The 556,516-nt window shown below is 41.5% G+C and overlaps 9 protein-coding genes and 1 long non-coding RNA gene across 37 annotated transcripts; 5 read left to right on the top strand and 5 right to left on the bottom strand.

Moving 5' to 3' along the window:
• The first annotated feature begins 35,290 nt into the window (after positions 1-35,290).
• slc2a1b (solute carrier family 2 member 1b) lies at positions 35,291-56,336 on the top strand. Its single transcript, XM_054784770.1, has 10 exons — positions 35,291-35,689; positions 42,023-42,118; positions 46,038-46,198; positions 47,653-47,893; positions 47,986-48,148; positions 48,221-48,408; positions 48,497-48,601; positions 48,702-48,803; positions 48,887-49,090; positions 51,324-56,336. Exons 1-10 carry the CDS (start codon positions 35,675-35,677, stop codon positions 51,522-51,524), a joined length of 1,476 nt encoding a protein of 491 aa, XP_054640745.1. The 5' UTR covers positions 35,291-35,674; the 3' UTR covers positions 51,525-56,336.
• Positions 56,337-70,781: 14,445 nt separating this feature from the next.
• Positions 70,782-199,973, top strand: rap1gapb (RAP1 GTPase activating protein b). Of its 13 annotated transcripts, none has more exons than XM_054785339.1 (27): positions 70,782-70,860; positions 76,628-76,899; positions 121,275-121,313; positions 147,608-147,701; positions 164,580-164,615; positions 166,422-166,469; positions 169,437-169,475; positions 170,459-170,644; positions 170,799-170,902; positions 175,632-175,710; positions 175,771-175,824; positions 175,892-175,975; positions 176,043-176,143; positions 178,025-178,154; positions 182,025-182,180; positions 182,260-182,331; positions 182,445-182,531; positions 183,809-183,958; positions 185,557-185,688; positions 187,637-187,714; positions 189,691-189,800; positions 191,159-191,275; positions 191,391-191,520; positions 192,122-192,197; positions 192,750-192,853; positions 192,975-193,023; positions 194,275-194,954. In XM_054785339.1, the coding sequence occupies exons 5-26, from the start codon at positions 164,598-164,600 to the stop codon at positions 192,981-192,983; spliced, it is 2,064 nt and encodes a 687-aa protein (XP_054641314.1). In that variant the 5' UTR covers positions 70,782-70,860; positions 76,628-76,899; positions 121,275-121,313; positions 147,608-147,701; positions 164,580-164,597; the 3' UTR covers positions 192,984-193,023; positions 194,275-194,954. The 13 variants fall into 13 exon arrangements, 12 of the variants coding, with proteins under 12 accessions (XP_054641314.1, XP_054641309.1, XP_054641312.1 ...); XM_054785334.1 differs by having other exon boundaries at positions 121,275-121,360; XR_008572292.1 differs by lacking the exons at positions 70,782-70,860; positions 76,628-76,899 and adding exons at positions 116,088-116,205; positions 196,205-199,973 and having other exon boundaries at positions 194,275-194,619.
• LOC129186754 (dual specificity tyrosine-phosphorylation-regulated kinase 4-like) lies at positions 128,231-141,909 on the bottom strand. Of its 4 annotated transcripts, none has more exons than XM_054785346.1 (13): positions 141,708-141,909; positions 139,832-140,005; positions 138,846-138,909; positions 138,581-138,750; positions 138,366-138,502; positions 137,373-137,513; positions 137,160-137,298; positions 134,244-134,313; positions 133,994-134,166; positions 133,859-133,919; positions 133,677-133,779; positions 133,521-133,597; positions 128,231-131,566 (listed from the first exon to the last, which is right to left on the bottom strand). In XM_054785346.1, exons 1-13 carry the CDS (start codon positions 141,837-141,839, stop codon positions 131,484-131,486), a joined length of 1,524 nt encoding a protein of 507 aa, XP_054641321.1. In that variant the 5' UTR covers positions 141,840-141,909; the 3' UTR covers positions 128,231-131,483. The 4 variants fall into 4 exon arrangements, with proteins under 4 accessions (XP_054641321.1, XP_054641322.1, XP_054641324.1 ...); XM_054785347.1 differs by having other exon boundaries at positions 139,832-140,130; positions 141,708-141,857; XM_054785349.1 differs by lacking the exon at positions 141,708-141,909 and adding an exon at positions 140,820-140,895.
• On the bottom strand, positions 194,951-211,079 carry padi2 (peptidyl arginine deiminase, type II). 2 transcript variants are annotated; one of them, XM_054785344.1, is made up of 16 exons: positions 210,855-211,079; positions 205,438-205,609; positions 205,230-205,299; positions 205,070-205,131; positions 204,001-204,118; positions 203,591-203,740; positions 203,335-203,510; positions 202,960-203,063; positions 202,704-202,815; positions 202,343-202,450; positions 201,131-201,282; positions 200,257-200,404; positions 199,797-199,890; positions 199,640-199,719; positions 198,546-198,686; positions 194,951-197,070 (listed from the first exon to the last, which is right to left on the bottom strand). In XM_054785344.1, exons 1-16 carry the CDS (start codon positions 210,998-211,000, stop codon positions 196,837-196,839), a joined length of 2,067 nt encoding a protein of 688 aa, XP_054641319.1. In that variant the 5' UTR covers positions 211,001-211,079; the 3' UTR covers positions 194,951-196,836. The 2 variants fall into 2 exon arrangements, with proteins under 2 accessions (XP_054641319.1, XP_054641320.1); XM_054785345.1 differs by lacking the exon at positions 210,855-211,079 and adding an exon at positions 207,469-209,440 and having other exon boundaries at positions 194,953-197,070.
• Positions 211,080-213,321: 2,242 nt separating this feature from the next.
• Positions 213,322-229,222, top strand: lrig2 (leucine-rich repeats and immunoglobulin-like domains 2). Its single transcript, XM_054785316.1, has 18 exons — positions 213,322-213,940; positions 214,292-214,363; positions 214,701-214,835; positions 214,984-215,127; positions 215,732-215,875; positions 217,789-217,932; positions 218,077-218,220; positions 220,782-220,862; positions 221,050-221,121; positions 221,286-221,354; positions 221,494-221,657; positions 221,805-222,116; positions 222,233-222,514; positions 222,671-223,111; positions 223,193-223,345; positions 223,590-223,730; positions 224,798-225,067; positions 227,019-229,222. Exons 1-18 carry the CDS (start codon positions 213,750-213,752, stop codon positions 227,198-227,200), a joined length of 3,141 nt encoding a protein of 1,046 aa, XP_054641291.1. The 5' UTR covers positions 213,322-213,749; the 3' UTR covers positions 227,201-229,222.
• A 2,422-nt stretch (positions 229,223-231,644) lies between these two features.
• LOC129185822 (membrane-associated guanylate kinase, WW and PDZ domain-containing protein 3-like) lies at positions 231,645-386,059 on the top strand. 3 transcript variants are annotated; one of them, XM_054783297.1, is made up of 22 exons: positions 231,645-232,453; positions 333,362-333,478; positions 341,674-341,793; positions 350,559-350,765; positions 355,974-356,136; positions 357,144-357,223; positions 357,719-357,776; positions 361,493-361,593; positions 367,002-367,193; positions 367,937-368,584; positions 370,244-370,275; positions 371,026-371,194; positions 371,274-371,368; positions 372,281-372,488; positions 372,835-373,017; positions 373,563-373,748; positions 375,188-375,284; positions 376,675-376,777; positions 376,866-377,003; positions 379,309-379,447; positions 380,508-380,596; positions 380,700-380,846. In XM_054783297.1, the coding sequence occupies exons 1-21, from the start codon at positions 232,147-232,149 to the stop codon at positions 380,552-380,554; spliced, it is 3,390 nt and encodes a 1,129-aa protein (XP_054639272.1). In that variant the 5' UTR covers positions 231,645-232,146; the 3' UTR covers positions 380,555-380,596; positions 380,700-380,846. The 3 variants fall into 3 exon arrangements, with proteins under 3 accessions (XP_054639272.1, XP_054639270.1, XP_054639271.1); XM_054783295.1 differs by lacking the exon at positions 380,508-380,596 and having other exon boundaries at positions 380,700-386,059; XM_054783296.1 differs by lacking the exons at positions 231,645-232,453; positions 380,508-380,596 and adding an exon at positions 333,131-333,244 and having other exon boundaries at positions 380,700-386,059.
• Positions 368,134-401,468, bottom strand: LOC129185825 (uncharacterized). Its single transcript, XR_008572142.1, has 4 exons — positions 401,254-401,468; positions 401,081-401,148; positions 398,709-398,803; positions 368,134-368,574 (listed from the first exon to the last, which is right to left on the bottom strand). It is a non-coding gene; the product is annotated as an uncharacterized LOC129185825 (long non-coding RNA).
• im:7151449 (zona pellucida sperm-binding protein 3 receptor) lies at positions 391,337-402,711 on the top strand. 6 transcript variants are annotated; one of them, XM_054783304.1, is made up of 12 exons: positions 391,337-391,413; positions 394,204-394,404; positions 395,069-395,251; positions 395,331-395,430; positions 396,873-396,943; positions 397,594-397,773; positions 398,992-399,084; positions 400,120-400,170; positions 400,272-400,313; positions 400,386-400,434; positions 401,104-401,171; positions 401,262-402,706. In XM_054783304.1, exons 2-11 carry the CDS (start codon positions 394,308-394,310, stop codon positions 401,150-401,152), a joined length of 915 nt encoding a protein of 304 aa, XP_054639279.1. In that variant the 5' UTR covers positions 391,337-391,413; positions 394,204-394,307; the 3' UTR covers positions 401,153-401,171; positions 401,262-402,706. The 6 variants fall into 6 exon arrangements, 4 of the variants coding, with proteins under 4 accessions (XP_054639279.1, XP_054639280.1, XP_054639277.1 ...); XM_054783302.1 differs by lacking the exon at positions 391,337-391,413 and adding an exon at positions 392,189-392,548; XM_054783303.1 differs by lacking the exon at positions 391,337-391,413 and adding an exon at positions 392,189-392,981 and having other exon boundaries at positions 394,214-394,404.
• Positions 402,712-416,876: 14,165 nt separating this feature from the next.
• On the bottom strand, positions 416,877-432,678 carry si:ch211-286o17.1 (hematopoietic progenitor cell antigen CD34). 3 transcript variants are annotated; one of them, XM_054783300.1, is made up of 8 exons: positions 432,468-432,678; positions 421,909-422,013; positions 420,482-420,720; positions 420,326-420,406; positions 420,018-420,138; positions 419,857-419,909; positions 419,613-419,762; positions 416,877-418,533 (listed from the first exon to the last, which is right to left on the bottom strand). In XM_054783300.1, the coding sequence occupies exons 1-8, from the start codon at positions 432,550-432,552 to the stop codon at positions 418,342-418,344; spliced, it is 1,026 nt and encodes a 341-aa protein (XP_054639275.1). In that variant the 5' UTR covers positions 432,553-432,678; the 3' UTR covers positions 416,877-418,341. The 3 variants fall into 3 exon arrangements, with proteins under 3 accessions (XP_054639275.1, XP_054639273.1, XP_054639276.1); XM_054783298.1 differs by having other exon boundaries at positions 416,882-418,533; positions 420,326-420,409; positions 432,468-432,674; XM_054783301.1 differs by having other exon boundaries at positions 416,886-418,533; positions 420,326-420,409; positions 420,482-420,642; positions 432,468-432,670.
• A 19,029-nt stretch (positions 432,679-451,707) lies between these two features.
• LOC129185821 (plexin-A2-like) lies at positions 451,708-555,270 on the bottom strand. Of its 3 annotated transcripts, XM_054783293.1 has the most exons (32): positions 554,967-555,270; positions 528,216-529,549; positions 525,493-525,675; positions 506,831-506,965; positions 499,461-499,561; positions 494,024-494,147; positions 493,427-493,580; positions 491,730-491,826; positions 485,872-485,986; positions 484,670-484,870; positions 484,022-484,118; positions 483,377-483,576; positions 479,146-479,297; positions 478,237-478,354; positions 477,743-477,879; positions 477,197-477,364; positions 474,781-474,874; positions 471,798-472,037; positions 470,509-470,652; positions 469,586-469,820; positions 469,049-469,191; positions 467,021-467,289; positions 465,473-465,539; positions 464,165-464,311; positions 462,026-462,185; positions 460,615-460,718; positions 459,765-459,861; positions 459,278-459,477; positions 458,987-459,156; positions 458,407-458,619; positions 458,145-458,295; positions 451,708-454,278 (listed from the first exon to the last, which is right to left on the bottom strand). In XM_054783293.1, the coding sequence occupies exons 2-32, from the start codon at positions 529,437-529,439 to the stop codon at positions 454,183-454,185; spliced, it is 5,736 nt and encodes a 1,911-aa protein (XP_054639268.1). In that variant the 5' UTR covers positions 529,440-529,549; positions 554,967-555,270; the 3' UTR covers positions 451,708-454,182. The 3 variants fall into 3 exon arrangements, 2 of the variants coding, with proteins under 2 accessions (XP_054639268.1, XP_054639269.1); XR_008572139.1 differs by lacking the exons at positions 451,708-454,278; positions 458,145-458,295; positions 458,407-458,619; ... (13 more) ...; positions 477,197-477,364; positions 479,146-479,297 and having other exon boundaries at positions 477,745-477,879; XM_054783294.1 differs by lacking the exons at positions 451,708-454,278; positions 458,145-458,295; positions 458,407-458,619; ... (23 more) ...; positions 494,024-494,147; positions 499,461-499,561 and adding an exon at positions 502,684-502,824.
• Positions 555,271-556,516: the final 1,246 nt, after the last annotated feature.

The following is a 556,516-nucleotide window of genomic DNA, read 5'->3' as shown; positions in this document are numbered from 1 at the left end:
TATACCAGTATACTAATAATAATACAGGGTGGGCCAAAAGTAGGGTAACAGTTACTTCATTGTCAAGGTGAAACAGATGAAGTAACTGTAACAGTTACTTCATTATCTGTGACAGATAATGTTACTATATACCAAACGTATATATGTATATATACTACATTTAATTATAAGAACCTTGAAAAGTGATCATTTCCTTGCAACACGTTTTAACCCTATTGTTAAAAAAGTAGAAAAAAATATGTAAATATTTTGGGAACCATCAAGCTATTTGTTATACAGAGTGGGCCAAAAGTACTTCATTACTTTAGTTACTTCATTATCTGTTTCACCTTAGTAGTAACTGTAACCCTACTTTTGACCCATCCAGTATAACAAATAGCCCGATGGTCTAGTGGTTAGTTCCCAAAATATTTACATATTTTGTTCTTTTAATAATAGGGATACAATGTGTAGCAAGGTAAATGACACTTTTAAAAAGTCCTTATAACTGAATGTATTATTTTTACCTGTTTGCATACTGCATCTTTTTAACAATTGCACATTTCAACACTGTACATTTACCTTTACGCTCTGATTGCACAATACATATACACAAATACTGATAATACATAATATACATAGGAGGCAGTGTTTATTTTTCATTTTATTTTATTTACATTTGTCTTTTTTGTTTTATTCTTTTTTGTTGTTTTAAAGTTTTCTTGTTAAATTATATTTTTAGAATGTGCCACGGGCCAACGAAAAAACAACCATGGGCTACAAATGGCCTCCAGGCTGCACTTTGGACACTCCTGTCTTAATGGTCAAAGCTTATGGAAAAAGTCTGGTACTCAACAGTATTAGTATTAGTATTATTACATGTAGTGATTGTCTCTATCATCCAAAAAACACACAAAAAGCTGCAAATGGCTGCAAATTTTGATTGGCAGTCACTGTTACCAACATTTAGCACAAATTCATCAGTTTTCAAACTTTTTTTTCCCCCTCGCTGTTGACCGGACAGGACGCACATGCAAGAGCTCTGCTGACAAATTTGTAACTATTTTGGTGCTTTCCTGTCTACAGTTTACGAACACAAGATCGGAACAGCTTGCTGACACCCTCAACTGTCATTCTGCTAGCAAGCCAAGCTAACTGGCTAACTGCAGAAGTTCAAAGCGGTTGCCCAGCAACAATGCCAAACACAAAGCAAAATGATATTCGGCCCTGGAAATCTGGATCCAAATCAGAAACAGGGTCAGTCTGGCTGGATGAGGAAGAGGAGGACGACGCCTCAATGATGATGATAATGCGGCCTTGCGCGCTGCTTTTAAGGAGGTTCAAAACCCTATGGAAGAAAATAGCGAATTATGCAATTATATCAAGGTTCTACAGGATGCTATAAAGGCCCTATAAAGGCCCTAAGATAATTGCTGTCTTGCGCACCACTCTTGAGGAAGCGAAAGAAGCAAAGGAAAATATCACTGAGCAAATGAAAAATATAATTGATGATATGGATCAGAATGCACAAATGAATGATGACACCCAGGACAAAAAATAGGGCAGTCCACAACAGAGGAGAACCAGATGGAATGGATGTTCTTTCAACAAGACAACCAATTGCCAACTTCCTACAATCAAGGGAGATGGATGTAGATATCAACACCATCGATACTTGCATCCCACTGCATGGCAGAAACAACAGCACACCCGTCATCATCTTTAAGTTCACCAACAGGGAATTCTAAACTGCACTGCTGAAACAGGGAAAGAAGCTGAACAGACGTCTACATGAATGCGAATCTGACAAAACGCAATGTTGACATCGCCGAGAAAGCACAAGACTTGAGGAAGAAGGGAAAGATACAAAGGACTTGGAGCACCAACGGCAAAATCTACATCAAGCAAAATGGAGGACCAGTAGAAGCAAGAGTGCTTGTTGTCAAGGATATCAACCATCTGGATACATATTAAAGATCATATTGCCCTGACAACAAGGAATATTGAGGATACAACCCACAAAGACAAATCCATGCCTTTAGAAGGATTACATTCAATAACATTTGACATTTGATATCATCGTTGCAAAGGCCTGCTCAACAAGGGACTGGAATTAGGAACCCATGCATCGCATTCAATGGCATTCACAATACAACACGACAGACGGCAGGACAGGAAGACCCGGAGGTGGATCCGAACAACAACAAGGGGAAAAAGGGAAGAACTTTTTTGTTTGTTTTGTTCAAATAATAATAATTATAATGATAATAATTATAGTAACTGCTTGGGTGTATGGAAGAATAATGTGCATGGTGAATTAGTGCATGTTGAATAGAGGAAGTGAACATATGTATTAGTAATTGATGTGATAAGAAGAGGGGGTAGGGTTAAATAAGCCTCGCTTCTTCCTACTCCTTTTCGGGCATGTGGAATTGTGAATTGTAACATGACGCATTCAGTGTAACCTGCATACATGCTCGAAATTAATTAAACCATAACCAAACCACACAATGGCTCTAGCATGGAAATGAGGCAGCATGCTAATAAAAACAGACAGCAATGAATTGCTAATGTTTCCAGGGAGCCACCATTGTGTTGTAACATGAGAGGGCAAAGGCAAAGGGCGGCGCATTCATCTTCATCCAAACACTGAATAATTGATCACAATGTGACTTATTTGCATGGCGGCTGGGTTAATTTTGTGTTTGCTCATATAGCTCCCTGGGCACAGCATCAGCACTGCTTTACCCCTGTAACATGGCTGACCCCCTCAAGGCACATTTTGAGATGCCCGGGTCAGACGGCCCGTGCATATGAACACAAGATTTTAGAGCTGTATGAACAATAATAATGCTCAGAAAAACAATATGAAGCATGCAGTGCTCATTTGAAACTGGTTTACTAAGTATTGGACCTGATAACTTATTTTATGCCTTTGGTCATCTGTCACATTTTTACTTAAAATAAATGTATTACAAAATAACTAAAATACAGATACAGAAGTCCACCTAATTAAATAGTGGGCAGAATAGAAATGACCACTTAGCTGGTTTGGCCAATATAAATAGCATGAGAACGTCAGACAAGGAAGTAAATTGGAAGTAAATTGACATTTTGCCGTCTACCAAAATAAAACCAGAACTAGCGAAATATTCTTTTAAAATACAATCCTTATATTTAATAGTAATCAAAACTATTATTATTAATCATTCTGGAGGTAAATATTTTCCAACACGTGACATATTTTATTTTTTGTGCCCTTCCACAACGTCGTTAACAGGGTTCGTGTTAATGCTATTTCGTTAGAGTTCCACAGGGAGGCGGCATTGTCTTACCAGTTTGCACGTCTTGCCATTCTTGGCCACGCAATAGTGCGGCCTGCTCCGTGGTAAGTCATAGCAAACTGTGAAAACAAAAATATATGTATCCAAACAGTGACCGTTGAAGCAATGTTACTAAATGTCGTGTACTACGCTGTAAACATCGTCTCTAAACAGTAATCTAAGCTCTCTGTGTGCTGTGGTCTGCTCAAAATGTCGCCAATCTTGGTTATTCCTTCCCATGTCATCTTCCAGGGCATAGAACTGCGTTCAAAATAGTATCCAGGAACAGTGATAATTGTTTTCCCGACACAATGAAAATTCCTGCTGTCAAAGGCTTCACTTCCTCGTGAGTCAGTCCTGTTGTGTTTGCTTTTTGTTCTTGTCTACAAACAGCAGCCTCAACCACCTTGATGCCTGTATGAATTGTGTTCTCGTCTTGGGAATGATGGCATCAAAGTTTGCTTATTAGTTTAGGAAGGCCTCCCCCACACTGATTGTTGCGCAGTCGTCTCACTCTGTTTGCACAGCAACCATGACTATTGTGAGGAAGGATATTTAGTCTGATTGAGGCACTGTGGACATCCCCACCCTATGACCTCAGATAGACTTCACAACATAAAAAAAAAAAAAAATAAAAAGATTTTGAGATTGCAGACATCCTCATAGTTGACCTTTGTGGTGGAGCGTAGGAGTGTCAGAAGATCATTTTGACATAGTAAAACAGTAGGACAGCAAGATTGCGCATATATTTAGTATATTTTGCCTAATATACAAACCTACTACAATTTTTTGTGAAAAGGTAAGGATTTTCAGAAGGGGCGGCCTTCTGAAAATGCTATGTTATGTTCCTCAAACACTAGGGGTGTCCCGAGACACTCCGTTCACGAGATGAGACGATACAAGAGATTGGGTCTATAAGAACGAGTCGAGATTTTAACATTACTTTCAAGAAAAGTACAATGAAAAAAATGTACAAAATATATGACAGTATATTGCATTCTCCTAATAGAATTTCTACTACATTTCACTCTTCTGCACTCTGTGTGTATACTACCGGCCCAGCCTCCACCAACCGGGACAAAGAGACTGGATGATTGACAAAAGGCTTCACGCCGTTCATGCCGTTGTTCTATGGAAGGTGCTGAAACCAATGCACAGAGTGAATCATCTTCCTGCCTGTTTGGAGACGGGAGACGAGGAAAAACACGCATGCACATGGCATTATAATGAGGTCGCCAAAATTATCGAGTTCACTTTCATTTACTGTGTGATTAATTCATTTCTTCTTCTTTTTTTTTCTTTATTTTTACTGCTCAAAGCTTGCTCTTCTACAGCTCGGGAGACAAATTTGAGATTCTCATTTCAGCTTCATTTTAGTTTCTACTTTGTCTAAAATGTTTCTCATATGTGTCTCCTAAAATTCACTAGATGAGGCAGATCAGGGCCAATTTTTTTTCTGATCTAACGAGATCTCGTGACATCCCTGCCAAACACTGTTAGCATGCAATTAAATGACCAAAACAACAACAACATCACGATACACCAATTACATGATAACGGACATATTGGAAGAAAATCAGCAACAATAGTGACTAAAGACCTCCCATTTCAGCCAGCAATTTCTTCCAACATATCTTGTCAATGGACAATACGACAGGAAGCACACTTGCATATCTCTTGTAGAGCAGTATAAACTGACTCCCCACTTAAAATGAGTCAACACACAGCTGTACACCTTGTGAATATTTAGCGTTAGTGCTACTGTTATCTAGCACTGCCTTAATCCTCTTGGGCATGGAATTCACGAGACACCCTGCACTTGTCCACATTCCGTCTTTCTGTTTGAGGGTACCCTACAGGTGCTCAATTGGGTTCAGGTCTGGAGGAGACATACAGTACTTGCCAACTCCATCACTTTCACCTTCACCTTCCTCATTTGTTATCTCAGAGGTGTGTTCGGGCTCCTTATCATGATGGCAAACTGTCAAGCGGCATCGTTTCTTGCTTGTCAAAGTCAAGGTACAGGTTGGAATTCGTATTTTGCCTTAATGAACTGGAGCTCACCCAGTGCCGGCAACACTCATGCAGCCCAGGACCAAGACTCAGTTATGTTGCTACCGTACTCACTTGTGTTGCCAGCTATTTAGACAATAAAGGCTGTGTGTTGACTCATTTTTAGTGGATAGTAAATCTATACAGCTATACATGTTCTACACTGACTACTGTATAAAATATACCCAGTTTACTTTCCGTATGAAAGTAACAAAACTGCTAAAACACGATACTGTATTGAGAGAGCTGCCAAAATGAGACATTCCAATATGGAATCTTTCGTAGTAGTTTAAGTGAGCTACAGTATGTAAGCTTAGAGGGTCTCATCACGCCCTCATTACTTCAATTATCTCACACCCGATCAAAATAATAGGATTTTTGCCACAGAAGTTACAAGGTACTCTGGTGTGTGCAGTGATGTGTGTGTGTGTGTGTGTAGGAACAAAGCTCCAGTGTTTTGTTTTTTTGAGATGTGTTCATTTATTGCCAATAAACGGCCCACCAAAGTGTGTGTTTGTTTTGTTTATCACTGCAGCCCGTGCCTGTGTTTGGACTTTTTGGCTCATCTCTCACTCTCTCTCTCTCATCATTTCCACAGGAAAAGTTGCCATGAAACAGAGCAAATACTGAAAGTACTGTACATTGTTTTTTTTTTCCCTGTTCAACAGAACTATAGTAGTATTTCCTTCATCACAGCTAACTCTAAATACCACAACCTCATTCCAGAAAGACACGGTTGGTGAGTAATACGCAGGCACACTTGGCATTGCTTTGTTAAATGCTTTGTTAAACCTGTTCGCAAGAAGAAGGAAAGTGGCTGTGTCACGAAATGGAAATTTCCATTGCTCTAAAAATGTAAATTAGCTGTAAGACTTTCTGTGCTTGATGTCAAAGAGAGAATATTAAATGTATATACACTGTATATATATATGCATATATAAACACTTTATATAGATCAAGTCTCTCTGTACATATTTACATTTAATTGAAATGTAATAACTGAAAAGAGAAAAACTTAATTTGAGTTTACATGGGTTGCAGCCAGCCATTCTCCTCCTCTACTTCTCTAATTTACTATTCCATTCAATAACCAGTCTCTTTTCCTCTTGCCATCATGCGTGGTTGCATTTGCTCTGAGGTTACCTGAGGTGACGGGAGGCGGAGCAACTCTCCACTGTTAAGCCTCACACTGAAATGCTGTTAAATGTTTGTTTTTTTTTCAAAGAAACCTGACCGCTTGGACGTGTGGAAAAGGTCGCTCTGAAGAATGACTTAATATGTGAATTTCTATGTATCTATTGCTATATATATTTGTGTTTATAGGGACAGAAGGTCAGTGAGAGCATAATGTCCTGCTTGCACACATTTGCTCTATTTCCAGTCAGTGACAGTGTCAGAATGGAGTGTGAAGGGTTTATTGGTCTGGCATTCATCAGTGACTCTCAGAGAATGGCGAGCACATGGCACGTCCATCATGAACGGTGTCAATACGTCAGGAGTCTCCAGCGACAACGCTAGTACCACTACAGGAAGGATTTTTAATGTGAGTCATGAGCCGCTGCAGACGTCCCCTCCCAATGGTCTTTGTGCTGGACATGTAAAAATCAATCGCATGATGCAAGGACAGAATGAGTTTTTGATGAGCAGAGCATACTGTATGTTGTCACTGACGCTGGCGCGTTTTTCTACGCCCCAAAGACGAGTTTTCGGTGATCCCCACATGGGCATTTTTGTAAATATGGAAGACAACACTCTTCAATGAACCTCACATCCATGTTTTCAATGGAGAGTCTTCAATGAATCTAGCGTATGCATTTTCATAAACATCAAAAGACAATTTAGCGTCGTCAAAGCACTTCACGCACTTGTCTTCAGCTAACCCGATGTAAGTGTTTTCATAGACAAATGAGAGTCCTCAAACTAGCATACTATGTTTTGTCACTGAATGTAGCGTACGTGTTTTTGTACAAATCAAAGACAACTGAGCCTTCAGTGAACCGAATGTAAGCATTTTCGTCAAGATGGAAGACAGCCCTCTTAGCTGAACCACATGTTTTCATAAACATCAAAGCAAATCAAAGACTTCAATACACCTAGCTTAAGCGTTTTCCGAAGCATCCAAGGCAATTTAGAGTTATTTGTCAACTGGACTAAACTATTTTTGTAAACAATTAAGCACCACCAATGCACCTAACGTACATGTTTTTATACTCATCAAAGACAACTCAGTCTTCACTCAACCTAACGAACGCGCATGTTTTCATAAACATCGAAGACAATAGAGTCTTCAACAAATCTATCGGACACATTTTCCGAATTATCAAAGGCTGCGTTCACACTGCTGGATACGATAACCCAATTCAGGTTTTTTGTTAAAATCAGATCTTTTATCTTGTCGTTCACATTATCAAAACAGTGCGACTTGTAAATGTGAACGCGATGCATCGGGAAAGTGATGGCCCGCGCATAACCTGACGTCACACACGTCATGCCCCAGTTTGTGCCCTTTTTGGCGTATTCATGGCAATTTCAAAGATTTTATGCAACGGGATAACATTTTTTTAAGCAAATGATTCCGCATAGGGGCTTAAGAAGAGGGCAAGATTTTGATAGATATGGAAGTTTGCAGAGAACTTGTCTTGTCCTGAGGAGACGTGAACCACTACACACATTTGCCTTCATGTGTGAGTACCTTTATTGAAGTCTTGCACGGCAAAACACGCCTTTCGATGATGTACAGTAGGTGTTTCTGTAAATATTGAAGACAAATTCTTCAATTAACCTAGCATATGTTGTCATTCAAACTAGAATACTTGTTTTTGCAAATACCAAAGGCACTCTGCATTCATGCTAGGTTTACTGAAAACAGTTTCTTGTCCTCAATGCACCTCACGCATGTCTACATGGAGTCCTAAATATTCAAGATTCTAATTTGTCAAACAAAAAAAAATGTGGAGCCTGGTTGGAAATTTCTCTCAAACATCAGTTTTGGTTGATCATGTCTGAAGAGGAACGGATGCTTGCTAACAGAGCTCTTGCATTAAAGGTTTGGACTACTTTGGCACTTTTCTTGACCATAGATTTTGACCATAATTATAGATCTGTTTGCTCACACCATGGCGGGAATAATGTCTGGCTTGAGGACCTAGCTAGTTGAAAATCAAGTTATGATTGCCGATGAGACAAGCTAACCGTCCCTAACAGTTGAACTTCAGAGTTGGGCGACACGAGTAAGCGGCTAAACAACAAAATATATCAGTAGTATGATACATTTTTAAAAAGTTATCTGAATCTGCTAGTAATGATTGTTTATTTCAAACATGCAAAACAATTTACCCAGCAGGACATCACATTTACACTCTAAGGATGGGATTGCAGCACTTTTAATACAAAATACTGGGCTGGAAGAAAAAGTGGATGCTGTAAAGAAGCTGAATGATGAGAAGGAACATACGTTGCAATGAGTTGGAGCAAAGACCATGCATGAATGATGTGATTGTGACGAGGCTTTACATTAAACGCAGGCCTGATGCCAGGGTAGTTGATGACAGAGGAGGACAGTGGAAAATTGATGTTGCTTCAACAGAGCAACAGGTGGCTAACTTTCTGCAATCAAAGGCTGTGGCTGTCAACAACGCTGGTACGTGTGTGTCAGAAATAACACCGTGGAACACATCAAGTTCACCAACATAAATCGCAAAACCAAACACAAAAGAGCATCTGACAAAAGCGCAAGGCCAACTTTGTCTAGAAAGCGCAACACTTGAGGAAGCAGGAAATATTTCACACCAGCTGCAAAATGTACAAGTTAAATGGAGGAAGAAGCCAACGTGCAGCACGAAGGAACTGGGCAGATACTGATGATTACATCCTCTTGACTACAAGGAAAATGAAACACACAAACAATGATGCAGCCTGATGAATAAAGTCCAACAATCAACATTTGAAGAAAGCATAAAAACACATTGTCCACTCTAATGCTGATAGGCGTATTAAAAACTTTAAAATGATATTTCAAATGTACACTTATTACAGATGAAAACTTCTTACTATCGGCAATAAATTGCAATTAATTACAAGTTCACTACGGACAAAAATACCATTGAAATCGTGATTACATATTTTAATCAACGGATAGCGCTATGTTAAACACATACAGTAGTGCATAGTACACATATGTATAAAGTAAACAATAACTGCTACCCAAAAACAATATGATTCTTCTCAACAAAAGGGGAGAAGTACGGGAAAAAATTAAACTTAAAACACACATATGGGAGAACAATGCAAAAAACCTTCAGCATTTCAGTATGCGGAATCAAATTATGGAACGGATTGAGTAAGGAACTCAAACCATGCACTGAAATGAGTGACTTCAAGGAACAGTACAAGGAAGAAGAGTCCTGAACCACCGTGTACACACAATGCAATGTGTAACCACTACCACACTTATTACTAACTCTTCATTCTTTGCGAGTACATTGTCTGTACTCACTCATTATCCAACTATGTTTCTGTCAACTATCAACCCTTTCATCGGTTATTATTTTCACTATTATTTTATATGTATTTATTTATTCTGACTGTTATATAATTTGGGCCACACGGTGGCCGAGTGGTTAGGTGACCACACAGTAAGGAGATCAGGAAGGCCTGGTTTCGAATCTCCGCTTGGGCATTTCTGTGTGTAGTTTGCATGTTCTCCCCATGCCTGCGTGGGTTTTCTCCGGGTACTCCGGTTTCCTCCTACATTCCCAAAACATGCATGTTAGGATAATTGGTGACTCTAAATTGTCCATAGGTATGAATGTGAGTGTGAATGGTTGTTTGTCTATATGTGCCCTGCGATTGGCTGGCGACCAGTCCAGGGTGTACCCCGCCTCTCGCCCGAAGTCAGCTGGGATAGGCTCCAGCATACCCCTGCGACCCTAATGAGGGTAAGCGGTACAGAAAATGGACGGGTGGATGTTATATAATTTATTTACAAAGACAAGAACCTTGACTCCAATTTTACCACATTGTAGATTATCTAATCATGTTCTGGTGCATTTTAAACTAGCAGAGAGTACATTTGCAATACAGGAAGTGAACAAATGTATTGCAAATGAATGTATTGTATTACAAAGTCATGTATTGCAATTGATGTGGAACGGATGGATGGGGGAAGGGTATGATTGAATAAGCTTTGCTTCTTCCTACTACTATTTGGACATGTAGAACTGTGAACTGTACTATGTGATGTACTCCAGTGTAACTAGTATGCATGTTCAAAATAAATTAAACCATTACCATGGTGTGAATACATAATCAGTCCATATGGAGAAAAGGAAGACTTAAATAAGCTCTAATTCTTTCTGCTCCTTTTCGGACATGTTGAATGGTGTGATGTTCCTTAAAGTAAGTTTTATTCATTCATTACAGTCCTGCAGGAGGCAGTAATCCACATTTTCAAGTGTTTGACATCTTCTAACAGAAGGATCACAGTTCCACACCAAAATTCAATGTCTTATTCCTTGAACCGTGCTCAGAAAGTGTTTTTGCCTGATCATGCACACACATTTCCTTGAAATGAGGATAAATATGCCACTACTATGATGAAACTTTCAATAAAGTCCACCGTCCAACAGGTTTCACATTGCTGCCTCTGTTTCCCAATGGGAGGCTTCTCTGACCATTAGCCTCGTTATTCCCCAAAGCTGTTGGCTGAGCGGCCAGCAAGCGCAAATTAAATTCTCAATAGGGTTGGGGATTAGTTTAAAGCTGACTCATCAGTTTGAGCCACTAAACCAATCAATTTGAGCTTAAAACCGACAAAAGGCCACATTCACTTAAAGCCATTCAACTGTCTGAATATTCCATATCGAATTGATTTTATAGTTATTTATATTCCTGATCTGAACAAGATCTTTTCTTTCATAATCTGAAGTGATAATGACTGAATGACCTGACACTTTTTCCCCCACCGCCAGTACGTTAACGTGTTGTGCTTCCGGCTGTGATACAATCATCATGAGATTGGTCCTGTTTTCATGAGCCGACAGAAGTCATGCGTCACGTTGCAGTGAGAATCCTAATTGGACAACAGAAGGTTTAATGAGAGGACGGCAGGTTTGCATGTCCTCCCTCAGCTTCATTCCAACCTTACCTCACTTGGCTCGGCCCAAGCGGCCCAGCAACGCTCCAGTGAGCTTGGCCAAACAGTCCGGGAGCACCCAGCTAATGCCATGTGACAGTCTGTTTTTTTCCGAGGAAGAGCGGGACTGACATGTTTCCAAATGGACATAATGATGAGAGAAGGGAGGTGGGGTGGGATGATGTCTCTTTGTGATGGACAACGGGTGCAGGGTTTAACTCTCTCCTCACTTGTTTCAACCTGCAAAATAAGACAATAATATCACATTTCTAGCTACTTCCATAGATCGTCATACATTCCAGCGATGGCAAATTTGCTCTGCTAATGAGGAACCCGTGGTGGTTCATCAGATATATCTGCTTGGCACACCTGTAAAACGTCAACCAAATTCTGCAAAGCTTGAACACTTACTACTGTGTTTTCTGTGCTATTATTTTTCTAAAAATACACCAAAGCTTGACCCTCATATGTCAGATTGACTAGAAATTTCTCATAGAGCTCAATGCACTCGGTAAAAACACCCACTGTAACTTTAGGATGATACACCAAATCACCACCATAAATACTGACAGTTTGACTGTCAGGTGTAAACATTGTTTTGTAACTGCAGTATAAACACTCTTTTCCTTGATTTTCCACTATTTTGGTTTTTGTGCCTTTTCCACAAATTACTTTCTTCAGGTTTCTGATTGGCCAAGATATCCTTTCGATAGAGGTTATGATGAATCCTGTTGCTTTGGCATGCGCATGTGATTTAATGGGAGTAAAGTAGTTAAAAAAACACCAAAATTACTACCTTTGAAGCTGGAAATGAATTATTCTCTGCCTGGTATTTATTTCTCTTTGTGAGGTTTATATTTATTGTAATTTGTTGTAAAGTAAAAAGATATTTCGGCTATTCTTGGCATACAAAACGAGTGAATGGCTATAGAACGCTATAGAATCTTTGCTTCCAAGCTCTTGGCGCCGAACTGAAACATATGAAGCAATAACTTTGGCCAATGTACGCTGTAACAATGGCATCGGGGTCATGGGAAAGGTTAACGCCAACATTTACACTCATTTTTCAGTTCTTTCTGGCTGTTTCATGACTCAGGGACACTTTTAGTTCTGTCCTTTTCCCCAAAAGCATCTCTTGGTGTCCTAATGGGGGCAAACTTTTCAGGGGCCCCTAAGGTCCCACTGGGGGCTGAGGCGATGGTGGGCCCTGCAATGAAAAGAAGGGAGTGTGTCAGCGATTTAGCCGAGAGTTACGGCTACGTTTGGCCTCTCGCCTGCTACCCGCTCAGCTGAGCGTAGTGACCGAGGCGCTCACAATGAATTGAGACCTTGTTGGTGCGTAGGCGGCTTTGCAAATTTGGACGGGGCAAAATGGAGAGGACAAGAAGAATGGGCATTAAGCGCCCTGTCGTGTGATTCTAACTCCTTCTGAACCAGCCAGCTGGTTCTGGTTGGTTTTTGGTTTGCACTCAAAAGCCAAAAGTTGGAAGACATTCATCTCTTTTGTTTGCTGCTATGCTGGCAAACACAATAATGAGTGGCTAAGACCATCAAAATATGGACAGTGACACGTTTAAGCAACAATAACAACACTATATCATAACTGTATTTGCTCGCATTGAGCGTCTTCATTCATTGGATTAAGCCCGGTGAACACATTTAGGGCTGCAACAATTAATCGATGATCCCATTAATCAACAACTATTTTGGTATTCGATTAATAGTTTTTTTTAAATTAAAAAATATAAATAATATCTGGATTTAGCCTCTCAAATATGACTATTATGTGAGTGGGTCCCAGAATGCTGACACAGGAACAGTTCAAGCAGTTCATGCATAATTTCATTTAAAAAAAACATAGAAGAGGCTACAACAGGAACTCAGGGCGACGGTGCAAAACTAAGGAGGGCACCGTGGCCAAAAAAAAACAAGGACTTCACTCAGCAAACAAAAGGACTAATGGAGCTACAACAACAGCTGGACGGACTACTGGGCTGCAGGATGGCCAGATCGGTTGGAGTGGTGTTGCAGGCTGCAGTAGACGGAGGACAAACGTAGGTGGTAGCAATTAGTATCGCACATGGTCTGAAGGTGCAACCATGGAGGAACAATCCAGCGCTGGCTGGCTCCAGCTGAGGCAAATGAGAAGAACTCTAATTAGTAACAGCTGCAGGGGTCCAGTAGCTCTGCCCAGCTCAGGAGGTTTCGGCATCTGAAACGGCCAACAGAGGTGGAGTGAGTAACAACACTCAACGTAAATAAAGAGAAACACAAAACTCAATAAGAGACTGACCTGTGTCACCGAAGAGCGTGACAAATTGTTTTTTCATTTCCACAGTCATCCATGAAAACAGACCTTTCATCTTTGTGTTTTAGGCAAAACAAGATATTCATGTGATTACTCAATTAATCGAAACAACAAGCTTCAGATTAATCAACTAAGAACAATTTTTTAGTTAGTTGCAGCTGTACACATATTATAAACGATGATGATGACGCCACTGGGAAGGTCTGGAAGCCAGGTTTTATTCAAAGAGGAGCATTTGGTTCATTGATAGGGTTGCCAGACATTCCCTGAAAAACAGAATCGTCCCATATTTAGAAATAAAAGTACGTGTCCTGTATTGAATAACCGTGACGACGCCACTGCTTACCACATTAGTTGTCACATAAGCTACCGTAATAGTTAGCTTAGCCTCTTCTTTTTGTATTCTGGCAGTCTGGGTACCCTGTGGCTCAGTTTGGCCTCTCACAGGTTAGTCCAGATACTACATCAGGTCTGTTTGTTGATGGACAAATGGTTCAGTGTTTGGTGTGCTGTGTCGGCCTTGCTTTGTGCAAACCATAAACTACAACACAAGAACACGTATGGAGATTTTTTTAATGTGGGGTCTCTCACACCAAGAAAGAACTTTAATATTTAAAAAAAATCTTTACGTGTGAAGATTCTTCAGCTTACGTGTGACAAATGTGCGTTTTAGAACTTCTTTAAATATTTACGACAGGTTAAATGTACAGGTACAGTTGTACGTATGGGGAGCAAAGACAGTAATAATACAATGCAATTCAGCACTTTAATTTTGGAAAGCCTGAAAATGTTTGTTATTGTTAGTGTTATTGACCTGCATCTGCTCCTCTGGTTATCTGACAGAATACAGTAGATAGTGCATAGCAGGCACAAAAAGCGCAAAATAAACACCATTTTGAAGTTACATATGTATGCCCCGTTATCATCGTTGGCATAACTGAAAAAGAGATGGCTGGAGGAATTAAAGCATATTCCTTGCTTAACAATCTATCGTAATACCAACAATATTAGTGATTTTTTGTTTTTCACAAAAAGACTGTTGAAGATGGAAAAGATTTGAAGGTAAAGAATGGCAAAGGTTATCGTTTCCATCAAGGGTGACCGCAGCGAGTTCATCACATTTGTTTGGCTTTCTTTTTACAGCGGATACACTTCCTGACGCAACGCTCCTATTTATCTAGGCTTAGGGCCCGCACTGGAGCAATGGCTGCAGAATGAAACCCGCAGCGTCTGCACAAAAAGCACCAGCACTACCAGTGCAGGTGGTAAAACATTGCAATCAAGTCAGATAAAAGTATAGGTCGAAAAATATACTCAAGCAAAAGTAAAAAGAAACTGATTAGAAGAACTGATTGTTGTTTGATGAAGCAACATTAATTAAATTAAAGTTATTGGAGTTAATAACTTTAAAGTTAGAATTAAAGTGCAAAAACTTCCTACAAAATTTACCACCAGGTGGTTGTCCTGCTCATCATTTACAACTGTTTCCAGCATTTTTTGCTGTTTTTATTCAAATTTTTTTGACTGCTTAAAATGTAAAATGTATCAACGTAATGCAAGGAAATGAGTAAATGTAATTTGTTACTTTCCACCCCTGATGTTGGGCCATTTTTTATGTTTTTATGAGAAATAGCAGGGCAACACAACCCTTCTGAGTCATCAACCCACAATGCATTTCATGTTAGGACAATAGAGGATGATACGTCTTCAAAGGTCTACAGAAGACTGAAGTTTCCTTATTTCGACTCTAATAAGAATATTTCCAATGTAGAAAGAAAAAAGCTATGGTGCTGCGGTGTAAAGAACTGATATTGGGTCAAAACCCGAGTGACACGATTGAGAAATGTCAGTAGCGTAGTTCGATTGCATGCAGATCGGGACTTTTAAACACACACCATCTTTTGTTGGCCATGCCGTGCTTTATCTTGCCGTTTCACAAGCTGGGCTAGGAGTGCAAAAGAAGAAGAATGGGCTTGAGAAACCGTCGGCGCAGCAGCTTGACGTGCCAACTCTCTAAAAAAAAAGGCTGGTTGAGACACTGCGCCTCTCTGGTGGCTGTTGCCTTGGCGATAGTGAGTCAACTCCATCGCCTCGGCTGCCCTACATGTAAAAAAATCTTTAACCTGGTTCCATTTAGGACATAAAATAGCGGATTTTTAAGTTGGTTTCATAGCCAAAATATTTGGCAATAATGTTTACACTACATTTTAAAGAGAGTGTTTACACTTGCCTCCTCATTGTCCCGCAATTTGCCGTGGGAATGCACGTGATTTTATTTTTTTATGGCATGCCTGAAAAGTGTGAAGGCTAGTTTGTGTACCGTTTGCTTTCTTTTTACGCATAAATTATGCACCTGGCACTCAAATTGTGACCGAAAATGGTGCACATTGGCACGAAAGGACCACGCTCCTGCACGACTTATTTACACCTTGTTAAGTACTGTATACGTCTAGTGGACGACAATACGGGCTTTGTTCCTGCATGGGTATGCATTGTCACCAGGGATGCCCCGATCAGGGTTTTATGCTGCCGATTCTAATACCAATTAACAATTGGTGAAATCAGCCGATACCGATCGCATGGATTACTTGTAAATGTTTCTATTATTTATGATGACGTATGCCGATCACATGCTTTTCCACGGAAATCAGCCGATATTGATCGGTAGCCGATCGATCGGAGCATCCCTAATTGTCACCACCACTTCCCGCATCTGTGAAACAGTTATGGCAAATATTTTCTTCGCACACTCACACTTGCACACTTACCTCGGTTAACGTCCACCCCGGTTAGCGCGTTTTTCAGTTAACATCCAAAAACGATGCTAAAATTTTCCCTTGGTTGGCGTTCGCCCGCCTGGTTAGCGTGCAATATGGCGCACGTGACAAACTGTTGTATTTGTGCTGCTTTTATGCAGTCATCTTGGACCTAGCCCCCTAGACGAAATCTTGTAATACTTATGTAACCATATCACAAAATCGAACATCAACCAGGAGCTGTCACATGACCAGTCAGCTGACGTGAAGTCCTCTCCTGATTTGCTGTCGCCCAGGTGCAAGCAATGCTGTGGCTGGCAGCTGACGACGACTCAAGCGGCACACAAGAACCAGACTGACCACCTTTATTATTTGAATTCTGGATAGACAACTCAGTGGTAAAATGCATAAACCTTTAAGAATAGCCACCATCATATTTTAAGGCGCTAGTGTGTGTGTGTGAAAAATGACACTTGTTTGACAGTGCCGATCGCGCCCTGTACTACATTTTGAAAATGTTCTTTTTTCCCCATTTACTTGTTTGTTCATTTATTATTTCTTGACTAATAGAAAATTGTTGTCAGTGGCTTAAATTTTTGTTGTGTGACCTTGGTTTCAGCTGCATTATTTTTTTCATAATTGTCTCCCTTTTTGTACGTTTGCAATGGTTGCTACACACAATTTTAACCAGTGGTGGAACATGGACTGTACATAATGAACGGTATGAAGTCTGATCAATTGAAATGCTATTGAATCTATGAACATTAAATGTTCAGTTGTCCATTCATTTGTCATTTGTAGCTGCTCTTGCATTCTGTTCTTCATCTAAAACTAAAATTTGCCTTGGTTAGCGTCCGTTTTGTTTGGAGTCGGACCCTCTGGAAAGAATTAATGACGCTAACCAAGGCACCACTGTACTTCACTCCTGTTTACGACCAATTTACTCACTGGCACACCATTGGTATGCAAAATTACAAAACGAGGCATGTTTTTACATAACGAGGCTTTACACTTTCAAAGAACAACTTCCTGGTTCTGTAAAGACGTCTGTGTTAAGTTCCTTTGAGCGCCATCGGGCACTGTACAGAGATCATTTTGCGGAGTGAGTTATCCAAAAACTTCAACAAATAGTTTTGAGCACAAAACCGTCTTTGTGTTGGTGAAATAAGAGCTTAGCTGAAGTGGCGTAAACAAAACCTGAAACACTGCCGATGTGTTCCCACGTGAAATATGTTAGTCAGTCCATGCTGCACTTTAGCAGACATACATATTCATTTACAAGTAATAGATTTAAATATAGCCTCAGGTACAGCTAAACATATAGATTTTTAAACCTATATTATGTAAAAAATATTGAACCCTTAACCAACATAGCTTTTCACTTGCAATCATTGGTCCTGTTACCATTGCCTGATGACTGCAAACAGTTAGCCATTGAAAAATCAAAGGATGCAGGGGCCACTTTTGTAAAAAGGCTATATATATATGTACTGTACAGTCACCCCTTGCCACTTCATGGTTCAAATTTTGTGGCTTCACTCTATCACGTTTTTTCCTAAATATATAAATTCATAAATCTGTCATAAAAATGCTGTTTCGTGGTTGAACATGGTCTATTATACTGTAAGTAAAAACATGCATATTGAAGTAGATTTTTATGTATTTTTTGCCTAAATTAAGCATCCATCCATCCATCTTCTATACCGCTTATCCTCACTAGGGTCGCAGGGGTATGCTGGAACCTATCCCAGCTGACTTCAGGCAAGAGGCGGGGTACACCCTGGACTGGTAGCCAGTCAATTGCAGGGCACTAAATTCAGCATTTTCAAACACAAAAATGGCTAAATGAACTAAAATACAAATATAAAGCATTCAGAAGATGCATTCAAAGATGCTTTAAATGATATGTAGTATTCTACACTGGTCACTAGGGCTATGTTTAAACAAGGACTGCCACTTCACTTATCACTGTCGGGTCTGGAACAAACTAATGACGATAAATGAGGGATTACTTAGACACACACACACACACACATATATATATATATACATACACATATACAGTATTTTAAGACAAAGCATTGTGTTATTAGTGGTTATTAGTATCAATATTTCAGCCTTTATTTCTATAATGTGTGGCGGGCTAGTAAAAAAACAATCTGCAGGCCATTTTTACTGACGAAATAAAGTTTGATTAAGCAGACCATTGTACGTTTTGTGGGTGTTGTTTTCACTCACTGAAATAGATTTACTTTTTATGTTTTTTCTTGTTATCTTTTGTCTTCTTCTACAATGTTCTGCCCCTTATTAAACAGGTAGGTTTTTATTTAATCCATATATTGGACTTTAAAAATATTGAAATATTCAGGTTCAGCTTTGGTAGCTTTCATTTGTCTCCTTGTTGATGTAATCATTCCTCCTCCCTCCAGCTTCTTTTCTTCTCCTGTGAATTGGATGTTGTTAAGAGTGACACTATTATCCTCCACGGAGACTGGCGCATGTAGCAAGCCTGCTCCGATGATTGATCGATCAAAGTCATAACATGCAAAAGGAATCTGTTTTCCATTCACGTAGTCTGCGTGTGTTAATGCGATCGTTAAACAATCAAACACAATCTAATTGAAGGATTTCTTATGTTCTGGGTCATTTACATGCAGTGTAACAGTTTACCTGCCTTTAAAAAAGCTGTTTTAACAACAAATGAATGCCATCATAATGGTAAGAATGACCTACAGGTATGTGTACAATGAAACAGCTACTGTATATGTTCAACACTCTCAGCTGTTGTCGTGATCAAGTTCTTCTGGAATTCCAAGTCACTGACACAACACATTCACAGCTAAGCCTATAAATCAAATAACATGTGAACACAGGAAAGAATGACAGCTCTCCAACAAACCTGCCACCAGAAGCAGAATAAACTGGTTAGCGTTTTGTTGCAATTGCCACTACACCGAAGACACAACAAAACACAAACAGCTCGCTAACCTGCAGCAGCTTTAAAGTGGCTGGGAAAGGCTTCTTGGAAGAGGACCACAATATAATAAGCAGCTGAGAGGGGATTCAGATTTGGGCAGCTTTAGAAGGTCACAACAGAGGTGCAATTGTGTGGCGAATGTGAGAAGAGGGGCAGGATTCCTTCAAGGAGTTTCTTTAATTCCCAAAACAGACCTAATTCAATAACTACGCTGCAAAAAAAGGAGTTAGGACAATACATAATGCCAGATTTAGAGAACATACAACCCCTCTATTCCTAAAATGGAAAATATTAAGATTCACCAATGAAGATTATTTCCAAATAAACTTCAATCATGCACAAAGCAAACAAGAACACTTTCTGTCAACAAGAGAGGAGCAATACCACATTTACAACGTCTGTATGCCCCAACACACTTTGAGGAGTAAAATTATGGAATGAGTTGAGCAAGGAACTCCAGCAATGTACTAATGTGAGACCGTTTAAGAAACAGTACAAACAGGTTTTTGCAATGTCGTATAGAACACTCCTGATCAAAATCTTAAGACAAGTTGAAAAATTGTTAGAATTTTCATTTTGCACATTTGGATCTTAATGAGGTTTCAAGTAGAGCTACAATATGCAAGGGGGAGTGAGACAAAACGCATTTTGAAAAAGTAATTTATTGAAAACAACAATTAAACAGAAAAAGGCTGTTTATCAGCTGATCAAAAGTTTAAGACCACAGGCTACAAAAGCCAAAATTCACTCAAAATGTTCATTTTCTGTCAGGCATTCACACTGTCATGCCCTCCTGATGGCTAAAGCTAAGAAGCTTTCTCTTTTTGAACGTGGTCGGATTGTCGAGCTGAATAAGCAAGGCCTCTCGCAGCGTGCCATTGCTGCTGAGGTTGGGAGCAGTAAGACAGTCATTCAAATTTTTTGAAAGATCCTGAGCATTATGGAACAAAAAAGTCAAGTGGTAGACCCAAAAAAATCACACCTGCGCTGAGCCGGGGGATCCGATTGGCTGTCCTTCAAGACACAAGACGGTCTTCCACCCACATTAAGGCCCTTACTGGTGCTGACTGCAGCGCAATAACCATCAGACGGCATTGGCGGGAAAAGCGGCTGCTTACGTGCAGATGTTGCAGCGGGCATCCCTCATGACTGAGGGCCCTTGTCTGTGTGGTAACAGCTGGGTTTTAAACAGGACAACGCTGCAGTTCACAATGCTCGCTTGACCAAGGACTTCTTCAGGGAGAATAACATCACTCTTTTGGACCATCCTCCTGATTTAAATCCCATAAAGAACATTTGGGGATGGATGGCAAGGGAAGTTTATAAAAATGGCCATCAGTTCCAGACAGTTGATGCCCTTCATGAAGCCATCTTCACCACTTGGAGCAATGTTGGAAACACTCATCAAGCATGCCCAAAGCAATTTTTGAAGTGATTAACAAGAACGGTGGAGCTACTCATTACTGAATCCTACTGAGAACATTTTTTATTCTGGTTTGGAGAGTTTTTGTTATTTTTTGAGCGATGGTCTTTCAACTTTTGATCAGCTGATAAACAGCCTATTTCAGTTTTTTGTTTTGTTTGTTTGTTTAAATTCCATTCCATTCAAATTCCACTTTGCTCCGCTTATCCGGGTCTGGGTCGCGGGGGCAGCAGTCTCAGTAGGGAAGCCCAGACTTCCCGGTCCCTGGCCACCTCCTCCAGCTCCACTGGGAGGACACCAAGGCGTTCCCAGGCCAGCTGTACAATCTCCAAATGTTTTTTGTCTCACTCCCCTTTCTTGATTTTGCATATTGTAGCTCTACTTAAAACCTCATTAGGATCCAAATGTGAAAAATGCAAATTCTAGCAATTTTTCAACTGGTCTTAAGATTTTGATCAGGAGTGTATTGTTATTTTTTTTCTATCCCTATTAGAAAATGGTAATATGTGAACATGTTAAACACATGAAGTGAACAGACTTCACAGATCAGTGATTGCTGAGGAGAGAAACGGCAGATTAAAGAAGCTCTACTTCTTCAAACATGTTGAATTGTGTAAGTGTAATAAACATGTGATGTTCCATAAAGTAACTGGTTACTATTTTGTTTGAAGTAGGCCCTCTGTTTACTGACATGAAAAAGTGTGTCATCATTGTCAGCTGAGGGAAGATGTCTGAGGTCAGCGGGTGACAACTGGGACAAACCAGCAACATTTACAGTATTGCCTCCCTTCATTACTGTGCCTGACTGTGCTAGGCACTCCCTACAGCCCTACAGCTATGACTATTTGACCCGAGCTGACTCACCCATCTCGGGTAACTAATCAGGTTTGAATGCTTGTGTCACATTGTGGAGATGTGACAAAGAGCATGCACCAATTTGACCTTAAATCCCATATTGTGTCTGATATTTGACTTCTGGTGACCCAAAAGTCATTCAATTTGGAGTTCAAGCTCAATTTTGATTACATCTTTACATTTGCATGACATCTTCAGATGTGGGCTGCACGGTGGCCTAGTGGTTAGCATGTTGGCACACAGTCAGGAGATCGGGAAGATCTAGGTTTGAATCTCTGTTGGGAATCTCTGTGTTTGCATGCTATCCCCGTGCGTGCTGGGTTATCTCCGGGTACTGCGGTTTCCTCGCACTTTCATATTAGGTTAATTGGCGACTTTAAATTTGACCCTAAGTTTGACCCTCAGGTCATTGAGGTTCTGGGGTAACAAGCCTCTACGGTGACTTAGCTGATCCCATAGAGTTTCTATGGGATTGAGGTCAGGAGAAAGTGCATGCCACTGTCCCTTAATGATGCATCCTCGATGAGCTCGAACACTGTCCTCCATGAAGATGAAGTTAGGCCTGTGCTGTTCATGCAGAGGCGCAATAACTGAATAAAAGAGGTTATCCAGGTAATATCCAGGGCTTGTCACTGTACCATTCACCAAGGGTGGGGACTAGACACACCTGCCCACACAATAACACCACCACCACCATAGGCTCAATGGCTGATGCGTAGCTCTCTCTTTGACGTCACCAACATCTTTGGCAGCCATTATTTCTGCTCAGCGGCACTGTGGCCGACTGGTCCCTTGTGGTCAGGTACCCTTGCAGCACGCAGGACACGCTGATGTAAACCATTTTCAATAATCTGACATGACACTTTGGCGCCTCTCACTTCCTTTAATGTGCCTCGAGTTGAATGGCATTTGTCATCCGGTTGCACAGGGCACTGTTCACAATATGTATCCAATGGATGGGAGGTGAAACGTCTTCTAAGACAACCTGAACAGTTCAGTTGCGATCAATTGAATGGCCTGAGAGTACAATGGCCTGGATGAATGAGAATGTTCACAGGCATATCATTGTGGGATGTGGCCAAAGAACGTCCACTTCTATCCCTTTCTGTGACTCTTCCATTCTCTCTGTATCTTTGTTACAACCTGCTCATGATACTCTGTGATACTCTAAGATCAGTGGCCACTTCCCTTTTGAGAACACCTGGTGTCATCTTGTTCTCATTATGTCAAAATGTGAACAGCGGATGGTTTTATGATGGCAACAGATTGTCCCTGGAACATATTTCAATTTCTATGGCAAATTTTGTTAAAATGTGAACAAATCAGTCGTCAACCTCAGAAATTCCACTGTAGGTGACGTTTTTGCGGCTCAAACTGAGTGATAAAGAGACCAGACTATCCCCAGAGTAACACTCCAAACAGCAGGTAATAACCACTGTGTGAGTGGAAAACACCTGTAAAAAATTCCGTGCAGGACCATGTGTCACTCATGCAAGCTTCGTCGTTATGGTTACAGTCTTTCCGTTTCATGTTGCCCCTGCCTGTCCTTTACAATTGGCCTCCCCCACTCCCTTTCCCCCAAAAAACAATTGTTGTTGCAAGGGGCTTTAGTGGAAGGCGCAGTGCAAAGTCCTCAACTGCTATTTAAATTCAGGCTGCCTCCAGATAAAGCCCTAAAGATATTCACCACCATGTAGGCTTATCTGTTGGCCAGCAGCAGATGTTGACGCTGAAGTGAAAATGAGTGCATATATAGTCAAAGCTATCAGTGTCTCCTGATAGGAACATCAGCAATTAGACAAGCAGATGTCCCAATTTTAGACGCGTTGCAGCTCCGGTTTCAGGTGGAGGCAGACTTGAATGTTAAAAGTAGGGATGCTCCGATCAGGGCTTTATGCTGCCGATACCGATCATCCATGAGCGAGATCGGCCGATACCGATCATATAGATTTTAACATTTTTTTATGATGAATACTATTGACCCGGGCCGTTTGCTTGTTGTTTGTTTTGTGCATGATTGAAGTTTATTTGAAATTCCACGGGCCCCTGGCAAATAGGTAACTATTTAAAAAAAATCTTTTTTTGGCCTTTAGTTGTGTGAAACGACGTTTGTACTATTTGACACAAACATGAATTAAATTTGATGCATGTTAAAAGTAATACAAATACATGTGAAAATAACTGTTCAATAATTTATTTTTTAGTTCAATATAACAAAATTGACAGAATAAAATAATACAGATAAATATCTTTATTAAATAGAAATCTGTCCTGCTCAGCTTAAAACACAATAAATTCAGTGTCCAGGTTGCAGGGGTCTCCCACTTTCATCACTATGAGAGCTGCCAATTCTTTATGTTTTATTTATGACTGGCAACATTTAAATTGCACACTATGTTATTTACCGAGCACATCTCCACTCAAACAGTGTGGCCATCGTCCTTATGCTATTTTGTGCTCATTTGTCATTATATAAAGGCATAAAGTCTGAATTCAACAGTTATAATAATAAAAAAAAAAGTATGTGAGTTGAAGCAAATATTCTTTGTTAGCTACTCAAAATCAGCTGGCGAGCTAGGAGACCCCTGTGATAGCATCACCATCATAAGGCTGGACACAACAACACACAAATAGTGTTTTGAGGACAAGATATACTTAGTATGACAACAAGAGAACAAAACTCTTCAGTGACACTTGAAAAACTTTGTACCCATGAAAGTGATATCCACTTGTAGACTTCCCACGGAACAAAAACGAGTTCCGAACTAACCGCATTGTTTGTTTTGTTTTAAAAACAAAATGTCACTGTCGTAAAAAGTCACATTTTAAGTCTGTTTTCTTTTCTCTTCTTCTCTGTCCCCTCCTGCTCCGGTCCGGCCGCTCCAAATTTGCATAATAAGCATCAAAGTCAAATAAATTCTGTATAACAGGGGAAGTGTATATCACACTTTTCCCTGGCAGAGTAAATCTGAGGGCATTTAGATTTACAATTCTATCTGCCTTAAAGGCTGGACAGGACAGGGGGAAATTTTTTTTAAAAAAAAGTCGCATTTAGAGTTCCAAGACGAGAAGCTAGGCGGATAACTCTAGCTAGCGAGCTAGCTAGCTGCCGCCAGTGACAGCTAAACAAAGCGTGTAAACAAACATGCAAGAAAAGTCGAGGGAGTGATCAAACATGCTGGCATCGATTGCCGTAGCCTGTGGCAAGCTGAAGCTATGGAGGTTTTACATACTAGTTTTGATTCTTGGGGCAATACAGGACAAAGTGCGTCCCTTGTTGGCTCACAACGGGTGTTGGCAACCCTAAGTGATGATAATTTTTTTTGTGATCGGCTTTGAAAGGCATGTATCGTCATCACATGTTTTTTACGGAAATCGGCCAATGTTGATCGTTGGACGATCGATCAGAGCATCCAGAGTTAAAAGCATGAACAGCTTGATTGTGGTCTTTACTGCCATTTTGACTAATTATTAAATAAATCAAACTGCGTCTGCAATGGATGTTGAACATTTTTCATTTCATTTACAGTGGAGCCCCACATATTCGTAAGGCAAACCACAGGAGCTTAAAAACCCAAATGCCTACGCCTCACTCACGGTGGGAGCAAAAATAACAAGTAACTTATATGTGACACACAATGTAACTGTACCACAAAGACTATGTGAGCATCGAAATAGATGTTTACACACTCAAATACATGCAAAACAATACTATTTTATGTTCATGTGTAACCCGCAAGGCTTGCCGGGTAACTTCCCGTTGTGGAAGTGTGCACGTGGGCTTCCCAGCATGCCTTGCATGTGTGTACCAGTAAGTGTTTATTTCAATACCTGCAGAGTCCGTGTGTTACATTGTGTGTTCCATGTGTTTCTTGCTGTATTATTTTTGGTTGCACAGTGAGTGAGGGAGACATCTGGTTTGATAACATCCTGTTGGTTGTGTTAAGAATGTAAAAATAGACACTTTTATGAGTGTCTCAATTATGGGTTTTAAGACCGCAATTAGTAATAATAATTCCAAATTTAAGACAACAGTTACACTGGAAGAAATCTAAATGCTAATGCTACCACACAAATAGCACAACTTTGTTAGAGGCTACTATGATAATTATCACCAAACACTATACGTTCAGTCACAAGAGTCAATTTAAGTATGCTAGCCTGCTTATAAAACAAGCTAATGAACATTAGCAACAAAGCATTGGCATTTATGGAATTTGTTCTTCAACCGACAAACAGTCAAATAGCTGGTCAGGGTGATGCCAGGGTAAGTTTGTGATTCTTCTACTTGGAATTTATAGTGTCAAAAATGTTCTTCGTCCAGTTGTAGTGGAATTATTCCCTCTAGCAAAATGCATGGGAAGACTAAAAGACAGACAAAGACAGTCAAAGTGCCTCTAAGGTTAAAAAAGCAGTCTCAATGATAATGGTCCTCTTTTGGCTGGTTGACATCGTTCCTGAGCACATTTCCTTGGATCTTCCATTTCCATGGTTTTCGTGACAAATTCCTCCGGCGAGGACCCATTACCTTGTCCACTCCCATTGAAAGCGTGGACATCACTCAGTGTTTTAACAGCCTGTGCTGGGTACAACTTGGCATGAGCTCCTGCCAGTCAGTTACATTCCAAATGTTTTGGGAAGATGAATGAAAGGACAGCCTGCCGTGACCTTGTCCGACCAGACATGCTAGCCATGAGAGAAGGGAAAAGTCAGGACAAAGAGGTCAAGTCCGTAACTCTGCCGGAGACATAAGGCAAGGCCTCCAGGGTGGTGCCCGCTGTTTATTTTTTACACTTTATTATTTTCATATCAACCCCTGACTACAAAGCAAAGCTAAAACCTAGATTAGATACCATTCAACAGAATATAAAATATGTTCAATCTAGGCTGAAACAATAACGTACAGTATGACTACGTAGCTCTAGTGACACCATTGCTTTGGAATTGAAGTGCACATTCTTCAGACTTTGGTTTCAGACATTGTCCTATTTTGTCGACACTGCATAGCTAAACAACCAATGACGACATGTCTTATTTCGCCATTTTTAGTGCAGTACCGGTTAGCGTGTGTTTCGGTTAACGTCGAAAAGTTATGCCAAAATTTTGCCTTGGTTTGCTTACATTACCGGTTAGCATACAAACTGGTGCGCATCTTGTCACGTTATTGATACACTGCGTGAGTCCAACTGTGTTCTTAATGTATTTTTAGCACAAAACGCCCTGTCAGCATCTTTAGCTCAGCTTGCCTCCTAAGTCTGATTAACTTCAAAGTGAAAGTTTTACCAAGATTGGTAGAAAAACCTGGGGCCTGTTGCACAAAACTAGGATAAGAGATTAAGTCGGGATGTCTTGGATGTCTGAGCCATGATCCAGCTGCACAAAAGTGGAATAGTGGAAAGTGGGATATGTTCTGACATAAATTACCATAGAGATTTATTCTGTGGAGTTAGCCCGCTCCAGACCAGGCCAAGGTCCAGGATCTACAGTATTTAATCTCATCCCTTATCTCAATCAGCGGTTACCATAAATGACAACCAACAATTAATCCACTACCGACTACACATTGTTATCACATTCAACTACACCCACTGTCATTATTTCTACATTTGTGATCATTCATTTCAATCATTGTCGAGAAATTATTTTAGATGACGTTGCAATCATTAGATCATTTATTAGATCATTTACAGTCTCCCACATACAGTACTATATATAAAATACACATGCCATAAAAATACAAACACACATCTTCAAGATAAAAGAGTTATAAAGTCTGATGGACATACATTTACACAATGTCACTCACATCTGCAGTCACTTTCACTTACAATTTCAACGGACTACGACTACGTTTTCGGAGATGTTAATTGTGTCGGTTAATGTGGATGTGTGCTACATTACAGAGAAGGCTTAGCGCTCAAGGGGAAACAGGAAGTATACATGCTGTTGAAGGTACGAGCGAGTAATGGCAATGTGCTAATAAAGCAATAAAGACTTCGTACATATTACTGTGCACCGCTGTTCCTGATTTGTTAAACAAGCAACAAACATTACGTTCATTGACTATTTTGATTTTAATTAAGATGGTCTCAGCAAAGCATTGAGTGTGTATTAATGTACTACTTACGCACAAAGTATCTGGGATTGGTTTCACCTGACTTGGTTACTCCGTGTCTACTCAACCTGGCTTGGGCTTTGTGCAACCAATTAAGTCTAGACGGTCTTGTTTTGGGTTGGTTGAGCTCAGCTAAGTCATTTATCCTGGATGTCTGAATCCTACTTTCTCGCAATGGGCCCCTGGTTGCTATCAAGCAAAACGTCTTTGCAGGGCCACAGACAAGACTTGGCAACTGATAAATGACAAATGTCATTTACAGTCTCTTAAGATTGTTAATTAACAGTTGGTTGTGGTGGGTTTTCAAGAAATACTGATTCTAATCCACTTGTCAACAAAAATCAACAACAGCTCAGTGATGTACTGCAATGACCTCCACGATGAAAGGAGACCTTTGATGCGTTTGTGTTTTGCCAGAACGCAACCCAAGCTGTGCAGACCAGGAAACAAATCTGTTTTTCTTGGCTCAACCCAAGCCCGGAATCTTGGGAGTGTTCGTATTGCATACGCATGTTTGGTTTTACGGAAAAACTCCAGCAAAGAAGTGCCTTCAACCGGTGGATACCATAGCACGCTTCCTATTGTCGCATTTCCTCTCATACAACAACATATTTATCTTTGAGGATTAAAGTTAGTAAAACTGAATAGCGTGAGTCAAATCGGGTCAGGTTTACAACTAGAGACCTAAATAACGATATTGGGTAGCAACATAGGATGTGGCACTGGTCTACCATGTCTGTAGTTGGCTGCTTCTTACTATTTTCAAAAAAATCTTTGAGCGATTATCAATCAATGGACTGCAAAGAAACTTACAGTATTCATTTCTTTAATGGTTATGGTAACCAATAATATTCAATGTTTTATTATAGTTATATTACAACTAATATTTGTGGTAGCTGAGGTCCAAGGTAAAATAGACATGTACTTTTTTGTACTCTACCAATTGAAGCTTTAACCAATCTTCTGTGACTTCATGTGACAATATTAGCATGTGTTATTAAATTGAATCAAACTAATACAGTTTTTACTAAGTTCATGTATTGTTCATTCTTCTGTTTTACGCACTACCACTGAGGGACTGCAATGCCAAATGCCATGTTTTCCATACACTATGGGTCGAACGCAATTCATTTCCATACAGTGGTACCTCGGTTTTTGTTATCAATTTGTTCCAAAAAGTTTGCCAAAAACGAAACGTACATAAAACCATTTCTCCCATAAGAAATAATGCAAATCCCATTGATCCGTTCCAGACACTCAAAATACACAAACAAAAAATTACATTTTATGGAGCATAATTCGAATTTTACAGGGCAGAATACAATGTGAAATCATTATAAATGACAATTGTAATAGATTAAATGTAGGGATGCTCCAATTCCGATCATCCAGGACTGAAATCGGCCGATATCGATACTGATGACATGGATTAATGATACATTTTTCAATTTATTTATGGTGAATGCTATCGGCCAGGAGTGCCGTATAAAGATCCCTTGACTTTCAACTTTTATTTTTTATTTAACCAGATAAGTCCCATTGAGATCAGAATCTAATCTACAAGGGCGACCTGGACAAGAGGTCAGCGGCACACATCATAATAAATACAAAATTCAAAAAAGTTTAAAGGCAATAAATTATAAACAATACATATGGCAAAAAATGCAACAATTTTGCAATGGAAATGCAATACTTTTAAAGACAGTAACAATTAAAAACACAAGCATTGCTCATAGGCTTCTCACTGCCGAGTGTGTCAAATAAAACAAAAAGCTTTCACTGAGACCAGTTCGGGCATTTTCAGTTCAGTCTATATAGTGTTCCAAGCAGTGGCGGCATTTTTTTAACTTACTTTTTGAAGAGAACATATATCACTGATGAAACTTGCAGAGGATGAGATGTCTTCTTTAAGGAGACTTTGGATGCGAGAGAACATTCGTGTAGCCCTAGCAGGACTTCCAGTAAGTGAGAGAGCAGTCTGCGAACCCAGTGTCTTCCACCGCCGAGAAAGGCTGCTCAATTATTTTTCGGGTTATTGGCTTAGCCTTCTGACTGTCACATACGGGCGAGTGTTGGTCACATGGCTGCGTTAGCTACTGTTTGACTGGTGTTCAGCCTAAAAAATTCGCCATATTCCGTCACGTGTTTGTCCTTCAAATGTTGTATTAAAGCTTTTAAACGTGCTACCCTCGCAAGATAGCCGTAGTTAAGTTCCACACGGCAGAAATGATTGTTTTTGTTTTGAAGGAAAGTGGGAGGATGACACTGCCCAAGACATTAGTTTTTTTTTTTGTTTTTTTTTTAAGACATTAGTTAAGGCAAGACACTACACTGGACGAAAGGATTGCTGCGAGTCTGCCACAGGTGATCAGCTTTTGTGATGGGCGTTGAAAGGCATTCATCGGCATATGCAGTTTTTTCACGGAAACCGATCGATCGGAGAATCCCTAATTAAGTGAACATTTAACTTCACTTTTACTTTCACTTTACTTGAAGAGTCTTGTTGGGAAGGTGGCGAGGAGCAGAGAGAGAGGACCAACAACACACCAAAACACCTTCTCAAGATCTTCGATCGTTTGAGATCTCTGTTGTTAACACCTTTACCCATTTCTCAACATTAGCTTCCTTGATTTCTTCTTTTTCCCCCCAGGATGGAACTTACTGTTGATACGGCAGAGGGACTAGTTTGTGTAACATTCATATTTGAGTTTGCCAAATGACCGTAGTATTGTGTCAACAAAGTATTGCGAGAGTGTTGGGTGTGTGATCCAAGATGGCTGAATAAACAAGCAATGCAGGGAGTATTGTTCGTCTACATCTCTATTAATACCACAAGATTAAACATAACAAAGGCTAAAATACCCAACAGTTTGTCACACACAATATTCTACGATAACCGAGACAGCTAAATTTTGGCAAACATTTCTGTTGCAAGTCGAATCGTGAAAACTGTGACATTCGCAAACCCGAGTTTGTATTTCTTTTAGCCTTATGATTGGCTTGCGGCCATATTGTACTGAGCAGCCAGGACAGACCACTTTCATCACTACCTTACAGTGAGTGGCAAAAAGTTCATCACGTTCTCCCTCGTTACCATCCACTCTGCGTGTGGTCTGTGCATGACAAACAGAACCACACAAATAAAACCAAAGCAAAGCACACTTGTGGATTTAATCTTTGAGATGCTCACTAAGCTAAAGTCTTGCAGATTTGCATGACGGTGGTTTGAGTGAGAACCCTACTTTTTTTTTTTTTTTTACCCCCTGTGAACCCCCCCAATAAAAGGGAGGGTGAGCCCACTCTGAGCTCACAGTGCTTTGTGAAGTGGGCTCTGAGAAGAATATTACCAACACAAAGGCTGGTGATGGACACTGACTCTCTAGAATGACATAGCAGGGGAGACTACGTGCAAGGGTGCACGGATCTTCCTCTTAGCTCTTATGAGTAGGAGACTCTCTAGGCTGCCAGCTGAAAAGCGGCCCAGGTTTGAGAGACTTAACAAGTTTTAGGAGATAAACTTATCTTTCTTCTGCTGCTCAGTATTATAATGTGTGTCCATTCCCCATACTGGAAAAGAAACAGGACTCCTTTGAGGAGCATCCTGAGTGTTTTAATTGAACTCAGGTCTTTGTTCCAGAAAAATGTCTGTTATTGTTAGCATTTTAAAGCCAAACATAAACAGACCACCGTGTCCCATTGCTGCTGCTGGACAAATGCAGGTGCTCTTCCTTCTCTGTCATTATTTTTCTTTCCATTTCAAGTATTTTTGTCTTGGAAATACACCCAATACACGAAACACAACAATCAATGTTTATGCACTCTGTTTAGGGAACGTGTTGACTTATTTGAAGTGTGCACTGGGTTATAATGAGGAGTTTTGTTTTGTCCATGTGAATTTATGATGGAAACACAAATGCCATGTGGGCTACGTGTAGGATAGGAAAAAACATTGATATTCTCAGATCGGATAACCAAATGTGGATATACCCTGTTAATACGAGCCTTACATCAACCAAACACCTACAGTCATGGAAAAAATGATTTATACCACCCTTTTTTCTTCAGTTTCTTGTTCATTTTAATGCCTGATACAACTAAAGGGACATTTGCTTCGGCAAACACAACAATAACAAAAAAATATCTCATAAGAGTGAATTTTTTTGGCATACAATGCTATTGCTATACATGTAAGAACTTACCGTAAGTGATTTTGGTTATGATCAAGAAAACCATGGAAGTTACTAGATATCAGCGCTTAAATTTAACTCTTATGTGCTATGTTTGTTATCATCAAGGTGCACAGCCCATTAAATAAACAAAACAATTGGAGTAATGACAAGGTTTTATTTGAATTATTTTCACTTCCTGCAGTTGTAGCGCCCAGGTGTCCAAATACTTGTGTTTCCTCAAAGTCATTATTGTTGCAGCCTTTCAAAGGCACGAGATGACATGGGTAGGGAGCAGATTTTCACAGATTCACACCCAAAAACCCTCCCTCTGCCTCCACTGTGCAAACACGTCAATATTTCCCATTTGCTGCTCACAATTATTTTCTTAATTTTTTTTTTTACATCCACCCCAGCCAGACCCCTCCCATCCGTCTACCCTAAACAAAAGGTATTGCGCAGTTTTGGGTCGAAAAATTTGTTTTTTCAAGCTTTCAAGCTAACAAACATTCCAGATCACAGATGAGAGAATGAATGGAGGGCATCTCACTAACTTGGTGAAAGAAGAAAGTAGTACGTAGATCACACATGTGGACACCATCAATAAGCCATTGTTAGAAGACCATCACACACCGTGGGTGGAGATCCCAGGTTGTACCCTTGTTGGGAAAGTCCTTATTAAATAATTTATGTTCATTTTGCTTATAATCCATTCATCCATCAACATTTTTATATGTATGATATAAAATACATTTGTTATACATAGTATAGAATAAATAGTACTGCCCTTTTCTGTCTAAGAATGGTGTGGTCCACAGTCCTAAAAGTGTTTTTTGTTTTTTTGGAACAGTATATTGGCAAAATAATCTGCAGAACAAGTTCTATTTTATTGTTCTTGTTTCTGTTCTGTTGGTCTAACATAGAAAGTGCTTCTAACATTTCTAGAACATACAAAGTTGTGGAGGAACAAGCGTTCTGTGGGTTTTTACTTACCGGTATCTTTATTATGAAATGACAAAAATTACAGTTATCATTCAGAATTTGCAAGAAGCCATCACATTAGCACTGCATAGTCACCACGCTGTCCCTTCTGACGCCGTCATGAACCTTTCGAAGTTCTGCAGGGTTGAGTGCGTGCTGTGCAATGCTCTGCGGAAACACTCGGGGCAGTGTTCTGTGTGCAACCATGACATTGATCAACTATTTAGCTTGGTATGGTATGGTATGGTATGGTATGGTCAGACATGCGGAACAAGTTACATGAAGGAACACACATGGTTACATTTACACAATTCAACATGTTTGAAAAGGAGTAGGAAGTAGCAGAGCTTATATTTAATCCTACCCACCCCTTCCCAATGTCTATTACTGATAATTCATTCACACCATAACTTTTACTTGTTGACACTTACAATATTTCACTTTCCGACATTTGTCATGAACATACTTTTTCCACTTCTTGTAAGGATGGTGTTTAAAAAAAATCAAGACGCAAATAGGAGTTAAAATAATTACACTATAAACCTTGTTCAATATTAAGGTAATAAATTGATAAAGGAATACATTTTAATGAGTAAAACATTAAATAGAACAATAAAACATTGAGGATGTTGGCTTCAAAGCTCCATCAAGTCTTTTTAGTGTTATGTCTTTTGTCGACGTAATGTAATGTTCAACATTTGTCCAGTTCTTTGATGTCTTTAACAAAAAAGTACTTCCTCTGGTCCTCCATTTAACTTGATGTAAGATTGTTTGCAGTTGCCGCTCCAAGTGCCTTGAGTTTTCCCCCGCTTCCTTAAGTCACATGCTTTCTTAGCGATGTCAGCATTGCGTTTTGTCAGATGCTCATTGATGTGGACGTTTGTTTCTTTCAGCTTACTTCTCTGCCTCAGCAATGCTACCTTGTTTTTTTCTGTTGTTGAACTTTATGATGATGACGACAGGTGTTATGTTGTTATTCCTGCCAAACATTTGGATGCATGTATCCAGCTTGTTTGCTTCATTTGTCGCAAATGAACAATTATTGGAGCTGGGTCCAGTCAATGTGTTACAACAGTGACTTTTATTGCAAATGTTGATCCAAAATTGGAGGAGAAGGCATTTGCAATAATGGGCAGTACGCCCTCTGAAGTTGAGTTGTGTACACAGGAAATAATGTACTAAAAGCCTGTCAATCACAGCCCTTATGGTCTGTGTCGCCACGACGTGACGGTAGGTCTGGTTTGGGGGGATATGTCACTTTACGCTGGAGGGTTTGGGGGCGGAGGGATGAGATGGCATTGTCTACGCCGTGACCTGGACACAGGAGCATAAGCCAGCCTTGAGGGTACACTCACACTACGCCATTCGTACCGTGCTGGGCTTGGGCATGATTCCACCTCCCTCTCCTGGCCCCCGGTGGCCTGTGCTCACACTGAGCATTCATGCCGTGGCCCGTTTACTTGTCCCATCACTTCTATTGTACTGTGACTGCAATTTCTCTAGTGCAAGGCTGGTGCCGTCATCAATTACTTGCAAGAAGGGCGATCACATTAATTAAATGTCACATTCTATTCTGTTGTATTACTGCAGTTTCTATGGCTTTACAGAATAATTTCAGTCTCATTTGAAGTCGCTCTGAATATATATTTTGTGGAAGGTTGCCGCTGTCATTCATTTCCACCAGAGCCTCGAACACATGAATTAAATAACACGTCTTTATGAGTAGGTTCACACCAGCCAAGCGTACCGTGCTTTGAGTGTTAAGTGTGCCTAAGCACGGTACGTTTAGCGTTGTGTGAGTACAAATTGGGGAGAAAAATTCAGATTGTCTTTCAAAAGATATGTCCATTGATTGACTGGCAACCAATCCAGGGTATACCTGCCTGAGTTGGCCAAGGTATACTCACATAAGGGTGCCAATAAGTTGATTTTTGAAATGTCTCGATGGCCAGTGGGGTGGCTGGAGAGTGACGAATTGTCACCATGTAGCACCTCTTTGAAGGGAGTTTAGTCCCATTGCATGGCATGGAACGGAATCTTTTTGGAACATGGATTAATATTTGATTTGTGCACAGAGAGGCAGTCTGCTGGGTGATGTTGGAAGGGTTTCTTCCTTCTGCTTTGTGCAGTTAGAAACGCAACTGGACGCAAGGCCTTCTGCTATTGGCTGGGAGGCTATTGGACACGCCCCCCCCAAGCGTTGCGTCAGCTGCATGAAATATATGAACCTGACCGGACTTCTTCCACATAGAAGCTTTCCTTCCCACAACCACTCAGTCTTCTCCGGGACAAGGGGAACCTAACTAAATAGTCTGGATAGACTTTTTCCCCATACACACCACGAAACTGTGCCATAAAGCGACGCGGAAGAGGGAAAGATCGCAACGCTTGGCTTTTGAGGTGAACTAAGAGCAGTCTCCTCCTTTCAAAGGGAGCTGGACTTTTCTACAAGAGAAAAACGTGACCGTGAAAAGACTTTATATTTTTGTAGTCCGAAACGTGACAAGGCGCTTTGAGGCGGCTGGCTCGTGTGAGTAGGAAGTGTGTCCATCATTTTTTAAAAGAAGAGGAAGACCAGCAATAACAAAAGACTTATCGTCACCGTCATGGATTCTGGAAAGGTAACTCCGTCAAACCTGTTCTTGTGCCGGTAGTTAAATTGTCGGCTTATTGGCAGTGAAAGCGTGTTGTTTCCATACGAGGTCAGTGAGTGCACGACATTTTTATTTTCCCATAATGCAGCTCACCACTGATGCTGCTATTATTTTGATACTGCGCACCAATGGCTTCCTTTCGAAGCCGCACTTTCGAACATTTAAACTATATTTGTAATATTATTAAATATGTATCTGTTTTTCTGTCAGCAATGAAATCAGGAGTATTGCACGCCATATATAATCTATTTTTTCCTATAGTTATTACTGTATTATACACAGTGTTAGGCCTGTTCTTAATTTATCAGCATATTCAAACAAAATAAAAAAAGCAGGATAGGAGAGCTGTTGTTCTTATTTAGCCCAAATATTCATAATCATGAAATATTTGACCGGGTAAGACCATGAACAGGAAATGTTACACTGATGTAATGGCTCCACTTGACAAAATCGCAGGATTGCTATGATATCTTTTATTAACCAGCCCTCAGTTGATTTCCTTGGAATTTGCCTCAGCATTTTCTCAACCTCTCCATTCGAGCAAACCTAATTTGAATGATGAGCAAATTGTACACTGTGGATACCCACCTCTTGCACAGGAGCGAATTATGGCTTTCATACATTATCAGATTTAAAAGGGTAATCAGAAATCTTTCAAATCAGAAATATTGCACTGTGTGTTTTGCCTTTGTTGCATAATCCTACTTGACAGACACTAATAAAAACGCGCTCCAAACTCTGTACAAACAAAACAAGTTGCATGCCCCAAATGTTCATTTCATAGCTCTTTGAAATGATTCCTAATGATGACTTACTTTATCCAAATGGTCCAAAGGGAAGGTATCAGGATTTATTTAAACTCTCCAAGTTGTATTGTTGTGAAACCAAACATAACTATCTGGCGTCTGATAATGCTGTCTCTGACTTGAGTGCCGTGGCATTCTCAGACAGGAAATTCAGCAAGACATAAAAAAAAAATTTTTGGACCATGGCCAGTGAAGCAGCACTGGGGGACACTCGCTAAATGTTTCCTTAACTGTCATTGCTTTAGCCTTCCACACTTTTCCCCTGTGTGAGTTTTATACGCCCCCCCATCACATCACCACTAACTTGTAGTTACCCAATCGGCTTTGCATATTGGGTGTGGATGTGATAGGAATCTTGTCCCAGTGAGCACACACTGACATGACACATTATTAGCGAGACTGGGAGGCGAAAGGACATATCACCACAAAGCTCACAATGTCACCAAATAATTGCAATATTGTACATTAAATACAGCTAATTCATTTTAGAGCTGCAACAATGAAATCGTTGAATCGGTTATCCAACGCTTTTAGTAATCTATTGTTTTTTATAATTTAAAAATGTAAATAACCTTTGATTTCAGCCTCTTAAATGTGAATATTTTTGAAATTTCCATAGTCATCCACGAAAGGAGACCTATTAACTTTGTGTTGTAGGAAAAACAAGATATTTACACATATTAACTTTGACTTTGGAACACAGTGATCAACATTTTTCCCTCTTTTCTGAAATGTTGCAAACCAAACCACTAACTGTTTGTGTTTGGTTCATATTGATTTGGGCCGTCTATGGCATGGATACCCACACTTTTTCAGCCAGTAAGCTACTTGTAAAACAACCAAGTCCCAAAGATATACAGTACTTACTTGCTACTAGAAGCATAGAGAATATATATATATATATGTGTAGTATAGTTATAAATGTGAGTATTTATGTACATTGTACATGTATATCAGGGGTGCACACACTAAATACAAATTAGTATTTCACATTTACAGTTTCAAAGTTTACAGGTAATGAAAGTAGTTGAGAGGCCATACATCAAGAGGCCATACGTCATCCAATCAAGGCAACCAAGCACCTTTTTGGACTTGTAGTTGAACGTAAACTCCTTATCAAGGTGCAGGTGAAGTTTGTGGAAACTTGTAGTGAGTTGATGACCCTGTCACCTGCTTGTTGCATGCTGCAAAGTTATTTCTGGCCGAGTGAGTCTGTTTTTTCACCAGAATCATTACAGCCTAACATGTGTTGTTTCGCTGAGGTGTGTTCCACTTCGCCAGGGCTCATTCTATTTTACTTTACAGTGTAAAGTAATATAGTGATGTAAAGTTTACACTAATAATTCCACACCTGACATTCTAAGCACAGTGTCGCCATGTAAGCCGCACGTTGCAGCTGCCTCAGCTTAACTGTGAGTAACTTCTGTTTGTCTTTGTCTGCAAAGAATAAAACGCTAATTGGGGTCAAGCGAATTGCTGACCCGGCTTATTCTCCAGTAGAAACCGTCTCCTGACTGGCTCGGCAGCCCATGTTCTTTCCACTGTACACACATGATGGCCACGCCTCCATTCTGCCAACAGACTGGCTTTGATGTGCATGAGTGGCCGGCCGCCTTCATGCTCCCTTCTTGTGTGATTGACTCTAGACTTCTAATGAGACTGAGCTCAAAGTTTCATTGCGCGTTCCACACAGGCATGAGGTGTTCCAGTGAAACTCGAGTCTGTAAATCAGAGATCGCACATAGGACCTCCTGACTGTCACACATAAGATTTATTTTAAGATGAGCTTTGTCACCAAGGTCCTAGTGTTTGCTTTAGCGACTTGTTTAGCAAAGAGCACGGCGACATATTGACTGTCTGGTATGTCTCTGGCCCAGAGGGTGTTAGAGGGTTAGAAGACTTTTTAAACACGTGTGGACAATGTTACTTAATACTGTACAAGCTGAACATCCTTGAGAAAATTACTGGCAGGTCAAACAAGCTCATTGTTCCATACTGTTTGTATAAAGTTTAATAATAACCAGGAATACCAGGAAACACACTGATTAATCAGCCAGCCATCAGATGTGAAGTTTTCAAAAAGGCATTCTAAAAGTTATTATGCATTATAAATGGTTTTCTAAAGTTACGCCATTTAACTTGTAACACTAAGCACACCTGACCATACCCTGGAAATGTCAAGTTAGCAAGAGTTCAAAAAGAGCTATTGACCTTGGCATGCAGCAGTTAGGCTAATCAGGGGTCCTTCTTTGTGACATAATTTCCGGCCACATTGCCTTCTTATACAGATGAACAAAATGGCTCCTTGAACGCCGCCTTGACGATTAAGTTGGGGCTTGGGTGGTATAGTGGTCGTCTCCCAACCTGAAGGTTGCGGGTTCGATCCTCCGTCGTTAAAATTTTAACCTTTTTAAATGTAACTAAACCATGGAAACACAAAAATGTGTCACGTCATTGACATGTATATTTTTGTAACAAGTGTTTGGAACTATATGTAAGCCATCAAAAGCAGGTATTACATCTTTTTTTAAATTGAAAAATGTAAAAATTTAATCGGCTGATTGACAGGTAATCAGAATTCTGTATTCCCAAATATCGGAATCGGCATCAACCCCACAAATCCATATCGGTCCGGCCCCGGCATATAGTACTATGGGCCCCAATTTCCAAGAAGAAGGGATACAAAGTGATGAGCTGCAAATTGTCAAGTTTTTAAAGGGATACCCACATAAAGCATGTAGGGCAGAAAAAATGGAAATCAGGGTTAAACGTCCTCCTATAATGCAAAAGTGGCTTTTTAATGACGTTGATGAACAGTAATATTCGTCCCTTCAGCCTTTTTATGGGCACACAACATGAGAAAAATCTACCATTTCCCTCCCACGTTTGCTCCACTTTTGAGAAGATTGGTGCTCAAACAAAAAAAAAAAAGTCGTTGTCTTCAACACAAGACTGCTTTGACTTGGAAATAAAAACGGTCTTTTTAATGCACACCAAATACATATATACAAATAGTTTTAGGTTTTTCTGATATAACCCGTGCAAAAGAAGAGGACAATAAAAAAGGTACTACACTGTCTTGTTGTGCAATTCTCAAGTTAAAAAAAATATTGTGCAATTTTTCATGTTAAAAAAAAGTACTAACAGTGACAAAAGGTGACACACAAAAACAATAGCAAGAAAACAACTAAAAAAACAAAGTGGAACTGTTTTTAGTTAGTTTTAAGTTTTTGTCAAAAGAAAATTAAAAAAAAACAACTTGACTTCAAATACAACTTGTTTCAGTGTTTTTTTTTATGCTTAAACTACTGAGCGTCAGTGTAGGCCGCCTCATATCAGCTGCGAGGATCTCCTGCTCGTCTACCATTTTTTTCCACGTGTCTCTGTCCGTGTAGTGGAGGTGCATGGAGTGGGAATTTTCTGCATGAAAAGGGACGCTCGATGGGGCGTGGGTGTAAAAAATTACATCATTTGTCCGCACGGACCTCGTGGACGCGGAAAGCATAAAACAGGCTTTAGCGTTCTTCATCAGTCTTAATAACAGGGGCCTTGTTATTAGTATTACGCACGGTCTGTAGGTTTCCCACCTTTGATCTATTAACAGAAGTACACACTGGCTTCTGATCACGGGGCAGAAAATCAATCACCTCAAATTGGTTTATGGTTTGTGACCATCCTTTCCTATTTATTGGCTTTGTGAATGCAGTGTCATTGTTTAGCCCAGCATTTGTGAGGAGGGCTGTGCAGTCCCAGCCTAGTCAACACAGCTAATTGTGCTTAGCAGCAATGACTGTGCAGACAAAGTTGACTGGCCACATCAACAGTAGATCATCATTCTTAGACCTCACATTTGCATGGTAGGCTGCAGCTGACTGTGGCATTTAAATAATAATTAAAACATGGTGAGGCAAAGCAGCAAAGCTAGAATTGTTCACAACACACTTTCATCCAGAGGCTTTATTCTGGAGAAATTATTGACTTAAGTTAATCATATTTTTTTTGCACATTGCGCAACACACCTGCTATTATGTCATCAATCACGCCACGATATATACAAAGCTACACGTGGTCATTTGTTCTTGGCTCACGCACCTTCCAGAGTGAAAACTGCAGCCTCAACTACGCAAGGCACGTCTTGGCAACTAGCCAACACGAAGGCGCACTCTGCTTCCTCGAGCGGATGATAAAACGTACGCGGGGTGTGACTTCATTGTCGCTCGAATGAGTGAATACTCGCTGCCACGCTGCTGCCTGTGTGCACAAAGGTGTAGGAATCTTCCATTTGCTGTCTCGATGTGATGCGTTTAAAGGAGCAGCAGCACAAGTGTTGCTTCCTTAGGACATCTTTAAGTGGCTAAAAGCATCGCATATGTAGGTACAAAGAAAAGGTGTTGTTGATCTTCCCCGCCTCGCCCAGCCCTCACTGTCAGTCATTCCAACGCTTACTGAATAAAAACTTGTTAGCGAGTGTAGCTGCATATTTCTAGTTTACCCAGTGTGGGTCAGTGGTGCTGTCTCCCGCAGAGACAAGATTTCTTTGTTTCCAGTGGAAACTCTCAATCCTCAGCACCGGACCCTTTAAGAGACAGCCCTCCATGCTCGAAAGTGGTATTGACACAGCTTGATGACACACACAACATCCTTGTAAGCTCAGAAGTGAAGGCGGGGCCTAGAGTGGCTTTATTTCTGTGTTTTTTTTTTTTTTTTTCATAGAGCGTGCTCGGATACATGCTTCAAATGTTTGCCTTTTCCGCTGCTTCCTGTTCACGACTGTTTCTAAAAAAAAAAGTCACATTGTCGCATGGAAAAAATGCACTCTGAACGTAGCCAACAGACTTAGGAACTTTGATACAATACACTGTGCAACACTTGGCCTACAAACCAATAACATAAAATGAACTCTGCAAAACCTGTAACCAATTGTGCCTGAAGCTCTTGTATTCTGGTCTGAGACCAGGAAATGAAAGGTGACATCCTCCGCCCTGGTTTATTAAATTTGTGGCATGAGGAGAGTACACTCTAAGCTCCCCGGCTCGACTGAGCTTCATGTCGAGGTAAAGATGTGTAGGAGTCTGGAGGTTCCCCCTTGAGCTGATGGTTGTTTCCATCAGTTGTCTGGAGAACTACGCTGACCTCTCGAGGAAGCTAGCGATGGGGTCTATTAATAGTCAGAATCATCCATCCGCACATGCTTCAAGATAGAAATCTGAGTTTGTGTTAGAAGACTTTCTTTACGTGTCACACAACATGACCTCAGCATAAGAGGCTTCATTTTGCGGGTTTTAAGCAACCCGTGGAGGAGCAATTATCTCTGGTCCAGCTCGTGGAGCTCTGCTTGATCCATTTAACCTCATGATTACTACCGGTGACAAAGTTAACGATACATAGTATGTGACAAAATAACCTTTACATTTCCTTCTCATTGACACGATACTCGTTGACGCCAACCTTTCAGGCACCCACTGACATCACTTCCTGTCTTTCTTACATGCAGCAAATCACCTTCCCGTTGATGATGTGTGTGGGGGCTGCCGTGATTGGCTCCCTGCAGTTTGGATACAACACGGGCGTCATCAATGCGCCTCAAAAGGTAAGAAAACCTGCACCCCCACTGATGCCTATGCTATTATAGTTGTATTTTAAACCCCATAAGTCGGGTTGACTTGAAATTTCTCACACAGCTAACTAAATGTGCTCGACAAATCACCACGGAATTTGGTGCACACTTTTATGTCTGTAAAATTGGATTGTTTGGAAAAAGCAAAGTGTCTTTGTTGGACAAATAATTGTTGATAAGTCACTGACCATTTGTCTAATGACTAAAAAGTTAAGAGGATATCTGTTTTACATGTATGCTAGCATGTCACCCAAGGCATTTAGAGCGCAACCGACCAATGTATTTTTATTATCATGTGAAACAATGACGACCCCGATTTTTGCATGACTGTAGCTGGGTGTTTAAGAGAGAAAAGTCCTTAATATTTTGGATCTGCAATATTTGCTGATGTCCCCTGCTGAACCGGGCCCCCTGCTGACTGCTGTACTCAGGGCGAGAGAGTGGAAAAGGGGGTGGGCTTAGTCGGGGGATAATAATAGCCGCATTGAGGCTTATCGACTCCAAGGACATCTATATTAACAGGCTCCCAGTGATTTCTGTGTAAAACGGCGTGTCCATGCCCTAAAATGGACTCACTGACAGCAGGCTGGGAAACACTAGGACAAGGATTATTGCAGGAAATGAGTGGGCACCTGTTCCCACAGCGGCGCAGGTACTAAGAAAACATTCTCATGGTCCCCCTCCAGAGTCAATTTATTTTTTATTAACAGGGAGGTTAACAAAGGAGACAATTTCCTGATGGATGTATAGTACAGCAAGTTTTGTGTTTGATTGTTAGACCGCATTAGTCTGGGCGCACCCTGCGGCCACATCGCCCTCCCTCTGCACGGGTCACAGGTGTGTCGCCAGACTGGCCCAACCTCCGCTCACAATTTTGACAGATTTGTTGTTTTCCACAGCAATGATTCACTGAATGGTTTTCACATGCACTCACATACTTTGTTTATAAGCAATGCAAGCAGCACATTGTGGGACTCTTGCACAGTGAACCTATCCATTCATTCCCTATGCTTATCGTGTGCAGGGTGACGGTAAGGTAAGACTCTTCAATAAACATCTATTTTTTGTATTAAAAAAAAACAACAAAAACTCGGGTTACAAGTGCGCTGGAGCCTATTCCAGCGGCGTTTGGGCATGGGGAGAACGTGCAAACTCTGAGAAGTTCCAATGGAGATTCAAACCTGGGTCTCCTGACTGGGAAGCAGATGTGCCAACCAACCATTAGGCCACCATGCTGCCTGACTAAATCTCCTTGAAGTTGAAAACCAGTTGGATTAATTGCTATTTTCTCATGTATTATTGATATATACTGATCAGCATAATGTTTTTGTTGTTGTTAACGCACATTAATTTCTGACTGTAGAAATGATTATACCCATTCTGAAATACAAATGAAGTCTTGGGGACGCATTGATCCACATTTTTTTCACTTCCCATCTAAGCCCGATACCAATACAATTCCAACACCAGAGTTCTGTTTGCTTTAATATGCAACCGCGCCAAAAGAATATGAGCAAATGTAGCTACAAGAATATCATCGAACGTTAGCTGTCTCCACACATGTGGCGCCACACACACACAAGCCCTCACGTTCATGGCTTCACAGACAGCCGGACAACACATAATGAGTAATGTAATAATTAATTGCACCTAACTTCCGGGTCACTACTTTATCATAATGAACTTCTCTCTACAGGCAAGTAAGATAGGAGCGACCTGGCAGTTGTGTGTTGTATAGATGTCCGACTGTTTTGTGTGGCCGTGATTCCTTGTGAATGTGTCAGGCGGAGCACTTGTGTGTGTGCACATGCAGAGCGAGGGAAGAGGACGTCTGCATTCACTGATGCTCTGTTGCTGCCAACAAGAAGTTGAGAACATTCAAGGACAGACAAGGCTTATGTATTGAGACTCTCCGCAGGTGGTATCAGTTTTTCCGATACATGAATTACGCTGGTATGGGAACTCAATTCAGATACTGGATTGGATCGGCCCCATCCTATCTTCCATAAACTCAACATTCATTTTTAAAACCAATATGCACTGCTGAAAACCAAAGGGAAAACATAATTAGCACATCGCAATTCTTTCATAAGCCACATAATCAAGAGTCATACTCATCTCTCTACCAGGAATGTTTGCATATGTAGAAAAGCACTAGCTTCCTGTTCCAGCACTATTAATCTGCACAGGTTGCGGAGGTGAGTTGTTGGCTGGGCAAAACATAAAAACAGCACGTGTTGGGCTTCACTGAGCTAAAGCCTACCGAATGGTAGAGAACGGGAAAAGAAGGGGCTGTGAGGAGGGTCTCTGTTGGGGATGTGGTTGGTCAATGTGAGCTTTAAGTCGCGTCACATGAAGGCTACAGAACAATCACCCAACACATTCGTGAATAATCCCCTCGTATTAATGACCACCTAAGAGGATATTGTTTAACCACCACAATCTTTAAGCGTCAACAGCACTTTAAGGTTATTGCCGGCAATTATCCCGTCCTGTTGAGATCACATATCAGCAGAACTACTCGGCTTTGAATACCACCGTTCACCTTGACAACCTGAAAGCCGGCCAGCTTGGATGACTCCCGCTGACGACCTGGCGGCATGAGTGCAGGGCTTGTTTTCATTCTGAGGTTTTTTGCCGGGCGCTGGATCAGAGTGCACAGTCCTCCTGCAAAAGTAATGCAAGAGAGATCAGTCTGTCAGTATGCTTGGTGGAGCCACGATAGTTATACCGTGGCTGCTTTCACACCCATAGTTCGCTTTTATTGGTCTGAATTAATAAAGCAGGCCGGGTACCCTCTGTTTCTGTGTTTTTTACACACATTAAAATTGTTCCAACAAACAACTCATCTGTTATTATAATATAAACAGGAAGTAGGTTTTGCATATGGAGAAGTGAGTTAAACACAAACACAACATGGATCAAAATGTTCCTTTCGTTTGTAAATACTAATTGTATTGGTTATGTGACAGGACACTGTCAAATAGTTGTCCTCACCTAACCATTTTTCTTGCTAATGCTATGTAAACATAATTTGTGTCTCACCTGCAAAACTGAAACTGGATTGCTTGTTATATATGTAACGGATGCCAGCCTGTGAGGCTGTGCGAGTGTACGTTGGTAAAAAACCTCACTCCCTCTGCCTCAAGAGCTGCGCTGAACACACGGCCGACAGTTCGGGCTTTTAGTCGCGTGGTCAGCGCCCTCGCCTCCCATTACGAAGGTCTTGTGTTGAAGTCCCGGTGCGGGCAGTGCGAAACAGGGTGGGTTACATATATTCAGGCATCATATAATCTGACTATAAAAACATTGTGTGTCAGTATAGATGTGAGGGGCTGTGAAGGTCAGGACACTGTTTGATAACACTAATCACTAAGCACGGTCTGAAGTGTGAGGTGATAGGGACTTTGGCTTTCACAGGAAAGCACTCAAATAAGGGACAGGGCATGCTAGTTGAACAGGTTGACTCCGGCCAGACAGCGTTTGAAAACAAACACACCAGCCATGTGACATTTTGCCCTGGGTCAAGCGACATACTAGTGAAGTCACATAGTGGGTGGTGACATATTCAGAATCATGTGAGCTGTGCTGCCGTGACGTACGCGCACGTATACGCAGACAGACAGTTACTTAACTGCAGCCAGGGTGGGTGTGTTTGTCAACACAGCCGTGGTGGGGGAGGGGAGTAAACTTGACACCCGACTTGTTGAAGGTTGCTGAACTTCAGGAAATGGCAACCGTCACGCTGTGCTGCCACCAGCAGGCCACATTGCGGCAGCTCAGCTCAGCAAATAACATTAGGCTTATAAAAACGTGATGGAGAAACACTCATGCAATGTTGTTTTTCATTCCATTTGTGGTGTTATTGGCTCATGTCATCATGTGTTTTCAGATCATTGAGCAATTCATCAATGACACGTGGGTGAAGCGCTACAACGAGCCCATCTCAGACAGCTCACTCAAAGCCATCTGGTCCATCGCCGTCTCCATCTTCTCTGTGGGCGGCATCTTTGGCTCCTTCTCGGTCGGCTTCTTCGTCAACCGCTTTGGAAGGTAATAAGACTAGTAGCTAGTGGTGCATGTCACATGACCAAGATGAAGATTGACTTCTTTTGTGACTTTGTCTTGTGAGTTTACATTGAAATTGGTTGGGATTTACAACAAATGCATTTAAAAAAATATAATTGTTTTAATTTGTAATTTAAAAAAAAGGAGAAATAATGCAATCTCTGTGTGCATCATTTTTATTTTCCAAAGAAAATAAAATAAAAGATTGCACACAGTACTAGGGATGCACCAACCCATATTTTTTCACTTCTGATCCGATCCCGATACTTGAATTTAGATATCTGCTCATACCGATACTGTTGGCAATACTAAAGCTATGTTTGCTTTAATAACGCTATTGTCACATCTGATGCTATCAGAATGACGAGAAGGTCCATCAACAATTGCTTGATTGAATAAAACAGTGTACTGCCAAAAGAATATCAGCAAATACTAGAAGAATATCAGCGCACGTAGCTGTATCCACTCAGCAGCGCCGCACACACACAAACCCTCGGCTTCACAGTCAGTCGGACAACACAGAACTCTTCAGAACATTGCACATAACTTCCGGGTCAGCACATTATCATTATTGTTGATTTCATTGGAGGATGTAATAAACCCATGCGCGGATGATAAATCACAGCGGTCTTCATCCGCGCATGTAACACTGGAACACATACACAACAATGAACAAGCGACAACGCGCAGTCATATGAGCGGAGAGAAAATGAGGCAGAGCAATTGAGAGGTCTGACTTGTTTTGTGGGCAACGGTTTTGTGATGCAAATGTACTGTATTGCTCTTTTGAAGGCATATTGTTTTGAAAAGACCCCAGCAATTAGACAAGACTACTTTCCTCCACAACGAAAACCGACCAGAACTCATCTCACGGGACGAAGTGGGGCAGAAGTCACCGTTGATGCACTAGACTGCTGATGGGGATGTCATACAACTTAATGTCAAAAAATCCCAACTATCCCTTAAAGTTTGACACATTGCTGTTTTAAATGTATCGTACACCACCATAAGCTTTTATTGAATGAAAAACATCTGCAGAAAAAAAAGATTAACATGTAAGCCGTGTCTCCTAGGTGTTTATTTCCCAATGAATATACTGAATGTTAAATGACAGGTACTGTATGTGGCATGAGTCTGCATCACTGGGAGGGGTGTATTAGCTAGATGCCGTGTAACCTGCGCCTTGTACGCCTTTTGTGCGATGTTTCTCTCTCATCTTGCGCAGGGTTAAATAGAGAAAAAGAATCCAGTGGTGTTCCCAACTTTCATTCCAGTTCACCGTAGCAACAAGGACAATTGCCAGTACATTTGGTGTCAGAAGTGGGACTCAGCTGGGATAGGCTTCAGCTTCCCTGTGTTCTTAAACAGGATAATTAGTATAGAAAATATCATCTGCACTTTTTTTATTGAGTTTCCACGTGTCCATTTGATGCTCTCAGGAGAAACGCCATGCTCATGGCCAACGTCCTGGCCCTGATCTCGGCCGCTTTGATGGGCTTCTCCAAACTGGCATCCTCCTTTGAAATGCTAATCATAGGTCGCTTCGTGGTAGGCTTCTACTCAGGCCTCTCCACTGGCTTCGTGCCCATGTATGTGGGCGAGGTGTCCCCGACGTCTCTGCGAGGAGCTCTGGGAACCCTCCACCAGCTGGGCATCGTTGTGGGCATCCTCATAGCGCAGGTATTATTATTAGGTTTTTTTTTACAATATTTCCATGTTGCCACTTTGAGGTCTATCTGAGGCTGCAATCTGTCCGTTGGTGATGATTTCAGGTGTTTGGAATGGAGGCCATTATGGGCAACACAAACTTGTGGCCGCTCCTCTTGGGCTTCATCTTCATCCCCTCGGTGATGCAGTGCATTCTGCTACCTCTCTGCCCCGAGAGCCCCCGCTTCCTGCTCATCAACAAAAATGAAGAAAACAAAGCCAAGACTGGTAGGTTCTTGCACAAAAATACTTGTGATCTTTTGGTTCGGGAGGGTTTCTTTAATGCAGACCAATTCTTAGTGCTGAAGAAGCTCAGGGGGACCAATGATGTGAGCGCCGACATGCAGGAGATGAAGGAGGAGAGCCGTCAGATGATGAGGGAGAAGAAGGTGACCATCCCGGAGCTTTTCCGCTCGCCGATCTACCGCCAGCCCCTCCTGGTTGCTGTCGTGCTACAGCTCTCCCAACAGCTGTCGGGCATCAATGCCGTGAGTTTGCAGGCTCGCCTTTCACACAAAGCACACAGATGCTGAGGACTACATGAATATGAAGTTGGTGTGTCACGTCCTCTGTCAGGTCTTCTACTACTCCACTAGCATCTTTGAGAAGGCCGGAGTCGAGCAGCCAGTCTACGCCACGATCGGAGCTGGTGTTGTTAACACAGCTTTCACTGTGGTGTCAGTAAGTATGATTTTATTTGTTGTCAAATTCAAAGGAAAATGAGCGCAAGATAACAAACCATAAATGATTAAATTAAGACCTCTTCTATTTTTTTCTGCAGCTCTTTGTGGTGGAGCGCGCAGGACGCAGGTCCCTCCATCTGTTGGGACTGCTGGGAATGGCCGGTTCTGCCATCCTCATGACTATTGCATTGGCTCTGCTTGTAAGCGATCCTCAGAACAAGGCCTTTTGAGGTACAATGCAAGTTATGGATATCTGTAACACCCTCCTCCCTGTTCTTTCCAGGACCAGCTCAAATGGATGTCCTACCTGAGCATCGTGGCCATTTTTGCCTTTGTGGCCTTCTTTGAGATCGGGCCGGGTCCCATTCCCTGGTTCATTGTAGCTGAGTTGTTCTCCCAGGGACCGAGGCCTTCAGCCATCGCTGTGGCCGGTTTCTCCAACTGGACTGCCAACTTCATCGTGGGGATGGGCTTCCAGTATATAGAGGTGAGCAGGAGCCGACCATTACAGTATTACAGTTTACGGAAGATCTCAAGATAAATGCTAGTGGCCTCCAGCTAAAGTATGATTTAAATTCACTTAAGTCCTACAACTCCTGGCAAAAATTATGGAATCACCAGTCTCGGAGGATGTTCATTCAGTTGTTTAAATTTGTAGAAAAAAAGCAGATCACAGACATGACACTAAACTAAAGTCATTTCAAATGGCAACTTTCTGGCTTTAAGAAACACTAAAAGAAATCAAGAAAAAAGATGTGGTAGTCAGTAACAGTTACTTTTTTAGACCAATCAGAGGGAAAAAATTACGGAATCACTCAATTCTGAGGAAAAAATTATGGAATCACCCTGTAAATTTCCATTCCCAAAACTAACACCTGCATCAGATTAGATCTGCTCCTTAGTCTGCAGTTAAACAGGAGTGATCACACCTTGGAGAGCTGTTGCACCAAGTAGACTGGCATGAATCATGGCTCCAACACAAGAGATGTCAATTGAAACAAAGGAGAGGATTATCAAACTTCTTAAAGAAGGTAAATCATCACGCAATGTTGCAAAAGATGTTGGTTGTTCAGTCAGCTGTGTCTAAGATCTGGACCAAGTACAAACAACATGGGAAGGTTGTTAAAGGCAAGCATGCTGGTAGATCAAGGAAGACATCAAAGCGTCAAGACAGAAAACTTAAAGCAATATGTCCTGAAAACAGAAAATGCACAGCAAAACAAATGAGGAACAAATGGGAGGAAACTGGAGTCAACGTCTGTGACCGAACTGTAAGAAACCGCCTAAAGGAAATGGAATTTACATCCAGGAAAGCTAAACGAAAGCCATCATTAACACCTAAACAGAAAAAAACAAGGTTACAATGGGCTAAGAAAAAGCAATCGTGGACTGTGGATGACTGGATGAAAGTCATATTCAGTGATGAATCGCGAATCTGCATTGGGCAAGGTGATGATGCTGGAACTTTTGTTTGGTGCCGTTCCAATGAGATTTATGAAGACGACTGCCTGAAGAAAACATGCAAATTTCCACAGTCATTGATGATATGGGGCTGCATGTCAGGTAAAGGCACTGGGGAGATGGCTGTCATTACATCTTCAATAAATGCACAAGTTTACGTTGACATTTTGGACACTTTTCTTATCCCATCAATTGAAAGGGCGTTTGGGGATGATGAAATCATTTTTCAGGATGATAATGCATCTTGCCATAGAGCAAAAACTGTGAAAACATTCCTTGAAGAAAGACACATAAGGTCAATGTCATGGCCTGCAAATAGTCCGGATCTCAATCCAATTGAAAATCTGTGGTGGAAGTTGAAGAAAATGGTCCAACCTGCAAAGCTGATCTGGCAAAAGCAATCAGAGAAAGTTGGAGCCAGACTGATGAAGAGTACTGTTTGTCACTCATTAAGTCCATGCCTCTGAGACTGCGAGCTGTTATAAAAGCCAGAGGTGGTGCAACAAAGTACTAGTGGTGTGTTTGAAGTATTCTTTTGTTGTTTTTTTCATGATTCCATAATTTTTTCTTCAGAATTGAGTGATTCCATAATTTTTTCCCTCTGATTGGTCTAAAAAAAGTGACTGTTACTGACTACCACATCTTTTTTTCTTGATTTCTTTTAGTGTTTCTTAAAGCCAGAAAGTTGCCATTTGAAATGACTTTAGTTTTGTGTCATGTCTGTGATCTGCTTTTTTTCTACAAAATTAAACAACTGAATGAACATCCTCCGAGACTGGTGATTCCATAATTTTTGCCAGGGGTTGTATTATGTCATATTCTAAACTACAAAATAGCACACAAATTAAAAAAATGTGGCATTATTAGGTACACATGAACCATTTATGCAAGAGCTGTATCAAAAATCCTTCCTTTTCAAGATAAGTGTCCAGTTTCTATTATTTCAATTTAACAATAATGCTTAGTCTAATTCATTACATTGTGTACTTACTGTTAAAGACCAACACAGCAGCAACAGAACCGATGTTGTAATTGCAGTAAAGCACAAACTGCTTATGCTCAAAGACACCCTTTACAGAACAAATAGTCAAAGTGACCACTGATTTTTTTTATTAGCAAGTGTTTTAAAGAGACAAAGGTAACCAAATTCAGACAATATTATTACTCAAATGTCCAATAGTCCAATTTGTTATTAGTCCTGTAAAACCTCCGCTCATGTTGGCTATACAAGAAGTCCTCATCTCTCGTTTCTTCCACAGGCTGCGTGCGGCGCTTACGTCTTCGTCATCTTCATCGTCCTGCTGCTGTTTTTCTTCATCTTCACCTACTTTAAGGTCCCGGAGACCAAGGGCCGGACTTTTGATGAGATTGCTTCCGGCTTCCGCCAGAGCGCCGTGACAGGCGGCGAGAAGCACTCGCCCGAGGAGCTCAACAGCCTGGGGGCTGACTCTCAGCTCTGAGGAGTCCGCTGTCAAACAAACTGTTTTTGTCACAGTGAGGAGGGAACCGGGTGGAGGGGGGGAGTCTACTCACTAGAAGTAGACTGGTCCCAGAGGGGGTCTACTTTCTTGAAGTAGACCGGTCCCATAAGGAGTCTTACTTTCTAGAGTAGACTGTTCCACGACGTAGAAAAATTTTCACACTGTCACGACATTTCGGTAGCGTTTACCGTGTGTGATCCTCCCAACTTCTTCTGCTGACCCCCCACCTTTTCCCATCTCACCTCGCATGTCACATAAAAACACTTGACGGGCACCGTGTGGCCTAGGAGATGTGAAAAGACGAGTCGGAAGGTTTTTTTTTTCAAAGATATTTTTAAATATTTGTAAGAAAAAGGAGTGCCAGTACACTGATGTACCACCTTTTTTATACACCTACTTTTTCACGGAGTACAATTTTTAGAAATTGTACTGCAATGCTCTTAACACTGTAGACTCTCACACTGTAGCTGCTGCACGGCCTCTTCCCTCCGCCAGATGGCGCACTTTCCCTTGAAATACTCCAAATAAGTTACTGACAACGACTGTTCACACTTAAGTGGGCTTCTCTTAATGAGATATATTTATGTTTCTTGTTGACGTTACATGGACTATATTTTACATTTTTTATTTGACATGAAGTGTATAGTGTGACAACGTTCATACCAACGAGTATTAGGGCCACACAAAATCAAATATGTCAAGTCATAGAATTAGGAGGAAAAAAAACATCGAAATTTGACAAAAATAAAATTGTCATTTCAAGAGAATAAACTCAAAAATATTACAAGACTATAACAACTTGTAATTTAAAGATTTCTTTGAAGAAATAATTTAAATATTTTTCAAAATAAAGACATTTATTAGAATGAAATTTACAGGAATAAAGAGTCAAAAGTCGGGTGTCAAAATTTCTGTGAGAATAAGGTTGGGAAAAATAGGCAAAAAAAAAGGTTTATATACATTTAGGTATTACACGAGTATATAGAAGATAGGCATTTTAAGAATCCAAAGCGAAAATATTGAGTGTGTTTTCTGAAAAGGAGTACAAACACATTTTAAGAAAATAACGTTGAATATGCAAGAATATAATCTAAATTGTACAAGAACAAAGTAAATTTTGTGAGTTGTAAAATTGACATTAAGAAAGTGGTCATTTGTCATTTTCTAAGTACAGTTGAAATAATAGGCTGTAATCTTGCAAGACTAAAATAGTTTTAGTTACATTAGACTTTAGACATTCAGTCTTTAATATTCTTTATTCTCGATTTTTTTTCCTCATAGTAATCTGACATTGTTTTCGTACTATGGTCTGTTTTTTATTCTCGTAATTTAAAACTTTTTTCATTGTGGCTCTAATACATGTTTGTAATTCTACCCACAAATGTTACAATAATATTTTTACGTATAGTAGCGATCAGGCCGATTTGAATTGTATTTTAACATAAAAACCCCCCAACAAAACCTTGAATTGTACGTCAGCTGCATACTTTTTTGTGGGGGAAGTGTGGAAAAAGTGGACCAAAATGAAAGTCAGCCTTATTATACAGAACATCCATAGAGGACTCGTCAAACCGTCTTGCATCAGCCCCCTCAGTTTAGCGTGCGGTTGTGTTTCTCCATGACTGGAAGTATTGATGATGTGCTCGGAGGCGTGTGGTTTTGTTTATGTCTGCTGCCAGGGACACCAAAGTGGCCTCGCTGTCTTACTTCTGCTGTATCTCTTTTCGCTTTTCACCTTTTGTGGAAACCAGAAGAAAAAACACATACTTTTTAGCTGCACTTTATTAATGTTATTATTATTCACGTTTGTCTCAGACACAATTCAACTCTTGCTCTGTGTTGCAGAGCAGAGTGGCTGATGGGATACTTGATGTCTTTTGAGATGGGAGTGTGTCATTTGTGCATATCTGTGTTTTTATTCTGGTATTGTTTATGAAGCGCTCATACATGCATGAAAATTACTTGTTGGTCAGCTAATTAGGACTTTAATCCAAATGACCATTCCATAAATTAGCATATCGATTGCCATACAATCCACAAGTGGCCTTTACACATGATCACCAGCACATTTTCAGCATGATGGATGCCATCCATTCTGAATTTTAATTACATTGAACAAAAATGCTCTAATTATGGAAGTGGATGGGGTGTTATTTGGAGAGAGGTTGTTTTTTTCTGAAAAGTATATAACAACATGATGCTTTGGAGTGAGAAAGTGGATATCAAAACGTAGCTTGTCTTGGATGACACGGAGTACGTTTACATGCAGTCATATAACCCTATCATAACCGGAATATTAGCAATAACCCGGTTGCGCACGGCCATGTAAGCACCAATAACCCTTAACGCATGTAAACGGGTTATTCGGAATGTTTCAGAAACCGGAATATTGACCGTAACCTGAATATTGACTGCATGTAAACATAGTCATTGTCATTAATAGGCATATTTTACAACACGACAGCAACAGAGCCAATGTTGTAATAGTGGTAAGGAGCAAACTGCTCAGTCAGTAATATGGCTGAGAAGTGAATTGTACACAACAGTATGGCAAGTGTAACACACTAACAGCTGAGTAGCACAACCAACATTTTAAAGTGCATGCAGAGTTTGATAATGCTGCTGGATACTGATCACTTAGCAGCTACTGCCATCTTTTGGCATTAATAAAAGTACATCAAGCGGTTACTTACAGCCACAGCTGTTAAGGCAAATGTGTTTTTAGCACTGCCTCCGGAAGTTATTTACTTTGGTAAACCAAGTGCCCAGCGACTATAGGAGACTAACAGAAGAGGCATTCATTGGAGCATTTATGTTACATGAAATGATCTAAATAGCAACACTTAACATGTGAAGCCTTTTAACTGGTGTTTATTTTTTTAAACACACAACATGCTGTAATAAAACACACCACAGCCACTCCAAAGTTGCTCAAATGATTTAACTTAGTAGATAGTTCACTGCAGAAGGACTGTACTTTTTATGATGCATTTACACTTTAAAAATCAACAGATGTTGAAAGGAGCAAGTGTATGGTGTTCTCTTTTAAGGGCACAAAACATAGTAGTGTTTTAATACAGAAACAAATACAAATACAATTCAGATCTGTGTGTGTTGTTTTGGAATGTGAATGTGAAGAAATGGAAGTTGTCAAATTGGCTGAATAAATGATGCACACGGAGCACATGATGCATGTGGGTGTTTTGTTAATTATAGTGATTAACAATTGGCTAACCAGATTAAACGGCTCTATGCAAATGAGGGAGATATAACAAAGCAATTAAACTAAAAAGTCATGAATGGCACAAAAGCTTTGTTTTACAGGATATATGTTTAGCCTTATATATCTATGTTTTCGGGCTGTCAAAGTTAATGGAAATTTCCTTCAATGGCCTCGCTATTAACGTGCGCACGTCCTGTTTGAGGAAAGTCGTTTGAGGAATGGCAACAATGTGGCAGTTGATGAGGAGCCACAAACGGGAACTAATACTGAGCAGAAACGGACGAAGAAAAGGGTATTTGGAATGAATTTGGTTTATCTTCAAAGTCCTGTCATGGCTCTCTCGATATGACCAAAGTTATTTGTATCTACTGTTGCTGTGTGTTCAGTTGTCATGGAGTATGTCGCCTCTCAAATGCCAGGGAGAAGAGAGAAGTCACTGATGCACTGTAGATTTTTTTTGTCATGTATACAGTGGTACCTTGTCATACGAGTGTCCCAACTAACGAGTGTTTTTTTTTTTTTTACATGTGAGCCGTCTCTTCTTTGTTTTGAACCGCAAGCTAAATTGGTTTATGAGCTGCTAATTACCGGCAGGCATAGCCATGGACACCTATTTGGGGGCTCTCAATGTGACCATGATTTAAGTATTAGCAGCGCTAGCATTAGCAGCGTGTTAGCTCGTCACTTGGACAGATTTTCCACACATCAGCAAAACATACGTAAATTATAGCTATCTAATTTATTATGTATTGTGTAAAACTATTGACAGTAGTAACATCAAATGAAAAGCACTAAATGAATACAGAGCCACCATCCACCAGTAAGAGCATGGAGTTTGTTTTTCAGAGAGATGCACCGCACAAATATGCACATTGGCACTCAATAAGTCATCAAATCTTACCTGTACGCATTCCCACATAGTATCAGCATTTGGGACCAAATATGAGGTAAAAGAAAAAGAGGAAAAATACAGAATACTAGTCTTTTCTGTGCAGCGCGGGAGAAAGTTAGATGACATTTCACCGCACCGCACTGCCCCCTTCACAAAATTAAAATGTGACAAGATTTCTTGTTCAAAAAAAGAAAAAGTCTTGTGGGCATTATGCTTGAGACAAGAATAAATGAATCACACAATAAATGAAAATGAATTGGATAATTTTGTCTGCCTCAATATATAGCCATGTGCACGCGTGTCTGTTTTCCTCACCTTCCGCCTCCAAACAGGCAGGAAGAGACTTCGCTCTGTGCATTGGTTCCAGCACGTTCGCGCGTTTGTTTCATAGAACAACAGCATGAGCGCAGTGAGTCCTTTTGTCAGTCATCCAGTCTCTTTGTCTCGGTGGGTGGAGGCGGGGCCTGCAGCATACACACAGTGTGCAGAAGAGTGTAACACAGTAGAAATTAAATTAGTAGATTGCAATATATTGTCATATAGATTTTTCATTGTGTTTTTCTGCAAAGTAATGTTAAAATCTCATCTCAACTTGTTCTCGCAGACCCAACCTCATGTATCGTCTCGTGTATCTCGTGACACCCCTGTTGTTTGCAATAAACTGCTAATTCAACAAGTTTTTGTTTCACTCCCATTTCTTCTTTTGCATTTTGAAGCTCTACCGAGGACCTCCTTAAGATCCAACAGTGAAAATGCTTGCCATTTTTCAGTTGGTCTTAAAAATCTGATCAGGAGTGTATATTCAATTATATTTTTATACAGTATATAAAAAAAGGCCGAATAAATATCTGCAACCACAGCAGGGTAGCAGTGATGGCCAAGAGGAGCAATGCACTGTAATGATGCCCTTTGAGGTTCCTCTGTAACACAATGCCTCGGTGACGTTTTAACTTATTTACCAAACAGTATCATCTATCAGCAAACAACCTTTAAATGCTCTTGAACCAGCGGTCATGACACTGCAGGCCTCCCTTCCGAGCTAATTTTCCTCACGCCGAGGTCAGCAAAATGAGTTTGTACAGTAACGCTAACCCTGATCTGGATGCCATCATGGTTATTGTCATCATCCTGACTTCTCGCTCGTCCTCCAGATGTCCTGCAAAGGGCACCGTACACACTTAATACCCTGTGATACAGGTGACCTTTTACCTTCAAAAAGGAGAGCACTTAAAAGGAAGGGGGCAAAAATACTAACCTGAGGCTGGATTAAAAAAAAAAAAATCCCCTCTAATGAGATACAGCAGCATGTGTTTCAATGCAGTTTCCGGGATGGACCTGATCCCGCTCCCCATATACTTCTAAATCCCTGCTTCTTGATGGATGAAGAGGATTACCAGTTCAAACGATTTCCCCCCCAGGTTCAATATAATATGTAAGATGTCCTGCTATTATTTATTTTATTAAGGAATGTGGGGGAGGCGCTCAGCAGGAGAAGCCCCTTTTAAAAAGCAAATGTTTACAATTTCCTATAGCGTGACTGTGGCTTATTGTCAGTGCCCCACCCGATGTGACGCCCTAGGCGGCCCCCTCCATCAGCATTTTAAATATGCTTACCAAAAAAAATCGAATTGCATTGTTTTTGTCTTTCATTTATACCAATGGGGTGATAACATATCACCCAATTCACAGTACAGGCTTCACAAAATACAAATAAATACAAACAAATTAGAAAGACACTGTTCCCTCGCTCTATCGCGGTTACCCTTTCACGGATTCCCGGATTTTTTGTGTGCTTTTTTTTTTTTTTGTATTAGCCCTGGGTTACTCCTTATCTAACCCAAACATCGGGTCATGTATTTTGTATTTGTGTCTATGAGCGCTGTTACAGGCGAGCCTGGCCCTTTAAGAAGAATTGCATTGTGTGAAGTTGAGTGTCTCTCTTCCCTCGCTGTCTGTTTGTTTGTTTTCTGCATCCTGATTGGCTGTAGATCATTGCCAATCAATCTCCTCTCTCCTGCTGCCCTGCATGTCTCCTGTGTCGCTGTAAATTAATCTTTGGCTCCAAGGAGGACTGCAAGCAATATGTTTTAACAAGGATACAAAAATGCTACAGTACAGCGGAACGGCGCTGGGATGAAAAGGCGCGGTCACAGGAGAAAAAATACGCGTGAATCACTTCATAATTCCTTGTGTCCTACCTGTACATTGTTCATTAAAACTTAAATGAAGTGTAGGTTCTGACAATGGGTCCAAGGATTTCATCCCGATACCTAATAGCAGTCAGGGTGCCATTATCTAACCTGTAGAGGTCTGTGCGTCCTTCCAGGGATATGCCTCCCCAGACCATCACTGACCCACCACCAAACCGGTCATGCTGAATGATGTTGCAGGCAGCATAACGTTCTCCACGGCATCTCCAGACCCTTTCACGTCTGTCGCATGTGCTCAGGTTGAACTTGCTCTCATCAGGGAAGAGCACAGGGCACCAGTGGTGTAGTTGCCAATTCTGGTGGTCTATGGCAAATGCCAATGGAGCTCTACGGTGCTGGGCAGTGAGCACAGGGCCCACTACAGGACGTCAGGCCCTCAGGCCACCCTCATGGAGCCTGTTTCTGATTGTTTGGTCAGAAACATTCACACCAGTGGCCTGCTGGAGGTCATTTTGTAGGGCTCTGGCAGTGCTCATCCTGTTCCTCCTTACACAAAGGAGCCGATACCGATCCTGCTGAGGGTTGAAGGACCTTCTATGGCCCTGTCCAGCTCTCCTGGAGTAACTACCTGTCTCCTGGAATCTCCTCCATGCGTCCAGGTACCGCAGTGATGCCCTGGTCCAGATCTGGGAGGAGATCCCCCAGCACACCATCCGTAGTGTCATTAGGAGCATGCCCCGACGTTGTCAGGCATGCGTACAAGCACGTGGGGGCCACACAAACTACTGAGAATCATTTTGAGTTGCTACAATGACATTTTAGCCAAATGGACCAGTGTGCTGCATCATTTTTTCACTTTCATTTTTGTGGTGTCTTTGATTTCCCCCCTCTATAGGGTGATCATTTTCATTTCTATCAAATGATGTGGCATCATTTTGTTACTAATACATCACCCACTTATTATCAGGAAAGATATTCAAGATCATTTTTCCCCCAGTTTAGATCTGATGTGTTTTCCAAGTGTTCCTCTATTCCATCCATCCATTTTCTATGCCGCTTGTCCTCGCTAGGGTCAATCAAACAAGAAGATTTTGACTGATGTCTGATATACGATGGCTTTGGTGGTTGAGGTCAACGTTTGCGTTGGCGCATGTTCCTTGACACAACATATAATTGTTGTCCACTGACCACTCGAAGGTGATACTCTCTGCAGTTGAGTACATAGCCCTGGGCCATTATTTCAGGGACTCCATGCAGTACTTGCAAACATGAAGTAGCTTCTTCTTTTTGCCTTAAAGTGAACACTCGTGCACACTCCCTCGCTGCCTGACCAAGATCCACTACCTGTTAATTTGGCTTTCAGCAGCAAGACGCTTGACCCCAATCTGCTGCAGGGAGAAGCGAGGTGGGAGGGTTGATGCATTTTAGCTGCAGCCAGCAGCAGCGGACTGTGCTTTCACAGGAGAGTGAACATCAAGCAGGTTGACTCCGACAAGCTTTGGCGTGCCCGGAAAAGGTTCCCCGGAGAAGCCCGTGTCAGGTCGAGGGACAGTGTGAAAAATGGGAAAGGAGAATAGTGCCAAAAGCAAAGAAATGCACAGATGAGGATGTCAGCAGTGTGATGCACTTCCAGCCTCAGCTTCAATGTTCTATCCAGATGAATAGAATAACTCTTGCTTTGTTTCACACTGATAACCAGACGTGACTGCAGAATAGCGCCTGCCCCACCAGATGGCACTGTTTGTCTTTACATGTAATACAGAGCAGATATGTGGTTTGTCTTTCACCTAGCCTAGTGGGCGTAACTGACCTATGCCAATAATGTCATTGGCCTGTGGGGCAGTTATGATTGAGCCCTTTGAGCCATCTGCCTAGCAATGATCAGCTATAAAATCAAGAAAAAGAGTGAAAACAATTTCGTCGACCTACTCATTCTTAGATAATCTCTTCTTGTTTGCAGCTCGATAACTCATAATTGGACCCATCAGCATCCTTTCAGGGGGCAGAAGCGGGGCTACGGGGTCATAGATTAGAGATGGCAAAAGTGGGAACGGACTGCAAGCTTGGAAATGTAAACATTGGACGACGCTAAAAGGAGAAGCAGTTTTATCAGAAGAGGACTACATTTATCAATGACGCTCATTGAACATATTTTGTAGCTGTTTTTGTGACACATTTTTTTTTGTTTTGTTTTGACAAAAATACCCATCTTTGACGTTAGTTGGTTACTTTATTTGTTAGTATGTGCATTCGCCTGTCTATAAAGGGCACACATAATTGTGCCCCACAAACTCTTCCGGGGAACCTCATAAGGAAAACAAAGTGATTAATTTTGTTATTTATGTTTCTGCATGTGCGGGAGAGTTAAAATTGCATCTACGTTGTTAAGTTATCACTTAATAGTGCAATTTGTGACACTGGAGTTGCAAGAGAAGTTAGATTAGCATAGGGATGGTAAAACTCGTTGTAGACGAGTATCCGTTACGGATAATGCATTTTTGCCGAGTACGAGCATGAAAGGAGCACGAGTCGTCGTTATCCGTAATCAGGATGACTGAAAATCCCCATTATGTATTCACTCTTCACGCTCTGTGATTGGCCAGTCACCCTCCCTAGACATATACACAAATGAAAAGCAACATGACGTCTCAGCTATCAGCAGTACACTAAACACATTAAAATAGCATGCTAACAATATAATGAATTGGTGTCAATGCTGACAAGGCTAATTTAGCTCAGCAGTGAGTGACCAGCTCGGCGGCTGGATGCTTAAAGCATACAACACAATACAATATCACGGTGCAAACAGCGTCTAGCATTAAACGAATGAAAAATAACCAGGTTAGTCACATTCATTGACACGCGCTGTTAGTTGGACATCAAAAACAAGGTCTGTTTTACGACAACAACTCGCAAAGCTCCGCGGCTGCCCTGGTGCATTCATGTTCCCGTCATAATTGGGAGCTACGTTTAATCACATGTGCAATTTTTTTATATGTGTATTGTCATTTCCACTTTACATGTAAGTGTGATTTAAACAAGAATAGCAACCCAAAAAAATGAGATGCAGCTCACTGGTAAGCGGCACTATTTGAGATATCTTTAGAACAAGGTGGCGGGTGACTCATGCGGTCCTTAGGGGCCACCTGGTTCCCGCGGGCACCGTGTTGGTGACCCGATTTAGACCACACATACACGCTTAATAAAGACGTTCATGTGATGGTCGGGGTGCTCGTGAATGCATCTCGCGGTGACATCGAGGGAGTGTCGTTACAATGACGAATGGACTATAGAGACGTTTGTTTGTTTTGTTTAGAGTTGGAAATACATGCATGGTGTTTGAATTGCACTGCTGATGATGTGTTCAGGTCAGAAAAAAGTTAGAAAGGACCAATGGTGCCCTCCTTTTCGGCGCTCCAACTCATATCACCACACAATTCACTTGTTTGTTTTGGTTTAGCACTTTCAAAGCGAAGTAACAAACTGTAGCGTGTTGGGGAAGTGTGCGCATGGGCTTCCCAGCATGCTTGGTGTTTGTGTTGGTCACACCGTGAGTGGACTTCGAGTTCGGGTCGATGACCCTCTGTTCTTTTGTGCTGCGTAGGTGACTGTTTGCTTAGCTGCTATTAGCAAATAAAGGAGCACACAGTCGAGGTTTGCCTCTGAGCATTTCCTGTGCGACTGGTGCTCTATGTTTGAGAGTTGGTGTGGTTTTCTCCACTTCATGTGAACAGTATGGGGGGGGTGTTCAATGAGTGCTGAGCATAAATAAGCATGAATCTTGTTTTCTTGCGGTGCCCCCTAGAGAATGCCCTCCCGCACATGTGGTCCATAACCGAAACCACCACTGATAAAAATGCATAAGATTAAAGCTCCTTGTGAGGATGAACGCAATTAGTAACTCATCAAACTACAATTACAACACGAGGACGTTTTTCAGATGCTTGTTGCTATGCTGTGCAGTTTTTCACCATTAAGAACCTTCCTGCCTGCACATCTAATTGTTAGTCAAACTCTAAATTACCATGCATGGGTGCACCTGCATGTGTGCGTGGAAATGCGCCTTTGACTTTTTTTCTCCCCTTGGCTGAAGTCAGCACTTATGAGACAAGCAACAAGCCATCATGAACAAGACTGCTCCCTGGAGCCCTCAGCAACATACTGTACTGTATAACAGGATGCAATATGCATTTTTATGTTCACAAGCAGGATTTGTGTCAACATTATTGAGTTTACACAAACACACTGAAACACAGAAGAACATTTTTCATAGATTTTTGGCCTCTTTCTACCAAAATGAAGTAATTCTGCACAAGTAAAATACTGTAAATGCTCCAATCAACGTGTCTACTCAGTTAACCTTAAATTAATGCTGGCTGAGGTCGCACGGTGGTCTAGTGGTTAGCATGTTGGCCAACACAGTAACAACACAGTAACAGTCTGGAGATCGGGAAGACCTGGGTTCGATTCTCCCCTGGGCATTTCTGTGTTTGCATTTCTGTGTTTGCATTTGCATGTTCTCCCCGTGCGTGCGTGGATTTTCTCCGGGTACTCCGGTTTCCTCCCACATTCTAAAAACATGCATGTTAGGTTAATTGGTGACTCTAAATTGTCCATAGGTATGAATGTGAGTGTGAATGGTTGTTTGTCTGTATGTGCCCTGCGATTGGCTGGCGACCAGTCCAGGGTGTACCCCGCCTGTTGCCCGAAGTCAGCTGGGATAGGCTCCAGCATACCCCCGCGACCCTAAAGAGGAGAAGCGGTATAGAAAATGGATGGATGGATGCTGGCTGAACAGCTAACTATTCACCACAATTACAACATCGGTTCTGTTGCTGCTGTGTTGTGCAATCTATGCAATACAAAAAGGTAAATAAACTGTAATTAGAGCCATAACAGTAATGCCCTTAATGCAAATAAAGATGACAGTTTGGCCAATGAAACATCCCACATGAGTCGCCCAGGAGTTCAGGGGCCTGATGGAGAGCCTGGTCGACTTTCAAATCACTTCATGTGCATACCAAGACCTAGCAGAATGCAGACATTAAAGCTTCATTCTTCAGAGTCGCACCAACCAAGAGTCAGCAGCTGTCATCATCATCATCTGATCAGATTTTGTGTGCAATTAATAAAAAATGCTCATAGCACAGCGACTAATTCATGTAACAAAATGAATTGACAGCTATCTGTCACATATAAAGGTAACTGATTGTACGATATGCCATAAAATAAATACAAGCTTTCAGATAAGCCAAGAAACTGTGTATCCCTCACGATATAACTTCCCTGTGCTCCACTGACCTGCTGTACTTCCAGAGAAGGGACGTCGCTCTTCCCTTTTTCTATTTCGGAGCAATTAATCGTGACGTGATACATCAGCTGTGACAGCTTGATACGATCAGGCCCGACCCCGCAAGTGAACCTTCATCTGACAAGTCAGAGCGCATCCATCCATCCATCAACAGTGGAGACCTCCCCGGCCTGCTGAGACAGGTGTGGCTGCCTTAACCAGGCGGAGACGTCGCCGTCACCCCATCCTCAGGTTAGGCCCTTCTCTGAATGCTGATGAGGGGAGCTAATTGTAATTAGCTGGTGGCCGTGCTCGGCTTGCTGGTGGACATGTACACTTTGAACTGTGTGTGTGTGTGTGTGTGTGTGTGTGTGTGTGTGTGTGTGTGTGTGTGTGTGTGTGTGTGTGCCAGCTGCAAAGCACATGTGACATTTGGAAGGAACAAGCACAAGTGTTCCCTTAAGCGCCAGTCCATCCATTTTCTCCACACTCTGTCTGAGGTCAGACAAATTTAGAGCCTCCTTTTTCAACAAAGGGCAGCCAGGTCACTCTTTCAACACTTCCTGCCAGGAGACTTCTTCATGTCTACTCTCATTCCTTTTGTTTGTTGTCAGGATTATCCAGAGTGCATGAGCAGAGGATGGAATGAATGGATGACTTTTATTTATAGGCAAAAAGAACAGGTCTTCGTGTTGTCCCGAAAAACTAACCAAAAATATCAGATTTTTTCAACAGATTTAGCATTTTTCAAACACAAAAGCCATTTCATATTAAAAGTAGTTAAAAGTGTAGAAATATAAATGAACAATGAATGACTCAATGAAATTAACAGGCAAGTATTCAAAAATTAAAAAGATATTTCGTATTTTTGGACATGAAGTTGTGTGACGTCCCCCTCAGCAGTGTAGTGCATCTACAGTGACTTTTCGCACACTTTCTTCTGTGAGCAGAGCTCTGCTCAGTTTTTGGTGTTGAGGAAAGCAGTTCAGGCTAGTTGGTGGGAGCACAAAAGTAAAGCCTTATGCTTCTCAAAACAATATGCATTCAAAAGAGTAGGACGAAAAAGTCAGACCTCACAATGGCTCTGTGCTATTTTCGCTCCCTTCGTATCACTGCACACTGCCACCCGTCAACGGTCACGCACCTTTCTATCACCTGTTTCACAGTGTTTACTGTTGGGATAGTGAAAGGAAACACGTCTGACTACGAAACAAGTGATGGCGACATTCCTTTTAGCACAAAGCCAAAGGGATGCCTTTATGAACCGGAATAAACTGATGCCAAACTTCGTCAGATGACGTTAGAACCGGCAGAGAGAGGGAGGAGGGACAGAGGAGTGGTCCAAGCTGAAGCTGGATTCACAGGTGTAGCTGTGAGAGATAGGATGACCGATGAACTGTTCCAAGTGTAATACAGGTCGCTTCTAACCAGGCTGGTAACAGGCAGCATCGAATACGCTAGTTCTTACCCGGGGTGCTGGAACAGCAGGATGCTTCAAAACATGTTTCTTCCTCTGTCCTGGGTCCTGCGAGAACATAATCGTTCTAGCTGAAATGCGCACTACACACACAAAGCTGTTTCATCCTTGCCACTTTGGTTCCCACTTTATAGCAAATGGAAAGAAGCCAAAAATGCCAAATAGCAATCAACGTCCGTGACAGGAAAGCCGTGGAATACATACAGCGATTCATGTTGTCACAGCCTGGATAATTACAAGAGAAAACAGCGCTGAGCGGTTGCGAGATCGGAGTTTTTTGTGATGCAAATGTATTATTATTCTTTTGAAAACATATTGTTTTGAGACGCTTTACTTTTCTGACCCCGCCAATGAGCCGGAACTACTTTTCTCAACACCAAAAACTGACCGGAACATGTCACAAAATCTGAACTATCCCTTTAAAGAATGAGGAATGAAGAATGAATAAGTGAACCTAAAACTATACAAATATGAACAATACGAACAAATGAAATGAACCTTAAAACGCGGAATGAATGAATGAATGGATGAACCTAAACGCCTAAAAATACAAATGATGCCTGATTGAATTAACCTTAAAATAAGCAAATATTGAACAATCATAAATGAATTAAATTAACCTAAAAGTATAGAAATATTCAGGATTAACAAATGAATGAATGACATGGACCTAAAACTATACAAATATGAAAGAATGAACACATAAAATAAGCCTAAAAGAATAAAAAAATAGTCAATAGATGAATGTAGTATAAAAGTACGAATGGATGAATAAAGGAATGAACCTAAACATTTAAAATACAAACAAATGATGTCTGAGTGAATGAACCTGAACGTAAGCAAATATTAATATGATGAATGGCGAACAAATTAAAATAACCTCAACGTATACAACTATTCAGGAACAAATGAACAAAGTTACCCTAAAATGTTACGACTTTGAAAGAAAGAACAAATGAAATGACCCTTAAAAGGATGAATGAATGAACCAAAAAGTCATATATATTTTTTTCCCCTTGTCCTGTCCAGCCAGTGGGGCAAATAGTATTGTTGATCTAGATGCCCTTACATGCAAAACATATTTGCTCTGTCAGGGTAAAGTGCAAGATACTCTTCTCTTGTTACACAGTTTTTATTTGACTCTATTTGATATTTATTGTAATGCATATTCAGAGCAGGAGGGGATAGAGAAGAAAAGAAAAGGAGACCGAGGGGGCAGTGCGGGGAAATAGGCGGAACAAGACAGAGAGAAACAACAACAACAATAACAGAACAACAGAAACAAACAACAGGACTACTGTATATCAGCAAATGTCTATGACAGTCATAAAGTCCATAATAGAAATAACAAAATGATACCAACATCCACAGTGATAAGACTGTATTGAAACAGTTAGACTTATAAGTGGTAATAGTTAGGGATGCTTTGATGTGATTTTTTTTTTTTCAGGGAACCCAGAATTGTTGGCTGCACCTCTGCTATTGGCTATATGATATAAAAAAGGAAAAAGGAACCATAAAATCACTTTAATTTAGACAAAAACATATTTTACTCACTTTTTCAAGGGAACATATATCACTCGTGGAACTTACAGAGGGTGAGACACCGTCTTTCAGAAGACTTTGGATGTGCGAGTACATCGGTGGCGCTCTAGCAGGACTTCCAGGTAAGTGAGAGAGCAGTCAGCAAACCCGGTGTCGTCCACCGCTAAGAAAGGCTGCTCATCTCGTCTGATTAATTGAATTCTTTTTCAGGTTATTTGCTTAGCCTTCTGATTGTCACGCACATACGGGCGAGTGTCGTTAACATGGCTGCGTCAGCTGCCGTTTGACTCACCATACTCGGTCAGATTTTTGTTCTTCAGGCAAGTTCCACACGGCAGACATGATTGTTTTTGTTTTGGCACGTCTGCGCACTGTGAAGGAAGGTGGGATGAGGACGCTGCCCAAGAATGGCATGCAGTACAGTATCCATTGAGTAGAAAAATTTAATGCGGCATCCCCCAGGGTTCCCTTTTAGGTCCCATGTTTTTTTCATGAATTCCAAAACAGTTTAACATCGATTATGTACCTTCATAGATACTCATCTCGTGTATATCTTGATAATTAGCATTACTCATTGAAACCGTCAACAACAACAATTTAACAGTTAAAGGACTTCCCTTTTCAAGCTAGACTCCGCTGAGGACACTTCTCGCGTTGTCCAGTCGTGTGAAATTCCATCTTTATCAGCAGCAGTATGATATTGTCACGGTCATGGCCGCTTCATTGGTCACTGAAGACCGAGTGAGGAGAGTGCAGATCTTTGACTACATAATGATGGAGGTCTGGTCGGTGGACGCACTGCAGAGCAGCACGGAGGCGAGCAGGGTGGGAAGATGAATAATTAACACCACTCTGCCACACTGAGTCCCGGATTCCCATCCTCCATCCCGGAAGGCACCGTCCCAGAGGACTCAGAGAGCAAAGCCCGAAACATCAACCTAAATTTGAAAAAGAGCTCCTTGCCAAACCCAGCAAATGCGCTTTGGATGCTTAAGATGTCAATGTAATGCAAACTTAGAACAGCAGATTTATCCAATTATTATTAAGTTGAATACTTCATTTGAAATATGACAAAATAGTGATGATCTTTGACCTGCATTATCCACAGCCACTGCTACATGAAAGCTACTATTTAATATGTTTTCTATGTGATACAATTCAGACTGAAAACTCCTTTTTTTGAGGTGCACTTTGATATATATATATATATATTTTTACTATATTACATTTCCTGTGTTAGGTGAAGTTAGTGACTGATGTAACACATAATAACCCGGTCTGTCTCTCTTTACTTGACATTATTTACTAGCAACAAAGGAAGCTAACAAGCTAAATAGTCAACAAGTGTCATGGATTGGATTGGGAATTGCACGGCACATGCTTAACTCCAACGCACAACTTCGAAAGGATCATGATACCATTGAAAGGGACAAAAAGGCATAAACCCGGCTTAAGTGGCATTTTAACGGTCACTGAAGTGTAAAAAGAAGTTAACCAGGGAAATGCAATAGAACGGTCTACCTTATCTTTGATAATGTACTGGGACAATTGGAGGCTGACTGGTTTGAACGTGAGCCCACTTCTCTTCTATCTATCTTCTGCTCCTTTTGGCTTATGCCACTTGCTGAGTTTAGCATTTCTTTTGGCATCTAAGTGTTGCAAAAGATACATAAAAAGCCAAAGAAAAAGTCACATTTTTTAGACTGTGGTGCTTGCTGAACCGAGGATTTGCTCAAAAATGTCGTTGATGACCGTATAGTTAGAAGCATATTTTTGGGTAAATTCCATTTGCATATCCAGGAATGTTCAACTTTTGAGGATCCACTATTGGTTTTTGTAAAACGCTGAATTTTGTCTTTAAAGTAGAAGCACATTAGATTCCCATCTAATTGTGGTATGGCCTTCACTTTCCCGCATTTTATATACAGTATGCATACTTACATATGTAGGTTTTTATGGTAACTTAAATAAAAAGTGGTTTGATGATGCCATCTGCAGGGGAAAAAGAGTGCTGCAGATACCAATCCAACAGAGGGCACTGTTTCACAAGCCAATTCACTCAATATTTTCCAGCAGGAAGATGCGTTGACAAGACGTGATGTCGTGTAACTGGGCGCACGATACTGTACACTGTATGCGTGTGATTGTTTCTTCATGTGTAAAACTGAATTCAAAATGTGTTTAATAACTGTGAGAGGCATATTAAATAGGCATTTTTAGGGCTCTTTAATGGTTGCGTTTTTTTCCCCATTCGTGTGAGATCCCCACAAATGACGGCGATCTACTGTACTTTCTAATTGAAATTGTTCAATGTTTTAGTCCTTTGTATGTGACTGACCTCTGATGTTTGTTAATAAAGACACCAAAAACAATGCAAAGTGAATTGTCTCTTCGTGTGTCGCTCCTCCGAGACCGCCGTTATTCTAAGGAACAACCACTCCGCTTTTTCATTTACCGATGGAATCAAACAACATCAACATTCATTCGCTCCGGCTGATTATTATTGCTGTCACATGACGCTGGAGGCTGCGCATCTTGGATGGGAGTCCACCAACTGAGCTTTGGGCCGTGACAGGAAGTAAGAGCGCAGTCATGCAAAGAAGGAGAGACATTATGCAAATCATTCAGGCAGGGTGATCGACTGCTTGGCTTCCACTGTGAGGAAGCGACAGACAGTAACATCACTGTAGACAAAGTGTCATCTGTCGTTCTGTGATTGATTTGACTGATGCTCTTATTCATATCTACTGTATTTAACAAAAGGATCAGACACATTCCATGTCCTACATTGTTTTTCATGATATTATATATAGTTCTGTGCTGAGTCACTCTCTGGTCGACTGTGCCAGCGTCATATTTCATCATAATGACTTTGAATCTAAATGCAGAACACGACTCAGGAAGCTTTTGTGTGCTTTGGACTATACAATTAGCTCCACAAGTATTTGGACAATGGCAGTCATTTAGCCTTTATACACCACCACAATGGATTTGACAGAAAACAATCTAGATGTGATTGAAGTGTAGACTCTCAGCTTTGATTTGAGAGGTTTCACAAAAATACGGTACTAACCATTTAGGAATTGCAGCTATTTTATGTAGAGACACTCCACTGGCATTAACAGCTGCGGCTGCGGGTAACATCCTGATATAGTTTTATTTGATAAACTCCACAAGATGCCAGTTGCTCTATTTGAAGTATAATGAGTGGCATGGAATCCAGCAGCGTTATCTACCTCTCCATGCGCTTTAATTTAAAATGTTGCTTGCGGTACTCTTGCTGTTACCCTTGCCATACTGTTGTTTACAATTAACATAGCAGTGGTATTAATTCTGGCTGAGCAGTTGTCTCCTTTCCGCTATTACAACACTGGTTGTGTTACTACTGTGCGAGAGCTCGCCAAATCCAAAACAATATCACCTGCACCCAAATTTATGAGCCCAATCACACAGTCAGGTGTGAACAATCCTCTCCACTCCTGCAACAGATCAATCATGGGATATGTGTGTGTGTGTGTGTGTGTGCTGTTTTCCTCTTAATACTGCGTGTTATTACACAAGAGTCCAGATTAAACTGGGTTGTATCGATCCTGGGCTCAATGGAGCCTTCGGCACCAGGCAGCAGCCACAGATCACCCAAGCTTTGTCCAGAAGAAAAAAAAAACAAAACAGATGCTTTTGAGGGCTGCCAGTCATTTTAACAGCAGTGTGATAATGGAGATAGTGCAGTGCAATCGTCAGCCCTCAAGATGGACGCTCAGTTCACTTTTTATTGAAGCGATTAATGTTTTATCTCCTCTGATCCCCCATCTGATCCCGACAAAACGTCCTGACATTGAACACGGGAGCTAAAAATCAATTTGCACTGACATCTCCACACAGGCGGGGCACCTTGATGGACACATAGGAAAAAGAAAAAAAGCAAAAGAATTACAAGTAATACAAAGACATTAAGTTAATTAAACGTCCAAAACCACAATAATAATCATATTGTAAAATGAATGCCAGATGGAACGAATAATTACCTTTGATTTAGTGGATCAGCGGGTGTTTTACGCGCTGGCCCTACATGTGAAATTTGTCATTTCCGGCACGTCGGCTGTATAAATGTACTGACAAGCAGAATGCGGTAATTGCGTCCATATTTTCGACAAGCTGCTGTCTCCGGCAGTGAGCTGTCTTACAGGTGTCTTACAGCGGGAGTGGGAGTCTATCTATAATGGACACTCTAAGTAGGACATGGCGGGTGTCCATTTTGATGATGTCTTATTATCCTGATTAACATTTGTCTGTTCATCCGTTAGTACATACTAATGCGCCGATTAAATAACTGCCTTGCTACCTGGCTGACACGGTAATGGTAAAAGCTAGCACCAGTCGCATAATGATGCAATTTGCAATCAAAATAATTGACACTGTATCTGAACAGATACAGATACAGATACAGATACAGATACAGATACAGATACATATACAGATAGTGGTGTACTCACTTATCCCTATTAGCTTATATATGTCATGGTTTAGGTGTGCTCTGCTGCCATCTAATGTCTATTCTTTGCAGTACACCCAATCACCAGGGGAGGAGTCCAGACACACCTGACACCAATCTGCTATGGACTATATAGTGCCTGCATCTCCGCTCACTCTTCGCCAGAACGTCTTCTAACACACACCTGATTCCCACTGTGTCTTGTTACCCTGTTCCTAATTCTGGTCTCTTGGTTGTTCGTCTATCGTGAGTATCGTGTTTTTTTCCTGCTTGTGTAGCAGTGGACATTGTTTAGTCTAGCTTTCCTCTGTTATCGTGCTTAGTGTTTTCCTGTTACCTTTTGTAGCAGTGATTTTTGTTTGTACTTTTATTACCTAACCCTAACCCTTTAGTTATCTTTTCCCCGCGACTCGGTCCGCTGTTTTTGTTAGTGTTTTTCCCCTGTGGACACTCTTAGTTCTTGTTTTTGTACTTTGTTTGTTTTTCATTATTAAACTATTTTTGTTTCACGGAAGTGTCTGGTGTCCGCGCCATTTTGTGACAATATATCACCAGTTCACCCATGTAAATTGCATCTTGCTCGGAATGGGCGGGGCATAGACCGGAAGTGGCCGTGGTTTAATGGGCGGGGCTTCAAACGGTACATTAAGTCTGAAATTTACATGGGTTGATCAGAAGTTGCTATATATACTGTGTGTGTGTGTGTGTATGTATATGTGTATATATATATATATATATATATATATATATATTATACATTATACACACTGCTCAAAAAAATTAAAGGAACACTTGGAAAACACATCAGATCTAAACTGGGGGGAAAATGATCTTGAATATCTTTCCTGATAACAAGTGGGTGATAGTAACAAAATGATGCCACATCATTTGATAGAAATGAAAATGATCACCCTATAGAGGGGGGAAATCAAAGACACCCCAAAAATGAAAGTGATGCAGCACACTGGTCCATTTGGCTAAAATGTCATTGTAGCAACTCAAAATGATTCTCAGTAGTTTGTGTGGCCCCCACGTGCTTGTACGCATGCCTGACAACGTCGGGGCATGCTCCTAATGAGACTACGGATGGTGTCCTGGGGGATCTCCTCCCAGATCTGGACCAGGGCATCCATGAGCTCTTGGACGGTCTGAGGAGCAACCTGGCAACGCCAGATGGACCTAAACATAATGTCCCAGAGGTGTTCTATTGGGTTTAGGTCAGGTGAACGTGGGGGCCAGTCAGTGGTATCGGTGTTTGACTGTCCAATCACAGGCCGTGAAGAGTGAATACAGTACCCAATGAGGTTTTAAAAAAAAAAAGAACTTAAAACGAATGAAAAATTAACTACAGAACAGCAGCATACAAACCCAATGGGGATTTCCCTTACCAATAATAACTGCACTTGTTTCATCCTCGTACTTGGCAAAAATGCATTATCTGTAACGGACACGAGTATCCGGCTCATCCCTTCAAGCTAAGATAAGATAAAAAGCTGTCACTGTTTCACAGCATACAAATTCCTAGACATGCTAAGCTAACTCTAGGACCACTCCATCAGACATAATGTGTTGTGTTAATTTGGTTGTTTTGTTTTTAGTCTTGCTATTGTAAACCTAGTAGGGTGTCAACATTGCGATTTGTAAAGCAAACACTGTGGTGGCCTAGCACACACATCAATGCAATACATTGCAGCCCAAAGATAAGCCTTCCTAATGCTGAGCATGCACGCTTTCAGTCTTATGCATCATTATTGTGAGTATAAACATAACTTAATCATGCTAAACTACTGTACTTTTGTGGCTTAGCGTGCTCAGTCAGACATTGTGTGGTGTTGATTTGATTTTGTTTTGAGCCTTTGCTAAGGTAAAGTCAGTCTGGTGTCATCTATAGTGTCGAGATTGTGATTTATAGCCAAAGAGTAAGTTCTCGAGCATACTGGAGTGGTGACTCAGCTCATCCGGGAAGCACGAGAGAGCAAGGGAGACCTCACAATACTGTGTACAATGGACATTGCTCCATCCCCTACACGTTGGTCCAGACCACCATGACCCAACTATGACCAGTTCAGGATGAGAATCTCAGCGGTTGGAAGTGGAGATTATAAAAGGCTGTTCGCCCCGGCAATGGGTACCAGCGCCCAATCAGGACTTGAACAGATTACCTGACAGTCATCAGTGAGTCTGCGCCAGGATGCAGGTGGATCCTCCAAGGGCCGGAAAAACTAATTCGCTAGGCTTGTTTGGGTTACAAACCATTTACCAGTTCAGGTCACGAATGTTGAAGAAGTGCAAGGTCACAGTGATATCTACATCATTAACGATGTGTTCAGGTACATCACAAAATGTATCCAAAAACTCACTACGCTAACATGCTGTTAGCTTGTGGCCTAGCACAAACAGCACAAACGGGTTTGATCATTCTACGACAACTTACAGGCAAGTCCTCATAGCTAACAGTCCTATATGGGAATACTATTGATTGTTAAAGTGGGCAAAAATCTCAAACTACGAAGCTAGCGTCAGAAGAAGTATTCATGTCAGTTAATTCTCATTAGGAACGCATGCTAAGCTAAGCATGGTATGTACATGCTAAGCACTCTGCCATTCTGTATTGTTATCTGTGTAATTGTTATCATGATAATGCAGCGTGGCAACAATGAATATTTTTATCTCATCTAGAAAACATAATTGTGCATTTTGACATGTATTACATGTGACAGCTGATGATTCTATGAATGACAGCACAGCTTGTTAAAACCTTTTCACATTGATATTTTCCACAATGTGGAGCGTCTTATGAATAATGAATAGATTCAATTAGGCACGCTGCTTTGAACGGGACAAATGGTTAATGGCAATCATTAAAAAACAATAATTAACCATAACTATAAAATACAAGATATGGAATACTGTTATAGAGCTAAATCTATACAACTCAAGAAATGTCTTGGGGGTACAAAAAGCTGTGAAATTGTTGTGGCGCAATGTCATTCTCCTCAGTCAGCTTAACCCAAATGTCGCTTTTATAACCTGCAGGCCTGCACTCTCAATGCTGAGCTTTGATTTCTAGATTGAATTGTCGCAAGTTACAGTCATCTAAGACCTTTGTGGGTAATGACCATTGATTCACATGAGAAAGGGTGCACTTCTGCTGGCACCAAAATGGATTCGGGCTAAAGAATAAAAAAAAAAAAGTGCTCCTTTCTGTTGATGGTCTTCTAATAATCAGGGTTGCAGTAGTTTGGTACTGTGAAAATAATAGTAGACTATTCAGAAGAAGAAAGTGTAGATAGATAGATAGATAGATAGATACATCTGACCACGAGAAGTGTAGAGAGATAGATAGAAAACTTTCGTTATAAAAAATACCCAGATAACTTACAGGACAGAACAATATGAGATACAAACAGAATGTAAGCAACTCACACAAAATGTAAAAGATGCAGTCGTGTTGCAGAGTTACGATTCCGATAATCGTGATCGAGTTAACCATTGCTAACATCATAATTTCAAAAGGTACTGACTTTTGGAAGTGGTCGGAATGGGCAGAAAAAAGGCTTCTGCTGCCGCGAATGCAGCGCAAGAAGAGAGCCAGGAACCAGACACACTATGGGTGATAATGGTGATGTTGAATTACCTGGAATAGACTAATGATAATGCAACACTTTGTAAACAAATTGATGGGCTGGAAGGAAAAGTGGATGCTTTAAAGAAGCAAAATGATGAAAAGGATAACATATTGCAAATGTTGTGTAAGACTGATGATTTGGAACACAACACAGGCACGACCAATGTGATTGTGACTGGATCCGACGTTACACACAGTCTCATGCCAGGGCAACAGGTAGCCAACTTTCTGCAGTCAAAGGGGGTGGATGTGGCTGTCAACAACGTCTATACATACATTCCAATGTCTGGCAGGAATAACAATATCTGTCATCACAAAGTTCACCAACAACAAAAAAAACAAAGCGGGATTGCTGAGGCAGAGAAGCGACTTGAAAGAAATCACATCAGTGAGCATCTGACAAAACACAACATTATCATCGTAATAATAAAACTAGCTACTGTTGCGACCAAAACCCACACAAGCTGAAACTCAACTCCGAACCCCCGACCTCACTTCCTGTCCTCCACACAGAACACATTTACAGCGACACACACAAGCACAAGTTATTTTTATGTCTTATGGCTTATTTATTCTGATTGTATCTACTATATTGGATAATATGAGTGTAAAAGGTGACTATATGGGTGTCATTTTATGTCCAGAGGGCTCTGATAATTTTAAAACCCAGATTTAGAAGGTCATAAGCAGGTTTTCTATGCTCTAATTATGAAAATGGACCATTTATAAAGAAGGAATTCTACTTTGTGGAAATTCACTGCCGTTAATTGGTTCCATACACACACGATTGTGCCTGTAACCAATTAACCGCAATAAACGAGAGATTACTGTATAAACAGAAATTACTTATAAATTGTGAAACTCACTCCAACATTGGAGTGTTCCAGCATTTATACATTTCTTGGTAATGGCAATGGTTTAGTAATTTCGAGGAGTAGGAGTAGGAAGAAGCAGAGTTTATTTATTCTCCATTTTTCAAAACTGCTGATCGGTAGTTTTACTGATCGGTGTTCACCTCCTGTGTTCAACATGAAAATAGAGTAACTTGTTGAACTTTTCTGAAGCTAATAAACCATACCATGCCATACCATACATTTCGGACAGTTTGGACAAGCAACTCCAACCAAAGTAATCTCCTTTACATGCGTCATACGTAACAGCAATCGTACATTCACTTAGAATGCTGTGGGGCCCAGAACAAAACATCTGAGAACAAACATTGTGTCCTCCATTGCAGAATTTGCTATCCCCTGTAAATCAAATAAAGCCACAGCCCTTATCAAGCAGCAAAGGTGGCAGTACAGAAATGTGCTATTTTGTGGGAAGTGCACACTTCATTAAAATGCATCTAAATAATGCTGTTACACAAGAGATGTTCCACCGCTGCAGGCTGTTTAGTATGCGTTTTTAGCGGGAGGCGAATCAACAGAGGATTTCCATCTCAACTCTCTTGCTCTTTAATTTATTGAATTTTTGCTGCACCCGCCACCACTTTGCAAGTTGCGAGTAAAAGACGAAGATGACGCTGATTCATTTATCTTGCTTGAATGTTCGTTGTCTCCTTTTGGTTGCATCCTTCAGCGATGTCCATCTTACACTAGACTGAGAAGACCTTTCATCAGAAGTAGTAACACCAAATGCAACCTGCCTACGGTTCCACTCCTGTCCTGCAGGTGGCAGTAATGTGCATTGCAAAGTGGATACCAGGCTCCAATGCAAGCAGACTGTTAAGTGAACATAAAATTAAATTAAATTAAATTAAATTAAATTAAATTAAATTAAATTGCAATACACTACAATTAAATTAAATTAAATTAAATTACATTAAATTAAATTAAATTAAATTTAATTAAATTGTTAAAAAAGATTCTTCCTTGGCCCACATGCCACCATCCATTTTGCGTTATTTTGCACAATGAGCAAATGATTGATTGATTGACTGACTGACTGACCAAAAACTGATTATCAAACAAATTAATTAATTGTAACTTGTACCAAAACAGAACTGTGTATTCATGCTGGGCAGGAGTATTTAGATTCACAAATCATCATCATCTTAAAAGAGGCTAACTAAGTAGCCAACAAATGAGATCAAAGCCTATAAAGCTTTCATGATGTTTGTGTTTCGCACAAGTAAAACATACTGTATATATTTATAATTCAATTAGAAAAAAAGAGAAAATGTGACAACCATGCATGTTCTTAAATAAAAAAAAATGTATATTAGCCCTTGATCTTTGTAAGACTGCAGACTATTATAAATCCACAGCAATTATTCCCAGCGGGATTGTGCTTGTAATTAACTCAGAGTCCCAGGAGGTGTGTTCTCTTGCATGCTCAATGATCACATAGTGGTCACATGACACTTTTTTTTTTTTTTTAAAGGAATGAGGGTGGAGAGGGACTGGAGCATCACAATCGGGCTGATGCGCACAGCAGACCGCGCTGGAGCATCCGCCCTCCTCCTCCTCCTCCTCTCCGCTGCATCTCCTGCATGCAGCTCACATTGGCGCTGTTCCCGCTTTCTTCTCCACATCATTCACAGCCCTGCTTCTCCTTCCTCTTCTTCTTCTAGTAGAAATATTGTGGTGATCGTGTCATCAGTTAGGGGGGTTGGTCCAGGCGCAGGCAGAGCATCTTCTGTGTGCTCCAGCAAGGTAAGACAACTTTTTCGTCCCTTTCAGTTGAACTGAACACATTGTGCATTACGGTAATGTCTGATCTGCAATGCATGCAACCATTTTTGAATGTCATGTAGTTTCTGTACAAACAGAAGATTTTCCAGTTGTAAAAATGCTGCCCCATTTTTCACAACTGCTTTATCAGCACCAAGACAATTGTATATTTTATTCATGTACCAAATGATTATTATAACGCATGCTGGTCACACACTGCTGTGGGGTGGCATTCCACTCCTCAACCAGGAATTGTCGCAAGTCAACCAATGTGTCTGTAATGGCTCAAAACAAGAGTGAACAACAGCAGAATAAGCAGTGAAGACTTTTACATGGATGCACACTCATTGGTGTGTTGCTCATCCCTTAGTGTGTGTTCCTTACAAATGGAGACTCATTTGCCAGGTAAATCCACAGGCTACCCCAACAGTATAAAATGACTCGAATAATGAATTGAATAATTCCAATTCAGTTCAGTGTTACTTATGTATCAGTTTATCCATTTAGGAGGTAAATACTCTTTCAATGTCGTGCCACCCTAGGGGACTGAAATGTTTTCGTGTTGTCTAATTAGCTGTCATATTTGTTGGTGAAATCGCCATGGAAATCGCTAATGCTAATCACTAGTGCATATATGGGATTTCCTATGTAAATTAGCATCAAGCTAGCGCATTTGCTTAAATGCATTTTGTTGATGTTGAATGTCACAGAGAAATGATTTGTAACTTAAGTAAGGCGTAATTGACATGCTTTATTTCTGTATGTTGAGTTTTCAAGGTAAAAGCTCAATAACGGGAGTCTTTAATGAGAAGCTCTTATCTGTGAGCTGAGCTAGCAAGTAGACGGCAAATGTTAGCGGGAGCAGAAGAACGCCGATCGTGAAAGTCCACCGTGCCCCTTACACCCCACTGTTTGAGAAACACTGCTGTAAATGTTAATGCCCCCCTAGAAAATTCAAAATTCTTTATTCGTTTGATTTGATTTGGCTTCAGGGCACCTCAGCAGTGTAAAAAAAAAAGGATCTAGCTCTCATGCCATCCCATATGTATTATTTTTTTTACATTTTATTTTGAAGGCTGTTGCATAGATGGTTTCCTTTCTGACTTAAAGTTGATTAAGAGTTGATTTCAATGCGTACATAGCTCATCTTATCTTTATATGTATCCAGAAGTGCAACCCTTGACATCCTATGAGGATGTTTCTCTTGTGGACATTTCGACTGGTCCACACAAGAACAAATTATAGGAAGAGCTCCTTTCACCCTATTAGACTGTGTGTGTGTCACCCATTGGCGACCTGCAGAGACACAGGCTTCATGCTGTGTTTGTGTGTGTGTGTGTGTGTGTGTGTGTGTGTGTGTGTGTATGTCGGGCATCCTGCAGGCTGCATGCAATTAATGTGACCTTGCAGCGCACTAGGCAGTCTAGCCCATCACCTTTCTTGAATGTCAAAGCCGCTGTCCTTCTCTTGGCTTTGCTGACTTTTCACAGTGTACCATGTAAGTAAACCTCCTCTTTGATCCTTGCATATCTGATTTATTGTGGTTGTGACTTGCAGTGCTGCAAAACTGACCTTTTTGATGTTTTGATTGGCAAAACATGAGCGTTAGTATCTTTGTAAAGAGTCTCCTATAGTATAGTAAAAGCACAATTACAGTAGTATGCAAATAGAAAATACAGTGGTGTGAAAAAGTGTTTGCTGCCTTCCTGATTTCTTATTTTTTTGCATGTTTGTCACACCTAAATGTTTCAGATTTAATACATTTAAATATTAGACAATGACAACACAACTGATCACAAAAGGTAGTTTTTAAATGAAACTTTTTATTATTAAGGGAGAAAAAAATCCAAACCTACATGGCCCTGTGTGAAAGTGATTTCCCCCAAAACCTAATAACTGGTTGGGCTCTCATTAGCAGCAACAACTGCAATCAAGCGTTTGCGATAACTTGCAATGAGTCTCTTACAGCGCTGTGGAGGAATTTTGGCCCACTCATCTTTGCAGAATTGTTGTAATTCAGCCACATTGGTTTTCCAGCATGAACCACATTTTTAAGGTCATGCCACAGCATCTCAATAGGATTCCAGCCAGGACTTGACTAGGCCACTCCAAAGTTTTCATTTTGTTTTTCGTCAGCCATTCAGAGGTGAACTTGCTGGTGTGTTTTGGATCATTGTCCTGCTGCAGAACCCAAGTTGGTTTCAGCTTGAGGTCACGAACAGATTGCCGGACATTCTCCTTCAGGATTGTTTGGCAGACAGCAGAATTTGGTTCCATTTATCACATTAAAACAGCCCCAGACCATCACACTACCACCACTATATTTTACTGTTGGTATGATGTTCTTTTTCTTTATGCCAGATTTAATGGGACACACCCCTTCCCAAATGTTAAACTTTTGTCTCATCAGACCACAGAGTATTTTCCCAAAGGTTTTGGGGATCATCAAGATGTTTTCTGGCAAGTTGAGACAAGCCTTAATGTTCTTTTTGTTTGGCAGTGATCACCATTTTTGCCCATTGTCTTTCTTATGCTGGAGTCATGAACACTGGCCTTAACTGAGGCAAGTGAGGCCTGCAGTTCTTTGGATGTTGTGGGGTCTTTTGTGACATCTTGGATGAGTCGTTGCTGTGCTCTTCGGGTGATTTTGGTTGGCCGGCCACTCCTGGGAAGGTTCACCACAGTTACATGTTTTTGCCATTTGTGGATAATCACTGTGGTTCGCTGGAGTTCCAAGCTTTAGAAATGGCTTTATAACCTTTCCCAGACTGATAGATCTCAATTAATCTCAGTTAAGTTATGTTTTCACAAAGGGCCATGTACGTTTGGATTTTTTTTCCTCCCTTAAAGTGGACAGATTATGCTATTATCCTCTTTTCTGACCTATAAATGTTGTTACAATGTTGGATTCTCGTGTTAAACTATGCCAACGCGTGTTTTACAGAGTTTCTTATAACACAGAGTTTCTGTGACGTCAGCGCAACCCGGACTTCCTTATATGCTAATCACTGTAGGCCCGCCCTCTCCCCGCTCTGCTTCGCTCTGCTTTGTTCACCGTGTTTGCATGGACGGCTCCCAGGAAATGTTTGTTCAGGTGGAAGCATCAGGCAGAAGTGGCTGGAGTTGCTGATATATGTATATATAGAAAAATATGCTCATCTGTCAACGGCATTTCACACGGGTGAAACATGAACAATACAAAGCTGGACTGTCCGCCAAACTTTCGCTGAGGTCCGACGCCTTTCCAACATTACATGGTTGTGTTGAAGAGTCAGAAGAGCAACCTGTAAGTAACAATTTATCAGCGTCCTAACTGAGTTTATTTTGTGTAAGTAATCGGACAAAAGCGGTTGTCTGTGTAGCATTATAGAGTTTACATACAGCGAGCATACCAATCATAGCAGAGTGGACTTGGTTGGAGGCGTACCTGTAGGAGAGCCGGGGGTGGAGTAAATTGCACAAACTGTTTGGGCGGGAAGCAGGAAACCCAGGGAAACACTGCAGGAAAAGGTGCAGGGTCTGGAAGGTCTAGAAAGCTTTCTGCGCGGTTTATCATGTGTCGCTTCTCTCCAGGAGTCCAGAACTCAATACAAAGGCCCAAAAATTTGTATTATACGTCCCCTTTAATAATAAAAAGTTTAATTTAAAAGCTGCATTTTGTGTTCAGTTGTGTTGTCATTTCAGATCATTTGTTTGATGATCTGAAACATTAAAGTGTGACCAGCATGCAAAAAATAAGAAATCCGGAAGGAGGCCAATACTTTTTCACACCACTGTACATGCCAGGTATTTTTTGATTGTGGTAGCGTGGTTTTCTTGTGTTTGCCTATGTCATATCACCCCTTGAGACCTTCCTCTTGTATTTGTTCAACATGAATATAAGATTTAAAACTGTTCTTCACCAGGAATCCATGTGTTGACATACAAAAGCCTGTGCTGTAAGTGAATGTCAATTTATTTGTATGTGAAGATGAACGGATTGCATCGTGGGGCATATATAAGAAACAAGTCAAGGTGATTACGAACTCAGTATGCAGGATAGAATGTGCTGATCTTTTATGTGTGTACGTATGTGTGGATGTAGGGCATTAACACAATGTTTAGACATGTGCTGTCAGATACTGTGAACGTCTACGAACACAAATCTGTTTTTATGACCCAATGTTCATGAGACACTCTCCTACACACACACAAACAGACGCACGCACACACACGCATGCGTGCACACACACCCATACACTTTGTAGATTCTGTAGTGGTATTTAACATTAAGCAAACTGGTCCTTATGATGGTTCTCTTTCATAAATGATGAAAAGATAAGAGATTGTCTGACAGAGCAGATGAAGGACAAATGCTGTGAAAAATCACTTTACATTTTCCATGACTGTAACATCCCACTTATTATAGATAGGTTGTCTCCCAACCTGATGGTTGCTTGTTCGATCCTCAGTCCCAGTGTAATTGTTAAACATGCACTGCTTTTAAGGCCACTTGTAAATTGCAGGAATTTACATTTTGCACTGTTAGATCTTAAGTAGGTTCTAAGAAGAGCTTCAAAATGCAAAAGAAGAAACGCGGGTGAGGCAAAAACATTTTTGAGTCAGTAATTTATTGCAAACAACCGTGAGACCAAAATAGGATGTGCATCAGCTGATCAGAAGTTTAAGACCACAGCCTTTCAAATCTTGGCAAAAATGTGGATTCAAAGCTTTGATTGGAGTCGAATTGTTGAGCTGCATAAGCAAGGCCTCTCGCAGCGCGCCATTGCTGCTGAGGTTGGATGTTGTAAGACAGTCATTTGAAAATTCTGAAAAGGTCCTGATGGTTATAGAACAAAAAAGTGAAGTGGTAGACCCCCATAAAATGTCACTGCCCGGCTCAAATGAAGGTTGTTACTGGTGCCTGGGTGCAGTCCAATAACTATCAGGCAGCATCTGTGAGAGAAGGGTTTTAAAGGAAGACTGCACCTTTTTTGGAATTGTGCCCATCATCCACAATCCTTTTGTGAGACATGAACGCATGTCTTTTTCTTTTCCGTGCGTTCTAAAGATACAAAAACCGCTCCAAAAGAGGCAGGTAATTAATGCTTGTAATGAGACACACCTATTCCGCCTACAAAAGCTACTATTAAAACACCTCCAAAACCTCCAACAAGGTTTTATGATTTTATATACATGCTGTGGCCATGAAGTAACAGGCACATTCTTGATAATATGAAATACGTACAGTATTTTGCCATGCTTTGGTCATGTCGAGCGTTATCAGAGCTTCCTTCCTGGGCGCATTGATTTCACATAGCAACATAGAAACCAACGCTACACCTAGCGTTAACTTTTCCAAAGTCAAAAACAATTAAAGCTGCTAGCAGCGTTGAATGGGCCCTCGCACCCCCACGCAACTCGGGATGCAGGACTCGACGCCAGTATCCCTGGTTTGAAAAAAATCGGAGTGTCTCGAGCAGAATTTTAACATGCATAATATTTATCCAGCAGGGGGCGCAATCTGTGTTGATGTATACCCACAGCCACGGACTGGAGGGTGACCTAACACACCATAAAACATTTTGACTGTGGAAGGGAATTATGACAGTTATAATTTTCGGCCAGGAGGGGGTGACACTGGTGCCAAGATGGCCTTGTGGTCCTATCCGATGCCCCAACCCACCATAAAAAATTTAGTTAGTTAGAGCAGTTATACATTTACACCAGTTGGTGGCGCCATTTCAGTCAATATCAAACTGTAATGTTATCAGACTCCAGCCTGTAATCCTCATGCCAGTTTTGAAAGACATCTGATGATATCAAGTGAAGTTACATGTAATGAAACATTACGCCACAAGGAGGCACTGTTACTAATTGAGGAAGTGACATATACAGGTAAGTCTCTTCAGGGTGTCATCTACATCATACACGCTAGTTATTGTGGAAGTTTGGCCTTGTGGAGTCCAGTCATTTGAGTTTCCTGTTGCTTGGCGAGTCCAAGGCTCCGCCCACATTCTATTGCATACATTGAAATGGTTCGCAAAATGTAATCGTCCATATGTCTAGTATCAGTGATTTTCATGTGGCCTCATTTGCTGAAAGTCAATCAAATACAACCTCTGGTTTTTGCCCAAAATGGCCGCTTTAAAACAACATCCAAAACCTTTTTTGTGCGTCCTTCCATGAGTGATGTCTCCACCAAATTTCATGATGCTCTGTGAAACAGATGGTGGGGTTCCAATTTTATAGGGGGCGCTAGCCAGTCAATTTGGGGTGGTCTGATTTGAGAGCTGCACCATATTGTTCGGGCATGGATTCCTACTTCCCGTGTACGTTTTCAACCACATGTGACCAACTGCAGTGAAATTATGATACTTTGATGGTCAGTGGCGAAGGCAGACACTTCGCCGCAATGCCACACCAACCGCATGCGCTTTACATGCGTAATGGTCCATAATTCAAGATCATCAGTCTGTCATTCATACTTTTTATTGAATTAGATGTCGATCAGGAAAAGGCTAATGTACATCACAAACTTTATCCTGTCACCACTGGGTGGCGCTGAGACGAATTCTGGAAGTGACCTATGTATAGCTTCAAGGCGTTGTCTTGATCATATGTACCAAATGTGATGAAGATCTGACCATGTGGAGCCGAGTTATTAACGCTTACATTTTTGTTCAACGTTCAAAGTAACGTTAGAATGAAAACATCAAAGTTTGTTGCAATGGCCACCCACATCTTATGGACCAGCCTAAAATTCTTCACAATATAACATCGCCCATCTGTCTAGTGTCCGTTGATGGTCCATTGGGCTCATTTGGTCAAAGTCGCTAGGAGGAGTTTGTCGAAATGCAACACCTGGTTTTCGCGCCAATATCGCCACCGCAGTCCAAAATGGCTGACTTCCTGTTCGTTTGGGAATACGGGTTCTTGAGGCTTTTTTGTGCGTCCTGTTATGATTGATCTGCCCACCAAAGGTCGTGACGATTCATGAAACTGGTGGCAGAGGCTATTTTTAAAGAAATTTAAAGGGGGCGCTACTGAGTGAATATTGGGAGTTTGTGTTTGGGACCCGTGAAATATCACACTCCTGACGCGCTTGCAAATTTTGGTGAGTTTTCATGCATTTTAAGGCCCTCAAAATGTGATTAAATTGGTATAATAATAATAATAATAATCATCATCATCATCATCATAGCAGTTTCAATAGGGCATTTGGACGGCTTGGTGCTCGGGCCCTAAAAACACAGCAGCAGTGTTGGCAGCTCCAATATGTAGCATTACCTTTCGGGAGTGGCCTGAGGTGTTGTGAGTGACGCGCTGTGAGCGAGTGTGTGGTGAAGCTAGTGGCTAACCCGCTCGTAGCTACCTATGGTTGTGTGGCGAGGTGTCACTACGCCAGTAAAGTAGTTGTTTGGGGTAACAATGTTAATAACAGCAATAACAATGTCGCTGTAGCTTGGTTAATATGCAGGTCACGTTATGTAAATGGAGCATTGTTGGAGCTTTTTTTGAAAGCTTTATAAGTGGAATAATTGCATCCCATTACGTGCATTCTTAGCTGTCTCTTTTTAGCTGTTTTTATATCTTTAAAACACACTGGAAAAAGGAAAGACGTGTGTTCGTGTCTCACCTAAGGATAGTGAATAATGGGCAAAATTCCAATTCCATTTAGGCTATCTATCAGGACTTTTCTAAAAATCCCACCTTTTCCATTCCAATTCAATATTTTCTGACATTTTTCCCATTGAAAATGAATGGACAATTTCATTGTTGCCCCCTATTGGTGGGAATTAATTTTACACGTAACATTACATGGACAATTCTGCTTATTCTTTCACGGTGTCATGGCGCAGGTCCTAGAGTGGTCGCCTCCCAACCTGATGGTTGCTGCTTCAGTCCTCAGTCGGTGAATAGATTTCAATGCATTTTGTAGGATATTTCAACATTTCAATTTCAGTATTCACATGCAGTTTCTACAGAATCTAGTTTTCAAATGCAAATGTTGACATGTACTGTATGTAACATGTTGTTTTCAGGTTATTCTCCTATAGACTAAAAATACACTGGGTTTTCATGCTTGATGCTTGATGGCATGCATCTCACTTAGAGGGAGGGAGTACAGGTATATTCCCTTTCCCACCCCAGTGATCCATGAAATGACTCTAGCGATGCAACACAAAACTTATAGTGGAGGTTAACGCTGCAAAATAGTCCCTGAAGACTCTCTGCTACGTATATGTCCACGTGCATCTATATGTGAAGGAAGCGTTTTGCCCAGTGGAAGGCAATAAAAGGGGATTTACAGCACTCGCAACATGCCTGATGTGGAAGGTAACAAAAGCCAAGCACGTGCATCACTTTTATGGCAGCGGCCGCCCACTTGTTTCTGTAATTACACACACCTACACCAAATTGATGCTAATGACATATCTGGATGTGGCTGGGGTTTGTCCGCACAGCTGTGCACATCTGTGCACATCTGTGAACCCTGACCCCACCCACCCCCCCACCCCCAAAAGACGCAACAGGTTGAATGTCATCACAAATAACCCCCTTTTAAGCCTGCAATTTTTTTCACAGGCATAGCCTGAGGCTTTTTGCCACAAATGACTCTTCTCACTTTCTCAATTTTCAGTTTGTGCTTTTTTGCCATTCATCTTCTTTTTTCCCGATCATCAGCGACGTGACGTCCTAACTGTTTCGCTGTTTATCTCTGAGCATATTTGCAAAGTGAAGGATAGTTTAATGTTCTGTGATGGGATAAGAGAGCAAACAAGGGCTTATTGAAATGAATATTTCATGCTCTTTGGAGAGCTGCGGTATAGAGCAATAAGGCAGTGGAGTCCCATTTCAATCTCAATTTCATACTAGAAGTTGGGCAGCCCGTACAGTGAAATAAGTGTTGCCATAAAAAAAGTGACATAAAATAGAGATGTTATCAGTATACTGTGATAACATGACAGTATGTTATCCATGGCAGTAGTCCATCTGAAAAAGGTGCATAATGCTCGTATACTGATGTTTTCCATAACAGAAATCCACCTGTCAGAATACATGGCGCAGAAAAGCCGCACAAATGTCAAAGTGCAAGCAGGCAATACCACGTTGTCACGGACCCACTCCATCACACACGTCCAGACATGCGTACTTTTGCTCAGATTCCTTAAGACTTCTGACATATGACATGTTAGTGCTTTACAAGTCATAGTTCAACTGACGGCAACATTCAGGTATCACAGTACAAGAAAAACACATTGAATTATTTACAATACATGGGACTTAAAAGGGAACCGTGGGGGATGCCAGATTTCATCTTAAAGCTTTTTGTTGAGCATGTCTGTCTGTCTCTTAGTTTTTGAGTCCTATTTGGCCTTAGGAGGTGTACTGTACTAGTAGTAGTAGTAGTAGTAGTAGTAGTAGTAGTAGTAGTAGTAAAGGAAATGCTACACTGCCTGCAACACTGGACATTGAAGCAGTCCCAAGTTGCAACCCAGTCATGTAGGTGGCAGTAATGTGCATTAATGTCAAGAAATGAAAAATAATTAAAAAAAAAAGAAACCAACCGCAACTCCAAAGATAAAAAGATATAAATTTACATACAATAATCGGGAAGACACATAAATACCGTACTAAAAAAATTATAATAATACCATCAACATTAATAATAATAATAATGATATTTATAAAAGATTTTGACAAACAATAACAAAAATCACCTAAAAATGAATTACAATAACAACAATATTTATCATAATTATTATCAGTTATCATCATTACCATCACCATGGTTACCACTAACAATATTAATAATTATAATAACTGATCTGCATCTTTAAACAGGACTCTGACACAATTTAATGGATTTTTCATTAAACCCTGCCCCTGTTGCTCCATGGAGTTTTGTGGAAACCAGTTAAGTATTTTTTTCTTAAGACTAAAAAAAACCTATTGAAAGTATCCATACTGTTTTCTGCTCTTCTTGTTACCTTAGAAAGCCTGTTTGGTATTCCGTGGCGCTTGTGTTTCATAAAAACGTTTTCAACTGTACCTCCAGGCCGGCCTTATTATTTCTAGTTCTGTAATGAATTCTTCATCCTCTCTCAGGCTTCTTCACTACATGTCATTTGTGGTGGTTTGTTTCTTTTCCTCGTGATTTGATGCGGCTTCGGCGCTTCTCAGAGACACGGGAATCCATTATCCCTGCGTATCATCACCTTGACAGAGACGGAGAACCTTATTGAAAATTCCTCCTCTTTCATTCCATGCTGGCTTTTTGGCTGGGCCATTATGCAGAACATTATCACATGCGCTTCACACTGTGGGCTACAAAAGGACCTGTGCCCATGTGGTCGTAGATCGCAGGGAACTAAGTCAGAGGACGGAGAATATCCTATTGGAATTCTGTGTGCGAGCCAGGGTGCAGTGATTCAGTGGAGCGTTAATGAGCTGCTGCGCTACTAACATGAATTGAACATATATGCAGTCATTATTCTTATGGGGCATTATCCGTCACGTTTGCTAGATTACTAGGAATTAAGAGTGAGAATTAGCAGTGTTTGCCTGATTGCAAAGATGAATTGCAAAAATGAACCATTGACCTCAGAACCCAGAGAGCTATAAGGTGAAACCTGGCGTCCCTCAATGCTCCCTTTTAGGTCCCATGTATTGTAATTGATTCAATATGTGTTTCTATTTTACAACAATGCTGTTGTAAAAGATTGTTTAAAACGTGTCTCATAGAGCACTAAGACGTCATAATTTGACCTTTCTTACTTTCACCACCTGATGTCAGATTGTCATACTGTATAGATATACTGTATGTATCATTTTGTTTTAAACGTTAATTCATACAGACTGCCATGAACCAAGAGGTGAACATTACCATCAACACCCATGAGAGGGCAGTCTAGGCTTGTGACATCTTCATGCTGTTTCTGCCATTCAGTGATGTGGAATGAGATTGGGAGCTTGGTGAACTTGATTAACGGTTATTTGTTTGTTGGACTCGTTGACTTAGCCTATTCAGCCTCCCCGGCACGTTCTTTTTGCTATTGTTTAGCTGAATAACTGTTTATGTCTTACGTTAATGTACCGGACACCTTAGCCTGCTGCTCTGTGTGCTATTGTTTAGTTGAATAACTTGCCTTTCCACAGAGGGAAAGGCTTCTTGAGACGTCATCTATACTTCTGTGAAGAAGGTGTCGGACGTTTCGCTCCTCATCCGAAGAGCTTCATCAGCGAACTAACAAGTGCTGGTAGCCTAGGCCTTAAATACAGTAAGAGTGGGCGGAATTGGTGTGCCAACACCCTCCTCCTATTGGTTCCTTACACTAAGACTGGGAGGAGTAGTGGTCTAATCCTCTCCTTACATTAGCAGCTCCGATCAAAGGGAAGTGTAGCTCCCTGTAGTTGGGTGTGAACGACTCTGATACTGGCTCGTTAGCATCTATTGTTCTGGCTCGGCCCTGGCTTCACCTCATTTGCATGACTAAGAGCTGTGGGTTTTGGTCTCAGTAACCTGCTGAACACAGGGTCCAAATTAAACCTCAAATCACCATTCCGATTCAAAGATGGGTTCTGTTGTTTGACAAAAATAGCCTTTCCATAGTAAATGTCTGTTATTGTTGTTGAATTTTGTCAAATAAATTTCTAAATACATGCGCCTTAAAACCCAGGGCGACTTATATACTGTATTTTTTTGTACTCTTTTTTTACTCTTTGTGACACATTTTTTGACTGATGTGAAAATACGGTAAAGTTTAGTGTTGAATTGGGGTCAAAGCTATATAGCCAACAGGAAGCAATATGTGACGCTAGGAGAATATACTTGCATACAAATCCTCTATTTTTAAAATCACACTTTTCAAAATATGATGATCTAAGTTCATTTTCAAACAGCTAAAAATTAAGTATAAATCAAACAGCTACCTCCAACAGGTACTGTAGGTCATATGCTAGCGGTAGCTCATCAGCTGATGTTGAGTAGTTCACCAAAGAATATCTGCTTCACCTCTTAGTAGTTTTACAAGTGTTCTATTCAAACATGACAAATGTGACAAATTTCCCATGTGTTAGTTTTACTCCACAACAGGCATCAAATTAAAATTTAGGTTTGTGTCAAATAGTACAAAATGTTTTTGTACTAATAGTCACAAAGTACTATTGGACTAAATAGGTCAGAAAAGAGGCTCAACATTTTAAACTCTCAGTTTAAGTGCTGTCAGCAACTTTGCCATTAAATGAACAGTTTTGCAATGTTCTCGGTTCATGTTCTGCTGGTTGTTGAAAAACATTAAATAAATAAGTTAATAGATAAATTAAGTCATAGAAAAAATTGTGATACTAAAAAAAAACATGCAGATGCAGCAGCTGCACGACATAGCGGCGGCAGTCCCATGCAGCCCATCACCACAGCTTCAGAAAATCCTAAGGGAAATTCTGCAGTTTATTGCGGTTTATCGTTTCCATACCGTACCGTGATAAATGCATTTCCGTGAAGTAAGATTTTTTTCTTTATAAATGGAATATTGACATGAAATAACACCCATATAGTCAACTTTACGTCAGAGAATCAGAAGAATCAGCGAAAATAAGCCATTGAAGACTAATAATTAAGACTAAATAAAAGTTGTGCTTGTGTGTGTGTAGATGTGTGGACAAGAAATCACGTCGAGGGTTCAGAGTGGATTAGCTGGATTATAGATTCTAGTTGTTATTTTTATTATTATGTTTTATTGTGTCTGTTGTGAGATCATCTAAAACTTCAATAAAGGCTCGTTTTTGCTGACTCCTTGTGACCAATGCAGAATACTACATTCACAATTTGGAATGCATCTTATTAATTCCTTCTATTTGTATTTTACTTCATTCAGCTATTTTTTTGGTTGTAAATGCTTAATTTGGGGGAAAAATTGATCAAATTTGCTTAAATATTTATTTTTACACCGTATTCAACCACGCAACAGCATGATTTATTAATTTGTGTTTGAAAAACCGTGATAGAATGAAGCTGTGAAATTCAAACAGCGATGTGGCGAGGGATGACTATCTATTAATAGCAAGTCTTTGTGAAGACTGTGACTTGAGTGTTGGATTGATGGATAGATTACACTAATAAGCAATAAGAAACACTAATAAAGATGATATGAATGAGGTAGTTTAAATGTTGAACAATTATTTTGTAAATATTGGACCAAAACTGGAAGAAGAAATTCCAAAACTCTGGACAATGGACGAACGGAATGAAACCAAATATAGGAATCCTAATTCCATGTTTCTTACTGATGTGACTTGATGAAACTCGTTGACATTGTCAAAAATTTTAAAGCAAAAACATCAACTGACTGTAATGGAATCGAAATGGAAACAATTAAAAGGGTTATCAATGAGATTGTAGAACCAAACACATATTAGTAACTTATCATTTCAGACTGGAAAATTTCCCAACAAAAGGAAAATAGCTAAGTGGTTCCAACTTTCAAAGAGACAAACATCAATCAACCAGTTTCCCTTTTACCCCAATTTTCTAAAATTATCGAGAAGCTATTTGGAAAAATTTATTAATAAGAATGAATTACTAGCAGGTAGTCAATACGGATACAGAGCTAACATTTCAACTTCTAAGGCACTGATCAAAATCATGGAGGAAATTACTAATCCTATAGACAACAGAAAGTGTGCAGTTGCAGTATTCATGGATCTTACAAAAGCCTTCGATACAATTAATCACAATATTTTAACAACAAAATTAGAAAAGTACAGAATCAGAGGATTAGTTTTGCATTGCAAAAACTACCTAGCAAACAGGAAGCAATTGGTAAAGCACATCTGCAAGTTTAAATATCACGTGTGGAGTACCCCAGGGGTCAATATTGGGACCAAAACTGTTCAATTTGTATATCAACGACATTTGTAAAGTGACAAAGGGCTTCAAGTTGGTATTATTTGCGGATGATACCACTGCCTTTTGTTCTGGGGAAAGCACACAAGAACTAATTAAAAAGGTCAAGGATGAAATGGTCATATTAAAGACATTGTTTGATAAAAACAGATTCTCCTTGAACTTAAGTAAAACTAAAATAATGCTATTTGGAAATAGCAGAGAGGATATGTACGATCAAATACAAATACACCAAGTGGACATTGAAAGAGTGAAAGAAAATACATTTCTGGGGATCATAACAGACGAAAAAATGAGTTGGAAATCTCATATAAAAATATACCACAAAAGGTGGCAAGCAATACTTCTATTTGTTCTTGATCAAAAATCACTCCACACTCTTTACTGTTCCTTAGTATTACCATATCTAACGTATTGTGTGGAGATATGGGGTAATATATATAAAAGCAATCTTCACTCACTCAATGGACTGCAAAAAAGATTAGTGAGGATAATTCATAATGCCGCGTATAAAGAAACATACAAATCCCTTTATTTTTAAAATCACAGACATTATATTTTCCTGATTTAGTAAATTTTCAAACAGCTAAAATAATGCATAAAGTTAACAATAACTTGTTACCCATAAACATCATACAGTATTTCTCTATAAGAGAGGAGAAATATGATCTTTGGGTAAAATTAAACTTAAAACACTTATATGCGAGAACAACGCTGAAAACCCACAGCATTTCAGTGTGCGGAAATAAATTATGGAACGGATTGAGCAAGGAACTCAAACAATGCACCATGACGAGCGAATTCAAAAAACAATACAAGCAGTTGATGTTTGCTATTTTCATTATTGCACTGATTATTATATGGAATAATATGACATGTAATACAGGAAGTGAATAACATGTACTGTACAAGATGTGGAACGGATGGGGGGTAGGATTAAATAAGCTTTGCTTCTTCCTACTCCTTTTGGACATGTGCAACTTGGAAATGATTCATGAGATGTATTCCGTTGTATCCTGCATGCATGTTCAAATAAAATTAAAGAGCTCTTCAGTCTTGATCAAGTGAGCTTGTTGAGCTTCACAGGAAGCCACAGCGGAGCACTGTGTGGAGTTTTGGGGAAAAAACATTGTTGTAATGCCCCACTGACTATGCTGATGACATGATGTCATTGTGCTTCAGCTGTCATCTTCTGTTTCTTGTGAAGATTGTGAATTTCCCACCTGTGAAGCAAGGTCACATCATGGCGACCACCTTCCATTTCCACCTGCACAGACACAGAAACAACACAGCAGAGTGAGGCAATCAGCCCTTCGTTTCTGGGGCTGTAATTGTAACGGGACACTTTCATCAACAACTCAGACATTTTTCATTTTGCAGGAGGAACGAGGCTGGACTGGAATCAAACAAAATGGACACAATCCTGATTGGTTGTTTGATGAGCAATTGCATTTCAGCTTCAGATGGCTTTTCATTCATATCTGAATGAAAAATGATTTCTTTGTTGACAGACAACATTGTAGATCCTCACTGCTGTGTCTTTCATCCTGATGATGAAACAAACCGGAAACATAGAATATATTTAGACAGAATATTCAGGCCTCCTTTTTTACGTCAAACTTGTCAGCTGGGCTGCAAGGAGACGTCACAGCGGACGCCAGCGGAGTGATGCAGAGTGACGTCACAAGCGAGAGAAAGTAGAGTTTAGGACAACGTGGACCTCAGTGCATCGCTTTCAAGCCTGGAGGACACATGAGTCACACTCCTTTTTACGTCCACAGTAGGAATGTGTTCTTTAATATCTAGTTCTTATGTCGTCTTTTATTGATATACAGTTCTAGTATAAAATGTGCCATACAAATCACACAGTGCACCTTCATCTACTCATATACTGTAATGGCAATATGCCTTTATTGACTCAGCTGCAGAAAGTTGCAGTTGGCCTTAATTGGAAACTTGCAATAATTGGAGAAAGTTTAATAAACTTTAAAAATGATTCGACGTGCATGAGAAAGTGGAAAGAAAAAACACAGCTTTCTTTTTTGTTATTGCACAACACAGTGATCCCCGGTGGTGTAATGAAACAGGCTTCTGACATTAATTGCGGAGAGCATGAGTTTGATTCTCAACCAGGCTTGTGTCAAGAAGGGCATACAGTGTGAAAACGAAGCCAAATGCGACTCCCTGTGACGACACCTCCGTTGGTCGCCTAATGCGATGCTTTGCTGCCTCCATCCCTGTCTGAATTGTACACCATAAGCTCTACGCCTGTCTCATTCAGCACCCACATGTTTGCCCTTCTCGCTGTCCACGGTATCCTCACAATATGTTGGTCGCACCGCATCTGGAAAGCATCCACCCTCTTTTTGTTGCTTTTCAGCGTTGTCTATGACTCACTCCTATATGTGGCAATGGAGGAGATGACGGCGCAAAGCAGATGGACCTTGAGAGTGATACTAATCCCTCCACTTTTCTAGATGGTCAGCAATCTCTTCACTGCATCCCTTGCCATCGCTAACCTCCTAATCTCTGAGGCGCCGGTGCCCCTGCTGTTAATGCATAACCCCTAATACACAAAATCGTCAACCTCGTCGATTACTTGGCCATCTAGCTCATATGGTCTACGATTCACCCCGTTCTTATCCACCACCATCTTAATCTTATCGACGTTTAACAGGACCACGTTTGTTCCACTTCCCATTTTAACTTTCCGCGCCATGCTTTGCAGATCGTGTCCTCCGCTGCAATTGACAGTCGTATCATGGGCGTTGTTCAGCCGCTTGCCTCCAATCTGCACCCCGCTCTTAAAAACATTATCAGCAGGGCAAAATTACGCAGCCTTGCCTCAATGTTGAATTGTCTCCCACTGATGTTTTCACAGCTGACTGGAATAGAGACTACTGATCAAGATGACCAGATGCAGAAGAAACCCCATGCCCTTCATGATGCTCTACTGGTTGCTCTGGCTGACACATTCCTTAAATAATAATCTAGTAATAGATATTAATCGATTAAGCACATACACGAGATGATGCTACACTCCCTACACTTCTCTATTAACATATGTCTGTTGACCATTCTCCATGAAGCCGGCTTGTTCCTGTGCTATTTCTGCCTATTTCAGCCTGCTATTGTCGTAAGTAGGATTTTGCTTGCGTGAACAATGAGGCTTGTGGTCTGGTGGTTGGAATTTTCTTTTTTTGGCAGTGGGATGAATATCGGCCTGCACCAGCTCTCCGGCTTCTCCTTGAGCTCCCATTTGCGGACACACAACCTCCATAACAACTTGATTCGGGCTGAACCGGTAGCCTTCCACACATTACTTGGTAGCTTGTCAACTCCAGGTGCTTTCCCTCCCTTGATCTCCCTGAGAGGCCATTCGACCTCAGACTTGAGGGAGGCTGGTTCTGTTGCCACTTCTGTCCAGTGTAATGTCACCCACACCTCTTCTACTTGTATACAGACCACTGCAGTACTCCCCCCACCTTCTTTGATATCCTTTTCTTTTCGTCCTTGTCATGAATGACCCTGTTAATGACCCCTGACAGAAAGTGAAACTAAATTACGTTTGGATTTTATGGTTGTCACAGACATTTTCTGATGTAGTCTTGTTGTTTATTTCTATTGTTGTTGTTGTTGCCATTGTTGTTATTACTGTTGTTGTCTCTCACTGTATGGTCCCCCCTCCTATTGTAATGAAGTGCTTTCAAAGAATAGTCATGACCCACATCAAAAAGAGCGTCCCGGCAACTGTGGACCCTCTGCAGTTTGCATATCGCCAGAACCGGTCCACGGACGATGCAGTCAACACTGCCATCCACACAGCCCTTTCTCACCTACAGGGCCAGGACACATACGTCAGAATGCTATTTATAGACTATAGCTCTGCTTTTAATACAGTCAGCCCCCACAAACTCACAAATAAGCTCCTCACACTTGGCCTGTCTCCCTCCCTCTGTAACTGGGTGTTTAACTTTCTAACAGGCAGGCCCCAGTCAGTCAGAGTCCACAATCGCACATCCAGCTCAAGAATTGTGAGCACTGGGACCCCACAGGGGTGTGTGCTGAGTCCGCTCCTCTACATGCTCTTCACCTACAATTGTGTGGCCTCCCAGAACAACACCAGCATCATTAAATTTGCGGATGACACTACAGTCATCGGACTGATCACTGGTGGTGTTGAAACATCATACAGAAGAGAGGTGGTGGACCTCATAGCTTGGTGTCGTGATAACAATCTCCTTCTCAATACAGTTAAGACTAAAGAGATGATCATCGACCCAAGAACAAGGGAAAAGGAGCCGCATAGACCCCTGTTTATTGATGAGACTGAGGTGGAGAGGGTGAAAACCTTCAAGTTCCTTGGCACACACATCAGCGAGGACCTCACCTGGTCTCACAACACCCGACAAATTATGAAGAAGTCCCAAAGGAGACTGTACTTCCTGAGAAGACTGAGGAAATTTGGCATGGCCACCACAATCCTTAGTTGCTTCTACAGATGCACCATCGAAAGTGTCCTTACCGCCTCCATCACTGTTTGGAACGGTAACTGTACAACACGTGATAGGAAGGCACTCCAGCGGGTGATCAAGACCTCACAGAACATTGTTGGGGCAGCCCTCCCCTCACTGCAAGACATTTATAAATCTAGAGTCCTACGAAGAACACACAACCTCATCAAGGACAGCACACATCCACAACACTCATTATTCACACTCCTACCGTCAGGCAGACGCTACAGGAGTTTGAAGTCCAGGACCACAAGGCTGGCAAACAGCTTTTACCCACAGGCCATCAGGCTTCTCAATGAAGCACTCACACATGTCTCTTCTGTTGTTGTTGCTTAATTTATTGGTATTTATGTTTCTTATGTTCTTATTCTTTCTTGTGTTTTCTTTCTTTTCTTGGGAGAATGAACAGAATAAGAATTTCATTGCATAGTATAACTGCCTGTTTTACTATGCATATGACAATAAAACTCTTGAATCTTGAATCTTGTCGCCACACTCCCTCCTCTGTCTCTTTTTCGCTTTTTCTCGATCCCCTCCTGCTCTGGTCCGGCCGCAAATTTGCATCACAATAAAACATCAACTAAAGTCAAATACAAACTATGTAACAGGAGAAAAGTATCTTACACGTTTCCCTTGCAGAGCAAATCTGTTTAGCGTGTAAGGGCATCTATCCATCCATCCATCCATCCATCCATTTTCTATGCCGCTTATCCTCACTAAGGTTGTGGGGGTATGCTGGAGCCTATCCCAGCTGACTTCGGGCGACAGTCAGCGTACACCCTGGACTGGTCGCCAGCCAATCGCAGGGCACATATAGACAAACAACCATTCACACTCACATTCATACCTATGGACAATTTAGAGTCTCCAGTTAACCTAACATGCATGTTTTTGGAATGTGGGAGGAAACCGGAGTACCCAGAGAAAACCCACGCATGCACGGGGAGAACATGCAAACTCCACACAGAAATGCCAGACTTAGATTCGAACCCAGGTCTTCTGTAAGGGCATCGAGATCAACAATACTGTTTGCCTCATTGGCTGGACAGGACAAGGGGGAACAAAGTGCATACAGAGGTAGATAAAGCTGCTGGATGCTGACCACTCATGATGCTTCTGCTACTGCCATTTTGTGGTTGCCTACAGTCCACCTTTTTCACACAATCGTATTTAAAGACCTTCATATGTTTGATTGTAATAAACAATACTTAAACTTAAAAAAAAAAGCGGTATTGATTTTTTAACGACACCTGTGACAAGACGTTGGAGGTCAGATGCCAGTCCATGTCACTTGTTTTTGCATCAGTCTTGCGTGGCCTCTGGTAATATAATAGACGGTCGTGAAGTCATGTAAGAAGCGAGAAGAAGTTAGATCGATGCATCGACCCCTTGATGTTTTTTTTTGCTGATGTTGAAGATGACGTCCAGTGCTTGCAGACTGCTACACTGCTGAGGTGAGCTGCTTGTGCAAACAGGCCATGTTCCCCAGATGCACGCTGACGTGTGGGCTGAGAAGCACAACACTGTTGCTGATATTGATTGTAACACGCACACACACACGCACACACACACACACACACACACATGCTACAAGCTCACGGGATGCTCCATGTTTATCTAAATGTAGCACAGATAAAACAGCATTCCAGTCATCTGTAATATGCTTTTTAAGTGACATCTGTTCAGATTGAAACAACCCATTGTGCCCTTTGAAAGACGTATCAGAGATGATTTTCCAGTTCTTCTCATCAGCGCTTTGTAATTACACTCAGCAGCATTCACGTACACGGCTTAGTGAAGTAAGATCGCCGAAGTGGCTGAGCGACCCCGCCTCCTCCTCATGCTAATTAGGATTAAGATGCCTACCAGGTGTGCCGCTGATGCTAGAGATAGCCATGATGGCGCTGAGGGCTGCTGCAGTCTGAGCAAATTGCATCGCATGTAGCATGATGTGATAGAATATCAACGTCGTCGAGAAAAAAATATCAAGGAAGCAAAGCAAGGTCTCAGTTTGTCGCACATGTTCCAAAACCCTTGCTGATAGGAGGATATATACATCAGTGCAAACGAATGAGAGCCAATAAAAGAGCTGTATCACAGATAATAATGCTGGGGTTTATTTGCCACTGTCTGAGAGGTATAATAGAAACATGCATGTGTATGCCAGTTGCCCTTATTGTCCTTAGTTTTTATTTATATACTGTATGTTGTTTATTTTATGTATAAGTCAACACGTCTGTTGAACATCACAGATTTGTAGCAAAATGTGATGTGTGGATTATATTAGGTTTATTGTGTGGTGACGTCTGACTTTGTTGTTTGGATGGAAGAACCTCTAGCTTGTATTGACTCTTTAAGATGCTGATAAGATGTGCAATACACTTGTATTATCCAGGTTCATTTGCCTTTTCTTATCATCACATCCCTTGCAGGGAGACACAAGCTGATGTGTTGTTGTTTTTTTTCTTATGTGTATTTTTGTGCTCATGTTAAGCTGCCCAGCGGTGCTCCAGGTGACTTCCTGTGGCGTTTGCGATAGCTGCGGAGTCCTGAACTATGTGTGTGCTGTGAGATTATTGCTAAGCAGCTGCAAGAACACAACATGTTGCTGAAATAACCTTGGCGACTGTTGCTGAGCGGCTGATAAAGTTTAATTCCAGCATTTTAGGAGGATTTATTTCTATTTTGTAATGTTCAGTATAAAAACATACTCCAACCACTGACAATTCAAGCCACCTTCTAGCACCGTGTGTCACAATAAATGGCTGTAAAACTGCCCTTTCTGCAACATTTGAAATGTTCCCGCTTTCACTTTCTTTCATAACAAGACAATAAATCCAACATAGATCGTCTTGAGGCTTTCATTTGGTGTCTTCCACAGTGTCACCTTGCACGACCCCGAATACTCAGGTATCCTTCCTATTGCCCGAGTTAGATGACATCTAATCCAACTGATTAGCTGGGAGGCCGCGGGCCACCTGCTTAGGTTGGACGACATCGTTAACAGTAGCGGTTGCGTCCCGATCATTTGCCACTTGTGTCTTTATACGGTTCATTTGCTAAAATTTATCCGTCAAGGCATACAGCAGGCGATAACTGGAGAGTGGTTGTTTTTTCAAAAATATAAAAACTGAATATGTACAACAATTTCCGGTTCCATGGTTACCATCCCTATTTTCCCCTTTGCCATCACTGGCACACTTTTGTTGACGCATCACAAACCATGCCATTTTTATTTTAAATGATGTATTTTGCTGTTTGATACCCAAGTTTTGGGACACATTATTCCATAAAATTGTACCACAGTGGTGTTAGCACTGTATGTAGGACATAACTGTTAGCATATTTGCCATGATGATTTCTTCAGGAAGACATAAAGCGAAGTGCAAGCTTTTATAACTACGGCCATTTGTCTGCGTCTCACCTTTATTTCATCATCGCTGGTGATTGTATCTCGTCATCAATTGCACTGTCTCTCTCTCTCTCTCACACACACGCGCACGCTATCATACATTCTCTGGATGATAAGCTGGCGTCTCAATCGGCATGATAATTACACCGCCTCATTCAGGAAATGTCAGATGAAGATGATAGATTCAGGTGGGAGTACAAAGCACAGCGAGCCCATCTAGAAACTATTTACACCAAAAAATCATCTTCACATTAAACTGACACAACCAAAAAAGATGCTCAAAATGTTGTTTCTTTTTGCTATGCAGCAGGTGAGAGTAGGGGTGGACCGGGTCTTGGTCTTTTGGTTCAGACTGGCCCCACCCCGGCAGTTGATGTTTACAAAGTACAGTACAAGGAAGTTGGCAGCAGCAAATAGGTTCAGAACATTAAGCAACATTTAGTTCACCGCTTTAATACTCACATCTCTGTGATGAAAAGGGTCACTCTCAGCTTCATCTCCAGAACTACTGCATTCTCCGTGGTTGACACTGACAGCAGCTGCGGCTGCTGCCAAGAGCATCTGGCTCTTGCTGTCATGTCTACTTTTTTTGTGACTGTGAAAAAGGTTGACCCCTTCGGTAGTTTTGATGAAAACGTTTTTTTTTTCCTCTTGCCTTGTCCTGTTCCACCTCCGCTCCACTGGCGTAACTCTGCTTCATCTTTCTCCAACAAGTTTGTTTTGCTATCGTCTTCCTGAATCAGTCTGCACATGCAGAAACATGGAATAGTCCATTGCAGGAGAAGGGAGAGAGGAGCGGATTACACATTATGATGTTGTTTTTAGCCTGTCAATTCAGACTGAAATACTAATATGTACTTTAAATTGAAGAAAAAAATCAATAAGTAATTTTTATGAGGCCCCTGGAAAGCTCAGGGCCCTAGGCAATTGCCTGTGTTTGCCTAATGGTAAATGCATGTACCACACCAACAGAGACTGGCAGTAGAGTTTGTGAATTTTGTCATTTTATTCTCTAATTGGTGGCAGAGCTTTGGGCTGACTTGATGCTCCTTTGCTTATGGCTCCCGTGCACAAAATGCCCCCGCCCCATGGATTGCGGACCCGTACGCACAGTGCTTGTTCTGCGTGTCAGAAGGGGTGGCTCCGACTGTGACAACTCGCCCCTTCTGTTGTGTTGTCTGCAGCGGCATGGTCCCGGGCCGGCCCCTGCGATTGGTTACCTTAGTTACCAAGGCAAGGCGCAGCAATAAATAAATAAATAAACAAACAGCCGTCAATCGGCCCATTATTGAGCGACCCACCGGGAAAACTCCCGGTACTCTCGGTAGCCGGTCTGCCCATGGGTGAGAGACATGCACATCCCATTTCAGTACACGCCAATCAAAGCAGGGAGCTTGAAGTACATCCCGCCCATGTTTAGGCTGGTAAATCTGTCACAATATGGAGGTTACAGTTTAATATGATAATTTAAAGCCTACGTATTTGCACGTACCGCATCTTTTGCTTGTTTGTTTGTATGTTTTTTCTTCAGTAAAATGAACGTTTTGGTCCTGCGCGCCATTCCAGCCTTTTTTAATGCAAATTTAAATAATGGTTGTTGATGTTGTTGTTTAACGGCTTGTTGGCTTTTAGCCACAGGAAAGTATGTTTTATGCTAAAATATTTCTTTGGTGGTTTATAAAAATAAACTAGCTGTGAAGAAATTCTCCTTTTTTTTTGTGAGAGCTTTCCGAATGATCATGAATATGAAATGGCGACTAAAACGTGAGGCTCACACAGAAACACTGTATATAAGTATTAGTAGTACTCGGATGACAGTTAATAGGGAAAAAAATACAATTACGCTCACATAGTAAATTTATTAGAAAAAAAAATAATGCTGTTATGACTCTTGTCTTTATCTTAAAAAAAAAGATAAAAAGTATAGAATTTTGAGTAAAAAGCAATGAGTAAATACCAAAGCTCCCAACCAACATCAACCTAATTGTCACACCTGAGTACGGAGCAACGAGGGTGGATCCCAGTGTGCAGAGGCAAGGCCAGCTCAAAGTAAGTCAAGTCTTTAATAATATAACAAAAGCTGCGGGAACAAAAAAACCACGGTGCTCAAACATAAGTCCAGCACCGTGACAAAAAGTAAAACTAGATAAAGAAGAAAAACTAAAAACTACCTGTAAGTCAGGCAGGGAGAGGACAAGGAGAACAAAAATAGTAAATCATTAGAAGCAAATAAGCCAACTACAAGACTTGGAAATCATGGAAGCAATAACGTGGTATGTGGCATCCAGAAGTGAGGAATAATCCCACACCTTCCTGATGCAGCTGCGGTGATTCAAAGGAGGTGCTGAATCAGGGAGGACTAGTGTCTGCAAGAGACAACAAAACAAAACAAAACAAAAGAGAGGTGGGAAGCTTGAAACAATACAAAAGTAATACAAAATAAAAAACAAAAACCAACAGGTGTCCCAGCAGAACGTGAAAATAATGTTTGTAAAGTTATGCCTTTTTTTTGTCCGACTCTAATTCGTTTTATTCATTCAATTTATTTATATAGCGCCAAATCACAACAGCAGTTATCTCATGTCACGTTACACTTGAAGGCCACATTCATAAATTTAAAAACAGAGAGCCAACTAAAACCCCACATGAGGCGTTTTTAGCACTTGGTGAGGGAGGCAAGGAAAAACTCCCTCTGGGGAAGAAACCTTGAAGGGAACCCAGGCTCTGTGGGGCGGCCGTCGGTCTCAACTGGTTGGGTTAAGATATAAAAATAGAAGGCTAAATGGTAGATCAAGCCAGAAGTCTTAGGGGGTGTACGGTGAAGCTAGCTTAGTGGGTTAGTGAGCTGTGTTGAGTTCAAAGCCCGACTTGCATGTTCAGCGAAGGTAGCTCTCTTTGAAATAGTAACTTAGGCTAAACTTATAACCAGGTTATGTCCGGCCTTTCTTCCTAAAATTAGCTATGAAAACTCCACTGTTTCACTGTTTAACTAATTCGGAGATGGCGTCACCATTTATTGAGAACATGCGAGGTTTCAGAAGCGACATGGAGAAGAAAAAAAAAAGAAAAAAAAGACCATTCCCTGATGATATTATCCATCCATAAGCGAGATAGATTTCCAGACGAGGGAATACGCTAGATATGCTCACACAAGCACCAGGAATAAAATACAATATGAAATATTAATTAGGCCAACATTAGCAGACGTTAACGTCACAGCAGGCCTTGGGAGTACTCACGTCAACACTGCCATCTAGTGGTGGCAACGGGATACAACAAAAAGACATACTGCAAAAATATCAAAAAATAAGTTTTTGCTCCAATTTATTTATTTTTTAAATGGATACGTGTTAAAATGTCAATATTGTGCAATGTAGAGCATTGATAAATGAAAAGACTAGTAGGGTATAGTTAGTATAATAAATCAGTGTTAACTTGACCATTACATGCTTATTTTGTCAGTGGTCTCGTCTGTTGGCGGCAACAGTGTTGCTTTTAGCAGTCATAATCTTTTGGGAACTCCTTATAACACTCCATAATAATTACGTACTCATTTTTTGTAAAGCACACCGGCTGGGATCGCTTCACTTTTCAGCGGAAGTAGATTAACATGACCTCAAACGCCCCTTTCATGTGAAAGCACACTTAGCACAAAGCCGAAAAAGGAGTATCTCTGATACATATCAGTTTATCAGGGGTCAGTTCTAACTACTGTATATGCTTTAGCAAAGAGGTAGGTTTTGAGTTGACTTTTAAATGGAGACAGGGTGTAGGGGAGATGGTTCCACAACAGAGGAGCCTGATAACTAAATGCTCTGCCTCCTGTTCTACTTCTAAAAATTCTAGGAGTGGCAAGTAATTTAAATTCTGGGAGTGCAGTGTTTTCCTGGGTTGATAGGGTTCTAGGAGCTCTTTAAGATATACTGTGCTTTATATGCAAGAAGGAGAATTTTAAACTCAATTTTAAATTTGATAGGTAACCAGTGCAGTGAGGCTAATACAGGTGAAATATGATCTCTTCTTCTGGTTCTGATTAAGATTCGTGCGGCAGTATTCTGAAGGGCCTTTAAAGATTTCTTAGGGCAACCTATTAACAGAGTTGCAATAATCCAACCTGGAGGTCACAAAAGCATGAACAGGTTTTTCTGCATCTGCTAGTGGCAGGAATTTTCTTTATGTTTCGTAAATGGAAAAATGCTGTTTTTGACACTTTTCGTATTTGGGAACTAAAGGAAAGGTCCTGATCGAAGATGACACCAAGGTTTCTGACTGTGAGTGCAAGACCATCTAGGGCAGTAATATCATTTGCAATCTTCTCTCTGAGGTGCTGTGAACCAAGGACTATGATTCCAGTCTAATCTGAGTTTAACAGTAAAAAGTTTGAGGTCGTCCAGCTCTTTATGTCGTTAAGACGCGCCTGGAATTTGAACAGCTGATTAGTTTGGTTAGGTTTCATTGATAAGTACAGTTGTGTGTCATCTGGATAGCAGTGGAAGTTAATGGAGAGTTTTCTAATGATATTGCTTAAGGGGGACATACAAAAGCTGAACAATACAGGTCCTAGCACAGAACCCTGTGGGATGCCATGACTGACCTTTATGTGCCTGGATTCTTCATTACTAATGGATACAAGCTGCAGGCGATCTGACAAATAGGACTGAAGTCATTTTAATGCAGTTCCTTTAATGCCAAGGGCATGCTCTAATCTCCGTATTAGGATTTGGTGATCAGTTATGTTGAATGCTGCTGTCTAATAAAACTAATACTGAAACGAGGCCTTTTTCTGATACGATGAGGAGGTCGTTTGTCATTTTCACGAGTGCCGTTTCTGTCCTGTGGCGCATCGTAAATCCTGGCCAAAAGACCTCAAGTAGAAGATTGTTTTGAAGGAAATGTTATAACTGATTGGCAACTGCTTTCTCTAGGATCTCGGGGAAAAATGGAAGGTTGGGTATTTGTCTGTAGTTAGCTAAGACATGTGGATCAAGGTTCGTTTTTTTTTTAAGAAGCGGTTTGATTACAACTCTATTCTTCTATTCTAATTTTACTACTTTTATCTCATCATTTTACAACTTTTCTGTTGCAGTATTTTGACTTTATTCTTGTTATATTTGGACTTTTATCTCGTAATTTTACAACTTTTTTCTTGTAGTATTACGACTTTTCGTCTTGTAGTATTACTGAGGAAAAACCCATACATGCTAGGAACAAATTGATTGACGCAGGGCCTGGTAGCAGCCAGCAATCAGTAATAAAATATAGTGACATTACAAAAAAATCTGGGCAAGAATAGTGCACCATGGGTGAAGTAAAACAATATAAAAAAATCTTGCAATAATACGATACAATTTGATACGATCTTTTTATACTCCGATAAGAAACAACAATACGATATGATACGATTTTTTTTATCTCGAAATAATAAAAATATCTTTTTCTGGCAATATTTTCACTTTATTGTTGTTATTCTTCTTCTAGTATTAATACATTTTTTTCTTTTCAATGTGGTCCTAATGCGTACATGTATAATTGCATAAAAATACATTGCACTGTCATTAGCAGAACACTGACGGGTTTTTGTTTTAAATTATAATGGGGATGTTGTGAAAATAATACACTGTGACCACTAATTGTTCTGAAATGATGGCTAGATACTGCCTTTTTGTCGGTCTTTAGTGTTGTATATGCTCATATTGCTGGCTGAAAAGCGTACAAGAACATTTTGTATGAGCATGACAAAAAAATCTACAAATCAAACAGAATAACATAAGTCCATTAATTAATTTATTCATTCATATTGTTGTTCCAAGGTGACAGCGTGAATATTCATGACTAGATTATGATTTATTTGGGAGGTGACGTGGCAATGTGAGTCAGGACAATGCTGAATTATCCTCAGGCAAGATAATTGATCTGCTAATTAATTGCATCGCATTGGTTGTCCTTTGTGACTTTTTGGCTCAATGAGAATTGGCGACCTGTATGCCAACAAGTCAACACAAACATGAGCGTAAAGGCCGCCAAGGGCTGCTCCTGTATCACGTTACGCTCATGTTACAAAGATAGGCACCTTGTACAGCCCAGCAGGTGTTCTATTCAAGGTGTCCTCCTCAGTGGAGCCTGTAAAATCCACTGAGCTGCTATTTTAGTGCAACGTGAGTGTGCACTTTCTGGAGATTATACTGACATTCACGCTGGCGCGCATGCAGAACATCTCCAACTTGAGGAGGAAGGACCAAGCAGCAATTTTGCTCTGCATGATGGAAAAACAGTAAAATAGTCAAGTGGTGAATTTAACACTTGGGTGCAAGCAATAGAGTGTGTGACATTTTAAGAGGAAGGGTAATAACGTTTTCTAACCGAGATTTTACAATTCACACCACCCGCTGCTTTCTTTTTGGTAAATTGAAAACATTTGTGCAGACTCTAGCTTGTGTCATTTTGAAATCAAAGCCATAATATTGTCATGATACAATTTTAATTGTAAAATGATGACTTTATTCTTGTAATGGTAATTGTTTAGTTTATTTGGAACATGCATAACAAAGTTACATAGAAGTACATCGCATGTTCACACAGTTCAACATGTCTGAAAAGGAGCAGGAAGAAGCAGATCTTATTTACATCGGTCAACCAAGCCAAGTCACAGGCTGACTGACTCTGGACTCCACTTGACAATATCATCAAAGACTGGCAACTCAACTTGGACTTTGACATCAGTTACGAGGGACTTGACTCGGACTTTAGTCTGATGACTTGAAAATATTTGAGATTTTCAGTGAACGTGTTTAGTAAAATGTGTCCCCATTCAAAGTATTGAGCTAATGTGACGGTCATTATATAATTTCCAGCAAGACAACATATTTTCCCTTTGAGTCTGCCTCACTGAATGCATCTATTAACGTCCAATCGGGTTTAAGAACAAAGATACGTAACGTGTTTAAATTGGCATTTTTTGGTGGGACACACTAAGCCGCGCTTATGACTTGTAAGGACTTGAAAATTTCAAGCCTAGGACTTCAGACTTGACTCGACCTGTCTTGTCTTGACTTGAGTTGACTTGGACTTGCACGTCTTTACTTGAGACTTGACACTTGCAAAACACTGAATTGCTCCCACGTCTGCCAGGTTCAGAGGACTTGTGCCGCTCACGTTGTGCGTCATTCTCAGTGGATAGTAAATCTACTGTAGGCAGCAGTACCAGTTACTTTTTTTAGGTATATTCAATGGAGTTTTTTACCTCGACAGGTTTCAACGGTCACTTGCAGTCTTCTTGACCTGTCCTGACCTGTCCAAAAAAGCTATTTCCTCCTTAAGCGTGAATTGTATGTGTTTGGTCTTATCAATACTGTCGAGATGGTCTGTGGGTTCTTGTGTGGACCCAATTTTGGGGGGGGGGATTCGGACAAAATTATGTCAAAGTCCTCTGCTGCTGGGAGCCACTGAAAAAAACAGACACGCTACAAGAACCACCTAAGATAACACAGTAGAACCTAAAAATATTAAAAACGGCAAAACTCCCAAAAAGCAACATCACAAACGAAAGCCATCATTTCACTCAAAAAAGACAAAACCGTCACCATCATGCCAACAAGACAACAAAATGTAGAAGATAAAAAAAAAAAGACCCGCAGAAAAGAACGAAATGCTCAAGACATGGACGCAAGAGCAATATGAACTTTTAATATACACTGCATAACTTTAATATACAGCACCCCAAGAATTTATGGCACCTCTAAAATTCACAAAAAAAAAAAATCACATCTCATTAGTCACCATAACCCTGGTAGATACGCATACACGCTTCAAAGAAGACACTAAAATCAAGAACTAATCTGATGACGTGTCCACACAATGGAATCATATACAGTACAAAAAGAAAGAGGGTTTCACAGCGGGGGACCCCATTTTGCCATAATGAGCAGTATTTTTAATGGGGGACTTGGAGACCACAGCCATCAAAACAGCGCCAAAACACTGGAGACCCACTTTTTGGAAACGCTACGTACGGAATATTAGAAAAAATAAAAAATGGATCCACACTGGAACTTACTGACCACCTCAACAGTATTGATAAGGAGTATAAAATTTGCGCATGAAACAAAAAAATTGACAGGACGATAGCTTTTTCGGACATGACCGCAGCAAAACCACAGAAAACCGACACACACACACACCAATACTGACTCTGGACTTCTAAACACACTACAGTGCACACACTGTCAGAACACTCTACGGACAGGACAACATCAGATCAGAAGAAGACAGGTAAGAATCGCAAAAACACATCAAACTCACAAGCTGCCAATATCCATGCAGAGCCACCAGGACAACAACAAGGAAACAAGAATGAAGAAAATATCCAAACCAAAACTTGAAAAAGAAAGACATAATGACCTTACTATACCACAGGGGAATAAAAGAACCAATCAAACATGAAAAAAACACAAAATAAACACAGCAGTAAAACCTCACATAAAAACAAGACAGCTGCTTGTACACCCAAAGGACAAAATGGAACACGGCAAAAAACGAACCTCAAAATGAGCCATATCGGATCACTGTAAAAGAAATAACCACATCATGGAGTGCATGGGACAGCGCCAAAAGCGTTGGGACAAAAACAAATAAAAACAAAACATGGACTAAGGGGGCGATCAAAACAAGGAAGTGTGCCGAGGACGGCATCAGTCGTGATGGGAGAGCATTTATGCACCCAACTGGGCGGACGTGTCAAGTGGGGTTGGCCACGCCTATGATGTACAGCTGATAAGCGGCATGTCAGGTGATCCTTCTGAGGAAGACTGCAGATGACAGTCAAAACCCGTCAAGGTAAAAAATTCCATCTAATACAGTGGAACCTTGGTTACCGTTCCAGAAGGCCAAACTCTAACTGAAACATCATCAGTATTTCCTATAAGAAATAATGTCAAACCAATTAATCTGTTCCACAAAGCCACAAATGTTAACACCAAACACGTTTTTTTTTATAGTTTTGCAATAATAGTTTACGTGCACAAAACAATGTTTATGCATAAAAATACATAAACGATGAAGGAAAGGTATAAATCCACGTTTAAGGTTAGTTTTACCTTCATTGAGGAAGTAATTGTTGCCAAAGACAAGCTGTGGCAGCGAGAGCCCTTTCATTTGTCATTTATATGCATTTAGAATTGTTTTATGCATGTAAAACTATGATTGTAAAACTATAAAAATGTGTTTTGGGTTAACAATTTTGTGACTTGGGGCGTAACTGTGTTAGTTAGCGAAGAACTATAGAGTCAACCGCCAATAACATGACACGACATACTGTAACAGACAGGCGACGAGCCGGCTTCCGGTTCCTGTTTCCATCTATTAGCATAGGCTGCTAACAAGGCCGTTGTTGAATAAAAATACATTAAGAGCACAGAGCCATATTGTGCCGAAAATGTATACAAACAGAGGCAAAATTTTGTTGTAAATTTTTTACATTAACCAAAATACACTAATCGTATACTAATCTAGGTTCCACTGTATACCTAAAAACTAGTCTGAATATAATAAACTGAACACATATTCAATAAGAAGGCAAAATGAACCAATTGAAGCTGCTATGCAAACTGTACGCTAACTTCACGAGACACTCAGATCGACGATAAACGAGATAGGGTCTCAGAGGACGGGACGACATTGTAACATTACTTTAAAGAAAAGTACAATGAAAAAATTTAAAAAATATGTGACAATATATCGCAATCTACTAATTTAACTTCTACTACGTCACACACTTCTGCGCTCTGTGTGTACGCTACCGGCCCCTGCCTCCACCCACTGAGACAAACAGGGTTCACGCCGTTCATGCCATTGTTCTATGGAACAAATAAGCCAAGGTGCTGAAACCAATGCACAGAGTGAATCATCTTCCTGCCTGTTTGGAGGCGGGAGACGAGGAAAACAAACAGCCATGCACATGGCATTATGTTAAGGCCGGCAAAATTATCGAGTTCATTTTCATTTATTGTGTGATTAATTAATTAATTTATTATTGTATGAAGCCCAGTGCCCAGGAGGCATTTTTTTTTAATGAAAAATCTTGTCACGCTTTAATCTTGCAAGATCTTGTGATACCTCTGCTAACTACTAATTGACTACGTCTTTCAGAGCACCAGTTCCCAACCCTTGTCGATGTAAATAACCTCTTGTTTGTGAACTAAGCCAGCAGAAAAAATTGAAAAAAAAAACAGCAACCTCGATTCACATGAACATGCGATCTATTTTGTAAGTATCACTGATGTATTTATTTTTTTAACTCAATTAGCTGCATCACAAGAAACGCTCTGCCTTGGTGAGGCGTGCTGGCTATCATTCATCAGCTGGCGGGAGGAGCGATGGCATTAATGAATTAATTGATGTGTGATGTGTATTGCTTGAGCGCGGGAGGTTGTTTACGTGTGACAAGGCTTCAGGTCTGAGGCAGCTATTATGTCCATCAGACATCCTGGCATCGCCGTCTGCCACTCTTGCACAGATAAATCAAACTGGGCCTCGAACTGAGTCACTCTGAAAAGTCATTAATCCCACGATGCGTCCCCGGGGGGTCCTCTTCGTCCTCTTCTTCCTCCTCCTCAACTCAGTAGTCGTTCCATGAAATAATAAGCGCTCTCCCTCGCCTCTCCTCTGCTCTTGATGACTCTCTTTTATTTGTTCTAATGGGCTTCTGCTGCGGGTTGGCTTCCCCAGAGGACGACTTGTGTGCCCTGCTGTGTGTGTGTGTGTGTGTGTGCTTTTTTTAAGAAGGACTGTGTGTGTTTTAAATTGTAGAGCTTTATCCTCACTCTTCTTATATGCCTTCATGCTTCCACTGCTGTGTTTGCGTGAGTCAGATTTGTTGTTCTCTCTGTGAGTGGGCAATGTGAGATGGACTAATGGCACCAGTCATAGACAGTTAAAGCAGATAAAGTCTTAATGCCTTCCTCGTCAGCTCCCCTTTGCTCGCTCCTGTGAAGTCATCATTTCACGGCGGCGTCTGGTCTGTCTGGACGCCGGACGCTGTGTATGTCATAAAGCAACGTGGAAGGATCATCAGGGCTTCCTGCAAGAGGTTCCTCATGCCTCCAGGCTGCTCCATTAGACTGCTTGCTTGCTGTTGTTGCAATGAGACACTTTTATCTCCTCCATCAAAAGGTTCTATTTTCATGAGTGTGGGTTTGCCTGTTTATGTACATGGGCAGCTCGGTATTTGTCATAGTCTTGGTCAAGACTTGGTTGTTTACCTGCACCTCAAAGAGAAACAGCGCTCGTTTGAGGACAAAAATGGACACATTCTGGACAGATGGTTTGAAAGAGGATTAAGGCACGCCCTCGCTGAACAGAGGGGGAGGTCTGCGACACCACCTATCCCCCCCCACATACAGTGCTGCCTTTCATCCCTTCTTAAGAGATTCAATCATTTAGCCTCTAACAAATAACAGACATGACACAGCCACTTTCGGTTTCAGGTACGTCCTTGACCGTTGTTACAACTGATGGAATGATAACAAGGATGACTCCACCCATATGACTGTCGTTGGCTGGCAGTGGGTGTACGCTACTGTACTGTATATTGACAACTGTCGCTTTGCACCACAAAAAAGTAAAACTATTCTTGGTTGGGAGGGTTGCCTCTACCTTAGAGAATAAACACTTGGATCCTGCACCATCTTTCCAGGCTGGAGCTGTCCTATCCAGTCATTGAGCATGAACTGATGAAGCCTGCTTGGATGAGAGGTGAGACATCTTCTAAGACAACCTGAACAGTCCAGTGGCGATCGATTCAATGCCCTGAGAGTACAATGACCTGAATCAATGACAACATTCACAGACGGTATCAGAGAACCAATGTTGTAATAGCAATTTGGAATGAATGAGAAAGTGGAAAGAAAAACAGAGCTATGTTTGATCACATAGTCATTCATTAAAGTACTGTATATTGCACAACACAGCAGCAACAAAACCAATGTTGTAATAGCGGTAAGGTCGATACTTGCTACAGTCGTCTTATAGTGATTATAGAGATTTTTTACAGGTTAGTCAAGGTTAATCAGTCTTACCAAAGTATTACCCAAACCACACATTTTCAACACTATCATTACATTTGAGCAACATCGAAAAAACATTTTGCTTTAGGTTTGGTTGAGATTAGTCCCCCAGCTTTGCTGGTATCTCTACATAAAATGGAAACTTTCTGACCAACTTGTTGGAAGGCACCATTATATCTTAGAGAAGATTTGATAAACGGACCAAAATAGACAATGAGGTACTCATTAGGTAAGCATGAAGTACTCCTGTACAATTAAATTATGTCCAATACAAATAATACTCAGGTTTGCATCTCTCGTGTTGAATGTCGTCAGATTTGCGGGTGTACCTAATGTTTTGACAAGTGAAGGTGGACTTAATTTCATTGTACAATTTGTGCAGTGACAATAAAGCTCTATTCTAAGACTTGGGGTAGACTTGGCTGCTTCTCCAAGTGTGTTGTACCTCATTATGCAGCCTCATCAATAAAGCCAGCAGCCTTATTTGCATTCAACAGATGAAGTATTTGATGAAAGTCGCTACTTCATAAATTGAATTTCCCCACAGATGACGTTTGCCGAGACTTTTAAATCGGCTTGTAGAAGAGATCACATTAAAAGATCACTGCCGCTGTTTGAAGCCGGGGCAAAAAAAATTTAAATAAATCCAGCGGAAAGTTTTTGACAAAGACAGGAATGCAGACGGCACCGCCAGCGTGTTGTCCTTGCTAACTCGTCAGGGGTCTGGCTATGTGCGAGAGGCTCTTCAATATTTAACGAGTCCTGCTTCGTCGTTCCCTCTGGGGAGGAAGTGTACTGTAAGTATGCCATTGGCTCGGTAGGCCTTACAGGCACTTAGAAGCGCTACTGCTGCCGCATTTGAAGATTAACTAACTATACTCTCGCTCGAATGGCCACTCTTCAGGCATTATATGCAAATTTGTCTTTGCTCTTAATGTCTCCAATATCAGCTGCTGTGTGCTGTTTACAAAGTAGTGAAGTCTACTGTAAGTGGACCTTTTTGTGTTTACTTTTTTACTGTTTTGGCTTTTTATGTGTAAATACTATAATAAGTTCATTGTAACAGTACGGCTACGGCTAATGAGTAGCGTAGCCGACATCTTAAAGCACATTCGGAGATAGATAAAGCTGTTGGATGCTGACCCCTCATGATACTTCACATGCAGAGACTGCCATCTCGTGGAGTTAATTAAAAACTACATCAGGAGGTTGCCTACAGCCACAGCTGCTGATGCCAATGTTTTTTGGGCCTGATGCTAAATAGAGATACCAACGGACATTTGCTTTTGTAGACCATCCAGGATCTATACTGCAAAATCCATACTGCATTGAACGCATCAGTAAAAATGAGGCATGCTGACAAACAATGATGGCTTGGAGTTGCTTGTCGGCATGTGGCGTTGATAAGGGCACCAACTGTATCCAAGAGGAGACTGTTAGATATTATTATTGCACCTCTAGATTCAGTCTATTAGCTTAGTGCATTTTCAGTCTAATAGCTTCTCTTAGAAGACCTTCTTGACACACACACACACACACACACACACACACACACTCACTTAGCACAATCAGAGTTGCGCGATAGTTACATATGTCTGATGTAAAAATACTGGAAGACGCAGACACACAATTGTTCTCACTCGGACAAGCTTAACTCTCACTTCTACACAAGGTTAATTTTTCACTTTCACTAGGCGGGCCAAAGAATCAGGAAGAAAGGCTCATGAGAAGCAGTAGCTTTTACAGGCCTGACAACAACAAAGTGGAGACTGTGGAGTGTTATACTCTGACACAACATGTATATCTGACACAACGGTGATATCAGCGATTTTCAGTCAACTCAACATCTTTAAAATTACTTTAATCCCTGTTGGTTTTGAAGGATATGCAGCACAACAGGGATGCATTATATGAGACTGTCAGTCATTCTTCTTCAGATCGCCGAAAAAACCCTATTGGTTTTGAACGATTATTGCATTCTACTGCTGGTAGACGTGTTCTTCCTCAGCAGCGGTTTCACTGAGCGTCTCTCAGCGTGGATGTGACTAGTTAGTGTACAGTATAATGCGGTTATCCAGAAGCGCTTCAGGGGTTACTGAACCTCATTTCACAGTGCACACTCTCATTAGCACACCCTCCCACCTCCCTCCGCTGCCAGTAAGGTCCTCCAAGTCAAGGCTGACGAGCACTTTAACCCGCCCGTCCGTGTCCTGAATGAAGCCAACGGGCGAAGACTAATTACACCCAACCGCCCCTTTCCCTTTCACCTGCCTCACACAGATCATTACCAAATGTCTTTTTCTCATCCTCGCCAAGGACATGTTTTAAGGGTGGAGACGTGCTCTTATACTGAGTTAGTGAAATGAAGTCTGGCTTGTAATATTTTAGCCTTATTATCAGTCAGGTGCCCAGGGCATGATGAATGACGAGGGGGAGTTGATCCTTCCACCTAATACACCAGATTGACTTTGTAGATGGTAGCAGCACACATTTACAGAAACCACCAGGACAAATGCTCGCATGCTGTGGTAGGTTAAGGACTAAATCCTACAAGACACAAAAGTCTTTAACAAGAAGAGACTTGGATGAACGCGCATTTGGTATGAGGTTCTTGGTTTGTTTGTGGGAAAGCTCCTCAGTGAACAAATATCGAGGCTAATTTTCACAAGAGGGTGACTGATGATTGGAAAGTGAGAGACAAATGTCCCAGTCAAACCTAATCAATGTCCATATCAATCCATAATGGAGCAGGAGGACCTTGGAAAGGGGACGGCTGGGCCTATGCGGGACACATTCCTGTGGCCCGTCCTCTCAGCTTGTGATTTGATTTATGGCCTGTGTCTGGCCAGAGTCCAGTTGGACTTAATAGAATAACAAAAGGTTGACTGGCGAGTCACAGGGGCATCCAGCATCGGCGCTGATGCGGAGCAGGACGGCGGTGAATCGATGAACCCGAGTGGAAAATAACGGATTTAGAGTCCCATCATGGTAGAAAGAGCGCTCATAAATAACGAGAAGGCAAAACAGACAAGGAAATTACGTAAGTTTGGCAACAAGAGAGGTGAGCCTTAGATCGTCAGCATTTGATTCAAAAACAAATCCATATAAAAAGTCGAAACACAGTCATCCCTTGGCACAATGCGGTTTGAATTTCACGGCTTCACTCTGTCAAACATATATGAATTCTTAAATAGTGCTGTTTCGTGGTTGAATACGGCCTATTATTAGTCAAAACATAAGCACAATGAAGCAAATCTTTTCTGCCTAAATTAAGCATTGTCAAGCATAAAAATAACTAAATGAACTAAAATACAAAAACAAGAAATTTGGAAGCCGCATTAAAATGAATCTAGTAGTCTACATTGATCACGAGGTGTCAGTAATCATTTGGTGAGACAAGCACCAGACTTGATCACTGGAACAACAGGATTTTATTGCAGGTTTAATAGATCTCACATCAGGCACAATACTAATAATCACAGTAAAAATAATCATCATAATAACAACAACGCGGGCCACTGTTGCAATGGTAATTCAGCTAAAACTCAACTCAGAACTCTTGTTCCGGGTTAGACGTGTTATATAATTTGGCGTTAGGTAACGATACTTCTGGAAGAAGTTTAATGGCGCAGTCATAGCGGGGTCAGAGTCTTTTACTAAACACTTGGCGGAGGTCATGGTATTCTACGGGTACGCAGCACGTACCACAGGAAATAGACAATTGGCATGGCAAAAAGGGCTCCAGTTACTAACCGTCGTTTTGCCCTAATCAAAGGAAGGCTTGTGAAGCTTGAGCCAGGTGAGACCCACAACCACGGGCGCCAACAGGGACGGTACAATAAAGAAGCGAATGGTCTCATGATGGTTACCTGAAAGCCCAAGAGAAAGTAACTTGGTCTGGTGAGTAACAACCGCCAGGACGCGCCCATCTTAAGAGTGTACCTCCTTAGGAGGCTGGAGCTTAACCTTAGCTAGCTTACTGTTTTCAACAAAATTGGTGTCTAGAAAGCTGTCATCAGCCTCAGAGTCAATCAAGGCTGAAATACTGAAAAAACTACCCCGCCCAGAAATGGTCCCCATTATATAGAGTCTCTTGGAGATTTATATGTGTATATATATATATATATATATATATATAATATATATATATATATATACTTAAGTATAGTAATTTTTTAAATTACAAATTAACATTGAAAACCTACTTAGACAAAACAGATCCTTAAAATTCTAAAAACTTTCAAATTGTTGATTTGATTTGAAGATGTTTTTTGTTCGTAAAACCATTTTCGCATCTGGTCTTGACGCACAGCCAATTGGATACTGCAGCTCAGGGACGGTGACATTTTTCTTGGGTCTACCACTTGACATTTTTTTCCATCACCCTCAGGATCTTCTAAGAAGTTGACTTACTGCGTCCAACCTTAGCAGCAATGGCACACTGCGAGAGGCCTCGCTTATGCAGCTCAACAATCCGACTGCGTTCAAAGAGTGAAAGCTTTTTTGCCTTTGCCGTCAAGAGATCATGACAGTGTGAACACCTGACAGAAAATTACACTAAATCCACATTTTTGCCAAGATTTTGGCTTTTAAAGGCTGTGGTCTTAAACTCCTGATCAGCTGATGAACAGCCTGTTTCACTTTAATGCTTATTTGCAATAATTTTGAAGCTCTACTTAGAACCTCCTTAAGATCCAACTGTGCAAAATATACATTTTCCAATTTGTCAACTGGTCTTAAAATTTTGACCAGGAGTATAAATATTGTGTTTTGTTTTTTTTTTACCAAAAATCCACACATTTGCTGGGCCTCGAATGCTAAACAGTGAATATACAGTGATATAATAACTATTTGTTTGGTTATTGCCTCATAAAACGTGACCTTCAGTGGACTTGAAACTGAATAAGGCTGTGTCAGCTCACTGGGGATTGCTGTGATTCCACTGTGATTGAACACCCAGCGTTTATAGTGTAGTTCACTGCTTTCTTTAGCATTTACTTTAAACATGCTCTCTGTGTTCACTTTTGTAAGGGACTACCAGTGTTTGCCCAAAGTAATACAACTACTAAAGCTGCAATTGAACCGTTTGCTTTGTTTTGATGACACATCTCCATAAACGGATTGTCAGAGGGCGATGAAGCAAATGAATGAAGCAAAATTAGAACACGTCCCCCCTTCAATGGGCCGTGCTTCCCATTAGAAAGCTCAGAGGACTCTCGTCAAATAGAGGAAAAACACACACGCCCAATGAGGGTGACAACAAGGGAGGAGGGAAGTGCTAGAGGTGAAGAAACAGTCGTTCGTTGTGTCTTATGTTGCACGAAAAAAGCAGAAAGCGCCCCCCAAGGAGCCTCATTAGCTGCTCAGCAGGATGTTTCAGAGGAGGAGAAGTTTCACATTTGGAGCGTATGGAGGGTAAGATAGATGTATTCATGTAGACGTAGCATTAGCATCCGTGCACCTGTTGCAGTAAGAGAGAGTTAGAGTTTCTATCCTTGACTCCTTGGCACTGCGCTTTTAGCAGGTCAAAGGTTAGAGTGCTTTGCAAGGACGATTGACCTGTTGCTGCTTCCTGTTAGATAGCAATTTACTGGCTCATTGGCAGCTAAGGGTGCTCGTTAGCGCTATTAATGGCCGACCAAGCGCGCACACCAGTGTATGAGCTGACAGTTCAAGTACTACAAGAGGCTCCTGTAAATTAAATATCTCTACTGAGGGACTAATAAAGGCTTCTTGAGTCCATCACTGCTTGACTGCATATGAAGTGAGAGCAGGATGAAAGTAAAATAGGCTTCACTGTTGGGCAGGTGAAGGTTTGTCAATGGTTGTGTAGTTGTGAGAATCGTTGCTGCACCGGTGAGCAACGTCAAGAGACTTTAAGCCTGAAGGTAGCTGACAAATCCTTTCAATGTCTTGATATGCTGCGGCAACTTTACCCACTCATTCGTTTATTCATTCATTTTTCTACTGCTTATTCTGTTCTGGGTCACGTTTGTTCATCCTTACTTGATACTGTGTAGGGAGCCGGCACATTTTCAGTCCCAAACATGCTCAGATTTTTGTGTGACTATCGTGTGGCACAAATATAAAAATACATACATTTTAATTAGCATGTGATGAATCATATTTCACAGAGTCGGGGGTGCACGTCTTTGAAGCTTGATGATAATGACTGAATTGCTGTTGAGATCTATCCATCCTCTTCATGGCTGCTTATTCACTTATGAGCATCTTGAACTGATTATTCCTCACAATGGATTTCGCTGATGTCACTTGAATTCTTAGTCGTCGCAGTACAAGCTGATAAAAGACAAGAAATAGAAGCATGCACATCACTGTAGGTCTTCATGTCATTTCGCTAATGGCACACAGCTATTTATCAAAGAAATTTGTCTTACAGGTGAGATTATCTGTTGATTCGACTATAGAAGACTATAAGAGAGGTGGGCCACCCAGACCCGAGAGCCACTGGCAGTTCTAAAACAAAGAAAACCCATTAAAAACATTTAACCCTGAAATACTAACCCTTAAAAATATAGTGTATACTCTATTGACTCCTAGTATAAGACTCCTAGAACCCTTTATTCCTCTGGAAAAAGTCCCGGGTCATCTCATATTTGGGGTCTTTGACAGAGCTTTTCCTCCCGTCACACACACCAGTGACTCCATAAAAGTGCCTCACAGGTTGTTAGCAAGTTAGCAAACAACCGAGGAGGAGTTATGATGCTAATTTTAAGATAATGGTGATCAGTGAAGTAGACATGAAATAGAACTCCACCGGTTGTCAAAACAACTTTTGTTGGCTTTGATGCAATTAATCACTTATTCAATTTATCAACAACTATTTTGGTATTCCATTAATCATTTTTTAATTTTAAAATGTAAATATCCTCTGGGCCGACGGTGGCCGAGTGGTCAGCATGTTGACCACACTGTCAGGAGATCGGGAAGAATCTCTGCTTGGGCATCTCTATTTGGACTTTGCATGTTCTGTCCGTGCACGCGTGGGTTTTCTCCGGGTACTCCGGCTTCTTCCAACATTCTAAAAACATGCATGTTAGGTTAATTGGAGACTCTAAATTGTCCATAGGTATGAATGTGAGTGTGAATGGTTGTTTGTCTTTATGTGCCCTGTGATTGGCTGGCGACCAGTCCATGGTGTACCCCGCCTCTTGCCCAAAAGTCAGCTGGGATAGGCTCCGGCATACCCCCGCGACCCTAATGAGGAGAAGCGACATAGAAAATGAAAATGTTTGTGTTTGGTTCATATTGATTAGGGCCGAACCGATTACTCGATTAATCAAAACAACAAGCTTCAGTAATCAACTAAGAAAATGCAGCCCTAAAAATATTCTTACAGAATGAGATGATTAAAAAGCGTAGTAAAAATAAAATGACCTTAGATCGAGTCATAGCTTAAATACAGCCGTTGGCTCATCTCATGTTTGCGACTTGCTGCATGGCTGTAAGACCATGCGTTATGAATAAACAGCATTATAATGCTCACCGTTGAGGCATTAACTTCACAATATGTTTATTATTGTTGTTTGCATACTGGCTTATGCTGTGAGATGTCATTAAATAAGGCTACTAAAATACTACACTCCAACAATCATAAACATACTGTCACATGAAAACCTCTTAAAATTTTTTTTAATATATTATTCGATCTGAAAAGTGTCTTGCGTGTGTATAAAGCACTACTTTTACCTGTGTTTCTGTGTTCAGGGTGTGTGTCACCTGTGTCATCGCTGATAGGCAGTCTGATATTTCCACTGTAAACACCCCCACACCAGCAGCAACACACACAATATCACTGCTGGTGTAAACACAACCTTAGAGGTGTGTTCAAAGGTGAGCAGCAGCGGGGGGAAAAAAAACAAAGGAAACAATCACATTTGATTTCACACTGCGACCGTGCTTTGCTTTCACTTCAGTGTGATCTCATCTCTTGATAGCACGCATGAGAGCTGCGATGGTGTAGAATAGTGAGGTTAGGATGGTAAATATCGTGAGCCTACACAGATGGACGGATGGTGGAGTCAGGATACAAAGACGAGTAGAGACATAGAAAGATGTATAACGTTGTTTTTTTTTTTTACATGAAACAATGGGAAGGTGCAGCAACTGAATGGTTGAACCGGTGCCACATTGGCAAGAAACTGAGTGTGCACGAGTGTGCATGCATGAAGAGCTACGAACCAAAGTGACTTTTTAAAATGAGCCTTGTTATAAAATAAGATTCTTGAAGCTTAGATATGTCGTTGCAGCGTTATCTCTTTGGGGACAAGGCGGGCAGTGCACCATCAGATGCAGCCGATAGCGCTGCGGTGATTTTTTTTCTTCCATAGTGATACGTACGTCCTCAAATAGCGACTCCTGATTAAAGAAACGCCATGTCCCGGTTATTTGCCGGGTGCTTCATCCAACATCACTCGACATTTCACTGTCAGCGTTGTTCTGCTCACGCTAACGTTTGGCCTCTACTTGCTTGCTCAGCAGACACGCTCTCAATGAGGACTCCAGCTGAGTTCCATTTCAGAGCGTTTACTTTGAAAACTGAAAGTCACCAAATAAAGCATGTTAATCATAAGGTATAGATGTAAGATATAAATAATTTATCTGTGACATTCAACATAAAGACATGTGCTAGCCTGATGCTAATTGACTTTAGAAATCCCATAACGATTAGCATTAGAGATGTACATGGGGATTTCAAAGTCCTCCAAATATGACAGCTAATTAGACATTTAAATGTACATTCTCCTGTACATTTTCTACAGCTCAACATGAGACAGGACTGACACATACTGTGGTAGCTACTTCCTGACTCTGGCTATACCCTGAGGACAAACTGCAAAAACTGCAGCGGCACAGAAAATGGATGGATGGATTAAAGAAAACAAATAAAATGCTGTTTATTAAGATGTATTTCCAGAATTATTGAACACAAAAAGTCATATTTCTGTAAATACATCGAAATAAACATCGAGGGAAAGGCTTCTTGAGACGTCATCTGTACTTCTGTGAAGAAGGTGTCGGACGTTTCGCTCCTCATCCGAAGAGCTTCGTCAGCGAACTAATAAGTGCTGGTAGCCTAGGCCTTAAGTACAGTAAGAGTGGGCGGAATTGGTGTGCCAACAGCCTCCTTCTATTGGTTCCTTACACTAAGCCTGGTCTCAGTAACCTGCTGAACACAGGGTCCAAATTAAATCTCAAACCACCATTCCGATTAATGAATCGGAATGTTGGTTTGAGGTTTAATTTGAGGTTTGAGGTTTGAGGTTTAATTTGGACCCTGTGTTCAACAGGTTACTGAGACCAAAACCCACAGTTCTTAGTCTTGCAAATGAGGTGAAGCCAGGGCCGAGCCAGAACAATAGATGCTAACGAGCCAGTATCAGAGTCGTTCATACCCAACTCAGGGAGCGACACTTCCCTTTTATCGTTGGTGCTAATAGCAGGAGAGGATTATACCACTACTCCGCCCAGGCTTAGTGTAAGGAACCAATAGAAGGAGGGTGTTGGCACACCAATTCCGCCCACTCTTACTGTACTTAAGGCGTAGGCTACCAGCACTTATTAGTTCGCTGACGAAGCTCTTCGGATGAGGAGCGAAACGTCCGACACCTTCTTCACAGAAGTACAGATGACGTCTCAAGAAGCCTTTCCCTCGATGTGACAACTCCTGTACGACTGAGAGCCTACACAGACGCATCGAAATAAACAGCATTTTATTTTTCCGGAACATTTCACTAGCTGTATAATGCAAATGTTGACAAGTGTCAACTTGTCAATTGACTGTCTCTGTCCTTTCTCTTTTTGGGTTGCCAACACTACAGCGTAGCAAGCGATTCCAATTGTTTATTGGGTTTGAGCAGGAAATTCTGCTGAGCAGAGGTTGCTGTGTCTCCTCACCAGCAAATTACAGTTGTGCATTTTTATCATGAATCACCTTGACATTTTGTCTATTTGTCTATCTGAGTGGTTCAGTGCATTGCTGTTGGAAATGAAAGTAAAAAAAAACACATTAGACAGTAACCTACCTAAGTATTTTTGTCACACAAAAACACCAGTCCTGAAGGCCAAGTCCATGCCAGTTGAACTAAACGTGCACTTTTTTCACTTCACCTCCAGTCGCTTCCAGACTCCCACGCCTGCACTGGCAGCCGTCCTTTCCCATCCTTGAGTCAATCCCACTGTGGATCGTTAGTTAGAGGCCGGCAGGCATCAGTGCTGATAAGGAAAGTGGAAGAGAAAAAGAACAAGGATCAGTGGAGGAAAGTGATGCAGATCACGTTCATCTGGATCTCGGGGGGGGATGGGGGCGACTGTGTTCTACATTGTTTTTACATTTGGAAAAAGGGGTCACTAGCTGGAACTCGTTGAACTCAGTTGGGGGATGTTGAAACAGAGCTGCTTTTAATTCATGATGTGTGCAGAGCATACTGTATGATGCTAACCAAAGCCAATTGTCTTGACAGGACTGACAAGAGCATCTCCAAGACCAGAACCTCCTTCTGGTGAGTCCTCCGAAGCATCCAGACTTTATTTAGGCACCACCTTCAATGTGAGTGGAGTACTGTATAACCCGACCATGACATGTTTTTATTAGTTCTGACTTCCAGTGCATAATATTAACTATCCCAAGATGTCAGGGTTTCTTTTTCTTTCTTTTTTTTCATATTCCAAAATATGGCGGATATATAACGGTGGTGGTCACTCGGTGACCATAAAAGGCACAGTTTTATATCTGGAGCATAAGAACTTGCAATATTACAGCTACCATCTGTCGTTTTATGAAGGGATGTGTGGGTATGCATTCAGGAATACATTTAGAAATACCTCTGTGACAGTGTCAATCAAACAGAGAATTATTATATTTGAAAATGCCTGTTTTTTTCTTTAAAGCTGTTGTCCTGGACGTGGTGTCGTGTTGGTGTGCCCGGTTATTGTATAGTGTGAATGTTGCATCAAGTACTACAGTATATTTATACGACTGACATGTACTAATAGAATCCTAATAAGATCCGCAAGTTTGCATCCTACTCACTCACCTTTTTCAGCAATTTCAAATGTCTCAGAGGTCCCACAATGTGCGTCTGTACCTTTAATGCTCATGACCTGTGTTTGTCCACCTGAGTCCCAGACAGTGTGTGCTTCCTATTGTGCACTTCATCTACTTTTTACATACTCTGTAACTCTGCACTTGTCCAACATAATAGGTGCCATATATCACATACAACAGCCTAACATTAAGGAGTGGGACAGGAGGAAACAAACATTAGCATCACTAGCAAAGCTATGTGAGCTCAAGTGCTAACATTACAGTCATTATTCCATGTCTACCCACCACCCCACCCCACAAAACAATAAATAAATAAATACCACTAAAATCCTACATATATATATATATATATATATATACATATATATATATATATGTATATATATGTATATATATATATATATGTATATATATATGTATATATTTGTTACACATATTTCAACTTTCTTATTATGTCTTTGTTCTCATAATATAAATATAATAATATATTCCAAAAACATGCATGTTAGGTTAATTGGAGACTCTAAATGGTCCATAGGTATGAATGTGAGTGTGAATGGTTGTTTGTCTATATGTGCCCTGCGATTGGCTGGCGACCAGTCCAGGGTGTGTCGCCCGAAGTCCGCTGGGATAAGCTCCAGCATACCCCCGCGACCCTAATGAGGAGAAGCGGCATAGAAAATGGATGGATATTAATATAATTAATATATATAATTACAGATGCTCCGATCAGGGTTTTACGCTGCCAGTTCTAATACCAATCATCCATGAGTGAAATCGGACGATACCGATCACACGGATTAACTGTAAATTTTTCATTTTATTTATAATGAGTGCTATTGGCCAGCAGTGCTGTATAAAGAGGAAAAGTTAGGACATTTCCAAGGTGCCCTGACTGCCAGGTCCAAAAAATAGGTAATAAAAGGCGGGGGGCCCAAAATTCCTGGCTGCACGCCTGCTATTGGCTATGTGATCTGAAAAAAGGAACCATAAACTCACCTTAATTTAGACAAAAACTTATGTTACTTACTTTTTCAGGAGAACATACAGTGTATCACTCATGAAACTTCCAGAGGATGTGACAACTTCTTTAAGAAGACCTGATGTGAGAGTACATTATCTGATGGAGCTACAGCAGGACTTCCAGGTAGCACATAGGTGGGCTCCAAGTGAGAGAGCAGCTGGTGAACCCCCTGTCTTCCACCACTGAGAAAGGCAGTTATTCAGTTATTTTTCGGGTTATTTGCTTAGCTACCTGACTGTCACGCACATATGGGCGATTGTTGTCCTGCGTTTTGTCTGCGTTAGCTGCTGTTTCACACAGCAGACACGTTTGTTTTGACCTTGGCACACCTGCGCAGTGTAAAGGAAAGTGGGCGGGGGACACTTCTCCAAGACGTGAGAGCAAGACACCACACGGCACACAGGGATCACACAGGGCTGCAGGCTGCAGTGGTGCAAGCCAGAGATGACTGGCTTCTGTGATCGGTTTTGTAAGGCATTTATCGGCACATGCTGATCATGTGCTTTTCCATGGAAATCGGCCAATATTGATCGGTGGCTGATCGATCGTAGCATCGAATACAACTTTATTCGTGTAATATTATAACTTTTACCCAGCCTACTGTATATTTCTTAAAATTGCAACTTTATTCCCTCCTCCCTGAGCTACCACCTTATCGTGGTGGAGGAGTTTGCGTGTCCCGATGATCGTGTCCTGAATTTGTCGGGGGGTTTTGTGCCCCCGGTAGGGTCACCCATGACAAACAGGTCCTAGTTGAGGGACCAGACAAAGAGCGGCTCAATAGACCTCTATGATGAAAAAAAACCCCATTAGACCATGTTTTCCGTTGCTCGTATGGGGGTCACCAGGGACCCCCTCTTGAGCCAGGCCTGGAGGAGGGGCACGATGTCGAGCATCTGGTGGCCGGGCCTACGTCCAAGGGGTCTGGTCAGGCACAGCCCAAAGAGACGACATGGGTGCCCCCAAAGGGGTCGGGTGCAGAATGAGCTAGGTGGCAACCGAAGGCGGGGATTTGGGCGGTCTGATCCTCGGCTACAGAAGCTAGCTCTTGGGACATGGAATGTCACCTCTCTTGTAGGGAAAGAGCCAGAGCTGGTGCATGAGGTTGAGAAGTTCCGGCTAGATATAGTCGGACTCACCTCAACGCACAGCAAGGGCTCTGGAACCAGTCCTCTCGAGAGGGGATGGACTTCGTTCCACTCTGGTGTTGCCAGCAGTGAGAGGCGACGGGCAGGTGTGGCAATTCTTGTTACCCCCTGGCTTGTGGCCTGCATGTTGGAGTTTAACCCGGTGAACGGGAGGGTAGTTTCCCTCCGCCTTCGGTTGGTGGGACGGCAGTTTAGAATACCCACCCTTTTTGGAGTCTCTAGAGGAAGTACTGGAGAGAGCTCCCGCAGGGGATTCCCTTGTTCTGCTGGGGGACTTCTACGCTCACGTTGTCAGCGACAGTGAGACCTGGAGAGGCGTGACTGGGAGGAACCAATCTGAATCCGAGCGGTGCTTTGTTATTGGACTTCTGTGCTCGTCACAGATTGTCAATAACAAACACTATGTTCAAGCATAAGGGTGTTCATATGTGCACTTGGCACCAGGACACCCTAGGCCGCACTTCCATGATTGACTTTGTGGTCGTATCATCGGACTTGTGGCCATATGTTTTGGACACTCTGGAGAAGAGAGGGGCGGAGCTGTCAACCGATCGCCACCTGGTGGTAAATTGGCTCCGATGGTGGGGGAGGATGCCGGTCAGACCTGGCAGGCCCAAATGTATTGTGAGGGTCTGGGAGTTTTCTCCGTAGGGTAGCTAAGCTCTCCCTTAGAGATAAGGTGAGAAGCACTGTCATCCGGGAGAGACTCGGAGTAGAACCGCTACTCCACCGCATTGAGAGGAGCCAGATGAGGTGGCTTGGGCATCTGGTCAGGATGCCTCAAGGACGTCTCCCTGCGGAGGTGTTCAGGGTTGAAGGCCTCGGGGAAGACCCAGGACACGTTGGAGAGACCATGTCTCCCAACTGGCCTGGGAACGCCTCGGGATCCACCGGGAGGAGCTGGACGAAGTGGCCGGGGAGAGGAAATTCTGGGCCTCCCTTCTTAGGCTGCTGCCCCTGTGATCCGATCTCAGTATGGATGGATGGATGGCAACTTTATTCCTTGTTTTTCCGATAATATTACAACTGTTAAAAAATGACATTTTTAGTCCTTAATATTTAAACTTTATGCTACTTTTTGTTAATATTATGACTTTATTCTCCTAATATTTTGTCTTTATTCTCATAAAATTACTACTCTTTTTTTCCATTTTTGCTGTTGTTTTTCAAGTTTTCTTTTTTAATTGTATTTTTAGGATGCGCCAAGGGCAAAAAAAAAGAAAAGAATGTGCCGAAGGCCAATAAAAAACAGCCGGACACATGTTTCTGTTGTAACATTATTAAAAAGTCACTTTTGTACAACTTGTGCATCGGGGACCCTTAAAGCCTTTGAGATTTTAGGGTGTCTGTTTGTCATGTTTTTGTCCCTCAGTGGATGTTCACATATGAAGGAAGGCGAGAGAAAGGAACTTGATGTTCTGATGGGAAGAGAGTCACCCAGCATGGAGTTGCTAGTGTGTGACTAAACACAGCCACAAGAGCAGATGGAGAAGAATTAATACCAGCTGGCTGTGGAGAGTGGCCACCTTTAGACTCCCACCAAAAAAACTGCAAGGGTCTAACAGTCACTCATTAGCATTGTAGTAGTTTTGTAGTGTCTGGAAAAGATGGGACTACTTCATAACTCCCTGTGGTAATTTACCTGACACGATTTGATGCTAATCTTTCAGGGTTTCATTTGTTTGAATGATGTCTCACGCGACACGGCCGGGTAGCAGAGTTCAAAGGTCATACGCATGCTCGCTTGTTGTCGGTTTTACTCGACTCGCTGGGTTACCACGGGAGGCGAGGGGACTCTTGTTGTCGTGCAGTGTCATCAATTAAGATGCTCATTAGCCTGATTGCCATCGAGGCTGCCTGCGCTCGCTGTCTTCGTCTCCTGCGATGAGGAAGAGTATAGGTCGTGCTAAATGCCGTGACATTTCTTCCGTAATTGTCGTTCCGGCTGTGGAATGATGCGCTACAACAACTATTCCCTTTGTCATTTGAGGTGGGAATTATGAGGTTGATACAAGAGAATTAAAAGGACTGTTGTTGGATGTAAATAATAGTGATCATGTTGACTATCAGAGTGAATTATTCCTTAATTAGTTTGTCGGCACTCATTAAAATATTATTAATGTGCATTTAGGAAGGCTTTAAAACAAATAAAAGAGTCGCTGTTTTCATAAAACCGCATTTAGGGGTTTGAACATAGCAAATGAGCAGGTGGGGCTACCACTCTTACAACCTGCAAAGCCTTTTAAGCTAATCAGAAGCCGGAGCAAAGTCATTTCTAGAAGAGGCCCAACAATGTGACTTGGGGGAAAGATGGATTATGCGTGTGGATGGATCTGACTAAAGTGGGTTTACTTCTAACTATTGCCATTGAAGATAATATTTTTATATTTTATTTCATTTTATTTAAACCCATTCTTCCTGTCAGTTTTCCAAAAAAGTCAGTTTACTGTGACCCCAAAACAAAACAAATCAAATTTCTTAATTTTAAATGTATCATAAATGCATTAGAATCATATTATATATGTTATTTTTCTATAATATGAAGGGTTTGTGTGGACATGGCCAACGGGGTATAATAAAGTGCTTGTCAGTGTTCGGACGACGAGGAAAAGGTGAATCTAATCTTCTAAATCTAATCTTCGGATTGCCGTATATGTCCGCTCTCCATCTTAATATTGGAGCCATGAACTGAACTGAACACGATGCGGGGAACAAACAGGAGAAAGGATTTAGAAAAGAGTAATTTAAGGATTCTCGTAAGTGATCGTGATTGTTCTGGGGGGATGAAAATGATTTGTTGAATCTGTTGACTTTGGGGACTGACAAATGGATTATGGACACATAATAGTTAATACATATTTTACGGCGATATTTTTACGGCGATGGGTTGCGTCGAGGTGGGTACGATGGCGAGCATCTGTTGGACCGGCGTGCACCCACGGGGCCCTCGAGTCACTAGATTTGTTGCTAGTCGCTCTTTTGAAAAACACAATCGAGAGGGGTCTGTAGTTGGTAAATGTAGCAACAGAGTCGCTAAGTTGTGAACACTGATGTACTGATGTACGCTCTGCATTTGGACTATCCAAAGTCCATGAAAAATAGGTTTGGATTCATCAAAGAGTGATGCTTGGCTTGGCATTTGCATAGCTAAGTGGCATTGTTAAATGTTTTATCTGGTCTTACCTCAACCACATTGTTTGTACAGTTTATTATGAGCAGGCCTGAAATTCAGACTTGTTCTTGTTGCCCTTTTTTTGCATCTGCAGTGTTCAAAGTGATGGAAATTACATGTTGGAAATAGAATTACATTGAAAGGATATTTTGGACATTTTCAGATGTACTTGGTTCGTACAGTATACAGTTACTGTATTGTTATGGAATACTCTACATTTATCTTTTGGTACTCTTTATTTGAAATGTAATTGATAGAAATGTATGGTCTGTTATGATGCTTAATGTGTTGAATTACACTAATTACACTATCGATAATTTTAAGGCAAACAGTTTGCATGGTTTAATCTAGTGAATCAGATCGTAAATTCTAGTAAGAACAAAGAAGTCTTAAGTTACACTTAATATCTATTGAGTAAATGAAAATCAAATAAATAAGAAGGACTAAAGACTAAAGTTTATAGCACTCAAAACAATTAAGTTGTGTGAACTTTCTTCGTAGGCTGTAATTAACTTCTGAGTACTGAGTACTTACTTAAATCCTTTGTACGTACAACACAAACATCTATTGTACTTGTAGTCAACTATGGCTATAGTTTACTTTGTTTTTTCAAGGCAATCAGTTTGCATGCTTTTTTAAAGTAAGGTTAACTAATTGGATTTGACAGTGTAGACAATATAAATAGAAGTACAGTAATCCCTCGCTACTTGGCACTTAAAACTTCGTGGCTTCAATCTATCACGTTTTTTAAAAATATATATTACTAGCTCATGCTGTTTTGTGGTTGAATACAGCCTGTTATAAAGTCAAAAATATGCATATTTAAGCAAATTGTACATATTTTTTGCCTAAATAAAGTATAAAAATGGGTTAAATGAAGTAAAATACAAATATAAGGCATTCAGAAAATGCATTCAAAGACGTTGAGATTATATTAAGTATTCTACACTGGTCACCAGGTGTCATTAATGTTACTGTAATGTTCCGTGAGACACACAAGCACCAGACATGCTGAACAACAGGCTTTTATTGCAGGTTTGAATTATCTCACAACAGGCACAATAATTCCCAACACGGGGCTCCTGTTGCGGGCATAACCCACGCCAAGCTAAAACTCAACTCTTAACCCCCGACGTCACTTCCTGCTCGCCAATGAGCTCTTCCTACTCCTTTTCGGACATGCGCAAAGCATGTTCAAAATAAAACTAAACCATAATCAAATAAACAATAAACAAGTACCAATTTGCGTTGCTTTGCTGTTCAGTAGTTCTTGTCTCCATCCGCGGGATTTTGGCAGGACTTGTAATGGTGAATCATGTGTGGGTTGCAAAGTAGCATATTGAGCTCTACCGGATGAGTAAGAACATCTTGTGTTGCCTCCCAAAATATCACACAAAAATATGCATAGACACACCAGTGTGCTTGAACAAGCTATGTGCGACATTCTAAGTGAATGGGTGAGGAAATCTGCAGCCTTTGACATCTTGCTCTAACTAGTATCAGTCTAATAGCCCCATTTAGGAGGTTTGATAGTACTTTTTTCTGATAGCACTTGAGATTGACAAGCACCGTCAGTGAGCAAATAGGGATCATAACAAAGGGGGGGACGCAAGGAGCAGTGATTGTGCTCTTCCCAAAATAGTCATGCACATGGATGAAGGAGAATTGCAGAGCAGTGGGAGGCTCTGGAAGGCGGTCTGTGAGTGAGGGAGGGAAGAGAGGGGAGGGATGCTCTCCGCATCATGTGAGAGAGAGCATCTCCAACAGCAGGTGTTGGGACGATTGCGAGTCGCACACAGCGAGCGGACTGTAGATTGAAATGATGCGGCGCAGCGTGCAGGTAAGGGTGGCTTGAATTTTGCTCATAGATGCAAATGCAAATTATAAAAACTGATGGCTAAGCTACGTGTTGTGTTCATGTGCATCCCAACTTTCCATGTCTGATTCGACTCATCCTGACAGGAAGTGTCTTGAATGGCCTCTCTGGTAAATGACTCCGCTTTCACTGTGCATCAAGACACTGAGCTTGATTAGATTAGTTGCTCGCCACTAAGCAGACCTGCAAAGCTTTTTCTGGGTGACTGTGAGGCTTGAACACCGCTTTTTAAAGTCCCTTATTTTGCAAAAGTGACTTTGTAGTAACTACAGTAACAGTAATGTGTCGCTAAAGCCTGTTTAAAAGAAATCTAGCTCTATAAGCTCCCGCTTCCTTCCATAGTGGATATTACACATTAGACATAACCTCTGACCGATGAGCGTTCCCTGGATGAACCCGCTCCATTTATACACCCACCATTTCAGGGAGGACAGCTTGTAAAAATGAAAAGGCTTCACTACACATCTTAAAATGCAGCTTCAATCTCAATCGGGAGCTGTAGGCTTGATCATTTTGTCTAGTGAATAGGCTACCCTAGCATGTTGCTGTTAAAATGTGTGATGTTACCACTGTGGCTCACATAGCTATGCTAGCTACTATGCTAACTACTTTTTCTCACGTTGATATATGGCATCCACTACCTTGGACAAGTGCAGTGTTAGTGTAAAAAGTGCATAAAGTGCACAATAGCTCTTTGACGCATGCAGTCGGACACAAGCATGGATGCTCATTAGCATTAAGGCTCACACACAAGATGGTGTTTGCAGAAGGGCTTCAGCAAAGCACTTTTGCAGCAGCAACACTTACAGCAAGACCAACACACCAAGTCACTATTGTGGAACCTTGAGACAAAATGTGTGATCAAAGAGAACTGAGTGACGCTGCATAGTAATGTTCTTCAGCTCATGCAGGTGTGTTTAGACGAACAAGGCTGCTACGGTGTTGAGTATTTAGGATATTGTCATTCTGACAAAGCTTTTTTGCTCTAATGGACTTAAGTTAGTCTTCCATTAATAAACAAGCCTATAGTAGCATAGAGGACCTTGATGCGATGATGTCTGACTTCCTGTGCTGCCTGCGGCTTCCTGCTATTTGCCAAAGAACGCGCTGCATCTTTAGCGACGCTACACATGCATTAGTCATTTTTGCACTGCATGTGGCCTTGGGTCGGCGATAGTTACACAATGGTTGGGTTTCCCTGATGAAACCTGACCTTTAAGATGGAGCTCATAATACATGTCCATTTATTTTTGATACATAGCGGCACCTCAACTACACATTTGTATTTAAGACTTCCTTCTGGAGCTTCAGCCATATTGTACTAAACAGCCATGATAGACGTGTGTCCCACTTCTGTCATGTTGCATTTCCTGTTCTCAAGTTATTACTATCTTTTCCATGAATGGTGGCTTTCCAAAAAGCCAAAGGAATGTTGCATTCCCTATTCTATGGCTCACTTTTTTGCCATCAATAGCAACAGCCAAATCTGCAGCAGAACCTGATCTGGTCTGGGGAGATGTTTTTCGACTTCAGACTCATTGGGAACTTGAGGGCCCATTGGACTCTTGCATGTGCTGGTCAGACTTACGCCACACGAGGCCTGATAAGGTGCTAACGATAAATGGAACACGTAATTAACGTCATCTGATAACATTGAAACAGGTCCATTCATCAGCATCTCATTAAAGATCACAATCAATACAATTACAATGGGGTTGGGGGAGGGGGGGGGGCGGGGGGGGGGGGGAGTGAGGGCCTTTGCTGTGCTCCACAGAAGTAGCGCCGATCCACCATCCTAATTACATTTGTGTTTTAAATTCACTTGGTGGCACATTCAGCGTTTCGCAACCTCATCTGCAGCCGCAACACACACACACACTTGGCCACGATTGGTCGACATAAAAGCCAGGATTCTTATCACTGAGTTAATGACCCAACAGTCTAAGCAGGAAACACGCGGAATTAGGATTTACTTTCCAAGGCTTTGTGTTCATCTTGGCAACTTTCTGCTGACGAGAGACAAGCTTAAAACATAAGGGGCTGCTACTAAGTGAACAACTGAGGACTTGCTGTTTTTCAGTAGCCTTTCTTGCCAGTGGTTAAGGAAGAGCTACATTTTAAGAGGAAAAACAGCAATATGCTAAATGTTCTTTTGTAGTTTCTGGAAACACTGGCACCTTAACCTATACAGCAAGGGATAGCCATCTTTTACCGTGTCGTGTTGGTGATGTGTTTTGAATGTTCTACGGACCATGGACTGTATGTGTCTGAAATAAAGTTGATGATGATGATGAGTCATTGGACAAGCATGCATTTTTTTTCTGCAATTATTTTGCATCTGTCAATTTTTCCTATACATAAAAAAAGCTGGTCGTCAAGCGGGCGTCTGGTCTGACATCCTTGTGTCATTTGTAAAGTGTGGTTGGCTGCAACATCGGTGGTGGAATCTTCTCTCTCTTCAGTAAGCTGCTTATAGTCGGTTTGTTATCTGAGCGGACAAACACAAAAAAAAGACATTTTGAAGACAGGTTAAGCACTATCAGGTTCTACCTGTGGCTAGGTCATACCTGTGTAGCTTGAGCTAATATTCTTGTCAACACAATTGTTTTGTCTTCAGTTTGAAGCAATGGGAGTCCATTGGCATCAACCAGAAGTTGGCCCACCTATCCTAAACACTCATCATAGCCGGGCATTTATTACATAAACCGCCAAGAGGACCGGGCGTTCATTGAAAGATATTTTCAAAATTTGAAAACTTAACTTTAATGATTTGAAATGCATGAGAAAGTGGGAAGCAAAACGTACCTCTTTTTGACCACATTCATTTACGCATATTGCGCAACACAGCGGTGACAAAACCAATGTTGTAATAGCAATAAAGAGCAACCTGCACGCATGAGTTTCACACCAACAACTGAGTAGCGTATCCAATATTTTAAAGCGCATGTAGAGGTAGATAAAGCTGCTGGATGTTGACTTCTCATGATACTTTGAATGCAGCAACTAAAGAACTAAATCAGGAGGTTGTCCACAGCATGTTTTTTGGCCCGGGACTAATTAAGAGATACTGCTGGTTATTTGTAATTTGAGACTTGGCTTGACTTGAAGTGTTGAGTGGAGCAATCACAGTAGTTTGCGGCCTAAACGGGCATTAAAAAAAATAGTTTTAAATAAATATCAAGGTTCATTCAGAAGGCGCACGGTGGCACAGTCAATGGATCGGGAAGACCTGGGTTTGAATCTCCGTTGGGCTTCTCTGTGTGGAGTTTGCATGTTCTCCCCGTGCGTGCGTGGGTTTTCTCCGGGTACTCCGGTTTCCTTCCACATTCCAAAAACATGCATGTTAGGTTAATTGGAGACTCTAAATTGTCCATAGGTATGAATGTGAGTATGAATAGTTGTCTATATGTGCCCTGTGATTGACTGGCAACCCATCCGCCTCTCGCACTAAGTCAGCTAGGATAGGCTCCAGAATATCTGCGACCCTAATGAGGATAAGCGGCATAGATGATGGATGGATGAGTTCATTCAAAAATGGCAGACCCTTGACAAAGTACAATGGGCTGCACTCCCAAGTCTTCAGAGTTTGTACTGGCAAAGTTGAGGATTGCCTACAACTGAGGGGCTGTCCACACAAATAAGTTTTCAGGTCAAAATGGCAAAGTATTTTATTGTTTTAGTCTTTCATCCACACAGAAACGGTGCTCTGGGCGCCCTGAAATGGTATTTTTTCAAAACGGCTTCCAGTGTGGGAAAATCTGAAAATGCCGGCTTGTCGCTGAAAACGTCTCCGTCATGTTACCAGAAGTGATAAGCCGACACGCCAACATAATATCTGAATATTTCAACTGGCATGACTTACCCCAGTCAACAGTCCTGATATTTTGTTGGCTTATACTCCAAAATGACTCCAAGTAATTTCACCTCATCATCAGTCTAAACAGGCCAAAGACGCCGACAATCACGTCTTCAATCAAGGTAAAAGTGATGTTAAATGTTCATTTACTCTTTTCATTCATCATTTATATGCATTGATTTTCATTTGGATTTGTTTTAGTCGAGCCTTCTGGAACGGATTAATGGCGCTCACCGAGGTTCCACTGTACATGCTTGACAAGGTCATCAGCACTGTTTGTTGTTTACTTTGAACAAGAACTTTGAGATCGAGCCTATCAGGCCTCCTATTTTCCAACAGCCTTGAATGCAGCATTATTACTCATCTGCATACAGATGAGACCAAAGACAGATTCTCTCTTGAAAAATGTTCATATTTCATATAGAAATCCCACCCAAGATCAATCTTGGTAATTTATTAAGATAAAGTTGAGCTACTTGAGTCCACGTCCAAGTGCTGAACTCACTGACCAAGAAAAATCATTTTTTAGCAGTTATTATGAATATGATCGATATAGAAGCAGTGATGTGTGTTATAGTGGACTCACATGAATGTTTGGTTGCTTGTTTGATCCATGGGTGCCGCAAAGCCTTCTCTGGAGTTAGTCGCTTTGTTGTGTCATATCTGATCAATGATACACAATCATTTCATGGATGTTCTTCAGAATGTCCTGTGTATTTTTTCTCAAGGAGGGTCAACCTACTCGAGACAGCAGCCAATGAAATCCAGAAACTTTGGATTTTTAGACTTCAGTCTCATGGCCAGAGGGTTCTTTGGTTGGTTTTTGTCGTCTGCGTCCGAGCTCTCTGTATCACAAGTAATCAATCATGATAACATTCCTGCCCCCAAGGTGAGGAGAAATAGTTCTTTAAACCTTTTGCTCACCGATGCAGTAGTTTTTTTTACTCGCTGCAGCCTGCAAGTCAACAGGAGGAAGACCGAGCACCTAGAGTAAACAGTCACAGTCATTAACCTAGAAACAACAACAGTCCAGAGAATTAAATTAGTATTGGTTATTACCCTTGTTATGCAGTTAAAAATGTCTGCTTTGTCTTTGCCTTTAAAGAGAAATAATCCCCAGTCCAGCTCAGCCAGCGTGCAGCCAAGGCTCCACATGTCCGAGGCTGTGGTGCAACATTTGCCAACCAGACGCTCTGGAGCCATGTAGGCTAGTGTCTGATTGGTGGGCCGACCTGTGGGACAAGAGATGCATTTCATACTGCATGTCTCCATGTAAAATGTCTCCATTATAGGGGTCACCGTGTCTCACCTCTTATGAAGATGCTCCCACCAAAGTCACTCACTGCTGCATTGTTTTCTTTGTCCAATAGGATGTTTTCCTGAAAGATCCATAGAGCATTTCACCAGTGTCCTTATTCTTTGTTTTCCATATTTCAAATATATTTATTAGTTTTCTCTAAAACCTCATTTGTGAACACCTGAAATGATTTATCATGTTTTCTACAAGGTTGCCGCATGTCAAAATGGTTAATAGTCCACCGGTCCCCCAAGGTTCTATCTTTGGACCCACCATATTTGCTATTTACATGATGTTGTTTGATGTTAAAGTAGAAATGCAGCATTTGGAAATACAGTAAATACTTAAATTGCTGCTGGGGAATTTATTTATCTAAACCGCAAAGATTACAGGGCAATAATTGGAAGCAGGCGACGACTGGAGAGAGGCTGTTTTTTATGCAAAGTTCATTTTGATAACTTTAATTATTTGGAGTGCATGAGAAAGCGGAAAGGAGCACATGGTCATTGGTCAACTACAGGTGGTCCATAGCTTACGACCTTTCGTGGGTATGTACGCGCTGCCATAAATTAAAAACCTCGTTTTGGTCTGTAACCATGAGACTTGCTCATGAAGTAGCTACGGCAGAAAAATTCACAATGTGCAGCCACACTTCTCTCTGCAGTAGACTGTTGCGACCATCATTAAAGATAAAGATTTTTTTTTTTTTTTTGGTTTGGTTTAGTTTATTTGAACATGAATGTTACAATGGAATACATCTCGTGAATCATTCTTTGACAGTTCCACATGTCCAAAAGGAGTAGGAAGAAGTAAAGCTTATTTAATCCTACCCCCCATCCATTCTACATCTAATACAGTACATGTAGTTCACTTCCTGGATTCCATGTCATGTTTTCAGTGATAGTCAGAATAACACATAATAACACATCCCCCCCCCAAAAAAGAGAGAACATTCATAATAATGATAATAATGATGACAATACTAAATAAATAAATAAATAAATAAAAACAAAGCTTTTTTTTTTTTTTTTTTTAAACACAACAAAAAAAATTATAAAAAAAAAAAAAATAAATAAATAAAAATAAATAAATAAAAAAAATTTAATTAATTAAATAAAAAATAAAATAAAATAAAATAAAATAAAATAGAAAATAAAAAAATAAATAAAATAAAATAACAAACCTGACAGAACAATCAGGACTCTTCTGCCTTGTATTTAGCAAACAACAAAAGATTGTTTTATAACGTCTACCCAGACTTTGTAATTAAGATGAGGAGATGGTTGTTCTTACAAAAACAAAACACGCTACTGTCAGCAGCAGCTACGCCAAAACAACACTTCAACTTTTTTTCATTTATGTCTAGTATTTACTATTTTGTGAATGTATTGTATGTCCCTCGTGTGTTCCGTGTACAGTTTCAATGATTTAAGAGTTAATTTCGGTATAATTTAGGTATAAGATCTAGCCAGAAATGGAACTTGAACGTAACCTGAGGACCACCTGAATATTGCACAGTATAGCAGCAACAGAACCAGTGTTGTAATATTGGAAAGGAGCAAACTGCTCCATCAGCATGAATAGCACTGGTGGGTTAATTCTGTCACACAATGGGCAGCCACACTGACAGTTGAGTGGCGCAACCAACACTTTAAAGCGCATGCAGAGGTAGATTAAGCTGCTTGAAACTACATCAAATGCACCTACTGCATCTTGTGGAAATTAAATCTTACGTGTACAGTGGTGTGAAAAAGTGTTTGCCCCCTTCCTGATTTCTTCCCGCTTTTTTTTTTTTGCATGTTTGTCACACTTGATGTTTTACATCAAACAAATTTAATTATTAGTCAATGACAACACAACTGAACACAAAATTCAGTTTTTAAATGACACTTTGTATTAAGGGAGAAAAAAATGGCCCTGTGTGAAAAAGTGATTGCCCCCTAAACCTAATAACTGGTTGGACCACCCTTAGCAGCAACAACTGCAATCAAGCGTTTGCAATAACTTGCAATGACTCTCTTCCAGCGCTGTGGAGGAATTTTGGCCCACTCATCATTGCAGAATTGTTGTAATTCAGCCACATTGGAGGGTTTTCGATCATGATCCGCCTTTTTAAGGTCATGCCACAGCATTTCAATAGGATTCAGGTCAGGATTTTGACTAGGCCACTTCGTCTTCATTTTGTTTTTCTTCAGCCATTCAGAGGTGGACTTGCTGGTGTGTTTTGGATCATGAACACTGACCTTAACTGAAGCAAGTGAGACCTGCAGTTCTTTGCATGTTCTTGTGGGGTATTTTGTGACCTCTTAGATGAGTCGTCGCTGCAATTTTGTGGTAATTTTGGTTGGCCGGCCACTCCTGGGAAGGCTCAAAACTGTTCCATGTTTTTGCCATTTTTGGATAATTGTGGTTCACTGGAGCTCCAAAACTTCAGAAATTACTTTATAACCTTTTCCAGACTGATACATCTCAATTAATGTCAGTTATGTTTTAACAGGGGGGCAATCACTTCTTCACACGGGGCCGTGTAGGTTTGGAGATATTTTCTCCCTTAATAATAAAGTCATTTAAAAACTGCATTTTGTATTCAGTTGTGTTGTCATTGACTAATATTTAAATGCAATTATCTGAAACATTTAAGTGTGACAAACCTGCAAAAAATAACATATCAGGAAGGGGGTAGACGCTTTTTCACAAAACTATTATATCTCATTATTATTTAACTGCCTACGGCCACAGTTGTTTATGCTAATGTATGGTTAAACTAGCCTATACCGGCCTGCTCTATTAATATGGAGGGATCAGCATATATTCAACCATTTTACTGAAGAATGTCTTGCAGCCATGTTTTATTTTTTAGGAATGTTGAAGGCAAAAAAGGTATTTACTTTCAAACAAAAATAAGTATAATGGCCAGTATTTACTTACTGGCTTCAGGTCGCCATGGATGAGCTGCATGTCTTTGAGCACTTTCAGACACTTGAGCACATCAATGGCGTATTTCCTGATGTCGGCCTCACAGAGTCGCCGCAGTTTGCTTTCTACTAAGGCTTTATGGAGGTCCTTTCTAACAGGAGAGAAGACGCCAATGTTACTTGGACATAAAGGAAGAGTAGAGTGATCGAGTAGGCTTCAACTCACTCAAAAAGCTCAAACGTGATACACAGGTGGTTACGAAAGTAGAAGTGCTCCTTCATGTGGACCATGTTGGCTTTGTTGGTCTTGTCTAGCCGCTGCAAGGTCTTTAGATTGTCTAACTCTGTCTGTGCAAGCTTATGACCTCTGGAAATAGAAACATTCTCACTGCACTGCCAAAACAATGTACACTAGACACTAAAAGTTTACTGCTGAATGAAAAGCATGTATCCCAGAAATTTCATTTGTCCAGAAACAAAAACTAATTTTTGGAGATACAATTTGAATGGCTCCCATTTACGCGGTTGGAACTTCGCTGCTTAACTCTCAGGTAATATTCTACACGGGTCACTCGGTGTCAGTAATGTCACTGTAATGTTCGGTGAGACAATCACCAGACTTGATCGCCGGACCAACAGGCTTTTATTGTAGGTCTGATATATTGCATACAATATATTATATACAATAATAAAAGTCCCTAATAAAAACACTGGCTACTGTTGCAGCCATAACCCATAGCAAAATGAAACTCAACTCCCGATTTGACTTCCTGCCCACCTGTGACTCACTCATCAGCACCCACAAGCTCGAGTCTTATTTAGATCTCAAATGCCTCATATACTCTTATTATGTACCTATAGTAGGTAATACAAAGCGTAAAGGTGTATAGGGTTCTTTGTTTTATGTCTAGAGGGCTCTAATGTTAAAAACCGTATTTAAAAGGTTGTAAGCAGGTTTTCTGTGCTCTAACTACAAAAATATTGCTTTATAAATAAGGAATCCTACTTGGCGGAAAGTCACTGATTACTGTACATGCTGGACAGTAATGTGATGTACTTTTAAACAACCTGTGACGAAAGAAGTATTTTCACTCATAAATTTGACCTAGAATGTGTTTTTTTTTTAGCAGACAACATTACAGGAAAACAGACTGTACATCATCATAATGGTGTTTTTGTTCATGTTTGTTGTCAATGTATTGGTACAGTGATGTCTTACTCGGTCGTGTTTCGAAAGACCTTGATGGCGACAAGCGCCATGGTCTTGTGATCCTTGCATTTGAGCACCTTTCCTGCAAGTCCAGATCCCATCACCCCCATCACCTCAAAGCGGTAGGCCAGGTGGTCTCCAACCCTCTGCCAATGAAAACAATTCATTCTGTCATCAACTCAAAATACAACACAAAATGATCTGCAATTAAGTGGGCTACTCACCACTTTGTAGAACCCTTTGGAGTCATCAAATGACTCGCCGTCCTCTGACACGACCTCTTTCAAACGTCGTTGTTTCTTGGCCTTCTCTCCGACATACCACACGTGTCGGTACTCTTTGATTTCGTTCTGCTCGTATGCCGTCAGGCATCGCTTGGTGTCTCGGAGAACCGCTGAGCATCAGAGAGCACAGTATGTCGCTCATAGAAATTACTCGAGTATGCATTGACGGTATCAGGAGAAAATAACTGTTTTGTGAGGCGCTTACATTCAGGAGTCCTGCCCTGTGATTGGGAAGTGAGGATTCTGTTCTTGGAGCTGCTTTTGTTTATCTGAACAAAGAATTGACACTAAGAACTTCAGCTGTAACAGATGAAGGACAGCACTTTTTTTGACTATATATTTGTGAAGAATTGAGCTAGCATTCATGTCAACAATGTAATAGTCTCTTCATTTTGACACAATCCAGGCAAATTCACTTGTTGGCAGTAGCCGGCAGAGTGCGCAATTAGTTCAGGTCCATCTAGTTTGCTTCCTAAACAGGCTGCCAAAATGATACCGTATATGCTCCATTTAACGCCTCTATTCAGTTAACTGCTGGGTGTCCTATAGTCACCAGGTGTGTGGACTACAAAATGGAATAAGCGTCTGGGTCTTTAATTAGCACCGGGCCCAAAAAATTGCAATTAACATCTGTGGCTGTAGGCAACCACCTGATGTACTTGTCATTAACTTCACAAGATGACAGTAGCTACATCTGTAGTATCACGTGAGGTAAGCAAGCAGCTTTAACTACCTACCTACCTAAATGTTGGTTGTGCTACTCATGTGCGTTACACTTGCTGTACCAACCATGAAAGACAGCAGCTTTAATACTGGCGGAGCAATTTGCTGCTTATGTCTATTAAAACATGTTTCTTTTGCTGCTGTTTTGTGCAACTTAATAAGAGACCACGTGATCCAAGAGAGCTGCGTTTTCCGTTCCACTTTCTCATGCACGCCAAATCATTATTAGAGTATTTACAATAAATTGTCACATCAAAAGGTTTGCTCGAAGTATGCAACTACCAAACTATGCAGGTGAAGAATTGCTGGAGTGGCTAGGAAAGTTAGCGCTGGCATTGTCAACACATCCTTGTCCCCGTAAATATTTGTCAATTTTCCCTCTAGCCATGCTTCCAAGTGTCGTGTTGAAAAAAAAAAGCATATTAAGGATGGAATTAGTGCTGTGGTGGGGCTTTTTTCAGCACATACCTGTTGAGCAGGTGTGGAGACTGTCTTCTGCTGAGTCATGTGGATTTGCGGGAACCCTAGTTTGGTTGTTTTGTGTGCGGGGTTTGACGGCAGCGAGGTTTGCCAATGATGGGCTGCTTGGGTGTTTTTGGTTGTCTTCAAAGGCTCCTTGAGGATTCTTGCGGTGAGAGGGATCTGCATGTTTTCATGCGGAAATGTTCATCTCAGCACCAACAATGTCTAAATGTATTTCCTATAATACACTAGGGGTGTCACGACCACACTCGGTTCATGGGACGAGATGAGACACAAGATTGGGTCTACGAGAACGAGATGAGACGAGATTTTAACATAAGGAAAGTACAATGAAAAAAATCTTTAAAAATATACGACAAGCACGCCAACGTGCTGAAACCAGTGCAGAGTGAACCTCTTCCTGCCTGTTTGGAGGCAAGAGACGAGCACAACAGACACGTATGTACATGGCAATATATTAATCATGCCACGTCTTGTGACACATAATCTTATGACGCTCCTAATTATGACACATTCTCTGAATCTGCTGGGTAAAACTTGCATAAATATACTTAAATGTTTCATTTTGCAGTGTTCAATCGCCTCCACATCAAAAACATGTAAAAAGATAACTGTACAATAACTGTGTTGCACAGGTGTGCCTTAGGTTGGCCACGTTGCAGCATTATGCTGCTGCAACATGAGGTGATGCTTGTGGATGAATAACAACAATTGGCCTCAGGCTCTGGTCACAGTATCTCTGTGCATTCAAAATGCCATCCATACAGTAACATGCACCTGTGTTGTGGATGGAGTGGCCATGGTGGCAGCGGGGTTATGGTATGGGCAGGCATGTATGTTATGGACAACAAACATGAACGCATTTTATTGATGGCATTTTGAAGATAGCCAAGATGCTCTGGATCAACTTATACTTGAGGCAAAAGGTGGTCACACCAGATACTGACTGGTTTTCGGATGAATGTAAACTTACCCAATATGTTTACTCTGGCCGCTTTTTCTTTATATGTCCATATTCTTTTTCTAGAAATGTCAAATAGCTCGGGAAATCTAACACTGCAAGTATAGCGTACTGATTAGCATCCTGTCCGCTCATTGGTCCATCAATGAAACTGATTGGTCCTCGACTGGGCGACAGCGATGGGACCGCGTCGCAAGGCCAGCGTGTGCGCGATGACACGAACACAAACTTTCACACGAATTTCGCGTGTCTCTTGGCTCGACGGCTCGATAAATCGCCCTATCGCGCAGGTTCCACTGAAAATGAATGAAGTAGAGGCGATGTCGCCTCCCGTGTGTGGCGCCCATTAGACAGATTTATGAACAATAGTTGAGAGAGAGCTAGGGCGTTTGTGTACATAGAAAAAGTTTTAGATCTTTGAGTTCAGCTCACGAAAAATGAAAGCAAAAACTAAAGCTTTGCATTTATATTTTTGCTGAGTGTACAATTAATAGCAGACAAACTCAAAACCATATCCGTGTCAAGTGTTGGCGCGTGTCCCCTCCACCCCACCTAATATAGTTTTAAATCATCACCCACGACTAACAATTTCCTAATATACATAGAATATCCTTGTAAAGATATCTGCAGGCTTGGAGAACGTGTCATATATATTATTCCATATTGATAACCATTCCTTTATGAACAGCGTCTATCCAAATAACAGCTGTTTCCCAGGGTAGAACTCTCAATGCAAATGAACGACACAATAACAACATATTGTTAAATTAATTCATTTCTGCAACTCATGAAATGACCATTATTTTTGTATTTAAAAAAAAAGAAAAGTCAGGGTTCCATTAGTACAACTTAAGAGTATGCTGCTTATATCAGTCTACGGTATTGTTGAGGCAAACTAACCTTGTTTTGTTGCTCATTAGTTTGTCTATCACTATCAGGCCTGACTGATGGCAGCATCTTCCCCGATGCTGCTGTCTCAAATCCCAGGCGCCTCTTCTTAATGCGCGGACTTTGGTCCACAAAATTCATCATCGCTTTCTTTCTCACACGACTTGATTCGTTTATTTTAAAGTCAGGACTGACGCCGCCCTGCACTTTAATTTGTCACAAAGTCTCGCGGTGTCGTCATAATCCCATGAAAGAGTTTCCAGCATTGACCAACACGTCAGTGACATCACAAGTTTTGGTAAAACAGCACTTTTTGGTGACGCAATTTTTAGTGGAGTGGGCGGGTGGGGGCGAACTGCAGATTCTGTGCAGATTAATAGTTTCTCACGCTGTTGCCGTGGTAACTTACTGATCGGCAGATAAATTATTCATGCAAGGTCATATTGAATTTAATATCCCCATTAATATTATAATTATTGTAGTCTTTAAACAAATATCCATCCATGCATTTTCTATGCCGCTTATCCTCACTAGGGTCGCGGGTATGCTGGAGCCTATCCCAGCTGACTTCAAGCAACAGGCGGGGTACAGCCTGGACTGGTCGCCAGCCAATCGCAGGGCACATATAGACAAACAACCATTCACACTCACATTCATACCTATGGACAATTTAGAGTTGCCAATTACCCTAACATGCATGTTTTTGGAATGTGGGAAGAAGCCGGAGTACCCGGAGAAAACCCACGCACGCACGGGGAGAACATGCAAACTCCACACAGAGATTTTAAACAAATATAACATGAGTAAAATATGCATTTACCCCAGGCTACAGTGAAGGGGTTTATTTGGATGTCATAGTATGTCTTGACCACCCGAGGGCAGAGCAGGGCTAAACACGACAGTAAAACATGGAAAACATTACCAACATATGACGTCTGACGCCCCCCCCACCTGACTGCATGGCATCCAAAATCAATAGGGTTCCTGGCCGGACATGCAGTAGAATAATAAAGTTGAAGGCTTAAAGAAAATCATTTGATTTGGAGGAAAAGCACCAACCGATCAGTACCTCTGACCCCACCTTCCACTAGCATGGATTATGGCAGTTGTGGTCAGGAGAGGCAGGTGAAGCAGAGAAAAAAACAACAGAGTTATGAATATTAATATTTATCCATTGAACTGTGTTATAAAATTATTTTTTGCAGGATTTTAATTGTTTTTAACATTTTAAATAAAAATTGCTGAATTTCCCGATCAAACACAGGGTCTCATTAAAACGAGGCTGCGGCGAGTCTCCTCTCGGCTTAAGTGCGCAAACTGGGCCTATCATCTGCACTGTTTCTGTTTGTCAGCATGTCGCCAATATAATGTTTGCAGTGGCCGACCAGGCGTGACCGTCACTCTCCGGCTACCCCACTGGCCATCTAGACATTTCAGGTATCAACTTATTGCCACCCCTATGTGAGTAATGGTCTCACCTTGGCCACCCCAATGAAAAATTTATGTCTCCGCCACTGAATGTTTGCCAGGAACATTTAATGTATTATACACCATGACTTTCTACAGCCTGTGTCTTGTAAGAGTGACATCTTGTAAGTGTGACATCATTATTCTTGCCACTCGGACAATAAAATAAGAGTAATGTCATGCACTGAAGCACTTACTGTACTTCCATAGAGAGGAAAAGACTGCATATTTCTTTAACAGCAGCATTAGATACCTATTTATACCTATTTTCATACTCTGCTGAATGAACGAATGAGTTTGCCAAGATGGAGGATTATACAGTCGTTCTTTGCTACATTGCGGTTAAACATTGCTCCCTCGCTCTATTGCTTTAAAAAAAAAAATTAATAAATGGTTGCTGTTTTGTAGATGAGTATGGCCTATTATTAGTCCAAAAATATTTCAAGTCAAGTCATATGTAGTATTGTGCTCACAAGGCATCAGTACTGTGACATTGATGAGACACAGATTACATTACCTTAACATTCTGCATAGAGCCACTCCTGGCATGTCCGACATGATAGAATTGAAAAAAGTTGTCCTCCCACTCCGTGCGGAAGTGGTAGGTTTTTGGCTTCTTGCTTTGTTCTTCTTTCCCACTCTGTTTGAAACACTTTCTTTAAGTTTACAATAACTGAATTGGAGGCTAACTAGTTAGCTCGGTAACTTGCTGTATATATGAACAGTGATCCTGTACCCTGCGCATTAGTGTTGTGCAGTGTGGTTGTGAAGAGTAACAGGAGCGTAAATGTGACTATAGGGGTGTTATTTCATGTCTACATGGCTCTGATAATGGTAAAAAAAAGAAAGTCATAAACAGGTTTTCTATGCTCAATACAAAAGTACAAAAATATCCCATCCATCCATTTTCTATACCGCTTCTCCTCATTAGGGTCGCGGGGGTATGCCGGAGCCTATCCCAGCTGACTTCGGGCAACAGGCTGGGTACACCCTGGACTGGGTGCCAGCCAATCGCAGACAAAAATATCCCGTTTGTTAATATTGAATCCTACTTCATGGAAATTCACTTATCGTCATCAGGGTCTGGAGCCAATTGGCCATGATAAAGGAGGGACAACCGTATATCTAAACTCAACAGAAGGTGATCAGACTTTTACAAGAACGTATCAGAAGTTTTCCTGGAGAAGGATAGGGTGCAAGTGTTTCATACACAAATAAAAGGCAAGACCACAAATGTTTTTCAACTCTTAAAACTGGTCAAAAAGCAGCATATGCAATATGACCTCTGACCTCAGCTACTTTGAACTAGATGGCATCTAAAACCAATAGGATTCTTGCTGTAACGATCATTCACGGATGGTTTTAAAACAACCAGTTAAAAAGTTGCAAGTGGTAAAAAAAAAAAAAGAAGAAAATCCACAAAAAGACGCAATACGACTTTTAACACCAGCTTCTAGAACTGAAATGTGACCTCTAGCAAGGTGACAAGGAACATCCAATCTCCCCATCACCCCCGGTGGCTGTCCATGGCATAGTACCGTATGATGTGCAGTTTATACATACTCAGAATAATGTAGTACCTTTGGATGCTGTTTTATGTTTAGTGGAACAGTAGTTGAGTTCAACCGCACTTCCCTCCACCAATGCTAGCACTCATCTGGTTGCTAGGTAACGCACATTTACACAACTTGCAGCTGGAAGCAGCGGAGCAAGAGGTGAAAGAGAATTTACGGCCGTGAAAAATAAGCCACGCTTGGTTTGACTGGCCAACCAATGAAGATGTACGATGCAGCTTGTTGGCAGCAGCCGTGGGTTCAGAGAGGAGAAGACACGCTGCTTTAGTTTCTCTCTTCACTCTCTTGGCTGCTGTCATGTGAATTCATGAGACACAGCATGGCAACTAGTTCATCTGCACAATTCTCTGTTGATTTTATTTTTGCTTGATGTGCTTGCACTGATCACAATTCAGCAGCATCCAAAGAAGATACTTGCATTAATTTGCACACTAGAAGAGTGCCTTTCTCTTCTCTATTGGATTATTAGCTCCATTTGGACCTAATGATCACCACATCATCCATGTAATGAGATGATTCCCTTCAGGAGAGCACGCAGCATCTGTGAAGAAGAGGTGGTGTCACAATTGACCAGGGTTGGGGGTAATTAGTTGGCAATTATAGCTGTGATGTATCCATTATACACGGTACAAGCATCCATATCATAATGTTGCATTATTAGTCATCAATTAGAAGGCTAAGAGTGATGGCGGTCAAGGACACTTTGACAAAATGGTATAAGGTGGGCCTTAACCCCACCTCTCCTGCAATGTATCAGTGTATTTCTATATCATGATCGTTCAAAACCGTTTCCCCATAGGAGACAATGTAAAGCGAATTCATCTGATGCAAAGTCAAACTGTGGCCAAACCTATATTATCTGGACTGTCATACAATGTAAAAGTGTTAAAATAAGTTAAGGATGTAAACTGCAGCGTGTCTCTGATGACACATCCTCGAAAATCAAGAGGGTTCTTGGTAATAATAATAATAATTCCCAAAGATTTGAAGAGATTCCTTTGAAGGCTGACAAATGATATGACTTCTGACTCCAGCTAGCACCTCTGCCGACTTTACATCCAAAATCAAGAGAGTTCTTAACAGTTCACCAAACAATAATCCAAAATGTTCTGAGAAATTAGTTTGAAAGTGGTTGACTTCTGTCAAAAAAAAAAGCAACCCATTTGACCGCTGACCCCAGCCGCCATAAGCATATCTTTCTACATGGCTTCTAAAATCAATAGGATTCATAGACTGTTGACTTAGGTTTAAGAATTCAAACTAAACTGTTCTAAGGCGGACAAAAGAACAGCTAACAATATGACCACCAGCCACCTCAAGCACCTTTAACAGAGTACGTCCAAAATCAAGAGGGTTCTTAACCTTACATCAAACAATGATCCAAAATGTTCATTACTAGTCTGAAAGTTGAGCAATGACAAAAAAAAAGCTACCATTTTGACCTATCACCTCATCCGCTTCAAGAAAATAAACAGTCCCCAAAATCAATAGGATTCTGAAGTGATGGACGTTTGAAGGCTGGCAAAAAACACCAAACGGCAATCCAAAATGTTTAAAGAAATGTGTATGATAGTGGTGTGGAGTGCAGACAACAACAAAAAAAAACATCAGCTTGACCTCTGACAGGCACCTCATGCAGCACGTCATCCAAAATCAGTAGGATTATTGAAGTACATAGAATCGTAACTCATAGTCTTTTAAGAAAGCAAACTTAAAGATGCAAGTGTTGAAAGTCTGACAAAAGTTGATCTCAGTTGCCTAGATAGACTGCATCTAAATAGGACTCTTGAAATGACATTTAAAAAGTGTGAATGTTACGGGGTTGAGTGTAGACGGGGGAAAAAAACAGGCCTTTATGACATTTGACCCTAGCTAGTCCTAAGGAAGCTTCTTAAAATCGAAAAGGTTCTTGGTGACAGACATTCTCTATTTTATTATCATTGGTATTACACACCAGAAAAAAACAGAAAAAAATTGAAAAATAAGCAAAAAAGATTATCCTTGAGTTACTCCCAAGATATGCTGATGTCTCTTGATACTTCCACGTTGGTGTGCCATATTTTTCTGGAATTTTGCATTCATTTCCCCGAGTCGTGCAACCTTTTGGGCAATGATTACTTCTCTGTGTTCATAAGTCATCTCACGTCAGGTTATGTGTTGATATGAATGTGTTCCTTTTATCTGCCTTGTACAACCTTGCCTGCCTTGTGCGCTGACAGTAAGAACACACACACGTACTTGAGTGCTTTGACCCTGCGTGGTGGATTGGGGCTTGCTATCTGCAAGATGCAATTGCACCTTTTCATTGTGCCGTTGTTTGTATGCTTTGTGACAAACGACAATGACAGTATGACATCATCATGAACTCAATCAAGCGCTCCATTTCCGGTTGATTTCACTAACTTTCGCACTGAAAGTTGTTATTCATGGTGGCAAAACAACAGAACGTATGAAATATGCGAGCGAGGATTCCGATTTGTGGTATTGTTCTCTGTCGGTTTGGTAATTTGTCCCTCTGCTGCAGGTTTGCGAGCAGGATGCGCGCACAGATGGGCCGCCACTTCTGACTAGTGACTGATGTGTTAGACAAAGTGTGAAGTAATATTGCGCGGCCAGCCTGATAATTCCTCACGCACACACACACGCACACACACACGCAAACACAAAGGGGAGGAAGTGCTACAAGGAACAAAGAGATAAAAGTTTTTATTTTGCTTTGTGGCGCATAGACAAAACAAAACACTACCGGTAGCTTGTGTAGAGTCCTCCATTCATTTTATTTCTTTGTCATTTTTTGGAGAAAGGACATTTTTAGTTTCTTAAAAACAACCCATCATCACTCAAGTCCTAATCTCCCTCTGTGGTACTCAGGAAGCAAGATGGAAGAATCCCTTGCATCCCCGATGAAGTAAAGCGCTCACTCCGACATTCCGGTGGACTACTTCCTCTTCCCTTGATCTCACAGGTACGTTCTTCTTTCTTCAGAAAAGACAAGTTTGTGATGTTGGCCAAAGGCATTTGATCAATAACACCTGGTTCTGCAACACAAAGAGTTGATTTCGCACTTGGGACAAGTGGGGGCAGTGCCCCACCAAATCTATCTATAATTGTAATGCTTTATTTGATTCCAACCATTGCTTGTTTACAGTTTCATAAATAAACATGTCCGAAAAGGAGTTGGAAGAAGCAGACCTTATTTAATCCTACCCCTTCTCCTTGGCACAGTAATTACTAATAATTTGTTCACTTCCTGTGTTCAATACACACATTTTTGGATAAGAAAGGAAGGATAAAGATGTGTAATAGCAGAGTTGATAGATTTTTGCAGATAGCTTTTACAGTAATAGAAATAAATAAAGTAGTAAGAGTTAATAGAGACATTGTTTTGTAATAAATGAGTGCAGAATGTGTAATAATACCTTAACTAATGATAACAGAATGAAGACTAAATAGTAAGTAAATTAACACCATACATGTATCTCCAACTCACAAACACGTATCGGACAACACTGCCTTGTTGTCACTAGACGACCGCGAGATGCATTCATGGAACATCCCAACAACGTCTTTATTATGCGCGTATGTGTGGTCTAAATAAACAAATACTAAGAAAAACAGTAAGTGGATATTCGTATAACTCACTTTGTAACTCTTGATGTGGAAGTACAATTTTCTGCATTTAGGTATGCTCAGAAATCCCAGAAAATACACTCAAAACATGAATTCAACTTCAATGACGTGGTGTGTTTGAACGCATCCCCTCATTGCTCATAATAACATGGTTCTAGTGATAGGTAAATAGATTTTCAGACGTGTGCTATCTTTTAGCTTGATTTACATTTTCAGCTTGTTTGGAGCTGTTGCTGCGTACACTTATGTATAACTCTGTCCTGTCATTTATCTTTCTTTCAAAAAAATATAGTAAAAATGGGCACATTTCAGACATATTTGCAAATGGTGATTAATCATGATTCATCTGATGAAAGATTTTAATAATTTGACAGCCTTAATAATGAATCTAGCGGTCACAAATGTGTACAATATGTGTGTAATGATTATAGATCATGCCTTAATAAGTAATAAGATTTAGGCCTTTCTTTTACTGCAGCTTTGCTGACCAGTTCTAAACACATGACTCCAAATTGTGTGGTTTGTGTTTATTTCCATCAAGACAAACAACAGATACAGCTTTTCTTAGTGTTTCAGACAAATGTGTTTCTGCAAATGAAGTGTTCACAGTTGTTTGGGACTGCATGCAACTCTGTTGTGTTTGTTTTCCTTTATTTCCTGTTCTGGGCTGTGAAGTGCTTTGGGTACCTTGAGAAAGCACTATATAAATCTAATGCATTATTATAAAAGACCTTTTCACTTCGCTCCTGCCTCTGCATCCTGTGGTCCACCATGCCACATCGCGTCAACGCTTTTTTTATTGGACAGCAAAAACTGCTGTTTTATGTTTAACACAGAGAAGTAGCGGAGTATCCTGAGTGTATGTCTGTTTGACTTTGACAATGTTGCTGCCAACTCTCCCTACCCTTTTGCTGGTGTGTGGACCGGCTCCCTTAAGCTGCGCAGGAAACACTAATTGTGACTGGCATATTTGAGGGGTGCTCCAAGTATTTTGCCAAGCAACAAGTGACATGAATAATAATAGCAATTCTCTTGATCTGCAGTACGTGACTGCGTCTGCATGTTCATTTCATGATGTTTTATAAAGAATCACAATGATTCCTTGCTTGTTTGCTTTAGTGCAGGGGTGTCCAAAGTGCAGCCCGGGGGCCACAATGGCCCCATTGTAAAGACAAAATACTGAAATGTTGATAGTATAACTAATAATACAGTTATTTGTCTTAAACTATATATATATCTTTTATTAGCCTTTTTTAGAAATGTTTTCAAAATATCTAAAAATCTAAAAGTGGCCCCTTATGTGCTTTGATTTGTAGGAAAAGTTTGGACACCCCAACTTTAGTGTAGCGCCCTTGGAATTAAAACATAAGATGACAAGATAGTCATATTTATTCCTGTTGTGTGCTCGCTATTTTTTGTTGTTTGTCGTTAATAGATATAAATATAAAATATAATATAAAATAGAACAAATTGATTAGAAAAATACAGATGGATGAAGCCAGATGGTTACAATAGAGCACTTTTCACATGGTGGATGTGATGAATGACAAAAATGATGCACCTGTCGATGGCAGACACTCGTTTTTGAGAAAACAGCCCTGTGAAAAATGTTTTTTCTCTATGCACCGAAAATTGTTGACTACCAAAGGATAGATTCAACATACTCAGCCATTCATTCTCTTTTATATTAAAACATAATAAGAAAATGGATCATATTTTTCCAATATATGAGGCTGCTTGGCATGTACGCAGCATAAGATGGGGATCATTTGGTTTGCTTTACTTAGACACAATCAACAGGCGAGTCAGTGCTGCTTGTGAACTCGGAACTGTCATCCATCAGTCTGGAAATAACACTCAAATACTGCATTAATTGTACGCGTGTCAGTGCTCACAAAGAAAAATACTTGAAAAAACTCGAAAAAAAGAGACTTTTCTAGCCTCAAGTCTTAGTTTTAGCCTGAATCCAGACTTTTGGGGTGAGTCATCCCTGGTCAGCCCACTTTCATGTGTGCCTTTATCCGCCTCATCAGCTGCTATCCTGGAGCTGTTGCATCCGGGTGAAAGGTGCAGCGAATGCCCAATCCACGCCCCGCCATCACATCCTATCCCAGCCCCTGTAACTGTGCTTGGCAGGCACTTGTAGTGCCTGACGGCGTCTGTGCGCTCTGTCGCAGGCCTGTGAGACAAATATAGATGTGCAGCAGTAAGTTCCTCTCTAATTCATAGCATAGGAAGCCTATTATTTCTGTCACGCTGCAAATACAATTTGCAAGCATTTGCAAGTGGCATCCCTACATACAGTATATATAAATATACCCAGTATATGGAGCTGCCAGGACCTGATTTACATAGACATACATTATGGTTTTGAAACTCTGGTTCTCTATTTTCATATTGACGAATGCACTGACTATATAAATTATTATGTATGAGGATAAATAGCCATGTCGCTGCAGTATATGTCATGCCTTTAAAATGTATTTTGTTTTGAGGGAATGTGTGTGGAATATGTAAATATTTGTACAATAGATGGATAGACACGGGGGGTATGCTGCGAACAAACCACGGCTTTGTGCTGAAGATGCAGCTCATGAAGATGCAGCTCAACAAAACCCAAGTTCACCAAACAAAGTTAAACGGTACTGTAAAGGTGATTATCAACTTACTCTGTCAAGTCCGGTTCTCGGCTTTGTGCTCAGTGCACGTTCACATAAAAGGGGGCATTTGTCATATTATTCTACTTCTGCACAGAAACAAAGCGATCCCAGCCGCACAAGATGAGCAAGTAATTGTCATGGAGTGTTATGAGCGAAGGAGGACCACTGGCAGAATTATGCCGAGCGTGTGAAGTTAACACTGATTATTATACTAACTATACCCCACTAGTGTTTTCATTTATGAACGCTCAACATGGCGCAACTTTGACACATTAACACTTATTAATTTAAAAATAAATAAAATGGAACAATTGCCGTTTTTCATCTTTGAAATATGTCTCTATTGTTGCCATATTTTACAACTATACAATGCTGTACCTCAAGGAGACCACTAGGTGGCAGCGTTGACGTGTTTTGTGGCGACTTTTTCTTTGTGACAATCGTTTCCTTTTTGTTACAATACAGAAGCGTTTTTTGCAGTTGATTGATGCCTCAGAGTGCTTATTCCTCCAGCAAATATTGTAACGCAACAAGACTAATGGGCTGAGTACTCGCAAGGATTGCTGTGACATAATACGTCTGCTAATATTTCATTTTGCGCTTTATCCCTGATGCTCGGCTCAAAAAGCTAGCACATGTAGCGTAAATGTAGCGGCTGAAAATCGATATCTTACAGAAAATTTCAATTGAAATTTAGTACACGCCTTTAGTGGACTAGCAAGCACGTGTCTGGGGATATCTGTATTACAAGCATGCTAGCATGTCTTCCAAAACATAGGGGGGCTAAAAATGTCATTTAGAGCAGTGATGCTCAACTGGTTTGGCTGCGGGACCCCTTACTAACAAGCGGCAACCCAAATTGCGAAAGTTTTTCATTGTAAATTTATCAGATACTTTAGATTTTGTGAAAAGACGGTGCACTTTGAATTTGAGGTAGTGCAACAGTGTAACAACAATGTATAACTGTGGCAGCATAAACCGAGTTTAATGAACATTTCTGGAACAGATAGACGCTTTATTCATCTCCAAGAGAAATGTTTACCCGCAAACTCAAAATTATTTTAACAAAATTGTCTGTGAAGGACCCTGCCTGTCGCCCGAAGTCAGCTGGGATAGGCTCCAGCACGCCCCCGTGACCCTAAAGAGGAGAACCGGTATAGAAAATGGATGGATGGATGGATGGATGTCTGTGAAGGCTTTCCATTTTGCTCCCACTATCATTTGATCTCTACTTACTAGGTCAGCAGGCAGATTTCAAAGGTTTTACTTTGAAGCACTGCAGATAGAGATGCCCATATCCAGCCACAAGTGAGCCATTTAAACAAATAAACATGAACTTTACCTCAGCAAATCAGAGGTGTATGAATCATTTTGGGATTCATTATATATATTTATACGATGTTACAATATTTACAATAAAGGTAATCAGTTCTTTTGTTGTTATTCTTTCAATGTGATGTGAATGAGGATTCACGTTGGTGGTGATGATGATGTCTGTGGGGTCCAATCAGATGAGTGTCTTTTGTTGAAGTCAGTCACTCAATCCTTTCAACTGCATTTCCAGAAGTCCGGTTCAAATTGAGCCGCATAGAGGGGCTTCAGCCCCTCATGCAGGCGCACACTGGAGGTCGAACAATGTTCATTCAGCAGGTGAACATACCTCCAGCGGCTCAACCAAACCTCTGCAGTCATTGATTGATTCTCTTTGAAGTTTAGTGTACCATGAGAGGCTGAGAATAACCCTGAGAGCATCGATGTGGCGCTGAGGGGGTACGGCGCTGTGTGGGCATATTGCCTTGAATGCAAATCTTTTGTTAGTTTGCCTCAGGAAATAAAAAAAAAGAGAAGTTCTTCTCTTGTGTAAACTTAATGAAGTCGAGCGTCACCTCCTCTTTGACACTTCACATTCGAGTAGGAAGAAGGGCGGCGGTAGTTGATGGTTATTTATGCCCTCCTATTATATGCGCTTGCATGCAGGGTCTTTGACATGCACCGAGGCAAGTCTGCCGGGCAAGCGGCGGCTCCGTTAATAAGTCAGCCACTCGTGCGCCGCTATACTCTGAGATGAAGAGATCTTAGCCCTACGTGCTTTCCAACACTGCAGGGCCTTCTGATTGTCTCATTGCAGGAACACTACAGTACAGCCGCTATGAAGTTGGAGGCCCTAAAAGTTGTACAATTTGACATAGTTCAAGGAGCATTTTCTAGAAAAATATGCATCAAAAGCAGGGGTCTCAAACTCAACCTAACTGGGGGCCACTGTGGTAGGGTCTGGGTGAGTCTGGGTGAGTCTGGGCTGCATCAAGTATTCAGTCGCAATCGTGTTTCAACCATGTCAACCATGTCTCAATCCGAAAAACTCCAGAGGATCTTATGGCAACACAAAATTCCTACCTATTTCAAACCAGTAAATACCCTGAGACAAAAATTAGTGCATCCTAAAGACAAGGCTCCAAACCAGAAACAGAGCAATGTGGTCTATTCCATCCACTGTAAAGATGAGGAATGCAAAGAGCACTACATTGGGGAAACTAAGCAAATGCTCCAAAAAAGGCTTTATCAACATCGCAGGGACAATGTTAGTGGTCCTCAATCAGCAGTACATCTACACCTGAAAGCTACCAATCACTCTTTTCAGGACAGCGAGGTAAAGATTTTGGCCAAAGAAAACAGATGGTTTGAAAGAGGAGTAAAGGAAGCTATTTTTGTCAAACAACAGAACCCATCATTGAATCGGAATGGTGGTTTGAGGTTTAATTTGGACCCTGTGTTCAGCAGGTTACTGAGACCAAAACCCACAGCTCTTAGTCTTGCAAATGAGGTGAAGGCAGGGCCGAGCCAGAACAATAGATGCTAACAAGCCAGTATCAGAGTCGTTCATACCCAATTCAGGGAGCGACACTTCCCTTTTATCGTAGGTGTGAATAACAGGATAGGATTATACCACTGCTCCGCCCAGGCTTAGTGTAACGAACATATAGGAGGAGGGTGTTGGCACACCAATTCCGCCCACTCTTACTGTATTTAAGGCCTAAGCTACCAGCACTTATTAGTTTGCTGACGAAGCTCTTCGGATGAGGAGCGAAACGTCCGACACCTTCTACACAGAAGTACAGATGACGTCTCAAGAAGCCTTTTCCTCGATGGACAACTCCTGTACGACTGAGAGCCTACACAGACGCATGTCTCAATCATGTGTCGTCGGAGCAAGCTTCATTAGTTCAAGTCAAAGTAGGGACACAAACCAGTCAGACTAGATAGGACAGCTCTAGTCTTGACAGCCTGGTGCAAGATCCAATCTATTTATCCTCTAAAGGAGGAGGCAGGTCCAGACAGGAATGGTTGGCTCTTCAGTGATGTCAAAAGACCATCGTTAGGATACAATGGAGGGGGGCCTCTGCCGGCCAACAATGGTCGTTTGGGCGGTATCACCTTCGTTAGCATCCCATTCTGGTGTAATGATGGTCATGGACCCATCTGAAACCAAGGTGGCTATGCCTCGTTTATTTCTTAGAGGCGAAGGAGGGGATGAAAGGACAGCATTGTACATTAGCCTGTCGGCGGTGTGTCATGCGCCTGTTCAGTGGCTATTTGGTTTCCCCAAAGTAAAAATTGGTGCATTCCTCATTGCATTGGACAGCATACACCAGATTGTTCTTCTGGGTATGGGATGTCCTGTCTTTGGGCTGTACCAAGCTCTGTTTCAAAGTGTTAGCAGGTTTGAATTGTACTGGTATGTGTTGTTTGTTAAAAATCCTTGTTAGTTTTTCAGCGACATACGGGATGACAATGTTATAGCATCTGCTACTCTTTTCTTCCTCATCCACCTTGCTTTTGGTCTTTCTGGAACGAGATGCACTTTTCACAAACGACCAGCTGGGGTAACCACAGATTTTGAGGGCATTTCTCTTTGCTCTTTCTCTTTGGCCTGTGGGCTGGTGGGAACATTATCAGCTCTGTGTTGTAGGGTTATGATAACATCCACTTTATTTTCCAGTGGGGGGTGTCAATCAAAAAGTAGGGATCGGGTAGTGTTTTCTGTAAACACCAACGTGACAGTCCAAAAAAGCCAACCCTTTTGTCTGTGGCGTCTTCACGTGTGAACTTTATGTTTTTGCCCACTGAGTTATTGCTATTTGGTTAAAGCAGAAAGGATACTTATGCACAAATACAAATTGACGGCGTGGACATTGACAGGGTGAACGAAAAGTCAATAGATGATAATATGAGCTGGAAATCTCACATAAAAAAAATATACAACATAAAGTGGCAAGAAATACCTCAATACGGAATAAAGCAAAATGTATTCTGGACCAAAAATCACTTCATAAGCTCTGTTGTTCTGTGGCATATCTAACTTACCGTGTGGGGATGTGGGGAAATAACTATAAAAGTACACTTCACTCGCTAACCATGCTACAAAATAGGTCAGTTAGGATAATCCATAATGCCCCTTAGAAAGAACACACAAACCCTTTTTTCCTAAAATCACAATTTGTTATGAACGGCCAAGGCCGTGAGACAGGAATCCAAAATGCAGAGTCGAATAAGTGAAACAGAAAAAGTCTTTAATACAAAAAGGGATAACAAAAGGGTATCAAAAACAACACAAGAAACAAAGTACAACAAAAATACATCCGGACCTAGTCGCGGGAAATGGTAACAAAAAACACTGCTTGCAAGGTGAGCTGAGCAGGGAAAAATACAGACAAGTAACGAAAAGAGCTGCTAACAAAAAACTAGCAGAAGTACCAAAAATACAGCTACTGCTGAAGACGTCAAGCAGGCAGGTAGGTACTTACAGGTGAGCCGAGCGAGGGTCAGAAAGCCAAAACACAATGCACAAGAACAAGCTGGAAGGAGCTGAACAGGGTGTAGCAAAGGGACAATCTGGCACTGGATGTGAGTAAGCACACAGCTTAAATAGAACAACTAATCAGGCACAGGTGAAGATGATCAGCAATCAGGGTGCTCAGGAGTGTGCTGCAACAGAGAAGCAGTAGAAGGCAGTACCGCAGCACACAATCCTGACAGTATCCCCCCCTTTTATAAGACGCCCCCTGGCGGCATACCTGGTTTATTGGGGTGAGCGGAGTGGAAGTCGGAAATGAGGGAGGGATCCAGGATACGGGAGCAGGCGACCCAGGAGCGCTCTTCTGGTCCATATCCCTCCCAGTCGACCAAATACTGCACCCCCCTCCCCCTTCTTCTCGAATCTAATAGGGCTCTCACCGTGTACGCGGGCTGGCCGTCGATGATGCGGGGCAGAGGTGGAGCCTCGACCGAAGGGCACAGTGGACTGGTAGCGACAGGCTTGATGCAGGAGACGTGGAAGACTGGGTGGACTTTAAGAGCCGGTGGGAGCTCCAGCTTGACAGCTGACTTGTTGACTATAGCTTTGATCTTGTAAGGTCCCACGAACCTTGGAGCCAGCTTCCGAGAGGTCCCTGCAAGCGGGAGGTCTTTAGAGGACAGCCATACCTCCATCCCAGGCTGGTAATCAGGCGCGGGGACCCGGTGCCTGTCAGCAATCCGACGGTTGTGTTCTGCTGTTCGTGTTAATGCAGCCCGGGTCTCTCGCCAAATGCGTCGGGCGCGTCGAAGGTGTGCGTGAACTGCCGGGACGGTAATTTCTGCTTCCTGGGAGGGAAAAAGCGGGGGCTGGTAACCAAACACAGTCTTGAAGGGTGACATACCTGTCGCCGAGCAGGGTAACGAATTGTGGGCATACTCGATCCAAGGGAGGTGGGTTGACCAGGAGGAGGGGTGTCGATGACAAACGCACCTAAGTGCTGCTTCCAAGTCCTGATTGGCCCGCTCCGTCTGGCCGTTGGACTGTGGGTGGTATCCAGAAGAGAGACTAACGGTCGCCCCCAATGCCTTATTAAATGCCCGCCAAACTCTTGACGCAAATTGAGGCCCTCTGTCCGAAACAATGTCTGTAGGTATCCCGTGTAGGCGGAAAACGTGCCTCACCAACAGTTTAGCTGTTTCCAGGGCCGTGGGCAACTTGGGGAGCGACACAAAATGCGCCATCTTAGAAAACCTGTCTACGATATTGAGTATGACGGTCCGGCCATATGACGAGGGTAATCCAGTAATGAAGTCCATTGCGATGTGGGACCATGGCCGACCAGGGACAGGTAACGGCTGAAGCAAACCGGCAGGAGGGCGATGGGAAGCTTTACCTCTGGCGCAGACGGAGCAGGCGGCGACAAACTTCTTAACGTCGGCTGTCATGGTAGGCCACCAGAACCTTTGGGAGACCAGGAATAGGGTTCGTCGAATCCCCGGGTGGCAGGCAATCTTCGACGAGTGACCCCACAGCAGCACCTCGGATCTGAGTCGTTCAGGAACAAACAATTTCCCCTCGGGGCACCCCTCTGGTAGTTCCGTCTCCTCCACCGCCTCAGAGACCCTCCTCTCCACCTCCCACTGGAGAGCGCCGAGTATCCGGGCGACAGGTACGATGGTCTCCGGTGGTGAGTCCGACTCCACCGGGGAAAAGATCCTTGATAATGCATCAGGCTTAATATTCCGTGATCCAGGTCTGTAAGTGATAGAGAAATTAAACCTTGTTAAGAACAGTGACCATCTGGCTTGGCGAGAGTTGAGTCTGTGCGCTGAGCGTATATATGCCAAGTTCTTGTGGTCCGTAATAACTACCAACGGCTGGGCTGCACCCTCCAGCCAATGTCTCCACTCCCGCAGCGCAAGCACAATGGCCAGCAGTTCCCGATTACCCACATCATAATTTCTCTCTGCCGAGGTGAGGCGACGTGAGAAAAAGGCACACGGGTGCAACTTCTGGTCGACTGGTGAGCGCTGGGATAGGACCGCCCCTACTCCCGTATCCGAGGCATCAACCTCAACGATAAACTGCAAGGCAGGATCAGGGTGAGTAAGGACAGGGGCAGACGTAAACAGTGCTTTAAGCTTGGTAAACGCTTCCTCAGCTTCGGGAGACCAAACAAAGGGAACTTTTACTGATGTAAGCCTTGTCAGAGGTTCTGCCTTTATGCTGAAATTACGAATGAACTTCCGGTAGAAGTTCGCGAATCCAAGAACCTCTGCAAGTGCTTCCTTGATTTGGGAGAAGGCCAATCGACCACCGCCTGGATCTTGGCGGGATCGGCTCTTAACTTGTCCTTCTCCACTATAAACCCTAAAAAGGACACAGATGTAGTATGAAACTCGCACTTCTCCGCTTTGACAAAAAGGCGATTCTCCAACAACCGCTGAAGGATGCGGCGTACGTGCTGGACATGCTCCTGAAGGGAATTAGAAAAAATCAGGATGTCATCTAGATAAACAAAGCAGCAGTGGTTAATCATATCCCTAAGAATATCATTTATTAAACTCTGGAATACAGCGGGTGCATTGGTGAGGCCGAAGGGCATAACGAGATACTCGAAGTGACCGAGCGGTGTATTAAAGGCCGTCTTCCACTCGTCCCCCTCTCTAATACGAACCAAGTGGTAAGCATTCCTAAGGTCGAGTTTGGAAAAAATCTTGGCCGAATGAAGGGACGAAAAGGCGGAGTCCATGAGAGGAAGCGGGTAACGGTTCTTAACGGTAATGTCATTAAGGCCGCGAAAATCAATACAAGGCCGCAGCGACTTATCTTTCTTTTCGACGAAGAAAAAACCGGCCCCCAGTGGAGAGGACGAGGGGCGAATAAGTCCGGCAGCCAGAGAGGACGCAATATATTCCTTGAGAGCAAGTTGCTCAGGTCCAGAGATGCTATAAAGTCTAGCATTGGGTAACGGTGCTCCCGGGAGGAGTTCGATAGCGCAGTCATAAGGACGATGGGGGGGTAAACTCTGAGCTCTATCCTTGCTAAAAACCATGCGGAGATCATGATAGATGTCGGGAACACCGGTAACGTCAATATTCTCAGGGCTGCTAGGCTTACCAGAAACTGTGGGTACCGCGGAACGTAAGCAATTAGCAAAACAGTGGCTACCCCAATTAATTATCTGTCCCCTCGTCCAATCCACCGTCGGGTTATGAATCTGCAGCCAAGTAAGACCCAGAACTACGGGTGCGGATTGAGACGGGGCGATAAAAAAACTAATGGACTCATGGTGGTTACCGGACAATTGAAGGGATAACGGAACGGTTCTATGAGTGACTACCGCCAAGGGACGTCCATCCAGTGAGTGGACCTCCTTATGGTTCCTCAACTCAACCTCCTGAATGCCATGTTTCTTAACAAAATTAGAGTCAATGAAGCAATCATCCGCCCCAGAATCAACTAATGCAGAAACCTGAACATTGACGCCCCCCCCCGTAATGAGTCCCGTCACCTGTAGTCTCTTAAAGACTGCTGGAATTGGAGCCGACGCCGGAGGCATCTCAGCATACTCACAATGGCCCTGAGCAGTCTGACTCTCCCTTGACTTGGATACGGAGGTCGATCCTGCGCCCGTCTCCTTAATGACGTCAGGAGGGAGTCCGGAGCGGCGTGTCGGGCGCGCTGGACATCTGCTGATGGTGTGGTTGGGCTCGCCGCAGTACAGGCAAAGGCGGAGTCGTAGCCTGCGCGACCTCTCCGCAGCAGACAGGCGTCTTCCCCCGAGTTGCATCGGCTCCGCAAAATCCTCGGTGGCCGCCGTAGATGGGACTCCCTCTATTCCGCTGGTTCCAGGTGTTAGTGGTATCAGCCGAATCTCCTGACGGTGGTTCTTGGCTGATCCTGCAGGTAGTCCCTCACTCCGTTCACGATCACGTTCCCGGAGGCGATTATCCAACCGTATGGCTAGGTCGATAAGCTCGTTGAGCGTGGTAGTGAACTCCCTCACCGCCAGTTCATCCTTAATCCGCTCGTCAAGAGCCTTGCGAAAAATTCCGCGGAGCGCCTCCTCGTCATATCGGCTTTCTGCCGCCAGCACTCTAAAGTCCACAGAAAAAGCCGCTACCGAGCGTTTGCCCTGTCGTAGGTCCAACAATTGGTTACCGGCCTCCCTACTACGGATAGGGTGATCGAAGACCTGCCGTAGCTCCTCCAAAAAAAACAGGATAGGAGGTGCGCAACTCCGGCTTAGCTTTGCTCACCGCTATAGCCCACGCTGCTGCTTTATCAGTCAGTAGGCTCATTATAAACGCTATTTTGGCCTGGTCGGAATAGTAAGTGCTGGGTTGTTGGTCAAAAATCAGGGTACACTGGTGTAAAAATTGTCTGCAATCCATAGATTCCCCCGAAAAGCGTGGGGGGGGTGGGAGGCTAGGCTCGCGACTATTACTGCTGCTGGCTGCAGGTGCAATTCTAACAACCTCTGATGAGGGAGCTGCACCCTCTGACTGTCCTGGGTGAGCGCCAAGTCCCAGATGCTGCTCAATAGCGCTAATGCTAGTGGCGAGGGCGGCCAGGGACTCCATAACTCCCCGGAGGGATTGCTCATGGCTGCCGACGAGCGCACCTTGTTGGGATAGTGCGGCCCTTATATGTGCGAACTCTGCGGATTCCATGTTTGGCCAGATTGTTCTGTTATGAACGGCCAAGGCCGTGAGACAGGAATCCAAAATGCAGAGTCGAATAAGTGAAACAGAAAAAGTCTTTAATACAAAAAGGGATAACAAAAGGGTATCAAAAACAACACAAGAAACAAAGTACAACAAAAATACATCCGGACCTAGTCGCGGGAAATGGTAACAAAAAACACTGCTTGCAAGGTGAGCTGAGCAGGGAAAAATACAGACAAGTAACGAAAAGAGCTGCTAACAAAAAACTAGCAGAAGTACCAAAAATACAGCTACTGCTGAAGACGTCAAGCAGGCAGGTAGGTACTTACAGGTGAGCCGAGCGAGGGTCAGAAAGCCAAAACACAATGCACAAGAACAAGCTGGAAGGAGCTGAACAGGGTGTAGCAAAGGGACAATCTGGCACTGGATGTGAGTAAGCACACAGCTTAAATAGAACAACTAATCAGGCACAGGTGAAGATGATCAGCAATCAGGGTGCTCAGGAGTGTGCTGCAACAGAGAAGCAGTAGAAGGCAGTACCGCAGCACACAATCCTGACACAATTATTACAATTTGATGATCTGGTAAGCTTTCAAACAGCTGAAATTATGCAGAACGCTACCCAAAAACATACATCAACAGGAGGAGAAATATGATCTTAGGGGAAAATTTTACTTAAAACACCGGTATATGCAACGCTAAAAACCTTTAGTATGTGGAATCAAGTTGTGGAATGGATTGAGTACACAACTCAAACAATGCACTAAAATGAGCCATTTCAAGAAACAGAACAAGCAGTTGATGTTTACAAAGTACAAGGCGACGAGTCCTGAGCCACTCTGTACACACGATACTAACCACTCTTGCACTTACTAACTCATCCAACTATGTTTCTTCCAACTATTAACCCTTTCATCAGCTATTAGATATTTATTATTATTTATTATGACGTTTAGAATTTCTGTACAGTGATTATAAACTTTGTTATACTGCCTTATCATGTTCCCATGTATTTAAAATTGGTAGAGTACATTTGGAATAGAGGATGTGAACACTGATGTGAAACAGACAGGGGGTAGGATTAAATAAGATCAACTTTTTTGCTCCATTACTTGCACACACAGAGTGGGAAATGATACTGGCGATGGCAACCTTTCCTTTTGGTTTCCGTAGTGTGGAAATCTGAATTAGATGTGGAGTAAACTTGAACTGACATAAAAGACAGCATTAAATATGATGGACAAAATCTAACCGTGATGCTGGAAGTTTGACAGTTTAAAAGTGCTTTTAGTAGGGCCCACTGGAAACATGCTATTTTGTGTGTCTGTCGCTTTAAAGCTAATGAGATGTGTTCGTCCCAAGAAGCGCTGTTGTGTACTTTATCCACTCTTTATATATACACTGTAACTCTGCACTTATCCAACGTAATACAGCAGATGCCATATATCACATACAGCAATGTAACATTATGGAGTGGAACAAGAGGACACAAACGTCCCCACGCTAGCATAGCTATGTGAGCGACAGTCCTAACATTACACTCACATTTTAACAGCAACGTGATGCTAGGTTAGCTGATATTTGCTGATGAAAAACAAAAGGACCAAACTCCCAGCTCCCTTGCCTGTAGTTGACAAATGGATAGTTGACGGAGCACCAGGCTTTACTTTAAGTCGTGTAGCGAAGCCTGGCTTTTTACAAAGCTGTCCGCTGTGAAGAGGTGGGCTTATACACAAGGCGGCTTCATCTAGTTAGAGGCGGGTCATGTCCATGAGATCCATGAGAAAGAATCCTTCCTTCATGAAGTCATGGAAAACCGAAAGTTCAAAAACGAGCGTTTGAGCGCCTCTTCTATCAAGGAGCAAACAAGTGAGCAACATTTTTTGATGTATGGTGCTCATAAACAGGCGCTAGGGACACATACTACTGTCACTTCTACATGATAAGGGGCCTTTAAGAGCTGTCTTTGTGCACAGAGCTAAGAGGAAGATGAGTGTTCCCATGGTGTGATTCAACAAAAAAGAGAAGCATACACAATTGTGGTGTATGTGCGTGTGTGTGTGTGTGTGTGTGTGTGTGTGTGTGTGTCTGGTTGTTGGGGGGAGGGGGGCTTCTGAGACATTTTGTTCCTCCCTTCCTTGTACTTCCTGCAGAGCAAATGTGTGTGCTGGACTGTTGTACGGTGCGTAAAAAAGAGGAAGGAAGTGGAATTATATCCTCACGTTTTAACATCAGCTTTCTCCTCGCACACTAACGCACCAACTCAATTATACTCCCTCTTTTCTTTTTTCTTTTTGGCATCGAGTGGCTGCTGAGTGACGGGGTTAGCGTTTTTTTGCATTTTGCAGTGATGACAGAGAATAGGTTCTTGTCCTACAGGCGGCTCCACAGCGCCCCCTGCAAGCCTCTGTTGAAGAGGTGCTTGAGTGATGTGAGTATGTTTGCTTTGCTACAAGTGGGCGCATCATTCTGCCATGGTGAGAGAGATGTGACTGATGTACTTATCCCTCAGTGGTTCAAGCGCTTCTGCTCCAGATGAGGTCCTTTGCTTCTTGTGTGACACCCCCACTCCCATTCCCTGCAGGGACAGACCAGATACTTGCAGAGACAGACAAGATACTTGTGGTTCACTGATCATGTAGTCTGCAATGGACAGTGTTTGTTTTGGAGTCAGGAGTGTGCCAACAAACATAAAACTCAATGAAATTTGGGACACATCTGCAGCAAAGCAATGGTTGGCAGGCGTGCAGGTTGGCGCAAAATCTCATAAGAAGAACTGGAAATACATATGCAGTGGATCCGCGCTGTTTTTCACAGAAAACATCGCTCCTTCACCCAAAGTCAGTATTCATTTATAAATGTGATAATACAGTTAAAATGCACAGCACACATGTACCACTGTTGGAAAGACTACAGTTTTGGCTTGTTTATTCCTTTATGCTTCATTGATCATGTTTTGTCGGCAAGCGTCGAGATTTGGCATTTTGTTCGGTGGTCCTTGAACACACCACAGTAATGCACTGGCTACACCATGACTGCGATTCCGTCCGTTCATCGATCCCATGTGGTCATTTGATAACAAGTATATTGCACAACACGGCAACTACAGAGCCAGTGTTGTGGCAGCAGCAAAGAGCTAACTGCTCAGCCAGAATTAATTACGCTGAATTAATTAAACATCGACATCGGGAGGTTGCCTACAGCCACAGATGTTAATACCTGGCACTAGAGACCACGGTGGTTATTTTAATTTGCAGACCATAAAAGGAGACTCCGCAGTTAATTGAATAGGTGCTACAATTAGAACATTTGCGGTATTAAATACATATGTTGTAGTCAAATATAAATTGTAGTGATCATGATAATACATCCTTGTATGATTTACTATTATCTACTACTAATACTAATTGGATTTTTACAAGTGCATCCCTGAAAAAGGTCTAAAAACACAAGTGTGTGTACTTGTATCTCTGCCCTTGCTTTAGACGTGTGTGTGTGTGTGTGTGTGTGTGTGTGTGTGTGTGTGTGTGTTTGGCAAACTCAGCAATGGCCCTTAGTAAATTGAAGATGTCATGTGGAAACATCATCTTGGCATTTCAGTCCACTTGTGTTACATGGTGTACAAATAGGGTTGAATACACAACAAGCATAAGGCCAGATGTGGTCGCCGCCTCCTCCTTCGCCTCAGGTTTGGGCTGCTTTACACCACAATGTTATTTATTTAGTTCTTGTGACAAGGTTTTGGTCTCATTGTGGAAAAAAGCTTCAATGATTAGCAGTGAGGACAAATTGCTTCCATATTGTTGACTTGCGCTGCTTTGACCTCACCTGTGAGGTTAAATGGGCCGGTTTGACACATTTTGGCAAAGGTAGCAAAGTATCCTCCGGCTAATTGGGCTGCTATTGGCTGTAGCAACACAGCCTGTGGAGCATTGAGGATTCTTTTCCCAGATGAGTTACTTGTTTGCACTTCAACGATCCTCTCGGCGAGTTTGCTACAAGTGGGGTTGGCTTTTAAAGACTGAAAGGAGGGAAGTGATATTAATACAAGTCTGGATGTGTGTCAACTGTCTCCTCTCCTCCACTAGAGCTCGGACCTGCTTGCCATGATCGACAGGATGCAGGTAGTGTAAGTGGCCGTGACACTTCCTCTAGCTATATTCACAAACGCGCCTTCCTCTGAATTTCACACTTAAATTACAATTTATTTCTTCTCTGACACGGTAGCCTGCCTGTCCTGTTGGTATTCCAGGCAAACCTGCAGCTTATATGTGGCTTGATCTCGCATTTTACATTTGCACAGTCTTCCAGTTTTCTGCTGTCTTCAGCGCCTTTGCCTTTTTGCTTTTATGCCGATCACAATCACTGGTCGCGCGTGTAATCTTGAGGTACTGTGTTCCCTCGCTATTTCGAGCTTCAACTTTCACGGATTCACTGTTTTTTGCATATTTTTTTTAACAGCGTTTGAACACACATTGTGTTCCGTGTCCTATTAGAGCGATCTATCTGTGCTTAGTTGTGTGTCTGTTATTGTATTTACTGCTGCTACCAGTAGAGGGAGTTGTATAGTCATGTTGAAGACGTGCAGCTCCACCTCACCTCAGTGTGTTTACGTGCCTGTACTAGCGTATTAGGAACCCACAGTAGACAATAGCCGGCTAAATGTAGAGCCACAACAGTCCTTATTGGCTAAGAGAGAACCCGCCCATTGTGTTCTGCGTCCTGATCGGCTCTAGAGCATTGTCATCAATCTCCTTTGTGCCGTCACTAGCTTACGGTGTGAGCTGCTTGCTAACTGACAATAAACAATAGAAGAAGAAGAAGAAGCTAACCGGCTAAATAAATCTTCAGTTCAAGGAGTAGGACGTGGAGTAGGACGACAGCAGGAGGAATATGTTTTAACGAGGATACAAAAATGCTACAGCCGAACAGCGCCAGGACGAAACACGGTCACGCGTGAACCACTTAATAATTTGTGTCCAACCTAGTAGATTGATCATTAAAATTCAAACGAAATTTGAACTTTGGAGTGTTTGAAATGTGAGAAAATGTTAATGCCGCTTCGCACTCGGCTGCGAACCAATCGAGTGAGCATCAACAGAACCGATGTTGTAATAGCAGTAAGGAGCAAGTGGCTCAGCCAGCATTAACACCGCTGATGAGTTCATTGTAAACAACAGTGCAGCAAGTGGAACACGCATGAGTTCCACACCAACAGCTTTAATCTTACCCGCTTGTCTTTGTCTATTGCCAGCACTTCCTTCTCACTCCCTAATTTGTTCCAGGGGGAGCTCTCTACCATTCTTTATGTTCCGTATGGAATAATTGTTACACCTGTTACACCCCTAATCTGTCTGGTTCAGCACTTGTGAGTTGCACACAACAGCTCCATGTTTTGATGTCGAGGGAACAAATGCCGGGAAAGAACCAGAAGCAGTGGAGGTCTCTTCCCCTTTCTACTCCTCTCCCCCATTGTCCGAAAACATCAGCTTCAAAATGTGATGCGTCTCAAAGCTCGCTGTGGGGTTTTGCACACAAACATCTTAGTGATCAGCAGTACTTTTATTTCCCTTTAGTCACAAAACCACACTGAGCTTTTGGAACTGTCAGCAGAACAAGAATAGATACAAAATACAGAAATACTTTGTTGGCACCTTTCAGCCCACACACCAGGATTTCTGCTTCATGACTTGCGCTGCCTGGCATTTCCACACGTTTATCTTTTTTTGGAGCATCTTTTACCTTCCCCCCCCTCATCAGACTGACTTTACGTAATGTAATTGTGAGTCACAGATAACAAAGCATAATCCGACACCTCTGCGCTGCACTAGGAATGACTTTGACACTGCCAAAATGCTTCTCTTTAGCTTGTGTCTTTTATTTTCAGCTGTTCTCCTGGCATCCTTTCACTCCCTTCTTCCTGTGTGCAGGGCTACAGAATGGATGAGCAGAGGTGCCCCCTTCCTCCGCCCCTCAAAGTGAGTCTCAAATCCTCCCATCTCCTCCCAGAGCACAGTGCGGAAACACATCCATGATGGATGATATATGAAGCTTTTGCTTATCAGCTGTCAGACAGGCTGTTTAAGCATGCTCACTGACGGGGAACAGCGGGACCAAATCCCCCTGTTACCTACACGGGCTTATGCATTTGGGACACGCTCAGCACTGGAGTTTGGACTGGTGCTCAACAATAGATGGGAACCATTAGATGGAATATTTCAAGATGTTCAGACACATGTCACCATTAAGTCGACTTAGGAACAAGGTCAGTGAAAGTCACAATCCATAAGCTCGCTTTTATGCCTTTCTCAAGTGAGGTAAACTGAGTCCACATTTGAATCACCAAAAAGGCAGCTCTCATGTCATAAAGAGGCACTTGGACTAGTGTTTTTTTATGCAGTAAGTCCTTAAAAACAGCAGCGCTATCCTTTGATGTAGGGTACTGCTTCTCAAATGGGGAACCCAGGGTGTACTTGAAGATGTACTTGAGATTAAACAAATAAATAAAAGTCATGGTGTGTTTATTGTAGACATAATAAAAAATAGTATGTTTATTGTAGACAGAATTAACAAAAAAAACAGTATATTAAATAAATTAATTTGTATTTGCATTTATTTATTTACTTTATTATAATCCAAAAGAGGCCAATTTAAGTTAATTGATTATTTTTATGTGTACAAAGCTTTGTTCGTAATTAAGCTAATTATTTGTTTTGTTGTAATTATTTGTTTAATTTAGGGATTTTTTTAGGGATGTTCCGATCTGGATTTTATGCTGTCGATTCGGATACCGATCATCCATAAGTGAGATCGGCCGATACCGATTAACTGTAAATTTTTCAGTTCATTTATGATGATTGCTATTGGCCAGGGGGGCCATTAGACAATTCCAAGGGCCCCTGGCAAATAGATAATGTTCATTAAAACCTTGTTAAAACGCAGAAATAGTGTTTGGAGGACAAGACATAATTAGTATGATGACAGTAGACACTTGAAAAAGTTAGCACGTACCCAATGGACATAATATCCACTTCCGCGTGGGACAAAAATGAGCTCCGAACTAACCACATTGCTCGTTTGTTTTAAAAACAAAATGTCACTGTGGTTAAAAAGTCACATTTGCAGTTCGAAGACAAGAAGCAAGGCGGATAATTCTAGCTAGCTGGCTAGTTAGCCGCGGCTGTGACCAGCCAGGCAAAGCGTGTATAGAAAGATGCAAGAGAAGCCGAACACTAATAGGTTTGCCAAGGGAGTGATCAAACACACTGGCATCGATTGGCGTAGCCTGTGGCAAGCTATCAAACAGAAACCGTTGAGGTTTTACAGACTAGTGTTGATTCTCGCGGCAATATGGGACAAAGTGTGTTCCTTGTTGGCTCAATACGGGTGTTGGGAACCCTATGTGACACAACACACATGTAGATTCACATCATGTTTGTGTTGTCATGACATGAACTGTCATGTTGCCGCGTTTTTTTTTATTGGCCTTTGAAAGGCATTTATCGGCATTTGCCGATCACGTGTTTTTTTCCTGAAATCAGTCAATACTAATCGGTGGCCGATCCATCGGCCTATGTTTCAAAGAAGAACCACATGGATGCACATTCTGGACAGTAATAAATCAGATAGTGATGTTATAGTTGTGTCTTTTTTTCCACCCAAAAATGCTTTTCTCTGGTGAGGGGAGTGCTTGGCAGTACGAATGCAGTAGGTCTTCAAAAACAGCAGAGCCCTCCTGTCGCAAATGCTATGGGGGAACAAAGTACACATTTGAATTGTCACCCAAAAGTCTGCCAATATTTGCCTAAATCAAAATGTTATTGGTAAAACGTGAATAAACTACAGCACACCTTGATGTCAGAAGCGTCATGAAAAGCTGCAATGATTTGCGCCAAAGCACCGCAGCATGTCACCCAAGTGTAAAAAGAAGTTAACCACTGGACGACATACTTTACGTGTACAACTTGCCAGGTATCTTCTTCTACTTTCACTTTCCTGCGGAGGCTGCTCCCTGTTGGATCAATAAGCGTAGTGAAAAAGCCAAAGAAAAAGTAAAAGACCTTACAGTAATTCCATTGTTGACCCTTGTTGAACCGATATCGTAAGCTTCAACATTCTAAGTGGTATTTTTCCAAAAAATGAGAAGATTTTCACTCACCCGAGAGATGTCTACTGAAGTCCAATAGAAGGTTATTAGTTTTTTTTTTTCTTGATATGTTTATTTATAAAAACAGTACAAGACTGTTCCCAGTTCATTTTAAAACAAGCTGCCTGAAAACCACCAGTCCGACTGGCTTTTTAGTATATCTTGAGTGTAAGTGTGTTTATCATTTCATATGTATTTGGCTATTTTTGTCAGGATAGTCGTTCTATATGACCTAAAAAAACACTTTGTTTAGAAACGGGCTCACTGTCTCCCCAAAAATAAATAACCTAATGTACTAATTTTTACAGTTTTCTTTTACTTCCATCAAGAGGGTTGTATAAGTGGAGGGCATGGGTCAAAGTAAAATCCAATAAACAGGTAGATGTTTGGGTTATTTTGCCAGGGTATCTTTTTTTTACATTTTCTGTAATCTCCCAAATTTGAGGCAAGAGCAACAGGTGTGACTTCCACGAGAACCAGAGGGTGAAATTGGAGTTGAAACTTTTCCAATTTTGGAAAATTGAAATGTTCAGTCGTGTGTTTGAAATAAGGTAGCAAGTAACAACAATGGCTACATGTGAGAAGCTGGTGCTACACGCTATTAAAAACAAAATGCAGCACTTGTGTTCACGGCGGGCAAGGCAAAGCTTTTAGTCAGATATCTCTGTCATGTTTGCAGGCAAGATAAGTGACCCTGAAAAGCGTCTAGCTGCATGAATGTTGACTGCGTGTCAGCTCAACTTTTACTACAAGCATCTTTTTTTTTGGCTTGACTCATATTTTGTTGTCACCCCTGCAGACAGAGGAGGACTACATCCCTTATCCCAGTGTTCATGAGGTACTACTCGCATGTTTTCCTGATGTCAAAACCTTAAAAAAAACGTCCAATATGGCAGCAGATTCCTAAAAACACCTGAGCACTCATGGACTAGCACTTTTGCAGTATGTTCTTAAAAACAGCAGTGCTCTTCTGTCATATAGAGGATCTTTGAGTAACATTTTTGCAGCATGTCTTTAAAAGCAGCAGCACTCTCCTGTCATACAAGCAATTTTTGACTAGCGTAATTGCAGCACGTCCTTAAAAACAACATCAGAGCTCTCCTGTCATTTAGAATATCTTTGACTAGTGTTTTTGCAATACATCCTCAAAAACAGCAGAGCACTCTTGTCACATCAAAGATCTTTGACTAGAGTTTTTGCAGTACGTCCTCAAAAAAAGTTTTTGCAGTAGGTCCTTAAAAACAGCAGAGCACGACTGTCATGTGGATGATTTTTTTATCAGCATTTTTGCAGCACATCCTTAAAAACAGCAGAGCATTCCTGTCGTACAGAGGATCTTTGACTAGTGTTTTCACAGTATGTCCTTAAAAACAGCAAAGTACTCCTGCTATTTAGAGTATCTTTGAGTAGTGTTTATGCAGTGCATCCTCAAAAACCGTAGAGCACTCCTGTCATATCGAAGATCTTTGACTAGCGTTTTTGCAGCATGTCCTCAAAAACAGAAGAGCATTCCAGTTAAATTGAGGATATTTGACCAGCATTTTTGCAGCACATCCTTAAAAACAGCAGAGCCCTCCTGTCTAGGAGATGATCTTTGACAAGTGTGTTTGCTAGTGCGTTTGCAGTACATCATCAAAAACGGCAGATCTCTCCTCTCATATTAAGGATCTTTGACAAGAATAAACATTTTGCTTCTGTTCTGTTTTATGATGTTATTTATGACTGTTATGGCTGTGAAGCAGCTATTTTGCAGGATCTCTGCACTCGAATGCAGCACGAATGTCATCGATTTATTTTACATTACCTGTTGTCTTATCACAGGTTCTTGGTCGCCATAGTCCGTTCCCGCTCATCCTGCTGCCCCAGTTTGGAGGCTACTGGATAGAGGGAACCAATCACGAGCCTAGAGAGACACAGGAGGAGGAGCAACTTCCATGCCCCGCCTCTTACGTCAAGCTAGAGACCAACAGCACGGCCAAGATCTACAGGAAACAGTTCATGGGCAAGGTCAGCCAAGTTGATAGCAAACATTTACATTTCAGCTGAATAAAAATGACTTCATTAGAAGATGATAACATACCCGATGCATTTGTAACGACTCTTCTTTATTGTGTTATCCTTTGTCAGATCATCCATGCATTAAATCTTCTTCTTCTCCCAGGAGCACTTTAATTACTACACCATGGACGCCGCCCTCGGCCACTTGGTCTTCTCATTAAAGTATGATGTCATCGGGGATCAGGAGCATCTGCGCTTGATGCTGCGGTACATTTCCTGTATATATTTTTTATAATTACACTGCCTTTACACAGATGATGTTTGTCTCTTTAACCCAAATAATCTCGAGCAAAAGAGCTCAAAGATATTTTCCTGGTCCATTTTTATATTCCATCTCCACCGTGAGCAACTCTGAGTCAGGGGATAATACGGCGACGACGAGGAGCGGTCTGGACGTCTGTCAAGCGATTCATTTCAAAAAGCATTCCCCAGCGATAATTGCTCATAAAGGGAATTGGCTGCAGGGAGAGAACGGTCTGACCACCACAAGCTGTTAACGTCCACATTCATTTGGCCTTCAATGAGATGTGACTTCAGATTTGTGCAAACTATTCAGCCTGCTATTGTTGGAGGGGCTTCGGTTTTTTATCAACGGATACTTCCACAAGATGTCCTTTATTTCACAAAGAAGCTTCTAAGATGGCAAAAATAGTCTCAAAAGTGAAAGTTTGTGCTGACGAGCGCTTTAACAGTACGCCGTAACCATGGTTTGGTACGTACCCCGGGGGGACGGGAATAAATGTAAAACATAAAACTGCTTAGCTTTTGTGTAAACACTTTTAATTTTTTTTCAAATGAAACATAAAACACTTCCACCAGGTAATTCTCCAGTAGATAAAATTGTCAAATAAAAAATACAAATAATAAAATAAATACAGATTTAAATATACAGTTGTGCCTCGCCTCTTCACAGGGACTATTATTAGTTTGACTATTTGACTACTGACTAACATGTTTTGACAACTAATAGCATATTTAAGCTAATTGTATATATTTTCTGCCTAAATTAAGCATGCATTTGCAAGCATAAAAATGACTATCCATCCATTTTCTATACTTGGGGCGAGATGTGGGGTACACCCTGGAATGGCCCAGGCATTCACACCATTCACACTCTCATTCACACCTATGGACAATTTTAGAGTCTCCAATTAACCTAACATGCCTGTTTTCGGAATGTGGGAGGAAGCTGGAGTACCCACGCAAGCACAGGGAGAACATGCAATCTCCACATAGAGATGCCCAAATGGAGCTGCAAACCCAGATCTTGCAGATCTCCTGACTGTGTGGCCAGCACGATAACCACCAGGCCTCAGTGCGGCCATCACAATGACTAAATGAACTAAAATACAAATATAATGCATTCAGAAGACGCATTCAAAGAAGCTGGGAATGAAATGTAGTATTCTACTTTGTCATTAGTGTCACACAATCACCAGACTTGATGGCCGGAACAACAGGCTTTTATTGCAGGTTTGAAAGATCTCACAACAGGCACAATCACAATAACAATAAAAATAATAATAGTAATAGTAATAATAATAAAAATAAAAGTCCCTAAAAAAAGCCATACTCCACAGCAGGATGAAACTCAACTCTGAACCCCCAACGTCACTTCCTGTCCGCCATTCATTCTGCTCCCCTAGCGAACGCATTTATAGCAACACAAACAAGAACGAGTCTTATATACATGCTGGGTATGCTGGAGCCTATCCCAGCTCACTTTGGGTACACTAATCACAGGGCACATATAGACAAACAGCCATTCACGCTCACATTCATACCTATGGACCATTTAGAGTCTCCAATTAACCATATATGCATATTTTTGGAATGCGGGAGTACAGTGTTCCCTCGTTTATTGCGAGGGATAGGTTCCTAAAAACTGAAACACGTAAAGAAGCCAACTTCATCTTTTATTATTACAATTATTATATATGTTTTAAGGCTGTAAAACCCCACACCATACACTTTTCTCAGAGAGGCAATAACATTTTCTTACATTTCAAACCTTCGTTTGAATTTTAATGATCAACCTTCATGATCAACACAAGAAATTATTAAGTCACTCACATATATTTTCACTCCTGTGACCGTGCCTGTCCTGGCACCGTTCCGTTGTACTGTAGCGTTTATGTATCCTTATTAAAACATATTGTTGCAGACGAACCGTTGATTCATTTACAAGCTAGCAAGCAAGCTAGCAGGAAACATGGCAGGACGGCAAGGAGATTGATTGACAATGGTCTACAGCCAATCAGGACGCAGAAAACAATGGGCAGTGCAGACAGACGAGCAAACTTCACACAGAGATGCCCAAACGGAGATTCGAACCCAGATACTATATAATATAATATAATAATAATTTTTTTAAAATGACCAAAACGCAATAAAGAAAATGTCAAATGCCCATCCTGAAATTTTATTTTTTTTAGTAGCAACTATGCTAATTTCATTGGATTTAATGAATTTATGGGGCAGATTGCAACCAAAAAAAGATCTTTTGCCACTTTTGTGTCATAGTGTACGTGTTTTATATTTACGTCTGTACAAGTGTGTCACATTCAAAACAGCAATAGCAAAACACAGGCTGTTGTTTTTTGGGGGGGGGGTTCTATGTTTTTACTGCATCATTTTCATCTAAATCACTTTAAAAGGCAGCCAGAGACATGCTGGAGCTCAACAGAGATGAATTCAGTCGTCAGTGTATTGCGGACGACTAAACTAAAGCATTAGCCCAAAGCTAAATCCTCCTCTTGTGAGGATTGAAAAGGCTGACTTTTTATGGAAAGTGCCTCTGAGAGCCATTGATTTACTTAAGCGCTCTTTTCCGAGGCTGTCATTTGTGTTGTTGGTGTAGCAGGTGGTACTGGTTGGGTCCCATTGTGCGCCATAAATTACAACCTCGCTCAAGCACACACTTCACATGACTGGATGAATTGGAAAGTGCATGTAAATAAAAGAGTTCAAATATCTGTACAAGACCAAACACAAGCCTCTCCATGTGCTGACTTTAAAAACTTCTATTATGTGAGAATAATGATGGCATCCATTGGCAAGCACCCAGTGTCTCTCACTGCGCCTGTGCGCATCATTTTACTGATGAAATCTGTTTTAAAAGCCACATTCACTTTCTTTAATGGAGCTGCGTAGCGAATGATGCAAGCTAGGAGTCACCCAGTCTACGCTGCTGTTGTAGTCTCTTTTTTACACAGGGGAGAGATGAATAGTGTCTATGAATACTTACTGTATATTCTGCTTCAGCTTATGCTGACAACTTTTAATTGGCCTCTTTGATACCTGTAACTCAGTTCAAGGACAAATAAGCCAACCCTATGGCAGCAACTCTTTGCATTTATTCAGGTGTACATGGGATCATCTCGTTTCCTTATTTGCAGCTTTCTAAACCCGGTGTCCTCTTTTTACATTCACCCCAAGACACAAAAAAAAACTTATTTCATTAGGACACGAGTTAAAGATGAAACATATACAGTAAATGCTCCAGTTAACACCTTTATTGAATTCACTGAGTCTTCTACAGTCGCCAGTGGGGTCTCTAATCAGCACCGCATCAAAAAACACTGGTTTTAGCAGCTGTAGCTGTAGGCAACCTTCCGATGCATTTTTGTTTATTAACTCCACAAGATGGCAATAGTTGCATTTCAAGTATCATGAGTCAGTGTTTTCCACAGGAGAGGGTTGGGGTGGGGTGGGGAGGTGGCTTACATCATTGTGTAATTTGCATAATTGGCCGCGACGCATGTGCATGTAATATTGAGCAAGCAAAAACATGAAAGGCAAAACAATCATGCTGAGAAATACAAATGAACTTTCTTCTATCGGTTCTCGGGTTTTGTTTTCTACGTCACAAGCAAGACAGAGCTGCCTGAGAGTGCTTTTTTATGGGGGGGAGGCCCACAGCACCTCCACGTTAAGAGTCTGCAAAAGTATACAATAAGACTAGGAAAAGTTGCTAGATTTGTCCCTGGAAGGGTCTCAATACTTAAAGCTGAATACTAAATATAGCAACACAGTCGCTAAGTTGGCAGCACTAATCTCGTCCTTATTATCTGGCAGCCCATGTGCCTTTGATGCTTTATACTGTGCAGAATTGGAAAGACAAGTAGTCCCATTATAATGTGTTTATGTGAAAGGGCAAACGGGGAGCAAAACCAATTTGTGGTGGTCCAAAATGTGGCGAGCCGCCACAAATAGATGAGTTTCTGGGAAACACTGTGAGTAGTGGATCTACCTCTGCATGCGCTTCAAAATATTGGATACACTACTCAGCTTTGGGTGTAAAACTCATGCGTGTCACGCTTGCTTTACTGTTCCTTACCGCTATTACAACATTGGTTCTGTTGTTGTCGATTTGTTGTTCAATATACCTGTTAATAAATGACCACGTGGCCAAAGAGAGCTGTTTTCCTTTTCACTTTGTTGTTAAAATCATATTGTTGTAATTGTATTGTTAAAAAAGGGACTTGTTATGAATGAGTCTTCCAATTTGGGAAATAAAATCTCTTCAATTATCGCCCCGTCGTCTTTGGTGAATAGGTAAATAAGATCTGCGGCTATAAGTATAGAGCATTTACAGGATATACGTTTTTAAAACGGTCTATTTGGTCACCAAAGCAAGATTGATAGGTTGTCTGATGTGATGAGTCTTGATTTTTGCTCCAACTGTCTAATGGTGGAGTCCATAATCAACTGAGTATGAAAGCATAAATCCATCCTGCCTTTTATCTCTTTCCATATAATGCCTTGAAAAAAAGATTCACTTTCTATTGAAGACACAACCTTGAGAAGTTTTTGAAAAAGACATCCATGAGGCTTACAAAGCCCACAAGGACACTTTTGCTCCTTGAATGCAGAAGATGCCGCTGACTTCGAATATTCATTAAAGTTAGTCAAAATAAATCTCTTTGACTTTCAGCACCAAGCTAAAAACCTATCACGACGTCATCCCCATCTCCTGCCTCACAGAGTTCCCCAACGTGGTCCAGATGGCCAAGGTAAGACCAATGTCATTAAAGTGCCTTGCAGTTGCTCATCTTCATCTTTATCTTTCACAGCTTGTGTGTGAAGATGTCAACGTGGATCGCTTCTATCCAGTCCTCTACCCAAAGGTAAGCAACTTGTGTTTACTTTTGAAAAATCTCTTCATGTTCATCCTCCCTGTCCTCTGGTCCTCAGGCATCACGCCTAATTGTCACCTTTGACGAGCATGTCATCAGCAACAACTTCAAATTTGGTGTCGTTTATCAAAAGTTTGGCCAAGTGAGTACAACACAAAAATGTTTTATTTGGAGGATGTGTCACACCTCCTGACTGACCTTCCTTGCAGACCACGGAGGAGGAACTCTTTGGGAACATGGAAGAAAGTCCGGCTTTTGTGGAGTTCTTGGAGTTTCTGGGCCAGAAGATTGAGCTGCATGACTTTAAAGGGTTTGAATACTTTTTAAAATTACCACACAAAACCCAAAATGCTTTGTTAAGAAGTCAGTTTTAATTTTGCATGATATTAACATGCTGAGGGCAGCACGGTGGTCTCGTGGTTAGCACTTTGGCCACACAGTCACAGTCTGGAGATCGGGAAGACCGGGGTTCGAATCTCCCTTGGGACATTTCTGTGTGGAGTTTGCATGTTCTCCCCGTGCGTGCGTGGGTTTTCTCCAGGTACTCCGGTTTCCTCCCACCTTCCAAAAACATGCACGTTTAGTTAATTGGCGACTCTGAATTGTCCATAGGTATGAATGTGAGTGTGAATGGTTGTTTGTCTATATGTGCCCTGTGATTGGCTGGCAACCAGTCCAGGGTGTACCCCGCCTCTCGCCCGAAGTCAGCTGGGATAGGCTCCAGCATACCCCCGCGACCCTAGCGAGGAGAAGCGGTATAGAAAATGGATGGATGGATTAACATGCTGTGCAATTGACTAGAGTTATTGTATGCTTGATTTTGATATCGACGTTCATTCATTTCTACTAGTTAAGATCTTAGCACTCTAGTGGGTCATTTCCTTACGTCATAGCAAGAACCCGGTTGATTTTTAATGATGCAAAAGTGCCCCAAACAGGATTGGGTAATACTACAAATTTTGCTCTCGATTTGATGCCAAAAAAATACAGGGTCATTACTGCCAGTACTGTTTACTTGAAACTTTTCAATGTCGTTGAATGATTTTGTTATTTTATCTTTAATTTCTTGATCATGATTCTAATCAGAATAAAACACACAAATAAGATTTTAGGCAAATAAATTGCTTTTATCTTATTAGTGAACAATTTAACAATATACAATATCAACAACAAAATAAGAGTTACTCCCTTGTTCTCTTTTATTACATGCAATTGTTTGAGCAAAATAAAGTCAGTAGTGCAAAACAAACAACAAAAGCAAACACTACTATTGTCTCTCATTGAAATCCTTTGGCTTTTTGTCCCCAAGCCCTACTTTGTAAACAATGCATAAATATAATAATATCAACAGTGTAACAGTACCAAAAACACAGATATTTGTCAAAATAAACATAGAAGAGACCAAAAAATTATCGACCTCATCAAGTTACTGTCTCTGATCCTTGTCATTGACGTTAAAGGTCAAATAGGTACTAAGGGTGATTCACGATGTGAGAAGAATCCTAGAGGTTTTAAATGATACCCAAAAAAGGTAGCTGGTGTCAAATGTCAGACAGGTACACGCCTTTACCAGTTAAGGAACACCTATTTATTTTGAACAAAATACAGTAGGTCATGTCTTGAGGTTCCTCCTCCCTGCTAATTGCTGCTGCTGTGACTGCTGCTAATGTTTATTACGACATCAGCTAATGCCGTAATAAAACATTAGCAGCAGAGCAAAGCACTCAAGTCGAACGTACACAATAAACACGGCTGACGACAGCCGCTGTAAAATATTGTTGGTGTCTGATGAAGTGTGTGCGCTTCATGATGATTTACATTTTTTTTACGGGATGTGAATCTCTAGCTATAGCACCAATATAAACACAATTTATGAAGTTCTGCTTAAACATTTTAAAACAATATACATGCAGTGATGAGTGTGTAGATATACGTTTGCATTTCAGTACAAAATTTTCCAATGTAGCGCTCTTGTCCTTGCTGCTCTCAGCACGTTCGCTTCCAGTCTTTTTACTGCACTCTAGCTCACATCTGGGCCCAGTCATCACTCACGCCTCTATTGATCATGTGTCGCCTTTAAATGAATTCCTAATAAAAGGTGATTTGTCAAGCAGCTCACGCTGGGATTGAAAACTTCTTGTCTCATCCGTCTTGTGCATTTTTCTGTCCTTTCTCATATTGGGTGCTCCAGGTTCCGGGGAGGCCTCGACGTCACTCATGGGCAAACGGGGACAGAGTCAGTTTACACCCATTTCCACAGCAAGGAGATTATGTTCCATGTGTCCACCAAGCTGCCTTACACGGAGGGAGACTCCCAGCAGGTAGGACAACACTCCGGTAATTAATTACAGGCAAGCTAATTAGGGTTTGAAGGGTTAATGGCCTTGACTGATTGCTAAAGGACTGGCCTTAATGTTGTGAGTGCAGCCTTCTCTAGTAGCTCATTTAAGTACTTTTTTCATTATTATGCGTGACTGCTTTCAAACTCCTCATCCATACAACCTGTGTGGTTAGTATCGTATGGATATTGAACAATTCCGATTCAAGATAGCAATAAAAAGCTTGTTTATTCACGGAAAGAGCTGCTTAAACTCCGGACAATGAGATCAGCCAGCTTTGTCCGTTGCATCCCATCTGCAGCTGAAAAGCTGGAGTAAGGCGTAAGTGAACATACAACTCCGCAGTTCCTTTGTTGGTGGTGGGAAACATGAGCTCACTGACAAACAACATCGACAAGCTGGCAGCCCTAGTTCAAATTCTGAATACTTACAGAGAGAGCAGCCTACTGTGTTTTAACATGCCGGATGCTAATGTGGAGTTACCTGGATTCTACTTGGTGAGAGCAGGAAAGAGGCTATAAACAAAGTGGTAAGATGAAAGGAGGGGGACTCGCACTATAAGTTAACATTATACTACTGTGAAGGACACTATCTGAAGTCGGGACGTTGAGCTGAGTCTTCGACCCTATCACATGGCGAGGGAGTTCTCCCTCACCATCGCCATTGCTGTTTACATTCCACCACGAGTGCATGTGGAGACGGAGTGGGATGTCATGCACTCACTGCAAACACAGCATCCTGAAGCTTTGATCATCGGTGACTTTAACAACACTACCGTGACTAAACACTGCAGGATTGTAACCAGTTTGTAGACGGCCCCACCAGACTGAACAGGAGAATAGATCAACAGTATGGTAATGTAAAGGATGCATACATGGCCACCCCCCTTCCAACTGTCAACCGCTGGGAAAGTCTGATCACAACCTGGGCTCGGTTGTTCAAAAGTCGGTTATTTATTGGTTATGCTAACTTTTTTAACTGTTTTGATTGAATAATTGTACATAGAGCTATCTGAGGCTTAATCGGCGTCACAAGATTGTATTTTTATGAACTTGCAATTTGAGGCGATAGTTGCATTATTTTTAAAGCTTTCCAGAGGAATTGTAAGTATAGTGTGTCTGATGTTGTACATCGTCTTGCCTTTGCAATGTATTGAAAGCTGTGTTCTGTGCACTTGTGGAAACCTTTCAGGTGCAATGCTAAAAAAAAAAATACACACACCAAAAAAACACATTTGTAAATAACTCAATACAATTTTAAGTAAATGCATATCAATTTTGGAATTATGGGCCATTATTTTATTCAAAAAATAATATAGTTTGAAGTTTTTGCATGTTTATGTTGTTTGTTGCGAGAGTCCCACTTTGTTTGACAGTTCTCGAACGCAACATTGTACGTAAGCTAGCCTTCTCCCACTCTGCACAGATGGTCAACTTCACTGTATTTTTATCGTTTTTTTTCACTTCATATTTGCTCCCAAATGCTGATACTCTGTGGGAATGCATAAAGGTAAAGTATGATGACGTTATCGAGTGCTAATGTGCGAGTGCTTTGTTGTGTGCACAGCTTCAAGTTAATTCATGCTAGCACACTGACTGTTAGCACACACATCAAGCAGCGGCGCTATAATCTTCTCTCTGAAAAGCAAACTCCAAGCTTATAGTGGTGGGTGGTGAGTCCGTATTGACTTTGTGCTTTTAGTTTGATGTTGTTCCTGTCTTAGTTTGACATAATACATACTAAATGAGACGAATTACATCGCTATACGACCCCCCCGCCCCCCGGTCCGCGGAGATTTATGGGAACACGAGCCGGGCCTTGGGTCCAAAAAGGTTGTGGGCCACTGCATTCATGGACCTGCGGTGAGTCGGATATTTCAAACTCTTTTAGAAAATGCACATTTAAAAAAATCACAGAGCTCGGCGTGGAAGCCGCAACAAGGAGACTGAACAGCCGCCGCATCCAGTTGCCGACTCCTGATCTGGTGTATTTGTCACTACCGGTGTTCTTCCATGTGTGATGTTGAAGCTGCATTAGTACTCCTCTGTTCTTTCTTGAATGGTTGGAAGTTGGTTACCGTGGTAACGCTGCCATTATAGCATCGACGGACATAGTCAAAACCTCACACAGGCTGACTCCTGAGAAAAGTGAGAAAAAAAGGTGCAATTGCATTCAAGAGGAAGAAAGTAGTGCATTCATGCAATCTTGATACCTCTGCCAACAACTTTCATTAAGAGAGCTTCCATTTGCAGATCTGTCATTGCACAGCATCCATTTTCGTAAATAACGTAAATAATCCGTTCCGAGAACCTTTATGTTATAGGGTTTTTATGTTATACGAAGCGTAAAATACATGTAAATAGCCTAATACGTTCCAAGATCTTCCCAAACTCACCCCTTCAACACTTCAAAATATTCAAAGTCCACCAAATATGGTGGGTAAATATAAGAAAACGTTAGCATAAACATAATAGAATAACATTCCAATATAAAATAAGGTAATAAATAAGATTACTGTAAATGAATAAAACTGAAAAACAAAAACAATCTTACCGTTCACGACATGTCTTGATCAGGAGCGCAAGTGGAGGCAGGAAGGAGGAGGAGGACTAGCCTTAAAGAGTCTAAGAGCCAGCTGGTCTCTCTCTTTGCACTACACGATAATGCTGTGTGCAAAATTTTTATTTTTAACTTAATTGTTGAAGTTAGTTTAAGGACAACTACGAAGATGAAGGAGGTTGAAGGGAGAAGCCTGTCTCTGACACAAACATGCTGTATAAGTCAGCCAATGAGATGAGAGCGTAGGCGGTGCACTGATAATCAACCAATGAGATGAGAGCGGAGGCGGTGCCCCAAAAATGAGCCAATGAGAGCGTGAAGCATCAGAAGGCGTGTTAGTCTGAACTTGCACCGACTTGAGGCATAAATAAAGTTGATTGAAAAAAAAAATTGCACCGACTTGACGCTTTTATGTTATATGGAATTTCTTCCGTAACACGATGCAAAAACTTTACATAAATTCTTTACATTCAGTGGAATTTACGTAAAAGGAGGTTTATGTTATGCGAGGTACTAGTGTATTTCATTTTTATTTCGTCCCAGTTGATTCTATTGTGTAAGGCTGCTAAACTGCACTTCCCTGTTAATATTGCTAATCAATGTTAAGTGACAAAGACTTTACTTCTTGGTTGTGCGCAAAGAAGCCCCCATGGATTTCTGTTTGTGCAGAATGCATGAATTTTAATAACAACATTCAGGCATATGCAGGAAGTGGGCGCACAAATCCAAATTAGACTTTTTCAGCCGCGGTCAGCGCCGAGTGAACAAACATTGGCATTAGCAGCTGTGGCTGTAGGTAACCTTCGCCATTTGAATGAGTGGTCAGCATTCAGCAGTTTATCTACCTCAACATGCGCTACACTGCGCTCCTCAGCTGTTAGTGTGAAACGTGTGACACTCGCCGTACTGTTGTTTACAATGAACCGATCGGTGGTATTCATGCTGGCTGAGCAGTTTGCTCCTTGCCGCTATTACAACATCGGTTCTATTGTTGCTTTGTCGTTATTAATAAATGACCATGTGGTGAAAGAGAGCTACGATTTCCTTTGAACGTTGTAATCAACAAAATAAAAAAAAAAAAAAAAAAAATCAACTCCAAGTTACAAAATACTTTGTTGTGTATGAGTTTTTAATTTAGGAAATAACTGCTTCTAAGTAACTTCAGTCTTCATGTAATTAAATGTTTTAAATATTAATCATTTTATAATAATTAAATAGAATAATAAATAGAATATTAATAATTCAATGTAATGTAAATAGAGAATTTACGGTATATCAATGTGTGTTATCCAGCTGCAGAGAAAACGGCACATAGGCAACGACATCCTAGCCATCGTGTTCCAGGAGGAAAACACGCCGTTCGTTCCCGACATGATCCAGTCCAACTTCTTGCACGCCTACGTGGTGGTGCAGGTGGAGAACGCATGCACAGACAATGTCACTTATAAGGTTTGTCTCCAGGGAACATGAGAAAATTCCATCTTTTCATTTTTTTGCGTCGTCTTAGCTCCACCTCTTCCTCCGGCAGGTGTCTGTGACAGCCAGGGATGACGTGCCCTTCTTTGGGCCGGCCCTGCCTGACCCGGCCATCTTCAAAAAGGTCAGTGATGGCGTCACTCAAGCGAAGCAAGACTAAACAGCAGAGGTCACCAAGAATCTTCATTTCTTCTTCTCTTTTTTTTCCACCGTGGGGGTGTTCTGCATCTTCCTCAGGGCCCTGAGCTTCGCGAGTTCCTGTTCACCAAGCTCATCAATGCCGAGTACGCTTGCTACAAGGCGGAGAAGTTTGCCAAGCTGGAGGTGAAATACTACACAGTTACTTAAACATTCTCTGTAAAGATTTTATGATAACAGTTTGACCCTGGAACGGACTGTTTCCATTTAAATTGTTTCCTGCAGGAATATTGCTTTCCATTTGTTTCAATTTGTCTTGTACAGTTGAAATCAGAAGTCAATCGGCAGCCATATGCTCCAGGCCAGGGGTGCCCATTACATCGATAGCGAGCTACCGGTAGATTGGGAAGGTAGTGTGGGTCATCGCATAAATGTCAACGTAGATGTCGTAGGACATCAGTCAGCTGACATTAAGCTCCCCTCGTGATTCGCCGGTGCTCGTCTCAAGCTACACACAGCTGTGTGTAGCTGTAGGTGCAACTTTCATTACGGATAAAGTAACTCAGCGGTAAGATGCCTGCATCTATAACAAAAGTTATCCGTTCATTTAGTTATGTAGAAAAAAAGTCAAATGATGGCTTTGCTTTGTGTCCTGAGCTCCGCTTTAGAAATTCAGATTTTCTACGCCTGTTAAGCAATTATTTCAAGAATAATTGGAAAATGTGCCAATTGCAGAAACCTTTTTAATATGTTGCCTTGACTTTGGCTGCGTTGTCTTTTGCATAATCATTTTCATTTCTTGTATATCTGTAACGTTTGATAGCAAATGCTAGCATTTGCAATTAGCTAACTGGACGCAATACATACACTGTGTGTATAATGAATGCTACATAGCTATTTTAACTGACATACTACTCAGGTCACGTACACAACTATTGAGGAATTATGTGTAATTATCTTTATTGCCATATTGAATTGCATTGTTGAATGATATCAACTACTTTGATTACCTGTAAACTTTGAAACTGTGAATGTGAAATACTAGTCGTTAGTATCTAGTGTAGTAGTTTCAAAGTTTACCGGTTAGATTTTTTATATATGTTATATGTTTCATAGTAAGAGTTGATCGTGCTGACTTGTAACTTGTGCGTGCACCACTGATATACATGTACGTAACGTTCATAAATACCCATATTTGTAAATATATTACACATTTATACATTTATAAATATATTTTCTCTGTTTATAATAGGGATATCTTTGAGACTTGGTCGTTTTAAAAGTAGCCAGCAGGCTGAAAAAGTGTGAGGCCCCGTGCACTAGGCATACACTTTATGGACAAAAGTATTTATTACATCCACAGGAAGTAAAAAAAAATGCATGAAAATCATTTGTCTCAGCTATCATTATATTTTGACTTTGACTTCATGTGAACTAAATTTGTGTAAACCAACTGGTTTCAGGAGCGCACACGTTCAGCCCTGTTGGAGACCTTGTATGAGGAGCTCCACATCAACAGTCAGTCCATGATGGGTTTGGGCGGAGATGAAGACAAGCTGGAGAACGGCGGCGGCAGCGGTGGAGGAGGCGGAGGCTTCTTTGAGTCCTTTAAGGTAAGGCCTCTACTTTGTCCCATAAGGCACGGCCCCATCTGCATGAGAGAATGAGCACAGAAAGTTTGCCAATGCTTTTCCCTTGTCTCTGGGTGGCTGGAGGATTCTGGGTATTCATTCACGAGAAAGCCAGTGTAGTAAATGGGTTTCGTATCTCAAAGGACCAGACCTGTGTGGCGCTTGACTTCCTCGCTTGGCTTGTGACAGCCGCATTTATTTAAATTTTTGGATGCTGGAGTGCCACGTTGCGTACGAGAAGCACTTTGACTGGACGTGCTCCATCAATGACCATTTGGGCCCGCAGGAGCGCGTCCAAGCCACAGCGGTGGCAGGTGTGATTGTGTATGCCTGATGAACACTTTAATGGCCCCTCATCTGGGAGCTGATGATGCATGTTGCATGTTCTTCTTAATGGCAGCCAGCATTCTCTCACGTTTGTCTGCTGACATTCATTTGTGCTCCACACCTTGCACTGTAAATGTCTCTCTGGATCTTTCATTCTCTCACTGTTGCCTCTCCTATTTTCCTCAAATATGAGACTTAGCTGCACTGCAAACCCGCGTATACTATGCGTACCACCAAACATCATTATATATAATAAACCCATTTTAATCAACCTACCTACCTAGCTGCCTCCAATACAACACGTACTTGGATGCTCGTCAACCTATGGACAAATGTATTAATCAAAGTGTGGCTGCATCGTAATTCTTCTCGATATCCATCCATTTGATTTACTGTCATTAGGTGAGCTGGAGCCTATCCCAGCTGACTTTTGGTGAGAGGCGGGGTGTAATGGTCACCAGTCAATCGCAAGGCACATAAAGAAAAAAACATTCACCATGAGAGGAGAACATGAAAACTCCACACAGAGATGTTCCAATGAAGATTTAAACTAGGAATTATAGACATTTTTGGACCATTGTATGGTATGTATTATTTCATCTTTGTGGGAACATTTTGAGGAAAGCTTTTTTTTCCCTGTTCCCAGTGCACAAAACAAGGTACATAAATGGCATAAAAGGCATACACTCAACAAACCCATCCATCAATTTTCTATGCCACTTATCCTCATTAGGGTATGCTGGAGCTTATCCCAGCTGACTTCGGGCGACAGTCGGCGTACACCCTGGACTGGTTGCCAGCCAATCGCAGGGCACATATAGACAAACAACCATTCACACTCACATTCATACCTATGGACAATGTAGAGTCACCAATTAACCTAACATGCATGTTTTTGGAATGTGGGAGGAAACCGGAGTACCCGGAGAAAACCCACGCACGCACGGGAAGATCATGCTAACTCGATATCCTGACTGTGTGGCCAACATGCTAACCACTTGGCAATTCAACAAACCAATAAGTATAATAAAATGTAACATTTATTATAATAGCAAATGTGACTACCAAAAAAGTGCATACTGGGGATGTTGCCTGAGGACTTTTGGGCCGTTTGACTTTGAAAATTCCACTGTATTTGGAGATTAGCAAGTCCCACAGGAAGTTGCACAATATTGCAACCCTAATAATAATAATGTAGATTTCCGCGCCTCAGAGTCCATCCAGTGACCGTATCTCCTCATCTCTCTCTGTAGCGGGTCATCCGCAGCAGAAGCCAATCAATGGACGCCATGGGCCTCAGTAACAAGAAGTCACACACAGTCTCCACTAGTCACAGTGGCAGCTTTACCCACAATCTGGCCGAGAGCCCCAAAACACCCGGCATTGTAAGTAGCACGGTGTGTGTCAGTGGAGGATTCGCTACACTACACTTCACTCTGTATGTGTCTCATCCCACTCTCACTTCCTTTTATTTCTTTGTTTGGCACATTAACACCTGTTGGGATTGTCACCTTTTAGTATGAGACTGGAGTGTACAGGAAAAAGAAGGAGAATCAATCAACATGAGGAGGTTGTTTAGTGGTGAAGTGAGCTCCGTGTAGCATCTGTTTGACTACCCAGACTCCCTTGCTCCTTTGCTGCTGCAGTGCATGTGACCTCAGTGTTGTTGTGCATGTATGGCTGCAGAATGCAACTGTCTGTGTAATGTGCAGTATCTTGCAAAATGGAGTACAGACCTCACATTTCAGCATTTCAAGGGATAATACACTAGAACGTACACTTGGATATACTTTGGAGTAGTCAATGTACAACTTGTATAGCAATCTAGAGCTACTCTATGCTGAAAATGAGTCAGCACACTGCCATTATTGTCTAAATAGCTGGCAACACAAGTGAATGCAGTGAGAAGTGCAATGATGGAGAGACCAAGCAACCTCCTTACCCGGCACAATATAGGAGAGCAGTTTCTTCGGGCCCGGAGTCAGCAGTTTGTTTGCATCTCAAAATAAAAGGACATTCCTTTGAGGACAACACTGTCCAAATTCTTGTTTGAAACAGATGCAAAGGAAGCTATCTACAGTATGTCTAAAGGAGCTCTCTAACGTAGAGGAGGAAGTTTGCGCCATCACCTGCTGTCTTCTTATAGCAGTATCCTGGCATATTGCCACAAAGATTGTCACATTACATGGCAAAAGTGGCCACTAACAAGCTGTTTGCCACCAGATGGGCGAATGACCTGTTGTTATGCAGGGCAGTTGTTCACCAGCAATGCGAAGCAACAGCAACCCTGTTATGACACACCCACCAGAGACCTAAATAGGAAGACGCCACAAGAAGCGTTTTGCATTAAAGGTGAAGCGCCTTCAACAAGTTTGGTTGTCTCAAGTCATCCTTTGCAGAAAAGTGAATACACCTCACGTTGATCATGTCCAAATTGTGTGTGAATATTTAGTGTGAGTACTATTGTTATCTAGCACTGCCTTAATCCTCTTGGGCATGGAATTCACCAGATCTGGAGTCCTCTTCCACTCCTCCATGATGACATCACCGGTGAAGCTGCGCTCCTCCACCTTTTGGCTTGCGTTCAGGTCTGGTGGAGTCATACTCGGCCACTCTATTATCTTCACGTTCAGCTTCCTCAGCAAGGCACTTGTCATCTTGGATTTGTGTCTGGGCTCCCTTTCATGTTGGAAAACTGCCATGCATCTGAGTTTGTCAAGGGAGAGGATGATGGTCTGCTTCACAGTGTCAATGAACCGCAGCTCCCCAGCACTCGTGCAGCCCCAGAGCGTGACGCTACCACCACCATGCTCGACTGTAGGCCAATATCCTTGTGTTGTCTTGCCAACCATTTAGACCATAGTAAATGTATGCTGCTATACAAGCTGTACAAGCTGAAACGGTCTCATTGTTGTAAGACACCAGAGACTGTCAGCCCTTGGGGGAAAATTGTAGGAACTTTTAGAGCAGGGGTGTCAAACTCGTGCCATGGAGGGGCGAGACACTGCAGGTTTTCTTTCCAGCCAGTCACTAAAGCAGGTGATTTTAATGATCAACACCTTCAGTTTGAGGGAAGGAGCTCATCAATTAAATCACCTGCTGAAGAAACTGGTTGGAGAGAAAACCTGCAGCATCTCGGCCCTCCAGGGCAGTTTGACACGCGTTCACCCACAATCAGAGTGTCGTTGTATACAGTGTTGTGAACTTACTGTGTGCTGCATGAGATCTTGTGATGTGTTTCTTTTCTTTGTCAAACTGCCATCTGTTTTCTCTTTTTGCATCACCCGCGACCCACCCACCCCTGTGACCCCCGTCCCGGCTTGTGTGGCTCAGTCATTGCTTGTCCCAGGGAAAAGTCCCAGTAAATACGGACGGCGAGGCAGTGCCATAGGGATAGGAACAATAGAAGAGGTTCATGTTTCTTTCTCCCTTCTTGTTCACTCACTGTGTTTTCTGTTTGTGTGTTGCAGCTAATTTAGCGCCCGTGTACACGTGACGGGTGATCGTCAGGAGTTTTGCTTTGCATTTCCTGGCGGATCTCTTGATAAAAATGATGAAAATGTATCATTTGTCAGCATGAACATGATGGAGCTTAAATTAGAAGTGTACACCAGACATTTTGACATTTGCATAGTCTGACATCTGTAATAAGATGTCTAAAAGTGCTAGTGCGGAATATGTACTGTGGAATATACTGTATACGGTATACCTGTAGTGTTGGACTCCTGCTGGAGAGTGTGTCCAACATACTGCCCGGGGACCTTTTTGTTTTTTATTGGCCCTCAACATATTCTGAAAATTAAATTAGGTCATTTTTAATGAGATATGTTATTAGATATCATACTAATAACTATTTGCTTTGTCACCTATAACACAAATGCTAAGATGTGAAAGTTCTCTTCAAACATCTTACCATATATTGACTTACATTGGGTTGCTTTTAGCATCTTTAACTCTCATCTAAACTCCACAGCCTCATATCCGCAGTCTATGCCAGGGCAGCATGATAAGCATCGCAGCGTGATAACACAGCCACACAGACGTGCCAAAGTGCAGACTTCTCATTGCATAGGCGTTTTTGAGTGGTATCAATTGGCCAAGTAAAACTAGATTTACTTGTCTGATCAGTAATATTCCCGACGATTTTGTCATTGTGTTTATTGTTCATTTATTTGCATTTTCGGTGCAGGATGAAAGGAAAGGCACCTGCTTTGAAAGCGAAAGTAAACAGGCAATGAAACATTACACCACCAGACCTGCTAATATGCACGCATTTTTTGTACACGGCATGCAATTTGACCTTTGAATACGCTTTTACGCTCTGCTGCTCTCTGGTACGCATGTTGCCGGTTTCAGTTTCGGGTTCTGTCTCTGCGCACCTCCATAAATAAACCTCAAGCTGCGGTGGCGCTGACCGTTAAGGCTGTGATGGATCAGATTGTAGTAGATTATTTCCTGTTTGTATACAACTTGTTCAGAGGGCGGACAGAACAACTTCGTGAATGACTTCTCCGACGATTTCGGATCCACTCGATCAGTTCCAGCTGCAATAACGCTAGCCCTCTCTCTTTAATTGCCATTGTTCACTCGAGATAGGTTTCCTAAGTGCGGCCCAGGGACCAGAAACCTAATTTTTCCTTGGCCATGGCAAAAAAAAATAGAAACCTCAAAAATGGGGAAAAAATTGAACAAAATGCATCATATAATGAGAAAAAGCTGAAATGTTGATAATAAAAACTAAGAAAGCTTTCTCTGTAAATATGTTGCACATTTTTTAGCCTTTTTACAAAATAAAAACACAGTTTTAAAAGTGGTACTCTTCAAGGTTGGCAGGTCTACTATTGGGGGCAAAAGTACTGCAAAATCTTTCCCCTGGACTCCAAAGGTTAAAGTACAAAGAATGTACAGTCATGGAAAAAAATATTAGACCACCCTTGTTTCTTCAGTTTATTGATCCATTTTAATGCCTGGTACAACTAAAGGAACATGTTTGGACAAATATAATGATGATAACAAATATAGATCATAAGAGTTTAATTTAGAGCTGATATCTAGCAACTTCCATGGTTTTCTTAATAATAACCAAAATCACTTAAGTTCTTACATGAATATCTGTAGCATTGTACTGCCAAAAAAATGTACCTCTCATGAGCTATTTTTGTTGTCATTGTTATATTTGTCCAAACAAAGGTACCTTTAGTTGTATCCGGCATTAAAATGAACAAGAAACTGAACAAACGAGGGTGGTTTAATAATTTTTGCCATGACTGTATTCTGTATGTTTGGACACCCCTGATCTGTGTAGTCACCTTGCCAAGCATGTTGTGTTGGTGTGGTGTTAGCCACATTATGTGTTTCTGACTCTCCTCTCCCCCGCCGGCTGTCAGTCACTCATCATTCCTGGGAAGAGCCCCACCAGAAAGAAGAGCGGTCCCTTCAGCTCGCGCCGCAGCAGCGCTATCGGCATCGAGAACATCCAGGAAGTCCAAGAGAGGAGGTGAGGCCAAGGCCATCAAGACAATGAAATAAGGACATTACAATGAGGTGATGAAACCAGGGGCTTTCAAATGGTCTCAACCTGAGTGAGACCAACATTTCCCCACAATAAGTGGCGACCCACTAATGAAGTCAAACAAAGATTTACATGTAATTACATGTGTCAAGCGTGTTTAACAGCATGTTATTAAGGAAATGATGAGGAGTGTGCTAACTTCATGCATAAAAATAATTAGTGCAGTACAACCTCAAGTAAAGTAAATCTCAAAATTCCACTAAATAAGATCACTAAAATTAAATATTGCACTTATATCTGTGCATATTTACAATCAAGTAAGATTCCTGTCAAAATATTTTTATTCAAACATGAAAAAAGTCAAATATTTGCTGTATGTTACATATTTGAATGGAATTTTTGACTACGTAGGTTCCAGAGCGGGTCCTGACCCACCACAAACCACTTGAGAATCACTAACGTATAGCTTACCGCAAAAGGGTATTACAAGTAAAATGTATTATTATTAATTTATTATTGTTAAGTGTATGATTAGTTTTTATATTTTTATGCATTTTTATTTACAAATATTTCATCCTTTTTTAATTTTTTTTTCTTTTTAGCTTTTATTTTTGTAATTAATGTAACTTTTTCCCAACCTAATTTTCCAGAAGCTGAAACTTTTGTTTGCATTTTTTGTTTCTCATAACATTACGACTTTAAAAAAAATAACTTGCAATATTGCTCATAATATGACGACTCGTAATGTTACAACTCTTTTCTCTGTATTCTCATATAATTATTGCTCTTTCTTTAACCATTTTTGCTGTTGTTTTTTTTTTGTATTGACCAATAAAAAAAACAGCCGTGGGCAGCAAATGGCTCACGGGCCACACTTTGGACAGCCCTGGCCTACCGTATTGCCTCATAACGTGACTGCAGACTGTTTACTCAGCTACAGAGAGTAGCAGGCATATTTTAAAGGCAATGCCTTGATTTGGGGGAACAGTCCTTTGTTGTACAAATGTATTTATTATATTGTAATTTTATCACAAAATAACATTGAACACATGCTGATATCAGTCATGGTAAACTTGTAGTCAGTTTTCTGTCTATCTACTGAATTTTAGTTGTGGTGTTTAGTTGTTCTAGTAGCCACGACATCTATTAGAGTGGAGGCCTCTATTGAGGAAATTCATCATGGATCGACTCCTAGCCAGTCAATTCTTTGCATCTCATTCCGTGGAGTTTTGGAACTTTTTGGGATGTGTGCAACAAATCGATAGATGAAGCACATTTTGTGTTTTGCAGCAGCTCTCACAGCAGCACAAGTACTGACTTGACATCTCTATCTCACGCTGCAGCCACGAGGTGTCACCTTGCACCCACAGGACGTCCGACAGCGGCCTCCTCGCACAGGAAAATAAGTCTGACAACTCTTCCAGTCATAGCTCTCCAGAGTTTCCTGCTGCCAAGAACAGGTAGATAGAAACTTGAATGATAGAAACTCTCTTTTTATGATTTTACTGCGGAAGCTGAGAGAACTTGTGTGGATACTGTGTGTGTTTGAGCGGTCAAAGTGACGTAGGTGTGTAGTTTGGTCATGTGTTGCAGGGCACCATCCATCCCCGAGGCTCAGGACCTTTCCCGTTCCTCTTCAAACGCCAGCAGCTTTGCCAGTGTCGTGGAGGAGCACGAGGCCGAGGAGGAGTACGACACTGGACTGGTGGGTGCTGAAACGTTACCTTAATGGTCCAATGTTTTCTTTTTCTTTTCTTTTTTTTAAATGTGTCTGTGAGGTCCCACAATTGCGACTTGAAAGTGTGCTGGCCAAAATCTCAACTTGATGCTGCCAGTAAGGCGTACTGAGAGCAAGTTATTTTGTGTGTCTGTAGCTTTAATGCTAATGAGCTGTGTTTTTCCCATGCCTGTGTCACCAGGAAGGCCTATTGTGACAACGTAACATTAAGGAGTGGAACAGGAGGACTCAAACGTTAGCATCACTAGCACAGCTATGTGAGCTACAGTGCAAACATTACAGGCACTCACATTTAACAGCAACATCATGCTAAGATAGCCTATTCAATGGAGAGAAACAAAATGGTCAAATTGATAGCTGATAATTGACAGAGCTCCAGGCTTTATTTTAAGATGTGTAGCGAAGCCTGTGGAAGGTGTTTTTTCCTTCAGGTTGTCATGAAAAGTCGCAAGAGATGATTCCCACGTTTGCTGCTCGTAAGCAGGCCCCAGGGACAAATATTACCGTCACTTTTGCATAATCGGGGACCTAAAATGTCACCATGAAGTTTGCATGTGTCTTCCTTCAGGAAAGTGTGTCCGCCATGACGCCAAGACACTCATTGGATGACGGAGCGCTCACTACGAGTCATGGAGGCCTTCCAGGTGAGTTTAGCAGGAACATTCCCACATGTTACTGGGTCATTGGCTGCCTGAGGGTGGGGTGAGCTAGTGGGAAAGTCCATCCATCCATCTTCTATGGCGCTTGTCCTCACTAGGGTCGCGGGTGTGCTGGAGACTATCCCAGCTGACTTTGTTGGAGAGGCGGGGTACACCCTGGACTGGTCGTCAGCCAATCGCAGGGCACATATAGACAAACAACCATTCACACTCACATTCATACCTATGGACAGTTTAGAGTCACCAATTAACCTAACATGCATGTTTTTGGAATGTGGGAGGAAACCGGAGAACCCGGAGAAAACCCACGCACACATGGGGAGAACATGCAAACTCCACACAGAGATGCCCAACGGAGAATCTAACCCAGGTCTTCCAGATCTCCTGACTAGGCCACTAGGCCACCATGCGGCCCTAGTGGGAAAGTCATATTCCACACTAGATGTTCTGACAATCCGAATGATCCATCTTTATTTATATGTATAGTGTTTTATTTTAATTAAATAGCCACAGATCTTTCTTCTACCCACCTTGCAGCCACTCGCCTCCAGCATCAAACCGATGTTCTGAAGGGACCCGGGTCTAAAGCCACAGATGGCTGCCCCAAGTCAGAGCGCCCCCCTCTGGAGCACAAGTTATCAGTGAGTCAGTCGTGAATGCAGGAAATAGGTTGAACAGTAGTTCCACATTTAAACATCTTTTTTTTTAAGTTGACAGTAGCTGTTGTAATCTATGTGTTTTTGTTTGTTTTTTTTTACACAGAACTGTTAGCTACACGCAACTGACTCGCCGCATTGATGTCCATTATCAGGTGAGAGCCAATGGTGATGATTATTTGTACTATTTATAGCTGCTAATTCTAGCAAATGGGACTGAGTTGGCACTGCGCAGTGGAAAACAGATATATATTAAAGGGCTCAGGTAATACTATTTTCCACTTGTCCAATGTAATACATGCCATATGTCACATACAACAACATAGAATTTAGGGGCACCCATTTTGCTTTTCCTCTTTTCTGACCTATCAATGTTGTTGCAATGTTGTATTCCTGTGTTAAACGATGCCAGCACGTCAGATAATGAGGTTTAGGCATTTGGAAGTGGGCCCTGAAAGCAGTTTTGGACGGCTCGGCACGCTGTGTTTGTTCCATTGACGTCAGTGCAACCCGGACTTCCTTATATGGGCATGCCTATTTAAGGAGGTAGCGGAAAAGGTTACAATGAAATATAAAAAAAAAAACAGTAATAAATGTGGAAAAAAGAATAAATGTGGAAAAAAGAGCAAGGATTGAAGCTCATGCTAACAATATACTTGTTCACCTATATCAGTGATCCCCAACCCCCCAGCCACGGCCTGGTATCGGGCTGTGGGTCATTTGGTACCGGGCTGCACAGAAAGAAAAAATAATTTCCATTATGTTTTATTTTGAAAAATGGCCGGATTCTCTCTGTTACATTCGTCTCACTTGTGCGTGTGCTAACTTTCTCTCATGCCGCACAGATAGACTACTACTGTATTTTTAGCATTTTTCTTCCACCTCATATTTGGTCTCAAATGCTGATACTATGTGGGAATGCATGAAGGTAAGTTTTGATGACTTATTGAGTGCTAATGTGCACATTTGTCTCAAGTTAATTCATGCTAGCGCACCGCCTTTTACCACACACGTCAAACAGCGATGTAATAATCTCTCTGGTCGGCATTCAGATGTTGTTCATGTCTTCGTTTTAAACAATACATAATAAATAAGATAAATTAGATCTATAATGTACAAACACCGCCCCCAAACCCCACCCCCTGGTCCGCGGGAGATTTGTGGGAACACATGGTGGTACACATATGAAGCGTAGATATAGGAATACCGTACCTACTGTACACACACGCACACTACACAGTATCAAAGTGGCCCTTGCATCCTTTCATTTTCAGTATGTGGCCCTTGCTTGAAAATGTTTGGAAAGCCTCACTCTAGGGACACATAACATCATTAAAAAGTAATAGGGGACCTTTAATTATTCCACTCACCTTTGACTGCTAACTTCCTGTTTATCTCTGTCACAGCATTTCTTCGAGAGGCACCACATGTCAGAACCAAGCGACAGGTTGTGTTGCTTCCTTAACTGACAGAGGTCAACTTGGAATCCTCGAAACGTTCGGCTCAGAATCCGCCTGACTGTCCTGACAGACGCCAACAAAAGCTCCGATGACCTGCCTTGAGTCCGGCTCTCAAAGTCCTCCTTTAAAGGTCACGCAGCATCATTACTGTTTGTCATGTGGTTTGACAGATTAAGTCTGCTTGGCCTATCCTGACCAGTGAGCAACCATCTTAGTTAGATTTTTTTGGGATGGAAAGGAAGCAAGAGCAATGGAACAAAAGTCAACGGAGATCTCGTGTCTTATTGTCACGTGAGTTGGCCTACTGAGGCTTTTTGAATTCCTGATGTATTTAACGAGCATTTTTTCAGCAACCAGCAGCATTTGTCATGCTTAATTTTGGATTGAGGCTATTTGTGTGATGGTTGAATGACAGCTGAAGCATTTTTTAACCCCAGTAATTCTATAAAAAGGAAAACTATGTCCAAATATGTCTACTGTGGTGCCTCGACCAGCAACAAGCATTTGAAATCACCAAATGTCATTCAGTTATTGTTAGTGTGCGGTTGTTTGTGTGTGTGTGTGTGTGTGTGTGTGTGTGTGTGTGTGTGTGTGTGTGTGTGTGTGTGTGTGTGTGTGTGTACTGTGTCAACCTGCTTGACAAAAACTAAGCAAAACGTCCTCTGGTGCCATGTTGTACCTGTGCTTAATGTTTTATTGAAACCACATACAGTGTACGTTTGTGGCCACACTTTGTTTTTTACTTCATGTGTAAAATGTTGATATGTGTGCGACGCAACACGACGTAAGGCACGCTAAGGTTGTTTGCTATTTTTCAACGACACTGTGACTCATCTTGAAGTTGCCTTTACGATGATTGTGTCAGGTGAGAGCTCGTCTTTATCCCTGAATGTAACACATGCCACATGGATCTTCACTGTTTATTTGCAGATTGGGGATGATGCTTCAGTGAGCCCCCCTCCCCTTGTCTCGTTTTTTTTAAGGCTGCGTTCACACTTGCGGTTTGGAAAATTACAAAAAAAAGACACGTTGTGCGCACTTTGGTGCAGTTTGCTGTGCGTTCATACTAGTGTTTTTGTTATGGGACCAAAGGCTGCACACTAAAAACAGATGCACACTAAAAACAGATGCACACTAAAAACAGATGCGCAAATGAAGGCAAGTGTGGCCCCATTCGAGACCGGCAGCCGTTTATTTTTTTTTTATTGGCCCGCGGAATGTTTTACATATAAATGAAACACAGCCAACAGAAGAAAATTAGGGCCACACAAAAAACAAAAACAAAATGGCACAGATTTCTGAAAAATGACACCTGCAAACCAAAATGGCAGATGGCATAGGTTCTTTGATGATTTTCTTGCTCGCCATCATGTGTATTGGATTTCGTGTCAATCGGACAACCTAGTGGCAGGTGCAAATATTTTCTCACTTTCTGGGGGGCACTACTGAATGGGTTTTGGGCGTTCGTGCCCCAGACACCTAAATAAAATACGTACAATTTTTGATTGGGGGATTTGCCACTATTTGCCTCGTCACCTGTCTTTATTTTTAATAAACCGCTTTGTATATCTTGACCTACATTGGATTGGTTTTAGTGTGTTTCATAAATGTGAACAATATGAAAGTGGCCCAAACATCCTTCCATTTATGAAAAATTTGGACAACTCTGAAGTTCGATTTTGTGACATAAGTGATGTAAATCAAATATTCCAAACCAAAATGCTGTGTGCTGGATTGAGTCTTGTTTTTATGTGCTACATTTACCAGTTTAGATTTCATGAAAAACAACTTGCAACGCATTTTCTTTTACATATTTGTCATATCTGCATGCTTTTTGCTGTCATTTTAACACTGGTCCGTGTCTTTGTCCATGTAGCGTTCACATTTGACCTAAAGTGAACCAGACCAATCCACTTGCGAGAGGACCAAGACCCATCGTTCATGCGGCCTCGGCCCGCTTGTCTGTTGCACGGCAGGGCTCAGAGGATGGCTTTCACATTTGACCAAATGAACCGTAATAGCAGGACTAAAGCACCAGAGTATGTTTTAAGTTTTAATTGAAGCAAACATGACAAGTGTGAACGCACCCTGAGTCAGTGATGAAATGAAGCAGGCACACGTGGTTTATAGTTGGGTTGAAAAAAGGCTGTAGAGAAAGACTGATAAATGATTCAGATCGAACTCTAAAATCCTGCAATTTGACTTGAAACGAAAAGCATAGATTGCTTGCGCCCCCTAGTGGCTCATCACAATAGCACCTCCATGTGTCTGGCCCAACTGTTCAAATCCAAAGTAGACCAGTTTGGACTGAAATTTTCTCTGTGATCTGTTGTAAATGATTGTATTTCTCTTCTTGTCTGTTCAGTCTACTGAAGCCCTTGTAAAAAAAAAAAAAAAAAAAAAAGACTTGGTTGTACATATTGCTTTACATCCATATTGTAAATAAAGATGTTTAACAAAGGTGACATTTAGAAGGCTGGTGGAGGCTTTTACCTCATACACTTCAGTTCACATGTCCAGGTTCCACCACTTGAAGTCAAAGGGTTCCCTACGCACGTTGGAGCCGCAGTGGACCTCTCCCAGCAGCCGGTGGTAGGAGGCGAAGTCGTCGATGAAGGTGCAGCTGAGGTCCAGCTCCTCCATCAGGGAGCTCATCTCCGCCTCCAGGGCGCAGCGGCCGTTCACCTTCGGGCCGAACGGCTTGGGAATGCCGAGGTTTTTGCCCAGGACGATCAAGTTCACCTGGAAACGTAAGCGATTGGAAACTTTAAGCGTCTTGTGGCCGTTAAACACTGTCTTGTGCTGGCTGTGTGACATGAAATCGTTTAGTGTTGAGTCTTCACTGTCAGGGGACGTCGGAACCAAAACGGTAATGGCCGCCCATGTGCTACTGTTATTCAAGAGCGTGATTCTCCCATCCCAATAGAAAAACACTGGTATAAAAAGAAAATAACAATGAAATGTAAACATATCCCTAATTTAAATGGATGCATATTACATTGTTAGGTAATATAAAGTAGATCCATGCCAAGTTGCGGTTCATTCAAATAGTAAATAATTGTTTTTAAATTGTAACTTACAGTAAATAGAAAGTGGTTGGATGGTGCTTCTTCAATCTTCAAGGGAAAAACTATGAATCCAGCAGAGGGTGCTGTCTCACAAGTCGATCCACTCAACATTTTCCAGCAAGAGGATGCTTTGACAAGATGTTGTGTAACTGCACGCAAGTACAACACTATACTATATTCCTGTAGTTGTTTCTTAATGTGTAAAAGTGTATTTAAAAATGTGCTTAAAGGGATAGTTCGGACTTTTTGACATGAAGTTGTATGACATCTCTATCAGCAGTGTAGTCCACCAACAGCAACTCACTCCCCACTTGGTCTCCTAAGTCCAGTTCTGGTCGGATTTCGGTGATAAAGAACGTAGTTCCAGGTAGTTGCTGGAGTTTGTCTTCTCAAAACAATAGGCGTTCAAAAGAGATAATACATCTGCATCGCAAAAATGCCTACTGTATGCTGGAGACTATCACAGCTGACTGATTTCCGTGAACAAGTATGTGATCTGCATATGTTAATCAATGCCTTTCAACAGCGATTACAAAAACCGATCACCTGTGGAACATAATTTGCCCCAGTGGTGTTATGCACAGCTGTTCTCGATCTCAATTAGTGGAGTTTAAAAGCCCAGCGTCGTCGCAGCTACAGCGCTGGTTCATTGCCTTTGTGTACTTCGCCTGTGCTGTCTCCTAGACGGTTCCTTGACCTGTTGCTACTGCCTCGTCTTCCGTGTATGTTTTTCACGGAGCCCTTTTCCTCTGTCGCTTTCTGTTGTTTTTCCTGCACCTGATTTATTCAAGTATTTTTATTTTCCACCACTACCGTCTGTCTCTGCATACTGGGGGTCAAACACTCGACAGCTCCACAGTTGCTGACAATACCCTGATCAGAGCACCCCTATTAACAACAGTACGGCGAGTAAAACATGCGTGAGTTTTACACCAACAGCTGAGTAGTAGAAACCAACATTTTAAAGTGTATGCAAAGGTAGATATATCTGCTGGACCACTCATAACGCTTCAAATGCATCTCCTGCCATCTTGTGGAATTCATTAAAACAACATTAGGATTGAATGGACAGGTTAACTGGAGCATTTACGATAACATTAGTTACTATTATAAAAACAAGCCCTCCCCTCTAATAAACTACTAACATACCATGTCGGGGTAGAATGCCACAGCTCTGTATTCATTATCTTCGTCCTGCTGTAGCTTAAAGAGGATGGGCAGGTCGATGATGTCGGAGTCATCAAGGCCCAGCTCTCGTTTCAGTACGTCTCGGTTCCAGTCGATGCAGCTCTAGAAAACACGCAAATCATGTATTGGTGTACATACTAAAGAGTAGGGGTGTCACGAGACGAGACAATACGCGAGATTGGGTCTACGAGAATGAGATGAGACGAGATTTTAACATTACTTTTAAAAAAAGTACAATGAAAAAAATGTAAAAACAATATGACAATGTACTGCAATCTACTAATTTAATTTCTACTACAGTACAGGCCAAAAGTTTGGACACACCTCATTCAATGTGTTTTCTTTATTTTCATGACTATTTACATTGTAGATTCTCAGAACTATGAATGAACACATGTGGAATTATGTACTTCACAAAAAAGTGTGAAATAATCCTCTAAGTAGCCACCCTTTGCTTTTTTGATAGCGCTGCAAACCCTTGGTGTTCTTCATGAGGTTCTTGCTGAGCTTCATGAGGTAGTCACCTGAAATGGTTTTCACTTCACAGGCGTGCCTTGGCAGGCTTACTTAATGGAATTTGTTGCCTTATTATTAGGTTTGGGACTATCAGTTGTGTAGTGTGTGTCCAAACTTTTAGCCTGTACTGTACGTTACACTGTTCTGCACTCTGTGTGTATGCTTCTGGCCCTTCCGCCACCCACCGAGACAAAGAGACAGTATGACCAACAAAAGGGCTCACTCCATTCGTGCCGTTGTTCTATGATCAAACGCACCAAGGTGCTGAAACCAATGCACAGAGTGAACCATATTTCTGCCTGTTTGGCGGAGAGAGATGAGGAAAACAGACACGCATGCACATGGCAATGTATTGAGGGTGGCAATATTTTTTTCTGAAAGAGAAATCTTGTCATGTTTTAATCTCACGAGATCTTGCGACACCCCTACTAAAGAGCGAAAGGCTGTTAGCGTTTTAATTGTGTGGTTACATAGGTTGGAGCTGACCCCTTAACACACTGAGTATAGTTTGTAGTATATTTTGATTATAGTGGCCTCACCTGAACATAGTTGTTCTCAGCTTGGAAGCCTGCATCTTCAAGTATGTCGTCCACTGTGATTGGAACCTGGTCTCTGCAACCTTTGAGGAAGTATCCCTCAGATAAGTGTCCGGATGTACAGGTATATGATGACGAAATAATAAACGTAAAGACCTACCCTCAAAGAGTTTGGCCTGGCCATGACCATTGTTTTTCAAACCTCTGAAGAGCTTGTAGCCTGCATCTGGACTGGCCAGCAGCAGACGAAAGCCCTGCCAATGAGACAATGTATAATAAGATGGTCACTGGGAGTTTGCACCGTGGCATCAGTATTGTCAGAAACAGCTTCCTAAAGCATCGAAAGACTGGAAGGTATACGAAAAAATGTGTCTGAGACTGTTTTGTTTTTGCTGTATTCATTTTTACATTTAAGTGACAACTAAAAATGTTAAAAAATGAGAGAAGAATGTGCAAATGTGACCCTATTGAAGTTAAGACTGGGAGTTTCATTGTTTTTACTTCTTAATATTAGGCAAGGCAAGGCAAAGCAAGTTTATTTATAGAGCACAATTCATTCACAAAGTAATTCAAAGTGCTTTACAGAAAAGAAGGGTAAAATCACTTCATAAAATGTTTACCTTCTTATCAGGCGCAGGAACAAAAGTCATGAATTCATCCACGTGGCCGACGAGCAGCCAGTCTGAAAACAAAGCAATGGGCTGCTGAACCTTCTGTGCCCAAAGGAAGTCCTGAACCACTTTGGTCATGTTCCGTCCTTTGGTTGTCCTTAAACAAACACAAATGTTTCATTTTTCTTCTCTGATATTTAAAGGGCCCCTTTTATGCAAATGTGACATTTTAATGACATTCGGTACACAGTAATAGGTGTTTTTAGAGCTTGTTTATGAACACCAAGTGCGACAAAAGTGATCTCCCTCGCTTGTTTGTTCCACTTGTGAGGGAAGAGGCACTCAAGCGCTCACTTTTGAAGTTGTGGCTTTTCATGACGTCATGAAGGCACCCACCACTTCATGGAGAATAGCGCTAAGTTGTATAATTTGTTTTTTCTTCAGCAAAGAGGCTAACCTAGTATGATGTTGCAGTTAAATGTGAGTGTAATGTTAGCACTGCAGCTCACATGCCAGTATTGCTAATGTTGGTGTCCTCCCGTCCCACTTCTTGTTACATTGTTGTATGTGATATATGTCATCTATTACCTTAGACGGGTGCAGAGTTACAGTGTATATGTAAAATGTGGATAAAGTGGACACACTCAAAGACAGGCGTGGACAAATCACAGTTCATTACCATTAAAGCTACAGACACACATAACGGTGTGTTCCCAGTAGGGCTTGCCAAAAGCTTTTAAACTAAATTCCAGCATCAAGGCAAGGGTTTGGCCAACAGACTTCCAATACACTGTTGTGGGACCTCTCAGACAAACTTAAAATTGTTGAAAAATACAACAATATGGGACCTCTAAACAAAATAACTGCTGCTAAACCGACTCACGTAGGAAACGCCACCCCAATGATGATTCTTCCCAGCGGGTAGTGTTTTCCATTCACAGTCACAGGAGGACTGACCTCCAGGTTGCCAAATGAGTCCAGACTGCTCACATCTTTTCTAAGTGCCACTCTTGTCACATAGCCAAAATCAGGACCCTGAAGACATCAATGACACATCAGAAGATTTAATGTCAGCGTGGACACTAAGGCTGTATCCCAATTCTACGCTTTACCCCTTATCTTAGCCCTTACCCGTAGGTTCTGTGCTTTCACGAGATTCAAGTGTTATCCCAATTCTCCTTAAATCAAGGGGTATGTGCGAAGGAGTGTACAGCCCTAGATACCGAGTATGGTCGGGGACCAAGCATGAAACGCAGGGGGAGGCGGAGTTTACTCGGATACCACACTCCAAGCTGAAAGGACGGCAGAGCGGAGACCAAAAGAAGCATGTAAATATCTAATTATTGATTTTCACAGTCACGCCACTCGTGTTTTATCAGATATTCAAGCATTTTGTACGCCACGTAAATATTCACCATGTTTTGAATTGTTGGTTGTCCCTCGTTATAACACCGATATCTAACTTCACTTCATGGTGGCTATAATTCACAGCAAACAGACTTCACTACGCTGTGCTGCTATACATGAGTGATTAGATGGCTAATATAAAATGCCAATGTCACAGTACAGTTCAGTAATGAGATCCCCCTCGCTAGCGAGCGGTTTTAAAATACAACTTACAATTAACAGGTTAATGTGGTTGCTATCTAATTATTGTCGAATCATTTATGAAATGCAGCAGATCGCAGTGAAGTTCAGTGTTAGCCAGCTACTTGTAACAAGTGACAACCAACATGGCGAATATTGACGTGGATGATTGATTATCTAATAAAACATGAGTGACGTTGCTGTGAAAATCAGTAATTATGCTTAATTACTTACATTTATATGCTTCTTTCGGTCTCCCCTCGGCCATCCTTTCAGCTGGAGTGTGCTATCCTAGTAAACTCCGCCTCCCGCTACGTTTAATGCTTGGTCCCCGACCACAAGTCGTTTCTACGGCTGTACACCCCTTTGCACTCACCCCTGATTCCTTGATTTAAGGAGAATTCTCGTGAATGTACAAAATCTAGGTGTAAGTGCTAAGATGAGAGGCAAGGCGTAGAATAGGGAATCAGCCTAATACACTGTGAAAGTAATACTTAGAGGTGCTCACCAGCAGCTCTTTGTACGGAAAGTCCAAAAGTTTGCCATCTCGAGGCGAATCCAGGACAACGGGAAAGCGGTGATGTGGAGCGTCAATGTAACCAAACTCCAACTCATCCTAACGAAAAATACGTAGTTCTTACTGTGCGTTTTGGAGTGGCGAGATAGTTTCATTTCAGTTTTTCAGTTGCTGTTCTCTCTCAGCATTTTAGTCCTCTCCAATCACTGGAGTTTTTAGAGAATCTCTTTATGTTGCTGTCCCGTCAACTCTCCCTGTCCTTTCTCCGCTGTGAGGTGCGTATTACTTCTGGAAATTGGCAGGTTTCCTTTTTTAAACAAACACAAAAAGTTAGCATTAGTTGGACTCTTACTTGCATCCAGCGGTCTCCTCTGTTCATGTACTCATGACAGATGTTTAGTTTGTATCCGCTGTTGGCAACAAGACTCCTCATTCCTTTCAGGAACGAGTAGTTATCTGAGGTGCTGAAGAAGAGAGCATTAGTGAGACAATGTTTGCTGTTAGAAAATGTCTAACAGTTCAAAAGCTTTCAGGATAAAGTTTGTAAAACCATAGAGAGGCAATAAGGGTTGCTGAATGTTAAAACACGGACAGTACACTTTTTGTACCTGCAGACGAACACCTCGACAGGCCTCAGGGTGTTGGGAGTCATGATCCAAGGCGCCACTCGGAACATGACCGTGTCTGTGAAAATGGGAGTCTCGGGGAGACCCTGTTAACATATAGTAAAAAAAAAAAAAAAAAAGCCACAGCAAAATAAATAAAAATATTTAGGTGACAAAGACATGAAAACAAAAAAGTGCATGCTGACTGCTAACATACCTTGTTTGTGTTGTTACTGTGTTTATGTTGGTGATAGCTGATCATTTATGTGAGTCAAATAAGCACGCCACACAACTCAAACACTACAGTACATGAGAGGTGTCCTGGCTGGTCCACCAATAGTGAATCTGCTCAACTGCTACACACAGAGGCAGTCTTACTGTGCAGATGGGCTCCAGCAGGCTGAGGCTGATGCTGATGAGCCCGTCAAAGTCTTTGTCGGGAAACTTCAGACCCTCCACGTAAAAGTTCATCTCCGCTGCACCCCCCAGGTAAGGCACCTCCCTGGACAAGACGTTGCTGCACAGCACTTGGGCAAAGTTATTCGCCACACCAGCTAAACAAGGGAGAAGAACGTAGATGCATCTTTTCAAGTGTTCTGATGAAAAGTGGTCATATGATTCCAGGTTTACCTACATAAGGAGTTGCTCGTATAGCGAGGCTTGGGCCTGTACACCCTGACACCCTCTGCGTGGCCCTGACATATGTGCATGGTGAGCTTGTAGCCCTCTGGAAGCTTGGCAGGGCCGCGGGTCCGCAGCACCATCACAGACATGTCCCTCAGGTCTGCAGGCATGCAAAGAAAGCCACAACATCAGGTATGTGTTTGTGGAGTTCTGGATGAAGGTGCACAATGAAGAATTTGCGGCAGTGACGACAGCACCAAACGGAGCTGTGGTGCAAAAACTACAGAATGTCTGGAAGTTGACTTTACTGCCAACTACAGGACGGGAGTCCAACCACATGCATTTGAATGTCATGTTGAAGGTGGTTTCAGGTTGTTGGGCCTTGGTGGCGGTCTGCACTCTGTGCTGGTTCTTCTATACCTGACAACTTGGAGATGTAGTCCACCTCATTGTCCGGTTTTTGGAAATAGCGCCGCTCAGAGTCACAGTTTACCAATAGGATGGCTCCGTGCCCATCAGGACCCCACTCCCAGGATCCCTAAGACATTTTGAACAAAAATGGGGATGCACAAAACAATGGGTTAGGATGGGTGCTTTCTTAACTCACGTCGCTATCACGGTAGATTTTAGCATACCAACTGTTAGCATGGTAACACTTCAATATCAGCCTTTTGAAACCATCCATCTATTTTCTATGCCGCTTATCCTCCTTTTGAAACCATCACATAGTAAAATACTTATGGGTCTGCCTAAGCGTTTAGTCTACAGTTGTTGCTGCCTTACTATATGTTGACTCACGAAGAGTTAGCATCTTAGCATTTTATCCATTTGATAAAATGGACTACATGCAATGATGTCAAATCTGTATTGATCTGCCTTATCACTTTGTGTACTTCAGATTCTGTCTTGTTACGCAGTTGCATGGGTCTGCCTCAGTGTTTGTTGTACTCTTGATTCTGTCTCGCTGTATGTTCACTCACGAACTGTTAGCATCTTAGCATTTAATCCATTCTCATTTGAATTTGTATATAACTACAGGGCATGATGTAAAATCCTTGTCGGTCCGCCTTAAAGCTTTCTGTACTCAAGATGCTATCTTGCTATATGTTCACTCACCTATATGTTAGCATTTTATCCATTCTCATTTGGTCTAGGGTCTTAGGGTATGAGGTAAAATCCTCATGGGTCTGCCTATGAGCTTTCTGTACTCAATTTGCTATATATGTAATGACTGTTAGCATCGTAGCATACGTTTTTATACATAATAATAATTATTACATATATACTGTATATATGTGTGTAATTTATCAATAAATTAATTATTAAATTAATTATCTATTAAAATCCATTTTTATGTTATTTTTTTTTGTCGTAGAATATTAATTAATTAATTAATTAATTAATTAATTTTATTTATTTATTTTTTTTTTACATAACTTTGAAAGGAAAATTTCCATTAAGATTATTTACAAGTTAAGCTTGAGCTCACCTTATTGGGATTGTTTTTCTCCACAACACCATCTCGGTCCGCGTCCACGTCGAGAGAGATTTCTATGTGACAGAGCGGTTTCATGTGTTTGAGTTTGTTAACGTGTACACAAATACCCTTTTCTTAAATATGTCTTTTGCTTTCTCGTGTTTTAACATACCAAGTGCTGTCAGGTGCAGGACTGCGTTCCCCAAAACGTCTTTATCTTGGCCGTAGTACCTGACGGATAGCTTGCAAAATAATGTAACTCATGTTAATTCAAACTCTAATTAGTACCTATTAATTCAAATAATATAGGTACTTCAAGCAGATGTTTACACCCGCTTAACAAGCTGCAATGAATGAATTTGACTCGTCTCCTCTTTCACCTTGCTGTCATTTTCATGCTGGCTGGCACCGCTCATGGAGATGAGCAGCACTGACTTTTCGTTTAAGGCGATGGGGGAGAGGTGAGAGGTCTCCTTGTGAGGTGGGATGATGCCGTACTCGACACTGGGAGTGCATTTTACGGAGAAGAACTTGGAGTTGGGAGGTGCACACCTGCAGTATGAGGCCAGGTTAGACGAAAAGGTGATGTTGACATGAAACAGTACTGCGTTTGGAAAAGTTCACGTCTAGGTGAGAGGGCGACATCGAGCTTTTTATGCAAAATAGTCAGTTCAGCTTAAAGTCACTGGGCCCACAACATGGCACCAGAGTAAAATAATTGTATTAAAAAACTAAATTAAAACACTCACTACTTACTACTGACATTTTGCATGATGACGGTTTGAAAACAAGTCCAATTTTCTTTGGTTAAACTTTTGGGGTCTTCCACACTAGAACTTTGGTACAACTGCTCCATATTTTGAGCAGGCTTAACCGGTTTGAGCAGAGGGTCCAAATAGCGATGCAGTATAGCTGTGCACCATGATAATAAACATATAACAGCTTTATTTATCTAAACAGCAAAGAGGATGGGGTGTTAATTTGGCAGCAAGCAACTGGAAAGAGGTTGTTATTTCAAGAATTTTGAATATTATGCTATATAACTGCTGAATTTAAAAAAAAAAAAAACGTTTATAAAGTTTAGCGGACAAAAAAAGGTGGCTCTCTTTGACCAGATGGTCATTTATTAACGTCATTAAATATAATGCTCAACACAGCAACAACAGAACCAATGTTGTAATGGCCGTAAGCAGCTGAGCCAGCATTAATAGGACTGGTGGCTCCATTGTAAACAGCAGTATGGCAGGTGAAACACATGAGTTTCACACAAACAGCTTTCTCTACCTTCCTTTACAAGGCAGGTAGATGCTGACCACTCATTGAGACTTGCCATTACTGGAACAGTGTTTGTTCACCCGGCACTAATTAGAAACCTTGGCAGTTATGCAGTAGGTTAATTGAATAGAGGCCTGTATTTGACCTTTTACAGTCTTGTTAAATGAACACACCTGTAGCATTGTTATCTTTGTAAAGGCAGCATTTTTGGTACAGGTCTGGTATTGGTGCAGGTGTGGCTAAGGAGATGTAGCTAAGGTATGATTATATGTGCAATGTACAGCGATAATAACACAGTGAAGAATAAACAAGGATGTTTACCCAGAGTCACAGTTGCAAAACCAGACTGAACATGGTGTGGTGCCTTCAAGGCCAAACCATCCTTTACTTTACGCGACAGTTCCGAACATTCCGACGCTGTTTCTCCACTCACTTTTTTTTTCTGAAGCAGCAATTTTATGGTGGGAAGTACCCCCACCCTTTCAGCTAGACGTGCCCTGACTTGCTGGTAACATCCTTGCAATGCATGATTGAGTGTGGACACGCAGGCCTGGTGGGCAGACATGGGAACGCGATACCAGTGGGAATGCCATCGGAGTAAGTGCACATGAGTGGACCTGCATGGGTGCTTCCACTTTGTGCCCGCTCAGTAATCCAGTCTCGCTCAGATGTGCTGTGTTGGCTGACATTTGGCACAACACATGCAATTCTATGGGACAACAAAGTGTCTGGTGTTTGCACAGCAACAATAGACAGCTTGTTGACTCTCTCTCCCCTTTAGTCATAAAATAAAAAAAAAAAAACTGCCAGCAGTAGCAGCATCTGCAGTACATAATATTTACTTAGTGTAAATGTTAGGAGGAGCTAACTCAAACGCTAACATGAAGTATATAAAGTAGTAGGAACAGTTCCAGGCACAGTATGATGTAACTACCAGCACAAGAATAAACATATACGGTAGTATAGTTAAATGAATACCTCTCTGACATTGTCAATTACCTTTCATCATTTTCATTATCTTTCATTTTTATCTTTCATTGAAGACATCTGAAGTACTCAAAAAAGCGGCAGATGAGTCTAAGTGTATTTTCAAGTGTGCACAAAACAAACTACTCACTGAAGCAACATCAACCTACCTGTTCAGTGCCACATGAAGCGAGGAGCCCACCACGCATACAACACTTGCAGTTTTATCATAATCGACTCTGAGAGTCCGGGGGTGAATCATGATGGCTGTTATATAGTGTCTCTGCAGGTCCTGACGTAAACTGGACCAGCAGCACGGAACGCAACAAGTGGAGGCTAATGTAGGCTACTAGTGCAAGACTTAAGCCCTGGTCTGTGATTGGTCAGTGTAGTGGACACAACACCGTGTCATGTAACAGCCCTCCCTCCCAAAGAGAGGGCTCTTTGTCCCTGACCTATCACTCCTATTGCGTCTTTTATGAATTAATAATGCTCAGCCTAAAACAACGGAAGAAAATTACTTCCAGCTTCCAGTGGCTTTCGCTGCGTGCACTTTCAAAAGCTGGTTGCGTTACTCAGCTGTTGGTGTTAAACTTGCAGTACTTTTTACAATTATGAATCATCCTCACCGCTATTACAACATTGGTTCTGTTGCTGCTGTGTTAGTTGTTATAAGTGATCATGTAGTCAAAGAGCTATGTTTCTTTTCCACCTTCTCATGCACTCCAAATCATTATTAACGTTTACCGAAACAGTGTGCAGCCGTTCTGGACCAAAAACCACTCTATACTCCATGTTGTTCTCTGGTTTTGCCATGTCTGAGTTAACGTGTAGAGATATGGAGAAATAACTACAAATGTACGGTTCACCCACTAACTGTACTACAAAAAAGGTTAGGATAATCCACCACGTCTTTCTTTCTAAAATCACAATTATTAAAATGTGATCCGGTAAACTATCAAACAGCTAAAATTGCCCGTAAAGCAAACAATAACTGCTACCCAATAATGTAAAACAATTACTTTAAGAGAGGCAAAACCAGACTTGGACCAGAGGAAAAAAATAAACTTAAAACATGCATGCATGCAAACAACTCTAAAAACTTGAAGCATATCAGTATGTGGAATTAAATTATGGAATCAATTAAGCAAAAAACTCAAAATGTACTAAAATGAATTCAAGAAACAGTACAAGCAGCTGATGTTTACTATGTTTATTATGATGAATGTTTATATAATTTATTGATGTTGATTTACAAACTAGGATAAGCGGCATAGAAAATGGATGGATGGATTTACAAACCTCAATTCTCTTGTAACTAGGGATGTCGATATTGGCGTTTTTGCTGATAACCGATATGCCTGTCATGGTCTGTAGTGCTGCTCTGCTGCCGCCTATCTGTACTCTGTTGCCGCACGCTGCCTACTGGCCTGGGAGGAGTCACTTGGTCACACCTACAAATTACTTTAGCTGTGCCAATGTGTGAACGCATTGCCAGATTGCTCCCTGCTTCATGCCTAAACCGAGCTTATCCTCGCCTCGTGTCCTCGCAATAACCTTACTTTCTTGTCTCATTGTGAGTACTTTGTCCCCTGCTTGGATATTCCAGCTGAGGTGTGTTTTTGTATAGTTTTTGCTGTCGCAGTGTCCACATAGTTTGTTTTCCGGCTGAGTTGCAGCTGTGAATTTTTGTTCTATGTTAGTGTGTTGGCCTGCTTGTCTCAGCAGTGCTTGTGATATTATTTCCTGCTATCCTCGTGTCTAGCAGGGTCCTACATTTTGTAGTGTTTTTTTCCCCGTGACTCGGGTTGGTGGTTTTGGTTGTACTTTGCCTTGTTGTGTTTTGTATTTTTTCCTCATGGGACATCTTTTGTTCATAAACTTTTGTTACACGCAGTGACTCGCCTCTGCATTCTGGGATCCTATCTGGGATCCTAGTATCAACCAATACCAATATGTTTAACATCTCATGTCTCCTCCTTTTATTTTATGATTAACTGATTAGGTTTTTTATGACATTTTTGCAGAGATGCTGGAAATGTGAATTTCTCTTGGAGATCAATAAAGTATCTACAGTATCCATCCATCCATCCATCCCAACAAACATTTGCTGCGAAGCCAATGGATAACAGCATCAGCAATTAGCTTCTCGACGTGCACGCAAACAACACCGCGCAACTCGCCCAAGCAAACACCCGAGAAATCCGGCAGCCGCGCATCCTCCGCCGAGGAGTCCAGCACCGCGTCCGCTCGCCGCCACCTCCATGCTCCTCCACATTACCGCCACCCACACCCACCAACAGCGCTGCCCAGGCAACCCAGCATGGCCTGTCCCCCTGAACACGGCCAAGCAAAGCGTCGGCTCAAGCACGCGAGCAAACTTCCTGCCGAAAGTCCACAAACTCCGAAACTCTGCACAGAAACACACCCACAAATGCCGATCAGATTGAAGTTACAGAGATGTCCACCACATCCTGGTGTTTTAACTACACTGTATTAAGTATTAATTACACAAGGCTTAAAGGGCTATACATTGGCTTTCATTATAGGGAAAAAAAACATACCGATGTTACATTTTTATGCCAATATCGGGCATAAAAAAATCCCATTATTTACAAGTTAAGCTTGAAGCTTAAAATAAACTTAAGCTTAGAAATAAGCTTAAATTTAAAATCAGTAGGCCGATATTATATTACTTGTAATACACGGTTCCACATCTTTATCATTTCTAATGTTATTTCATAATTGGTGAAGGGTACATTATGAATAGAGGAAGTGAACAAATGCATTCGCAATTGATGTCAACCAGAGAGAAGGTAGAATTAAATACGTTTTGCTTCTTCCTAATTCTTTTTGGGCAAATGGAATTGTGAATTGTAAAATATGATGTATTCCAATGTAACCGGAATGCATTTTCAAAATAAATTAAACCATAAACCAAAGTTACAAAAAATAACTTGTAATATACAATTAGTTTACACATTTCAGAAATAATAGCCTCTCTGCAGTTATTGCCTACACACCACTCTCTTTGGCGTTTAGGTAAATGAGCTGATTATGTCTATCATTTCCTATGGCAAACATTGTTTAAATTTAAAAACAAATTGGAACTCTTCACATCACGAGCCTTGAAGATTTGTGAAGGCTAATATGTTCCTGTCGACGCTCCCTGTCCTTTTTCTGCGTGAGGCAGCACTGTTGCAACGGAAACAGCCTAGTCCACTCATTTGTTTATGTGGCTTGGACATAAATTCTGTAATAAGTGCTGTTGCAGAGAAGAAATAATAATATACCGATAATATCACTGAAGGAATTGGAAACGATTGGTTGTTTGTGTAGTTCAGCACAGTCCAGATGAATCTGAAGTTAAAAAAAGGTCAAGTTCCCACAGTTGTCTTTCATGTAACAGAAACACCACAACGTTTCATTGCCAACAGCTGAAAGCTGCAACAGAATATCCTTTCATCATGACCATCAAAAACAGTATTACAAACATGCAGTTTTCATTGTGGCTAGAAGTGTGTCTATTGTCTAGCAAGTGATGTAAACAGCATACCTGGCCAGGTTTGTCTTCAAGGTGGTCCCCGTCACGTACAGGACCGTCTGAGTGATAACCGTGTCCAGGCGAATTGTGCGTTGATATTCTAGTCTGTCATTTTTCTTCTTGTGAAAAGTATTGACAGAAGAGGTTTGTTGCAACATGGCTGCAGCTGGTAGTGGTGGGAGTAGTGGTAGTTGTGGTTTTGACCGGTTGTGTGAGGAGCTTGTTGTTTCCAGGTAGTGTTTCCAGATTGTAATTTGAGTCTAGGTGGAGCAGAGACGCCAGAATAGCCTGAAGGCAGACAGCTCAGTTGAACGTTTTTTGGCAAGGAAATATGTTCCATATAATATTATTTTAATTATCCAGGTGCGATAAAGCATTTGACAGATGATTACATTACAGATGATAAATTGTTTTTACATAACCATTTCCCTTCGAGCACTTTTTCTTTGTTACTTCCAAGTTTACACAATTATTTGCTTACCCGTGCTGGGCAGCAGTAGCTCCATCTACAACGACTTTGGAACCGAAGGGGAAAAAGAGAAGAAAGCAAGGTCACGTGGTTTGTTGTGACACATTTTGGTTGACTTGGATTTCATCAACTGATACAGACCAGATCAAATCAAATCAAATCAAAGTTTATTAGTATAGCACCTTACAACATCCCAATGGTGCCCAAGGTGCTTCACAAGAGTAAAAACAGGTTATAGCAAATGAGAACAGGGTAAGATCGAATGAGATAGAAATAACAACAACGAAAACAAAATAAAAAAAAATAAAAATACAGGCACAGAATCACAACTAAAATCCATATAATCATCAGGTTGCGAAAGCCAGTCTGAATAAATGACTTTTTAAAAGAGATTTAAAAGCTGACATCTCTGTAGTAGATCGTAGTGCAGGTGGAAGGGAGTTCCAAAGTGTGGGGGCAAACACAGCAAAAGCGCGATTCCCCCCATTTTTTGTATTTCATCTTTGGGACTTCTAATGTGTGTTGAGAACAGCGCAGGGCCCTGGAGTGGTGACGGACAGTTAAAAGCTCAGCCAAGCATGCTGGAGCAAGGCCATTAATGGCCTTGAACACAAATAAAAGGACTTTAAAATGGCTATGGAGGGGATCGAGTGCGTTCTTGTCACTGAGCATCACTGGTAGGTAGACCTGTACATCATCGGCGTAAAAATGAAAATGGATATGTGTCTGGAGATGATTGGTCCTGATGATTGGTAGCATGTATAGTGAAAATAAGGTAGGACCAAGGATGGAACCCTGGGGCACGCCAGAAGAGAGTGGGGCGGTGGTAGAGGAGAGGTCACTGATCATTACTGAAAAAGTCCTGTTGGTGAGATATGATGTAAACCATTTAAGCACAGCGCCACGTAGGCCAACACGGTGTTCTAGGCGGGAGATGAGGACTGAGTGGTCCACAGTATCAAACGCAGCTGTAAGGTCTAAAAGATTTAAATTTGTTAGCAATATTATGGATAGACTAATATGACTGGAGTTGTGAGAAGACAAGTTTCTCCATGACCTGGGACGGGAAGGGCAGATGTGAAATTGAATGGAAGTTGGACAGAGTTGATGGGTCTAGGTTCGTTTTTTTAAGAAGTGGTCTAACTACAGCTTGCTTAAGGGCAGTGGGGACAATACCCAGCCTGAAGCAGCTGTTCATAAATAGAACAAGTCTGGGACCAATGGTATTTATAACCTCCTTCGTCGAGAGGGCAGTTGGTGGGGTTTAACTGTTGGACTGATTTTTTTAAGAAGAGAAGTGGAGATTCGCTCAAAGTTCTCAAAAGTGTGTTCTACAGGAGAGTCAGGCAGCCTAGCATGTTGAGACTTTTGGGATGGACTGTCTGACTGTTGCGACCTTGTCCATCAAAAATTGTTGAAGTGTATTACATGTGCGTTCAGAAGCATCATTAAAAACAGCAGTGACAGGGTTAATAACAGAATCAATGGCGCTAAATAACACTCTGAGGCGATGGCTATTGCTAGAAATGATGTTTGATAAATATTTAGTATTTCAGCAGAGACAGCTTATAATTCATAAGCGTGAAAGCCCCCTACAGAGGTTGAAGATGTAGCTGATGACAAGAAATAGCAAAATAAATGGATATATTTCTATTTATATATTGTTTACAAACTCGGGAAATAAGTCCTTTGACACAGGAAGGCTTTGGAGGCAAAAAGCCAAGGATTTAAATGAGAGCCATTAGTAGTTTTTGCACTTTTGCTTTATTTTGCTCAAACAATTGTATGTATTAAAAAGGAATATGGTACATTTTTTCATTATTTTGTTGATATATATATGTTACTTGGTATCCGACCGGTACCAAAATGTACAAATTGGTATTCCAATGTCTCCAATGTGTACGACTACAAATGTTTTTTTTTTATTGGGAGAGCCAATCATATTTATGAAATTGGTTGACAAACGTCCATGTGAGCCAATAGAATTGCTTTACATTTGCCCGAAAGAGGCGGCACCTGGGATATCCGATGTCATTAACTACTGACGCTTTTGTTGTTCCATCAAGACAACAGAGATGGAGAATACTTGGCAAGCCTTTTTAAACAACCTGGACGAATAGGTCTGAACTTTTAATTGAGTTATTTGTGATTGGGGTGGATATCATCGTAACGTTGCAGAAAGTGTGGTATGTCAGTCGAGTGTCCAGGTTGAAGCCAAAGGAATTCCAAGCACGGTGAAGAAGAAAGGATGTCTTGCTCAAACTGTGGGATAACTTTGCTTAACAGCTCCATGGGGAGCCTGAATCCTGTCACCCTGACTCATGTGTCTGTCTGACCGAGCTCACGTTGCGGGAATAGCGCTCGGTGGCGAATTTCCAAACATCGAAGTGAGTTAGCCACGTAGCTACGTAGCCTCCTGCGGGAAGAAGACATTTAAAATGGCGGAAGACTGGCCCCTTCCCTCGGCCTTCGTCTACTTGCTTCTTCTGAGTGTGAATGCCTGGGCCACCCACTCGTGTCCGTCACCTTGCTCTTGCTACAAGGGCCCAGACGGGCTCCAAGTCCTAGACTGCAACAAGAAGAGGTTGTCGGAGGCTCTTTTGGATCTTCCAGAGGGCATCAACCAAGTGTAAGTTGTTAGCCAAGTTAGCAAGGACATGCTAACCAGGATACCATCACAACACTGACACTGCCGTCGTAAACACCCACAGTCTGATATAGTATCTTGTTATGATTATTGCAGTCTAATTGTGTGTTTTGCATTCTAATCAAGAGAGGAAGATTTGCTGTTATTTATTATTATTTAACTTTGAATTGTGTACGTGAGTACTCACTGGCCACAACATTAGGTACACCTGCTCCAGCTAGTAAGATCAAGAGCTATACTGTATTTCAAACTCTACCTTTTCTATTGTGATTGCAACACAAATTCCAGGACAAATTAACATGCTGGGCTAATATATAATGTTTAATATTTCAGCACAATGAACCACAATGACCTGACAGCTCTTCCCTTCCTTGGGGACTCCTACAACATCACATCACTGTCATTGTGAGTATTAGACCACCTGTTCTCTTCCCTTGCTTTATATGTTACTATTTAAGTAAAATGGTAAACATTACAGCATCGTCAGTGGTGGGACGGGCTCCCTGGAGGGGAGGTTCGATGGTTTGTCAGTGAGTAGACTTAACTAAATTGTTTTAAGTTGTTGCAGATGTTCTGGGGGACGGGCATGACACAAAAAAAATTGACTTAAGGACTCTTTGCTGTAGTAACAGAACTTATTTGACCCATTTCTCCTCTTACTAATGTGGTTTAGGTGAATCATAAACATGAACTAATATTCAGTCAATCTGACTCATATGTTTTTGCATCTTATGTGATTCAGAGTACACAATCGGATCTCAGAGCTTTCCATGCATCACCTGCAGCCGTACGAGTCCCTGGAGACGCTGGACCTGACGTCAAACTTCCTTTCAGAGCTCAGAGTAGGATCTTTCCCCTCAATGCAGCTGAAATATCTGTGAGTTCATGCACAAAAATAAACAGGGTTGTCAGTGTTTGTCTGAAGTAGCAAGTCAGTAAAGTTTTAATTAATTTCAATAATGATGCATGTCAAAAAGCAGAGAGAACATTCTGTTTATATCTTTATCGCGCAATGTGTCTTACAGGAATTTGAGTAATAACAAGATCAGCGTCCTGGAGGCCGGCTGCTTCGACAACATCTCCAACACTCTCCTAGTGTTGAAGTTGAACAGGAACAGACTGACTGTGCTGCCATCCAAAGTTTTCAGACTGCCAAGTCTTCAGTTTCTGTAAGTATCGCTCTAGTTGTATTGGAGTAAAATCATAACAGGTCTCGACTTTCATTGTAATTAGGAGGCAGAACAAAGAACTTCCTCATATAGTGGCTGGGGGCACTTAGAGTATTTACAGGTGCATCTCAATAAATTTTAATATGGTGCAAAAGTTTTTTTGGGGGGGTTTTTCATTAATGGCTCGGGACGTTTTTGCTGGTTAGTGTGAACCAGTAGTTTACAATATTCAATTTTTTTTAAATGTTTCTAATTTTGAGATGCTGAACTGGGCTTTTTATTAACTGTAAGCTATAATCACAGAAATGAACACAAAATTAGCTGAACTACTGAAATAACTTTCAAAGATACTCAAATTTATTGATATGCACGAGTACTAAACTTCACTGTTATTAGGGGTAATTATACATAAATAATAGTATATATTAGAATATACAGAATGCAAAAATCAAACGGGATTTTACAACAAAATAAAAGGACTGTTTTAGAAAAGAATGCAGGAAAAACGACAAGAACAGACATGGATTGGGTGGAACTAATCCACCTTTTGAGGAAATACTGTGTTTCTACTTGTTTGAATTAATTCTATGTAACTTCCTCCCAGTGAAATGAAGCGTAACAAGATCAAGAGCGTGGACAGCCTGACTTTTAAAGGGATGGACTCGCTGAGGTCGCTGAAGTTGCAAAGAAATGGCATCACCAAGCTCATGGATGGAGCCTTTTTTGGACTAATCAGCATGGAAGAACTGTGAGTTTGTTTGCGACTTGAGTGATAGGATCTCTTTTTAATATAAACAAAAAACGAACATGCATTGGTACAATTGTTATGTTATTTCCCAGTCTGCAAGATAACAGAAGTATCTGATCATCTGGGTTGTAAACAAACTTGTTTTTAAAGCATAGTTCATCATTCTTTGCCTTTTAAAAAATGTAATGCGGGGTTCCAATGCAAGTATGGAAAGTATGGAATTAGATTTTCTAAATTTCCAGGTCAGGAAAAGTATGGAAAATGAAAACCAAGTATGGGAAAGTATTAGGGATATTGGCATAAAAATATTATTGTTTTTTTTCCCCCCCCATAATGAAAGTTGATATAGCCCTTTAAGCGCCAAAGTCGCAACATTGCTGAATACACTGCTAATATGCCTCGTGTAGTTAATACTTTACACCAGGAGATGGCGGACATCTCTAACGTCAATTTGAGCGGCATTTGTAGGCGTGTTTCTGTGCAGAGTTTAGGAGTTTGTGGACTTTGTGGCCCCGTTTGTGTGCAGCGGGGAGTCCGCTCGCTCAAGCGCGTGCTTGAGCCGATGCTTTGCTTGGCCGTGTGGCAGGGCCTGCTGAGTTATTGGGGCACCGCTGGTGGTGGGAGGTGAGGTGGCGGTAATGTGGAGGAGGCGGCAGGCGGATGCGGTGCTGGACTCCACGGTGGAGGGTGCGCGGCTGCTAGGGTCACCTGGCTTTTGGAGTTCCCCGATCCTCGCTAGTGCTTCTCAGCCACGTCAAGAAGCTAATTGCTGATACTGTATCCATTGGCTTCGCAGCAGATGTGTTGAGATGGATGGATGGATGGATGGATAGATAGATACTTTATTCATCTCCGAGAGATATTCACATTTCCAGCAGCTCTGCAAAAATGTAATACATTAACTTAATCACAAAACAACCAAGGCAAGACATGAGAGATAAGAAAAATAAGAAAATAGAATAAGAATAAATAAATACGGAACAGATCTTGCCAAATTTGTAGTGCTGTAATACATAATAAATAATAATAATACATAATAATAATAATAATACATAATAAGGTAATAAATGCAGTCCAGTCCAGTCCTTCCACGACAGGAGATATGTGATGTTACACATATCGGTATTGGTATTGGTTGATATCGGAATCGGCATATCGGATATCGGCAGAAAAGCGAATATCGGACATCCCTAGAAAATCCCTAGAAAATATTCTATATATTAGTTTCTCAGACTGTTACCACTGTTCTGTTTTCTAAAAGATACAGTTATGAATAACTAAAAATAAATAAATGGATCGATCTGTTTTTGTGAGGCACTTGCTAGGGCAGCTAAGATGTTTGTGTGAGAGCACACGGTGGGCGACACATCCTTGAAAACATTTGGGAACATTGATGAGTTGAATGGCCAGTCCTCTGCTCTTATCCTCCTCCAAGCCTTTGTATAAGCTACATTACCTAGCTATAATCTCCTGGAAATTATATGGTGACATAATGGCATACATATTCAGAATAATGAAAAGATAGATGGACCAAACCAGTATGAACCAAACGCACATGGTTAGTGAGAGGCAAAAATGTCCATCACTGTTTCCCAAAGTCAAAGCTGATGTGTTAGAGTATCTTCTTTTGACTAAAACTCAAACATAATAGTTTTGCTTTCATGGATGACTAAGGAAATCAAAAATCCAATTTAAGAGGCTGAAATCAGAGGACATTTTTCATTTTTAAATCAAACGATTAATCGAATACCAAAACAGTTGTCGATTAATTGGATAATCGATAAATTATCAATGAATTGTTGCAGCTCTAGTGATTTACTAAGTCTGGAAAAGTCTGAAAAATTTTGAAATGTCAAATCTGTAGGAACCCTGGTAATAGAAGGGTTGTTAACTATCAGCATCTTTGTTTTCAGAGAGCTGGAACACAACAACCTTACTGAGGTGAACAAAGGTTGGCTGTATGGCTTGCGCATGCTGCGTATCCTGCGGGTCAGCCAGAATGCCGTAGGCATCATTCGACCAGACGCTTGGGAGTTTTGCCAAAAGTTGGAGGAGCTGTGAGTGTGTTTGCCTTATTTCTCTTCTTCCGTAGAACTTTTCTGTAGTCTTTGTGCGCATTGAGCAGCACACTACTGCCGTCAAAAGCATGTTACCTCCATCTTATCCTAAACATGTTTGCACATTGGTGTGGTTTCATGCAGGGACCTGTCCTTCAATCATCTGACCAGGCTGGAAGAGACTGCTTTTGTAGGATTAGGTCTCCTGGAGAGCCTGAACCTTGGTGAGAACTCCATCAGCCACCTGGGAGAACGAGTGTTCAGCAGTCTGAGCAATCTGCGCACGCTGTAAGTTCATCTCTCGAGTCGGAATGACCAGTTGTCAGTAATAAGCTAGCACAAGATTCTCAACAGGCGTTCAAGCTTTGACTCATGATTGGTTAAAAGTCACACCAGTCTTCATTCCTTGCCACAAAGCTGGTATGGGTTTGTTTTTTTGTGGGTGCACTCCTAGTGTTAATGTTCAAACATCTTTCCTCTCTGCCAGTCATTCATGGCCTTGTGAGGGTGACACTTACACTCACCTGTACACTATTTGTTTTTCTTAATCAAATTAATGTCATCTCCAAAAGATAATATATTATGACTCATTCCTATGCATTCTGAAGGAACACAGCAGGTTTGTTTGCCTCACTCCTAAATCCCTGTAGTTCAGGGGTGTCCAAACTTTTCCGCTGAAAAAAAAAAAAGTATAGTCTTGCCAATCTGGTCTGATCCGATCTGGTACTGAACCTTTTTTCTTTTTTTTTTTATAATAATAATATGAAGAACATAATAAAATGAATTTGTGGAATGTAATATGATTATCAAAATAACTCTTCAAAGCATTACAAATAATTCAACCAAAGTCTTGCTGAATTTACTTTTTGTTACACAGCATGAGCAACAATATTGTTTGGCTTTTGCAACAAACCTCTGTCAGTCAGGTCCCTAATCCAATAAAATATGCGTTTTCTTGTTCTTGCGGGTGGCGGGAGTCGAATGGCAACCAGTTTTGAGGCGCATTACTGCACCTACCATGTTGGACTGTGGCTCAGCGTTACGAACGTGATACGGCAACCGGATCGGCCCGATCTCGTGGAGGAAGCCGATATTATCTGATCTTCAAAATACAGCTGATCGGCAGCCGATCCCGATCCTGAAGATCGCATCGAGACATCCCTAAAATCTTGTAATATATGAATTCATTTTATTTTTAGAATATGCAGAGAGCTGGGCCTCACTTTGGACACCCCTGCTGTCGATAGTTTGTAGTCAAGAGAAATAACAGTAGAAACGTTCACAATTTTATCCACTAACATAGACGTTGCATTCAAATCCCCCATCACCTGTTTAGTTCCAAAGCACCCAAAGTGTCATTGTATAGAATAGTCTTCCCTTGTTGTTATGGTCATCTGCACTGCCCCTCACCTCCACCTTGTAGTTAGACATAGAAATGTCAAGATACATGTTCCTGGGTTCCTGACATGATTTATCAACTTTGCTTAAATATGTTATATATTGTTTGTAATTATGTTTTACATTATTTAGTTTTTGAAAGTGAACGGTAAATTTGCAAAAATTACATTTATAGTTCATAGCGCCACCCGTGACGAGCGAGCTCTTGCTGTTCAGTCTCATTTCCGGAACTGACTTCATCGTGGTGACGCCTCTCAGTTACACACACATTAGCGATATTGTACGAGACAGGATGTTTACAGTGACTTTCCAGCCAAATGCTTCTTATAAAGGTGTCATCAGTGAAATCTTCACTGCAAAGAACAGAACTAGAGGTGGGCGTCCATTTGTCTCTCGTTCGCTGTACTTGCTTTGTTCATTGTAGTCTTTTGGAAAAGAAAACTGTGTCACTCGGATACTGTTAACATCCAGCAGCAACACAAACTTTTGGCATGACTACTATTTTTTTATTATTTTTATTATGAAAAATATACCAAACGAAGTTGACAAGCTACCTCAAGAAGCTTTTGTTTACCCTGCTTTAGCTGAGAGGTGTTACTCCGCTGATGTCACTTCCGGAAATGACGCTTTACTGCGAAGAGTTCGTCATGGCTGGCACCATGAACTATAAATTTAATTTTTGTGAATTTACCGTTCGCTTTCAAAAAACGAACAGTGTAGAACATAATTAAGCGAAGTTGATATATCATGTCAGTGACCCTTTTTAAGGTGTTTGTTTTACAATATTCCATCAAGCTGGGATGAAAATAATGTATAAGCAATGCCGCAAAAATATGTGAATTGATTATAATATCAGCTCAAGTTTGCTGAAAAGTCCTATTTTGAGGGGCAATTTTAAAGCCTGAGCTCTGGCTTTGAAAGCACTGTGTATACGACCAGTTATGCAAACTCTTCATCGTACATGCATCTGCGAGGCAAAGAGAGGATGTCGTGAACTTATTATTTGCGGATGGAGTTGGACGAGGAGGAGGTCAGCTGCTAGAGCTTGAAACACCGGCGTGGGTGCTTTCATGTGAGAGGGGAATCAGAGAGTGCAGGAGTTCTTTCAGAGGTGGCCAAGCGTGAGGAAAAAGGAACAAAAGGGCCCCGTCCTGCAAACAGAAGGCATACATCATGCCTGTAGCTCATGGACTCATCACTCATTCACCCCACATCAGAACAGTGGCCCACTGTGGAAGTGTGGCCTCTGTGAATGTGGGCTTCTCACTGACATTTTGCGTTTATCTTGATGGACGGTAGATCAAGTATATGTGAATGTACACTCCTGGTATGGAACCTTTCTAATGTGACAAAGACTGACCACTTAAGGTCTCTGAGACCCTCCAGGCTATGTCATAGCATGACAGCTTACATTGTGTTTTTCTAATCAAATATGAGACTTTGTTTTGCAGAGACATCCACAATAACGTCATTTCCTGGGCCATTGAAGACTCCATCAGTGTTTTTGATGGAATGAAAAAGCTGAACACACTGTGAGGACTTTTAATATATTCTGTAGTAACTCTGGTCAATTTCATTTTAATTATCAGTTAAATATTTGTTTGTGAACTCTCAGCTACCCTATATGCTTGTGAAATTTGTCACATCATTCCAGAGATGTCTTTGTAGACATCTGCTTTGCAAGACAAAAGCTTGAATGGGAAAATATTTGTTTTCCAGAATCTTACAGCAGAACAAAATCAAGTCAATCACCAAGAATGCCTTTGAGGGTCTAGATGAGTTGGAACATCTGTGAGTGAAGTCTTGGAACACCTGCTTCTTGCTTATGTCATTTCAGAATGCTCTGTTGTTCTTTTTCTGACTAAATGTTTTTCTTGTGAAATTAGCTACCATATTTTTGAAATTACTTTGCAGGTGTGTCTAAGCCACCTTTTTTTTTTTTTTTTTTCCTTCAGGGATCTCAGTAGGAATGACATCATGTCAATACACCCCGAGGCACTACTTCACACAAAGCTTAAAGTCTTGTAAGTAAAAAAAACAAAACATTTACAACGGTTACCTCAATTCTGTCATCTCAGGGGCGTTGCATCATTTCATAGCATTTTAATGGCTGTCCAGTTTTCAAGCCTCTCACACATCCATCCTCTTCTCTTGACCTCTCAGCATCCTCAACACGAGCAGCCTCCTGTGCGACTGCCACATGCAGTGGTTTGGGCCCTGGCTCAGCAACAGCCATTTCCAGCTGCCTGTGTCTGCCATCTGTGCCCATCCTACCAGCCTGCTCGGACGCAATGTCCTTTCTATAAGCCCAGTAGACTTTGTTTGTGGTCAGTGTTTCCACCCTTTTCATTCTATTACTACCATATTTCTGTTAACGTTAACTGACCCTTGAATTTGTACCCAGTCAGTAGTTTTGCCGTTACAACTCCCATGTCGAACACCAAAGAAATAGTCAGAATTTTGATCTTCGACAGATGACTTCCCCAAGCCTTGGATCATCACTCATCCTGAGACGTCAGTAGTGCTGCGGGGCTACAACATGACTCTGACCTGCGTGGCATCCAGCAGCAGCGACTCGCCAATGAGCACGGCTTGGCGCAAAGACGGGGAGGTGCTTTACGATGCCGAGGTGCAAAATTACGCCCAGTACCAGGAAGGTGAGCTGATCTACACGACAGTGCTCCACCTCCTCAATGTCAACTTCACCGATGAGGGACGCTACCAGTGCGTGGTGTCCAATCACTTTGGCGCCAACTACTCTAACAGGGCCAAGCTCACTGTCAATGGTAAGGAAGTTTGTGAATAAATCTGCTACTGATGAGGCGCTATTGTTTAGATTTGGCAGACGGGGAGCTGTTGTAGTTCACAACTAAATTTTAATATCGCTCTCTTCTCTCCACAGAGCTGCCATCCTTCCTTAAGACTCCCATGGATCTGACTATTAGGACTGGGACCATGGCCAGGCTGGAGTGTGCTGCAGAAGGACACCCCTCGCCGCAGATCACCTGGCAGAAGGACGGCGGCACTGACTTCCCTGCCGCCCGGGAGCGCAGGATGCATGTGATGCCGGACGACGACATCATCTTCATTGCCAATGTGAAAACTGAAGACATGGGGGTGTACAGCTGCACAGCACAGAATGCAGCGGGCAGCTTGTCAGCCAACGCCACGCTCACCGTGCTGGGTGAGTCCCCCACTTTTGTTAGCATAGTGTTTAATGGTGCATGTTTCGATGTTTGTTACAAAAAACAAGCAGTTCAAACATTCAGACTTTACAAACTAACACAAATTGATAGTCTTTCTTCGATTTATCAGGCAATGGCATCTTCATCTCTTGCAGAAACTCCATCATTTATGCGGCCCCTGGAAGACAGAACAGTGGCCAGAGGCGAAACTGCTGTGCTTCAGTGCATTGCCGGAGGCAGCCCTGCACCTCGCCTAAACTGGACCAAAGACGACGGGCCTCTGGTACTCACCGAACACCACTTTTTTGCGGCAGCCAACCAACTCCTAATCATCGTCGACGCCGGCCCCGCAGACGCTGGGAAGTACACTTGCATTATGTCCAACACCCTGGGAACAGAGCGCGGCCACATCTACCTGAGTGTCACACCTTCGCCCAACTGCGACTCTGGCGTGGTGTACGACCAGGACGGCTGGACCACTGTGGGCATTGTTGTTATTGTGGTGGTGTGCTGTGTGGTCGGGACCTCGCTAGTCTGGGTCATTGTCATCTATCACATGCGCCGGAAGAGCGAAGACTACAGCATCACCAACACAGGTTATTAATGTCGCCCGATAACATTATTACTGACAACTTGTGGATCATTTTACATTAAAATATTATGTTTTTTCCCTCCAGATGAGATGAATTTACCAGCTGACATCCCCAGCTATCTCTCCTCTCAGGGGACTTTGTCAGAACCTCCAGAAGGCTACAGTAGCTCTGAGGCAGGCAGCCACCAGCAGCTAATGCCTCCTCTCTCCAATGGATATGTGCACAAGGGCACTGATGGTGAGCAAGCTGATTTGACAGCCCAAACATGTTTGTTGTGTGTATGTGTTTTGTAAGTAAGTTGGATTCTCATGTAGCAGATGCCATATATCAGCAAGAAACACGAATTGAAGATGGTGAAATGTGGATTAATAAGCCCATGTAGAACCATAATGTAATTGTGATTCTAAATAATAAGTATGTAATAGTATGTCTACATGACAATGCTGATGTTTTGAGAGACTCATTGTCCATATATGGATAGGCGTGTGCTACGGAGATACAGGCAGCGAGGTGGAAACAGAAGGTAACGGACGGCTTCACTACCGAGTGGGATCTTTGTTCACTGGTCATAGCAGCTTCCACCCCTCGGAGGCTCGTGACGGACCAGCTGCAGCCGCCTCAGGTTTGTTTTCCATGTGACCTTTTGCATTCCAAATAATGTCTTTTTTATTTTCTTTTGTTTTACAGGGTTTATAGTCAATCGACAGCTTGGTTTTGAACATATCAGTTGCATGTTTACAATTATATTCCCAAGTGCATTAGACCAGTGGTTCTCAACTGGTTTGGCTGAGGGACCCACCATTAAAACACCAGCGGTGACCCAAATACAGTTCCTCGTTTTTCCTGGCTGCGATAAGTGAATATCCGTGAAGTGGGATTCAATATTAATAAATTGAATATTTGCGTATTTGGAGCATAGAAAACCTGTTCATGACTTTTATAAATACCGTATTTTTGGGACTATAAGTCACACTGTTTTTCATGGTTTGGCTGGTCCTGCGACTTTTTTTTTTTCCCCACTCTGTCTTGTTGGACATGCCATGGCTGACTACATACAGTGTTAAGGTAATGTAAGGTCATGTCTCATCGGTGTTTTGTGTCATTACTGACGCCAGGTGACCAGAATACTCCAAATGACTTGGCTTTCAATATTTTTTGACTAATTATGGGCCATAGTTAACCACAAAACAGCGGCCATTTATTAATGAATTTTTGAAAAAGCGTGACAGAGAGGGAGAGATATTCGAACCGCGACGTAGCGAGGGACAACTGTAGCAGATTTTTCAATGCAAACTTTTCACATACCTTATATTTAAAGCGACTGTTTGCAACGCAACGTGAGCTGCAGCGGTGAGATGCTGTCTCTTTTATGGCCCACTCTTCTACAGCAGTGTGTTGGACGGCCCGTTAAGTCCCCATTCTTTGTCCTTCCACTCCAGCTCAAGCGAAACAAAAACAGAATCGCCCATAAACGTGACACGCACGGTGGTACCGTGTTGGCGTAGCAAGCGAATGGCACAGACAAGAATGTGAGGTGCTTTCACAAACATTTGGTTATTACATTTACAAAGACCCGTGCCCCACTGAAAACGGCTCTGCGACCCACTTTTGGGTCATGACACACCAGTTGAGAATCACTGCATTCGACAATGCTTCTGTACTCTCAAGATGCTTATCTTACATCAACAGGTGCCGCCGGTTCATTGGTCATCTGCTCCGACTGCTACGACAATGCCAACATCTACTCTCGCACGCGGGAGTACTGCCCTTACTCTTACATGGGCGAGGACGACCCGCTGGACAGAGACCTGCCGAGCCTGAAGGAGAGCTTCGGTGAGCATGCTCGGCAAGAGGATGCTGCTCTCGAGAGCCTCATCAGCAAACAGGAGTCCTCCAACTTCCTCATGTCGCATGACAAGAGGTCGAGCAGCCACGCTTCAATGGAAGACTGTGCTACTGGTAAGACTTCAACACTGTGCTAACATGGGCATTGGACAATCTTTTTCTGGTCTTGTCTTTCACACCTGGGACGCCAGGTGTTGCCGATGAGCTATCTGGAGGTGTCATGGGCTTATCAGTCGGCCTATCATCGAAACACCAATGAAGAAGGGTACCCACCTGACGACCCAAGTGAACTTTGAAACCCACCCCCTTCCTGCCCTTACCCAAGGATAGGGGGGAGGCTGCGTGACGACCCGGTGGGCAGTGCCATTTTTGATCCCAGGTCGGAATCTCACTGCCTAGCTCATTGCTGAACCCTGAACCCGAAACCAACCCTTTCACAAGCACCCTGTCAAATCCTGTGTTCATGTCCAAATATTTCATCAAAGCTCAAGGCTTGTCTTGTCAAGGGCAACAAATATCCTTTCCTTATGTTCATTTGAGCCTATCCATGTGCTTCTTGGACAAAAGAAGAGAGAAAAATCATTATGATTATGATCACAATGTTTATTAAAAAAACCAGCCACAATGTTACTGACAGTGGAATTATATTCTTTGAGATTTTATTCTGGTTATGTTACTCAGGCAGACCACACATCCGGTCCCAACTCTCACATGGTCAGTACAAGATCTTAGTCATAGATTCATTTAAGTCAGGGTGCAAATAAATGTTGTTATTGTGTAGGATATTGAAACAATGTAAAACAATGAACATGAAACAATGCCAATATGTCCAGGAAAGTGTAGTTGGACATGGATTGCTGTTGACAACTTGTCTCATAATTAGGGCTGTCAAATGATTAAAAATTGTAATCAGATTAATTAAAGTTTTTTTTCCAAATTAATTAATGCAGTCTCTTGGAGCAATGTCATCCTCTCCATATACACAAAGCCTTTCCATCTATGGTAATACTGTGTGTCACTCAGTGCAGCAGAAACACTCCATTTCTGTCTGCATGGCAAGCTCCACATTTACATCACCAAATCATGCCGGTGTAACGACTTGCCCCACATCGGCTACAAAGTTTTACTCTCCCTTCCTTCTCACTGGCTGTAGCTCATCCTCCGTATATTCAGTCAGAAAGATAAGGTTCTGGATTCTCATTTGTCCAAAAGTAGTAGTAGTAGTCGTCGGCGGCGGCGGAGGTTCTTGGAGAGTCTGCCATGATTAGTAGTAGCAAACAGACACACACTTGACAGGCTGCTGTTGTTGACGGAGGAAGCGCTAGATGTGAAATCAATCCACCCAGGAAAGTTACGTTAAGGTTTAAAATGATCAGCTAAATACTGTTAGTGTTGCATGTTATCATGAATGTACCTGTTACTGCATGGTCACAGCATGTATATAAAACCAAAAATTGTTGGCTCCTCTTTTTAGAACGCACAGAAAAGGGAAAGACGTGCTCATGTTTCACATAAGGATTGTGGATAATGGGCAAAAGATGCAGTTTTTCTTCAGTATGCACAAATATATATAATTGTGTCCTGTCATGTATCTTTCTGTTCATAAAATACAGTAAAAATGGGCATATTTCAGACATAATTGTAAATGGTGATTAATCATGATTCATTAATGTGAAAATGCATTAATTTGATTAAAATGTTTAATCATTTGACAGCCATAGTTAAAATACATGAGAACCAAACTTAATCGATACCACGAGGTAACATCCGATGTGCCTCGAATTTCCCCCAAAAATCAGAGATTTGAAGTTGGTCTACCGATGCATTTGCATATCCCGCCTGTGCGTGTCCGTAGCTTGATGCAAACCGTTGAATCTTCCCATCCCTAGATGGTACACTTGCTTCCATCCACCATCATAACAGAGAGGGGTTGCTTGCCATGACGCGCAGGCGGTAATTACGCTTAAAATGTCAACGCAATGCGTTATTTTTGACAGCCCTAACAATAATTGTTTTTTTTTTTTTTTTTTTTTTTTACTGCCTCTCTTTCTTGCTCTCTTTGTAGGCTTTCTCAGCAGTTCACACTGGGCGGACAGGCACAACTCCAAGCCTCAACCAGGCGCCACCACTCACAGGACACTTCCTCCAGCAGGGGAGAATGAGGAGGACGAGGAGGAGGGGGGCACACAGAACCACAGATTAGCCTCCAAAAGGACTAACCCTCAGGACCATCCAGCACCCACATAAGTCACCACGCCACCCACTGGTTTGCCTGGGACCTCACCTGCCCTTTTCCTGCATCCACTACCTCCTTAACACTCTGCCAAAGATGCTTTCTGGAGTGTTTATGTTCCTCTTCCTCCCAGCCACTCAGTGACCTCTTCAGAACGCCATGAATGTATGCTTTATCGGAGCCGTGCAGGATGGGTTGGGTTTGCCTAATCGCTCCTGCTTCTACATTTGGGAGATGACCAACCACTCTTTTCAAGTCATTAAAAATGTTTAATTGTGGGACAACGACTCCCCCAGCAAGCAGCAAGAGGACGTCCCCTCCTGCAGACTGTACAAAGACACTGACACCACAGTGTGGTGTACCTTATGACTACATATGAATATATCCTTGACATTCTTTATGGCCTTACGCAGTCATCAAGCCTTCCTTTTCAAGCAGTTTGGGAAGCAGGAGGATACTTTTGTATATTAATTTGCACATGTGACAATCATGTTTTAAGTACTGATCCGTTTTTCCGTCACAGCTTCCAGGCACTTAATATAACAGCATTAAACTCATGATCCTTCTTGCTGATGTTGAGAAAAGGTTTTTCAGGACTGTGAAAAATGTAGAATGTATTGTTGTTGGGTTTTTTTAATACATGTATGTAAGTCAGGGATGTCCAAAGTTCGGCACGTAGCTCACATTTTATTGGCCCTCGGCATGTTCTGAAAATGAAATAAATTAGTTATTAAAAAGAAACTATTAGATATGACACTAATAATTAGTTGATTTGTCACCTATGACACAAATACTGAGAATGTCTTTTTTTCTTTCAAATACCATATATTGGCCTACATTGGATTGGTTTTAGCACCTTTTAATGTAGAACATACATCAAAGTGGCCATCTTATCCTTCAATTATCATGTATGCGCCCTTTAATGGGAAAACATTTCAACACCCGTGACGTAAGTGTACGGGCTACTAATCTATTACCTTTTTGTCATTAATCTGCAGAGCTAATCTGGAATTGCCTCTGTGGAGAACTCTTCTCATAAGTGCCATTTTACGTTAAGCAAGTGGTGAGAAGTACAGTGGAACCTCCAAAGTCAAACTTCCCGTTTGTTTCCTATGTGGAAGTTGAATAACCCAGAGTCAAACCGGCACCTTCTGCGAGCCTTCGTTACCTGTACAGGCAATGTTTTAAATTACATTTCAACATTCTTAATTGTCATACAAGTGTAAAAATAAGTTCACTTCTCCATAATAACACTTATGGGACACATTTCCCCCTGAATTTCACATTATACGACTTGGGAGGTTTCACTGTTCACTCTTTTTGCTGTCATTGTTGTGTAATTGAGTTTAATGCAACATCTCCTAAATATTAGAAGCGACCCTCCTATCAATTTCCAAGCATCCTTTGGAAATGCTAAGTTGCTCTTTCATGCTGGAGCTGCAAGCAAAATGATGTCATCCTTTGCTTTCCAATCGCCTTAAAAAATGTTTTTGATTGTTGCACTTCCAATTAGTTTGTCTCATTTCAACATCTCGTGAATTCCCTGCTATGTTTTTGTGACCTTGCATTGTGGGAGTGTTAATAGGTACTGACCACTGCTGTCTGGCTAAAAGGGGACTGGTGTCCTTCTCTCTGTAAGGTACCATTGGTGCATTTATGAATTGCATATCAGTTTACTGATATTTTTTATTGCTGATTCCACTAATTCAAGATCTGTGTCTATTTTCTTATTCCTCTCCTCGTTTGTATACATTATGGTTTTGTCTTTGTTAAACTCATGCAGTTCAAGTAGGAAATGTTCCACGCTAACATGATGTATGTTGTCTGTTAATGACACTTTGTTTCCTTCAATACCAAAGTTTACCAACACAGTAAATGCGCATTGCTGCTTTTTTTTTAATTTGTATTTTTTATTTTATAAATTGTATTGCATTTTATTTCTATTTTTGGACCTTGTACATTTGTGTAAAGCATGTCTTTTTTTTACGTAGCTATTATTCAATCAGATATTAAACATGAATTGTGTTCAACTACTTAATTTCATTTTTAGAGATGCACATTACTGATTTAGATGGAGATTTTGAATCCAAAATGCCTTTTTAGAGGTCGTCTATGGGTGATGTATCCCTGTGGTCAGTGATCTACTAGGCCATCCATCCGTCTTCTATGCCGCTTATCCTCACTAGGGTCACAGGGGTATGCTGGAGCCTATCCCAGCTGACTTCGGGCGAGAGGCAGGATACGCCCTGGACTGGTCACCAGTCAGTCGCAGGGTTGCTATTGTAAATGAACTTCTAAGAGATGATTTTGTTGTTTCTTGAGTCGGACAAGACATGGTGAAACTTAGCGTGCTTTTAGGAACTGCTCTTTTATCTGCTAATACTGTAGTAACACCCACAAAACAAAAGAAGAGGGGGCCATGAGCTCATACCACTACCTCATGGTGCGATCGACACAAACACAAGGCGTGCTGGGAAGCCGATGCGCACAATTCCCCAACGTGCTACTTTGTACTTCCTGCCGGCGGTGCCACATTCACAGGAAAGGAGAAGGAGAAGAAACATGGATAGGTTAAAAAAAAAAAGGAACAACTTTTGTCACCATTATGGAGTGAATGCAGGAAGAAAATCAGAACAGTAACAGCAAGATTTGAATGTTTAAAAAGGCAGCTCACACTGTGCCATAGTGTGTCTTAATCACCGTCATATTAGACAGCAAATATCATCTTTCATTATCATTCATTAGTGGTGAGTTACCTATTGATTTTACAAGTTAAAATGCCTTTAATAAGTGTCAGGCATATTATAGGGCTTAAGCTTGGACTGTGCTTCTATGTAGTTAGCTTGTTAGCTTCCTTTGTTGTGAGCAAATGCAATTAAAGAGATGGGGACGGTTATTGGAGCTGAATGTAATCTAATAGGAGTCACTTTTATGCAAATGTTGATCCAAAATCAGAGAACCTCAACCGAGCAGAAGGGTTTGGAGGGGGAGGAGAGAGCCTGTGTAGCATACGCTGGCACCTAGATGCGGCAGCTTAACACAGGCTTGATTAGAATGTCTAAAATAGACATTTATGGATGTCTCAATTATTTCATTTTCCGCCATTCACTGTACTAGTTTTTTTAAATGAATCCCCAAACTTGGCTAACTGTTACATGACCAACTACAGGTACTGGCCGAAATTGCCCATTGTAGCATCACAGTGGTCTCAAGATGGCACCAAATGAGTGTGAAATGGCTGAAAATTGTGTAGTAGTAAAAAAATCAACAAGTAATGTGTGAAAACATCACCTCTGAGACTTGTGCTCCAGCTCTTGGCGGAGGTAATGATGAGGAAATAAGGAGAAAGGACAAGCTTCTGCTTGCAGTTGGAGTAATTTGGCACTTTAGTCAACACATAGCCAGCCCTAAGAACAACCCTTTTTGATACTATGTTCAATTTCCAAATACATTTTTAAAGTGAATGTTAAATGTCAGGAGGTTTAGGCATTGTGAAGCCAAAAAAGCAGCTCGGCGTGTGTGGAGCATCTTCTTCAAGGTATGTTCGGTTTGTTGACAACAGTGTTGAGTGTTTTCTTCTTTGGCCTGTAATGGCCTCATGGTGACATCACTGACATATGACTGTGTGCTCTGAGTCAGCATGATGCTGCATCATTTATAACGCAGCTAGGAATTAACGACATTTACAATGTTCAACTCCACAGCTTCACTTGTGGCCGCTCCAGCTGTGTATACTCTTAAAAGATTCTTGCGTTCAAAGGCCTCTGAGCTGTTGGATTTCATGCACAGCCTCATGCAAACACCAGCGTGCACTTCCTGTAACGTCAACGTTTCACATTTACAGCACTAGAACTCATTAAATGGATGGGATGAATTATGCATGTAATAGAAAGGCCTGGCTGATGCTTTTCCTGCATGCATAATAATGGCAAAATGGAAGGCAAAGCTGCAGATCAGGAGTCTGGTGAAAATTCATGATTGAATTAAGTCGCTTTCTATAGATTTGCATGCACTGAAATACTACTAAAGACAGGAAGAAATATCTTAAATATGGTGTCTTTCCTGCATGGAAAATCTGCTGGGAAGTGGAGCGGTAAATTGGTGGACACTGCTTTGGCTTTGTCAGTGGGTGGCGCTGGGCAATAGCACTTGGTTACACACACTAAAAGTATTAGTTGTTAGTACTGTTATGTATAAAACAACCCTCTCATGTATATATTTTTAAATGCATCCATAGACTGAAAATAAAGATTCTGCATACTTAAAAAATATATTTTTATGATTTATTTTATTAGATTTATATTATTTTGCTGTATATTTTTTGTAGTCTAAGTCATTTCTTAAATTGATATTCTTCAGTACGCTCCTCTTTAGGTGTAGTACTACAGGTAACCATAAGATGACGCCGGTACAGTGTCACCACAGCCGTGTGAGTGCGCAGCACCGTAAAAAAAAAAGGGGCGTTTCGCAGCCCGGCTGGAAGAGTCTTGGCGGTGCCAGGTGTGTTCGAACCTTTCGCAGATGCCTCCACTCTGCGTGGGCTGGACTTCCACGGCACACACCGCCTTCTGGAGCCGCCGAACGCTGCCTGCCGGGGCCATGACTGCTTGCTCGTTGACGCACTGGGTCTCCGTGCTCCGTTAAGGTTGTTCATTCTGTACAAACTTGTCGTCAAGGAGGCCACCTGAGGGACGGGAGCTCCGAGAGCGAGAAGCCGTGATTGCTGCACTTGTCCGCCGTCGCTTTTACGCACACGGAGCACCTTTTAGTGAGACAACCGAAGCAAGCGCGCAGGTTTGGGCATACAGAAGCCGTGGGATGACTGGCGCACCTTCCAGGGGTGGGAATCACTCTGGTGCATGTCAGGGAGATGAACCATCACTCTCTCCTGTATAATAGGCCGCGCTCATTTAGCGAGTGAAAGCATCTCGACTGTTGAGAAGAAGCGAGGACAGCCACCATGTCCAGAACCCTGAAGAAGAAGAAACACTGGTCTAGCAAGGTGGTGGAGTGCGCCGTGTCGTGGGGAAACCTCGGGGACTTTGGCTCAGTGGTGGAGGTCCTTGGGGGAGCCGAGCTGGGCCAGTTCCCGCACCTGGGCCAGATGAAGCTGGACGTGCTGGTGTGCCACGTCGGGAAGCTGCCCTACTATGGAGACGTCCTCCTGGAGGTCAATGGGACGCCAGTCAGTGGACTTACCAACCGGGACACGTTGGCTGTCATCCGGCATTTCCGGGAGCCCATACGCTTGAAGACGGTCAAACCAGGTGATCTGTCTGTCTGTATTCACCTTGTAGGTCCCAGTATTTATGCACAAGCCTGATATCGACTATTAATTGAAGTAGTACCACCTCCTCTACTCTAGGTGGCGCTACGCCATATTTAAGCCACTTAGTAATGAGCACTTTGAGTCCAAACAAGCTAGCAGGAGGCTAGGCTAGGTACTTGATGTATGATTTTTACTGCTACAAATGTCTATTTTACTAAATGTGTTTTGGTTTATCACCGTGTATTGTCTTGGTAAATCTTCCATCTGCTATTACTGCTTTTGCTACTTTTTTAACTGCTCAGCTTGATGTAGCTCTACCCACCATTAGGACGCATTTCCACTGGCAAAAGCAGGTACTATGAGGTACCGTATATACTATCTAGGTAACGTAAACCGCAGTTTGGTTGAGCAGGATAAACAGTTGGATCTGAGGATACACAGCAAGAAATGACAAAAATAATCACACATGCAAACATTAGCTTACAGGACCATAGATTCTACTCCACAGACTCTACTTTGCTGAGTGTTCCGTTTTCCATTTGCCCTCAGTCTCCAGTCGGATAAATTTAGTCTCCTAGACAAAGTTCTCCTATGCATGAGATGGGTTAATTTGCTTTTAAAAATGTTGCTTCTTGTGTCCTAGTAAGAAGACACTCCCTGTTGTGTACCCTGGCTCTACGGTATTATACTCCACGGTCTCCATTTTGCTGCAGTGGTTCCCTCAGTCTCCTGTCAGATAAACTTTGTCTTCTTACATGCAGAGAAGTAAACCCGAGTGCATTCAGTGTCATGCAGAAAATATATGAAGCACTCCCAACATGCTCTCTCCTACGCACATTTAATTTGCTATAAAAATGCTGCATGTAGTGTCTCTGTATACGTCCATTTCCTGTTGCTGTGTCTTCGCTCTACAATATTATTTTCTACAGTGTCCATATTGCTGCAGAAGTCCGTTTTCCCGCTGGCCTCAGTATCATGTTAGATAAAATCCTTACATCCGGAGAATCCTGTAGTGAGCTTATACTGTCCCAGTACACATGCGGTCCCTGTTACTGTATCTTAGCGCTACATGATTATCCTCCACAGTCTCCACTTTGCTGCAGCAATGCCCTTACTCTCCTGTTGGGTAAACTTTGTCTCTTTGCGTGCAGAGAAGTAAATACTGTAAAGCAGACTCTCATACTCTTTTATTGTTATTTGTTAGCATGTTTGAGTGATGCATTCAGTGCAGCCTTGTTTTTACAGGCTGGCCCATACGAGCCCTACATGCGTTTTTTGGGTACTGAGAGAACCTACACAAGCACAAAAATAACATGCAAACTTCACACAGAAAGGTCGCAGCTGATTGGAATATGTAATCAATTGAGATGTCTCAATTGTATTAAAATGTATTACTCCTTGAGTGATGTAAGTCAGTGTCGTCACCCATCTTCTCCCCCACCCTTAATGCCCCATCATGGCCCTAATTGGCCTATTGGCTCTCATCGCTTTTTCAGGGAGATCGAACGCTGATAATGGCAGTAATGGCGTAGCAGACTGGTTTGAGACATCAAGTCTAAGTGCACTCCCATGCATAGAAATAAGGCCTAATTACATCCTCCATTATTCAGTCCGGCCCGTGCCGAGCTGGAGTGGCAAGGCTGGTTGCATCCTGTTGTCTCATCACAGCACATCCGGCTGAGTCCAGAATGCCGCCTCCAATATCCCAGCACTGATAGATGAAAAGGTGGGAGGCTGCACAATTACGCATACCTGGTCCTGATGGAGTCAGTTGACTTTAACGTGACTTGTACGGACAGCAGAGAGAGACAGAGATTGTCTGGCGTTCTGATTATGTGCTGGACTAGTATTTCAAAACAATAAATTAGACCAGTCCTTCTCAAAAAGTGGGGTGGGCCCCCGCTGGGGCTGCGTGGCGAGCTGTCAGAGGCAGGGAGGACTTTCAGTATTAGTGCAGACCTGCCAACATGTATGAATTTGTTGTACTCGGCATGCAATTTGACTCTTGAATATGCTTGTATGCTTCAATGCTCTCCATTTTGTTGCATTTCGCTTGTTTCAGTTGCGAGTTCAAGTCTGTACAGTACAGATAAATAAATAGATATTAGGGATATAAATCTTTTCACGATAGACTATTCGATTTGAATCTACATACACAGGTTACGATACGATTAAAAAACGATATCTTTTAAAAACGGAATGATTCAGTACGAATCAATTCCATGTTTAACGTTTGTTGATGTAATTATATGAAAGTGGCATTCTTATAGTATTTGCTCATGTAAAATGTAAAAGAGCACATCCTGTACCTATGCTGTAAGGCACTGGCAAAAATAAAGTCAACAGAATTCCATGTCATATGAATATATTCTTAACATGTCTTAACGTTGCTAAAAATGGAAGTGGAGCCACCACTTCCAAGTTTCGTTGTATCCTGTGTGCAATGACAATAAACATCTGTCTCTCTATCTGTCAATGAAAAAGCAGAGGTCTTAACCTTCAGTACAATCAGTAATACTAAATAAATAAATAGTGCGAAGCCCCTTAAATAATGGCACATATCTTCCAAGCACAGATAAGTACATAGAAGTATTTGTCACATGGGCGCAAAGAAAGTGTGTGTGAAAAATAAACAATCCCATACGCAAAATGTCAACAATGGTAATCGTACAACATTTCGGACTGAGGATAGTGTTTTCAAGACCCCAGGTAGGTAGTAAAGGTGCAAAATTTCAAAGTAAACAAGTTACAAAGCAAAAAAGTTACCGTACTCGTCTCTGTTTGTCTGGCTGCTCAAGTTTTGCGCCCTTCTTTTAAATTCCAAAGACGCTTCAAGTTTTATTTATTTATTTTTGTTACTGATGCGTTGAAAATCTTCCGCAGTGACTGGCTTTGTAGTGTAGCGTTCCTGCTACTATTTACATCCAGTCTCGCGTTCAGTCATGGCAAGCTATGGAGCATGCGCGACAATCCTTTCGCCGGCAACCAGGGCTCTCGTGTCGTTTAAAAGACACTCTTTGAACCGATTGCTTCGCTCGCGATACCCGCGATTACGCTAAAGATTTATGGCTGATTCTTATTGATACAGGAGGCGCAACTTCTTCCAGCGCAGCCGAATGGTGCGCTCGGCAAACCGGATATCCGGTCGCATCGGTTTATCGGTCACAACCCTGATAGATATTATCAGTTCCTCCTTCGGGGGTGAGAAAACATTTCTGAAAACATTTCTGTCCCCCAGTGGGGGCATGGCATAAAATTATTGAGAACCGCTGACTTAGACCATCCTGAATGCTCCAGAAACAGCAGCAGCTGAGTCCCACAAGCACCCAGGTTGGGCTCCCTGGAGATCATTCGTACATCCCTACCGTATATGTGTGATCATTTCATGCATTGGATGAAAGGGAAAACGGGTATTCGTGAAGCTTTAGGACTAACGCGCTTGTGCCCGATGTGATGCTGTGTTTTGTGGCTCTCAGCTCCCCAGAGCTGCTCACAGCCTTCTTTATTGGCCCACTAAACCAAGGATGATTAATAAAGAGCGTCAAGATTCTTAGCAACACAGGCAGACATGTAGAGATGGGGAGATATTAATATTAAATATTGATTTAATAATTATTCATACTAAAATAATAATAATCACCATCATCACATCATCATTGTTACTTAATCATAATTATTAATTTCTAAAATTAATGTTCACACAAGAAATAATACACACAGTAGCCCCAAAAACCTGCACCATCTAATGAGATCCAATCAAGAGTTTACCTTTTACCGGACAATCTTGCTGGTTATCATTAATCATTTTGAGAGAGGAACGATCACATTCATGAATAGACTTTTTATTTGACTTATTTTTATTACGTGCATGAATCTACTGTCGAGTGAGTGAGCGTGTCATGTTTTTGACTCGATGGATATTTTAATGTTCTGTTCATTTCTATCTAGAAAGTCCAAATGTCCTTTCGGGACCTCCCATTAAGAACGGCAGAAAGACCAACGAAAGTTTCTTTAAATTAGACCAAGAAAATGAGCAATACAATACTATTACTACTAATATTACCGATACAAATACTACTACTACTACTAATAAGAGTGGGATTTCTTTAAAACATAAGCACATGGCCCTAAACGTGTGTGTGTGTGTGTGTGTGTGCGCGCGCGCGCCCGTCCGCCCGTCCGCCCGTCCGTCCGTCCGTCCGTCCCAGACAATCTCAATTCTAAACAAGAAAATCATGATCGATATTTTTTGCAGAATCGTGCAGTCCTATTCCTAACAATTAAACATACCATGTTCTCTGAGGATCAGAGCTAATCCTCCTTCCAGCAAAATGCATATGAGTAGCATAGTGGCAGTCAGTCCAACTGATAAAAATACCAGTTCCTGATACAACCCTAGTTCAGTGGTGCAATATTGACAACTATGCCAGCCCGAGGAACCTCATTCCAATGAGATGAGTATGATTGATAATTTCCCATGTCAGAAAACACTAAAGAATGACTGTCTTAGACTCTGTGAAGTCTTTATTGGAAGATGGAACTATGTTTTTTACAATTAAGCAGAAGAATAGATAAAAAGCAGCTAACAAAGCCTGAAGCTCAGAGCTTGACTCCCTTACAGTCAAATGAATGTGGAAACAGGGTAGTGATGGTAAGTCCAGAAGTGGAAAATGCTCACGTCCAGGGTACCCGTGAGATGCAAACACATGAAACTCTTTATTCTAAAACGGAATGATGTTTCGAATAATTAAACATTAGCTCCCATGTTTCAAACAACAGACTGACATTAAAGTAATAAAGGCAACAAAGCCTGAGGCTCAGAGCTAAACCTGGTCACATTGAACTGCATGTGACAGTGCCATGGCAATCAGTCAGGAGAGATGGAAGCATTTGCTCCCAATTTGAGGAGATGCAAATTTATGTGAGGAACCACACACATCAAAAAAATAAAAGTTCAAAACCTGCAATTTCCCTCATGCACTTTGCTTTGTTTCAATCTGTATGGCAACCCATTCGGGGAGCAAACTAGTTAGACCTGAATTAATTGCACCGTGCGCTGGTTAGCAGCAGTACCTAATGAAGGATCTTGTGAGGGCTGGTGTTGATGCCTTGCCTTGTTGTCTTGCTGCCAACACTAGTCCATACATCACGTACATGAACACGAGCATATGTATGTTGTCCTCGGGCATGTCTTCCATGTTTGACGAGTGGCATTGGCATGCAGATACCGGCGCCGCTCGCACGGCTGGAGCTCGCCGGTGCACATGTCGGCGCTGTGTATACATTCCTGTGTGGTCGCCTCATGTTTTATTCACACCTCCTGCATAATTGAGTTGGCGAGTGGATTTTCTCCACTCTGATAGAGTCGCAGGATCAGCTGTTACGGCGGGGGAGACTACGACGGCAGCTCCTCTTGGTTGAGCAGATGTTCCTTGTTGTTCCTCACCGAGTTCCTCTGTGCTCTTAGTGTGGGAGCTATCCTCCGAAAAAGAATGTGGAGCAGCATTTCACGCCATGCACACTCTATTCTCCAGGGACCCCCTCTACCTCCCCCCCCCCATTCTCACACTTCCTCACATCTTGCCTCTTCTTGGAGATGAAGACGTTCATAGTAGGGCCCCAACACCTCTCTGGTACCTTTTGATTGAGTCGGGAGTGATGCCTCTATTAAAAGATCTATGCTCGCTGCAGGAGGCTATTTCTGCTGAGGCTCAGGAAGGATGCATGATGATAAAAGGTTGCTACTGAGTGTTAGCTACTCTGCGTTGTCGCCTATACCTTCACTGGACACATTATTAGATACACGTGCGCCATCTAATAACATCTAACACAAGTGCTGCCGTTACTAACATTAGTATTGTATTGTGCAAAACTCTGTCAAGGCCGAACAATCAATTTATTTAGTATTTATTTAATTTTACCAAATATATATCCTTAATCATGGACTCACCTCCCTCACTTCATGAGGATTCATGCATGATTCCATTATTGGGGTCTTGACTGAACGATTTGTTCTCCACTTGCATTATTTACTGGTTTAACTCTTTCTCTTAGTACTTCTTGTGCGAGCAGTGATGGAGCCAGAAATTTTTCATTGTGGTGACCAAGGTGAGACCATTACGCACATACTCACACAAACGTCTAGATGGCCAGTGGGGTGGCCGGAGCACAGTACGGGGGGGAACTGCAGGTGTAGCTACGGAACCGAATATCCAACGTCCATCGTGAAACTTCACCACGGTACACCGCGGTTGCGGATGGCGGGAGTCGAGTGGCAGCCAGCTTTACCGCACCTACCATGTGAGTGTGGCCCAGAGTTACGAATGTGATACGGCAACTGGATCGGCCCGATCTTGTGGCGGAAGCCGATATTTTCCGATCTTCAAAATACAGCCGATCGGCAGTCAATCCCAATAATGCAGATCAGATCGGGACCTAATTGAAACACACACAAGCTCAAGTCTTTTTTATGGCTTATTTCCTCTGATTATAGCTGAAGGTGACTATGGGGTGTAATTTCATGTCTATAGGGCTCTAATAATTTGAAAAATTGTATTTAGGAAGTCATAAACAGGTTTTCTGTGCTCTAACTATTTAAACATTCTGTTTATTAATATTGAATCCTGCTTCGGGGGAAATGCACTTATTGCAGTCAGGTCTGGAGCAAATTAACCCAGATAAATGAGGGATTACTGTCCATTTATACTGTATTTGTATAGTACTTAGCAGAGCGTAGTGTTCAACACCGTCACCAACAGGACTGGAGGAATACATTTTTCAACCAGTTGCTGCATGTTCAGGATAATTAGGCTCCTTATGTTTATGTCACCATTTCCTCCCAATGAAAACCATCCGGGACAAATAACAGAGCAGATGGACTATTTTACAGCAACCATTTCTGTTGTGTTTTCCTTTTGTGATTTTTAATCATCTCGTATCGCAGTGGGTTGTCATCTTCTTTTTATGTTTATTGATCTTAAGTGTTGATAGTAGCTGCGGCTGTGATCATGTTGAGAAGATTTCACTTGAAGGATTAATTCTGAGGACAAATTGCATGATTGTGTTTTAATACAGCAACACTTTGTTGGGGTATTGATTGACAATTTGTCATCTGCTCCCGATCACATGGTGACTCCTCCTGCTGCTGCAGCAGGGTCAGAATACTTTCCATCAGTAGCTGATCCAACCTGTACAGCAATAGTGAGTGTGGGTTAATCACATTAATACACCACTCATACCAGGAAGTGGCTCTCAATGCAACCATCCCTTTGACAGGTTTGTAGTTGGGAAATGATCGTCGGGCATCTGCAAATGCAGGGGAAAAAAAAAAGTCTTAGGGGGGATACTGTTGTAGCGCTGTATGTATTCAGATTTGTATCTACATGTATCTGATTTTTCGGTGCAGAACATTACGTGTTAGAACATGTATTTTGTTTCTTTACAGCACTAAAAATGAACTGAACCGTGACCTTAAAACCAAAGTATGTACAGAGGTATGATTATGGCGTACCATTACACCCCTAGTTGTTATGTATTTTAAAGCCAAATAGTGGAATAAGCTGTCATGTGCTACACTGGCTCTTAAGCAGGAGAATATAACATATCTGTTGTTGCCTTGCTGACCCTGGACAGATGTGCTGCAGGTCCTTTTTCATTACTTCCTGCTTCCCCTGCAGGCTTCCAACCCTTCTGCGCTCATTTCCCTTTGGTCATCCTCAGTGATGTTTACTTCCTACTTTACGCACACAGGGAGGCCGGGTCAAAGGGCGGATCGAAGTAGCTTGTTGCTTTTATGTTCAAACCCTTCAGAGATGAAGATTAGCCAAGTTGATTTTGAATGTGTGTCAATGTGTGATCATGTTACTACGTGACAACATATAGCATCAGCACCCATGCTAATTCCAACATGCGAGGTCTGCACTATTGTAGAGCATTAAAGCCGGAGGTTGCAATAAGATGGCCGCTCCATCTTTAAAGCTCCCATACTGTACTATTTTAAATGCATAGACAGTAAAAACGATATTTTAATAAGTCCTAGTGGAAACACATTGCTTTGTGTTTCTGTGGCTTTAATGCTAATGAGCTGACCATGCCTCCCTCCGACAGAGTGTGTCTTCAAGAAGCGTTTTAGTGCACTTTATTCACTTTTTACATACAACTGTACACTTGTCCAACATAACAGAACAACGCATCATTAAGGAGTGGGACAGGAGGACACAAATGTTAGCAACACTAGCATAGCTATGTGAGCTACAGTGCTAAAATTACACTGACATTTTAACAGCAACATCATGCTAGTTTAGCCTATTCGCTAAAATGATCAAACTTACAACCCTCACACCTGTAACTGACTGATGGATAATTGACAAAGCTCCAGGTTTTAGTTTAAGATGTGTAGCGAAACCTGTTTTTTTTTTTTTTTTTTTTTTGAAAGTGTCTGGCGTATGGGGCGGGCTCATCTAGCTAGCGGGCGGGTCATGTTCTTGAGGAAGGAATTTTTTCCTTCATGACATCATGAAAAGCGGCAACTTCAAAAGTGAGTGTTTGTGCGCCCCCTCTCTCAAAAGTGGCACACAAAAGTGAGGGAGATGATGGATTTTTTTTTTTTTTTTACACATTTGGTGCTCATAAACAGGCTCTAGGCACAAATACAGTATTACTTTTAGAAAGTCATTAAACAGTCAATTTTGCAAAGTAGGGGATCTTTTGATACAAGCTTGGGTAGCGTTGATATTGAATTAGTACGATCCAGCTATTACATATTTCTGCTTTAAAATTGAGACCCATCCACTTACGTGTGTTAAATAGTATAACATCCCAATTAATCTCACTCTGTTGTGGCATAAATGTTAGCCACAAATAGATTAACACTCCAAATGTCGCGTATGCCATAATCAGTCATGGCAGATGTTCACCAGTCTATGACAATTAACAGGAGCATTGTTCCATTGATGGTTCTTGTCAAGCATTGGACCGCAACGCGTTATCGTCTCACTAACCCTCGCTGCAGCTTTCAACCATGCGCTTCCTATTGATCCACTTTCAAGAAGATCTTTATTTAACTCCTGATAACGACAAGAGTAAATATGTATTGTGTTTACTGAGAGCAGTAAAATACCATCTCTCCGAAAGAAGCATTACTATAAGAATCTATTGGTTCTAAACAAGGAGGAATCTATTTTTTTTTTTTAAATCGTCCTTATTGGATAATATATTTCCCTGCGAGTGAGCGCTCTGCGGCCGTCTGACCTTTCTTTGCGGTCGCTTTCAAAGCATGCTGTTGATAAGCAGCTTGTTTGTCCTCCGTGGCGCTCATCAAGCTCTTCCCCAATGTGCCTGGAGGCAGCTGTCAGGCTTTTAGTCAAGTGCTGCAGTCACACACGCACATGCACACACGTATGCACACACACACACACACACGCATGCGCGATCACTTGGACACAGACACACGCTCTGTCCAAAGTGTCCAAGGGTCGAAATTATTGTGTCCTTAGGACATGTCTGACTAAATAAATGTAAATAAAAGATACTTGTCAGGGTGTTATGCAGCCAGATGGTGGAAACATTATTGCTGTCTTTACATTAAATAACATGATTTCATGCAAACAGTTGTAGAGTTCTATTGTCGTATGATTTTGAAATAAAATATAAAAATGAATGCACATTAAAACAAATGTGAGTGTGCATGAGTAACACTGTGGACACTTACTATTGTACTACAATAAATGCTTTAACTCTAGGCGGGTGGCGTATTTACCTAATTACCTAATTGGAAGCAGGCGATACTTGGAGAGAAGCTGTTATTTCTGAAATATGAAAACTTGTGAAAACTCATTATATTTGTCTGTGAGAGGTTAATTTTTAAACTTTAATAATGACTTGGCGTGCATGAAAAAATGGAAAGGAAAGCGTAGCTCTCTTTGACCACATGGTCATGCATTAACAAGTATATTGCACAACACAGCAGCAACAGAACCCATGTTTTAATATCAGTAAGGATCAAACTGCTCAGCCAGCATTATTCCCACTGATAAGTTGATTGTAAACAACAGTACGGCAAGTGTAATGCGGATGAGTTTCACAGCAACGCCTGAGTAACGCAGGCGACATTTTAAAGCGCATGCAGAGGTGGATGAAGATGCTGGAATTGTGGCTACTTGTGATACTACAAATACAGCTACTGCGATCTTCTGGAGTTGATAAAAAATTACGTCAGGGGGTTGCCAACAGCCACAGCTGATAATGCCAATGTTTTTAGATATCCCTGTGGTTATTTACTTTTGTAGACCATGCACCATGTACGGGAGACTCATCAGTAAAATGAATAGAGGCGTAATTGGGGCATTTCTGGCATACTGGTTGGACCCTTTGACCTTGGAGATCATTGGACAGTTTATGTTGAATTTTATTCAGAATTGGTTGGGGGTTCTTGTGCTGGTTGGATGCTCAAAGGTCTAAGAAAGTTTGTGAAAAAATGAAAAAAAAACACATTTGAAAGTATGCAAATTTGACCTCAGAGGTCATGGCCAACATGTATCAAATGTCATTCAAAATAAACAGGGTTCTTGCTCTTGGGTTAAGAGCATCATTTATATATTTATTGACGGTGAGAGAATGCTGTTTGTTTTGAGCATAGACATGCGGTGGCAGCGTCCGACTGACATGCCACCATGCTCAAGGACATTGTCTTTTTGCAGCACTGATTGCTACATGCTACACTGTCATCCAGATGTGCATGATCCTCCAAATGGTGTTTGTCGCTGCAAGATAGCAACTCGGGTCACCTCTGCACCGCTCACAGGTAATGGGCCTTGACATCAGAATTAGCTTGTCCTCTCAAAGCGTGATTAGCAAGCTCTTTAGCATTCTTAGGAGAGGAGGGCCGGTGGGGTGCTACTTATAAGCAAGTCTGGTGGGGTTCTATGTCAAGGCGCTCCACCACTAATGTGGCTCATCACAAAGCGGTCACGGTGTAGTTGTGGTGATGACTGACGGGAGAGATGAAGTCAGGACTGGGCCAGCGGTGATTTGGACTCTTGAGGTAGCCAATTTTCATCAGCCGGCACTCCAGCTGTGAGCACAAGCTAGACCTTCACTTTGGAATAGTGGAGCGCTCAGTCCAGAATCTTGGCCGGTTCTTTTCTCCTCTTCCTCAGCCGTATGTTTGGCAGCAAGGGAGCGGCAGGCTTTGTGGAATCTTAATAGCTTTCCGTTGGCCGCCTGCTACAGGCGTGTCACTGCATGCCAATGAGACACCAGACCCAACTGTGTCAGGTGCCATGTGAGTGGCGTTGGGCCCGCTTCTTCATCAGGTGAAGAGCGACGCAGCCTGAGGACAGGAGTGTTTAAGGGATATCACGAAACGGCCTCTCTTGTGCTCCTTCATCTAAATGTACTTGGAGAGGTTCTGATCCAGTGAGGTTGCAGAAATTATAAACACAATGTGAGTCCAAAGAGATGCTGTCGGCAAGCCAAGAAGACCTCTGTGATTGAACACAATGCATTCTGCAATGCTGGTCCAAAGCACTTATAGACAAACAACCATTCCCACTCACATTCATACCTATGGACAATTTAGAGTCTCCAATTAACCTAACATGCATGTTTTTGGAATGTGGGAGGAAACTGGAGTACCCGAAGAAAACCCACGCACAACCCACGTATTCCCGATCTCCTGACTGTGTGGCCAGCATGCTAACCACTCGGCCACCGTGCAGCCCATATTAAAGACTAAAACATGTAATTAAAAAAAAGTCAATTAGGCAATTAGGTGTTTTTAATCTTGCGAGATCTCGTCATGCGACATGATCAGTATATTTAGCAAGTAGGGTGCACATGTAAGTGTTTCTTGCATCATGCATTTATACAGTAATTAAATACAAGCAATCAACAAAGTTGAAGTCTCCGCCGAGCAGGCGGGCGGGAGTGATCTCCACCTCAGTAACGGCTGTCTGAAAACTGTAAAACAAACTCCATCCACAATGCAATCCATGACCAACAGCACCAAGAAGGCAGAGCTTGGACCCACTTGCTTTCCTGGCAAAACATGCATGGGTGTCCAAAGTGTGGCTCAGGGGCCATTTGTGGAACATGGTTCATTGCAGAAATAAAATAAACAAAAACCCAGCAAAAGTGGAGAAGTAGAGCAACAAGGCATAATATAACGAGAAAAGTTAATGTTTTTTTATTACAAATTTTTTATTATAACAATCAAAGGATAGCGACCCCTGGTGTAAATAGACAAAGACAAGTAGATAAGAGAAAAACAAACATGTTATTATTATATATTATCATAACCGTAGTTTATTTGGTATAGTAGTCAGGAGATCGGGAAGATCTGGGTTTGAATCTCTGTTGGGCATTTGCAAGATTGCATGTTCTCCCTGTGGGTTTTCTCCGGGTACTCCGTTTTTTTCACACATTCCAAAAACATGCATGTTAAGTTAATTGCAGGTTCTAAATTGACCATAGGTATGAATGTGAGTTTGAATGGTTGTTTGTCTATATGTGCCCTGCCATTGGCTGGCGACCGGTCCGGGGTGTACCCCGCCTCTCGCCCGAAGTCAGCTGGGATAGGCTCCAGCATCCAGCATACCCGCGACCCTAGTGAGGATAAGCAGCACAGAAGATGGATGGTTATTTGGTCTCAAAAATATTGACAGTAATATCTTTGAGCGTCAATTTGTGGGACAATAAACAATTCAAAACGCACCTGCATTGTTTTGTGACTCCGTTAAATAAAGAACTCCAGCCATAATTTTTCATTGTACTTTTCTTAAAATAATGTTAAAATCTCGTCTTGTCTCGTTCTTGTGGACCCAATCTCATGCATCGTGTCGTAAATTGTTCCGTTAGGCCCTAGTTATAATATTATGACAAATAAACAAAGAATAAGTTGCAATTTTAAAATTAGGTGGGGTAAAAGTTACAATATTATGATAATAAAGGCAGAATATTATTGAGAATAAATAAAGCCAGAATATAAGATAAAAGGTACAAGACGAAGTTGAACTATTTGTAAAAAAGAAAAAAAGAAAATGTTAAGACTAATAATAGGGTTTATTACAGATAACGCAGAACTGAGATGCAGGGTTTTTTTTTTCTTTAAATATAACCAACATCTCAGCATATCTACATAGGGTTGGTTTAAAATAATGTAAAAGTGGCCCCTGCATCCTTGGATTTTTTCAGTGTACAGCCCTCGATGGAACAAGTTTGGACTCCCCTAATCTATGGCTTTAGAGGCATCCGGTCTATTTCTCAAATATGTTGGTCACAATCCTGGATCCACGTGGGAGGTGTCGCTGTACATCACAACATGCCATAGCTATCCCCAGGTACCGGTTTAAAAAAAAAAAAAATAAATAAATTAAAAAAGCCCTCACCAAGTGGTTGTAAGCAGCATATGGGGGTTGATATTGTTTAATCATTGTTTATCGTCAGCTATGAAAAACGAGGAAAAGAAGGCACCTTATAACACGAGCCCTCCTAGCTGGTTCTGTTGTGACTGCAGTGCAGGCCTCATCATGGAGATGTGTCATGTGACACCAACACAGACTGTTGATGTCAACATTGGACGTGTTAATATTCTGAATCACACCTATGTCGGCTTTTTCACACATTTCAATCTGTCCCCCCCCCACCCCCCACCCCCCACCCCCACGCTAATACAGATGTGTCTGACATAGGAATGCACCCATGGGTAAAGGCACTTGATACCCCCCCATCCGGGGCCCACCCAGTGCCTTCCTAATCTGATTACAGTTGGTCTGGCGCAGCCTGGCGAGGGGTGGCGTGGGTGGGTGCGTGGCATTCATTAACAGCTGCTGTTAACGAGGGCTGTGTAACCCTCGTTTGTGGCGCTCACACAGATGGAGAAGCCACTCGTCCAAATGCCACTGAATTAGACCGTTATCCTGGTTGGGATCCGCATTGCATCCTGGGACTTGCTGTGGGATTGTGTGTTTGTCAAAGCTCCAGAACCAATTATAAGGCTACGTCCACACAAATACGTTCTTTTTTTTTTTTTTTTTTTTTTACGCATATTTCTCTATGAGTTTTGGCCTTTCATCCACATGCAAATGTAGGTTTTTGTCCTTAAAAAGGGAGCTTTTGGAAAACTGGGGCTTCAGCATATGTGTGTGGATGGTGAAGACGGAGCTTCTGTCTTGTTGCCAACAGATGATGTAACAATTACGTGCTGCTATTTGTGCATTAGATAAGTATAATAGAATGTGTTGTATAATACATGGGTATGTTGTTTTTTGTTATTAATTCATCCCAAAAGGTCAGGCGAAAACCGAGGTAATGTTTTTCCATAATAACTAATGTAAAGCCAATGAATCTGTTTGACACACCCAATATGATAAAAAAATACATTTTATAGTGAGTAATTATAGTTGTACAACACGAAAACAATGCAAAATAATTATAAAATCACAAATGGATGGAACTTATTGTTGATTCGGACTTCGCGTACATCCTGGTGAGATATTTATGGAAATGCTGGTACTCGCTACTTTCTTTGCTTTCTTTTGAAAAGCCCTGACATAGACCCGTAAGCTACCCCTGTGTCTTAATTCCTCATCTTTGCTAGGGACGTGTTATATACTTCCAACCTTGTGGGAACACTTTGGAGAAGGCCGGTTTCTGTTCTTAGTTCTCCATAAAAAAATGGATGAGTTTGGTGCGGAAGAAGCCCACCAACTGTGTATTTTAGACCACATGTCCCAATACTTTTGTCCATAAAATGCTGCCTCACCATCATTAACAACCCATGGAGTCATGCCAGTATCTGTATCTGTTTTCTTAGCATGCATGCAACAGTTGTGACGTCAGGATTCTCCCAGTCGGCTCCTGGCAGCTTAGCATGGCAGCGTCTCTGCCTTAAAGGGGCTTTTGCTCTCGCTTGAGATGCCAGGAATTACAGTGACTTTCAGCAAATTAAAAATATTAGCGCCTATTTTTTTTTTTTTTAATGCCTCGCGTGACTCTGCGTCTGTGGCCTTTTGTTTGGAGACGCGCTTGACATGTTTGGCTGTAAGCTTGTGTTACGAGGTTGATGGCTTTTTTAAAAAATAACAAATCCTGCTCTTTTCTGATGCTAGTGCTCATGCTAGATTGTAATTACGGCTTAGCCTGTTGAGTATATTTGGAGATATAACTTCATATTGTTTTATACAGTTTTAGTAGTAAGGCATCAATTGCTTAAGTCATTAAACTACAGTACTTCAGTAAACTTACTTGTGCTTTTTTATTGACAATTATTAAAAATTTCAACTGCAGTGTTATAAAGCACACAACATACACTGTATCCTCTAATAGTGGCTGCATTTTACAAATAAAGGTCTCTGCCTACTTCAAATAAATGCCTGACATTCTCTGCCTTTGAGTAAAAAAAAAAAAAAGCATCATTCTCTCATCTACTTACTAAGCAAGTACAGCAGAGCCACAGAATTTCTCTGACATTTTCTCCAGGTAACGTCATACGTTAGCATGGTAACTTGTTGCTCGGCGTAATTCACAGGGACAGGAACAGGAAGTTAGACGGACACAAATAAATACAGAAACACTATGAGGACTATGGGGATTTTTATTAATACGCATTCATTGACTAACTGCACCGTATTCAATTAAATACTATATATACAGTAAATACCAATAATATAAAGTCACCATAGTAAAAGATTTATGGTTCTGGTCAAGGTGCCTATGTTCTTTGATATTCGATGTGTAAATATTAATGTATGTATTGGAGCCCAACATCATCAGCTTCTTTATTGCAGACAATATAAGTCCGTGGTGTTGACACTGGATGAGCTCACACATGCAAGCGTCACTGACTGGCTTCTCTCTCACCTCTGCGGCAAAGTGGCCAATAAAATTTAACTGCATGGTCAAACTTCACCCTCATGGTTCAAGGACACGCATCCACATCTCAGACAATGTCACTGGAGCCATGAATCGGCCCTCCTTTGGGTTTTTTAAAATTTAGTATTAGTATTTTGTGTGTGCCCCATTAATGGATGTTATTGTCATACACAGTGGTGTGAAAGTCGCTTTCCTGATTTCTTCTTTTTTTGCATTTTTGTCACACTTAATTGATTCGGATCAATCAAACAAATGTAAATATTAGTCAATGACAACACAACTGAACACAAAATGCCATTTTTAAATGAAACTTTTTATTACTAAGGGAGAAAAAAAATCCAAACCTGCATGGGCCCTTGTTGGAAAAAGTGATTGTCCCCTAAACCTAATAACTGGTTGGGCCCCTCTTAGCAGCAACAACTTGCAGTGAGTCTCTTACAGCACTGTGGAGGAATTTTGGCCCACTCATCTTTGCAGAATTGTTGTAATTCAGCCACATTGGAGGGTTTTCCAGCATGAAGCCCCTTTTTTAAGGTCATGCCACAGCATCTCAATAGGATTCATGTCAGGACTTTGACTAGGCCACTCCAAAGTCTTCATTTTGTTTTTCTTCAGCCATTCAGAGGTGGACTTGGTGTGTTTTGGATCATTGCCTTGCTGCAGAACCCAAGCAGGTCAAGAGAAAACCTACCATAACAAAGATTAGATTCTCATCTTTCATCAGGAAAAAAAGGTTGTTTCTACCTTTTTCCGTTCTTTAGTAATCAGTAGTTGAACATACGTAACTTACAAGAAAATATCAGTTCCCAAAGAAAGGGCTTTTTTATGAAAAGATACATTGCAAGCATAACTTTTACTTGGACACACATTTTTGGGCTTTTGTGACTAAACAACTGCACCACAACATAAACAAAATACAAAAAGGGTTTTTTTACATCAATATAACAATTTATTAACAAATGTAACACCATGAACTATTTGCAGTTTGGAACTGAACTGTGTGCGCGCATGCGTGCGTTAAGTCAGGCGTGTGTAACACTCATGAGGTTCACACAAAAAACTGAATAGCATAGCCGACCTTTTAAAGAGGTAGATGAAGCTGCAGTATGCTGACCCCTTATGATGCTTCAGATGCAGCTATTGCCATCTTGTTGCGTTGTTTAAAAATGTTTTAAAAAAACTATATCAGGTTGCCTATAGCCACCGCTGCTTATGGCAATTCTTTTTGGCACAACTATAAGTAAACACCCTGGCGGTTGTTTGCTGTTGTAGACAACAATTATGTTACTAAAGTTGTCCTCGTTTATGCAGAGGAAGACGACTGCATTGTCGTGTGCAGTCCAAACATTGTGACGCCTCCGTCTCTGGCTCGCTTGTCAAGACGTAGCGCTTGCACATGTTCTAATTTACTTTGGAGCAACTTGTCGACAGATCGAAGAGAAGAAATGTTTTTTGAGCATAACTTTAGTCTTTGAGCATTGCAGTAACATCATCAGAGAAGTTGTTTGAGAGAAGTGTAAAATTATTGTAATGGTCCTTTTGGGAGGCGTCCAGTGTTGACAAGATGTAAGGAGCACTTCTGTCACTCGTTATGGTTCAACAGCCTTTCACTACAACCATTCAGATAAATCGGCTTCTCTCATTCAAAGGGAAACGTTAGAATCCTCGTCAAGTGACATCGCCGCTTGCTGTCACGGCAATTTCGGTCTTAGCATGTTGTCATTGTGCCAAGGCAGCTTCGCTAGAATGCACGGAATCCACCTCAGCAGAGAGAAGGCTTTTCTAATTGGAAACCTGTTCAACTTGTTATAGTGTGCTGCCCGGGCGAGCATCACTGCTGCTGGATTCCATCTGTTGTGTCTAAGTCAGTGTGGGAATGTGAGATTTGATTTTAATGTAAAAAAAAATGAAATTGCACAACCAGGATTTACTGGATTGGAAATTAAAAAATATTAGGAGAAACAGTGCTACACTGCAGGTGTCTGATGCAAAATACAATGTTTTCTGCGGCGTGTTTTTGCACCTTAAGCTGTATGTGAATTGTCATTTACACATGGAACTTTTGAAATACACCAAGAAATAAAACTTTACATTTTTACTACTGTGGAGCGCTAAACCAAACCAAGGATTTCGGTAGTGTGGAACAGTGTTCTTTCTCACCGTACATTCATAGCGCTACGTATTGTTTGTTGTTGCTAATACGGTGCATGGAGGCTGTCAAGTGAGGTGTGTTTCTACCGTCCTTTGCCAATTAACAGATTTTTTCCAGGAGACCGAAAAGATTGTTTGGTAATTACCATAACTACAACTAGACACTCCTAGACCAATCGGAGAAAATGAGGACTGGCAAAGGCCAAAACATGCCGGGATATTTCAAATAAAAACAGGACAAGGTTTGCAAATCAGCTGACTAGACTTGACTCGACTAGACTAAACTCAGCAATCAGCAATTATGGAAAGCAACAGTGCACAGACATGTCTTAGTCACACTCAGTGGCATCATCGCACATCCGTTACACACCCAACTTTTCAACTTCATGTTGATCTTTGCCAGGCAAATACAAAGCATCCATGTGTATTCTGTGTCCCTTGTATTATTTCTGATTAGCCTGCTTTGTTACTATGTCTTACTGTTTTGGGACATTTTGGAGAGCTCCAGATGTGTCTGGAACTGTCCTGATATTGTCACATTGCAATCTTTTCAAGCATGTGATGCATTCCCTTCCAATGTATTTGGATGGATGACTGATAGTGTTAGCTTTGCATCGCCCTGCAGCGCACTGCGGGACTGGAACCTGACACTCCGTATTAACTTCCTAGAGTTTTTGGCTGCGAGTCATTGCTGATGTTCATGCAAGCATGTGTGACGCTTGTATGTACTGTACATGGCTCCACCCACTGAGAAGTGTTTGCTATGTTGGTTTCATCAAAAACAAATACTGTGCCTGATAGAAATATAGTGCATGCCCGCACATTCGCGATTCAGAATTCATGGCCCTGCAAATTTTGTGGGTTTTTGATCACAAAATATTTTATTTATTTCTCCAAAAATAGGCATTTTTTTTCAGCAGAAAACACATCTCATTCAACCTGATTCGGCGATAATTTACAAATACGTGATACTACAGGTAAAATGTGCAGCACACGTGTACCACTGTTAGAAAGCTTCCATCTTTTACATGTTCATGTCTTTATGCTTCACTTTGATGAAAGCATTACTTTGGTCGGTGGTCCTTGAAGGCACCATAGTTGTGTGCTGTGACTTGCTGCAATATGACTCCAATTCCATCTGTTCATTGATCATTTTACATTATCATTCATTAGTGGTGAGTACCTGTACATTTTTTTTTTTTTTTTACTTTAAATGCGTGTGAGGCATATTTAGGGCTTAAACCTGTACTGTGTTGGCAATAGAAGAGAGAAGGGGAGGGTTCTGGAGATGACTGTAATTAACACTTACAACAGTCACTTTTATTGCAAATGTTGATCCGAAATCAGACGGTTGGCCTTTTTCTGGTGGTCCCAGGAGGTAACCCCCACAAAAAGCAAGGAACTATTGTAGTCGTTTCCAGGGTTAAACTGACGCCGTCAAAAAATCTTCCTTGTAACATTTGAACATTTTAACTATCATACTAGGGCTGTAATGGCGCATGTATTCGTAATATAATTTTTTCAGCATGGAATACAGTAACAGCCTGGAGATCTGGAAGACCTGGGTTCGATTCTCCCTTGGCCATTTCTGTGTGGAGTTTGCATGTTCTCCCCGTGCATGCGTAGGTTTTCTCCGGGTACTCCGGTTTCCTCCCACATTCCAAAAACATGCATGTTAGGTTAATTGGTGACTCTAATTGTCCATAGGTATGAATGTGAGTGTGAATGGTCGTTTGTCTATATGTGCCCTATGATTGGCTTCGAAGTCAGCTGGGATAGGCTCCAGCATGCCCCTGCGACCCTAACGAGGAGAAGCGGTATAGAAAATGGATGTATGGATGGATGAAACTTGAATTTGGTACCGAGGCGTACCACACGGAACACATTGAGGGCCAATAAGTAGGTCAGAATATTACTAATAATAATCAACGCTAGTAACCAACATTGGCACTTGCCTACCCTCCCCGCATGTGATGCTAATGGTACAAGTGCTACATTGAAAGCATATTTTTCCCCCAAATGTTGGTCGGTTTCCAAATTCTACAACATTTTCCGCATTTAAAGTGTGTGTATTTGTTTTGGCGGTGAATCACAAGTCATGCCAGAGCATGCTTATTACCTCCACAAGACGTTGCCTGCACAGAATTGTTTAATCACCACCTTCCCCACTCTTATATAGCCATTCATTATCAAATTATTGGTATTCCGACCCACCTGGGCCACACCATGGATGTTCCCCACCTTTTGTATTTGCTTCCTCCTTCCTCCTCCGACCGGTTTAAATCCCTCCTGTCTAAGGCAAACGAGTTAAAGCCTGTTAGCGAGCTCCGTACTGCAGCACATTTTTGTCTTCTTATAGTGAATGTGGTCGTACGAGGCGTACTGCTCACTTCACCGATTTCACTTTCCTGCAGCACTCGGCAGCCTCTTGTCACTCATTTTGCACTTTGATGAAAGCGTTACAGAGCCAGAGGGAAGAATCCCAGCAGCCTCACTCGGATTCAGTGCTTTCTTTCAGCTGTCACGACAGATAAAAGATGAAATAATAATCATATGCTCACTTTTTTTAGTTTGTCTTGACGAAATGAAATGCTTATGCAAACATTTGACGGAGAAACAATGAGGTGCTTCCTCTGCAGTGTTGCTGTTGTGCCCACACTGCTGTCTTATGTTTCGAACTTTTGACATTTACACCTTCAATTATGATATCATTCTCCTAATACGTGTCTTTGTTTTGTGAAATTGCATTTTTTTTGCACATGATTATATTATTTCTTGTATATTTATGCTTTTTTTCACTACAACATTTTCCCCCAATTAAAAAAATATTCTTTAAAACTTTTACTATTTTTCTTCTGCAATTCAATTTTGTCAAAAAATATGTTCTAACTTTTCTGAAGTCTCTTAAAAATGTGTTACTAATAGCCCAACTTTCTCCTCATATAATCACAAGCAGAACTTTTTTCTACTAATTTTATTTTATTCTTCTTCAATTCTAACATTTCTTTTTAAAATGGTGACAATTTGATATCATTTTAATTGCAGCCCCTCACATTAAAATATACTTTCTTGGATAATTCAGATTTTTTTTCACTTATACAAAAGCTTTTTTTAAATGTAAAAAAAATGTTTTAATATTAATTTTACTTTGTATTCATGCAAATCAAACTTATTTTATGGAAATTTGACTAATATGACTAATTTCCTCTAAAATCTTAACTTTTCTCTTGTGTATCTATCCGAATATAAAATATGAAAATATTTTAAAAATTCCGTTTTTTTCTAGTATCACTTTATCATATCACGTTTGCTATGTCTTTCCCGAAATATTAAGTTTTTCTGTAAAAAAAATATTTTCTTACAATGCAATTGCTTGTTTCCAGCCTGAAATAAGGATTTCTTCATAATAAAGTCCCCCACTCCCTGTAACCACTTTGAAAGAGTCTATAGGGAGTGTTTCAGGCAGAATTGTGGATAGAGTTCTTGTAATGGATCTCATTAGGGACTGCAGGTGTACATAATATTGTTTTTTGTCTTCCTAATGGTCCATGCGTCCTTAACATGCGCTCACACTCGGAGCCTGTTCGCTGCTATTGGGTCGTGGTGCGTTCATGTGTCAGTAAGTGATATGAGGTGACAGGCTGCAGAAGCATTGAACCGTGAGCTCCTATCTCTTCTTTTTTCCTTTTAAACTTATTTTCCTCCACTATCATACTTTTTTTTTTTTTTGACGGACTCTGTTCCCTGGCTCTCACATAGTCACATTATAGTATTGCGCGCACACACAATGGGATCGCCGTAGGGAACTTTAAGGGAAGGTACTGGTGTGTGTCCAAGCACTTGCCCTGCAGTCAAAGTGGAGCTCAGTCAAGCAATGCCTGTGAAGAGGGGAAGCCATTTATTTTCTTACTCGCAGCTTTTAATGGTGGGAGGATGCACGTGTGTGTTTGTTTGTGTAGGCGGCTGAACCAGCGTGCCCACATGGCAGTCAGCAAAATAAAAAGGCCCGAGATAAATAGGGTATTGTCTGCCACGCATCTCGACGAGATTCTCTGGGCTCTCTTCTGAGACCAACACGGGCTGCTGCTGATTTAGAGGGAGGACACCACCTTTGTGCTGCCCCCGGCCTGACTTTACTTATGCAACACGTGCACGCCTATGCTTAAGAAATCTCTTTTACACCACAAATGCTACACTAATAGAATTATATGGATTAATTTGAGATTTTTCATGCCTAATCAGACTGTATCGGATATGTGTGAGCTAACATGATCAAGGTAGATAAGGCAAATGTCAGTCGTCATGTTTCATATTTACATCATTCATATTTTAGTCACGGTAATGGTTTAATTTATTTTGGACATGCATACAAGTTAGATTGGCACACATCACACAGTACAAGAAAGGGTTAATAGTTGACAGAAACATAGTAGGATGGTGAGTGAGTATGTACACACACTGTGCTCACAAAGACATGAAGAGTTAGTAGTCAGTGCAAGAGTGGTTAGTATTGTATGTGCACAGTGGTTCAGGACTCTTCTTCCTTCTACTTTGTAAACATCACCTGCTTGTACTGCTTCTTGAAATGGCTCATTTTAGTGCATTAAATTCTTTACTCATTCTGTTCCATAATTTGATTCCACATACTGATATGCTAAAGGTTTTTAGCGCTGTTCTCGCATTAAGTTTGAATTTTTCCCTAAAGTTGTATTTCTCCTCTCTTGTTGAGAAGAATTGTCTAAAGTTTTTGGGGTAGCAGGTTATTGTTTGCTTTATGCGTCATTTTAGCTGTTTGAAAGCTTACCAGATCAGCAAATTTTAATAATTGTGATTTTAGGGATAAAGGGTTTGTAAGTTCTCTCTAAGTGACATTATGGATTATCCTAACTGATCTTTTTTGTAGCGCGGTTAGTGAGTGAAGTGTACTTTTGTAGTTATTTCCCCATATCTCCACACAGTAAGTTAGATATTGTAATACCAGAGAACGGTAGAGCGTATGGAGGGATTTTTGGTCCAGAACAAATTTTGCTTTATTCAGTATTGAGGTATTTCTTGCCACTTTGTGTTGTATATTTTGAATGTGAGATTTCCAGCTCATACCATCATCTAGTTACTTGGGTTCAGCGATAATAGTCAACAGTCAATTCATCTGTGACTTTTTATTAACCCTCGTGTGCCTTCTCCAAATCAAAATGCAGCTGTATCGCCTGCAAATAATAGCTTTAGGTCTTTCGTGACTTTACACATGTATTTTTACACGTAATCCACAATCAATATCTGCAAAGCAACTCAATAAATAAAGTAATGTTTGCTTTAGCGGTGCAAAAAGTACAAAATAATATGTATCCATCCATCCATCCATTTTCTATACCGCTTCTTCCTCATTAGGGTCGCGGGGGCATGCTGGAGCCTATCCCAGCTGACTTCGGGCAACAGGCGGGGTAAATAATATGTATATCAAGTAAAATTAAATAAATGCAATAGTATATGTGTAGCTATGTGTGAGACAGTGTCAGGAAATAACATTTTACACAGTTTATGATGACATATTTAGCTTGAAAAAATGGCTTTTATACATTTGGAAAAAAAAACAGTACTTATAACACTCCTATTTTATTTAAAATTTATGAAGAATAATTATTTACATTAAAATAACACAAATAACAATAATAAATAAATTAAACATAAATATAATTAAAACTAATAACACCGCAGTAGTATTACTGCTACAAATACTACTACATAACAATAATACAGATACAATATAAATATTGTATTAGAAATATAGATAATTATTGCCACGTTATATTTCAGAATGCTGTTTATTATTGGACAATGGAATACATTCATTCACACTTTGATAATAAATATTAATAATAATATTAATGTTAGAATCATCAGGTTTTGTATTTATTTAATGATGGCAATAGAAACACACAATAGCTGTCTTTATTTGTACCTTTTATTTTAAATAACGTATAAATAGTCACAGTTGCTTACATAGACTCTATCATCATATGAGGAACACCCCTGTAGGTTAAGTTTAAACAGTTATATTCAGAAAGATTTCTCTTTATCAGTTATGTGCTGCAATGCAATGTTTCCTGCTGTTTTCAACTGAGCCGGGCCTCACAATTGTTGTGAAGCCACATGAGAGTGAATGTGTCATTGGAATGAATGAAAGATCTCAGTGTGTGTACACAAAGCAGCAATAATGCAAACACTAGACACCGACTGCTGTTGACTAGCATCGTGGCTCCTTGTTCTTCCAGCAGGCGTAGTCGGACATTGTATTGGGTTGTGCAGAACTTTTAGACCCGTAAGGTGCTCACGGTGTTGCATTGATCTGTTTATGCCGCCCACCCTCCGGAGAGGGAGGTTTCAACGCAGGCTTCAGCTGATGAGAAGTGTCGGAGTCAACCGGTCTAATCGGAAAATCACTGAGCGCTCATGTCTGACCCTCTATGACGGCTCGCAATGCTTCACTCCAAAGTCAACATCCATTGAACCCATAAACCTCCCCTATGAAAGGACTCTTTGGACAATTTTGTCATGGGAAACAATGAGGAGAAATAATCTGTTCCAGTGTCAAACTGTCATCATTGAGAAACATTTAGTAACTATAAATGCAATCTTTTCAGTCACATTTTAACAAGTCCAACCACAGTGAAGGAGACGATCACAGATACAGTTGTGCCTTGGTTTGTGTTATTAATACGTTCCAGAAGGTCCGACTCAAACCAAAATGGACTCTAACCAAGCCAAGTTTTCCCCCACAGAAAATGATGTGAGTCCAATTAATCAATTTCAGACACCCAAACATTTTAACACAAAACAATTTTATAGACAATAATGATAGTTGTACATGCATAATTATAAATGACAAATAAATGGACAACTGAACATTTAACATCACTTTTACTTAGTTTTGCAGAGGGGAGGGGGAGGAGAGGAGATTATGCTTGGAGGGCAATCCCTTTTTTTGACTGTTATTGCACTCACGAGACCCTCAAGGGGTTTTTAACATGCACAGTTTTACATAAAAAAAACAATGCCACAAACATGACATACAGTATGTAATGGAGAAATTAATATTTAACATCATTTTATCGGTGCCGCAAATTTTGGAGGCATGTTCGTCTGCTCTTGCAAACTTGCCATGCCTGACGACGCTGAGTATGTCTGTTCTTTTCTTTATTGAATTCAACATTCCTCTTTGGAATGTTGCTGTCACTCGCAACCTTCTTTGGTCTCATAGCAGCTTATTCAGGTTTTAGTTTTTCGCATTCACCGAAAAGAGCCACAGACAGAAGTCATCAATGCGAGGGTCCATTGTTTTGGCCACTTCATTGCCTTACATGTAATGTATGTGCCTTACAGGCTGCCATAGCTACGTGTGAATGAACTAAGTATCGCGAGAGCCAAGGTGGCTGCGTAAACGAACCAAGCACAAATACACAAGTTTGTTACGCGCCCCATATTGCACGCTAATCAAGCAGGCGAATCCAAACAAAGACAAAATTTGAGCAGAAATTTTAGATGTTAACCGAAAACTCCGCTAACCAGGGCGGACGTTAACCGAGGTCCCACTGTATAATCTTTTCATGTAACTCACTGTCACCCCTAGAGGAACAAATTGGTAATGCAAGACAAACTAGATGTCTTGCACTTTAAAAAAATGCAACCCCACTCTTGACCTCAGGTAGCATGCATCAGATATGACTCAAAATCAATAGGGTTCATGCTCTGTTATAGTTTCCTAAAAGTTCCATCTATAAACAAGATTCATCATTGCTACCCTTAGATATACTAAATAGTATATGCAGTGTTCTTGCAAAATATTTGGACAATTAGTTGATATTAGAGCCCCAGGAGTTTAAAAAATCAGTTGGCTTCATGCTGGGAATATTTAGAAATATGCTGGTAACTGAAAAGGTTGTTCCATTTGGAATTTGACCGTATTTATACGGGCAAAAACCATCTCAAAAGTCAAACAAAAACTTCAGAACTATCATCATGCATGAGGTCTTGCAAGATGTCGGATGATATTAGCCACCAGTGCTCCTCACCAACTCTTTAGCTGTCGCTTGGCTAACTTCGATAGCTTGTTCTTGAGTGTTGAGTGTTTTAACTTGAAAACAAATAATCTAACACCCTTGTCATTACAATTCATTAATTAAAATGTATGGTTGACATCGGAATAATGAATCTACTATATTGGGTGATATGAATGTAAAGGTGACTATATTGGTGTTATTTCATGTCTAGATGACACTAATAATGTCAAAAAACATATTTAGAAGATCATGAAGAGGATTTTTTTTTTGTTTCAAAAGAAGGAATCCCATTTTGCGGATATTCACTTTTTACGGTCAGGTCTGGAACCAAATAACAGCGCTAAATGAGGGATTGCTGTATACTCTAATAACAACTGACAGCCGTGGGCTCACTGTCGTCTCTTGAGGAGCAAAGTGGTACTGCAACTTGAGCACGTCTATGTTAGCATACAGCATCATTTAAGGTCCACAGGAATGTGTCTCCATTGCATCACAGCAGATGTAGCAGGGTCCCCCTTGTTGGTTATCCACCCCCAAGGCGTAGCTCGACACGCCACTTGCCGACCGTCGACTCGTCCTGCATGACTCATACGCGTCTAATAGATTTGCAAGGCTTCATTTGCAGCTGCGGCTGAAATAATTAAGTTGACATTCTCTCCCCCCAATGCAATTAACCACGAGCGCTGTCCAATTTGTGACCCGCTAGATGTTTGATTCCACGGCGTCTGCGGCGGCGGCATCTTAAATTACAAGGCCGAAACGGTGAGCACGGAACCTCATCGGGGTGTGAAGAGGAGGCCGCCTGCGAGGCACGTCACCTTCACTTAACGCGTCTTCCTGAAGGTTCCGTATAAATTGCTGCAAACAAAGACTTTCTAATGAAATACACGTGTCTGCCATGGCGGCTTATTTGTGTGTGTGATGTGTAGCTGCTTGGATCACATTTGATGACACAAAAAAGAGAGTGAGATGGAAGCAGCCTCTCATGTATTTTTAGACCGGCTAAATAATGAATGCTTGAAAGACTGCGAGGACCCCGCCGAACAAACCTTCCTACCCTCCACTCACCTGAGCTGCTGTTGAATGAAAGATGTGCTTCTTTTGCATTCGCATTTGCATTTCAATAGATTATGAGCTAGCTAGCAAATCACTGCTTTTCTTGTTGTCATGTGACATGTCGATACTGGTATCGGGTCAGGAGGTCACAGGTCATATTTGAGGGTACATCTAGTTAGTTTGATGGTTAAAAAAAATCGCCTACATGTCAGCAAATTAGTAGTAGTAGTATTGGTCAAAACCCTATTGATTTTTGAAGGATGTGTGATCCATGATGCCGCTGGAGTCAAAGATTAAACGTGCCTCTCCACCTGTACAATTTGTCACTTTTTTCATTTGAAATTTCAGTGATTGTGTTTTGACGTTATGCCAATGTTTAAACCGCTACATTCATGTCAGTTGTCATCGCTTAACTAGTTAATTGCGGGTGATTTTCCTCAAATTTTCAGTGATTATGTTTCTATGTCGAAGCACCAAAGTTTAGACCTGTGTTAGAAGCTCTCCAGTAGGCGCATTTTTAACAGATCTTTTCTTTAAACATTTCAGGAATGTGCTTTACGTCAAAGCAAGAGCCCTGTTGATTTTTTTCATACATACAGTCGTCCCTCGCTATATCGCAGTTGGAATATTGCTCCCTCACTCTGTTGTGGTTTTTCAAAAAAATCATCAATTAATAAATGATTGCTGGTTGACTATGGCCTATTATGATTCAAAAATATTAACAGATAAGTCACATGTAGCATTTTGGCCACTAGGCATCAGTAATATTCCATTGATGAGACATGCCTTAACTTGCAACCATGGATGCAGAGTACGACATGGCACAGTGGTGGTGGTGGGGGGGATCTCCTCCCATTTTGTGTGGAAATGGTATGTTTTAGGCTTCTTACTTTGTCTTTCTTCCACACTCAGTTTCATTCTGAAGTTGACAGTAATTAAATTGGAGGCTAACTAGTTAACTCAGTAGGCCGTCTCTTGTGTCTCTTCAGTGATCCCATAGCCTGCTCATAACAGTCGAGCAATGAGACAGATGGTTTAAACAAAGCTAGCTAAACAGACGTCATACTGAGGATGGATGTTTTTTTTTTTTTTTTTTTTAAGCCAGAACCCTATTGATCTTGAAAGATGCTTAATTTGGGATGTTTGCTATAGCTTGCTTTAAAGTAAAGCATTTGCAAACATGATTGGATTGTCACTTCTCTACTAACTGATGTCCTTTCAGGCATTATGGATCTATGCAACAGACAAAAGCCTATCAATTTTGAATGAGCGCTAAGCCAAGAATCTTGCAGTAGCTGGGGGTCAAGGGTGAAATCACTTGGTGTCACCTGTCTACCAGTTTTCACAAGAGCTTTAAGCTGTAATGGATCATCTCGCTGTCAGAACAAGACCCCAGTGGATTTTGATGATACCCAATGCAAAGTGCGTGCGGTAGCCTTTATTTGTTGTCATGCTATCGCAGTCATGTAGTTTTCATATTCCCCCTCTACAAGTCTCACTGTGTGTGTGGGTGCGCGTGTGTGTGCGGCATGCGCGTGTGTTTGTGTCAGCAGTTATTTCTGACTATGACATTTTCTAGCAATTCCACGCAACCAGGCTGCCCCCAATGCTCCCCAACCCCCAATCCCCTTCTCCCCGTCAACAGATTATACAGATGCTGCAGGCCCCCGCAGGCATGGTGAGGGAAGCTCCATGAAGAGTGATGATTTAGCCAAAACTGGATTCAGAAAATTAGAGATATGTGTGTGTGTGTGTGTGTGTGTGTGTGTGGCTTTCAGGGGCGAGTGGTGTTCCTCAAGGGAAGACCTTTCACCAAGCAAATTCCTTAAATTCTCTGTGAATGCTGGGGGCTGTGCCGTAGTGATGGGATGATTATATATGCATTTTATATCTCACTGGTGTTTGCAATCATATATTTGCCCAAGATTAGGGTGTCCCACCTCCACTAATTGGCTGCTGTGGTGCTACACACAAAAAAAACACAATTTACTTAAAAGAAATATGACAACAAAATGACAAATAATATAAAGTACATTTCTAAAACACTGACAAATACTACTAAACAAATATTACTAGAAAACGACAAAAATGACTACATAGTATTCAATAAATGAAAAATAGTTGCACTCAGAATTATTTAACTCATTGTAAATTATATTGTTTTGCAAAGTGTATCAATAATTGAAATTCATAATAAATAAAAAAAATTAAATGGCTCAACGCCACTATTTATTTTCTGTTATTCTGTATTGAAAATGAGGAAGTTTAGAAAGTAAATGTAATTTACAGTGAGTGTTGAATATTTTTCAGTGCAACTATATACAAAGACAAAAACTTTTATTTGAAAGAAAAATGCTAAAATGCCCGTGGCTGCATCAGCAATGGGCAGAGGGCTCCACTCCAACTCAGATGCCAGCAAGGTGGAGGTGGGGCACTGGTAAGGGCTGGAATGATTAAAAGATGAGCTTGTTGGGCCTTTTCAGGTTGAAGATGGACTCAAACTCAACTCCCAAACCTACTGCCACTTTTTTCACACAGTGGCATAGGAAAAAGTGGGCATCTTTCAAGAAGGACAATGCTCCATCTCATGCATCTAAGTACTCCACTGCGTGACTAGCTAGTAAAGGTCTTCGAAAATAATGACATGACCTCCTTGCTCACCTGATCCAAACCCTATTGAGTGAATGTAAGATTTACAGTGAAGCAAAAAGGTACACCTCCATGAAGTGTCTGGGAGGCTTTGCTGCACAAAAAGTTGATGGTCAAATGATCAAGAAACTGACAGACTCCATGGATGCAAGGCTTTTCCGTGTTATTGAAAAGAAGAATGGCCATATTGGTCACTGATTTACTTTTGGAAATGTCAGAAGTATTTATTTGTAAAGTTTGTATTGTTTGTTTATCATTCTGACTTTCAAACAATGAAAATAAAGTAGTGAGATGGGAATATTTTAGTTTTTCTTTGGGTTGCCTAATAATTGTGCACACTGATATAGTTGCCTAATAATTGCGCACACAGAGATATTCTCAACAAAAGCCAAAACCTCACTTTCACTTCCTTAATATTCAAGTTTGAGGGTTATTAACATTTTAACCTCCCAAAAAAGGCTTCTCATTAGGACTGACTGTTGTAACGCAGCCCCTCTCCCCTCATCCACCATCGCTTCGCTCGCCCACGACACTGAGAAAACAAGCCAAATAGATTTGTAGGTTGCTCATGGAGCCCACGACACAAGCCCGGCCCCGACGAAGATCCATAAAAGCGGGGGTGCCCAAACTGCGGCCCAGGGGCCATCTGTGGACAGTGGGCAGTTTGTCATTGCATCACTGCAGAAACAAAATAAAATAAAAATAAAAAATTTAATCAAAGCACAATGCGTCTGATGTACCGACTTCGGACAAAGTATAAGTTTGCTAACGTTGGCAAGGATGCTAACACCGTGGGGTCAAGCGGTGGTCGTCAAGCTACACTGGTGGAGTGCACCTGACTCGAACTTATCAACAAAAAGACAACAAGGACCTCATACAGACAGCCACACCTTCAAGGGGAACGTCACAAGAATTCACACACTGTGGATATGAAACGGCAACAAAGTTGGGCCAGGTCAAAAATGATTGTGATTAATCCTGATTAATCGGAGTAGACATGTGAGTAACGATTACATTTTTAATTGATTGACAGCACTAATACTGTGTATATATATCAGCTATATATGTGTATGTATATGAACAAATCGACTAATAGACATCCTTGTTGACACATCACACAGTTTACTCAAATCAAAAAGATGCACAAAAATGCTGGCTAGAGATTTTGTGCAACTTTCTAAAAAGTAAATGCTAAGCATCCCTGACTGGCTCAGCCTCTTTGTATGTGCTGTGAGAGACAAGCTGTGATTTGGCAACTGTCTAGTCATGCTGAGGACACATCAGAGATGCATACACACACATACACACACATATACTCTGTGGATGCCCTGTTAGTGTGTGTGTGTGTGTGTGTGTCTGTCTGTGCTCTGTAGGGTGTTGTTGTCCAGTTTTCTCCCCACCATCTCACCCTGGGAAGTGCCTGAACAATTTGTTGCTGTTGCCATGGTGTTGCCAAGTGCCCAAAGCAGGTCAGTCAGGTAGGAACTAGCACGCCTGCTGCTGCTGTATGCTTCTTCACTCCATGTGTCTTTGTCTAAAACAAGAGTATGCCCAAACATCACTAGTGTTATTACCACTAATTACAAATCCTCTTCCTCATATAATTGCACTGCTGAGAAGCATCATCAGTTGTTTCAAAGTAGGTGTCAACGTTTGGGGTGGACACCCACATCAGTTGGTCTTCTTTCCACTTCTGAACGTTTACTTAAATGTGAGTGCTGTACTCACTGTTGTGAGACTTTGTATGATTGGGTCGATGTTTTGTAGCCACGTGCTGTCCTCTGCATGCATTATGTCCATGTCACCACGTCGCCCAGCGAGCTGGAGGAGACCTGAACATGTCCTGGGGGCTCTGCCTGACTTCACAGCCTCACTACTCAGAGCTAAACACCTGTCACTTCCACACTCCACTCGCCTTTGTCACACCTCGCACTCAGCCGCTTTGATGGCCTCTGTCGATGCCGTTTAGTGTCAAAACACATGAAACACAGCCAAGATCCCACCCCCTTCCATTTCCCTTCGACAGCATAAATAAATCAGCTTCTCCGAGATTTGCGTTCTTGTCACGCGGGTTCAAGCTCACCCCCTTCGCTCATGGAGCAGCTGATTAGATAATACTTTGGTTTTCAATTCCTTGCAGGGTGATCATGGAATGATCTACAGAGGCGAATTAGCATCGTCAACGTGGCGGCAGAGAATAAACACCTTGCCGGGTGCACGCTTTAATGCACACGAGGATGTTTGTGACTCTAATCCGCTTACGGCATGATAACATCCCCCAGGAGCTGCGAAAGTTGGCGTCCTAATCCCTTAAGAGCATATTTGCTGGGCTCTGTTACAGTGACCTTGCCTTGGTTTCAAGCAGCAGGCGATTGAGGGGCATTTAATTGGCGCACATCAGGTGTTTGACAAGTGTTGATGTTTTAAGGCGCTGGTTCAGCATAAAAACAGACAAGCAGATGTTGAACAAAGTGGTGCACACACAAAAAACTGATTTGTCCTTGTTTTTTTTGCGGTGCTGCGTCGCAAACTTTTTCCTTTTGTTCCTGCCTGGGCTGCTGTTTCCATGGTTACCCGATGTTCCCGACAGGACAGAGGCACTAGAGGGATGCAGGTGTAAATGATGAGCATGCACAGGAACCACGTGTTCACCCTGCCAGGAAATATGTTGGTATTAAAAGAAAAACATTTCGACACATGTTGGAAAATGAATTTCGTCCGCCCTAAAGACATTTAGGTAGCATTTACGACATCAGTGACATCTGTTGTCTCGAAAGGCTGCCAGAGGCTGTTAGTCTAAACTGGTTGTGTCGTTTAAGAGTGTCGACATTGATTGGCTTGGAGGAATCAGGCTCTGACACTAAATAGACCACATTGAACACAACTAGAAGGAGAGGATTTCAATGTCCTCCTTAGGATTAGCTTTATTTTTCTCAGTTCTCCAGATGTTAACCAATCTTCTTCAGTCGTGTTTGGACTTGTTATCATGTTGCTTTACTTCACAATGTCACATGTTGGAATTCATCTTCCCTTCACTGAACCACACTGTCGGCAGCACTCGTGCAACCCCAGGTCATGACGCTATCACCACCATGCTTGACTGTAGGCAAGACAAAATGATCTTGCCACTCACTTGTGTTGCTAGATATCTATACAATAAAGTAGATGCACGCTTTTACAATTATTTTGGTACTCACTTGTTGTCAGCTATTTAAACAATAGGCTGTGCATTTTCAGTGGCTAGTAAATCTATACTATACAAGCTGTACAATGACTACTCTAAAGTATAGTCAAGTTTGTCCTTTGAGAAGCTTTACTGTCATAAAAATGCTGACTGAGGATTGTACTCACTTGTCAGACACTAAATATATTTTTGATAGATAAAATAGTGGACCTGAGAGGCAGACTCCACCGCGTGGGCCTATCTTCTTGGTCCAGACACAACGTCTATGCATGTAGCTCAGAGTGAGACGGCCACGCTGGCTCTCGTACGGCGTCCACGAGTGCTCTCTGTGGTTGGTGAGCGGTGGCGGTCAGAGATACGCTCCAGTAATCTCCCGTTTGACACGGAACGGGTGAGAGCCTGTGTTGGGTATTGGAAAAAGCCTAACATACTGTGAGAGACGCAGAGTGACAGTGAGACAACTGGACGGTGGCGGCCATCAAGTGCGTTCCTGGTGTGTCATTGTGTAAATGGGGCGACTGATTTCCAAAGCCAGAGAGGGCCTAGTCACACCACCACTGACTGTGCAGCGTATCTCACTTCCAAGGGCTTCCAAGTTTATCAGCTTGAATTCGGAGCGACCACAGGTGTTCTGACAGCCACACTCCATCCTGATGGACCATTAAGAAGAGTAAATGATCCTAAACGAGACTTCAGTCCAGACCGTTCACTCTGAGATCGATTAAAGGCAGGATGCCAACTCGAAATGGATTATTGACGGATTACTGAACATCTTCCTAATTCCATCTGTTTATCTAAAAATACTTGGCCTATATGAGCTGAGGCTATTGATCACCGAGCTAAATGAGTTGTTACTAAAGTGGAGCCTCTGGTAGAGGACGGATGAGACGCCGGTTTTCATGTAAAAAAAAAAAACAACAACAAAAAACTAAAACCTTCAGCAATAATCAACGTTTAGAAAGAGGTCATATGTGTAATAATTGACTAATTGATCGTGAAGTATAATGTGTGTAAATGAGTGATTAGAGTAGGGCTGCAATGACATAATCAACATCAATTCTAAAAATTAGTAGACAGAAATTTGTTATTGTCAACACGTTGCTTAATAAAATTGTCATTAATAGACTGTGTGAAGACACGTGAAGGGAGAAAGTTACCGCAGAAGTAGTCCCAAACACTGAAAATAAGCAAGCAAGAGTGGTGATATGTAAATTTTACAAAGCCAAACGGAATGTTTCACTGCAACACGACTGCTATGCATGAGTACATTAAACGAAAACACCCCAGTCACTATCCCGCCACCGCCGAAGTAAAGCCACCTTGATACTTACACGAACTTTGTCCCCCCAGTGGTACGCAGTTTTGCCTGCCAATGAGTAAATCCGTTGTAAACAGGTGTGAAGTATGCGTAAACTGTGCAGGGTTGCGTGACAGTCATTTTTGAAATTTCTAGCACACATAATCTTCGTGCCCCTTGCGTGAACTAGTTGTGAATGCAGTGTGTATCAAAGCGTGTCACATACCTTATAATTGTATTAGAATGATCCACAGACCACAGCGCCAAAACAGCTGTGGTAGTTCCATTCGGGAACTAAAAGTGATGATAACGCCCAAAGTGATGTGTTCTAGTCAGCCATTCCCTCACCCACACTGTCCGTGCTTTCCTTTTTCTAGTTAGGAACCAAGAAGGCATAACCTTATTGTCTTTTCTCCCAGCCTTTGGCAAGAAGTAATATTACTGTAGCTGCAAAATAATACAGACATCTTTTCTTTTCTGCAATGAGAGCTGCTTCTCTGGATTTCGACATGTTGTAGACGCCAACTTTCACAGCTTGTCATGCAGAACAAAGCGGATCCAAATAATGCCACGACTGCTTCACGGATGCAGGAAGTGGTGGTGACAATGCATGACCCATGTGGGGAAAAATACACATCACGTGTACTGTGTCGTACACTTGATGCAAACAGTATTGACTTAGGTGTAAGCAGGTTGTGTGGGAGCGTGGCATTTTGTGCCAATGAGCACCATTTTTTGGTCACGAATTGTGTGCCTCGTGCGTAACTTATGCGTAAACAGTGCACACACTAGCCTTTGCGTTTTTCAGGCTAAATGACAATACCATCTAAATGACACGCATTGCCACGGCGAATTGCAGGAGGTAAAATTTGTGCTTTAACCAGCGATAAAATAATAAGGAATGGGTAACATTATTATTTTTGTAGCATTTATACATGTAATTGTTTTTACAATCAATACTAGCGGCTCTAGTGCCAACAGAGCAATGCTACAAGTACTTAATTACTTAAGTACTTTAGTATGTTGATAAATAATAGCAGCTATAAAGTAAAACAGGCTGCTAATGTTTTGACTACAATGAGGAATTTTCATGTTTACACTTTTATTCATTTGGATTTTGTGTAAGACCATTCGTTCCGCAGTAATTTGTTTCTTTTGTTACAAGAGCCCTAGATTAAAGCAATGGAGCCAAAAGGGAGTGCACTGCTTGTGTCAAAAACAGCCTACCAATTGCCTACCAATTGCTTGTGGTACGGAACGCAAGTCCCACGAAAAGTGTGCATATACTGTATTGTATAAATAGCTGGCAACACAAGTTAGTAGCAAGGTAATTGTCTTGCCTCCAGTCAAACATGGTGGGGGTAGTGTCATTGTCTGGAGCTGTGGTTCACTGAAGGGAAAGATGAATTCCAACATGTACTGTGACATAGTGAAGAGGTTCATGATCCCATCTCTTTTTGCGAACAAAATTTATACTGCCACACAGGCTGTACACTGACTACTCCAAGTTCTATCCAATTTTCACTTTGCTTGTCCCAAGATATCATAACATTCTTGCTGAAATGTTTCGGCTGTACTCGTTTTTGAGAGATACTGTATATACACACGTGCATTATATACAACCGTTCATCATATCACTGTCGCTTTCTCTGCTAACTTCAGCCGGACTGATATGCATTTCAGAGCATGTTCGTGATGACTCTGAGTGCTGACACTATAGTGATAATAGCATCTGTACTGCAATGGTCATCTCTCTTTGGGTGCCAGACAGCAGACTAATTGGTCCCATCTTCTTCCCGGTCGATGCTCCTAATCGCATTAGGCTGAGGCATGCGGCGGCGGCTACTGGGCTGGGGTGGGAATACGAGGAAGTCCCCTTGTTCGTGTCCAATTGGACGCTGGTTGTGGCTGGTTGGGATGATGTCACACTGAAATCCACATGCAGTTCCGTTCAAGATTTCTTCCTTACAGGGCGTTTTTCCTTGCCTCTGTCACCAAAGTGCTTGCTCATGTGGAGTTCCGTTGGTTTTCTTTAATGTGAATTGTGAATTGGCACGGTATGAATAAAATTGACGTGACTTATAGTGGCCTGGCATCTGTATTACAGTGGAACCTTGGTTTTGGAGCACACCAGGCTACAATTTTTAATAAAATGTGCCTCGGATCTCATACACTGTCTGTTATTGTGCAAGATTACCATTACAAACTTTTATTTTACCCTTGGAACCTTGTGGTGATAATAAAGATTTCTTTTTTATTCACCCATCTTGGATCACACACCCAACACCAAATCTTACAATAGTTAGCTTACACAATACTTTGGCATCCTGTAAGGCACATTCATTTGGCTAACTCAAGTGAGAATATTACACAAACTAACCAGTTTTCCTGCGTATCATTCCGTGGATTCGAGTGCCCAAAGAATTCCATGCCTCACTCTTATGGTGTTATTAATGCACTGTGTGAGTCCAACTGTGTTTGTAGCATGTCCTGTAGCCAGTTATCATGCTGTCAGCTGGAAGCCGGAACCAGAAGTCATTGTCCCTCAGCTGTGGCAGCTCCTTCTATGACGCCATCATCAATCGGCTCGTTCTTTGCTAACTATAACAGTTACACTCTCTGCTTTTTTCATGGATCGCTGCTGCAAAATAACCCACAATGGAGCCAACAAAAGTTGCCAAAGTGCCAGCAATTTGATAAAGAAGGTGAAAACACCTAGAAGAAATAATTTGTAGCAAGGTGTCGCCCTCTTTCATTCCTCCCTTGCCACTGCCTCATTGCAGTCTTTATCAAAAAGTCTTCATTTGTCATTTATATGCATTCCATTTTTTTTTCTGTGTGTAAAACTAATATTGCTCTATATTGAACGTGTTTATTGTTAAAATGTTTGGGTGTCTGGAATGGATTCATTGGATTTATGGCGTTTCCTATGGGACAAATTGTTTCAGTTTTCGCACACAATTTGTTTAGTAGAGGGATCCTTTGGAACAGAATCACAAAAACAGTTCCACTGTACAGTGTTTTCAGACATGAAGGAACGCTTTCTGTGTTGCATAAAAGAAAACGGAAAGTATGGGTACACTTATCAATATCACTACAAAAAGCTCATCTTTCCTTAATCAAGGGTGTTCTCCTGAATATTCGCCCTTTCGAGTCGTGCTGATGTCAGCCGGGAGAGAGCAAATACAGAGTGAGCTCACATTCTGCTTTCTCATAAAGTTCCTCTGCATCCGCTGCACTTAGATTTAATTTATTGCAAAGTCAGGCAATGCAGGCCATCACCATCTCTAATCATTTTCTGGGCAAGCCAGCTAGACTATAAGTAGAGTGAATCGGAGCTCTCAGGGCTGCTTGTCAACAGCACTTTGCAGAGTGTGCTGCCCTTGGCTTTCAGTCTAATCAGCCTTTATGGACACTTTGTGACACCGCACATGAGACCTCCCCAAGCTAATCATAGAAAACTAATAAATGTTGTAGCGGCCTACCTGCATGGGATGAGTCTAGGTTTCACCTAATTAGTTTTTTTTAATTGATTGTGCTGTCCTGATAAACTGCTGCTTAGAGCTGTAGTTTTTTTGGCTTCATTACAGCAATCAGAGTGAGATATCCATCTCTCCCATCTCTTATAGTGAGATCGTCGCGCTAAGATGGCAGACAGGTATCGGTGCTTGCTCTATTTTATCCCAGATGAAAAATGTACACCAGATTAAAGCAGGATATCCCAGTTTTCATTTCGGCCTTTCTTCGGAGCTCCTTTGCCAAAGTGATGCGATACTATTAAGTCTTATCAGTCATAGCAAATGAGTTCACACTCAAGTCGTCTGGCGCTGTGCTAAAACATCCTCGCTTCTTGCTTTGATTAAAAACATGCGACTGAAGTGACTTCAGCAAGTCTGTCAGATGTTTTGTTATTTATCCTCATTCCTGCAATCATATTTAACACCATAAAGGCAGAAGACAGTCATGTGAAAAAGTTAGTAAATGGCATTGTGGAGGCCCCTGTGGGTTGTGGTCAAAATGCTTTGGAAGACAGGCTAGCATACATGTAATACAGATATCCTCAGTATTTTATAATCATTAGGCAAATGGTCAATGACTTATGGACAATTAATTAATTAATTAAGGCTCGCCCCTGCCGCTGCAAAGACACATTGCTTGATGGTGTCCATGTTTTTCAACCAATTTTACACAAACTTTACACACATGCTTGTCAGTTCTCTAAAGGTGCATACCAAATATTGTGACAATTCGGCTGCACCCTAAACACCCTAAAGTTACAGTGGGTCTTTTGTAAAGTACATTGAGCTGGCCGAGAAATTTAAAGTCAATTCCGCTTATGGCGGGTCGAATTTTGGGGTAATAGCAGGAGTAGAAGAGTTAACTTACACAAAGTAATACATACAGTCATTTTTTGGACTGTACTGTGTGGCCGCAAAATTAGCAGCACCAAAATATTGGCGACAGCTCTCAGTATGGCACAGTGTAGCTCAACACCCGCTGCAAACTACAACAACCACAATAATAGGACATAAAAGCAGCTTTTTATTTTTTAATCCGGCTCTTGGATTGGATCTATTTAGATCGGGGAGATTCAACTGGTGGCCCCTGTGCCAAATCCGGGCAGTGAATGACATGAGCCTGGTCCTCGAGTTCAGTTGGGAATTCATTTTTTTCAGCATAGCCCTATAAACAGAGGTGATCTTTGACTGGCTTTTTTGCAGTATGTCTTTAAAAACAGATGAGCGCTCCTGTTATATGGAGGATTTTTGACTAGCGTTTTTGCAATAGAATCATCTCTTGTTTACCGCAGTTAGTTGGTTCCAGAGTCAACCGTGATACGTGAATTTCCGTGAAGTAGGGTTCCTTATTTTTAAATGGAATATTTTCATAGTTGGGGTATAGAAAAGCTGTTTACAACCTTTAACATTATTACAACCACTCTTACACTCATATTACCCAATATAGTAGACATAATAGAAAATAAGCCATTTAAGACATAAATAGGACTCGTTCTTGTGTGTGTTGCTGTAAATGTGTTCCGGTGCTAAGGGAGCTGAGTCGGGGGATGGACAGGAAGTGTCGTCGGGGGTTCAGAGTTGAGTTTTAGCTTGCTGTTGGTTACGGCTGCTACGGCTATTGTTCTGGCGCTCCAGTATGGTGCTTGTGTGTCTCGCCAAACACTACGGTAACATTAGTGACACCTCTTGACCAGTGGAGAATACTACATGTCATCACAACAGCTTTGAATGCATCTTCTGAATGCCTTATATTTGTATTTTAGTTGATTTAGCCATTTTTATGCTTGAAAATGTATCCAAAAAATAGATAACATTTTCTTAAATAGGTATATTTTTGACTAATAATAAACTGTATTCAACCACAAAACAGCATGATTTATTAATATATTTTTGAACAAGATGTGATCGAGTTAAACCTTGTGAAAGCGTGACGAGGCGAAGGATTACTGTATGTCCTTAAGGACAGCAGGTAGCTCCTGTTTTAATGATGATCTTTGACTAAGCTAAATCTATTGCTTCTGTTTTAGTTTATGACTTCATTTATAACTTCATTATCCATTTGATGAGGTATGACATGACTACTCATTGTATAAAAAATAAGAAAAATACGGCCCACAGGACAAATTGCCAGAGTTCTTATTGTTATTCAGATAATGATCTTGTTTTGTCAGAAATAATTAAAAAAGCTTAATATGAAGAATTCAGAGTTAGATTCCTATTACAGTACTTAAAAACCCAATTAATGTTCAGTCAGGCAACTCCTACATCATGTTCATTTCTCAACATGCCATTTTCTACGAAAGCAACATGGTGATTGATTGTAAACAACTAATGAGCACTCATCAACTTCTCTCTACCCGCTGCACTACTTTTACCAGGGGTAGGCCGGCTGCCAAGCAATACTCCCACCCTCAACCCCACTTTCTCCTCTGAAAAAGTGTGCTGTTGCCATGGTAACCGTGGTCCTATCATACTCCCGGGGGCATACATTTAAAGCTGCTGAATTGCATCAGGGATATCAGGAAAAGTTTGTTTCAGGAGAGGAAACCGTGGGAAGGTTCAAATCTGTGAAACCTTGGCAAAGATGTGTTTTAAGTCGTGCTAATGCACATGCTAACAATACTGGTACTATAATGTCATGATTTTAAAATTGTGTTATTTAAATGTACAACAAAGTTGGAAAGTTCTGGGAATTCATGGGAATGAACAGGTATATAGTCGTCCCTTGACACATTGTGCTAAGAATTTTGGGGCTTCCGTCTCGCACGTTCTTTCAAAAATATATAAATTAATAAATCATTGCTGTTTCGTGGTTGATTACAGCCTATCATTAGTCCAAGAATATGCATATTTAAGCACATTTAGGCATTATCAAGCATAACAATTGCTAAATGAATTAAAATACGAATATAAGGCATTCTACTGTATTGGGTAATGTGAATGCAAAGGTGACTGTAGGGGTGTTATTTAATGTCTAGAGGGCTCTTATAATGTTGAAAACCATATTTAGAAGGTTGTAACAGGTTTTCTATGCGCTTTCATTTCTAAATATGGTAATGGTTTAATTCATCTTGAACATGCATACAAATTACACTGCACATCACATAACACAATTCACACTTCCGCATGTCCAAAAAGGAGTAGGAAGAAGCAAAGGAATAATAAGGAAGCCTACTTTGTGGAAATTCAATTATCGCAGCCGGGTTTGGAACCAATTAACCGCGATAAATGAGGGATTACTGTACTGCCTAGGTCACATGTGTCAAACTCGTGCCATGGAGGGCCGAAACGCTGCAGGTTTTCTCTCCAACCAGTTTCTTCAGCAGGTGATTTAATTGATGAGCTCCTTCCCTCAAACTGAAGGTGTTGATCATTAAAATCACCTGCTTTAGTGACTGGCTGGAAAGAAAACCTGCAGTGTCTCGGCCCTCCATGGCACGAGTTTGACACCCCTGGCCTAGGTTCTCAAAGTAGGGTACGCGTGCCCCCAGGGCACAATTAGCGCCTAATTCTCAAAATTGCGGGTGCGCCTGAACGCCCCACAGCTCAGCGCGCACAGTCAGAGCCAAAAGAAGGAAGGAGACCACGTGAAGTTGTTCATTGCTCTGTCAATGTATGTGCGTGTCAGGATGACAGAGTGGGAATTCCCCCGAAAATGACACTTTATCTCTGGCTGTATGTATTTTTTCCACTTTGGATACTGCTTTATCATGTTTGTTCAACTTGCCCTTCCAAATTAATATGCAGACTTGCCAGTGGACAAAAGTGAAGCTCAAGTTCAACTCATTCAAAGGGAAGGATCAGGCTGACAATTTAGAGTCGCCGATTAACCTAACATGCATGTTTTTGGAATGTACGGAAGTACCTGGAGAAAACCCACGCAGGCACGGGGAGAACATGCAAACTCCACACAAAGATACCCAACATACCCAACATAGATTTGAACCCAGACCTTCCAGATCCTCTGACTGTGTGGCCAACATGCTAGCCACTTGGCCACCGTGCGGCCCTATTTGCTTTATTATATCCAAAATTCCCAAGCTAAACCGCCAATGAAATAAGATTTCAACCACTTCCCAACCCTAAAATTAACAAAAAGTGTCCTGGCTGGTCCACTAACATTACAAACCACGTAAGTAGATGATCTACAGTTGCCATGACAACAGCAAGGCTACTATAATTACATGCCAGTCTATCATCATGATGCTACTTTTTTAAGATCAAATTGTAACATAGTGCTGCTTTAAGTCCTGACCAGTTCCTGTGTTAGTGTCCATAGACTGTTGTGCTTTACGTGTGCAAGATTAAGTATCGTCATTGTAACTAAATTTATGCCCCGGCGCTGTAAGGCATAAAATACATCCAACTGCTGCAGTGAATATTGCATTCCAACTAGAGAGTAATAACATTACTGTGCTATGTGAGCGTGTGTTATGAATCCCAGGTGTTTGTAGATGAGATTGGCAACATCTCCACCTTTTCTCATTGTTTACTGGAGCGCTCTATGTGTTGTAAGGACCCCCCCCCCAAATGCCTTCTCCACCTTCTCCAACTGTGGTTTTAATGGATGAAATTACTGATCATGTCATTGAGTCTAAGCATTGAAAAATAAAAATGCTTATAATGATGAGATTTGGAGCACCATGGAGCGAATCATTTTTATCTTTTATTGTTGTGGCTTTAATGAATCCCAGCAGTCTGGCTATGGTGATTGCCTTGAAATTTACGATAATTCAACCTTCACGTGGAGGGTACTTGGCAGTAATTACAACACATCATTCAAATGTGGAAAATCATCTCGTATAACCAATAATAAAAAAAATACATTGTGAGTTATTATGAGACAAAATGAGGCTGTTAGGCTAACCATTGCCTGTTATTGTTATAATCAAAAACATTGATTATAATGAGCCACAGGCTCTTTATTCTTTAATATTTTAATATGATAGATGCAAGTTGTATTGAACTGATTTTTAAGAGCTGACTGGAATTTCTCATAAAACTGTCACTATGTTAGCATATCCGTTTTTGTTTTTTCTTGTGTGGCTTATAGGTCTGGAATCACCTAAGGTCCTCCTCTATCTTTTCTGTATCTTTTTCTGCTAATTGGTTGGGATGCCCTACTTGATTTAGCAGATGTTGCTCTTTTTCTGTAATTTCAAAACAGTTCATATTTAACAGAGTATTTTTAAATGGATTAATTTAGTTAACTTTGAATTTTTTTGTCTGTAATAAAATGTATATAATAGTGAATCTAAATAAAATTACAAATAACTATATATATATATAATGTATAATATATAATAATAAACAATATATAATAAAAGTGCCTATTCCTGCACAGTGTCTTCAACACCTTTTTTGTCATCCAAGTAGCTGAAAATGGGCATGACTGGTATATGCCAATTTTTTGTCATGGTACAGTTATGATTGGGCCTATGAATTCTGCCCAGCAACAAGTTGCAGGGCAAGCATGTGTGGTGCCAGGTCAAGAGCTGTGTCGCTTGTAAGAAAGCCTACAGTAGTTTTCCTGGTGCGTAGCCTACATATGTACTGTACGTAGAAACTGTGACTGCTTCTCTTGTGTGTCTATTTCCCCCACCTAATTGTTGCGAGGCTGCATTCTTTGTTCCGCGTGTTTACACTTGCGTTGGCTTTCACCGCCACGTAATGATGCAAACGTTTGATCATCAGCTGACTTTTGCACTCCTTGTTGGTGGAGGTAGCACACGAGCTGATCCAGCAGTGGCTCTGCCCGCTGGTCAATGAGGGATAAACAAAGTCTATTTAAGGGCATGCTGTTCACTGCGGGAGCTTTGGAGATAAAGAAGACGTCCCAACGGGTCGTTGCCTGGGCAACTAGAAGCCTCAAGCATACACATGTTGGCTTGCCCATGCAAGAGGAAAATGTGTCCATCATGACATGTCTTCATCGTACGGACATACTGAATGTTTGTTTACGATATCTTTTATTTGCTTATTTATTATTATTATTATTATTATTGTTATTATCAGTAGTAGTAGTAGTAGTACCAGTACCAGTACTAGTAGTAGTATCACCGATACCACCAATACTGTATTGTCTGGACTATAAGTCGCTCTGTAAGTTGCATTTGCCAGTATTTATGATGGAGCTATCATCAGAGCAAGATTTTTATTGCGTTATGACAACATTAGAGAAGAAGCCTAAGCCGGATGGAGGGAGCATGTTTACACAAAGAGACAAATGAAAGCTACATATGCTGAAATAAGTCTTTTTTTCAGTATATGTATCGAATAAAAAATTACAGGTTTATTAAATGTCAGAATGTTCTCAAAGAAGACACTTTTATCCATAGTGAAATCATAATTAATGGCAGAAGTTCTATCCATTATAAGTGTACCTTTTTGAAAAATCATTTTAAAGCAGGGGTCTCAAACGTAACTTAACTGGGGGCCGCTGGAGGTAGAGTCTGAGTGAGGCTGGGCCGCATCAAGTATTGGGAGTAGGGCTGGGAATCTCGGGGTTCCTCACGATACGACACGCGATACATGGCTAACAATAACAATAATATCTTGATACAGTAATAGGGTGAATCAAATAAATAAATAATTTCACAGTTTATATTTTGCTGCATTCAGCTGGGATAGGCTCCAGCTTACCCGTGACCCTAATCAAGACAAGCGGTACAGAAAATGGGTGGAATTTTTTTACCCCATTTTTTAAGTGACTCACTCACACTTAGTTCAGTGTAAGCTTATGTGTGCATCCTACGAGTAACATTGGCTTGTCGCAGGCCATATTACAGTAATCTTTGAAGACAAGTCGCGGGCCGCAAAATGTGACTCGGCGGGCCGCAAATGGCCCACGGGCCACGAGTTTGAGACCCCTGTTTTAAAGTTTTTAAGATACCTGTCAACATGAGACTGGATAATATGTTTGCTTTATGGACTTTTTTTGTTTAGTAACAGCTCAACACAAAATGGACCTCAATGTATAGAAAAACAAACAGTACTTACAGTGAACTCCATAAAAGTGGCAGACGACGAGGCACTTTTCGGTGGCCTTGTTCTGTTTAGGAAATAGGAAAACAATCTAACAAAAGTTGCCAAAGGAATGCAACAAGAAAGGCTCAGTAGCGTAAATTTAACATAACTGTTTAAGTTATGATACCCGGAGAAGCATCTGATTGTGGCTCACAGTTCCTCTCCTTGATAATACTACATCCATCATTTTGGCAGTACAACGATCACTACAGCACAAATGAAATCCTTTTCGATGAATTGTCAAAAGCAATGTTATTGTTTATTAGTACTGTGACAAATTAGCTGGACATATGTTCTGCTAAACCCTAAAGATTAGCATTAGCTTTCTCGTCTAGTCGAGAATGTACTCAGAGTCTCATAGAGGCACTTAGAAGTACCACTAGTCTATTTGTATGTTGTAACATAAATCTATCATCAGATGAGAATTGCGTGCACCTGCACATTGCAAAATATATTTCTAAATGAAATGATACTCGCTTGAAAAGCTTTCAGCTTCAAACTTACCCTGGCATGTTTGATGGGTGGGGGGAGGAGACCTCAGAGATTCGGTCAAGGTGGAAAATTAAGTAATTTCATCAAATTCCTTCAACTTGATATTTTTTTGTTAACTAATAAACGCAGAAAATGTATTTAAATGAATTTAAAATATGAAGTTAATGCAATTACCAGCATTAGTAAGTTAATACAACTCATAATAATAAAGTTGTAAACATAACATAGCAACATAACGATCTAAACAAAGTAGTAGAATTTAAATTTTGTCAGGATGCATTTAATTATGTCACTATAAAAGTTTTTACAGTGCACTAAGGTGACACAAGCCCTCCAAAATAGCTGTCTTTGGCTATGCCTCCCGGTATCTAGTATCTCGTAACCCAAATAATACATTTTATTATAACTCATTTTTAAATGCAAAATAATGGTATTAAACAAAACTAAAAACTGAAATAAAATCTTTAAAGACGCCTTCAAGCCACCTATATTAAAAAGACTGCTGGTGACAGCTTCCTCCTCAATCTAAAGAAGAATATGTTTGTTTTTTTGTTTTTTTACATGCTGTCACATACAATAAATGAGATCCTACCAGGAAGCTGAGCCCAACAAACAAACCCAATAAGCCGCTCACGCTGTGTGTCATTTAGCCATATTCTCTTTCCTCCCGCTCCCCTTTCTTCATTCCTTCACTCCTCATATCTGCGCCGCTCCCTGGTGAGGCTCAGTCATTGTTTACCTCTTCAGATGGAAAAGCAACGCTGGCTTTAATAAACAGATGTCGGCCTCTGCCTCCGCGCCACCTCGGGGGGAGTTTTAAGGAACGCACTCTGCTTTGCAGTCATGTTGATGCTCGGGTCGTGGGATGAGTCTGACGGGGAGGGGGTGTGCATGGAAACGATTGCCACATGAGTTTGCATGCCACCCTGACACAAAGACAATGAACGGTTTTGAATGTAGATTAGGCTGGTATGTTGTGCTTGCTCATACAGAAGCATCCAAAAGTCTTCAAGCTTTGTGGTCCATCCATCCTAATCAATCATGATAAAGGTGCATTAAAGGGCCACTGTCATGATTTTTCCTTAAAGATGTCCTACCTTGTTTGTAATTATGTTCTGTGTTGTTTGTTTTTTTTGTAAGCGATTACATTTTTCTACGTGGCGGTCGCCATGATGGTCTGAACTCATCAGAAAAGGGGGCGTTTCCCAAGTGACGTCGGCGTAGGGACAGCTCTCATCTTAAGCAGAGTAAACAAACACTTGTGGAGTTAGCTCATCGACTTCGTTCGGTATATTTTTCACCAAAAGCAGTCAGATAGCCACCCGCCGTGGCCAAGGAAGGTGCACTGTAAGCGGACCCGTGCTCTGAGCAGCCCCCGGCTGGAGCTGTGAATGTCAGGAGAACCAGAGTATAGAGCGGAGATAGCTACCCGCAGTGGCCGAGGAAGGTGCATTGTAAGCGGACACATGCTGTGAGCAGCCCCGGCTGGAGCTGTGGGTGTCAGGAATATAGAGCGGGGTGAGGCACCTGCCATGGTCGGGCGAGGTGCTTTGTAGGTGGACAGGTTGAAAATGAATGAAGTAAGTACACAGAAGGACAAATGGACAATTTCAGTCTTCATTTCACTGAAGACTGCTATGAAGAAACACATTTACAAGAAGCATTTGGCTTGAAAGTAAGGTATAAACGCATTTTGGATACTAGGAAGCTATTCCTGATGTTATGCTAGACAGGACAAAAGCGGGAGAAAGGGGTCAAAGTTGCCACAGAACACAGTAAGTCGTGTCTTATTTACATATTGTATTCCAAACACTATTCCACCATAGCGACAAGCATTCAAAGCATTATACATGCTATAAAATGATATGTTGACGTTGGGGGGGCAGGGTGGGGCGGCGATGCCGCCGAACTACACAGAAGCCAATTTAAAACAATAATTAAGGAAAAGCAACACCAAGGTAATTTGCACATACCATTTTATGTTTGAAGGCAACTAATCTTCATCTACATGTCTTTGTCATCGGACACCTCCTCATCAGACATATGGTCCCATCGTCGGTGGTTTAAAAATATATACAGCTTAATTCCATGTTCTGCAAGTTCTCTATTTCATCGCCAGATGTTTCTTCCTCCTCAAACTATTGACACATCGCTGAAATCTTTGCTGTAATAACTGTTAATATCTTCGTCTTGTTCATTCTCTCATGTCGCCACGTACAGAAATGTTATTTTAACTAATTCTGCATTCGCTTTCAAAAAAACAAACAACATAGAACATAATTACAAACAATACAGAACATATTTAAGCAAAGTTGAAAAATCACATCAATGACCCTTTAGGTCAATATGGAATCAATGGAACTGTCTACCCACCCCAGAATCTCAATGGCACAAATCTTCCTTCATGAACCAGGAAATAATAAACAGAAGCACAATATTATTTATTGCTAAATAATAAACAGAAGCACAAACAAGCACAAATATTGCGCCCAATGTACCACCCTGACACACGTTCACTATGCTCTTGTCAAGTCTTCATGTTTTTAACGTGGAGGGACTTCGTCTGGACTACTCAGTTGCCCTTGTGTCTTACTTCGTCATCTCGGCAAGACATCTTGGACAGTTGTATGCTTCCAGGACCTTTTGTGTTCCCAGTGGACAAAGGGACATCCATAAAGGCATGCAAGATGAAAAACAAGCAAGTCCTATGGCATCAGAAATGGAGAAGTCCCACAGACATACTCCAACATCTTGTTCCCAGAAGAGTGAACTCTGTAATTGCTGCAAAGTGGCGTTACAGCTGCCTTGTCGGGCAGTGTTAGCATTAGCTGCAAGTGGAAACCATTTCGGCGACTAGCATTAGGCTTTCATCCCAAGCCTCCTGGTGCAGGCACACCTCGTAAGATGGGAACTAATTAGGTTTATGCTTCTGCTGGCGGGCCGGCGGCTTCACTCGTGCTGCTGATTGTTGATTTATGCCGCGTCCTCAAGGACAATCTGTTTCCTCCGCCATGGAGCTGGAAAGAAAAGGAATGCTAGTTTGCTGCCAGCTGGTTGGGGATCGCATCTACACCATTCCATTTTTTATCTCATCTCTTTTTTGACACCCCCTTAAAGTCAACTAAAGTCAACTTGGGAAAAGTGTGCAAACTGATCTGAGGGTCACTGGTGAATATTTTATTACTTTCTGGCCTCAAATAACCTTAAGTGGACTTTTCTACCAACCCTCTCCTGGCTTGTGTTGATATATTCTGCAAGTTTAAGTTGGAGGAAGAGAGCTATAATTCAATTCGGAATGAAGTGTTTGCATGTCCCACTTTAACTAATATAATCCGGTCTATGGGAGAGTAGAGGCCATAAATGCTGTAATTATAGCTAGGCCATTTATTTACTTACACCAGAGTTTGGTTTGGATTGCATGAGGAAGGGGAAAGAACAACATAGGTCTTTTTGACTGTTTTTCATTTACAGTGGATCCTCGGTTCTCATTGTTAATCCTTTCCAAAGGTTCCGACAAAAACCCAAACATACAAAAACCGAATCAGTTTTTCCCCATAAGAAATGGTTAGTGGACGGTTAGAGCTGTACAATTGCTCACTTTAACTTCATCGTAAACTTCAGCAGCAGATACAATCGTCATTACACACACTGGCCCAGCTCACTATCTGTTGTGTCGCCGTTAAACTGTTCCCCCTGCAACCTGTCTTAACTAGGAACTTTTTTTTATGACTTCTCTGTCAACAAGTCTTGAATCAAGTGACGTTAAATGTTAATTTTTCCTTCTAATGTATCATTTATATGCATTTCTAATTGTTTTCTGCTTGTAAAACTATAATTGTTTGGTATTTAAAGTGTTTTATGTTAACATTTGTGGGTGTCTGATGATTTCCTAAGAAAAAATTGTTTTAGTTTTTCATGAGTTTCAGTTTTAGACGGACACTTTGAAATGGATTAATCACAAAAACCAAGGTTTCACTTTATATTCATTAAGCATACCGATCAATTGCTGCCTATTTCCTTAATTTTGGGGGATCAGCGATTGGCCGATCATTACATATGACGCCATTCTTTCTCATCCATCTTTTCCACTGATCTATCTACCTCTGAAAACGTCTGAAAGTCGGATGGATCACCAGCCATTTTCGGTCGGTGTGCATTTTATTTTTGGTAAGAGGCTCAAATCAGGTCTGCATTGTAACCTGTTGTGCTAGTTGTTTTTAAAATGCACCAATACTCAAAGTTCACTGTTTATTCAAGTGCAGTTTTCTTTAGAGACTTGATACTACATTTTATTTATTGTTGTTATTGTTGTGTGTGCTTTGTATTGGTGTGTTTTCTCTTAATAGAGAGAGAGACAGGGTCTATTTTTTATTTTTGGTTATGATTGTGATTTTTATTTAAGTGCAATTTTTGATAAGAGATAGACAGTTTTATTTTCAGTGGGGTTTTTTTGTCTTTTTTTGTTATTATCTTAAGTTATTACGTGGTTTAATTGTATTTAAAAACTGTTGTTATTTCAATTACAATGTTAAATACTCTTGAGAAATTAAAATGTATTGCTTTTGATTTGATATATTTGCATTATTATGCCATATAATTAATGAAAAAATGGTCTAAAAATGTCAATATTATCAACAATAATTTGTAGGATAATTATCGTTCAGGGGGCCTAGTGGTTAGCATGTTGGCCACACAGTCACAGTCAGGAGATTGGGAAGACCTGGGTTCAAATCTCCCTTTGAGCATTACGTTATTGAATCAAAGTTAAACACCTCAAGACCCGACTTAGTCATTTGGCCCCTCTTAATGATCCAAACTTGCAAAAGCATAACATGTATTGCCGTAACATTGACATATTCTGTAAATTCCTGACAATTGAGTGCAACAGAATTTGTACATCTATAAGCCACAGGTATCCACAGTGTAACACGTGGTATTTGGTACAGAGAACCATGTTTAACAGAAAGATATTTTTTACTTTTGATTAAAGGTTTCTTCCCAAACAGTACCGAACAGTGCATGTAAGACGACTAGTTAAACAGTAGATTACCAGAAAAGTAATTCTTTGCTGTCTTCATCTTCCTCGTCTTTAGTGTCGGAAATGGACTGCCACATAATTTCTTTGTCACACACTTTGTCAGTCTCTCTTTCTCTCTTTCATTGTCGCTCACAATTGTCACTTTCGTTCCGAGGCAAATTAGCCCTTGAGCTTGTTCTGTCCGTCATGCAGTTATCCAGCCTTTCAAACCGGTTGGTGATCGTGGATTTCTGTCGCTGTCAGGACCCGCTGGCAGACTTGAGCAAAAATTGCTAGATCAACTGTCTTTAACTTGTAAGCTGCATCATATACGTAATATCTTTGAGTGTTTTCCATGACGAGGGTGGGTGCATGTAGTGCAAAATGGCTGTTCTGAAGTATACAAGATGTCGCAAGATTAGAACGTAACCATAAATTACTCTTTACGCTTTGAAGGGTTCAAAGCGGAAATTACGATACTGTATATAATTACGGAAGACATGCATTAACTAGAAGTCACCTTTTGACAGGCTGCTTTATTAGCAATAAAATAGTATTTTTTCTCTGTGGTGGGTCTCGAGAGCTTTCCCGCCGAGCTCTGTCGCAGCCTTGCCTCAGGGCTATGTAGATGCTTCCGTGGACGGTGCTGACCTTTGTGGCCTTAATGCGCTGCTTGTCCAGACAGATAAGAGTCAGCATGCATCCATTACATCTGTTGCGGCCCGGCTGGATCGCAGCGACAGGGTCAACCACAGGTCGGCGCTAATAAATACTACACATGAGCTGTAATTGCTGCCATCGCTCCGTGTAGCAGTGTAGTTGTGTACACTACGTCATACAACAACCAATGAGGACTGTGGACCCCCGGGAATTATCTTATTGCGCTGCAGGCGCATCTCTAGCATCTCCCTTGAGACACATGAACTCAGGCATGCTGGAAGACTCCATGTAAGAGAGCCATGATCGATACGTCCATCCTGTGCTCCTCCCAGCTGCACCATCACGTTTCCCTAAAGGAAATATATAAAAAAACATGACCTACATAAAGTTGACTATGTTTTTTCTCTGGTTGGTTCTGGAAGGAGGGGGAAGGAAAAAGATGTTTGGGGGGGGGGGGGGGGGGGGGTATCTGGAGGCGGACCACTGCAGCGCATTTCAAACAATCTGACTCATTTTTTTTCATTGCACTTTCTGTGATGTTTTAACGCCTGCTGGTGACGAGCAAACACCATTCTAGTCTCTCTAGAGCGTTCATCTTGATAGAACTTGTTGATGTCGGGATAACGAGAGTGGGCGTGTTATGTCGGGGGAAGTGATGCAGTGCCCCACCAGACTTTGGTGATAATAATGTGTTACAGATTATAAGCATCAAATTAATGAACAAATGAGTATACATTATTGGTACCTTAAAATAGTGTCCAACTGTTTTCATGTCCGCTCTCCTTGTCCAGTTTCTGCTGTGTGGTGGTAAAGGTGGTGAAGTCCTCAACCCCAAATTACCATGAAAGTACTACAGCACAGGAATTCAGTATTTTCTTGTGTAAGCTAACTCTTCTACTCCTGAACCGCTTCACACAAAATGGTGAAAATGTGCCAAAGCATGCACCCCTACTATGTTGCCTGTGCTATTATTTTTGTGACAAATACACTACAAGGTGGCACTCTTATTAAGTAGTGATGTGTGAATCGATACTGAAATATTGACACTTCAGATACCAGATCTTTGAGCTGTAAAATTGATTCTCAAATCAAAATATCGATGCTTCTGATACTTCAGTCATTTGAGGCAAAGTCTATCATTAACAGGAACACAACGGAAAGTAATTCAATGATTGATGAATCTTGTCTAAATGATACGCGGTTGGTGGGAACTACTTTTTCTTCTTCCTGCACATTGCCACACGGCTCAGTCAGTCAGTCATGCTCTTGAAACAATGACCAATTGTAAACCGAGCCGTGTGTGGAGCTGAAGATGCGAAGCGAGAGATTTGTCAAAACACTAAGGAGTTGCAACACAACAAACCTCGTTAAACACCTCAGGTTGACCCACAACACTGAATATGGCATATGAGAGGCGGGCAGTAGAGGAGAGCAGTCAGAGCATAGTGCCAGTGGCTGCTAGGGCAAGACAGACATCTCTGCTGGAGTCTTTCGGTGCTGCCACCAGGCACTATCCAGGTACACAGGGATGAACATCTGGAGCCTTAAGCGGCGTTAAGCACTGTTGCTACTGGAGTTGTTCCAACTAAAAATGATTATAAAATAAGTAACTAAATAAACGAGTGCTTCACAAATAGCTGCATTGGCTCAGCTTGGAGTAATAATATGTGATATATGTGATAATATGCTGTGTGAGCAAAATGTGGAAAAAACGTGAGCCAACCTCCCCAGCCCAGAGTAAACTAGGGCTGAATCCCAATTCCACCCCTTATCCCTTATCTTAGCCCTTACCCCTAGGTTTTGCATATGCATGAGAATCAAGTGGTGTCCCAATTCTGCTTAAGTTAAGGGGAAGAGGTACAGCCGTAGAAACCAAGTGTGGTCGGGGACCACACCTGAAACGTAGGGGTAGGCGGAGTTTACTCGGATACCACACTCCAGCTGAAAGGACGGCAGAGCGGAGACCGAAAGAATCATATAAATGTGAGTAATTAAGCACAATTCTTAATTTTCACAGTAACGTCTCTCATGTTTTATTAGATATTCAATCATTTGTTATTCCACATAAATATTTTTAGGTTTTGAATTGTTGCTTGTCTCTAATAACAACCTCTGTAGCTGCCTATCATTGATATCAAACTTCACTGCAGTCTACTGCTATGCATAAATAATTAGACAGTGATTAGATAGCGACCACATTAGCCTGTTAATTGTAAGTTGCATTTTGAAATCGCTTGCTAGCACGGTAGCGAGGGGAATCTATATATATATATATATATGTATATTAACTATCTAATCAATCATGTAACTCAACACATTGTGGGGAAGTTTGTGAATTATAGCCGCCCTAGTCCACCAATAATTCTCATAGTGAGATATGTTTATTATTCATCATTCACTATCAATACTGTACCGATGCTGTACAGGAAGTGAGCTAAATAAAACATGTACACTACATAGCCATATGTGGGACAGCACACCACATTATCAAAGTTTATTCAACTTTTCGAATCTAACGTCCCATCTATTTTTTTTCACCATGACGCTATACTTGTTTTCAGCACACTATCACTATACTAATATTACTATTATTATTGTATTTACAGTAAGTTCATAGTTGTACCCCCTCAAACATGCACATGTGTCATTCCTGCAGGAGATGCTGAGCCAATGGAAGTCAGCCCTCCGATACACCACACAGCACTCCAGCACCATTCAAAAGCTGCATAGAATGGAAAAGTAAAATGCAACAAAATGCCATTCTGGACTTTCTTAGAAAAAAATCGGAGAGAGAACATCAACGACAGGAGGAAACCAGGGGGGCTTTTAAGCCTTGAAATAATGCTTGATAACGTTTATACATTTGTTGATGCTCCTAAAGTTTATGTTATTTCTATTTCACATGTATATTTGATACAGCTCTGTATTTATAGATGTTGTTACAGTGCTGTTTGTAAGCTGTTATTTATTTATTAGTTTGTTGTTTTGAAATAAATGTCGCAGTTTGTAAAAAGGTGTGCATTTTGTTTTTAAAAAAATGTGTTTGGAGGTAGGCCATATAACACTAAAACAATATAGAAATGCATGCACCTTACTTTATGGTAGGAAACATTTATTATGAACAGGTTCATTAGCTCATCTGCCTATTTCACATCCAGCAAACGTTGAAGGGTGATGACGTAATGAGAATCAAGTGGTGTACCATTTCTTAGTGGCTTCTTGCCCTTGGCCCACGGTTTTAAGGGGTGAGGAAGGGCTAAGACGAAAAGGAAGGGCTAAGGAGTAGAATTGGGATTCAGCCAAGCAGTGAGATACCTAGGAATTACTGACACTTCTGTATGAGCCGATAGTCTTTTGAGCGAAAATTGGAACAGACTAAAGGGGAAGACAGTAAATATGGTATCGTCCCTTAACAAAAACTTGTGAATGTGTCAATGTTGGATGCTTTTGTTGTTATTCACATGTTCAGCATCCATCCATCCATTTTCTATACCGATTCTCCTCTTTAGCGTCGCGGGGTCATGCTGGAGCCTATCCCAGCTGACTTCGGGCGACAGGCGGGGTACACCCTGGACTGGTCGCCAGCCAATGGCAGGGCACATATAGACAAACAACCATTCACACTCACATTCATACCTATGGACAATTTAGAGTCGCCAATTAACCTAACATGCATGTTTTTGGAATGTGGGAGGAAACCGGAGTACCCGGAGAAAACCCACGCATGCACATGTTCAGCATATTCATGTTAAAATTCTTCATGTATCTGTGAATTGCACATTTGATTTCATTCTTACAGTAGTTCCTAAAATTGTAATGGTTTTAGTATTTTACTTATTTTCTTTTTTTTTTTTAATATGATTTAGTCCTGTCTGTTTGCTTTTTCGGTTGTTCTATACTAGTTTGGCTATATTGTATCATGCTGCTACCTCAATATACTTCAAGGTTTATAAATACATTGCTCTAATGTCTCGTATTGTTATGCTATGACTTTAAATACAGGACTTTTTACCAGACACATTAGGTATATTTGCACAAAGTGTCTGTATCGGATCGGTATTGCTGATACCAGCCTCAATTTTGGTCAGTATGGGATCGGAAAGGAAATCAGTGGTGTCCAAAAGGTTTGACCCCATAAGTCAGATTGACTTGAAATTTCTCCCACAGGGACTTAGCGACTACTTGTCCATAAGTCATTGAGCTTTTGTCTTATGATTATAAAACTTTAATGACATGTGTAATACAGGTATGCGCCTGCTAGCTAAAATGCCATTTACATCATGAAGTTTTACAATGAATCAAAGTTGCATTTGTTGTTGTGCTGTTGAAACAGAAATTGGAACTAAAGGAAAAAAAAAACCCTAAGTGTGTGTTTGTGTGTGTGTGTGTGTGCGTGTGCGTGTGACACGCATTAATGCAAGTTCACTCAGAGGAGAGGCAATAGAGGAGAACAATGTCCAAAAAAACGTTATTTAATTGGATGGGAAATTGGTTTCAACCATAAATGGCAAATTGCAGCTATTCTTCTATTTGAATTCACCGCAGTTAACTGGCAGTCTGGTGCATAAGTAGAGGTAATGGGGGTTTGCATCAAGCGTTAAGAGCGTCACATGACTCGAGGCTCCCACACATACACAAATAGACGAGGACAGATGCAGCAGGCTTACTGAATGTATGAAGTAAGAGTGGACCTATAGTGCGTGGTGCTATAGCCTCTGAGAAAGAGCTTTTGAAGCATATCCAACATGATGTTTGAGGTCAGAGCTCATATCAGCGTATGTATAGGAATATCAATATGTTATTAAGGTGGTTATTAAGGGGTCAAAGCTTAAAAAAATATTTTCTACTTGCCAGAGTTGAGCATCCCACCTTACCCCTGTCCTCCTTTTGATTCCCCAACAAAAATGTCCTTGAAGACATTGCAACATGTTTGCAATAAAGTACTTGTGCAAAATTTTGAACCTTTAATGATGATGTTTTATTTTTTGGGGGGTTTACTGCAAAGAATTGGACGTGGCTCGTTTCCTAGGAGCTGCCACTGGAGCAGGCCTCATGCATTATAAATTATAGTCTGTCTGGTGCACATCTTTAGAGTTCACTGTTGCACATTATTGACAGGCGGGGTTGGAGTGGGGGTGAATTTGGCATTCAGGCACATGCAATCTTTATGTAACTTATTCCAAACTTTTCCACCTCAGAACCCGAACTCCCCACACCAGCAGTACACCGGAACTTCAAAACGTGGTTCGCATATGAAATGGAGATAGAAAGTCTGTTCCAGGGTCAAACTGTCACCTTTATTAACTGTAAAACAGGCAGTTTTCTTATTTTTTTGTTATTGATGTTGACTTGTTGTGTTTGTCGTATCGTACTGAGCGGCCAGTGCAGAGACTTGCACGAGGGTCGCGAAAAGCAGCATGTGTGTAAACCTGCAGGGCTCACTGCATGTGTGTTCAGAGTGTAAGACTGTCATGTGTCAGTCCAGTCAGCCATGACACTTCTCTCGTCTCGTAATAGGTGGCGTGCACGCTTGTCATGTCTGCATTTGTAGGAGACATCCAGCTGCCTTGGTGGGGACAGTGCGGCTCTCCTGGGGGGTATACAGTGGATTGTGGGAAGTGCAAAGAAATAATAATGTGTGTGAGGGGAGGGCAGGAGGGCTTAGTTGCCGGTAGGAGAAGACAGATGTCATTTTGAATACACACTTTGCCTTCTCACACACACACACACACACGCACGCACGCACTGCTGTCAGATCACGCTGGGCTCAGGTGGGGAGGTCTGCATTAAGCACAAGTGTCAGTGTCACATTATTCCCGCTTATTATAGCTGCTGTGCATTAAAAGTCCCATTAAAAGTGACATGTTGAAGAGTTTCAGCTAAATTCATATTATCTTTACTGCATTTAAGCTCCCGGCTGTGCACTTGGTTTTAATCAATCAAAAACTTGACAAAACTTTAAAAAAATTAGATACAGTGCATACATGGACCATTGTCTCGATGCGTGAGTTAGCCAGCATGACAGTTTATGTTCCCACTTTTATGCCTTAGTTCCTGTTTCCATGCCCTCATTTTGTAATGACTTCCTGTTCTGTTCCGTTCTGTTTCTATCCACTTTCCTGCTCCAATGCACCTGTTTCTGATTTTGTGTTGACTATTTAGCTCAGCCAGTGGTGTCCTTTGGTGGATTCCTGCCGCTGAATAGCAGCCTTAAATAATTAAAAAGATTTTTACTTGCACATGGGGTCTCATCTCTGGCATCCTGGGGTCGTCGCCACAACTCCACAAAGCTAGAACATGACAGAATATTCCAACAGATGAAGACGACCTCTTGGAGATGGATTTTTGGACCTGCCAGGTCTTTAAGGCAATGGAAGAGGAGTGCACAAAGTTCACTCCCGAGGAATTGGAAGATATAGTGTGGGGGGCCAGACGGCAAGCTTATCTCGATGGCGTGAGTGTATACAGGAAAAAGAAACACCAGACCGTCCGTGACACCGACACACGTCTCGGCGAGGTCGTAATGGCATTGAGGTGAAGCCGTTTGTTTCCTCCTCGCCGTGCCATGCCGAGGTCAAACTCCACCCCTCACGCTACTGCTGAGTGCCGGCCCATCGTGCAGCTGCCGACGGCCTCTGCGACACGTCAGCATGCTGAACTACCGTCGCCGCCCTCGCCCATTCCCGCCTTGCTTTCAGTGCAAAGCCTCGGGCCGCGTTCCAATTCCGTGCCACCGTACTCAAAGCTCCCGTCGCTACCCTCCTCATCTTCCGTCTTGCTCCCAGTGCAAAGCCAAGAGGTGGGCTGCGTTCCAATTCCCACGCCAAGACATTCCAAGCTCCCGCCGCCCTCCACACCCTCGCGTCTTGCTCCCAGTGCAAAGCTAAGTGGTAGGCCCCATTCCAATTCCTGCGCCAAAGCACTACAAGCCCAATATGTCCTCCATGATTAGGGCTGTTAAAAATAGCGCATTAACAGCGGTAACTAATATATTTCATTAATTACGTTAATTTTTTTAGCGTAATTAACTCACACGCATCATGGCAGGCCATGGCTCTCTATTATGACGACAGACGGCAGCACAGTGTAGCTCCTCACAATTTGCTGCATTTAAGTGTGCTCGGAAATCCCAGAAAATTCACTCAAAACATGCGAAATCAACTTAAATGACATGGCGTCTTTGAATGCAACTCCTCATTGCTCATAATAACACAGTTAAAAGTCCAGTTAAAATATTCTGTTATTAAATAAACCAGTGTTAGGTGAATAGATTTTCAAACATACGGTATGTAAAACACTGCGAAAACGTACAAATATATACAGGGTCAGGCAAAATGATCTGACACATTTGTAGGTTAAATAAAAGGCAAATAAAGTAAGAAACAAGAAAGTGTTTTTATTTTCGAAAAGTACATATAATGCCATTCTGTTTCATTATGTTTTAAAAATTAAATCAGTCAAATGGGATCCATTATTGTCCACACACAGATTGAAGTGCAAACGGAACGCTCGTTGTGTTGCAGTTACAGATTCGTTTGTTTTGATAAACGTTTCCACAATGAAAGCGCGATGCTCACCAGTCCAATTCATGGCAGCAACTGAAAAAGAAACGAAAAACAATGGCATTATAAAGAAACAAAGCAAAATGGCATTATATGAAAAAAATGGCATTATATATACTTTTTGAAAATAAAAACACTTTTTTGTTTCTTTACTTTTTGCCTTTTATTTAACCTACAAATGTGTCAGATCATTTTGCCTGACCCTGTATAATCCTGCCCTATCTTTTACAGTAAAAAACTGGCATATTTCAGACATGGTAATGGTAATTGTTTAATTTATTTTGAAAATGCGTACAAGTTAAATTGGAATACATCACACAGCACCATTCACAGTTCTACATGTCCAAAAAGGAGTAGGAAGAAAGCGAAGCTTATTTAATCCTACCCCCCATCCGTTTCACATCAATTGCAATACATTTGTTCACTTCCTGTATTCCAAATGCACTCTTTGCTAGTTTAAAATACATAGGAAAATGATACGGTAATATGATAAGGTAATATAAGGTAACATAGTGTGACATGGCGAATTCATTTGAAAACTCTTTATATATATATATATATATATATATATATAGTGGTTGTTATTAGCCGTTCCATGATCTCTATCAAAACTTTAGAAACAACGCACAGAATGACTCGGTGGAGTTCCACACCCATGTAATCAACAATCATAAATGAGATGATTATCTGTTTGTGTACATTATATTGTTTATTGATCATGTGTTAAAACATCAGCTGTCACTGTTGTGAATTTTAATACGCCAATCATAACTCTGTGTTCCTCGTGTTTGAATATTACATCATGCATCCATGGTAGATTTCAACTGTAAACATGCATCTTATCTCTTGTCAGTCAGCAGAAGTGAGTGAAGAGATATTTTGGTGACAGGCAGCCAAGTCGTTGTGTGTTCGTGTGTGTGTGTGGATTATTCCCAGCAGGCCTTGCAGCATCAACAGAGGGAGCACAGAGAAAACAGAGGTGGCATGTGCCTTCTTGTTCCATGTTTGCCCACAAATGTGTCAATTTACAGGTGATGCACTGCCACAATACTGTATTTGGACACATTGTGTTACTATACAGACAGTTTACATGTTAGGGCCCTGTCACACCTTGACGATTTAGCCAGCGCATGCCTGACGTGATCATTTTGATGGCATACGTTGAACTGCCAACGTTTTTTTTTTTTCAATTTTGGGCGTATGCATAGCGTATTCATAACGAGTTCGACGTATACATGACGTATTAGTAACTTATATAGAACGTTTCTATAACTTATAGACAACTTATACCAACGAATGCGTAGAGTGTTGCCGGCGTTCACAACTTATGCCCAACACCAGTCTAACTTATGCAAACCGCACGGCAGCGTATGGCCGACGATGACGTGCCGTAGCCTATAAAAAGGCTGCCACTTGATTACTCACCTCACTAGATCGCATCACCATCATGCCGAAGAAAATTTCGAAGACCGCTGCCAAGAAGTATCAGGGCAGAGGGATCTATCACCACCCACAGCCTCCCCCTCCCACTCTCACTCTGATGGAGATGACGCAGGTTCATTCCCAGTGTCACAGTGCCCTCTACTGGTCAAGCATGTAGCAGTATAAATATCTTTCAAGCCATCGCATAATGTACTTTATCTGTACTTTATCTCCATCTCCTCTGGGCCAACCCTTGCCAAGAAGACACAGTTTTGTCTCAAGGTATTTTGACGTATTACGACTTGTGCGTAACTTACAAATAACGTGTGTGAACGGGCGGCAACAATCGCATAACTTATTGCCCGCGTATGCGGGACGTATGAATCAGACGTTGATATACGTCAAAGTTTTGTGCATGCACAAAATTTTGGGGGGACTTGGATGCACTACGACGTATGCCGGCGTGCTTCAGCGTGCTCTTAACTTATACAAAACTTACACATAACTTATTCGTCTTAATCGTCAAGGTGTGACAGGGCCTTTACACTGTGTGTGTGTGTGTGTTATAAAGAAGTAGATCGTGCATCCACCGTAGAAAAAAATAAAGGCTTCACATTCAGAGGTATTATGACCTTTTGACCAGTCCCTCACACATTAAAGGTGTGATATTATAGCATTTTTCAACAATTTTAAATGTTTCAGAGGTCTCGCAATAGTGTGTTGGAAATGTATTGTCCAAAATCTAGCCTCGATACTTGAATTTAGACAGTAAAAGTGTTTTTAATAAACCCTACTGGGAATGCACCGTTTTGTGTGTGTGTGTGTGTGTGCGTGCGTGCGTGTGTGTGTGTGTAGCTTTAATGCAAATGAGCTGTGTTTTTTCACCTGTCTCAGACAGTGTCTCCAGAAAGTGCTACTTTATCCACTTTTAAAATATACAGTCTTGGCAAAAATTATTGGCATGCAAAAGACGCCAATGTTTTTGGCCATGGCTGTATAAGTTAGGCTGGTTTGGTTGTATTCCATACAGCCACAGCCAAAATAAACTGTCATCCATCAAGCGGTTAAGTGGTGGGTATGGACAGGGCTGGCTCATTCAGCTTGAGGCGGGTCAAAGTTGGTATCATGTCCGTAGGGAAGGAGGTATTTCCTTCATGACATCATGAAAAGGAAGCATTAGAGTGCCTTTTCTCTCAAAAGTGGAGCAAACAAGTGAGGGAGATGCTAGATTTTTCTCACGTTTAGTGTTCATAAAAATGCTCTAGGGACACAGATAAGAGTCATTAAAAAGTCATTTTTGAATAATAGGAGACCTTCAACTGCCACTAATAGCTGAGGATGTCTTTTTAAACAAGTAAGAACATTTTTGTGTCACACTTAATGCTACCATTGTCCGCATTAGAAGTACAGCAGCAATATCCATGGAGCTTTTTCTTCCTAAGCCACATGTCATGTGAATCCATCTCTCAAAGTCTGAGGTCTTGTAGACTTTTTAAAACATTGAGGCTTGATGGAGGTGCTGTTCAGAGATAAGACATGCGCCCGCGAGACTGAAGCCTGAAATATTCATCCGGTGTCGCCGTGAAGAGGAACACCACTCGGTCGGTAGTTTAGTCCCGGGCTTGGCAGGCAAAGAAGGGACAAGGACAAGCTAGCTTAGCGTGGGTGAGGACAAGCCGCTCTCGTCCATGTGGGAATAAATTCTTAATTGGGGAAGTGTCCGCGTGATCGGAAGGCGAGTGAAGGAAATGAATAAAAGACTGCATGAAAATTCCCCCCGCATTAAGTGACACTTTGAGAAAAGTTGAGCGATTCAAGAATTGTCGGAAGTGCCCTCAGGCGCTGCAGAATATATTCTGTGTGATTTCATGCTCTTCTTTTATCAAGTTGAGCCAGCAGCCAACGCTGACACACTTTGTTCTCTCACCTGACATCAATGTTTGACAAACACTGTGTTGTTACAGACAGGGCGGGAGATTTTAATTCAAATGGTGAAATGACAAGGGATGCTGTCATTTAGTTGAGGGAGTCTTGTCTCCTATTAATAAATAAATTAATTAAATTATAGTAGTGTCCACAAGTCTTACTGACGTATTAGTCCATCATGAGCTGCAGTCATATTTGTCCAACTTGGACATTTTCACTTATTTTTCACATATTTTCCAGACTGTAGCGTGCAGGTGTCGGAACATGGAGTATTTAGTACACAGAAAGATCCATCCATCCATTTTCTATGTCGCTTGTCCTCACCAGGGTCGCAGGGGTATGCTGGAGCCTATCCACGTTGCCGACATCCATCGGCAGACCCGAACAGAAGCCGCTAGATCTATCGCTTTCAACTTGAAAAGCCGCATCACATGCGGCTGTGATGAGGGGCCGCGCACAAAGTGCAAAATGACTGCTCCAAAGCACACGAGACGTCACGAGACCAGAACGCACCCACAAAGTAGCCGCATCACTGTACAAGCTGCAGGCTTCAAAGTGTGAGGAAAAAGTACCGGTTTATAGATTATGTTACTCACTTTTGTTGCATTTGTTTGTAGCATTTATTTTGAAGGGACAGTAAATTAATACTCTGTCAAGGGAAGATCTGCAGCTGGCTCCAAAATAGATGAGAGACAAGACGAATTCTTTGACAATAATAAAAGGGACCTTTTAATACAACTTGCATGCAAGGAAATGAATCAATACCGCCTGAACAGAAAGCTTGTAGAGAGGAGAGAGACTATTCATGCTAAAATGTTAGTAAATAACAGACGGCATATGCGAGGGAAGCGGTGATCTCCTCCTCCTGTGAGGGACAGCGACTATGAAAGGCAGACACACATATCTACTGTAGACACCCTGTCGGCTGTTTGAAACAGGTGATAAGCATGTGGATGACTTGTTTTGGAGAGACAAGAGGCCTCGAGGAGATAATCATAGCAAGTCAGTGGTACATTAATGTGTATCTTAGCTGAAATACATATAGTGCATAATTATAGCTACTGTAGTTGTCCCTCGCCACGTCGCAGTTCATGTTTCGTAGCTTCACTCAATCGTGTTTTTTAAAAATTGTATTAATAACATTATGCTGTTTTGTGGTTGAAAGCAGCCCACACGTCCAGAACACATTTACTGCAACACACACCAGCACAAGTCTTATTTATGTCTTCAGTGGCTTATTTTTGATCATTATGTCTACTATATGGGATAATGGGAGTGTAAAGACTAGAGGAGTATTTTATGTCCAGAGGGTTGTAAATAGGGGTGGCGACATGGACCAAAACTCATATCCTGATATATTTATGTTGAATATTGATATACGATATATATTTTGATATTTTATCCATAAAGTGAGTTTAGTCAAAGTCAAATATGCATGCCAAGTTGTTTGATATATACATTTTTTTTAAATAGCCGCTAAAATAAAGTACTCTTTGAAATAAATATAGAAAAAGTAAAATATAATCATCAATCTTCTTTACAACAAACCTTTAGCTATGCTCAAATCCTCAGCTAAAAGCAAATCACAAAAGATCAAAATATGAAATAAAATGCCCCTTTTAAGAGGACATTTTTAATTAAATATCAACAGCAACTCAAAAATACTTTACTTTGAACAGTATTTTTTTTTTTTTTAGAAAGCAGAACCTCATAGGAGAGAAAAAAAATCAGTAAAAACACATTAATTGCGTTTACAATTGCAAATAAACGTAATTCTTTAATTTAAAATTGCCATCACTTCATCAAAATAAAATAATTTTAATATTTTATCTCGGCCAGCGCCTCTCAAAATCTAGACAGCGTAATAATTACATCCGGACTTGCCTCCAGCCTCCACCTTTTACCTTGTAGTTAGGACTACTTGTTTCATTTCTCACATATCGTTTTTTTTAATCACACGTTCTGACACACAGACAGGTAGGTGGCCGAGGCCCAATGAGCCTGGAGTGTAATGAGTAGTCATTTAATGAAGATTAAGAAACATTTATGTTTGAGATCCCGCTCTGTAAAACACGGCCCGGTGACATCGCGCCTGGAGGATGTGTGGATCTCCACTATGCAGTGTGCAGTGGAGCTTTAGTTTCACTTCAAACTTCCCAAATACCAGAAAACATATGAACGATGTGTTTGTTCTTGATATCGTGCTTAAAAGACAGATGGATATTTTAATAATATCGCCCAGCCCTAGTTGTAATGTTAAAAACGTATTTAGAAGGTTGTAAACTGGTTTTCTATACTCTAACTACAAAAATATTCGATTTATACACCAGGAATCCTACTTCACTAATCATCACCTAATTCACTTATCACGGTCGAGTCTGGAATTTAGTTGTAGAAGCTGTGCACTGACTACATTGTATCAAGTGCCATTTCTTCAGTGTTGTCCCATGAAAAGCAGAAATGTGATGTGTGTACTCACTTTTGTGAGATACTGTAGTTTTTTTTCCCAGATAAAAGTAAAATGTGCATTACCAGTAGGAGCCCAGCGTTCAAGACAGCTGTTTAATTCAAAGTGTCTGTTTAATTATGAGCGGAAAATTAATGACGTGCGCTGGGCAAGGGCGGTCAAACAAGCACAGACCAGCGACGTGACCGAGCCCGTTGTTTGATGCCCGTTTTACCAGCTTTGCATTTGCAATAGGGGCTTATTACGGTAACCATGACGATGGTCGTCTGCAGCCTTGCAACGATAATGGAATAAAAGGCGTTGAATGGACTGATAACATCCACAGTGGATGGCCCTGCTAGTCAATTTAATTAGCTGTAAAGCCAACCAAAGGTATTTCTTCCTTTGTTCAAGTGTGAGTGGCTGCTTTTTTGAGATGATTTTGCGGCACGGAAGAAGAAAAAAGAAAAGGAGGATTTTTTTTCCGCTGGGCTTTTATGACGACAGTCCTTTGAGCTGTTTTGGCAGACAAGTGTAATTGATCTGAAAGTACACAGCACACTAGAGGCTTCGTGTTGAAGTGTTGGACTTTCTCGACAACTACTGGACCCCCTCCTGCGGTTTTTATCTTCTTAAAACATCACAGCCAAGTTGAGTATGTTGCAGTCCTCTTTGAACGTTTGCATTTGGACAGGAAGTACTGCAGTTTGTTGGAGTGTCAAGGTGTACAGCAGCTTGTTATTATTATGATGTAAATATTATTTAACAAGTTAGCAAGTTTTCCTAACATTGTTTTGACAAATAAACTTGTGAAGGTAAGCCTGAGGCTCGGGGCTAATCATCGCTACCTATTGATTTGTGCTGAGGCCTGTGAACATTTCAACAAAGCAGTCTCGTTCCTACTGCAGCTCGTAAAGGCTAGCAGACTAAATGACATTTGTGGCGCTCCGTGTGGGTCAAAATGCTCGCTAGCATACATGTGATACAGACATCCTACAAGTTTTATAATCATCAGTCATACTGTCAGTGGCTTATGGACAAGTAAATCTTGCCTTTGTGCCCCTCCAAAGACTTTTTGTTTGATGGCGGCCATGTTATTCAACCAATCTTTCATGTGCTTGTCCGCCCCCTAAAGACGTATACCAAATTCCCTGGTGATTCGACTAAACACTGAAAATTCAAGTCAATCCAATTTAGAGTAAGGGGCCAAACTTTGGGGTTTAATACAGTGCCACCAAGTGGTGTATTTGTCAGAAAAGAATAGTACGGGCAACACAGTAGGGGAGCATGTTTTGACACATTTTCACACTTTTGTGTGAAGCAGTTGAGGAGAAGAATAAGTAAGTCTTCATTATGCTACAGTAATGTGCCACGGCACGGCAAGAAACAGCAGTAATGATACAAAACAAAACATTGAGACATTACTTTAAATTACATTACCTTAACACTGCATGAAGTCATAGAGTCAGCCATGGAATGTTTGACATGACAGAGTGAAAAAACGTTCACTCTGCATTTCGTGCGGAAGTGGTAAATTTTTGGCTTGTTAAGTTTAGAAGAAATGTTATTATTGCGCCTGTTCTGAGATCATTTGAACCTCCAATACAAGCCTGTTGTTTCGATGATGAAGTCTGGTGTTTGGGTGTCTCACCGAACATTACTGTAACATTACTGACGCTCTGTGACCAGACTAGAATACTGCATGTCATTATTTGGATTTTAATTCATTTAGCTATTTTTATGCTTGAAAATGCTTGATGTAGGCAAACAATACAGACAGTTTACTTCAATATGCATACTTTTTGACTAAAGTATTCCGTCAGAAGGGTCGACGTAGTGACTACGCTGTAGCACAGCGAAACCTTAAGCTTACGCAAACAAATACTCACTAAAGAATCACTAAAGATGGGCAGGAATTGATTGGTTTCAAGACTCTGCAACAAAGCCTCATTGATAAGGAACTTAAATTGATCACGTTGAACATGATTGCTTCCTAACCATCAATGAGTAATGTCATATTATTGCTTCTTGTCTCAGTTGGCCTGCAAAGTTTCTCAAGGCAAAAAGGGCAACACAGTGCAGCTTCTTAAAATTTCTCTTCTCCAGTCAGACATGTGATGATGGTGTCTACCGATAAAGAAAATGTCAGGAGGATTCCGTGACTATCTCGGCCATTTAAAAAGGTCATCCCTCTTCCAAATCCCCTCATGCACATTCATCCCTGCTCCGCTTTGAGACCTGGCGACAGCCTAAGCGTTTCTTTTATTTCGCCTTTTTTTTCCCCCGGTCTCCCTTTCCAGCCTCAATAACCTCTCAGCTCCTCAGCAGGCGGTGTTAGCAGCCTTGGACGCCGCCCACAGTGATGGAGCCTAACGCAGTACGCCTCTCTCGACCGTACATGTTCCGTTAGGAGCAGGAAACTCTTGCTAATTAGCAGCACGTCTATAATGGATGAACCTCGAATGGAGCTGTAGGCAGAAGAAAAACACACTGCCTGCCTATTTACGGAATCATGCCACAACAATTCACCTTTTCATTTCTCGTCTCACATGAGAGCCGGAGATGTTGAATATCTGCTGGATTCTACCCCACTCTTATTAAAAGCGGCCTATGCTCCAGCAGAACGTTAGTGGATAATCTCATGAAAAATGCACCGAGAGAAGCGATGTGTATCTCGCGGGCCCTTCGCCGCCGTGGTTTGCAGAGCCTTTTGATGTCGTACATTGATCTCCCCTCACTGACACGTTCTCTGAGGCTGCTCCATCCACTGTGCTGATTAGCCTTATTAGCGTAATGGAGGGCTTCAGAGGTGGAGAGGATGGAGGAGAAAGTCATGGCATGGTCAAGATGGAGGGAGCTAGGCAGAGGCTAGTGATTGGCTTATCGAGCGAGCTTGGAACAAAGTGCAGCGCTGCTTTATTTGTACAGTAGAGTTTTTTTTTTTTAGCACTCTGAGACATCATAAGATCCAAGCTGATCCAAGATGAATGTTACTGTGGAAAACTCTAAATTATCTTAGCCTTGCAATGAAGTCTAGATGAAGTCTTGCTATTGTCACTTTACTTTGAAGAGTTTTATTGAGAGTATTACTGCTTCAATCACTGAGTTGTAGATTTGTGGATGGGTTCTGATACCAGTGTAATACACATTTTGAAAATCTCTCGATACCATCTGTGGAAATTTCCGATCCATGAGCCATGTCTGTGCTTTAGTGTTGTCAGCAACCGTAGCCAAAAGAGGGTCACCAATGTCCCCACACATGCACTGCTCCTCACTCATGCCGCACTCACACACACATGCACACGCACTCACATACACACACACACACACACACACACACACACACACACACACACACACACACACACACACACACATAAGCGCTGTTGCGTTCACAGCCAGAAAAAACTTTTAACACTATACATAAATTCTGGGGCCGCACATTACTCTGGTTTCCTCCCACATTCCAAAAACATGCATGTTAGGTTAATTGGAGACTCTAAATTGTCCATAGGTATGAATGTGAGTGTGAATGGTTGTTTGTCTATATGTGCCCAGTCCAGGGTGTACCCCGCCTCTCACCCAAAGTCAGCTGGGATAGGCTCCAGCATACCCACGACCCTAGTGAGGATAAGAGGCATAGAAAATAGATGGATGGACGTAACTTTTGGGTTGTTACAACATCATACTTGCCTGTAGAGGAGCCGTTTATTACAGCCTTGTATAAAATCAGCGATGATGATAATGTAACAACCCGGATTTATGTGCGATCTTAAGAGTTCTGTGTTGTCTGGTTGTCTGTGAAGCCATGAACGCATCAGGCTTAGCGCTTGTATGCGCGTGTGTGTGTGTGGCACTGTATGTGTGGAGACAGCTACGTTTGTTGACATTCTTCAAGTGTGGTTGCATAACGCAGAAAGCAGAGCTCTGGTATCGGAATTTTATCCGTATCGGCGGATATCCAAATCGGTTCGGAAGTGAAAAAATGTGGATCGGTGCATCCCTATTTGAGACCAAGTTGCAAACCCAGTTCATCTGTGTCCACATCATGAACCAGGAAGTAGCCAGCTGGCTAACAAATGGACGGACAAACAAACACAAAGACTTTTTGTAAAATAATCATTTATTGGCTCTTTTTGTTGTTGAAGTCAAGAGGAAACCCCAGAAAAATGGTAATTTTGTCTTACATCCCATATGCAAGAGACATCGAGCTAACAAATGCACGGTCAATTACAGCTCAGCGCTATTTTTTGTAATTTACAGTTAGGTCCATAAAGATTTGGACATTTGGAGGTTTTCTCATTTTGGTTCGGTACAGTACCACAGTGAATTTTAAATGAATAAATTCAGATGTGGTTAAAGTGCAGAGTTTCAGCTTTAATTCAATGGGATGAATGAAAAGATTGCATAAAAATGTGAGGAACTAAAGCAATTTTTCAACACACCCACTTCATTTCTGGAGCTCAAAAGTAATTGGACAAGTTAAATAACTGAAAGTAAAATGCCCATTTGTAATACTTGGTTGAAAACCCTTTGAATGACTGCAATGACTGCCCGACGTCTTCAACTCATGGACATCACCAGACGCTGAGTTTGCTCCTCTTTCATGCTCTGCCAGGCCTGTACGCAGCGCTTGCTGTTTGTGTGTGGGCCTTTCTTTCTGAAGTTTAGCCTTTACCAGGTGAAATGTATGCTCAGCTGGGTTGATACCAGGTAACTGACTTGGTCATTCAAGAATATTCCACGTCATTGTGTTAATAAAATCCTGGGTTGCTTTGGCAGTATGTTTGGGGTCATTGTCCATCTGTAGTATGAAACGCCACCCAATCAGTTTGGCTGGATGTGAGACAGTATGTCTCTGAACATCTTTAAAAATTCACCCGACTGGTTGTGTCCTGTGTCACGTCATCAATAAACACGAGTGACCCGGGGCCACTGGCAGCTTTGCATGTCCAAGCATCACACTGCGTCCTTCATGTTTAACACAAGACATGGTACGCTTTGGATCATGAGCTGTACCACGCTTGCTCCATACTTTCTTCTTGCGATCATTCCGGGAGAGGTTGATATTGGGTTTCATCTGTCCAAGGAATGTTCATCCAGAATTGTGCTGGCGTTTTTAGATGTTTTAGATGTCAAATGTGGCCTTTCTATTCTTGAGGGTTATGAGTGGCTTGTACCGTGCAGTCAACCTTCTGTATTTACTCTCATGTAGTCTTCTCTTGATGGTAGACTTGGACATGGACACGCCTACTTTCTGGAGTGTTCTGAACTTGGTTGGCTGTTGTGACGGGGTTCATGGAAATGATTCAGTCTTTTTGCGCTCCCGAGTTCACCAACAAATTTATTTTGCCACTCCTGATATTGTAGCAATTTTGCAGATGTTTTTTTTATTTTGATTTGGTGAGATCCCTTGACTGCGTGTTGTATTCATGGGCAAAATCTTCCAAATGCAAGCACCACACCTGAACTCAACTCCAGGCCTTTTATGGGTTTAATGGTAATGACATAACAAAGGAACTGCCCATGAAATAAATGGCTTTTGAGTCAATTGTCCAATTACTTTTGGTCCCTTTTAGCATGGGGTGGCACATGTTAAGTTGCTGAAACTCCATAACTCCATAACTCTTCATCTAATTTGAATGTGGATACCCTCAAATGAAAGCTGAGAGTCTGCACTTTATGTCCATGTCCATTATACTCTATAACTATAATTGGGATAGGTTTCATTAGACAGGTAAAACAAAAAAAAAAATTTTTGTCAGTGTCTAAATATATATGAATCTAACTGTATTTAATCTTTTTGTCATTGAAATCACAATGGAAACATTCCTCTTCTCCCAGAATCAAAAAACGGTATCGTCCTGTCGTCTTACGTTATACTCCATGACCCAGGAAGCTGCCTGCTAGCTAATAAATACGGACAAACAAACACAAAGACAGCCCTCTGACTTTTTGTCCTAACTGGCTAATTTATTCAATCGGTTTGTCATTTAAGCCGCAAATAAACAGAATCACAAATGATAATGTCCCGTCGTCTTATGTCATTCCCTATGAAACAGGAAGCAGCATGCTTGCTGACAACTGGACGGACCAACTAACATAAATGCAAATGAATCAAAATAACCGAAAAACCAATAGGACGCTACATTACTACACAGTAATCCCTTGTTTATCACTCAATCGGTTCCAGATCTGACTGTGATAAGTGAATTTCCGTGAAGTAGGGCTCCTTAATTATAAATATAATATTTTTGTAGTTGGAGCATAGGAAACCTGTTTACAACCTTCTAAATATGTTTTTTTTTTTAACCCTTTAGCCCTCTAGACATGAAGTAACACCACTATAGTCACCTTCACACTAGTATTAGCCAATATAGCAAACATAAGAGTAAATAGGAATTTAAGACACAAATTTTATGTCAAAAATGAGGTTGCTGAACTAACCTGTCGCTAACACTTTTAGCTTCCTCACTAAAGTCAAAGTCAGTGAAGCTCAGCAAACATTTCAATTGATGCAAAGGTGTGGGGAAAAAAAAAATGAAATAAAAAAGAAGCTTTCACTGCAGCAGCTAATATCAAAAGTCAATGTTACTTACTACTGTGGAGCACAACGAAGAGAGTGTGTCCAGAGTGTTTGGTGACATTGTTGGGCTTATATTTATATATACTTATTTATCTAATGAAAAAGGGTATTTAATTTAAGAAAAAAAAAATTAAGATGTTCTACCAGTAATGTGTCTCTAAAGCCTCTTTTTGAGCACCAAACGTGAAAAATCTATCCTTTCCCTCGCTTGTTTACGTCACCTTTGAGAAAAGATGCACTCAAACACTCACTTTTGCTGCGGCCTTTCATGATGTCATCAACAAAAACAAACTTCCTCACTGAAATGACACCGCCTTTGACCTGCCTCCAGCTAGATGAGCCTACCCTGCCTGCCCACCACTTCACAGAGAACAGGGATGTAAAATAAATAATAATAATAATAATAAGGCTGGCTACATTTTAAAATAAAACTATCCATCAGTCATTTGATCATTTAGTTTTTCCTCAGTGAGTAGGCTAACGTAGCATGATGTTGCTGTTAAAATGTGGGTGTAATGGTAGCTCACATAGCTATGCTAGTGTCGCTAAACTCGGTGTCCCTTTAATGGTTTACATTATTGTATATCTTGAAGACACACACTTTGTCAGAGACAGGTATGGACAAACACAGCCCATTATCATTAAAACTACACAAAACAACATGCAGTAGGGCACACTAAAAGCACTTTCAAACCATCTAAATTAAAGCATCAACGCTATATTTTGGACAACACACTTTCAATCCGCTATTGTGGAACCTGAGCCAGAAGTCTCTACCATCTTGTACACAGCCGCAACCGCTGAAGAGATTAACGAGGATGCTAAGGCTACAGCAGTTTTATCGGAACTGGACATAGCATGTCTTAATTCTTCTTCTTCTTGATGGAAAAAATTTCTACTTGTGTATCTGACATCACATCTAATTATCAGATTGTCTGATGTCGCTGTGTGTTAGTATCAACTATTTTCTTCTGCGTAAAAAGGAAAGAAACAAACATGACATTGAAAGGAAAAGTGCACTTTTTGGGGGGATTTTGCCCGTCATACACAACCCTTATTTGAAACATGAACACATATCTTTCCTTTTTCTGTGCGTTCTAACGAGAGAAAACGAGTTAGTATGAGCCAGCTAACAATGCACGTCATGGGAGGTACCTATTTTGATGCCAAAGCCCGAACAAAAAACGACAACAGTGTTCCACTTACATACCTGACCTGTATATTAACCAAGCTACAGCGATATTGTTATTGTAGCAGCTAACACGAAAAAATCGATTTATCTGGCGGAGTAACACGACGCTTCGCTCGTCTCGGCGTCACTCACAACGCCTCAAGCCACTGCAACGGGACAGACGGAAGAGTGGATACTACTGGCTCTCAATTTCGCTACGAGGGCTGATGCTGTCATCATTTTTTACCTGAGGACTGGAGCAAAAGCCTTGCGCTGGAAGACACAGCCATCCCAATGAGAGCGGACATTGTAAGCTTCGTCGCTGTTTCTGTGCTGCTGTTGTTGACGGAAGTAGCGTTAGCTATATGGGCTATGTGAAATCAATGGGCCTAGGAAAGAAGTTTCAGTAATGTTTTAAATCATCAAAATACAGCAAGATGCTGTAAGTATTACATGTCATCAATGTAATTGTTAATGCATGATCACAGTATGTAAATAAAACGTTGTTAGAGGTTTTTTTTTTTAGAGGGTTTCATAGTCGAAATAGGTACCTCCAATGACGTGCATTGTTAGCTGGCTCATACTAACTCATTTTCTCTCGTTAGAACGCACAGAAAAGGGAAGGAAACCTGTGTTCATGATTCACATAAGGATTATGGATGATAGGCAAAATTCCCCCCAAAAAAGTGCAGTTTTCCTTTTATGCTTGGTTAAACAAAGTTCCCTTTTTTAAGTCGTTTTTTTTCTTTTCACAACACTTTTTATTTAGCTTCTTTCCCACAAGGAAAAATGTATCCTGAACAAATCCATTAACAAAACATTTACCAAAAAAGTCACTGCTATTGAAGGACAAAGCCTGACAAAAAAAACAGAGATGTAAATTGACGAAATACCATGATTTATTTTCCACTTTACTTCTGTTTTCTAAGACTTTAATCAGTTAAATGATCCCCTGTGAGTGTTCTTTTAAGTGAGTCATGAAATTGAACATTTCTGTAGTGTTTCAGTGGATAGTTTCACAAAGAAGATTTCAACTCTTGAAAAGTGATGGATGCACCATTCTAAGACTTTCTGTGAATAAGTGATAAGCTCACATTTCAGAATTAACATTTAAATGAATTCGGTTCATCTGGATAGAAACATTATTTTCCGCCCAAGTTGTAGCAATAGTATAATATTGTAAAAACAACACAACAAAAGGTGTTAAATAATGCGCACGCGACACTAAATGGAATGGCTACGCACAAACACACACTGAGTCTTCCTGATGTTCAAAAAAGGGCGGAGTTAAAGCTTTGCATCACAATCCCAGTAAGAGAGCCGCTCGCCAAAAGGCCGCCTTGGGTTCGATAATTCCACGTCCTCTTTAGAGGGCCGAGCTTGTGCTAACAGGCCGCCAGTGGGAGCGTCGCTGAGCGGCGCTGAAAGCTGTAGCCTTTGATTAAGCTCCTCTATTCCCAGCCTAATGCCCCGGCCGTGAATTATTCACCAAGTCGGTGGAGGGGGTGGGTTTGTGCATGCTACAAGCTGGCTAAGTGTGTTAGCCTAAAAAACATAATGCAATAAAACCCGGCCATGCATAATGGAAGGGAAGCCGGGCCTATTAGAGGAGGGGATCACAAAATGACCATACCCTTTTGCCGGGGGACACTTTGTTTTCTGCCTCACCCCCCCCAAAAAAACATTTATCTGCTGACATTTGTGTGTTTTGTGCATCACGCAGAGGATGGGACGTGACAAAGGATTATGGAGTCATTGAAGGTCACGATGGAACAAACTTTTACTGGTGCAGGCCTGCTCTGCTAACGCAAGGCGCTAACGTGATGCGATGTGTTGCATTGTGTAATTAACACCTCTGTCTGGTTGCAGCGTGCACGCACAAGCACCAGCTCCATAAAGTGAGATGGATCCTCACTTATCACGTTGAGGCTGAACATTGCATTAAAAGTGCAATTGACACCTTCACAAACTATCACTGTCAAAGTCACATGGCCAACAACACATGACAGCATCCTGTCAAGATACTTTATTCTATTTTATGGGCAAAAGTATTTCGACATGTGGCTGTTCCAGCAACAGGAAGGCAAAAAGCCAAGAGGAGTCTTTCCCAATCTTCGCAGAATAGTTTTTATTAAGTCACTGTTACAGTAAAATACTGTATCTGACAAAAGTGAGTGCAGTCCTCACATGTCAAGCAAGCATTTTTATTACAGTATATCTTCTTAAGTGGCAGTACTATAGAAAGTAAAGTTGAATACACATTAAACCACGCTAGATAAGTCAGTCGGGTTGTGAACGATAAACCAATGCGACCCAATATCCGGTTTGACAAGCGAGAGATGCGGCTGCATCTGTAGCAGCCGATCGATAAGAATCCGCCATAAATCCTTCATCGATTGAAGAGACGTGCAGCGGGTATCGCGAGACTAGCAACCGATTGACAGTCCATCTCTTAAACAACACGAGAGCCTCGAAACGATTGACGTGCATGCTCCGTAGCTTAGCATGACTGAAGACGAGACTGGATCTACAGTAAATAACATTAGCAGTGCGAGCATTAGCAGCGCGCTCGCTAGTCACCGGAAAAGAGGTTCAACACATCAGCAAAACGTACGTACATTATCGTGATCTAATTTATCTTATTTATTATGCATTGTGTAAAACTAAGACAGGAACAACACCAAATTAATAACACTAAATGAATGCAGACCCACCTTCCATCAGTCCGAGCCTGGAGTTTGTTTTTCAGAGAGGTGCACCGAACAAATAAATATGCACTCAATAACGTCATCAGATCTTACCTTTATGCATTCCCACATAGTATCAGCATTTGGGACCAAATATGAGGTGAAAGAAACACAGTATAGTAGTCGATCTGTGCAGCGAGGGAGAAAGTTAGATGTTCGAACTGTGTATTATTTTTTGGACGAAAATAATGGCCCATATTTCAAAAATTGGTATTCCGTTATATAAAATTTGATGGAGTTATTTACAAATGATTGCATATTTAACAAAATTTTTAAGTGTTTTTTTTTTTTGTCATTGCGCCTTAACGTTTCCCGCAGCCCGGCGGTTGGGGACCCTTGCCTTACAGCATGCTTGGGGGAATGACATGCTCTCTTACACATTTGCTGTAAGAATGCCACTTTTATAGAACTGGCTTTATTCTGTAATGTAAGATTAATGTCTACGTCCACAAATGTAACCATAGAATCGTATGGAATGGAATCGTATCGTTTGTACACTGTATCGAATCTTTGTTGTTGTTTTTTTAAATATGTTGTTTTTGAATCATATCATAATCCGTGTATCTAGATACGTATCGAATTGTCTATCACAAAGAGATTTACTTCCCTAGTAGTACAGCTTGTAAAGCAGTGTAGATTTACTATGTACTGAAAATGAGCGCACAGGCATCCATTCTTGCTTAAATAGCTAGCAATTTTCTTGTCTACAGTCAAGCTTGATGGTAGGGTCATGGTCTGGGGCTGCACGAGTGCTGCCGGCAATGTGGAGCTGCGGTTCTTGGAGGGGAAAGATGAATTCCAACATGTACTGTGACATTGTGACGCAGGGGATGATCCCCTCTTTTGGGAAACTGGGCTGCCTGGCAGTTTTGCAACATAACACACCTCCAAGATGACAAGTGCCTTGCTGAAGAAGTAATTTCTCTTTTTTTTCCCATTTTGTTTTACATCCTCAATGACCACGCAAGTGTAAAACGAAGTTAACCACTGTAAAACGTCAAAACAATAAAATTGTCTACTTCAACTCTGACAACAAGTAGCAACACCCCTCTGACATTCCAGCATTCCATTTTTAAGGCTACCCCTTCAATTTGTTATGTAATCTTGAAAGATTTGCTAATGTCTCGTGTGATGTTTCAAACCCAGAAGTTTTGTGCTACTTTAGCGGCCTATTTTTCGCAAAATGCTGTCAATTGTGCGCCCTCCGGGGGTGTTCAAAATCTAGTGTAGTAATTAATATGTAAATATTATGCACAGCTTAGTTTACAATGGCAGTTAGCGGAATGCTCCTTTGCTTGTCAGCCACACTGCCGGGTGTGTGGTGTCGTTAGCTGGTGTGTGCTCGGAGGCTGAGACGCACAACAAATCGGGTGAGAGTGTATCAATCTGGGCATGCATTGTTCTCACTCCTGCATGCATCTAATGTGTGTGTGTGTGTGTGTGAGTGAGTGTGTAGGTAGCTCCAGGGCTGTGACACAGCTTGTCATCTTGTCACAGCATGACCGCCCACAAAAAATGGCTGCAGGACGTGAAACAAGATGTCATACTTGTAGTTTAGCAAATATTTACTGCCGTGAAGGCCATCTCAAGAGGAAATAGATGTGCTTGTTTATCGCACACATTGACAAAACATGACACGCCGTGCAATAAAGTCAAAATGCGAGGCGAGCGCGTCGCCGTCTGGAGAGGCGATCCCTTAAAGTGATAGCGGGCAATCAGGTGCTGTCATCAAAAGACGATGGAGGCGAGATACAGACATACAGAGACGAGCTGTACGAAATGGAGCAAGAGCGGCAGAGAAGATTTTGTTTGTCCTGTCGAGTTCATTAACAAAGCTGACTTCTTCACAGCCGTGCCGCTAAAGAGACACAGAGAGGATTTGTTTATTCTCACGCTGTGTCAGCATGTGGGATTGTTTGTGGCTGTGAGGAAGAGGAGGAGGAGGACAGACAGAACAGGATGTGTTTTTTGTTAGGCTGGAGAGTGAGTATTTACTACCCTGACACACACACTTTGTTCCACTAAAGACCGCAACATCTATTTGGGGAAAGACCCAATAGAAACGTCTACTGTGTTCACACTTTAGCACTTTAGGAATTGTATCAGCCTAAAGACAGAAGTCATGCGTGATTGCAACGCCGTTTATGTAATGGCTGGAGTTGATTATGAGGTACAGAATAAACAATGGCCTTGAAATGTTAAATGCCGTAGATTCTTTTATTTTAGAGACGGCCGGAGTATACAAGGGGTGGGCTCATGGAGTGTGCAGGTCAGAGGCGATATCATGTCCATGAGAAAGAGGTTTTTCCTTCATGCTGTCATGAAAAGCCGCAGCTTCAAAAAGCAAGCATTTGAGCGCCTCTTCTCTCAAAAGCGGAGGGAGGGGCATGATAGATTTTTAGAACGTTTGGCAAAATCTACGTCGAGTTAAATGGAGGACCGGAGGAAGCCTAAGTACTTTGTTGTCAAAGACATCAAGGAGTTGGCCAAATGTTGAAGATGACATCATGTACGCCTACAAGGAAATAAAAGACACAACTCTCAAAGACGATGCAACTTGAAGTCAACATAGTCAGTGTTTATTTGTTTTATTTAATGTAGTGTCATATATGTGTGTGCGCGTGTGTATATATATATATATGTATATATGTATATATATGTGTATATATATATATGTGTATATATATATATGTATATATGTATATATATATGTATATATGTGTATATATGTGTATATATATGTATATATGTATATATATGTGTGTGTGTGTGTGTATATATATATATATGTGTATATATATGTGTGTGTGTGTGTATATATATATATACATATATATGTGTGTATATATATATATATGTATATCTGTGTGTATATATATATATATGTATATATATGTGTATATATATATATGTGTATACATATATATTTAATTATATATATATATGTGTATATATATGTGTGTATATATATAATGTTTTTGCTTTCCTTTCTTTCCGCACAGGAATTTTGTAAATACGATTAAAACATAAGCTCTGCGTCTTCCTATTTCTACGAGAGAGTGTTAGAGCCACATTGAAAAAAAAAAATCTGAGATTTGAGAATAAAGTTGTAAATTTAAGAGAATTTACTCTCGAAATCTCCGATTTTTTTTTTTCCCCAATGTGGCCCTAACACTTCGTCACACTTCACAAATGTAAGCACGTGATGTTCCTCAGTGTAACTTGTTAAGCATGTCTGGAACAAATAAACGTACCATACCAGGCCCTCATGACACATTACTGTTAAATCATTAAATGGTATATTTTGCACAATAAAGGACTTTTAGATATGGTTTACCTTTGACCTGAACTTTGACCTTGATGTTTAGTTAGTTGTTTGTGTTGTTTCATGTTTGACTCCGCTTGAATGCAAGACAATTATTTTATGGATATGACATTGAAGGAGGAAGGTTTAATTAAAAAGAAAGATGAGGAATAGCCCAAAGAAGAAGCCATTCAGTTTTGAAGCTGATCTCTTTAATGTCTCACAACAAACATCATTTTTTTCCCCAACGCTGACCTTGGCAGAGAGTGCACTTGTAGTTTAATGTATTTTTTATCTTTCCTCATTCCTCGATCGCTTCTTCTCTTCTGCCTTCCGCCTTGTCTGCCTCCCAGTGTTCACTCCTCCTCTCTCGCCTCTGTCAGATGCATCCAGGCTTCCCCTCGAGGTCTAATCCTGTTGGGAGCGTTTCTGGGAAAGCGGATTATCTGTCAGAGCGCCATGATTTGGTTTTTTTGGGGGGGAGTGGGGGAGAAAGTTCACTTCCACTTGATTAAATTAGCCACTGTCCTCTCCAGGTGGATATCGATAAATAATAAGCGTCACTATGCAGCTTGTCATCCGGAGAGGGTGGGCTGTGGGAGTGTGGCCCTTTGTAGCGTGTTTGACAGCCTGATTTATCCTCCCTTTGTGCTCCGTCATCAGGATGCTTGAAGGTGGCCTCGCTGTCCTTTTTGTCGGAGACCGAGCACGCTCAATCTGGTCTATAATTTATAAAGACGTGTCAGCATTCTGCAGATTTACTGTGGAAAACATTAGACAGCCTGACAATTATAGTGTGCGCCTACACGTGTGTGTGCACATTGTTAGTGTGTGTTTTATAGCCCGTGTGGAGCTTTGTGGTCAATGAAGCTTCACAGGCGGAGAAGACTTAAGGACTTAACCTTGAGATGATGACAAAACACTTCCACCTCCCCACATATAAAGGCCACCAAGCGTTCATGACAAAGTGACGTAGAATTCCCTTTGAAAGGAAATAATTACAGCTGCTTCTTGTGTTTATAGAGGATAATTGCCAGGAGGAGCAATTACTCAGCACCAGCCATCGCTGCTGTTGCTCCACAGGAGTTGGATTCACACTCCCTGGGTGTCGAACACTTGTTGAGGTCCAAGGTTTACATTGATGCAATAGTCTAGGTCCCAAACCAGCTATGTAATGCAGATACTGTGATATCTTTAGCTTTATTTGGTCTAACAGTGACTCCTTTCATGATGATGCAGCATTCTGAACGCCAATCCTATCGTTGTTGCTGTGCTTTAGCTCAGGAAGAAGAACTCAGTCTTGATTCACACTTACATGTGATCTAATTTCAAAATATGGATGATTTAAAAATATAATAAAATAGAAGACGTAACAAGCTACATCACAAACAAATGCTGCCATTTTACACAGGCACGCACGTTGCACTGTCGTTAACATAACAGCTGACATCCTCCTCACTGTCCTCGTCCCCCAGTGAGCCTCACTGGCCAGACCACGTTAGTTCCACTGCCATGGCCGGCTCACTGGCTATCATTCATCAGCTCTCGGGCGAAGCGATCACATTCATTAATTTACCTTTCTTTTGGCTTTTCTTTATGCCATGTTTTTGACTTGATAGATTTTTTTTTTTTGGTCTTCATATTTATTTTTATTGAAAAAGTCCTTTGCCAACTGTCACTTACTTCCAGGACTCCAATGGTGAACGGCAGAAAAAGTTTCAGACAATTAGGAGTCTAATAATGATAGTAGTAATAATTAAAAAAAAACAAAACAAAAGCACACGGCCCTGAACATTGCGATCGCCATTCGAAGCAAGAAAATTATGATTTAAATTTTTTGCAGAATTGTGCAACCCTAGTCCGTAGTCTCCACTTTGCTGCAATGGTGCCTTCAGTATCCTCGTGGATAAACATCCTTACAGTTGCCAACAGACACATGTTTAAAAATATCACTAAATGAATACCGACTGTATCAAACGAAACTGAGCATTATCTTTGTAAAGACAGTATTTTTATTTATTTGTATTTATTTCGTGTCTGTTAGTGATGGGCGATGTTCTTACTGATACAATACCAAGCGAAACAGAGGCCTATACTGATGCGTTTGGAAAATAAATAATATACTACAAATCTCAGTTGCCAGATCAAACACAATTACTACTTAGACTAGTCCGAGTCTCAGTCAACAAGTATACAGACACATTTTAGTATACAGTAGTACCTCGCATAATGGAAACCTCCTTTTACGTAAATTCCACTGAACGTAAAGAATTTATGTAAAGTTTTTGCATCGTATTACGTAAGAAATTCCATATAACGTAAAGCGTCAAGTCGGCGCAAGTTCAGAAATTTGATTTGAATAGCTCACGCGACAGAGAGAGGGAAACATTTTCCATGGCTAACAGAGTACGCTTGGTGACGCCTTCTGACGCTTCACGCTCTCATTGGCTGATTATCGGGGCACCGCCTACGCTCTCATCTCATTGGCTGATTTATACAGCACATACGTGAGTTTGTGTGAGAGACAGGCTTCTCCCTTCAACCTCCCTTCCTCATCGTAGTCGCCCTTAAACTGGTTGATTGTTTTTGTTTTTCAGTTTTATTCATTTACAGTAATCTTATGTATTACCTTATTTTATATTGGAATGCTACTCTACTATGTTTATGCTAACGTTTTCTTATATTTTCCCACCATATTTGATGGACTTTGAATATATTGAAGGGCCAAAGGGTTGAGTTTGGGAAGATCTTGGAACGGATTAGGCTATTTACAGTACATGTATTTTACGCTTCGTATAACGTAAAATCCCTATAACGTAAACGTTCTCGGAACGGATTATTTACGTTGTAGGGGCGTCTACTGTAGTTGTCTTATATTTTCCCCGGCATATATTGTTTACTATTACTATACTAATAAGATAAACTAAAAGTGGTCTAATTTAGCACAAAAGCACTAAAATGAAACAAAATGAGACTTCAGCAGAGTCAGAAAGAAAAAGTACTTCCTGCCAACACGATATTATTAAGACTTAAGAAGGTTGTAAAATGATGCTTTTCATCAACACGTCACAGCTGAAATTAGATCATGTCACATGACGACTTCTAATTGCTTCTCTCAGACACACATATTGTCCAAAATGTGTTAAAGTATCAATATTGTAATATGAGAATCAATGCCAGTATCGTAAACGTTCCATTGTTTGTGTTTTTTTTGTGTCAATTTGCTCATCATGTCTGTTCTTCTCATCTTACCTTTTCTTTCCTAATTTCAATATAGCAAAGGCTGTGTCTCAAATGCAGTACACTTCAATAAGTATACTATGTACACTACAATTTTTTTATTTTTCTCTCCCTTTTAATTGTCAATTGCAAACACTGCAGGTAGTCCCTCCCCTTCTGTTATGTAGTTAAGATGGTGATGGTTGAGAGTGTTTAGGGTCCACCGCTGCACACTCGTCATTAGGGGCGCGTCTGGGTACTGATGGTGTACTGCGTTTTGCCACACTTATCAGTGTGAACGCAATTACGCACTCAAAATGCTATGAAAACTGAACTATGAAAGGGCGCAAACTGAGACACGGCCACAGCCATTGAGCTTTAATGGAATGTGTTTTTCTTTTACATACCCTGAGTTCTTTATTTCCCCAGGATTTGTGTTTGTTTGTATTTTTATAATCTTCATAATGTTTATTGTTATTTCTTAAATGGTCAGAATGACTGGCTGAGGTATTTAGGTCAGTGCACTAATGCAATTTGACTTGAATGCTTGTCTTCCGCTTCTATTTTTATGTTGTTACAGCAAGAAAATAGGAGGAAATGAGGAGTGATGTGTTGATATACTATACTATCATGTATTATTTGTAGCGTAACATTTGGGCGGTTTGTGCGTATGTGTGTGGTTGTGTTAGTTAGTAGTTAAGTTTGTCAGTGATGCATTGCTATGGTAACAATTGATGGGGATGCAAGTATGCAATTATCATTACAGCAACCAAAGAGAATTAAACAAGACCCAGCGTGTGCGCACATCACGTTTCTTGGCGATCCTGCCCCGGAACGCCTTTCACGCCTCATGTCAGGATGCCGTAGTGTGTCTGTTACATAATTGGTCCGTGTGCGAGCTAGAACGTCTTTCTCTTCCCCCCCCCTGCTTTCACACACCTGAGGTCGTCTGTCTTGCAGGATCAGCGTATAAGCTTCCATCGTGGTAGTGCTCCCAATTTCCATGCTTTGTGTAACGGGCCGTGTGCAGACCGGGCGCAACAATAAAACAACAGATTCTGGTGTCGTCGTCAGTAGCCACTGGTCCAGAGAGGTTATGTAAACATGGTTATTAACACTCTGCTGAAATACTTCCTCTAATTTACCATCAATTTACCGTTTGTGCACAGATTATATTTGAGTAGGAGCAATAATATTGGCTTTTTGTGCTAAAATGCCAAATTAAATGTTCAAGTTATTATTTTGGTAATGACAATAATTGATCAGTGATTAAAACAACACAAAGTTATTATGTATTGATTTTCGTGAGGTTTATGTATCGTAGAATACATTTGGAATTTATTTTTATTTAATTTTTCCAACCATAGATCAAGGTGTGCCCTTCCCAACTGAGAACGTGTTGAAGCGCATGCATGTTGCTCTCACTTATCACTCCACGCTTGATGACATGCTTATTTTGCACCTGAGCCGCGTACATCTCTATCTTTCCATCTTTGTTGTGAACGATCGCTATGTGACGTTATTAACAGGTCACGGTGTACACATGAGCCAGGTTGTCATGGCCGCCCACGTTCTCAGCCTTCTGTTTTTCTAGCCTTGACAGTATTTCTGCCTCTTGGGGCACTAACACTCCCTTAAGCTGCAGACGAGTCAAAGTTGACTTCTCCCCCGCCATCTATGCCCGCCCAGTACGTGTCGACATGAGTGGCACAAATCCCTCGCCGAGCGCAGACAACGCTTTGTGTGGAGACGCTGCCCTTCATGGCATCCTGTGTCTCAGTCCAAGCAGAAAGATGCAGGAGCCAGCCTGTCAATGCAGAAGAGACATGAACCACACTGCAGGTTAACTGCAACGTCCTCACACAGAGGGCCCGGATGGATTGACAGCTACAAGGCTGAACAATGCTAATGTGGACCAACAAGAAAATATCCACATTATTCCTGCATATCCCTGCATTGATGCTTAGAAATGCCAGACGTGGGGGGAAATGATTCATTATATGAAGAAAAGTCCAGAATGTTCCCTTTCCTGATCCAAAATGTATTGAATTGTCGCCTAATACATATATATATATATACTGTATATATATATATGTAGCCTAGGAGTGGGGGTGGGACAGGAGAACACAAACATTAGCGTCACTAGTATAGCTATGTAAGCTACAGTGCTAACATTACACCAGGGGTAGGGAACCTATGGCTCGGGAGCCAGATGTGGCTCTTTTGATGACTGCATCTGGCTCTCAAACATGTCTTAACACGATAAAAATGTATTTTATTTTTTTTGTTCGCTCACCTTTAAAGTACATTACAGAAATCCCAGTGTTAAAAATAATGCTCAAAATATAAAACTTTCTTATGCGTTTTAGTCCATCCATCCATTTTCTACCTCAATGCGGGGTGGCCAGTGCCAGCTGTCCTTCCGATATTTTCCGGGTCAGACACCAAAATTTGATTATGACTGGATAATGCGGTAGCCTACGCGCATCATTGAGATGTCAAGAAGTAGCTAATTCTGTAGAGCCGACCCTTTTGACGAAGAAGAGGGTGAAAAGAAAAAGATACGGAGTACGGTGCAAAACCACGCAGCACCAGAAGTCGCATTAATGGTAAGAAGTATTTTATTTATTATTGGATAGCTTCAGTACAACAATGTTAATAGAAAGAATAACTTTAGAGACTTTAGAGGTCTTGCTTAAAAATGCCCACATTTAGTTGTATTCAATGTTAAAAAATATTATGTGGCTCTCCCGGAAATACATCTTAAAATATGTGGCTTTTATGGCTCTCTTAGCCAAAAAGGTTCCCGACCCCTGCATTACACTCACATTTTAACAGCAACACCGTGCTTAGCCGGTTCACTGCAGGAAAGCAGAATGATCAAATTTACAGCTCCCACGTCTGCAGCTGACGGATGAGCTCCAGGCTGCATTGTAAGATGTGTAGCAAAGCCTGTTTATTTGTATTTTTTTTATTGGCAAAGCTGTATAATGATGTGCCGGAACATTGATTATGACATAATATTGCATTGCAAATGGTTTGTGAATTTTCCTATGAGTCACATGCTCTGTGTGCACATCCTTGTTGGCACACTACTTAAAGCCATAGTTGGTATTTTTTAACACAAAGTTGACATCCCCATGAGCAGTGTAGTCCATCTACAGTGACTTACCCCCCACTTCATTCAGAGCCACACCAAAATTAACTGGGTTCTTCGTCTGTACGGTCCACCCCTCCTGAAACTTCTGTGGAAATCAGTCGTGTCGTTTTTCCTTCTAGATCATGTATTTATGTCACCATGGCAATAGGAAGACTGCAGGCCTCATGTTTGGGTTTTTATTTTTTTTACCAAGACCCGCGAGTGTAGAGCTGCGACTGCTCTCCGTGAAAGTGTGGAAAATAGAACTGAATTTAATTTGTGGTAGTTACCGCATCATCCGTGTGGCTGCGGGCACCAAGCAGAGCCTCGATAACCCTCGTCTCCCCTGAATCGGGCAATCCCTCCCTGGGTCTTTCTGCTATTAGGAACACGGCACATCGTGTTTCCATCTGTTTCCCAGCAGACTCCTCAGCTGGAAGCAGCACTTAGAGCTAATAGGGCCTATGATGGACCAGACCAGTTAATCCCTGAGCAGGGATACAGAAACGCTACACCTGTGTTTTATGAGCGTACTTTTTGGGGAGTTTTGAGCTTTGTCTGATCTTCTTTGTTGTTGACAATTGTTCTGCGGTTCCTCTCAGGCAGCGGGATTAAAGACTGGGATTAAGACTGCACTGTGAGTTATTGGGATGGGCGTCATTATCCTCTGGGTGTCTTCTCATGATTGCCGCCTCACTTGCTGCAAGTGCTCAATTCCCTGACACTATTTGACGAGCCATCAACCCAGTCGAGTTACTGTCGTCTGTCTCTGCAAACCAAAATCTCAATTTCGGTTGTCAGAAAAGTGACACGTCCTAAATCACAGCACCAGGCAATCCTGAAAAGTTTAGTATAGCAAATTTGATGTAATGCAGTGATTTCAAATGCCAGGTGTAATGGTACGTTCCTTGGTTTAAAGGTCACAGTTCGGTTCATTTTTGGTACAGTAAAGGAACAAAACATAAAAATGCTTAGTTTTTCTGTAAACGGCATGATTGAGCTTTAAAATGAAACATTAAAAACTGCAGGTAATTTTACATTAGACTTATCAAAAAATTATATAATTTACAAGGTTTCTTTTTATGAAAGCGAAATGATGCAGGCAAGTGCAACAGTAACAGATTGAACAGTCTGAATGATTGAAATTATTGCCTGTAGTTCCAGTTGAGAGCCACGTTCCTGTCTCTACTGAACAACGGTGGCACACGGCTTCCATTTCATGCACTTGTCTTTGTCCATTGACGTATTTCACTGGGAAGGTCAAGGGTTCACAAACAGGAGACTTTAAAAACGGAAGAGGGTTTTCAAGCTGTGGCACTCTTGCTAGCCATGGCTCAGGGAGTTTGGGAGCCAATGTTATGTATTACAGTGGAGTTTAACAGGAATTTTATGAAGAAATATGCCTTAAAACAGTGGTTCCCAAAAAGCATTCACCTTTTTATCTTTAATAACTTGAAATATTGAACATCATTAATTGGTTAATTCATTTTTAAAGTAATTCCGGGTCAGTGTTTTGCATGGTTACATTTTGATAAAGTTTGACATGAGCACTGATAAATGGATGAGTAATCATCCCACATATCTTTTATTTCAGTCTGACGTCGGCATCCTTCTGTTTGAATGGGTCGCATTTTTTGTCCACTCACGATGGCTACAGTTTAAGTCTGCATATTAATTTAATAGCAAATTGAAGGGGAAGGTTTCATAATCATGATAAAGGAGTAGCTGAAGTACAAAAATACATACAACCAATGATAAAGCCTCATTTTAAGGAGGGGATTCCCACTGAGAGTGACGGGTTTTCACCGCTGCGCGGTGCGGGGATTGGTACACCAATTTAAACGAAATCTTCAAGATTAAACACTCTTAATGTACAAAATAATCATCAAACGTACTTATTTGTTCATATGATGCACACAGAGCAATTACCGACTTCCTTTCTGCTCCGTTCTCCTTGTGCCATGAGGCGTTCAGGCGCACTCGTAATTGCGAGTGGTAGGCGCTAATTTTTTTCATTTTTATTCATGTACCCCCTATTACATTTGGCGTACCCCCCATCATGCTCTCAGAATCCACATCAAAGGTGTTTTCTGAATGAGCTTCAAAATGTGTGTTGTGTACAACATGTAAACATAAAAAATAAATAAATAACGATAACTACAAAGTGGCCTAGTGGTTAGCATGACAGGAGATGGAGGGTTCAAATTGCATGGGTTTCTCCGGGTACCCAGGCTTCCTCTCACATCCCCAAAGCGTGTTAGGTCCATTGGAGACTCTAAATTGTCCAAAGGTGTGAATTGTTTGTCTGTATGTGTCCTGTAAATGACTGGCGACCAGTCCAGGGTGTAACTTGCCGCTTGTCTTAAGTCTGCTGGGATAGGCTCCAGCTCACTTGTGACCCAGATGAGGACAAGTGATTTTGAAACTAGATGGATGATGGATGGATGGATGGATGGATGGATGGATGGATGGATGGATGGATGGATGGATACTCAGCATGTATGAGCTCATTTGGGTCTTGTATTCATAGTTTGTGTGCGTGCACGTGTGTGTGTGTGTGTGTTAAACATCTGTGTGTGCTGCTCTCTCAGCACAATGCACTTTTCCCAAGATGCCCCCCGGAACGCTCTTTGCTCGCTCAAGAGTAAAGAGCATGGTAGCGGATGCGATGGAGCGGCATTTCGCGTACAGCACGGAAACGACGACCTTCCACGAGTAGGCTCCGCCATGATAGGAAAAAAAAAAGCACGTGAAAGAGAGTTTGCCGCCAGGGGAGGAGAATTGCACCTTTTGTTCCCCGCCGAGGTTTTTGTGATGGTAAACAAATGTAGCTTCGCTTGTCATTTAGTGCAGACCTCCGCTTAGTTAAAATGACAGCAAAGTGTAAACAAGAGCACTCGGTGAGAACAGACCTCTGCCAAGAATTACACTGCATTTTTGTAAACACCGAGGATTTTACTGTGACTACGACTACCAGTACTTCTACTAATAATAACAATAATACTAAAAAGAGTTTTTTTCTTTATGTGCTGACTCAGACGAAAAGAAAAGTCTCGTTAGACTGGAGGGTGTCACTCATGCCCATAAACATAGTACCATAATTCGATGAAAATACTGTATAAACACTAAAAATAAACTAAATTAAATTAGAACAAAGCTGCAGGCCCCACACGCCCCACCTACAGTAAATTTAAATAATATATTCAAGTCATCATAAATGCTACAATTAACGCCTCAATTTAATTAGCCTTGGAGTATCCTATTGTCACCGGGGACGTGGGCTACAAAAGCAAGTAACCACCAGAGCCTCTAATTAGCACCAAAAACATTGCCATCTACAGCTGTGTCTGTAGGCAACCTGGTGTGTTTTTTTTTTAACCCCCAAGATGCAGTAGCTGCATTTAAAGTATCGTAAGCGGTCAGCATCCAGCAGCTTTATCTATCTCTGCAGGCGCTTGAAAATGTTTGCTGTGGCTCCTCGGCTGTTGGTGTGAAACCCATGCGTGTTATACTTGCCGTACAGTTGTTTACAATGAATTCATCAGCGCCGTTAACGCTAGCTCCTAACCGCTATTACAACACTGGTTCTGTTGCTGCTGTGTTGCATGTTAATAAATGTCCATGCTGTCAAAAAGAGCTGTGTTTTCCTTTCCACCTTTTCATGCACTCCAAGTCATTATTAAAGTTAAAAAATGGACTTATTGTGTTAAATGTCTCTCTTCAGTCATCACCTGCTTCCAGTTTAACGCCCCGTCCTCTCTGCGGTTTACGTGAATAAACGCCCTGTGTATAATTGTACTTAGAGCATTTATGGTAAATTTACTTGTTTGTCAGCGTATTTAACATACTTGGAGTGCCTACAGCCATACATCCTAAATCATATAACATACAAACCCATTGAAAAAACAATAAAAAGGATGAAATGAACTCCTGAAAAGTGACGTCACATGCACTCTCTTTTTCTTCTTTTTGTTTTTTGTTTTGCGAGATGCCTGCTGTCCCCAAATGATGCCCATCTCACTTCGCCACAAGCATATCATGGGGCGTTGCACGTGTACAATGGCGACCGTCCCTTCTGCCTCTTACAGCAAAACGGCTGAAATTTTTCCCGCTTCCACACACCGACAGCTCTTTGCAGCTTGACTCCGATGCGAAGATGAATCCGATATTTGTCTTATCGTTCCCTCGCGGCTGGAAGGATTAATGGCAGAGCGCCTCTCGACAGCCGTCTTAGGTTAAAGATGACTCAGCGCCTTGCCTCCTTTTTTTTTTGCAGACTCATTGAATGCCTGAAGAATTGAGTTGCTGCAGCGGTGCACGTACTTTGTTGTTTAGGTGGGGTTAAGAGATGCTTTTCACACATGTGTAAAGTGCTCCATTATGGGTAACGGACTGTGCAAATTTTTGTCACTGTGTTCTTCCATCTCATTTCTCCGTCTAACGCTTCTGTTGCAACACTCGTGTTCAATAATTTAACCAGGTTTATACACTGCATAAAAAACTAAACAAAAAAAAAAACACAACTTCACTTTTACGTACATCCGACTCGGTGGCAAACTCGTACATATCTCGCTTCAGTTGTGCTTGTTTTTGAGATATAACGTAAAAACGCACCTTACACCTAGCTAGACACGCTGTCACATGCTCTTGTGTACTTGTGCATGTAGAATAGGGAAAGTGTTTTCCTGGTTTGTAGTCGCACAGCTACTTTTTTACAGTGGAATCTCTCCAGTCAAACACGAGTTGTTTCAGGGTGTTGGTCCTATTGTTCCCATGGGAAATAATGGAAATTTAATTAGTGGGCTCCACAGTCAAACTGTTGCCATCATAAAACCTTTATTAACTGTCCAGGCAATGTTGTAAGATGTTTTAACACAGTCATTCACAGTAAAAAGAGCTTTGCCTCTGGAAAATCCTACAGTAAATTGTGTGCTCACCGTAGGACGAATGTGCACGGGGAAACTACTGCGTATGACTGTGAGGTGAGTCGTTTCCCATAAGCACCTTACCTATCATTATTGTCAACTTGCTTTCGCCATATTGTACGGAGCAGCCAGGACACAGACCTGCTCACCGCGTTCCCTACATTCCATTTCTTATGGTCGTCATCACACTTTTGCTGTTTGCCATCATTGGTACCCTTCTGTTGGAGCGTCCCGTATGAATCTACAAAAAGTCCAAAGAAAAACCAAATATTCTCTGTGGAGTTGATCCTTTTAACTTGATGGTGGGAAATTGTTAGCACTGGGAGGATTTTGTGTTATGTTCTTCCAATAGCTATGCAGCAGATGGCAGTTTTACAAACTTTAACATAGATGGGCAATTTCTTGACAGGTGTGACACTCCTGTCAACACACGTCTACATCACCTGAGAGAGAGTGATATAGAGCCGTGGGTCATTTGGTACCGGGCCGCACAGAAAGAACAAATAATTTCCATTATTTCATTTTTTTAATGTTTTATTTTGAAAAGTGTCTGGATTCTCTCTGTTACATCCGTCTCACTTGACTCATGTCCATTGTGCGTGTGCTATCTTTATATCATGCCGCACAGATAGACTACTAGTGTATTTTTACCATTTTTCTTTCACCTCATATTTGGTGTCAAATGCTGATACTATGTGGGAATTCATAAAGGTAAGTTTTGATGACTTATTGAGTGCTAATGTACACATTTGTCTCAAGTTAATTCATGCTAGCGCACTGCCTTTTTACCACACACGTCAAACAGCGATGTAATAATCTCTCTGGAAAAACTTGGCTGGAACTTGAACTGGTGGATGGTGGGTCGGCATTCATTTTGTGCTTTTAATTTGATGTTATTCATGTCTTAGTTTTACACAATACATAATAAATAAGATAAATTAGATCGCTATAATGTACGAACCTGCCCCCTGGTCCCCGGGAGATTTGTGGGAACACAAGCCGGTCCGTGGGTCAAAAAAGGTTGGGGACCACTGATGTAGAGTATATTTTTAACACCATCAAGTGCATACACAACTGAAATAATACAAATAACAGCTTAAGCGTGTGTGAAATTCCAAATTGTTTGACTTTAGAGGGCTTCGTTGTGCATGCCAAGTTCCCCTGCAGTATGCTGGTGTCGCCGTCTGTTTAGTTTGTCTAATGTGACCTTTACCTTAAAGGAGGAAGGTCATCCCTCTGTGTACAGTGGTGATGGATAGGGAGATGGCGGTGAGGCTGGGAGGGAAGCATATGGTTAGTTAACTTTAATGCGCGGGCAGATGTCTCACTGCGTATACTTGTAAAAAGCACTGGGCTGGAAATGTGTCACGCTCCACTTATACAAAGGAAACCATGTATGGTAGTCTTTATCATGCAGGTTGGCTGTGACCTGCACATGTGGCTTAGTGTCAGTTCACTCTTCATTGTTTGGCCGACGCAGTCAGTGCATGTGTGACTCACAGAAACAAAAGAGATATTTATGAAGCCCTAGCAACATCCCAAACATGAATGTAATCATGCGTCTTTTGACTTCATCCTTTTAAGCTGCTTATTTGCCCAATCTCTCTCTCCTGCTTTAAAAAAGAGGTGAAATTAAGTGTGTGTTGAGCGTGCGAGACGCCTGCCAGTTCGGTTTTATCGGTCAGTCGATTGCGGCGGCGCATCCGGCGAGGGGAGCAGCTTCACCGGATGCGCCGACCGTAATGGCATGCCACTTACATAAGTGAAGAGAATCCATCTGACGGTGCTGCGTGAGGTGTGAGATTATAAACGAGGCTTATGGCACTCCGATGTGGCGCTCTCCGCCCCCTGAGCCAAGGCTCGATGCAGTGTACTTGTCACTCAAAAGGCGGCCTAGGGCCATTTTTGTCCCAAAAGATGGCCATGGTTGGCCGCAGGGGTTAGACCAGGATAGAGGAGGTGTGGGAAGGACAGGCGAGAGTGATGAGAGCGGGAGGCCAGGGGCTGAGTGTAGACCCCGGCAAGGAGGACATTACTGCGTCATGCTGCCAGTAGTAGTTGGTTGTTAGCCAAGCATCTACCTGCATAGCTTTGCAGGGACAACTCAACATTAAGAGATTTTAAGGTCCTGCTGTGTAAAAATTTGATTGAAAGCTTTGGATGCATGCAATATTCATGCTGATTTGTGTTGTCTTTGTTGTTTGCTGTTGTCATGCCTAAATCCACATGTCCACAGCATAAACACGTTCTCTCTGATTATGACATGATAGGACATTTTTATTACTACCAGTGGCCCCCTGTTGGTTCTTTGAGAGAATGCGCGTTTAATGCTCAGCACTGGCAAGAAGACAAATGGTACAAAGTAATCACATAAAAATAGTGAAATGCAAGAAAGTTGTAATATTTTGAGAAAAAAGCCATAGTCCTCCTACTATTTTTGGGGAAAAATGTTTTAATATGAAGTGAAATATGTTACGAGAATATAGTTTTAGCTTGTTGGGGTTTTTTTTCTCCAAGAAAGGAGAGATAGTCTTCCTGCAATAAAACCAGGTTTTGTTTTTTTTTGTTTTTTTAGCGAAAAAAAGTCACTTTAGTTAAAGAAGTCATCGTGTTACATGTACCATATACAGTAGCGGGGGGGTTACATACGAAAGTCTGTGTGAGTAACTGAGATGCCCATTAAAATGTCTATTTTTTGACACATGGCTCGTACTTTCTGCCTAGTACGATAACCAGGACAAAAGAATTTTTGGCAATCATTTTTGCTGAAAACCAAATCCTACGTTAACCAGGGTGTACAAAAACCGAGGTGCCACAGTATTAGATTAGATTGAGCTTCAGAACCCTTGCGCATCTCTCTTCAATATGCCTGACACAGTTGATAAAGTCATTTTAAGTATAAAATGTACAGGTACTCACCACAAATGAACGATAGCATGAGGTGATTGATGAACAGATGGAATCGGAGTCATGGTGTAGAAGTTGAGTCAACAAATAAAAGTGAGGACAGCCCTCGCTAGGGACAGTAATATAGAAATGACACTAGTACAGTCGTCCTTCGTTTATTGCGGTTAATTGGTTCCACAACATAAGCAGATGGAGGAAAAGGGTGCTGTTTGGTTGTGTTGAATGGTACATGTAGAGACTGATGGTGAATATACTGTATATTCAACAAATCAGACAGCTTAGGAATGTTTTTATGCTAGCTGGAATGTTCGGAAAAGTCAGTATTCAATGACTTACAACGCAATTTGCATGTGGCAAAAGGCCAAAGCAGGATTTGCATTTTCAAAAATTGCTGTATTCATTTGGACACCTCTGACAGTGGGTTTGTGTGTATTACACAACGCAGAGGCCACTTTCTTTGTGTCCTCATGCAAATTGGACAGCATTCCTCCCTCTGGCCTCACTCTTTTTTTCCAATAAGCCAAGTGTGCTGCAAGCTGCTACAGACCTGATGACATACAGTATTCCCTTTTTGAAGTGGACGCTTAATTAAGTGACAGGCAGATGACCGAGATAATGAACACCCAGTGGATGTCGCACCCGCCGCAGGGGAGATTTCCCCTGAATGATGTCCTGTAATAGACACCGGGCTTTTGCTCACTTTTCACTCCATAAGAAAAAATACATTATTGTAATTAGGTCCTGGAGAGGCCTTTTTCACTTATTTCAATATCTTCAAAAACATCAGCCAACTTAACTAATATATGTTGTAATACTCCGTAAAACTAACAGTTTAATATTTCTTTAAATAATTCTAAAAGTAATGCTCTATTATGAACATTCTTGTTTATAAAAAAAAATAACAATTTAAACTTCCCCCAAAAATAACTCTACAGGCATATTTGCTCAGATATATGGAAAATGAAGTTGTAATTTTACTTGCAACAATCATGATATTGCATGATAAAGCTTCCCAAGAAAAAAGGTAACTGCAAAGAAAACTAGTTTGTTTTTAACAAGTGCCTATCAATATCCAAAGTAATGCAGCAGTACATATAACATAGCTGTATCTTCGAGCGGGTGACAAAATTTGATTTGATTTTCTTCCTCAAAACGTTATTCTTGTAATTGTAGGACTTCATTTTGAGGAGGTTAGTTCTGAGCCTCAGGCTTTGAAGCAGAGTGAGATGTCTGTGTTACGGATGCCTGCCTTTGCACGGTGGAAAGGGGGTTCCCTCGGGTGACGCTGCTCTTGTGGGCCACACCTCTACTCTGGTTTCCATGGAAATTAGAGGTGGCCATTATAATCTATGCATCCATTAACCGATTAAGTGTGCTGTTGATTGTCTGGAATTGAATGTGATGGAAGCACAATTGAGTGCAATACTTGGCTGCAGCCAGCAGAGGCGCTGTTGATTAAGTGTCAGTTTGCTGTCTAAAGAAGACGCAATACAGTATGTCAGCTTTGTGATGTTGGACTCCAATATTCTCCCATCCCATCAAACGCAACATTCCATTAACACATTTTTAATTTTCCCCTTAATCGAGCCAGGAAGTAACGTACGAGCATATTCAATTAGAAGCCGTCTGCTATCCATGGTCCAGCTTGCACGATATCTCTCATTTTCAACAACAGAGACATTCTTTTAATGTCAGTTGTGGAATCATACATGAATAATTAAAAACATCTGGCTTAGTTAAGGAGGCGAGGAAATGAGATGTTATTTTAGTCAGAGATGTGTGGACCAAAGCTCTCTTATGTAACGATTCCCTCATTGTTAAACAGCGTGTGTTGGTTTCCAGGCTCGGGCCTCTGGGACAAACGCTCCAAACGAGTCCATTTCTGACGGGCACAGCACAACAGTCCATCCATTGAGTTTGCTGTCAGTGAAAGATGAGGCCCGGTACAATAGCAGCGTTATCTGCGGGGGAAGGAGGAGGAAGAGGGGCCGAGTGCACTTGTGTGACGTGACAGGCTCACTAACGGTTCCTGACAGGACACCGCAAACACAAACGACACACACTACTCGCACACAACAGATTGCAGGGGTGCTATTTGTGTTTTTAGCGGAGCAGCGTGCATGTGCCACGCTCTTGCAGTCACTTTTTGACAACTTAGGACTGTCAGCTACTCTTTACTGCGGCGCCACGTTGCACAACCAAGTGTGCGTGGATCTGTCTACAGCACGTGTCACACTCAAGGCCCGCGGGCCAAATATCATTTTATTTGACCCGCGGAGCTGTTTGGGAAATAGCTTAAATAAGTTCACCCTTATCTCAGACCTTATCAAACAACATGCTTACGATGATCTGTGCAATGATGTCATTTAGTCTATGTCAAGTATTCTTGTAGCGTTATTGAAATTAATTGTCCATAGTATTATACATAGCACTAATTGCACAATCATTGCGACTAAATTCAGAGCCAAAGTAACAATAGTTTAACTGTACATGACTAAAAACATCACCACTTTAAAACTATTACAACAAAATAACACCTTAAAGACGCATGACACAATCAAAAATGATCATTTTAGCTATACAGAAATAATATAGAGTAGTCAGTATGCAGCTTGTGTACATAATGTATTATGTATATGTTTTACTCCAAACATTTGAAGCTTTCATTTTGCAGGTTTCACTGTAATTGCTTTTGATCACAGGAATCTTTGTTTTGAATTTCCAGAGCTTTTGTATAGCATTAGCATCCAAATCATGTTTTACTGTTTTACTGCCATGAAACAATAGCCTTGTGTTATGTAGGCCGTTGATAAGATATGCCTCATACAGTATTTTCAAGTTCTACCCCATGATATTAATATTATTTGTCAATACAGTAATCCCTCGTTTACCGCAGTTAATTTTTTCCAGACCCAACCGTAAGTGAATTTCTGCTAAGTAGGATTCTTTATTTATAAATAGAATATTTTCGTAGTTAGAGCATAGCAAACCTTCTAAACATGGGTTTTAACTTTGTGAGCCCTTTGGACATGAAATAACACCCATATAGTCACTGGTATTACAGTGTTCCCTCATTTATCATGGGGGATAGGTTCCCGAAATAGCCCGCAATGAGTGAAATCCGCAAAGTACGTAGCCAACTTTATTTGTTCGCAATTGTTATATATGTTTTAAGGCTGTAAAACCCTTCACAATACACTTTATACACTTTTCTCAGACCGGCACACATTTCCTCACATTTCTCTCTTGTTCAAACACTCTCAAAGTTCAAATTTTGTTTGAATTTTAATGATTAATCTCTTGGACACAAGAAATAATTAAGCGATTATTAAGTATTCACTCCTATGACGTGCCCCGTCCCAGCACCGTTCGGCTGTAGCGTTTTTGTATCCTTGTTAAAACATATTGCTCCTGTTGTAGTATTTTACTCCTCCTGGTAGTCTAAGATTCATTTAGAGTATTCCATAATGGCGCACTAGCAAACAGGAAACAGGGCAGAGGTGCACAAAGGAGATTGATTAACAATGGTCTACAGCCAATCAGAACGCAGAACACAATGGGCGGGTTCTCCCTTAGCCAATCAGGACTGTTGTGGCTCTATATTTAGCTGGCTGGTGGCGGAATCTTTACTCCAGCGGCACACGTCGTCAACTCTCACATGAGTATACACCCTCTACTGGTAGCAGTAGTAAATACAATAACAGACACATACAACAGAGCACGGATAGATTGCTCTAATACACCACAAGGACGCAGAAAAAAATATGCAAAATTGCACTTAAAAAAACCTGTGAATCCGCGAAAAATGAACCGCGATGTAACGAGGGAGCACTGTACTTATATTACCCAGTCTAGTAAATTTGATCAGAGAAAATAAGCCATTTAAGACATAAATACAACCCGTGCTCGTGTGTGTTGCACAATGGGCAACAAACAAATGTGTTCTGGATGTGTGGAGGACAGGAAGTGAGGATAGGGCTCAGAGTTCAGTTTTAGCTTGGCATGGGTTACCACCACAACAGTAGCCCGTGTTCTTATTATGATTATTGGTTATTAGTTGTTGTTAGTGTGCCTGTTGTGAGATAATTCAAACCTGCCATGAAGGCCTTTTGTTCTGGCAATCAAGTCTGCCACTTGTATGTCACCCAGTGACCAGTGTAAAATACCACATATCACAATATGAATGCGCCTTCTTAATGTCTTATATTTTTGTATTTTAGTTAATTTAGTCATTTTTATGATTGAAAATGCTTAATTTAGGCAAAAAAAGTTAATCCAATTTGCTTTAATATGCATATTTAAGCATATTAATAGGCTGTATTCAACCACGAAACAGCATGATTTATTATTTTATTTTGTCTCCTGTTTTTCCTCCACTTGGCCTTTTTGGTGAACTATGTAAATGGGGAATGACAAGTAGAGAAGACGAAAGCAGTGTGCCGCAAAACTAGCCACATTTACTTTAAAAAATTCTTTTTGCACAGCGACATTCTAATTAAACTTTACAACTGTAAATCTCTTTGCTTTTATCACATAAAGTGTAAACAGGATTGGTAAATAAATCTTATATTGCAAATATGTTTTGTTATTTGAAGAAATTAAGCAAGGTCTATTTGGCTTTTTGCAATATTCATTTTTAGTAATTAGAAACACTGAGTAACTCTTATGCACATGTATTCTTTGGCATACCAGACTGATATACACTATTGATATTTCATTTATTTTAATTCTAAAACTAATATCATTGATTTTTGATTGCAACCACCTAACTTCAAGCCAGCACTTGATTAACAATGATGGTACACTATTGTGCCAGTCCACAATGTTCTCCACCTCTTGCCCAAAGGCAGCTGGAATAGGCTCCAGCATACCTAGTGAGAACAACCGGTACAAAAATTGGATAGAGTATGCCATTGTTCATTACGCACATAACAGTTAGAACAGAAGGGGGATAATTACACAGAACACTAACCATACTATGTGCCCTGCGATTGGCTGGCGACCAGTCTAGGGTCAACTGGGATAGGCTCCAGCATACCCTTGCGATCCTAATTAGGATTAGCGGCATAGAGAGTGGATGGATGGATGGACTAACCATACTAATGAATAGAAGATGATTAGAAGAGAAGAGAAAACAGGTAAGTAAATACACACAGGGCAACTACCAATACTCCATGGAATGACAAAAAAGTAATTACATAAGTACATAAGTAATTACATACTTAAACACGTTATTTAATACTAACAACTATTTACAGCGCAGTGCAGCAAAGCATGATGGGATGCAGCATGTGATGGGTTTGCACTTGATTTGACTTTTTGGAATAAAATTTACTCCCATGTTTAGAAAGAAGTACAATATAGAAAAAAACAGATTAATAGTAGAATTCTAGCAACTGTTACACTTACTATACAATTCTTTATGTTGTATAGTTAAATCACGTATTAATACGTACAGCATGTTAAATGATAAAAGTTAATAAACACTGAGTCCTAATTTTACGATGTAAAAAATTATGTAGTTTTATCAAGTAAAATTGAGTACACCGAAAAGTCATTTTTTTCAGTGAGGAAAAAAGCTGGAACTATTAATACTGCACTTCAGCCAAAAAGGAACTTTCATTACCTAAAAGTAAAATAATAATTCAGACTGTTCAAACTGTTACTGTTACTTTTTTTTTTTTTTTTAATGTTTTTATTTGAGAGATGTATTTATTGCCTTCAGTTTGCAGTTTTTTATGTTTCATTTCATTTCTGAAATGCGGCGTTATTTTACGGCAGTCTTTTTTGACCTCTTGGATGAGTCGTCGCTGCGCTCTGGGGGTAATTTTGCTTGGCCGGCCACTCCTGGGAAGGTTCACCGCTGTTCCATGTTTTCGCCATTTGTGGATAATGGCTCTCACTGGGTGATTCACTGGAGTCCCAAAGCTTTGGAAATGGCTTTATAACCTTTTCCAGACTGTTAGATCTCAATTAATCTCAGTTATGTTTTAACAAGGAAGGCAATAGCTTTTTCACACAGGGCCGTGCAGGTTTGGATTTTCTCCCTTTAATAATAAAAAGTTTTATTTAAAAACTGCATTTTGTGTTCAATTATGTAGTCATTGACTGATATTTAAATTTGCTTGATGATCTCAAACATTCAAGTGTGACGGACATGCAAAAAAATTCGACGTATTGCATTTTGTTCCCTAACTGTGCTGAGAATCAACCAAAGCGTGACCTTAAAACTGTGGTACGTGCCGATCCATGATTATACGTACCATTAGACCCCAGCTGTTTACGGAGGAATACCCAAAAGTGCGGCCGTGACCTCTTTTACAAGTTTCAGTTCAAGTGATGTTTGTACAATAACCTTTTTTTTGTAAATTGAGGCTGAAGTGTTCATGAAAGATGTCAAGAGTGACGCAGCAGGGTTTGATGACACATGTTTAACTCCGCTGCTCTTAAGATGCGAAATGTCTCTTGTGGACAGAAAATAGTTCATGAAAAGGAGTCCTTAGCTTCACATCAACCTTTCATGAATTCCCCTTTGGGGCGCTTCCGGAATTATGCTATGAGACGGGGAAATTTTTAGCAGTTTGAAGCGGACTTTGTTGAAGGAATGGATGAAAGCATATGTGCGACACGGAGTTGAAACAGCTTTGTTTCCCCATGAACTCCCACGTGTGCGAGCTCAATCGGAACAAAGAGGGAAATTCTGGGCCAGCGTTGCAATGAAGTTGCCAGATTGGGCCTCGATCTGTTTGTTGGCTTGACCAGCTGTGATGAAGGTCTCTGCGGACAGCCAGACAGACCTTCTGCCTCCCCTTTTCCCTTTTTTGGGCGGGAGGAACGGTGGCCTCACAGGGACGTCTGCATGTAAAGCTGCGTCAAATGGCGTTAAAGCCCTTGGACGAGAGGGACACTTTGTTTTGAGTGAATGACGGCCTCCGAAAGTTGGAGCTCCAACTCAAAATAATAGGATTGCTGTCACAATAATGGCCTGTTTTGGTTTATATAGCAAGATGAGGAGGGAGAAAGAGGATTTGAAGGTTGAGAAAGCTTACAGAACTATTCCCAGAACTCATCATTATTCTATCTGCTGTGTTTTCATCAGCACATACAGTACAGCTACAGTAGCAAGATATTCTTTTAAGTCTGTCTAAGATGCCTTGATGGCATCATGGAGGAGTCACGCTGAGCAATGTTTGGTCTGAGAGGGGAAGAGAAGAAGAATAGGGATTGAGAAATGGCAACCCCCAAAAAAAAGACAGAAAAAAAGTGAGTGCGTCTGTGAAGTGGAGCGCTTCAAAGTCGGCTGTCTCGCTCCTGTCAGGAGACGCTGAAACAGGGCGAGCCGGCGCTGAAGATCTCCTCCTGTTTTCCAAACTCCTCATCACCATATTTCTGAAGAAGACGCTCTGTCTTCAGTCAGAAGCCGCTGACGCCGACGCCTCGCAAAACTTTGCGCCAACTTGCTTTGTTTTCTCAAAAAGAGTTCTAAGTTTTATGCAGTTCATGTGGTGCTTTACGGCTGTTGTGGTGTACATCATTGGTGGAAAGTTTGTCAGGCGGGCTTGCGGTTGATGAGGCCGCAAAGACAATTTATCGCGGTAGTAGACCTGCTTAATGTACGTTTATACTGTAATTGCTCTGATCAATTGCAGTCTCCTATAGTAACCAAGGTTGTGGTCTACGAAAGCAAATAACCACTGAGGTCTCTAATTAATACAGTGGCGTTAACAGCAATAGTTGTAGGCAACCTCTTGATGGAGTTAATTAAATCCCCAAGATGGTAGCTGCTTATGTAGTCTCATGAGTGGTCAGCACCCAGGAGCTTTTTCTACCTCTGCATGCGCTTTAAATGTGCTTGCACTACTAAGGTGTTGGTGTGTACACATGTCGTACTGTTGTTTACAGTGAACCCATCAGTGGTATGAATGCTGGCTGAGAAGTTTGTTCCTTAACACTACTACAACATTGGTTCTCTTCCGACTGTTGTGTGCAATATACTTCAGAGGGAGCAACATTTTCCTTTCCGTATCCTCATGAACTCCGAATCATTATTAAAGTGAAAAAATGAACTTGTTGTTTATGAGTTTCACATTTTTGAAATGCTGCTATTGTTAAGTGTCAGACTACCACTTTGTTGTCTTCTACATCACTCAGAATGATAAAATGAAACGGTACAACGACGAGGAAAGAACAGGTGGCCACGATTTACGTCATGTCACTACCACGTTGTTATCCTGTTGACTTCATCCAATCAGAATGCCCATCGTGATTAACCGAGGGACATTTCTTTCACAGGATTAGTGTTGATAAAACAGATATTTTCACCTGACCTACATGTATTTTAGATCCACCTTCTATCATTGTAAGTTGTGCCTGCACTAAATAGAACACCCTGGTATATCATTTTAAGAACTGCATTGGTTTTTTAATAAAGTAAGCCATGCAGAAAGGAACTCACTCAGTAAGTGTGATCATTTTGATTGGACGACATCACTTGGATTGATTTTTCTTTTTAGTCGGTGAACTCTTGCCATGTGGTATTGACCGCTTCATGTGTCTGTCTCTTCTGCTGCTGCAGGCAAAGTATTGAACACGGACCTGCGCCACTACCTCAGTCTGCAGTTTCAGAAGGGCTCGCTGGACCACAAGCTCCAGCAGATCATACGGGACAACCTCTACCTGCGCACCATCCCGTGTAAGTACACCATGAAGCACTTTAATGCGCCACAATGGTCCTCCATCATCATTTTGCAAAATCATTTCAGCATGCTTTTTTTTCAATCTACTTCAGGAACAATAATATATACAGTAAAGTCAACTTGGATATACATCACATTAGTCAATGTACAGCTTGTATAGGTTGCTTGTATAAGTCAAGACACTGCTTCAGTATGTCAAAGTACGTGCTAGAATTCATGTTTCCCCTCAAAGAACGCAGCTCCCCAGTGCTGATGGCATTCATGCTGCCCCAGACCACGACATGACCACCACCATGCTATATGTACTACTATATATGGTATACTATACTAATACTATAGCATGTTTATGTCCAAAGTATGGCCCGGGGGCCATATGAAGCCTGCAGCTTGTTTTTTACTAGCACTCGGCCTATGGAAATAAAATTAAACCAAAAAAACCCCCAGCAAAAATGGAAAAACAGAATAAAAGAGAATAATATGAAATGTAGATACTAATAAGTAATAATAAAACAAGACCTTATCTTTAAGTGGCCGACTGCGTTCTTCCAACTGCAGAATGTGTCCCTCTGTGGAAATGGTTTGGACATCCCTGTACTATTAGGATTCTCCCTTGGGAAGATATACTGTAATAGAAATGCTTGATGAAATGTGAGAAGTGAACCCCTTTTGTAAGATACTGTATTGTACTGTAATATTATTATTCCCCTCAAGAACTACATTAATTTTGAAAGATAATTGAACACATAATGGCTGAGGCTTAAGGTCTCTTTGACAGGGCATGGGCATGACTCACCATCTTAAAGCAAGAATTGTATTGATTTTGTATGATGTCCATCACAAGATGACTGACGGCGAAGGTTAAATGACAGTCAGTCTCAGCTGGTTTTTAAACATGTGTGATTTGACTGCAGATGTCGACATAGGAATCATCTTGATTTTGAATTATGTCCTACAAAAGAAGGCTGAGAGAGGAATGACAAAACATTACTTTTTTCTTACTGTTCTCTTTCAAACTTTCATTAATAGATCATTGACATGAAGGCAAGACCCGAATGATTTTGAATGATACCAACATATGATGATCCGCTTTGCTGTATTCGTGCAGCTCTGTGTCTAAGCAAGGACCCTATTTATTTTGAATGATGATCGACACACAGCTGTGCTATACTGTACAGTTTCTTGCCCGCTGGTCTGCTTGGTGCAATTCTTGACCAGTTGTTTCATCGCAAGAATCCTGCTGATTTTTCAATGTATTTGCAGCACCAAAAGAATTGATTGACCCAAGGTCAAAAGGTCAAATCTTTACATTCCCAGCTTGCCACCAGCCGCCACTCGCAACTGAGTGTGTTCATGTTTGTTGTTTGTTGTTTTCCCATCAAAGGTAGCATCAGACTTATTTAAGGTCCATCATTCTAATCAATACATGCTTTTTTTTGTCAGTTCTGGTTCTCCACAGCTTGTAAAAGCCTACAGTTACTTTTTGCTTTATTTTTAGATTTTCTTCCATGCGTTTTGTGGTCTTTGTTGTCCACCCTCTCTTCCACTGTTTGTGTCCATGCAAGGACATACATACATATATATCCATCCATCCATTTTCTATGCCGCTTATCCTCATTAGGGTCGCGGGGGTATGCTGGAGCCTATCCCAGCTGACTTCGGGCGAGAGGCGGGGTACACCCTGGACTGGTCGCCAGCCAATGGCAGGGCACATATAGACAAACAACCATTCACACTCACATTCATACCTATGGACAATTTAGAGTCACCAATTAACCTAACATGCATGTTTTTGGAATGTGGGAGGAAACCGGAGTACCCGGAGAAAACCCACACACGCACGGGGAGAACATGCAAACTCCACACAGAAATGCCCAACGGAGATTCAAACCCGATCTCCTGCCTGTGTGGCCAACATGCTAACCACTTGTTCACTGATCCAGCCTATGTATTACTCTTGTTAAGTGTCTTGTACTTGGACATCTGTGCAGGAGCTCTATAAATGTCTTCTGTGTACCGTGTGAGAAACAGCATGCCATATCGTTCTATTCAGGCTGCTATAAATGGTTTGTGACTTTGTATAATGTCCCTGGCAATAGGTAGCTACACACACACATACACACGCGCACGCACACACACTGCATTCAAGCACTCTCTCACGTTGTCTCTGAAAACACTCACACACACTTTGTCACCATGGTAACCTTAGCAAGGACGTCTCCGTAACCTCCGAGCAACTTATTTACTTTGCAAGCGTATCATCACAGCCATCAAAGTTGGATCCTTTGCACAAAGAATTGTTTCACTTTTCTCCTCGCTGACTGTCAGCTCAGCGGGGACGTTGCCATCTATTGTGATTGTATGCCGAATCTTTGTGGGGGAGCGGTTATGGCAAACAAAAACACTTTGTGCTTTGGCTTAATTTGGATATTTGAATATTTAGATTTGCATGTTGTGGCCATTTTTTGTGACATATTACAACACTAAAGATATGTTTGAATGGCCATAATATCAACAACCGATATGAGACCTCTATCAGAATTTATAGTACTCTGTTTATTCATTTATTATTTATTTTGTTCATGATTGGAGGGCTGTACTCTGTCATACTGACAGCTGTTTCTAATAGTTACTTTTGTTAATAAACAGCTCTCATTATGATGCAGTGCACCTGACGGTCCGCACACATATTGTAAACACTGTCAATTCTCCATTGAACGCCTCTTTTCAGTTAACTTTTTAGTCTGCTATTGTCGCCAAGTGCGTGGTCTACTACAGCAAATAAAATTTGGGGAGTTGCAGCCTTGCTCCAATGATCACCTGCTTCCAGTTAACGCCACGTCATCTGTGTGGATTAGGTAAATTCACGCCTTGGCTGTAATTACAGCATGCAGATTTTATGGCTCTAACAGCGTCCAGCAAAAGTAAGCATTATTACCTTAATAAATGTTGAAATTTTGATGTAGCTCATTACATTTTGTGTGGGCAAATTAGCAAGCTTGCTATCGAGCCGACCTTTAGCAACCTGTGAAATATTTGAAAGCTATGATATTTTATAGTACGAACACTCGCAAAGTAAACAAATTCAAGTCGATTTTTTTCATCTCATAACAGTTGAAAAGGCAGCCAAAGTGCCAGTGGCCGGAAAAGGACTGATGGGGTTTATGTTTTCTCTCCACTCGTTCTCACCCACACACGCACACACGCATACACATGTCCTCCTCAAGTCCCAGCGAGAACACGCTTCCGATTCTCCTTTTCATGTTCCACGGTGGCAATTGTTGAGGTTTTATGGCCCGTAGGCGCCATACATCACCAGGGGGCAGGACTGCATGAGTCAGACTCTAATTCCCTGCTTGAATTACTGTCTTAATGAACAGGAGAGCGGGAATCGACTTCCATCATTCCCTCGCTCACGCTCATGTTCTCATCCTTCACCTTCCTCTCTGTGTTTCAATTACCTTTGGGCTGCCTTGTTTTATTGTCATCGTTTCTTTGGGCAGACATTTACTGCTCGTTTTGCCTCAGCTGGTATAAAAAATATATTGACTTGAAAGGAAATGGTGCGTGGATATGAAGTTCTACCGTTCAATGATACTTGTCTGAAGTGTTTTGCATTTAAAGGTCATTCCCTCACCCCATTCAAAACACTTGTAAATGTAACATGTAGAGTCAACAACATGCTGTAAGAGAAATGGATACTACTACTTCTCCTACTACTCCAATGATCATGATAATGATAATAAACATTTTTTGGAATATATTAAATATCAGAAAAGATCCGTTAATTTATTTTCTGACATCTTGTTTTGCTGTTAAGGTGCTATAGTGTTACTATATTGGCACTGTATCCATGTCGTCTAAACAATCCCTGTTACCTACAGAATAAGAAAAACCTTGCAATTATCATGTCAGGCCAGTATAGGCATAAACACTGCACGCATGCATCCAAAAAGCAGGCTTTGCTCCACGTCTTGAAATGCAGCCATAAGTTTAAGTTAGGCTAACCTAGCATGATGTTTCTGTTAAAATGTCAGTGTAATGTTAGCACTGTAGGTCACATAGCTATGCTAGTGTTGCTAACATTTGTGACCTCCTGTCCCACTCCTTAATATTACGTGTGATGGATGACATTTATTGCGTCGGACAAGTGTCGAGTTACAGTGTAAGTGTAAAAAGTGCATAAAGTGCACACAGTAGAGCTTCTTGGCACCGCACACTCTGTTGGAGACAGGCATGGACGAACACAGCTCATTAGCATCAAAGTTAAGACACACAAAACTGTGTGTTCTTATTAGGGTTTACTAAAAGTACCTGAACTTAAATTGTCTCAATTTCAGCATCAAAGCTAGATTTTAGATACTTGTATTGTATGTACTTTATTGATCCCACAGCGGGGAAATTAACTTGTTACAGCAGCAAGCAAGCAAGATACGCAAGTAAAGAGTACAGTGTAAAGAATGCATAGTGAATACAACATGGTTCAGGTGGTGCAGGTGTTGTAGAGCCTGACAACGGTCGGTATGAAGGACCTGCGGAACCTCTCCTTCTTACACCGTGGGTGTAACAGTCTGCTGCTGAAGGAGCTGCCCATACGCTATTGTTGGCCCTCTGACACGTATTTCAAATGGTTGACAAAGAGTATAATGTGGGGTTTTTAATACACATGTCCATGCTCTCCATTTTTACACCCCATTTTGCAACCATTTCATTTCACAGTTAAAAAGTCGGTCCTTTATCAGTCTACAGTGAAAGTGGTGTTGTGAAACAGCCCTAAAGCCTAGGCCTGTCTACGTGCAAAAAAACGCACGGAGGGTGTGTGCGTGATGTGCTGATTTTTGAGTCGTAGAATGTGGCCGCAGGTGGACGAAAAATAATACGACCACAGAGGTTCTTTGTCATGTCAAACCAACTCTACAGACGCTTACGTCGGGTTGCAAAGACACGTGTGCTTTTTGTACCTTTTGCTGTTGTCGGGTTTGAGCACATTTTTTTCGTACGTCATGCGCCACGCGTGCACCCCACATACATACGTTCAGATATTTTGTAGGTCCTCCATGCTTGTGGAGCTCTTACTCCTTCATGGTCACCACAACTACGGTCTCCACAAACAAAAGAAAAAACGCAGCGTCAAAAATCGTACATCCGGTTGTGACATAGGCTTTAGGGGACTGCTTCTAGGGGCCACAAGGGCTGCATTTGAATGAAATCAGCACATGTTTAGTAACGAAAGTAGAAAGAATGTGAAGTGTCGAGAGGTGAAGAGGCGCGCGCACACTAAACGGTCCCCACTTGGGCACGTTGCATCTCATTTAAACGCGATGTGGTGCTCAAAAGCGTGTGGGGGTTTTTTTGTTGTTTTTTTCCCCTTCTAAGAGGACTGAGAGCTCAGCGGCACGCTCCCTCGACACCCTGCTGAGATCAGACATGAGCTGAACGAGCTTATCGCGCGCACACACACTAGCATAGTGTGTGTGTGTGTGTGTGTGTGCGCAAATGATGTCTGGGCCATCATGTCACATAATGTCAACCTCTAGCTCCTCCCCTATTTTTATATTTAGGATGACAGTTAAAGGTAGGCTTGATGTATAAGTTTCGATTTCCTCCACCTCAATGACCGTGACTTCATTCTTTTTACGGTATCTTGCCAATTCAGCATCGTTTGCTCCTGAGGGCCAGTGTCGACATTTTAGCATCATTACTTTCGCTACTTGGTATTCCCTGAAATGGGGACCTCTGCTTCAATAGATGCCGTACCCGGAGTTATCACGTTGTCGGCTGTCTGAGGCCACGTGTTGCATTACCTGAACAGACATGGCAGCTGTAAAGCCAATGTACAAATGCATTCATAAGAATAGAGATTAAAAAAGTATCTCATCCCCAATAGACACACGCTTGTCTTTTCTACTGAGTAAATGAACGGCCCCTGGCCACTTTGTTAGGAATTGCACCATTACGCCATTATGGTTGTGCAGTAGTCCCTCACCACATTGCGCTTCGAATTTCACTGCTTCACTCATCACATTCAAAAAAAACAACCGCTGGCGGCAGTGACGTTGCAGAAGTGCGCCGGCGAGGATGCTTGGTGACGTATGCTATGTTGTCTCCCTGCTGTCAACATACTACAGTAAGTCTGAATACTTACGTTTTGTTGTTGGAACCAGAAATTCGTGTTATGGATGTAAAATGACAGAGCCGAGTGTCACCCTCGATGCGCCGGGTTGGTAGACTGTTCCGCGGGAAGCGGAGTAGATGTGTGTGCATGCAGCCAATGACGGAGCCACTCCCATCACATTTATACACCTCCGAAATGACGACAGTCTTCTATTTAAGCTGTAAATTTTGGAGGTCTTGCACCCTTGTCTCGGTACGATCCATCGGCTTTCTCTTTTGTGCGGTCCATGTGTTTGTTACGTTGTGTATCTCTCTACAACTCTGATGATCGCTGTTGCTCTAAAATGGCACCCGCCATATCACAAGTTTTCGTCTTCGGCGCATGATCCAAGATGACGGCGTAAACAAACCAAACGGTATTTTGGATACGGGTGAACGCAACAAAAGGTAAAATTTTAGCAAACATTTTGGATGTTACCCGAAAAACGCTCTAACTGGGGCGGGCGTTAACCGAGGTACCACTGTAATTATCTTTGTCTTGTTTTGTATGTCATTAGATTGTTGAAGTGTACCTAATAAAGTGTCCAGCTAGCGTCCACTCACTTATAAAACCCCCTCCACAGTGTCTGCACCTGCTTTACTCTCACTCAAGCGCAGCGTCCAACGCGAGCGAGGCCTCATTATGTCCTCGCCCACTAGAGAGCAATACGCAGCGCTTCCGTGTGTCGTCTCGGATAATGGCCCGGGGAGACACTTGGCAGGTACGCGGCTGTGGCTCAAGTAATTGGGCTGCAGGGGACATTTTTGAGAGTAAAGCTGAAACTCAGACACGTCGGTAATGAGAAGCAGCCCGGGCTGGCATTTCTCGCCCAAACGAGAAGCAGTGTCAAGCGCTTCTGCGAGAATACAAAAGTGCGTTACCAAGCACCACTATAGACCAGAAGCTTCTCTGATGTTTCTCTGGCTATCAAACGCTTCGTTTAATCATCTGCTTGAGGCGCCGATGAGATGTCACAGTCCAATTAGAGCGGGAATATAAAAGGGAGGAAACAAAAAAGGCAACGTAAACAACATAGTTACTTAATAGGCCACTGGGCCACCACAATCAACTCTGCTTGCCTGCTAATTGGTTCAGATGCTGAAAATGTCAATAAAACCTCTGAGGAAATAGAAGGTTTCAATGTGGTCCCAACAAACACAACATCCTGTTTAATCAACATTTAATAACACACATCAGTCATTGTACAGTCGTCATAATACACACATATTGCTGCAATAAATAATCCTTTGGTGAAGGATTATGCAAGGAGGATTTATACTGTATACTACTCACAAAAAGTTAGGGGTAAGCACAACTGTTATGTTAGAGACCAGCGAGTGGTGCGTGAAGTATTGAACATGTAAAGGTTATACAGTCGTACATTTTAGATTCATCTTGAAATGTATCTGTATCTCACCTTTGTGAGAAGACTCCTCGGTATGTTGGTATGTCAGCATACCCTTGGAGTGCCACAATAAAAATAGCAATATGTAAATGATAATAATAATATTTTTCAGTTGACATTGACACATGATGTGCTATTCACTGATTCTGTATGATCGTCCATCCGGACAACGTTCTCCGTTGGCCTCTGCAGGCCCTTTCCGGCTGCTTTGATTTTCTCATTTGGAATTCGCCAAATTGCCTTTCTGATGAATGTAAAATAACTTTTATCCAAACTGCCTATGAGTGGATGTGCCTCATTGCTTCTTCTGTCCTTGTGGCGACCCTGAACGGAATCCACTGAGTGATTGAATGAATTGTCCTCCATTATGGTTCATTTATGTGATAGAGATTTGCATTGCAGTTGGCAACGATGACCGGCTCCCTCTTTGCGTTTTGTCGTGCCTTTCCTAGTGCATTTAAATGAGATGGACCTCTGTGCTCTCAAGCAAAGCTTGTTGCTGGACAGTTTTTTAAGCCCAGTGATTCCCCTGAGCCTCCAGTGCATTTATCCCAATGTATTCTTTTAGTGTACACGAGTATAGACTGTGGCTAAAGGTCATGTTTAATATGGTGTGTTTTGTTTTGTATGTGCAGGCACCACAAGGCTCCCTCGAGAGGGGGAGGTACCTGGCGTGGACTACAACTTCATCAGCCTTGGAGACTTTAGGATCCTGGAGGAGAGCGGCCTTCTTCTGGAAAGTGGTACCTATGACGGTGAGCATTGGCGCCGTGATCAAATGTATTGATGGCAATTGTTAGAAATGACAGCCAGAGGTGTCCGTGTGTGCAAGCTTGAGCAAGTCTGAATTATGTGCCAGCATTTAAACTAATAACCAGCTACCAATGATGTGTTTTATTATGCAGTATTTTCCAGCCATATGACTGTCACAGCCTGTGCACACGCCACAAATATGGCCGACGTGTTATAGAGAAAGCATATTTTGCCCTATTTGAAAGTAACAAAATGAAGAAATGCCTCTAATATGTTTCCTATTTACATATTTTTTTCCTTCAAAATTCCTCTTATTTCTAATGTGTTATATATTTCATATTACTAGATTAGCTCATTAATAAATAAACATTTTGCAACTAAGTATTGTATTTTTTTCAAGTTGAATGTAGCTTTTTAATATGTCATTAAGTCATTAAGTGATTTTTCTTCTGTTTAACAAGAAAACGACTGTAGTTAAAAAAAAAATAGATACAGTATATATGACTGTTTAAGTTCATTTTGAGAAAAAAAAAAACTTTACTTTAATAATAGTAAGTCTTTATCTTTTCCCTTGATCTGATTTACCTAATCACATATATCAAATCCTTACTAGTGAGAATAAATAATAAATAAATACATTTGTCAGCATATTAATATCACAGACAGCAGTAATCCATTGTTATGTAACTGTATAAAAACAGTACATTATTTAAAGTGAACCATCCCAGTCATACAGTAGCTCTTTAAAATGTATATCAATTGTGTTCTACAGTGGCTTTATGTACGCATCACGTGCTTATACTGTATATAAGGGCATCCATGTGCACGTGTCACTGTTCACGCACATGCACGCCCTCTGCCATCATTCTTCTTGCAGGTGCGTCTTTGTTGCGCCTTCACACAGCCACATTGTGAGCATTTTGAGCAGCTGTGTCGCTGCATGTTGACCTTATGTAAACCAGCCAACCTGCTGATCCCAGCAGCTGGCTGCAGTGTCGCACATCAGGAGGCGGTGATGCTCCAGTCATGCCTTATTCAGCGGATAAAGCCTCGCCCGTACCCACCAACCCCCATGCTCGCTGTCCTCGCTCATTGTCTCCACAGTCGACTCTTCATCTTCAGCTTTATTTGATAAGACGACTCCATCACATCTTACAGACCAGATAGCATACAGGCAGGTGGTTTCTGTTTGTGTGTTGATGAGCGGTGGTAATGGGGCATGAGAGGCAGTGCCGCACCAGAACCAGCAGATCCACGGAAGAAAACACTGGCCTTTTTTACTTCCACGTTTTATTTTATTTTATGAGAGAGTAATTAATTTTATGAGAATGAAGTCAACATTTTATAGGAATACTGTCTTAATATCGGGACAAAAAAATACCTGTGTGTATTTTTACAAGAATAATCTCTAATGAGAATGATTTTGAAATTATATCAGAAAAAAGTCTGAATATTACGAGGAAAAAAAACTTAAATTTATACGTGAATAAAGTTGTAATGGTCTGTGAGTGACATTATGGAGAAATAAATTTTAATATTGAAAAATGTATTTGGCCACTCTGTGGCCTAGTGGTTAGCATGTTGGCCACAGTCAGGAGATCTGGAAGATCTGGATTCGTATCAGCATTTGGGCATCTCCGTGTGGAGTTTACATGTTCTCCCCGTGTGTGTGTGTGCGTTTTCTCCTGCTACTATGGCTTCCCCCCACATTCCAAAAATATGCATGGTAGGTTAATCGGAAACTCTAAACTAGGGGTCACCAACATGGTGCCCGTGGGCACCAGGTACCCCCCCACGACCACATGAGGTGCCCGCAAGCCTGCTTTCCATTCAGGTTTTCAGTTAATAATGAAAGAACAGTAGAAAGAAATGCATTGTGAAATACAACATGTGAGTTGTGGACACCAGCAATTTGTTAATGTTCTGGTAAAACAAGCATATTCGCTTTGTTTGGGTTTTAAATAAGCTCTGAAAATAAACGTTACAAAAATGAGTAGCTCTTGGCCATTTTCATTTTCTAAAAGTAGCTTTCACAAGGAAACACGTTGGTGACCCCTGCTCTAAACTGTCCATAGGTATGAATGTGTTGATGGCGGTTTGTCTATATGTGCCCTGCAGCTGGCTGGCGAACCAGTCCAGGTTGTACCCCGCCTCTCGCCCAAAGTCAGTTGGGATAGGCTCCGGCACAAGTGGCATAGAAAATAACGAATGAATGTATTTTCAATTTACAAGAATGATGTGTCAATATAACATAAATAAGTCTAAATATTCTGAGACATAAACTAGTCATTTGTAATTTGCAATAAATAAGAAATGTCATTATGAGAAGAAACTGATGTTATGAGACATGAACTCAGTATTTTATGAGGTCCAAGTCTTAATATTACTGAAACATTTCTCTTGTAATATTACGAGAAAAAAATGTATAATTACATTGGATTAAAGTTATAGTATTAGAGAATAAAGTCTTAATATTATGAGAAAAAAAAAATATAACAATCATTTTAATTAGGGGCGTTCGATAGTATCGGCCCACCGATATTATTGGCCCAATATTGGCATAAAAATGTGGTATCGGTAGATGTTGGTATCGGGTTTTTCCCAATAATGAAAACCAATGTTTAAAAAAATGCTGTATAGACATTTCAATGTTGCCATGGCCAGGATGACACCATATGGTTGTTCACATAGAGTGCAAGCCCACCTCCTTTGCGCTTTCCACAGGTTCTTGTGTTCCTGCCCACTCTGACTGCCCTGAAGTTGGCTAGCTCCACGTTAGCATGTGGGACGCTAGCTGTTAGCCATTCAGTGAATCAAAAATAAACTGCACTCCCCGAAGGTCTTGACGTTCTTGACAGCTTATTGATCTTGCTCGGTAGTGAAATCACGATTCCTATGATAATAGAAGGTACCGAAGGCTTGATTCTCCACTTCCTTGCTAGCCGCTTGACTTTCATCTTAGCCCTGGCTCTGCCGCCTCGATATCATTGGGTGGACAGGGAATCACACCGATGCGGGACCTCGCTCTCATGGCACGTAAAAATGTGCTTGAATAAACAAAGAGCTGCTTGAAAGGCAGCCACTCGTGGCGGCGGTGTTAATTCCATGACAGGAGATAAAAAGTAGATAGATAGATAGATAGATGGATGGATGGATACTTTATTAATCTCCAAGAGAAATTCACATTTCCAACAGCTCTGCAAAAATGTCATAATGAGCTTAATCACAAAATTTTAAAAAACAAGGCAAGACCTGAGAGACCAGAAAAATATGAAAATAGAATAAGAATAAATAAATAAATAAATAAATACGGAACAGATCACATCAAAATTGTAGTCCAATAATACGTCATGAATAATAATAATACATGCTAATGATAATGCATAACAAGGTAATAAGTCCAGCCCTATCCAGTCCAGTACTTCCACGACAGGAGATATGTGATGTTTCTCAGAGTTGGCTGGTCTGCAATTTAATGTGACTTGATAGACAATTCCCTCGCTGTCTGACCTGAGGACTACACACTGCACAAATAAACTTCAAGTTCTCAGTGACAAATTGTACAAGTGTACACACAAACGTCCACACACAAGCACAGGGAGCTTCTCTGAGCCTTAAGGCGCTTTCCTGGCTGGAGGAGGATTTAGGTTTATCTTTTTAATTCTTCATCATATGGGAAGAGCAGCTGAATGGGAAGGAGGCAGAGAGTTGGTCCATTCAGGATGCTGTCGGAGAAAAAAAAATAAATAAATCGACCCTCTTCTTCTTTCACACAGCGGTGTGGATTTGCAGAGAGAATACGCTTCAGTCGAGTCGAGCCGGAAGATTATCATGTTATTGCCATAATCATTGCGCAATGTAAGAGAAATCCCACGCTCCAATCCCTTTACGAGACAAATACGCTGCAACTACGATGCTTCAGAATGCAAGACGATGTCTTTATTGTAGGTGAAACTAGTTGGCCATTAAATGTCCTTTTCACCGGTGGCGCTTTTATACGAAAAGCGACAATTTACTGCATATAGGCTTCATACTAGGAAATATGAACTATGTGAGCATCTATTTTGTAAGAAATTCCTATGCTTTTTGCTATTTGCTTAAGTCAGCTGTGTTAATGTGAAGAAACTCAACTCCCAGGCACACACTGTAATCAGGCCTTTTACGTACAAAACACTCATCCAAGTACATGATTTTGTTGTTTTACTGTACAGCAATGCAATGCTTTTTACATTTGTATGATAGTTAATAGTGAAATGAACAGTGTATGAAATGTACAGTAAATCACAGAATACATGAATATAGCATTATTTAGTGAAAACGTACTCACGTGAAAGATTCCTTCAAAAGGGACGCGCACGTGTCGTCATTACATCGGTACGGCGGCGCTGTTGTCACCATTGTCGGTCGACATTAGTCGCTAATTACTAATGTCGAGGGTCACCAAATGTGGAGGTGTGAGGTGAACTCCAGGACAAGTGGTACAAATTGTTTACTCGCAAACTGAACAACGAGCAACAACCACTTAGCAGCAGTTGCTACAACAATCACATGACCCCGGAACAGAAGTGAAACATGTTGAATGTCTTGACTATGTCGTGGGTCGCCACACAAGAAAGTTCATCAAAACTCATCAAATAAACAATTCAGCAACTCCAAAACACTCTTGTGGACAATTTGTGACCTGCACTTTCATCACGCTATAAAATAACAACGTAATGTCACAGTTATTATAAATCATTCATGTTGTGACCTTCATGAGCCACTTAGTGATTGCATTTATTTGTGTTTTGCTTTGGGGGGCGGGGGGGTTTCCACTAAGAAAATATTCATAGTGTTGTGACTTGAGTTGCAGGATTAGCCACAGTAGACTGCATTAAGAACTGAGTGTTATTTATTATTTAGAAAGAATTCAGTTATTTTTGCTTCTTTGTTTTAAATACCTATGCTCCACTTCCATCATGTAATATTAGATTTGTTTACAAATGACTGTTCACCAGAAAAGTTTTTTTGCTCTTCTTATCAATAAGGATATTTCAAAATAACACATTTTAGAGCTGTAATTATAATACCGTGAAACTGTGATATTTTTCCCAAGGTTATCTTCAGAATCTCATACCAAGGTTAACTTATTTTTACACTTCTATGACAGTGAAGCAAGGTGAAGCAAAGATTGCCAGTACTGTTAATAAAGGTTTTACAATGAAACAGCTAGACTCTCGAACAGATTAATTCAGTTTGCATTATTTCTTACGCAATCAAGCAGCGCTGTAGAACAGTGATTCTCAGCTGGTGGGTCACGGAGCTGTTTTCAGTGGGTTGCGGGTCTATGCCTGGGCAAAAAAATAATAATAATAATGTAATGACCTGGGAAGTTCCACTGCAGTATGTATTCGTTTTTTTTCATGTAGCCTTTTCCACCACAAGATGTCCTAAACATTCGGCAAGTGTCCTGGTGTCAGTGTACCGTATCTCTGAGGGACATTTATCTCCACTGCTTCAGTCCTTTCTTCTCACTAAAAGCCAGTCAGCACAAGCTGAGTTGTGAGCTCCCTGCACTCCAAAGCAGAGTGGAAGTAATCGCATTATGGAATGGACTTCTTTTCCTCTCTTTTCCCTCTATTGAGCTTTGCTAGGAGTGCAGCCTCTTGTATGCTGCAAAAGAGCAAAATAAACAAGGTCAGCCGGGTTCTGTCATAGGTCAGCACACAGCTCCACACGCCGTGTGTGTGTGTGTGTGTGTGTGTGTGTGTGTGTGTGTGTGTGTATGAGAATCTGAATTACCGTCATTTTGCTGGCTCTCAAGTGAGTGAACTGTGCTCAAGGTAGCCAGCTAATGGGGCTCGGAGATAACCGTAATAGTCTTGCTAATAGTCTCAAGTGACTTGCTTGGATGCTCATTATGTTAATGGTTCATGTATAACGTTTTCCCTCTGCTTTTATAGGCACTCTTCATACGCATAATTTCACTTAAATACCCTTTTCTGTACTCTTTTATTAATCACTGTGACCCTATAACAGCCCTCATTGTGGCCCGGCAAGGCTGATTAGAGGTAAGGGCGCACTTCTTTCGCGGTGTACGCATGAGTGTTCTTTGTTCCAGATGCTCAGAGAGTTTGTTTCTCAAGCTGTCAAGATAACTGAAGGACAATGGCTGCATGATCCAGTGATGCCAGAGTGCTATGAGACTTGGAGGAACAGCTTTTTTGTGTGCAAAGTAACCAAAGGGATAAGATAACAATTCACTTTGTTTCACCCAGCTAAGGTGCATTAGTTAAGTTAGCTAAAAAACTAAAAACATCTGATCTCTTCTTGATAGAGATAGCACACAAAATCAGCAGGGATCTTACTGTGACGTACTGAAGCAATCCCTTCAAGCGGGGCTTTGAAGTATGGCGGAGTGAGCCTCCCCCTCAGAGAATATCATGCAATTCCTTGAAAAATTTAATTTCTCGAGCATATTTTTCCAAAATTAGCTTTGTGGATTTGACAAAATGTTTTTCTTAATTTTTGTCAAGCTGCTGCGCCTCACCTAAAGTCTTCTGTGGGAGCCCAGGGGAGCTGCCTTAAAGTTTAAAAACATTTAGCTGAAAATTGCGACAAGAGAAGTTGAAAGGCCATAGAGAAGTGAAAAGAATTCTTGTTCCTTGTTTGACTGTTGACCTCTCCAACATTGTCATCACGTCTTTGTAAATCCTTACAAATCAGTAGTGTTCTTGCTTCAACAAGGTACAATAAATCTCATTTGAACAAGTGCATTGCGAAATTGGGGACACTGGAGGCCCTTTAACATTGGCCATCTTCCATCAGACGTCATTCAAAATCAATAGGATTCAAACTCTCACATCAGTAAATATTCCCTTAACCATCACTGAAATACAAAAAATCCCACTCGAGACTGTATTGGGACCTGTATTGGGACCTGTATTTCCTGATGACCTCTGAATCTTCTTGGATTTGGAAACAGTTTCCCATCAGAAATAATTGAAACTGAAATAATCACTTCTAGTGTCACACTGTGGCTCGCATAAAACCTAATGAATGTGCAGGTAATGTTTTATGTAACATTCTAAGAAGTGTAGAAAGAAGCTAACTAACCTCTGTGAAACTTAGAATCAGTCAAGAGTTTAAAAAAAAACAAAACATGGACATGTGTCATAAGTATTTCTAACACAACTTCTGGTAGGATTGGTAACATATTGGTGCCGTATCATAGTTGCGTTAACTTACATTTTATGTTCTATGGTTATCATCACAGTCACTGATACCCTTCTGTGGTGGTAATTTGAATGCTACACATAAAAAAAGCATACTGGCAGCGTGGTGGTACATGCAAATGGTAGGAACCCGGTGTAAAAACGAAGCCAAAAGAAATCATTAGAATAAATACAACTACTATACTGCACAAAAAGCCCTCTAATCCCTTAGATGTTCACTCTACTATAGATTTTTAGACGACTTAAGAGGCATATTCTTACCCAAATTCCCAATTGTATGATGCGCAAAGTCTTTGACTTTGGATCTTGTACGTTTTAAAAAATAAAGGTTTGTGTTTGTGGACTTGATATATCTGATATTCCGTCCTTAGCACTAAATGCCGTCGCTAGCAGGCAAGTATGGGCGATCCCGAAAAAAAAAAAAAAAGGTTTGATGTAAGGTAGTAGTTAATCACACAGGTAGCGTGGTTGATCAGTGTCTCTGTGTGCGACAGGAGAAGGACGAGGAGGGCAGGGCCTTAAACTTTCCTCGCCATCTTTGTGCCGCGCCTGCTAATGAAGCCGTCTTTGTCAAATGTACATGAATGTCACTTGATAAGGGTGGCGGAGAAGCTGGCTTTGCGTTTCTCCTCCTCCATGCTGCTGTGAGATGGAAGGCATGTCCAGCCTCATATTTCAGCAGCTCACTGCCATTCTATGTGCTATGAAAAAATAAATGTTGCTTTTATGAATGTTTGACGTCTGCATGTTCCTTTTTAAGTACATGAAAAGCTTCTCGTCTCTCTCTCTCTCGCTCTGGCGGTGTGCGGCACCAAAGTAAGATCACGTTTATGGAGGCTAATTAAATTGCTGGGGGAACAAAAAAAAAACAATTCCACAAGTGTCACTCTCTGTTCTTTAATTAATCTCATTAAAAATTATGATTAAGAGCAGCATACTCTATTTGGTGCTCGTTTAGGGGAGGTTGCCGCCAGGAAATGGTTGACCTTGCAAATGGATTACCTGCAGATAAAAAGAAAGCATGGAAAAGATGCACATTATTTGTACCCACATACCAACAAAGTATCCCTCATGTGTAACACACATTTTCTCTTCATTTGGGGAAAAATGTAGACTGAGATGATGGAAAATTGCCGTATTCAATGAGCAGCGTAATTAGTTTCTGGCAAATTCCAAGTGAAGTGATTTTAATTTTGTAATGTGAGTCACGGCAGCCGTGTGGTGCACATCGCAGAGGGCAAACATGGAATATCACACAGAGGAAGACACACGATTGTGAATAGACCATCTCAGTTGCTGGCAAACAATAGTGTGTATTTACATGTTATTGATGACCTATCAAGGTAACGTGTTGGTAATCAAATTTTATTCTATTTATTAGTTTATAAATTTTTTCAATGTCCATTTACATGTTTTGCACACTTTTAGGCGCTAACACAAGATTTTTTTTATTGTTGTTTATTTTTAGTCTTCTATTTTTATTTTTATCCCATTTTTTTTACACAAGATTGCTGCTGCATTCATTCATGTCTCTGCTCCTCTCACTCTCCAAGGCAACTTCTACGGGACCCCGAAGCCGCCCGCCGAGCCCAACCTGGTGCAGCCCGACCTGGTGGACCAGGTCCTGTTTGATGAGGACTTTGGCGGCGAGGTCCCACGGAAGCGCACCACCTCAGTCAGCAAGATGGACAGGAAGGACAGCGCCGTCCCTGAGGAGGAGGATGACGACGAGAGGCCACCGCTGGTAAACGGTTTGCCTGGTGAGTAAACGTCACCCTCCATCAACAGGCTTTTTGCCATATTGTCCCTCTTGTCCCTCGGGCGGACACGTCAGTGTAACTGTGCGTCCCCGTCATCAAAGCAGAAATATGACTTTTTGCAGATTGTACAATTTGAGGTCTTCACTGGCATTCTGCACTAAGCGCACTCTTGCAAGATTTCAATGGGGGATATAAAACATGGAGGATGATCTATTTTAAATCAACATGCTGTAAAAGAGGTTGCATTTAAATAATAGTCTGTCATAAGCACGCATGCTGATGACAGAGTTAAAGTGGATTACATGTAGCACTTATACTAATAGCAGCACTCGGGTAGTACTTGAATGTGTACTTATGTTCTTCTTGGCACTAAATTAGTCAACTTCACATGATAAAAGTGTCCTTTTAAGCATTTTAAGAGTGTTTACTTTTGTGCTGAACTGCAAACCGGCAGATACTATTAATAGCTGAAATACTCATATGCTCTGGGCTCACCTTTTTGTTTAAGAATAAGGTATGTTTGAAGTAAACATGCACTAGTACTGTCTAGTACATTACCCTAAGCACCGTGGTAGAGGTTGTTTTGAAAAGGATAGACCCTTTTTGTGTTATATTGAATGTGATACTTTCGGGCACTTCTATTAAAGCCCTTCACATTTAGGGCACTGTTCATGAACTTGTTAGCCCTGCAAGATGCAAGCACTAATTTTAATGTTAGTGACATATTATGCATCACTGCTGGGCTGTTGTAGTGATACACTTCAGATTTACACAAGCGGATTTCGTCCTGTTTTTGACTGCATGAAACTTTGTTCTAATTGTCAGTGCAGCTGAGTAAGCAGCTGCACTGACAATTCACACAAATCCAATCCACACAAATCTGACATCTGTTTATCCAACAACTCGCTCCTATTTGAACCCAAACACAAAAATGGCTCCCAGACATGCAGGAGTGCTTTTTATGGCCACTGAACGAACGACGGCTCAACATGGGGCAGAGTCGTCTCAGGGCGGCCATAGATGGGCAGAGTTATGCTCCACTGAAGAACGAGGTTAATGGAAAATGTGAGCGCTAAGTCTCTGAATTCTTGACTGGTCCTTCTGTAAAGTCTAGCAGGGCCTTCACCGCACTTTGACCTGCGCTGAGGGCCTGATAGTTTACACCATGTGATCTCTCCCGATGTCTTTTATGTAAATCACTTAGCAGTTTTTATATAGCAGCGGTTATGCCGGCAGTAGGGATGTTCCGATCGATCCGCCACCGTTCAATATCGGCCAATTTTCACAAAATACACGTGATCGGCGTATGCCGATAAACGGCGTTCAAAGCCAATCACAAAAAACGATCGGCGTGCGTCGGCAAATTCTACATGTCTGCTGTGTCACGTAGGGTTGCCAACAAAATGAGGCGTCTCGTATTGAGCTTGACACAGGCTAGCCAATCGATGCCAGCGTGTTTAATCGCTTCCTTTCCAGTTTCCTACTGCAGTTCAATTATTCTTGCATCTTTATTGACACGCTTTGCCGAGCTGTCACTGGCTGTACTTTGCATTGGCGGCAGCTATCTAGCGTTATCCACCTAGCTTCTGGTCTTCGGACTCCAAATGCGACTTTTTACCACAGTGTCACAGAACAACTTTACTCTCTTGTTGTCATTATACTAATTGTCTTGTCCTCCAAGCACTATTTGTGTGTGGTTGTTTAATGAACATGAACACAATGTGTCCAGCCTTATGAAGTTGATACTATCACAGGGGTCTCCTAGCTTGCCAGGTGATTTTGAGTAGCTCACAAAGAATATTTGCTTCAACTCTCAGTACTTTTTATTATAACTGTTAAATTCAGACTTTTCTTTAACGGCGCCCCTGACCAACACAGGGACACAATAGACAGCAGCCGCTAGCATAACAAGCTACCAAGCCAACCATGTTAGCCTCTCCAATTTACTTATTCTAAACTTAAGAAAGTGTTGCAAACTTATTCGGGGAAGAAGGAAAAAGTAAGAAGCTGAAACCTTAACATTTCCACGTGGAATGGTATACTACACTACCAGTCAAAAGTTTTATCATTTAGAATTTTTCTATTTATTTATTGAAATTCAAGTCATTCAAGTCCAAACAACACTTGAAATGGTACGAAGGTAAATGGTGAAGTGCCAGAGGTTAAAAAAAGGTAAGGTTACCCAAAACTGAAAAGCAATGTCTATTCCAGAATTATACAAAAAGGCCTGTTTCAGGGACCACAAAATAGGTCAACCATTTAAAGTTGTTCCAAGCTCTGTCTGCATAAAACACACTGTAGTACTATACCCTCGTGAACATCAGTTGAACAGCATTGTACTGGAGAAAGTAAAAAAAAAATGACAAAAAAAAGGGAATTAACAATGGAAGCGAGACAGACCATCTTAACACTTAAAATGTATGTTATTCCTCCAGAGAAATTGGAGTGTTCTAAAACTTTTGACCGGTAGTTTATGTCATGTCGGACATGCCATGGATGAAGGTAATCTAATCTAATGTCATGTAACATTACTGACGCACAGTGACCACTTTTTCAACATTTTTTTGGGACTAATAATAGTCCATAGTCGACCACAAAAGAGGGGCCGTTTATTAATTAATTCATTTTAGAAAAAAAACACGATAGCGTGAGTGAGTTTCTGAATACACCACCTTTCCATATATGACATCAATTCCATTTCAGTGTCTGCTGAATGAGAACGCAAGCACACGGCCACAAGCCATTAAACAAAGCAGCGCTGTTTGAATTCTTTCAGCAGGAATGGCATAAAGTCAACAGCAGTGCGAAAGACTGGTGGAGAGCATGCTAACACACATGAAAAGTGTGTTCAAAATCAGGGTTATTCCACCAAATATTGATTGAAAACAGTAGTATTGGGTTGTTTAAAAATCAAAATGCACAGAAAAAAGTTCATAATTTAGTTTTGACCATTTTTCATTTTCTGCAAATAAATGCTGTAAATGACAATATTTTTATTTGGAATTTACGAGTAATGTTTTCAGTACTTTATAGACAAAAACAAATAACCACTGTCTTGTAAATACATACCGGTACCTAGAAATAGTCAGATCTGAAAAAATACGAAATTTGCAGTGGTCCCTGGGATTTTTCCATAGCTGTACATCACAATATACAGTGGAACTTGGTTAATGTCATTCATCCGTTCCAGAAGGTCCTACTCTAACCAAAACGGACGCTAACCAAATCATATTTTTCCATAAGAAAAAATGTACATCCAATTAATCCCTTCCAGAAAGCCAAAAATGTTAACACAAAACACGTTTTTGTAGTTTTACAAGTATGATTTTTCTTTAAAAATGCTTGTAAATACTGTACATATAAATGATGAATGAAAGGGATAAATGAACATTAAAGATTACTTGTAAACCACTGAATACGTCAGACAAAGACATGATGTGGCAGCGAGATCAACACAGACACCACCTTTGTGTTTTGCCATGAGTTAGTTCTTGAATTCAGGAGTGTTTCTCACCTCAAGTCTTTGCTTTTCCTTTTCCATACCATAGTTATCCACTAGTTCCATGTAAATATGTATAGCATAGTATTCTCCTTCTTCTCCATTATATGTAAACTTGTATTTGCTATTTTTTTTTACTTTGTAACAGAGAGTGACGTTAAACCAGAGTCTAATCCGTAGTGTGGTAACATACATGGCGAATAAAACAGATTTTGATTCTGATCCTCGTTTATTTCGATAAAAAAAGGTGAGAAAAAGGCTGTAGAAAAAAAATAACTCATGGCAAAACAAAAATCAAGTATTAGCTGCAGAGACTTCAAAGAAAAAGCTTTGGGTTTTTGGGGTATTGTGATTTAGTTTTCCTTAGTAAAAACCACTCCAGAAGACACTACAACCAGCTAGTTTTATAAGTCCAAAGACACAGAACCAAAGATACAGAGAACAGGCATAACGGGTTTCTTCTTAATAACGGAGCAGATACTTAGGTAAATACTAAGTATTAGACATTAGACTTTAAATGTGACAAGTGTACTTCAAATAAAATGATGATGTACCCTTTTTTTTCAATTAAAGCATTGAATTCTTTTCATAGAGAAAATACTTCCAGTACAAGGCACACATATTTCTACTGAAGAAAATATTTCAAGTTTCTTCTTCTCTTCCCATTCTCTTTTTCCAGTCACATACTATGGATGGTAAAAAGTGCAAAACAGCGCAGAAGGCAGCCATGTTTCTGTAATGACCGGCTGCTTGTGTTGTATGTTGTATGTTGAATTCTCGTGTTCGTGTGTCGTCAGTGTGATTGGTGGATAATGTGGAAATGCGGTCGTTGCTGGTGTGGAGAGCGACAAACAAACGTGTGTGCGCGTGTGTGAGTTTAACAATATTGTTTTGGAACTGAGCCCTGCTGTTGGCGTGTCCAGGTTGGCAATAAAGTTTAAAAAGATGGATGGATAAATAGATAGATAGATACTTTTTTCATCTCCAAGAGAAAAGAGCGTCAGACTGTGTTTCTGTTGGGATGCATTACATACATGAATTACGTACCGGCAGCACTCGTGTAGCCACCACCATGCTCGACTCTTGGCAAGACACAAATTTATACTGCTATATAAGCTGTACACTGACTACTCTAAAGTGTATCTACGTTTCTTTTGATAGTATAGAGCCTTAACAAGATGTACTGCCATAAAAATGCTTGTTGCAATGTTATGGTTATACTCTCTTTTGTGAGCTACTGTATGCATTTTTGCGATTCTTTGTTGAAAGAGTGCCACTTGAAAAGACAAGGTTGAAACACACTTTCTCATTTTATAACATCACCCGGGAGAGGGGAAATACAGTGAATTAGAAGGTCTTTTTATTGTATGTCTTCTGTTTATTGTAGCAGTTTCTCAAAGAGAAGTCTGCCAAAGTAATGAAGAGCAGCGCCACAATATTAGCATATAGAAGATGCCTGGGGGCTCAAATGGTCTTTTTGAACATGGATCCTTGTCTTCATCATCGCAGCCCTCCGCCCCCGGGGGGGACTTTTCGAAAACATATAGGCACAAGCAGTAACTGTGTGTGCACATGCAAATGCAAAGCAGCCCTCGGGTGAACAAACATGCAACAAACAACACAGGTCCTCCCTCCAACGTAGGAGAGGCTAACAAGGCTAACCTCCTTGCTGATCTTTCCTGCTTTTTGCTTCCCTCCGCCCTCCGCAGAACACAAGGCCGACTGGAGGCGAGCCGTGCCCAGCTACGCCCAGTCTAGCAGCACCATGGACTTCCGCACATGGAGCTCACTGCCGCGTGACGACAGCCTGGAGCCGCTTCCGCTCAACTGGGAGATGGCTTACACTGAGACCGGAATGGTCTACTTCATAGAGTGAGTTCATGCATAAAACACCTGATCCGTTACTGCTTATTTAATACATTACACTTAAATATAGAGATTTACTACTGCTCAGGTACAAAATACATCACCATTCTCCACACACCCGAGCGTAGAAGCAAGTGTAGTGTAAATGTTCCTTTTGTACCTGCAGTGATGTTTTCATGTGAGGTTGGATAACAACTTAGGTAGGCTGAATGCCAGGAAAAGAACACTACTCTGATCTTTTTTATCAAAATCGATGCCCAAATAGCGTCCACAACAAAACATTGCTCGAGCATTGCTCGTTTATATGGGTCATATGGGTCATGGTGCCATGGAAGACCACATGGTACGGTCTGTGAGGCCGTAAATAAACATTTTACTTCTAAACACTCTCAAAAAAGTTCCATCCTTCGTTTGAATTTTAATAATCAACTTTAATGATGAACCTTAATGAACACAAGAAATGTTGAAGTCACTCATGCATATTTCACTCCTGTGACAGTGCCCTTTCGTCGTGGCGACGTTCTGCTGTACTGTAGCGTTTTTGTATCCTTGTTAAAACATATTGCTGCAGACGAACCGAATTTAATTTACAAGCTAGCAATCAAGCAAGCTAGCGATGACATAGGAGACATGGCAGGACGGCACGAAGGAAATTGATTGACAATGATCTACAGTCAATCAGGACGCGGAAAACAATTGGCGGTGCAGACAGACGCGAGAGGGACGAGATAGACACTCAACTTCCCACAATGCAGTTCTTCTTAAAGGGCCAGGCTCGGCCTGTAACAACGTTTATACGCTGTAATAGTCGGCAGACAGACATGATGGGAAGGTACGCCAACAGCACGATTGGGATTATGTGACAAGTTGGTTTATACACACTGATTTCACAATTTAATCACTCTGTATTAAATATAAAATACTGAAAAAACTGTGAAGTGACAGATATGAGTGTAATTTTTTGTCTGGCGGCATAGTTCTTTATTTATCATCTTCTCCTTGTGGTCCCACAGTCACAACACCAAGACAACCACATGGTTGGACCCCCGCTTGGCCAAGAAGGCAAAGCCCCCTGAGAAGTGTGAGGATGGAGGTACGTAGATGACATCAAGCAGGACTTTCATATACAGTACAGTCACCTGCTGCATTATGCTGAAATTTGTAGTCATGGACTAACCTTAACATGTCAAGGATCCTCACATACTGTAAGTCCAATTTGATGAAGTGAAAGGATGCCCTCCTATCTCAGGATGTTATAGGACATAAGTACAGCCAGAGCTTGAACCAGTGGGACCCTTTGTTTTTTTTTAATGGATTCTTACAGGCAGAGGGAAAGCGAGAACTGTGACATGCAGCGCAAAAGCTTCCCCTTGCATGAAGAACTCCTTTCCCTCTCCCTGCGTTGTTGCTCTCCCTCTGCCTGATCTGTCTGTCTCTGCATCCATACACCGCTGTGTGAAACGTTCCCTAAATGATCCCAGTCTGTTTCTGCTCCACGACTGTCCAAGTTAACAAACACAAGTCCTTCTTGATGACGACGACTATGTTCTTCCCCCTCTCTTTCCCGCCCTCCTCACTCTCTTTGCAGAGCTACCTTACGGCTGGGAGGAAATTGACGACCCGCAGTACGGCACATACTACGTTGAGTGAGTCTTATCGATTCATGCAATTTCCCAGCACGCCGGTGGCCATCGTGGCAGACGCTGCTTTAGTACACCGCTTCCTCGCTGATGCACAGAAAACATTACACTAGAGAGAGAGTGTATCACATGGCGTAGTGTAGTAGTGTACATTAGCTACACACTAGCATGCATCAATACCGTCTAAAAATAAATACCAGACACTGTTTTTCCATCTTGGTATTATTATTTGACTTAAACGGCACATGTTCTACAGTAGGTCCCCGCTTTTTGCCGGAGTTATGTTCCACACCTACCAGCGAATGCCGAAAATCCTTGAGTAACTGATACGGCCATAAAAAGGTTCTCCTCCGATTTCGGTTCAACATTTGCAATTAAAGTAACTGTTACAATCATTCGATTCTATTCAGCTCTAGAAGGCTCCTCGTCGCTCTACAATTGCCACTGTTATAAATCTAAACATGTCTTATATTTTAGACATATTTTATGTCTTATCATTGTTTTGCAAACCATTGGTGTTCTCTCAATGAGCTTCATGAGGTGGTCACCTGAAATGGTTTTCACTTAACAGGTGTGCCTTGACAGGCTTACTTAATGGAATGTCTTGCCATATTAATGGGCTTGGGACCATCAGTTGTGTTGCGTCTGTCCAAACTTTTGGCCTGCACTGTACTATGATTACAAATTTCTCATTTAATATTGCACATGTAGTACAAATGTACTCTATACTATTACACATGCACTACCAACTAAAATTGAAAATGATTGCACATGCAATATTACACAGGTTCAGGTATACAGCACAAACTATTACACATACATGATTAACCTGTATATATGTACAGTATATGCAGCATGTACTGTTACCAATATACTACACAAGTCCTGTTGCACATGTTTACTTCATATTTAGTATTTCACAAGCACCTCACATGTACTACTTGCTTTTACGACACAAGTGCTATTGAACATGTATTGTTATTGTATGTACTTTATTTATCCCACAGCGGGGAAATTTACTTGTTACAGCAGCAAGACAAGTAAAGAGAACAGTGTAAAGAAAGCATAGTGTCTACAACATGGTTCAGGTGGTGCAGGTGTTGTAGAGCCTGACAGCGGTCGGTATGAAGGACCTGCGGAACCTCTCCTTCTTACACCGTGGGTGTAACAGTCTGGTGCTGAAGGAGCTGCTCAGGGAAACAACAGTGTCATGTAGCGGGTGAGAGGTGTTGTTCATGATGGATGTCAGCTTAGCCAACATCCTTCTCTCCCCCACTTCCTCCACGGAGTCCAGAGGACCGTCCAGGACAGAGCTAGCTCGCCTGATCAGTCTATTTATCCTGCTCCTGTCCCTGTCCGTGCTGCCCCGTCTCCAGCAGCCCACAGCATAGAAGATGGCTGAGGCCACCACAGAGTCATAAAAGGTCCGTAAAAGAGTCCTGCACACACCAAAGGACCTCAGTCTCCTCAGCAGGTGAAGGCGACTCTGGCCCTTCTTGTAGAGGGCGTGGGTGTTGACGGACCAGTCCAGCTTGTTGTTAAGGTGAACACCCAGGAATTTGTAGCTGTCTACCAACTCTATGTCCGCTCCCTGGATGTTCACCGGTGTAAAGTGAGATGTTTTCCTCTGGAAGTTAATGATCATCTCCTTTGTCTTGCTGGTGTTGAGCTGCAGCTGGTTAAGCTCACTCCAGCTGACAAAGTCCCTGATGACCGTCCTGTATTCCAGATCATTCCCCTCTGAAACACAACCAACGATGGCTGTGTCGTCGGAGAACTTCTGGATGTGACACTGTGCGGAGTTGTGTGTGAAGTCCGAGGTGTAGAGGGTGAAGAGGAAAGGGGAGAGCACCGTACCCTGAGGGGCACCTGTGCTGCAGAGTACCATGTCAGACACACAGTGACGGAGCCTCACATACTGTGGTCTGTTGGTGAGGTAGTCTATAACCCATGCAGTCAGGTGTTGGTCTACTCCCACACTCTCCATCTTCACTCTGAGTAGTGCCGGCTGGATGGTGTTGAAGGCACTGGAGAAGTCAAAAAACATGACCCTCACAGCACTCCCGCTGTCCTCCAGGTGTAGCAGTGATCTGTGCAGCAGGTAGATCACTGTGTCGTCCACTCCGATCCGAGGCCGGTAAGCAAACTGCAGGGGGTCCAGCTGAGTGCCCACCAGGGGTCGCAGGTGCTGCAGGATAATCCTCTCCATGGTCTTCATCAGGTGAGAGGTCAAGGCAACAGGCCTAAAGTGGTTAGGCTCCTTGGGACGTGGTGTCTTTGGGATCGGGACCACACAGGAGGTCTTCCACAGGGCCGGGACTTTCTCCAGGCTCAGGCTGAGGTTGAACAAGTGCCTGAGAACTCCACAGAGCTGGTCAGCACAGTCCTTGAGGATTCTGGGGCTGATGCCGTCCGGTCCCGGGGCCTTCCTTGCCTTGATCTTCCTCAACTGACTTCTCACCTGATCATCAGTTATGGAGAGGGGAGTAGAGGATGGCTGGGATGGGGATGTGGGGGTGAAGAGTGGTGAGTTGGTAGGGGAGGGAGGGAGGGCAGACTCAAATCTGTTAAAAAACAGATTGAGTTCATCTGCCCAGATCTTGTCCCCACTGGCTTGGTCTCTCCCCACTCCTTTACCATGGCCTGTGATGGTCTGCAGGCCTCTCCAGACTTCCCTGGCATTATTCTCCTCCAGCCGCTTCTCCAGTTTCCTCCTGTAGCAGTCCTTCCCCTTCCTGATCTTGTGCCGGAGTTCCCTCTGGACTCTGCATAACTCCTCCTTGTCCCCCGAGTTGAAGACCCTCTTCTTCTTGTTCAGCAGGGCCTTAATCTCGGAGGCCGGAGAAAATACGACCGTGAATGTACACCATATGTACTCTTTTGAACATGTACTTTTGAACCTTTGAACATGTACACAGATAATATGATTGCACACACACCATCTCACACATACATCACATGGAGTAATGCACATGTAGTACCCATGTCCTATTGCACTTACATGTGCGGTAAATCTCATCAGCACCAGTCCAAATGAGTGAAGTCATTGCCGTGCTGCAGCAACATTCCAGACCTGCACGTGATCATCCTGTTTGTTTATCACAGAATGTTAATGTTTAAAAATAAACACGCACGCATCCAGCACACGTCTTGTTTGGTCTATCTTGGGCGTGAATGCTCCTGGCTAATGTGACACGGCGGCGAGGAAGAGCAGATGATCAGGATTTCCCCACAAAATGAGCACGGTGCTTTGAGTTTAGTGTGGAGGTCTCTGCGGTGAATTTAAAAATAAAAGGGGGGGAGGTGGCACTCACTGTTTTATTGGTCATTCTGTGGGAGGAATTCTGCCAGGTGACAGCAGAGTGGAGGCAAGAGAGATGGAGAGAGGGATGGAGAGATTTTTCTTAACAGCTCACTGTGGAACAATGGTTTTGCTGCTCCTGCCAGGGGGCCATCAGGCAATTTAACGTGTTTTTAGAAGAGCAGGCACTTCGCAAGGGGAGTTCATTTCCTACAATATTAAATGGCTGAATGCCATTACAGAGTTGAGCCAGCCTTTGCCATACGTGTACTGTGTTATTAATGAGTGGATTAATAATAACAAAGCCAGTGGCTTTATTTAATGTGGAGGGGCGCGTGCATAATTGACTGTGGCAAAGAGGTGCTCAGTAAGTTTGAGCTCGTACAATGTCTCACATACTTTCGCCTTGTTTGTGTTGCAGCCACATCAACCAGAAAACTCAGTTTGAGAACCCAGTCCTAGAGGCCAAGAAGAGGCTTAGCCAGGGGACAGCCATCATCCAGAAGGCTGCAGCGTCTCATGGTAAAAAACACAAAACATCCTCTGCATGAAGAAGAATTCCTAATAGAAGAAGTTAAATGGCATTATACTGATGTGGAACACAATGTAAAAGGGATTCTCTGAGTTAGACAGTGAAAATACAAATAGGATTATCATTGTTGCATTGGCCACAGTGCAGCTCCAGCACACAAAGTGACATCAATAAAATAATAAGTAATGCTTTCACCAATATGAAATAAAATCCACAACAAATTATCACAGCAAAACCAGTAGCAAAAAACCCCCGACCTGATTGTGTTTCTGCTCTGTGATGTTCAGAATTCCTTCGTTTGTGAATGCTCGCTGTCTGTGACCATGATTGGTTGATAATGAGGACATGTTGTGATGCTGTTGTAGACAGCACTACATAGCCATACAGCAAAATGTGCACACGCTGTTGGAATTGAGCACTACTGTTGGCGTAATATAAGGTATAAATAAAGATTAGAAAAAGCCAGCCTCTGTGTTCCTTTTTTGAGACTTACAAGACGTTACTTGCAGATTATCACCTTTAAGCACTGCATTCATTTAGCACCAAAATGAGGTACCGATAGCCACTCAGGAATGGAGTTTCGGTACACATCCCTCACTATAATTTCACTTTAATTACTGCTGCTATGCACCTTTTGTCTCATGGTGATGAATATGTTCACAGAGGTTAGCTGCATGTGTCAACATTCCATCATCTTAAAACTGGTGATTGTCATGTAGCATTGAAAGGCTGCTCAGTTGATTAGTAGGGATGTGTGATGGATTACAGTTCAACAGGCTGCTGGCGATGCAGGGATTCAGGAGGGAATGGGAGTGTGAATACGGGGGCTGGGCTCTGAGCCAGATAAAAACAGCAATAACACATCAGACGGCACTGAGTGTAATCAGACAAGCCTCTCCCCCCCGCCCCATTCCAACATCCCCAGACCCTCCTTCAAGTGTGCATGGACTGACAAAACCATTGCTCCCCCGGTTACCAATGACGTAACTTGGTAAGCTGACCACATCACTGCTCAGATACACATGCAACAATGTTACAGTAGACAATTTAGCTATTGCTCTGCCAAGTCTCCTGTAGTCGGTGGTTTACACAAGCAAATAACCGCCGTGTTCCCTAATTTGCACTGGGTCATAAAACATGGCATTAACAACTCCTGATGTAGTTATTTTTTTATGAACTCCACAAGGTGACAGTAGCTGCGTTTTCAGTTTCATGAGTGGTCAGCATACAGCAGCTTTATCAACCTCTGCATGCACTTTAAAATGTTGGTTGTGCTACTGAGCTGTTTGTGTGAAACTCATGCGCGGTTCCACTTGCATTACTGATGTTTACAATGAACTCATCAGCAGTATTCATGCTGGCTGAGCAGTTTCCTTACCGTATTACAACACCGGTTCTGTTGCTGCTATGTTGTGCACGATACTTGTTAATAAATGACCATGCGGTCAAAAAGAGCCACCGTTTACTTTCCACTTTTGATGCACTCCAAAACATTAATGAAGTTTAAAAAAATAACGTTATATATAATAAATACCAGTTACTATCCAATTATCACCTTTTTCCAATTAACACCCCATCCTCTTTGAGGTTTAGGTAAAGAAACACCTCGGCTGTGATTCGAGTTTACAGTATGCAGTGGTACCTCAGATTTCGTTATTGTTTCCAAAGGGTCCGACAAAAACTGAAATGTACGAAAACCGCAGCATTTTTTTCCAAATGAAATAATGTACTGTTAATCCATATCTGTTTCAGATGCTCAAAATATGACCAAAAAATACATTTTATAGAGAATAATTGTAGTTTTACATGCAGAACACAATGTAAAATAAATATAAATGAAAAATGAAATGTATAAATGAACATTTAACAAGACTCTCCTTGGGAAGATGGTGAGGAGAAGAGAGGAAAAAGGGATCCACACCAACAACTACTACAACTGGAGATATAGGGCAATAACTATATAGTAGTACCTCGCATAACGTAAACCTCCTTTTACGTAAATTCCACTGAACGTAAAGAATTTATGTAACGTTTTTGCATCGTATTACGTAAGAAATTCCATATAACGTAAAGCGTCAAGTCGGTGCAAGTTCAGAAATTCGATTTGAATAGCTCGCGCGACAGAGAGAGGGAAACATTTTCCATGACTAACAGAGTACGCTTGGTGACGCCTTCTGAACGCTCTCATTGGCTGATTATCGGGGCACCGCCTACGCTCTCATATCATTGGCTGATTATCAGGGCACCGCCTACGCTCTCATCTTATTGGCTGATTATTGGGGCACCGCCTACGCTCTCATCTCATTGGCTGACTTATACAGCGCGTATGTGAGTTTGTGTGAGAGACAGGCTTCTCCCTTCAACCTCCCTTCCTCATCGTAGTCGCCCTTAAACTAGTTGATTGTTTTTGTTTTTCAGTTGTATTCATTTACAGTAATCTTATTTATTACCTTATTTTATATTGGAATGTTACTCTACTATGTTTATGCTAACGTTTTCTTATATTTTCCCACCATATTTGGTGGACTTTGAATATTTTGAAGGGCCAAAGGGGTGACTTTGGGAAGATCTTGGAACGGATTAGGCTATTTACATGTATTTTACGCTTCGTATAACGTAAAATCTCTATAACGTAAACGGAACGGATTATTTACGTTGTAGGGGCGTCTACTGTAAAAGCAATCTTCCCTCGCTAAATGTACTGCAAAAAATATCAGTGAACATAATCCATTTCATACATACAAATTCCTTATTTCTAAAATCACAAATATTAAAATTCGCTGATTTAGTAAATTTTCAAACGGCTAAAATAATGTATAAAGCTAACAATAACCTATTACCCAAAAATGTCATGATACTTTTCTACAAGAGAGGACAAATATGAACAGAGGGAAAAACTAATCTTGAAACACTTGTATGCCAGAAAAACGGTAAAACCCCACAACATTTCAGTATGTGGAGTTAAATTATGGAACGGATTGAGCAAGGAACTCAAACAATGCACCAAGACGAGCGAATTCAAGAAACAATACAAGCCGTTGATGTTTGCAAAATACAATGAAGAAGAGTCTCAAACTTGTTTTGTTATGTTTGTCTCAATTCATTATTATGTATTTATTATTACACTGATTATTATATATGATTTGTATTTATTATGAAATAATCTTAATAATTACATCACCATATTGTTACATTACCTTATCACTCTTCTGTGTACTGAAAAAAATCACATATGGAATACAGCAAATGAATAATACAGTATGTACTGCAACAGATGTGGAACGGACGGGGGGTAGGATTAAATAAGCTTTGCTTCTTCCTACTCCTTTTGGACATGTGGAACTGTGAATTGAATTATGATGATGTATTCCATTGTAACTTGTGTGCATGTTCAAATAAAATTAAACCATAAGCACTAATTTTGTAGTGTGGAATGTTAGAAAATGCTTGATCAAGTGATATTACTCAGAACAATAGTCATCAACTGTAGGTATGAGAAAAATTCATTGCTCTGTGGATGTTTTGGACGACGTTGATTGTTTTGGGGGTCTGGAGGTTTGTTTCTCCGTGGTCTTGTGAGGATCATCATGCTGTTTTTTGTGATGCAGCTTCGGATGCACGGTGGGGTTGCTCGTGTTGAACTTCCCTGGTTCTGTGGACTTGCGAGGACTTGTACATGGCGGGTTTTGTACTCTGGAACGTCTTTTTTTGGACTTTGTTGAGGTTTGCTTCATCGTTCCTGCTTTTTTGTTAGCACACACTGCTGTTGTGATCATGTGGGCCCTTCAAGATGGATCGGGCGCTGCTGGTTAGAAGTGCTGGAGCGGAGTCTGGAATGGACAGCTTGAGTATCGGAGATTTTAGATGCAGTCCGATATAATCTGATGCTTCCGATATCAATATGGCATTGAGGCACCCATAACAAGAACCAGAGCAGAATTTTGCAAACATTTTGGTCAAAAACCAAACCATACAAAAACCATATGAAAACCAAGCTTTGACTATATATACTAAATGTGCATTATTACACACGTATTATAACACAAGTGTTCTATTGCATGGGCACTATTCAACATATAGTACACATGTACTATTAGGTGACTACAGCACATGGTGTACATGTACTATATATTGCACATGCATTATTGCTGAATGATTGTTTTGTTCAGTCCTCAAAAGCTTGAATGCTGAGTGTTTATCGTGAAGGTGCCATCTTGGACATAGCATCTGCATTGTTGTTGCACGGATGCAATCACAGAAATGTCTGGCCACTCATGTCCATTCATGCCACTGGAAATTTACTGCCAGCAAGTCATGTAAGCAATAAAACGTCACGTCAGTTTGATGCGGTGCAAACTGTTTCTTTTTCTATGTCAGCCCACAACTGTTGAGACACTTTGACCGCCCCCACATGAGTGCCCACTTCCTCCATTACCTCTTGTCCTCCTACTCTACCTTTGTCAGACAGTCAAATTGTCATTTACACAGAGGAGGAGGGAGTGCAGCAAATCCGCGCCGAGTTTATCAAGCAATTTGAATGTGATTATGCAAATGGGCGCTGCTTGATCCGTGCAACAGTCCGAATGCATCTGGAGTCCGCGCCGGCTGCGATAAAACACGCCTCACGTCTGCGCTGGATGTTTTTAACTGCTCAACCGTTTGATAGAATGAGAGCTCGCACATTTAAATTCCTCGCACATTCCTCAGGAACCTACAGAGCGCTCGGAAACCCAAAGGACACGAGGAAGGGCGAAATGTATGCATCCGTGCAAATATATGATGGAATTCGGTCAATTGTGGCTTGATGGTGATAGCTCACTCTGCTTGTTTACCCCCAAGGATAACAGGTCAGGCCAGCCATCATTTATCTTCTCATCCTCTTCAGGGTCACTGGCAAGCTGGATTTTTTTGGACGAGGTTCGAAATGTATTGAGGGGCCAGTCCATTCAACGTCTTACAAACAAACAATAAAATCTTAAAATCAGTTCTGAAACGAACAGGCAGCCAGTGCAGGGAGGCTCGAATTGGGGTGATGTGCTCCCTCTTTTTGGTTCCTGTTAAAAGCCGTGCTGCAAGCGAGAGAGTGCATTGTGACTTATTCCAGAGTAAAGTGCATTACAGTAGTCCAGATGTGACGAAATAAAAGCGTGCATGACTTGTTCGAAATGTCGCAAAGATAAAAATGATTTAATTTTAGATAAAAGCCGAAGATGATAAAAACAGCATTTTACAACAGCGTTGATCTGTTTTGTTTGAGATCACTGTCTATTATGACAGGCATGTGCTGCACCATCAGGTCCTGAATCTAATCTAATCGAGTCAACCAACGATCAATTCTTGATTCAGAACAGTATCTTCTTGAGACTTCAGTCCATATTTCCATCCCTTCAATCCGCAGGAAAGAGCGGCGTGCCAGGCTTCACCGCCGACCCGAGCCAGCTGAAGGGCGAGCTGTACCGCACGGCGCTGAAGAAGAGCTCCCAAGGCTTTGGCTTCACCATCATTGGGGGTGACCGCACAGATGAGTTCCTCCAAGTGAAAAATGTGTTCAGCGACGGCCCTGCAGCCCACGACAACAAAATGGCGTCAGGTGAGGGACACAAAAGTGTACTGATCTCGTGGTCTACAGTTGTGTACATAAAAATCATCAGCAAGTGAGTCCGGTCACTCACATTGTATGTTTTCTAATATGTTTGAAGTGGCCTCTACCATTTACCGTTTAAAACTAAAGCCAAAAATGTTTTTTTTTTATTTTGAATGGGATACAAGTGCAAGCTGGAGGAGGTCTAATAGTCGGCACATAAACATTTAATCCAAAGTCTACCAGTGACAATGTCAACACTTCAAATTTGCTGGTATTTTGTCAAGTGGTGTATATTAGCAAGCAAGCAAGAACCGTAGAGATTTTAAAAAGCATACGTCTCAGCAAGACATGTATTCATTTTTAATGACATACTGTATAACACAGGACAGCTTTGGTAGCTGAGGTCAGAAAGTTCAGTACATGTACATATTAGGTCTTCCAGGAATTATTGTCTAATGTCAAGGCAAGAACCCTACTGATTTTTAACAGAGCTGTGGCCAAATGTCATAGCGGTGACATAACAATGAGCAATCCTTGCTATTGTGACCTTGGGACGAACATGCATGAAGTGTATTATCTGTGAGGAGTGCGCTCAGACGAGATGAAGGGAGCTGCCACGGTGATGTCAGGAGAGAAGACAGATGAGCCACAAAATGTTCCAAAGGAAGAATCCTCCTGACAATAGAAAGAACGTGGAGAGCCTTGATAAAACGTCGCTGGATTTAATTTTTTGTTCCATTCTCTTTTAGGTGACGTAATTGTGGAGATTAACGGGCTGTGCGTTCTGGGAAAGACCCACCCGGAGGTGGTGCAGATGTTTCAGTCCATTCCCATTAACCAGTATGTGGACATGGTCCTGTGTCGCGGCTACCCGCTTCCCCCAGACGTGGATCTCGACAGCGATGACCCTCTCCCCCCTCCCCCTCCACCACCGACCAACCAGCCCCAGCAGGCTTTACACGGCGGTGAGGTGGTGACTGCTGTGCCGCTCATCAACGGACAGCCGCTACTCGTCAAGGGTGACGTCCTCCACGGCTCCTCCCAGGACCTTCACTACGTCACCACGGACTCCAGTGGTCGCCCGGTGGTCGCCACCTTGCCCAACGGGAGGCAGGGTGAACTGGGGGAGTCAGCCGCCTCAATGCTGCAGCCAGAGATGGTTAGCGTGCCACTGGTCAAGGGGCCGGGAGGCTTCGGCTTCGCTATTGCCGACTGTCCGCTGGGCCAGAAGGTGAAGATGATCCTGGACGCCCAGTGGTGCCGTGGCCTTCAAAAGGGAGACGTCATCAAGGAGATCAACAGGCAGAATGTGCAGACGCTGAGCCACGCGCAGGTGGTGGACATTCTCAAAGACTTCCCAGTGGGAAGTGAAGTCAACGTGCTTGTGCTGCGTGGAGGTAAGATCAGATAAGTTCAGATGTTGTAATGTTGTGAGAGGCAGAGAACACTCTGAAGCGGTCACTAGTCCATCACAAGACACATATAGACAACAAGACAGCAAGCATTCACACTCATTTTCACACCTGTGGACAATTTAGAGTCTCCAGGAAGCCGGAGTACCTGGAGAAAACCTACAACATGAACCGAACATGCAAACTCCACACAGAAATGCTCCAGAGATTCAAAGCTTTTAAGAAAAGAAATGTCTAGGCACAATGTCATTGTGCAGCCTGAGATTTTTTTCAGGGATAAAATAGAATATTTATCTGGGGCTGCAGGATTTAACCAATCCAGACTTTACGTGTCACGCCTGCCTAAACACCACATTGATTTCCCCGTGGGAGTCTGTCACCTGAGGGATGTCATTCCATATTGTCAATTGAGCACCCGGTGGGAAGGGTATCCTGGAAGCCCATCTGGCATAAAAATGATGATCCATCCATCAAAATCATGATAGTTAGAAACATGACTGGCTGTGGCGACAACTGCTGGGAGAAAAGCATGGGGACGTTTTCCTCATTCTTTGCTTGAGAAATGCACAACCATGTACACATCATGCAAAAGATCTGAGAGGATCTCAAGGAGGCGTAGTGATTTACTTCCGCACAATACAACCATACAGTACATTCACAACATCACCCCCCCACACACACACCTCCCCTCTGTGCTTCCATTGAAGCTAACTACAGTATGTTTACGACTGCTTCCATCAAGGCATAATGCGGTGTTACAACTCAGAGAGCGGGAATTACATAAGTGAGGGGATGGGCTCCATTCCAGTGGGGGGGAAGGGAGGTGTCTCTAGCATTTGAGAGCCGGGCGGGATTCTCTGTGCGAGAGTAGATGAACCCCCAGATAGGCTTTGATCATCAGCAAAAGATGTACGGGGGGTGTTGTTCTGGGGGTTTTGGGGGGTGTTATTGGTTATAAATGGGAAGTTCCCCTGGGAGGGGTCTCACCGCTCATGCCTGATCTGTAGGCCTCCTCTCATGGACACCCACAGTACTCACCCAATGCTTCGTTCAGTGATCCCTCAGTCTAGTGTGTGTGCCCCCACCTCGCATACATCACCTAGTGATCCCCCCCCCACACACACAACGACCACTCATCCACCCAAAGCCCAGCAATACTTCCCATCAGGCTCAATTAACCTCTCATCACGCGTCATGTTTGTCCAGCCCTACAGCCCCACTGTGCTCCAGAGGACTGTTTGTTAATCGAGTTAATGCAGGGGGGCCAGCAGCAGTGGGGTGGGGGTGGTCAGAGTACGAGAGATGATCTGCAGGGAACAATCTGAGTGCTTGAGATAGTGTGGGGGTGTACAGGCAGAGACAGAGCAAGAGGGGAGAATTATCTTTCACTGAATATCATCCGCGCTAATGCATGCAGCCATCTTGTTAGCGGCCCCTCTTGCACCGCGTTATCATTCTGTGTACAAACTCCATCCTCCCTGGCCATCTTTAATCACATGGATGTACATTGCTAATGGAGCCTGCCTCTCTCTCCAGTTAAGAGCAGCTTTTATTGGAATGGCTGGAGCACTCAGGGAGGCAGCGCCATCTGGTGGACGGTGCTTTGGATTCTTGTTGTTTACAGACTTCTCTTTCTCTCTGTAGGTCAAACATCTCCAGTGAAGAGTCTCAAGCCTGTGAGTAAAAAATAAATACATTTTCCTCTCCATGCTCCTTTGTGGCATTAGCACTGGGTTTAATTTCCAATCCCATTGTCCCTCCGTTTAACCGCTAAGCCTCTGCGGCACCAAATTAAATGATGGAAATTTGAGTGTTGATTGTGATTCCTTTTGTTTATGCTGGAAAAAGTCTTAATTGCTTCTCCTCCACCCTCAGTTTTGAGGATCTTAGCGGCCATTGTCTGGGGATTGTGGCATTAATCAAGCATGGATGAGCCCCTTTTGGATGTGGCACTGTTATTAATACCACACTTTGGGATAAAGAAGTTGCCCCTTTCAGCCTGAAGAAGGCAGGGCGTATCTTCAGGGAAATCACATCCCAGAGCTTATAGGTCTCATAACAATGCATGCATTGCATCCATTGTTATTAGCAGCTAAGCTATTTAGCTCTTTTTGGCATGCCTTTTAACTGTAGAGGAACTGGTTAAAAGTGTCACCATGGAGCAAATCTCATGATGAATGATGAACTGCACAAGTGCATTTTTTTTACATTTTGATTGTGATGTCACCACAAAGGGGGACAAGTGAAGTCAAAGGGGAAAAGCGCGTTTATAAACATTGAACGGGAAATGAAAGTGACTGCTCAGATGCCATGTTGAATATATTAAATTTATGCACACATGTTTTCAGATGATAACAATTCAGAAGTCAACCAATGTCAGGTTGAAGGTTCCACTGTCTATCATTTTATCTTTTTTATCCGTGCAGAGGCAGGAAATGACAGCCAGCACGGAGACTTTGGATGCTCTTGGCGACTCCGTCCCCCAGGCGCTGCCCTACCACTCCAACGCGAGCACCCTGCGCGCCGCTGCTGACTCCCCCAAGCGGGATGCCACAGAGTTATACCTGAAATCCAAAGCCCTGCTGGAGAGCAGACGTAAGTTCACGGACGGTCTTTACTGATAACCGCACAGCCTCGCAAAGGAGACGTCGCCTGACTTGTTTGTCATCCACAGAGCCCCACACCAAAGACATTGACGTTTTCCTCAAAAGAGACATTGAGACAGGCTTTGGCTTCCGTGTTCTGGGCGGAGAAGGTCCACAACAGCCAGTAAGTATGTGTGATGGTACCACATACGATATACATTTTTTGAACAAATCAACATCAAATCAAGAACCAATACAATGAAGCTTAGGTGAAAGGTCACATTGTTAGCATCCTTGCGATCTCAGCACGGGCAAAGAATTTAATATTCATCTTCAGTTTTGATCAATTTGATCAGACGTTGGGGGCTCAGAGTTGAATTTCAATCATTTTTATTTGGAATTATTGTGCCTGTTAGATAATTCAAATCTGCAATAAAAACCCTGTTGCTCTGTTGTTGCAGCAATCGAGTCTGGCGTTTGTTTCTCACCAAACATTACATCAACATTACTGACACCTAGTGAGCAGTCTAGATTACTACATGAATACTACATGAAAATGCTTTATTTAGGCAAGAAATATATCAAACTTTCTTCAATATGCACATTTTTGAGGAATAGACCTAATTTCTGTTAGCGCCGGCAGAGAGAAGAAATGACCTACTCAACGACAAATTTGAGCAGAGGGGAAGACAGTTGAAACAGACCCTTGGGGGTCTGCCCCTGTTATTCAAAGTGATCAAGACTTTATCAGGTGCAGGTGTTGAAGTGGAAACGCCAATGGAGAAACTTGTTTTGGAGACAGGTGGTCGATAGCCTCCAGCAAATAGTCAGAACAAAGCATCATAGTTTGGTCTTCTAGAGTCTGTATATTAGCAGAAATACTATATTTGTTCAAATGAATTGGCCTAATGGTAAAATATAACATTTCCATTTCAGTTTTTAAGGCTTTTATTATTATTATTATTTTAAAAGTCCATTATTTATGAAGGAATTCCAGAAAAGATAATCTGGTATTATTATTCTGTGTTAAAGCAAAGAAAAAAAAGCTATGTCTTGTAAACTCGTTTATTTCTGTGCACTACTGATCCACCCTCAGAATGTCTTTCCCCAGGTCTACATTGGGGCCATCGTGCCCAACGGGGCGGCGGAGAAAGATGGTCGCCTGCGGGCGGGAGACGAGCTCATCGGCATCGATGGCGTGATGGTGAAAGGTCGTTCGCACAAGCAAGTGCTGGACCTGATGACAAACGCCGCCCGTAACGGTCAAGTGATGTTGACTGTGCGAAGGAAGGTCATCTATAGAGGTGAGCGCCACAACAAATTGATCTAGTACACACGGGAATGGGGAATTTGGATAGTTTTGCTTACAGACAACAACAGAAGCCACGGACTGGAAACTGTAATATGCATGGCAGGCCAATAGATGGCCATCTCAGTTTGTAAAAACACGTGTTTTTGAATACTCTCTATCGGCATATGTCAGCGTTTCAGATTTGACATAGATACACGAAGTCATGTGATATTGTTTGACAAATTAGCTGTGTAGTATACCGTTTTGTTTGCGAAGATATGCTGTAATTTATAAGCATAAAAGTTGCAGCAGCGTTTTGGTGTTTTGATGGAACTGAATCGCTGTTGTTTCACCTCCAGATGCGACAGAGGAGGAAGCTCAGGAAATGGCTTCCACGTTGCTGAACGGTTCCCCCAAACTACCTCGGCTGCCCATGCCCAGCGCTCTGGACCACGAGTCTTTCGACATCACGCTGCACCGCAAAGACACCGAGGGTTTTGGCTTCGTCATCCTAACGTCCAAGAGCAGACCTCCGCACGGAGGTGAGCTCTCTGGTGACGCCGTCTGTGCAGAATGTATTTCATGTAAATTTAAATATCAATAACCTGTATTTATATCTACCATCAATGCTTTAATCACATCCGGGGTGTTTATGATCTAATGTGTAAAAAGAGGACGTTAATTGGAAGCAGGCCATAATTGGAGAGAGACTTGTCAGTTTTTAAATGTAATGTCAATGTTTAATGTCAATATTTATTTAACAATGATTTTTATGGGCGCATTAGAAAGTGGAAAGGAAAACATAGCTCTTTTTGACCACATGGTCATATATTAACAAGTATATTGTGCAAAACAGGAGCAAAATAGACAATGTTGTAATAGTAATAATCGAAAAGAGCTGTCTAGTGTATTTTAATGCGTGACAAAATCCCAAATGCCTGTTGGTATACACTGCATTTCTTGTTGAATGAAAATATACCAGAAGTAGACTGCATCAGCTGAAGAATGTGATTAGCCTGTGGCCCACAAAGCTGTTTACGGGCACCCAAAATTTAAAGGATTTGTTACCCTTATTTTTCCCTCTCAGTTATCCCGCACAAAATCGGCCGCATCATTGAAGGCAGCCCAACCGACCGCTGCGGCCTGCTGCACGTCGGCGACCGCATCTCCGCCGTCAATGGGCGCTCCATCCTGGAGCTATCTCACAACGACATCGTCCAGCTCATCAAGGACGCCGGCAATGTGGTCACTCTCACCGTGGTCCCTGAGGACGGTGAGTTTGCTCAGTCCCAGTGAATAAACTTCAAAGGCGCTTGTGCGGGCAGGTAGTCAAACCATGCAAGAAGTGCCTATGAATATTTTAGTATGCGAATGAAATATTTAGGCGCAGAAAAGGGGGCCATCAGTGGTGCGAAAGGTTTGTATTCATTCAAATAAATAACATGAAATCACTGTGGCGTCCTGCTAGTTCTGTCATGTTGTCATACAGTGGTGTGAAAAAGTGTTTGCCCCCTTTCCGTTTTTTTTTTTTTTTTTTCATGTTTGTCACACTTAAATGTTTCAGATCATCAAACAAATTGAAATATTAGTCAATGACAACACAATTGAACACAAAATGCAGTTTTTAAATTAAACTTTTTATTATTAAGGGTGAAAAATAATCCAAACCTACATGGCCCTGTGTGGAAAAGTGAATGCCTCTTAAACCTGATAACTGGCTGGGCCCCCCTTAGCAGCAACAACTGCGATCAAGCGTTTGCGATAACTTGCAATGACAAATTTTGGCCCACTCATCTTTGCAGAATTGTTGTAATTCAGCCACATTAGAGGGTTTTCGGGTGTGAACCGCCTTTTTAAGGTCATGCCACAGCCTGAATAAGATTCAGGTCAGATCCTTGACTAGGCCACTCCAAAGCCTTCATTTTGTTTTTCTTCAGCCATTCAGAGGTGGACTGCTGGTGTGTTTTGGATCATTGTCCTGCTGCAGAACCCAAGTTTGGGTCACAAACAGATGGCCAGACATTTTCTTTCAAGATTTTTCGGTAGACAGCAGAATTCATGGTTCCATTTATCACAGCAAGTCTACCAGGTCCTGAAGCAGCAAAACAGCCCCAGACCATCACACTACCACCACCACATTTTACTGTTGGTATGATGTTCTTTTTCTGAAATGTGACGTTACTATTACGGCGATGTAAAACCTTCCAAATAGTTCAACTTTTGTCATGTCAGTCCCTAGAGTGATTTCCTAAAGGTTTTGGGGATTATCAAGATGCTTTCTGGCAAATTTGAGACGAGATTTAATGTTGTTTTGTTCAGATGTGGTTGTCGTCTTGGAACTCTGACATGTAAGCCGTTGTCAGTTGTCGCAAACACTTGATTGTAGTTGTTGCTGCTAAGTGTGGCCCAACCAGTTATTAGGTTTAGGGGGCAATCACTTTTTCAGGGCCATGTAGGTTTGGATTTTTTTGGAGGGGGTTTCATTTAAAAACTGCAATTTGTCTTCAGTTGTGTTGTCATTGACTAATATTTAAATTTGTTTGGTGATCTGAAACATTTAAATGTGACAAACATGCAAAAATATAACAAATCAGGAAGAGGGAAAACACTTTTTCACAACGCTGTATGTTAATACATAATGCTAATATTATGAATCTAATGTTCAGAAAGGCTTCTTGGGGCCCACGTTTGACACTTGCAACTACATTTCAGAGTACAAGGGCCCTCCATCTGGAGCCAGTTCTGCTAGACAGAGTCCAGCTCTTCAACACCGGGCCATCGGACAACGGTCTGCGCTACAGGACGAACGGTAAATATTCAAATAATGTACTGTTTACCATAAGAATTGACCTATTTGCAGGCAACATGAGCATCACTACGCCTGCAAAAACTCAATTTCCAGGCCAAAACCCTTGCTGCCACGCTTTGGTTTTTTTTGCAACAATGTTTTGCACTAACGTAATGTGCTTTAGTGTTTGGTGGGCAAAAACATATACATTTCTATTATTACTATTTTTTTATCAGAATGATTTAATGTTAATTCATAAATGCAGTGCTCCAAAATAATTTGTTTCCATATTAATTAGTACAACAGAAATAAAAACATGCAAATACATTTAAATGAAATCTTTTTAATTCTAAAATATAACTGTGAAGGTTATCAATGAACTTTCAAATGAACTGTTTGATTTATTTTTTTTTAAAAAGGTTTTTGAAAAAATATTTAGGTTTTCTTTTTTTCAATGACAAGTGGTCTAATATGTTTGTTAAGCACTGTACTGTATTATTTCTATACAATAATAGTATTAACACAAATACATTTTGTTTGCAGTGCAATTTACATTTCAAAGAAATCTCAAAGTGAGAAATAATTCTCATGATAATGTAGGAATATATAGAGGATGCCAAGGTGGCTTTCTTAAAGGTGCTCACAGCATGCAGTAGTGTGAGTGGGACAGACTCTGCGCTGAATGTCCTCCGTCATCAGAGCTGTCATTGCTGTGTTGTAGTTTCCTGTGAAATTTTTGTGAATTATTTCCCACAATAATTGCACATGGTTTATATTTTTTCTGTCGTGACACCCTACACTGGCCGCTGGCTTTCCAAAGCAGTGGAATAAGACGGTGGTAGGTATGACTATTAAATGCCACAAGAGATTGAGGAAGGCAAGTGTGGTGAAGGACTTCAGCAGTATTGATGCTGAAAAGCATTTTCAATACTTCTGAATGTCATCAGAAAAATTCACCGATCTCGTTTGGTTCCACTACTTCTGCACTAGGGGAGTCTCCGCGCACCGGTCAACACTGCACAGAGGGACAGCTGCAGATCACATTAAAAACGGGTTGATGTAAAAAATACATGCCAAGCAATGTTTTGTGTGAAAATTTGAGCTTTGCGTGCACGGGGCTTGCAGACGTCTGCTCTGACTTCATTCTGCACACGTTCCGCCCGAGTATGTTTGGGCCTTTTGACAGCAAACTAGTTGAAACTGAATCAACAGCGCCTCTGCTGGTTGCAGCCAAGTAGGGCACTCCATTTTGCCTCATTTGCCCTCAGGATGCGACAACTCATTCCACACAACAAACTGTCACGCCCATCCTTATCCTGCATAATTCTGCATCATTAACTGTGTTGAGCCTGCAGCATGTTGCATGCTACACAAACATGTCCAAGTGACAAAGTGCATGTGTGTGTCGCAGCTACAACCTCGACCTGGAGGACAAACGGGATGGAGCCTCCTGGACGGAACATAAAACCATACCAGTGGAGCAGGGGGCACTGTGTGTGACGGGACCCAACCAGGTGCTGCTTTTACTCTTATGTGTTGTATTAGCATTTATGTTCCCTTCATGTATTCAGCATGTAGAAACGTTGTCCTCATGTCGTCTAGGGCTGTCTGACGGTAGAGCTGGACAGAGGACCCAGGGGCTTCGGCTTTAGCCTCCGAGGGGGCACCGAGTACAACATGGGGCTGTACATCCTGAGACTGGCTGAGGACGGGCCTGCCCAGCTGGACGGAAGGATCCATGTGAGTGATGCTTTTTTTTTTATGTGTTATGATTCCCAACTTTTTCAAACATTCAGGTGTGATTGCAGCTTTAATCAAGTGGAAGAACTCGACTGATTTGGATTTATTGGGGTTTACACAGCATATAAACAGGTCTTTTCAGGGACGCAAGGTAGCTTTAACAGACAAACAAATATGAGACAAAAACTTGAGCTCTATCCCTGAAAAGAATTGGTTTTAATTAAGGAGCAAGGTTATTAAGGACTTGAGAGGTAAAGATGATGAAAATATAAATGATACCATGAGAGGCTTATGCCTATACCAATTATACCAGGTTCCCCAGACCAAGTATTTCATTATTTTTGTTCATTAGATTTTTTGATGGGGTTATGAAAAACACAAATTACTGAGTGTGCCCATTGAAGCGTTTTTCCACTCTCATTTCAGGAAGACATTAGTCAATCTCTGTTGTTGTGAATGCAATTTCTGGCATTTGCTATTTTGTGAATGCAGACGGTTAATCAGAAAGCACAGCAAACCAATTGATGATTTTTTTCTGGAGAAAATCTCCACACAGCATGATGGAAGTAAACTGTGGTATTAGTTGAAGGAGTTGTAGTTGCTGTTTTTTGTTCCTCCTATTTCATGTCTATATGATACAGTATCTCACAAAAGTAAACATGGATATACTTTAGTGTACAGATTGTATGCTAGTATAGATTTACTATCCACTGAAAACGAGTCAATACAGTCTAAATAGCTGGCAACACAAGTGAGGTAATCAAGGTAATCAGGTATGGTGGTGGTAGCATCATGGTCTGGGGCTGCATGAGTGCTGTCGGCACTGGGGAGCTGCACATCATTGAGGGGAAAAACAGGAATTACAGCATAGCTGTACAGTATATAGCACATCATGATCCCCTTCCTCAGGAAACCGCACATACAGTCCCCTCCAAAAGTATTGAAACAGTGAGGCCAGTTCCTTTATTTTTGCTGTAGACTGAAAACGTTTGGGTTTGACATCAAAAGATTAATATGAGACCAGAGAGCAATATTTAATCTTTTATTTCCAGGTATTTACGTTTGGATCGGATGCAGGACTTTGAGCATAGCACGTTTTATTTGAAGCCACCCATTCTTCATTTGAGAAAAAGCATTGGAACATGTGACTGACAGGTGTGTTTTGTTGCCCACACTCAGTTTCAGATTGGGTAGGATAGGTTTTGCCTGTGCAGATTGCATTTAGAGGTGAAAACAACATAAAAACCAGACAGATCAGTCTATGGGTGACACGGAATCTCCTGCCAAAGAAAGAGCTACTGTTTCCTGTTTACTGGTTCCTCACTGACTTGTGAGCGGCAGAGTATTTAAACGATTATTAGTAGTTGTGAAGTAAAGGAGATGTCACAAGAATAGAACGTAGCCATAAATTAGCCGCACCGCTGTATAAACTGCAGGGTTCAAAGTTTAAGAAAAAATTAGCGGAAATGATGGTATACAGTAGATTCCTGTTATTTGTGGGGGTTGGCCAAAAAGGGTAAATCACAAAAAATGCAAATAATAGACGCACCCATAAAAAGCCCTAATAATGCCAGGCATACAGTATGTAGTATGGTACTTATAAAACGTGAGGTAACACAGCATCATGTCTTGTCAAAGCATCATCCTGCTGGGAAATGGAAATGTATTTGTGAGCGCCCTCTGTCGGATTCATAGCTGCACTGCTCTTTTTCCCTTGCAGCTAGCGCCATCAAACCACTGTCTATTTTCTGTATCCAAGTGTACTTTCTATACTATTGTCAGTTGACAAAATATCCTGTAATAAAAAAAAAAATGCTTGCTGAAATGTACTCACTTTAGTCTCCTGCATATGATCTTTTTCTTATATGCATCCTCTCATTCTTTGGCCCATAAAACTGCAATCAAACCCCTGTTGTTGGTTCCACTTGGTGACCCTATCGAGAAAGCACAGCTTCATAAAATAATCGAATCATCCCACTGGGATGTAATTATCATATTGTTATTAGCCTGAATGGGAAGGATAAAGGAAGAACGGAAGCTCCTTGCGGGAATCCTTCCTGGCAGACTGTGACCTGTGGGCATGCAGAGGAACGTCAGCTGCGATTAGAGGATGACAGATTGATACGCTGGCATTTATTTGTCATCTCTAATAATAGAAACTGCCTCCAGGCCGTTATGTGTGCCATGAATGGCGACACATGTTGATGATGTGTGTCAGTGTGCACCATCCGGATGCTGTCAGAGGGAACGCCAAGCATCTCTCCCTGTCCCGTAATGACGGCGGAATGTCGTGTGTTTCGAGCAGGTCGGGGACGAGATTGTGGAGATCAACGGAGAGCCGGCTCGCGGCATTTCCCACACACGCGCCATCGAGCTGATCCAAGCTGGAGGAAGCAAAGTGGTGCTGCTGCTCCGACCTGGGGCGGGCCTGACTCAAGATGGTAGTAAGTGCTCATTTACGTCCACACGCCCTAAGACATCAAGGTGGTAATTACGGTACAGTATACCACATGATCTGGAATTTTGTTCATGTAAAAAATACCAGTGAAAAAAAGTGCAATGAAATTTGTAATCAAATGTTTAGACAGATGGATAGATCATTATTACTTTATTCTTATTAAATATAAGTACTAATAAGTACTAATACAGTGAAGGAAATTAAGGGTTTTTTACCTTATTGATCTCATAAGGGACATTATTGTTTAATGTATGAATGTATTTGTATCACTGCTTTTTTCATATATTTCTTTCTAAAATGTATAGAAAAATATACTGCTATTTATTTATTTATCGAGATAATTTGATTTATTGATTTGTGTTATTTTCCTTAGTTTTTAGAGTGTTTTTAAAATTATTTTTGGCATCTGTAAGGAAAATTAAGGAATTTCCTTTTTCCTTATATTTAAAATATTTTATTAGTTACATTTCTGATTTTAAAAATAATATAATATAAAATATTCAATAGGATCCAAAACAAAAACAAAAATATGATCCAAAACCCCTGCTCTTGTGTATGTGAAAAAGAAAAAGTGAGCTTTCCCCATACTATACGTACTTATGCTACACTACACGTCACTAGCACCTTTGTGTTTTTAGCACCAGTTAAAAAGATGTAGTTCTAGTCACCACTTATGCTTTTAGAACTTTCCATCAAATGAATGGACTGCGGAAGCCTAACAATTGTCGTTGTAGTGAACAATGATCACAGACAGCATTTTGTTAACTAATTGCAATTCATGCATTACTGCCAGATGGTTGGTGTAAGCAGGTGGGCTGCTGGTATCTTCTAACTGTGCTTCTAACTGCTTTACGAGGAGAGTGCAGACTGCGCTCCATCCATAAATCCACCCTGTTTCCTTCGCGATGATGACTCCATCCGTTTGCTACCGGGGCCTTTTTTTTGTGGACTTGAGCTACTGGAGCACGCTGTCTTCATGGGGTTCTTATTTACGCATTCCATCTCTAACTGCCTGCTTCCTGTGGGGTCTTGTTCTTGTGATGCAGGTAGTGCAGCTTCTTCTATGTGCTACTACACTGAGCACCAACACTAACATCCTCACACGCCTTTCCTGGCCTCTTCTCTTTCTACCTTGGTAATTGCTCCTCCTCATCATCATCTCAGTTCCTCCCCCCCATTCAAATTTGCCGGTGCGGAACGTGTGATTTATTTATTGGTGCACGTGTCGTCTCTTACAGGTCCAAAACACATTTCACCCTCAAACTACACCAGGGAGGTGTTTTTTTCAGACACGTCACCCCTGTCTTCTCCATATCCCACCGGGGCTTCCATCCTCGTGTCTCCTCCTTACTCCAGCAGACTGAAACACTCCCGCAGCTGGAGCGCCACATCCCCACGAGACCTGCGGCGCCACAGCAGCAAGGCTTTGAGCTCGGTGGAGGAGCAAGACGAGTGGCGAGGAGATAAGGAGGTGGAGATGCCTGAGAGGACGACCAGCATGAAAGAGCGCAGAGAGCAGAGCAGCCCAAAGAAAGCAGCGGAGACATCACCTCAAGCCAAAGACCAGCCTCGCAGCCCGAGGAAGACGATAGCAAACGACAGCCAGGCGCCGATAGCAGCACGGAATGAGAAGAAGGTGACTAGAGTGCGATCTGCAAGTATGGGGGAGGCGAGCCGGGCTAACGACCTCGAATGGAGACACAAGGACTCCAGAAGCAGCGAGAACTTGCGTCATGGCAACAGCCGAAAGTCCAACCTTGAAACTAGAGGACAGCCAACGGCCAGACCGGGACATGAGGCGACGAGTTTTAAAGAAAGATCTCTTCACGCTCCCCGAGAGGGCAAGCAAGCTTCTAGTCGAGACTCGAGCCATGCCAAGGACCAGAGTGCAGAGGACAGGAAGAGACGTAAAGAGACTTCCTTCAAAGATTCAGTAATTCCACCAAGTGAGCCAAAGGGAAGAAACCCCAAAAAACAAGCTAGCAAGGAAGACCCTGTGGCCTCCATTAGCAGGACTCCCAGGAGCCCTCCGAGCTCAAAAGCACCCATCAGCCCTGGCGAATGGAAGGTACCCAGCCAAGCCAGAATCCTCTCCCAGGCTGAAGTCCTCCGTGATCCCTTTTGACAAGATGATTCTGTACTTTGGATTCTCTGTGCCATGCTCTGTGGATTGTTTTGAGCTCTTCCAGTGAAAGTGATACAAGGTGCCACTTTTAGAACCCTTTGGTCCTTTTTTGGGTGCGGTCAACCTCGAAAAGCAGCGGTGTGTGTAGCAGCCTCCTCTGCCTCCACTCGCTGCTTCAGTATCTCAGAGCTAGGACGTCTTGCCATGTGAATTTGTGCCAACGCGATGGAAGAGCAGCACCTCGCCCATGACAATGCATCCATCTGCTCATTATGCAAGGCGAGGAGGAAAGGTCATAGGGCAATATTTTTATTTGTACTCTCGTTTCCTGAGCTGCTTGGCTCAGCCGCATGCAGTCCACTCTTCTTTGTTTGCGCACGTCTCACAGACAGCCCTTTCCCGATCCTCATCCCCAAGCTTGAGCGACTTTGAGACTGTTCTTCACTCTCTTCCCTACGCGCTGCATCCTTCAAATGACCAGAAACTTGTGCTTTTTCAGATCTTCTTTACCAAGTGTATGATAGACAAAACAAAGGAAATGATAAACATAAAAGAAAAAGGCTGGAAATGTGTGTATGGTAGATTATTTCTCTGTCGACTACATTTTACACTGTTGGAAAGGCTCTTTATTTCCCTTTTAAAGTCCGTTATTATTATTATTATTATATTTACGCCAATTTTCAGGTAGAATTTACCGTAAATTCCGGACTTAATTAAGCGCACCTGAATATAAGCCGCACCCACCAAATTTAAAGAGAATGTACATATATGTGGGACCCGCTTGTCTATCAGCCTCAGGTGTTTTATTTGATCATATTTCCACAGAAAGACACACTATAAACCTTGCAATCCTACCTCCACTCAATGTTTCCAGCGTCTCTTGTTAGCTCTGGTGATGAGATGCTTTTTTTCCCCATCGGAGTTCAACAGCTGTCACGGTCCAAGCAGTCCAAGTAGAAGCTGTAGTGATGCTACACTTCATTCTACACTTACTTAAGATTTGTCTGACCAAAATACGATCACTGCATAAGACTTCAAAACGTGACATTAGCGTACACTTCAGAAATGTCCAATTTCCTGAATCTGCGCTCCAAGCCTCGTGAGAACTTTAGTTCTTTTTGCCATAAATTAGCCACATCATTGTTTAAGCCGTGTGGAAAAAAGTAGCAACTTATAGTCTGGAATTTATGGTAAGTCTCAGAGTTCCCACAATAGTGTATTGGAATTGTGTTGGCCAAAAAATCTAGCCTTGATGTATGTAAACCCTGCTAGGAACACACCGTTTTGTGTGTCTGTAGCTTTAATGCTAACGAGTTGTTGGTCCACGCCTGTTTCTGACAATGTGTGGCTCCAAGAAGCACTGTTATGTGCTTTATCCACTTTTGACATACACTTGTCCAACGTAATGGTACAGTGTATCACATACAACAACGGAACATTAAATAGTGGGGCAGGAGGACACAAATGTTAGCACACTAGCATAGCTACAGTATGTGAGCTACAGTGCTAACATTACAGTTGTTTTAACAGTAAAATCATGCTAGGTTAGCTTATCCGCTGAAGAAAACCAAATGATTAAACTTACAGCTCCCACATCTGTATCTGGCTGATGGATAGTTGGCACAGCGCCATACTTTATTTTCAGATGTGTAGCAAAGCCTTTTTTTTTTTTTTACACAGCTGTCCTCTGAAGTGGCAGGTGTCTACACAGGGCGCGCCCACTTTGCTAACGAAGGAGACAAATAACATAGCTGTGTGAGCTACAGTGCAAACATTATAGTCACATTTTAGCCTCACCATCATGCAAGGTTTTTTAGGATTATTTCGTATGCGTACGTGTCAACCCAGGCCGCACGGTGGCATAGTGGTAAGCATGTTGGCCACACAGTCAGGAGATCTGGGTTCAAATCTCCATTGGGCATCTTTTTGCATGTTCTCCCCGTGCGTGCGTGGGTTTTCTCCGGGTACTCCGGTTTCCTCCCACATTCCAAAAACATGCATGTTAGGTTAATTGGAGACTCTAAATTGTCCATAGGTATGAATGTGAGTGTGAATGGTTGTTTGCCTATATGTGCCCTGCGATTGGCTGGCGCCCAGTCCAGGGTGTACCCCGCCTCTCGCCCAAAGTCAGCTGGGATAGGCTCCAGCATACCTAATGAGGAGAAGCGGCCTACAAGATGGATGGATGGATTATTTCTATTAAAATTCCATTAGGAACCACTAGATAGAGCCTGGGTATCATCAGTGGTACTCATACCACAGTTTGAGAATCGATGGTTACAAACATAGTGGCAAGAAGCACTATTCCAATAAGAGACACAGTCTACCAAACACTTTTGCCAACTGTTTGTTTTATGTTTCTGTGAAGCTCCTTGTACGTGTAGCCAGTCCATATTTTGATATAAACCTTGTCCCACGTTCTCTGAGGTACCTGAGTGGTTCCAATGTGTTGTAGGAAACAAACCCTGCACAAATACTTGTACTTCATGACACAGTAGAGCTCACGTGCAATGTTAGCTTACAATCACTCATTCTGAATCATAATATACATACATATATATATGTATATGTGTGGCTGGGTGCGTGTACAAAATCAGTATATATATATATATATATATACACACATATATTCATATATACATATATATACATACTGTATGTATATGTATGTATATATGTACATACATATGTATGTATGTACGTACATGTATGTACATATACGTGTGTGTGTATATACACATATATATGTGTGTGTATATTTATATACACATATATGAATGTCATGTTATGTTTTGCTAAAGTAAATCTCCACTGCACTGCATTTGCCCCTGTAGCATAAAAGATATTTAATAATTTGTAATGTTGATGACTTTGGTTGCCAATGCCATATTATATATATATATATATTTATTTTTCTGTTTAAGGACAATTTATGTAATAGTGCGCAACCTGTGAGTCATGTCGCTGCCTACTGAGGGGAAAAAAGATGACATCTTTTCAGGGTGTGTGCCAGTGCTGCCGGTTGATTTTTTTGTGTAAAAGTCACAGATGCTGATCTCAGCCTGTTATGTAACTTACGGCTTTAAAACGGACTTACAAATGTCAGGTTTTTACAAACGAATATGACAGTAGAGCCGCTCAGTGTGGAAGGGGGTTTGCGCCACAAGAAAACCAGTTTTCCTTTCTTCTCGAACATTTCCAACATGTGAAAGACAGCACATTTAGACAAACGGGCTTAAAATGTGAAATAATGCTACATTATAATAATAGAAAATGTCATTGGCTGGAAACCCATGGTATAAACTAGGCTTGGGAATGACACAATAACTCCTGATGCAATATGATTACAATATGTCGCAAAGAATGGCGTAACGACACAATGATAATATGATATTGGGAAAAAAAATCACATATGACTTGATGGTTTCGACATATACTGTACATATATACATATGATATCTAACGATCATCAGTATCAATATCTGATTTTGGTGTATTGATACCATGTGATCAGAATTTTGTCCTGGCCCTAGTCCAAACATTGCAGTCCCTTGTTTGCTCAGAAGTCAAACCTTTTAACGAAACATGGTTCATTTGATGAACATCCAATAATGCAATTGTTCCGACTACAGGCACTTCTGAAAAGTACAATCATGTTCTCAGAATTACAAATGACAAGTCAAAATTCAAAATTTAATTCAGACCAACCTGATTTCTGGCCAATAAAAAAAAATGAGCTGCGGGCGATCAATGCCCTTGTGCCGCGATTTGGACATCCCTGCTTTAAACAGAAAATTGGGACTTTGAAGCAACCCAAATCCTCCTCAGTTTATCTGAGCTGACTCCAGGTTGAGTAGAAGAGGTATCCAGGTGAGCTCAGGGAAACACAGCGTTGTAGCAAATATCCAGAGATCCAGTGGCATCAAACCAGTGGGGCTTGACTGTAAAACCAGACTTTCAGCTTAGGAGACGCACTGTGAAGCAATCTGTGACCTTTTTTGTGCAATACTTTGTTGGGCTGAAGGAAGCGTCCGGTATGGTATTTTTGCCTGTTTGAGCTTTTTTCATTTTCTATCTCATCCTTGTATCATCCTGTGGCCTTGCATCGCTTTGGTAGGAAACAATCTCTGTGCTTATCTTCTACATTGTGTAGGAACAGTAGATGTAAATGTTTGTACATTGTACAGCACCTTTCTAAATACTCGCTCAGCGCTCTTTCGAGGAGGGGGAGAAAGAAAAAAAAACAGAGGTCTATTAATGAAATTGCCCCATTATTTTTTTATGTAAAAAGAAAAGAAGATATTTAAAAATGGATTGAAAAGGATCTTGACATGGTGTTCTGTTCATGCACTGAATAATAAAGTTTTACTCAATACGCCCTGCAGACGACTAACTTCATTTATTCCATTATTTCCCACGTCACTCATGACATTGCTTTTACCATTGGCTTTGGTTTGTCAGATAACAGGTCACCCAAAGTACATGCTTAACAAATTACAAATACAAATAATTAAATACAAATAAATTAGAAACAGTGTAAAAACCCTTACCTGAAAATAAAAATATTGTAAATAAGTGAATAAATACAATAGTAATATATTAGGAATACAACAATTTAAATAATCACAAAGTTTGCAGACAATAACTCTCTATTTACTGTAAGCTACATTTACAAAATGCAATAAATATATACAAAAACTAGATAACATAACTACATACAAAAGCGATATAAAATACCTATATGCAACTAGAGCCGTCCCTCGCCAGTTCGCAGTTCGAACTTCGTGGCTTCACTCCATCGCGGTTTTTCAAAAATAGCTTACTGTAATGTTCGGTGAGACACCCCAATGCGAGACTTGATCACCGGAGCAATAGGCTTTTATTGCAGGTTTGAATGATCTCACAACAGGCACAATAATCCCTAATAAAACTCTTGTATAAAAACACAGGCAACTGTTGCTGCTGTAACACACGTCAAGCTAAAACTGTGTAAATATTCTATTTAGGAATATGGATCCTACTTCAATTCACTCATCACAGTCGGGTCTGGAACCAGTCAACCAAAATAAACAAGGGATTACTGTATATGCAAAACTATGTACAAAAATGATGGCCACAGGGATAACTATATACAATATAACATATAAAATAAATAAATATATGTTGCAAAATGATAACTTATTTGTTATCATGTCTCTGGTGTTTGCAACTATTTACGTACAAGTGATTGGACATGTTGCACATGTCATGACAAAACACTATAACCCTCTGTTACTATGTCAGATCTCCTGTTGTCATGGTAACTGACTTGGTTTCACTGCAGAGTTGTTGTTTTTTCAATGGTGAGACAAACTTCAACGGTTTGAAAATGTGTCCGGAATGAATGACAAATCAAATGATCATGTTTTCACTTGCGAGTATAAATGATGGGGATTGCTGCACAATTGTAAAGAAAACATGAGGAGGAACATCTGCAGCATATGAGTTGAGAGAATTTAAGGAATTTTCAAGGCTTTTGGTGTCACTGCTAAATAAAATGTGTGCTTTTATCCTGACAGAACCAATATTCCCAAACATACACGATTGTGTCCATCCTGAATGTTGCCATGAATGAGCACCATTATGTTCACACACACACACACACACACACACACACACACACGGCTATTTTTATTGCACAAGGCAGCCAAGGAGCCCTAATGGCTGTTTAATGGCATAATGAGTATCAGGTAATTGCATATCGCATGTTCTTCAGCATGGAAGTACTGTAGTCACATACTGTACAAGGTAAATGCTTTGTGTTGTAGCTACTATCCTATTGTACCGACAGATAGAACAACATTGATTTTGTGATTTGTGTTTAATAGAAATGTTGTTACATAGACAGAAGCAAATACTGTGGTGCATTTGAGGCCTTATTGATGGTTTGGAAGTGAGGATGGAATGGAGCAACGCAAGGATTGCCATATTTCAGAAAACCAAGACACTCAACCCGGCAATCGCATACGCAAATGATAGTCGAAATTTACTCCAAGAAGCCTTATAATTTCAATACATTTAAAGTATGCCTCCTCTATATAGATAGAAAATGATTATATTACCAAATACTATCTACTGTATAACCACAAATATATAAATTCAGAGGTTACTCATCCTATTTTATGCCTAAAATTATATAGACTGTATATTAGGGCCAACCAATTACAATATTTAACCGTAATTAATCACATTTCATCCATAATTAACTCATTAATTGCAATTAATCGCAGATAGAAGTTTTATTCTATGATAATTGTATCTTAGAAAGATCATTTTCAAGTTTTTAATACTCCTATCAACATGTGACTGGAGAATATGTTTGCCTTATGTCAATGTTGATTCAACATTCTGTTTAGTTAAACAGCTCAACAAACGCTGGACCTCAGTGGATCAAAAACAGACAGAACCAGGAGCGGATTGAGTCATTTGGGGACCCAAAGCAAACCCAGTCATTGGGGCCCTCCGCATCCGTGTACTGCACTGACAGAATTTTTTTTTTTGTTTGTTTCGTATTTATTTATTTTTATAAAAGGTGAGTACGTAATTTAGGCCACTTTTTTCCTGCTTTTAAAATACATGTATGTTTAAGTTGCTAGTTTCACTACCATGTTTATAATCCCGCCCCACAAAAACGATTTTAGGTATTCATGTTTATCATCTACTAACAAACGTGAACATGAGAAAATGATCATAATTTCGAGAGCTAGATAAAGTCCTTAAAATCCTCCTGGGGGATTATTATTACCTCACAAGTGAATCATCTCGGCGCTTTTAATGTAATTGATCAGAACATGAAGCAACATTTCATGTAGTTTACCGCTTTAATACTCACATCTTAGTGATGAAAAGGGTTACTCTTAGCCTCATCTCTAAAACTACTGCATTTTTCTCGGCCGTGCTGCTGTCAAGAGCGTCTGCCTGGACTCCTGTGTCTACATTTGTTTACTGTGAAAAAGCTTGACACCTTCGGTAGTTTTGATAAAAACTGTTTTTTTTTCCTTTTGCCTTCTCCTCTTCTCGACTCCACTCCACTGGGGTAACTCAGCGTCATTTTCCTCCAAACTGCGCAACAAGTTTGTTTTGCTCCCATTTCCGGAATCAATCTGCACACGCGCAGTGTGTGTGTGTGTGTGTGTGTGTGTGGAATAGTCCATTGTATGAGAAGACAAGGCGGGGCGTGAGCAATCAAAACAATCATGATAGATTATGCAATTTTATGTCATTTTAAGCACGTGAATTACGACAAAAAGTAATATGTACTTTTAAATAGAAGGAAAAAAATCACTTTTTCTGAAACGTTTGGGGGCCTACCTGAAAATGCCGGGGCCCGAGGCAATTGCCTGTGTTTGCCTAATGGTAAGTTCGCCGCTGTGTGCAACAAGTAGACTTTGCAAAAACTCCAAGACTAAAATATCATTCTCTTCAAGTTAATAAACTCACAAAATATAATTGTGACTAATAACACAAATAAAGGTTCACAAAAATACCCAACAACTGAGTGAAATGAAAACATGGTATTAGAAAAATAAAGACTAATGGCAACTTACAAAAAATAAAGGGATCAAGAACAGTCAGTAGTTTACAGACTAGGACTGAGCCCAAATAGTGCAGGCAGGCTATAGCTTATATTCAACTGTGTGGAAGTATGACATCCAGGTAGTCCAACATGCAGGTTTTATTCTGTCCTCTTTGACAAACACAGCAGTTTAAGAACCAATGCTAATCACAAATAAATATTAATAACACTAATAAATTCCCTCCCAAGCCTTTACTGCCATCTCACTTAGGACTCTGCGTGTGCTCGCTCACTTTGGCCTTTGTCCCCACATACTAAGGTGACACAAGCCCTCCAGATAGCTGTCTGCCGGTAACCCAAATTTTAGCTTCAAAGCAAAAAACAACTGACAGGTGGCTCGTATGTCAAAAAACTAGTAAGTTGGAATACTCGTATGTCGATATACCAGGGGCGGACTGGCCATCGGGAATACCGGGAGTTTTCCCAGTAGGCCGATCAATAATGGACCGATTGACGGCTCTTTGTTTATTTATTTATTTATTGCTGCACCTTGCCTCTGTAACTATGGTAACGGGCCGGCCCAGGAACATGCCGCTGCACACATAACACAACAGAGGGAGCAAGTCGGCACAGCCAGAGCCGCGCCTGTGCGTAGGGCCCCGTAATCAATGGAAGTCCCACAGGATCTTGGCCACCTTCAGTGGTGTCTGCCATCTAGATTCTGGGACCTCCAGTCAATATTCGGCACAGATGTTACACTATTGGTACACTATTCCTGCTGCTTGGTTGTGCCGCTCCATATACAGTATGTCCTTCCTGCCAGCATCTTACACCCTACTGTAATATGCTGCACTGTTTGTGAGCCTGCACCTGGGATCCTGTCTGATGTTGTAGACCTCGGCCTCTATTGATCTTGTGTTTAGGGTCTGTTCTTGTGCTGCCATGATTAGTGCCTCTGTGCTGTCTTTCAGTCCAGCATCTGACTTCTCCTTACTCGGCTTCTGTTGCCTGAGGTATTCACTGAGCAGGTCATCCTTGGGGGCCATCTTCTTGATGTATTTTTGGAGGCCTGTTGTTTCCTCTTGGACAGTGCCACTGACACTCACTAGTCCTCGGCCACCCTCTTTTTGTCTGTGTGTATACAAGTATTTGGGATGCTGGACTTGGAAAATTGCGAAAATATTGCATAAGTTCCCACTTTTGTTGGAAAAAAAAAACACCTCTAAAAGTGGCATTTTCAGCTTTCTTACCCCCTTATGAGGGTATGGGAAGGTTGCTCCACTATTGATAGAAGAGTCATGTCACGGAGTGGCTTACGCCAAAAAGGTTGGAACCCGTTATGCAGACAGACACAGCGCCAGTAAAAAAAAATACAATTTATTACACCAAGTAATGACAAAAAATACAAAAATAACTACCAAAAGATAACTAAGTAACACAGGGCTAGAGCCAAAGATTACAAAGAACAAAAAACACTGCAAGGCAGGAAAAAGGTACTCACTGAATGAAAGGAGCTGCAGGGAAAAAAAGTGCAGAACAGGTAAGTGGCAGTAGCAAAATCACAATGGCAGAAAAATACACGAGCTAAGGGAACCAGTTGGCAGCCAAGGAATGAGGAACAGGAAGCAGGGTTGGCAAGGGAATAACTGGCAACTAGGTAGTTGCCAGGCAGAGGTATATATGGGGAGCTGAAGATTGATCACAGGTGTCCCTGATTACTCATCAGTGCAGCCATGACACTGCAAGGACAAAACAGAGGCGGCAGCAGCGTGCAAAACAAACACAGAACATGACAAGTCACTCAGATCCTCATTTTTTAAGTTGTCTTTTCATGACGTCATGAAGAAAAAAAACTCCTTCCTCATGAACACGATACCACCTCTGACCCGGCCCTGGCAAGGTGAGCCCAGCCGGTGGAGACACCCACCAGTTGGCCATACCTGTCAACATTGGGATTTGAAAATCCAGAATACAGTCAAGGATAGATTTTGGCGGAACCTCTGACACTTATTATAACGGGGCGTTTAACCCTTGTTGTCCTGGGGGTGTCCAGGTTGTCATGTTTTTGTAGTTCTTTGACTCCACCACAAGATGGCACTGCCTCACTATGTCCCATGCAGATGCTGCAGTTTCCAGACGAGGAGTGACGTTTCACAATGTTTGCCAAGGAGGTCGGACGCCTGTCTTTTAGGGGTGAGTGATGGCAAAGGACAGCAACAGGAAATGAGCGGTCATGTTAGACTGATTCCTTTGATCCAGCACATGTATGAAGGTGAACCTGAAATCCTGCTCTGTTTTTGTTGGGGTTTAATGTCTTAAGTCCCGCTTCTATGTGCATCACACGTTTGGAATGCTGCTTAAGAGTGAAATGTTTGACTGGACAGCCTGCTCTTGCTCAGACGCAGAAGAGATAGGAACGTCAGTAAAGGTCATATTTGGAGCTGGGGCAGAGAGCCTCGGTTTCATTCACCATGAACCAAAATTGGTGGAAAAAAATGGTAAAAAAATCACCTCAACGTGCAGTTGTTATGTTGCCATGGGAGACCGTGTGTGCGTCTGTGAGGGTGGGTGGAGGACGGAGATGGAGAGCTCTCTGTGGAATTCACCCCAGAGTGTGTCTGGCACTGAGGCGCAGCTCCCCGTCACCCCGCCTTTGTTGCAGACGGTGGTGGAATGTGTCCATGACAATAACACAAACTTACTCCAACACCGCCATAACAACAGTCACCCCCTCCCCACCTTGAAAAGCTTCTTATTACACCACTGACTCATTTACTTGTCCCTTTTCTTGAACGAGTACACCGGAACACAACGGAATAACAAGGGCTTTCCCTCAGTGACTCAGAGGGAATACTCTCTTTTTTTCCATTCTCCCGCTTTAGGACACACCCATTTTGTTGGAAATGCCTGAAAACCGACCGCGAATTTAACGTACAGGGACATATATGACAAATAATACCAAAACGAGTGCAATGCAAAAGAAAACAAATTTGGTTAAACATTAACTTTGATTTGTCTATTGTATGAGAGGCTCTGAGGACGCCGGCATACGGTGAAGTCAAGGTACCGCTTGTTAAAAGAGCTTCCTGCTTTTCCTTTCGAAGTAAAACACCATTCTAACGCAACACACTCGGTGCAATCGTACCGAGCTAATCAAGTTCATCAATTAGCTCATTGAAGCTAATCAAATCACAAAAACCACGCTTGCTTGACATATATGTCACCACTGTCCTCGCAAGGCCTTTCAACAAGAGAAGACGGGCTTTGAAACAAAGCAGATTGGAGGCTTTGTTTAAAAGAGTCTATGACAAAGTGGCAAGCTTTATGACAAACGTGTGCAAAAGAAGTGAGGTTTTATTGGACGTTTGTATTCGCGTCGAGGTTGTCAGGGAGATACGGACCATACGGTATGTAAAGCACTGATTTGAAGAGGGAGAAGCTTACCTCAATTTTTTGCACAACCTGTACAATATCTTAAGAAATTCATGAAAATGTACTAAATTAAAAGAAGAGCTTTATCAATGAACTTCCAAAGTAATTTAACAACAAAAAGATTTTTAACTTAAATGTTTTCATTTCACAGAGGAAACAGAAAAAGTGACATGGACTGTAATAAAGGCACCACTGCCTAATTTGGTTGCACACCCTATGGCAGCGATGATGGCCTCCAAAGGTTTCTTGTAGCCATCTAGAACCTTTGTGTGCATTTCGGCTCCTATTTTCTCCCGCTATGTCTTGGCAGTTTCTTCAAGCTCTTCAGTGATTCCTTTTCCCAATGGCACATTTCAGCTAACATCACAGATTTTCAATGGGATTAAGATCAGGAATCATCGCTGGCCGGTTTGAAACATTTTTTTAACCATTTCTGTGTGCTTTTGGATGTGTGCTTTAGGTCTTTTATCTAGCTGGAGAAGCCATGATCTTTGACTCAAACTTCGCTTGTTTTATACTGGGTAGCACATTGTTTTAAAATGTTCCCATTTTCCCACGAGGATTGTGGTTTAAGGTACAGTCTGGCAAAGACCAGTCATGGAGTCCCGCTTGGTTTAGTGTGTGTTGTATTGTGCAAGTTGAAACCATTAGTCCAGATTGTTCCAGGTCAGCTTGCAGGCCTTTGGATGTTTTATGTGTTTTTTTTCCACAGTTTGCACCAACTTTTGAAGACTTCTCTCCTCTTATCGATTTTTCTCTTCCACCCATGCCCAGGGAGGTTCTTGACAGTTCCATGCGCTTAATAACATTATGCAACGTTGAAACAGGGATACAAGTCCTTGGAGGTGGCCTTATATCCTTTAAAGGTCCTGTGTTTGCTAATAATAGCACTTGTGAGGGCATGAGACATCTCATTTGACTTTGTTCATTGCCTTTGTAAATAACAAGAAAGCTATCAAGACGATAAATCTGTGCTCCCACTTCAATATCCTTAATTCAATTTAATTTTCATTGCTCATGTCCCCTGGTGTATCTTACTTTACTGTTATTAATATTATCTTTATTTTTTTATTTTTATGAATTTATCACTTTTCTGTTACGTTTTTATTTCTTTAATCTTGATTTCTGTATGATTTATTTAATGTGTTTTTGTTATCCAACTGTTATTTTTAATGCCCATGGTTTGATGCACTGTTAGTGTAATTTGTAAGGCATTAATAAAGTTGATTGGAAAAAAGAAAAAAAAATCATTGCCTTTGTAATTTGACAAAGGAACAGAATAACATTTGGCTGTAAAAACATTTACGTCATAATTCATTAGGTAATTATATAATGTGGGCGCAGATGATTCAACACAGGTTATTGTAATTTGATTTGTCCCAAAAGGATAAAAATAGGTTTGTTTTCCCCACTGATTTAAAGGTGTCTGTATCAAACAGGAGTTGTCTATAGCCAAAGCTGTTTCGCTAGGTTCGTTTTTTACAGGAGATATTCTATATATGAACTTAAATTCCATGGGTGCCAATAATGATGACCAAGACTGTTTTGTATGCTTTTCTTTTGAAGGCAGCATTTTCTCACTTCCTGGTCTTTTTAAATCAACTTGATGGCTGTGTTTTTCTTTTTTAAGCCACTATTAGAGGCGGAGTTCAGTGAGGAGAAAGCCACCTCTCTGCCTTATCAGCCACAAGTTACAGCAGGACAGCGTAAGGGGAAGAAGCATTTTTCTCCAGCATGGCTGACATGGAGGAGCTGCTACTACTGCTAAGTGCCAGCACACAGCGGAGGCTCGCTTGTGTGCTCTTCTTCGTCTTTGTGTGGAGGTCAGAAGGTGAGAACAAAGATGAGCATTCAATGTGTCAGTTTTGCTCTTGAGATAAATGTTATTAATGCAGCAGCTCCTCTGAGAGGCTCAGAACAAGATGCATCTTGATGGGAACATTTTAAAATTAACTTATTTTATGGAAAAAGAAAAATCCTAAACATGATTCTATTTACAATAAAATGTCAGTGTTGTTTCTCCAATTAGAATAACGTGTTTTAAAGTGTTTTATTTAAGGAATTTAAAGTTGCGTGTCAGGTGTAAAGAAAAAAAAGGAAACTACACAATGCATTATATACAGGTGTTTTTGTGGGAGGATTCAAAATACATGTTTTAATTACTAAATCGAAAATGAACATGTTTCCTCATGGAAGTAATGAAGTTAATTTAAATAATGTAAATTGGTGTTTGTCAAATTTTGTGTTAAATTTCTTAAAAAGTCAAGAAAAGTGGGAGGAATGAGTTTTTCATCCTGAATCCCTTTTAAAGTTTTTTCTTTTTAAATACTACATTTTTTAAATTGTTATGTTGATGGAAATTAGACAGCATTTAGGCAACAAACTCCAACTGCATGTTTTAATTTGTCCCCTGCTTAGGTTTTTACATTCCTGGGGTCAGTCTCCCCCCATGAATGTCTCCTCTAAATAACTTTTTTCTTATGTTTTTCCTCCAGCTGATTGTCCCGTGCCAAAGAAAAAGGACTTCGCCCTAAGCCCAAAGTCGTGGCTGGATGACGCTTTCCCGGAGGGCTCCATTGCCTTTATGACATGTCATAGGGGCTATGAGGCGGACGGCGGCTCTGACATGATTACCTGCCGTAACGGGAATTGGACTGAGTTGACTCTCAGATGCAAAAGTGAGTTTTTTCCCTGCTATAACTATCATGCTATTGAGATGAAGTCTAGTCAAGACAAAGTTGTTTGTCCTCGATTAAGGGAAGGACTGTGGTCCTCTTGAACCTCAGCCCAACATGAGATTCAACACCACTTCCAACACACTCTACGGCGATGTCGTAAAGGTCACATGTAATGAAGGGTGAGTGAAGGAATATATAAATGTATATGGTGGGCCGAGAGTAGGTGCACATTTGAATTCTTAAAAAGGAATTATTGTGTCTGTTGTGAGATAATTCCAATCTGCAATAAATGCCTGTTGTGTGTCTCAAGGAACATTCCAGTAACCCTACTGACCAGTGTAGAATACTAAATTTCATTGTACTAAGTTTAATCGTCTGAATGCGTTTTTGAATGCCTTATACTTAATTTAATTCAAAAAAAAATACACATTTTGCTTAAATGTGCATATTTTTTTTACTACGGTTTGATTTATAAATTTTAGAATTGAAAAATCGTGAGTGAAGCCGTGAAATTCGAAGTGCGATGTGGCGAGGGATGCACACTCAATAATTTCATTTTGGTAGAATTGAGTCTCCCAAGAATGCTCAAAATGTATTTGAACCTTTCCACATTTATCAATCCAGAAGCCTGTACTACGGCATGGTAATTGTTCCTATTCACACTTCGGTGACAAAAAAGAGTCCTCCAACATCGCACACTGACATCCGGCTGCTTCGGTCGGGGTGTGCTATACAGAGGTACCTCGGTTTTCGTACACCCCGGTTTTGTAGGATTTGGTTTTCAGTGAAAATGAGTCTCAGTTTTCATACTGTGCCTCGGAGATGATATCGTACGGTCAAACATCACGCTTGACAAAGTAGTCCGTTTGTCCGTGCAAAGAATGAACGATGGAGATTTTTGCTGGCAAATGAGAGACTAGGGATTATCACTACACATCACATCAAAGTCAACAAGGAAGTGATGACGGGTGGGTGATTAAGGGACACGTTGATTGGTGACAACACAGGTCAACCTGTCCCGTTCATCCTTCTGCTTGGACTCTAGCTGGTTTATACTTCCGTGTAGTCACACCGTCCCTTCTGACAGTCATGATCCTTTCAAAGATTTGCATTAGGGTAGAACAAGTGCCTTGCAATTCTCTGCAGTAACACTAGTGGCAGTGTTTTCTGGTGAGTGAACTTGGTGAGCAACCATGACACTCATTAGCTATTTCAGCTTGTTAGCATCCTTCATCATTGATGGTGAACAGTGGCAATGAAAGAGATGGAGAGTGTTATTGGAGTTATTGTTTTCTGTTTGTAGTGGGAGTTTTGTGGCTCCAAGGGGTTTTTAATTGGGTAGAAACGGGCTCCAATGGCATTTTTATTGGTAAAGGTTGCCGACCCATGAGTTGGATAGCTGACGTGCACATTTGAACGCTGCTCGGACAAATTTGATAAGCGATGATGACTGGCGATTGGCGGGGACTGGACAAAGCAAGCATCTGACCAAATGATTTTATCAAGAATGTCAGGCTGTGTACCTACTTTTGGCCCATGCTGTATATTAATACTGTAAATGTAAACACAAGTACATAAACAGTCACTAGAGAGGCAAGTGACTTTTCTTCTGTTTCCATAGATACATGATTGAAGGATCCAGCTACAGGATTTGCATGGTTTCTGGCTGGATGTTTCCAAGCAGCTGTCAAAGTAAATACTTTCATTTAAAATCAATACAAACCTCAGCTACCTGCACCATCTTTCTCTGGCCTGGCCATCTTATCCTTTAAAACCAATGGGGATATTGCAATGACAAAGAAAAAGTTAGATTACATTTGAAAATCTTGAAACAATGTGGTGATCTAAGCTTTTTGATCTCAGCCGCCTTGGTCCTCTTCTGTCAGTTATTGTCTGGACTTAATAGTGTTCTTGCAGTACAACATTGAACAATTGCTCTTGAAAGCTGACAACTGTGACAGTTGAAAGTTTGCCCATTGGTTTTATATTTCATGATAGCCATCTTGGCCATGTTATGCCAGATAGCCTTCAAAATCAATGTGTTTCTTGTGAAGGCTTGAAAAAAAGATTGGGTTGAAAGTATAGGGACTGTTAAATGGGGGAATCAGAGCATGTTCAGACCAGACCTAACCTTTGACCTTACTATCAGCCCCCTTGCCATATTTTTTTGTCACAGGTATTGCTCAAAATCAATCGGTTTCTTGTTTTGTCACAACAAGAAAAGCCCTAAGAAAGACTGGTTTGAAGTTAATCTCACAGAACAAAATGGATAAAGTTTGACTTAAAATTGCCAAGCTTTTCACCTGACAGTGACAATCAATTCTGTTTGTGTGACTCTTCAGTCGTAACCTGCCAAAAGCCTGCAGAGGTGACTAATGGTAAAAGCTTGTGGGATTCCCAGGACTTCCCAAAGTATGGAGAGGTCATACAGTACGAGTGCGATGAAGGATACACCCTCGTCGGGAACAAAAGCATTGTGTGCAAGAATCTTGAATATGATTCTCCGCCTCCTGTATGCAAAGGTAAGCTGACAAAAAAGGTCCCATATTGTATTCACCAATTTTCTGGTCCGGACCACATATTCTGGGTTACGTGTACGCAGTTTGACTCACGACATTTCTATGGTGGACTTAGTTAACAGCTCAACTATACCAGCTGAAAGGTTGGCATATAAATGATATATACTGCCTGGCCAAAAAAGTCACACCACCCATCCCACTGGCCCACGCTCACACAGGGAGCCACAGACAAGGGCTGCCGTTGTGCAGGAACCATGGTTTCAACACATCCTGGAAAACCTAGAAAATGACTTATCATTTTCCACTCATGGAAAACATGGAAAATGAGAAAAAAGGTCTAATGTCCTGGAAACTGAAGTTATCCCGGAAAATTATAACCTTAAGGCACGCCCCATGTGACTGCCAATCAAACTTGCATTTCCCCTTCGAGAAGCCCTGCAACCCACTGCTTCCAATTGACTTTATTGCTAGATTTAGCAACTTTTCAGATCCCGATAAGGACTTGGCGCCGAGAGACAAAACTAGCAACTGTATGTTAAAAAGTGTCACTAATATTGAGCCAAGTACGTTAGACGCTATAAATTGTCTCTGTAGCAGCTGAAAATGTCCTGAGTCCTGGAAAATAATTTCAAGGAAAGAGCGGAAAAAAAGGCACACGCAAGGTCCCCAGCAGCCAGAAACACAAACGGACGTGGCACCTGGTAGCCAATGCGGCGACCTAACAGGTGCAGACCCCCATGCGGCAGCCGACTACCAGGCAAGTGCTGCAATCCATAGCAGACACCGGCCTTCAACCAGCCTCAGCAGATAGAGCAGCAGAGGCACCGGCGAGCACCCCCCGCCCCAACCTACCTACCCCCACGCCACCCCCCCACCTAACATACATGATGTAGGTGTTGATGTAGGTGTGTCATTGGCATTGCGGTCAATTAGCTTACCTTTAAGATGTGTAGCCATGAGTTGCCCCTTGGCGTCATTTACACTTCAATGGGAATGCTGCGCTTGCAGTAGATGCTGTGGTTAAGGACATCCACTGAAACACCATGAAGATATTTTGTCAGTTTTTCCCACATGTAACCATATTTCAAATGACAAATGTATACCGTAATTGACCAGATATTTAGTGGTTGGTTATTTTAAGATGAACACAAACGTGCGTCATACAAAATTAGTGAGAAGTATGGTGACATCATCGTTCAGGTTGTTTTCTACATTTTGCAGAGGCGTCTACATCAAGTTCATCAGCCACAACAGTTGCTCACCGAGATAAAACTATCACAGCCAGCACAGGAGCAACCATCACCACTTCACAGGGTACACGCACACGCACTGTCTCCAGGGCACGCCTCCTTTAGAGCTTTTTTATCTGTGATGGCTTTGTTCAAAGATGGCAGAGAAATGCTGACCACCAGCAATATCAACAAGGCCAAATTCTGAATGTTTTGAAAGATCTGAATAGATAGCAAACTTTTCCCGAATGAGCTGAATGATTTGATGCGGAATTTTGTGTCAATACTTAAAAGTGGCAGCTGAGTATAAAAATAATAAAACAAAAAAAGATTAAATACAAGCAGTTAATTGGTTCTAGCCCCAACCATGATAAGTGAATTTCCACGAAGTAGGATTCCTTTCTTATGAATGGAATATATTCATAGTTAGAGCATAGAAAATCAGCATGACCCTCTAAATACGGTGTTAACATCATTAGAGCCCTCTAGCATGAAATAACACCCCTATAGCCACCTTTACATTCATATTACCCAATACAATTAACAAAATAAGAGTAAATAAGCCACTGGAGACATAAGACTTGTGTGTGTTGGTATAAATGTGTTCCTTATGGGAGCTGAGTGGCGGGCAGACAGGAAGTGATGTCGTGGGTTCTGAGTTGAGTTTTAGGTTGGCGTGGGTTACTGCAGCAACAGTAGCCTGTGTTTTTATTAGGGATAACTGAGATAACTCAAACTAATAAAAGCCTGTTGTTCCAACGATCAACTTTGGCATTGGCGTGTCTCACCGAACATTACAGTATCACTACATATCTATTCACAGAATCTTAAATGTCTTATATAAGATGTATTTTAGTTCATTTAGTAATTTCTATGCATGAAAATTCTTAAATTAGGCAAAAAAAAGTAACATTTCCTTCACTATGCATGTTCTTTGACTAATAGGCCATATTCAATGACAAAACAGCATGATTTATGAATTAATATATTTTTGAAAAACCGCGACGAAGCCGCAAAAGTCGAACCGTGAAGTGGCGAGGGATGACTAATTCATATAATATTATGCTAATGTATTTTTTTACGATGGCTGCATTGTGATGAACTTCTGTAACCTTGGCAGAAATCTTTGCAGAAAAGAATGTGGAGGCTGCAGATGACAACAAGGACGCTAGTGAGTTAACTACATGACATGTTGATCATTTCTACTCCGTAATACTAGATCATTTCATATATATATATATATATTTAATGTCCTGCGTATGCTTCTTACAGATTATCTCCCCACTATAATCAGCGTGATATGTGTCACACTAGGTAACTTTCCTGCTTGAATGTTGCAGAATGTTGGATAAACAGAAGTTTAAAACAGCGTTGACTTTCCTACAGGCGTAGGCATAGCAGCGGTGTGTCTGCATAGGCATCTCAAGAATAAAGGGTGAGTTTGAATATTTTTAACTGTTTTGTAGCAAGAATTTGTGTTGTATCGGTGTTGTAGCAGTTTCTCTTCTGCTTTTTTCCATGTTTGATGAGACTTTTTGTTTGGTTAGAGACAATGGAGGTCAATTGCTATGGATACACCCTAGCATCCGGGCCAAAAATGTAGTCAGATTAGTAAATTAGACTGACTTGCTGCTGTGCACACTGCAAGGGGAAGAAAGTCGATGAAAATGTCTTTGGAAAGCATTTTCTAAAAAATGGTGACTGTTAAATAACTCCGAAAGAGCAGAACAGAAACGTTATCCAGACGAGCCAGTTATATGAGCTACAGCGCTTGCATTTTAACAGCGACGTCATGCTAGGTTAGCTTATTTGCTGGAGAAAACAAAATGACAAATCTGTCAAGCGGTGGGTGTATACACATTTAGTTTCCTCAGCCCATGCACCGCCTTTCTACACAGATATGTGGAAATTAGTTATGTATACAGTTTTTGAGTAATCGTGTATGCTAACAAACTATTTTATACATTCATTGACTGCTAAAGAAAAGGTAACAAAGAGGGAACAAACACCATCTGCTGCACGTTGTGTATTCACTGTAATCACATCTAAAACGTGTGTGTATCTAAGAACAGAACACAAACCTTTTTTTGTAACATCAATGTAGGTCATATGACACCAGAGAAGGCCCGAAGCACCAGTTAGTCAATGTCTAGAAGGCCCGCCTCCCCAAAGGTACCAGTCAGTTCCAGTGCATGACAGTAATAAACACAGCAATGGAATTTTCCAGATTGTTTGTGACGAGATATGTTTTTACCTCCCAAGCCTCTGATTGGAAGAGTGCCTATCTGCTGGAGAGCATCTGGGAGCCAGGAAGGACGTGCCAACAGGCTGCAGCAGTTCCTTCGGCTGAAGGGAAGAAGAAAGAAAAGGGAATTTAATAATATTGCACGTCCACTGGCAGTTGATTCTGCTGAGTAAAATGCGTGGCGAGTGAAATGACTGATAAAGCACTTTTTTGTAATATTTTTTTTGGTAAATTTTCAATACTACTTAATATTTCTTATTTTATTTATGTTGAAAACTGGAATAAACACTTTAACTTAATGTGTTTCAAATGTAACGTGTGGCCCCCAGCTTATTAGCATGGATGAGGGGGTGTTACAATATGTTTCAGTTTGCTGGCTGCGGTGGTGGCGGCGGCTGATAAAAAAAAAACACACACACACAATCAACTGCGTTCTTTGTACAATCAACTACATTCTTTGCCTTTGCACGTTCTTGGCCTCATTGTGAGGCTCTTTTGCTCAGATAGGAGCGATATAGGAGACTTAGATGAGAAAGAATGCAGCCAGTCATGCACCACACGACCAAGGAAATGTGTTACTACATGTATATTTTTTAGAAACTTGAAGTGTACAGCTTGTATAGTATAGATTAACTATCCACTGAAAATGTGCCAACACTTGGAACACACTATTGGAACACAGTTTTTTTTTTTGGTCATTCTTAGTCACATTTTGCTGCAGTGTTTCTATGAAGCTGAAATTTGACCACATTACTCAGGTTGATGTCATCATTTTTGTGATGAAAGACATTTTGGATGTTAGCAGACGTGAGCAACCATCAAACCCCACCCAAAGAGGAAAATCTTTGCTGCAATTAAAAAGGATCCCACTAATAAGCATGTTGCCAGCCTGCAAAAGAGCAGCTGCAAGCAGAAACTCCTTGTGGTCGTGTGTGCGTCTGCTCCAACCAACACAGTATTAAGCAATGATTGAACGTTGCATTGAAGTGAAAACACATGGAAGAAGGGATGTGATCTCTGCACAGGACAAGACGATTGACAGCAGGAAAACATGTTCCCGTCCTAGCGTCACCCAGTGTCCTCTCCATCACCAAGCTAACCCAAGCTTGTTTTAACATACACGCACTGCAGACGCAACCAAACGACATGGGAAAAACATGGCCATGAGACCTTTATGGAGGAGGTGGAGGCAATGTTTGAGCATGCAAGTGTCAAAAGAAGTTAAGCACTGTATAAACGTAAAACTACTACTACTTGAAAGGCAACCGATGAACAGGAAGATGTTTGCTCAATGATACTATCACCTACTTGCCAAACATACGATTTACAGGTATTGTTGGAATAAACAGACCCATTCATGGTGATGTCGTTATATTGAAATATTGAATGTATTTTTTATTAAAATATTTTGATAGGCATCTTCTAATGCACTGCTAATACCGAGAAATTTTGTGATCCTACTTAAAGCAGTTTTAATATCCTTTTTCGATGCCACTTATCCTCATAAGGGTCCCGCTATGCCGAAGCCTATCCCAGCTGACTATGGGAGAGAAGCGGGAACACCCTGGACTGGCTGTCAGCCAATCGCAGAGCACATAGACAACCATACACACATACTGTAGTCGCCAATTAACTAATTGAATACAATGGATACAATTCCCAATTGTCTCACCAGCCATGAAACCTACCGCACGTCACTGGATATACAGTCATGGAAAAAACTGTTTTCTCAGTTTATTGATCTTTTTCAATGCCTCTTACAACTAAAGGTACATTTGTGTGGACAAATATAATAACAAATATAGCTCATAAGTTTAATTTTAGAGCTGATATCTAGCAACTTCCATGGTTTTCTTGATAATAACCAAAATCACTAAAGTTCTTACATGAATAGCTATAGCATTGTACTGACAAAACATTTAACTCTTAAAAGCTATTTTTGTTGTCATTGTTATATTTGTCCAAACAAAGGTACCTTTAGTTGTATCAGGCACTAAAATGGACAAGAAACTGAAGAAACAAGGGTGGTCTAATCATTTTTTCCATTTTTCCAGCTACAATAAAACACAATAAACCAATTGAATGTGGGAGGAAACCGGAGTACCCGGAAAAAACCCAAACACGCGCGGGGAGAATATGCAAACTCCACACAGATGCCCAGGTGGAGATTCAGTTTTGATATTTGTAGTTCATTCATATTCATACATGCAATCATGTTCCTAGTCATCACCCTAATAATGTGCTTTGGAAGTGTAATTATTCGGGGTGTCACGAGACGAGACAATACACGACATTGGGTCTATGAGGACGAGATGAGATTTTAACTTTAAAAAGTATATTGAAAAAAAAAATACGGCAATATATTGCAGTCTACTAGAATCATTTCTACTACGTTACACTCGTCTGCACTTTGTATGTTAACAGCCCCACCTCCACCCTCAGAGACAATCACTGACAAAAGGGCTCAATCCAGTCATGCCATTGTTGAAACCAATGCACAGAGTGAACTCTCTTCCAACCTTGGGAGGCGGGATGCACATGGCAATGTATTGAGACCGACAAAATAATCAAGTTCATCTTCATTTATTCTGTCATTGATTGATTTGTCGTCTCAGGCCAAGTGCCCACGAGACCAGCTTTTTTCTGAACGAGAAATCTTGTCACGTTTTAATCTCGCGAGATCTTGTGACATGAGATCATGTGACAACACGAGTACCGTAACTATGTGCATATTTCAAAAGATGAGGCTATTTTAAAAGATGTCCCTGCGTGACACCAATTGAGAACCCCTGTTGTAGTGTACAATATGTTAGCATCTGTTTAAATGGTATTACTGAGCATTGAGGCCTTTTGCTATGTCCTAGTAAGTTGCCGTTTTTCGTTCTGTGGCTCCCATCACACTTTTCCTTTGTGACACCACGGGTACCCTTATGAAGTGATGACAGTCACCATTACTCGGCATCGGAAGCCATTTTACTCCCATCCTGTTTGTCAAGGACAGGAAAATGGTGGAAAATGGTGAAGCCTGTTTGTCCCGTGCCCTTTCAGAGGATGGCAATTCAATTTGTGCTGACAACGAAGCTGCTGATGATGTTCATTTACAGTAAATGACATTCATTTTTTTATCACAGTGTTTAACAGTATCCTGTTTCACACGGCCTAAAACTTTGGGTGGTGTCATTTCATCGAAACAGATATTAGCATCAGCAGCGCTTGCATCAGCCAATCCCAGATGACTTCATTTTGCCCTGTTAAGACTTTTGTTGTTAAGGTTTGGTTTATTATTTTTGGTTACTTGCTCACTCGCTTAGCCCCACACATTATCACTCCTTTTTTGGATCCAGTCTGACCTTGGTTGGATGTTTTAGCAGGATGCATGACTACTATCATTTGTGGCCCCTTTTGATCCCAAGACTCTGTTCAATAAATTCATGAATGATTCATAGTCTGTCCACATCAAAGGTGTGGCATATTAAGGTGCTGACGAAACAGCATGATTATTGTAAAGGTGTGTCTTAGGTTGGCCACAATAAAAGGTGATACGTCAATCCAGCGCATCCCAAATATCCTCGCTATCTTCAAAATGCCATCAGTAAAATGCATCTGTGTTTGTTGTCCATAACATATGCAACTGCCCATACCATAACCCCGCTGCCACCATGGCCACTCCATCCACAACACAGGTGCATGTTACTGTATGGATGGCATTTTGAATGCACAGAGATACTGTGACCAGAGCCTGAGGCCCATTGTTGTGTTATTCATCCACAAGCATCACCTCATGTTGCAGCATGATAATGCATGGTCCCATATTGCAAGGGGCTGTACACAATTGCTGGAAGCTGAAAACATCCCAGTACTTGCATGGCCAGCTTACTCAAATGTCACCCATTGAGCATGTTTGGGATGCTCTGGATCAGTGTATCCGGTATTTGAGGCACATGGTGCTCACAGCAGATACTGACTGGGGACCCCTCCGGACCGCTCCCAATACAGTTAAACTGCACATTTTGTAGTGGCCTTTTATTGTGACCAACCTAAGGCACAGCTGTTTAATAGACACCGCAGTTCTCAATTAGCCATCTACACGGTTGCTAACCAAAACAGCAGCACCAACTGAGACTCGTAGAGTCTCTCAGATAAATTCAAGCGTGTTGTAAACATATGGAGATATCCTCTTTTGCAGTGATTAATGTTCTAGCACAGTGACAGGTGGTGACGCCACCATGTTGTGCGTCCATGTTTATGTTCCGGGGAGCACCTCATTATTTAGATTACTTCTGCCCAGTCTGCCTTTGTGCTCTTCATCTGTCCGCATCATAATAGTCACTCGTTTTTGTTAAGCGTATGCAACGTCAGTAAGGCTAACAAGTATAGCCACCAAGTGCTGTAAATTAAGGGTATGGGTGGCGGAATGGAGTATGCTATGGATTCATTACAACTCGAGTAAGCACGATTTCAAAATATTTCACGTCTAACCACCGAAAGAGTGGAGCACTGAAGGTACACAAAGACAGAATTCCATTGTGCACTCGTAAGGTCTGACTTGTGTTTGTGTTACCGTGGCGTTCTGACAGTACACAGTACATACCGTGTGGATCTAAAAGAAAACAAAACCATTAAAAAACGAAATCTACTGAAAATTGACTTGAAATCGCTTGTAAACTTGAATAAGTTGATGTCACAAGTGAGGCAGATGCAATGCATCTATCGATGCAAGCCAAACTGTGAGGTTCTACTACAGAATGGACCCTGGGTTGCAAAGATGAGGCAGTTGAGATGCAAAAAAAGCTCTTTTCATTTGAGCTCACAATGAGCACAGCAAACACAAGGCAAGGGTCAAGCAAAAATATAACTCAGATAGGTAAAGGGCCAAAACTAAAACCCATGGTGCATTGTGAGAAAAATGCAAAAGTACAATACAAAATTCTGGCTAGCCAACAATACCAAAAAGGTGAGTATAACTGAAGGCAGGCGAAAAGACGGTACAGCACTCCCAGTCCAAGGTAAGTGGGTTGTGTGTTGGAGGCGTGTACGGAAAGAGTCCAGCATCTTCCTGCCACAGTCGCACGCCTCAATTCCACTGATGAAAAGGAGGTTGGCTCGTGGCTCGTGGCTCCGCCCCGCACCAAAAACATCAGGCTCAACATTAACATCAAGAAAAATAAAACAGGAAGCCGTAAGAGTGGATAAAGCAAAATAAGACATGCGAGTAACGGACCATGACACAAACAAGGCCGCAGTGTTATCACAGGATATTTGGAGTTTAAATCATACCTGTCAACCCTCCCGTTTTCCCCGCAAAACTCCCGTATTTTGCCCTTCTTTCACAGCATCATCCTGTTATATAGGATAGGATACATCCTGTTATATATATAAATAATTTTCCATATTTTTCCTTTATTGTAACTTTCATGAAAGATTGCCAGACTTGCTCCTGAAAGTGATACTGACAATTTTCCTTTTACATTCAATTGCGAATGTTGACAGGTATGGTTTAAATTTCTGGATGTAAATGGTTTTAATTTCAGAAATCATCTTTAACCTTGGATCCAACTTGCACTTTTACTGTATAATCTAATGCTGTCATCACTGAGTAAAATTAGCCTAGGATAGCCTAAAGACCAATGACAACATGACTGTATGGCTCACCAGTAGTCAAGTGATCACATTTCATCATACTTAATGAAATGGTGGTTATTTTCATAGATAGTTTGATTTGATTCATGGGAAACATGGGAGAGTATGTTTGACCTTGCACCAGGACTATTTAACTAAATTGTTCTGGGGGCCACACTTTCATAAAGCTAAAGACCAGAGGCTGGGCATCTCCCTTCACTGTTATTATTTTGTATATGATAGATAGATAGATATTTTATTTCCTTCAAAAGAAATTCATAATGTCAGTGTCATAATGTCAATGCAAAACTCGGTCATACCGTCCGGCCCCCTTCACTGTTATTTTGTATACAATGTCAATGCAAAATACCATCACATTTTTACCTCACCAGATGGCTAATATCCTTTTAAATTAAAATACAAGCAATATGTTTATGAGAGTCAAATATCTGTCTTTGTTTTTTTATGACCTACTTGCAAAAATACTAGTCACCTTTAGCCAGAGCTGCATTCAAATCAAATTGGTCATTGCTTTGTTTGTGTGCCCGTTTTGTAATTTTTGTGTCGGAATTACATTTGTTCTGATATAGTCCCTTGCAGGTTGGAAGATGAGAAAAGCAGTCATTTCATCCTGAGGGCCAAAAGGGGAAAGTGTGACAGCGCGTGATTAACAGTGAGGCCAGTGGAAGATTGACTGCACGTCACGCTTGATGGCGACACTCCCTGTGACTCACACAGCTACTGAGGTGAGGCACATCTGGGGGCTATGCGAGAGGATCTGAGAGCTGATCTTTACCAGGAATAAGGCCTTAACCGCCTGCCAGGGTTGTTGATGAATATGAGGCTATGCCAGTGGGATGCAAATTCCTCTCTCTGCCTATATGTTTTGCTTTTTATTTATTACTTAGTTATTGAGTGTTTAAATTACTATTCTATTCATCTTGCATGTTACTAAATTTTATAAAATTTTTAAGTAACGGTTCGAGCACCGTTTAAGCACCGCATTTCAGAAGTACCGATCTGGCACCTGTATCAGATATTCAAATGATACCCAACTCTATTTGACACCCAGGTCACTGTAATGGCTTTCAGAAAGTTAGTAAGGAAGTGAATTTGTTGTGAAGCTAAACTTGGACTGGTCTTTCAGGAATGAAAGTGAGTGTGACGATTCAGTGGAAAGCGGCTGAGAAAGTGATTCACCAGTGTGAAGGCTTAACTGCATCTTCTGTCATGCGTTCTTATTCCTTATTTACTATTATTTTCCACAGTTGTTTCAAATATAACTGTCTTCCTGGGAACATGTGATGAATCAAATCAGAAAAAAACAGTTGTGTCCACTATTTGTCATAAGTGAAGTAGTCTAAATATTAAGTCTAATTTGAGGACAAAGTTCAACATTTGAAAGTTATGGTTGTGGAAAATATCAAATCAAAACAAGGCGGTCTATCAATTGCTTGCTGGGTAATCATCCATCTTTTAAAGTATATTTAATTTCTTATTTCTTATTACATATTTCAATTCCAATGCATTTTTTGTACTGCTATGTTATCATCCATAAAACTGCACAATGAAGGGTAATAAGTAACTTGGCAACACATAAAACAAAGAACATAATCTCTACTTTGCATCAGACTATAGTCCCATACAGCATGATGAAACATGGTAATGTGGCACAACGATTCATGTGTTTATTTAGGAATGGTGTGATGATTTAGTTCCATTTCTGAGAACCCCAGAAGAACTCCCTGTAATATCTGAACTCTTGTACAATCTTATACTATAAATTATGTTAGTCCAGCTTTAAAAACAACCTGGTTGGCAAAGTTAAATCATAAAATGTATTAAGTTAAAAACGCAGAATACAAAAACACATATAAATGAGTAATAATGTAAAAACATGACACAATGAGAGTTATTACAAAAATAGATATATTTAATATATTTATTCTAAACAAAAATGAAGACTTCGCCACCATTGAGCAGCCCTGATTGATGTCACAATGCTGCCGCCTGCTGGCTACGTATGGAAGCACACAGTGAGGCTGCGTCGAGCTTCCCTCCACATTGTAACCGATTTCAAATGGTGCTAGACATGATGGCAACTCTGAACACCAAAGGAAAACGGTCAGCCTTGGTGAGGGGGGTTGTGTGCAGCGGTGACCATGCATCATACTGAAAGCTGTTTCTCATATAAAAGGTTACCTTGGTTAAGACAAAATGTTTGATACAGCTTTGTTTTGGATCCCATTGTGAGATTGTCCAAATATGTTTTCTGTAATATGTGGAGGAACAATTTCCTGAATGAGGCATGTTTGCTGGCCCTCCGGAAGTCTGTTCCCACTCAAGAACACCGATTTCAAATGGTGCTAGATGGGATTGGTTACTCTAAGACACCATCTGAAACCGGTTCCCTGGGGAGGACGCTGCCTCTGCCTGTGATGGTCCCCTGCCCGAGGCTGCCATCTGCAACGCAAAAAAAATGACTATTACATTGTTATTACATTTAGACACGAGCATCATATCAGATTACATTGCAAAAACATATTGTGACACATTTTACTGGTTTATTAAGATGATTTAACATTTAGCTCCAGTGTACGGTAGCTAGTTGACAAAAATAAAATCGCTATAAAATCCTGGAACATTTTTAATGTCAGCTCAACAACAATCCCAACAATGATATAATCAGTGATGCGGTCAGGAGAGGCTCATTAATACACAAAGCGGCCCTTTGTTGTGGTCTTGTGCAATAATCATGGTTTCTAATAAGCGTCTTGATATGTCATACCTGTGAGGTGGATGGATTATCTCGACAAGGGAGAAGTGTTCATTAACAGAGATTTAGAGAGATTGGTGAACAATATTTTAGAGAGATAGGCCTTTTGTGTACATAGAAAAAGTTTCACATCTTTATGAGTTCAGCGTGTTGCGTTTCTATTTTTGTTGAGAATAATATAAAGTAAATATTAAGAATCGTCCCCTAATCTGTTATAAACGTATGTCCTGTATATCTGCAATTGGTTTTAATATATTATTGAGAAAGAATCGCTGCGCATTTCCTGATCAATACAGGGTAGAAGCCAGAGGAGTGCAATCCCTCACAAACTGGTTTGCGTGGCGCATGCCCATTTCTGTTTCTTGGCATGTCACCAATATGTTTACAGAAAGATTTATTCGACACCATGACTTTCTACAGCCTGTGTAATGTCTTTCACCTGTGTGTGTGTGAAATCATTATTCTTACTGATCAGAAAATACATTACAGAGAAAAGTGATAAGGTGAAGTACAGTACTCTGTCACACCCACATAGTGGCGTATGTGTAAATCTGACACCAAAGGAGTCAGTGCCTCACCAGCCATGAACCCTACCGCACGTCACTGGATATACAGTCATGGAAAAAAACGATTAGACCACCCTTGTTTCTTCAGATTATTGATCCATTTTAATACCTGGTACAACTAAAGGTACATTTGTTTGGACAAATACAATGAGGATGACAAATATAGCTCATAAGAGTTTAATTTAAGAGCTGATGTCTAGCAACTTCCATGGTTTTCTTGAAAAAAACAAAATCACTTTCGTTCTGCACGTACTGCAAATATATAATTTCGTACTGCACGTTCTCACATGAATATCTATAGCATTGTACTGCCAAAACATTTAACTCTTGGAGCTATTATTGTTGTAATTGTTATATTTGTCCAAACAAAGGTACCTTTAGGTGTATCAGACATTAAGATGAAGAAACAAGGGTGGTCTAATAATTTTTTGCATGACTGTGATAACTACAATAAAACACGTGAAGACTGTACTGTAGCTGCATTTGAAGCATCAAGAGTTGTCCGCATCCAGAAGCTTTTCTCGGCTAATTCAGTCATTTTACGCAAACCCTAAACTTATTTGTCAAGATTTCATTTGTAGTGATAGGAGTTGCAGTTACGCCGCTGATGACGACAAAGCAACCAATCCGAAAACCTCAGTGTGTCTTTCCATGACAATTTGACTGCCACACGCTAATCCTCATTCCGTTGTGCTTCACTGTCGGCTTCTAAAACAACTGTCACCATGGCTGTCATTGGGTCAGTCTTTTAATTGAAGGCCACAACACGACTTCTCATTGCTCCCCATGGCATCCTGCACTGCGCGCAGATGCTGCAGGCTTTTAAATAAAGTCAAAATGAATAGTTTAACATATAAGACCGTTCCTTTTTATAGTCCCAACACAGAATGCCTAGTTATGTGTGTGCGCGTATCCACAAGAGTAGTTGGTTAATCCTCTTATAGATTAGAGCTCCTAATTTATCAGGCGTGAGAGAGGCAAATTCATCGGGCTAACGTGTTCTACATCGAAATTGTTTGTGCCAAATATCGCTGAGCGGTCGTTGCACAATGTAGACGCTTCTAGTTGTGATTTTATTTGAGTTGTTAAGAATGTATTTGTTTGAGAGTTACAACGTGACAGCTAAAAGAGTAAATGAGGCCTAAAGGAAGAACGGCAGTGACTTAGCCCACAGAGCCCACCAAATCCAGCAGATGACACTGTGGTGAAACAAGTTTGCTCACTTATCTAATGTACAGTGTTATAAATGCTCCAAGTAATGCCTCTATTTAACTAACCACCAAATCTCCTATAATCGTAAAAACAAAAAAGCAAATAACCGTCATGGTCGCTAATTAGCAAAGTCAAAAACATTAGCATTAGGTGACTATAGGGAACCTCCTGATGTAGTATTTATTAATTTCACAAGATGGCAGTAGCTGCATTTGAAGTATCATGAGTGGTAAGCATACAGTGCCTTCATCTACCTCTGTATACACTTTAAAATGTTAATTGCGCTACTAATCTGTTGATGTGAAACTCATGCATGTTACATTTGTCATACAGTGTACAATGAACTCAAAAGTGGTATTAATGCTGGCTGAGCAGTTTGCTACTTACCGCAATTACAACACTGGTTCTTGTTCATAAACCATGTGGTCAAAGAGTTGTCCAAATTTTCTTGCGCTCCAAATCATTATTAAAGTTTAAAAAAAATGACACTTTCAAATTTGTAAAGAATCTCTTCCCATTAACATGCCATTCTTTTTGCGGTTCACATTGCGGCTATAATTACCTCAATTATGGCAATAGTGCTTGCATTGCAAGATGAATGTGTCTCCTTTTGGAATACATACTGCAGCATGTACTAGTACAGCTTAATAAATTAGAATATTGTGCAAAATGTATTTGATGTCAGGAGACAGACAAAGGCTACGATCACACTGCAGGTCAATTCCAATTTTTTTTGGACATTTATTCTAATTTTATGAGATATTGAAGTTGGTGTTTTTATTAGCTGTAAAGCAGGGGTCCCCAACCACCGGACCGGGGCCCGGTACCGGTCCGTGGGCAGGGCCGAACTGGGCCGAGGAAACCTTTCAGGCGCAATGATAAAAAAAATACACACACAAAAAAAAGTACATTTGTAAATAACTAAATACAATTTTAAGTAAATGCATAGCAATTTTGGAAATATGGGCCATTATTTTATTCAAAAAATAATATAGTTTGAAGTTTTTGCATGTTTATGTTGTTTGTTGCGAGTGTTCCACTTTGTTTGACAGTCTTTGAATGCACCATTGTACGTGCGCTAGCCTTCTCCCACTCTGCACAGATTGTCAACTATACTGTATTTTTATCGGGATTTTTTTCACTTCATATTTGCTCCCAAATGCAGATACTCTGTGGGAATGCATAAAGGTAAAGTTTGATGACGTTATTGAGCGCTAATGTGTATATTTGTTGTGTGCACAGCTTCAAGTTAATTCATGCTAGCACACATCAAGCAGCGGCGCTCTAATCTTCTCTCTGAATAACAAACTCCAAGCTTATAGTGGTGGACGGTGGATCTGTTTTCACTTTGTGCTTTTCATTTGATGTTGTTCCTGTCGTAGTTTTACACAATACATACTAAATGAGATAAATTACATCGCTATACGACCCTCCCCCCGGTCCGCAGAGATTTGTGGGAACACACGCCGGGCCGTGGGTCCGAAAAAGTTGGGGAGCACTGCTGTAAACGATAAAAATGATTATAAAAATGATTAAGAAATGAAAGAACAACATTCTTGAAATATTTCACTCTGTGTGTAATGAATCTACACAACATAATACTTGTACTATCACTTAAGAGTATCACTTTTTGAAATTAACTGCTGAAATAAATTTACTTTCAAAAATATCCTAATGTATTGAGATGCACTCTTGACTGCCGACTCTCCTTGTTCTTTCATCACAGCGAGCCTGACTGACGAATGCCAATTTTGTTTACTGGGCTCAATGGCGCCTAGAATCACATGGCCAAGCAAACGTGACCAGTAAGGGGAAATATCACATTGCTTTGTCCACTATCCATCCATTCATCCACTTTCTATGCCGCCTATCCTGTTGAGGATCACGGCGGGGGGTGGAGCCTATCCAATATGACTTCATGACTGGGCTGGTTGGCTTTGATGACTAGTATAACATTCGACTTTTAATGTGAAACAATTCCTATTATCACCTCAGTGAGAAGAACAACAGAGGGGCTGATGTGTTTTTGGAAGACTTACTTACGTTTTTAGCCCGTTTGGCAGACGGCTAGCTGCTAATGATACCTGTGAACAAACGTGGCCTCACACTGGTCTATTAATACATCATCATCATCACTGAGTGAAGCCCAGGTTTAATTATAGCACCTCTTTCCTTCTGTTGTATAATCTCAACATGAAAAGGCCATGTTCTCCGAAGCTTTTATGAGGTGTGCAGGTAATACTGGCCCTGTGGCTGTAAACGCATACGTCCATACGAAACCACATTTGTGTTGTTGCACCTGTGCTGTTTTTTTCATACTCAGTAACAGGGACAATCCTCTGGGGCACTGCGTAAACGCGACACAGAACGCGATGCCCTCCCGTCTGCCATCTTGTACAGGTTGTTTGGCCTCGTAAAGAGAGGCGGCAAGATAACTATTAAGGTCACGGTTCCTTATCTGTGAAAGTGGGTCATTTGGTGCGCTGGTCAGCCTCTGAAAAGTCATTTGGGGCTGCAGATTCATGGTTCTAAAAAATTGTGATTATTTGTTTTATAGCTGCAGCAATAATTATTAGTAGCAATGAGCTTCCTGTTTGAAACGTTTCCTTCCTGTCTCGAGTCCTCTATCCAGGTCCACTAATGTCACCCAAGCAAATCCACTCTTCTGCATCTCATTTTCATCCTCCGAGGAGATTTGAGGAAGCACTTTATCTCCCGCCTCTCTGAGAGGTCAGTAGCAGGTTAGCAACCACACCTCCCTGGACGCAGATCAGCCTCCATGTCAACAACAGGTGTGTTGTGACCTATTGTGCCTGTGCAGGTGTGATGACAGGGATACAGGCAGGGGGCAGATTAATTTAGAGTGAAAATATTTACTCCACAATTTTCCAGAACACATTCCTTCATTTTAATGGTGGTTTTGGAGCATGTAGTCTGCAACCTGGACTTCCAAAGCATATGATTCACAGTCTCCTCAAACTGACTCATATGTTCTACATGGACGCATCTGCATTCATTCTGTCTCCATCTATTTATTTATCCTATTGAATGCCAACGTCCCTGACCAGGAAAGGCCCAGGAAACGGCTTCAGCAACTCGGCACTGCCCCCTTGTGTTCGAGAACGGGAGGCGCTTTCATCATATCAAGTGCGCACTAAAGGGGAGCGAGATTATTGTTGACCTCCTGGCTACTGTGACGCAGCAAATGTTGTTGACACCTGAAACACGACACAGGTTGCGTCACCGCTGTTACTCACTCCATTCCAAACAATTTATCTTTCTTTAGTAATGACAAACAATGACGCAAAGAAACTGACATGTCCACTACAATTCAAAGTAAAAACAGGCTTCCAGTAAAGGACTGTGCCAATTGGGACTGCGTAACATCTCCCACAACGGGATTACGCACTGTGCATCTCTTGCGCAGCATCCTATTCGCAGCATACGCTTTGTTTACATTCTCTCATCCCCACAAATACGGGCCAAAGTCGACTTTTTTCGCCGAACACAACTTGACAAAAGCCCGCTACGTTCCACATTCTTGGCGGAAATTCCCACTGGATCTCACCGAGGTTTGCCTGCGCCTGCTTCCCTCTGACGCAGTTTCATTTACCTGTTGTCACGTCGAACACACAACATTGTTGTTTTTTTTCCACAAGTACACACGGACACTTGTCGTCAGCAGTCACCTCACTTCGGTGCTATGGCGACGAGGGAGATGTTTTTGTTTTTTTAATCACATTTGGCCACTTACAACAGCAGCACCTTTTATTGTGAGCGCTTCACGCATTAGGAAGTACTTAAGTAGTATTCTCGACGCGACATACGCAGCGCGGCGACGCTCTCGTCTCATAATAACATAAATAACTTACGTGTTTATCCGGGGACTGTCTACCTCCCTGAGCCGAAGGCGTGTCGTCTTGCCCTCCACCACGCCAGGCGAAGGCTCTGCCCGCGGCTGTCCCCTCCGCTGCCACTATCCGCCCCGGCGCGCACGTTTATCGCTGCGTATCCCCAGTACGATAAACACAACGATTTTCCATAGCGCAAGCAGCGGAAGCCTCGCCCACAGACACTCCCCCGGTCGTTGATTGGTCGAGAACTCCTAGAAGGCTGTCGTCAACGCCGGAATCACATGTGGCTGACGCATGTTTACAAACATCACTGTAAGTCATGTGGTAATGGGCGCCATTTTGTAACCGTAAAGTGTCTCCCTTTGTCGTGATGACAACCTCTTGGTGCTATTTTACATAACTGTACTATGTGGAGATGGTAGGAAATTGCTTTACGAGGCGTCCGTTTGGTACAGACATAAATACACTTATTCAGATTCAGTCACCTGAAATGTCAATTTATAGGTATGACAGCACAACAATGTAATTAAATCCACCTTCAATAAAGATAACAGTGCTGATTGACATTGTCGGATGTAACAGTGATTGTTATTGTGGATGAGGTTTGCAGTAATGTAAAACGGCAGTGCCTCCTACTGTTTTGATATTTTGGTTGCAAGACACAGAACATGGTAATCATATATAAGCAACGAATAAACCTGTGAAGTGAATACCCCTAACAGTGTCAATCAAAAGTGAGCATTACTATTTTAGTAAAGGCAGTCTATTTTTATCTCCTTGGATTGCGTATTTGTACCTAACCGGATAGTCGGCCGCATAGTATAGCCTTATTTTCAATAGGTCATTCATGCAATGACAGGTTTCTTCCATAGGATGGCGGTGTAATTGTTCTGTTTGTGGTAAACTCATGTAAGGCATTTCAGTTCTTTAATGTTTACGTGGTGGTATAAACATTGCATTTGTTAACTACTAATGGACGACTAAATAGTAAATGTTATTGTGAAAGTCACGCAACAGTAAATGCCATTGACAGTAGGTTACTTGACTTGTAATTATGTTTCACTTTATCACAATGCACAATTGGCATCCTAAACATTCAGGAAGGAACAACTATAGGTACAGTGATGAGATGGACACATTGATAACAGGCTAAAGTCAGCTGTGATAGTTTTGTATTAATTCAAAAAGTGTCTGTTTTGTTACTAGAATAATGTCTTGGCTTGCCATTACACAAAAAGAATAGTTTTACTCGCCTTCGGTGATTTCACCAAGAAAGACGCCCGGTATTCCATGAACTAATTAAACAGTACAGTAGTCAGGTGTAGGACTACTCAGAGTTGAGCACAGTGCACCGCTTTAAAGGATCCCACTAGAATATGGTGACTACTTTTGTTCCGTCTCTACTTCCTGAATCCATCACTACTAGTATATTTGTAAAGTAATTGTTATCGAGTAAACGTTGAAGCTAACAAACGATTCAATATTTGCTTTTTAAAAGTAATTTCGTTTGATAGAAGTACTTTAAATGGAAACAAAACAACGGTAAGTGACAAGCCAAGTAATATTAATCACTGCTAGCTAGCAGTATATTTTGTTGTCAGGCCCTTTTGTTTGAACGATGTCGACTTAACTTTAACGTTCAAGTTTTCGTAATTCGGAGTATGTTGCGTATTTTTATTATTAGAGGTCATTTGATTGTGGACATTTTAGATGTCCTGCAGTGCTTTAAATGTGTTGTGTGCATGTAAAACGTTTTAAATGCTCTGCGATCATAGTAAACTGTCCTCGTGTGCAATGAATTTACTGGAATAGAATTTTGTACTTTTCCTATATTTACATTTAGTGATACTCCAAAGGTTATTTCCTTACTTGACATTGGTGTTTTTGGAATATTAAAATGTACTTGGGAATAATGCCTGCATAGGAAGACAGTGTAGACATATTAGACTTCATATGTATGGTTAACATATTGCACTTATTTTACAAGACGTCCACACAACAGTACACATTTGACATGGTTTGATTTCTTGTGTTTCCCTTCTTTCTTAGAGTGCTACAGCAAGTACTGGGATTGACAGACTGTAAGACCCGGTGGTTGACATGAGTGAGGCCTGGTAAGCGAAGCACTGACCTCTTTTTTTGTGCTTTTGTACTTTATTACCAATAAAAAAAATGTTGATGCAATGTCAGTGGAAAAAAAGGCAATCAGTGTCTGTTTAAAAAAAAAAAAAAAGCTGTACACTCATGTCATATGAAAAGTCAACATGTAAACACAAAAAGGTCAAACATACTTTTTCTGACTAAGATTTGGCTGAAGTTTGCAACACAAAGTGATACATAGTCTTTTGTAAAGAATATCTTAGTCTTAACACTTTCTGGATTAAATCTCAAATGCTTCATGATGATAACATTGGAACAGAGCTCTGGGTTCTGTAATGAATGTTTGGGCTGATACCCCTGTTAAATTTGACTAGATTTTGTTCAAGCTTCAGTTGGTAAAGATCATTGCATCCCATTAATTCCCCGCTACACTGGCAATTGTACGTTTAACAGTTTTTATGAGCTTTTGGACACATTGGGGGGGTGAAAAAAAATAAATTTCAAAAGCACAACAATACACAAAAACAAACAATGAGTTTTTACAAGAATATAAAACCCGGTCTCCTTCCTTGGTGTGACATAAAAAAATCATTTAAAGGATCAACAGCACATTACTGAGTGACAATTTCTATTACTTCAAGCCTAAAGGAAGGGAGTGCTGACAAATCCCAGTCAGCACCTTGCTGAGCAGTTTTAGTCCCAAATACATTGTACGCAGGCTCCTCTTGGAAAGCCACCCAAACTTTTCACATTACAGGCATTGTTGTTATTGTTATTATGAACCTCACTGACACATTCATCCTGGGTGGTAGAGTTAGGGGAGGTGGGGGGTGATATCAGGTAAGGAAGTCAGTTGATTTTGCTCAGTTTGTCTCTCCAAAGTGTGGAAACCTTTCAAGGCAGCAGTTGGGGACTGTGGGTAGTATTAACCAGTGGTTGATGGTTTAAGGTCGGGGGAGGGTGTCAAGATTCACATCTCTGTGTCGGCCACTGGGGTCTGGGCGGCGGAAGAGTGCCCATTAGTGGTCGGGGAAGGGTTGGTTCCATTTTCTGGTGGAGATTCTCCGTTGGCGGTGACCTTGTCAAGGGGCTCCTGGGGCAAGGGGGCAACAGACACCAGGGTGTTGGCCTGGTTCTCCTCATCCACCTGGTAGGACTCAGCCTGAGGGAAGCACAGAGCCAGCAGTTTGTTAGCGTCAAGCTAACACATGCAATTAATTTTCCTGTTCAAATAGGACATGCAGTCAAGCAAGACGGTGCGAAGTGAGAACTGTGGTGCACATGTGGGTGTAGCCCCAAAGTAAACAAAGTCATTGGGTCTTAATTCCCATAAATTTATGGTTTTCAGCTGTGTGAACTCAGATGTTGCTGCGAGGTCATCTAACTCCCATACTACTAACTCTTAGCTTTAGATAGCTTTCACATTTAGGGAGGGGCTAGGTCTTAAAAGAAGACCTCTATGGATGATACACAATATGTCCGAAAGAGTGGTGCAGCGCCTTGAAACAAAGGCAATTCCATCAAAACCGTCGCATGGGTGTGCCTCCATGTGGTAACTCTTACAAAAGATGATGTCATGGGCTAGTGAGAAAAAGGAACCAAAACCATGTGTAGCCTCCTGGCAAGGGGCTGAGTTACAAAAGGCTGCTGATGGCTTGCGTTAAGCGAGTCAAGCGGCTCTACTCCCTCGAGTGGGAGACGGTGATTAACTGACAATGGAAGAATCATACTGTATATTCAATTCATAATCCATATGCACTTATAGAAAAGTGGTTGCAGTAAGGGAACTGGATATAGGTGGTCCAAGTTCAAGTTCACATGGAGTACATAATAGTCACAACAACCATTCAAAATGGTTTACACTGCAGCCTCTTTCGGCAGCAATAGCTTATTTAGGCCTTCACAGCATACATCATTAGAGCTTATTCCAGCTGACTTTGGGCGAAAAACAGGCTACACACTGGATTGGTCAACTGACCAAATTTTCAAATTCTGAAACTCAATAATTTGACTGATTGTGCCCATTCCTTGATCGAACCTTTCCTCCTACATTGATAGACAAACTAAACAACATGGCCAAGCCAATGAGGTAGTAATGACCTGGGCAAGTCAACAAGTCCAGTGCCTTAAGGTTCTTGTAGGTATTCCTATGTAAATGGAACCCCACCGGGACCTGTTCTTGGTTTGCTGTTCTCATGTCTCCTTAATTTTACAAATGTTTGCGTCCTGTCATCCACTCACCAGCCGGACTCCTTTGGAATTCTTGTGGTGGGTCTTAAAGTAATAACCAGCCACCAGCAGAGCAGCCAGCAGCAAGCCAGTCAGCAGCAGGGAAACCAGCACCAGTTTAGAGTTCTTCCTCCAGTGAGGAACTGCCTCCTTCACACCGGCCTGGGCAGCAACGCACAAACAAAAAGTAAACATAAGACGATCGTTGTCCTGCACATATTATTTGAGCATGGTTTTCAAATCTCCTTTTTTCTACCTTATCTTTGATGTTGTCGTTGTTAAACTTGTTGACCATGCCTTTAATATCATCTACAAAACAGGAGAGGCACAACGATTAAATACAGTATATCAGCACCATCCAAAGTACACTATTGAGTTAGCATCATCTTCATTGCTCCAACAGAGACCATCTCTGACCTTCAACATACTGTCCAGATACAAGGATCTGGTCTGTGTTGTCTTCCTGGTAGAGCTCTAGCTTGCAGTCTTCACCACACAACTCCTCGAGGACGCTCTGAATCCTCACTTTGGTGTTTTCCTGCAAGGTGATGAAATATTGTTGTTGGACTGTTGCTTAGGCGCTGTTTGCTGCCATTCAGTGTCATGTAAGGGAGTGGTCCTCAACCTTTTTGAATCCACTTCACCGGTTTACTATAGCAACCACAGATTATTATGTATTGTGCAAATTATGTATTGAGCAAAAAGAAAGTAATGCTTTTACTTACACAGTTGGAAGAGTGGGCGAGTTTCAGATTGACTGCATTTTTATCATGGACCGCCTCTTTGCCAACGCACACTACATCGCCCTGCTGGAGATAAAGTAAAATTTGAGCATCCGACCAAAGACTCAATGTTATCGCAATGTAATAAAGAAATCTCACCCCGGGAATGTTGGCCGGGCCGTCTCCTCTCCCAGGTAGAGGTGCGGGGGTCTGTTGCTCCTCGACTTTGGGTTGATCAGGATACACGTCCACTGTGACCTGGCCCTCATCAGCTGCTTCACCTTCGGCCCCAGTCGTTTCCTCTTCGTCAGTTGTCTGTTCTGTAGTTGGTGCAAGTGTAGTTTGCTCAGCAGGCTTGTTGAAGTCAAACAAAACTGTGAGTTTTTCATTGCCGCTGTCTGAAATTGGAATTAAATTCAATTAAGTGGGGACAGTATGGGTTATGTGGAGATAAGCAGAATTTTTACTGTGGGCCTTTTTACCTGCAGACATGACATCTGCTCATTAAACTGGCTTAAACGTGTCCCTTTTTGGTTTTAAGTTAGTTAGTTGGTTTGTCACCACCAAGTGTGGTTAGGCGTAAAAAATATGAATTGCCAAAACATCCTGTCGAAAAGTAGATCAGTAATACAGTACATGACCTTTAACTCAGAACCATCAGGCATATATATGCCTTCATGTCCTTCTAATGCTGAATTCCAAAACTCCAATTGCAAAAGTGCACTAGAATGCTACCCAAGACTCTTGTCGGGCCTATGAAGTGTCTCATAGTTTTTTAAAATTTAAAATTTTTCACAAACACACAGTAAACGACGGGCATTTTTTAATATGAATCGCCAAGCATCAACGACTGCAGTCAAATCCAGCAAACCTTCAGAAAAAACAGAAATCTGTCAGTATTTCTGAATGATCATTATCGCTGCTATTATTTTATTATTGACATCATGTCTTTTGCTATGCTAACATTTAAAATTTCACATTTAAATAAGGTAATGGTAAAATTTTATTTGAACATGCATCCAAGTTACAATGGAATACATCACATAAGGCGTTTGCATTTTTTGACATTCTGAAATAAAGTCAGCTGGGATAGGCTCCAGCATGCCCCTGCGACCCTAAAGAGAAGCGGTATAGAAAATGGATGGATGGATGGATGAAATACAACACTGTATAGTGGATGGGGGCTTTTTTTCATAGTCAATATGTAGTGGTTTAATTAGTAATGCATGTGGACTGTTTTATGCAGCTTATTTTTGGCCTCAGTGAGACCTTAAAGGAAAATAATAACAATGTCGCTGTAGTTTGGTTAATATGTAGGTCACATTATGTAAATGAAGAGTTGTTGGAGGTTTTTGGAGTTTTTTTTCAGAAGGCTTTATAGGCAAAATAGTTGCATACCATTACGTGCATTCTTAGCTACCTCTTTTAATATGTTTTTATATCTTTAGAATGCAGAGAAAAGAGAAGGAAATGTGTGTTCATGTCTGTCGTATGGATTGTGGCCGATGGGCAACATTTTTTAAAAAGTGCTGTTTTTCTTAGGGCAGCAGCATTTTCCCAGAGATGAATCCAGTATTGTAGATTACCAGAAGGAGTCACAACCGGAATCATGTCTCCTCGTATGTAGTCTTCTGCATGCATGGTTGGCATTGCATCTGTAATGATGTTCTCATCTTGGGCTCTGACTCCTGCTGTAAAATAAAAAATATACTAGTTAAATTGGCAGTACTCACTTGATTTGAATTTCGGTTACAACACTTGAACAGTTTTAAAGATTACGTACGCTAACTGGTTAATTTTTGAGACGTGATGACGATACAGTACATGCTTTAAATTCCATGGCCGTGCAGACTGGATGGCATCCAGCATGCAGTAGAGCACTTAGAACCCAAAGAGTATCTGATCTCCCAGTAAGACCTTAAATCAATGAGCGCCACTGTAATAACAAAAAAGTCAATGGTAGACCCCTTTGCAAATAAACCTTTCCCCTACTACAAGACGGGGCCCAGCTCTGACAGCCAAACGCTCTCACCTCCCACTGGGAAAGATGCTGGGAGCTTCCCAGGAAAATCTGTCCACTCATGGCAAGCACACTGGAGGCGACGCGGTGGGCTCTTGCCAAACTACAAAACACTATTTATTATTATAAAGCCCTGCTGCATGCCAGAAGACAGTGTTTCACACCACTATAGTGACGTATTTTGTCAATCACGTTGGAGAGTTCTGTTTAGTCTTAACGTGCTTCTATCGGCAGTGTAGGGTCATTTTTCCGGTGCCAAAATGTGTATAACAGTTACGCACTTGTGCTACAGCATTTCCAGGAACCTGTTGATTCGGACTCTACATGGTTTGTTGGCTCTGCTTGTTGTGCTTATGTCTTTTTCAATTAAACTTTTATTAGTGTGTTGTTATGACTGTTAGGTTATATTCCAATGCATGCAGAGGGTGGTGTTTTGTTTCAGATATATAATTTACATTTTAGGGCTTATTAAATAGTTTGCTTTGCTCCATTTCATTGAATGGGGCATCCGAAGTTAAGTCACCTTTTGAAGCCGGTATGACTTCTAGAATTGTCATTATGTCATCTTCCGCTCCTTCGCTCAGAATTTAAGACTCTAAAATTGATTCTTAATGTGTTATTTGTAGTGTGTGACCTTCAGCTGCCATGTATTTCTTTTTTATTTGAATATGCACACTGTTTTTTTGCGACCCCACCCTGCGGTGACACTGATCTGGTGGTGAGCTTGAGGCCTTTTGTTGGCATGACAGTTCAAATTGCGGGAGGAGGGTCCAGCAGTCAAAACAAAAAGACAGCATTCCTGCTACCCAGATTTCCGTCACGCTGCCAAAACACCACCACCATCATTACCTCACTTTCCAAACATTCCCATAATGCGTCAACTCTGCAGATCTCATTACGCTCTTGCTTGCTGTGGTAGTTTTGCTGCTTCCTGTACTCTCTCAAGTTGTAATATTGTTTGCCTCTTTGCTCACATGCAGCTTTAATTTAGACCTTGGCTGTGTTTTTAGCTGAAACAAACTTGGCTTTAGATGTGTAATACATAGTCCAGGAAAGAACGATGTGATGAAGGTTGCTTTCATGATCTAATTAGAAAAATTACATATTCGTCATTATAATATTGCCTGGTTATCCCATTTTGCACATGGAAGATAGTGGAGACTGCAATGTGTAAGACATTTATATTATTGAGGCCTGATAAATTCCCATCTGAATTGTCTGAACTTAAGTGAGTTTTTGATTTTGGCATTCTTTAAATCATTTGTGGTTGGTAGGATAGATTTTCTCAAAATACTTTCTTAAGAGGTATTTGGTATCTTCTAAATTCCAACACGTTTCGCATAGAACTTGCCTTCCTAAATGACTCCATGCTGATATTTTATGTTGATGGTGGCTGTGCAGCAGTCTGACCAACACACAACAGGTGATCGAATGCTGTGAACCTTATATAATAAGCATCTCAATAGATTACTTCTTACAGAATGTAGATGACACAGTAGTGGCATTGCTGTTGGTTTTCTTTTGATAAATCAAAATGACAGGCAGGTGCCACCGTAGTGTTGATTGTGAGCGGTTGTTTGGGTCAATAATCTCCAAGGTCTCATGGCGTGCTCTGTCTCAGCAACTGTCCATAGCAGCTGTTGTTCTATTGTATGTACGTGTAGGGGGAGAATGTGGTTTATATACTTTGCAGTACATACATGACTGATCTTTTGGCAGTTTCTCTGTCTATTTCAAGCTAACAAGGGATTTGAATGTTGCTGAATTAAGCATTTTTTTTTTTTTCATGTAGATTTTGGTGCTGTTTTTCAGTATTACAAAGTACAGATATGCAGGCAATGGAAACCATACATGCTTTTTATGTAGTACAATGCATTTTTAAGTATGCTACGACTTTAATGTTGGCTGTGGTATTTTGTAAGAACACATGGTCATATAATGATTAAAGAAAAAAACAGTTAAAGAGTGACCATATTAGAAGAAGATCAGCATTTTTTCCCATTTGCATTAAACATATCTGGTTAATTGTTATATTTAAAATGCCTTCCTGATGATATTCAATGATGCTTACCCCGACGCCTTAATCTTAACCGTAATCTACCAAAATTCACTTGAAATTAACCAAAGTTATAAAAAAAAAAGTCATTGTTGTGGTGAACATCTAGCTACCCTCTTGCTACTTTTTCCAATGGAACAAATGGTCCAAAAATCCAAAAATCCCCTACAAATTGCGAAGAAATATATTGAATGAGGAGCCAGACTAAAACAATGTGGATTTTGTTGTCCACAATCTTTGGTAACGACTATACGACAAGACAGTTATTCCCTGTCCTTGTATGTCTGTCTTTTACAACCTTTGTAAGTCGCCTGTAGTCTACAGCTGCCATACTTCTGCCGTGTTTGGGTGGTCTGCTTGTTTATTTTGCCAAGAAAAGAATGAGGTTGAAAATGGCCGAGACTACTCTGGTGTAAATGGAGTTTGTCATACAAATGTGACTCACACAAGTGGCTGAGTGCTGAAGCAGATATGTGTTTGTTTCAGCTTGGCAACTTTGTTTCAGCTTGGCAACAGCGCCCTGGCAGTGGGGGAGCTGTAGCTGTACTTCCATGAGTGACCAGGCTACCGTTTGCCTTATGCGCATGTAACAAGGCTTGCTACTGTGATTCATTGCTTTACTGAAAAATATTCCATGCAAGAGATGAGAATTTGGTAGTATTTTGCACAGAATATTATCTAATTAGAGCAGTGCTTCTCAAATAGTTGGGCGGGCTCCCCAGAGAGAGGCAGGGGGAATAATCGTGGAATTTCTTCAGGTTGATAGGTCTGTTAGTGTCTTTATTCATGCTTGAATGTTTCTGGTGCCAACAATTCATGCAGTGGTTTGTACAAATAAATAAATATTGTCAGGTTCTCAATAGTATTTCAAATCAGGGTGGCGTGAAAAAATCCCTGTGAGGGCATTAAAGAAAATAATTGACAACCACTGAATTAAAGTAAACATTATTTTGGCAAGGGAGAACTATAAGGTGAACTCCTAACTTGAATTTGTGGTTTTTCTGATAAAAACTATTTTGTTGTTATATTTGCAAGTATTTTGTTCCACTGTAGTTCGACTGAAACGTAATACCGTGCTTACTTTTCTTTCATCACTGCATAAGCTATCTAGCTATTGTTTCATACTCTATATTCTTCTGTCCCTACACAATTACACAATGGGAACATTTAAACACTATCAGTAATGACTAAGATATGGAAAAGAGGTAGGATTAAATGAGCTCTGCTTCTTCCTAGGGCTGGGCGATATATTGATATTGTTAATATATCGATATTTATTTTAAGCAAGATATCAAAATATCGTTCATATCGATATAGACTGGATTTGCGCTGTTACGCTTGGTATTTTGACGCAGAGGTCTCACTCATCACTCTGCACTGTGTGTGAGCCCCTGCCCCGCCCTCCATCGTGCATGAAGAAGGAGAGAGGAGGGGCGGAGCAGAAGCCCCGCTCAGTCTTCAATAAACATGAAGGAAACGACGTCTGTGGTGGAGGAACGGGTCAGAAAAGAAAAAGCAGTGGCACAGTAATTTGGAGGTACTTCGAAAAAGTGACTGCGAAGTGCGGGAACACTACAAATCTTTTTCGCCACCTTAAAACTTGGCACAAACCGCAGTACGCGTGTGTGAAGCTGCAGGCTGAAGCAGCCCCGGATGCACAGCTTCACAAAGCTGCTACCACAACACAGAGCTCATTGCTTGCTTCTTTTTCCTGTTGCGTTCCTTGTGAAAGAAAAAGTGTAGAGTGGTGTGCTATTAGTAAAGCGGTGTCCTATCACATTGCTAAAGATATGGTCCCCGTTGCAACGGTGATGGAGCCTGATGGAGTTGATCGGTTGGTGTTCCTGGCACAAAATCTTTTAAGGAATAAGGACATAAGGGCATCTGTCTTTTAAAAATGTTTACCTAAAAAAAAATACTGTAAAGTATTTTTGAGTTGCTGCTGACATTTAAAAATTTCCTCTTAAACGGGGCACTTTATTTCACATTTTGTTCTGTTCTGCTTTTGGTATTAGTTGAGGATTTGAGCATAGCGAAAGGTTTTTTATAAAGAAGATTGAAGATTATATTTTACTTGTTCTGTATTTATATGAAAAAGAGAATTAACATTTATTTTAGGGGCTATTTTTAAATTTTAAATTAAACAACTTTGCACACATATTTGGCTTTGACCTTGTCTACTCTCACTCTGTGGAAAAAATATCCAGATATATATGGTACATTGATATTCAATCTTTGCTCCATATCGCCCAGCCCTACTTCTGTGTGTGTTAATGTGTGTGATGTTCCTCAATGGAACTTAAGCATGTCCGAAACGAATAAAACCCTTACCATTACCATAAGCCAGGGGTGTCAAACTCATGCCATGAAGGGCCGAGACACTGCAGGTTTTCTTTCCAGCCAATCACTAAAGCAGGTGATTTTAATGATCACTACCTCCTTCAATTTAAGGGAAGGAGTTCATCAATTGAATCACTTGCTGGGGAAACTGGTTGGAGAGAAAACCTGCAGTGTCTCGGGCCTCCATGCCACGAGTTTGACACATGTGCCATAAGCATTTGATTTCTTCATTGTTACGATTCCCAACGATGAGCACTTTGCTTGGTGCTCATCAGTCATGCGTCCTATTATCACACAACCCAATAACACCAATGGTCCTAATTGACTTCAGATCTGACGTCACCACTCCATGTAAGATTTTCACACTAGACTGACTGCATTTTGAGGAATTGTTGCAGTCTGGCTATATCCTACCCTACAGACCCTTGTCCGCACCCCACCATCTCTTGGGATTTTTGTTGGAAGAATGTGGCGGGATACAGAGGAAGACAAGCCTACAGCTCCACGCCTCTCGCTGACTGCTCGCCCTCTCCCAGTCACGCACAGCTAATCCCAGGCATCCACTGAGGTGAGCCACTACACACCTCCCACGTTCTGGAGGAAAATGCGTCAAGATCCCAGACCATAACATTCTTTTCTCACTACATGCCTTACACATTTTTTTCTTCTCTTGAGACAAATAAAGAGCAGTTGCATATTTCCCACGGTCTTACAAAACTTGTTTTTCATCCCTATTTAGACACTGTTTACTTTTCCCCTTTGTCCAATTATGCGGCCTCGGGAGGTGATGAGCGTCTGCCTACTTATTTGGACCAACAACATTCAAAATGCTCTGCCAGCATCCTGTCTAAAACACGCACCATGTGATCATTTATTAACACAAAGACACCCATTTTCTTACATTTGTACCATTTATGTTGCCATCTGTGGCCAGAATGTAAATGCATGGTGATTTGAATGTGTATTGTCAATAGTAGAGCTGTTGTGACCCTTTCAATAAAGACTTCTCTGTTCAAATGTTCAAATCTGTTCAGATGGTTTCTTCAAGTGTCCGTCTGTTAGACTGTATGTGTGAACACCACGCTTGGTCTTGATTTAGCCATGCTAACGGGCATGACGGATGGGCTAAAATAGTTACTCAAAGCCTGTGACTCCCTTGCTATTGGGTCACCACTGGTTAAAACCAACTTTTAGATAAGACGATTGAGGGTGAAAAAAAAGTGACATAAAAGCTACTGCCCAACTGTCTATCTATTGCATTTTTACAAAGACATCAATTTGATGCTGTGGTGATCTTTTTTGCCAGCTAATCAGTGTACAGTAACATTCTATGAAGCCACCCTGTCTTCTTACAGCTTATTTAGCAGCGAGCTGTAACATTTGGCTGTGTAAATGGGGATCCTGCCCATCTCTATCTCTCTGATGCCTGCACATAAAGATTAATTAGGAGACTTCACAACTGGATGTTCTTGGATGTTACAAGTACTGTATCTTGTATTAAAGTACAGCTTTAACTTGTATCCTACAAGATAATTGCATATCACATTCCTCTTAATGAACCAGAGTTCTATAGTTTAGAGCAGGGGTGGGCAAACTTCTTGACTCACGCCGCATTGAGTTAACAAAATTGACTATAGACTATATATTTGATACACGCACACTAGTTTAAGCTTATAATTCTAACAGTCCACCTGGAATTATTTGTCTTATTTTTTTACCTGTAAAAGTGTCATACAATCGGCTGTATGTGATTGTGTCCCTTTTTTGAATTTTACAGGTTTTTTTTTTTTACTGAATAAGAAACAAAGGATGATAAATGAACTATGAACAATAAAACATTGACTATTAAAGAGTATGTGAATATCCCTCCTTTTTTACTTCCCAGACAGTGCAGTGGGTCGGTTAAGTTGTGTATTTGTTGACTTGTTTGTTTGGCACCATTGGTGAGGTAGATGTCTGGATCGCTGCATGTGGAAAGCTACTCAAACCATCAAAAGGTTGTCTCAGATTGATTGACTGAGTCTGACAACTTGCAAGTCATGTTGCCAGCTTGTATGCTAAAAGTTTAAATTAAATATTTTGGAAGCAACTGGCAGAACGGATTCAAAAGCTTGGCGGGACAGATGTGGACCCCGGACTGTAGTTTGCCCACCCCTGGTTTAGCGCATGCAGAGGAATGTGACACCGGAGCCTCGCCTCACCCCTTTGGGTTAAACACGCCCTGCAACTCTACCCTTTTTGAAACAACAGGCTGCTGACCCCCACTATCTTGACTGTGCCCAACCTCCCCCCCACTCATTCCAGTCAGGGCGATTAATAGCCGTCCCGTTCTCTCCCCTTGGCAGGAAAACGACAAGCTTTCATGGTTTCAATCAGACCTGTGGAAGCAGCGCGTACTTCATTTGGTTCTGCCCAGCTGGGGCGGCCCCAAACCCCCGAGGCCTTCTTATCGAAAGTACAGTGCCTGCTTTTGAGGGCCACAATCAGGAAACGTGACATCTGCTTTCAATTGGCGAGTTGTCGGAGCACCCCATCGACCCCTCCTCCACTCCCCACTCCACTGCACACTGACGCTCGCTTGTGCCTGCTCTGTGCAAAGCTGTAAAAAGGCCTGTTGGGCTTGATTCTGTGCAGGTAGACATTTGAGGGATCGGTTTGCACAGTGAGTCAGATACTCTGCGGCTTTGTATTGATTGTATCCAGAAAGAATTTGAGATGTACTACAGCTTTCAGAAGAGTAATTACTACAATAGTGCATATATCCAGTGGTGGTACTGAGAAATGGCTATAACAAGACCATTAAAACTCCTGACGTGAGTGCACTTAGTTGATGTGTAAAGATTCCTTCCTTGTTTTCAAACTGCTGTCAGTGTTTAATGCAGCAAAAGTTGCCATCTTTTAATCAAGACTCCTCTCTATGTTTATAACTTGGATCCCTGCTTCAAATGTTGAATGAAGGCTTGTTTGATTAAGCTACGTTTCCACCAAGAAATGCAGTCCAGTTAAACTCAACACAGTACATTTTAGAATGTGTAGGCGGAGTGGATGTACAGTCATCCCTTGTCATTTTGTGGTTCAAATTTCACGACTTCACTCTATCATGGTTTTTCTAAATAAATACATAAATTATTCTTGTTTTGTGGTTGACTGCGGACAATTATTAGTCAAGAAATGTGCATATTCAAGCAAATTTCATGTATTCTTGGCTTAAATTAAGAATTTTCAAGCATAAAAATGGCTAAATGAACAAAAATACAAATATAAGACATTTAGAAGATGCATGCAAAGACATAATACGTAGTGTTGTACAGTAGTTACCAGGTGTCAGTAATGATACATTGATGAGATAATAGCTAATACAGGAAGTACACTGTCCAGAAAACTCTTCCAATTCTAATGTGTGAGTCTTATTTAGGTTTCTAATGTGTCTTATTTCCTGTTATTGTGTCTGCTATATTGGTTAATATGAGTGTAAAGGTGACTATAGGAGCGTTACTTTATGTCTACAGGGCTCTAATAACGTTAAAACCATATTTAGGCTTTCAATGCTCTAGGTATGAAAATATTCCATTTATAAATACGGAATCCTACTTCGCAGAAATTCACAGGTCAGATCTGGAACCAATTAATCGCGATAAATGAGGGATTACTGCCACTAAAAACCATAGCTTCACAACACAGTGCATCTGAACACATGGTACAAAAGTTTGCTTTAGTGTTCTTTACATGGACGTGACAGCTACATAGGCAAAGTAACAGACAGCGTTTATAAGCGTACTCACACTAGGGCGATCGTTGTGTGCTTGGGCCCACTGAACTGAACTGAACCGTACTTCTTGTTAAAAATAAAAAAAAAGGGTCTGAACTAGCCATTCAGTATATACTTGACTGTATGTATCACCATGGCACTATGTTGTCATTGACATCTGACTGCCCGATGCATCTGCTCCTCCTTTGGTGGCTTCACAAACAATGATTTCCATAATTACATGCTTGAACCTTGGCAAGAATCTTGGGCTGGGTTCGCTGCCGGACTGTAGAGCCGCCCTAAAACCACTTGACAGCACACACAGACCATGAACTGTGTTGTGGAAATTGTGCATTAGTGAAATATTTAAGGTGGTACATCTAAGCACGATAATGTGTTCGCAATGTGTTGTGCCTGTGTTGTTTCACAATAGTCCTCTCAGCGCTTTCCACTAGAAGCCAGCAGAATGTTCTCTGCATGAGTTTTCCCCTGTGGGCCTGCCCTGCTATGCTACCAAAACTCCTCTCTCCATTTGTCCCGGTAACCGTTATGCTCTCGAGCATCCATAAATCTCACCCATTGAGTTCCTACTTGCAAAACAATCACCCATGCATTACATAATATGCAGCCTGGCTTCCATCACCAAAGACAATTCAGAGTTAGTTATTTGTGTTCAGTTGAAATAAAAAGCAAGAATTGGTGGTTTTCTATCTGTATATTGATCTATCTGATTATTGATACTTGTATTGTATCAAATGTTAGGTGGTAGTTTGTGTTTGTAGCTTGTGATTAGGACACTGGAAGAATTTTCTGTTTCAGATTCTATACCGCAAAATGGTGACCCTGTTTTTTTTTTTGTGACTCAACTGATGAGATCATGAGTTGGAATTAAATCGTTCAGTGTGTGATTAATTTAAAGCCACAACACAGAGGTTTAGTTCACTGTCATCTCCAATTTGATATGTAGGACCTACACTGATTTAAACTTGGCTTTGTCACACTTTTCTTTCTGCACAAACCCCGATATTCATTTTATGATTAATGAACTGAAACTAGAGTTTAATCAAATCATCCTGGCTGGAACTCCTACTTACTGCTGAAGTAACTCCCTTGGAAGGGGATTTGATTATGGGAAGGCTTAAAGATGTTTATCACCTTATTTGGTGGTGGTTTTGTGATAGTTTTGATGTTGCTAGACATCAGGTCTCTGTGACACTAGACGGGAAAAAAAGATGGTTTGAAAAAAAAAAAAGTCAAAAGGACAGTATTGATTGTGCAAAAAAAAATCCAACTGGTGACTAAAACAAGCATGAGGGCATGCTGAGATGTTGCAAATGAAAATGAATTAAGCCGTTGCGTCTCGTAGGAACAATTTTCATAATATAAGTTCCTCATTTGAACTTGAGCTGTGTCCAATTTTCCAGACGGTTCAACGCATCAGTCAACTTGAATGTGTCAGGGCTGTATAGACACACGCCCTCCTTCACTCACGCATACATGGCTTCACATTACATATAGCTAAATATAAACATTTAAATATGAGAGTTTTTCAAAGTTTGGAAGATCAATGTGTATCAGGATAGTGAAGTTGTAGTAAATAGGAGTTAAAAAGATAGCCAAAAGAACATTTTTAACAGAAAAAGCTTTCATACTCATATTTTTTTTAATAACGATTCATCCAAATAACATGGCTGGCACCTCACTAAAAAGGATCCCTTTGTCTAGCTTGGAATATCACATGTTGAGTGGAAAACAACCCGATTTAAAGTTGTTTTAAAATGAAAGAAAATTGTTCACCATTCAGGATTGAAATAGTTGTTTGTAATCCAGAGTTCAGAAAGGCTAAAACCTGGATTCAAATTGGAAGGACCATTGAAACCCTCACGCCATGCTCCCCAGCACCCCAGCCCTGCACTCTCCTTACAGTTTGAACAACTTCTGCAACTTTCTTCCTGTCTTTACATTGAAATGTGTTACTTACCATTCATGATTGTGGCAGTGAGGAGTAAAGCCAAGGCCAGCATTTTGGCGGGTCGGTCTGCTTGCTGTGAGGCTGATGCTGCCATGTGCACGCGTCTGCCGGGTATGGGTCAAAATGGAGGGAAAGTGGAGGTAAAGCTGCTTTAGCTGTGGCTTAAGGTTTCCTCTTGCTCAGAGTGGATAAAGCACCACTTGTGTTCTGTCACTTTTATACAGCCCTCCCGTTCTCTCTCGCTCCCTCCCTCCCTTGTCGAGGCCCAGCCCTGCACCCGTCTTCCGCTGGTTACTTTAACCCTTCCACTGAGACCACGCCCCTCATTGTGAAGGAAGGCAGATGTTTGGGATGTAGTGGAAGAATGGACTCTTGTTGTGATGCTGTCTTTTTTTCTCCAAATACCTTCCAAGTTTATCATGCACAGGCATTCAAATGAGGGTGCTCCATGAGAACTGTGACCTCATCTGGATGGGAGCAGTAATCCAGTGCACAATGAAAGGTGATGGCTGACAAAAGGCCGGGACACTCCGCTCCTTAACAGGCTTACGGAGATGGACTACAGAACACAATATCATGCTTGGAAACAAAGGTGCGACTCTGTGTCATGCTAATTTAGTTAATCCGTTTCTGTAGCCTGGTGCTAGCTGTGCTCAAGAAGGCCATCAATCAGCCACAAGTGAAGACACCGCAGGATCCGTTAAAGCGTTTCACACTTCCATAGAGCCTCCCCCCAGCCCCTCTTGTGTAAATTGAAAATTGTTCTCCTGCTCTCGCACATCTGGAACTATTGGTGAAGGTATGCCAAATGACTTGTTAAAAAAAATACACCACCCTCTTTGTGACATTTAGTAGAAGCAGACTGTGGAGATCTATTCTTAAAACAGTCAGTAATTTGACACCATTGCCTGTCACCCCCCTATCCTTTCTCCCCATTTCCTCCACGACCCCTCCTCCCCTCGGCAGACCACTACCAAACTTCTAGCTCAAACAGTGGGGTGTTTAGGCGGCCAATTGGCCTCCCACTGTGACTTCAGTTGAGCTTTGCACCCCCACCCCGATGAGAGAGAGTGAGTGAGAAGCGATGTATTAACATTACGGTGACCACAGCTGGACAGCAGCAGTCACATCACCCCAGTAAAACATTAATTAGTCTGTTAACTAGTTAAGTATTTGGGCTATACTTCAGTTCTCCTCAATCACGGCTACCTGTCAGATGAAGAACAGACCTTTAACTCTCAGCAGCAGCACGAATTCCATGCTCTTGCACGGCTTATTTAGACCTAAGTCAAGTACTGTTTACGTCCAGTGTACGACATAGTTTCAGTTATGCGCATTGTCCCAACATTGGTATGCATTGTCACCACCACTTCCTGCATCTGTGAAGCAGTCATGGCATTATTTGGTCCTGCTTTGTCCCGCGTGATGCCACGCTATTGCAGGCATCACCCCTGGCTTTATTAATTCCTCTCTTTGCAAGGGACCTACAAAATGTTGAATTCCAGAGAAGAAACATTACTGAAAAGTACGGTGCAGAAAAGAAAATGTGTCTATTTTATCTCGCTCCTCCATCCATCCATCCATCCATCCATCCATCCATCCATCCATCCATCCATCCATCCATCCATCCATCTTCTACCGCTTAGCTGATATCTCACTCCTACTATAACTACTTGTCGAAAACCAGGAGATAAAAAGGAAAGTACGTACCGTGTTGGTGAGTGAATGGCTGACTAGAGGACATCACTTTGGGCATTATGATTAGTTATTAACAGAACTTCACAAGGAAGATCCAAACAGCTACAGAAATTAATTGACAATTCCCCCCAACCACATAAGGTAGTGAAAAAGTTAACCCATTCATGAGAATGAGGCACGCTTTGATACACACCGCCCACATTGTTTGTGCATAGGTTGTGGTGTGTTCACGACTAATTTATGTGTGGCGCACGAAGATTATGCATGCTAGAAATTTTGAACCTTTAAAAAATTGTGCAGTAGCATACAGTCGCACACAGTTTACACATACTTCACTCCTGTTTATGACCAATGCATTGGCACGCTTAATTACATACCACTGCGGGGACATTTGTGCAAGTGTCTAGGTGGCTTAACTCTGCACTTGTCCAAAGTTATAGATGCCATATATCACATACACCAACGTAACATGAAGGAGCGGTGCAGGAGGACACAGACGTTAGCAACACTAGAACAGCTAATAGCATTATAGTCACATTTTAACAGCAACATCATGAGCATCGTCAGCTACTTGCCATGTCCACTTCCATCCAAGCTGCGAAAACTCAATGTCTAACCCCATTATCCACAAGTTGTTGCTTGACTATGAGACATTTGGTATGATTTTAGCTGGAGAGTTGATTCTGTCTTTAGTTATGTAAACACCCTCAAGTGTGACAGTGTGGTTTGCGCGGTCTCATGGCAGCACATTTCTCTGCAAACATAATGAAGCACATTTACCACGTGCATGTAATGATTTAAAGCCTGTCTTCCCATGACCTTATTTGTCAATAGTGTATACCTCTCCGCACATCTGTTGCAGTTTACAGACTGTGCAAACACTGAACCTCTTCTCCAATTAGCCACTGTACGTTTTCCACAACAGGCTGCAAACATTACATATATCAGACATTCAGATGATTTGTGACAGTTTGGTTGTAAGTGGACTTTAGCCAGATCTGATAGGCGCCCCTCTTGGTTACATAAAATGAACACATATACAGTAATGTACCTCTGAGCCTGTGTGCTAAATGCACTCTTGAAATGCATGATGAAGTGTCTGGGGAGAATGTTTGCACTGCGCTTTTGTGAAAGCGCTTTTTCACGAGGTCTCCCTTGTAGGTTTAGCCTATACTTTTAAGACCCACAAATATCCAAATCCAGACCTTTTGTAAGTTTGCTATTATATACAGTATCTCATGCAACAAATTTGGTGAGACCTCAGTTTAATTCCACAAGAGTTAAAATTAATGTTCAAATGTTGCTTAGAACATTGCCTGCGCAGTTAATAAATGCTTGATGAGAGCAATATTTGGACCCTGGAACAGATTATTTCTATTGTCATTATTTTTTTTATGGAAAACATTGTTTTCAAATATCAACAAAACCACAGTTGTCCAGCATCCTGGAACAGATTGTGTTTGACAGTTTCGATTGTGCAGTCTTGAACCCTCATAGGTTTAATGATGTTGATTTAGCTACGTAATTAAATATCTGTTACTGGATATCATTTGATGTGTGGCCAGTAATTGTGGATTGTAAATACTGTACATCATGACTCATTAGTATTGTGTGTCATTTCATTGCACAAACTTCCTTTTCTGACTCTCCAACGCATACATCTGATGTGTTTTTCCTAGCTGTCTTTCGCCTTGTTGTGGTTACTGTTTGGTTACTGTTACTGTTTATTGTTATGCATTTGTAATTGTATTGCAAGTTCAGGTTTGATCTTTCTTAAGAGACAGTTGGCTGACCGGGTCAGTGTACAGTCCTAATCAAAATCTTAAGACCAGTTGAAAAGCGTGCCATTGCTGCTGAGGTTGGGCGCAGTAAGACAGTGATTCTACATTTTTTGAAAGACCCTGAGCATTACAGAATAAAAAAGTCAAGTGGTAGACCTAAAAAATCACACCTGCGCAGAGCCGGACGATCCGATTGGCTGTCCATCAAGACACAGGGCTATCTTCGACCTAAATTAAGGCCCTTACTGGTGCAGACTGCAGCGTAATAACCATTAGACGGCATCTGCAGGAAAAGGGTTTAACGAATTCAAAGACCTCGTCTCCTTCAAAGCCACAAAACTGCCTGTTTAGACTTTGCCAGGGAGCATCAAACATGGGACATTGAAAGGTGGAAAAAAGTTTTATTCTCTGATGAAGAAAAATGTAACCTTGATGGTCCAGATGGCTTCCAACGTTACTGGCATGACAAGGAGATCCCACCTGAGATGTTTTCTACCCGGCACAGTGAAGGTGTGTTTATCATGGTCTGGGGTGCTTTTTCATTAATTGGAACACTGGAGCGTCAGGTGGTGCAGGGTCGTCAAACGGCTCATGACTGAGGGACCTCGTCTGTGTGGTAACAGCTGGGTTTTTCAACAGGACAACTCTGTAGTTCACAATGCTCGCTTGACAAAGGACTTCTTCAGGAAGAATAACATCACTCTTTTGGACCATCCTGCATGTTCCCCTGATTTAAATCCCATAGAGAACATTTGGGGATGGATGGAAAGGGAAGTTTATTAGAATGGCCATCAGTTCCAGACAGTTGATGTCCTTTGTGAAGCCATCTTCACCACTTGGAGCAATGTTCCCACTAGCCTCCTGGAAACACTCACATCAAGCATGCCCAAACCAATTTTTGAAGAACAGTGGAGCTACTCATTACTGAGTCCTACTGAGAAAATGTTTTGTTCTGGTTTGGAGAGTTTTTTTTGTTATTTTTTGAGAGATGGTCTTAAACCTTTGATCAGCTGATAAACGACCTATTTCAGTGTAATTGTTGTTTTCAATAAATTACTTTTTCAAACAGCTTTTTGTCTCACTCACCCTTCTTGCTTTTGCATATTGTAGCTCTACTTAAAAACTCATTAAGATCCAAATGTGCAAAATGCAAATTCTAGCAATTTTTCAACTGGTCTTAAGATTTTGATCAGGAGTGTATCTCTGAGTTTTGTTAGAGTGGGTTAAAAGCTAAACATTTTGTATGGAATGCCAACCAGTGAACCATCACTAGGCTCACTAGGGAGTGAGTGTTTGGCTGTGTGGTCCCAATCCCACCGAAGAGCTCCAACCCGCACAAATTGCGGTGCAGTGCTGATTGGGAGGGAAAATACAGTGGACCCTTGCGACGAAAAAGATTTTAATTATTTTGCCTCATAAGAGAATAATGATAAAACAACAAAAATGTTAGCATTTCAATTACCATTTACAGTCCATCAAAAGTGAATACACCTGTCACATTTCTGCAAATCATCTTATTGTATCTTTTTATGGGAAACACTGAATAAATATCACTTTGATACAATGTAAAGCCCACTAAATTGGGCCCAATTAGCCCTTTTTCCTCCGCTGTGTCATGGGACTCATTAGTGTTACAATGTCTCAGGTGTCAATGGGGCGCATGTGTGTTAAATTTGGTGTTATAGCTCTCACACTTTCATAATGGTCACTGGAAGTTCAACATGGCACCTAATGGCAAAGAACACTCAGAGGATGTGAAAAATTATTGTTGCTCCACTTAAAAAAAGTTCTAGACCAGGGGTCTCAAACTCTTGACAGGAAAGACTAATGTAAATGCGGCTCGCAATCTCTAAATTAAGCCAATGATGCTCGCAGGGTGAAAGCATAAACTACCACGGAACTAAGAGTGTGTCACATGGAGAAATGGGGGTTACTAAACAGAACACTGCCTACAATCGCGGTGCTAACACAAACACACAAAATGGCAGCACAACATGTAACAGGTAAGTAACTACTGGGGGTGTAACGGTACACTAAAATAGAATTTCTTGAAGTGCTTGGTTTGGTTCATTTTCGGTACAAAAAGGCAGAAAAAATGACTTGAAAGGCTTTTATTTTAAAAAATGCAAACACATTTTTTTAAATAAATAAAAGTGACCCATTAGACTTTGAGTTTTTTTTTTTTATAGTAATATAATAACAAAGTAAAATGTTTTTTAAACAATTGTTTAAACATTGTGGCGAAATGTAATGGACAGTTACAGTTAAATCTGTCTTGCACGTGAAGTCCAACCATCTGTCCATCCATTCACTTTCTATACCGCTTATCCTCATTAAGCTCGCGGGGGCATGCCGGAGCCTATTCCAGCTGACTTCGGGCGAGAGGCGGGGTACACCCTGGACTGGTCGCCAGCCAATCGCAGGGCACATATAGACAAACAACCATTCACACTCACATTCATACCTATGGAGAGTTAGTTGCCAATTAACCTAAAATGCATGTTTTTAGAATGTGGGAGGAAACCGGAGAACCCGGAGAAAACCCACGCACTCCCACGCACTCCAATACCATGTGTTACTGCTTTGGCCTGGTCAGAGTTGTTTGCTTGAGGTTGTTTATACTGTATACTGACGTTATCGATGTTTGCACTAAGCTGGTTTTCTTTCTTGTAGATGTAACGTTCACTGCCGGATGATAGGACAGGACTGCTTTGGCTGCACAAACTGGGATGTGTTTAAAACTGCAGCGGGGAGGGAAGATTGTACTGTTGATTTGGATGAATATGCTTCTGCTGTTACTGGCTACATTAGCACATGTATAGAGACTGTTACCACCACCAAGTATTACAGAAAATACCCTAACCAAAAACAGTGGATGAACTGTGATGTAAGGGCTAAGCTACGTGCTCGTTCGACTGCATTTGTCATGGGCACCGCTGATGACTACAAAAAGGCCAGATATGACCTGAGGAGGTCCATACGAGAGGCCAAAAAACAGTACAGACAGAAGCTGGAGGGCTACTATTCCACCTCAGACCCTCGGCGCATGTGGGCGGGGCTCCAGCACATCACAGACTATCGACAGCAGAGTAGCGTAGCCACGTCCAGCCAAACCACACTTCCTGATGAGTTGAATGAGTTCTATGCCCGCTTTGACACCCAAACTCCTGATGAGCAGAGAGGGTGGCTGAACCTGGGGAGCACACAGGACTCACCTCTCATGGTGACATCAGCTGATGTGCGCAGGGTTCTAAACAAAACAAACCCACGAAAAGCAGCAGGGCCAGACAACATCTCAGGACGTGCACTTCGGGTTTGCTCATCAGAGCTAGCTGATGTGCTTGCTGACATATTTAACCTGTCGCTTGCACAAGCATCTGTACCGACCTGCTTTAAGTCCACCACCATAGTGCCCGTACCCAAGAAGAGCAACGTGACCTGCTTGAATGACTATCGCCCTATAGCACTCACTCCTATTGTTATGAAGTGCTTTGAAAGAATAGTCATGACCCACATCAAAAAGAGCATCCCGGCGGCAACCGTGGACCCTCTACAGTTTGCATATCGCCAGAACCGGTCCACGGATGATGCAGTCAACACTGCCATCCACACAGCCCTTTCTCACCTACAGGGCCAGGACACATACGTCAGAATGCTATTTATAGACTATAGCTCTGCTTTTAATACAGTCAGCCCCCACAAACTCACAAATAAGCTCCTCACACTTGGCCTGTCTCCCTCCCTCTGTAACTGGGTGTTTAACTTTCTCACAGGCAGGCCCCAGTCAGTCAGAGTCCACAACCGCACATCCAGCTCAAGAATTGTGAGCACTGGGACCCCACAGGGGTGTGTGCTGAGTCCACTCCTCTACACGCTCTTCACCTACGATTGCGTGGCCTCCCAGAACAACACCAGCATCATTAAATTTGCAGATGACACTACAGTCATCGGACTGATCACTGGTGGTGTTGAAACATCATACAGAAGAGAGGTGGCGGACCTCATAGCTTGGTGTCGTGATAACAATCTCCTTCTCAATACAGATAAGACTAAAGAGATGATCATCGACCCAAGAACAAGGGAAAAGGAGCCACATAAACCCCTGTTTATTGATGAGACTGAGGTGGAGAGGGTGAAAACCTTCAAGTTCCTTGGCACACACATCAGCGAGGACCTCACCTGGTCTCACAACACCCAACAAGTTCTGAAGAAGTCCCAAAGGAGACTGTACTTCCTGAGAAGACTGAGGAAATTTGGCATGTCCACCACAATCCTGAGTTGCTTCTACAGATGCACTATCGAAAGTGTCCTTACCGCCTCCATCACTGTTTGGTACGGTAACTGTACAACACGTGATAGGAAGGCACTCCAGCGGGTGATCAAGACCTCACAGAACATTGTTGGGGCAGCCCTCCCCTCACTGCAAGACATTTATAAATCTAGAGTCCTACGCAGAACACACAACCTCATCAAGGACAGCACACATCCACAACACTCATTATTCACATTCCTACCGTCAGGCAGACGCTACAGGAGTTTGCTTAATTTATTGGTATATATGTTTATGTGTTTATGTTTCTTATGTTCTTATTCTTTCATTTGTTTTCTTTCTTTTCTTGGGAGAATGAACAGAATAAGATTTTCATTGCATGGTATAACTGCTGTTGTACTATGCACATGACAATAAAACTCTCTTGAATCTTGAATCTTGAATACCGCTTTAAGTGCGCTAACATGTTAGACGTGTTTCCTGCAGCATACCCGATATCGTTATAGATATTACCGTTATCGTGAGCCTTACTCTCAATACTTGATGAGGCCCAGTCTCACCCAGACGCTACCTCCAGTGGCCCCCCGGGTAAACTGAGTTTGAGGCCCCTGTTTTAGACTATAAGAAGATAGCCAACACCCTAAAACTGAGCTGCAGCATGGTGGCCTACGCCATACAGCGCTTTGACAGGACAGGTTCCACTCAGAACAGGCCTCACCATGATCCATCTACCAAGGAAGTTAAGTGCATGGGCTCAGCGTCCTATCCAGAGGTAAATATATACATACAGTAAATAGACATATGAGTGCTGCCGACATTGCTGTGTGAGGTTGGGAAACTGGGTCGCCAAGGAGTATTCCAAAATAACGACCCCAAACACATCTCCAAGACCAACACTGCCTTGCTAAAGAAGCGGAGGGTAAATGTGACAGACCTAAAACTTATGGAGCATCTGTAGGGCATCCTCAAACGGAAGGCGGTGGACCACAAGTTGTCTAACATTAACCAACTCTGTACTGTATGTGCAAAACACAAATAGTGCAGCTTAAAACAATATACCATGTAGCAAACCTTGCCTTTCATTGTAATTTAGCGCGTAGTCACACTAGGCCATTGGTACTGTGCTGGACTTGGAATTCCTCTCCTGTCCCCTTGCTGGCCTACTCTCACACTGAGCATTTGTGCTACGGCCCGTTTGCATGTGTCATCACTTCGACACTTTCTTATTATTGCAATTTCACTGACTGTATGGATTATTTTCAGTCTTTTTTTGAGTTGTTGTATTTTCTATCGTGCAAGGTGACAGCTGTTATTAATTACTTGCGAAGAGGAGTGATCACATTCATTAAATGACAGCCATTTATTACGCGCACAAATTCACACGGGTGCGAGCAAGTGTGCTTTGAGTTTGACTTTTGGATTATTTGGAGTCTTTGAATTTTATTTCTATTGTAAAATATGTCTATCAATAAGAACTTGCGAGGAGCGATCACATTACAGTCATTCTGACTTGGCTTCGTTGTAAGCGTGCATGTGCGCGTAGACCGCCCAACTGTTCCACTGATTCACAGATCAGTAGTGGTGTGTTGTCCAAAGGGGATTACTGTAAACAACCACATTTTCTGAGCATAATGGAGCGTAGACCCATAGTCTATCAGACTGTTGTACATTTGCCTCTGTAAGAGCCTGACGTTTAAATATGCAAATAAAGTGTGTAATGTTGTAGCAGACAACAACTTGCCAAATTTCATTCCATGGATTTGTTTTATTGGGTAACATTAATAGGCTAATTGTTACTGCAAACGTCTGATCTTCCTGTCTTTAAGCGAAGTAGTTTTGGACTGTATCTCTAAAAGAAATTAATTGTTCTATATTTCTCTCACAGTTTTGCTCCGAATATGAATCATCCCTGTTTTATTTGGTAGCAAAAGTGTTTGCTCTGTATTCTGTGAGTGGAATATGTGAGAGCCGCTGGCAGAATCTCTCCACGGGAAGTTATAAAACAGCCACTCTCCAAATGTGATGATCTTTCTAGTGAAGAGAAATTCCTGGCCACCCGGAACAACACCGCCTTGATGATTCATGACTCTGTCTTGATGTAAGAAGAAGTTCTTCCTGAGACTTGATTTTAGCTTCAATTTGCTATAATGTATTGCTATAAACACAATGGTAATATCAGTCAGATATTATCAGACATACCTATATTGGCATAAAAATGAGATATCTGTTGTTTTTTTTGCTGATAATGATACTGGCACGTGAGCAGGGGCCGACTTATACATTAGGCAAATACAGGCCAATTGTCTAGGGCCCCAAGATTTCCAGGGGATCCAAAACGTCTCACAAAAACTATTAATTTTTTTCTTCAATTAAAAGTACAAATTACTGTTTTAATCGTAATTCACGTGCTTAAAACTACAACAAAATGCGTGATGTATCATGACGTTTCGACTGCTCCCTTTCCATGCAATGGACTGTTCCATGTTACTGCACATGTGCAGATTAATTCAGGAAGACTGCGGAAAAAACAAACTTGTTGGCGCAGTGTGGGAGGAAGATGTAACAGAGTTACCCAAAAGGAGCGGAGAAGGCTCCAACTGCCGAAGGTGTCAACCTTTTTCATAGTCCCAAGTACAAATGTAGACACACGACAACAAAAGCCAGACACTCTTGACAGTAGCACTGCTGTCATTGTCAGCCGCGGACGTAGTACACACTTGCGCACACTTGTTAGTCTGAACATCAAAAAAATCAACTTATAGTAGGCGATAAAGATTAATATTTAAAAATCGTTTTTGGGAGAGTATATAAACATGGCTATATCATTAGTTGCTGCCACCATTGAAGACCTTGTGTTGAGGCGAGAATAAAACTTTTGTCAGTGCAGTACCAGGATGTGGAGGGCCCCAATGACTGGGTTTGCCTTGGGCCGCCAAATGACTAAATACGCCCCTGCACGTGAGTGATGACGTGCACCACATAGCAACCACCTCAGAATGTCTGCGTTCTGGAATTATTTCCAAGTTTTGCATGATGAGAAACAGGTACTGCTGCACGCACATCGTGCCGAACTGGAAACAGAAAACCAAAATAAGAGCAGAAAACAGGAAACAACGTGAAAAGTAAGGAAAAGCAAAACTAGAGACCAACCTAGCATATGGAACATGACATAAAGTGCTAGTTATGCGAGAGGGTAGTGAGGTATCTTCGGTCAATACTTACGCTAATCTAATATCACACCCCAGGAAGAATACAGCAGTATTGCATATTGTAGTATTTGATTATTTTGCACAAACCTTTTTTACTTGTGAAATTCATCCAATAGAAGAACCATAATGTGTTCATTATACAACAGTAGTTTGATGGAAGAGATGCTGCTGATATCCGTTTTGGTTGATAGTGATGAAATGCTGCACGATATCGGTAAGAAAGCAAATATGGAGCATCTGTAGTGATTCCCAGAGGGAAAGTCAGAAAAGTTGCAGAGGGAGAAAAGGGAGAGGGGAATTTATCTGCAACTCGGTGTGGCCATTACCTCTGTGGTCCACAGCAGTGATGTCTTGATGAGCTTCCTATAGTGTGCAGGCAGGAGAAAGGAAGTGAGAGAATCATAAAGCTGGAGAGAAAATGTGCCTTTCATCATGGTGAATCATGACTATGTCAGTGTTTAGGACCTGTGGGACCTGCCTCTGCATAGCTCTACACACGCACGCACGCACGCACACACACACACACACACACACACACACGCACACACACACACAGGAGTTCCTTGTTATTGTAAGCAGTGGCTCTCGCCACTTTGTAGTTTAATCCACATGATGGCAGTAGTCGACTGTCCCCTGCTATCCACATGCACTCCGCTTTTCCCTCCATTTCTACCTAATTTACTAATTAACATTGCATTGGAATTCCAGCTTCTTTCTGTTTTAGAATCTCTTGCAAGACAATACAGGATGTGATGATGTCATTAATTGCTGTGTTAGTGTGGTGGGCAAAAGGGGTTAAGATTTATCATTGTAAATTGGACAGATAAAGCATCATCACAGATTAGCTCATTAAATAAATGCTGTGGAAAAATTGTCAGCGAAAATAGAGGATGATCGCTCGGGAGTTGTTCTGGTGGATCCATCAGGGGTTTCGGTTTCCCGATTTGGACATCTGTCTCTTGTCCTTGGCAAGAACAAACACTCCACACACTGGCTGTTTGATTGTGTGTAGACTGATAATGCAGCATGCATATTTAATTAGAGCGGCGGGGGGCTGATGCTTGCAGACCTCAGCAGCCTCCAGGATGCTTCCAGCGGCACTTCAGGGAATGTGACGCTTGATTGTACAGGAAACAGAAAACAAAGATGTGCCGTGTGTGTGTGTGTGTGTGTGTGTGTGTGTGTGTGTGTGTGTACATCTGAAGCTATTACAGATTCAAACTGCCCCCCCCCCCCCCCCCCACACACACACACACACAGGCCTGACTGTAACTTTCAAGAAGCATTTATTAAGAAATAACTACCTGCTTTGCATTAAGAACAAGTCACTGCAGCCACAATATTGAAGGTGCTGTCTGTCATGGTTAGCTACTGCAAAGGGAGAGCTAGTGTTGGAATGTACTATATCCCGTCTCTTCCTGCTCAGCCATGCTTGCTAATTTAAGGTGACCATGTTTTTTTTTTTTTTCTACTTTATTAAGGTGATCATGATTTGATTACTGAAAACCAGCACACTTGGCTCAGCAGTGAGATGCTCAAATGATACTCGAAGTTTACTCAAAGATGCCCTATCATCAAGTGTGACTCCTCTGTATAGACAGAAAATTGTGATATTACAAAATTCTATCTATAACCAAAGACACACGTTCCAAAGGAAAGAACGTACAAAAAACGGTACGAAAATGATTCCAAAAACGGAACAACACAGGAACCTGAGGTCAAATGCAAAAGACAATGCAGCCGAAGTAAAGGCAACATATTAAAAGGGTTTCATCAATGGGCACATTTTCCATTTCATCATGATATGATCGGTTAAGAAGCGGGCATGTAGAAAACACTGATTTCTGTAGTGGAGTTCATGACGCAAGAGCGAATCATGACGGGAGCTTAATGTCAGCTGACTATTGTCATATGACATCTACAAACTGACTTTTACGCGATCGACCCAAACTAGCTTGGCGTTCTACCGGTAGCTCACGATCGACGTAATGAGCACTTCTGCTCTAAGGGATTATGTCACATGCAGCAGTGCCCTAATGACAGTCAATTTAATGGACCAACGAAAAACAATGAAAAACAGGACATTTTCATCACTGTCCGGACAGGATGTGAAAACACGTCCTGTCCTGGGAAAACAGGACGTTTGGTAATTGTCACTCACACTCACACTGTTTTGTATAATGTACTGTAGGTATCCTTAGCACACGTACAAAAACAAAAGCAGTCATTGTGTGATGATGGCTATACATTCAATGATGGCTAACGTTGGTAACGAAACTTCACCAAATCTCAATTATTACCTGGCGACAAACATAACTAATGTGCATGCGTTGCACGGGGCGTGGCTTGGAATGTCAGAGCAGGAAAAGGATGGCTTTACAATGCTTGAAGCATATTTGAAAGTGCAGTACCTTAAGCAGCGTTCCCAACCGGCCGTACTTGCAAGTGCTTGCCGTCTACAAAAACGTGGGCAAAATTTGGGGATCCGTACGTGATGCGTACAGCCTCGGTGCGGATTTGGGAGCACGCAGACAAGACGCAGCACTTGGAAGGAACATTTTCTGCGTACAGGCTGCGTCAAGGCTACAGATACATGTGACGCGCGTGCCCTCTGCTGCCAATGAGTGCACAAAGCATTGACGCACACAAACACACACATAAATAAAAGCACGCAGAGAGCGCAGACCTCCGCCGAGCGCCAGAGTTCCCCCCGATGTTGTGATTCACGCCTTTCCAAGTGCTCTGACTGTTTTTTGTGGAGTTACATGCACAAATGCAGAAAATGGTCCTATCTCACAATTCTCTTCTTTTTATTTGACATTTTAGTAATGAAATAAGGCAAGGCAAGTTTATTTATAGAGTCATACAATGTAAGTCAAAGTGCTTTACAGAAAAGAAGGGTAAAATCACTTCATAAAATCATTTCATAAAAACATAAAATCATTCTAAAATCATTACATAAAGTTCCATAAATATTCCATAAAACAAAAAAGATTACGAATGAAGAGTGCAGATAAAATACTTTCAGTTGTCGTATGCACAGTTGAATAGAAGTGTTTTTATCTTGGATTTGATTTGCCAAAGTTGAGGATTGTCACACATCTTGTGGAAGGTTGTTCCAGATTTTGGCAGCATAAAACTGAAACGCAGCCTCACCGTGTTTAGTCCTGATTCTGGGCACCGGCAGGAGACCACTCCCTGAGCTTCTCAGAGCTCGAGATGGTATATATGGCCCCAACATGTCAGAGATGTACTTTGGTGCAAGACCATGAAAAGACACAAACAGAGCTGTTTTAAAGTCTATTCTCTGAGTGACAGGAAGCCAGTGCAGAGACCTGAGTACTGGACTAATATGGTCATATTTCCTGGCTCTAGTAAGGACTTGAGCAGCAGCATTCTGGATGTACTGCAGCTGTTTTACAGCTCGTTTAGAAGGTCGTTACTGTAGTCTAGCCTGCTGGAGAAAGCCATGGATTAGTCTCTCTAAATCTGGGTTAGACACTATTCCTTTGATGTTTTTGTTTTTTGGGTGGTGAAAAGCTGATGATGCTATTGATTTAATGTGGCTGTTAAAGTTCAGATCTGAGTCCATTATTACCACTAGATTTCTAACGTGATTTCAGTTTTGTCTGAGTTTAGCTGGAGAAAGCTGTTTTGCATCCACACACTGATCTGTTTGATGCAGTCACAAAGTAAATCTGCAAGACCATGTTCACTGGCCATCAGTGACACGTAAATCTGAGTGTCATCTACATAGTTGTGGTAGGACACATTGCAGCTCTGTATTAGTCGGCCTAAAGGAATCATGTACAGATTGAACAATAGGGGTCTTAGGATAGACCCCTCGGGAACCTCACAGGTCATAGCCGTTTCCTCTGAGACACAGTTACCAATGCCAACAAAGTACTTCCTGGCCTCCAGATAGGACTTGAACCAGTTTAGAGCAGTACCAGAGATTCCCACCCAGTTTTCTAACCTCTGTAATAAGATCACATGGACAACTGTGTCAAAGGCAGTGCTCAGGTCCAGCAGAACTAAAAGTGAGACTTTGCCTGTATCCGTGTTCAGACAGCTTTCATTTGTCACCTTGATTAGAACTGTGGTGGGACCTAAAGCCAGATTGGAAAGTATCAAAGCCATTGTTAGAGAGGAGAAAGTCAGTAAGCTGTTGGTATTGTAGGCTAAAAACTGATTTACTGAGTGATTTTTATTAAGCAACATATACAAGTAAATATTAGAATAACTGTTTGCATTGATGTTTATTGATTTAATTATTAACTGAGTGTCTTACTATAAATATAGTATAAATATAACTTTTATGATTAACTGAGTGAGTAAGTACAAGTAGTTTATATACATAATGCTTTATTAAATAATTAGTTGAGTAGATGAACAACTATAAGTGTGTCAAATGTTAAACAAATAGTGAGTGCTAACACATAGTGAAGGACAGCCGGGACCAGCAGCCAGATATGGAAACCTAAACAAGTCGGTAAGCCTTGAGATAGACGGGGAAGTATGTTTAGTAAGTGATGTTTATGCTACAAAAGTGTCAACAACTCGGCGACTATCACCTTGCTGGCGTCACACAACATCAAAGAATCCAGGATAAAGTTATCTTTGGAGAGTGGTCTGAGCAAAACAATTATAAAAAGGCGGAAAAGGGGAGAGTTCGGGACCCTCTCTTATTCAGCTGGCGTGGAGGACCAGGGGACGGGTGGATAAGAGTTTAAATATCAAATTGAATTATTACAATCCAAAGGCAAAACTTGAAAATAATTCCAGACCACGAACATACTGAGCTTGCGAGCTTAAGCTTCTTGCTGTGTGGAGCACGTCATCACTCATATAGTGTATTATTATCAGGAACAAAAAGCCAATACAGATCAAATTTTTCTGCCAATATCAACCATCCCTAATTTTAATATCTTTTTAAGGGAAAATACTGTAAGGTAAACTTGGATATACCTTAGAGTAGTCAGTCTACAGCTTGCATAGGAGTATACACTGGAAAAAAAATATTTTGTGTCACAGTAAGTGTTACTTTAGTTGTACATGTAAACCATGTGAGAAAACCGTAGTTAATGTATTTATTTAAAAAAAAATCTTTGTAATATTAATGTTTCCTTAGTATTAGGTAGTAAATGTTGTATTTTGTCTTTTGTAATCTACATTTGAATAATGGTACTATAGTAACATTTACGTAAGTAGGATCAGTAGATCACATTTTCAGAATACCAAGTAAAATCTACTAAAAAAAGAGTTCATATGGTGACGTCAGAGGCACTCAAGAGCTCCCTCTGGTGGCTTGCCAGGCATGGCTGCTCGGCACTCATAGGCTGCCTGTTGGCTAATGACCTGCTCTACTGGGACTAATGCTTCCTGTTTTTTTATTTTAAACTTGTATTTGGTGCTTGTCTTGTAGCCTATATTCCATCCATTTTGTATGTTGCTTATCCTAAGTAGCCTATATTATTTATTATTATTATTATTTATTATTGTTGTTTGAGTGTTAATTTGCTGTGTGATTATTTTTAGCGTTCTTTGTAAATGACAGTGAGTCAGACTGTTATGACTAATGACCTCTTTGAGTTCTTTGAGAGCTCACTTATAATTGTGACTGGCTTCTGCTAAAGAATGCGCTACTGACTTGCGAGCGGCATCGTATTTAAACGATTAGTCAAAGCTCTTAGCTGCACCGCTCGGTTGAAAGTTTAAGAAAAATACACTGGATATTACGGCTTATATAAACAAATACATTCCTATAGGACGTTTTAAATAAGCAAGTAACGATTACTTGGAACAAATGTAAAGAATTTGCAAGCACAGTCTAAGTAAAAATAGCTACACATTTTTAAGTGAAGTTTTATGAGGTAAAGCAATATGCTAGTAAATGTTACTTAAGATGTTTTTAAATCATTCTTAAAAAGCAAGTAGAGCTTATTGAGAATGATGTATATTTTACATGGGAATGACCCTTGTCATGTCTACTTAGATTGTCAACGTGGAAAAAGTTACTGAGCTTTAAATGTTACTTCAGATTTTTTTCAGTGTGGCTTTACTGTCCATTGAAAATGAGTCAACACAGCCATTATTATGAAAATAGCTGGCAAAACAAGTGAGTACACCTCACACTGGACATGTCCAAATCGTGTCCTTGGTGTCAATATTTACAGAGCACCATTGTTAGCTTCCACTCGTCCATGATGACATCATTGATGGAGGTGATGGATGTTCGAAACCTTCACCCCCCCCACCTCTATTCCGCTTGTGGATATCGCACAGGTGCTCAATTAGGTTCCGGTCTGAAGGCATATTTGGCCACTCCTTCACCTTCAACTTCCTCAGCAAGGCACTTGTCACCTTAGAGGTGTGTTTGTACTCCTTGTCATGTTGGAAAACTGCCATGCAGCACACCCAGACCATGACGCTTACCCCCACCTGCATCTGACAGGTAGTGTTGGGAGTCCTGAATGCTCACACAAGCATCTCTCAACTGCTACTCTGTTTGCCCCCAGAGATAAACATAAATAATGAATTCCTTATAGCGCGAGTGCTGAGGAGTCCTTATAGGCCGCTCACATGCCACACCAAATATTGTCACAGTACATACAGTACAGTAAATTCATTCTTACCGCCCCAGGAGGCTTTTCATCACAAGTAGCCTCTCTTTTTTACTCAATTCAAAGGGATTTAATCATTTTCTCCAGGATATTTATTTCTTTGTTGTTCCACAAGCTTAGCTCCTCTGTTGTGACACTGCTGTACCTTAAGTTGTTACATTTGCTTGGATCCTAAATTAACTTCTGTCACTTGCAGCGGCGTCGCCGTTTTCATGTATTTTGTCACCACTTCTAAGCAACCTACAGCTACGATTGGCATTGAAACCTCTGTAGTCATATTGTTTCCCCATCACTGTAGTTGGATAGATTTTCATGGTGTTTTTCTTCAAGTGCCTCGTGTTAATGGATTTATTTTTCATCTCTTATTTTCTAATTAAAAAATAAATCGATAACATTATGCTCTGTTTCTTCAAAGCAAATTGGAATTTTTTGGAATCCACAATCCTTATGTGAGACACGAACACGTCTTTCTCTTTTCTGTGCGTGCTAAACGTATAAAAACAGATAAAAAGAGACAGCTCATTACTGCAAGTAAAGGGATCCACCTATGCCGCCTAAAAAGACCACTATTAAAAAACCTCCAACAGTTTTATATCCGTGCTGTGACCAGGTAGTAACAGGCACATTCATAACATGAAACACTTACAGTATTTTGTGTATTTTGGCCATTTTTAAGCATTACCGGAACTTCCTTCCTCGGCGCATTGATTTCAAATACAGTACAACATAGAAACCAACGCCTACACCTAGCATTAACTTTTCCAAACACAGAAAAAAAACTCAGCAGCAGTGGTGTTAGCTCAAATATGTAACATTACCTTTTTTGGAGTGGTCTAAGGCGTGGTGAGCGCGACGCTGACGTGCTGCAGGTGAGTCTGTGGTGAAGCTAGTCGCTAGCCGGCTAGTAGCTAGCCAGTGTGTTCTGGCTAAGTGTCAATGCGCCAGTAACATAGTTCACATATTAACAATGTCAATAATAATAATAATAACAATGTCACTGTAGCTTGGTTTTATGCACGTCACATTATATGTAAATAGGTCATTATTGGTGCTTTTTGGAGGCTTTTTCAGACGGCTTTATAGACGGAATAAGTGGTTTGCATACAGGCAGTAATGAACTGTCTGTTTTTATCTGTTTTTGTATCTTTTAAAATGCACAGAAAAGAGAAAGACACACGTGTTCGTGTCTCACATGAAGATTGTGGATGATGGGCAAAATTCCTTTAACATGTCCGTTAATTTTGGCATTAATTCAGGTCATTGTCTTCTCAGAGCGTTGCATAAGAGCACAACTTGACTGTTCAGGTTGTCTTAGAAGACATTTCGTCTCTCATCCGAGCAGGCTTCATCAGTTCATGCTCAGACCAGATGGGACAGTTGTCTTCTAAGACAACCTGAACAGTCCAGTTGCGATCGATTCAGTGCCCTGAGAAGACTGTAGTCATCTCACTTCATAAAGCCTTCTATTGAAAGGCCAGTTATCAAGTGAGTCATCCTGCCAGTGAACTTTTCACATAATAAGATAGGGAGCTCATCAGTGCTAAAATTGGCCTGAAAATGACCGCACAGCGAAAGTCTTCTCAAAACACAAAACAGACAGGCCCAGTCGACATTCGAGAGGCAATTCACTGTGATATATTTCATTTTGGAAGAACTTTGTCGGCTTGTCTTTAAAGAAGTAATCACCGTCCATTAACACAAAAGAAACCAGGCAAAAATTTGTACCATCAGCTGTTCAATTTAATGTATAACAACAGTAAAAAGTGACTTTTTTGCTTGCAAAATAGGAGTGTTTTGTATGTACAATATTTATACAATAATATATAGTTTAAAAAACACGTCTGACAGTTTATTGCACGACACATTTATAACTTATCAAAGCACACGTAAAACAGATGGGTCCTTTGACATATTTCAACATTTAAACTGTAGGCCTTTTTTTTCATGATTTTGTTTTCTTCATTCTAACATGAATTGATGGGGGGTGCACATCAGACAACGCCGCTGATCCTGGATTGGCAAAAATGACAAGCCCTCCACATGGACAGCGACGAACAGGCGTGAGACGGCGTCAAGCACGCAAAGGGACGTCTGTCTTTGTCACAGTTTGGTGAGTTGTGAAGAAAACTTAAAACCCTGCGAAGGAGCGTGATGCCTCACGCTGAAGGTTTCATCATGATTGAGATATGGCACTCTTATAAATACAGCAGCAAAGAGACCACCAGCAGTCTGGTACGAGTAAAAGACATGAATTACACAATTTAAGATGGAGGCGGGCGGGATGATGCGACAGCGAGAAAAGTGCAGTGAGGCGCATCAAATTTACAAGGACCAGCTAATGATCCGAATGCAAGTGGCATCCATCATTATAGATAGTGCGGGAGCTCTCTGCACTGCAGACGTCTCCAGCGTTAGAAGTTCTGCAGCTTGTTCCCAAACAGCATTGTCCAGGTTGCCTTTTAAAGTGGACTCAATGGTCAAATTCAGCAGCCACGCCACTATCTGACTTAATCTTTCCAAATTACTTCACGGGAGCAGCAGGTGTTCTCATCTCACATGCGCGGTGCATTTCAAGTATGACGCTCAGTGTAAACAATGACTGAGAAAGCCAAGCAGTGGGGGGGTGGGGTTGGGGGTGGGGTGTTACACTCATCGGATCCACGGTTAGGCTTATAGCATCATTAGTTACTCCTACAGTTCAATTTGTTCTCCACTTATCTTGGAATTGCAGAATTGGTGCGCTATAGATTAGCACTGCACAAAATATCCTATTTCAAAGTGAAGTCTCAGTACGATGATGTAGATTGTTAATAATATTTTTAAAGGGGAGGATAATATAAATGAGTTAGAAGTGAGTTAGAAGTTAGAAGGGGAAAAAGCCAAGGAGAAGAATAAATGAATAAGGCTGTGTTCACACTTTGGTTCTCCGGTCTGGACCAAAGCAGATAATAAGGTGGGTACAGTCTTAGTTGGTCACACTGGCTTTCATGTGGGACCAAAAGTCACCCGATAAAAATGATTTGAAGATGGATAGCATTTCTGTGTGACCAAACCAAAACAACATACGATTTAAGCTTGTTGGATTGGTCTTCATATGATGACATTTTTACCAGTGAAATCTGACGAAGAACTTCACAATAAATATAAATAGAAGAGCACCAGGAGTTCCTCCATTGCACACACAAAGACAACAGTCCCAGACTTAACTGTTATATATTTCTGCTGTCATTTCAACACTGGTCTGTGTCTTGAGTGTTCACATTTCAATTGGACCGAGTCAAACTACTCTCAAAAACTCTTTGGGAGGTTTCGGTCCACTTGGCACAATAATGTTCACTCTTGATCAAACAAATCGCACTAATAGTTTGTTTCAACCCAACCAAACGTGAAAAGTGTGAGCACATCCTTGGTAAACAATTTGACGTTTTCCATTCCTTGACAGAGATGAGAGAATCCACATTTGATTAAATACACAGTAGTTTTACTGTAGCATGAACCTACCTAAGAGTTAAATGCTCACATTGGCAGCATCACGCCCAGCCAGCGATACTCTAGTACCTTAATTTTGTACATATGAGAGCTACAGTATCATTAGTCTACATACGCAGTGGCATTACATTGGCATCTCTCTGTGTTGTACTCTTCCAGGGACTTTTAGAAATGAGTTTAGCATCTGTCCGGGCTGCCAAGACAGCTCACTGAAACACATTTGATGGCCAATTCATCTTCTTTCTACCTGGGGTGGTGCAGTTTTAGGAGATGGATGTGTGTTGCTAAGCAATGCAATGACATTGGATACAAACATCATGCTTTGGGACGATTGGCTGTTTGTGTGTGTGTGTGTGTGAGATATTTCTTTGTTTTTGCAGGTTATCATATGCACGTTGTTATTTGTACTAGGTCCATAACATTTGCAGCATCCCTGCATACATTAGTCTCTGTGTTTGTGTGCAGGCATAAACATGATGCATGTGCACATCTAGTGCCCATGCTGTGCGCACCTCTTCCTTTTCCTCCTCCTCACCCCAGCGTATGCTTGAATCGTGTATCTGCGTGTACAGTATATGTGTGTGTGTGTGTGTGTGTGTGTGTGTGTGTGTGTGTGTGTGTGCACGCACGCGGATGTATGTTGGTGCGTGTGTTTCAGCTCTCGGCACACATGGCTGAGATGATCTGCTCCACTTTATATGCCAACTTCTGCTTCTGGGCCTGTTCGTCCTGCTCCAGCGCCTCCGTGATCTAACACACACACAAAAACACGCACACTTAGAATGCTCACAAACTGAAACCAAGAGATTAGCATTCCTTAGCCAGTCACATAGTCACGCCAGCACTTATTTCATCATGGATAACATCCCAGATTGGTGTACTGTATGCATGAGGGTTATTTGTGTATGTATTTTCAGTGTTATCACTTTTACCACTTGAGTTCTGTGTTGTTTTTAGCTTTTGTTTATTTTTGTTTTCCAACTCTTATCAGAGAGCACATACGCTTGCAGCCACTCTGGTGTCTGGCTAGTCCAGCTGTGGGAGGCATCATAGCGCCAACCATTGGACCCTGCTCATATAGATGTACACCACAAACATTTACAGTATATACACGATATAACCTACAATACAGGCCAAAGGTTTAGACACACACACACAATACAACGCCATGGTCCCAACCCCATGAATAAGGCAAGAAATTCCACTAAGTAACCCTGACAAGGCACCGATGTGAAGTGTAAAACATTTCAGGTGACTAACTCATGAAGCTCATTGAGAGAACACCAATGATTTGCAAGACATAACATGTCTAAAACATAAGAACATATTTAGTTATTTCACACCTTTTACATAATTTACATAATTGTAAATGTGTTCATTCATAGTTTTGAGAATCTACAATGTAAATACAGCATTCCCTCGCTCTATTGCAGTTCACCTTTTGCGGATTTGCTTTTTTGCTGATTTTTTTTGGTGCTTTTTTGTGTGTTTTTTACAGTGTACAAAAGCTGTTACAGGCCTGGCCTTTTAAGAACAATTGCATTGTGGTAAGTTGAGTGTCTCTCTTCCCTCGCTCGTCAGTCTGCACCGCCCATTTTTCTGCGTCCTGATTGGCTGTAGACCATTGTCAATCAATCTCCTTTGTGCCGCCATGCATGTCTCCTGTGTCATTGCTAGCTTGCGTGCTAGCTTGTAAATGAATCATTGGTTCGAAGGACTGCAGAAGTATGTTTTAATGAGGGTACAAAAATGCTACAGTACAGCGGAACGGTGCTAGGATGAAAAGGCACAGTCACAGGAGAAAAATACGCATGAGTGACTTCATAATTTGGTGAGGGGTTTTACAGCCTTAAAACATACATTATTATATATTAATAATTGTTTAAAAAAATTAAGTTGGCTACTTCGAGTATTTCACTTATTGCGGGCTATTCTGGGAACCTATCCCCCGCAACAAACGAGGGAACACTGTAGTCATGAAAATAAGGAAAATGCATTTAATGAGAAGGTGTGTCTACTGTATATTATGAGTCTCTAAAACAAAGCTCCAAGCTGGTGTCAACGCACACAAAGATCCGGCTGTTCAACTCTAACGTCAAGTCAGTCCTGCTCTATGGAGCAGAGACAAGGAGGACAATGAAGACCACCATCAGGAAAGTGCAAATGTTCATCAACAGCTGCCTGAGAAGGATCCTCCAGATACGCTGGCCCGACACCATCAGCAACGCAGACCTGTGGCAGCACACCAACCAGCTGCCAGCCGAGGATCAGATCCGGTGCAGAAGATGGGGATAGATTGGGCACACCCTGAGGAAGCCTGCCAGTAACACCACAAGGCAAGCACTCAACTGGAACCCTCAAGGGAAGGAAGCGAAAGAGAGGAAGGCCAAGAAACACCTGGCGACGAGACCTTGATGCTGTCATCAAGATTATGGGAAAGACCTGAAGAGAGCAGCCCAGGACAGAGCACGCTAGCGGACTGCTGTCGGTGGCCTATGCGCCTGGAGGATCGATGGGTCTAACTACAGTAACTAAGTAACTACAACAAAAACATTAAAAACAATTTGAAAAAATGTAATTATTGTCATCAAGCATTGTCATAATTTTGGTTTTAATAAACCCCCTGCTGACACCCTTCTGTGTTTCCCAACCTTTCTTGTCTTGTGTACCCCAACACCTTTTTGTCATGCCATGATTACCTCCTCACTTATACGTGTTTATAATTTTCCAAAAGTAAAATGTAACACAACTGCAACTGCAGCTGTGCCACGGGTTATTGTCTCCCTGTAGAAACTAGTTGTAGTACACACGTTCCATTATATTGTCTGACTTAATATGAAATGAATCAGAATATTTACTTGTCATCTTGGAAATTCAATGTTTCCATCTATTCTCTGCAATTTGCTTGTGTACCACTAGGGGTACACGTACCCCTGGTTGGGAATCACTGCACTGATATTTTGAGCTGATGATTGACTATGAATCGTTTTGGTAGAATGACTCTGATCTGAATCTGAAAGATCCCCTGTTATTCAAAAGTCAGTTTTTAATTATGTCCTTATAGTCATGTGTCCCTAGGTCCTGTTCATGAGTACCAAACAAAAAAACCAATCACTGCATCACTTGTTTGCTCCACATTACAGAGAAGAGACACTCAAATGCTTGCTTTTGAAGTTGTGACTTTTCATGAAGGACACGATTCACCCCTCGCTAGATAGGACTGCTGCGTGTATACAGTATGCCCACCACTTGACGGAGGACAGCTGTGTACAAAGACAGGCTTTGCTACACATCTTAAAATATAGCCTGAAGTTCTAGTCAGCCACAGATGTGGGAGTTGTAAGTCTGATCAGCTTCTGAACATTTTCCACGATCCGCTACCAAGTAAAGTATTCTCATTCTGACTGAGGCACCCAGCTCGGTTAAATATACAGTGCCATTAAACAATGACTTATGCTGAACAGCAAAATATGCAGCCAAATACTTTCCATATCATAAGTTTTGCGGAAGCGCAGCATTACTATGATCTTACATTAAAAGCTGAGGGAAACCTAGACTTAAACTTAGCCGGTCCGCATATATACCGTAATTTCTGGTGTACAAGCCACATTATTTATTCATTGAATTTAAACAACTGCATAACATCTAGACAAGATCTCAATAATTTAGTTAGTTTCCGCTGTGTTCCTATTAATGATATGGATTACCTCAAATGAAGTATCAATGTTTTTGATTTGAGAATTGATTTTAGAGCCTAAAGATCTGGTATCAGCAGTATCGATCCACACATCACTATTTCTGAAGAACGCGTGGAAAGGTGCTTGTGACTTGACTTTGAGGTTGAAGGCGATTGGTCTAGCAGCTTTTGCTCACGTCTGCTGGTGGATGTTGGCAGCATGAAGTGGTGTTGGCAGGTTCACTGTCGTTGGTGGGTTTCGGGGGGCGTGCTGGAGAGGACAGCACGGGCTCGGGGGCTGATTTGCGCCGGGGCGAGGGTGACGCTGGTGGCAATAATCAAGGAAGGAGAGAGACTGGCAGCGTGTGTGCCGACGGAACTGTGGGGCTGTTCGGTTCCAACACTTGAAGAGAATGACTTTAGTGGTTTTAATTCCCAGGAGCAGGACGAGGACAGCGATAAATGACTTTTTCCGGTACGTTACTGTTTAACTAGCCGCATTACAAGCACTGTTTGGGGAAAAAAGCATTTATTGAATTAAAAGTTCTTTCAGTGTAACATCTCTCTGTGTACTACTTTTCCCATGTCATGACGTGAACACCTGTGGCTTATAGACAGGTACGGCCTATATATGTACAAATCTTCTATGAATTTAGTGGGTGCGGCTTAAATACCACTGCGCTCTGTTAGTCCGGAAATTACGGTAGTTATGGACAGAATACATTTTTTGCTGTATTGTTAAATCAATGTCACAATATTATTATAATATTGTATCGTCACCCACTTCGAGTAGCCAATTCCTTTCACTATTTTATAGCGTCTTTCCTCCTACATGTGTGCTTTAAAGGTCAGGGTGAAAACTTGCTTGAAACACTCGCGCCTCTATGAATATGAGTGAGTTGATCACATTTTCCAGTCTCTGCTGTACACATGCCCTCACCTCCTGGCTGTATTTGCTGACGTAGGTGTAGATCTCGTGGAGGGCACTGAGCGCGTTGAATTCATTGGAGTGGAGGCGTGCCTGCTCAGCCAGATAGGCATTCATGTCCTGATCACTGATGGCAGGCAGGCGGTTGATGTCTGCGTAGTACCTGAGAGCCGACGCAAACACTGTCAGTGTATTGCAAATCTGCAGTACAACTACGTGGCATTTGCGTCTGATTTACATTGGGAAATGCTGCACCAATTGGATAAAAGCATACCTTTCTACCCAGCTTTTGTAATGCGGGATGTCCTTGGCGTAAAGTAGCTTGGTGGACGGCGAGTCTTTGCCCAGACGGTGTTCTGACGTGGAGCACGAGTCCATGAAGGTTTGGGCCACTACTGACAGGCAAGCATCCGTGATGCTGCTCTTGTGGATGTCGAAGACGAACTGAGGATTTTTGATCACGTTCACCCAGAAGCGTAGGGGAAGGCTATAATGAGAAAATGATTATTTTGATTGATATTTAGGTAAAGCAACAGAGCAGAATAATGTAACAGCAAAGCTGTTAAAGCGGAGAACTGTTTTAAAATTCAGTCTTGTATGACTATAAGCTTTGTGGAGATTATTCAAATGTAAATATTTATATTTATGAGAGGCAGTGTGAGCAAGACAATAAGGTCTTTTTCTCTTGTCATGCTAAAAAGACGAGAGCTGTAAGAAAGAGTTGCTCTCACGTTGAGACTTTGCTGATTTTTACTTTTAGCAATGTTTTTATGAAGGACCTTCAAATGCAGCCTTGCTTCGATTTTGACTGAAGTTTTCCGCATAAAGTCAATTAAAGCAACCTCTCCTCTCACCAGTTGCTCTTCCAGGTGTGGCGAACGTCTGTGTCGTGGATGCCGTGTCTGTCGGCCTGCTCGTCCAGGAAATCAAACATATATTTGATGGCTAGTGGCAGGGCGGTGCCTCGACACACGGTACTGAACAGAGTCTCAAACAGGTCGTCCACAAACTTCTGCAGCGTGCCCTGAAAAAAACAGATAGTAGATGTGTAATGCAGGCACACATATTGTGGTCGTCTTTTGAACATCTATTTATGCTATCGTTTATATCATCACAAATTCTGCTGCACTATTGTAAAAACCTACCTTTGTGGCCAAAAGCCTGGTCAAGTAAATCTCAGACACCATCTTGCTGCCTCGCTCACCCTCCTTCTGGTCACCGTGGTCATGGTTCTTGACCAAGTGCCAAACTTTGACCCCGCTCTCCAGGTCAGGGGTCAGCATGGGCACGCGGGAATGGGGGCTGTCGGGGCTGGTGGGTGTGGAGCGGAAGGACATGTCCACACCTAGAGGATCAAATGTCAGGTTGACAGCTGGAAGTTGGTCTGCTGGATTGGCCTTTTGTTGACTCAAGACTATTGTGTTTCTCTTCTTGTTTACACCCCCTTTTTTTTTTTTTTTTAAAACAAACCCGTATTTTCGCTTGCCATGGATGACATACTGTATTCCATTTTGACTGACAAAAGTTTACATAAAAATGATCTGCAACTATGACTCTGTGGTGACTATAAATTATACTTTGTTGCTGTTAAAAATAAATCACAGTTTATTTCTGTGAGTTTCCAGTACTCACCGTATCTGCTGATGCTCCTTGGGAAGCTGGCTGAGGAAGGAATGTTGAAAGATGACATCTGTTTTGGAACCAAAGCCACCACGCAGCGATCGGTCACCTGGAAGGTCAAAGGTACGGTTTGACTTATTTGTGTATGTGGGTAGTTGATTTGAGTTAAATTGTTCAGCCGTTTGCTCATATAAAGAACAACATAACTGTTTAGTCTATGCAGGCACAGTATACAACTTGCCAGTGTTGGTATGCTGTGGTCGTGTTCAGTGGATGGCATTCATCTCATTTGTAAACATGCACAGAGTTCGCAAATGCATCAATAAATATAAGAAGGAAAAATATAAATCCCACTTCTCACATAATGACTGCTTCCACACCTGGTAGATTAAAATTGAAAGAGCAAAATTGTGCTTTTGCCAGATGAGGGGAGGTAATTTCCTCCTGTCAGAGCAGCAAATGCATCCTTCTTTGTCTTTCTTCTTTGTTGTTGTTGAACTCGTATGACTCCAGGCATTCACTTGGCTCAAACTCGCCAGTCAACACCCAATGTTTAACCAACAAAGAAATATAAAGCCTCATCCAAGGCTGCCGACCAACACATAGAATATGAAACAAATAGGCAATGTGTGCATGTTTTTGCAACTGTGTGGAAGAAAATACAGTATGTTGACAGGGGTGAGGTAGCAGCAATGAATAAGAGTGAATAATGCCCCGTCCTTCGTAATGAGCTGTATGTATCCACTGTGATGCCCTTGAGCAGCTAATTAAAAAGGGTTGTAAAAAGATTCAGGGCATGTAGCTGTCAGAGTTAGCAAACTAATCAAGCAAAAGAAAACACTGTGAATCATTTCTTGCCCACCTGGTAGTGCAGCAGCGTGTTGAGCCTCTTCCAGTCGCCCTCGATCTTTGTGGTGATGTCTTCATCCTGAAGGACCACACGAGCCGTCCTACCCTGCCGCCACTCTAGAGGGAGATAAAATCAATAGTGAACATGTCACATCGCAAGTGTAGTGTTTGCTTTCTGCTACCCGTGGACTTGTACCTCCGCCTTTTCACTTTTTTTTCTTGTGCATTATGGCAGTTTATGCTTTCTGTTATTGCTTTTTTGATATATGACTGTGGTTGTTTTGGCACGGTTGTATGTTTCAATAAAGTAGTGCTTCTCAAATAATGGGGCGGGAGCCGCGGCGAACTGTCATGGGGGCAAGAGAGGCAGGGGGCACTGTCATTGTTACTGCAGACCTGCCAACATGTACAAATTTATTGTACTCAAAATGCAATTTGACTTTTGATGCTTCACAGCTCTCCATTTTGTTGCATTTTCCTGGTTTCACTTTCAAGTTCAGTCTGCACAGTACAGATAAATAAATAGATCTCAGTTTGTCAATATCAAATGGGGTGAGGGGGGTGGCGTGAAAACATTTCTGTCCCCTGGGGGGTGCATGACAGAAAATAATTGAGAACCACTGGAATAAAGTGATTGTTGATCGACCGACCACCTCCTCGTCATTCTCTCAACGTCAGGGCAAAAGCTACAGTATTTATATCAACACAAAAACATCACAATCCGCACGATGTGTAAATCGGAAGAGTTTGCAGCTGTGGAATGGACGGTTTCCCAGCATGCTTTGCTGTAGTTAGTATGATCGCTGTTGAATGTCTTATGCCTCTTTAAAGTGTTACTTTGTACAGACAGGGTGTAATATTTAAAGTGATGTCGCTTTTAGTCGTGTACAGTTAAATTATTGTTACCTTTGGTAGCATTCAGAGAAGAGGAGTAAAGTTGTTTAATACGTGCTATATAAAATACTGTGGCCACTTTTAACGGCAGAGGAGTAGTTGATACCGGATAACTAACTTGGTAACACAGACTGTTGCAAGCACTTTTATTTTTGAGGTCCACGATGCGGGCCAACTCGATGGTATTTCCAAACAGTTCCGCAGGCCAGATGAAATTGCTGCGGGTCTGAGTTTAACACGTATGCCAAAGTGACTCAAAACTGTCCGCACCTTTGTCCAGATTGTCACCAAAATGTAATGGCTTCTTTCTTGGCCCATGCACCACTCATCTCCAAAGTTTTGTTGATGTCGGTTTTCAATTTTTTGTGCAGTCAATACAGTCAAACTGTATGTATCCTACTATTTAGTTTTTTATCATATTTACTTAATCGTAGTGCGCTTGGGCCCACGTCCCACCTAAAGCACAGCACGTTTGGCCAGTGTGATGCCTCGAATTCTGCACAGTGCTATTGAAATGACAGCAGCCTCACCTAAGTCCATGTCAGCAGCTCGCGGCCGCTGAGAGCAGGGCATGTTCTTGTACACCGCATCCAGTATCTTTTCCTTCACCTGTGTGATGGTGTCGCAGTTGAGCACCTTGACGGCGATCTCCGGGCTGTTCTCATTGTCCGGGTTCACGCAGCTCAGCGTCTTGGCCGTGCAGGGGACAGACAGGAGAGGAGGAGGGTGTTACTTGCCAGCTAAGTCCTTTTCATTAGCTGCTTCTCTCCAGACTATCCCGCTGGAGAGGATCTCAGGCCGAAATGTAATTTCACACCTTCAGGATGCGACTGTGCAGCTTTGGCAGGGGCTTTAAACAAGTAATGAGACACTCTCCTACTGCCTGACACTGCGATCACAGAGGTGTCATCCTGTCGCCGGATGAAACTTTAAGCCTTGGGGAGAAGTTATACTGACGGTCCAGTGGTGGAAGAGGCAGCCAGTTATTAAGCTACCCTTCAGAGCGCCTCAACATAGCTAAAACGTTACTGAATTATTGAGCAGACTGCCAGAACTCCTGGCCACTGATGACTCATTTTTTTGTAATGATTTCATCCACTTTGTATGGCATTATGTGCGCTCAGATATTCAAACCCAGACCTCACTTTGTAAAATTATATTACTTTCTTGAGCAAAGCGCGCCGAGACATGACTGTCTGTATTGTATGTATATTTTGATTCTTGTTGAAATGTCAGACAAAGCTCTCCCTAACCTTGGCAGCAAACCACCAGTAAAAAACGCAGCAGCACTTTCTTTTTGTCACTTTTATTATGTTCGTCGGCTTTTGTTATATTCCTGCAATATCTTTCTGCTTGCTTTTTTTGTTGTTTTTTTTTTTTTTGTTACTGTGTAGCATGTGAGGATACTGCTGGTATGAAACGTGCCTTGAAAGTAAATTTGCCTTGCATAGCTGATGAACTCTGTCCTGGGAAGGCAGACCTTGAGGAGCTTTACTTTTTGAAGCACTAATGACCTGCTCTGATTGGCCAGGCTGTTATAGACCAACCCCTAAAACATTCTGCTGGTGCTAACAAGGAGTGTGCACATAATCAGAATTAATATTGGTTACTGTGTATGGTAGAAGAAGCTTTTGTACTACAGCTGGATCACATTTGTGTTAAAAGTCTGCTTTTCCCCCCAATAATTCATACTTTAAATAAAGACCATCTTTCGGTTGGCATATTTGGAAATTTTCACCACACTCAGGAATAATACAACAGCAATATTAAATCTGACGATAAATAATTTATTCATTTTAACAGCGGTAGCACGTATGCCAATATCAACAATATCAAGCAATTTATGTCATTAATTTATTATATATTTTTTATTGCTTAATCAATATCCTGCATTTATTATAATTATACAATGCTCTGTCAGCTATTTACTCCTGTTTATATTTATTCACTTATGTTTAGTGTTTTATTTAAATGTATTGTATTTTCTTAGGCATATGCGAAACAAATAAAACCATGATCACCATAGTGACATGATAGCTCATCTTTTTGGTACATGCCATGGAAATTGCAAAAGATCGGTTCATGTAGTCCACCTGTAAAACTGTAAGTGAATTATGGCCTCTATTAAATGGTGCTTTATATTCTATTTTTGGAATCCGCTAAATGCCAATTTGTTTTGTTTACTCTCTCCGCTTCTCTCTTTGAGTGACATGACCCTTTCAAACAAAACAAGCGCTCCCCCCCACCCTCTCTTGTTTCTCCTCATCACCGTCAACCAAAGGCAAAAGAAAGCAAATTTGCATCAAATCTCATCTAAAGACGTTAGCATCATAAAACATCCCAATGGACGACGGTCACATTCTCTTGCCAGAGTGAAAAATCGTTGTTATGCAAAAACGATTGGCATTTACATTACTGCATTACATGTGCCTGAGTGTAAAGATTCATATCCAATATTGCGCAAGGTCTATTAAAGCATCCTTTTCGCAAGACACACCACGGGATGCGAGATGCATGTCTGCATGTGTTGTCCACTCATTGCACCCGACTGATCATTCAACTTCTTCCTGCTGAAGGCTTTGCTCAGAAAGCAGGGAAATATGAATACAGTCAATCTGTTGCATTTTTTAAAATGTATTTATTCCCTCATTCGGGTCTTTGTGACTCACCAGTGTCTTGTATTCAGTCTGCTGCCGGATAAGTTTGTCCTCGCTGAGGGAATAGCGCGCCTCGCCAGTGATGGCATCTATGGGTCCCTTCTCCATTTGCTGTTTGATGGCACAGAACAGCATGAAGAGGGGCTCGCCAGCGCACTCCTTTGTTTTGGAAGGGAGCCCATGCAGGGATTAGAGGGAAAAGGTGTGTGAGAGAGAGGCAGATAGAAGAAGTGGAGAGAAGGAAAGAGATGATGTGAGACGATAAGGCTCTCCACAGAGAGAAAGACACCAAACGTAATACAGCGGATGGATGAGTTGCAGGACTGTGACACAAAAGGTAGCCCCTCTCCTATCTTAGTGGTTGGCACAACAGAACACTGCAATCTTACAGTACAATCATTTTCATGTTCATACGTTTGAGACGTTTGAGTAAACCACAAGCGGATTTGTCACTTACAGACATTTCAAATAAGGCCACTCAATGGCGATAACATTTTTTCACATGACTGTACATTATGTTTCTGCCGCCCCCTATGTGTTGTGGTCAAAATGCTTCGGAAGACATGTTTTCATACATCCATCCATCCATTATCTATACCGCTTCTCCTCTTTACATGTAATACAGATATACAGGTTTTATAGTCATTGGACATTGTTCAGTGACTTACAGTATGACCAGTTTATTGGATGGCCTTGTTTTACCACCAATCTTGCTGAAATTTACAGATATGTGCTTGTCAGTCTCCTAACGGTGTGTACGTCTAAATACCCTAAAGCTGCAGTGGGTGGTTTGTACAGACCACTGACTTTCAAGTCACTCCAGCTTATTATTATAAAATTTTGGGGTTTAATAACAGTGCCACATTGTGTTGTATTTGTCAGAGAACTAATAGCAGAGGAAAAACAGTAGGGGTGCATGTTTTGACAGATTTTCACACTTTTGTGTGCAGCGGTTCAGGAGAAGAAGAGTTACGCCATGGGGTGTCCTCATTTTTTCACACGATTATGGAGTTTGACAGCATAGCAGCATGACGCATGCTAACCCCCAATTTTTCCATTCCTGCTGATGTTTGTAAACAAGAAACACAAATGTATTTTAATCCTCTTAAAGTGTCAGGTTTTGTCTTCTTTTCAATCCTGTTGGTCACAATTCTTAGTGTTCTAGCATCTGACTCCACCTCCATCTACGTAATGAATTATTGCAAAAAGTGCTCATGTATGGCTCCACTTTTCTGGTTGCAGTTTTGATGATGGAAATCCAAAAATTGGATAAAAAAGGACCTGTGCTGCTTGGTTGTGAACATGTTTTGAGTTTTTTACCTTGAGAAATTTGTGGAGCAAGAAGGCAAACCAGTTTGTCAGCATCTTCTCCGCCACTGACTCTGTTCTGCAAGACGAGAGAAGAGAGAGTCATTTGTTAGCGGAACACATCCAGTGGAGAACTTGTGTGCCCCCGATTTATTATTTTATAATTCAAGAAGAAGAGCCTAAAGACACAACATGCATCCTGTCAGGATTGCTCAGAAGAGCGAGAGTGCCTAGCATTTTTTATTTGTGCGCAGTGCCATCGTTGTGCAGGAGTGGCGGTTATGTGTCGCCACTCAGCTGCTTGAACATGTGTCCAGATGTCTCCACACGCCGTGTTTATTCCTGTTTAATGAGCATGTCTTCAGGTTGATGGAACCCTGTGGTGAAGAACGAGTCATTAAGCTTTCAGCAGGCCGGCCTCGCTGGTGCTGGGAAAACAATCTTGAGATAGCCAAAGAGGCGAGAGAAAAGGTTCCAGTGGAAAAAACGGACGAATATTTCATGAGTGGCACACAGAAGATAAGCGAGGCTGACAAGGACTCTGGCGCCTCTGTACTTGCGCTTCTCCATTAGGTTTTCATCCTGTTCCAGTCTGACCTTACTCGTCTTTCCGTCACTCTAACCATCACTGTCTTTCACCTGTCTGCTCAGGCGCCCCGCGTTTCAGGTTCAGAATGGCGGTTTGACACCGCTGTAAAGAGGCGAGCCTGCCTGAAACTGACCTAGTTACTCATCCATCAGATGTGCACGGACACAGTGCCTGGACTGGAAGAACAATGCATGATGAATTATCTATGCTGGAAGATAAGCAGTGCTGACTGGATCGAGGCAGCTTTGAATCCAACCATGGCTCAGGTTAGACTATTCTACATCAAAATCACATCTTTAAAATTGACAAAAAATTGACAAAAATCTCATTCATGAGGTCAATGATTCATTTATTTGGCAAAGGCAAACTCTTGTCCATTGAGCCTGTTTATGAGCGCCAAATGTGAGAAAATTCGATCTTCTTCCGCAAATGCTTGCCTTTGAAGTTGTGGTTTTCATGACATCATGAAGGAAAAACCTTCCTCATCGACCTGATGCGTACCATAGCGAGATGAGTCCATCCCGTGTATATGCCCACCACTCCATCGAGAACAGTTTTGTAAGAAAGAAGCTTCACTACACATCTTAAAATAAAGCCTAGAGCTCTTCCAACTATCCGTCAGTCAGCTACAGATGTAGGAGCTGAAAGTTTGATCATTTTGTTTTACCTAGTGTAGCAAAGGTTTGTGTCCTCCTGTCCCACTCATTAATGTTATGTTGTTATGTGACATATGACATCTATTACTGTACATTGGACAAGTTCAGAGTTACAGTGTACAGTATATGTAAAAAGTGGATAAACTAAAGTCAGCATCACGGCTAGATCTTGGATATTAAACCACTAACTTTCCTTTTTGTTATTTATCTCTTCTATTTTAATTGCATTTGAAGGAGACAAAGTTGAATGCAGAAATTCACACTCTTTTTCGTATTGCTAAGGCATGTTTCCCTCGGTAGAGTACAGCGGTTTACCTTCGTAGGAGCAGTTTGGGGTGATTCTTGCTCTCCAGATTGCGTTCTATCAGGTCCGAGAGCAGGTGCTTGAGGATGTCTGTGGCGTACTCCAGCCGCCCCTGCAGAGCCGTCATGATGAGCGAGGCCACATAGCCGCGGTCTCGCATCGAGAATGAGCGCTGCAACTCCAGTGTGCGGATGAACGTCAGGAGGAACACTTTGTTGTTCACCAGCTGTGCAAACTGCTTCAAGGCTTTCTCCACGCCTGCCTGTCCGCTTCCCGGCACCTGCACACATCATCCCATCACACTTGTTAGATAAAAGGACACGATTGTGGTAACGAGTGTTTGACCAGGAAGCTTTCTCTTTAAGGAGAAAGAACAGATTGCATGATCATGTAAGAATGGTGGTTAGTCATCAGCTGAAATAGAGACTTGTTTGCAGTCTAACTTGTCATTGCGATGTGATGTGAACTGAAAGGCTATGTTGTGCTATGCACTGTATTTTGCCACAAAACTGATATTTTGCATTCCATAAAAGTATTTAGGATTAAGGAGTTACAGCATATTATTATGTACTGTCTGGCTATCTTACTATGCCTCCTCCAAGGCTCAACAATCATCATTATGTCCTTCTGACTCGTTTGACATGCTGAGTGATTCTTTTCCACCCCTTTCCTGTAGGTCGTCGTTAACAGCATTACAAAGTGAGTGCCAGCTGCCACACTTATAAAGCCATTTTGACTATTGCTCCGGATCTGGTCGGTGACTGCACCGCTTGACCCCAATGCAGAAACAGACAACTTGGTAATAGTGTGGTCATCTACAGTAAATTTCCGGTGTATAAGACGATGTCATGTTTTGTCATGCATTGAACCCTGCGGCTTGTACAGCTATGCAGCTAATTTGTGGCTAAAACTACATTTCCCATGATGCTTAGAGAGCACCTTCAGGAAGTAGTGAGTAGAAGCTACTATCACGTCTTGAAGTCTTATGCAGCCATCGTGTTTTGATCTGGCACATCTTAAATAAGCTTGATTGTAGAAGTGTAGAATTACTGCAGCTTTTGTTTGGGCTGTTCGGACCAACAACGGGTTTCAAAAGGCTGAACTACATTGTGACGAAGAAGACAGCTCAAGCTAAATGGCCAATTTAGCAATCATGTTATCATGACAAAAGTGACTCTGAGAGCGACAACGAAAGAGAGAGAGACTGACAAAGTGTGTGACGAAGGCACTATGAGGCTGTTCAATTGTGATGCTGAAGAAGACAACCTTAGTGGTTTTAGTTCTCAGGAGGAGGAGGACGGCTAATGAATGACTTTTTTGGTAGTCCACTGTTTAACTAGCCATGTTACACGCACTGTTCGGCCATGCTGTGTTCACCCATGCTGTGTGACATCAGTACGCTCCCTTACATGCTCAACACCAAATCTTGCGTAGGCCTTCAAATTTTTCCAAGAGCTGAAAATTGCTTGTTAATTTATACTTTTTGTACCACTTTCCCATGACATAAGCTGCTGCTTCTTTGACTTCCACCGATTTTCTTATCTTGCCGGCTAAATCACAGTGGTGCACTCTTCTGGGATTACGTGATGTACCAGGAGGGTTAGATATTCTCTCACTAACACCTTAAATTATTGGTAAAGTATACTGTATTAAAAAAAACAAAGCGGGTACTACTCATTATGGTAAATGACGTGTTATTTAAAATAAACTCACTTCTTCCAAGAACAGCCATGGAAATGAACAAACAGGACATTACAGTGAAAATACTGTGTATCAAGCTCTTCTTTCAAATTACCATAAAACCTTTTAAAATGTTTTGAGCGATAAGATGAACTGGCAGTCGCAGCGAATGTCCTGACTGCACTGCCGAGAGTCAGTGAGGCTGCAAACTCCCACCAGCTGCTGCAACATGAAACCAACCCAAGTCATACCACTGAGCTCCAGCTAGCATTTGCTCACGCTGCTTTGTTTGACAGCGCTTTGACAGCCAAGGATACAAAACCAATCTCCTCCCTCAGGTATTGTAGCCCTTCTCTCACCTCCAGTTCTCTGAGCACTGGGTGGTCGTCGATGCCAGGAAAGAGAACCCTCATTGCGTAAGTGCGGTAGTCCAGGTAAGGTATGCCAGCGCGGTCCAGGTCACTCGTTAACTCGTTGATGTCTGTCTGCAGCTCAGCGAAGGCTTCACAAAGGACAGAAATGCATTCAGCTTTTAGTTATATCTCATGAAAATAATTCAATATCTCTGCCTAGACATCCATCCATTTTCTATTGCTTCTGTTGAGGGTCCTAGCAGGGTCTTGAGCTTTAAACCAGCATAGGGCAAAAGGAGGATCGTAACCTGAGCTGATTGACAGTCTATCCCAGGCTGAATTTGAGGAGAGCATTGGCAACTGATTCCACACGAGTCATCTATGTGAACCACTACACTACCGATGTATTCTTCTGTATAGGCATGGGTAACAGGTTTATATGATGGGGCAACACGGTGGAGTCGTAGTTAGCATATCTGTTTGACCCTGCCTCATCCTGCATAAACGGATAGTGTTGATGGGATCCACTATTGAATTCCTTACCCTCCTTGCACTCCAGGGCCACACGAGACTCTAGATTATCCATCTGCAGCTGCAGGCGCTTCAGAGTGAGGTCGTTCTCGTGCGACTTTCGTCTATAGGCGAGCAGGACGATGATCACCACCACGAGAAGCAGCCCTCCCCCGGCCGTGATGCTCATGATGGCCGGTAGCGTGAGGAGGCTGTCGGAGCGGATGTGGACTTCTCCCGGAGAGATGTGGAGTCCTCCCACTTGGACCTAGACAAAGTCATTGTTAGAAGACAATAGAAAAATCACTGACAAAAATTACCTTAAACCCCAGCTATCACAACCATATAAATCAGATGTAATTGGAAGTCAATAATCTCTGAAAGTTTGTCTGAAACATATTGATTTGAAAACAATCAGGTGAAAATTGTTTTGAAAGCTGGCAAGGAACATGTAATTATTGGATTCTGACCTGAGCTACCAAAGCCATTATAGTGTGGGATATTGATCCTAATCAATAGTGTTCATGCTTCCGTGAAGCAGAATAATGTCTGAACCAACATTTTCCTAATGCCAAATCCTCATAGTATAATTTCAAAAAATTCATATACTAGTACAACTTGAAGATGCTATAGTTTGAGACTAACAATACAATGTATTTGGCCTTTTAATCTTTGAATTACTTTTCAGAGATGTGTTTTGTTGTTTTTTCCAGCTCCTTTCCCAATTTGTGCAAGTGTGCCTGTCAATAATGCTGCATAGCAAAGTGCTGTTGTAATTGGCTAGATAGCCGACCATGAATGACACACAATGACAGAGACAAAGCCTGTCGCTGACCCACAAAACACACCAACGACGCAAATGAGCACTGACCCACACAAAGTGACCCACATCCGAGCAAGCCACAGCCAATGAGACTTGATGACAGACATAGAGAGACTCGTTAGATTAGACTGACCAGGACTTTGTGCTGGCCGGTGAGGTTGGGTGGCTCGCAGAGTAACTGTGTGTCGGACACTGTGAGGGAGCAGGGCGTGTCCCCGATCAGCACGGTGTAGTTCAGCCTGGCCCCACCAGACGCTGATGGGATCAGGTTACGGCCCTGCATTGTCAGGAGATAGAAACAAAATGCTGAAAACTGGCAGATTTCTGTAGTGTGCAGCAAGTGCTAACTTCATTACTGATGAATTGGATTATCATGTCACACTGATCATAAAAATTGCGCTGTTTAAAAGCTATTTTGCAAAACGAAAACCCCTTTGATTTGTTTACCTTTGATCGCATCTTTGATGCGTTTTCAATTAAACAGTTACCATGCAAATTTTCTCGAAGAATATTGCCAAACAGCAAACCACTGCCTCTGCTGCTAGCAAGGAGGAGCAAAATTAAAAATGACCAGTCATTAGTGGTCTAGGCTAGGAAGCTGTTTGCGTAGAGATGTGAGGTGCAGTGTAAGCAGCCAATTATGTTATGAGTCTGAAACATGAATGGAAGATGACTTAATGGGATTAGATTTATTGATCCAAGGAAGGACACTTTGATGTTCCAGGAATATGCACATCTTTCGGCCTTTACTGTCAGTGGCGGTAAAAAAAGCACTTATTTGGTCAATATTTCTGTTATAGATAGACACAGCCTACTTTTTTTATTTTTGTAGTGGAAAATAAACTCTTCTGCATCATGTAGTGTAAATGCTAATCTCCTAATTTAACCTTTTAGCACCAAGTCAGAAAATTGGGCAGCTGTGGCTGTTGACAACCTCCTGATAGTTTTTACAAACTCTGTAAAATGGCAGTACCTGCATTTGAAGTATCTTGAGGGAACAGCATCCGACAGCTTTGTCTACCTCTGCATGTGCTTTAAAATGTTGGTCTGGCTACTCAACTGTTGGTGTGAAGCTTGTGTGTTACACTTGCAATGCCGCTGGTTACAATGAACTGCATGGTACCAATGCTGGCTGAGCATTACAAAATCGATACTATTACTTCTGTTTTGTGCAATATACTTGTCAATGAATGACCATGTGGTCAAAGAGAACTACTCTGTTTTCCTTTCCAATTTCTCATGCCCTAAAAATCATTATTAAAGTTAAAAAATTAACTTGAGTTTTCAAATTTTGGAAATGACAGCCTATTTCCTGCTTCCTATCTGTCCTCTTTGCAGTTTATAAACACCCAGCAGCTACAGTATAATTACAGCAAGTACGGTATGTCATCAGATGACTACCCTTATTAGTAGATAATGTACTTTTAGGATGATGGGAGCACCAGGTTTCTGCTCCAGGATGCCCGAGAGGCTGAGGGGCTCCAGGTAGGGGTTAGGGTAGTAGACGAAGCTGGTGTTGCTGTAGGTGAGCAGAGCTTGAACATTGTTGAAAACGAAGCCAAACTCGTCCACGTGCTTGACGCTCTCCTGTTCGCTGTTGTATTCGGACTGTAGAGACGGGGCGAAGCAGCTGATGGTGGTCGTGTTGAGCACTTTGCACACCTGCACACAAGTCAGATTGCAGTGCAGGTTACAATAAGCGCTGATTTGATTAATGGTTCTTGGAGCATCAGGTGAATATTCAAAATTACCCAATTTATGTTGACTCAATTGAAATTGCCCTTGAAACCATCTTATAATCCTTTATATAAAGTTAATATACTAAATTTTACATCCTATAAGCGGTTAAGGTGACTTACAGACAGGCCCTGTATCGGTTTTGAACACTTTGTTCTTGTTAATCATGCAGGAACTGTCCTATAACCCACAATTTCCAGACAGATGTCTATCACAGCTGTTTTGACAGTACCTATAGCGCTCTCTTTTTTAAAAAAGTTACTTAAACTCCTCAAAATCAATCTGACCTTAAAGTTTCCCCAGCTCCATGCTGAATTCTAAGCGTCAAAGCGTTTTTATCTCAACTTTTAGCCCAGAGTGATTTTCAAGTCCTTGCCTTTTGTAATTTATTCGTTCAACGCTACGTTTTAGAGATATTTATGATTTGAATTGCTGCCCTCATTAAATTCGCCAATGACCCTCTTTCTCGGCAGTTGATTTGTGTCAAAGGTCAACCTTAAACCCCTCTTTCTCTTTCTCTCTCGCTCTCAGATCGCAGTGCTGCCAGCGGTACTGTCAAACATGCAGTTTTAATTGAGCGGCTCAAATCCCGTGCAGTCATCATTAACACACCATTTAATTGGCTCAGAGGGCAGCACTGTCTACTTGCATTAAAGCGCAGTTTTGCTGCTTATCTGACATTTTCAGCTTATCTTTCTTACTTCACCACGTTTTGTACATGTGGTTGCTAATGATAACTGTTAGCTATACTATAAGAGGTAGAGCCTGTAGACCCTTTCAGGCCCATCATGGCTGGTTACAGGTGACTAACATTCTCTACTACTGGAACACAATGGAAGAATCACAATCAGCCATCTTTCATACTGGAATACGTGTCCACGTCTTCTTCTGTTATATTTCCAAAGCATATATAAATAAACTGTTCTGTAAGCATCCTTTTTATGACCTCCTGCATAACTCTTACGTACAGCTTCATTATTATGTTCAATAGATTATTACACAGCAACATGAACCGTGGCATTTAGCATCCACCGTCTCTTTTTGTTCCTTTGTGTATTCATTTTCTGGGCAGTTTGTATTCTAGACTGGCTGATATATGAACGTTAGACTGGTCTATTCAATTTATGACTTATGTATTTATGACTTCTAATTTATGACTTATGTATTTTTACTACAAAACGTGCCAAGCACGTTAGCATGCTCTCAACATTGTCATTGTCATTGTCAAAAGTCAGTGTTCCGCAGCTCTTTCACCCGTCTTTGACGTCATCACCAGTTGACTCTGTAGTTCTTTGCTAATTAACACAGTTTTGCCACTAGTCTCTGCTTTTCTTATTGATCACAGCTGCAAAATAACGCACAATGGAGCCATAGAAAGGTGCAAGTACCAGCATTTTGATAAAGAAGGTGAGAAACACTATTGATTTCAAGAAATAAGCCATAGCAAAGTATGAAGGTGTCATCTGCGTGGCTTTCTCTTCTCTTCCTCCCTCGCTGTTCGTAATCGCTGTCTTTGTCAACAAAAGTCTTCAATCAAGGTAAAAGTGACATTAACTGTTCATTCATCCCATTCGTCATTGATAATATATTTGTATCCATCCATCCATCTTCTTCCGCTTATCCGAGATCGTGTATTGGGGCAGCAGCCTAAGCAGTAAAGCCCAGATGTCCCTCTCCCTAAATGAACAAATTCATGCTCTGTCTTCTTTTTGCTTTGTTCTCCTTGCATCGTGAGGCGTTCAGGCGCACTAGTAATTGTAAGTGTTCAGTGGTAATTGTTTCATTTTTTTTCACATACCCCTTATTACAATTGGTGTACCCCTGAGGGTACGCGTACACCACTTTGGGATAGGGTTTACACAGTTGTATGGTATCCTGTAAGGCACATTTATTTGGCAAAGCCAAAGGAGAATGTTACACAAACAAAGAAATTAAGGAAGCTAATGTTGGTGACGTTAAGAAAACAGAATCACAAATAATCAAAGATGCTGAGAAGTTGTTTGGTGTGGATACCCTGCTCTCTCTCCCCTCCCTTCCACCCCTTGCAGTCTGCCAAGAAGAGTAAACGGTAAAAGTGATGTTAAATGTTCATTTATCCATTCCATTCATCATTTATAATTATTTCATATTGTTATACAGTCCATATTGCATATAAAACTTTACTTCTTCTCTATAAAATATATTTTTGGTAATTTGTTTGTGTGTCTGGAAGGATTAATTGGATTTACATTATTTCCTATGGGAAAAATTGCTTTGGCTTTCCTAAGTTTCAGTTTTTGTCTGACCTTTTGGAACAAATCAATAACAAAAGCAGAGGTAATACTGTATGTGCTTGCAAGTCTATTTCAGGTGTGTTATGTGTTGTATACGCTTTGATATACAGTAAAAATACATTTAAATATAAAACGTGAATATACTGTAGGTACTAAATGGGAATTGATTTGATAGTTATGCAAGTACGTACTGCTAACATTAGTTAAGGTAGCTTTAGGCCCAGCAGATGGATTGTTGACTAAAAATGAATAGCACGTGCACCACTGTGTTAAAAGTCAGGGTTAGGAGGTAATCGCCCATCTGCTTGGATCCCAGCCGTCATTGATCAAACAGCTCACGTGTAAACAACTTCATTAGAGGTTTAGTGCAGCACATTAGCGGATGTCACACTCACATTGACAGACTCGTGGCCGCCGTATTTGACTCGGACTCGCGGCTCCTGAACGACGTCCAGGTTGGTCCCGGTCACCGTCAGCGTGGTGTGGCCGCTATTTGGAAGGGAAAGAGCATGGATTATTGATCAGAGGCACTCGGCATCAAACTGATTCATCCCCATGTTTTAATTAGCATAACAAATGCAGATGGAGCTTCCTAACCTGACGTTTTCCAGAGAGGCTTTAGGAATAGACTTTGGAGAAACTGGCAAGGTGCCGCACTCTTTGTTATTGGGCGGGGGTGCCGGATCAAACGGGGAAACCAGCTGGCTCCTATTTTTGTATTCAGCCATGACTTTGAGGCTGGAGTAGCACGAATTCAGAAGCTGCTTGTTTACATATCTTAGCGAGATGAGAGTACAATGGAAGATATGCTGTGATCTTGGCATAACCTGTGCTGTGCCGTAGTTTGAGTGTGAAAACTTAAGATGAGAGGAGAATTTCCATGTCCAGTCTGACAGGGCGCCAAACCTTGTTTGCTGGCACTTCAAAGACTATCTAAGCTTTCACAGCCTGTTGGTGGGACGAGTGCATTCATGATGAGACATCTTGATTGCAGCTCTGCAAATCTCCTCCTGTCGCTTGGCTACAGGCCTTAGTGTCTCCCTGTAGTCCTTATCTGCTGGGACATAGTGCCTGACAGTCCCACCCAAGTCTGAATTAAGTGAGGTCCTTTATCTAATGCTGCCTTTTTCCAAATCTGTTTAGACTTTTTTGCCCCTCCATACATGAATCATATGTGAGATTAATCAAAAATGTCCTTTTAATGTATAGTTTGTCATGGACAGATGCTTCAGAGCTCATCCTGGCTCTTTGCATCCTTGACGAAATCAACAGAGCATCATATGTTATACATTTGATGTTGTATTCACTGTAAACGTTTGGAAAGTCCATCTATCCATTTTTTATGCCGCTTGGCCTGGGGTATGCTGGAGCCTATGCCACCAGACTGTGGGCGAGAGGCAGGGTACACCCTGGACTGGTCACCAGCCTATCGCAGGGCAATGTTTGGAAAGTTTTACACTGATTTTGTGAAAGGGCATGAAAATCAGTGGTATTGCGTTGCAAAATGAATATACACTACACCGACACAAAAAGTGGGACTCATTTTCACTGACCTTTTCAAATAAGGCGCATGAGAAAGTAGTGAGTATTATTAGTGAACTGAAAATTGTCAACACGCCAGAAGAATGTGCTAAGCAGAGGCTGCATTGACAGTGTGATTTCAAAGCAGTGACTTTGTGCCATCCATCCTTCAGTGACGAGCACACATCCAATTGGGGGTTCTGACAGTAAACCTTGGCTAATACGCTTCAATATGCACTTTGAGATTGAGGAAATGAAACTTCAAGTCTGACTCATCTCCATAAACCAACACATATTTGTTTAGCGCCTCTGATCAACCTGGGGCCCTTTTAAATTTGTCTTGCATTCATTACAGCATACTCCTCTAATTAAACAGCATATTCAGCATGTAAACACGAGTTGCGGGAGCCCCTTACAAAGCTACAACCAGTCATGAAACATTCCACGACTAAAATTAGTAGTTTGCCTGCAAGCACTGCTCACAAATCCCTTTTGTGCAAGGTGCCCCTGAAGTTTGGCTCATCTGAGGTAAACTGATTCCTCAAAACTTCTTTAAAAGTCTGAAGACTGTGAAGCAGAGAAGTGGAGTAGTGAAAACCATGTACATTCAATGGTGTTTTTGACATCTCCGTATGATCAATTTGGTCAAAACGTTATCTTCATAATCCAAGGTCATCAACACTTTATTAAGACAAAGTGACAGCTCTCCTCTTTAGCATGTCATCAATCATCTGTGATACAAAGTGAACGGGGTAAGTGTGGCCTAAAGTGGAATACATTTTTTGAAGGACAGGTTTGAAAGCCAAAAACATCTATTTATTGTTTGTTGACATACTTTTAAATTGAAAACGTACTTATAGAGTCATTAAAATCATCATAAACTGCAGATATGGGATGTGTATCGGTCAACAACAATATGTGTAGTATTTTCATATTTTCCTCCACAGTCGGTCAACATTGCCTATTTGAATGACAAATAGAAACATGTTCCAGCAACCTTGGATAACAAGCGTAATGTTTTGAGCTAATGGCGGGTGATAGATAGATACCTGAAGATAAAAATCCAATATTAATGTCCAATATTAATGTAATGCCATAATTGCTCTGGGGGGGGCACTCAAAATTTTACCTTGGTATCCATTGTTACACACAAACCATATCCAAGGCTGGTAACTATATTATTTGTAAGAACCTGCTATTATAGAACATTTACACAAGCTGAGAAGTTAGATATAAGACATACAGTAACATTACAGCATACAGCATAGAGAGATAGATAACATATATTACCTTGTAATGCTCCATAGGGGCTCAATACGCTGGACAGTGGGGTCTTCTATGTACTCAAAGGACAGACTACCTGGAACCCTAGCCCGGTCGACCCTCAGACTGACTTGCACTGGTCCCGCTCCAGTCACAGACGGAGCTGAGAAGCAAACAATCTCTGAAGTGGTCCTCCTATCGGGAGCACCAGAAATGGATATGAGCCTTACACGTGTGGGGAGAGGCTTCATTATTGCCTGTCCCATCTCGTCCATATTACTGACACATTGGGGATGGAACACTAATTAGAGGGCGCTCGAGATAATGGCTTCTTGCCTCATCCTCCTGACTCACATGTCACACATTTTTAACTTGAAATGGATACACATAGAACAATACCTACCGCTGTGGGTTTCACGCTGAGTTAGTTCTAAATGTGTGCTTCATTACTGCTACTTCCAACTTTTCATTGCAAATTTTTCATTTTTTTTTTCATTTTTCAAACTTTTCATTGCAAATAGAATGAAAGCAGTCCATTTGGTAACATAGTATGTTTATCATTGCTTAACTCACCTGTATAGCTCGCAGGTTTGATTCCCAAAGTATACATTCACAGAGCTACCAGCGCCCAGGTTGTCTCCGACAATGGTGACCTTCGTGCCTCCAGACTCGGGTCCTCGACCTGGGGTCAGCGCCAGCATTGAAGGGGTCTGTTGAGAATCAATAATCAGAGATTGCACTCTTTGTTGTTTCTGTGTTGATTTTCTAAAAGGCTGAAATGGCTTGAATCGTGGAATTAAAAATAAAATTAACAGATTTACAAAACCCATGCAGAAAAATAAGACTAAAGCAGTCTCCTAACAGCGGAAGCAATTAAATAACAATTCCGCACACAGACTAATATGCATGATCTTTCAGAACAAACACTTCCTAATCAAGTATTGTATTGTTTTCTTCTCTACTTAATTACTGATTGAATGGATTACATAAACATGTGTTCTCGTTTCAGTCAGCCTGTTTCACACAAAAAGTACATGCAAAAAGTATGTATGGAGTGTCAGAATTACCACAAAAGAGTAGAGCTGGGAGGATTGAGTGCGAAGTTCTGGTCTACATTCGCTGACACAAAGTTTGACAGGACCCGGCGGACTTCCTTTAGGGCCGGCCACCATCTCGCACACGATCCTGGCACCCAAGAACGTCGTCAGATAGCTGGTCGCAATGCATCCAGACAGCCGTTGTACTATTTACATGATGTAAAATTGTTCTCATCATTGGAAAACACTCATCCCTGGGGGGTGCTGTCTCTATGATTGAGGCTGCTTTCATAAAAGTAGTGGGTCAATGTAGAGGACCATCTTTCTTCCTAATGGAAAACTGCTCCAGAACTCATGTGATAAACTACACCCTCCTCCCTCCCTCCGTTCGCCGCATGATCACCACCTACTATTACCTGCAGTTGTCATGACAACGTAGGAGCTTCCACAATAAATCGGTATTGTCTGTCAGGTCAATAAGATAAAACGTGAATGAATGAATGAGTCATTAAATAAGTGACCGTGTGCTGAAATGAATGTCTCCAACAGCAGTGCCGTCATCTTTTAGAGAGTGGTGAATCGCCGCCGCCCATCCATACACCACCAAGAGTTTTCTCATTTTCCTTCGGCATTTTTTTATTTTTACAGGGTTTTTTTACAAGGTTATAAATGAGAAAGCCTTGCAGTGTGAGCCCAATCACATTACATGGCTGTGAGAGAAACACATGGCTAACAGATTGTCCCTCCAGTCAGCTACATGCTGTGCATTTCAATTACAGCCGGCAGCCTCCTAACAACAACCACACAACCGCACAAAGACCATCTCTTCCTTTTGCCTCTGGAGCCGCGGAAAGCCCCTCCCAGCCGTCTACATTCCAGCAACCGGATTTAGCAAAATAATTGCATTAGATTTATTTACACACAAGGCGTCTCTCTTACTGTTCGGCAGTGATGTATCCCTCCTCTCGAGGGATGCATTGCACACCCGCCACTTTCACGTTGCCCTCCAGCTCGGAGAAGGACAGGCCCAGGTTCAGGCCCTGGATGGTGACCAGTGTACCACCCTCTAGAGGTCCTGCAATTGGGCTCACCTACATAAAGAAGACATGGACAAGGTTAGATGACTTTACAAGTTGACTTGTGCTTTTGAGATTATTTCAGCATATTCTCAAGGCTATTTTTTGATGACAAAGTTGTTTTCAGAAACATTAGCCTCTAAGATAATATTATAGTCATATGGCTCAACTGGCAACGATTAATTATAACCAGACTTGACCTGACCTGACCTGAACATGATAACTCCATGATGATATCGTGTTTGAGCAGTCATCAGTTATTTTTTTCCAGGTTATTTTTCCTAATAATGAAGCTCATAACAAAAACCTTCATTCAAAATGTACACCACTTTTCAATGTAAAGGCAAATATTTAAGCTGGAACCCTTTGGACCTGCAGAGCAGATCAGCAGCCGTGTCACACTAGCACCTTCCAGCTGAACACTGTACTTGATTTATTTCGCCTAACGCTATTATTAATACAAGGGGGCATCAAAGGCCCACAGCTCTTTGAAGTGGTAGCACCATGCATCTTGGCACGTGCCCCGATTGCCGACTTTGCGTAAAGGAACAGCACGTTTGTGACATACTGTATGGGATCCATCAAGTGCTTTGTAAACAGCCTAAATTCACTTAACTGTCAGCGTGGATATGTACACTCAATGAACGCTTCATTAGGAACACTAGCACCATCTAATATAGACTGCCCGTCGTATTCGACAAAGACATATGAGGAGGTTCAGCTGGAACCTGTGGCTGGAGACACCTGCTGATGACGCCTTCTTGAAGAGGCTTGCTGATAGCTTGTCTCCGTAGTTGTTTCAATTGCTTCCATTCCTTAATAAAGTATTTGCTGCCATACAAAGCGGTCCATAGCCAATTGTTCCCAGTTGCTTGGATTGATCTTCATCGGCATCAAGTCCCTTTTGATGCAGACTTTGTAATGTAGTCTTTGACCACTTTGCAGCCGCTTCCCAAATCTTAGTTCTCTGTAGAGAGCTAGTTTTGGTAAGCGTGAATTGTCCAGATGACCAACATATCCCGTCGACCTCAGTCTTTTTGCTGTTAACAGAGCTTCTACACTTGGCATGTTTGCCTTTTAAGAATGTCAGTATTGGGGACATGGTCTTGCCACATAATATGCATGATGTAGCGCAAATGGCGACACTGCAGGCTTCTGAGGTGCCTGATGTCCTTAAGGTAAAGAGGTGAGCATGGACTAAGGTAGATGTACAAACTGCCCGGTAGACACTACACTTTGTGATGGTCTTGACACCTCTCTGGTCCCATAGTCTGCTTCTTAAGGCAGATTGAGAGTGGCTTGAGTATTGATTGCACTTCCAAGGTCGACAAAACCGTGCACAGAGTTTAGTGGTACACCAATAATTGTGATTTTTGGCTCCACATAGTTAGTTACAAAAACAGTTAGTATCAAAAACCTTTGTGAAGTCAACAAAGATTATGTAGAGAGGTCTCTGTTGCCTTTTCTTTTAGCTTTCTTGTAGCTGACATAAAGCAAAGGTCATATTTATGTGATATATTTATATAATGTCAACGTCTACCTTGGTTAGGTACATAGGGGGTGCCAACTTTCAAATGTGTATCAAATCAGCAGTGTATAGGTTATTCCACTCTCTTCCTGCTCCGACATTGCCACGTCCCACATAACACACAAGCACCTGCATTGGGTATGCTTGCTGTCAGCTAATGATAGCGGTTTGGCAAAGTTCAGCTACTAACGTTATGTCATTGAATGTATAGCCTATCATAGCCACACAATGACTCCAAATTTTCAGTCGCTTCTCTGTTTCCTCTGTTCTGTCTGTTTGTTTATATGAGGCAGCGGTGTGTGAAAACCATGAACACCAATCATTTAACAATCAAGTTATAACTTCCAATTGTGACAAATATAGACATTTATTTTTTCAGTCTGTTCTTTTAAACCACTATTGGTAACATCTGCTAGCCGGTGGTGTAATTTGGAGCTGAAGAGGGACAGCAACTTTTAACATTTGTTACCTCATTCATAGTCATGAATCCAAACAGAAGCAATAGATTTAGGCTAGTTAAAGATCCTCTATATAACAGGAGCACTCTGCCTGCTGTTTTTAAGGACCTACAATAAAACACTAGTCAGCCATCCTGACAGCAGTCCTCTGCTGTTTTTAAGGAGGTTTTTAAGGACATACTGCAAAAAAAATGTGAGTCAAAGATCATTTATATGACAAGTGCTGCAAAAATGTTCATCAATCACAAGTTTTGAACTGAACTCATGGGCTGGTCTGATATCATTCATTGGCTGGCTTCGGCCTGCCAGTTGAATAGCCCTGGACTATAGCAAAACATCTGCCTTCACAATAGCGCTCGTAGAGCAGGGCCATTCAACTAAATTGATAAGGGGGGCACATTTTCAGAAAACTGTGGACTGGGGGGCCGGACCTCTACTTTCACTATAATTCTTATTTTGTATATAGCCTAATGTAAATGTAAGACCTTCATATTTTACCTCACAAAATGGATAATATTGTATTATAATATATATCTAATATATATATTAAATACAGTTATAAAGTAATAACTATATAAAGTAGTCACGCTAGTCAAAGATCCTTTATATGAGAGGAGTGCGCTGCAGTTTTTATGGAACTATTGCAAACACACACGTCAAAGATCCTCTATATGACAGGAGTGTTCTGATGTTTTTAAGGACCTACTGCAAGAAAGCACTAGTCAAAAATATTAAATACAGCAAAAGTTGTCTGCTGCAAAAATGTTTAGCAATTCACTCACACATCCAGCTGAAGAGCCCTGCAGTACAGTATAGAACAAAAATCCTAAACATGCAAGTGGAATATTAGCAAAATTTTTTATTTTGACTAAAATTATAAAGGGTCTTGCTTGGCACAAGTTTAATGAAAACTGGTTTTGTTTGCATTGTTTGTCACAAGGCTCCAACAAAGTCCCGATAGTCATGTGAACAGTTCTTAATATTTAATCATCGGTATGCGCATGCTTACACTGATGACATGCTGATCTTTACCAAGCATGACGTTTACCCGGTGAACTGCCTTCCGTTACTGCCTGCCGTTGTGTTAGCATGCAAAATACATTCCAGTTCTCAAAGGCAGATGGAGTATTTATATGATGACTACAGTTGTACTGTCAGAACAAGAGATCATAGATCACTGCACTAGTTATCCTTCTTGCATATAAAGCAGTACACAGTCACCAGTGTATCTTAGAGAACTTGTCCCTATCAACTTCCTATCAACCCAGTACAATACTGCGCTCCCAGAATTTACACTTGCGACTCCTAGAATTTTTAGAGGTAGAATGACAGGTAGAGCCCATGGTTATCAGGCTCCTCTGTTATGGAATCATTTCCCTGACTCAAATCGGTGGGCAGACACCCTCTCTCTATTTAAAAGTAAACTCAAAACTCACCTTTTTGCTAAAGCGTAGAGTTAGAGCTGACACCTTTCTCCTGATACGCTGATACGTAAGATGGATACGCTTCCCTGTTCCTTGGACTAAGATAAAGACTGTCCTTTTTTTTCACTTGATCTACTGTCTATCCCTTTAGTCTATTTTTTATATTTTCACCAAGCCGGTTGAGACAGACGGCCACCCCACAGACCCTGGGTTCTGTTCAAGGTTTCTTCCCCAGAGGAAGGTTTTTCCTTGCCTCTGTCGCTGCGCATGTGGGGCTCAGTTGGTTTCTCTTTTCATTTATGAGGAGCGTGGTCATAGACCGACCTCATGTGTAAAGTGCCTTGAGATAACTATTGTTGAGATTTGGCGCTATCTAAATCAAATTTAATTGGAATTCTGCCACTTGTTGGAAAATTCTATAGCACACAGAGAAAAAAATTACGTTACGAGGTGAATAAGTCACTGAGGGGTAGTGGTAATGATGTACGGTAGTTTAACATGCTAAGCAAAGTTACATTACATAACATCATGGTCACACTTGCACAAATCAACATCCCCAAAAAGGAGTAGGAAGGAGCGTGGCTTATTTAATTCTACCCCAACGTCATGTCTCAGCAATTACGCGATACTGTATAGTAACAAACTGACGTACATAAATATTGTAAAATTAATAAATAAACAGACCTCAGTGATACGTGGGTTGGTGCACTTGACGTTGGCAGCTGAGAGGTCAAGCCAGCGGCTGGCGTACGGCGAGATGGGGGGGCAGTGCTGCTTCATTGTGCATCTTCCCTCGTTGCTGCACCAACCACACTGGAACTTTTTCTCTGCTCGCAGACACATGCCGCAGCTGTCTCGTTGGGCACTGCATTTGTACAAGTGCACTGTGGGAGGATATCTGGTTACCTTCTAAGAGCATGAAGATTAACAATAATAATAAGTAGAATTGTAAAATATGCTGCAGTACAACATAGTTTGGCCTAAAAAGAGGCTTTGCCTTAAAGTTGAATATCTGTTGAGCTACCTACTACACTGTATGTCCACTAAGTATGCAGATAATTGGGTAAAAGCTGCAGCAGAAACATGGATTTGACCTTGACTATCCCCAACCATGATGATGGAGCGTAGACTGACATCAGCCATGATAGCTAGTGTGACCAAATCCGAAGCGCCATCCTTCACTGGCACTCTAATGATTGTCTGCGTCTTCATAAGCTCTTATTTGTATTGTGAACTTTCTGTGCGACCCCTTTGGGGGACCCATCCATCCCACGTGGATTGAGCACCCAGCACTCCTCTAGGCTACGTAATGACGGTCGGCAGAAGCACCTTTAATCTTCTCGGGATTGTCGATGATGAAATTGCCGTTCCACACAATGGCGAGCTCCACCGCCAGGTCGCTGATCCTCACGCCCTCGTACGTGTACTGAAAAAGAGAAAATGGTCTTGAGTGGAGAGAGTCAAAGGATGGAACACTAGAGGAAAAAAAAAAATGCTCAGAGGATGAAAGGGCAGTGGAGAGACGAGGCTTTTAACCATCTGTCATTTCTGCCGTGGTTGTCCACAAACTCTGGCTCATCATCCATATGTGAGGAAGATGACCTTTGAATGTATTGTCACAGGCGACAGGCCTTGCATTGTAATTGTGTGACAAAAGGGAAATACCAGGATTCATCTCCAGCCTATCGCTCTTGTTTGGTGGGTCTGACACCTCCAGTTTACAAGGCAAGGTCACGCTAAAGTCACAGAAAACGTGTAGATTTGCTTTCCATTTCCTCTCTAGCCCCCCAGCAATTATCCTTTCCTCCTCTTCCTTTACTGTCCTTCCCCCCCATGTCACCCCGTCTTCCTCTCTGATCTGCACTCTCTCTCTTTCTCAGTACGCCTAACACTTCAGGCGGTATTCGCTCATGTGCCCTATACAGCTTGATTCCACAGCAACCGAGACGTCTGTCAAACAAGTATTCTGGGCCATACCGAGCTGTTTTGGCACTGCACGCTGGTGCTGTTGAAGCGCAGTGCTGTAACACGCTGGCTGACGCCCTGCACGTTCACTACGCACTCATAGCCCCGCTGGCCCGACTGCGGCTGTGGGAGATTCCGGGCCTTCAGGGTGATGGGTCGCACCTCACCAGCCGGAATGAGAATTTCCCCGGAGTGGAGAAGCTGAGGGCAGTCCTGTACCAAAAAAAAAAGAAAAAAACATTTTTACGACGGAACCTCAAAATGGTAACACCTCTTTCAACCAAGATTTTAGGAGAAATGTGCTGAGAAAGTCAAACTCATATTTCGAACTACAGACATCATCCAACATGTCATTAACTCCACAAATGTGGTTTGCTTTTTCTTTGGCTTTTCTGTGACGGCACCACATTACGATATTAGTAATGGCAAACACGGCAAAAGTGATGCCAACCATAGAATAGGAAAAGGAAGTAATTGCCATAGTATGTAGTGTAGAAAAAAATGCTACATCTGCTCCAGGCTGTTCAGTACAATCTCGCTAATAAACAAAAGAAGCAGAAAGTGATATATGCTGCAAAGTCAGCTACGTCTATTATTAAAATGAAAAGGCAATCAGTCACCGCCTTTGCATGATCGATCCTCAAACGACGGGTTGACTTGTCTTTACACTTGTATGACAGTTAATAATGTAAAAAATGTTACTTAAAACATTGCCTGTATGGTTAATAAAGGTTTGACCCTGGAACTGAATAATTCAGTTTTAGTTATTTATTCTAAATTCAGACAGTGTGTTTGAAATCAGAGGTTCTCCTGTACTGCGCATTTCTTTCCATGCTGTCCATATACAGTATATTGCCCTAATATAACAATCTGCATGCATCACGCATTGACTTTTTACATAACGATTACTCCCCAGGAGATTAACAATCTGTTCCTGCAACTCTCTTGCTGTCGGTCTGTCATCATCTGTAGTAATATAAATGTCAATATGCAGATCAGGGATTAAAGAAGCAAATACATCTCAAATCCAAATAATATGCATCCCACATGCTAGTTTTCCAGCATATTAAAGCCATACTTGCACCAAAATAGTGTTTATTGAATTTGTTGTTGTGAAATGTATACTATGTTGTAGTATCAGTCAGGCGTGTAGTGTAGTTTTATGTGTTCTTTGATTCTGCATTTTAATGAAGCAAGTGTACAGTGTGTATTACCTCTGAGGCGTTGACTCTGCCCTCCTGGAAAGAACAGCTGCTTGGGTCATGGGTGCACATGTTGCGATATTTACACCAGTGACAACGAAATGTGCTGTTTACACAGGACAGGCACCTGCAGGACAAAGACATTAGTGCTTGTTATTTGTTTGTCTTCTATTAGAAGGACTACACAAAAACTACAGAAGGGGTTCCATTCAGTAATTCTGCCAGAGGGTGCACTCAGCTCTGTCAGCAGAATCAGATTAATCCAGTGTTTCTCAAATAGTGGCATGCGCCTCCTTTTGGGTGCAGGGTGAGGTGTGAGAGGGGCATAAGGAGCAGGTGGGACTTTCACCATCATTGTTGTTCTGCTCCTGTTAATGTTTGGTCTCTACATGCTAGGTCAGCAGACAGATCACAGGTTCTCAAGAAAGACTCCAGTTGATTTCCATTTCAGAGCCTTTTCTTTTTTTGTTGTTGTTGGTGAGACAACAAAGGCTTTGCTGTGCCCTGATTGTGGTTGTGCCGTCACATTCGTCTGAAATGAAATTTTATTCTCCATTATGCTTGCAGGATAACATGTTTACAAGCCAAGCAAACAAGGAAATCAGATATAAAAAAAAAGAATCTATTCACAGCGTGACAGTCTGTAAAGCTAGGCTGGGTGGCTTTTTGACAGGGAAAACCGTAGTTCAAACCCAGACACCCGTTGACCGTTTTTGATATAGATTGTTTGTTTCACATTAGAAACTGACCCCGCAAAAGCCGTACAATTTGGTATGTCAGTAAATGTTGTGAGGCTAAACAGTTTTGTGTTTTTTTTTTTCTTGTGCTGCCATTACAGAAGGGGGGATACTCGTGATTGTAAAGAGGAAAATTGTGATGCTAACCACAGAACCAGCAATGGACCTCACCTCTACATAGGAAACTGTCTAAATGCTCAGTTTACCATCCATCCAACTTCTATGCCGCTTATCCTCACTGGAGCCTATCCCAGCTGGCTTCTGGCGAGAGGCGGGGTACACCCTGGACTGGTCGCCAGCCAATCGCAGGGAACATATAGACAAACAACTCAATTTAGAGCCGCCAATTAACCTAACATGCATGGTTTTGGATTGTGGGAGGAAACCAAGTACCCAGAGAAAACCCACGCACGGGGAGAACATGCAAACTCCACACAGAGATGCCCAACGGAGATTCGAACCCAGATCTTCCCGATCTCCTGACTGTGTAGCCAACATGCTCACCACTAGGCCACTGTGCAGCACTCAGTTTACCATGAAAATTGAAATTAATTTAATATAATTTACATATATTCATATTACTAAATGGATGTTAATGTAAATAGCTTGTAGCAATAGCATAATGGAAAATGGCTAGCTGAAAATGACCACAAAAGCTTACCATTAAACTGCACATTTTATTGCGCTGAAATTGTGCATATATAGCAACTAAAGAGTTTAAGATGTATGTACAGTATATATATGCTACTTGTACTTCAAGGCTTTATTCACTATATTCAGCAGTACCAAAAAAACACAACAAGGTGACAGCATCATTCTGCAAACACCTTGATTTTCCCTTTCCATTATGTGTTTGTCAGGCAACTTACCGTATGTTCAACTTTGGAGTTTTCATTGCAGTCCAAATGGTGCTTTACTTTAGCCGACAGCACTGATATTACCGTAACCATGGCAATACAATTGGCCCATTCAGAAGGACTTACGATATTCATCATTATCTGACAATTCAGTTTGGTTTTAAGAAATACACATTTTCAGGTGGGTTCAGCCTTGAGCTATAATGAAAGCATGATGGAATTACAAAACCACAATCAGCTTTCCAAAGCAACAAATGCCACAAAATGTGGTGCAGTCTATTTATTGTATCATAATTGGCTGCGAGGGGCCAGTGTGCACATGGATATACACTATGCGTCTTTTTGTCAAGAATATGTGTAAGAGAGAGCAAAGTATGTGGAGGTGAGGTATTAATAGGCCAGAACTGCCATGGAGCTGCAAAGTCATGATAATTAATTGCGCAGGGTGATGTGATGCTGGAGGTGATTGTGCAGGAAGAGGTGGCCAAGTCAGGAATCGTGTTGGTCTTGAAATATTCATCACAGCAGTTCACAGGGTCACCGTGGCGCTAATGAAGGCCTTATATGTATGATGAGCTTCCAACTGCTCCCTCTAATGACTTAATTGGGTATACTCGTGTATTTATGTGGCAGTCAAAGAGCAGTTAGCATAGGTAGTGCACGCTGCCACTACGGGCTAATTTAACTATGAATACTCCCATCAATCAAATGCAACCTGCTGGAGTAACATCATTGTGCATGCCTGAATGTAGCTATTATGTGCTGGTGGCTCAGTATAATTTACTGCGCGGGGAAAGTTAAGTTCATTGTACATTTGAGGCTGTCTGATCAAATCAGAGAAGAAATAAAAAAAAAAAAAAAACGAAACACCTAACCTTAATGTTGTAATGTTGCATTGATCAAAGTAGGGACAAATTGTATAAAAAAACTGTCATGTGGGGTTCACACTTTACTTTACATTTAAATACGTGTCAGGTCCCACATTAGTATATTACTTGTAGAAGTGTTGACGAAAATCTAGCCTTGATGCTGGAGTTGACAGAGCTCCATGCTGTATTTAAAGATGTGTAGTGACGCCTGCTTTAAAAAAGGATGTCCACTGTGAAGTGATGGGCATATACATGGGGTGGGCTCATCCAGCTGCCACTAACGACTAATTTTCAAACGACTAATGTTTCAACTAATTTTTCAAATAGTCAAGTAATCTAATCTAAATGAGTAATTAAAAAAAAAATCTTGTTTATTTTGTTGTGTCCATTTTTATTTGGAATACAACTCAAGGTCCAAAACACAAAATGTTACCAGTAGCATTGACAAATGTAAATGATGTAAATAACTAATGTAAGTAAACTGTAAAATGTTAATTAATTGAGTAAAATATGATGTATGCACTATACAGTATAAGCATAAGCAACTGCATTTCCATGAGGTTATGCCATATTAGTCAGAGTTTGGACTGGCCTCCTAGCCGACTACCTAAATCAGGGGTATTCACCTACAATTGTAATGCAGTGGTACCTCGGTTTTTGTTATTAATTTGTTCCCAAGGTCTGACAAAAACCGAAGCATATGAAAATTGAGGCAATTTTTCCCATTGGAAATTATGTACATCCAACAGTGAGTCAGAAATGCATAGGGTGCTTTGTTTGGACACTTGATTTCACAGAACTATACAGTATTGGACAAACTAAGTAGTTTATTACGTGCAATATTGTACAACAACAAAGGCAGTGTACGAAAACCGAGGGAACACTTTGGCACACATTTTTGACGAAAACGTAATCAAAGCTGGAGCGTACGAAAACCGAGGTTTGACTGTAGGTCCAGATACAGAACATTTTGTCAGGCTAAGGTACAAATCTTTCTTCTTCCCCCGCAACTTTTGTGGCGTAACCATGTTATAGTGGTGTGAATAAGTGTTTGCGCCCTTCCTGATTTCTTATTTTTTTGCATGTTTGTCACACGTAAATGTTTCAGATCATCAAACAAATTTAAATATTAGTCAATGACCACAACTGCACACAAAATGCAGTTTTTAAATGAAACTTGTATTATTAACGGAGAAAAAAAACCCCAACCTACATGGCCCTTTGTGAAAAAGTGATTACCCCTAAACCTAATAACTGGTTGGACCACCCTTAGCAGCAACAACTGCAATCAAGAATTTGCTATAACTTGCAATGAGTCTCTTACAGCGCTGTGGAGGAATTTAGGCCCACTCATCTTTGCAGAATTGTTGGAATTCAGCCACATTGGAGAGTTTTCCAGCATGAACCGCCTTTTTAAGGTCATGCCACAGCATCTCAATAGGATTCAGGTCAGGACTTTGACGAGGCCACTCCAAATTTTTCATTTTGTTTTTCTTCAGCCGTGGACAGGTCATGAACAGATGGCCGGACATTCTCCTTCAAGATTTTTTGGTAGACAGCAGAATTCATGGTTCCGATTATCAGATCAAGTCTTTCAGGTCCTGAAGCAGCAAAACAGCCCCAGACCATCACACTACCACCACCACATTTTACTGTCGGTATGAGGTTCTTTTTCTGAAATGATGCATTACTTTTACGCCAGATGTAATGGAACACACGCCTTCCAAAAAGTTCAAATTTTGTCCCATCAGACCACAGAGTATTTTCCCAAAGGTCTTGGGGATCATCAAGATGTTTTCTGGCAAAATTGTGACAATGTTCTTTTTGTGTTTTTGTCTTGGAACTCTGCCATGCAGGCCGTTTTTGCCTAGTGCCTCTCTTATGGTGGAGTCATAAACACTGACCTTAACTGAGGCAAGTGAGGCCTGCAGTTCTCCGGATGTTGTTGTGGGCTCTTTTGTGACCACTTGGATGAGTCGTCGCTGCACTCTTGGGGTAATTTTGGTTGTCTGGCCACTCCTGGGAAGGTTCAGCACTGTTTCATGTGTTTGCCATTTGTGCTCTCATTATGCTTTGCTGGAGTCCCAACGCTTTAGAAATGGCTTCAGAACCTTTTCCAGACTGATAAATCTCAATTACCTTCCTTTTTTTGGGGGGGGGGAATCACCTTTTCACATAGGGCCATGTAGGTTTGGATTTTTTTTCTGCCTTAATAATAAAAGGTTTCATTTAAAAAAAAAAAATTAAATTGTGTTCAATTCTGTTGTCTTTGACTAATATTTAAATTTGTTTGATGATCTGAAACATTTAAGTGTGACAAACATGCAAAAAAAAAAAAGAAATCAGGAAGTGGGCAAACACTGGATCTTACTGGCACACTTTGCAGGAAGCGTTGCATCCGTGTTTCCCAAGTGAGCTTGAAGGTCAGAGGTGTTGCTAACGTCTCTGTCTTCTGTCTTATCTACCACTTGTTTCTCTCTTCTTTCCCCGTATTTCCCACTGATTCCCACTGGTTCTTCTAACTTCATTTCTCTCCTCTCTTCTTTTGTCTGTCTGTTATAATTAAGCGTTGCAGTGTTTAATGCCAACGTACAGATTTGATTGACTAGTCAACAAGAGAACAATGCGTTAACTAATTTTCATGGTCGACTAAGTAGAATATTTGTGTTCAGACTACTTTGCCACTATACTGTGTAAGCATAGCAAGTTTGTAAGTTGGTGTCAAACAGAAAAAAATCTGTCATGTGATGATGCTACATACAGTCCGATTAGCTTAATGGCTCACAGCCAAATCCCACACTGTGTTTCCTTCCCAGTCCAGATGTTTGTTGTATATTAGCGCGGAACAATATGAACATTTGAAGAAAAAGTCCTCTTTAAATCACAGTGTTTCATACACCCTCGAGGTACCCCAGCGCAGCAGAAACATCTCTCATTTTACAACAAACACAATTATCAAACGGTGCGCCTCAGGGAAAAGTTGTGTTAAAAAAATTAAGTGCAGTTTAGTCTAATGATGTTCTATTTAAGGATGTGACGAACAAAGCTGCTCGGTCATGGATGCTGAAGGCCTCCTCTGTGGCGTGAACCTGCACTGCTATGACTTAAAAAGCTTCTCATCATGGACCAATCTAAGTAGATGACTGTTTGGTCATAAATAGCTTTGTTTGTTCTCATTTAAACCTGTTAGCCAGTAAGACAGCCAAGTTCAAATCCAAACAAACAGGCTGTGACAAATGCATCATGTTGACTTAAATGGAAGCTGACAGATGAATTTAGCTCAAGAGTTTATCTAAGAGCCTCATCTTAAGAGCGGCTGTGAGCATCAGTACATCAGTGCCCTAAATTAAGTTGTCTATTCTCCATCCAGTGAGAAAATCAGAGAGGAAGGCGTCCGCCATACTCACATTTGATGTGTGCTGCAGTTGTAGAACTTCACCTCCGTGCTGGCGATCATTTGACCCGTCTCCTTTGAGTTCAGTTGCAGCTCCACGCCAGCCCAGTCTGACGGGAGAGAAGGAGATAGACGTACATCAAACGTATGGAAAGTAGCGTCAAAGAGAGGTGAGAAGGAGGCAGGATGAAAGGGCTGAACAAATGACAACACCGAGCGAAAAAGGAGGTGTCCAAATGAGAAACAAAATGTTCATGTGTTTATCTCGCCACTTTAAAGAGCCACCTGGCGTCTGCCTTTCTGCAAGCGCACACTGCTGTTAGGTGAAAACTTCAGAGGATTACTGCACTCTGAGGAGACAAACTCTTTGCATATTAAACAAAAAATTGGCTGTCTTTGTTAATGTCTCCAGTATTAATATCATGTTTGGGTATCAAGTCCCAACTTGGAAGTGTGGATTCAGCAAGACGTGCTCTTTTTAATTCAGCTTATCAGCGCCTGCTCACATACACGCTCCCAAGTGAACTGCAGTTAGCATTTCTACAGTGCATTAAAGTCTGTGCTTATTTGTAATTACTTGCCATTCCTTAACACTATATGATGTTTTTGTTAGAACGATATGACTACTACTAGTGATGCTGGAATAATTGGGTAAGCTTCTTTTAAAGCCATGTAGCACTGTTGATGCTAAAGTGGTAACCTTATTATACCCATTCTCTGTTGGATGTCATCTTTTATCCAAGTACGTAAGATTAGAATCTAAAGATTGCATTAGCACAAATCACATTCATACAGCGACATACCATCAGATCACATTCGATAATTACATTACCAGTTAAAAGTTTGGACACACGCTATTGAATGAGAAAGTGTAGGGTTGTTGCATAACTTTGTCAGTGCCAGCTTCTGGTAGGATGTTTAAAGTACACGGGTGTCCTCATTTTTTCTCATGACTGTAAATGACACTTGTGTCGCCCCCTATGGGTTGTGCTCACAATGCTTTGGAACACATGCTAGCATACATGTAATACAGATATCCTCCAAGTTGTGTATCATCTTTGTCAAATGGTCAATGACTTGTGGCCAATTAATTGCTAAGTCCCGCTCGTGTCCCTGCAAAGACGTTTTGCTTGATGGTGCCCATGTTTTTCAACCAATCTTTCTCAAATTTTACATGTGTGTACCTAATTCTGTGGTGATTGGGCTTAACGCCCTAAAGTTAAAGTCGGTGTTTTGTTGAGCGCATTGAGCTGTGTGAGAAATTTGAAGTCAGTACGACATATGGGGTAAAAATTTTGGGTTCTATTAGCAGCGCCGCCATGTGGTGTGTAAAATAATAGCACAGGCAACACGTAAGTGGTGCAAGTTTTGACAGATGGTCACCCTTTTGTGTGCAGCCGTTCAGGAGTAGAAGAGTTACACGGTGGGGTGTCCTCATTTTTTCATATAACTGTACCAGTTAGACCGTGACAATTGCTTTCAACACTACAGGGATAATACAGAATACACTTATACATAGATCGGCCTTTGTTCAAACTCTGATACTACCTCCAAAGGTGTAAAATTGACAGGTCGACGTCATCCCCCATATTCCATTTTGTTTTCCTGTTGTGTTTGTTGACCATGCCTCTGATTGATTTCTTGGAAAGACCGCTCATCATTGCAAACTACCCCAAAAATAATAAAAAAAAAAAAGACATTTACGCGCACCTTGTCCTTCGGGTATCAGAGGAACTTCCTTTCCAGCCGGGGACAGACACATGACCCTGTTCCCATTGACGTGGCCCTCCACTTTGGCTTGCTCCCCAAATGAACAGGTGATCCCAGCAGAAAGATTCGGAACGTTGTTCACCTCCAGCAGAAGCTACCAGAAAAGGAGATACACCTCAATTGGCTACAATAAGCTTGTCTTGCAGTAGATTAGACAAGACTTGATTGAATGTGAGATGATGGGTAGGAGATGCTGAGCTTGTCATAAAGATGGTTGACTCTGCTAAAGTTGCTCGTCTACCTTATCTGCACCTCTGGTTCTCACAGAATGTGTATGATGAAGGTAATCTACAGAATCTACAGAAAGAAGATCCTGGTTGTTTAACAGTACTCAAACATATGTGAAGTTATCACGTCAGACTTTGCCTGGCTATCCTGGTCACCTAAATAAATACAGTAGCTCATATACAAAGAGAACGACCTTCCTATACATAGTGTAACATGGCTGTAAAATACTACTCATGGTGATTGCTCATAAACCTTTTCACTGTGAGAGTGACAACACCGAAATGGGGGAAGGACGCAAAGCAAACTCACAGGGACGCTGTGTGCGGATACAGCAATGCTATCTGGGTGAGCAATAACATTCACGCAGCGGTCAATGGCACTGGCGAAACGGTAGGCTTCGTCCGCCCTAGGGCAGCGGTCCTTCCTTGAGCACCTGTAGAGCAAAAGAATACCAAGATCAGGGCAAAAATCTCTTAGGGTGTATTCACACCAGTCGGTTTGTGCTGTGTTAGACCCAGTGTGATTCCCCCTCCCTGTGCTGACCTCCGCTGGCCTGCTTGCACTACTGTATTAATGCAATTTTTCTGATTTTGTGGATTATTTCCTGTTTTATTTCATGTCTGGCTATTGTGATCGTTGTGCAAGATGGCGACAATCATTGATTAATTAAAGGGCACGTCTTTATTATGCACACATTCTTGTAGTTGTGGGTGAGTGAGCATGCTGTGGGTTTGGACTTTTTGATTATTTTGACTATTTGTATTTTATTTCTATGGTTGGTTGGTTATAATTAAGAACTTGCGAGGAGTGATTGCATTACTGTCATTCTATGACTCAGCAATGTTGCGTGTGCAAGTGGGTGTGCATGGAATCGTGCCCAGTCCCACCTATTCTGATCATGCCAAAGTAGGGGAAGTGTGCTCACGCTAGCTACACTTGCCAGACTTTAGGCTTGAACTGGGCCCAAGCACAGTACGACTGGCCTAGTGTGAATACGCCCATGGTACTCATTAATCAGCCTTAATCTAGACCACTGATTCTTAACTGGTGGGTTGCAACTGTTTTCAGTGGGTCGCAGGGTCTTGGCCAAAAAAAAATAGTGTAAAAAAATGTAATGACCCGAAGTCCGTGAACGCACCTTGCGCCGGTGTTATTAGCTTGCCACCACGAGGTGTGTGCCATGTTTATTTGCGACTTGTTCAAGTTTCAGCAGGAGGGGAAGGACATTGAGTGTGGACTGAATGTGTCGCCCGCCCAACACGCCGCAAGATACAGTATATACATATCTGCTGAAGAACAGCGCAACACAAAGCGAAAGCTCACATTGTGTTGCATGGGGGAATTCCGCCCACATTGAAGGCTACCAAGTACAGTATGACGGTCATGTTTAATGCCCAATGTGATCAGCCCAGGCAGAGGCGTGGTCTACAGAACAAATTGTCCTCTTATTATTTTTAAACTTGCCTACTGAGTGTTGAATCAGAGCAACTGGACTCGCTGGATTTTTTTTAATGCTTCATTTTTTAACAACTTTCTGCAAAAATAACAGAATGATAATCATACAAATTATGCAGAGGCAGACAGTCATAACCATAAAAAGGACAATATCCCAGGCGAAGTTTACATAGATATATAATATATGATGTGGGGGAGGGCATCAAATTGGTTACCATCACCATTTTCCCAATGAGTCTTCATTTTTGAGTCCATAGTAATCCGTTCAGTACTCATGGCATATGCACATGCCTGCATACATAAATTTTTCTAGATACATAAAAACAAAATCAGCATTATTTGAGATCATAGTATCTTTTTTCCAGTATTTTCTCCCCTTATTTGTGGTATATCTCAGTGAAAATGTCATTTGTTATTAGTTTAAATAATTTTTTCCGATTAAACGATTGTTGAAGGTTCTTTTGACAACCATTTTTTAGTTATTGCTTTCTTACTCAGCCAATAATATCTGCAATAAATATCTATCCCCTCTTCTGATTTCATCTGGTATATTTCCCAAGGATACTGTATAACCTCAAAAGTAGGCTTTGTCTTGATTCTGATGATTTGTCTAATTGCAGAAATAGCATCTGCCCAATACGAGGAGTTAATTGGACAGCTCCAACTGAAAATTTTGGATCTCTCAATTTTTTATACCAGATATTAAGGGGGACGGCACTGCAATTAGGAAGTTTATCCAGACTTGGCTTCTGGATATTTTGTCCGCTAGAATAGATGAACGGGGTATGTCTATTTGCGTTTGGTCTAGTTCTCGCCATTTTGCTTCAGTGTTTAGTGCACCATCAGATTAAAGAGTGCAGCTGTGAAGCTTTATAATAATCTTCACAGCTTGGCTATGCCATCCCACCTCTGACCTTCAGACAACTGCAATATTTGTACTTTGATCCTTGGTCTTTTCTTTTCCCAAATACAATTTGAAAAATACCTATTCCATTCAGAGAACTGTTTTGCCGGGACTTCCACAGGTAGGGACTAAAAGAGAAATAACAACTTTGGCAACAAATTCATTTTAACAATATCTATTCAAAGTAGTGACTAGCCGAGCCCTAAGGCCCTTGTCTGTCCCAGCGAGTTAAGTTTTGTCACAAAAAAGGGGAGCATTCATCTATTTTCATGCCTCCAGTTCTAGAAGGGAAGGTGTGTTTTCAACTTGATCCTGAATCTTTTGAATGAGACATTGCAGGAGTTGTATTGCTGCAGCTTCACATGTTAAGAGGCTGGCTAGACAGAAATGCAAGCATTGCAAAAAAACAAACGAATGAGAGTCTTAGCACTGTTAAGTCGCAATGACGAACTGAACTCAATGTGTTGTGGCTGTACGTGCTCACGTTTTTACCGCGCCTCATCAGCGGCAGATGCCACTTCACATGCTCTCAGGTTCTACTGAAGGTTCTCGGAAAGCCCAGACGGGTCTGCTGTAATTACAGGAAGATATGAGGGCACAATGGAAAGACGGTGATTGCTTGATGTCGCCTCAGCTTCTTAAGAGGGAGTGAGAGGAGCTCTCAACCGTCGCCCTGTGACCGTTCATCAGCTGAAGTACCGCTGAAAAAATAGACTCCTTTTATTTCCCTTTTTTAATCATCAAGTTTTGTCTAACCGAGGCCATTTGTTCCATTATTCTTGCCAAATCAGCCCCTTGTCCCCCTCAGCAGGTGTCCATTAATTTATGGACAGCTCTAACTGCCACGTAAGTGCTGCACAAAAAGTGCTTTTTATAAGCACCACGAGGACTTCTCCCTACATGTAACCGTGTATCCATGTGCTAATCATTAGCTAAGTTATTGCTAAATTCTCAAATGGGATGCAGTGTCTCAGGCTTGGCTAAAGGAGCTTTAGGACAAATATATTGTAAGACGCCCCACTTTTTGAAGACCCGTTTTTTTGAAAAACATTTCGATTTTAAGACAAAATCAGACAAAAGACAGAATTTATCTCTTTTTAATCATGTCTTCACTCTCACTCACTCATTCACTCACTCACTCACGGCTCCATCATACACTGTCGCACGTAGCCCTCCTCATGAATCTGCCACCACTGTCTGTTCTGTGCTATCCGTGTTCAGGCTGCCCCAGCATACGATGCCAAGTCATCCCTCCATCTGCGTTTTTGTCTTCCCCTTCTTTTTGTGCCTAGTCTTGGTTGCCGATCTATAATACGTCCAGTTCACCTGTTGTCCTCTCTTCTTGACAGATGTCTTGCCCAACTCAATTTTGCTTCTTTGCTTCTCAATTTTTTCTATGATGTCTTTGACTTTTGTGAAATTCCTTTTTTCCGAGCTTCTGATTTGGTCTTGTAGTGTGATGTGGAGCATTTGTCTTTTCATTGCTCTCTGTGCGGTGATACGTTTTTTTTCAGTAAATTTTGTTGTAGGCCAAGTTTCACATCCGTATATATCATTGTAGGTAGTACACATTGGTTAAATATCATTCTTCTATGGACTATAGAAGTGGTTCTCAATTATTTTCTGTCATGCCGCCCCCAGAGAACAGAAATGTTTTCATGCACTCCAGATTTGAAATACTACTGAGAAACTGATATCTATTTATTTATCTTGTGTTGTCAACCATTTTCAGTGTTCGGCCCAGATATTTGTAGCTTTCAACATGCTCAATCTTTTCATTTTTTATCTCTATGGTCTCATCTGTATGGAAATTGGTCATGTGCTTTGTTTTTCCTTTGCGAATTTTTAAGCCAATCCTTTTGCCCTCCCTGTTCAACTCATTTAACAGAGTCAAACAATTAATCATGTTTTCATTATCAGTTAAATCCCATTTAGTTGATCCTATTTTATTGATCATATTTTCTAGCTGCTCAATAGTTATTTGATGACTATGCTTCATTGATGCCATTATCCTAAAATTAAAATTACAAATCAGAAGTCCTCACTGTTAGAAGATACTTGGTTCATACTTTGATGCAGTTCCCTTAGCATTCACACTGATATTTTTGTCATTGGCTGTGAAGTAAAAACATATGTAAGGAACGGACATGGCAGCTTTCGTGATTTTGTGACTCACCTTATGATGAAACTCAAATATTCCAAAATGCTGTCTCGTAGGTTGAATACGTTGTTTATTTGTATATTCTATTCTTATACTCAGATTTCTTGAAATAATTCTAAAATATACTTTCACAGAAATCCGTGAAGGTGCGCAATGCCGGCATAAACCTCTAGACCCCATAAATAACACAACGTTTCTAGCATTCAGGTCAATACAGTATTTTGCCGAATTAAAACAGAAAAAGGGTCCGTCTGGAGAAGATGAGTCAGGCAGTCAAGCTAGAATAATGTAAAAGTGGCAATGCTGAACTGAACAGAGATCTTCTCTCAGAGACAAAAGAGATGTTAAATAGTGGAATCCATTGACTGAAAGTTAAAAGTTCTGCAGCGTGATGGATCATGACTCACTTGAGGGAACGTCTGGCTAACAATTAAGTGATAAGTGGACAGCATTAATTCATATAATTAGACATGGCAGGAGGCAAAGCTAGTACTCTGGGAAAAAAATGTAGCGAGTTAATTTAGATTAAAACAAAACATTATTTTCTCCCTCTAAGGTCAGCTGTGATTTGACAACTCTGAAAGCTGCAATTTAAGTGCATGCTGATCCTCATCAAGATAGCGCTCGCAGAAACGCAGACGTCACGATGAAACAGCTGTAAATCCCCGACTGAGGTCAGCTTCAAACACGGCGCTCTGCCTCACAAACACAGGGTTTTAATCTCTTCAATCCCCTCTGCTCCATATCGAGGTATTATGCAAGCTAACCTGGGGTCACATAATTAAGATGAGAGAGATAAGCTCGCTCTGTCGGATCCCAAATGTTCCCGCGGGTATGTGGAGGTCCCTCTGTGACGGCCGGGCTAATCCCTCCCCGCTACATCAACACTAGTTGTCCCATCGCAGGGGACACAACAAAATCTGCAGGCCGTGCGGCGTCTGTTGTCCTAAGCAGTGTGATTGGAGACGGATTAGGTTATGTCCTACAACCACTTCCTGTCTTTCTGCTTGCCTCGCCAGCTGTTGCTAGCATTGAACTCCAGGGAGCATAAAAATAATTGTCTCGCATCAAACCTCACAAATCACATGCTTCCTCTAATTTGTAGCACTCCACTTGCTGTTTGGTAAATAGCAATCTTGTGGTATAATCTCTTAGACATGGTTTGCATGAGTGTGCGGGTGTGCGTGTGCGTGTGCGTGTGTGTGTGTGTGTGTGTGGGGACTCACATGTTGTACAAGACACACCAGCCACAGTGAGGATCCCCGGAGCTCAGACACTCAGCACATGTACCATACTGCTCACAGGCCTCCACAGGGACCTGGGCCACCTACAACAGAAATATGTGTCACAACATGAAAATGAAACGTGTGAACTTAGTCATACCTCATACCTGTTCACACTACCTGAAGGTCCCTTCTATGTAGCAAGCAATGGGGGTTCAGTGTGGCTTTGTCTTTAATGTTGTCCTTGTTTTGTTGCCTTACTTAATTCACAACGACAGTTTTAACGTTGAAACAATCAGATGATGACTAGAAAATTATTCACTACAACTTACTAAACAGATGTTTTTTTGTATTCCGCTAAAGCAAGTGTTGTTTCTAAATTGAGTTATTGCACACTTTCAAAACTGTCAAAACAACTGTCAAAACAAATCAGTTTATTTTTAAACACTTGGAGATCTAATCCAATGATGAAAATTAGTTAATGCCTGACCTACTGGTCCTGGTGACCTGGTGTTTGTTTAATAACTTTTCATAACTTGGAAATGCAGTCAACACGGGACTGATCTACATCCAGCATCACCTCGACTCCCCAGGACCCTAAGACAAGGATCCTGTTTGTGGACTTCAGCTCGGCGTTCAACATCATCATCCCTGAGATCCTCCACCAGAAGCTCTCCTAGCTCACTGTGCTAGCCTCTACCCATCAGTGGATCACCAGCTTCCTGTCTGACAGGAGCCAGCAGGTGAGGCTGGAGGGCATCACATCCAGCACCCGGACCACCAGCACTGGCGCCCCCCCCAAGGGTGTGTTCTTTTTGCACTGCTCTTCTCCCTCTACAGTACACTAATGACTGCACCTCAGGAGACCTTTCTGTGTAACCTCTGAAGTTTGCAGATGACACGACAGTCATCGGTCTCATCCAGGATGGCAAGGAGTCTGCATACAGACGGGAGGTGGATGAAGTGGTCCTCTGGTGTGGTCAGAAACATCTGGAGCTGAACTCGCTCAAGACTGTGAAGATGACAGTGCAATTCAGGAGAAACCCCCCTGCACTCTCCCACCCTCACAATCTTCAACAGCACAGTGTCTAATGTGGGCACCTTCAGGATTCTGGGAACCACAATCTCCCGGAACCTGAAGAGGTCCTCCCACATAGACACTGTACGTAAAAAAGGCCCAGCAGAGGTTGTGCTTCCTACGACAACTCAGGAAGTTCAATCTGCCCCAGGAGCTGCTGATCTACACTGCAACCATTCAGTCTGTGCTGTGCACTTCCATCACTGTCTGGTTCGGATCTGCAACCAAACAGGACAGGAACAAAGGACTACAAAGGACCATCAAATCTACAGAAAAAATCATTGGAGCCAACCTTCCCTCCATATGTGACCTGCATCGGTCCAGGGCCAGGAAGTGGGCAGGGAACATCACTGCAGACACCTCACACCCCGGACACAAACTGTTTAAACTCCTCCCCTCAGGTAGGCGCCACAGAGCACTGCGTCACTCTGATCAACACTTGAACACATTTGTCTTGCCCCTCCCCCACTTACTTTAATTAATATTATCTCTTTGCACATCTCAATGTTAGTCTTTAATTACTAAATTAATACATGTTGTCATACTTAAAGTCCAAACTAGTATGTAGTGTATTATGTAATGTAAGTTACCAACTAAAGTTGTTACATGAACACATGATCAATGTTAGCCTGTCACTTCCATGCATGAATGTACAGCCAGCGTACACTGGTGCTTTGCTCTCTGTGTGATGCTGTGTGAGAGCAGGCGCCCTGCATACAATGCTAGCTTGGAGCTGCTGCCTGCACCTGGTTATTTTTGAATTTTATACTTTGTTATTTTTCACTGGCTGGACGTGTGATGCAAGCAATTTCCTGATGTAGCAATCACAAATGAGTGGATTAGAGTGTCTCCGGTGCGCTAATAGCATAAGTGGGTGCTCTCTCAGGTCTGTGTTGGCAAAATGGATTAACTACCCCCCTCACACACACACACAAAATAACTTTCTCTGTTTTTTTTTTTTTCTCAACCGTTCACAACCCATTTGGTTCATTCCATTAGCAAAATGAGTTTGTCCTGTGGGAGGGGCTGAGGGCTTTAAATCCCAATCTGATGGTCGGAACAATTCATGAATTGTTGTGGCTTGGCTCTTGTAAAAACTAAACAACTCCTCATCTTAGTCCATCTGTGTTTTCTATAAACCATATGTGAAGGTCTGATTAAAAGTTGATTTATTTAGCAAGGCATAGGAACATCGGAATCCACGTCAGACAAGGCCAAGGTTTTATTTTCACAAGATCCGGAAAAGGATAGCATCTAGCAGCAGAGCAGCATGTGGATCAGCTGCAATCTCCTTTTCTGTCAAGATGATTTTTATGGTGTGCTGGGTGTTTGGCTTCATAATAACTTTTTTCATTTCCTTTCTGGACTCACTTGTGACAATCGAGATTGACACAAAAAGTTGAGGCAGAGGCAACAACGCATAAAGATGAATGCCTGCATCCTCTGGAGTCTGCATGTAGGTCTAAATAATCAGCTTCAGATAAAGCATAATGTGTTTTCCTTTGATTCAGAAAGTGCATTTTGGATTTCATTGTCATTACTGAATGGCTGCTGTCACTTTCCAACGCCAATCTACCTTGAAAATCCAGACTTCTACTGTACAGTGTCTCTTTGCTAAGGTCGTGTCAAGTCAAGAAGAAGAAACCCTTGCTCGGGGTTAGGAAAACATTGTGGCTTGGGTTTAAGTTACTATGCAGGCTGCTTTTGGTTGCCATGACTACAGTACAATAAAAGGCAGCCTTGACTCGCCGTTGCAAATGTGAATCTTGCAGCAGCAGACTGGCAAACATGCGCCTGTAGCAACGTCTTGTGTTATGTTGACGGAACCTGACTTCCTGCTCCGCTCTTAATTCTATGGTTTATTTGGGGTTTTCAAGACTTTGTTGGAATATAATAATTTTTTTGTGGAGGACAAATTAAGAAATGTTCAGAAATGAAAACCAGACTCTCACTGGCCATATACATATAGAAAATAATAGGCTTTTATTGTTGTTGCATTGTTTGCCACAACCATATTGTGGGGGTGCTCCACAACAGCAGTACATTTTATAAACAAGACTGTTAAAAGGACATTGGGTTTGGTAATAAAAAAAATCCTATATATATATATATATATATATATATATATATCTACAAGAAAACCACACTTTTTAAAATAAAAGACATACAAGAAGGTATGCAGTGGAATGCGAATGCAGTGGAAGGTCATGTTGAATGAGCCCTTCCCGCAGATTCTCTCAGCTACGGTGCCCGCCGCCTTGGCCTTGTTCACCTGTTTTTGAACACTTCCTGGTGAAATACAGGCAAAGATCAGCTAGATAAAAGTAGCGATGCTCGATATTGGCTTTCTTACCGATTTCCGATATTGTCCAGCACTTCATTACCGGTACTAATATAGGCAGCAGCTCTTCCCGCAAACTAAAGTTGTGTAATGAACACATTATGCGTCTTCTATCGGATGCATTTCACAAAAAAACACTGTGCAAAATAAAACAAATACTGCAATATGCAATACCAGTACAGAAAAAGTGCCAAAACGCTGCGTGTGACTCAGGGTGATTCTTCCTGAGATGTAACATTATATTCCTTACTACCTCCTCGCATAACCAGCGCTTTATGTCATGTTCCGCATGACAAGTTGGTCTTTAGTTTTGGTTTTCCTTAGTTGTCATGTCGTTTCCTGTTTTGTACTCTTGTTTTGGTTGCCTGTTTCCTGTTCGGTGGGATGTGCATCTGCTTTGCAGTAAGTGGAAAGCTCCTGTAACGCTACTTGTCTGCCATTAGTAAGCAGTGCCACTACTTAGGTGGAGCCGCATTATGCACAAAGAGCAAAACGTATCACATTACAGTCATTGCAAATATTTATTATACGAAGGTGAACCATGGAAATTATTCCGGACCACGGACAAACTGAGCTTGTTGCACACTGATACCATTACCAGCAGAAAAAAACAATACCGATATGATCCAATATCTTATTTTTATGTCAGTATCGGTCGGCTGATGTTATCGGACATTACTATAAGCAGTATGCCGGCATTGTTCAATATAGACACCAATAACAGTGATACAAGCTGGAACTATTAATGCACTTCAGCTACTAAGAAAAATAAAATAATCATTTACACGCTTCAAATTCTTATTTACGCTGTAAACCAGGGATGTCCAAAGTGTGGGGTCATTTTCGGCATGTAACTTATGCTAAAAATCAAATGTGTTATTAATGAAATATATTATTAGATATTACACTAATTTGCTTTGTCACCTACACACAAAATATATGTAGCAAATTGACCGACATTGGATTGGTTTTATCATCTTTAATGCTCAAAATCTATCCAAGTGGCCCCTCACATCCTTCTGTTTTTCTGTATGCTCCATGCTATATCTATAGTGGTATTTTTTTATTTTACCAACCAGCAGACTGCAATTGCATTGTCATTCTTCATTTAAAAATAATTTACCTCAAAAGCTAAGCAATTTTATATTTAGCATTTTGTTCCCTTACTGTACCGAAAATTAACCAAACCGGGGAGAATGCCATACCGTAACACCCATAATATATATCTAAATCTTTACATAAATATATACATGAGGTAGACCGATAATAAAAAAAAATACAATGGATCTTTATTTAGGGGTGTTTTGAGAGCTACATGAAATATTTTGCCTTTAGAAAGATACAGTAATAATGCTCACTTTCCTGGAGGCTCCCGGATAATCGGTACAACTCTCAACATTATGGGCATTTAATAGATGAATACTCAAATAACAAACTATTGTGAAAGTAACAAAAGCCACGAGTAAATGGCCATAAAATTCAAAAGTACATTATTGCAATTAGAGTCCATGCATAAATAGCCCACATGTCACATGGTTTGATTTAGTTGTCAAGCTATAAGGAAGATGCTTTTTTGACGAATGCTGCATAAATCGCAAAAATCACAATGAAATCGCCTGTGCTAGAACCAAAACAACCACAATTTAGTTAGTTTAACCTTGTCTTCAATTGCATCTCAAGCTAGCTGCAGTAATAACAGTGCAATAATAACAGTGACTTCCCGGTATATGTCATTCTTTCAACACAGGAGATCATTTTACGGGAAACGTTGATTCTGTACAGTACTGCGCCATGTGACACTGCCATCCTGTTTCCACTTCAGTTTATTGACGGTGGCTCAGGTTGCATACTAATATCTCCTCATATGGCACATGATCTAGTACTGCTTTCACCCCAGTTTCCAAACTAGCTATTCGTCTTGCCAATTGCTCCATTACCAGCTCCACCTCCAGTGGACACGCCCCTTCCCCGCCGACTGGACATCACCTTGCAAGCAAACCGTGAAGCCAAAAGATGGTGCAGAAGGTGTTGATTAATGGTGCTTTGCATCTCTGCCTCTAGTGTTTGAAGTGTCGGCATGAACGCACGACCGAAGAGGACACACTGCCTGAGTTGGACAGGAAGATGGATGTCACATCAAGCACTGACTTCACATTGAGAGATTGCCCTGGAAAAGCCCTGCAGCAGTTTCCTGCCTTCTGTAAGGTTTCAAGATCTAGCCATCATTTCACAGAACGCCAAGTGACACCCGGCAAGGTTATTGGTTGCCTCTTTCTTGCGATGATCAGCAGGCTCGAGGCATGTAGTGACAAGATGAAGTGCTGTGACGTGTTTTTTTGTCCCCAAATTATGTTTTCTTGCGAATGTAGACACACACACACACACACAGGCTCACTCCCAAAAAGACCAACTGTCTCTCCTCACTCTTCATCATCATGCTAACCCTCGGCAGGAGACGGAGACGCTCATTGTTATTCAACACGGGTCGGCTGAGCTCAGTCAAATCTGCCTGTGCTTCCATCCTCATTCGACTTCATGCCTGTATTGTTTGGCTCGCAGGAATCCACAAATCTCTCATCTCTGAGATCTGCTGGAAAATCTAGGAGTGAGTCGCTCTCCCTGGAGATTCCGTAAGAAAGCGGCCAGGGGGAAAATGGGAATGCCGAGGAAGAAAGTGAGAGGTTGACTGAACTCCTGTTGGCTGCAAAGTCAAAGATGTTCTAATATTGACAGAAAAGGTCTGGCCAAAGCCGGCTTTGCAGTCATCTTGCTTATTGTGTGTCACTGGTGGTGCTGCATGGCTGTCTCCTCCAAGGAAGCATTGGTCTCTCCTTGAATGACCGGCGCTCATCAATAAGTTATGTCTTGTCTCTTCCAGTCTATCACACAGAGGGAAGAGCTGCCTTTCAGTAGACAGAGCCCAACACAATACTCACTCTTCACGTAACCTCATTCTCTTCAACTTGATGCCTCTAAAAGCTTCTCCAAGAGGGTTCTCTCCATCCTGCGACTCGGGCTAAAAGTCTTCCAGCACAGTTAGAGGCTTTTTATAGCCGCAATGGAACCTAATCCCATTTCACATCGCCATTTTGCCACCAAATAATCACTTCATGGCAGAGAAGAGAAGAAGTGATTACCGCTGCTCACTCTTATCTCCAGCGAGTGCAGGGAATATCCAATGTCCGACAACAACAAACGCCTGTGTGATGGCGGGCCAAGTGGTGAAAAGTCAAAGGATGGTCTATTAGAGGTGTCTGTGTGTGTGTGCGTGTGTGTGTAAGTGTGTGCTGCGTACAAAAATGCAAGCACTTTTAGTTGATCCGCATGGATAAGTAATTAGAATAGCGGCCCATCCCTTTACACACAGGCTGCATCTTTAATAATTCCTTCTGCACACTGTGCTTCGATTGTAAATAAATTACTTAAATTTGTGGGGTTTTTAAAAATACTCGGTTATCTTTATACTGTTTGCCAGACAGGTTTTTAGAGGATGTTGCATCCATAGTGAAGGCCATAGTTAAAAGCAATAACTCTGATGCTTGGCAAACCTAAAATGGGTGTGAACAAACCTTTTTGTCACATTCTCTATCCTCAATTTCTCATTTGTTTAACTGCCTTTCAATGGCATGTAAAGGAACTGCAAGGTAGCCAAGTACCGCTTTGCTGATATCAGCAAGTAGTTCCTGTCATCGAAAGGATGTGATAGTTTCCTGCTGCAGTTTTGGTGTGCTCAAGTACACGGTTTGAGGGAACCTGAGGTGGTGGGGTGTCTAATTTTACACTTAACGGCTCATTCAATCTCAAGTAGACTCCTGAAAAGCATGTGGCAGCATGTTGGTCAAGGACGTGGGGGCTCAAACTCAATCATTTCCAGATGTTTTCATCTATTTGCTACATCCACCTTGTAGCCTAGCACTTCTTGTGGCTGCAGCAGCACCACAAGCATTCCCTCACCTGATTGTCGGACATGACGTAGAGCCAGTTCTTGTCGAGGGAGAATGCCATGTCCCGCAGGATGGGGCTGTTGTCCTTGACTACAGTCACCGTCTCATACAACACTCCTCCATCTAGTGAACCGTCTACTCGGATCTGTAGAGACACAGAAACAGAGGAGGGGGTTCAGAAAGCAATCCGCCAAGGCTTAAACATGTGCCACTCTGATCTACGATCATAATATTTATAAATGCAAAGGAAGGTTAATTATATAAAACAGTCAACAGATTTTGGCAGCACTGTTTGCTTGATTAATCGAGTGATTGATTCCAGGAGATTCATAATCAAAAGCCGACCTGATGATATTTGTCAGTTTCAAAATCAAATATGCAATCTGGTGCAAAACTGGTTAAAACTTTTAAAACTTGCGTACATACATGTTCCTTTACATTGTATAAGTGGTATGTTTTTGAATCACAAGGCCACCCATTATACATAGAGTACAGTGGAACTTTGATTAGTGTACACCCCCTTTAGTGTGTTTTTCGCTTTACGTCGAAAATTTACACCAAAAGTTTGTGTTGCTTTGCGCACATTTTCCAGTCAGCATACAATATGGCGCACGTCTGCGTGAGTGCAACTGTGTTCTTACTGTATTTTTAGCACAAAACATCCTTGTTAATAGCTTGCTAATACATGGAAACAGGAACCAGAAATTTGCACCGAAGCCCGTCTATGATATCATCAGCAGCTGGCTCTGAAGTTCTTTGTTTACTAACACAGTTATGCCACAATTTTAAAAAATGTTAACACAAAACATGTTTGTATAGTTTTACATTTATAGTTGTGTAGTTGCATAAAACAAGTCTTAGTTCATATAAATGGTGAATGAAATGGACAATTGAACATTTAAGGTTGCTTTTACCTTCATTGAAGACATGTTGTTAACACAGACAAGATCTGGCAGCGAGGCCATCACCTTCGTGTTTTGCCATGAGTTATTTCTTGAATTCAATAGTGTTTCTCACCTTCTTTATAAAAATTCTACCACTTGCAACTTTCTGTGGCTCCATTGTGGGTTCTTTTGCAGTCGTGATCAAAGATAAGCAGAGACTTGAGGTGAGAAACACTACTGGCTAAAAAAAAATAACTCATGGCAAAACACAAAGGTGGTGTCCGTGTTGATCTCGCTGCCACATCGTGTCTTTGCCAACAACACAGCTCGTTGAATACAATGAAAGTATAAGTAACCTTAAATGTTAATTTATCCCTGTCATTCATAATTCTGAAATATTTATATCCATTTAGAATTTTTATGCATGTCAAACTATAATTGTAAAACTATAAAAACATGCTTTGTGTTAACATTTTAGGCTTTCTGGAATGGATAAAGTGGATTTACAGGATTTCTAATGGGAAAATGTATTTGGTTAGAGCTGGACCTTCTGGAACAGATTAATAAGACAAACCAAGGTGCCACTGCATAAGGATTTTTATTTATACATTTTCATGAATCCACAATGGCATTTTCCCCACAATGTAATAGGAACATTACTTCAAGAATATCTGGCCAACATGGAAAACCATTGTATTTTGGTGTTATACTAGTATAATACAATAATACTGTAGTACCTGTATAGTATAACCAGTGGATTAGTGTATGCCCTGCACTCAAATGACTGGACTTCCTGTGTGTATATCCACGGCTTCTGTCGGCCTTTCTTTTGTGGTGGCTTGGCTCAGCTGCTAGAGTGGTCTCCCAAATGGAATTTTGGTGGTTTGATCAGCCTCGCCCCCCCCTTCCCTCAACACTGTCAAAGTGTCCTTGAGGAAGATAGCATTCCTAGTTTTCCTGATGCTTTATGATTGGTTGTGTTCTTTCAAAAAAATAGCTCTCGATGGCCATCAATCTTCTGTCGCAAAGTAATAACACTTTTCACAGTTTCTGACCATTTGTCCAATTTTTTGACTAGCCCCTTGGATTAATTATGACTATGATGGTGAGATTAATTGTTGTACACTACACTGTATACCATTGTAAACACTGTATATATGAAGCCCCTTGTGTTGTCATCTAAGTGTGCTAAATTCAGCCCACAGATGATGACGATGACGATGATGATGACGATGATGATGATGATGATGATGATGATGATGAAACTGTCGCTTTTACTACCTTGCATAGCACAACTTGGACATGACAAATTGATTCTAATTTCAAAGTGAGAGATGGGAAGATAAACAAAAAATGAAGTCAGTGGCACAATCAGTCAGTGGCACTTTCACCCAAGCTCACCTCTTGAGTCTGCATGCCGAAGACGCCATCCACTTTTCAGACATGTTCTGTGTGTGTGACTTAGAATTGACTTTCAGCCGCCCACAATCTTTTGGGGCTCATTAAATGCAAACACAGAGAGCAGATGCCTGCCAATGTGGAATTTTCCATCCATTCTGTGTGTAATTGCACTGAAAACAAATAAAATGTGGCTTTCTGGGTAATAAGTGGTGTATTGATCAGGAGTTGTCAAAACGCTGCAACGTGAGGAAGTTGAAACGCTCATAAAGGTGCAAAATTCTTTGTAGGCTCCATCCATTTTCTATGCTTCTTATCTTCACGAGGGTCGCGGAGATTATTACATTTTTTACATTTATACACATTTTTGGACAGTAAATTGTACACGCAACATTACAAACTACAAAGAAAAACCTTCTCAAATTTAGATTGCTCGTAATAGCAAGATATATCAAAACATTTTTTTTTAAGTTTGCATATTTATGCACAAATGATGTGACTTGCATCCTAATTTTGGGGGGAAATTAAGATCAGTAAATGCAACAAAGAAAGTGATTAGATATGCAATCCAAGGTTGAAGCCCTATTTCAATTCCAGTGAGATTGGATCATTAACCACTGGATGCAATTCCTGTGAAGCATAATTAATTTTTCAGTCGTTCTAATTACAGCCAATACAAAGGACTGAGTGCTGACAATTGTGGAGGTGTTGTGTAGTGTCTGCCATGTGATTATGTCAGTCCTCCCAGCATGCATCTGGACTGGAGAGACTGCGCCGCCCAGATCAAGCCTTTGAACACTTGCCAGGTTAGCTCGCACATGATGGCAGCGCAGCAGCAAACTCTAAATGGGGACAGTCAATCAATACAAGCTGATTACATGATTGGATCCCCTAGGCTGCAAAACTTCATCAATCAATCAGGCCGCCACCTTCCAGGCAGCTGCTTCACTCCACGCATCTGCTCCACCGCCAAAAAGCAGATAAACATGAGTGTGTGACTGGGATTTAGTTTATGTCATGAAGGGTAACATAGGGCAGTGCAAAGAGGGCGAGGCATCACCAAAACTTACAGCAACATTATCCACTTCTCATAAAAGACTCTCACTACATCACCCCTAATAGTTATTTGCCATTCACATCTACATTCTTGCCAAACCTCTATTTCCTTTCACTCGCCTTCTATTCTCCTCCTCCCCCATTATCCCATTTGTTCTCTCTCCAATCACAATTCTACACAGACACAGCATCCGTTCATATTATATTTTCCAACACTTTCTATATCAGAAATAGCATAGACAGAATGATGCTGGAAATTGAAGGCTCAAATGGACAGATATGTGTTTTTTTCCAATAGATACAGACTCCTCATGAGCACTGTGTTTGTGTTTCATTAGATTTAAGTCATTTTTTATCGTTTAGAAAAAGAGCTGACCAGGCAGAGGTCCTCTGGGAACACTGGTGGTCCCCAGTCTCTCCTTAAGCCCCATTGCTCCCTAATGGGAGGTAGGCGGGTTTAATTTGTTTTATAATGAGCACACTTGTAGGGAGCGACGCACAAGTGTGTGTGCTCATGCACAGAAAAACAGGCACCATGCAAACAAAGACACTTACATGTTCAAACACTGTTTTCTATGCTGCTCTGATTAAGCTTGTACATTTATATCCAGTATAACAATATCCATCTTCTGCGTGATGTGAAACATTTTTTTCAATATGTTTAAAGTCTTATGTTAACTTATCTTAAAGGAAAAGTGCACTTTTTTTTTGAATTTTGCATGTCATCCACAATCTTTATGAACACACGTCTTTCTCTTTTCTGTGCATTCTAAAGAAATAAAAACAGCTAAAAAGAGGCAGCTCATTAATTCACGCAATGGGACACACCTCTTCCGCCTACAAAGCCCACTATTAAAACAGCTCCAAAATCCTCCAACGTTTTATCATTTTTTGTGTACATTTAGTTTTATGTACATGTACATGCTGTGACCATGTAGTAATAGGCACATTCATCCAACTCACAGTAAATTCCACACAACCTGAGCAGAGTTCCTCACTTTATCCTCTCTTCCCAGACTCTTTGCTGACAATAATATATATTTAGCCCAACAAATAAGCCAATAACCGCTATTTCCTTTCTGCAGGGCCTGCAGTAGATATAACACAGCCGCCATTAGCATTGCTTACACAAACAAAATACGCAACCTGAGCCTTAACCAAACACCCCGCACCCTGACCCCTTCTTATGACCGTATCATAAGAGCTTGCTTGCGCTCTCTCAGCCAAAGAAAACACCCAAAAAAACTCTCCAGACTTCTCAGATGTCACTTTGCTTTAGCCCGGTGAACTCTGTTGAAAAGCTGCCAGGCTTCACATGAGCAAGCAAACGTCTCGTCTACATGTGGGATTGATTGTGAGACTCATTTACGTCTTATGATTTTATTCAGGGGAAGTGGACATGTATATAGGCCAAAGCTACTACGTTTATCCGGCACAGGCTGTTCAATCTAAAGAAGAAAAAAAATAAAGTGTGTCCATCTGTAGCCGTTAAGTCTGTGAGCGCTAAATACAGCTGACAAACGAGACATATGGATGATGACCCAGGAGGCACGGAGCACTCTGTCAAACCAGTCATTCCCAATCTGCCTCGTTAACAATGTTCTGTCTGCCCCAGAAGGCCAGTCTGTCCAGAGCGGACCCAAGAGGGCAGATGTGCTTGTCCTGCAAAACTTTCCTCTCTAAATTCAATTCTTTCCACACAAATGCACAACAACATAGAGACATATACTGTATATTCATATAGTACACAAATACTTTCTAACCACACATTTCTTATTATTAAAAACACTGATGTGAATAACAAGCAATTCAAAACCAGACAATAGATCACTGAAATATTTCAGCTGTGAGGTCATATACAACTGTGGTGTGTAATTTTAAAGAAACCGTTGTTCAATTTGGTGTTCTGACAGCTGGAATTATGTGCTGAGCTTTTGTGGTTCATGTTACAACCTTTTTTGGCAGCAGCACTCCCGGATTAGCTAAGCAAAGCTGCGAGCTGATTGCCTTGTTTGACTGTACGTACACACAGGAAGCAGCGAGCGTGTCACTCCCTGCCAACGAAATCCGACGTCCAAGGCCGGGAAGAAATGGGCCAGTAGTTCCCCAAATTCCTCCAAAGAACTCCCAAACAACAGTCATCCTTAATCATCTGAATGACATGCTGTTAGTGCTTAATGTTGTTTGTATTTCTGTTGCTGCTGTCATTATTACCTCCTTCATGGGAAAAGGTATTATTTTTATTCCTATATAGTTTCTTTAAATGGCTGCACTGTGCCCTTGTGGATTTCCTTGGGAACATCTCTGTATGGAGTTTGCATGTTTTCTCCATGTGTGCGTGGGTTCTCTCTGGGTACTCTGGCTTCCTCCCACACTCCAAAAATATGCATAGGTTAATTGTTTAAAATATGTTTAGGTTAATTGGAGACTCGTAAATTGCCCATACTTACAGGGCTGCAACAAAATAGTATAACCTTGCACTTGATGATTGCTCAAGCAAATGTTTTGGATTCTCCAGCCTTGGCTGAGGTCTCCACTCTACAAAATGCGGTTCTAGCTATTAAGTTAGTTGTCAGCATTCCGCAAAAAATGCATGTTAGGAATTTCTTTTTGCTTTTTTGGATTATATTACATGATGAAATAGGGCTTTTCATGTCTCTCCCAATGAGCACCAACTACTGACAACCATAGTTTACTTATGTGTTTGTACATGTAAGAAAACTAAGTAAACAACGACGAGCTGCAGTATATAGCCATGTAATGATCAGTCCTTCCTCCTTTGTGGTTCTTTGTCGAGTCAAAGCAATGGCAGATCATTCCCAGATGCTCCCTGGTCTGACTCAATATGGTGACATGGGACAAGCAGCACCATAATGGCCAAGCAACTGGCCACCTTTAAGGCTGAGTGGCTGTGCATATGGTATGAGTGTGGATGAAAGAGCACACATTGATTAGCCTATATATCCATCACGGCTGTGTGTGCATGCTAATGAGCCATAGAGCATAGATCCATAGAGCTTCAGCAGCTAATGAACACTGGGAGCAAAAGAGGAGGTCACTGAGGTGAAGACGTATATTACAAGAAATTGCCTTAACTACTGTCACAAAACGAGGCTTGTTGAGCGAGGCTGCTGAATGCGTAACATTGTGCATAAATAGAAGGACTAGCTGCATGGAAAGTCATTGTTATTAAGTCGGTTCGCCCTAACCTTCAGCTGTGTGGCCAGCTTCCAAGTCTTCACGGGACAGTTTCTACATCTTGAATACAGTCTGCTTGCTCTCCTCTCCTGGAGGACATGCTTTCCTGTTCTCTGCTTCCTGACCTCCTTCACGCAGCCCCCATCCTCCAATCATTGTCATTGTTTGCCAAGTTCCCATAGCCCACCAACAGCGGCAGCAAAACAATTCATTTTTCTTAGTATTTTCATAACCACAATGCACTGAGGGTCCTCTCATGTTTTCCATTACTGCAAAGGAGATGGAGAGGAGGGCTACAAAGACAGAGAGAGCAGAGAGATGGACACCTTCCCATATTGTCACAAATTGCCTCCTTTATTTCCAACCTGTGTCTCGGCTACCCTAAGTCGTCTAATGGTGATCCACTTGGAGACCTTCCCCCCCCTCAGGGCTGGCTCGTTGCATCCAATCCTGTCAATTTAGCTCCAAACGGACTTCTCTACCAGCATCCCGTCTCATCCCTTAAGCCAGGATCACACCTTCCCGGCCCCCCTCAGCAACCGGGACTTACAAAAGGCATTTAGCCAATTGCAGAGAGAAGAATTTCACCCAGCCAAACAAAGCTCAGGAAGACTTAATAAAGCCTGTATTTGCACGAGGCCCTTTGACAAGAGTTTAACCATGTATTTTATAAAATACTGCTGAAAAACTTACTGCACCACATGAAGACAATTAACTCATCCGGTTTTATTTCATTCAACACTTTATATTCCTGTGCGCGCATCCTTCCAGGGTGTTGGGAGGCTGCTGGGAGTTTAAGGACAGCTTCTAAAAACCGCAGAGGACGCATTAAACTTGGATGACTCTAAAATATTGCTGCACATCGTGGCAGCCATGACATCATGAAAATGTTCTGCATTAGTACGCTTGCTACATATCACTGGGTTAGAGCTCAACATGCTATTGTGCTCCAGCTAGGCATCATTGTGCTGCATCGACACGTTTCTTCCAAAAATCAATTCCACTCAACGGTTGTTATGTGCTGAGGCTGCCACAGGTTAAGTCGAAAGAGGCGCGTCATTACATTGTTTGCTGCTTCCATGCATGTGTGCCCTTTGAAGCACACTGTTGTCAAATTGTAAAATTTGACGAAGAAATACAGCATTTGAGATGGATATTCTAAGTTTTTCATGTTGATCACTAAGGTCACTGTTTTCAAATCCTGGATTATTTTTGCAGGTTTCAAAAAGTATCTCGGGAAAAGATAACATCCAGCAGATGCTGCTCTTCAAATATGTTTCAATTTCTCAACTTTAATGGTCCCATATGACCTAGTTAGTGTTAATTAATTTGTTCCAGAAGGTCCAACTCGAACCGAAACAGACGTTAACCAAATCATTTTTCCCCTAAGAAACAATGAAAATCCAATAATCCCTTCCAGAAAGCCAATAATCTTTCCACGAAACACGTTTTTATAGTTTTACATTTATAGTTTTACATGCATAAAACAATTTGAAATGCATATAAATTAGAGGTGTCACAAGACACTCCGTTTGCAAGATGAGACAATAGATTGGATAGATTGCAAGATTGGGTCTACAAGAATGAGAGATTTTAACATTACTTTAAAGAAAAGTACAACGAAAACATTTTAAAAATTAGGACTGTCAATCAATTAAAATATCTATTCGCAATTAATCGCATTTTGCCCATAGTTACTTGGAAATAATTGCAGCTACAGTAGAAAGAAGACTGTATGTATAAAAAGTGTACCTTTTGAAAGATCATTTTAAAGTTCTTAATACACCTATCAACATGAGGCTGGATAATATGTTTGCTTTATGCAAATTTTTGTTCTTTTAAACAGCTCAATGCAAAATGGACGCCTTTTTCGACACAAGTCCCCCAAATAGCTGTCTTTGACGATACCTGCCAGTAACTAGCAGCTCATAACCCAAATTTTAGCTTGCAGCCGAGACGGCTCGTAAATAAAAAACACTCGTTCCAGTAGTTGGGACACTCATATGCTAATCTACCACTGTATAAATGACAACAAAAACTGCAGTGCACCAGCAGTTTCTCCATCTGAGTCCAGCACTTGAGACTTGGCATACTCCGGTGACGATTCAACTCACAGCGACAGTAGATAAAAATAACTTTGGCCTTGTTGAGAGAGCCAACTGCCAGGGCTTTGAAGTTAAACTTACCATTCAAAATACCCTTTTCTTTGTCCATTTCTACTCAATATTTGTTCCCGGTTGTGGCTCAATATTAACTTCAACACCGCTGTGTTTTCTCAAACTACCGTGTTGCTCGAGGGTCAAACAGGACGTGCACACGTTAATCATAATACGTCAAAAAAAAGAGTGGTGTTAAAGGGAATTTCTGTTAACTATTACATAATTATTGACTTGTTAACTTTGACAACCCTATTAAAAATTTCAACTATGTTACCTTGCATTGCACCTCACGAGGCTACACTTTCCTGCACTGTCTGTATGCTACCGGTTCAATCCTCGTGCCTGCTACCCAGTCACTGTGGTTGTGTCCCTGGGTTGTGTCCACTTTGCCTCCAGTGCTGCCCACACTGGTGTTTGAATGTGAATTCATGTTTGGTGGTGGTCAGAGAGGCCGTAGAGGCCGAGAGGTGCGAATTGGCAGCCATGTTTCCGTCAGTCTACCTCAGGGCAGCTGTGATTACAGATGTAGATTACCAACACCAGTGTGTGACTGAGGAGTGAATAAATGAGTTCACATCACTGTGAAGTGCTTTGGGTGCCTTGAAAAGCGCTCTATACAATCTAATCACGTTCATTTATCCATTTCATTTGTCATTTATATGCATTTAGAATTATTGTATTCATATAAAACTACAATCGTAAGACTATAAAAGCATTAACATTTTTGAGTGTCAGCCACTGATGACATCATAGACTGTTTATGAAGAAGGTTTTTCTTTCATCATGTCAGGAAAAGCCACAATTTTAAAAGTGATCGTTTGGGCCCCCCTTCTCAAAAGCTAAGCAAACAAGGGAGAGAGATGATTTTTCTTACATTCTCAGGCTGTAGGTACTGTTGGAACATCTTTAAAAGGTCACTTTTGCATAACAAGGGGGCCTCTAAGAAATGGGGGTTGACAGTCTTACAACACTAAATCCCAGCATGTTCCAGCAGTAAATCATATATGACCAAAAAAGTGGACTGTCCTCAAGTAGCTAATGTCCGCTTCTGACAGTTGTGTTACAAATATCACAGGAAGTGACCAGTCAGCTTTTTCTGTATGAAAATTCAACTAACACCAGGCACAGTTGATGGCGAGGACAAAATGAAAAAGCCTGCTTGTATTCAGTCAACTCCGATTTAGCAAAGACGATTCTGCTTCCCGCGGGACCTCCGAGTGTGCATTTTAAAATGTTTTCCCTTCAGTTTGTTAGTTGAAAAGTTGTTCATCCCAACGACAACCAGCTGTTCCAATTCAATATTAATGTTCCAATGAATCAGTCATGTGATCATTCTCGTGTTCCCAGTGGATCTCTCTAGCATTTAGCTAACAAGTAGTAAATGTGTCATCAGTGCCTCTAAAACCAACATCCATCTTCACCTCCTTCTTGGAAATGGAGCTGATTTAAATGAGGCTACACCAGAGGTACCTGGATTCATCTCATTAGCATACAGCACCCGGTGTGTAAAAGCCCCCTTTATGTTTGTCTCCCACTCGCCCAGAGGCTCATATTACAGAGCCAAAACAGCGGGTAGCAAATGCAAAACCACCAAAGCCAGTCTGAAATGTCTGCTTTATGTGCAACTAGAGGAAACTCGTGGAGGGACGTTGATGGATACATCCATATAGTTTTCATGGAGCCAGGATGGTGGGACTGTCTGTTATCCCCATGACCTTTCACCTCAGCTACACCCGCCCAGTGACAGGCCTGACCTTTTCGGTGACCCCACTGCTGCAGCAATGCACTGATGGCATTCATTGTCATGCCCCATTTCCATTCAGCCTGTCCATTTGGGACCCATAGATTGAGACTGGAGAGGTGACCCCCCCCCGCAACCCCACTTGCTCCTCAGGGGCTCTTGGGAGTCTGAATCATGGCTGTACATTTTGCTGGTGTGCTGGCCTGTCGGCTCGAAAGATGCTTTTTTTTGTTATCTTGTAAAATACACACAAGAAGGCAGGTTGAAAGATGTAAATAAAATGTAAGAAAAGTACACGTCGAATGCATTTAGGCTTAAAGTCTAAGAAATTGTGAAGCTTATTCAGACATTAACAGTTCCTTATTAGGCAAAAGTGACTTTTTAATCCAATCTACTTTATTTATAGAGCAGATTTTATAAACACTGTTTCCAAAGTGATCGGGAAGATTTGGGTTCGAATCTCCGTTGGTCATCTCTGTGTGGAGTTTGCATGTTCTCCCGTGCATGCGTGGGTCTTCTCCGGGTACTCCGGTTTCCTCCCACATTCCAAAAACATGCATGTTAGGTTAATTGGAGATTGTAAATTGTCCATAGGTATGAATGTGAGTGTGAATGATTGTTTGTCTATGTGTGCCCTACGATTGGCTGGCGACCAGTCCAGGGTGTACCCCGCCTCTTGCCTCTTGTTTTTCTTTGTTACTATTCTGGTATTATGGTTTGGTCCGGATTCAGTTGTCTATGTCCCTGTCTAGCTTGTCTTTTTCCATCATCCAATATATGTATGTGTGTGCATGCGTGTGCGTGTGTGTGCGTGTGTTGTGTATCAGACAGATTGCTTCCAATAAGACGGAGGCCCCGGGCTAATGTCACAACAGCCCTATCCAACATTTCCTCAGTCAGCTGCCTGTGCAGGAAGCTGAGCCCACAGTGCCAGCCAGCCAATTCACTTGGCCCACAAAGAATGGACCCGGCGGGAATAGACTTGTAATATCATGACAGTGGGGTTTAAAATGGCATGTGATGGACAATGGGCTTAATCAGCTTCATGTAAACTACATATATAAGAAAGGGGTCACATTTAGTCTGTGGGGCTGCTTTGTGAAGGAATTACATTGGTGCAAAAACACTCTGTATTAATAGTTATTATATTTATATTATTTATATTAACACAAAGTCAAACCAATGTTTGACTTTGAAAATTAAGATACAATAATGTTAAAGGTGCTGTCATCCTTGGTCAGGTACTGCATGGGGAGCGCTGACTTCCGAACGTGCTATATGCCACCCTCTTCCTGGTCAAAACATGCAAGCTACGCCTCATGTAACACACATGCAGTCACAGCAATTTTGTAATAATCACACAATGACTGCAAATTGCTACTTTTGTACTCTTGAGGCTCGTATGTACCTGCGTGTACATACAAGACAGCGGTTAGTGGAAGCCACAAAGTCTTACTTGGCCTGAACTGCAATTCTTACAAGTTGAACTTGAAATTGTGACAAATATGGACATGTATTTGTTAAATCTCTTCTTTTAAACCAATATTGGTAACATATGCTAGCCGGTGGTGTTCTTCTTTTTTAAAGTGACATTTGCAGCCGAAGAGGGACAGCACCTTTAAGCTTTAGACAAGGAAGTTTGGTATTCAAGAAAAATCGTATTAAATGGTCTTATTGTTTACAGTAAAATCTGAGATACAATCGTCATTTATCACGGTTAACTGGTTGAATAAGTGAGTTTTCGCGAAGTAGGATACAATATTAATAAACAGAATATTTTTGTAGATAGAGCAAAGAAATCGTGTTTATGACTTTCTACATACGTTTTTTTTTTTTTTACATAATTAGAGCCCTATAGACATGAAATAACACCCCTATAGTCACCACACTGCTAATACGCAGGCTGCTGGATCACACTCCAGGGACACAAGAAACCACAACTAAGCATAGCATGCTAGCGAGCTAATTAGTTAACCTCCAATTTGTTTATTCTAAACTTAAGGAAGGGTTTCAAACAAAGTGGGGAAGAAGGACAAAGTAAGAAACCAAAAACTTTTTTTCACTCTATTATGTCGGACATGCCATGGCTGACTCCATGCAGTGTGAAGATAATCTAATGTAATGTCCTATATTATCAACATTACTGACGCCTAGTGACCAGAATACTTCACATAACTTGTCTTTCACAATTTTTTTCACTAATAATAGGAAGGGTGTCACAAGATCTCACAAGATTCAAACGTTGACGATATTTCTTGTTTGGAGAAAAGCTGTCTCGCAAGAACAGGTCAGCCAGATCAGACTGTGAACTATGGCATCGCTACTATGAATGATAATACACATAATATGGAAGTTCAGGCAGGCTTGGAAGTGCACATTAAGTGCTCTATGCACACTATACACCTTGCAGTCCAACCTACCTCTGTGTTCCCAGCGTCACTTGACGAGTTCAACAGCTGAGGTAATGTAATGTACAAGCAAAAACTGTAGTAATTCTGTATTTGATCAAACTTACTTAAATTTTTGTCTGCTCTGTGTATGACTTCTATCAAAACAAGCGATACTAGCATCTTTTTTGGCCTACTTCAGACTTATTCACTACTTCCTGGTTCCACACGCTAAGCATCATGGGAACTGTAATTCTTTGAACATAAAAATAATCTACTCTACTGCAATCTGCAATTTATTTTACACGTGTCTTTACATAACTACACATCAACATTAATGATTAGTAGTTATAGCTACAGCTGCCATCATTATTTTGACTTATAATTTTTTGTTTTTGTTTCAATTTGTGGGAAAATGTTCAACAGTTAAAGCATCATGCTTACGTCATGCATGCAAAGTTAGTAGTAGAAAACATTTTAAAATCTATCTGCATTATTTTGTGACTCAGTTAAATAAAAAAAAGTCAGTTTGTTGAGTAATTGTAGTTTTCTTAAAAGTAATGTTCAAATATCGTCTCGTCTCTTTCTTGTGAATCCAATATTGTGCATCATCTCGTCTTGAGAGCTGAGTGACACCTCTAATAATAGTCCATAGTCAACCAAGCAACAGCGATCATTTATTAATTAATGAATTTCAAGAAAATACGCAATGGGGTGAGGGAGCGATGCTCAAATCGCAATGTAGCGAGGGACGACTGTACTGCTCAAACTCCAATTTCTTTGTATTTGGGAATGATTTCTCCCATACAATATGAATGAATGCAAGTTCAAAGAGTCCGTTCCAGGGTCAAATTGTAGCCGACTTTTCATACTTTTCATATAACTGTAATTAAGTCACATTGTAGCTTTGTTAACAATCATAAAAGTGTAAAAACGTGAAAACAACCGTCTTAACTTTAAAGACAAATTTTGCCCTACGTACCACACGTCTCAATTTTAACATTCTTAATTGTCACACAAGTGTAAAAATAAGTTAACCACTGTAAAATGTCTGGAGTCTTACTGCTTCACACATTTTCTGTCTGTATGTTCTTCTGCTCTTTTGACATTATTCTTCTTTTAACACCCTCTTGTTGAGGCTGTTGTTTCTTTGGGAATAAGTGGAAAAGCAAAGTAAAAGAGCAAAAGAAAAAGCACAATGCGGAGTTAAACCTGTGATGCTCGCTGACTTATGGTCTAATGCAGTGGTCCCCAACCTTTTTTGACCCACGTGTGTTTGTGTTGCCACAAATCTCCCGCGGACCAGGGGGCGGGGGGGGTCCGTACATTATAGCGATCTAATTTAGAGCTTAGACATGAACAACATCACATCAAAAGCACAAAATGAATGCCGACCCACCATCCACCAGTTCAAGTCTGGAGTTTTTCCAGAGAGATTATTACATCTCTGTTTGATGTGTGTGGTAAAAGGCAGTGTGCTAGCATGAATTAACTGGAGACAAATGTCCACATTAGCACTCAATAAGTCATCAAAACTTACCTTCATGCATTCCCACATAGTATCAGCATTTGAGAAAAATATGAGGTGAAAGAAAAATGCTAAAAATACAGTAGTGGTAGAGAAAAAGTTAGCACACGCACAATGGACATGCATCAAGTGAGATGGATGTAACAGAGAGAATCTGGACACTTTTCAAAATAAAAAATCATGGAATTTTTTTTTTTTTTCGGTGGTTGGGGATCACTGGTTTAATGACCTACAGTTGCGTCTCAAGTTATATGGGTCCATTCTCCTGAAAGGGTACCATAAGTGTGACATCGCAAGCAAAAATTTAAGTTATTTTCTCACCAATTTTCATATTAAAGTAAAGTATCACTTGTTCTGTTTCAGTTTATGAAGAAAATCTTGCAAGAAAATATCGCATTTTGGTATATTTCATGGCAGCGGGGCACAAAAATCTCAATTGTAACATTTACATAAGCAAAGCTCTAATTTATTTACTTATTATTATTATTTTGATAAATGCTTGATTTGCACTTTGTATGAGTAAATAAATTAATGTTAAGTCAAAGGTTTTGAAAAAAAAAAAATGTTTACGTGCTTCAGCTGTGATTGGCTGGCGACCAGTCCAGGGTATACCCCGCCTCTCTCCCAAAATCTGTTTTTCTGTGCATACACATAAACAATAACGGAAAAAATCATTTTGTGCACGATTTATGATGGTGAGGCTTTTTCTGTAAAGTTTTTTCGTCACCTGACCATTTTCGGTGTTGTTGGGCTAACCAGGACGTGACGTAATGGTGACACTTCTTGCACGTACTCTGTGCGAGACTCAACACTGTTCTTCAAAGCATTGTTAGCTAGCACAAGAATAGCACACTTCACCTTACGCAGAAACATGATGTAAAACAATAAAAAAAACCTGTATTGATTACAAAAAATAGATCAGTAGAAAAACAGACGGTAACACGTATCATGGACACTAAGCCATATTTCTGATTTTGAATCAGTCACTTTTGTTATTGTCATATTTATTGTTGTTATTTCATAATTGACGAAAAATTTGAAAAATAACCCAGAACATACTGTAGTTGAAAATAACAAGTTGACATTGTGTGTGAATGCCTATGTCAGATAATTTGCATATAGTCTTCCTCGATTCAATTAAAGTTACATTGTGTGCTGGTTATGTAAAACGACGCGTAAGGTTTTGTTAGAGTTTGGTCAAAGTACATGTTTTGGATGCAGCAAAATAGCTTGAAATCACGGAAGTCTGTGCGTCATGCCCCTCGTGACGTCACCCTCACTGCTACCTCTTTCAGGAGAATCATCCATATACCGACGTGATCTTCTGTGATAAGTGTTACAAAAAAGCAAAATGAATACCAAAAAGCAAAACCCACTGTAACCCTTTGACGCTTGCTTCATGAACTGAGGTCTCTCGCTTGACGTTATGCATGATGGCAAGTTAGGATTCTTATCAAAGGCATATTGTTCCTGAATATGATGGTCAAATTCTGAATTGCCTGACTTTATGGACGCCTAACGTGACACTCATCAGGGCTCATCAAATGAGTGTCGTGAAGCCTACAAGAAAAAACGTTCTACACACTTGTAAGTGTTGTGACAATTCTGTCAAGTATACATGCAGACGCTGAAGTGGTCGTTTAAGTGCTTTATAATTCTGGAGGCTAATCAAAAAACAAGATCCACTGTGTGACTCCATCAAGTGAGTGGCTGCTTAAAGTCTCATTACTTGCAGCTCATTAAGAGATTATGTCCCTCTACGGCCCGTGTCTTTTCCACGCTAAGGGCTAACACACACACGTAACTGCTGACTGCACGTTATTCAGCTGGATAATGTCAAACTTTAATCCCCCTGATGTATTAAACATAGGCAGTCGTGCTAACGAGATCATTAATTGTGAGGATGATTGTTTTACTGAATTAAATATCATTTGTGTTGCATCGCTGTGCTATACTGGTGAGACTAAAAACATTTATTTATTTTTTTTAACTTTTAAAAACAGTGGGCATAACAGTGATCAATGTCTCTGTCCGATACTGCCATTTAACAACTCCGTCTGCCTCCGTCTAAAGATTTATGACAGATGGTGTCATACCATGGCAAATTCAAATTTTTTGACTATGGATGGCCAATAGAACATCATGAGTAATGTCCATTTGTCTCAGAAATGTCAGCAATGAGCAAAACGTCTGAAAAATGTCTCAATTAAGTACATGAACACCCAGTATGCGTGTTATAAAAAACGCAGAATAGGAAGGTCAGGCTGGAATTTGCCAAAAAAAAAGGATAGAGATGAGCCTAAACAATTGTGAGAAAGTTTTATGGACTGATGCATTTTTTAGGATCATCTCTTTTTGGCAAATTCCAGATGGCCTTCCTATTCTTAGTGAGTGGTTTGCATCTTCTGGTGTACCATTGTACTTTTGTTGATGAAGTCTTCCATGAGCAGTAAATAGTGATACCTTCACTCCTGTCCTCTGCAGGTTGTTGTTGATGTCACCTGCAGTTGTTTTAGTCTTTCTTTACAGCTCTCACAATGTTTCTGTCATCAACCGATGATGTTTTCCTCCGTCTACCTGTTTATAACCTAGTATACCAATGGTTTATTTCTTCTTAGGACATTCTAAATGGTTGTAGTGGCTGTGACCAATATTTGTGCAATGGTTCTAATTGATTTTCCATTTTCTATCTGATTCACTATTGCTTGTTTTTCACCTATAGACAGCTCTCTGGTTTGTATGTTGTTTTCACCTCTAAATGCAGTCTACACAGGCAAAACCAATGAAGAACTACTATTGCAACAACATATCATCAGTAGGGCAAAACTAACCTGTCTCACGACGGTCTAAACCCAGTTCACGTTCCCTATTAGTGGGTGAACAATCCAACCCTTGGTGAATTCTTCCTCACAATCATAGGAAGAGCCAACTTTGCAGACATGACTGAAAATAGGAACCTGGCGGTGGTTGATCTCGCTACCACATCATGTCTTTGGCAACAGTCACGTCGTCAGTGAAGGTAAAAGTAATCTTAAATGTTCATCTATCCCTTTCATTTGTCATTTATATGCATTTTGAATTGTTTTATGCATGCAAAACTATAAGTTCAAAACTATAAAAACATGTTTTGCGTTAACATTTTTGAAAGTCAACTGTTGACGAATTGTTCCGGTTGCCATTTTGTTTAGTTCGCTAATACGATGCTAACAAGGAAGGACATTTTGTGATTAAAAAAACAAAACATTAAGAACACAGCTGGACTCACACAGTGTTTTAATAACACAGCAAGATGCGTGAAATATTGTACACTAAACAGACAAGGCATGCAAACCGAGGCAAATTTGTGGCGTAAATTTTTTATGTTAACCAAAAACATGCTGACCGAGGCAGACGCTTACTGAGATTCCACTGTATATAACGTGTCATGGCTGTGAAAACATGAATTTCTTATCCTATTGTTGTCAAAATGTTGTGATGTTGCGTATGGTTAGTTCAGTTTCTCGTGGAGGATGAGCTGTCCACCTGCTCAACAGCCATAAAAGTCTAAAAAGCGGTACGATTCAGCATGTGTGTAAATGTTGAAAATAGTGAGGAAAAAAAAGCGTTGGAGTAACATGAGAACCATCAGTCGCTATCCAAAGCTGGTCGCAAAATCTATTTTTAAAAATATTCTGAACATGTCCTAAGTTTGGAATGGCTCTGTATCTCAACGTCTACATGCGTCCACAATCCGCACATCTTCGTTTTTTAGATGGAATCGTTAAACGGTGCAGTGGGACAGAGCTTTAACGTTCACAGAATAAATTCAAGGTTCCTCAAATTTTACAAGTCCATCCGCACCATATTTTGTGGAAAAAACACCTGTTTTTTTTTCAGAACCATGAAGAAACAAAAGCAGTACATAAGAGAACATACCTGCTTTGTTTAAGGACTTCATCTTTTTACATAAAGTAAAAGTTCCACAGTTTACGAAAGACCACAGCATCTCTTGTGAGGTTCAGCGAGCATCCAAGGATTTAATAATGGTCTTTGTTTTTCTTTTTCTTTTTTTTCTCCGACATTCCAAAAATGCATGTGGCCTATGCAGGTTTATTTGAGTCTAAATGCTTGTTTGTGCCCTGCGATTGGCTAGCGACCATTCCAGGGTGTAACCCGCCTCTCACCCTCTCAGGCTCTAGCTTACCCATGACAATGAGGACAAGCAGTGTACAAGATGGCTGGATGGATGGATCGTTCTCAGATCTGGATAGTTCATTTTGTCTTGTGGCAGCATGTTATATTATTTTATGTTATGTTAGCATAGGTTGCACATTGCCCTCACCTTCTTCAGCCGTCCATTCCTTGTGCCCATGAAGACCACGCTGTGTCCATTGTAGCTGTAGGAGATGACTGAAGTCAGTCTATCTCGGCTCTCCATGTAAACCGTGCGGCCCGCCACCAGCTGAGAACCCCCTAGTGGCTGGTTGATGTCCAGGCCACAGAAGTGGTCATCAATGGGGACAGGCTGTGCAGAAAGAGGAAAGAGAAAGAGAATGGGTGTGAAATAATTAAAACTGTGACTTTTTAGTGTGTGAGGAAGATAAAAGAAGAGGGGAGAGAGTGAAAGGATGGCGGATTGAGGATGACAGATATGAGCGAGGAAGGTGGAGGCAATGAGAGTCTGGAAGAGCGTAATTGTGAGCCAGAAAAGGGAAGAAAAATCACTTGTGACACGTGTGAATAAGGAAGGAGCTCCTCCACATTAAGTGGAACATTCGCCTGGTTAAAAATGGGAACTTCAAAAGCTTCTCAGCTGTTGCGTTTATCGACTATGAGCGGCCGCAAATTTGCGCTGATGGCAAAGCACGCGAGGCGGCGTGTGGTTTGCACCTGTTCCTGTGATTGTTGATTGCTTGATGCGACATCAGACAAACAAGCGGCGCCAGAGACGTCGGCATTTGATAAGGCATCAAAGAGCAACGCACGCTAAGCGCCCATGTTGCTTCTGCTTTACACATACCTGAGACCTTAAGGAGCTTGCTAGTCACTTCTCATAAAAATGTAGATTTAGTTCCTAATTTGTTCCCACTGTCTCCTATTATTCACATATTTACCTTGGCTGTCACCGAATACGCTCTGCTTCTTCCTACTCGTTTTCGGACTGAATTGCGTCATTGTAACTGTGATGTTCCTTAATCTAACTTGTTTTTTCCCAAATTCCATTATTTTATTTCCAAATTCCGCGTTTTATTTTTTTTACTCGTTTTTTTTACCTTTACCAGAGTGTGTACTTTTGCAACAGTAAATAAAATGTCCGTTAATTAAATAGAAAAATCCTTCCATTTATTGATGGAACATCATTACACAATTTTGCCCAGTACGGATGTCGCTAACGTGTCAGGGTGTCACATTGCAAAAAAGCCCTCAACATACTGTAATGTCTGTGCTTGTGGTTAAGGAAGACGTAGTCACCGATGCAATTCCAATTGTGTTATTAATATAAGATATTTTTTTAATGACACCCTTATTATGTTTACACAGTTAGACAGGGTGTGGTGAACAGCTCGCTTATTTTCAATGCTGAAAGTGTGGTGTGTGTGTTGAGATGACTGTCTGATGACAGTTAAGAGGAGCTGGGTGCAAAAATAAACTTGCCTCCCGTCCTTATTTCACTCAGAACTTGCACGACGTCAGCAGGCACCGTAAAACGCTCAGTTGCATTAACAAGCGGTAAAACACAACACTGTGTAAATACACTGATACAGCCTGAGTCACACACAGCCGCACTAGCATGCTCTGCTAAACTAAACTACACCAGCTATCTGTCATTCATGCTCTGTAAGAGAGGAGTTTCAAAGTTTTTTCGGCAACTTTTGCCAATGTTTCAGGTCGCCCTTTTGACATGTTTAGTTTGGGTGGGGGCGGATTAGTGTTCCCGCCGGAGGAAATACTTCCCCACACAAACGTTCCTTCTCCTCATGATGACAGCATTTCATTCACGTCAATTTCCACGAGTTTGCAAGTTTAACAGTAGCTTCTGTTTTTATTGACCAATTTTGCGATTTCGCCCACGATTCCGTTAACGTGGAAATCATGGGGCTCTAGCATGTACGAAATAAATAACACTATGACTATTGTGTTAGCATTTTCTATTACACCTTGTAATTAAACTCTTGCGCCTCAGCAGCCTTTAAGCACAGACTCTCTTGTTTGGCATTTGATTTTGAAATGAACTTTTAATGTGTAGAATCTCAGACTTCACAAACATCTGTGAAGCAGAAAAAAGGCTGATTTGTTTCATGAACAAGAGCGCTAATCTTAGATAGCTGTGTTTTGACACAGGTAGGAGAAATATCTGATGTCAGCCTCAAAAAAGACTTAATGAACCATGCAACTAGACAAGATTGTTTCCCTTTTACTGAGAAACACAATGATGTGATGATAAGTTATCAGGACTGAACAATTTAGTCCCTTAGGTTAACTTCACAGCCAGATTAATTATTGTGTTATTATGTGTTTACAGCCTGCCTCAGCTGCTCTCACTTAAGTAGCATCCTATTTGTTTGATAGCATAGTAGAATCAAAGTGCATGCTGGGAAGCGGCGCAGTAATGAATATGATTGTTTTCATCATTGCTTTCAGCGCGTTCCTGAAAAAGGCTCATTATGCATGATTGTAGCTTATATGAAGGCATAGTCACGGACATGTACAAGAATGCCCTTTTTTCTCAAGATGAAGAAGAATTCTCTGAGGGTTTGAGCGGCGCTGACAGTGACACGAGTGGAAAGGGATTAGAGGAAGGTGGGCATTGGTGGCCAAACCCCCGAATGAAATCAAAGCGTCTTGCTGAGTGTGATTAGCTCTGTGGGCTCAATCTCCACTTAGCCCTCTGCTCTCTCTCTTCAGTCTCCAAAATCAGACTTGGCTTGAATGTACAGTATTTACAATCACTGTTAACCAAAAAGTCAACCATCTCTACATTTCTATCTATGCTGCTCACTACTGTGTTGGTTTATAGTCACCTAAAGGCTTTTGTAATAATGATGATTGGAACAGTTCACCTACCGCCTTGGTGCACTGCACGTCCTTTCCTAGCAACCAGTGCAGCTCCAGGTGTCCCTCCCCCTGGTAACAGGACTGCAGTCTCTCCTTAATGGACATATTAATGTCTTGAATGGTGAAGACACAGAGGGCTGAGTGATCAGAAGGGTCGTGATACTGCTTCTGGCCTTTGGAGAACACTGCGTAGATCACGTCATCATGGATTCCGATGTTGAGCTCTTTTGCTAGAACCCCGCCGGCCTTGGACAGGTAGGCGGCCTGCAGCAGACGGTACTCCTCACCTCGGTGGATGCAGCCCACAGGAAGTGATACGTACGAGTGGAACTTCTTGTCACCTTTGCAGAGGCGGATAATGCGGGAGGTGTAGAAGAGATCGCCTGGGGAGCCACCAGCCGGCATTCCATTCTCCGGTGTCTCCGGCTGGACGGTCATGAAGTAGACAAAATTGCCACTAGCAAAGCCATAGATGTAGTAAATGTCAAAGTGAGGGACAAGAGCCAGGGTGTCTGAGGGAATTTTGATGAGCGAGGAGACAAAGTCTGTGTGAAGCTCATAGTCCAGCATGGCAGAAGATTCAGGGTCGCGAGGCAGCTTGCGACTAGAGATAGTTGGGAAGTAGTCCTGCTTGCCTCCAACTGCAGTGCCGATGTACAGCGTAGCGTCCTGACCCAGTGAGGGCACCACCACCCCGTACATGGTCCCTGTCAGGGTATCGCTGGACAGGTAGTGTTCCTTCTTATGAGTGGGCTCCCCGAGAATGAACAAGTCGTCCAGCCTCATGAGCTTGCAGACTCCCTGGTAGAGGCTGCCACATGCCAGGAGGCGGTTATGGGAGTAGTCAATGAGCAGCAGCTTGTTGACGTTGTCCGTGGAGGCGAGGGCCTCCGAGCAGGGCTGCACGATCAGAGGAGGGTAGCATGCTTTGTTGTCATACTCGGGCCCCGTGTCATGGGACACCAGGAGCGTGAGGTTTGCAGACAACTTGTATATCCTATTGACAGCACCGACGTACAGCGCCCCAGTGGACTGATGCACGGTGAGGTGGTTCAACGACCACTCCCTCCGCTCCGACTGGAAGCTGTTCACAATCTGCCCAGCAGACGTCTTTTGATTCATGAAGATTAGAGTCAGTAGCCCGAGAGCCACAGGCCATGACATGACCTTAACAGGACTGTGACCTTTAGCAACGCTGTGATAAGTCCATCTTTTATGCAAACACGTTCCCATCCCCACAGGGCTCAGAGAAAGACCACGCTCTGACGAACCTCCAGGGACTGCGTGTCAGCAAGGTGCAGCCAAAGAACTTGTCGTCCTTTTCCCGTGATCTTCACATTCCTCTGAAAGAAAAGAAGTGAGACGTTTCTTTGTGAAATCCTTAATAGTCTCACATTGCAGCTTATCAGCAATTCTTAAAGAGAATCTGCTTGTTTTCTTTTTTGCATGTGCTTTGTCAGGCTCTTGATGCATCAAACAAACAAGCAATCATGTGTTCTAAGTTTCTCATCCTATTTACAAGATAGGGTTTCATATTCCTCCCCATCAACAGGGGATCTTATTATTTCTACATCCCTGTTAAAGAGCACTAACTCCCGCCTATTATTTGAACAAAGCATTCACACAATGTAGCTATGCTTGTCTGCTGCTGAGGTTGCTTATTAAAGCGATTCAATGTATTCATCATGTGTCCATGTTTGGGGCTACCTCTTCTATCCCCCCACCCTGTCATGTTCACTTAAATGGCTGAATCCGGGAGGAATTAATCACCCTCCACTGCAGCCGACATTCCCTAAATTAATCAGCCTCTTTCCAGGGATGGCAGGGAGTCATTAGAGATTCTGCACCAGGCCGCATCAACCCTCGCACTTCCCTTTTTAATTTCATTAGCATATTTTATGTGTATATCTCCTGGGGGGCGGCAAACAATGCCCCTCAAACGCGGAATGAGCTTGGATGAGTTGGACGCGTGGTAGTGAATGATGTGCTTACATTTTCTTATCATAAAGAGGACGAAGGGAATGATTGGACCTGGCGCGCATGCTGCGTCGCCTACAAAATGAATTAATTTGCTTCCAAACAGGTTCTCACCTCCAAACAAAGATGGATGTGGAGTGACGGCAAAGACGGGCATTGTAGATAAAGTGGCTTTGCAGTCACAGCTGCCACACCAAAGTCTATTAAAGTGGTGATAAAAGTGCCTTGACGGGGGACAGACCATATATTAGGAAACCATACCATCACCCTAAATCTGCTCTGAGTGTCATCATGCATCAACGGGCTCCTAAGGGTGGTGACCACACTCCCCTTTTTTTGGCCATTTAAGTCATCCATACTGAAACATCACAGAAAAATGAGTGGACAGTTGTGATGCTTTTTTGCTCACAAAAAAAAAATGTACTCATACGACCTTTGCCTTCCGAAACCTCAAGCATCTTAGGGCAAGAGTTAGTTGAAACCGATCAAGTTGTACTAGTACTGCTTGCATACAGTACAAGGAACAGTTCAGAACAAATATTTTTATCCACATACAGTCAAACTTCAGTTTTCTAACACCCCTTTTTTGTATGATTCTTTTTTCGATAAAAAGTTTCACCAAAATTTTACCTCGGTTTTTGTACGCTGTCTTGGTTTCAATATTGTGCCTAAAAAAAACTGTTTTATTACAGTATACTCTTTCGTACTTTGATTGCTTGTTTATTCAGCCACACCCAACACTAAATATCACGATACTTAGTTTACTTAGTATTACTTGTTTATTTACTCATGCCTCAGTTGTTTTGTGATTAAAGTGATCAAGTTCATGATGAGAATTTGCAGAGCTGCTGGAAATGTGATTTTGTCTAGGACACATGTGTCAAACTCGTGCCCTGGACGGCCGAGACGCTGTAGGTTTTCTCTCCAACCAGTTTCTTCAGCAGGTGATTTAATTGATGAGCTCCTTCCCTCAAACTGAAGGTGTTGATCATTAAAATCACCTGCTTTAGTGACTGGCTGGAAAGAAAACCTGCAGTCTCTCGACCCTCCATGGCACGAGTTTTTGACACCCCTGGTCTAGGAGATCAATAAAGTACAAGTACAAGTAAAGTACAATCTATCTACAGTATCTAGCCATCTAGCCATCCATCCATCCATCCATCCATCCATCCAACCATCCACACAATACTACGGTGTCCTGTAAGGCACATTCATTTGGCAAACTGAAATGACAATATTACGCAAACTAGTACATTTGACCTGTACTGTATCATTCCGTGGAATTGAGTGACCAAACAAAGAATCCCACGTGTTGGTGAGTCTTGTCATGTTATTAATACACTGCATTAGTCCCAACGTGTCTTTATTACTAAACCCACCAGTAGGCACGCTGTCAGTGCCCAAGCGGAGTCATTGTCCCCCATCTCTGTCGCGTGTCTGTGACATCATCAGTGGTTGACTCTGTAGTTCTTTGCTAACTAACACAGTTACACTAACACAGTTGCACCACAAGTCTCTGGGGCCAAAGAAAGTTGTAAGTGCCAGCACTTAGACAAGGAAGGTGAGAAATACGATTGAATTCAAAAAAAGAAGTCATAGCAAAACAAGGTGATGTCCGTTTGTCTCTCCTGTCGCCTCCTCCCCTGCCGGCCCACAAGATAAATGTTCATTCATACATTTAATTCGTCATTTATATGTATTTCACATTGTTTTCTGAATGTAAAGCCATAATTATACTCTATAAAATGTGTTCTGTACCACAACAAGAAAATACCCGAAGCAGCTCTTTGCCAAAATGTAATAATAATGAATTGCTGCTACCAGCAGGAAATTGGGATTGATATTGTGTGCTGGTTATGAGTTCCTTTTTTATTTTGACTCCCATGTGAGTCAAAATCAAATGGCTTCTTGCTCTCCACATTTAACACCTATCCATAAAGTTTCACAGAAATTAGTGGTGTAGTTCTTGTGTAATCCTGCTCACTAAATGATTAACACACCACCCAAACAACAGGGGTGAAAACGATATATCCCTGATAGTTGGAAGATAACTGTCTTTTTGGTAGTCAAGCAGCCAATGACATGGAAAAATAAACCCTTTGGACCATTGGTTAGACAAGAAAAAGAACATGTACTCATGTGGGTTTATTCAAGATTAGTTGGGCTCTTGTCCTTCGTAGAGACTCTTCTGAAAGAGTTTAGGTTGTTTACCAAGCATCATTTCTCCAGACACACTTCCTGATTTAAGTAAAGGTTAAATGATAACAGCCATGTCAGAAGCCAATCAGGATGTGGGACTTGGGGGTCACGATGCAGAATGCACGCTGCACTGGCTGACTAACGGGATGTCCCACAGAGTTGAGTCAGAGCCAGGGATGGAGCGGATGGACTGACACTGAGCTGGCTGGGTCATCTCCAGAACCACTCTAGCACCTCCCGCCCATCTGTTCCCGCTACACTTAGCTCCGGAGTGGCTCAAAAGTCTGGACCCATTCCGCTCGCTGTTGGCAGGCTCATTGCAAGTGGCTCTGCCAGTAATTGGCCACTGAAGGCTAATATGTTTAAGTTGAGCTTTTACATTACTTTTATACTAATGTACAGTGAAACCTTAGTTAGTGTTATTTATCAGTTGCAGAATGTCCCACTCAAACCAAAACGTATTTTAACCGAATCACTTTTTCACATAAGAAATAATGCAAATACAATTATTCCATTCCGGACGCCCAAAAATGTTAACACATAACACTTGTTCAATAGTTTTACAATTATAGTGTACAGTTAAAGCCATATGAACCATCTCAGGCTCTGAGAAGTTCAGGGGGTGGTCACCTGTGGGTGCCCAGAGTCAGGACTAAACACGGTGAGGCTGCATTTCAGTTTTATGCTGCCAAAATCTGCAACAGTCTTCCAGGAGATGTGAGACAATCCTCAACTTTGGAAATGTTAAAATCCAGGCTGAAAGCACTTCTTTTCTGCTGTGCATAACAACTGAAAGTATTTTATCTGCACTCTTCACTTTGAATTAATTTGTACTTTTATGTTTTATGTAATGATTTCATGGAATTTTATGTCATGATTTTCTGTTCTATGGAATGATTTTATGAAGTGATTTTAACCCTTCTTTTCTGCAAAGCACTTGGATTTACCTTGTGTAAGAATTGTGCTCTATTAATAAACTTGCCTTTCTTTGCCTTACATACAGAAAACAATTCGAAATACATACAAATGATGACTAAAAGGGATAAATAAACATTTAACATCACATTTACTTTGATTGACGACTTGATTGACGGCAATGACGAGCAGTGACGGAGGCGAAGAGAGAGCCACACAGACGATATCTTTGTGTTTTGCTATGACTTATTTCTTGAATTAAGGTTTCTCACCTTCTTTATCAAAATGCTGGCACTTGCAAATTTGTTTGTATCTATTCTGGGTTTATTTTCAGCCATGATCAGTAAGAGAAGCAGTGACTTGTGGTGTAACTGTTAAGTTAGCAAAGAAGTACAGAGTCAGCCACTGATGATGTCGTAGACGGGAGACGGAGCTGGGGGACATTGACTTCCGGGTCCGGTTTTCATTTTGTTAGCATAGGCTCTTAGGACATTTTGTGATGAAATACGTTATGAACACAGCTGGACTCACACGGTGTATTAACAACACACAAACTATTGTACACTAACCGGAAAATGTCTGCCAACAGAGGTAAAATTTTGGTGTAAATTTTTCGACGTAAACCAGAAAACACGCTAACCGAGGTTCCACTGTATAACATTTTCAAAAACATTACTCTACTTGTTCTTAAATAGGATCTATGCATGTGACATTTTTTTTAAAAATGACTGAATCAGCTTCTTTGTTGATGTGCCCAGACTATTATAAATGTTACCTTTATCTTATTTCGCTTACTCACGAGCGGTGAAAGTTCTTCCTTATTTTGGCCCCTGGCTAAACTTGCATGAATTTGATTCAGACTCCATTTTTTCCTGAAGACCTAGGGCTCCTGTCTGACTGAGGCTCTTGTTTACCGAATATTGTAATACACACTATACTATACACTGAAAGGTTTTTGGAATGTGGTAAAGTTATCACTGCCAAATACTAAGCTTCAAATTAAATAGCAATGCTTCCAAGAGCAGCTGAAGAAATTAATGAAATGTTAATGGTGTTAAACTTAAAACTATATCTATAACTATAACTAAAACTATGTATAACTAACGAGGGAAAGGCTTCTTGAGACGTCATCTGTACTTCTGTGAAGAATGTGTCGACACTCTGCACACTCGAACGCACGCCCAACTCCAAGGGCAGGCAACGCAACGCACACACGCCACTGTCCTGGCCTGCGGCACCTCCGGGGCAAGGGCGCCCGCCCGCGCCGGACCGGGGGAGCCGGAGCCCCTCCACCGTATGCGTGCGGTCGGGCGGGACGAAGCCCGCCGCGCCGCCGAACTCTCGCGCGCCTGGCCCCCGAGGGCCGTGGCATGTGGGACGTCGGGGGAGCCGCCCGCTCCAGACCGGGATGGTGGTTCGCCCCGCCGCCGCCAACGTGCCGCCGCGCGCCTTGAGCGGGCCGGTCCCTCGAGCTGGGGACCGGCACTCTCGGCCACCGGGGTAGCGCCACCTGGGGATGGGCCGCGCCCGGGGGAGGAGCCGCCTCCAGCTCCCCACGGCGCGCAGCTTCGGTAATGATCCTTCCACAGGTTCACCTACGGAAACCTTGTTACGAATTTTAGTTCCTCTAGATAGTCAAGTTTGACCGTCTTCTCGGCGCTCCACCAGGACCGGGGCCGCTCCGAGGACCTCACTAAACCATCCAATCGGTAGTAGCGACGGGCGGTGTGTACACAGACATATGTATAACTAATTACTATTTTGAGTCCTTTTGTATCGAAACATGATGATTAAGAATCTGCTTTGCATTATGTATTTGTCATTCACTTCAGTGTTTTACCTTTACATCTTGATATTAATGATGGTTTAACATTTTTTTACACTTATAAGCCAAAATGCTACTGAAAGATTTGACTGTACAAGCAATACATGTTTCATGATGGTGACAGTTTCGACCCCGGAACAGATCATTTCTTATTCCATTAACTTCCTGTGGGAAGAAGAGCTTTAAAATACGAACAAATCTGGATTGTGTTCATCTTAGAGGTTACACAGGATTGTGAGTGTACTCGTTCATTTGAACCCGACGTACTTATACAGTACATACAGTAGCAGCTGTATGTTATTTGCTTAAACTTAACTGTGAAATTAACAGTATAAAGTCAAGTAGAAATAAATATAAAACATCCAGCATTTATCTACCTCTGCATGCACTTTAAAATGTAGGTTACTCTACTCAGATGTTGGTGTGAAACTCGTTTGGCGGGGTGGGGCGGGGGGGGGAGTTACTGTGGATGTACCACACTGCTGATGGGGATGTCATACAGCTGAATCACAAAAAATCCAAACCATCCCTTTAATGCTTGCTGAGCAGTTTGCTCTTTATCGCTATTACAACACTGGTTCTGTTGCTGCTGTAGTGTGCAATGTACTTTCTCATGCGCTCCAAATCATTAATAAGGTTTTTAAAGAAGTATTTATTAATTTTCACATTTCAGAAACACCCTCTGTCCAACTATTGCTGCTTCCAATGTTACGCCGGACGTTGACGCCTCAGGTTGTCTGCGCTAAAACTGAGCATTTACCAAACAGCTGAGGGGGAGAAAAAGATAAAATAGGAAGATCTTGGAGGCACCAAGGGGCCATGCAAGCAGCAGCCCCATGGTGTCATCCATTTCTTTTCTAGCCGCTCTGATCACGTCTGAGGCGTGCAGTCATGCTGCTCAGTGTTTACACTGGATTACCGAGGCAGCTCTTCACCTCCCTGCCCGATACTACGCCTCGCCACTCAGACACGCTCCGGCCCAGACGTGACTCATGCACACACAGGAACACGCTTGGCCAAGGCCTCCGGGAATGCCGGCGCCCAGTGGGCGCCAATCATAGCGTGAGGGTGGGAGAAAGCGGCCTCTCGCGGCCCACAAACGCGACCCCTTGACCTGGATGAAGATGAATGCAGCCAAATCCATCCTTTTGGCTTTCATCGCGGTGAACTGCTGTCATAGCGTCTGTGGCGCCTTGTTGGGCATGATTCCTTGAACAGAAGGGACAGTTTTCTTTTTTCTTTTTTTATCGTTTGTTTGTTTGACCCATCTGCCATTAGAGATGAACCGTGGCATGCTTCTTTGTTTGGCTGTCTCTTTGACTGCTCACTCAAGTTTGATAGCACAAAGCCTTTCTAGTAATGACCATTTGTCTCTGGCTTAATTAGGTTACCAAAAAATCATTTGATGCTTCACTCGCTCATTCCAAAAATCACCTCTTTTGTTAATCATCTACTTTAGGGGTGTATGATAAGGCTGGATAACCGCCTGTGTTGTATTAGTACTCTCATGTGTGCTATTTTTTCTGCAGACTAAAATGATCAGACAATGATTGTTTAAAAAAAACAAAAAAAAAACACAGGTGAGTTCTGCTAGCATTGCACATTTATGTACATGCATCAGTTTGGCTGCTCTTTGTCACTTAATTCAAATGTACGTCTGCGTATTTGGATTCTAAAGTGGCTGGTATGGTTATTGCACTTCACAACCATAGGGGGAGCCATGGAGGAAGAACAGCTACTTTATCTACAGCAGAACCAGTGCTCCAGACTGCGACTAAATGGTCGCATTTTGCGACTAAAATATGAGACATTGCGAGTAAATTTTTTTATCTACTCGCTACACTTATGTGTGACAACATAAAAGTATGTGTCCCTTGTTCCCGTGATAATGAAAACTAGTCTGTGAAATGTGGAGTCAATTGACGACAGCTTGTCACAGTCTAAGCCTATCAATGCCAACGTGTGTGATCGCTCACATTTGACTCGCGTTGCTAAGGCAATTCTACCGTCTTCGTTAACACATTTTGCCTGGCTCCACTGTGTCTTTGGCAGCAGCTAGCTAGCTATAGTTATCCGCCTAGCCTCTGGTCCACGGACTCCAAATGTGACTTTTTTTTTTTTTTTTTTTACCACAGTGACATTTTGTCTTAAAAACAAACAAGCAGTGCGGTTTTTATTCGGACCTCGTTTTTGTCCCACAGGGAAGGTATGATAGCTGTCATGCTCGGACCCATGGCCCGGCTCGTGTTCCCACAAATCTCCGTGGACCGGGGGGATGGTGGTGGGGGTCGTATAGCTTTGTAATTTATCTCATTTAGTATGTATTGTGTAAAACTAAGACAGGAACAACATCAAATTAAAAGCACAAAGTGAATACAGACCCACCGTCCACCACTATAAGCTTGGAGTTTGTTTTTCAAAGAGAAGATTATAGTGCCGCTGCTTGATGTGTGTGCTAACAGGCAGTGTGCTAGCATGAATTAACTTGAAGCTGTGCACACAACAAATATACACATTAACACTCAATAACGTCATCAAACTTTACCTTTATGCATTCCCACAGAGTATCAGCATTTGGGAGCAAATATGAAGTGAAAAACCCCCCGATAAAAATGCAGTATAGTTGACAATCTGTGCAGAGCTGGAGAAGGCTAGCGCACGTACAATGGTGCGTTCAAGGACTGTCAAACAAAGTGGACCACTTGCAACAAACAACATAAACATGCAAAAACTTCAAACTATATTATTTTTTTAATAAAATAATGGCCCGTATTTCCAAAATTGATATGCATTTACTTACAGTTGTATTTAGTTGTTTACAAAAGTATTTTTTTGTGTGTGTGTGTGTGTATTTTTTTTTATCATTGCGCCTGAAGGGTTTCATCGGCCCAGTTCGGCCCCGCCCACGGAGCAGTACTGGGCCCCGGCCCGGTCATTGGGGACCCCTGACAGAAAACACAAATAGCTCACGTCTCCCTTCTTTTGTTTCACACAATTAAAGGCAAAAAAAACCCCAAAAACACTTGCTTGGCCCTGCCAATAAGGTGTCCCTTATTTATTTTTACAGAAGTTGGCAACCTTACCAGTTAGTTTGCTGATTTTATTTTATTATTATTGAATATTTTTTGTTGCTGACAAACTTGTGCTCTACACTTCAGCCCAGTAGTTGACAGTAACGTGCAAATGAGCTACTTTGCCAACCCACATGAACTCCTAAAGAGGAAGAATGGAGACAAACACCGAAGTACAAGGAAAGAGGGCCGTATTGGAGTTATAATGTATGTGACGTCACCAATGAGGCCTTCCAGAAGCTAGGGATTGAAATAGGGTCGATATGGAAGACGGTTGTCATTTATTGTTTGAGTATTTATCAGTAATACAGTGAAAATGAGAGGAAATGTGAATATTAACTTCGTGAATATTACATGTGAATATTAACCAGATTCGGTGTGCGCCCCTAAATTTTCTGCTTGTGCTCCTAAAATTTTAAGTTAGGGGCCACTGTGCTCCTTGTAAAAAAAAAAAAAAGTTAGTCTGGATCCTTGTGAACTGTGTGTAAAAGTGAAAAACTTAAACAACACTTGACGGAGTGACAGTGCACGAGATTTTGGTCCATTTCGTACACCATCACGTATGTCTCTCTGTTATTTGTGCCAAAGGACACAGTCAGCATTAAGCATAGTTTGTCTCTCTAGGGTTTGAGATTATGAAGTTGTGTGAGATCGGGAACACAGTGGACAGACTGCGTCGTGATCTTTCTAAAGGGCAGACAATACATCTCAGCCCTCACACTTAGTCAACAATTGGAGTCATTGTCACAAGCTTCAAAGGTGATTAAAAAAAAACAAAAATTGGGCAGTGGCGTTCCACGTGGCCTAGATTTATGAGACCGCACAAAGCAATAACAGCATAAGACCATGGGGGCGGAAAAGTGAGTGAAGTACAAGAGTCACAACAACTTGTGTCCTCATGATTACAAGCTGGCTGGGCACAAACACAGCTTTTCCCTCCCCGCAGTGCTTGTTTTTAAATTCTCATGATGGGCAGCTGATGAAAGGTCTCGTTGTGAATTTATCCTTTCACTTGTCTCGCTTCTGCCCTGCAAGCCTGAGCGAGGCAAAAATGTTCTCAGTCATGATGTCTGGAATTTCCCGAACTAAGAGAAAGATTCATTTGTAACAACAAAACACCTGCACAGCAATCAATCTGGTCAGATGTTTGCTCTTACTAGCTGGAAGACGAAGAATCAGAAAGCTAGCATGAGTTGACCGTGGCCAACATATGCCTATAATCTGACATTTATGATACAATTAAAGCATGATTATATTATGCTTACCAGTGACGTGCGGTGAGATTCATGGCTGATGAGGCACTGACTCCTTTGGAGTTTTGGGTTTGTTTTTTTTACTTTGAATTCTTGTGCTTTAATCAATGCCAGTAGTTTTTCACACAGGGCAATGTAGGTTTGGATTTTTTTTTTTCCCTTAACAATAAAAAATGTCATTTCAAAACTGCATTTTGGGTTTAGTTGTGTTGTCTAATGATTAAATTAATTTGACGATCTGAATCATTTATGTGTGACAAGCATGCAAAAAATAAGAAATCAGGAAGGGGGCAAACACTTTTTCACACCACTGTACATGCTGTGACCATGTCGTATGATAGTATATTTCAGCACATTCATGATAACATGTAAAACCTATAATATTTTGCCATATTTTGGTCATTTTAAGCATTACCGGAACTTCTTTCTTGGGCGCATTCATTTTACAGAGCCCGAACAAACACTACTTCCGTCAACAACAGTAACTCCCCCCAGACAGAGAATAACGTTGCTGGGTACTAGGTAGAACCAGCTAAAGTGAAATACGAAGCCATTCTCATAGCGTTATGTAGGACTAGACAAAATAAGAACATAACAAAACAGTCACTTACAATGTCCGCTCTCACTGTGATTCCAACTGATGGGATGGCTATTTATATATTTCAGCACAAGACTTGTGCTCCCCATTAAGCTGGTAAAAAATGCTGACAGCAAACAAGCATCTTGCTGAGTCCTCCTAGCAATATAGTCGTGTCTAAGTGTCTAAGTTGAGAGCCAATATCCACTGCTTCAGTCTGTCCGGATTTTTAGTTGCAGCATGTACAATCTCAGAGTTGACCAATATTTTGAGTTATTGCCACAACCTTCTGCTATAGACATGCAAAGCATGATTTATATCCTAGCATTAACTTTTCCAAACTCAAAGGCGATACAGCAGCAGCTCCAGTAGCTAACGTTACCTCTTAGTAGTGGCCTGAGACGCTGTGAGTGAGGCGTTGTAAGCAAGGTTGTGTGGCGCTATGCCAGAAAAGTAGTTCTTTGGTGTTAGCTCCTACAATAACAAAGTTACTGTAGCTTTATTTAGAATGCACAGAAAAGAGAAAGACCTGTGTTCTTGTCTTACATGAGGATTGAGGATGATGGGCAAAATTCCAAAAAAACAAAATGCAGTTTGTTTTTTTTTTAAACGAAAATGTTAAAAACAATAAGAATCATACAAAATACAACTTTACCCAGTTCAATTGACAAACATCACTATTTTTTGTTATTATTAGTTTTTATTTTCATTGATCATCTGCCTCCCCTGACCACATGCCACTGCCACTGCTGTGTCCTGGATAAAGCTCACATCTGCCCTACAGGTTTGTGTCCTAAAATTACACCTTAAACTCAAATGGGATTCATGTAGGCATAAAATGCTGTCTTGCAGGCCAAATAAAAGCAAATAACCTCTGGGGTCTCTAATTAGCGCTGGGTCAAAAAACATTGACATTAACAGCTGTGTTTGTTGGCAGCCTGGTGATGTAGTTTGTTTTTCTTAACTCTGCAAGATGGCAATAGCTGCATTTGAAGTGTCGTGAGTGGGAAGCATCCAGCAGCTTTATTTACCTCTGCATGTGCTTTAAAAGGTTGTAAAGTTGTCTATTCGGCTCTTGGTGTGAAACCCATGGGTTACACTTGTTTTACTGTTTTTTTTTTTAACTCATCAATGGCATTCATGCTTGCTGAGCAGTTTGTGCCGTACTGCGATTACAACATTGGTTCTCTTACAGTCCTCTCCACTTTCTCATGTCTTCCAAATCATTATTAATGTTTTTTTTTAAGTTCTTACATATGAGTTTTCAAATTTCAGAAATAACATCCTCGCTCCAATTAGCTTCTTCTGTACTTTTATTGCTATTTGGTGTGTTTTGAGTTATTTCAGGGTTGCTTGAGCACGCCTAAAAAGGCTTTAGAAGTACTTACAACACTGCTTGTGCATGCAAAGTCAGCCTGATGGGATATTCTTGTCCGTGGATCTGCTGTAAATCCACACACTCGTGTACGGTGTGGAGGGGTGTGGGGGCGTTTTGGGTGCAGCGGTTGTACACGTTACACATGAGTGAGCTGGGAGGCCGCCAGCCGCAATACAACTTGACTTCCAAATGAATAAATGAAGGCAATTAGTAGATCTGTTTACAATGTTGTGGAGACAGAAGTAGGTCAAACGTGGCAAAGGCAGGCAAGCAGGGAGGAGGGGGAACCGCACGGGCTGGTACCTTCCTCAGACCGCGTCAGGAGAATTAGGACGTGGAAATGCCCTCTTTATTAGCACTGACTTTTTGAGTGAATGTCATATTGGATCACAGAGAAGGGTTTATTAGGAAAAGCAGCGTTTTGTGCTGATCAGTCCACCACATTTTATCGCTATAGTGGCGATGTGGAGGAGCAGCCCAGGGCCTTTATCACACACACATACACATAGAAGCCTCAGAGAGCATAATGTGTAGCATGAATGCTCACACTGCAGACCCCCACAGGATATATCCACTTTGATGCCACACAATGAAAATTCATGACATTTGGCCTGTGGTTAATTTTCATTAGATCATTCGGTGTCGACACTGCATTAAGGACATAAGCACAGATGGGGCTGTTTCTTTCCAGTCATTATTTTATATTTCACACAGAGCAGAGATTCAGTTGCAAAATGAATGCATATAATTCACATCCAGTAAGTCAAACAGTCCTGTTTTTGGGAGTACAATAAATGCTGTAATTATAGTTGGAGCATTTATTTGGTGATACTATTGGTGATAATTGGAGGAAAGCTATTATTTCCTTTTTTTTTTACTTTAATAATGATTTGAAGTGCATGACAAAGTCAAAGAAAATATAATTCTCTTCGACCACATGGTAATTTATTAACAAGTATATGGCACGACACAGCAGCAACAGAACCAATGTTGGAATAGGGGTAAGGAGCAAACTGATCAACCAGCATTAATACCACTGATGAGTTCCTCGTAAACAACAGTATGACAAGTGTAACACGCAGCTGAATAACACAATTTAAAGTGCATGTAGAGATAGATCAAACAGCCGGATTCTGACCACTAAGGATTTTTCAAATGCAGCTACTGCATCTTGTGATGTTCATAAAATTATTAACACCGCATTAACATTATAGCCCTTACTGTCTGACTGATTGCCAACTAATCAATATATCCATGTACTAATAAATGCCTCCCTCAAAAAAATACCTTGCTTCAAGTACATACCTTTGAGTACATAAGCAACCTTGGAAACAAATTGAGGAAATAAAGTTATTTCCATCCAAACAGCAGCTTCCTTCACACATGTATCCCCAGCAGTATTCAGATTAATGAGGTGTGGTGTAAACAATGCGCTGCAAAATAAATTATTTTATTCGCTTAGCTTGCATGCCTGGATGTTCCGCAGTGATTTTTTTTTTCCTTATCCGGAAAATAAAAGCTGCGATTGCCTTTTCTTTTTGGTCCCTGCTGCCAGCTTTATTGGTCAGCGCAGACTCTGTGCGCTTTAGGACTCCCCAGCCTGCCACTAATCTTGACGCTAGAGTTGCAGAGGATGTCTGCCGGGAACGCTAAAATGGCACTATGTCATGGCAACACGCTCCGCTCCTAATAAGCGGAGAACGCTCGGAGGGAGTCAGGCTGAGGCAAATGTGACACGAGGGGACAATTCCAACACATCGCCACAACACAGGCGGCAGCTACCCCCGGCATCGCATGCCATTATCTGTACCCCACATGCATTATACATGCAGATACGGGACTGTATCTGAAATTGCTGTTAGGAAAAGCGGCCAGATGAAGGGCACTGCTGCCACAGTCAGATTTAGCCATGCTTGCCTTTCTCCTCCCATCCCTCTTCCCGCCTCTGTCTCCTCTCTTCCATAAATCTCATTGTCGGTCCTCCCCGGTTAATGGTGACCTCAAGCGGGCTCCTCTTGCCCGCCGAGGCCCAGCGTTGCATATGTGATGAGCGAAAGAATGGAAAGTCAAAGTGACCTCCAGTTCTGTGATGAAAACCCACACAGGCTGCCTGCAACAGGGGCTCTTCAATAATTCAGCAAAGAAGAAGACACGGAGGGCGGTTTTTGAGCCACGCAGTGTACGCGGGGAGGTCGCGGTGATGCATCACCTGCTGCATCAGTTCCCATGCATCTCTCATCTTTAATGTCGCTTAAGTGCATGAGGAAGAGCAAAAGGGTGAGCGGAGGAGTCTCGCCACGAGGCTCGCAGGGATATCTGGGCAGTGCTGCTACAGGGAATACACAACGAGGGCTTTGAAACCCTAAGAGGCATTTTTTTGCTTATGTAGCTACTCAGACTCCGGCTTTGAGAATTCGTACATTTTGTCTAAGCTGACATTCCGCTCTTGTGTTGAACAACGATACATTTCCACCCAGACTGATTCTGTTTGGAGCTGGGCTATATTGCTTTTGCTTGCATAAATCACTGAGCTCCGCCGGGGGGAAATCCATTACGTTTGGCAGTGACTGCACCCCAGCAAGTGCACGAATGAGAAAAATAATCAAAGTCAGAGCTATCGAGCATCCCCGTGAAGCTGCGAAGCACATATGTCCATAAATCCTGCACCACTGCACACAGAAAATCAAAGGCCTTATTCTGAGGAAGGCTGCGTGTTTCCTCGGCTTCGTCCCTCTTTCGCCCATATGGCTTGACGGGGCTGAGGATGCCAAGGCTGCAGCGAGCTGGCACGAGACATTATGATCAAAGAAATTACAATGCAAAAGGAACAGCTGCTTCCTCGGCTGCTGACAAATCACTATGAGTGGCAGGAGATGCTTACAGGCCGAGGAAAAAGCCATATAGTGCGCGTTGTAGCGTTCTACATCTTCCCCGCTAAGCAGCTGCTGCTCCCAAACCATTTTTAACATTTAATCTGCACTGCAAACGCGACCACAGTGGCCACTCATCCCGAAGCTGTGCAAATATACGCATCAACCCGGATTATCACCCACAGCCGCTCTGCTCGGCCCAACCCGGATTGTCCCTAATTCCACACGGGAACTGCATCTCCTGTCTTAATTCTCTGACATGCTTACAAATGTTCAGACTGTGAAGTTGAAGAAACGACACTCTCATTGGGCCACAGGGCAACCAGTGGGAAGATAGGTAGGTTTCACTGAAGGCAAAAAATTAAAAAACTGGGAATCTTTTATAAAATCTCTTTCAGAGAAGCACGTGCAAGGGAACATCTAGAACAAAAACAAAATGATCAAACTTACAGCTCCAACATCTGTAGCTGACTGATGGATAGCTGGCAGAGGTACAGGCATATTTTTTAAATGTGCAGTGAAGTCTCTTTTTCCCAAAATTGTCCTCCTTTAAGTGGTGGGCGTATACACAAGCTGGGCTAGGAGCAGGTCAGAGGTGGTATCCTGTCCATGAGGATGGAGATTTTTCCTTTCCTGACGTCATGAAAAGCTGCAACTTCAAAAGCGAGCATTTGAGTGCCTCTTCTCTCAAAAGTGGAGCAAACACGTGAGGGACAAAAGATTTTTCTCACATTTGGTGCTCATAAACAAGCTCTCGGGGCACATATTACTGTGAGAACATGGGGCACGATGTTGGTCAGCAGATGTCCAACCACAACGGGCATTAATTAGGAATTTCGCTATCTCCAGTGGTCAGCTGTGAGGTCACAGATGTCACCTCTGTGTGGAGGACCACCTCTGTACAATGCTACGATTTATTTCTTGAATTCAATATGTTCAATAATATAAATGTTTGTATGTGCCCTGCGGCTGGCTGGCGACCAGTCCAGGGTGTACCCTGCCTGTCGCCCGAAGTCAGCTGGGATAGGCTCCAGCATGCTCCCGCGACCCTAAAAAGGAGAAGCGGTATAGAAAATGGATGGATGGATGGATGGGTTTCTCACCTTATTTATCCAAGAATGCACGGACAACGTCTGTGCGCTCACACAGACTTGGTTTGCATTAACTGATGCAATCACACGTCACACTGCTGTGGCTCTGCAACCCCACAGCAGTATGCTACGATTTGCAACTTTATTTGGCTTCATAGGGGGTTATTTTGCAGAGACTATCTGAAAGCCTATTCTAACACTCACAGTTACGCAGTGTGCTTGAACACCTCATCGCGTGAACAGCCAAATTGACAGCGCAGAGCACACAGTGCTTAATATATCCTGCTCCAAAAGGAAGTAAGGAGACAGACACCGAGTTCCACACATAATAAAAATGATTAAAGGATTCCCTGGCGGGAAGCTGTCTATAGTGTCCCAACTTTAAAATAACCACAATCCATTCTTCACAGCGGCCAGTGAAGGCAGGGCGACAGCGCTATCTGCCGTTCGACTTCTTTAGGACCACATCCCAGTTGTAAGAGAGTGCAAAGGCCCCCTCGTCCCGGTTTATGGCACTCCCAAAATACATAAGAAAAATAATCCGTTAAGACCTATTGTAGACAGCATGGGTTCGGTAACTTATAATTTATAAAAAGCATTACTAGATCTCATCAAACCATTTCTAGGCCACACTCAACAGCACAGCAAGAATTCAAAACTACTAGTGCAAGAACTCAAAACCATAAAAGTGCAAACAGATGCAATATTCATATCTCACGACGTGGTATCGCTCTTCACTAAAACTCCCATAAATGTTACCTTGAGCATACTTGAGAACCGCCTCCGGACAGACAAAACGCTACCAAAGCAAACCAACCTGTCAGTTGATGATATGAAACAGCTCCTACATTTTGTACCCACGTCTACATATTTCAAATTTAAAGGACAAATATACAGACAAATATACTGTAGGTTTTGCCATTGGTGATCCCTTATCAGCCATTATGAGTGGTTTCTTCATGGAGGAGAAGGCACCAACAAAATGCAGACTCACTATGTACGTAAGATACGTGGACGATATCCTGCAAAAAATAGAGCGGGGGCACACACAGGAACTAACATATCACTTAAACACAATAGATAACACAGGAAACATCCAATTTACTCATGAAGAAGACACCAACAACGTAATAAACTCCCTGGACATGAACATAACACACAAGGAGGACGGCAGCATCAAAATGAAAATACATAGGAAACCAACACACACTGACCACTATCTTTTATAGACATCGGAACATCCCATATCCCACAAACTCTCCGTAGTAAGAACACTCTTTGACAGCATTGTTGCAGATGAACAAGACCAACAAGAGAAGGACAGATACATTTACAATCGACTAAAACGGTGTCAATACCCAAAATTGGCAGTACAGAAACCAAACAACAGGTCAGAGAGAAAGAATAACAAAAGAAGTCAACTATAACCAGAACTGTTTAGAATATATGAATGCTTGACTAAATTAACTTCACTGGACCAATGAGGACATGCCTCTCTGTGATTTACTTTAAGTGCTGCCAGAAATTTGTAGTGTTGTTTGCTTTGCTGGTGCTGGAGCCCTGGCTAACTTGCATACTGCATATGTTGCATCTAAGGTAACGCCTCCACACCTTACTCTTCCCCTCTGGCTGTCAAATGAAAATATATACATTTAGTGCATTTTGGTAATTAGCCTAAAATTTGATACTATCGTTTAGCATTTTAAAATAAAAACAAGTGGCTGCATTGGGCTGAAAGTAACAATACATAGGTTAATGTGAGGTGTTTTTCAACTAATACATGATGTATTTCTAAAAGGCTTGGCACATAGAACATGGATGGATGGATGGATATTCACAAAAACATCTTACCAATATCAGTCGTATTTACTAGCTATTGAAAAGCTCCATCTGCAGCCACTGAATATTTGCAAACCGCTGTAAACAAATGCTGAAGAAAACATTAAAAAGTGGGGAAAAAAAAAGTTGACGGCAAACAAAATAAGAAATTATGAAAACATGCATCATGTTACTAGACTTAATACAAAGGACTAAACCACACTGTATGTTACAATGTAGCTGCTTTCAAAACATGCAATATGAAATGACAACTAAATACATGACATGAACATTTTCAAAAGGATTTGTTTGACGACATTAACTTCTGAATGTATCAGCTCCTGGAAATCCCGCATGGAAGTATGAAGTGAAATGGGACGCTGTGTATCTGCATATATCTTTATTTAACTTGAAAACTCGGTACAATAGCCTTAGATAATGGCGGACATGTGACTTAGCAGTTGTATCTATTTTTATCTCACAGAGATGCAACTTATACGACATTAATGCGCTGTAATACACTCTCTAAAACTTGTGTGAAAACTAGAATGTTCTTGACGGGCCCTGACAGCGTGGCACTAAAGTGCTCTGTTATATTGTTTTACAAAGTCACAGCTTACCATGGTGTAAAAAAAATGTGTTTCTTTTCACGTCTTCTCTTTCTACTGCAGACTGTGTGAGAGAGCAGCAACAGGGAGAAGGCTGCTCTGTGTGTGAGGGGGAGGGACCAGGTACTCACGCAGGGAGCAGCACAGAGACACAGAGAAGGAGTGACTGAATCGCGTTATATATCGGCTACATATCCGCTACATATCTGCTACATTTTCACCGATATTATTCTTCTTCTTCTTAAAAGCCTTCTCTCGTAAATGCTGTCTGATGGTTATTGGACTACACTTGGCACCCGTAACAACCTTCATTTGGGCCGAGGATGGTCCCATTTCTGGACGGAGAGCCAATCAGATCTATTTTTTGGGGTCTACCATTACTTTTTTGTTCCATAGCCCGCAGGATCTTATGCAGCTCGACAATCTGACCGCGTTCAAAGAAAGAAAACATTTTTGCCTTTGCCATCAAGAGATCATGACAGTGGGAATACCGGACAGAAAATGATATTGAATGCACATTTTTGCCAATATTTTGGCTTTTAAAGGCTGTGGTCTTGAACTTTTGGTCAGCTGGTGAACAGCTTATTTCACTTTAATGCTTATTTGCAATAAATTGAAGGCTGTTTGTTTTTTGTCCCACTCTGAATTCGCATTTGAAGCTCTGCTTAGAACCTCCTTAAAATCTAACAGTGCAAAATGTAAATTCTTTCCATTTTTCAACTGGTCAAAATTTTGATCAGGAGTGTATGTTTTTGTCTAAATTAAAGGGGACCTATTATGCTTTTCCTCTTTGATGACTTATAAATGTTGTTACAATGTTGTATTCTCATGTTCAACGATGCCAATGCGTCAGATAATGAGGTTTGCACATTTGGAAGTGAGACCGGAAAGCAGTTTTGGACGGCTCTGCACAGTGGGTTTTACAAAGTTAATACCGAGTTTCACTGACATCAGCGCAACCCGGACTTCCTTATATGGGCATGCCCAGGCAAAACAACTGTAGGCCTGCCCTCCCCCTGCTCTGCTTCTCTCTGCTCTGTTCACCGTGTTAGCACATACGGCTCCCAGGAAATGTTTGTTCGGGTGTGCCTAAAGAGGCAAGCATCAGGCAAAAGTGATTGGAGTTGCTGATTCCCAGCCAGTAAGAGAAAAATATTTTCATCTGTCAAAGGCACTTCACACGGGACTGTTTTGTAAATACGAAGCTGGACTATCCGGCAAACTGTTGCTGAAGTCCAATACCTTTCCAACTTTACTTGGCCGTGTTGAAGAGTCAGAAGAGAAACCTCTAAGAAACAATTTATCAGTGTCTTAACTGTGTTGATTTTGTGTAAGTAATCGGACAAAAGCGGTTGTCTGTGCAGCATTATAGAGTGAGCGGAGGGAGTGTGACCAATCACAGCGGAGTGGACTCAACGGGAGGTGTACCTGGAGGAGGGCCGGGGGTGGGGTAAATTACACAGACCGTTTGGGCGGGAGGCAGGAAACACTGCAGGAAGAGGCGCAGAGTCTGGACGATCTAGAAAGCCTTCTGTGTAGGTTATCGTGTGTAGCTGCTTTATAGGAGTCCAGAACTCAATACAAGGCCCGAAAATGAGTATAATAGCTCCCCTGTAAGGTGATTTTATAGTTCCTTTTTTCAGATCACATGCGCAGCCAGGACTTTTGTGCCCCATGAAAAAAAGATTGGGCAAATATTATTTTTTTTATTTTATGTTATCTTTTTTTTTTCCATCATGACAGGCTCTGAGGCTCTTGCCTCACCTGCCTCCCCTGTCCACACTGTTTCTTGTCTGGTGCTTGTATGTCAGTGGAGTAGTGAAAAAAGTCATATTTTTCCCTTGAAAGAATGACAGATGCTTGAATTTCCATACATGTTTTCCTCATGACCAGTATTTGTACTTATTAATATCCAAATATCACTTTTTAATTAAAGCCCTACATTAATGTTTGGCATCTGTTATTCGCATTTTCTCTGGAGCCGTGAAATGTAAGTTGAAGCGCTTCCTTGCCGAGGGATGAACTCTACACTACAGAATGGCACATGAGTGTAAAATAAAAAAAATTATACTTCTTAAGTGTGCCACCATCCCAGCACGCCACTGTGGAGCCGCTCCAGGAATTAGCTTCTGAAATAACCCAGGTTATTTTCTTCAGTGCTATTCGTCATCATGCGTTGACTTGATCATCATATGTTGCTTGTCGAGGTGTCACGGGATCTCATTCAGAAAAAAAAAACTCGCAATAATAAATAAATTTATTAATCATGCGATAAATGAAAATGAACTCAATAATTTTGCCCGCCTCCATATATTTCCATGTGCATGCGTGTCCGTTTTCCTCGTCTCCTGTCTCCAAACAGGCAGGAAGCAAGTTCACTTTGTGCATTGGTTGAGCACCTAGACGCTTCATAGAACAGCATTAAATTTAATTAGTAGCTCTTGGCCATTTTCATTTTGTAAAAGTAGTTCTCCCAAGAAAAAACATTGGAGACCACAGGTTTAGCGTCAATTTGTGGGTCAATGGTTTGGTTTGGTTTGCTTTAGTTTTATTTGAACATGCATGAAGGTTACAATGGAATACATCTCTTGAATCATCCTTTCACAGTTCCACATGTCCAAAAGGAGTAGGAAGAAGCAAAGCTTATTTAATCCTACCCCCCATCAATTTCACATCTTGTACAGTACATGTTATTCACTTCCTGTATTACATGTCATATTTTTATATAATAATCAGTGTAATTATAAATAATAGAAATAAAAAACAACCATGACAGAACAATCAGTGTAATGATTAAGACTCTTCTGCCTTGTATTTAGCAAACATCAGCTGCTTGTGTTGTTTTCGATGCATTGTTTGAGTTCAAAGAACATTTAAAAACGCACTTGCATTGTTTTTGTCACTTGGTTAAATAAAAAAGTTTGTCCGGTCATATTTTTTATTGGACTTTTCTTAAATTGATGTTAAAATCTCGTCTTCTTGCGTTCTTGTGGACCCAATCCCGTGCATCATCTCATCTCATGAGTTGGGTGTCTCGTGACACCCAAGGTGCTTGTTTTTGCTATGACATGAACCAGCAGAAAAAACAACACATGTGTAAAGTTACCGCACTGTTTGTGTGAACAACATGTGACAATCCGGGGGCTATGCAACATATTGCAAGAGCCCTCTGCTGGCTGCATGCTGGGCGTCAAAGCTGCCATCTGGCAGGTGAGCGGCACGTTTTTCACTCGTTCACCGCTTCTCCTCCCTCCAATTCTCCTCCTCCGTGGTTTGTCGCCACCTCTCCCTTACTCTTTTGCTTTTGCTCGCAGCCATTGTCAGCAACAGCACTCCCCTTCTTTGTCCTCCTTGTGTCTACCTGCTCGTGTGACCCCCTTCTAGGCCGCAAGTCACCTAATTAGGTACACAATCTAATGAGGTCTAATACAAGAGCTGCATCAAATATTCTACCTTCACAAATATTTTGATTTAAATTCTGATTGGTATCACAATAATTAACAACCCTATGACAGAGTCAATCAAAATAAAGCATGAACTAGATTATACTGCAGCCTATATTGATTGCTATTTATTTGTTAAGTGGTTAGTTAGCAGTATTATGCAAAAACTCCACAACTTCCAATGTTTGCGGCACAAAAATTGATTCAATTTTAGTGCAAATTAGTGATGTCTCGATCCACATTTTTTTTATACTGTAGTCTTGCCAATCCCATCCAGTACTAGTCCTTTTTTTTTATAATAAGGTTTTGTTACAAACATGAATTTGTGGAATTGAATGGTTATGAAAATAGCTCTTCAAAGCATTAAAAAGAATGCAACCAATGTGTTGCTGAATTTACTTTTTTGTTACACGGCATGACCAACAATATTGTTTGGCTTTTGTAACAAACTTCTGTGAGTCAGGTCCCTAATCCAGTAAAAGATACATTCAGTAACAAAAGTCCATCCAATAAAGGATAAAATTGGAAAAAAATCTGTGTGCAAAATACTTTTAGGGTAGAACTAATCATTTGACATGGTTATAGATCAATTTGTGGTGTGATGTAGAATATATGCCATTTTTTAACAAACTCTTCAGCACAATAATAATTTATCGACGGTCCCTAGTGTAAACAAGCAGCGGTTAGAGCAGAACTTCCCGTGCGAGCAATAGTGGAGACAGAAATGTTTCATTGGGGTGGCCAAGGTGAGAACATTACTCACATAGGGTGGCAATAAGTAGATACCTGAAATGTCTAGATGGCCAGTGGGGTGGCTGGAGAGTGACCACTGGCCACCACGTACCTCCGCCACTGTGTGTGAGCTCCCCACACAATGACACAGCAGTCTGGGCACAGTGAGGGCGAACTACCGCTGTCGCGATGGAGCCGAATGTCCAACGTCCAACGTGAAACTAACTACACCACGGTACACCACGGTACACCACGGACACGTCCATGGCGGTGTTGCATTTTCTTCTTCTTGCGGGAGTCGAGGGGCAACCAGCTTTGAGGCACATTACTGCACCTACCATATTGGAGTGTGGCTCAGCGTTACGAACATGGTAAAGCAACCGGATCGGCCCGATCTCATGGCAGAAGCCAATGTTATCCGGTCTTCAAAATACTGATCCGATCCCGATCCTGAAGATCGGATCGGGACAAATCCAGTTAGAAGTGTGAATAGAGCTATTTATATGACCTTTTTTCTGCTTTACATATTTCTTTTTGAACCAGGAAGTAGCCTGCTAGGTAACAAACCCATATGGCTGCAAAAAAGAAAATGGTACCAGTCTGTTCCTAAATAACCTCTAACGTAATACTTTGTGGACAAAATTGGCAAATAAACATGAATACTCCTTAATGCTGTCCCACAATAAAAAATGATACCACCTGTTAATAACATCTTCAACATCCCCCTTGGACTGTGTTTGTAACATATTTTTAATCAGAAAACGTCCTTGTTAGAATCGCGTTAGCAGAGAAACCGGAAGTCATTGTCCTCCTGCTTCGTCGCCCGTCTATGACGTCATTGACAGCTGATTCTGTAGTTCTTTCCTAACTAACACAGTTACGCCACACGTCTCTGCTTTTCTTATTGCTCACAGCTGCCAAATAATACACAATGAAGCCAAACAAAATTGCAAGTGCCATCATTTTGGTAAGGAAGGTGAGAAACACTATTGAATTCAAGAAAAAAAACAAAACACAAAGGTGGGTCCACGTGGATATCGGCTCGTCCCCTCTGCCTCATCACCGTCTTTGTCAGCAATCAAGTCTTCAATCGTAAGAGTGAACCGTTCTCGTTGCCATAGAATATAAAATGTCACAGTCTCACCTGTTAATAACGTCTTCTGATCATCGGTGAACCATGTGAACAAATACTTTTATTTGACCTTGGTGGAGTTGTTGAAGTGAAGACATCATTTTCAATTTAAGGCAGGCCTAATGTTGCACGCTCACACGTGCAGCACATGCATGTACAGTATACACTCCCATATAACCACCCCCTCCTAACAGCATCCTAACTGTCGTATTTAATCAGCCTCTCTGTGGGCAGTGGGCTGGGAGGGGGGGAGTTGTGCAAGCTTGGAGGTAGGGGCTGTGGTGGTGTGGTGGGTGAGTGGGGGGGTCTGTGAGGGGTGGTCTCCAGCTATGGTTAGTTAGACGCTGTGCACTCACACACCGTGTAATTGTGTTACATACACTAATTCGCCTGATGCACTAATGCACTCGCCTGTGCCACTGACCCACATCGCCCCCCCCCCCCCCCCACCACCCTTTATATTTGAATGACTCCTGCATGAATTCTACTGACTGAAGTAGAGTACGTTTTTCTTCTTTTTTTGTTTTTTGTCTCTTTCCAAATGGGCTGTACAGGTCGTTAATCTCAGGGTGGGGACGGGGGTGCTGCACAGGAGGTCGGGGTGCAGAGCAGATAGCGCCCTCACACACGTTCAAAATTATTTCACCTACGCTGATCTGGCATCACCTCCGGGGGGGTCAAAAAGACAAAATAATGTGCTCTCACCGGCAGTCTGCCCGGAATGACAAAAGCGTCCTAGGAAGGGGGGGATTACAAGGCTAGGCAGGCAGAAATCAATAAACAATCCAACAGAAAATGATTTTTATGCTTCATTTGACTGCTTGCTTTGATTTTCATTGGATGCACCATGCAGAGGTGTCCCAACTGTTTGCTTTTGCAAACTGATTTGAAATACATTTCATTCATTCATGCAATTATCCTGTTCAGGGTCACAGGTGAACTGGAGCCTATCCCAGCTGACTTTGGACAAGATGGTCAGCAGTCAGTCACAGGATACGTATCGACAAACAACCATTTACATTCACACCTATGGACAGGTTGTAGTCCTCAATTAACCTCAATTAGTTTTGGGATGTGCGAGGAAGCTGGAGTACCTGGAGAAAACCCACACAATCACAGGGACGCCACATACAGTATCTCAACTGGATTTCAACCCAACCGCCTGGCTGTAAAGCTCAAATGCCTATTCAACACAATCTGGAGGAGGACACATGACATCTTCATGCATCTCTGTCTGCTCTGCTTCACTCCACTACACAACCAAGACCACTCAGGTGAACAGCATTCAGTCAAAAATCCCAACTCCAGCTTCCTTTTAACTCTGCAAAGGATGCAGAGTGAACGTGAGGAGAGGGTTTGAAGGATGGGAGATGCATTTGAATTCAAAATCGAGCAGGCAACTGATAAAAGCGCTGCAGCTGATGACTTGGCTCGGAACGCTCCCACTCCACTAGAGGCTTGAGCCACTCTGGAGGGGTGCAGGAAGAATGGAAGCTGCTCCAACTGGCCCGTCCAGATAAGGCCGACCCGGGAGAGCCCAGCGCTGAGGAGTTAAAGAGGTGCAAATCCCAAATACGCTACACGGACGGGGGTGCACTTGGTCCACCACAGAATTGTGGCACTTTGGCACTACTACACCGCTAATGTATGTGTGCGCGTGTGTGGATGCACGCTTTATCTCCATGTCAGTGCATATGTCCCTCATCATGACCTCATGCACAATGCACATTTTGGGGTACAAAACATACGGAAGCCTTATGCATAAAGTCCACACAAGCACTTGGTGCAGCTTACAGCCACAGTCGAGTCATCCTTAGCGCCACCAAACTTTACGTTTTTGTCCAAGCCAGACACAAAACAGGAGCACTAACCTTGAAATTAGACGAGACTCATTCTTGAGGAGCTCTGGCCAGAGTGTGAACAGGAACAGGCGGCTCGGTCCGCTGCTTTTTTTACGCACAGCCGGGCAAAGTGGCGCGCACAGCGGCTTGCATCCTCTCTTGCAACCGGTGACCCTCCAGCCTCGTCGTGGGATTGATCATTTTCCGGAGCAGACAGGCAACATTTAATCTCTCTCTACCTCCCTCTCTCTCTGTATTTGTGTGTGTTTGTGTGTGCGTGGACACTCACGCACACACATCTGTTCGTGTGCGCCGCACGTAGCGTGCACGCCTCCTGTGGCGTCATCCTCTGGCTCAGCTTCAAGGCGTCGCAGTGCATTTTTATGTCCAGACTGCATATATGTGCATCTATAGCGTTGTTTGCCCTTGTCTATGTGGAGGAAGCAATTGCACACATGCATGATATAGTTACACTTTAAAAAGAATACACTTGTTATCGGCAACAAACGTGGATAAACTGCACAGGACACTTCATTAGGTACACGTGCACATTCTATCCAATAGTGCACATTCTGTCTTCTTTAGGAAGACAACAAGAGAAGTATTGAATTAACAATATTCTTATTATTTTGGTTGTAGTTTGCATATTTCATCATAGTGATATATTATTTTTGGACTAGGTCATATAGCTAAGTAAGATAACCAAAACATTATCTTCTTAACATCCTCAGCCTAATACGGTACACCACCACCGAAAAAACTGTATTTGATCTCATTAGATGCTGGACTGTGTGCGTTTTTGGCTGTAATTAGTATTATATTATAATTAGAATTATTATTTGAGTGTTTATTTTGCAACAGAATCATTTTTAGAAGTAAATGCAAGTAGCGCCAATCCCAATATTCCTTTGAAACACTGCCATCTGTAGACCGAGTCATGTAACGACACACATTGATTGAAGTCTGTTTAGCAGTATCACAGGACCAGTTCTTGGATGTGACCAGAATGTCAAACATACATTTCAATAACAGTCCTTAGCAATGGAATATGTATATTTTTTTATCGATTTTGAACATTTTGTCTGCAAACATACTCTACCTTTTTCATTTCTCCACATCTTACTTCAAGTAGGTGCTTTCCAAAGCAACCTAATTAGTCAGATGCTCTTTATAGTAATTCAGACTTAAATAATCACTGATTTTATTATAATATTGTTGCTTTGGGATGCAAGTAAACTGACTCTGGGGGTCCGTCATGGCAGCTGTCCCTCATTATCGCCACTGACATGACTTTGAGATGTCAGACTGGCTAAGGGCCCAGCAGCTGTGGGTGGCCGACGGACTCCCTGAGGGCGAAGCAGATGGCAGCGGCTTCTTTTTGGACCGACCTCGGGTGCTGGGCTCATCATGGGCCAATAAGTGTTGAAAATGTCAAAAACGTACACTTTGACATATTCGCACATACTGTACAGTTTTACAGTTTCCTCGGTTTGTATTTACAAAGTGACATTGACACCTGCTGGACCGACATGCAAACAGTGATGTCCTCTAGCAACACATCAGAATTTAACATTCCAAGC

This window comes from Dunckerocampus dactyliophorus, chromosome 8 (assembly GCF_027744805.1).
Source record: "Dunckerocampus dactyliophorus isolate RoL2022-P2 chromosome 8, RoL_Ddac_1.1, whole genome shotgun sequence".
In the NCBI taxonomy this organism is placed as follows: Eukaryota; Metazoa; Chordata; class Actinopteri; order Syngnathiformes; family Syngnathidae; genus Dunckerocampus; species Dunckerocampus dactyliophorus.
This window is presented reverse-complemented; position numbering and strand designations above follow the sequence as displayed.

Bases quoted from the DNA above. Each gene is read 5' to 3' on its own strand.
- rap1gapb (XM_054785331.1), top strand. From the start codon at position 116,162: ATGTTTCAGAGGAGGAGAAGTTTCACATTTGGAGCGTATGGAGG. The intron at 178,155-182,024 runs GTAGGACAACAC...TGTGTTATCCAG, and splicing joins CGGAGGGAGACTCCCAGCAG to CTGCAGAGAAAACGGCACAT. The intron at 187,715-189,690 runs GTTCATGTTTCT...GCCGGCTGTCAG, and splicing joins GGATAGGAACAATAGAAGAG to TCACTCATCATTCCTGGGAA.
- im:7151449 (XM_054783304.1), top strand. From the start codon at position 394,308: ATGGCTGACATGGAGGAGCTGCTACTACTGCTAAGTGCCAGCACACAG. The intron at 396,944-397,593 runs GTAAATACTTTC...GTGACTCTTCAG, and splicing joins GTTTCCAAGCAGCTGTCAAA to TCGTAACCTGCCAAAAGCCT. The intron at 400,314-400,385 runs GTAACTTTCCTG...ACTTTCCTACAG, and splicing joins CGTGATATGTGTCACACTAG to GCGTAGGCATAGCAGCGGTG.
- LOC129185821 (XM_054783293.1), bottom strand. From the start codon at position 529,439: ATGGGAACGTGTTTGCATAAAAGATGGACTTATCACAGCGTTGCTAAA. The intron at 472,038-474,780 runs GTGAGTGTGACA...ACTTGTGTGCAG, and splicing joins GCGGCCACGAGTCTGTCAAT to GTGTGCAAAGTGCTCAACAC. The intron at 454,279-458,144 runs GTGAGGGCATGT...TGTGTGTGTTAG, and splicing joins TCAGCAAATACAGCCAGGAG to ATCACGGAGGCGCTGGAGCA.
- padi2 (XM_054785344.1), bottom strand. From the start codon at position 211,000: ATGTTGCAACAAACCTCTTCTGTCAATACTTTTCACAAGAAGAAAAAT. The intron at 205,610-210,854 runs GTATGCTGTTTA...CTCATACTGCAG, and splicing joins TTGAAGACAAACCTGGCCAG to GTGTGCACCTCCCAACTCCA. The intron at 200,405-201,130 runs GTGAGTCGGTTT...TGTTTGTTTAAG, and splicing joins ATTGGGGTGGCGTTTCCTAC to GACAACCAAAGGACGGAACA.
- lrig2 (XM_054785316.1), top strand. From the start codon at position 213,750: ATGGCGGAAGACTGGCCCCTTCCCTCGGCCTTCGTCTACTTGCTTCTT. The intron at 222,117-222,232 runs GTAAGGAAGTTT...TTCTCTCCACAG, and splicing joins GGCCAAGCTCACTGTCAATG to AGCTGCCATCCTTCCTTAAG. The intron at 223,731-224,797 runs GTTTGTTTTCCA...TTACATCAACAG, and splicing joins ACCAGCTGCAGCCGCCTCAG to GTGCCGCCGGTTCATTGGTC.
- LOC129185822 (XM_054783295.1), top strand. From the start codon at position 232,147: ATGTCCAGAACCCTGAAGAAGAAGAAACACTGGTCTAGCAAGGTGGTG. The intron at 341,794-350,558 runs GTGAGCATTGGC...TCACTCTCCAAG, and splicing joins GGAAAGTGGTACCTATGACG to GCAACTTCTACGGGACCCCG. The intron at 376,778-376,865 runs GTGCTGCTTTTA...CATGTCGTCTAG, and splicing joins GTGTGACGGGACCCAACCAG to GGCTGTCTGACGGTAGAGCT.
- slc2a1b (XM_054784770.1), top strand. The intron at 47,894-47,985 runs GTATTATTATTA...TGATGATTTCAG, and splicing joins TGGGCATCCTCATAGCGCAG to GTGTTTGGAATGGAGGCCAT. The intron at 48,804-48,886 runs GTAAGCGATCCT...TGTTCTTTCCAG, and splicing joins CTATTGCATTGGCTCTGCTT to GACCAGCTCAAATGGATGTC.
- si:ch211-286o17.1 (XM_054783298.1), bottom strand. From the start codon at position 432,552: ATGGCAGCATCAGCCTCACAGCAAGCAGACCGACCCGCCAAAATGCTG. The intron at 420,410-420,481 runs GTGAGATTTCTT...CTTTATCTCCAG, and splicing joins GCCCGGCCAACATTCCCGGG to CAGGGCGATGTAGTGTGCGT. The intron at 419,763-419,856 runs GTAGAAAAAAGG...GTTGCTGCCCAG, and splicing joins ACGACAACATCAAAGATAAG to GCCGGTGTGAAGGAGGCAGT.
- LOC129186754 (XM_054785346.1), bottom strand. From the start codon at position 141,839: ATGATGAATTTTGTGGACCAAAGTCCGCGCATTAAGAAGAGGCGCCTG. The intron at 137,514-138,365 runs GTAAGACATCAC...TTCTATTTCCAG, and splicing joins GTCTTTCGAAACACGACCGA to AGGTCATAAGCTTGCACAGA. The intron at 133,920-133,993 runs GTAATAACCAAT...TGTTTACTCTAG, and splicing joins TTTTTAACTGCATAACAAGG to GTGCTCGGTCTTCCTCCTGT.